This window comes from Schistocerca piceifrons, chromosome 3, assembly GCF_021461385.2.
Source record: "Schistocerca piceifrons isolate TAMUIC-IGC-003096 chromosome 3, iqSchPice1.1, whole genome shotgun sequence".
Taxonomy (NCBI): Eukaryota; Metazoa; Arthropoda; class Insecta; order Orthoptera; family Acrididae; genus Schistocerca; species Schistocerca piceifrons.
Window position 1 is genome coordinate 143,913,915 of NC_060140.1, and position 576,716 is coordinate 144,490,630.

Sequence of the window (576,716 nt, forward strand, 5' to 3'; positions counted from 1 at the left end):
ACTAAGCAGATTCAGAAGGATGTAGGTTGCAGTAGGTACTGGGAGATGAAGAAGCTTGCACAGGATAGAGTAGCATGGAGAGCTGCATCAAACCAGTCTCAGGACTGAAGACCACAACAACAACAACAACATGGAGGGATACAGAGAATTGTTTTGCCCCTGCCCTGATTGGAACAGGAAAGAAAGCATCTAACAGTAGTACAGGGTACCCCTGGCATGCACAGTACGGTGGATTGCAGCCAGCGTATGTATGTAGATGTAGATATACTGACTGTTTACATAGCCACTTAGGTGAAACTTTGCTTGATCAGAGTACAAAACAGATCAAACACCTAAACACTGTTGCAAATAAAATGCAAAAACCATTGACAGTACTATGGTCTCCTTTTTTTTTTTTTTTTTTTTTTTTTTTTTTTTCCCCCCCCCAGCAGTTTATCCCAGCTTGTGCACATCACGAATGCAATCAGTCAGAGATTCAGCTTCTTTGTGGCTCCCGCAAGACACTTCAGTTTGCTGGCAGAGTTTTCATATTGACTTCCTTGGTGAGCATAGCAAGAACACATGGATATTTTTCAACGAGGCATTTGTTAACACTGATGGTGAGCTGGAATATTCACAGTCATCCACACTACCATTTGTTCTGAAATGAGTGACGATGCATGAATCATTGATTCATTAGGTAACCTTTTTTCACATAAAGCTACCCAATGTCTTCTTGACATTTTAAGGAAGACTGTGATTTGAAGTAACTTTCAAGAATGAAGAAACTTTCAGCCAGGGAAAAGTGCATGATTTCTGAACACTGGCATCGAAAGAGTGGAAAGCTACTTGCATGTCATGTGCTATGTATCCTCCACAAGGTCATATGTTGCTAACACAAATATTCCCACCAGTAAGAAACTCAGTTTCCTGTCACACTATTATTTTGAATTTAGAGTTGCATAACTTCTGGCTCACCCTGTATATAATTTTATGTAGCATTTATTACTACTGAGTTACCTGTTATAAAAAAATAATATTTTGCCAAAATTATGTTAATGTTGCTACTACAAGGCAAATAATTATTGCTTAGCCTAACATTTATGTTAGTATGTCATAATTTACATTCTTCGTCAAGTGCCATTTCTATTCCTCCTCTCGTCAAAGTGATGTTACTGACATATCCTCAAACTGAAATTTTAATGCAGTGTAACATGAAGTAATAGTAACTACCCCCATAATTTTTTTGCAGTGTAGGACAGTTGTCATCATGTGTAGTTAGGGAAATATTTCTCTTAGTGCACTTGTAATCTGCCTGATTCCTAAAACATTGGAGAGTAAAATTGTTTAGTAAAATATCAATATTTGCATATAACAAATTATGTTCTTGGTCATTGCCTTGCCTATTTTTCCTCTCAGCAAAGTAATGTTAATATCCTTGAATGGACATTATACTGAAGAGTAGAATAAAATAATACTAATTATTCTCATAGTGCTGAATATAAAAAGAGAAAAAAACAGTTTTGTGTGTTATGTTGTAACTCCATCCACATGGTTAAGGTAACATTTCCCACAGCAAACTTGTAATCCTATCTAATTCCTCCCCCCACCCCCAGCCGCCCAAAAAAAAAAAAAAGGATAGATTGCTACTCACTATATACTAGAGATAATGAGATGCAGATAGCCACAACATAAGACTGCTAAACAAGTAAGCTTTTGGCCTAAAGAGCTTCTCCTGAAGTACACGACACACACACACACACACACACACACACACACACACACATACATACATATTCAGGCAAGCATAACTAATACCCACATGGTCACTGTCTGTGGCTGCTAAGGCCAGAGACAGGGACAATGGTCACTTGCTTAGCTGTCTTTGTTGTGCTTCTCTCCCACTCAGAATTGAGTAGCAATCTATACTTTTCATAATACTGAAAATAAAATGGTGACAGAAACTAGAAGAGTATTGCAATGAGAACTATTGAATGTGGGAAGAGTGGATGATAGAACTGGTATACAAATGGGGGAAGAAATAAAGGAAGAAAAAGGCAGAAATGTTGAGACTGAAGAAGACTGCAAGTTCAAGTACTATCACAGTCACCAGAACATAGTGTTTCATTAGATATCAGAGTTTAGATTTAACTTACTTCAGTTAGTGGAGAACTGGTATTATTCTCCTTTGTCGATCTTCTCAGTTGACCATGGCCTCGGATGCAGCAATCTAGACCTCTTCTCTTTATAATGCAATATATGCTGAAAGGCAATGACACAGGACAATTTCTACTTTTCTTCAATAATTCTACAGACAGTTTTTTGTATATATCTTCCATATTTTGTTCAAAACCATTTACAGTGTCCATCATATAACAAAAGACTTCAGTCTTCATATCGCAATCAGAAAAACTACTAACAGTTTCAGAAGTCAGAAATTCAGAATAACAATTACTAGTCCAGAACGACAAATGAAATTGTTTGCTTTACCCAGATTTCATACATTGTTATGTCTTCCAATGTTTATTCTTGGAATGACAACCTTCACCAAAGTGATTCATGGAGCTGTTACACTGCACCTATGTCTGCAGTTTGTGGTCAAGTGATTAGCATCTCTGCCTCTAGGTGGAGGGGCCTGGTTCAATGCCCAGATGGTTCAAAGAACTTTTTCACTCCGGGATTGGAAGTATGTGTTGTCCTAATCATTTCATTACATTCCGACCAATTCACAAGTCGCTGATGTGACATTGGTGACATTGAATTAGAAATACTTGCACCAGGTGGCCAAACAACTCAATGGAACCGCCCTGCCAAAAATGCCATATGCTCATTTAATTTGTTTCATTGAACCTGTGCAGATACTTACTCTCATGAAGTTACTGGAATCACCATCCCATCTTGAAGACACACATCATCCCTTGGCCTGGTTCTCCTCATGAACATAAGTCTATAAATCCACACAATAGTTGTGTTCTCTTAGATAGTATTTTGTTGTATTATTCTTTCATTCACAGATATCATTTGTCAGTAAGGCATATGTAGGGATACACATCACTCTTCTCGAGTGATACGTAACACCACAGCCATAATATTCTGGGACAAATCAGCTAGGGTCAAAAAGTATTTATTCTACATAAATGTGCAATAAGAATATTGAGTAAAGTGAAAACCAAAATCAAAATGAAGGAGATCATGATTAATCTGTGAAGTGAAGAAATAAAATCCTGTAAGTTTGCAAAATACCTACACGTAGGACTTGATCATAATGTAAAGAAAAATATGCAGTGACAAGACAGTTAAAAAAGTACAGACAACGAATGAACCTAACAAAATTAGTTAAGCCACACTTTGCTAAATCGTGCACAAAGACTTCTGTCTAGCAACAACAGTTTTGTTTGCACTGTCACCAAATGTGGTGCCATTCTGTGATCTGCCTCAAAGCACTCACTGAGAGGATAGCACAGTGTTTAGCACTCTGGACTCACATTCAGGAGGATGACGGTTTGTACCCATGTCTGGCCATCCTGATTTAGGTCTCCTGTAATTTCCCTAAATCGCTTAAGGGAAATGTTGGGATGGTTCCTTTGAAAGGGCTGGCTGATTTCCTTCTCCATCCTTCCATAATCAGAGCTTGTGCTCCATCTCTAATGACCTTGTTGTGATGGGATGTTGAACCCTAATCCCCTCCTACTGCTTCTCAAAGTACTACAGCAAAGCTTGAGAAGTTGGACTACCTTATAAAATACCATGGGATACTACACCCTTCACTGAAAGACACACTAAAGCAACAGGCAAATATGAACTTCAGTGTATAAGAATGGAATGACCCCTAAATAGTTCTTAAGGGGCATTCAAATGAAAACTAGACTATGGAAAAATAGTTGGTAGGTTGTTTATTATTTCCAAAGTAATTGCCATAACTATTAATACATTGATACCACCATGAGACAAAATGTTAATGCCTTCATGCGACAAATGTTTGCAGATATCTATGGAACCACAACTGAATCCAGGCAGGCACCTGTTCATCCGAAACAAATCGACAGCCATGAATAACTTTCCTCAGAGTTCCAAAAATATAGAAATCTTATAGGAAGAGATTGGGGCTGTATGGAGGGTGCATATTAGGACTTCTCACTGAAACTTCTACAACATAGTCAAAACAACCTTGGTAACATGTGGGGAGGCATTATCCTGCAACAGAATGGTGCCATCCATCAACATTTGGACTTATAGGTGCTTCAATTGTTGCAAAGTTTCCAAGTATCTCTGTGGGTTAATTGTGACGCCATGTTCCAGAAATTCAATGAGCAGTAGTTGAAGAAAAGTATCATCATGACTTTCCCGGAGCTGGCGTGCATGGCTTTGGATTTTTTTTTTTTCATTGGGGGTGGGGGATGAATCCATGTCCTCCCATTCTTGGCTCTGACAGTTGTTTTTTGATTCAAAATGGTGACACAATGATTCAGCTCCTGTGACAACGCAGGACAGGAAACAATATTCTTCATCAGGGTACCATCACAGGTGCTGCAGTAATGTTCACATTAACTTCTGCTCCTCTGTCAAGCTGTAGGGAACTCACTGCAGGCAGATTTTCTGGAACTTCAGTTGCTCTGTCATGATGGCTTGAGGAGTAACATGACTAATGCTGAACGTGAGCTAAATGTTTGCAACTATCCCTCACTGGTCATTTCTGATGGCAACATCCACCACAGCAATTGTAACGTAGCAAGTTATTATGAAATAATATTCAATACAGTAAGGCACACAGCCGTGTAGTATGGTGGCTTCAGGATAGCTATGTTTTTTCTTTGCTCTGACTCACAGCGCAGCTGACATTACCAGCCATGAGAACAGTCTCAAGTAACATTCAGTCAATACGCAAATTCATACCCCATACAAATCTAAAAAAAACATAGTAATTATCATCCAATTTTGTACAAACTTAGTACACAATCTGTTGTTATTAAGGAAGGGATCATGTCAAAATTTCAGATTTTTATCTATTATAGTTACAGAGATTGAGAAAATTACTTAAATATCTTAAAACTGACGCTTATGTTTCAAAACTCTGTTAGGAACAATAACCAAAGGTCTATTATTATCATCTGAAGTCATAACAAAGCAGCTCACAATATATAAAATCACTTAATTGGAAATTTCTTTTCAAAACTTTAATTACTCTACCTTATGTAGTATAAAAATCATTCAAAATTATTATTTGCTTATTATTTTTTGATGTGAATACATGTGAATGAATGAGAGAGTGTATGCAGGACATATGTTAAAACTTAATGTAATTTTATGTAAAACCTTGTAAAACTGAATTGTGGGAAAATTGTGTTGCAATCACGATGCTGATGACGTATGTCAATGTGTGCTTGCTTTTGTAAGAGAGCAGCCAGAATAAAAGTCTGAAGTGGAAAAAGTTTCTGTATATAATTTAAAGATTATTTTTTCTGTATATAATTTAAAGAATATTTTGCATTTTGTTATATTTTATTGAACAATATATTAGAAATTGAAATTGTAATGACATAAATGACTGTCTGATTAGTGGTTGGCTAAGGCAAGTTTTGCCATGAGAATGAACTGGAAAGATCATTCCGATTGGTCATTCAGATCAATAGACAATCAGAATTAAGCAGTTCCCGCGAGCACATAGTTAGATCGGTAGAGAGGAGAGGAGCATCGAGGGAGTCACTCGCTAACCTGCTTCCGAGTAACACCATGCTAGATGTTTCTGTGAAAATAGTATGTAAAATGAAGAGCTAGTGAGATCATTTCAAATAGAATGTGTCATGACTAAAGTGGTTTAAGTTATGAACATTTTGAGGAAAGTGTGATGTTTCAGAATTAATTAGTTGAAGTTTTATAAGTGTGTGATCTATTGGTCATAATGACAGTTCCGCGTGTCATATTCTGTGTTGTTTATTGAATACTTTGGCAAGCACTTCTGACATAGAAGAAAATGACCAAATTTTCAACTCGCTAATAGTGGTGGGTCAGTGACTGTTAGATCCCAAAATTAATCGGGTCGGACTTGCAGGACTTCTGGCTCCTTTTATGTGTGACTTATGTTGGATAAAAAGTGAACTTGGATTGATAGAGCATTTGCATTATTAAATGCAGACTTGATAGCCATTTCATGTGCTTCCTGATGTATAAAAAGACGTTAATAGAATTTTCAAATGCTTACTGCAATTAAATTGCATTCTTCTACCACCTGAAATTTGTGAAAATGAACTTACAGGAACTGATTTGCAACTTGAGTTATGCAGCCTCTGTGTGGTAGGTATTAGGTAGTGCTGCTTTACACTGTCTAGCATGTATCGGCTACTGCAGAGTGAAGGGACGTCGGAAGGAAGAAATATAGAGGTAGGTGAACTGTTTGATGAAAGTGACAGAGAGAGAGTACAGAGATGAAAGGATGAACGACAGAAGTGGTAAGACACAATGAGCCTGCTCTGGCTGACTGCTGTCTTTCAATGACACCTGACCACCTTGAAATCATTTATTCCATATTAAAACATGAGCATGTGACATACTGTGTTCACCATACACAGCAGACATTTGGGAATGAAATTCACTTTCTCACGCAGTCAAAAACTGCACTGCACTTTGCTGTTACTGTTTCCCAGTCTCTGGATGCACACATGACTTGCTGACCTCCTGTCGAGAGCATCTAACAGACAAATGACATAGTTGTGAATGTTCATTCTGTTTCTTCCTGATTATAGAGGGCACTTCTATACACATGCCTATGTGCGTTAGCAACACCCATGCCATGCACATTGCTTATTTCCATTTGACTGCCCCTTATGTGAAATGACCATGCCTTGCTTTAGATTCACTGATACAAGTACAGGTACCTATACTCAAAAGACTTCATAGCTACAGCATTCAAAAAACATTCCATAAACAAACACTCGAATTCATTGACAAATGACTGAGAAATAGGATATTCCCTGACAAAAAATGGAATAATAAATTAGCAAATAAAGCAGTAACAAGGCTCAAACAAACTGTGCCAATCAAAGAAAGGTCAAAGCAAAAGGAGGATATCTCCCCCTTGTTTTTTCTGGTAGTTTTCTCCAGTTACAAGGCAAATTTCAGAATGAGATATCCATCAGAACAAGGACTATGATACTCAAGAAAATTTTTAAACATTTCAGGCAAAATTCACTCACCTTATGAAATAAATAAAAAGTTCCATAACTTACTGCAAAAAATTCAGATTGAACATTTTGGCCAGTCTACAAATGCCTATAGCTCACAAATAGCTTGATAATCTATGTTCATTTTTTCAGACACAACCAAAGTCGTGAACTTGTATTGAAGGAGAAACTGAAATGCAACAACAGGGAATATTTGTTTAATTATGGTCCCCTGAACTTAGCTAACAATCTGGAAACCATGCATCAACACTGATCTTTAATTGCGTGACTCTCCTAATCAGTTCATTAATCTGGGTTCATGTTTACAAGTACAGTAGTGGAAATCAGTATAAAGGCATGGGTATTTGCAGGGATAGTTGTGCACAACATATATGCAATAGTATGAAATCCAGTATACTGACAAATACAGTCAAATGGTATTGCATTTGACATCAGTTGTACAGTATATAACAAAACATCAATGATTCAGTTGATAGAGGGTGGAACTTGGCATAAAGACAGTCTACTCTGTGTGATGTGAATGTGTGTATGTGCCTTTACTGCAGATAGAAAATAGATACCATTAGTTTTTGTTGAATTGTGTTTTATTCATCTCATGATGTACATTTACAATCCATTTGGTTTGCATACAGAAGACATGTCAAAAATTTATAATACAGTTACAATGAGTTTTAAACTAATAAATAATAGCACTACAATAAATAACACTATAAGAATATTTCTTGGAACATGTAACACATTTTCATCCAGCTCAAATTTCCAGTTTGTCCTGCATGAATTCATCCACTGAGCAACAACATATCAGTGTTAGCATCTCATATAGCTTTCTTTTAAGTGGACCTAAATTCATCTGCATCAACTTGTACCCCTTTTGATTTATTACAAATTTTCATTCTCATGTACTGAAGTCCACAGAGTCTGAGGTGATGGGTGTGGAGCATAAAATGTTCTCTGTTTCTGGTATAATGTGAATTGACAAAACCGTTTTCCTCAAGTAATTCACATCTGGAGTACAAAAATATAATAATCTCATATACACAATGTGATGAAAAATTTTTTTTACAATTTGCTTCACTTGTTATGTGAATTGCGCATTATAGGAGGTGCTTGTTAAATGAGGTTCCCCTGTAATCCCCTTTGTGAGTTTATTTTTATTTCTGAAATGAAAGGATGACCCTTTCCATGTAAGAGGGATACCATCAATGCTGTAACATTTTTACTTGCCAAATTAAATTTTAAGGTCCACAAAACTGAAGGCTTTAGTAAATATCAAGTGGATAATATTTTTGAAGGTGTTCCTTGCAGATTATTCTTTATGGAACCTAAATTGAGAGGTAATTGACAATTCTACTTAGAAAAGTAGTTAAGTATCCTATTGAAGGCTACTCTCTCAAACATTACTGAAAAGATGGTAAGGTGTAAAATATGTGTGTAATTATCTTTATTTTCTATAAATGGTGTTACTACTGCTTGTTTAAATTTGTCAGGAAATACGTTTTGTGTCACAGACAGATTACAAAGATTTGTCAAGGAGTATAACAGTAGAAAATTTACTGCTCTACTAGGAATTCAGTCACAGGCAGAATAATCACTGCTTTTTAGCAATGTCATTAGTTTTTAATGTCTTTGGTGGTAGTGTGTTCAGTATTAAGGACTGTGGGTGGTGTAGTCAGTGTCTGTTGGAGTAAATGTGGTGCACCTACATTTGTTTATTTATCATTCATTTCTGCTTCTTCTGACACTATTAAAAAGTAATTATTGAACAATGGTTTCAATATATTCTTATTTTTACCAGAGCTATAATTTTGTAAATGAATATTCTGTGATAATTTTCTATTTATTTCTTATTTGATAATCCTCCATATTACATTTACCATATTTTTTCAGGGTTTTGCGTATTTCTTTTTCGGTTTCTGTACACTTTTGGTCTCTAGGAAACCAGGATTCATAACATGATAGGAATATATCTAGGCAAGAGAGAAATTTTTAATTGGGTTGACTCTTGGAATTTTAACGGTAAACCACACTGTGATGCAGAATGCCTCTTTTGTATTCTCTTGTAGCGTCTGCCACTGGAATTCGCTGAACATCTCCACAAAATTTTCACACTTACTTAATTAAATTATAATAAAATGTGCTACTCTTCTTTAGATCCTCTTTATTGTCTCCACCAATCCTATCTGGTAGGGTCCCGAGACTGACAAACAATGTTAAACTATTGATCAAACAATGGTTTTATAAGCTACTTCCTCTGTGGATGGACTATGCTTCATGAGGATTCTTGTAATGAATGTCAGTATGGCATCTGCCTCACATGTGATTAGTTTTATGTGGCTGTTACTCTTTAAACTGCTGTGCATATATACTTCTGGATAGTTAAAGGATGTGACTGTTTCAGTGATTGTTCAGCAAAAGTGTAGTCATGCAATAATGGGCCTTTATATCTATTTATGTGCAATACTGCCAATCCCTGTACCAAGTATCAATTGTCTGCAGGTTTTCCTGCGTTTTTCACTACCATTTTCTAGTGTTGCGACTTTTCTCTGTATAATGGCATCATACACTCCTGGAAATTGAAATAAGAACACCGTGAATTCATTGTCCCAGGAAGGGGAAACTTTATTGACACATTCCTGGGGTCAGATACATCACATGATCACACTGACAGAACCACAGGCACATAGACACAGGCAACAGAGCATGCACAATGTCGGCACTAGTACAGTGTATATCCACCTTTCGCAGCAATGCAGGCTGCTGTTCTCCCATGGAGACGATCGTAAAGATGCTGGATGTAGTCCTGTGGAACGGCTTGCCATGCCATTTCCACTTGGCGCCTCAGTTGGACCAGCGTACGTGCTGGACGTGCAGACCGCGTGAGACGACGCTTCATCCAGTCCCAAACATGCTCAATGGGGGACAGATCCGGAGATCTTGCTGGCCATGGTAGTTGACTTACACCTTCTAGAGCACGTTGGGTGGCACGGGATACATGCGGACGTGCATTGTCCTGTTGGAACAGCAAGTTCCCTTGCCGGTCTAGGAATGGTAGAACGATGGGTTCGATGACGGTTTGGATGTACCGTGCACTATTCAGTGTCCCCTCGACGATCACCAGTGGTGTACGGCCAGTGTAGGAGATCGCTCCCCACACCATGATGCCGGGTGTTGGCCCTGTGTGCCTCGGTCGTATGCAGTCCTGATTGTGGCGCTCACCTGCACGGTGCCAAACACGCATACAACCATCATTGGCACCAAGGCAGAAGCGACTCTCATCGCTGAAGACGACACGTCTCCATTCGTCCCTCCATTCACGCCTGTCGCGACACCACTGGAGGCGGGCTGCACGATGTTGGGGCGTGAGCGGAAGACGGCCTAACGGTGTGCGGGACCGTAGCCCAGCTTCATGGAGACGGTTGCGAATGGTCCTCGCCGATACCCCAGGAGCAACAGTGTCCCTAATTTGCTGGGAAGTGGCGGTGCGGTCCCCTACGGCACTGCGTAGGATCCTACGGTCTTGGCGTGCATCCGTGCGTCGCTGCGGTCCGGTCCCAGGTCGACGGGCACGTGCACCTTCCGCCGACCACTGGCGACAACATCGATGTACTGTGGAGACCTCACGCCCCACGTGTTGAGCAATTCGGCGGTACGTCCACCCGGCCTCCCGCATGCCCACTATACGCCCTCGCTCAAAGTCCGTCAACTGCACATACGGTTCACGTCCACGCTGTCGCGGCATGCTACCAGTGTTAAAGACTGCGATGGAGCTCCGTATGCCACGGCAAACTGGCTGACACTGACGGCGGCGGTGCACAAATGCTGCGCAGCTAGCGCCATTCGACGGCCAACTACGCGGTTCCTGGTGTGTCCGCTGTGCCGTGCGTGTGATCATTGCTTGTACAGCCCTCTCGCAGTGTCCGGAGCAAGTATGGTGGGTCTGACACACCGGTGTCAATGTGTTCTTTTTTCCATTTCCAGGAGTGTATGTGAAATGTCTTATGGAACTTCCTATGTTATCCACTATGTCATTTATATATATTGTGAAAAGCAGTGGCCCTATAACACACCCCTGGCGTATACCCAAAGTCATTTCTACATCTGAAGATGTAGAAATTATCGCATCAAGAATGACATGCTGCATTCTGTTTGCTATGAAATCTTCAGTCCAATCATACAACTAGCCTGATATTCCGTACACTCATATTTTGTCCACTAGGCAGCAGTACAGAACTATGTTGAATGCTTTCTCAAGTCAAAGAAAACACCATCACCAGAGGCACCAGCATCTACTGTTTCCTTGGTCTCAGGGACGAATAGAGTGAGCTAGGTTCCATACAGTTGCTGTTTTTGGAACCAACATTGATTCCTTCAGAGGAGATTTCTGGTCTTGAAAAGTGCCTTAATATTCAAGCATGATATGTATTTCAAATTTCTATAACAGACGGGCATCAGAGATACGGACCTATAGTTTTGTTCATCTTCTCGATGGCCCTTCTTGAAAACGAGAATGATCTGCACTTCTTTACAATCATTGGGAACACTGCTGCTACAGGATGAGCAGGTTCTTTTGCATACTCTGTGGTGAATCATGTTGATATCCCATCGGATCCAGTTTTCCTTTCCTCCATGTGTGTGTTTGTGTGTGTGTGTGTGTGTGTGTGTGTGTGTGTGTGTGTGTGTATGTGTGTGTGTGTGTTTTGTGATTTATGAGTGCTCAATTACAAGGTTCTCAGGGCCCTTTCAAAAATTAGTAGGAATAAATGTGGTTAAAATGTCTAAAGTGTCATAAGACAAGTAACAGTAAGTCTTACAGATTCACACCACTCTCTTCCAACCTCACTCACTGTCTCTCACACAAGCACATTATTTCATGTCCTTTAAGATGGTGTAAATTTGGCCAGGTGTTCTAAAACTGTAAATAAATACAAAATTAATACAAGAGGCGAGCTTAAGGAAAGTCACACATGGATATGTGACTGGCTGATCACTTCCGAAAACTGCGGATGAGCCAGCCACTCTCATGACACATTAGAAAAAATCTCACTAAAATTCTAAGGAACAAGTAAGATATTTCACAAAACATTAAAAATTGTACCACATTTGTTAGACTGTCAATTAAAATAGAGGGCAAACTATTGGTAAATTCGTTGCAGCCCCTTCCTCCAAATGTAAAACATAGTCTACTAAAATGTGGTGCGTTGTGATCTCTACAACACAAGCACAATGCATTAGAGAGTCCTCTTGCTGGACCACAAAGCCTTCTGTCATAGTGCTGTGTCCTATGCGAAGGTGAGTGAGAAGGACTGATTCCATCTGTGTGGCTGAAAAGACACATGTCATGGATGAGCTGTTGACTCTAACTCTTATTACATGTCACTGCCAGTCATTCTTCTTTAGATTTACATATGACTGTACCTCAACAGTAAGGTAATAGCATCTTGGGGGATGACAAACTGAACTATCTGATTACTCTGTCTTGCCTTCTTGGCTGCTACATCTACCATTCCATTTCCATTAATATCCATGTACCATCATGTCCAGCAGAATTTCATCCCTTTCTCCACCTACATTTTTATGTGGAGAAGGGCATCCTGGATTTTCTGGATCACTGCCAGGTACAAGTGTTGTAAAGGATCAAGGGAGCTTATGGAGTCAGAATGGACAAGGAATTTAGCAGTCGCAACACATCTAATCTGTTCCAGTGCCCTCAAGATCACATACAATTCTGCCTCAAACACAGTAAATTCTTGAGTAAACAGATCTTGAAGACATGATCCGGGAAAAACAACAGAGCAGCTAATCAAGACCCCTGGTTAGACACATCCATAGCTAAGGATAAATGACAGAAAAAAAACACAACACCAAGAAAGATCTGTGCAAGACAAATAAATGTTGGTAGGAATATCTCTACATCTGTAAGATTATGTCAATTCAAATTTTGTGCCAGTTGCATAAGAGTACTGTTGCTAGCACCACTATGACAATGCAAACTGGATTTGCTTTTAAATACATGCTGTAATGGTCATGAGAGTTAGTTATCTTTGAGACTGGATATGGTGAGTTGATGTTGGTTAAGAATGCCTTTAAGGTGACAAAAACATCATTAACAACACCTCATTGAGTTTGAATCAGGTTATGTAATAGGGCTGCAAGAAGCTGGATGTTCCTTCTGCAATACTGTGGAAAGGCGTGGCAGGAATGTAGCCACTGCACATGATTGCTGGCAGCGGTTGTCACAGGAATCTATGGTCGCAAGAAGACTGGGCTCCAGACGGCCATGTGACACTACCGAGACTTTGGCTCTGGTTTATTGTACTGCATCTGCAGCATCAATTTGAGCAGCAGTTGGTACCACAGTGACACAAGAAACTGTTCCAAATCGATTACTTCAAGTACAGTTCTGAGCAAGATGCCCTGAAGCGTGCATTCCACTGATCCTGAACCATGCCATTTTTCTCTTCAGTGGTGTCAAGTGAGAGCTCACTAGAGGGCGGAATGGACATCTGTTGTATTTTCTGATGAATGCTGGTTCTGCTTCAGTGCCAGTGATGCTCGTGTGGTGGTTACAAGGAGGCCAGTTGAGGGCCTGCAGTCAACTTGTCTGTGTGTTAGACACACTGAACCTAGACCTAGAGTTATTGTCTGAGGTGCGATTTCTTATGACAGCAGGAGCACTATCGTGGTTATCCCACACTTTCTGGCTGTAAATTTGTACATCAGTTTAGTGATTCGACATGTTACACTGCCATTCATGAACAGCATTCCAGGGAGTGTTTTCCAACAGGATAACACTTGCCCACATACTGCTGTTGTAAACCAACACACTCTACAGAGTGTCATCATGTTACCTTGGCCTGATCAGTCACCAGATTTGTCTCCAATCGAGCACATATTCATTAGACACCCAACTCCAGCATCACCCACAAACAGCATTAACCATCCCTGTATTGACCGACCATGTGCAACAGGCATGGAACTCCATCCCACAAACTGACATCCGACACCTGCACAACACAATGCATGCATGTTTGCATTCAACATTATGGCAGTTACACCAGTTACTAATTTACCAGCATTTCACATTTGCACTCTTGTGTGGTGACTTAAACATTAACACAGCTAAGGCAGATGAAACCAGTAACACTTTTCTGAATATTCTGAATAGTTTTGGCATGTCCTCTTTAGTTAATTGTGCAACAAGAATAACCAAACACTCAACATCTACCATTGACCATGTAGCTACAGATATAGGTGGGGAAAACTGTGTCATAACTGTCAAAAATCTTGGACTGTCAGATCATTTATGCCAAATCATAAAAGTAAAAGCTTCTGTAGAAAAACCAGTAAACCTCCACATGTTTAAAAGAGTCTACTCAGACGCAGCAATACAAAAATTTTGCTTGCAATTAAGACATGAAAGATGGGAAGAAGTATATTCAGAAAATAATGTGAATCAGAAATTCTCCAAATTCATGTCGGAGTTTAAGATAATATTCGAAGAAGCCTTCCCCAAAGCACTAAGTTCTACTGGAACATCCACCAAAAATAAGTGGATTACCACAGGAATTAGAAAATCTGCCCAAACTTTTAAATACCTAAACTCTATAAAAAACAACAACAGTGATCCAGATTTTCTTCATTACTACAGAAACTACAAAAAAATCTATAGGAAGGTGCTCAATGTTGCAAAAAAAAAGGCCAATGATAGACTAATAAATCTAGCTAAAAATAAAAGTAAAGCTACATGGACTATAGTGAAACAAGAGACAGGAACAGCAACACAAAGGCAAATAAACACCCAAATCAGGAACAAAGAAAACCTAACAAGTACCCCAAAAGAACTAGCAAACTTTGTTAATTCTTACTTTAGTAGTATAGCTACAAAGTTACAGGAAAATTTTTCAAAATCTCATAATCCACGAACACGGGAATATACATCAAATTCAATGGTATTGCTACCCACTACTGAGGAAGAAGTATGTAATGTGGTAAGGAAATTAAAGAGCAAAAATTCAGCAGGTTTAGATGAAATTCCAATGTCTGTGCTGAAAAAATGCATAAATAGTATCAAAGCCCCCCTAACCAATATCATAAATGAATCTTTCAAAGCCGGTTGTTTCCCTGATTATCTGAAACATGCAAAAATTTTACCTCTACACAAAAAAGATGATGTAGAAAACATTGAGAACTACAGGCCAATTGCCCTACTGTCATCATTTTCCAAAATAATAGAGTCCATAATGAAGAACAGACTTATGAGCTATCTAAACAAATACAACCTTCTTTCAAATGACCAATTTGGTTTCAGACCAGGCAGAGATACAGAAATGGCAATAGCACATTTCACTAAAGTGGTTCTAGAAGCACTGGATGAAGGCAACTATGTATCTGGCATATTCCTTGACCTGTCAAAGGCCTTTGATACAGTTGACCACCAGAATCTATTACTTAAGTTAGAAGCACTAGGAGTAAGAGGGGTAATCAACAAATGGTTCCATTCATACCTTAAAAATAGAGTACAGTGGGTAGAGATCTCGCATGTCTCCAGTAGATCAAAGTTCATAGAAAAACACCTGTCAGATCCACAGCATATTAATATTGGGGTCCCTCAGGGAAGTGTGCTGGGTCCGGTGTTGTTCTTGATTTATATAAATGACTTTCCACAATATATCCGACATGGAGAGAAGATATTGTTTGCCGATGACAGCAATATTATAATCATCAGTGAGACATCAGCACAAATGTTGGAAAATTGTAATGAATCACTGAAAGATGTCTACAAATGGTCTACAGAGAATAAAGTGACCTTAAATATTAAGAAAACAAATAGCATACGCTTTAGAATAAACAGAAAAAACAGTCCCCTAAAGTTAAAGCTACATAACACCTCTGTAGACGAAGTGCCCACCACAAAATTCCTAGGGTTGCATATTGACAGCCAGCTTAGGTGGAGTGAACATGTTAAAAAACTCACAAAAAAGATATCTACAATGTGTTACGCACTTAGAGTTCTCTCCTCAGTATGCAGCGATGAATGTCTAAGAACTGTATATTTTAGCTATGTACATTCAGTCATAAGCTATGGGATAATTTTCTGGGGAAATAATGTACTCAACTTACAAACAGTTTTTAAAGTGCAGAAGAGAGCAGTGAGAATTATAACTAAAAGCAGTAAGTGGGCTCACTGCAGAGAACTATTCAAAATACTTGGTATTCTAACTGTTCCCTGTTTATTTATGTTCCACACTATAGTATATATAAAGAAAAATATAGTGAATTATAGTACAAACAGCATTTTACACAGCTATAGCACAAGAACAAGCCACTGCCTTCATCTAGATAGGAGAAACAAGCATAAGACCCAAAAAAGTTTCTTGTATCAGGGTGTAAAATTGTATAACAAGCTGCCACAGGAAATCAAAGAAATTAACAGCATGTACTGTTTCAGAAAAACTCTTAAACTGTATTTTCAGGAACACTGTTTTTACACAGTAAGTGAATATTTAAATGTTTGAATGTAATTTAAGTGACATAATGACATTGTATTGTATATTCTGTAAATGTATAACAAGCTGCACAGGACATCAAAGAAATTAACAACATGTACTGTTACAGAAAACCCTTAAACTATATTTTCAGGAACACTGTTTCTAAACAATAAGTGAATATTTAATTGTTTGAATGTAATTTAAGTGATAAATGTCATTGTATTTGTATACTCTGTAAATGCATATAAAAGTGTCAATGTATCTGCAAAAATCACTGTATCCAAGCTGACAACATCCATACATTGCAAAATGTCTACGGATGGCTAATCAAATAAATAAATAAATAAATAAATAAATAAATTATCTCATGTTTGCATTAACTTGTGGTCTTGCAATGTTAATCACTTACATATGTTACCAAGACAAATGTATTCTTGGAATTTCATTACTCTACATTAATTATTTTTTGGTGTTGCCTTTTTTTTAATCAGTGTTGTTGTGACACTCATTTAATATGTCATAAACTTTTGTATAACAAATGGATGCAGGGGTGCAACCTTGTCTGTACCACGTTAAATCCAAAATAACTCTGAGCCTCTGCAGTAACCAGGATGGCAGTCACATAAAAGTTAGGATTTGGGTTTGTACTTGCCCCACACCAATTGAATTTAGCACACAGAAGAGATCACACAGTCCTTAACATTTGTAAACTAAACTTAATTACAATAAGTGACATTTCAAACATTATGGGACAACTAATTTTGTCACATAAATCGTTCAGTAATCCTAAGGCACAATTAAATATTTGAGACAGTATATGGGTTCATAAAGTTGTATGGCAATTAAGTAAAAATTATCAATATACCGTAATATTACATGCAACTGAGGAAGAAAGGACTACAAAAGTCGAAGATGTCAAGTTCTTTGCTGTCTAAAAGGTTTACCCAACACATGCTGAACGTCATTCAACATTCAATGAGGTGTGGTTTCACATCAACTTTATGTAATACGAAGCAGTTAAAGGAAAACATGGTTAACAGCGGCAAGCACTCTATGGAAATCCCAACATTAACAGCGAATCTTAAGTAATATCAGTGTTCACATTACTCATCAACAGTTATTTGTACATAAAGTTGTACTTTAAATGACATGACCAACATCTTCGTTCTGGATCCGGATGCAAACCCAGAACATAAAGCCATTGTTAACCAAGCAAAGCTTTGTGCCTTATCGAGACTCGATCACTAGGCAGAAAGAGACATCAAATATTGACGTTTGCACCAGTATCAGTCATCAATCCTCAACTCAAATGTAAATGACGATAATGTTTGTATGAAACCAGGAACCCTAACATGACAATTACCTTCTTGGTAATTAACCTCGAAAGACATTGTATATTGTTGCATTGTCAAGGAACAAAGGATGCACATGTTTAAAATTGAAATGCCATCATGTAACGCTGGTGACAAGGATTTGAACCCAGCACTGAATCGGATTGTTGAATAAGTACGTAAAATCATAATGTAGATATCACAGTTTGTCACCAGTAGTGAGGTTGGAACCTTAAATGATGACTGAAATTGTATTGCCGGACCGGGATTCGAACCCGGCGCCTACCTCCATCGTTTTCTAACCAGAAAGAGACGAGAACTGTCCAATGTTGGTCCACCATTAGCAAGATGTGCGCACGTTTAACTAGAAATAAAGCGACAAAAGCGTCTATGCTGACTGAGAGTCAAACGCCGCACATGTGGTTATGAAGACATGTTGTTGTTGTTGTTGTTGTTGTGGTCTTCAGTCCTGAGACTGGTTTGATGCAGCTCTCCACGCTACTCTATCCTGTGCAAGCTTCTTCATCTCCCAGTATGTACTGCAGCCTACATCCTTCTGAATCTGCTTAGTGTATTCATCTCTTGGTCTCCCTCTATGATTTTTACCCTCCACGCTGCCCTCCAATACTAGAATTGTGATCTCTTGATGCCTCAGAACGTGTCCTATCAACCGATCCCGTCTTCTAGTCAAGTTGAGCCACAAACTCCTCTTCTCCCCAATAAACAAATTCTTATTCAGTAGTAGCTAGGAGTAGCACGTTTAGTTGCAAACCTTAAGGCCTTTCTCATCCCTTGTGATATGTTGCCTAATATCTGCAATATCATGGTGTTAATTTACAAGTGGATTGACTGCCATAAAGATAAATGTTCTCTAGTAGTCATGTATCATTGAGATGTAAATGAAGTGCCTCAGCGGAAAGTAATTTCCGTCGTGCAGCACGTATTGTTTCAGAGACACTGAGTACATGTTATAAGTGCACAAAATGTGTATTATATACTATGTATATACTATTATTTGGAGAAGCTGCTGCCAAACCTGTTTACTTTTACATTCCGCTTAGTTGTCGTGGTTGAATACACGTTTTCTTAAGGCTACATCTAATGCAGAGCACTTACAAGAAAGAATAGTTTCCTGCATCATGCTATTGCTAGCTGGGTGAAATATTTTGTGGTAGCTATGTTTAAAATGAATGTATTTTTGAATGTATTGTTCATCAAATATTTGAATGAATCGTCAACTGTAGGTGTGCCTGCACATGTTATAGCATAATAGCTGTAGCTGCATTAGTTTATATTACTGCCTTGGGTAGGTTAGGTGTAACTTTTGATCCTTCAAGGGGTGATCGTGGCCTTGCAGCCTGGGTCTGCACTAGCCATGGCTCGCGAGCTACGGGCCAGCCAGGCTGGCCGAGGCGAGACAGAAGTGAGGGAGCTGGCGTTGGCGTTGGTGGGCCAACAGCCCGGGAAAAGCCAGCATGGCTGCACCGCATGCCTCTGCCTCTACCTCTGCCTCTGCCGCTCCGTTTGACATAAATATGTTTACCTCCTCTCCTGGCATCAGTATAAGAGTGACAAACAGAAATACACATCAGGCTGTCTGCCGTAATGGCTCACTGGAAGAGGTGTATTCGAGATAGAGTTGTCGCTCTCATTGAAGAAGGAGGATGTTCCATCAGAGAAGCTAGCAGATGGTATGGCATACCACATACCACTGCAACAAGATGTTGGAGGATCTGCCTTGAAAGAGGTACCACCAACAGGGCTCCTGGCTCAGGCAGAAAGAGAGTGAGCTCATAGCAGGAAGACAGGGACCTAGTGTCTAGGAGCAGAGAAAATCCCTTTCTGAAAGCGAAGCAGTTGTGGTGAGAGACCAACTTCCCTGGCTTCAGGGACATGATTCGCCGAAGGCTGAAGGATGCTGGATTGCATGCACGATGATCTGCTGTGAAACAAGAGCTCAGCAAAGACAAAGTTTTATACCGGCTAGCATTTGCGGAGCTCCATCTGAGGGTGTCAAGGGACAATGTCAGTTTCACTGATGAGAAGGTGTTTTCCACCAGCAACGACAGTCCATGAATAGTTTACAGGCCGCAAGGGACTCACCATCGACGTGAATATGTAACCACGATGAGAAGAAGTGGCCGGCTATCTGTTACCTGCTGGGGTTGGATTTCTGCAAGAGGGGTGGGAATTCTTCACAGGATAGAAGGAACTCTGGACAGCATGCAGTATGCCCACATATTGGAAAATGTGATGCTTCCATCAGTGCGAATGCTGTAAGCAGAAGGGGACGTCACATTGCAAGAGGACCATTCTCCCATTCACAAGTCTGCATTTGTTCAGCAGCGGCTCGCCACGATTGGCATCAACGTCATGGACTGGCTGCCATGGGCGTCTGATATGAAGCCCATGGAAAACATGTGGGCTGAGGTCACCAGAACATTAACAGAGAACTGGCCACGAAACCAACCAACTACTGCGGGCACTCTTTGGGACTGTGTCCTGGAAGCCTGGGAGGAAGTTATTTCTTCAGGCTGTTACGTCCAACAGCTTATACATTCTATCCCAAGACGCATGATAGAAGTACAAAATAATAAAGGAATCTGGATAAAATATTAGAGTCCCTAAAATGTTTTGTTATGTCTTCTTTTTCATCATTTTTCCTCATTGGGAGCTAGTGGAAGATCGCATGACAACAGAAAAGATACAATATGGGTTAGTTTTCCTTTGAGTTGCCTTTTTAATTCAAGTGGGTTTGTTTTGAATATACAGTTTGTTAAATATTCTATTTTGATTTCATTTACACCCTGTCTAGATACTTACAAACTAATCAGCATAGATGGACTCTGTCACAGTAGTTTTTGTTATTTCAAATACATCTCTCTCTTCCCCTCCATCCATGAATACACCCTCCATCCTCCACACAATACATAAACAATTTTATATTATGTTTACTCATTGTTAATATCTCCTTTATTCTCTCTCACACTCTCCCTCTCTCTCTCTCTGACACTATCGCTGTAAGTGCCCTTCTATTCCATTCCCCCAAAACTTTATAAACAAATCTAGCGGTTTCCATTGACGCTAAATTTTCTCTTTTAATTTCTGCTGTCTTTACTCTCTATCATTCCTCTCAACACCTATGAAACCATATTCTTTGATCTCCCCTTCCCTATAACCCATTCTTTGTTCTGAAAACAGTCCTTCCTTATCTCTCGGTCCTAAGATAAAACAAACTGTGGCACACATCTAAGTAAGCAATACTTTGCAAGCATTTCACACTTATATTTTGCACTTCTATCCATTCCCAGATCCTGCCCTCCTTCCTGTTACCCATTCCTTGACATCTGCATCTACATCTAAATGAATACTCTGCAATTCATAATTATGTGTTTTTGGCAGGGGGTTCTGTGGTCTGGTGGATTAATCTTGTATTGATGTGTAAAACGTGTAGGTTCACATCTCACGTCAGGCGTAGATTTTTAACACATACAAGTAACTCTCCTTCACCCCGAGTAATGCCAAGTGCAGAATGCCAGTAAGCTCCGTAGTTCAATATCCGCAGTAAAGATAACATCCCTTCGCTGCTGACCGGAGCAGAGCAGCATTCGTTTGAGCTGTGACAGATGGAGAAACCCTGGAAGGCAGAGACTCTGTCACCAGCAAGCTGTCATAAACTAGAAAACGTATTTCATTCAATGAACCAATGGCCATGTAAGTTCACAAGGCTCTTACTTTATTTGAAACTGAGACGTTGAAAATTGTGGTGCTGGACTGGGATTCGATTTCGATTTCACTGTGTTCTCCAAGATTGCAAACTCTTCTAGGCCTCCTTGAAAGGCACCTATCTGGTTCCAAATTGTGATCAGCACAAAATATTCATTATTTAATTTGAGGCCCTAACATGTGCACTCCAAAGTACTAGTGAAAAATAGTTGCATTTTCAATGTCTCTTCATGCGTTGTCAGCTGTAATGTGTTCGTTTCAACTCACAGCCATATGATGAGCTTTTTATCACAACATTACAAGATCAAACGTTTCCTTACATCTTTTCAAGTTCAAACATTCTTCTCCATCCTACTGGCGAAAACGGATTTGGGTTTGACGTTGTGTTCATTGTGATAACCAACGACGGTATGTTGTGGATTCAACTTCTAGCCAGCAGAAGAGTATTTTCCATCACATCATTGAAAGTACAAACATGCCACTCCTAGCTATTATTGGAAAAGAATTTGATAGTTAAAGTGTCTTCATGACCACATGTGCGGGGTTTGAATTCCATTCAGCACAGAACTTTTTGTTGCCTGATGTCTAGCTAAACATGTGCACATCTCGCTACTAGTGAACCAACAATAGCTATTTATCGTCTGTTTCTGGCTAGAAAACGACGGCGCTAGATGATGGGTTTGAATACCAGTCAGGCAAAAACAATTCTATCGTCATTTAAGATTCCAACATCTTGCTATTGCTGAAAACATTTGATATTTAACTTCTGATTTTATGTACTTCGTTAACAATCCAATTAGGTGCTGGGTTTGCATTCCTGTCACAAGCTTTACATGATGGCATTCCAATTTTAAACTTGAGCATACCTTGTTCCTTGTGAATGACACCATATTAAATGTCGTTGAGGGTAGTTCCCAGGAAGGTAACTGCTATGACAGGATTCTCAGTTCAGTACAAACATTTTCGTCATTTATTTTCAGGATCTGAATTGATAACTGATACTGGTGCAAACGTCTATACTTCACGTCTCTTTATGCCTAGTGATTGGGTCTCAATAAGGCACAAACTAAGCTTAGCTCAGTTAGCAATGGCTATAGGTGCTGGGTTTGAATCCAGGTCCAGAACGATGACGTTTGTCAGGACATTTAAAGTTCAAATTTGTGTACACGTAGCTGTTGATGTGTTATGAGAACAATGATATTACTAGTGATTCGCTGTTAATGTTGAGATTTCCATAGAGTGCTTGTTGCCTTTAATCGGGTTTCTTTACTGGTTCGTCCAATATCCAGTTTCCAGAGCCACTCGCCATTGAGTGACGTTCAGCACGTGGATGGAAAACATTTTCGAGAGCGAAAAACTTTTTTTCCAATTGCCATACAGCTTTGTAACTCCATATAGTGTCTCAACTATTTAATTTTGACTAAGGGTTACTGTACAATATATGTAAATTAATCCATTTTCTCAGAACTTTTGGAATGTCACTTGTTGTAATTAAGGTTAGTTTATGAGTGTTATGGGGTGTCTCATTGATAAGAACATGCTTTCTAATAGGTTTTGTATGACGATATTAGTTGACGCTTAGTCTGACTGCCATAAAGACCTTAGGTCTCTAGTAGTCTCTTGCAGTATCCATTGTGTGTAGTCAAATGACTGTACCCCACGGGGTTTTGGTGTTTAGAGGACCTTCAACACAGCTACGTTACATTGGTTGTATTTGGCAATGACCCACTTTTTTTGCTGTCAAGTGTACATACAACAATAAACATATTTAATTTCCGAGAAACAGTACAGAAACGCCACGCTATTTATCAATTTCTGTACAGTTTAGTATTCTGTTCTACAATATACAGAAATGAACATCTACTATGCAGGAGTGAAGGTACATAAATACGTGCATAATTACAAATTTATACTTTCGTGCATGATATCTGCCAAATTTTATGTAGCCTAATGTGTTTAGTGTAATCTGGAAACTCGTCCAATTCGGAAAATTATTCGGTCCATGTACTTCCATTTTGAGCAAGTTTTACTATATTAAGTTCTTTCTGGGTCTTTGCCTTTAGGTGCTGTAACCAAAACAGATTTGAATGAAAAATTAGGCCCAGAAATCTCATAGAGTCTTTAAAATGTAGAATGGTGTCTCTCATATTCAACTTTCATACATTAAATATATGAAGAGAATGATTAAAATCAACAAATACTCAATTATTTGCCAAAAATGTAAAACCTGTCTTCACAGTCTTCTGCTCAAATCTCCTCACTCTAAGTTGTTACTGACAAGTCACAGCTGCAGTGTGGAGGAGAAACAAAGAACAGCAAAATCATCCATGAATAAGGAACATTGCACATGACTCCTTACCATACACATTATGCTGTTTATAGTTATGACAAAGGGTAACACACAAAACATTGCCCTGGGGAACACCATTCTCCTGCCAAAAACTGACTGATAGCATTTCACCAACTTGGTACCTAAAAAGGCATTTTGATAAGAAGAACCTTGTGAATATGGATAGGTGGCTACAAAACCCTAGTGGTGAAGCTGTCCTAGATTATTGTGCCTCCACGTACCATTGTACTCCTTATTAATGTCAAAAAAATATCCCTGTCCAATGCGGTCTATGTCAGAAAGCCTGCTGGAAGCCAACTTTAGCAGGTTGGGGTTTGTCGATGGTGGAGCAACATCTCTGAATCCACACTGAGGTTGTCTAAGAAGTTGCCTGGTCTCTAATATCCAGCCTGGATGACAGTTGCCAGTTTGTTCCAAGGTCTCTGCTACAAAGCTCATTAAGGTGATGCTCCTGTAACTACTGAAACATGTTTGATCATTTCCTGGTTCAAAGAGAAGTACCAAAGCAGCTCCTTTTGTGAGCTGTCTCCCATATCAAATTAAAACATTCTAGAAGGATTTTCTTTGACAATGTTTGCAAGTTTTGCAGCGTATTGTTTTAGATTTTGCTGTGACAGGGTGCACTGTCACAAGCCTCAGACAGTGCCAAATCAAACTCCCGCATGAAGAAGGGGCGGTTGGATAATTCAGAATTGTTGGATTTGGAGTCCATGGTTGCACAGGAGCAGTGGAATTCTGGATCCTGGCTGGCAGTGGTAGTAGTCATTGGAAAATGCTATGCCAATGTCTGGACGATGTCTCTGGGCATTGTTTGGAGACATCGCTGCTTCAGCAGTGCTGCTATATAGGCAACTGACTGTTTTTACCAGAAACACTCCTGATGGCTTCCCATACTTGCACAGAACAAATGAAGCAGCTGACAGAGTTCAGGAATGCTTACTAGGACCTATTATTGCTCACCTTGATTATGCATCAAGCTTTGGCTCCTTCTACTTGAAGGGCTGTGTTGGACAGCAAGTAAACTGTCAAAGATCTACATGTCTGACTTGGACTGGTGAATGACACTCATTGGTCTACCCAGGAACCAGCTGCCTTCTAAGACAGTCTGATGACTTTGGTATGGATCGGTCGGCAGCAGGGTGGATCACATGTGTGGTCACTGAAATGAAGGGCATCAGTGACTTCCCACTGAGGGGAATCTGTGAGGGCAGAGAGCAGAAAGAGAGGTATATGGCTGGTGTTGATCCAGTAGAAGTTCAAAAAAATGTTCAAATGTGTGTGAAATCTTATGGGACTTAACTGCTAAGGTCATCAGTCCCTAAGCTTACAAACTACTTAACCTAAATTATCCTAAGGACTAACACACACACCCATTCCCAAGGGAGGACTCGAACCTCCGCCAGGACCAGCCACACAATCCATGACTGCAGCGCCTTAGACCGCTCGGCTAATCCTGAGCAGCCCAGTAGCAGTGTTGAAATTAATGTTAAGGGTAAACAGCTCCTGAGATATTGTGAGACTGTATTTAAACTTGATCTCTGGGGTAAGTCATTTGAGACCCAGAGTATGTTACAGACATTGAAGTCTCCAAGTAGGAGGAATGGTTGGGGGAATTTTTCTATAAGATCTGTGAGAGCCTCAGAACCTATTGCAGTTTGTGGTGATAAACATGGAGAGTATATAGTGATCCTTTGACTCACATGAACTTCAACTGCAACTGCTAATCAGAGGAGTGGTGTGTCTGTTATTCACAAACACAGCTACCCCACCCTTAGCCCATTCCCCAGTCAGCTAATCATTGTGCTGAAGGGTATCCCCTTTTATCACAGGGGTGTCAGTAAGTTTAAAATTTGTTTCTTGTAGACACTAGCACGTGGGATGTTTCTGCGACAGCAGTTTCAATTTGTCCACATGCATACTGAACACACTGATTTTCTGCCATAGAATGGGAGCCATTTTATCAGTGAGCTTTAATCATGAGGGTAGATGCTTGCACCATGCAGCCTTTGCATCCCATTACCTCTGGAGCAGAATCTTTAGAACTGTCAGATAGAAAGAGATCCACTTGTTCTGATGGTTTATGATTTGTTTTCTTCTGATGTTGATGTTTCCCATTTTGTTTATTTGTCAGAGAAGACTTTGCAGGACCATTAACTGGTCTCTTTACTCGAGTCTGGCTATTGAGGTGCTGGAAGCTCTACAATGTCAGCAACTGTGGTCTTTTATGATGTTTTGCGAGGAGCTATATATAGGCTTTGTAATAACAGCAGCATTGCAACTGCACTTACAAAACCACGGTATTAATGCTAGCAGTATTAATGTCTGTTTACAAAGAGGTAATGGCTTTCTCAATTAGCTTTTTGAGAACTGAAGCAAATGAAGTGGTGAAAGTGGAAGGATGCGTTGCTTTATATGAAGGGCATTCAATAAGTAATGCAACACTTTTTCTTCTGAAAGCAGGTTGGTTTATTCACGATTTCAATACACCATATTATTCCCTACTCTTTTGGTTACAAAATCCCATCTTTGAAGATAACCACCACTTAATACAATGGCCTTATGCCACCAGATTTGGGAGGGGGGGGGGGGGGGGGGGAGGCTGTAAGCCTGCATGGTACCACTCTACTGGTTGATGTCAGAGCCAACATCTTGCTGCATCAATAACCTTCCTGTCATCCAAGTACTGCTTCCCATGGCATGCATCCTTCATTGGGCCAATCTCGTTGCTCTTTATGGTCTTCTGTTAGGTGGCGAGGAACTCAGTGGGGCCACACCTTTGAGTACCCAAACTGGTAGAGATGCTACCAACAGGAACGTCCAGTTGTGCTATGACCCATCTGATTGTGATCCGTCGATCACCTCGAATGAGCCTGCCTGCATGTTCCAATATTGCAGGAGTGGGTGGCCAGTTTGCCTGCCAGATATCAGACAGATTCATGCAACCTTGTTGTGATGATGACAGACAGCTCACCCAATGACTCATCATGCTTTTGTTCATGCCAGATCTCTGCAGATATTCTGCAAGCACCTATGAATATCTGCAGTGCTCTGGTTTTCTGCCAAAAGAAACTCAATGACAGCTCCCTACTTGGAACCCACATCCATTACAGATGTTGTTTTGAAGGCTACGTACAGCGCTGCTACGTATCGGAACTTCATGAAACTTTGGGGCTGAGGCAGGAATATTCCAAGATGTCCCACAACCATTTCCACATTTTTTCAATAGAAACTGGCTGAGAAGAAAAACTGTTGCATTACTTATTGAACACCCTTCATAGATTGTTTTCGCTTAACCATTTAAAATATGCTAATGCTGCAGAACCTTCCTTTGTTCAAGATGAACAAACGACTCCTTTGTGGATGGCCTTGCCAAATTTGCTGCAAGTGGTTTCTATCTTACATGCTAAAGTGGTGTGGCCAAAGTGCCGGCATTTAAAAGAGCACACTGGGTTGGGTATATAAGGCCTCACATTTAAGTAAATGAAATCTACCTTGATATGCTCTGGAAGCAACATGCTACTGATTGTAAGAATAAAGGCATCTGATTTGACCAGTTTGCCATCTACCATTTTCATCATACATTTCACACTAGTTGCACCTTCTTAAGCCTTTATTATAGTTCAAGGTATTGTCTATCTCTGTTTCTGTACCATATTACCCGAGGCATTTAGCTGCCTGAAGGTTTTTTGATTATTGAGAACTAGAGGTTTCAACAATTCGCTTTATAAATTTTAAGATGCCACCAATTCCCTCTTAACCCTTTTGAATGTCTTCTTCTTCTTATTCTTGGTGCCATACACTTGTAGTGCATTGGCTGCTCACATGCGGCGTTCCCTCACTTCTTGAACCAGCTCTTCAAAGTTGTTGATGCCAGTCGATGTCTTGATATTCTGTGATCATGACTGCTTCCTTCTACCTGGTGGGCACTTTCCTTCTGTTCTGCCTTCTAGGATTAATTGCAGAAGTTCATGTTTCTTTCCTGTCATAATGTGCCCTAGGTATGATGTCGTTCTTCTTTTAATTGTCCCCATTAGTTCTCTATTCACTCCAGTTCTACACGGCACTTCAGCATTGCTCACTTTCTCAGTCCATGGTATTTTTAGTAATCAGCATAAGGACCACATTTCTGTTGCTACTACTATCTTTACAGAAGCTGCTTTAATTGACCAAGTTTCTGCTCCATAGAGTAGAATGGGGATATCATAGCATGGTACCACCCTTATTCTCAGATGGAGCAGCATGTCTGTGTATATCAGCACATTTCATAGCTTTGGGAACGTTTCTTTGGCAATCCCACAGTGAATCTTAATTTCCTCATCACAAGCAAGTTTCAAGTTTATCACAGATCCTAGATATTTAAATTTGGTTACTCTCTCAGTTTTACTGCCATTAATGACTAGGGACTAGTTTTGACCAGGGGTTCTTTCAATTGACATCCATTTAGTTTTCTTGGCATTTATTCTGACATCAAAATGCTGACCAGATTTATCTATTTCTGTAAGTATTTTCTATAGCTTGGCTATGGATGGTGCAAACAAAGCTGTGTTGTTGGCATACCTTAAGTTCCAGATCTTAACTTCATTTACTTTTATACCAAATAATTATGAATCTTGACTGGATCAAAAAATCTTGTCCAGATACAAAACGAACAGTATTGGAGGTAGTATACAGCCCTGGTGGACATCTTTCAGTATTTTCACAGACACTGTTTTTAAATTTTTGTTAATTCTTACCTCTACTCTCTGATTCCAGTATAATTGTGAATGATTCTTATGTCCTTACCATCCAATCCTATTTCTCATAAGATTGTGATAAGGGGTCATGCTAATGGGGTCAAATGCTTTCTGATAGTCGATACAGCATATATGGCTATCCTGCTGACAGTCATAGCATCTTTGCATAAGTATCTTCATGCCAAATAAAGCTTCTTGGGTTCCCACACCCTTCATAAAACCAAACTGGGTTTCTCCACAATGCTCCTCACATTTATGATAAATTCAGTTATGTATACTTTTTAGAGAAGTTTTCAGAGCATGACTCATCAGCGAGATCAATCGAAATTCTGAGCATGTTTTTGCATTTGCTTTCTTCAGTAATGGGACAAAGGCTGAATTCAGCCATTCATCCAGGATCTGGCCTGAGCTGTAAATTTCATTAAACAGCGCTGTCAACATTTCTGGGTTTAAGCATTTTAAAATTTCAGTGGGTAAGTTGCCTCTACCAGGCGCTTTTCTGTTCTTTGTTACTTTCAGCGCATATTCTACCTCTGATTGTAAGATACATGAACCAGATTCTTCTTCATTTTGATTTACTGTCATGTCTCTTTTGTTGCAAAACAGAGGTGACACGTAATTCTCCCAGTGTTTTGCCATTTTTTTCCAATTCAAGAATAATCCAGTTATCCCCATCTCTTAAAGCAGTTAGATTCTGCTTTTTAAAGTTTCCAGTTATAATCTTCATCTTCTTATGGACACTTTACAAGCCATGTAACTTCAGCATTTCTTGTGCTTTGGTGCATTGTTCCTCAATCCACTTTGGTTTTGCTTCTTGAACCATCTTCTTTATTACTTTATGTGTCTGTTGGTATTCCACATTTTCATGGTGGACCTTCTGTATTCTACGTTCAGTAGAATATCTTCTGTCATCCAGGGCTTAGACTTCTTCTGAATGTTGAGATGTGAAACTTTCTCAAACTAGCCCTCTTTTCTTTCAGTTATTAAAAACACAATGTGTCTAGCAGAATATGTTCTGTTACAGTAAACCTGAAAAATTAGCAATAACTCCTGTTTCAGGAAGACTGGCTATACAAATCCTCTTGTTGAGTTTTGTGTTGATACTCACCATCAGTAGACCCATTCCGCTTAAAGGTGTGATTAAAGTTCAATGATTCCCTCTTGGTCCCATGATTCCCTCTTGGTCTCATAAGCGTCCACCCAGACAGACAGAGCCCTGTTTGCCTGGGTAAGTCTTATATGACAGGTGCAGCAGGTGCCCTAGAGGTTACCCACTAACAACTGTTCTGTCTCAACAGCCACATATGTAGTACACCTCAAGATTTAGCTTTTTCTTACAGAAGTTAGTGCTGTATTCTTGGCTGCTGCTTACATCACAGCTGCCAACTAAACAGCAAGACAGCCCCATCACCTCATCCGTATGGGAGAGGAATGTGATATCTGTTGCTGGCACCTTTCAATCCAGCCACCACACACACAGCAGTGTGCAATGGTTGTCACCCTTCCTAGGTGCTTGCAACATTGCCACAGCACATCAAGACTGCAGCAGTCGTTGCGGTATCTAGTGGAGAATTCTTCCGGGTTGTATGGCCATGGTCCAGGAACTCTTCTATCCCTGACATTTCGTCCAAAGCTATGTTGGACATCTTCAGAGGTGCTACTGGTTGTGCTTAGTCTTGGCAACTGATGAGTCAGACATCGAAGAACAGCCTAAATACCGTGGAAAGTGGGCGTGGTCTGGGTTTCACGTGATAGCAGAGAGAAACCTTGTCAAGGATAAAATATAACTATCGATCATAGAACGTCAAAGATAAAAACTTCTCACTAATTCTGTAGTACCACTGTCCATATATTGCTGAGTTTCATAGCTTCTTCTTTTCTGTTAAAATTATCCCCATGTTTATATATTTCGTCATAGTACATAAAACTTCAGTTTCCGAAAATTTCACTACGAGATCACCCGACTGAAGACCATGTTCCTCCACAGCTGACTTGTCTGTTTTCCCTAGTCGGCAAAGACTTTTATGTTCCTTCAACCATGTATTCACACTTCTCTTTGAAGTTCCAATGTAGACCCTACCACATGTACACAGAATCTTGTATACACAGCTTGCAGACAGAGGGGGATGTTTATCCTTAACAGAACAAAGTGCTTGGCCTATTTTCTTAGTTGGTCTGAAAATCGGTCAAATGTTGTGTTTCCTTACAATCTTGCTGATTTGATCCATTACTTTTTTGATGAAGGGTACAGAAACCATGTTCTTTCATCAGTGAGTCCCATAATTGTCCTTAGGCCTCCTGTTATTCAGTCACAAAGCTCTATTTATTTCCTTACTAGAGTACCCACTCTTCTCAAAAGCCTGCTTTAGATATTTTAACTCGGCATCCAGGTATTCTGGCCCACAAATTCTTTTAGGTCTCTCCACTAGACTCTTAAACATGGGGACAATTTTAACAGAAAAGAAGAAGCTATGAAACTCAGCAATATATGAACATTAGCACTACAGAATCGATGAGAAATTTTTATCTTTGACGTACTATGATTGATAGTTATATTTCATCCTTGACAAGGCTTATCTCTGCTATCACATGAAACCCAGACCATGCCCACTTTCCAAGGTATTTAGGCCATTCTTTGATGTCTGACTTGTGAGTCAGCAAGACTCAGCACAACCAGGAGCACCTCCAAAGATGTCCAACATAGTTTTCCATGGACCATGGCCATACATCCCAGAAGATTCTCAGCAGCTGAAGCATCCGGTCGTGAAAGCCTTCATTATATGGTATTTAGTGGCTCCACCTCTGCCGGATACAGTGCTGTTATTGCTGGCACTAGCTCGCCTCCAGGAGCCTTGTGACATTAGCACTATTCATGATATTCCTCCTCCAGACAGAGTTATAGGACAAAAAAAATGGTTCAAATGGCTCTGAGCACTATGGGACTCAACATCTGTGGTCATAAGTCCCCTAGAACTTAGAACTACTTAAACCTAACTAACCGAAGGACATCACACACATCCATGCCCGAGGCAGGATTCGAACCTGCGACCGTAGCAGTCGCGCGGTTCCTGACTGAGCGCCTAGAACCGCTAGACCACCATGGCCGGCAGTTATAGGACACCACCAGTTGCTCTCCAATCAACTGATATTGGAATTCACAGCTGCAGTTCTCTGGGCCACAAGCTGACCACACAAGTGGTCTCACAATCAAAGTCAATTTGTCTCAGTGCAATATATATCAGTTGAATGTCATGGCCTCACATACTGTGTCCAGCCTACTGAGGCACTGCTAGTACATCAGCTATGGACTGTGTGATCCTCAGCCTACATCAATATTATGCCACTACATCTCACTTTTGAGATGCAGAAACTGTTGGTACACTGGTCTTACACTCTTATCCTCAGATCAGGATATCTTTTACTTGTATTAATTTGGAAGCTGTCACATAAGATACCCGGGCATTCCTCTTCACTGTAATGTGCACCACCCACAATGGGATTTAACAGAGGCAATATGGTAAAGATGGCCAATGACCTCGTTGCAGTGATAACACTGGTTCCCATCAGATCACTGAAGTTAAGTGCTGTCGGGCTTGGCTAGCACTTGGATGGGTGACCATCTTGTCTGCTGAGCGCTGTTGCCAACGGGGTGCACTCAGCCCTTGTGAGGCAAACTGAGGAGTCTTGTTAAATGACATATGGTTGGGAGAGCGGTGTGATGACCACATGCCCCTCCATATCACACATCCTGTGATGCCTGTGGGCTGAGAATGGCACGGTGACCAGTCAGTACCGTTGGGCCTTCCTAGGTCTCCTCGAATGGAGTTTAGTTTAGTTTAATGTGGTAAAAATGTGTTTTCTGCTATGCTCTCATCTTAACAAAAGTGACGAGAGTAAACTTTTCATGGCTGTTCCCTGTGTCTTGGGCTCAACTGAGTAGCTGTCCGCTCTGTGTTTGTATGTATTTTTCGTGGTTCTGTTCAGCATCAATGTTAACCAGTTGTGTTGACTATTTACTTAGACATCCTTGCATTTGTGTGTCTCTTCCTTACATTTTCACTATCTGTTGCTTCTGAGTTGCAAGTGCTCATTGTATAAATCATTCTTTTCTGCAAGAAACATGTCTTATGTTAATTTGTTCTTAGGTCAGAGTGCTAAGCTATGCATTTGAGTATGCCCTATTTTTGCTCTATCACATTCTGTGACTATATGCAATATTATTGTTATGTATTTTGCCTTGTTTCTGTCTAGTGACAGTACACATCATTTCACCTGTCACAGTGTTTGCTAAGTGAGGTGCCTGGGATGCTCAATACACCTGTTCCACTTCTACTACTTTATTGTACATGTTGGAAATTACTTCATGAGAGTATCGGCTTCACACTGTGTTTATTTTTGCATTTTTCTTGGACTGCAAGGACTTGGATTACTGTGTGTTTATGTTCACTGTTACCTTTGTTTTGGAGGTACCTCGTTACATCAAAACAATGTTCAAGTGAGGTGGTTCATCCCAGGCAGTGGCTGATAGTTCAGCATCCACTGATTTTGACACTGTGTGTCTGTGTGCACAGACAGTGCGTGCATTTATTTTCAGTCAAGCCATTGTACTTCTTGGTTATTACGTGCCTCAGTGTTGTGCAGAAAGAACCCTGCCAGTCAAGTTAACAGGTATCATTTGCTGACTTGTTATAAACGATCTATCATCAGATCTGTCTCAGTCTCACCTTGTGCAGTTAATGGAGCAGTTTATAAGACAGCTGCTCCACACTGTTTCTCACTTGGTTCAGTATACAGCCCAATTTCAAATGTGGGATGTGTTTTCCCAGCTTCTGCCTCAAGTACAGCACTTACAATATACAGTCGAGCATCTCGTCTGGCAGTACATCCATCCTGATGCTGTCTCAGTCCCAGCATGGTCCATTTGGTCTCCAAGTCCTCAAAAGTTTGATGATATATTGGACTCATGGCCTAACTTCCTTGCATGGCTGACACACTTCCTACAGGTCTCTGTTCCTCGGTGATTGTCTCCTGTCCTCTGCTGACAGCTCAGCCTCTTGCACTGCCTCCAGCACATCCACAGGCCCCGGTGCTTCCACAGGTCCCAGTGCTTCAACAAGCCCTGGTGCCTCCAAAGGCACCAGTGTCTCCACCTGGGCACGGCACCTCCAACAGGCACGGCATCTATGCCAGCCTTGGCTCCTCCATACTCCAGTGCCTCTACAGGCATTGGCGCCTCCACTGGCCTTGGCACCTCTGCTAGTCCCAGTTCCTCAACAGGTCTTGGTGCCTCCACTGGCCCCAGCACTTCCTCAGGCTTCGCCAACTCCTGAAGCTCTGGCAACTCCTCGCGTTCCAATGCCTCATCCTCAGGCACCAGTCCCCCATCTCAGGCTCCACTGCTTCCTCATCACATCAGGCTCCAGCCCTCTGCTGGTTCCAGCACCTCTTCAGTTTCTGTTTGATGGTGACATCATTTGCTATGGACATCCAATTCCTGTAGTTTTTGAGATATACACCATATTAGTATTCCCTTAGAGGCATCTCAGTGCTGTAGCTACATTGGTATGTTTATATATGGCAGTGATGAACCATTGAATTGTTTCAGAGTTTAGAATATCTGAACGTCGGCGTATTCTAACAAGTTGCTAACACTGCCACTATACACCTTTACTACATTGTCTCTTTCACACTGCTGGCCAGAAGCTCACCCTGGCCACATGCATCAATTACCTACTGTAAGGGTACAGATATGTTAGTTAATATTTCAGGCATTTTAGATATACCTGTACCCTTAGCAGTTAGCATAACTGAGTAATTGTTCATAATTGGCATTCAGCTATGTTTAAGCAGCACTGTTATTATTAGTTAAGGTACTGAGACAATTCTGGGTTTGTTGAGATTGGATTTTTATGTTTGAGGTACTCCTGAGGCATCAAGTGGCGGTAAAAGACAACAGATATTTTTCAGACAAGATGTTCTTGTGAAATGACAAGATTGTAAACTGAGTTTGAGTTGTAATCTGATATATCCTGTTCTTCTTCACAGTAAAAATAACTTTAGTGGAAGAACAGCTGGAAGAAGTGGACATTTTGTCTGATATAAATTAAAAGCATACTTCAAGGTGGTGGAAACCCTCATCCTGCCTCTGGCTGTCCCTTCATCCATGAATGCGAAGTCGCCTTTCTGTTGCTGCTTGCACCAGTCGAGATCAGCCTGGCTAAATCTTTCCTTCAATGTCTTACACTTTAATGTGGCTGAATTCTCACCAGCATATTGGTAATATTGCAAGAGGTATGGGCTGAGCAGAATTGTAAGTGATGAGAATGATGTGCCATAATTCAACAGCTGAGTTCAAAGTTGCTGCAAAAATAAAGAGAACTACTGTGCAAATACAAATGCAGCCAGAGTCTCACAATCAGATAAAATCTGAACAAACCCCAAAAATTAGCATAAGTAGAGACATGCATGTAGGATTCAGTTAATTCAAAAGTAAAATATTATGTACCAATTGGAAAGAAAATCCTAGAAAGTTTTGGTCTTATGTTAAATCAATAAGAGGATCAAAGCCGTAAGTTCAGACGCATTGTGATCATGATGGAACTGAAATGAAGGATGACAGACAGAAGTCCAAAATAATAAATATCTATTTGATTCATACTGCAATTGCTCTTTTAAATTATTGCATGACCATCAAAATGACAGAGACTGAAATTAGTGAACATGGGATAGAGAAATTGTCCAACAGGAGAATGACAGAGGATAATGCATGCAGCATCCAATGGTAATTTTGATAAAGCCACAGGTGCCTCCCACGTTATTCTATGTGGCAAGAGCTTCAGAGAGCCCAGCCTGCATTTGCTGGGTACATGCTTGAGGAACACAGGCTTGGCGAGGAAAGTACTGGTAACCACCACAAGTACTCTATAACTGTAAGCTTTGGGCATGTTTCAGCAACCACCTTGTGGCATGGCGCTGAAATTCTGTGTTTCACAGGGAACACAGGTATCTTGGTTTAATCACCAGACTCATGAGGATGGTACAAACTGTTAAATAGCATTGTGGGTAGTGTGTGCTACCCAGGTAGCCAAGAGAACAATAAAATTTTATTACACAATACCTTAAGCAAGTACGACTGAAACAACATTTGAGTTAATACAACTAAAAATTATCTTGATCTGAGGACAAGAGTTTAACACTAATGTTATAACAGTTTCTACATCTCAAAGCTGAGTACACCGTTTGTCCTAACAGAGTAATACTGATGTAGGCCAAAGTGTGTGCAGTTAGTGGATGATGTACTAGCAATGCATTGGAGAATTGGACTGTATATGCAAGGTTGTAAGGTCCAACTTACACATTCCACACTCCAACAAATGGAACTCTGATTGTATGACTGCTTGTGTTGTTGGCTCCTTGCATGGTTGGCTCTTGGACCAGAGAACTGTAGCTTTGAACTCCCAATGTTGACTGACTGGTGAGTGGCTGCATGGCATCCTATAAAACTCCCTGGCAGAGGAATACCAGGAAATCGTGCCAGCGCCATGTGGTTCACAGAGGCAAACTACTGCAGGCAATAACATTGCTGTATCCAGTGGATGTGTGGATGTGACACTGCCAGATACAACAATGGCTCCTGCTGCAGGTCTGAAGTGCTTCAGTGGTGTTGCAAGTACCTAGGAAGGATGACAGCTGTGGAACACTGCTGTGTGATTGGTGGCTGGATCAGAAGGTGCCAGCCACAGATACCACATTTCTCTTCCCTACAAGGACATGGCAGGGCCATTTCACTGTATAGTTGGTGGCTGTGATGTAGGCAAAGTCGACAGTAAAACATCCCCCCCCCCCCCCTTTCCGCAAAGGGCAGACGGTAGCACCATTGTGAAGTGTAAACCTGAAAAAAACAAAACAAGAACCATTGTTGAGGTCTGGTGGGGCCAGGCATGCAACAAAACCTCCACAACTGGACAACAGGAGCACCAAGGAAGTCCAACCAAAATCCTGTGTAGTGTGCCCGAAAGAGAAGGCCATGGAAGTTGTGGGAGACAATCATGACTGCAGACATCCATGGGCTGTGACCAGGATGGTACAACATAGAGCAAGGTCCAGGAGAAGGCACTTATGAGCTGCAAAGGTGCGTGTTGGAGAAGAAACCACATTCATGAGGCAAGCGTGATGCACATTCCAAAAGTAAAAGGCCCAGGAGAGGAAACAGGGCTCTGAAGATGTAAGCTGTATGTCAGCAACAGGCAGAAAGGATGGCTGAATCAAGGGTATCATGTCCATTGGGAACAAGATGTAGTCAGTGGAGTTGAGATAGAACAGAGTGATGTCACCATCAAACAGAAACTGAAGAGGTGCTGGAACCAGCAGAGGGCTGGAGCCTGATGTGATAAGGAAGCAGTGGATAATGAACTGTCACTTACATGTGTGTCTCATTTGTATATTTATAAATAACCAAGCAGTGGTCCATTTATTAGATTTCAAGTAAAACTGTGCAGTAACGGTGGCGACTGCACATTTTGATTGGCAACTGGTTTGGTAGTTAAGTGCTTTGACTGGTTTAGGAGAGCTAGGAAGGATTCATGAAGCAGACTCTGTGGGGGATACTTGGCATGAAGTAGAAATGGAGACTCTGTGTGGTGAAATGTTGAGTTCTGGGTGGTAAGTGGCCACAAATACTATAACATTAGCTGATTTTCTGAGTGATGTGGGACTTGTGATGTGACTCTCTGTTTTACGGACCAGTGATGTTCAGTTAGCCTAAAGAGAGGATTTTGTTACCACTCAGTTTATGCATTTATACTAATTTTACTGAACTGGAGAACCATTAATTATATTCATATTCAAATGATACTCCATTTGACCTCCATTTATCAGTTTTAGTTGTTAGTTTGATTTATTCAATTAGTACATATAGCTCAAATCTTTGTTGTTGCTTATCATTATACTTTTGAATTAAGCCCTTTCTCATTTATTATTCTTATTTTAACATGTTTAAAACAGTGTTACTTAATAATTCACACACCATTGTTGGGTAATTCAACTGCAAGATCACAGATAAACTTCAATATTGCAGTGAAATCTATTGCTAGGCATGAAAGCCAATGTGTACGGCTCAGCCCTATGACTATATCACGCCACATTCAAGTAGCAATCTCTTAAGGCATGTCACACTGTTTATGGTACATTGTACAATACTTTCGAACTTTGTTGTTTATGCTTATCATTTTCAGTCCTGGAGGTGAATATTTCGCTTTGACTGCTTGAGGAACCTGAAATCTGTTTTTTAGTCACACTTGCTATACAGAAGTATCTTCCTGCTGGACCGATAGACAACCTAGCAGTTTAGTCCCTCCCCCCCCCCCCCCACCCTTTCCTTTAAACCAACCAATCAACTATCTTCCTGTCTTACCTCACATTCCTATTTATAACCACATTCAGTGATGCTGCAATGGCCTTATGTTCACTGATTGACTGTTCTGCTATTAGTCAAAAACTTCAGACTTGTTGGTAATCAAGAGATCTAAAATGTTAACTTCATGAGTTAATTCTCTGATTAGATGCTCACAATAATTCACAGTGAAAGCATATAGTACAGTTTCACGTGAGTCCCTACCCCCAGTAACTGCCCACTCTGTAGCTGGTAAGTTGAAATCTCCACTCAATACTATAATATGATGAGAAAATTTATGTGAAATATTCTCAAAGTTTCCCCTCATTTGTTCTGCCCCTACAGATCCTTAGGCAGGGGATCTATAACGACATCTTATGACCATGTTTGATTCGCCTTTAAATTTATTTTCAACCAAATTATTTTGCATTTCAAATCTGTATTAACCTCAGTAGATATTATTGTATTTTTTATGGTTAGAAACACATTTCCACCACTGGTATTGAGTCTATCTTTGTCATACACATTACAATTGGAATTTAGAATTTGATTACAGGTTTCAGCCAGCATTCTGCCCCTAATACCATGTGATCATTATTATTATTTTTAAGTGAGACTCATTCTGGAATCTTTCATGGATGTTCCTCCAGTTAGCTAATACTATATTAACATTTTGTTTCACCACTCTGCCATGACAGTAGTACTCTCTGTATTTAATGGGGCTGGTATTCTTCCCTGTCTGATATCAGAATGTTTCTTGTCAGGTTTGTGAAGGGATTTCTCTATCATAAAAAACCCACATGTGCACACAACATGTTCCCCTAAACACTGTTAGCCATGTCCTGCAAAACTGAGATCATCTCAGATCTATTTTTAAGGCTTAAAGGGTTACCTGTGTAGCCAGAACCCACTTTTGCCTTCTGCTCAGAGATTTGTTGTACTGCCACTGTCTGCCATTCATTGTCACTTGAGTATCAACTGGCCAGGATGAGTAAATCGGAAGGCAGTGACAAATCAGAGATCCCAGATGATGCTATAGACATCAGAGGTGTCAAAGCATTTGCCTCATGTGCCCCACCATCCTGCAGCTCAGGAAAGAAGCTCAAAGCCTATCACCTGACAAAGCGTCCAGCTGTTTCTAGACAGTGGCCTATCTCCCTACATCCATGAACAACAGGTGCAGTTTTTATCCATCTTTAATTGCTGACCATTTATAAAACAAGGAATATAACATTAACCCAAGCAGTAACTAGGTGCAATCTAAGTATTACTGCTACACTATTTATGGTTTTTACTGCACTCCAAAGTTAGCTCATAAAAGGCAAATGCACTAAAATTTATGCAAATTCTTAGTATAAGTAAATTGCTACTGCTTATGTTATTCAGTTCTACACAGAAGCGCATGAGAACAAAAACTAAACTAAATTCTGTGTGTAAACGGAAACTCCCATTGCTCCTGATGCATCTGCTAGGGTCTATGATTTTATTATTAGCTTTCCGTATACGTTACTGAAGTCATTTGGATCTGAAATTAAGTTGTCAATAGCTGTGTACTGTGTCCTTCAGACTTTGTTGAGAACTTAAAAGTGGAATATAGTTAAAAAAAATCTTAGTTTTCTCAGTTATCATGCACTCTGAAGCCTTTACAAACAATGATCACTAAGTGTTTCTTCAAGTTTTCCCAGCGAATACAATACTTCCCTTATTTTGTGGGCATGTATCCAGGATATTCTTAATTTTTTTTTAATATTTCGGCTGACAACCTTTCAGCCACTCTCAAGGTGAGTTGCTTGCAAGATTTTTAAGTCAGTTTGCACTGTGAAGTAAGCACGCGTGTGTCAGAAATAACCCTGTTGATAACTAGTGAGTCAGTCATAGGTAAAACTTCATTTGTTTAAGAGTAAAACATATGCCATCCATAATAATCAACATCATACTTTGTAAGCACTGTGGATTTGCTGACTCTGCACTATTAGATGCATAAAGTTTTATTTATTACTGTTGCTCTAGTTACCAATAGTATTATCTCTGATGCAAGTGCATTTGCTCCACAGTGAAAAATGATTTAAAAATCTTGAACGTGACTCACCTAAGAGAATGGCTGAAGCTCATCAGTCAAAACATTGGAAAAAATTAAGAATTTTCAGATGCACACTCAAAAAATGATGGAATGATGATCACTATATTCATTCTGTGTAGCCATATTAACATTCTTCCTCAAATTGCTTAATAAAGTAGAAAATAATTTCTGAAGGACTACCAGTTGCACATAAACTGCAAAGAAGACACAAACTAAATCTAAGATTTAATCTTATAATGTGGGCTTTCAGTTAAAACTTCCAGCTAAGAGGACATTATCAGTATATCACTGTTCCCTGACATTTTATTTTTGACTGTGGGAGACATATTTGGAGATAAAATGGCAACTGCCAATAAGTCAGAAATGTACTATTATGGAACTATGGCCATATGGAAGGAAGGATGGGAGATTAGAATTTAACATTCCATCAACCATGTGGTCATTAAAGATCGAGCGCAAGTTCATATTACAAAAGGATGGGGAAGGAAAATGAACACACCCTTTTCAACAGAACAATGCTAGTATATGCCTGGAATGATTTACGGAAATCACAGACAACCTAAATGTGGATGGTCGGACAGGGATTTGAACCACTGTCCTTTCAAATATGAGTCCAGTGCACTAACCACTGTGCCATCTCACTCAGTACAGCAATAAAGTGCCAGCCAATCAGCTACAAGCATGTGGAAAAATGAAATGGTTGTGTGACAATGTTGGCCAGGAGACCCCTTCGTGGGAAGTTCAGCCTCCGGGTACAAGTCTTATTTCAGGTGACACCACACTGGGTGACTTGCGTGTCAGTGATGATGATGTGGACAACACAATGCCCAGCCCATGGGCAGAGAAAATCTCCAACCAGGCAGGGAATCAAACTCGGGCCCTCTGCATGGTAGGCAACCGCATTACCACTCAGCTAAGCATGTGGAAGTTTGTCAAGTAAGTGAACATCTTTGGGTGTGTCTAGAAGTGCAGTTTTGTCTGAGTAAGATGCTGTTGTTGCAGTGTGCCATACCACCACCACACAGGTGTCATCACAAACAGGTACACACTCAACGAGCTAGAAAATATCCACGTTGCTTCTGAAGCTGCGGAATGCAGTTCTGCAGGTGCAAGAAATTGGTATGCTGGTAATTTATTAAACAGAAGGCTACCAGCAGTCATAATTTTTTAATCTGCAGAACATCACTTGGGGAAAACAGTCGTATTTGCCCTCAAAAAGGCCAATGAGAGACAGCGAAGAACAGGTCATAAACTCAGTGTAACTCGTTGGCTCTGTGGAATGTCACAATGGAAAAAGATATAATAGTTTGGCCAGAATGCTGGTGTTGGCAGTCACATGCGCGTGAGGCGTGCTTGCTTGTGCGTGAGAATGGTGTATATCTCTCTTTTATTGATGAAGGTTGTGACCAAAGGCTTTATGTAAGAGTCTTTTCATTGTGCCCAAAAGGAAAAGAAAGGAATTGCTGAGTCCAAACAAAGCAGTAACTTGGAGTACAAAAACCTGCATGCAGCTACAAAAGGTAATGTTGTGTAACTGGTGGAATAGTGATGTATCACAAATTGCTTCCCTGAGGTTAAACATAACTACTGATATTTATTGCAAACAACTGAGGTGCCTTGCTGACACAATCCAAGAACAACACCCAGGAAGTCTGCATGAAGTGCTGCAACTTCACAATAATGTCTGCTCTGAGCATGGCTTGACAAGTTCTTCACTTCAAACCCCTATGATTTTTACAGTTCTTGAATCAAAAAGTTACCCCAGCATAGGCAGACTGTCGTAAAGAGCGAAGGAGAATATATTACTAAGGAACTTAAAGTCTCTGTTATGTGTATCAGTTGTGTTAATTAAACTTATGGAAAAACACTATGAATTTATTCAGCAACCTAATACATCCTTTCCATGCATAAAAAACCAAGCTAACATTATCCAAAGTGAGCAAATTTTTGTGCCTGAACGTAAAGGTGTCATCAGTGTTCCAACTAGAGGAATTTCCTTCGCCCATAACTGTACCATCACCAGTGGTGATATGAAAACTCCCATTGTATCCAAGAATATGGCCACCAAAAATGGTTTTTGGCAAATGTCTGGGGGGAACTGTCTGGAAAAATTCTGCTGGATGTTTCATTCTATCTCCCCATTTAAGTGGACATAATTAGTTACAATTTTTGCACGTGGAATTGCTCATACTGTTGTAAAATGTTCTTCTCCACATGTGCTGAAGGATGTTGTTCCAAGAGGATATTGTTCCACTACATTACACTCTGGCAGTCAGGCAAAATTTGAATACAGTACTTGGTCACAGCTGGGTTGTGTGTGGTGGTCTTCAAGAGTGGCCTCCCAGGTCATCACTAGAGTTTTTTGTATGGCGTTTTGTGAAAAAATGCATCTACCAGACATCAACAAACAATGCAAAGAACTAGTTGTAATGATTTTGGAGGCCTTGACAATCATTTGCAATATGCCAAGAATTTCTGAGAGTGTGCACAAGTCTTTTCTACGCTGATGTCACCTTTGTACTGACATTGGAAGCGGAAGTTTTGAGCATTACCTGTAAAAAATGTGATTTAAGAAAAAAGTGTACTTAAATTTGTGTTTTCTTTTTAACCATGGTCTTTGCCCATACAAAACAACAGCACTTGTTAGAATGACAGTCCCTCCATAGTATCTGTATATCAACAAAAACTTACACACATGGCCCTTTATTGAGACTAACATTGCAGCTTACAGTAGCAGAAGTCAACTACATTAATGTTGTGCTGTTTCTTCAGTAAAACCAAGCAGGGTGGCACAGAGAATAGAACACTGAACTCACATTTGGGACAATTATGGCTGAAATCCGCATCCAGCCATCCAGAGTTAGAGTTTGCGTGGTTTCCAGTAATCGCTCCACGCAAATACTGGAATGGTTCCTTCAAAAGGGCATGACTAATTTCCTTCTCCATCCTTGAAATGATACCAGCCTGTGCTCCATCTCTAAAGACCTCAGTGCCGATGGGACATTAAACCCTGATCTCTGATCTTCCTTCCTTGCATCACTCTTCAGAATAGCTTATCATATTAATAAATTGATGGCATTACAAAACTTTTAGTATTGTTTTCTTCTTCACTCTGAAGACTCCCCATCATTTCTGTGCGGCTAATGCACCTTACACCAATCGAATCTGCTTACTCTCTTACAGCCTTTGTCTCTGTACACAATTTTTTATCCCCACACTTCCTTCACTGAAGAAAATAACAATTCTGTGATGCCTCAGGGTATGTATTATCAACTGATACCTATTATTACTCAAGTTGTGCCACACATTTCTTTTACCACTGTTTGATTCAGTAATTTCTCATTAGTTACCAGATCTACCCATCTACACTTCAGCATTTGTCAATAACAGCACCTTTCAAAATCTTTCATTCTTATCTTTTCTGAAATGTTTATCATCCATTTTTCAGTTCTGTACATGTTCCAGGCAAATAATTTCAGTAAAGATTTCCTAACAACTTAATTTATATTTAAATAACAGACTGCTCTTTTTCAGGAACTCTTTTGTTTTCTTATTCTTTATACTTTGCTGTCATCAGTTATTTTACCACCAAAATAGTGAAACTAATCTACTAAATTTAGAATATCATTTCCTAATCTAATACCCTCAGCATCATCTGATTTAATTTGGCCACATTCCATTATCCTCGTTTTTCTTTTGTTGAGCTTCAACTGCCAACATCTTTTGAAGAGACTATCCACTCTATTCAGCCACTCTCCCAAGTCCTTTTCCCATGTCTAACGGAATTACAGTCTCATTGGCAAACTTAAAAGTTTTTATTTCTTCTGTCTGAACTTAAATTGCCTTTGCAAATTTCTCCTTTAGTTTCCTTTGCTGGATGCTCAATATACATCTTGAATAATGTTAATATGTCACAAGATTCTCATTAGAGTACAGTGAAAATTAATGTCAGTATATTGCATTGGAATATCAGAGGATTAAGAAACAAAGTAGATGTTCTTATTTGTTTGGAAGATTTAGAAACTGAGGGTGGAATAGATATACTCTGCCTGTCTGAACATCATATAGTCACAGATATGGAAAAGGTAAATATAGGTGGATATAAGCTCAGCAGATGTAAACAGACACATCATGGAGAGAGGAGGAGCTGTCATATGTGTTAAAGTTTATCATAGTGTGAAAAATTTCGTAACTAAAAAATTTTGTACAAAGTAACATAAAGAAGCATGTGCTTGTGAGCTTAAACTAAATAATGGTACTTTTATAATTTCAGCTATGTCTAGGTCCCCACTGGGAAATTTTCAGCTGTTTCTGAAAAAACTTGGGTTCTTTATTGTGCTATCTGTCAGACAGAGTGTTACAACGTCAAGTTTAACACATATATTTCAGAACGACACAACACATATAAGTCACAGAGTAAGTTGACAAGCAAGACATGTGTACACGTTAGCATTCGAATGAGCACTGTGTCCCAGTCTAGCGGCCGCTGCTCAGCTGGCCGCTTAGGTGGCGCAGCTGCTGCATGGCTGGCAGACAGCGCCGCACGTAGAGGACGCGTGTAATTGCGCGGCGGCGCTTTGAATGATCGGCGAGTCACAACACTTTTCCCCCCCCTTTGAAATTGTTGCACTGTTCTTGATGGAGGTGTCCTGGAGATCGCTAACATCCATAGGTGTTGTTTGACTCGCCGTAAAGTCTCGAGGAGGAGGCTTCCCGTATGGACGGAAGTGTCCCCGATGATAACGGGTCGAGATGACAGGAGACGTAGGGGTCGAATCTGCTGGGGCCCCATGCACCAATCTGCCCGTTGCGGCAAGTCCAGTTGATATGACAGGAGACATGGGCGATGTGTCGGCGTCCGCTGGAGGAGGAGGCGAGTAGATTTGCTCTGACAGAGGATGGTCATCCGGTTCCTGCATGGGCACGTCTCCTGGTGGTGTCCGTTCTTGTGCTGGCATCGTGATGACAGTGAGAGGGCTGCATTGTGAGTATTGAGAGATGCCAAGATCCCGAGTGTCAGGTAGAGCCAAAGGTGGTGTAGCGGCATTCGGAACAGGTGTTGCTGGCACACGAGGCCGAAGCTGGTCCGAATGACGCACTGCAAAACCTGTGTCCATCTGGATTTCATACAGGTGTCTGCCACGGTGTCTTAAGATGCGGCCCGGGCTCCATTTTGGCCGCCTGCCATATCCCCATACCCAGACAAGGTTGTCAGCGGTGAACCGGCCAAGTGAAGGCACCTGCGGCCGTGAGGTGGAAGGCCGCAGAAGATGAAGTAGCGTGCGGGGCTGTCGGCCATGTAAGAGCTCAGCTGGGCTGGGGTCGCCCATGGGGGTGAAACGGTAAGACGCCAGAAACTGGAGAAGCGCATCAGCAGCAGCAGAAGAAGTCAGAAGTTTCCGCATCTGAGCCTTAAATGTGCGGACCAGTCGTTCAGCCTCACCGTTGGATTGTGGATGGAACGGCGGGGCCGTGACGTGCATAACGCCGTGACGAGCACAAAAATCCGCAAATTCGGAAGAGGCAAATTGCGGACCATTATCAGTAACAAGAGTAGAGGGGAGGCCTTCCAAAGAAAAAATGCTGGCGAGAGCACTGGTGGTTGCTGCGGTGGTAGGCGACATGCAACGGACAATGAAAGGAAAATTAGAGTAGGCGTCAATTACGAGGAGCCAATAAGTACCTAAAAAGGGTCCCGCAAAGTCAGCATGAATGCGCTCCCAGGGTTTCTCAGGTGAAGGACACGGTGACAAAGATGACTTCGGGGCAGCGGCCTGTGACGCACAAGGGCCGCAGGCAGCGACCATGTGTGCTATTTCAGAGTCGATGCCAGGCCAGTACACATGACGGCACGCCAGAGATTTTGTGCGAGACACACCCCAGTGCCCTTGGTGAAGGAGACGCAAGACCGAAGCACGCAAAGACGCAGGTACCACAATACGCAGCGAAGCATTGTCAGTGGAGAGGAGGATAACACCATCCCTAGCCGTGAGGCGGTAGCGCAAAGCGTAGTAGTTCCGCAACGGATCAGAAGTCTTAGCGGATGGGCGATCTGGCCAACCATTCTGAATACAGCATAAAACCTGGGAGAGGGTAGGGTCAGAACCCGTAGCAGCCGCCAGCCTGTCCCCCAGTGATGGGGAACCCGTCCACAACCCGCTGCTCGGCAACATGCCTGATCAGGACCCATGGGAAGGCGAGACAGAGCATCAGCATTTGCATGTTCATGTTGAGCCGTTGGCCGAAAATGAATCTCATAATTGAAACAAGACAAGTAAAGAGCCCAACACTGGAGGCGGTGTGCAGCCTTGTCGGGAAGTGACGTTGATGGATGAAACAAGGAAACAAGTGGTTTGTGATCCGTAACAAGATGAAATTTTGAGCCATAGAGAAAAACACCAAACTTATGAAGAGCATAAATAATGGCCAAAGCTTCTTTCTCAATTTGAGAATACTTTCGTTGGGCATCCGTGAGCGTTTCATAGGCATAAGCAATGGGTTGTTTCAAACCGTCAGAAAAATGGTGTGCAAGGACTACACCGACCCCGTATTGAGAGGCGTCTGTGGCAAGAACAAGATGTTGGCCAGGTCGATAAGCAGCCAGGCACGGGGCCTGTTTCAGCATAGTCTTCAATTTCTGGAAAGCCGCTTCGCATGACGCGGACCAGTGAAAAGGCACATTTTTATGCAACAGGCGATGCAATGGCTGAGCCACCGAAGCCACAGACGGTAAAAACTTGTGATAGTATGCTGTTTTCCCCAAGAAGGCCTGCAGTTCCTTAACAGATGTAGGGCGAGGAAGGGCATCGATCGCAGTGACAGTTTGCTGAAGCGGACGAATACCATCCCGAGAGAGTTGAAACCCCAAGTACGTGATAGATGCCTGAAAAAATTGTGATTTCTGAAGATTACACTTAAGGCCGGCAGTGTGTAAGACATGAAAAAGTGTGCAGAGATTTTGAAGATGTTCAGTGTCGTCCATGTAATTGATACACCCAGGGACAGGGAGCAATAATTGTTCCAAGAATCGCTGAAAGAGAGCAGGGTCACTAGCAACCCCGAATGGCAAGCGTTGGTATTGATAGAGGCCGAAAGGCGTGTTAAGGACTAGAAACTACCGGGAAGCAGTGTCGAGAGGAAGTTGATGATAAGCTTATGACAGGTCAATTTTAGAAAAATACTGGCCTCCAGCAAGTTTAGTGAACAGTTCTTCAGGACTGGGCATAGGGTAAGTGTAGATGAGGCATTGAGCATTTACAGTGGCTTTGAAATCGCCACAGAGATGAATATCACAATTTGGCTTAGCAACGACAACGACAGGAGAGGACCACTCACTGGAAGTGACAGGAAGCAAGACCCCTGAAGTAGTGAGACGATCCAACTCCCATTTTACCCGATCACGAAGGGCCACAGGAATGTGCCGAGCCCGAAAAAACTTAGGCCGAGCAGTGGGTTTGAGCGTGATATGAGCTTCAAAGTCGTTTGCACGGCCTAACCCAGGAGAAAAAAGGGACGAAAATGTCGTCGACAAGGAATCCAGTTGAGCATAAGGAATAGCATCAGAGACAATATTGACAGAGTCATCTATGGAGAAACCAAAAACGCAAAAGGCATCGAAACCAAAAAGATTTTCTGCATTGCTCTGATCGACCACAAATATGGGAACAGTGCGAACGATGGCTTTGTAAGATACCTCAGCATTAAACTGTCCCAAGAGAGAAATCTTCTGTTTATTGTACGTCCGTAATTGCCGAGTGACAGGTGACAGGAGTGGAGAACCCAACTGAAGATACATCTGAGAATTAATTATAGTGGCAGCAGAACCGATATCCACTTGCATGCGAACATCTCGACCAAGGATTTGGACAGTGAGGAATAACTTCCCTGAAAGGGAAGAAGTGCAATTGACAGACAACACAGAATCAGAATCAGTGTCACGTTCATGAACATCATGTATGCGGTCGGATTTGCAAACGGAAGACACATGACCTTTCTTTTTGCAATTGTGACACACAGCCCATCACTGGGGACAATCCTCGCGTGAATGTTTCGTAAAACACCGCGGACATGAAGGAAGATGCCGGGGGTTTTGCTGCAGTTTCTTAGCGGGCTGTTTACGGCTAGGCCGAGGCTGTGCGTGGGAGCGCACTGCGGCCACGTCGGCTGGCGGGGACGCGCCGCACGCGTTGTCAACAGCGTACAGAGATTGTATTTCCCCGACATCACCCCACGTCTCTATTTGCGCCCCAGCGCCACGAGAAAGTTCAAAAGACTGCGCAATGGAGAGAACTTCATCTAGAGTCGGATTCGCCAACTTCTTTGTCAGGCGCCGACCGGATAATAGCATCCCGTACCATGGAATCGGCATAGTATTCTTTGTGAACGTCAGTAACAAATTGACACTTTCGACTGAGGCCGTGAATTTCAGCGCCCAAGCGCGATAGGATTGATGTGGCTGTTTTTGACAACGATAAAAGGCAACACAAGAGGCTACCACATGCGTTTGCTTTTGAAACTAGACAGACAGAAGTGAGCACATTTCAGCAAAGGACAAAGATGCAGGATCCTTCAAAGGAGCCAATTGCGACAACAACCATTACATTTGAGGTGAAATCCAGGAAAGGAACAGAGACTTACATGGTTATTCGTCCGTGACATGAAATGCCAAGAAGTGCTGTCAAAGACGTTTTTCATAATCAGACCAGTCTTCCGCCGTCTTGTTGTAAGGCGGAAAAGTAGGTATTGCCAACGACGAGAAAGGCCCCGCACTTGACGCCGCGACGAAATCGCGAATCGCCGCTGTTAGAAGCGTTTGCTGTTCAAGGAGATTTTGCAATTGTTGTTCGACAGTAGCCATGGAACCCTGTGGCTCAACGGTGAAAAGGAAAAATCCACTATCTCGGCGCCAATTGTTATAACGTCAAGTTTAACACATATATTTCAGAACGACACAACACATATAAGTCAAAGAGTAAGTTGACAAGCAAGACATGTGTACACGTTAGCATTCGAATGAGCACTGAGTCCCAGTCTAGCAGCCGCTGCTTGGCTGGCCGCTTAGGTGGCGCAGCTGCTGCATGGTTGGCAGACAGCGCCGCACGTACAGGACACGCGTAAATGCGCGGCGGCGCTTTGAATAATCGGCGAGTCACAACACAGAGTGAAGTAAATCACTGTTTGTGGGGATTCCAATGTAGATTTTCTGAAAGTCTCTGACAGAAAGCATGACCTTGGAGTATTACTTGGTTCTTTTAATTTGACATCAATTATTGATTTTCATACTCAGGAAATAGAAAAGCAGCATACTGATAGATAATGTTTTATAGACCAAGATAAATTTAATCACATAAAAATTGTCCTGTTAAGAATCGTCTTTCTGATCATAATGCACAGCTAGTTACAGCATATGATATAGCTCCACACAGTAATCCCAAAAACAGTCCTCCAAAAGCAAAAGGTCAAAAGTAGAAAATATTTTTAATAATCATTTTCTAAACGTAGAGAAAACAGGATCCAGTGGTTCATTAGAAAACGCAAGGCTGTATATGGAAGAGGCAATGCCTATGCAATTTGACAGAATTGAAATTCAACCCATCTCTCCCACAGAAATTATGAAAATCATAAATTCACCCAGAAGTAAAAGCTCGCATGGAATATTGATGGCATTCCCAACAGAGTACTAAAAGCTTGTTCCAAAGAGATAAGTACGATTCTCAGCTCACTGAAAAAGAGCATTTTTCCAAATAGACTGAGATATGCTATTGTTAAGCCATGCATAAAAAAAGAGGATAGGTCTGATGCTAACAACTACCACCCATTCTTGCTTTTGACAGCTTTATCTAAAATTCCTGAGAAAGTAATGTATTCTGGAGCAGCTTCACGTATTTGTAAAAATGTCAGTTTGTTTTCCAGAACGGCTTTTCAACAGAAAATGTTTTCACTGATCAAATATAATAAATGCCCTGAATAGCCAAACATCACCCATTGGGATTTTTTGTGATCTCTCCAAGGCTTTTGACTGTGTGAATCATGAAATTCTTCTAGATAAGCTTAAGGATTGTCGTATGAGGGGGACAATTGTTTAATTCATATTTAACTGGAAGACAGCAAAAGGTTGAAATTAACAGTACAGATAGTCTGTAAAGATCGGCAGAGTCCTCTAACTGTGGAGCTATCAAGAATGGTGTCCCACAGGGTTCAGTTTTAGGTCCCTTATTGTTCTTAATATTATATCAATGAGTTGCCGCTATTTGTGAAGATGCAAAGCTAGTTCTTTTTGCTGGAGATATAAGTATAGTAATCACTCACAATGAAAAAGAATTAGCTAAGGAAATTGTAAATAATGTCTTTCAGAAAATTATAGGTCGTTCTCTGCAAATGGACTCTCAATAAATTTTGAGAAAACACAATATATGAGGGGTGTTTGAAAAGTTCTTGCAAAAATAAAAACTACTTATGTTTGGGGTAAACCTTTTTTATATTTCGACAGTCTCCTTTTAGACTTTCGTCCAACGCTGTTCTAAATTGCTGACCCCTTCTGAATAATAGGAATTGTCAAAGTCTGCAAAATAGTTATTAGTTGCTACAATCACCTCCTCATTTGATCTTTGTCCCGCCAGCCATTTCTTCAAATTGGGGAACAAATAGTAGTCCGAGGGAGCCATGTCTGGATAGCAGGGGGGATGTGAAATGAGATGGAATCCTATTTCTATTAATTTTGTGACCACAACTGCTAAGGTGCGTGCTGGTGCATTGCCGTGATGGAAAAGGACATTTTTGCGGTCCAATCGCCAGCGTTTTTCTTACAGCTCGGTTTTCAAATGGTCCAATAACGATGAATAATATGCACCTGTAATAGTTTTACCCTTTTCCAGATAGTCAATGAGGATCATCCCCTACAAATCCCAAAAGAAAGTCACCATAACCTTTCCGGCCAAAGGACTGGTCTTCGCCTTTTTTGGTGCAGATTCTCCCTTGGTAACCCATTTTTTAGATTGTTGTTTGGTCTCAGGTGAATAGTAATGTATCCATGTTTCATCCACAGTGATGAAACGACACTTAAAGTCCTGTAGATTCTTCCTGAACAGCTGCAAACCGTCTTTGCAACACTTCAGATGATTCCGTTTTTGGTCAAGCGGAACCCATCTTGTGGATAGTTCTCTCATGTCCAAATGTTTATGCAAAATATTATGTACCCATTCACTCGAGAAGCCCACAGCACTAGTAATCTTACGCACCTTGACTCTTCTGTCATCCATCACCATATCATGGATTTTATCAATGATTTCTGGAGAAGTAACCTCCACAGGGCGTCCAGTAAGTTCAGCATCACTTGTGCCCCTATAGCCACTCCAAAAATTTTGAAACCACTTACAAACTGTCCTAATCGAAGGTGCAGAGACACCTTAATGTTTACCAAGCTTCTCTTTAGTCACCTGAAGCGTTTTGCCTGTCATAAAGTAATGTTTAACCACCACACGAAATTCTTCTTCGTCCATTTTTTGACAATCACTCGACTTCCTTCATTCACACAAATGCCAAACACAAAGAAATAGACCAATATGGCTGAAACTTGGTGTGCGTTCTTTCCAAAGATGCTACTAATTAAATATGACCTCAATAAGCGCCAGTGATGCCATCTCTCGGACTGTAAATGGCATAACACCATTGATAAATATAGAATTTGATCATAAGTCTGTTGCTAAGGCAGAATATTTGAAATTTCTGGGTGAGTTCATGGATGAGAAATTGAATTGGAAGAAACACATTGACGATATACTAAAACGTTTACGTTCAGCTACTTATGCTGTTAGGATTATTGCAAATTTTGGTGTTAACATACCATTAAATGAGCCTACTGTGCCTGTTTTCATTCACTGCTTTCATATGGTATCATATTTTGGGGTAATTCATCTTTAAGAGAAAAAGTATTCATTGGACAAAAGTGGTGTAATCAGAATAATAGCTGGAGTCCAAGATCACCTTGAAGACATTTATTTAAAGAAGTTGGGATATTCACAGTACCTTCACAATACATATATTCCCTTAGGAACTTTGTTATTAATATTGCATGTCGTTTCAAAAGTAATAGCAAAGTGCATAGCTACAACACTTGAAGAAAGGACAGCCTTCACTATTCTGGGTTAAATCTGAGTTTCGCACAGAAAGGGATGAATTATGCTGCCAAAGAAATCTCTGGTCATTTACCCTAGAGCATTAAAAGCCTGACAGACAGACATCCAGCATTTAAAAACAAATTAAATGAATTTCTGAATGACAACTACTCCTACTCAATAGATGAATTTTTAGATATGAAATAGTAATTGTAAAAAAAGATTACATTGTGTAAAGAAAACTTATGTTAAACTGATATGTTGCATATCATTGCAGACTGTTGTATCCATGATCTATAGAACAGGTATTAATGTAATGTAAATAACATGATGGACAGATCACAACCATGTCTCACTCCCTTCTCAGCTACTTCTTCCCATTCGGGAGAGCTGGATGTCCTGGAAATATGATGACTGTAGCTTCCTTTAGCTTTCTGCTGCTCACATTACCAAAATAGAAAGACCATGTTGGCTAATGTTATAAGGCCAGATCAATAAGTCAGTCAGACTGTTGTTCCTGTAACTACTGAAAAGGTTGCAGGAGCCATATGTTAGACTGGCCTCTCAACAGAGAGGCCTCCAATTTGGTTGCACCTACAGTTCAGCTGTCTGTATTGTTGAAGTACGCAAGCCATTTCATTTTGGCAAGGTCCACTGTTTACAGGGAGACTTCTTATGTAGTTGAATTAACAGTCAAGCTTTACCCTGTAAACATGCACTATGTGATCAAAAGTATCTGGACACCTGGCTGAAAATGACTTACAAATTCGTGGTGCCATCCATCGGTAATGCTGGAATTCAATATGGTGTTGGCCCACCCTTAGCCTTGATGACAGCTTCCACTCACGCAGACATAAGTTCAGTTAGGTGCTGGAAGGTTTTTTGGAGAGTGGCAGCCCATTCTTCACAGAGTGCTGCACTGAGGAGAGGTATCGATGTCGGTCCGTGAGGCCTGGCACGAAGTCGGCATTCCAAAACATCCCAAAGGTGTTCTAAGGGATTCAGGTCAGGACTCTGTGCAGGCCAGTCTATTACAGGGATGTTATCGTTGTCATGTAACCACTCTGCCACAGGCCATGCATTATGAACTGGTGCTCGATCATGTTGAAAGATGCAGTCACCATCCCCGAATTGCTCATAAACAGTGGGAAGCAAGAAGGTGTTTAAAACATCAATGTAGGCCTGTGCTGTGATAGTGCCATGCAAAACAACACAGGGCACAAGCCCCCTCCATGAAAAACACCATAACACCACCGCCTTTAACTTTTACTGTTGGAACTACTCATGCCGGCAGAGGACATTCACCGGGCATTCGCAATACCCACACCCTGAAATCGGACCACCACATTGTGTACCATGATTTGTCACTCCACACAACATTTTTCCACTGTTCAATTGTCTAATGTTTATGCTCCTTTCACCAAGCAAGGTGTTGTTTGGCATTTACTGGTGTGATGTGTGGCTTATGAGCAGCAGCTCGACCATGAAATGCAAGTTTTCTCATCTCCCACCTAACTGTCATAGTACTTGGAGTGGATTCTGATGCAGTTTGGAATTCCTGTGTGATGGTCTGGATAGATGTCTGCCTATTACACATTATGACCCTCTACAACTGTCGGCGGTCTCTGTCAGTCAACAGACGAGGTCGGCCTGTACGCTTTTGTGCTGTACGTGTCCCTTCACTTTTCCGCTTCACTGTAACATCGGAAACAGTGGATCTAGGGATGCTTAGGAGTGTGGAAATCTCGCGAATGTACATATGATACAAGTGACACCCAATCACCTGACCACGTTCGAAGTTCATGAGTTCTGCAGAGCATCCCATTCTGCTCTCTCATGATGTCTAATGATTGCTGGGGTCGATGATATGGAGTGCCTGGCAGTAGGTGGCAGCACAATGCACCTAATATGAAAAACTGTTTTTGGGAGTGTCTGGATACTTTTGATCACATAGTGTAACTTAAATTTGCATTTAACTTAATGAACCATGAATAAGAATCTAATATTTGTCTACCTTTGACTGCTCAACTGAAACCAATATATTAAGCTAGTTTAATTATTCCTTGAGCTCTTTTGCATAAAAGTTATTAGTTGGGGCAAGGTAGTTTAAATACACTCACTTCCCTGTGTTGGTTGCTGGTTGGCAGTCATTTTATGGTCTTAGCTGCACAACAGTGCATTTATGATATATGGTTACTAGGAATACTTTGCTCAGTTCAGTGCCCCTTCTATGATATGAAGTTATTATCAGGTTGTTTTTTGTCTGCCAGTTATAAACAATCGTTTTCTCACTCAAGGTCCAAGCTATTATTAGCTTGTATCCATGGAGGTATACTGTTTATTTCTGTAATTACCATTTGACTTTCTGAGACTCATAGCAAACATTACAGTATTTCTTTCACTTTAGTGTGTTGAATCAGGAGGTAATTTCTTTTATTTAACATGCTCCTATGTGTTAATGGAATGTGTATTCTTTCATACCTATTTTTCTGCTCAAGCTGTTTTGCTTTAATGGTAAGTGTTCCAATTGCAACTTTATTTACTCTGCACCTCTGTTTTTCGAATCATCTTTCTAAGAACAGCCCAGTTAAAATATTATATGTCATAGAATATTGTTTTTATCATACTAAACAGTTCTGACAGTTAACCACAAATTAGTACCTCCAATTCTGATAGCTAAGGTTGATCTTTACTGAGACTCTTTCCTATAGAGTCTAAATCACAGGTTCTGCAATTGTTACACAGTAGTCAGCATCCAACAAATTAGGCACCAGCATTTACATTTTAGTCCTCCTGATTACTTCCTAACAACAAGACCTTCTTAGTCTTCTAAGCCCTTTCATTCCTAGCATTAACCTGCATCTTATTTACTGTCAGACATATGCTGATACAGTCAGAGTATCTGTCTGGTTTTCTCCACAGTTGCAAAACCAGTGAAGCCGCGAATGCCTAGATTAATGCCAACAGTCCTGCAGTGTAATCCACATCTTTTAATAAGTTTGATGTTTTTGAAAGTAATCTTGTAATCTTAGCTAGTCCTAAAATTATTCTTACAAATAGCTTGTGAAGGTTTAATTCTTCCAGTGTAACTTCTAAATGAGATCAAAAATTTCAAGACTATCTGCTTCCTTTCTACAATTATGTAACAATAATAGCCATTTCACCATAGTTAAAAATTCCAGTATCATATTTTAGGTATATTGTTGCACAACATCTTGTATGAAATGATGCTATGACTCTTTACAATTTTCATACCGATTCCTTTTCCTGACAGATCTTTAGCAGTCTGCACATTTACTACATTCTGACAGTACAACGGGTTTTTCTTTTTGGCATTTATTAAATACAAACGAGCCATTAGATGGTTTCCAATTTTAAAATGCTTTTGCTTGTTGGCGCCCAAAGAATGAGTAAATAAGGAAACAAGAAAAGTAAGGAAATATTTAAAATAAATGTTGCATAGCTCTGCCGTAGTATGTTTGCACAGTTACAGAATTAAACCATGCTTTTAGAATTTTGTATAGACAAATTTAAAATCATCCATTATTTGTTTCTTGTATGTGCTTATGCTCATCGTACAGTTTTCACACAGATTTGCTATGCAATTGTGTATCTCTCTGATATCCATGTAAATTGTATTCCTCCAGCTCACACAGTGCTATCTAGTAGACATAGAGCCCTGTAAATCACCAATATAACACCCCCTCAGCAGACTGCATTGATTTATTCTCATCTGATTTATGTCAGAAATAGGAATACATAAATGCCAAATCACAAGCTCCGTAAACAATACTAAGACATACCAGCAAACTGTGGCATGAAAGTCACTACTGAAGATACTTGTGCTCAGCAATCAGCAACACAATACTGTCATTTCCGGTATTCATATTTTATTGCTTAAGATCACCTACAACATATAACCAAAACATCTGAAAATCTCTGCCTTGTTGTTCCAAGCTGCAATGTAAGCAAAGTGCAGAACATCTTTTGCTCCCACCTGTAACATCTGTCCACTATTTGTGGCTCATTACAACGTTTTTTTCTATATTGAGGCCAATGTTCAACTATTGCTGTACTTTGTGCCTAGACTTATTATGACCCTGTACAACAAGATTTTCTAGAGTAAAATTTTAATTATGCAAAAAGACACTATGTTGGTTCTGTATCCTGTTATTAGTGCAGGTGAATGTGAGTGCATTGTCACTGTGTGTGTGTGTGTGTGTGTGTGTGTTTGTGTGTGTGTTAGTTTGTATCAGCTGCTAATTTTATCACCGTGGGCCAGCTGCTGGCAGCCATCTGTGGGAGGTGTTCGCATGGCGTGACCTCTGTGATGCCATCTGCCGGCGACTCATGGATATATATATATAAATATGTCTGCTTGTGTCTGTATGTGTGGATGGATATGTGTGTGTGTGCGAGTGTATACCTGTCCTTTTTTCCCCCTAAGGTAAGTCTTTCCGCTCCCGGGATTGGAATGACTCCTTACCCTCTCCCTTAAAACCCACTTCCTTTCGTCTTCCCCTCTCCTTCCCTCTTTCCTGATGAGGCAACAGTTTGTTGCGAAAGCTTGAATCTTGTGTGTATGTTTGTGTTTGTTTGTGTGTCTATCGACCTGCCAGCGCTTTTGTTCGGTAAGTCACCTCATCTTTGTTTTTATATATAATTTTTCCCACGTGGAATGTTTCCTTCCATTATATATATATATATATAAATGTCTGCTTGTGTCTGTGTATGTGTGGATGGATATGTGTGTGTGTGCGAGTGTATACCTGTCCTTTTTTCCCCCTAAGGTAAGTCTTTCCGCTCCCGGGATTGGAATGACTCCTTACCCTCTCCCTTAAAACCCATATCCTTTTGTCTTTCCTTCTCCTTCCCTCTTTCCTGACGAGGCAACCATTGGTTGCGAAAGCTAGAATTTTGTGTGTATGTTTGTGTTTGTTTGTGTGTCTATCGACCTGCCAGCGCTTTTGTTTGGTAAGTTTCATCATCTTTCTTTTTAGATATATTTTTCCCACGTGGAATGTTTCCCTCTATTATATATATATATATATATATATATATATATATATATATATATATATATATATATATGTGTGTGTGTGTGTGTGCAGAGTAGCAATGACTGACGCTTTTTCTGTTCTTCCAATTGTACCGGTCACAGCAATTGTTCTGTGTCTTGTTACATGTGGATTCCCGAGAGGCCTATTTCCATTACTGTTCAGAGGTTTATGAATAAAGCAACAATTGTGTTACTTGGATTGATTCTGTGATACCCAGTGTTAAAAAACTGTATTTCATTTCAAATCCAAATAAATGATGAAAAAAGAATCATATTTATATTTTTATTAACATGGCCAAAAATTAGTAAAGAGTTATACCAAGAATTTTAATCTGATGTTACTGCTGCAGTTCTTTATTGACATTTCTGTAAAGTGATATAATTATGAATTTCAAGAGACTTAAAGCAACTGCGATCATGGCATTAATATAGTAGTTGCATCATTTACTGTATGATATTGAAAGATATTGAGTAAAGTATTTTTAAATAGGAAAATGAATACATTTCACTTTTCTCTTACACCAATAATAAAGGTGGTAGCATAAAACTGAATTACTTGTAAGATAAATGACAAAATTTTGAGTAAGTTGCTACTTCAATAAAGATATAAGAATGTTGAGGCCTGAGGTGTACAAAACCATGCAGTTTTATATTTACATATCATTAGCATTGGTTTTAAAAGTGTCACAGGATGAGACATGATACTGATTAAAACAGGAATGTTCCATCCAATTAAAGAACATACAAAAACAATAGAAATATTTAGAGTGAAAGACATAACATCTGAGTTTCACATTTTAATGCAAATATCTTATTTGTAAACACTGCTAAAAATTAGGGATAAAAAATTATCACATCTACTAATAAGTATTCAAAAGTGTGGGCACATGCCTGTTCCAGCATGCAAGAATGTGAAGGAAGAGAAACAATCAAACTAGTGCAGGCATGGAAGAAGCAATGGGCTTCGGGGGTCGATTGCATTTCCCAATGAGGAGTACGAGGTCTCTTACAGAAGGCATGCAGGACGAGTCAGCCCCTGCAATAATAAAGACATGCAAACAGGCATTACTGTATCAAATTATATTTCCTATAGTACTATTGTTCATAACACTGCTCTAGGTGATAACAATTGTAATCTGACATTGTAGTACAAATTTTCTCAAAAACTTATGGTAAAAATGGCAGTAGAAAATTATAGAACTTCAGGAATTCTATAGACAGACCGTAAAAACACTATTACACTGTATTTATTACTTTCTCAACTTATATACAGGGTAATTCAAAATGAATATATCAACTAAAACTACTGTAACTGTGTAGTGCATAGAGATACACCAATAAGCATTTTAGAGATTATAAAAGAGTATCTAATATTTAAATTGGGGTATGGAGACCCATACACTTTTAAATCAACAATTTCGAAACCATTGGATTGGACGTACTGGATATGACAATGCTGTGTTCTGCTCTTGGCCACCCAGATCTCTGGAATGACACCCCACGGATATCTTTCCATGGGGTGAAATGGATTTTCGCATGTCATGACCAATGAGAGGCACACAGAACATTTTTGTTTCGCCATGCATTAAATAGTTATAGCTCTTTTTGTAATCACTATATCCATTTTGAATTGCTCTATACTACTTCAAAGTGAAATTAATATATGTGAATCAGCAACCTAATGCAAAGAAGATGGAAAAAACGTAACCTTACAAGAACCATAAATAATATTGGACACCTTAAAGAAATGAGAGCTCTGAGTCATTACCTTTCTACTGTTTTTATGTCTTTTGCATTATAATTAATGTTTTTTTTTTTTCAGAACATGAGGACCACTCAGCTAATGGTGTTTTTTTTTTTTTAATTATATATGGAAAGTGCACATGATGGTCAGTTCCGTGTCTGCTAAGCAGGATGAGGGCAGATGGAGGTTCACTCAGACATACTATTAAAGATCCCACAAATATGGACAACTTGATTGGTGATTACACTAGTGATAAAACACAGTCCAGAGTTCTTGAACCACATTTAGCTGTTTATTACATAGAAACGGGAATAGCATTATGAATTTCTGAACTGGTGCTAACTGGTTGTGGCCTAAACATAACACATGATAACTTAGAAAGAAAAAATTGAAAGAAAAAATAGTATTGGGTAGCAGCCAGCACAGTACAAGTATCATACTGCATTTGTAAGTGTTTCACAGAGCATCAGGAACACAAAATAAGCTTTGAAATAAGCTTTATGAGGCATATATTTAATATGTTATATAACAGCTTTTCATGTAACTCAAATGGTAATTGCAGTAAATCTGAATAAAAGACAAAGCAAAAAATGACAGCAAGAATTAGTATAATGCCAACCTGAATTTGATGAAGATTACTGACAATCAGTGGAAACACTACCAGCAATAAGAAGTCCGTCATGCATTACAGAGTCAAATGAAGAACAATAATGGCTGGACAACAGAAGTAGAATAATAAGTACAGTCAGCAAATGAGTTTACTGACATAGCCAATTTCTGATGACAGTAATTGGAAAATAACTGTCGATAAGTCTATGTACACACACACTCACACACACACACACACACACACACACACACACAATCTTCTCCCCTAAAACTGCCACCTGACTGGGGATTAGAGTCGTGTCTGTATCTATTGGTGCAGCAGAAAATCTTTGACAACTGTGCAATTTCTCCAATTTTTTATGTGTAGGTCTGCTGCTGCCCATCACCTCTTGTATTTAGTGGATAACAATCTATTCTTTTTTACATACTGTATTCTGTTCTGGATTTTCCACATAATTATCAGTCTCTGAAATGATTTACTAAGAACACTTACTTATTCTACAGTAAAGTTTCACAGCATATCATTTGGAGGAATGTTTGTTTTTAATGTAAACAAACAGATCCTTTAAAACATCTTGGCAGATTAAAATTGTGCGCTGGACCAAGACTAAACTCTGGACCTTTGCCCTCTGTGGTGCTCTACTGACTGAGCTGCCTAAGCAGGACTCACGACCCATTCACAACATTTTATTTCTGACGGTATCGCATCTCCTAACTTCAAAACTTCACAGAAGTTCTCCTATGAAACTCGCAGGTCTAGCACTCGTGGAGGAAAGGACAGTGCAGAGGCACGGCTTAGTCATAACCTTGGGGGTGCTTCCAGAATGAATTTTTCACTCAGCAGTGGAGTGTGCGGTGATATGAAACTTCCTGGGAGATTAAAACTGTCTGCTGGACCAAGATTTGAACTTGGCACCTTTGCTTTTCCTGGGAAAGTGCTCTACCAACTTGTTCCTGCAAGTTTCGCAGTATAACTTCTCTGAAATTTGGAAGGTAGGAGATGAGGCACTGGCTGAAGTAAACCGGTGGGGACATGTTGTCTGTCATTGTTAGGTAGGTCAGTCAGTATAGCACTACCTCATGAAAGACAAAGGTCTTGAGTTCGTGTCTTGGTCCAGCGCACTGTTTTAATCTTCCAGGAAGGTTCATATCAATGCATCCTCCTTCTACAGAGTGAAAAATTTATTTTGGAAACATCTACCAGGCTGTGGCTAGGCCATGTCTCCACAATATAAATTTTTCCATGAGTGCTAGTTTCGCAGAAGAACACCTGTGAAGTCTGGAAGGTAGGAGATGAGGTACAGGTGGAAGTAAAACTGTGAGAACGTGTCATACGTTGTTCTTAAGTAGCTCAGTTGGTAGAGCGCTTGCCAATGATAGGAATAAAGGAGATGACTTCCTAAATCATTCATAATTCTCAACCACAACTTTCCCTGCTTTATTAGTCAATGCAGGGCCATGAAGAACAATAAAATTATAGTAACCTACATGGACCAGAAGTCTTGTGAGTCAGTTGACTGTATGGCATTAGGAGGATCCTGGAGGGGGGCAGGAAACGAAACAAGAAAAAAAAATTAGACAGTATTATTGGAGAACATGTAATCGAATTGCTGTGAAACATAACATATGATAGTTCTTTTCCCTCACAGTGGTCCTTACATTGTCTCAGGCTTTACCTAGAAACTAAATAACTAGTAGTTCAAGAGTGCTATAGAGACTAATAACCAATGCAGTGGTGGCCTCTAATGATTTGTATAGAGGAATGAAGGACAACAGGCCTTTAGGCACTGTTTACACTGTCAACTTTCTTTGACAAATCGTTTGTAAAAGCGAAGACCACACTCTATTATAAAAAATACAGTGGAAGTACCCAAATGCAATTAATTATGTACACCTAGTTCATGACTAACCACATTAGTTCTATTTACCCAGTGCTCTGATCAGCAACAGAAGTGAAACCAATAAACAACAGATTCATGATGATGAGGCTCAAATGTGCTAAGAAGTCTTACACAATAATCAACACAAATGCACCTAAAATCAAGTTAACAAGAGAGACAAAGAAGGAATTGATAGATACTGGATGAACTAGAGAAAACCATGAGACAAATTCACAAAGGAGATGCTCAGGCTTTATTAGGTAATTTAAATTCACTACTAGTCAGACAAAAGAGATTCAAAGGAACAAGAGGACAATGCCCAGGATATAGATTTGCTAACAAGAATTTCCAGAGACAACACAATGTGAGAATTATGTCAATTCACTTCATGAAAGAGATCAAGAAAACTAATAGGTGGAGATCACTGGTCAAATCCATAGGAGAACACCAAATCAACCATGTAACAATTACACACATGAACCACAGAGAAATCTTGAATGTACATATTAGAAGAGAGGCAAACATAGACACTGGTCAGTATCTCACAAGAATCAAAATTAGGCTGACACCAAACAGAATGAACAAGAAGATCGCAATGATACTGCAGCTTGATATGGCAAAATTAAAATTATCAAGGATCAAAGACAAATAGGAGGAAGAGGCAGGCATGACACAGGAAGAATTCAAAGAGAAGATAATCAGTGAAAGAGAAAATTCTTACAGTAAAAAGAAGAGACATCCATGGAGGAATGACACATGTAATAAAGCAACTGAGGACAGGAAAATAGCATACAACAAATGGAACACTGCCAAATCACAAGTCAGTCTGGCAATGTATGCAGAGGCGAGAAAGCAAATGACAAGAGGCATCCGGAGAATATGAAAAGAATCAGTTAAAATGAAGTCTGAAACTATAACATGAAAGACATCTAAAACCAGGATCATAGCATATCAAGAACAGAATCAGTGTTTCAGAAAAGTATTGAACAACAAAGACAACTGTGACACAATGGTGAAATACTTCAATGTACTACTGAATTTCCCTGAACTGGCTGAGAGAGTCCCAAGTAACTAAGAGATCAAGAGAAATGGTAAGTCAAAAAGCGAGCAACAGATGAATTGGTGGTCAAGAGACAAATCATGAAACTGAAAAATGATAGAACAGCAGGAAAAGTTGGCATCGTAGCTGAAGTGCTACACAAAGCTGGGCTGAATACCATCAGAGAAGTAACAGATATCAAACAAAACATATGGGAGACTGAAGTAATACCATAAGATGGAAATGCACTGTTACACACTCTTGCGCATAACCACCGACCTTAACAATTACAAAGAGATATCTTTACTGCCTGTGACATACAAAATTCAATTACAGTGCTTGCTAGAAAGGACACAGTTCCACAGGAAAATAAGATAGGAAAATACCAAGCAGGCTTCAGACCATGAAGATCCTATGCTGAACAGATACTCAGTTTAAAAGCAGTCCTGAGATACCAAGCAATGAGAAGGAGAGAGACCTTGTACACCTTTGTAGATTTCAAAAAGGCATGTGACTCTATAGACAGACCATCGCTGACTCAAGTACTGGAAGAGTGGGGCCTCAGTGAGAAGACACCGAACATTACCGAACCCAAAACTGAATTCATGGGATAGTTAGTTATCAGAGTCCCTTGAGATTAGAACAGGACAGTGACAGAGAATTGGTATTTCACCAGTTATTAAATATACTATTAGTCAAAGTTGTCTTGGAATGGATAGAAAAATGAAGATACAGGGAATTTATGTATAAACCAATGAGGTTAGGAAGGAAAACTGTAGGACTAAATATTGGCTGTCTGGTATTCACTGATCATCTGGCAGTACAAACAAACTGCAATAAAGCAAATTGAGATTCTGAGAGAGAAGGCTGAAAAAATCTGACAACAGAGCTTCTTCAAGAAAACAGAATACATGTCACACCAAAAAGATGCACCAAAAAATATCATGACAATATCTGGTGAGATCAAGAGAGTTCACAAACTCAAGTATTGGGGAGATGGTACTGGCAAATGGGATAGAGAAAGAAGCTCACAAAAAGAGAAATTGATTGATGAGTAGATCAATGGGGAAAGACTGGAAACACCTACACTCATGCTAATATATTAAGGATAATTGCAGAATGTGGTGCCACACAACGTGGCACTACACAAAACTAGCACTAATAGCACAGGCACATAGGGAACACACATGACACAGATCTGTAAATCCATGGTATTGGTGATAAGTTGAGAAAACTATCCCAAAACATATGTGCAACAAAACGTCACTGTTTCCTGTGCCTGTACCCCGACATCAATACGGGATATGATCACCATGCACACGTACGCAGGCCGCACAATGGGTTGGCATACTCTGGATCAGATGGTCGAGCAGCTGCTGGTTTATAGCCTCCCATTCTTGCACCAGTGCCTGTCCGAGCTCCTGAAGTGTTGTTGGGGTTTGAAGACGTGCAGCGATACATCAACCGATAGCATCCCAGACATGCTTGATGGGGTTTAGGTCTGGAGAACAGGCAGGCCACTCCATTTGACTGATATCTTCTGTTTCAAGGTACTCCTCCAGATGGCAGCTCATGGGGCCGTGTGTTATCATCAGGAGGAAGATGGGATCCACTGTACCCCTGAAAAGATGGACATACTGGTGCAAAATGACATCCCGATACACCTGACCTGTGTCAAAGACATGCAGGGGTGTACATGCACCAATCATAATTCCACCCCACACCATCAAACCACGACCTCCATACAGGTCCCTTTTAAGGACATTAAAGGGTTGGTATCTGGTTCCTGGTTCACACCAGATGAAAACCCGGCGAGAATCACTGTTCAGACCATATCTGGAATCGTCCGTGAACATAACCTGGGACCACTGTTCCAATGACCATGTACTGTGTTCTAGACACCAGACTTTACGGGCTCTCCTATGACTAGGGGTCAGTGGAATGCACCTTGCAGGTTTCTGGGCAAATAAACCATGTCTGTTCAGTCGTCTGTGGACTGTGTGTCTGGAGACAACTGTTTCAGTGGCTGCGGTCAGGTCCCGAGCAAGGCTATCTGCAGTACTCTGTGGCCGTCTGCAGGCACTGATGGTGAGATATCAGTCTTCTTGTAGTGTTGTACACTGTGGATGTCCCGTACTGTAACACCTGGACAAGTTTCCTGTCTGTTGGAATCGTTGTCATAATCTTGAGGCCACACTTTATGGCACATGGAGGGCCCGTGCTATGACCTACTGTGTTTGACCAGCCTCCAGTCACCCTAGTATTCTGCCCCCCATAACGTCATCAATGTGTGTTCTTTGAGCCATTTTCAACATACAGTCACCATTAGCACGTCTGAAAACGTCTGCACACTTATTCGCTTCACCGTATTCTGTCATGCACCAACACACCGCTGCGTATGTGAACTGTTGCCAGCACCACCGTGCGATGACCGCAGGTCAAATGCAAAGCATGGTCATACCCTGAGGTGATTTAAACCGGCAAACTGCCCACCAGGGTGTTGTTTCACCATGTGTCAGCATTTTCCTTAATTTATGAGCATGAATGTATAAAAAAAGATTTTGCCTATGACATAATTAGACCCCCCCTCCCACCCTCCCCCTTGAACCATGGACATTGCCGTTGGTGGGGAGACTTGTGTGCCTCAGCGATACAGATAGCCGTACCATAGGTGCAACCACAACGGAGGGGTATCTGTTGAGAGGTGCCAGACAAATGTGTGGTTCCTGAAGAGGGGCAGCAGCCTTTTCAGTAGTTGCAGGGGCAACAGTCTGGGTGATTGACTGATCTGGCCTTGTAACACTAACCAAAATGGCCTTGCTGTGCTGGTGCTGTGAACGGCTGGAAGCAAGGGGAAACTACAGCCATAATTTTTCCCAAGGGCATGCAGCTTTACTGTATTGCACGGAGAGCTGCACCAAACCGGTCTCTGGACTGAAGACCACAATAACAACAACATAATTAGAAACAACAATATGGAAAGGATAGATTGTTACTCACTACATAGACGAGGCAATGAAAAAGATTGTTAAAATATTAAGCTTTTGCACAAACTCCTTCCGAAATAGACACACACATTCACAAAGGCACAACTCACACACACATCGCCAGTGTATGTGAGTTGTGCTTATGTGAATGTGTGTGTGTCTATTTGGGAAGAAGGACTTTGTCTGAAAGCTTAATATTTTAGAAGTCTCTTTCATTTTGTCTGTCTGTGACCTCTATGTGGCGAGTACCAACCTATCCTTTATATACAGTTGTTATTTCATCCATTACTTACCAACATAATGTAAAAGTGAGACATTACAACACTGTCATCAACCCAGAAAGCTTGTATGTGTCAGAAACATTGGTCACAGATCAGAAAGGACAGTAGAAAATAAAAAGAAATTAGAAAGAAGAATCATCAGAAAAATCTTGGGGCCCAGTAAGAAAGAAGAAGGCAACAGACTGAGGACTAGACAAGAAACCAAACAGATATCTAACACAGTACATGACATGAAGAAAAGCCAACTGAAATTTTAAGGACATATCAAGAGAACGCCGGACACCAAGACAACTACACAGATCTTGAAGCAAATGCAAAAAGTGTTAGAAACAAGAAGTGGATCATTGAAGCCAGAAAAGACCTGAAGGATGCTGATATAATTGACTCAGATATACAAGACAAGACAAATTTTCAAGTGCAAAGTACTCAAGTGGAAAGTCAGGCTAAAAGTCAAGAAATTCAATTCAGTAACAACTTGATTACATGTAAGGAAGAAAATGCATAAAGATGAGATGAAATAGCATGGTATTTGAGAAAATATCATCTCAAGTAGATGCTTTTTGTGGTCCTCTACCAGCCTACATGTCTGTAACAATAAAATATAAAACATAAAATGTTTATACTAGTTTGAAATAAATCTAATGCCTTTCTTATATGTAAACTACAAACTCTTCTTCCTGTAGAAGGCTACTAAATCATTGTTTGGTGTTGAAACCATTAAAGACAACAGATTTAGTTCAGTAATTCTCCTTACTGTCATCAGGACACTGAAGTCTTTTGTAAGGGAATGAACATTAATGAATAAATAAGTCTTATATGTTACAGATTACGGAAGACAATGTAAAGGATTCTTCTTGATGGACCTGTTTACGCAAAACATGGTAGCTTAATACAACTGTTTCCTTAAAACTTCAGTAAGTACACTAAATGAACTTCATTTACCAGAGAAAGCACAGGACTTGCATTTAAATTAAAATATCTTTAATGGGTCAATTACCTTCTTAAAGATTTTTCTCCTTCTCTAGGGATTTTGCTCTGAGTCTTCAAACAGTTGCTATATAATCTGTGTACAGCAGTATGTTCCTCACTGTGAGTGATACTTTTTCCTAATTGTTGCATTGTAGTACCTTATACTTGTATCCACTGTTAAGGTTGTCATCTCCTTGACCCCCTTTTTCAATCCCTGTACTGCTCCTAGTACATATAATTCTACTTATTTCAATATGTTCACTCTTTCGCATGATGCTTTCTTTTGTTTTCGAGCCACCAGAAATGTTCACCATCTTCACCTTTTTGTAGGCAATTCTCAGTTCTAGCATACTGACTAGTCTTGCACTATATGTCAAATTCTTCTACGCCTGTTCTTCCACCTCAACCACTGTGGTTTTCTTGCTCATGAAATCCACGACATTAATATCTCTCTCTCTCTCTCTCTCTCTCTCTCTCTCTCACACACACACACACACACACACACACAAATTCACTCACTCACATCTGTCTCCCTACATTGTGCTCAGTCGACTGAGCACAAAGTAGAGAGACAGGCGTGTGCGTGTGCGTGTGTGTGTCCGTGCATGTGTGCGTGTTTTTCCTACAAGCTTGAAAAAGGAAGTACATTCTGAAAGCTAGCCAAGCTTTTGTTTGTGTACCTATCAATGATGCAGTGTTTCTGCCTTTCAGTAAGTCATCTCCTTTATTCCTAAATCATTCATAATTCTCAACCACAACTTTCCCTGCTTTATTAGTCAAATATATTACATAAAAAATGTTTAAAAAATCTTTGACATTGCATTTGAGTACTTCCACTGTATTTTTTATAATAGAGTGTGGTCTTCGCTTTTACAAACGATTTGTCAAAGAAAGTTGACAGTGTAAACAGTGCCTAAGGCCTGTTGTCCTTCATTCCTCTATACAAATCATTAGAGGCCACCACTGCATTGGTTATTAGTCTCTATAGCACTCTTGAACTACTAGTTATTTAGTTTCTAGGTAAAGCCTGAGACAATGTAAGGACCACTGTGAGGGAAAAGAACTTCTATCATATGTTATGTTTCACAGCAATTCGATTACATGTTCTCCAATAATACTGTCTAATTTTTTTTTCTTGTTTCGTTTCCTGCCCCCCTCCAGGATCCTCCTAATGCCATACAGTCAACTGACTCACAAGACTTCTGGTCCATGTAGGTTACTATAATTTTATTGTTCTTCATGGCCCTGCATTTTGTAAGTTCATTCAAGCAAATATGTTCTTTGTATCCTTACTCTTTCCTGAAGCCCATTTGGTAATGTCCTCTTCTTGTAGCTGATGTAGAGATATACCTCTGTATCCTTCTTCTCATATTTCTTTTGTAATGGCTGTATTGTTGTATGCTACAGAGCTACCAGTACCTTCTTCATATTCCATATTTCATCCTTAACTTTCTTAACATCTTCTGTCATTCCATTTTATCACCTTAGCAGCCATTTCATTGTGAGAACATAGTTTTTTGTGGTGAAATTCTTGGATAATTGTTTAACAGGTTCTCTCCATGTCTAATTTGTATATAAACTCAAGCTTCTAACAGTTTCCTCTGTCATCACCACCAACAGTTATCTGTAGGTCATGTGGTACGTCATTCAGTTGGCCAAATTATATAATGGAGGCTTCATGATGTCACAAAAGTTCCATAAGCTACTAGAAGTTATGTTGATATCTATGATTATGGAAGATTAGTAGCGATAATGATTCTGTTAGATGCTGGATAACTTAGCTTACTTCTCTCTAGTCTTTAAGGATCAAGCACATGTTTTGATGCACCAATAAGGGTATACAACCATATTAAGAATGAGATTTTCACTCTGCAGCAGAGTGTGCGCTGATATGAAACTTCCTGGCAGATTAAAACTGTGTGCCCAACCGAGACTCGAACTCGGGACCTTTGCCTTTCGTGGGCAAGTGCTCTACCATCTGAGCTATCGAAGCACGACTCACGCCCGGTACTCACAGCTTTACTTCTGCCAGTATCTCGTCTCCTACCTTCCAAACTTTAAAGAAGCTCTTCTGCGAACCTTGCAGAACTAGCACTCCTGAAAGAAAGGATATAGCGGAGACATGGCTTAGCCACAGCCTGGGGGGTGTTTCCAGAATTCACTCTGCAGCGGAGTGTGCGCTGATATGAAACTTCCTGGCAGATTAAAACTGTGTGCCCGACCGAGACTTGAACTCGAAGTTTCAACCACATTAAACTTTGCAATTTTGACAAAATATGCTGTTGCTACACACAGCCTCAAAAAATATGATTATGTTTGAGAAAATGAAAGTTTTATCTCCAGCACCTACCTACTGGAATTCTGTCATCAAGTCATCAAAGAAGCACCGGCCGAAGTGGCCGTGCGGTTAAAGGCGCTGCAGTCTGGAACCGCAAGACCGCTACGGTCGCAGGTTCGAATCCTGCCTCGGGCATGGATGTTTGTGATGTCCTTAGGTTAGTTAGGTTTAACTAGTTCTAAGTTCTAGGGGACTAATGACCTCAGCAGTTGAGTCCCATAGTGCTCAGAGCCATTTGAACCATTTTTTCATCAAAGAAGCAGTTGGCATTAGAATGTGCAACAACTTCAAACGAAGTGGCAGCTGTACTCTTAGTGGTACATCAAAAAAGGAGCTTGATGCTGAAAGGCTACAGAGAAATAAGATGAGTTATCTACCATCTAATGGAATCAGCATCACTACTAATTTCTGCCATCACAGACATTGACATAATCTCCGGTAGCATAACGAAGATCAGTGACTTCTTGACAATTTGGCCAACTAAATGAAGTACCACATGACCTGTGGATAATTCCTAATGATAACAGGAAGTTGTTGAATGTAAGAGGTCACATACTAATTTGACAGAGTAATAAATCTGAGAAATGCGTATCCAACCATTCAGTTGTACTTCACTGGTTTATTATTTTTCAGTTTTCTTATGACTTGTGCCACTCTGTATGTACTTCTGTGGAATGTGGTATGAGTTACAGTCCATCTTAGGGAGGTTCGAAATTCAGAAATTCAACATTTTCTCTGTCAGACTTTTTAGTTTGGCAACAATTCACGGATATGCTTTCAACAGCTTCAGTAACGTTCGCATCTCTTAGCACCTGCTTTCTCTGGATTGGAATTAGTACAATCTTTAAGTCTGCAGGTATTTTGCCTGTCATGTAGTTTGCACACCAAGTGGAATAATTTTGATATGGCTCTCTCAAGGATCTCAATAATTTGGAGGGAATGTCATCTACCCCAAATGCCTTTTTTTCATGTTATATCTTTCAGTAGTCCATCAAATTCTTCTTCCGGTGTAGAATCTCCCATCTCATCTTCACCTACTCCCTTTTCTTTTTATATATCAATTTCTTCATTTTCTTGTATCAGATTTGAGATAGGATTCAAGAGGCAGGGTACTAGCTAACATGGACAAAAATTACTGCAACATGTATGAAGACTGATTCTAGCTACCACTTTCTTCTGTTCAAATTTTTAAAAATTATAGTTGCCCAAGATTCAGTATCACTAATTTCATCTAGTTAACTGTCTCAAATTTCCAACATTCATGATCTACTTCTTTATCTGTCTGTTACTGCATTGACTTAGGGAAGACAAAATACTTTCCAGTTGTTGCTTTTTCAGTGGCCACTATGCACTGCGGTGACAAAAGCCACGAAATAGTGAAATGCACATATACAGACGAAGTTAGTATTGTATACACAAGGTATAAAAGGGCAGTGCACTGCTGGAGCAGTCATTTGTACTCAGCTGATCCATGTGAAATCATTTCCGACGTGATTAAGGCCATGTGACAGAAATTAACAGACTTTGAATGCAGAGTGGTCGTTGGAGCTAGATGCATGGGACATTTTATTTTGGAAATCATTAGGAAAGTCAATATTTCAACATCTACAGTATCAAGAGTGTGCCAAGAATACCAAATTTCAAGCATCACCTCCAATCACAGAAAAAACAGTGGTGAACTGCTGACAATGACCAAGAGCAGTAGCCTTTCCATAGAGTTGTCAGACAAGCAACACAATGTGAAATAACTGCAGAAATTAATGTGAGATTTACAATGACCATACCATTACGACTGTGCAGCAAAGTTTGTCAGTAACGGGCTACAGCAGCAGATGACCGAGGTGAGAGCCTTTGTTAACAGCATGAAATCTCCTGCAGTGCCTCTCCTGGGCTCGTGGCCATATTGGTTGATTCCTAGATGACACAAAAACTGTGGCCTGGTCAGATGAGTCCCAGTTTCAGTTGGTAAAAGCTGATGGTAGGGTTCAAGTGTGCTGCAAACTCCATGAAGCTGTGGATCCATGTTGTCAACAAGGCACTGTACAAGTTGGTGGTGACTTCGAAATGGTGTGGGCTGTGTTTGCATGGAACAGATCATTGACTGGAAATGATTGATTGACCACTTGGGAGATCATTTGCAGCCATTCCTGGACTTCCATGTTCCCAAACAACAATGAAATTTTTATGGATGACTATGCACCATGTCACTGGGCACAATCATTCCTGACTGGTTTGAAGAACATTATGGATTATTCGAGCAAATGATTTGGCCACCCTGATCGCCCGACATGAATCCCACGAACTTTTATGGGGCATAATAGAAATGTCAGCAAAAGCAAAAAATCCTGCACTGTTAACACTTTCACAATTATGGGCAGCTATAGAGGTAGCATGGGTCAATATTTCAGCAGGGGACTTCTGACTTAGGGAGCCCATGCCCCACAGAGTTGCTGCACTATGCCGGGCAAAAGGAGGTCCGACACAATATTAAGAGGTGTCCAATTACTTTTGTCGTCTCTGTGTATTGTACTAAGATAACCAGAAATTAAATCTTCCATCTGCAAACAGAAATGGAACATAACTGCTTGGACCACTTATTACAATGGATACAGCAGTCGTTCAGCTATTTCTCAAGATGTTCATCGCCAGATACGAGATCCTTATGTGATTGGGCAGCGTCAAGAAAATGTGAAAGATGTAAAAATTGGAGGAAGTAAAATAAGTATTAGAAATCGCATGGTCAAACACCTTCCATCACATTTGCTGCAATAAATGCAAAATAGTGTGCTGTCTGTTGAGTAGATATATGTGAGTGAACAATGTTGTGGATTGTTGAAGTGTTCAAACTATGGATATTTGCAGAAATTAGCTGCCAATTTACATAGCCATAAAAGTGACAATTTTCAAAGAATTGCACTTTCTTCATGAGATCATCATTGATGAGGGATCAATACACTATCTGACTTTTCATGAGATCTGATGTATAAATCAGCTGATGATTGGCACTACACTGCACGTGTTGCAAAATTTTATTGCAGTCTACCATCACAACTAGCAGGAAAAAGAATCGAAGTCAGCATTTTAAATTTGCTATGATGGCAACAGAGCAAGGAATTGAGGACTACCAATTATTAAACAACAACAACATGAAGTATCTCTTTGAGATGGATTCAGATCTTCTGCAATGTGCAGTCTACCAACTGTTGCTGGTGTGAGAGACTTGTATTCCGAATAACCCCATCCTTATGTAAACGGTTTTAAATTGAGTGTGAAAGAGCAGGAACATTTACATGAGACTAAACATGTTTCAAATTACATTACTATAAGTGACATTAATTATACATGTGAAGTATAAACCAAGGTATTACTGTTTCTTGTGGAATGCGACAGATGATGGGATTTATTGGAAAGACAATATTTACCATATAACAAATGCCACAAAAGAATCATTTTGAGAGAGAGAGAAAGAGAGAGAGAGAGAGAGAGAGAGAGAGAGAGAGAGAGAGAGAGAGAGAGAGAGTTATGACTAGGATTGGCTGTAAGTTGAAAGCAAAAGCAAACTACAGCCATTATTTTATTATGGCTTACTGACGATGGTATCCTTTTGGGTAAAATATTCTGGAGGTACAAGGCGTGTTCAATAAATAATGCAATACTTTTTTTTTTCCTCAGACAGTTTCAGTCGAAAAAATGCGCAATTTGTCATGGAACATTGTGGAATATTACTCCTTCAGCCCCAAAATTTTCACGAAGTTCTGATACGTGGCAATGCTATATGCAGCCTTCAAAAATGGTGTCTGCAAAGGAGGTGTGTTCCAAGCAGAGAGATGTCACTGAGTTTCTGTTGGCCGAAAACCAAATCATCAAAGATATTCGTAGGTGCTTGTAGAATGTCTACAGAGACCTAGCAGTGAACAAAAGCATGGTGAGCCATTGGATGGGGCATCTGTCATCATCGTATCAAGGTAGTGTAAATCTGACCAATCTTCCACATGCTGGCCGGCTGCACACAGTAGTGACCTGCAATGAAGGAACATGCAGACACTCTCATTCAAGGTGAGCAATGGATCACATTGTTGTTCAACTGGGTGTCACTGTTGGTAGTGCTGACACACTCATCCACTAGCTGGGGTACTGAAATGTGTGTGCCCCCTGGGTTCATTGCCGCCTAACGAAAGACCATAAAGAGCAATGAAGCACCACCTATGCAGAACAGCTTGTGCGTTATGAGGCTGATTGTGACAGTTTTTTGCTAAACATCATCATAGGTGATGAAATATGGGTTCATCACTTCAAATTGGAACCAAAACGGCAATGCTGGTGGCGCAACTCCACCTGTCCTCAGAAGGAAAAGTTCAAAGCTGCACTCTGAGACAGTAAAGTCATGGCAAAGGTCTTCTGGGACTCTGAAGCAGTTATTCTGTTTGATGTACTCCCTCATTGTGCAACTGTCAACTCTACAGTGTACTGTGCTACTCTTAGAAAATTGAAGAGATGACTTCAGCATGTTCATCGCCATAAAAATGCAAATGATTTTCTCCATCTCCATGACAATGCACACCTGAGAGGAGCTCACAAAACTTCAGTGGTCTATTCTTCCTCATCCGCCCTACAGCCCAAATCTCCATCTGTTTGGCCCAATGAAGGATGCACTCTGCGGGAAGCAGTACATGGGTGACAGGGAAATTAATGATGCAGCAAGATGTTGGTTTTGATGTCAATCAGTAGAGTGGTACCATGCAGGCAAACAAGCTCTCCCAGTAAGATGGTGTAAGGCTGTCACATTGCATTGAGTTTATGCTCAAAAACAGGATTTTGTAGCCAAAAGAATGGCAAATAATATGCTGTATTGGAATCCTAAATAAAACCAACCTGCTTTCAGGAAAAAATTTGATGCATTACTTATTGAATGCCCCTCATAAAATCATCCCCGTTATGGATCTCCAAGCAGGGACTACTCAAGAGGATGCTGTCATCAGGGGTCAGGGAGCAGGGATATTAGATCCCTTAATCTGGTAGGTAAGTTAGAGAATTTAAAAAGGGAAAGGATTGCCTGAACTTAAGGTACAGTAGGAATTAGTGAAATGTGGTGGCAGGAAGAACACGACATCTGGTCACAAGAGTACATAGTTATAAATACAAAATCAAACTGGGATAATGCAGAATTATGTCTAATAATGAATAAAAAAACGAATGTGGTTAAGTTACTATGAACAGCATAGTGAATGCATTTTAGCAGCAAAGACAGAGGGAGCATTAGACAATAATTGGATGAAACAGAGAAAAGCAGACAAATGGGTAGCTTTGAGAGATGAAATAGCAAAGGCAGCAAGTACCAAATAGCAAAAAGACAAGGCTGAGCAAATATACTTGGACAAAATGAGATATTGAGTTCAACTCGTGAAAGGAGAAAATACAGAAGTAGGTCCACAGCAAATGAAGCAGGCAAAACGGAATACAGATAGATTAAACATGAGGATGATTGATAGTGCAACATGGCTATGGAAGCATGCATGACTAGGAGATAGATAGATGATGCCTATACAAAAATTAAAGAGCTCTTTGGAAAAAAAGAGAAGCAGCTGTATGAATATCAAGAGCCTAGAAGGCAATGCAGTATTAAGCAAAGAAGGGAAAACTGAAAGATGGAAGGGATAGATAGAAAGGCTATACAAAGGAAATGAACTTAAAGAAAATATTATATAAAAATAAAATGGAGTAGATGAAGATGAGATGGGTAATATGGTACTAGAAGAATAATTTGATGGAGCACTGAAAGACCTAACTTGAAGAAAGACCCCCGGGGTGGACAACATTCCATCCAAAGTATTGAGATCCTTGAGAGAGCCATGACAAAATATTCCACTTGGTGTGCAAGCTACTAGACATGCAAAATACCTACAGGCTTAATAATTCAAATTCCAAAGGAAGCAGGTGCTAACATGTTTGAATATTATCGAATTATCAGTTTAATAACTCATTGTTGCAAAATACTGATACAAACTATTTACAGGAAAATGAAAAAGTCGTAGATGGTGAAGTCACAGAAGATATGAAACTTCCTGGCAGATTAAAACTGTGTGCTAGACCGAGACTCGAACTCGGGACCTTTGCCTTTCGTGGGCAAGTGCTCTACCATTTGAGCTACCCGAGTACAACTCACGCTCAGTCCTCACAGCTTTACTTCTGCCAGTACCTCATCTCCTACCTTCCAAACTTTACAGAAGCTCTCCTGCAAACCTTGCAGAACTAGCACTCCTGAATGAAAGGATATTGTGGAGACATGGCTTAGCTGCAGCCAGGGGGATGTTTCCAGAATGACATTTTCACTCTGCAGGAGAGCTTCTGTAAAGTTTGGAAGGTAGGAGACGAGGTACTGGCAGAAGTAAAGCTGTGAGGATGGGGTGTAAGTCATCCTTGGGTATCTCAGATGGTAGATAACTTGCCCGCGAAAGGCAAAGGTCCCGAGTTCGAGTCTCGATCCGGCACACAGTTTTAATCTGCCAGGAAGTTTCATATCAGCGCACACTCCGCTGCAGAGTGGAAATCTCATTCTGGCACAGAAGACATGTTTGATTTCAAGGATATGAAAGGGAAACAATGATCATGAAGGGAATGAAACAGATTTGGAATGGGACTTCAGGTTAGGGCAGAAAAACTAAAAACTTTGATGTTTGCCAATGAAATTATGATTCCGTCAGAGATGGCACAGGACTTGGAAGAACAACTGAACAGGATGGATAGTGTTTTGAAAAGAGAATGTAAGATGAACAGCAAAAAAAGTAAAAAACAGAAAATGGAATGTAACTGAATTAAATCAGGCGTTGCTGAGGGAATTACTTTAGGATACAAAGCACTAAAGTTGGTAAATGAATTTTTCTAACTGTGTAAGAAATTAACTGGTGATGGATACAGTACAGAGGTTATAAATGCCAAATGCACGCTGGCCATAGAAAGAAAAGGATTTCTAAAAAAGAGAAATCTATTAACTTCTAATATAAATTTAGGTACTGGTAGTCTTTTCTTTTCGTATTTGTCTGGAGTGGAACTGAAATGTGGATGGTAAGAAGTTCAGACAAAGAAGAGAATAGAAGTTTTTGAAATGTATTGCTACAAAATAATGCAATGGATTAAATGGGTAGATTGAGAAGCTATTCTGGACATAATGAAATGAATTGGGGAGAAAATAGCATCGTGATTAGTGTTTCATGCACAGTTGCCAAAATACCAGAGATGTTATGTCTAAAATGGGTGATTAATATTAATGTAAGGACATGGCAACTGTTTGAGATAGAACATGTGCTTGAGTAGTTACCATAGTGTTGCCTCCACAGTTTTTATGGGAAAGACTTTGAAGTGTATGATCACATTATCAGTAATTTAGAATCCAGACAGCTTCTTAGCTGCTTTCAGTGTGGGTCCAGGAGGTATGACTCCATTCATTCATTCCTCCACTGATAACCTGCTCTGCTAGAGGTGGCTACAGAACAGGCTTTATTAAGCATGTTTTTCAACCTCAAGAAGGCACACAACACTACTTCAAGAAATAATGTTCTTGAATAACTTATGTATGGGGTTTTCACACACATCTTTGAGTTTTGTTATTGTCCTTCCTGTCCCCAGATTTTTTAAAATATACAGTCAGTATTGTATTATCAGATAGTTTTATATAAGAGAATGATGTCCCTTAAGGTAGTATATTCCCTTAAGGCAGTGTGATTCCACTTTTAATTGATTTTAAAATTATTTTGTCTGATGTAAGGAGCTCTGTACAATTATTCAACTTCTACTCTTCTTCCAGCCTCCCATCAACTACATGACAATTGCTGGAAGAATGGGCATACAATACAAATTTTACATTTTATTCTGGGAAATTCAGATAATTAGAGAATAGAAGCTTTTGAGATGTGATTCTACAGAAGATTGAAGATTAGATGGGTAGATAGAATAACTAATGAGGTGGTACTGAATTGAATTGAGGTAGAAAGAAATTTGTGGCACAACTTAACTAAAGGAACACATCAGTAGGTACGACATATCTGGAGACATAAAGGAATTGTCAATTTGAGAATGGAGGGAAGTATTCAGGGATAAAAACTGTAGAGGAAGACCAAGGTTTGAATGCAGTATTTAGTATCAAATGGCGGTTGGTTTTGGTGGTTATGCAGAGGTGAAGAGACTTGTACAGAATAGACTAGCATGGAGAGCTACATCAAACCAGTCCTTAGACAACAAGTATATCTAAGGATCTCCTTGGCAAGGACAGAGATACAGACTGGGGAAGGCTAAAAAGGAAGAGCAGGTCACTCAGACCTCAAGATGATAGCTTCCCGCATTTAGGGTGTCCTCTTATCCTAGGGTCTCAGTGACCTGCTCTTCCTTTTTAACCTTCCCCAATCTATCCATCTCTTCTCTCTGAGAAAAGGATTAATAGTTTTGATAGCTACTGTAGGGTTGTATACTTTTATATGTCCCTATTGGCAGTACTGGCATTTCTCCTGGAGCTAAATAATGGCCAGCAATTCTACCTTCAAATTCTAACCTAGATACTGACACATGGGTACTAATTGTGAGGGCAAAAACTTGTAAGAGCTTCACTGTTGCTGGCAAGAATGTTATTCAAGACTGAGTGAGTGCAAGAGGCTCATTCCTTGTGCAACAGTGAAATCTTGAGGTTCTATGTAGATTTTAAGGAAACCACTGATTTAGCAATAAAATGTGCAAGGGACACAATAGAAATGATTTGTCATCAAATTTATAAGTTACCGTTCAAACTCCAATGCACAATATTAATAGTACATGAGCTAGAAGAGACTAAATATGAAAGTTCCATCTGCTTCAGTGACTTTTGCTGTAGTGCAAGGAATCCTCAACACAAAACACATAACACCTGTTAGAATGCAGAATGAGTTTCAGAGTGGATACAATGTTAAAAATGTTACCCATGCCTACATTTTCATTAGTTTGAGCCAGAAAATTCATGAAAAGGGTCTTCAAATTAATAGTACTGAGGGACAGTCTTTGTCCTTTTCTCAGTGTAATGTCTGCATGTGTGAATAACAACAAAATGGCCAAGAGATTTAACTTTAACAGCTGCAGTGAAACATGGTGATTGTCTCTCTGTTGTTCTGTTTAACTTAGCACTGCATAGTCTGATATAAAAAAGACAAGAGAGGTACAATACGGATAAAATCCAGTCAACTATTTCATATGCAGATGATATTGTGCACTTGTGACCTTTAAGGAAAACAGATATGAAGTGCCGTGTAGTTAAATGAAACAATACAAAAAATGTCCAAACTCAAAATACTGGAGTTGAGAAATCTCATAATGACAAATTGCTTGTGCTCTCAGACAGTCATGATCATGGACTTGCAAACTAAAAGAGAAAAATAATGTAAATGTGTGTGGTGTAATGAAGCCGGGGGCCCCACTTGCTGAAATTAGGAAGATGATTACACCTTCACGTGGTTAAAAATCTACACAATAACTGCTCTGTCTACTCCTTGGAGGCTCAAATGATACCTACAAAAATGAAATGGCCAGTGCTACATGCAATCAAAAACAGTGTCTGAAAAAGCTCACGCGTACAAATGTCATAGTTATGAATATTTTGCAATGTCATGATCTTGTGAGACAGCCATGTGTCAGTACAGAAGTACGAAGTGCCAATGATCAGTTTCCCAAAAGACATTTTAAAAATGCAAAATGCACTGTCATAAGTAAGCAGATTTCACACATGACAAGAGGGCTGAGGTGGGATAGAAGGGGAGGGGGAAGATAACAACCCAGCAAAATAACTGAAAATGAAAACAATAGTCGCAGTTCCATCATTAGTTTCAACAGGAAAAAGACAGCACTATTAAAAGAGGTAGAAGCAGTAGCACCATCATCTGTGCTTGTGAGGAATCAATAGAAGCAACAGTGGATAGTGAAATATATGACAAGAAAACTATACCTCCTCATCCAAATAATTTTTTAGATCAATGCTAGAAAAATGAGAAGTCTCCAAGATAAACAGTGCTCAGTGTTTCTCAGTTTTCCACCAAAATATCCAGTCCATGAGAAGTAGAGTGCAACAGCTTGAAATGGAACTGCAGACTACTGATAGCTCACTTGTTTGTATAACAGAACATTGGTGTAGGGTATCTGAAATAACACATGTAGTTCTACACTCACTTAAGTGGTAGCACGCCATTATAGTACAATCACTATGAGAGTGGTAATCACATAAAGGAAGGGATCAGATATAAAATTAGAAATGACATTATTTTATTAAGTGAAGCAAAAATGTAGAGATATCAGCAATGGAGTTAAGAAAGCCAGATATGTTCCCAAGACTAATAATACTATTTACACTGCTGGGGGGAAAAAAAATTAGTACACCTGGAAAGATGGCGATGATTTTGATTCGATGACAGTATATGCCAACTGGGGGATAGTAGATGTACTGATAATGGTTTCAGCATCATCAGCCAACAGATAACATAGTGGCATAGCTACCAGAGTCTCATCTGTGTCTACCCTTTAAGAGGGAATGCTCACAGCCATAAGGCTCAGTGTGGTACAAATGCGTGAATCAAGCACACAACCATGCCACGGAAACACACTCATACTTTGTGCAGGCAGCTGAGTGAATTTGAATGGGATCAAATTGTTGCCTTCCGAATGGTGGGACAGTCCTTTCGAAGAACTGCCACATAAGTTGGAAGTGCTGTACCAGTTGTGCAATGATGCTGATATCATTGGTAACGTGAACATTTTCACACCTGTGGACAAGTTTCTGGATGTCCACACAGCACAGACGCCAACCAGGATCATTCCATTGCAAGGGCAGCAGTGGGAGACTATATAGTTACTTCAGCACAGATAAGAGGGCTTCTGAGCCCAGGCATGTTGACACAAACAATTGTGAATTGGTTTTAACAGTGGGACTACAGGCACGCTTACCTCTAGCCACTCAGGTTGACACACACGGCTCGACTGGTGCTGGTAGCAAATCACACGGAAGATGGAAGGCATGCTGTGGTCTTCAATGATGAAAGTGGATTCTGCCTGCATGCAAGTGACGGTCACTTGCGCTTACTATGTATGCCTGGTAAGTGCTGTCTTGGAGAGTGCATTCATCCAAGACACACTGGCTACATTTCAGGCTTTGTGGGATGGAGTGCGATAACCTACAACTCTCGTTCACCTTTGGTGTTTCTGGAGTGCATGCTAACCAGCGTTCAGTACATGAAGCAGGTTGCTAGACCCAGCCTTTTGCTGTTCTTGCAACAGGGACGTGATATGTTGTTCCAACTGGATAATGCTCACTCACACTCTGCCCATGCAACACAACAGGCTGTGCAAGACATGCAGCAGTTTCCTTGGTTAGCATGATCTTAGGGCTACAGTCAAGTACATGTGGAATATGATGGAATGAGAAATGACTCGTGCAACTCGCCAACCAACAACTCTTACACAATTACATGTCGAGCAGTCATGGCATAACATATAGGAGGACAGCATTTGCTATCTGCATGATTAACTGGATCCCAGAGTCAGTACCTGCGTTGCTGCGTGTGGAGGCTATACCACGTACTAACATCAGTGTTTCAGCATAGCTTGATACTTGGTACCACAGAACAGCTTGTGCTATGGATCTCTAAATGTAATCAATTCATGTAATCCATATGCATTACTACTACAATAAATCTTCAGTGAGTGGCACACTAAACCCAGATGGGTTCCACAACAAATTCTTGAACATTATTACTGAACAGCTGTAGAATGTCGCTATTAACACTGCTACAATGGTAACCAAGCATTCAGTGTCAATTATTGACCATATACTAACTGAAAGAAAGATGTGACGATGTTTCGGATAACAATGGCCTTTTAGATCATTACAGTCAGATCTTAAAATTAAGCATAGCTACAGAAAACAAAACTGAAATAATAATATGGAGAAGGGCTTTCTCTAAGCCAAAAAGAGTTAAATTTGCAATGAAGAGCAAACCATCTGAAAAAGTGTACACAGAGACTAGCATGAATGGGGAGTTTTCAAATTTCCTATTGATATTTACAGTCAAATTTTAAGAAGTGCTCCCAAAACTACCAAGGGCCATTAATGCACAAAACAGAAATAACTCGATGACCAACAGGATAAGGAAATCTGTCGTTCTCAAGCACCCCAGCAGCATAAAAATCAACAACAATGATCCTTTCAAAAGTCTTACCACACATACAAAAAGAAATAGAAAAGTGTTACTACCAGCAAAAAGGTTACAAATCGATAAATTTATAGAAAAGGCAGGAAACAAAATCAGAGCAGCTTGGAATGCCACCAAACACAAAGTAAAAAGAAACAATAAACATACAATTTCAGCTTGATGGTATTACAATACAATATCAAAAAAAATTAGCTAACTTTGCAAATCAATACTTCAGCAAAGTAGATACCACACTGCAAGAAGTTTTTTACAAAATACAACCTGTAAAAACACTGAACTATGTATCAAACATGATTCTGCTACAATTCACCACTGTGTAAGAACAGTGCAACATTGTGAGCCACCTAGGCAATAAAAACTCAGCAGATATAGATGAAACGCCTGTGTGTTTGCTGAAATTCTGTGAGGACACTATCAAAGACCGTTTTTAGCACTAAAAAAGGTCTTTGACACTGTCCGTATGTATTTCAACAAGCACACAGGCATTTCATCTACACCTACTGGGATTTTACTGTCTAGGATGCACAAAACATTGCTTAGTTCTTCCGCAGCAGTGAGTTGCAGCATCATTTTGTTTGGTGCATAGTTCACTGTTTGTACAGACTACATTTCGCCAAACTTCTTGTAGCCTGGTAGCTATATTGCTGAAGTACTGATTTGCAAAGTTTGCTAGTTTTTTGGGATATTGTATTGTGATACTATTGTGTTGAAATTGTATGTTTGCTTTCTTCTGGTTGCCTTCTGTTTGATGGTATTCCAAACTGCTTTGATTTTGTCTTCTGCTTTTTCTATAAATTTATCACTTTTGACTTTTTTGCTGCTAGTAACACTTTTCTACATATCTTTCTGTGTGTTTGGTAGTAGTTCTGTACTGCAGGATAATTTTTGTTGTTTTTTTATGCTGCCGAGGTGCTTCATAGTTACATATTTCCTTATCCTGTTGCTCATCAAGTTATATTTGTTTTGTGCATTAATGTCTCTTAGCACTTTTGGGAACAGTTCCTCAAATTTGAATTTAAATATCAATAGTAAATTTGACAACCCCCTATTTGTGCTAGTACCTATGTACACCACTTTCCATGTTTTACTGTTGTTTTTGTGTAGCAAATTCAACTGTTTTCAGCTTGGAGAAGGTCCTTCTGTATGTGAGTGTTTGAATCCTTCATCACAGGTTGCATCCAAGAAACAACGAAGCATGCAAAATTTCTGCCTCTACATAAGAAAGATGACCCAGAAAATATAAAAAATTTCTTGGCCTATCCCATTAGCTACAGGACGATTTACAACTGATGTTCTGGAAGCAGTGGACAAAGGGGACCAATCAACAGACTTTTTTCTTGACTTTCACAAAAACTTTGCTGCAGCAGAATACAGACTTCTGCTAAATAAACTGGATGCATTAAGAATAAGGGAGGCAGCAAACTAAGTGTTGCATTCGTACCTGAGAAACAGAGTACAGGGGTGAATTTCTCTCAAAGAAAGTCCAGTCATACTATACTATATTATACTAAACCTTTCTAACCCAGAATACATTTATAATGGAGTCCCCCAAGAAAGTGAACAAGACCTAATATCTTCCTGATATATGCCAATGATTCTCCTCAGAATGTCAAACACACTGAACCAGTATTGAAACTTCCTGGCAGATTAAAACTGTATGCTGGACCGAGACTCAAACTCGGGACCTTTGCCTTTTGCAGACAAGTGCTCTACTGACTGAGCTATTCAAGCACGGCTCATGACCTGTCCTCACAGCTTCAATTCTGCCAGTACCTCGTTTCCTACCTTCCAAACTTCACAGAAGCTCCCAGGCTGTGGCTAAGCCACATCTTCGCAGTATCCCTTCTTCCAGGAGTGCTAGTTTTGCAAGTTTGCAGAAGAGATTCTGTGAAGTTTGGAAGGTAGGAGATGAGGTAATGGCAGAATTGAAGCTGTGAGGATGGGCTGTGAGCCATGCTTGGGTAGCTCAGTCGGTAGAGCACTTGCCCATGAAAAGGAAAGGTCCCGAGTTCGAGTATTGGTCTGGCACACAGTTTTAATCTGCAGATAGTTTCATATAAACGCGCACTCCGCTACAGAGTGAAAATCTCTCTCTGTGAAACAGTACTACTTTCTGATGTCAGAGAATCACCAAGTGTACTTAATAAAAATGCTGAAGGAACACTCATGCATGTATGCAGGTGCACAGAAAACAACAAATTATCCTTACAATTAAAAAAACAAACAGTATTAGTTTCCACATACGTGGAATGCCAACAATAACTCTCTAAAAGTGAAAGATTATAGCTCACAGAAAGTGTATCAAGAACAATTTTTTTTTTTCAAAATGCTGACCCACAACTAAAGTGAACCGACCACGTTACTGTCCTCGGGAAGTGAGTAGCTTCAGCATGCTACACACTTACAGTAATGAAACCAGAGCATAGCAGCACATGCACTAGAACTTCATATTTTGCATAGGCATATTAATTATAGCATATTTTTGCCATCTGGGGAACAAACGAACAAGATAAACAAACAATCTTTACGCTACAAAAGCGGGCTGCATGAATTATAACAAAACATAGCAAGATATCTCACTGCACTGAATTATTTAAATATATACAATTCAAATTACCTGATGGGGAAATTTATAAATGATTAATAAATAAAAATATTGGAAGCAGAAGGAATTAAATTTGGATTCCCTGTAACTGAAAACAACACAGAATACATGATAATGTACAATTCTAATGCTAGAAGAACACAACATGACCTGAGAGCCCTTGATAAATGTTTTACATATGTGAAATAAAACCACTCACCAATGGAGGATTGATGCTTGGAGCACTAAAACACCTAACAGAAAACAGCATTCACACTATCTTTCAAGCACTAGCTCTTTTTCAAGCAAAATGCACACATTCACATACATAACCACACAGACACCCTCCAGAAAAAGAGCAAGGGCTTGAAAGCTAGTGTGAACGCTGTTTTTCTGTTACGCGTTTCTATGCTCCAGGTATCGATCTGCTACAGGTGGGTTGTCATCTTTCCTTTATTTCACATATTGCTCCATCCAGGAACTTCCATTGTTTTAAAGTGGTGAGCCGCTTACATTATCTAGGTGTCCTTGTAATCAGTTGTAATAATATGAGAATGTATTAGAGAAAGAATACAAGCAGGAAATAGAGCCTATCATGTGAAATCACAGGTATCTGAGAATTATCTTATTACAACAACAACAGCAACAACAACAAAGTTGAGAGTATACTACTCCCACGTTACATATGAATCGGAAATGAAAACATGGCAAACACAGACATAAATAATCTAAGGGAATTAGAAAGAAAACTCCTGTGAAAAATCTAAAGGCATGCGAGAGATGCAGAATGTTGGAGGACAAGATAAATCCATGAATGCAACAGCTTGCAGCACAAGGAAAAGATACAGTAAAATTTATTAAATCTAAGAGAATACCAAGAGGATGAAAGATGACTGAGTGCCCACAGGAATAATGAAAGGAAGACTGCATTCCATCAAAGTAAAGAACAACCAAGAGAAATGTGGCTGCATAATGTGTCAGGGATTTGTGGAGGCAGACTGTTGGAGAGGCTGAAGAGGAAGAAGAAGAAGAAGAAGAAGAAGAAGAAGAGTGTACTCACACTTGTCACTCATACAAAACCTACTTCCACATATATCAAGGTGTCCAAGCATGCAAAAGTCCTCATCTGTTGGATAGATCACAATTTCCAGTACAAAAAAAAAAAAAAAAAAAAAAAAAAAAAAAAAAAAAAAAAAAAAAAAAAAAAAAAAAAAAAAAAACCAGTATCAATAAAAGTTAAGAAAAAAAGATAAACTGACATGTGGTCTCTCAATACAAGGAGGAATGAGAATACTATCATAGCACAGCAGAGTTAGACATCAACAGGTCTGAATTCAAGGACATAACACGTACATGGGAACAGAGCAGTTTTCTCTTCTAATAATTTGGGCAGATATAACTCAAAAATAATGTTCTGGAATTAGTGTGTGTGCGCTAGAGTGGTGCCCAAACTCGGATATTTACCTTTCACAGAGTTATTAGTCCACTTCTATAGGAAGAAAGCCTATGTGGAGCTTGGAAGGTACAAATGACAAGTTGTAACTATGAGTTGGTCTGTAAACTAGGCATGGATATGGCTGAGAGCATAGTGTGAGTAAAAAAACAGGGATTCGTGTTCAACTTCCAGTTACATAAAATAATTTTACGTGGTTATAAATGTACAGTGCAGTGATATTCCACTAACGAATGAAAAACTGTTACCTTGTACTGGAATTTGTTGTTATTAAAGTTTTGTAATCATATAATGAATACAAATAAAATTTTAATATTTTATGAAATTATTCACAGTTTATATCTGACCTGCTTATTATTAGGCTAATCATTATTTTATACAGTCTGTCATAAGATTTACAAAAAAAGAGACAGTGATGTCTGAATTCAACAGACAGCTGGTAATGTAGACAGAAAACTAAGTAAGGGGAAAAAAAGTTATTTTTACACTCAAGAAGAAACATGACTGGATGGAAGGGTAATAGTGTTACTTGCAGACAGAAGGACCAGAATGGCTGTGGAATGACAATGGACGTGCAGCAAACAGTAGATGGATAAATGATGAACAGTCTATACATGGAACTGACAGCACATCAAATGGCACAGCAAGCACACCTTAGTACGTAAAAGAACCAGACAGATCTAGCGGAGTACATGCAGAAAACAGAACAACGCTATTGATGTTGAAGTATGAAGAAAAGATGAACATTTGTTTGGTAAAGAAATTAAAATAAGCGAAATGGGAAACATGGGCGATATGCACTTCCATGCTTGATACCTATGGATGACACACAATGGAAAGTTTAAGCCTATAAGAATAATGTGAAAAATATATATTTGGCTATGAAGAGGCTCTACGGATGAATGCACCTGTACATAATGCCAATTGTGGAAAAACAAAGCTGTGCAAAGAATAACCAAAAAGACACAAATGATATAATCGGGAAATATTTATTAACTATTTCTTTTTCACAGTGCAATGGCATTGCACCAGATAAAGTTTCATTGTGGAGGCAGATGACGCTGATGGAGGGATGGACTGTTCAATAATAATACAGTTTGATAACCTCACAGAGGAGTAAAAGGGAACAAAAGTAATAAAATTTAGAAATAGACTTGGTTCTAAATCTAAGATCCAGGAGAAGTGATGATCGACAAGAAGTATAAATGTCGAACTAAACAGACTGAAACGCAAAAAAACGAGTGGAAGATGATTTGGGGCTCTGTAAACTGGGTGTCTGCCATATTCCATGAAGATGCAGTAAGGTGTACATCAGGCAGGTTGTGAAGACAGTTGACGTAAGACCCAACCGGAGTGGCAGATGCAATGAGGTACCAGACTACATGCCCAGCATTCAGTGATCGCACCCTCCCTGCTCCACCCGATGCAGCATGCAGCCAGCTGGTGACGGAAGGTGTGAAGAACAAGAAGAGTAGAAAAGAGGCATTATGTAGCAAAGACACTCCTCATCCTACAGATATCACCTGAAGATGACAGCGAGGTATGCTGTTGAAATATAATGTTTCATAAACAACTTTATTCAGCTAGACACCCGAGAGCAAGAGTAATAAAAGCAGTTGAATTCCTTGGAAAGCTTAAGATCACACAACATGGACTGATATTTGGTTAAGAAATCATGTAGGATGTATCATTTGCTATCTTTATATAATTCAGTTAGGAACTAACTACTAGACTCATAGACAAACGATTTCTACTCAACGGATTCCTCCTACTGAATTTTTCAAATCGCTCCACAATTACATTTAAACTGTATACATTTGCTATTAAACAAGACTGCTGAATAGTTAAAACTAAGATACTGTTTTCAGCTGCTGACTATTCATTGGCATGAAAAGAAATTGAGGGAGAAAAGATGACTTGCTTTATGATACTTTGCTCAAATGAGAATAATATGCAAGATGTGTATTTATGCAAAATTTTCTAGATCAACACCACAAGCTGCATCTTTTATCCTGATTAATTATTTTCACATAATTTCCTCTGTTTCTGTTACATAATAGTGATCCTAAAGATTACTCACATTAAACAGACTTCACAATCAAACTAAGCATGCCAACTGACAGCTCTATAATACTTTTTAAATAATAATATTTCAAACAATTTTGGAAAAAAACACAAAATCACTCTACTGTTTACAAGACTAATAGCAATAATTTAATTATACAGCCAATCACTTATTCTGCCCAGAGCTTCAAATTTCACAGCTGCAACTGTTATTACTCCAAGCCCCTTACTCTGTGATACCAGAATGTTCATATAAAGTATATTTTTTTCTTGTCTCTTTACGTCACAGTAGTAAATATTGACAAAATAACATATCACCTACAAATAATTACACACATTTAAGTTAGGGAAAAATTCTAAAATTTTGTAACAGTCTTCAGTTATGCTTGATGACAGCTTCTTGTGCAAGGAACAGTCTTCAGCTATAGCAGCATACTGACATATCAGGAAGATAAAAACACAACAAAATATCTTCATTCAGTGAGCACTATAGTTTCACAGCCCCTTCAAAATTGTTATATTATATTATATTAAATTCGTTTTTGATCATTCCCATTAGCTATATCTCATCTAATGTATGCCTCAGAGGTATGGTTCATAAAGCTTATAACTATCATCAGTGACAAAAGCATGTTGAATGGACCTAATTCAAGACCATAAAGCTTATTTTTAAGTATAGAGAACAAAGTTCAAATACGACAATAATGGCAGGCGCATGAAAACATCTGCCAGTTTTGGTTATTACAAAGAAGGCAATGATACTCAGATTGAAGATGAGTAAGGTAAAAGTCTCTAACAAGAGGATTGTGTATCAAAGCAAAACACAGTTGAGAAAACTAATAAATTATGGGACAGAATTACTGGCCATACTTACCCTCAGTAGGCAAAATTTGTAGTACTGTCGATAAACAAAAATAAAAGTAAAAAGTGAGGCACTTCCTACCTTTTGGAACTAATAGTTCCTTCCTTGGGTCAGAGGGAGGTATCTACATCTATATTAAGCAAGACACCATGCAAGGGATGGAAGTGGGTACGTTGTACCACTGTTAGTCCTTCCCTTTACTGTCCTTGTTGCAAACGGAGCAAGGGAAAAATAATTATCTATATGCTTCTGTATAGTCCTTGATTTCTTCTATCATATTTCTGTGATCCTTACATGTGATGTATTCTGATGGCAGTAGGACTGTTCTGCAATCTGTTGAAAATGCTGGTTCTCTAAACTTTCTCCAAAGTGTTACGTGGAAAGAATATCTTCTTCTCTCCAGGAATTCACACTTGAGCTCACAGAGAATTTTTTTTAATACGAGTTGATTGAACCTACTGGTAACAAATGGGAAAGTTTAAAATGAAGAGCAGGTTGCTCAACACCTAGACAAGTGCATAACCCTCGCCTTCTACAGGAAGGAAATATTAATTTTGAAAGCTAGGAAGTGCCTCACTTTCACTTTCATGTGTGTTTATCAGTAGTGCTATATAGATTTTGTCTCCTTGCCAGCAGTTCTGACTCATAATTTATTAAGAGCACAACGTGTGCAGATTATAGCACATAATGCCCATGCTGAATTGTCCAAATGTGAACACACCGTTCAATAACTAATGCAGATGTGGGAAAACTAGCACAAATCTAAATTTCATAAGAAATTATTTCTGGCATAAAGCTAACTAATTTTAATCAGATCAGTGCATCATCATTGGAAAAAAAGGAAGAAGATTAGGATGTAATACTCCATCATGATTATTAATCGTGTTACACAAGTTTGGAGTAGATAAGGAAATCAGCTGTATACTTCCCAAAAGAACCATAGCAGCGTTTGACTCAACTGATTTAGAGATACCATGGCAAACCTAAATCTTGATGACTTAATGAGAATTTGAACACCGTTCCTCCCAAATGGACAGCATCCTAAAACCCTTCCCATCTTACTTTGTACCATGCTGACAGGAGCAAGTGTCCAAACTATAACTATTTTACTCATACCTCCTACTATCATTCAAGAAATTTCCTGCAGGATGGGCAAAGAATACCAAATAGGACATTACTATAGAAAACCAAGAAAATTTTTACAGTACACGAGAAATTACACACTTGTAGCAGTATGAATGTCTTGGACAGAATAATGGGCAAAAAATTACTCATCTGGTAATTCTTTCAGAAAAGTTCACATATGTGACCAGTATTCTGAAAAGGTTATCAGACTAAGTTTTCAAACACACCATCTTTTTCACGGACTTTATTCGTGAATATTTCAGAGCTGCTGACATTAAGATAGTCCTGCAAACAGAGACTGAACATATTGTAGACAGACTGATGCCACATATCCATAATGGCTCAAATACGAAGGTTAGCCATTAATGCATCTTACAGAACTGCACAGGGAAAATGGTACCCGTTTTGTACCAAGTATGACAAACTCAAGGCTGAATTAATTGCAGGGTTGCCACCTCACAAGAAGGGTGGGTGCAACAAGCCCAAATGCAAGAAGATATGTGACAGAAAACTGAGATAAGCACTTAAGCAGTAAAGCCAACACAGACACTGTACCTGATAACATACACTGTAACGTAGCCATCATCCAGCCTAACAGTGTCTCAGGCTGAAATGCCATTGGACACCACCACAGATCAGGCCGGTACGATACAAGATCCAATAATGCCAACATCAACCAACAGTGGCAATGCCGTGCAACAGTGCTTTGTCATCAGTGGTGATTCATTCAGAGTACGACTGTCTCACAGATGAGGTCGATGATCTGAGTAAACAGATTAGTGAACTGCTGCCTTGTCACAACTGCAGCAATGACGGGGATCATGTAGTCATTCTTCTATGAACTCCTTGGCCAAAAGGGGTGCAGAGCAGCTGCCTTCTGTTTGTTGGTAGCACATGAAGGTTGGAGATCTGGTATGCAAGTGTACCTCACCTTGTTATTGTCCAAACGCCAGCGGCAGTCAGATGGAGGCATATCCGATTGCTGATTGCAGTCTCAGCATCTCTTTACCAGTGATTGGAAGACGGGAAAAAATGTACTATGGACACTGCTTCAGACTTTTGTATTTAACCACATAATTTACTGTACAACTGCTGGTCAATGATCATGTTCTGCCTCTTTGCGGCAAACTATTCATCCGTTAGTGACATATGGCAGTCAACATATTGAGTTGGACTTGTGACTGTGCCGTGCCTTCCCCTTGAATTTCACCGTCCATGATGTCATAGAACCCATAATTGGAACGGACTTCCTGGCACATTATCGTCCACTACCAGATGTGGTGAATGCAAGACTCGCCAACAGAAACACGGGCCTTACCAACTCAGGGCAGATATATACAGCACCGACATCATCTAGGTGGCAAGTTGGAAATACACCAAGCTGCTTGAACAGTTTCCATCTGTAACACATGTGCTCCGAGAGGGGCATGTCACAATACTATTCATTACATCAAAACTACTGATGGTCCACCAGTTTCATGCAGACGTAGGCAATTAGCTTCTGGCTGTAGGCAATTAATTTCTGGCTATGTGGCTATTGCAAAGGCAGGTCTTCTAGCAATCCAGTGTCATCACATCTCCAACTAATACCAGAGAAGTGGGTGCGTAGTGCCCCTGTGGCGATTATGTGCACTTAATGCAAGGACAGAGCCAGACAGATATCCAGTACCCTTTTAAGAGATTATTACTATGCTCTGTGTGGCACAGCTGTGTTTAGTGTGCTAGACAGTGCAAAGGCCATCACACAAATTCCTGTGGCAGATGACGACATCCTGAAAACAGCCACAATCATGCCATTTGGTCGACAGAACATGCACAGTCTTGGCAAAGGTTTATTGACACCCTTCTGAAAGGATATTCATTCTGTTTTGCCAACGTAGATGACATCCTTGTCTTTTCAACCACTACAGAAGAGCACACGCAACACTTGGTGGAAGTCTTTAAGCACTTAGAACAACATGGTGTGGTACTGAACACTGCTAAGTTTGTATGAAGCCAACTACAGAGTATCTTTTTGGGTCATCTGATTTCATCAACAGGATCACTACTGCCTCCTGAAAAAGTAGAAGCCATAATGAAGATTTCATGGCCTGAAACCTACACTGTTTCTTAGAAATACTAAATTTTTTTCTTGCGTCATCCGCCCCACTCAGCCATGTTGAAAGAATAGCCAACTGCAACACTTTCTAGACCTAAAACTAAAGAAAATTCTCCACTCTAATTGACAAGACGTGATGAACCATGACTTTGAAGCAGCAAAGCAAAGCATAGCAAATACCACTCTTCATTCGATGCATTGTGGTAGATGCTTGCCAGACTGCTATTGGTGCAGCATTGTAACAGCTAGCTGATGGTGCTTGGCAACTACTCGCCTTCTTTTCACACATGTTCTTACCTTCACAGCAAAAATGGAATGCTTACAATTGTGAACCTCTTGTTGTTTATGAATTGATTAAATACATTGCCCCCCCCCCCCCCCCCCCCCCACACTGGACCTTTGTGAGTAGCTGCATTTTAATTATAACCACCTAGTAGTTATTAGGACAGTTAACATCAATTATTATGTTTAGTTTGCCTTAAAGAAGGAAGACATCTCACATGCAGAAAACAGTAATATTAACTAGAGGGCGATGAGTAGTACCAATACTTTAGCATCTGTTATGATGACAAAGGTCATGAACTTAGAATAAGTAACATATTTTAAATTATGTCGGTGCAAGTTACACCTTCTTATGTCAGGGTACTTAGAGCATATTAACTAATGTTTAGGGACTATGTGGAAATATTGTAGCTCTGGTATAACACTGTACAAAAGAAATAATAAAGAAATGTTACAAAATTATGATATCATGCACATGTTTGTATGGTAGCAAAAAGTCACAGTAAAAATGTAGGATCCTGAAAATCATAAAGAAATTTCTTACGCGACATTGCGGATGTAAGGGACTGCACCAAACATGGCACAGTGTTCACCACAGTGAAAGCACAGACGACAAAAATGGAATAAAGCCAAAATTAGTGTAAGCAGAGCCATATGTAAGGCAGTCATTCAATGAACTTAAAAGTAAAATTCTACCTACCGATCTAACAGAACACCCTAAGACGTTTTACACAAAATGTATTCACAATTGCAAATATGGTCTACCATCAGCTGTATAATAAATGACGACAATGAAAATTTGTGCCAGACTGGGATTCAATCCTGGATTACCCACTTATTGCAAATGGTCACCTTACCATTTGGTTATCGGAGCACAACTCTCAGCCAGACCCAAGCTTCCATATATTGACAACCATGTGTGTACAACCTGTACTCTTATATCCATTATGTATATTCCCATACTGGGGAGACATTTTACTTGACAGTTGCTTGTCAGCGGAAAGTACGATATTGCAGTGCCTGTGGTATTCCGAATTATAATGTAATGCTCCTTCGAACATGGATGCACAAGGAACATACTGAATAACACCGGCATTGCAATATTGTATTCTATGAAGCTCTGGTCTTATATTAAACCAGTAAACACATCGAAACCTTCTGCTGGTGGTGACCATAACGGTATAGAAACAAAGGATGACAGAGAGGAGGCTGAAATACTGAATTCCTTTTTGCAAAATTGTTTCACCAAGAAAGCTTGTACCAAGGTTCCTACTTCAACAAACACCGAAATTAGACATATCACAAAAAGTGATTTTTTTGGGGGGGAGATAGAAAATCAAATTCATTTAACAAAAGAACTGATGGGGTACCTAAACAATTCTAAATAGAACTTGCTTCTATTCTAGCAACAGTCAACTGTAGGTCACTGAAGAAATGAAGCATTCCATTTATTGACAAAAAAAGGTCCAACCATTTGCATTTTCAAGAAGGGTCATTGAAAGACACACACAACTATAGGCCAATATCATGGACATCAGTCTGTTGTACACCTTTGGGCACATTTTATGATCACATATTATGACCTTTCTGGAGAATGAAAATCTCCTCTGTCACAATCAACACAGACTCTACAAAAAATGATCACATAAAACCCTGATCACTATGCTTATCTACAAGACTCAAAGGGCAGTACATACAGGTTGATGCTGTGTTTCTCGAATTCTTAAAGACATTTGATACAGTTATACAGCGATCCCTAATGAACGAAATATGAACATAGATAATATCAGACCAGTTGTATGTCTAGACTGAAGAGTTTCTAGCAAATAGAACGCAGCGTGAATAGAATGCAGAGTGCCATTCTTACTGGTGGTAAATCCTCAGACATAAAAGTAACTTCAGCCATACCCCAAGAAGGTGTTATAGAACAATTACTGTTCACATTACACAAATGATACCGTGGATAACATTGGATGCTCTGCGAGGTTGTTCACAGATGATGATGTAGTATATAGAGAAATTGCAAAGCGAAAAAATTGTAGTGACACACATGAGGACCAATAGACATTTAATCACTGGTGCAGGGCTTGACAGCTGACCCTCAACATAAACAAATTTAATGTATCACACTTAAATAGATGGAAAGATGCATTTACCACATTATTACATAACTGTCAATCGATCGGTGGAAGCAGTCACTCTACTAAATATCAAGGAGTAGGTGTATGGAGCAGTATAAAGTGAAATGACCACATAAAACTAATCATAGGAAGGGCAAATGCCAGACTGAAATTTGCTGTATGAATCCTCAGAAAGTGTAGCTCACCCATGAAGCAGGTAGCTTGCCCTTGTTCAACCAGTCACTGAATATTGTGTCAGTCTGGGACCCTTACCACATAGGACTGACAGATGAGAGGAAGGAGATCCACAGAATAGCAGCATGTCTTATCACTGGTTTGTTTAATAAGGGTGAAAGTGTCACAGAGATGCTCACCTAACTCCAGCATAAGCTGCTGCAACAGAGACTCTGTTCATCACAATGTGGTTTACTGTCAAAATTCCAAGAATGTATGTTCGTAGAAGAGTCAACCAATATATTGCTTTTTTTCCACGCATGCTTTGCCAAAAAATCACACAGATAAGACTAGAGAGGTTCGAGCTCACACAGAGGCTTGCCAACAATTGTTGTTCTGGTGCACTGTTCACAACTGGATTACAAACTGGGGAAACAAACAGGAGCACACAAAGTACCCTCTGCCACATACTACTGGATAGCTTGCAGAATACAGATATAGAATTGAAGAACACTACAGGCAACAATGGCATCAACACACTTCCCATACAGAAGATCACAGGTTGCCATTAGTTAGTTTTTGCACACCAATTAAAAGGAAGAAGCAGCACCTTACCTGTGATGAGGATGATGCGAATAATGATATCACTACCTTAACAGAGTTAAAAATCATGCCTCACAGTATCAGTGCATAGTAGAATATGGTAAAAAATACAGGATGCATACAGAGGAAATTAAAACAGGAAAGTATGCAAGAAAAATAATCATTTAACTACAGTGTTAAGATGGATGAAATGAGAGAAAAAGAGTCAAAGGGAGGAACAAAAAGTCTGAAAATGAATATGAGCATATTGTTAGGTGACTACATAGACCAAACTTTTCATTTCTACTTTCACTGTATTATCTGTATGCTCCTACTCAAAACCACAACATTCTTTCTTAAAATACAGCCAACTGGTTTTTTAACTGGTGTTTTCTAGGGGTTTCCCCCGAATGACAAATTGTCAAGACAGCAAAAAAACCTACGTCTGAAAAGTACGAAACTCATCCTTCAGCACTGCCAACATTAGGATCAAAAAACCTTTGAATGTGGATCATCACTAATTTATCTGGACTTTATCTATTCACTTTTCTAAAACTGAAACAAAGAGCATCTGATTTACTGATGGGAAGGACATACTGCTTTCGTAAGCTGTATGAGTTGCTTTTGCGCTGACGTAGTGGTGTAGCTCACTCAGAATCTACTAAATGTCAACTTTGAGAACTATAAATTAGGTAAAAAAAAATTAAAAGTGTTCAATCAGAGCACGAGTTTCTCTTGGGGGGGGGGGGGGGGGGGGGGGGAAGAGAGAGAGAGAGAGAGAGAGAGAGAGAGAGAGAAAAGGTTGTCAAAGTTTCAATACAGAAAAGAGTAACACTTACTTAGCGCACTTGGACCAATGAAAAGAGGGGTAATGTGGAATAACTTCACAATGCTATTAAAGGATTTGAGCAAATGTGCTTACAAGAGCAGTGAAGTCTTTATTCGCTTATCAAATGTGCTTATTATTATCATTTGAAATGCAGAATCATAGTACAGATGTCTTTCTTGTAATTATGTGCAGCTTTTTATAAATCCTCTTCTCAATGAGTTATCATTTTTATGTCTTCAGCTTCTTATATGCTCACTATTATAGCCCATTTTATTAATATGACCTGCATGGACAAGTATACACATGTTTTATTGTATATAATTCATTAGTTACCTTTTCCAAACACATCAAGGGTAAGAATGACTCTCCCTTGTTCTGTTCTCTCAATAAATATATTACTGTAATGGTTTTATATAATCATATTGGTTATGGCTAACTTTTATTCTATGATCTGTGGAAAAACAAAGTAACACACCTGCTATCCTTAGATGTTGTGGTAAAAGAGACTATTAAGATTATATACAAAAGATACTTTTTCTGGTCATAAATGCTATTTATAAATATCATCATTTACAGAGTCTATGTTGGCGTCATGTCAATAGTTTTATTTCTTAAAATACACCATCTCGTCAGTGGATGTTTCCAACTTAAGTGTCTTGCTAAATTTTCTGCATATTGCATAATTCAAAAATGAAATGTCATGTGGCTAGGGCCTCCCATTGGGTAGACCGGTCGCCTGGTGCAAGTCTTTTGAGGTGATGCCACTTTGGCAACTTACGTATCGACGGAGATGAGATTATGATGATGATGAAGACAACACACCACAACATCCAGTCCCTGAGTGGAGAAAATCTCCGACACAGCCGGGAATCGAACACGGCCCCTTAGCATGGCATTCTGTCGTGCTGACCACTCAGCTATCGAGGTGGACTGCACAATTCAAAATCCCAATGCACTGCTGGCCACCTGCCTAATTACACACCCGTTCACTAACCCCAACTGGAATCCGGTATTTGGGAAGAGTAAAAAACCATTTCTGGAAGATCTAAAAAGGTCCAAATCATTTCTCGCTTTCTGTAACCTGACCACAATATTAAGGAGATGGGGAATTTTTTTAAAGTGATTATTAGCCTGATTCTGCAACCACTTTGCTACTAACATTCCAATCATTACCACAAGTCCTGCCATAATTTTAAATTTAGACACAATACATTAAGATGAAGTAACTGATACTGTCTCTTGGCTGTTATTCTCTCTTACAGTCAATTAATTAATTGCTGGAGTTTATACTCTTCTATTGCGCTGTTCCTTTTGCACATTTGATTTAAAAAATTACCATTTTCCTCCATTCGGTCAATTATTGTTGTTGCAAAAAACTTGGCATTTAACTATTCTGATTTACACTTATTAAAATATTCTGGACTATTATGTCATGGTCAGGTGAATTTCTTGTCAAAACCCAACATTTTGTCCTTGTCTGAAGAGGAAATCTTCAAGGGGGATTGTAGCTTTTTCGAAGATATGATGCACCTCTTGCTTGTTACAGACCTGTCGGTGCACTAGTCAGTAGCGAGCCAATGTGTGCATCACTACAGCTCCTCTTGAAAATGTCCTACAAAGACGAGGATGAAAGATTGGGTTTCAACAACAAATTCATCCAACGATGGCATAACAATCCAAAATATTTTAAGACGTGTCACATTTTCAGATGTCAAAGTTTATATTTTCACATTTAGCTTGTATTAGAACTTGGTTCCTCAGAATCCCCCCCCCCCCCCCCCCCCCATCAATAACTTTACACAGTATCCACCACTTTTTCCCAGTAAATGTTACATAGCTTCAGTCACCATCCTACAAGCCATACATGGCATCCTACCCTCCTCCCTCACTTCCCAATTAATCTAAGACAAAACAAGCGTCTCAAGCCCAATTATATCCACCCATCCCACTCATGTTCGAATAAGTGCACCATAATTTCCTCCTCCTTTCCAGTCACCTCTTACATCATTGTCAATACTGAAAAGAGCAAATAAGGAAAGAACACACAATTGTGTGTCTATCATTCATAGCTGAATAGGCTTTGAGGTCTTTGTTAATTTTTATAAAGGTACAGCTATTAATTACCTGGAATATCAAACAAACATTACTGTTGCGTATTTTGTTTAGTATGTACTACACAGAAATTTATTTTGGTATTTGTGACTTCTTAATACATATTTCACGGAAGAGTAAATACACCTGTTCCCATAGTTACAGATACTGATTTTTGCCATAGTAAATACCTACTGATGGATTACCCAGCACATTACAAAAAAAAATTGCAATATGATAATTACAATGATTCACTGAGACCCATCAAATTCTAAATGCATCTGTCATGGTGTAACTAAATGTAATAGCAATGAGAAAGCTATTTAGCTCCATTATTATTCTCAAGTGCATAGCTCTTACTAAGACATACACTCCTGGAAACGGAAAAAAGAACACATTGACACCGGTGTGTCAGACCCACCATACTTGCTCCGGACACTGCGAGAGGGCTGTACAAGCAATGATCACACGCACGGCACAGCGGACACGCCAGGAACCGCGGTGTTGGCCGTCGAATGGCGCTAACTGCGCAGCATTTGTGCACCGCCGCCGTCAGTGTCAGCCAGTTTGCCGTGGCATACGGAGCTCCATCGCAGTCTTTAACACTGGTAGCATGCCGCGACAGCGTGGACGTGAACCGTATGTGCAGTTGACGGACTTCGAGTGAGGGCGTATAGTGGGCATGCGGGAGGCCGGGTGGACGTACCGCCGAATTGCTCAACACGTGGGGCGTGAGGTCTCCACAGTACATCGATGTTGTCGCCAGTGGTCGGCGGAAGGTGCACGTGCCCGTCGACCTGGGACCGGACCGCAGCGACGCACGGATGCACGCCAAGACCGTAGGATCCTACGCAGTGCCGTAGGGGACCGCACCGCCACTTCCCAGCAAATTAGGGACACTGTTGCTTCTGGGGTATTGGCGAGGACCATTCGCAACCGTCTCCATGAAGCTGGGCTACGGTCCCGCACACCGTTAGGCCGTCTTCCGCTCACGCCCCAACATCGTGCAGCCCGCCTCCAGTGGTGTCGCGACAGGCGTGAATGGAGGGACGAATGGAGACGTGTCGTCTTCAGCGATGAGAGTCGCTTCTGCCTTGGTGCCAATGTTCGTCGTATGCGTGTTTGGCGCCGTGCAGGTGAGCGCCACAATCAGGACTGCATACGACCGAGGCACACAGGGCCAACACCCGGCATCATGGTGTGGGGAGCGATCTCCTACACTGGCCGTACACCACTGGTGATCGTCGAGGGGACACTGAATAGTGCACGGTACATCCAAACCGTCATCGAACCCATCGTTCTACCATTCCTAGACCGGCAAGGGAACTTGCTGTTCCAACAGGAAAATGCACGTCCGCATGTATCTCGTGCCACCCAACGTGCTCTAGAAGGTGTAAGTCAACTACCCTGGCCAGCAAGATCTCCGGATCTGTCCCCCATTGAGCATGTTTGGGACTGGATGAAGCGTCGTCTCACGCGGTCTGCACGTCCAGCACGAACGCTGGTCCAACTGAGGCGCCAGGTGGAAATGGCATGGCAAGCCGTTCCACAGGACTACATCCAGCATCTCTACGATCGTCTCCATGGGAGAATAGCAGCCTGCATTGCTGCGGAAGGTGGATATACACTGTACTAGTGCCGACATTGTGCATGCTCTGTTGCCTGTGTCTATGTGCCTGTGGTTCTGTCAGTGTGATCATGTGATGTATCTGACCCCAGGAATGTGTCAATAAAGTTTCCCCTTCCTGGGACAATGAATTCACGGTGTTCTTATTTCTATTTCCAGGAGTGTAGTTTCCCCACCAGTGCAAAGTCTGAGAAGTATGTGGGAAGTATAAGAGTTTAAGAAACTGATGACAAAATTTACTTTTATTCACATTTTTAAACGGTGATCCACAGAATCTATTTACAAAGCTACTCAAATTGTAATTTTATTGTAGCACTGAATTAATCCTGCAATGGAGTTAAAACCCACGAACAGGTGTTCATTCACTAAGAGATCAAACTACCATAGTAAATAGGAAAGTCCTCAATACTTCTATCTAAACAAGAATTAAAATAATTCTATTGAATACTGTAAATTTATGGATAATATTTACAACTGATGAGAATATGTAGTACATTCCATGACTGAAGATATAAATAATGTATTGACATACATTTAACAACTAATTTCACAGTGTCTTATCATTAAAATATATATCTTAATATCCCATTTATGTAGCCTACACATTCTGCTGCACAAAACTGAGATAAGTGAATATAAAATAGTATTTTGTGAACAATTTTAGAACTGAATTCTATTTATTTATATATAATAAATAAAATAAGGGCACTCCTGAATGATTAACATGTTTAATCACCTTATTACATCTTTTGTTTACGAGCTTTTTTCATTTGTTGTAAAAATGCCACTTACTGTGAGACCTCCACATCATATTGTAGTAAATCATTAAAGTTGTAATTCTTTTGTTCGTAAAAACAATCTCTCAAGAGCAACTAATACCTGTGCTGTGCAACAAATATGTGAGGCATACGACACACACAAAGCATTAACTTGAAAGTTGCAGAAAATTCATTTGACTGGAGTCTCAACAATAAACGGAATAATAGTACCAATAATAAAAAATAATGTGTGTGTGTGTGTGTGTGTGTGTGTGTGTGTTTATGCACTTGCGTACCTGTACACAAATGAGAATATAAACGAAATATGAATCTCTCTAACAGAAGAAAGCTAACATGACAGTGAAATAAATATTGATGTAGGGGACAGCAGAGAGGCATACTTTTTACTAAATATTATCATACTGATGTATACATTTTACAAAAAGTATTTCAATACGACAACACAGCCGTAACTACAATCAACAGGAACTTTCTACACATGTATTGCAAAACACCACAAGTATATCATATTACTAGTATTTAACAGCACATATTCTAAATCTGGAAGACAAGTCACCTGGTGAGAATACTTGTTCTACAATTTTGACAATACACTTAATGTGAAATGTAATGTCTGGCCTCTGAGACAGGGAATTTGGCAAAATTGAGGAATGTAGCATCAGATGTAATATGTACGAGTAACATGCAAACACACTGGCAAAAATCTATTGCATTATATCTTTCATTGAGCAATTCAGTATAATGTATATGATGCTAGCCAACAAAGGATAGTACATACACTGCATTCGTTGTCTGTTGCCATTGCCGTAGAATACAACTGGGACTTTTTAAGGGTAGATAATGGTTCACAACATAGCCACCACATTATAAATTAAATTTTCTATACATTTACAATTAATAGTAGTAGAATGATACAGATGCCACCAAAAATTATAATGAATCATAAAAATGTAATAACTTTAATGGCAGCATAGCTAAATATATGTATTAGGGGGGAGGGTAGGAATTATTACACCCTTTTGTAAGATTACTGCAATAGAACATGGTGGAACACATAACTGGTTTGCAAGAGAATCAGCACAATTATGAAGTAATGGTTACACAGTTTACCAGGCAGATGCAACACAAAGAAGCAATTGATGGAGAATTTACTGATATTGATGTTTAAAGAGCTGGAGAAATATTCCATGAGGGAAGGATGTAAGAAAATAAGAGAAATGGGATAGTATTGAGTGGCAGATGAAAAGAAAGGGGAAAAAAAAAAGATTATGGTTTAATGCTCTGTCGATGATGATATAAATTAGTAATAGAGAACAATTTCAGACCGGATATGGTTGGCAAAGGAAATTGGTAGTGTCAAATTTAAAGGAATTAACCGGACATTCCCCGTAAGTTATTTAGGGAAGTCACAGAAAACCTAACTCTGGGTATATGAACTCCACTTTTGTCAAATGAGAGACCACTGCCTCAATCACTGCAACATATCGCTTCATACAAATATATAAGTGAATATAAAGAAGGGGTGTGCAAGAGGTTAAGGAGGAGGAGCTGAAGAATAGTAGTAGTAGTAGTAGTAGTAGTTTTACTACCAGCAGGAGGAGGAGGAGGAAGAGGAGGAGATGTGGCAGGATTGGGAGGAAGTAGTATTGCCTTTGTGCTTGGCAAATCTGGTTTCTTCAATTTTCATTAAAAAAAAAATCCTGTTATAAATATGACACACTACTCCAGAGACTTCATAAACATGAATTTCTAAAAGTATAATCCACATCTCCAATATAACACAGCCATTTCGAAAGTGACACTAAAGGACATTATGGATAATTAATATATATCTTTAAGAGGAGGAGGAGAACTGATCTCTTCCTTGAAGTATGTGCCTTTGATAAATATTTGAGGTCAGAGGTGACTTACCTTTATTTTTAATTAGTACAAAATGTTTTGCAATGGCAACACAATTTAATGTGTAATGAAACTGCACTGAAATTTTTATCCAATATAGCTCATTATCGCTTTGATTACCACACATGAATGTCATAGTATAACTCATTCAATTGATAAATGAATAGAAATCCCTGCATATACACAACCACATTGAAGATAAAATTAATAGAAATGCAAGTACAAAAAGTCTACAACTTGGCTCTACACATATTTCTTTGTATCAAATGGAGAAAGACAGATGGCTCATACAAAAATCACAAGAAATTTGTATTGGAAATATACAATTGAAATGGAAGACTACATCACAACAACTTCTTAAAATCTTTCAAATGTATCTCTCATTATAAAGAATATCAAGTCATTGTTATCAGAAGTTACTTAGTACTCACAATTATGGCAACAAATTAGCACAACACTTATCAGGAACACACATATTGAACTGTGCACTTCAATATTCCCTTGTTTGTAAAACACTACAAGCTGATAATGTAACTTAACAGTAAAAATTTCATGTTATGAATATTTTTCAATTGTTTGCATAAATGTACAAAAAAATTCTGTAGTAAAATACTGAAAAGTATGTCTCAAAAGAGTATCTCAATCTTCATCTAGTGAAGATAATGTGAGAATAAATTACCATCTAATAACCTTTGGAACATTATTTACAACAGAACTAATAACTATACAGTATGGTGGTTTGACAGAATTTTTTTTTTGGAAGTAGAGAGATTTTAGTGGCTCTAGGCCAATATCACAACCAGGCACAATATTAAGAAACACAACTTTTATCTGAGCCAGTTTACACACACACATATTTGTTTAATTTGGCACAGAAGTATTTGGTTTGAGCATACATTCAAAAACAGACAGCTAAACAGGGGACCAGGAAAGAAATAATTCTGCAGAAGTTTTCACATAGAACAAGAAGAACCATTCTTAATGGCTGCCAATGCAAAACGTGTGTCAAGAAACGAAAAAACAAAGTAGTTATGCTCTAACATAACTGTCATAATATCTACAAGTCTGCAATGAAGTTAATAAACTTTACTTTCTTATTGGTGAATTTTTCAGTAGTTTCCTTCTGTTGGGCCATTAAGCACATACCTTCAGTTCTCAAATTGGCTTGATTATAGCTTTTCTAATATTGCAGTGAAATGAAGTGAGAAAAGTTGTTTCACACTGTAGTCTCCTTATCACTTATTACTTTAATTCCCTCTTTAGTTATCTGAATCTGAACACTTGCAACAGGCTCATCATCTCTTTCATTTGGAGGTGTCACTTTTGTTTCACTCACCTGTTTCGCAATTCTGTCACCAGTAGGTGTGGAAATTATTTGCACTGCTTGACCTGGATAGCCAATTGCAGAGCGTTTTGAGTTTTCATCATTACTTAGTCTCTCTGCATAATGCACCTCATTTTCAATATGTTCTCCAGAAATGTGTTCAACTCTAATATATGTGACTGGGACATTAACACAAGGATCATTTTGTTCTGAATTTTTCTTATTTTGGAATTCACAATCATATGTGAGGGCCGTGATCTGTGTATTTGGACTGGGCGAATCCATATTCACATCACTGGGGGAAGGAGTCAGAAATGGTTGTGTACCACAAAATTCTGGATACAAATACTTACTGCTCAAATGATGGAGCACATCAGGATAGCATGAAAAAGAAAGAAAATTTAACTGAACAAGTGATTTTGAAATGATTTTGTCATGTCACTTTTTGTTGCGTGGATTTTGCATCTTAAGAAAAATAAAACACACATCTTTTATAAATAGCGACATAAATATTTATTAAATGTGAATTTTACATTTTTACTTTCATTGCATAGATGGCATTAACAAATACTTTAGAACAGAAAGATCTTGTAATAATGTGTAGGTGAAAATTATATAAAAATATTATTTACTTTTTTTCTATTTTATTTTTAAATTGCTTAACTTGCAGATCAATGAACTTTGTCTGATAGCTCCACAAGTCTGATAAATAACTTTCACTTTCTAAAAAGTAATATTATTGTGTTTTGTTCAAGCCACTATAATTTGCACAAGGATTTTTGTACTATCATACTAAGTTGTCGCACATCATGCTTTTTAAAATTAGATAAATGGTATCACTCTTAATATCAACATCACCTAAAAAACTGAATAAGTACAATTATTTTTGCAAGAAAGTAAGGCAAAAAGAAATAAATTAAAGCAACATAGGAAGTGAAATGACTGCTCGGTGACAGTTTTACCATGACACAAAGTATGATCAGATCTGTGATCCCCAGATTTCTCAGACTGCAGCCAAGTTGATGTAACCCCCCCCCCCCCCCCCCTTCCCCCATGTTATTTTGGCAGATCTCCTGGCTGCATTTTTCTTTTTTGCATAGTCTGCTGCAGCTCGCTGTCTGGATTCCAACCAATCTGAACTGAACAGGTTGCCTTTTCTTTTCAAAAAAGAAACTGTTTGATGTTCTTGCCAGTGATGTTCTGCTGCTGCACATCTGGTCCCTAGCTGTTATCCATATTAGATAAATATAATTTTTACAGTATCTAAGATGAAAGGGATGTGGTTGGGAAGAAGCATTACAACACATCTTTACTTAAATTAAAGCCACCAATTCTGTTGTGAGAACTATCTACACACTATTCTCAATCATGTACTTTATTACATAGTGTTAGAAGCATGGAGCCTGTACTACAAACCTGGTACCATTGTATTTCATTTCATGCTCAAAGGTGATACAATGACTGCTAATTTAGTTGGCTGCTTGAGTCGTGTCTAATGCTAATGTTTTTAACATTTAAAGTTCTTATAGTTTGTATATGGTAAAGAATGCCACACTGACACTATATGTGGTGTAAACCAGATCTTGGAGTGGACACCGGAATGAGTCAGCTGCAAATTCTAATTTTTGGAGATTATAAATTTCACTGAGAAATCTGTAAGAGTCACAAGGTGACATCTCCTTTGTCAACATTTATTAATTAGAATATGTCTATGAGCTAATATCTATTAATACAGACAATCTGATTTCAGATAAACACTTTCCATTCTATGCGTGCTGTTGTACTGTGTTTCCTCGGCAATTCATGTGCAAATATAAATCAATGGAAGACATCAATGTGTGGAAAAAATATAGTAATTTGAATGCACTATTAATAACACAATCATCCATATTGTCACAAACCTATGCTTACTAATCATTAAAAGTCGCTCTAAATAACATTAAAATTCAAGAAACACTTCTTTTCAAATCTTCTATAACGACTTGTAGACTATTATCACCAGGCAGCTTGTCAAAAACTGTGGAGGTATAGTGAAAGTTAAGTTGTAGTGTTTAGAAGTATTGTAACAAATTTACTTTTCATTTTCTGTCAAAAGAAATCATAAATATTTGTTAGTTTTTAACTCTACAAGAGTTCTGTAGGGATAATGAATAAATTCTAACATATTTTAGGTAATAGCAGCATAACACCTTCATCAGCCACTACCACAACAGGAATAATGAGATGTTACTGTATCCTACAGATGTCTCAGTTTTAAGTAAGTACATATTAAACAAATAAGAATGCATCCTTTTTTGTTAATTCTGATACAGGAAAAAACAATTTTGTTACTTTTTAAAATTGTTCTCACAATGGCTGCTCTCCTTGTAACCTTGAAATATTAGCTTCACAAACCATGGGAATTAACAGTTCCAGTCTTCCGAACATTTAGCATTAAATTAGTGAGATTAGGTGCTGCCAGGATAGTATGAAAGATACGAGGCTTTCAATATATGAAAGATTCATGCAGAAGTGCTGTCCTACAATCAATGTTCTCCATTTAAACTTGTGACCACAAGTTCTATTTGGTCTGGAATACAGAATGTCCACCATAATTTATATTTAAAGAAAGGTCATTATATTCTTAAATGACTAAGTTACCTATTAATCTCTCTCTCTCTCTCTCTCTCTCTCTCTCTCTCTCTCTCTCTCTCTCTCTCACACACACACACACACACACACACACACACACACACACACACACACACTGGAGCCAGTGGCTCCCTCTTCTGGCAGAAGAGTTGAAGGGTGAGGAAGAGGGGTGAAGGAAAAGGACAGGAGAGGTGTAGGGAAAGTTCAGAAAAGTCATCCGGAACCCTAAGTGCCAGGAGGGAGTTACTGGGCACGATTTGCAGGAATGACTTTCCCATCCTGCCTGGTAAGTCTCCCCTGACCTGGGGTTATGGGTGACTTTTGCAAACTGTACTCCTTTCCTAAACCTCTCCAGTCCTTTTCCTTCACCCCTCTTTGTCCTCCTGCAACTCTTATGCCAGAAGGCGGAGTCACTGGTTCCAAAAGCTAGTAAAAGTTAAATCCTTTTACGTATGTGTTCCCCTGCCGCCACTTGGTGAACAGATTTTTTTTATCTATTCATTTATATTATCAATAATTGATTATTTTCATTGTGTACTCTGTCTTAGTTAGATCTGACGGAGGGTACTGTCCAAGAGCTCAGCAATTTTTTTCCAATTTCGTTTGTGTGTCTATAGAACACTCAACACCTCAATTAAAAACGAGTGGTTACCTTTACTCTTTCCACTACAAGCAGTCTATCATTTAGAAAGTGTGTTTTCAGTAGGTTTGTTGGGTGTTTGTTCTTTGCATTTCCTACAATTTTGTATTAGGCACTGCTAAATTTTACTACCATTAAACTGCAAAACCAGATTTTCTCTCTTCTGTGGTTTGCTTACTGTGTTAAAATGAAGAAATAACACTAACAAGTAGTGAGATTTCAACCAGTTCGAAGGCACATTAAACCAAATATGATTCACTTCCTATTAATGTATGAATGTCATCCAAAAGAAAAATCCAAAAAATTATGTCTTCTGAAGTATCAAGTCAAAAATACCCTTTCAGATTATTTTTTTTAAATTCCTGTCTTGTTCTGCTCTGTGCCTCTGACCTCAAATCCACTGTACATATGTGTGATGTTTAGTAAGGAGTAGATTTCTTTAATTTTATTTGAATATAATTCGATTTGTAAATTCTTCATAGACCTTTAAAAGAGGAATACTGGACAAAAGGAACAGTGAACTACATGACAGGCACAAACTGATATCACTGATCCTGATGAAATGATTGTCTTCATTACAATGTGAAAATGTATTTTCAAATCCCATTAAAAATTAATTTTCTCTCTGATTAAAAATAGAAGCACAGGCACAAAATCTATTGTGTTTACTACTGAATACTCATTTCCTAACAATACCTAATGTGCAATATAATTACACCACGACAATTTGAAAAAAGAAATTTAAAAATCTGTTACTTTTTTGTGTACTAGTCTGTATTTTTCATTATTGCAGATATATTAATACATACACATTTTCAGAGAACGAAGTTCTGAGGGAAGTTTTACAATATTTCTCCACTTATTTTACTTTTCAAAATAATGATCACTGTACATAATACATCTTTTCACCCTTCAAAACTTCCCCTTAAGTCTTCCCCCCTCTCCACCCCTGCCCCTCCTGCCACTGCTCCCTCCAATATGTCCTGTGTTAGCAATGCAAATTCATCACTTCACTCCTGTAGAAGATTGTCACCTTTCATAAAAAGTCTTGAGTTCTGCAAAAAAAAAAAAAGGCTCACATGGGGGAAAGGATTATGTAAATGGGCATGATGCTAAAAAACTTTGAAGTATACAGTAGTTAAATATTCACTATAAATAGATAGTAGTGCAGTGGGATCCTGTTACGAGCAGTGAAGCAGATGTAAGGTCCCACATATGAACAGTTATATTCAAGCTGACATCTGACTTGAGGCCAGCACTGTTTCCTGTACCACTTTCCAACAGCTGAACAGGAAATTATTCATAACTGTAGTTTCTTGTACCTTATTTATGGCACACCACAGTTCAACACCCATTAAACACTCTAACATAGTCCAATGTGCACCTCTGTACTGTTTACATTCATGATGAGCACCAGGCAAGCCACACACACTAGAATACATGGTAGGGGTCTGCATGGAGGTGCATGGCAGAGGGTATGTCCCATTGTACTGGTTATTAGGGTTTCTTACCATTCCATTCACATACAGAGTGCAGAAAGAATAAGTGTCTGAATGCCTGTGTGTGTGTGTGTGTGTGTGTGTGTGTGTGTTTTTTGTATATCAGTGAGTGCAGTAATTATTCTAATCTTATCACCAAAATCGCTATGTGAGCAATACGCACTATATACCTAGAGTCATCATTTAAAGCCAGTTCTTGAAACTTTGTTAATAGATTTTCTTGGGATATTTTACATCTATCTTCAAGAGTCTTCCAGTTCAGTTTGTTCAGTACCTCTGTGACACTCTCCCACAAATAAGACAAACCTGTGACCATTGCTGCTGCCCTTCACTGTATACATTTAATATTCCGTTAGTCCTGTTTGGCATGTCTCCCACTCACTTGAGCGATATTGTAGAACTGATTGCACGAGTTATTTATAAGCATCTCCTTTATAGAATGATTGCTTCTTCCCCAGTATTCCACCAACAAAACCCAAGTCTCCCACTTGCTTTACCCACAACTGAGCCTATGTGATTATTCCATTTCATATCCCTGAAAAGTGTTACACCCAGATATTTGTATGAGATGGCCAATTCCAAAAGTTACTCACTGATATTATAGTTGTAGGATACTACGCCTTTTCATTTTGTGAAGTGCACAATTTTACATTTAAAGTAAGTTTCCAATTTTTGCATCACTTTGAAATCTTATCAAGATCTGACTGAATAATTACGAAGCTCCTTTCAGACAGCACTTCATCACAGATAACTGCATCATCCGCAAAAAGACTGAGGTAACTCTTAATATTGTCAGCAAGGTCATTGATATACAACTGGCACAGCCAGGATCCCAACACTCTTCCCTGGGGCACACCTGAAGTTACTGCTACTACTGATGATGATTCTCCATCCGAGGTAACATGGTCTGTCCTACCTACCAAAAAGTTCTAAATCCAGTCACGAATTTCATTTGAGACTCTATATGATGATACTTTTGACAGTAAGCATAAGTGTGGTACTCAGTCAGATGTTTTTTGGAAATCGAGAAATAATGTATTTACCTGATCCAAAGCTTTCAGTACGTCCTGAGAAAAGTGCGAGTTGGGTTTCACATGATCAATGTTTTCGGAATCTATGCTGATTGGTACTGAGGAGGTCATTCTGTTCAAGACACCTCATTATGTTTGAGCTCAGAATATGTTCTAAGATTCTCCACACTGATGTCAAAGATAATGTATGGTAGTTTTGTGGATCACTTCTAATAACCTTCTCGTAGACGGGTGTGACCTGTGCTTTTTCCAAGAACTGAGCACGGGTTTTTGTTTGAGGGATCTATGATAGAGTATAATTAGATGATGGGGGCCAACACAGCCACATCCTTCACATAGAAGCTGAATTTCTTTTGGTTCTGTGTAACATCATTTGATAGTATTCTGCTAAGGTAGTCACTTAAGGCATCACTTGACAGCTAAACATGTTTCATCCAGCAGCTCTCTACCTATAACCCTACACCTATTACGTAGTAATCTCTGTTTCTCTATAGTGACTGTATACCGAGGGTTCCTCCCCTTACGAACTGTTCTACTGGGTACACATCAATTCAGTGCATGGTCAACTATTCTTTTAAACTTGAGCCAGAGTTCCTCTACATGATCCTGCCCTGTACTGGAAGTTTCACATTCCTCACTGAGATATAACAACACTCATTTTTTATCTAGTTTACTGAACATCGATATCTTTCTGCTTGTTTTAGTTGTCCTTTGCACTTTGGTAATCATTGTTGCCACAACCACGTACTGTCACTGATACCACTTTCGACGTTGACATCCTCAAAGAGTAAAGGTATATTTATTGCCATTACATCCAATATACTTTCCATCATGAATGGGGCTACAATTTATCTGTTCCAGGTAGTTTTCAGAAAAGGCATTTACATTGCCTTTTCTGTTTTGCAGGATGTCCTATCATGCCCACCACTAACAAAACTGTAATTTTTCCCAATTATTTGTTGGTTGATTAAAGTCTCCATCGATGACTACAGTACGACTGGAGAACTTACATATACATGAACTGATGTTTTCTCTAAAGTTTTCAGTTATTTGAGGAGACGAGTCTGGTGGGCGATACAAGAATCCAATCATCATTTTATGCCCATTCCTGATACTGAGTCTTGCACAAACAATCTCACATGCAGCTTCAATTTCTATCTCAATGGCTATTATGTGAACTTCACAGCATTTCTGGAGTGATTCAAACTCTGGAATTTTGTTGCAAAGGCTTCGGCAGTTAACCAATAGGATTTTAATACTCTCCGCTGGTGAAACGTGGGCAGACTGTGAGCTGTAATGACTGTGAGCTATAATGTCACTGTGAATACACTTGCCACAATGCACTGCACTGGAGCTTACTGTCATACACATTTAACTAATATGCAGGTATGAATGTGATCAAGATTTTCCGTGTTTTAGTGTATTTAATGTTACCATTATTAAAATTTACATCAGTTAAAATACTTTTTCTACGGTTGGTGAAATGCTAGTGTAAAGCCTCCAAAGCATGCCTACCTCTTTCACCATCTTTGAAGACACTGCTTTTTTTCTGGGAGAAGAGACTCTTCACAGGCTTAGACCTCTTAAACCTGTAGTACTGAGAAACTCCCTAAAATATCATTTTAAAGTCACTAAGTGTATTAAGAGGTTTTCCTTTTCTATTCCAGAAAGTTAAAGTTACAATTTCTTTTCAGTTTCTGTCTTTGTTCACTCTCAATTCGCTTACTACCTTTGCATTTTTCGCATAGCTGATAGCTTTCATTCTGACGAAAGCGTTTTCCCTTATGAAATGCATTATAGCAAAGTAGTGATGAAAGATAATGTTTTGTAAGATAGGCAATGTAAAGTTGCAGCTTCTGCAATGTCTTCAGATGACCAGTTAGTACACCGTCATTCCTTAATCACTTGCTGTTGACTTGTACATTTAGAGTTGAAAGAGCATCAGTCTTCAACTAGTGTTTCAAATGAATATTCAACAGTTCACTTTTCAAATCCCTTTCATAATTTAAATCAGTAAAATGTGTTGATAAAACACCAGCATTTTCAACTAAAATGAATCTGCATGTTTACAAGCATTTATCCATTTTCTTTTTCCTCCATTGCTTTTATGAAATGTATGAAACTTAATCCCTAACTTATTTATCTGTTGTGGTTGGTACAACTGGTGAACATGCAGCAAATAATTTTTTAGTCACAAAGTTCCTCTAAAAATTCCTCAGTGTACTGGTAACTATGGTGTCACACTGTACTCAACCACCAGTTACTAACAAAAATTCACATTGCCGTTTTCACCCGTAAACTTTATGACCACACAATATGTTACGGCAATTGTAAGCTACTGAGCACTGGTTGGGTACACCCTGATGACAGCAGTGCGGTTTGATACTGCACAGGCTACTCGTTATCCCTACCACGTATTCTAGTAGCTGTCAGATATGCTTTTGTTAACAGTTCTGCATATATTTACATTACGTATCTTACTAAAAGAATATAGAATGAAAACCTGATTATTGTAGATGTGGCATAATTTCAAATCTTCAGTGATCTGATTACAGACTTTACTTTCATTCTGAGAGGAAGTCTGATGCTACTGGATTCTCTTGTCAGCAGATCCATTTGAAGTATCATGAAAGAAGATGATTATTTTTTTCTTGTGCAGAAAAATATGAAATGCAATGCGGTCAGGGTCTTTCTAAATGCTCCCATAGCATTGATTAAGATCTTTCACTGCTGAGTGGTACTGATGGTGGTCCCATACAGAGTCACAAATCAGCAGATTCTCAACAAAAACCCTCATAACGCATTTACAGCATATGAATTTTTTCCCACTGTTTCAACCTAAATGTGTTCCAGTTCATCTACTATTCTGTGCCAATTTTGTCAGACAACCAGTTTAATTCTGAAAATTTTTCAGAATTTGTAGTGTTTGATGGGCAAACCACTCACTTTCATAACTGCAGTTTTCATGTTGCATGTGAGTTATTTTGTAACATTGTTCCTGAAAGTGGGTATACGACATTTTTGGTTCAATTTTGCACTTAATAGTATTTGCATTTCTGCATTTTAAATTCTTTCCTGTCATAAAACCTCATGCACTACTATTTTATTAATGACAGCCATCTGCATAATTTTGGCTGCTCCTCTACCATACACAAACATATGTTCTGTAGTTAGCACAGAATCCCAGCATAAAAACAGACAAACACACACACACACACACACACACACACACACACACACACACACCACCTCCACCACCACACCAACAGATTTTGATTCAGAACTTATTTGTAAATCATTTTCGAGTATCTGTACTGCTACATCACAATGTAATTTCACGGATGAAGTTTATGTGATAAACAACTTTTAAAACTAAGTACGTCACTATTAACTAAGCATGTACTACTAAGGGAACAGGAGGCTGAAAAGTAGATGCTCACAGCTCTATCTCCTGCTTATTGCAGGAAACTGACGTAATAATGATAAACAGCATCAGAATGTGACTCACCTGGAACTAATACAATGACATGCTCAAAGTGTATGAGTAGTAAATGTTGTCTTTAATTCATAACAGGTTACTATTTGGAAGCTATCTAAAGATTACTGTGCAAGCAAATGTTTGTGAACAATAAGAACTGTAGCAATTCTGTGATCCTGCAAAATATATAGAGGGAAACATTCCACGTGGGAAAAATATATCTAAAAACAAAGATGATTTAACTTACCAAACGAAAGCTTTGGTATGCTGATGGACACACAAACAAACACAAATACAAACACACACACAAAATTCGAGCTTTCGCAACCTAAGGTTGCTTCATCAGGAAAGAGGGAAGGAGAGGGAAAGACGAAAGGATGTGGGTTTTGCTGTCTGCTGATGATGTTTCTTGTGTCTGAGTGGTGGGCATAGGTTTCAGAGAGATATACCAAGCCATCTGTCAGTAATCTGCTAAGAGGCCATCAACAGAAAGATGTATTCTTGTGATAGCAATATCTCATCCTTTCCCACTAACTGCTGTTGTGGGCTGAATCGCACACAGTTCTTATACACCAATATCTGGAATCACGTCGCATGCAATTACACTCTACCACACAACAGATCAGATCACTTCACTTTTATCTTCACATAAAACGCCTTCGCTGTTATCTTTACCACTGCACACACACACACACACACACACACACACACATTTTTTTATATATATATATATATATATATATATATATATATATATATATAAAAACAAAGATGAGGTGACTTACCGAACAAAAGCGCTGGCAGGTCGATAGACACACAAACAAACACAAACACACACACAAAATTCAAGCTTTCGCAACAAACTGTTGCCTCATCAGGAAAGAGGGAAGGAGAGGGGAAGACGAAAGGAAGTGGGTTTTAAGGGAGAGGGTAAGGAGTCATTCCAATCCCGGGAGCGGAAAGACTTACCTTAGGGGGAAAAAAGGACAGGTATACACTCGCACACACACACATATCCACCCACACATACAGACACAAGCAGTCTGCTTGTGTCTGTATGTGTGGATGGATATGTGCGTGTGTGCGAGTGTATACCTGTCCTTTTTTCCCCCTAAGGTAAGTCTTTCCGCTCCCGGGATTGGAATGACTCCTTACCCTCTCCTTTAAAACCCACTTCCTTTCGTCTTCCCCTCTCCTTCCCTCTTTCCTGATGAGGCAACAATTTGTTGCGAAAGCTTGAATTTTGCGTGTATGTTTGTGTTTGTTTGTGTGTCTATCGACCTGCCAGCGTTTTTGTTCGGTAAGTCACCTCATCTTTGTTTTTATATATAATTTTTCAGCGAAGGTGTTTTATGTGAAGATAAAAGTGAAGTGATCTGATCTGATCTGATGTGTGGTAGAGTGTAGTTGCATGTGACGTGATTCCAGATATTAGTGTATAAGAACTGTGTGCGATTCAGCCCACAACAGCAGTTAGTGGGAAAGGATGAGATATTGCTATCACAAGAATACATCTTTCTGTTTATGGCCTCTTAGCAGATTATTGACAGATTGCTTGGTATATCTCTCTGAGACTTATGCCCACCACTCAGACACAAGAAACATCATCAGCAGACAGCAACTATTGCAGGGCAACAGAAATATACTTAATATGCCATTAGAGAATAGCAACTTAGAGAACCTGACTATCCTAGAAAGAACTTTAGCATGGCCAGAAGCATGTGGTAGCCCAATGTCGAAATTCCATTCTTTATTTTTATTTTTACGGACGAATACAATGGCACCAAATATACCAAGGGCCAGTCATGAGTTTGTAAAGTTAATCTCACTGGCGCACTGACTGGTGAAAATCTAAGGGATAGTCAAATGAAAACGAGACAGATGGAAAAAAAAAAAAAATGTTTATTATTTTGAACATAATCACTACAGATTTTGTATTATGTTCCATTGTAAGACAAGATAGTCAGTCCCTTCAATGAAAAATGTTTACAGTTGCCTGCAGAACCAGATTGTACCCAGGCATTCACCACTTCAAAGCAAATTGATGGCCCCAAATGTCTTTTTTCAGGGCTCCAAAAATATGGAAATCACATATCGTGGGACTGTACTGAGGGTGTGTAAGGGCTTGCAGCAAATCTTCTGCAGCATAGTCTAAACAACCTTCACAACATGTGACCACGCATTATTATGCAACAGAATGACACTGTGTCAACTTTCATGGGCTTTTGGATTTGAGGATGCACACCAATTTTTGCAAGGTGTCCACATGCCACTGGGAGAAAAATTGCGGTGCTCTCTTCCAGAAAGTCAATGTGCAGTAGGCCCTTGCAGTTAAAGAGAAAGGTGCTGTGCAAGGCTTTGGATTTTTTTTGGCGGGGGGCGAGGCCACTTGCCTCCATTGTTGGCTCCGACACTTGCTCTCTGGCTCAAAATGATGATATCATGTTTCATCTCCTGTGACAAAGCACAGGAAACTATATTCTGCATCATGATAACATTCCAGTTGCTGCAGTGATGTTCACATTCTCTTCAGCTTCTGCTCCTCTGCCAGCCTTTGAGGAATCCACTATGTCCGTATTGTATGGAACTTCAGACGCTCTGTTATTATGGCATGAGCAGTATCACAGCTAATGCTGGGGGGGGGGGGGGGGGGAGGAGGAACAGCTGTGTTTCCAAGTCCCACCATAGCAACCACCACAGAAATAGCAATGTATGTAGAAGAAACAGCCAAATATTTGTAACAATGAAGATATAAATTTAACAGCTGTGTATTAGGAAGATGATGATTAAAAATACTGCAGACTATAGGCTTAATGAACAAAAGAAGTAGGAAAGAAAATGGTCCAAAAATTAATGTAAACCATTTATTTTTGTTTATTTTATTTCTCCTACAGTCCAATCCACGAATGATGGCAGTTTGCACAGGTCGAGGCAAGGACAGGGACGGCATTGTTGCCATTCCAAGCACGAGTCGTGGAACTCACACACATGAGCTTTGTGACTGATAGAAGCATGTATCCCACAAATTATGTCTCTTGCTTGCTTGTGCAGGATTTGTCACTTACCACCACCATCAGCCATGACAACTGGCACAAATGGAATAAAAATTCACTAAATAACTTGCTAATGATCGCATATACTGCTTGCATTGCATATAACATTCACAGCCGAGTGCTCAGAATACTGATGAACACTCACTGGCTGCCGGAGAATGTGTGATGCACATGCAGAGAGCAAGCTTATACTCTGCTGCCTTCATTTGTGACTTTAACTACGGTAATATCAAAATGTAGACACTCAATAAATGGCATAAGTTTAGAATAGGTATATTGTTGCCTCTTTGGTAGACACTTTATGTCAATAAAACAGTTTGCAATTCTGATTAGCCAAAATACATTAAAAATAAATTTTCCTTATTTTTTTTTTTTAAATAAGAAAAGAAAGGGGGGGGGGTCTTGTTATACTCGGGTAAATATGGTATGTGTTTCTTCCCAAGATTTTGTACAGAAAATTAGGAAAATAGTGGCGTTAGAAACTGTAGCATACACAGAACAGATCTTATACAATTTTCCTCCTTTCTTATGCAATGTACCACTTCTTTGACTTCTGAAGGTTTTTAAGTTTACAATGAAATTCTGTCTGCAGATTCTTGATTTTCTTCTTCATTTCAAAAAAACTACAACCACATTTCCTGGCAAGATGCCCCGGCTTGTGCTTCTTAACCTATTGCACTTGTAGTCACTGCTCTCAAGTCCCAAGATTCATGTGAATATGATACTACACAACAAATTAAGTCATTATGTCAATTGCACACTCCACATCCCACAGGATAGGCTCCACTGATCCACCGCCTGATGGAAAGCTGGCACAAGTTGCAATGAGCTGTTTCTTGTTACCAGGTGGCACCTATGGCTGGAAATAATTTCCAATGTTTGGCTCACTATATAGAGTAATATGCATCAAGTTGATTTGGGTCAGCCTCGTCGAGTTACTCCACGATGAACGCAGTATAGCCACATACCACATGTTGCCAAGATGTTGCCTCTACGGAATTGTGACTTTATACTGATAACGCAATGGGAACATTATGTCACTGTTTGCAGCAAGTGCTTTCAGTCTGATTGCTATCTCTGGCTGGTTGAAATTTCTTACTTCATTGAGAAATGCTTTTGTGACCATGTTGTTCAAAAATAAGGGAATCCCTGTTCTGTTCTGTTGGAGCCTTTGAGGAGCCAAGGTGCTTGAATAGCTGCTACTATTCTGTGATGTCTGCCACTACCACCCTGTCCATACTCTGCTACTGACAGCCTTGTGTTCTTCTCATTCTTATGGTCTAAGACTGCCTGCACCCAGCTGAGGTTGTGACATACATGGTCTGCTGTGGCTGATTCAATCACCAGAGACCTTCATGCTTGTGCCATTGCCAGCATGCAGTCAACTGCTTCTGGAGGTGGTAGTCTTTGATATTTTTATCAAGCTTTACCTTGCTGAAAATCAGAACTTGTCATCCTGCATAATGTATTTCTCTAGCATTACCTAGGCAAAACAACCTACGTGAATTTTGCTCTCTGATGCAGCAGATTAAATTTTTTTTTCCTACTCAGTCATTCATGGTATAGAATTTGTCACGTTCACAATTACCATCAGTGAATCAATACACGGACTTGCCAATGTTACTGTTTATAGTCAGAAAACCCACATTTCCATATTGAATTCCTATCATCCCTCTTTGAAAACTGTATGAACTTGCAGCACATTACGATTAGCTTGAAGTAAGCAGCCTGGTGTTCCATTTCAATGCATTTAGCATAACTTGAAAATTAATTATCTTACAAAAACAAGATTTGATGCCCATTTGTTTAAAGCAGAATACATTTATCTGTATGGAAGACACATCAACAGGTGCATAATTATAGTATAAGAGCTAATCTTTAACAGAATGTACTGCAATAATGTTCTGCAGCCTTCACATGTTGGAAACAATATGATTTTTTTTTGGAACTATCCTTCAAAGCTGCGAATTATGAACTTCATTCACACACTATATTCCATAAATCCCATTAGGATGGATAGCCTAACGTAACAACAAATTATAACTAATGCTAACATACTCACAATGATAATCACGAGACTGTGTGTGTGTGTGTGTGTGTGTGTGTGTGTGTGTGTGTGTGTGTGTGTGGGGGGGGGGGGGGGGGGGGGGAGGGGGGGGGGATTGGTGTATTTAAAATGAAAAATGGTACAGATCTCACCAAATGAGAAAACAGCATAACAGACATCAATAATGTTCATGTCTGACATGTCAGATTCCCAACATAGAGATCAACATTGGACTCTTAAGTACGGAATATTCCCTCCTCGGGCACTAATGCACATCTTGCACCTGTTATTCATGCTGGCTACCAAACTGTTGAGGAGCCCTTGGGGGATATTTTCTCACTCCTCTCTCAAGGCTGCTTTCAGTTCTTGCACGGTCAGGGGAGGGATGTTCAATGAGAAACATGTTTGCCAAGAGCATCCCACCACGATCTATAGGGTTTAGATACGGGGCATACACAGGCCATTCCATAGGGTCAATATCTTCACTTTCCAGTATGTCCGACACATCAGCAGTTGTGTCTGGGCAGGCATTGTCATCCATAAACAGAAAGTCAGGATGTACAACAACCGTAAACAGATGCACATGATTCAAAATAATCTCCCAGCAATAATGCTGTGCTGTAATAGTACCTCACAAAAAGATACGCAGCAGTGTTCAGCCATTGTGCATAATGCCTTCCCACAATGTAACATCTAGGCCATACTGATGACGTTCATGAATATTCTGTGGTGCGTTTTGCTGACCAAACCAACATGCTTCCTACATCAACAAACTCTTTCTCAACAATGGCGTGGTTAAAGTGGGATGCATTTAACTGATTTCTGAGCACACAAACCAACCTAATTTAATCGCCACAAAATGGCTCTCGCAGAGAAATTTGTACCAGTGGCAGTTGCAAGGCCTGCAGTGAACTGCCTAGAGATCTGTTCCTTTTTAACACTAGGGCAACATATCAATATGTTTGTGGCTTGGTGGCCTGTCTGTGAAAACTGGCATGATTTTGCATAGCATTTCCATCTTCAGCATTGTTTTTTAACCATGATATGACACATTTGGACACACCCATTACTATGGCTACAGTAGCGACACTTTGACCAGCTTTGAGCCATCCACAACTGCTTGTCTATGATGTCCACAAATGCTTGTCTATGATGCTAAGCACTCAAGTGAAGTCTTGCAGACATTTTGCCATACCACACGGAATGTCACACCAATTGGTTTCACAACAAACTTCGCCAGACACCATTTTGCATGAACAGTTGAATGCATATGCGAGGGGGGACCCAAAAGTAACCGGATTCGTGATGCTGCACATCATGTACTTGTAGTCGCAGGTTGTGCCGCCAGAGGGTTGTAGTAGGAGCTCTGCTGAGTCATTCTGCCACGTGGTGTCACCCAACAGTGAGAAGTGTGTTTTCTTTGGCAGTTCTTTGAGTGTGCATACAGTGCAGACGTAACACGAGGAAATGGCTAGTTCTTACGAACAACGTGCAGCAGTGAAGTTTTGTTTCTTGCTCAGCAAGAATGCAGCAGAAAATGTTGTGATAATTCAGACAGCCTACAAAGACTATGCTCTAAGTAAAACACAAGTGTACAAATGGTTTTCTTGGTTTAAAAAGGGAGAAATGGTGGTTGAAGATCAGTCCCATTCCGGTCGACCTTAACTGCTCGAAGCGAAGACAACATTGACAAAATCTGTGATCTCATCGCTGAAGATCGATGCAGGACAATAGACCAACTCAAGAACTTGTCCGGGTTATCCTGGAGCTCAATTCAGCGCATCTTGACCATCGATTTGGGAATGCAAAGAGTGGCAGCAAAATTCGTGCCGAAGCTTCTTACCGGAGATCAAAAGGATCATCGCGTTCAAGCCTCGAAATGAAGGACACGTTCAAAGTTGATCCACATTTTATCAACAAAATCATTACAGGTGGTGAGTCATGGTGCTATGGGTACAATCCAGAGAGTAAACAACAGTCATCACAATGGAAGTCACCTGGCTCACCTCGACCAAAAAAAGCTCGACAAGTGAAATCGAATGTGAAAACGATTTTGATCTGTTTTTTTGACATCAAAGGGATCATACACTCTGAATTTGTCCCTGAAAACCAGACAGTAAACCAACAATTCTATTTGGAGGTTATGAAACGGCTTTGCAGAAGTTTGTTGCGAAAACGTCCGGCTTTGTGGGATTCTGGCGTGTGGTTCCTGCATCACAAGAATGCTCCCGCACACACGGCTCTCAGCATTCGCCAGTTTTTGGCCTCAACGAAGACTACCACCTTGATCCACGCGCCCTATTCCCCGGATTTAGCACCCTTGGACTTCTTCCTATTCCCGAGGATGAAAAGAGACTTGAGAGGGAAGTGTTTTGTGGATGTGGAAGATGTAAAACGCAATGTCATGAAAGTTCTAGCAGATATCAAAGAGGATGAATTTAAAAGGTGCTTCGAGCACTGGAATGAACGTTTAGACAAGTATATTAATGATAATGGAGAGTACTTCAAAGGAGATTAAGATTGTATTTGAAAACAATAAAGTATACACTTCTCTAGAAAGAAATTCCGGTTATTTTTGGGTCCCCCCCCTTGTAGTGTTAATGCACAGACTTCATTGCAATTAACATGTCCCAATCCCAATATTTCCTTTTACTATCATTGAGTGGGGGTTCTGTGGCAATTATCAATTGTTCTGTAGCAATTGGCAATTGCTCCTTAGCAAATTTCAGAAGTTCCTTTGCAATTGTCACAGCAGTGTATTTATGTAAAATGCTAATTAACAATGACATCTGGTTTAAATTATGAGATCATCCTTCATGAATTCTTCCATCAAGTAGCAACACTTCCATAACAGATTATCAAGTCCATTCTTTTTCAATGGACCCAGCTTCATATTCAGAATGTCTTTCTTTTTTAGCCTGTTGAAAATTTTCATTCCCATATATTCAAAAATCTGAATTATTAGTTGAAGAACAGGAAGCATAAAACTATCTTTATTCATTGTGTTTTACAAACAATCAAAATGATTTTCTTTGAATAACTCTGGTTCACGTACACAAAAATTATTACCTCGTAGATGTATAAGTAGACGATGGTTAAAAGTGCCACGGTTTTAGATACTGGATGACACAATTCACTCTGATGTGCAGTACACATATTTCTGATGACCTGTTTCTGAAGCTTCAATAAAAAGCGCCTAATCTGGAAAAGTAACTCCTCTTCATCTTACATAACTGCTGTATTTATCTAAATATTGAAACTAAGCACATGCATATCTTTATACTTTTGCTTAGTTTCCAGAACACACATCATCAGTAGCTGCTTACATAATGGGAAAGTTAAAGCCTCTTTAATGTTTATATTCAGAGTTGCCACACATTTCCCCATCCCTGATTTCCATAAAAGTTTTAGCATTTTTCCCTGACAAATTTTGAGATCTCAAGGGTAAGTAAAGACATAAGTTGACAAAATATGTAAGAACTTTTATATTTCTCCCCCGTGTGAGCAAAAATCTTAAGTACTAACATCAAGATCTATAATAAAGTGTTTGTAGATGGAGAAAGCAAACCTAGTGGTATGTGTGTTTCATTAAGACCACTGTTGTTACTTTATTTAAATAAAATGAAGGACATTTGGTGACAAAAACACACATTTCCTTGGAGTCACAAGATAGATTTAAAATACCTTTACTGATTTCAGAAATAACCTCAGAAAAATGTAGGCCTACTGAAAGAAGTGTATAATGCAGGGAAGAGTTATGTAAACCAACGCTATAGGTGACCACCAATAAAATGTTGGTTCTACTATGTTCGTTACTGTCTGTTATTACCCACTGTGTTATATCTATTATTTTACAGCTGTTCTGCCATTTTTTTGAGAAATATATGAGTACACAGCGTACAAACTGACAGTGACTGCCACAATTTTCTTCTTCTTACAATCTGTGCTTTCTAACATATAAATTACTTTTGAAGTGCCAAAATATACTGGAATAAATAAAATATCTATAAAACAACCCACTGTACAATGTACTTGTGGAGAGAGAGTCCCAATTCCTTAATCCCATCGTCCGTGGCCTCTGGCCTGCCGAGGAGCATGGCAGTCCTGGGTCCTTGGTTAAACCATGAAAATCCATCACATTATGTGACACACACACACACACACACACACACACACACACAAGCCTGTAGGCAGATCAGTGAGACTATATCCGCTAGTCAGGGCCTGTACATTATTGGGAAATGATGGGCTTAAAATCGGCAAGCCTGATCAATTAGAAATACCCGCAGAAATGGCCTGTGGTTTTGGCCCACTTGTGTGGCCATCTATTCATGTATCACAGACACCATGTTGATAAACTGAGACCACAGTGATCAATGTATGCAACAAATATCTTGCGCAAATACTCTGAGAATCAATACAAACGAGGACAGGTAGCAATTCACCGTAAAGATGATCACTGAGCTGCAGACAGGCATGTAGAAAGACAATCATACTCTCACAACTAAATTTTTGGCCATGGCCTTTGTGAGAAAATGAGAGCACACACACATTCACACAATCACTAAGACACATCTCATGCACACATCACTGCCATCTCTGGCCTCTGCATCAACAATCTCTGATAATCAGATCCAAACAAACCACTCCTCACACCTCCCTATCTCGTGTCAGTGGTTGCTAGACTAGCAGCAAGAAGTAGTGGCAGCACTGACTGCAAGCTGAGGGGAGTAGTAGGAAGGGGTGAAGCATAAGAATGAAGGAGTAGGGAAGCAGCGCACGTACTCCGCTGCGGCCAGCCAGTGACAATGCATAACACCTCAGCAAAGAAACCATTTCATCTACAAAAACAAGATTTTTAGAGCTTTTGTTTCTTTTTTTATTTCCCCAATTTCCTTGACAAGTTCAAAATTCCCTAATTTCTCCAATACCCGGAACTTGTAGCAACCCTGTTATAAGTGTTAAAAGGAATTATTATCAAATAGATCAATTTTTGTCATAAATTATATAGTGGCATCTAATAAGGTACTCCTTTAATTTCATTTTGACCATTTTAAGATTTCTTTGTGCCTGTGTCATGTTTGCCAAAAAGATGAAGCCATGAAGTCTTTTGCACCAGAATATTAAACTCCTTTATGAACAACAGACAGGGATACACAGTTCACATAGAAATTACGTTTTACTTCTAGTACTGTGGTTGAAAATTTCACAATTAATTCTAAATTTACTCTTGTTATTAACCATAAACACCATTACAAAGTAAATAGATTAGCATGTGAGTATAAGAATCTCAGAGTGCTTGAAGAAGCTTCCCAGAAAATTGAGAGAACACAGGAAGGAGGGAGATGTCTCCATAATTAGAGGACACTTGCTGTTCTTCACTTTTATAACTATGTGTTATTACAGCATATTTTTGTCTTCAGGAGGAACTCCTTGCCTCATTGACTGATGGTGAAGGTAACTCAATGTGGTGTGATTGAGTTGTGCAAGATTTCAATAACTTCGTTGGAACCCCATCACAGCTAGAAAAATTACTGTTTTCCATGATGATATGATTTTTGTGATCTAACTAACAACTGATTTGAGGAAATTGATGTCTGCTGTAGGAGTAGGCAAGGGATGTCTAAAACGTAATGGATCTGATTTTGATTTGCGTTTTTCTTTTTTTTTTTTTTCTTTTCTCTCCTTGTGTCTTCAGCTACTGTTTAGAAAATTTCACTGAATTTAATAACAAATGATTTGAATTTAACATTATCTGTCACACTACTATTGTCATCTGGGAAGTGAACACCACTTGCCTTGAGACTTTATTCATTTCATGCCTAATAAAACATCAAATTGTCTATGCTTTGTGCTTCGAATTTTTATTTTTTTTATTTCTAGGGGATGGCTTTCACTTTTTTGGCAGTGCAATGAATAAGTTTACAGTATTGTTTTTAAGATATCTTCAAGTTTTGACTGGAGCTAGTCCTCTAACTCAGCAGACATTTCCTCTCAGATGGTAGCCACACTTCCTCTCAGGTTCCACTGTTTTTGTAAAGAATTATATTTATAGCCTACTATGTGATATTGGTAAACTACTTCTCACTGTTCATCCAGCAAGTTCTCTCTGAATGCACTGGCCAAGCATTTATGACTCAACGAAACTGCTTCTTCCCACCTCGGTTGGTTGGTTGGTTGTTTGGGGAAGGAGACCAGACAGCGTGGTCATCGGTCTCATCGGATTAGGGAAGGATGGGGAAGGAAGTTGGCCGTGCCCTTTCAGAGGATCCATCCCAGCATTTGCCTGGAGTGATTTAGGGAAATCACGGAAAACCTAAATCAGGATGGCCGGACCCGGGATTGAACCGTCGTCCTCCCGAATGTGAGTCCAGTGTCTAACCACTATGCCACCCCCACCTCAGTAAAACCTTATTGACGGTGGGGTTTTATAACTGCCCCTTAGTGATTACAATCATACACACCTTTATTATGGGGTCCAATTCTATTTCACAAAAGACATTCTCAAATAAAGTATGAATTGCTGTTGCACTACATCTGTTCAGTCATGTCAGGAATGCTTCTATGGGGAACAAACCAAAACTGTGCATCAGTAGCTCTAGGTGCACTCAATTAGTACTATCTTTGGTGGAATCAATATCAAAATCATCACATTATGACTTTCCAGTTGTTTATTAGTTCTCTTTTTAACTTCCCAATGAAATCTAAAATGTTTCTTGTTGCAGACCTGCAAATTGGTAGAACTGTTTTTTTGTTTCTTTCCAAGCCTGTTAATGAAGCACAAGATTTGATCAGTGCAATACTCATTTTTGGTCTGTGGGCTGGAACTTTATTCCACTTTTGTGTATATAACCAGTACCATTTCCTCAACTTGTCCTGAATTTCTTGGGTTATCTGCACATTTTTGTCCACAGCCTACTGCCCAATTTGGCAGTCATTTACCCTATTGTCAATATTACTGCTACCATGTGCAGCTCTCAATTATTCTAATTCCATCTGTGCCACTGCCAGAACATCTTTGAAGTTTAGGAACAACTGCTGCTTCTTGATAGTAATGGAGCAACAAGTACAACTACTGCTGTTCCAATGGTCAACCACATCTCATCCCAAACATGTCGATTCACAGAATTCTACATGTAAAAAGTGATGGCTACCTTCACACAGTCAACTATTTCTTCTCACTACTCTGTTGTGATGATTTTCATTTTTGTCCACTTTGACAATACTTGTTGACCTCATCCATATTATTTAATGTTAGCTATTCAATGACAAATTATGATTCCATGATTTTTTTGTTTTATTTAATTAAAATAGCTAGGTTATACACTTGTTTTGCAAAAGAAACACAGCTATATAATTTATGAACATTACTTAATCAAATAAATATTATATTACTAAATAGTTTCAATAGTAAATGTTTCCCACTCATTGTTTATCTCTGACTACAGCAGAGATAGATTTGTAAAAGTTGTGTCCACGACAAGTGTCCAGAATAGTGCTACATGACATCCATATGTACGGACAGAGAAATAAGGATTACACATTAAACAACATAATTTGAAAAAACACAGGTGGTATGAAATACTGCGGAAAGGTAGAAAACTTTCAAGAAGAGAAGGGGGTTTGATGTCCAGTCTACTTATAGCACAAGGTAATAAGCACTGCCAGGGGAAAAAAGAACATTGAGAAATTTTTATCAAGGGAAAGAAAGATTTAACTAGACTCACTGCTATAGGAATGCAGACAAGAATGCATGCAGACATGAAAAAGATTGGTGCTGATGATCTATGAAAACTATAGATTATCCTCTGCGTGAATGCTTCTCCAGTATAAAGTATGTAACATACTGGAACACACAGAGAGAAAGCACAACAGAACAATAAAATAAAATAGCGCCTGTCACAGAATACACAGATATCCACCAAAATATTGATAAATAAAAAAGCAGTAATATGTCATGCAAATAGGATAAAGTACAAAAGGAGAGAGAAAATCTCAGTTGCTATTTATGACGAAGTATGGGCATCATGTAGCAAACAGTAAACCTTTATGACTTTGTTTAAATCAAACATACTCACTTGTCTTTAGCCTTATATAGACTATTCTTTTGTATATAGTCTATTACTGAATCTGGGATGAGATACTTCACAGTCTCCGAACGGCGTAAAGCACGACGAATTTTTGTAGAACTGACTTCATTAGCAATCCATTCAGTGACAATAATAATATTATTCTGTAAATAAAATACATAAATACACATTTATATAATGATTTCTTTTGTGATGCAATGAAGGATAGACATGATTAAACAGCCATGATGAGTTCTCATTATTTGACTGTAAATGATCATTAAGTTGTTTCTGCATCTCTGTCAAAACAGCCGATTAAATAACCTGAATGCAAATGTGTGTGTAAATGAGTCAGCAAAGACCTTTCCCCAATTTGAAAATTACATTGATTGGACCCACACTAATTCAAACCAGAGAATCACAGATAAAAAGCTTATAAATTTGTACATAATGCTCAAGGAACACCACTTATTGTATACCAAACCTGATGTTAAAAACAGTCTATTTCAACATTTATTTAATACATATACATACATATTCTGCAAACCACTATGAATTGTGTGGCACATGATACTTAGCAGACTGACTGCACTTTGCCAGTATCCTAGCAATGAACTGGAGTGTGCCACCTGCCTTATCTATGAGTGACCATTTAATTTCATATCCCTACAAATTGTTGCACCCAGGTATTTGTACGAGTTGTGAATCACTGATATTAGAGATACTTCATGAAGGGCATAATTTTACATTTCTGTACATTTAAAGTGAATTTAAAATCTTTGCAACGCTATGGAATCTTTTTGAAATCTGACTGAATATTTCTGCAGATTTTTTAAAACTGTACTTCATTAGAGATAACTGCACCATCTGCCAAAATTCTGGGGTTACTATTAATATTGTCTGCAAGGTCATTAACATACAACACAAATAAGGATACTGATACACTTCCCTGGGGTACACCTGAAATTACTTCTACTTTTGCTGATGACTCTCCCTCCAAGATAACAAGCTGCATCCAGCCTACCATGAAATCAACAGTTCAGTGACAAATTCTGTTTGATACCACACATAATCATACTTTTGTTAATAAATGTTAGTATGGTACAGAGTCAAATGCTTTTCAGAAGCCAAGAAATTTTGCTTCTACCCAATTTCCTCGATCCATGGCTTTTACGATGTTATGTGAGAAAGGTGCGAGGTTTTTTTATGGTGATTGCATACTGCAGAGGGTCCTCCTTAACATGAAGTGTTCCACTGGAATATATCTATCACATGCATGAGCAATTATTCTTTTAAACTTGAGCCACAGTTCTTCTATGTACTCCTGCCCAAAGGTAAATTTTTTGATCTCCTCTTTGAAATGTTATGCAGCATTTTGTTTATATGTAAATCTTTCTACTTGTTTTAGCTACCACTTGTACTCTGATAATATATGCTGCTACAACTGCCTCATGATTACTGACACCAGTTTTAATACGGGCATCCTCAAACAGATTAGGTCCGTTTTTTGCCTTTAAGTCTGAAGTATTTCCATTGTTGGGTTCCCAAAGTAACTGATCTATCCAGCTTTCAGAGAAGGTATTTAGAATAATTTTCCAGGAGGTCTTGTCACACCAAACTCTTACAAAACTGTAATTTCCCCCACTGATTGTTGGAGGATTAAAGTCTCTTCTAATGATGACAGTATGATTGATGAACATCCTTACCAGGAAATGGAGGTTTCTTTGAAAGTTTTTGGTTGACAGACGGATCCAATAGTTTATGACCATCCTTGGAACTAAGTCTTCTCAAACAATCTTGGATGCGGTTTCAATTTTGTATCGTGGTGGATATGAGTTTCTTGTCTACTGTGATTCATCCACACAAATTTCCATTTCCCTTTTGCCTTCCTTTCAATACACACTTAGATTCAGCCCAAAAATCTCACTGCTGTCCATTTCAGCTTTCTCTACGTGGTATCATATTATCTCAACTACTTTTTAGGACTGCCTCGTGAATACTTCGACAATTTATCACTACAATTTTAATAGTTTTGTCTGTGAGGGGTCACTTCTTTGAATCTTACCCCAATACTTTTAGGTCCCTTACACCTACCATAAAAATAGCTTTGTGTGCAGTCCATTCTAACCAGGGCGGTTATAAAGTCATTCTATTTATCAAGAGTAACAAATAATCAAGCCTCAAACCACAGTTCCCTTAAAAGGCTCTATTTGCTGTTCTTCCTTCAAGACTCAACTCCAACTATAGAAATGCACAACTGTAAAGCAAATTTGAAAAGTTAACAAAATTGTTTTAAGTAGTCCCTCCTATTCGACTGAACAACTTTTCAATTGAATACATTTGTATTCAGAAACGTGTAGCATATGTAGTGTAAAAGATTTACGTACTACTAGTCAGACTTTTCTTTATGATGGCACTCTAGTTTTGTACTAGTTTAAATCTGAAGATTTCATACCACTAGTATCAAGTATTTGCCCTATGCCCACCTTACAGATCTAACAATAACAATACTTTATGCAGCATTCTATGGCAGTTACATTTTCAGATTGAAAGGAAGTCTTCTAGGGGTTGTGACTGATATGTGGCATTACTATTGTTTTAAAATTTGTTACTGTTAAAACAATGGCAGCTCAGAAACTGGCCAAGTAGTTTGTTTACAGTAAGTATTTACAGAAACAATGTTATGGAAATAAACATATTTCATAAGTTGACATGATTTTAACTAAAACCTAACTCAGTTTATAAAATAATTTTGTTCAACATTTAGTAAACTGTCTGTGCTTATGTCAGTGATGAATTTTGTGAGCATCAATCAAAATCGGTTGTTGTTTCAAAAAAACATTGATGCTGTGGACAACATGAGTAAAGAGATTTGTGCTGCTGTAAAAAGAGTGATGCGCGAAGAATACAACCACTACCACCGTCATACCTTAGCAAAAGATCTCGCTGAAAACCCAAGGAAATTCTGGTCTTATGTAAAATCGGTAGACGGATCGAAGGCTTCCATCCAGGCACTAACTGATCAGTCTGGCATGGCAACGGAAGACAGCAAAACAAAAGCTGAAATTTTAAATTTAGCATTTGAGAAATCTTTCACGCAGGAGGATCGTACAAACATACTGCTGTTTGAGTCTCGTACAGATTCCCGTATGGAGGACATAGTGATAGACATCCCCGGGGTTGTGAAGCAGCCGAATGGGTTGAAAATAAATAAATCGCCAAGTACTGATGAGATTCCAATTCGGTTTTACAGAAAGTACTCTACTGCATTGGCTCCTTACTTAGCTTACATTTATCGCAAATCTCTTGCCCAACGTAAAATCCTGAGTGACTGGAAAGAAGCGCAGGTGCGCCTGAATATAAGAAGGGTAGAAGGATGGATCCTCAAAATTACAGACCAATATCCTTAACATCGGTTTGTTGCAGGATTCTCGAACATATTCTCAGTTCGAATATAATGAATTTCCTCGAGACAGAGAAGTTGCTGTCCATGTATCAGCACAGCTTTAGAAAGCATCACTCCTGCAAAACGCAACTCGCCCTTTTTTCACACGATATCTTGCGAACCATGGACGAAGGGTATCAGACGGATGCCATATTCCTTGACTTCCGGAAAGCGTTTGACTCTGTGCCCAACTGCAGACTCCTAACTAAGGTACGAGCATATGGGATTGGTTCCCAAATATGTGACTGGCTCGAAGATTTCTTAAGTAATAGAACCTAGTATGCTGTCCTCAATGGTGAGTGTTCATCGGAGGCGAGGGTATCATCTGGAGTGCCCCAGGGAAGTGTGGTAGGTCCGCTGTTGTTTTCTATCTACACAAATGATCTTTTGGATAGGGTGGATAGCAATGTGCGGCTGTTTGCTGATGATGCTGTGGTGTACGGGAAGGTGTTGTCGTTGAGTGACTGTAGGAGGATACAAGATGACTTGGACAGGATTTGTGATTGGTGCAAAGAATGGCAGCTAACTCTAAATATAGATAAATGTAAATTAATGCAGATGAATAGGAAAAAGAATCCCGTAATGTTTGAAAACTCCATTCGTAGTGTAGCGTTTGACACAGTCACGTCGATTAAATATTCGGGCGTAACATTGCAGAGCGATATGAAGTGGGACAAGCATGTAATGGCAGTTGTGAGGAATGCGGATAGTCGTCTTCGGTTCATTGGTAGAATTTTGGGACAATGTGGGTCATCTGTAAAGGAGACCGCTTATAAAACACTGTTGTTGTTGTTGTCTTCAGTCCTGAGACTGGCTTCATGCAGCTCTCCATGCTAATCTATCCTGTGCAAGCTTCTTCATCTCCCAGTACCTACTGCAGCCTACATCCTTCTGAATCTGCTTAGTGTATTCATCTCTTGGTCTCTCTCTATGATTTTTACCCTCCACGCTACCCTCCAATGCTAAATTTGTGATCCCTTGATGCCTCAGAACATGTCCTACCAACCAGTCCCTTCTTCTTGTCAAGTTGTGCCACAAACTCCTCTTCTCCCCAATTCTATTCAATACCTCCTCATTAAGTGTCTCATTTCCTAATCTAATTCTCTCAGCATCAACCGACTTTAATTCGACTACATTCCATTATCCTCGTTTTGCTTTTGTTTATGTTCATGTTATATCCTCCTTTCAAGACAATGTCCATTCTGTTCAACTGCTCTTCCAAGTCCTTTGCTGTCTCTGACTGAATTACAATGTCATCGGCGAACCTCAAAGTTTTTATTTCTTCTCCATGGACTTTAACACCTACTCCGAATTTTTCTTTTGTTTCCTTTACTGCTTGCTCAATATACAGATTGAATAACATAGGGGACAGGCTACAACCCTGTCTCACTCCCTTCCCAACCACTGCTTCCTTTTCATGCCCCTCGACTCTTATAACTGCCATCAGGTTTCTGTACAAACTGAAAGTAGCCTTTCACTCCCTGTATTTTACCCCTGCCACCTTTAGAATTTGAAAGAGTATTCCAGTCAACATTGTCAAAAGCTTTCTCTAAGTCTACAAATGCTAGAAATGTAGGTTTGCCTTTTCTTAATCTATTTTCTAAGATAAGTCATAGAGTCAGTATTGCCTCACGTGTTCCCATATTTCTACGGAATCCAAACTGATCTTTGCCGAGGTCGGCTTCTACCAGTTTTTCCATTTGTCTGTAAAGAACTTGCGTTAGTATTTTGCAGCTGTGACTTATTAAACTGATAGTTCGGTAATTTTCACATCTGTCAACACCTGCTTTCTTTGGGATTGGAATTATTATATTCTTTTTGAAGTCTGAGGGTATTTCGCCTGTATCATACATCTTGCTAACCAGATGGTAGAGTTTTGTCAGGACTGGCTCTCCCAAGGCCGTCAGTTGTTCCAATGGAAAGTTGTCTACTCCCGGAGCCTTGTTTTGACTCAGGTCTTTCAGTGCTCTGTCAAACTCTTCACGCAGTATCGCATCTCCCATTTCATCTTCATCTACATCCATTTCCATAATATTGTCCTCAAGTACATCGCCATTGTATAGACCCTCTATATACTCCTTCCACCTTTCTGCTTTCCCTTCTTTGCTTAGAACTGGATTTACATCTGAGCTCTAGATAGTCATACAAGTGGCTCTCTTTTCTCCAAAGATCTCTTTAATTTTCCTGTAGACGGTATCTATCTAACCCCTAGTGAGATAAGCCTCTAAATCCTTACATTTGTCCTCTAGCCATCCCTGCTTAGCCATTTTGCACTTCCTGTCGATCTCATTTTTGAGACGTTTGTATTCCCTTTTGCCTGCTTCATTTACTGCGTTTTTATATTTTCTCCTTTCATCAATTAAATTCAGTATTTCTTCTGTTACCCAAGGATTTCTACTAGCCCTCGTCTTTTTACCTACTTGATCCTCTGCTGCCTTCACTACGTCAGCCCTCAGAGCCACCCATTCTTCTTCTACTGTATTTCTTTCCCCCATTCCTGTCAATTGTTCCCTTATGCTCTCCCTGAAACTCTGTACAACTTCTGGTTTAGTCAGTTTGTCCAGGTCCCATCTCCTTAAATTCCCACCTTTTTGCAGTTTCTTCAGTTTTAATCTACAGTTCATAACCAATAGATTGTGGTCAGTCCACATCTGCCCCTGGAAATGTCCTACAATTTAAAACCTGGTTCCTAAATCTCTGTCTTACCATTATATAAACTATCTGATACTTTCTAGCATCTCCGGGATTCTTCCGTGTATACAACCTTCTTTTATGTTTCTTGAACCAAGTGTTAGCTATGATTAAGTTATGCTCTGTGCAAAATTCTACCAGACGTTTATAAAACGCTAATACGACCTATTGTTGAGTACTGCTTGAGCGTTTGGGATCCCTATCAGGTCAGATTGAGGGAGGACATAGAAGCAATTCAGAGGTGAGCTGCTAGATTTGTTACTGGTAGGTTTGATCATCATGCGAGTGTTACGGAAATGCTTCAGGAACTCGGGTCGGAGTCTCTGGAGGAAAGGAGGCCTTCTTTTCTTGAGTCGCTACTGAGGAAATTTAGAGAACCAGCATTTGAGGCTGACTGCAGTACAAGTTTACTGCTGCCAACTTATATTTTGTGGAAAGACCACAAAGATAAGATAGATTAGAGCTCCTACAGAGGCATATAAGCAGTCATTTTTCCCTCGTTCTGTTTGGGAGTGGAACAGGGAGAGAAGATGCTAGTTGTGGTACGAGGTACCCTCCGTCACGCACCGTATGGTGGATTGCGGAGTATTTATGTAGATATAGATGTAGATGAAAGAGGCTTGTCATATGTCTTAACACAAGACAGAGGAAGCCTTTGGTATGTCTTGTCAAAGATTGCAGTACATTTTATTTTATATGAATGAACATTTAGCTGTGAAACCAATGTAAGTGGTTTGCTCACGTAGCCCTTCCAAGAAAATGATTGCCTCTTTCTTTATTTACATTGCATGTATAGCAATTCTTGCTTTAGAGGCTCGAAGAACTGTTAATATTGAATTGTACACAACACTTTCTTTGTCACAAAGCCATCAAAGCCAGGAAAAGTAACATCAAAGTCAGGAAAAGTAACTACATCATGATAGCACACAGCATGCCAAACAATTTATTATTTAATGAGTTTATAATAACGAGACGCGAACTCTTCATTACTGGAAGAAGGTAGCTTTTAACATAATGTCAAGAATGGTGCTGAACTCTTACATATTATACAAAGAGCATAATAAAGGAAGGAAAGTTGTTTCCAGATATCTATATACTGTAATGATAATTGAAGCCTTGTCAGATGAATGGCTGCAAGAAAAAAATGCAATTGATGATCCTCGTGGTTCTCCAGGTTTGAGAAAACTTCCAGAGACGAAAGAGTCAAGATGCTGTGTGTGTACTAGTGAATGAAGGAAAAGAAGGTCAAGAACTGTTTGTAATAGATGTAATAAGGGTTGCATGGTGAACGTTTTCCTAAACACAAATGCTAAGTCATACTGTAGACATGGAAATTCTGTAATGTTCTCTTCAAATAAATAATAATTATCTTTCTAAATAATAACACAAATTTCATATCCCTCATGTCATTTCACTCAGAAATGTGTGTAGATTCTATGGACTGTAGTTAGCCTTCTTAAATTGAAGCACAGTGTTGGATATATGGAATCAAAGTCAAATTTATAACATTAAAAAAAATTCTATTTGGACTGTCAGAATCAAATTAATTTGAAATATTATGATAATCTGTGTAGGCCATAATATTCTACATACTTTTATGGATAAGTGGTAATTATTTCATATTTTTAAAGCGAATACTGTGTGATATATGGCAATTTAAAAAGAATGTAGCATAACGGCATAAATACACATGACATTTTTAGCACACACCACTCCAAATCAGCTGACTGCAAAAGGGATAGGAAATAATAAAATGATTAGTACCAAAGGAATGTTTTTCTCTCACAACTTTTGTAAAAACTTAAAAGGTGACCCTCTTAATATCCATTACATAGTGAAGATCTTGATGGGATGTCTGGCTCTTTGAAACTGAATAATAAAATGATTCTGGAACCATTAGGTTATTATCTACTATTTATCGGAAGGAATGCTACAATTCATAGTGAAGTACGCACACTTCTGTTTTCAGAGATACTTTGTACAAATCAAAGCATCAAGCACATGTGCAGCAAGAAGCTGCTTGTTGTTCCGCACTACTACTCACACAGAGACAGTCTGTGTACTGGGTGCGGCTTGTGTCATCTCCTACTCATGTATCCATCCTGCTAGTAATCAATACATATAATAAAAATAAGTGTGATGTGTGTGAGTGAGTTCAGAAAGTAACTTCGCAGCCTCATGGAAGTTATATGGTGTGGTAACCCTTCATTCCCCATACATGAAGGAGGTTTCATTTTGGAACTACAGGCGCTATTAGACACCTGTCTCAAGATGGCATTTGTTTGTAAGAACATTAGTTTACAGTGACATCTATTAATTCACCAGAAAACTGTTGGCACTCTTTATGTAATACAAATATCACTACTTGATAATAGATATCACCAGAGTTCTGAAGAAAGATGTCACTTGTATATTAAGGACAAGAAAAATCACAAAAATTCCAGATCTGATCCGTACAGTGCCAATTTCTAGAATTTTCAAAGTAAGTACTAGAATTTTTGGATTATTCTTAGACTGAAGTATTGATGTTAGGCCCCGGGTGCCACGCGAATTGCTTCCAATTTTGGTGATAGTTAAAAGTGCTATAGTAAATAATTACAGTGGAGAGTAGTGATATTTATATTTAACATGATGCCAAAACATAGAAGAGAAGGTGTGCTAGTCTGTGGCGAGTCCAACAGAAGGAAACAGAAAGAAGAGTGTAGAAATGAAACACATAAGGAGTGAGAAATACGTTTTAGCTTCACAACGAAAGAGAATTATGAGACTGACAGACAGCTTAACAGATGAACATCTGACGTCCATGACACGTACATGAGTACAACACAAGATGCTATGATCAATGTATGAAAATATGGTCACCTCGATTTGCTCATAACATTCACTTGCAATTCACCATGGCCGGTGATCAAAGAAAATGTGATTTATGTACAAATTCCCATGGACCATCATGGCATAATACCTGGGGTTTTTCTAACAGCAACAACTAAAATTCTTGGATGTGATTAAAAAGTATCATATTTTTGGAACCAACAGGTGTTGGATGTACACAAGCGAATGGAAAAAAACGAGAATTGCCTCATTCACACAATTTGATTTTGTTACATGAAAAATTTTGTTCAAATCAAATTGATGAAGTAATTCAAGCTGAATTTCCAAATCCAGAAGAGGATCCAGATTTATACAACATAATAGTGAGAAACATGATTCATGGTCCGTGTGAACAGTTAAATATGAATTCACCATGTATGAAAGGAGCCAAGAGCACAAAGAAATACTCAAGGCCATATTTATACGAGACACAAACAGGAGAAGTTAACCAGAATGAAACAATCCCTGTGTCTCCACAACATTCTTTCTTCTAGGAGTGCTAGTCCCAGATGGTATACAGGAGAATTTCTGTGAATTATGGAAGGTAAGAGATAAGGTAGTGGCAGAAACAAATCTGTCAGGTTGGGTTGTGAGTTGTGCTCAGATAGCACAGGCAGTACAGCATTTACCGACAATTGGCAAAGATCCCAGGTTTGAGTCCCAATCTGGCACAGTTTTAATCTGTCAGGGAGTTTCATTTGGATTACTTCACACAGTACTCCACTTTTTATTTACAACTCCCCTCCCTCACCCATTTCCTTTTCTGTATTTAACTGCACTGCTCATTTCACTTCTAATTTCTCTTCCTCTATATATCTGAGTTTCTCAATATATCTTTACATCATCTCTGGACAAACTGGTACAGTGCTTGCCCAATACATAATCTTTAACCTCTTACTCAATCTGATGCCTTCCTCTTCAAAACAAGTGGGCCCCTTTTAACCTGTGGTCCGAGTGACTTGTTCCTCCTTTTCTAACCTTCTTAACCCTATCCCTCTTTCGTCCCTAAGAAAGGGACCAAGAGTAATAAAAGCTCGATAGTGAAGTGTTCTCAGGCTTCCAGCCAGGTGGCGGTGTCTTCAAACTGCGACGTTTCGACTAGTGACATACTCGTCATCTTCTGGCGAAGTGTCAAGACTTTGCAGATGACAGTCCCTTTAAACTTGCGGTGTGCCCCCCACCACCTGGCAGTGGGAGGCTGGATCCAGGAGAGCCGATGGGCGGGGTGGAGGGGGAAGCGGGAGTGCCAGAAGATGATGAGTATGTCACTCATCGAAACGTCGCAGTTTGAAGACACCGCCACACAGCTGGAAGCCCAAGAACTCTTCACCACCTGTACACGCCAGGAAGGCATACATTCACAGATGCTTCATAGTTTTTGTTTTCTACTTATATATTGGTATAATGGCAGCACTGGCTAATGATTCTGTCTCCTTGTAATGTTGTAGCTTCATCACGTGAATTTTGGTTTTAAGACAAACATACCTGATACTTTGATAAGATGTCTGATTCATATATGAATTTATATGGGTTGCTGCCTTCACGAGTTATAACAACCAGCCCATGTTGTCCAAGAATGGTTTCAATCTGTAACAAATGCCAGTTAAAAAATCAAAACCAAATGAAATTTATAAAATAATTTGAATAATGTACACCAAGGAACTTTTTAATATGGTCACATAGGTCTAGGAAAACAGAAAGCAGACTCACATCTTCATCTGCCCAAAGTCCAGGTACTCCAAATGATTCCAGAAAATCTGCACCACATAAGAGTTTAACCTGAACTGGTTTTTCACAACCAAGTTTTAAATCATCAGGTATCCACTGTAGGTCATCTCTTCGCTGACGTTTATTAGGAGAATCATTACAATCATTTAAAACTGAATTTAATTGATTCTGGAAAAGACAAAAGTTACCTGAAGAAGCAGAAACATGTGAGAGAATAAAATAATTCTCAAACATATACACTGTTAATAAAAATACATATATTTTAAGGTGTAATCTCCAGGAAGAAAAATAGTTCAGCACTAAACAGCAAATGCATACAACACAAACACAATCTCTGTATGCTAATCACCAGTTTAACTGTGTTTCAGGGACAATAATAGGATATGACTGGGTAAAACAAATTTGTCTCCATTTATAACTGGATCATTCCTCTGGCTTCAGACACATGGACGGATGCCTATTTATTTACATCTTGTTGTTGCCCACTTACCTGCCTCTAGTATATTGTCCACCTATTAAGAATTAGCAGTCTTAAGATTATGGCCATTCCTCTATTAAGAGGACTAACAAAACTTAAGTCATGGAGTGAGCAGGTGTAAATAATTAGTCGATTCTGTAGGCAGACAATGGTGAAAATTGTTGATTTACAACAGGAATTGGGAATAAGTAACATATCTTACTGAGGCAAGAACAATGTTAACTATAATTGCAGTAAGCATGAGAAATCTCAATTAGACCAGGTGGCAAGTTAAATCACTCACACTATTACATGACATTTAATGCCAATCTCAGAATAAACCACATTTCATGTGAAAGTTTATTTTGAGCTGGCACACAAAGGATAAAACTGGAAGTGATCTTTTTTACATTATATTCCACCTCCTCCCCTCTATGAATGATATAAAGAAGATATCATGAATGTCAATTTCGGGAGAACATTACGCACTAACACCTCTTTGTTTCTTGAATTCAATGGAGCATTTTGACAGCAGTGTTTACTATTTACAGCTGTCCATGTCTTGTATTAGCTGTTGAATACTAAATAGTCAGCAGAATGACTGACTGCTTCATAGTGTCAGAATCATGCTACAATGGTTTAATAACCCTGCTTATGTATCAAAGCTGATGTTTCGATGTGCATGAACATGTGATCATACACTGCTGACCAGACTTCCCAAATATGGGGTCACAATGAATTTGAAGTTCTTTTGTTTGCCAGAAGAATATATTATCTGCAGTGTAAAATTTTAAATTGTGAGAATACAATATGAACATGGTGTATGTATAAACTGTCATAAGAATCTCTCACTTTGTATATGGCAAGAGTTTACAAAGGGCTGCCTACAGTCTGTGCACTTAGATCAAGTTGTGTCATAATTTCCAGTTGGAGGCAGCCAATGGGAGGATGGAATGGTGTAAGTAGCGACGTGCTTTTAACCAGATCAACCAGATGACGTTCATATGCCATAAAATGTGAACTGCTGGCATTATATTGTTGGCCCTTGGTACGGTTCTATATCTGCCTAGTAATGAAACGTTTACTATCAGTTATTCATGTGCAGTACTTTTGAATTTATTTTTTATTTTGAAACATTTATGAATGATTTTGTCTTAAATAAGAAATTCTGATTGGGATGACAGACTGAGCCTCAGTATAGCTTGTGGCATACATTAGGTTAGAAGGCAACAGCTTTATTTGCCACAAGTGAAGCAAACCCGATGAAAATATGTACTGAAAGAAATGTGCTAACCAACGATTCCAATGTGCCACCCAAATCTTACATTTACTGATTTCCTATGAGTGTATGTCTATTTGTCCCAGCAAATTACTAATTTTTCCCTAACAACATGAACTGCTTACACTCTGGTCTCTAGGAATTAAAGACTGTTGTCACATTATGAATGAATATTTTTGTGATTAATGGAATACTATTCATTAATATGTTGATGGCAACTTACAATCAGCTGCTAATACATCATAATAACTCCTGCTATTGCTCATTCACAACAGAAGTTACAGACATATGCTACAAGGTAAATGTGCAGGCAGCTTGCTGGGTTTATCGCAGAAATGGAATTTAAAGGGCCATGGTATCCATGCTGCATCAATATCTTTAAATGTACAAAAGGTGTAATTCATGAAATTTATTTCAAATTCACTATTTTTGGAAACAGAATACAAAGAAAAAATTCTTTTGCCAGAGCAGTAACACTACAGTTGGAGTGTAAATGATGAACCAAATGTATTGAGTGAAGTGTGTATACATTTCATCTTATGGACTGACAAATCTGACAAAAGTAAACGAAATGTCGGTGGCTGTACATTTCTCAGTAACATTCATATAAAATACATTATAATCTAATAAACATGCAAATGTCAGATGGAGGTACATTTTTTCTGGAGAAACCTTGCTAATGCCACGCCAAAATGAGAGCACTAAACTGGCAAGAGGTTTTGAAGCAATGGTGCTGTTGTCTCGTTTGATACAATGAGATAATGATGAGCTTTTTTATTTGTTTCAATCAGTTAACATGGAGAAAATATTAGTCATACACCAGCAGCAAATTACTACATTTAAATGAACTACATGTACGAGGCCTGTTCAAAAAATTCCGGAACATTCGTAATTTCATGCCAATGGTGTGTTGCAGCTAAATACGGTTGGCATCCATGCACATACCTGTGTTTATTGTGTAACTGCTGGATGTTTAAGTGGTGTATGTCTGTTAGTTATTGATCGGTGCTGTATTGAGTAGAACATTGTGTCACACAGTTTGTGAATTTCAAGATGGCACAATTAAGAGGAGCAATGTGTCTGCATTAAATCTTGCATGAAACTTAAGAAAACCCTCATGGATACACACCAAGCAGGAAGCCTATGGTGAAGAGTGCTTAAGACATAATCGGTGTTACGAAAGGTTCACATGGTTTAAAAATTGCTGCATGGAAGTTAAAGATGACCCTCACTGAGGATGCCCTTCAATGTCTACTGACAATGATCATGTAAAGAATGTTAACAAAATTCTGCATGCCAATTAAAGACTGACTGCCCGTGAGATTGCAGAAGACTGTATTTCACTTACATCATGTCATAAAATCCTGACACTGCATAGTGGAATGCGTTGTTATTGCCACCAAGTGATTTTACAGCTCATGAATCAAGAAGAGTAAGACCTTCACCTCACAATTTGTGAAGAGTTTTTGGATCGCACAAATGGGAATGCTTGTCAGGTCAGATCAAATGTCAAAGCCATGCTGATAGTTTCCTTTGGCTTAGAAGAATTAGTTCATGAATTCATGCCACAGGGACCTACTGTTAATGGTACTATTGGGATGTTTTGCAATGCATGTGAAAAGGAAATGGCCTGAAATGTGGCAAGACAATTCATGGCTCTTGCATCATGGTAACACACCTGCCATTTATCCCTATTAGTGCATGACTATTGCACAAAAAACAAAATCACTGTGCTGCCTCATCCTTCGTACTCTCCAGATTTGGTCCCCGCGGACTTTTTGAAGTTGAAAACCCTGTTAAAAGAATGAAGATTTGAAACAATACACAAGGTTAAAGAAAATTGGCAGATGGTGCTTTGCGTGATCCAGCAAGAGGCATATAAAGACTGCTTCTAGAAGTGGAAACAATGTTAGGAGCGTGTATCAACTATGAAGAAGAGTATTTCAAAGGAGGCCATGCACAATAAGCAAAAGGTAAGTGTAGAAAAATTTTATGGACAAATTTCCAGAATTTTTTGAACAGATCGCATATTATGAGTGTAAAAACAAGCCATTGGTGTAATATTCTACTATATTTATTATTTTATAAACTGGTTTTTGGCTGTTATGTGATCATCAGGTCCAAAGCTAGATACATGTACCTGATCACGGTGCGACAGCTGAAAAATGGTTTGTAAAATAATTAATATTGTAGAATACTAGACCAGTGTTGTGTGTTTTTTTCCATTCATAATTGACAAAATATTCCAGCAAGAACTAACAGAACAGTCAATTAATGGAACTACATATAGCATGAAGCTTTACTTTTTTTCTGTTTTTACAAGTGTTTTCAGCAGTACTTGGAATTTTGCCTCCTAATGCAAGTACTACCCACCATTTTGATTCCTTGTAATTTTTTTAGTTCCTCAAGTGAATTTTTTGTTAACTTTTTGCCAAATACAAACAATGAAAATAAAAGCTCAAAATAATAACGTCTGTGAACAACCTACTTTCTTCATACAACATGTTTTATGCAACAAAATGTGCAAAACAAAAACAGATTTTCAGAAACCTATTTTTGCTCTCTTGCTTACACATTAGGTTTGCATTGATTTTGCTCAACTGATATAATAGCTGTTTTATGAGAGGCAGTTGTTTTACAGGAATGGTGTCCGCAAATTAGTTGTTCTGATTTGGTTAGTATAATGAAGTGAAATTATTAGTGCCTTTGTAACAATGAAAGTTGGGACAATACGAGTTCCTTGTGGATATCACTGAGCTCTGGAAAGTCATTGTATTACAACATTTTGTAGACTTGGAATGGGTGGGAAACTTTCTTATGGCAGTGTATATTCTGTGAATATTTTGTCATCAGCCGCTGGCTGTGTACGAGAGCCTTTGCACAAAAAATGAGATTGAGTATAGAAATTTACAAGTCAGTCAGCTATGCAAAATGTAGGCTTGGTGCTAAGCAGTTCAAGTTTGGTAATTCAGTAAATGCAGCAACGTTTATGTAGCCTCTTTCTGTCTATCTAGTAAATATATTATGTAATTCACACCACTTAAATAAAGGATACAAATAACTTCTATTTCCTTCACTCCACACAAGGTAACTTTGTCCACATCAACTAACATTTTAATGAGCAAGTAGCATAATGATTACCAATCTTGATTCAAATGCACAGCATATTTATATGAAGCAAAGACTGATTACAGATGCTGAAATCTGACAGCAAGACATGTATTTCTACAATCAATACTTTTTACTGCTGATGAGACCAATCATAAGTAGAATTAGAAAATCAGTTTATGAAAAATCAGGTTTGCCTGGTCTGAATGGTGGCCTGTGGTTTGTAATCCACTTGTACTGCAACTTCTGCTTGAAAAAATGAATACTACAATTTACTGCTCCAGTGCTTCAAGCACCCAATAGTGTTGTTCTTGACCCATACTAATCTTTGCGCACTGCGATGTTTTATGAGCAAAGGTACACATGGGGGGGCAGTGGCTTCTTTGCCCGTGAGGAGGATATTTTGGATGGTATGTCTATTCACCAGTTTCCAGCATTGTATTAATGACAGGTTTACTGTAATTTAGCTGGGTAGCTACTTTTACAACCCCTGTCATTGAAATAGTTTCTATCATAGCATTGGCAATTTTCCCCAAGTATTGGTAGTCATGGTACTCCTTTGGCACAGGGACACAAAAGGTCCAGTGCTAGCACAGCCCCTGAAGTGCAGCAACACCGGGAACCCACGACCTGCTTGTGATCAAATATATCGATATCAAGTGACTTTCCCAGCCTGTGCTCCACTGGCATGACAACAATCAGTGAAAGGTGCCTATATTCCAGTCATAAGACATCACACTATTCCATTCACAGCAGAGTCACGAGCTTTCCTTACCACATTTCTACATAAGCGAGACAAATGCTTGATTTACTTTTCAAATATGTTGTCCATATGTTTATGTGGAAATATGCAGACAAGTGTTCAAAAGCAGTATCCATCTATATACAACTTCATAATAATCTTTGCACATCATAAGAAGAAAAAACTTCTAACATTTCAGTAAGCCAGCAGATGCTAAATACATGTAGCATCTCTGGTAATGTTTGTAGTGAACAGTCAACGTGTTCAGCTCAAACACATCTATCCCAAAATATTTCTGTTTACTAATCCATCACCAACAGCATTCCACAATCACAGTGATGAACTTAAAACATTCTAGATACTTTGACAACATTGCTTTCTCAGGAGCAAAGCACCTGAGCTAAACTATGGAACAGCTATTTGAAGATTGAGCAAAATCTCCTAAATATGTCGTGAATGAAAAAAAAACTTAAAATTTGGTCATGGAATTGATAAGACACCCTACGAATGCTTGTACTACAAAAGATCTGACACCACTAGGCGTGACAGTTAACTGGCCTCTTTGTATACATATGTTACTAAGTACTGTGTTAGCTGAGTAACAAGCAGTCACTATTCTTATGATGAGCAGCATCCAGAATTTTTAAATGTGTCTGCTTTGTTGAGATGTACAAACATATGCAAACTGGGATCAAAGAATGCCCCCTTAAACTACACTGTTTAAAACATGTCAGTTCTATTAGATCTTCAAGGTACAACAGGCTTTCAAATAGATAATTTAACCCTGTGGTATCTAGCAGTCAAGTAAACTGAGTTTTAAAATTTTAGTTCTGTGTCTTCAAGTAAAGTTAAGAAAAGTTCAAAACACTAACTGAACTACGTACAGCAACAAAAGTTTTGCATCGTCCGATATGTTGTGCAAGTGTATTGCTACTGCGACTGTTACTGCAGCATTCGGAAGGTCATCCTTGACATTGCTTGTAAATGTACACAGAGTTGCCATGAGCACTACTTACGGGTAGAACAAAGCATTGGAATGGAATTGCAGCATGTCAGTTAACATCACGCCACAAAGGACAAGTGCGATCAGTGTCAGGTCCACATCATCACCTTATGCACTGCAGTTGCTCTGCTGTGTTAAAAGGTATGCTACTGTGATGAGCAACTTTTGTAATAGAGGATGTGGGTGTCCTTGCAGGACAAACTGCACAAAAAAATTTGTCACACCAGGAAACATCACACTAATACCACGTAACATTACATCATTATTGATAATGGCCTCAATTTGGTGAGGAAGAGAATCTGCAAGTTACCTCACATATGCCACATCCAGCTGAAGCCACTCACTGATGATTAGATACCACAGAGCTACCAACTTGTGGGGATGCTGACTGCTACATTTGCACCTGTTGCTCCAAATAGTACCAGATATTTTCTGTGGGATTAAGATTGGCTCATTTAGTGGGCTGTCTAGGTATGACAGAGCACCTGAGAGTTTATCAACCAGAAATGTATGTGCACACGCTTTGTGAACATGGCCGTAGTAATCTTTGAAAACTCGAGCTCTCACAGTATACGCGTCATCACGAAGATTTAGAACAAAAAGAAAACAATTTGGTCACCGACAATGTTGAACCAAACATTGTGGATTGTGTCCACTGTAATACGAATGAGTAGGCCCAAACTGTGGCATGAAAAAATCCTGAAAACATCAGAGAATCACCTACAGGCTGAACTACACTTTGCTATCGATCCACTCGATACCTCGCGTCATTTGAAAAGAGGCAAAATCTCTACTGGTCAGACCACACTATATACCTCCAGTCATCTTTTAGAATTGCTTGGGTGCAAGAGATAGATGTCTTTCATGCCAATCCCATCAGCTACTGTCCAGTTTGTGTATGGTTTAGCCAGGTGAAATTATGCAGCTTTATGTGGCACTGTGAGTAATGGCCTTTTTTTTTTTGCAAAGTACTCAACTCTAAATGTCCACTGCATGCAGTTCCATTCATAATGACCCCTCAGAAACTAGTCGAGATGAACCTGCCGTAAGAAGCAGCAGCAATTCCTGTCAGGTCACTGTCAGTTAGGATATTTTTACGACCACTATTCTTACATTCTGTTATGTGGTTGCAGTTGGCACACCATGCCTTGTAGATCTGTTGGACAGCGTGCACTGATACACCAATAAAACATGCAACTTCCTTCACAATGTAATCATCAGCACAAGGTAGTTTCCTTTCTGCCTTTCTGTCATGTCTCCATGTTGACCCACTTTAATGTACTGATTCCATGTAACTTACTGCCATATAAAAAAAAAAAAATGCACAAATGGTGGAGAATTATGTTACAGTTCTACACCATCTACAGAGTTCCAAAGTTATCAGTGTGTTCTCTTAAGGGAGGGAGTACTAATATTTTGTCTGTTGAGGTTATTCTGGTTGGATACGCTACAGCCATGTTTAGATTGTGCACATGAGGGAAGAGAATAGTGTCCTGGGAACTGGAATCATCTCTCAGTGCAATAGGATGCAGGACCAGTCTTTTTTCCACAGCACGATAAAGGCCTGTATGAGGAAACCACAGAGAAAAGTTTGGGGGACTCTATTCCGCCGATGTTACATAGATGTTTGCATCCACTTTGACAACAGGACATTACTGAACCCAACACTGCATGTTAGCAGAAACAATCTTATTTCCTGTCAAGAGGGTGACAAAAACAAAACAAAGCTAATTTACGTGATGCAGTTACATTATTACCTGTCACAGCAGTGGCAACTCTGTGGTTGTAGAATAGCAATCACTTTTAGAAATATGGGAGAATTCTGCAACAAATTAAAAGCCTATCTTGAAATCTTTTACAAGCTAGAAGTGGGAGTAACATTAATATAGTTTCTAGATTGTATCCCATACTTTCTTGGCTTTAAGAGGGGTACTGGAATTGCTTTCATCTACAAATTGGGTAGTAGTCCTCAGGATATGCAGTCAGGAAGACGTTTACGAGACTTCTTTTAACAGCAGGACAAGGCATTAAAGCTTACTGTAGGAAATTCTACCTAGCCCAAGATGAGGTTTGTGAGGCACTGAAAATCTGATTTCCAGTCTCATATTGTGACTGGCCAGTTTAATTCCTCTGTGTAACCCAAGATAAAAGCGGCTGGCTCCTCTTCAGTCCCTATAGGTTACAATACAGCACAAAATGCAAAGTGTCAAACTCTCGCATCTAGTTAACATGCCTGGACAACAACAAACAGGGATATGGAGCACTGTCTTGGTTTAATCCTTTGCCAGTATCCAACTAGTTGGATGCTGGGCGCAAGTGACACTTTCCACAGACAATAAAAAAAAGTAGCTCCAACCCTCAAGTAGGCACACCATTTTTCTTGACACAAGCAGGCGTGTGGCGTACTTAGTACACATGTAAAGAATAGCTGTCTTTATGTTACCAAGGTAAACATGTATGAGAAAAATCACAGTTTAGCCTTAGATTAAAGAAACAACAATAAAATAAACTTACACGACATAAGCTAGCAGTGTTTAACTAAACAATAATAAAATAAACTTTCATTACGTCACTATGTTGCCCTCGGTAGGTGTTACGCGATGGTAATGATACACTTGAAGCATTAGGAGGCACAGTTCCAGTGGGTCACAGCCAACTGCTTAGTTGATTACTAGTTATCTCAGAGGCAACCGCCTCACTGTGGGATTGTGTTGCTAGCTTATAATGAGAGTTATTTTCTTGCACGGATCATAAATTTTTCCTCCCCTAGCTCGCCGTTTATTTTACATTACTGCTGGTCACTTAGACATACAACAACACAGTTTATCAACGAGTTAGCTGAAGCAATAATGAGGGAATAGGTACAGGCTTGCAATTGTAAAACAACAATGGAGCGGTGCACAACAATTTTATTTGTGGGTGGCAAACTTTCTACATAGACATATCCACTCAAGAGTTAAAAACATATTTTGTTCAAAATTGACCAGGCGTTTTATTTATGAGACAGCCGCATGACTCAGAAATATTTACTAATATTCACGATCCAGCTGGTATATGTACTACTCTGTTTGGTAAAATCACTGCTCCAATCTACTACTAAGATCACCCACTGCCATAGCAGACTAGTACAAAGTCTGTGACAACTTCACTATTGGCATGCTCATACAGCATAAAACCAACAACACACTGTTAACGCTGTGTGCTGGAGGTAGGACTAACAAATGAGCTCTCATAAGAATGACAAACAAAACACTACCAAGCCTCATTTTATCTTCCGATACTACTTCTGGTCGCTTAACACAGGTGAATCAGAGGTCTTGAAATCTATTTTGTAAGCACATACCGACAGGTCTGTTGGTGCTAGAATCTCTCACTACTCCATACAAGTCTACAAAACCATTCTAGATCCACTTACATATGCATGCCATTTTAACTGCCTTTGCCTTTTCACTTTCTCTGAACTGAGAAGTAGGAAGTATATAGTCCTATTAGTAAAAACTGTATGCAGGTTTAGGGAGTTTTTGACCTGATGGCTTTGGTTTTACTTTATTTATCTTCAGTTCATTTAGGTTAGTGACTTTAGTTGCAGAAATTGGTTTGGAATTCATTTTGCGATCAAATTAATGTGATTAGTGTTTACAAAAATGTGTACAGATGACTAATATTGTAGCAACCTCTACAGTAACTCTAATATTTGGTATTAATGATTTTTAATTTAATTTAATTTTATACAGATTTTTTGGAGGGAGGGAGCAGTATTCCAAATTAAAGAATAATTATTACTGTAGCTAATTCAATATTCTTTAATAATTTGTGTCAGTTGTGGAGTAATTATAAGGAACCTTTCAAACTCACACTGTACTATGCAACAAATTTTTTTTTTTATAATTTACATAATTTTTTTTCAAAAATGCCAATCCAGAAAAGTTAATTTTTTTCTGTTGGTTAGTACCATTTAGTACTATATTCTCTGTAATGGAGAGCTTCCACTTTTAAGTTGGGGAGGTTTTATTTTAAAAAATCTTATTTTTTAACTTTCAAGGGTAATGTGTGTCTTCACTGAAGTTGTTTCTTACTAATTTCTTTGTTACAAAGTTGATTTCTATTGTCTTTCTTGCAGTTATTTCTTATCACTTTCTTTGTTGCAGTTATTTCTTACATTTTGTTGTAGTTTCTTTTCAGTTTGTTTGCCTGGTTGTTCATTGCAGGTTTCTGTATTGTAGTTTTTCAGTGGTAATTTGTTTTGCTGGAGAGGTTTTTAAGAAATCTGGGACCATCCAGTGAGGAATTTGCCCGTTGACACAGTTGCAGTGTGTTTTGTGAAAAGGACTGTTTGAAATGCCTTCTCACTGGGGCCACAGGAGTGGAGTGTGCTGACTACTTGCATATCCAGAAAAGAGTGATATATAAGACAAACAAAAAATAGAATTTGTTCAGGTTGGGAATAAGTGTTCTCATTTGAAGATTCTGTTTCATAGTGAAGATGTTTCCAGTGACAACTTTTTGTATTCTAAACGTTCTGACAGAATAACAATAATGATAGTATCTGAACAAGGTGAAGCCTCTCATGGTGCAGATTTTGCTTCAACACAGAAAGAATTAAATACCAGGAGTCAGTCAACTACTCAGGTAGGTGTTAGGCCTGTTAAGAAACAGTCGTAAGTGAAGTTGAATCATGAGCTCTATGCATCAAGAAAGTGCAGAGAAATTACTACACCAAAACTGACCACACTTTTCAAAGTAGAAATTTCATCTTCAGAAGAAAATGGACCAAAGCACTGTTGCACCTCTTGCCAGGAATTTTTCACCAATATCAATTCAGCTGTTGAATATTGTGCATCCTACAGTGAAAAGGTGCACATTTTAACTATTATTCCGGAGACATTTTCAACGAAAACAATTTTGAACCACGTTCCATCAGTATCAAAGTACATAGTAGGCAAATCAAGAAATGTGAGGTCTGTAAAAGGAGTCTTTGGAAGGCCAGATCCCTAGTATGGTCATCCTGGAGAAGCAGCTCAAGTTCAAATAGTACAGTCATTTTATCTGTAAGTTAAATGGGACTGTTCTCGCCAGAGTAAAAAAAAAAAAAAAACACACACACACACAAACCACCACCACTAGAACTGTAACTGTTAAATGTCAAAAAGTTGTGTAAGTGAAGAGGTACGCAACTCGCAGTATTAAAGAAACTTTTGTAATTTATAAGAGCAACTATACAACCTCACATACTGGAAGATCAAAATTTTATGCACTACGACCTAAGTGGGTAGTTCCACACCCATCTAGAGATGTCTGTTTATATGTGTAATGCATGAATTTTCAACTTTGTGAGGTGACTTTGAAGGACTTACTGGAGCACATGATGTATGACACCTTGGTTGAGCATGTGAAGTCATTAGTAGTCTGTGACATAAAGCGAGAGACTTGTTTGTTTCAAGAATGTGGTGACTGCCCTATAAAGGGAGGACTATCTTTACAGACACTTGGCCTGGAAGATGTAGCAGATATGAGGGCGGATCAAATATAAACAGAATTTTCTTTTTACTTAAATTCATTTATTGAAGAACTCAAGACAACTATAATTTATTTTTCCACATAGGCTCCTGCTTTGAAAATAAATTTGTTCCAGTATATGGGCAGCTTTTTGATGCCCTCATCATACAAAGAACTGGGTTGCGTCACCAGCCAGTTGTGCACGAAGTCTTCCACACTCTCGTCATCTTCAAATCATCCCCCTCCTAGAGCTTCTTTAAGCAGTCTGAATAAATGGAAATCGCAGGGCAGTAAGTCTGGGCTATAAGGAGGATGACCAAGTGTAGTCCACTGCATTTCCTGTAGCTTGGAGACAGAGCTGCAGTATGGGGTTGCGTACTGTCATGGAGGAGGAGGAGGAGGATCTGTCAAATCAATTGGTATCGTCTTTTATGGCAATATGAAACTCTTGCCTTGTTCAACAGTTTGCTGTAGTAAGCAGCATTGATTGTACACCGCTCATGCAAAAAATCAATCAGCAAAATGACTCGCTGATCGAAAAAAAAAGTGACTGAAAGAAACTTGCCAGCTGACAGTTGAGTCTTGGCATTCAGTGGTGCTGCTCCCCTTTCCTCTGCCACTCCTTACTGGCTTGTTTGGAGTCTGGAGTGTAATGGTGAACCCATGTTTCATCTTAAGTGATGATCGGACTCAAAAAAATCTATTATCCTGCTATAAGCCTCTGGCAGGCCTCCAAACATCTGAACTTCAGATTTTTGGCCAAAAGTTTAGGGACCCATCTGGAAAACACTTTACGGAACTGTAGGTCATTTGTGATGATTGCTTGACAGCTCCGATAACTGATTCCGACTTTTTGTGCAATTTCTGACAATACCGCCCGTCAATTGTCATCAATGATGTCTTTAACCGCACAAATGATTTTGTCTGTAATGCTGGTCCAAGGATGGCAATTGTGTTGCTGATTTTCCACACATTCTTGTCCTTCGTTGAACTTTTTATGTCACGCAAACACATGCATCCTTGAAAATGTTTTATCACTGAGCTGTGCAGTCATTCTTTGGTAAATTTTCACCGCTCCTTCACGAGCAAGAAATTTGATAATTATGTGTGCGCAATGGAGGGATGCACCTATTGCTCAGATATCATGACCATTACTGATGATACGGCGGGAAATATCTAACAGCATGCTCTCCTCACTTCTAATGGTCCCACCTAAGCATAGCAGAAGTGCGGGGCCAGTCCTACCAACTGTTTATGTTCAGGAACAAAAATCCCATTTATATTTGATCCCCCCTCATAATTCTGCAGAAAATTAATATGCGACATGGGAGGAAAATAAACTAATTAAGAAAACTGTTACTTTTGACAGTTTCATTGATGAACATGGTAAATGGCCAGTGAAAGCAGTAATACACCGGCATCTGGAGAAATTGCAACAACACATTGTAGAAGTGAAAGGGTGTGTACAGGCTGAAGAACTATGTTTAGTGCTTCACTGTGGTCTTGCTGAGAACTGGCCTGTAATCCTCCTGCAAGAAGTACAAGGATATCATTGGAGTAATGACCAGGTTTAAATTTTTACAGAAGTGACATATTATCAAAACAAGACCCCAAGTATTGCTAGCAATGTGCAAAATTCTTCAACTGCAAACTGGGGCAGAGAAGATCATCATTATTTCTGATGGTGCTCCTAGTCATTTTAAAAATCATTACCAGCTGTTTGAATTGAGTAAGTCGCTTGTGCCAAGTGACTGGGTATGCAGTGCTACTGGTTACGGGAAGGGGCTTTGTGATGGTGTAGGGGGCCTGCTGAAGGAGCAAGCTACAAAACAGTCTTTCCAGACCAAATACAGCTGCAATTCATAATGCTGAGGATTTTACGAGTGTCTTGAAATCTCACATCCACAGGTCTCATTCTTTCATCCATAGAGGAAATCGAAGAATTCTGTGAGCTGATAAAAGAAGAAGGGTCCAAACAAATTATTCCTGTGAAAGGAATTCAGAAGAGACATGGACTCAAAGTGATGGGCAAACTCATATTGCAAGGACTTTAAAGAGCAAGAAAGCAGAAATATCGTTTGTTTGGCCAACATGTCAGAAACAGCAGGATAATATTCAGATTCACAACCTGGGAAAGGGGATGTTTGTGGCGTATGTGTATGACTGTGACTGGTGGATTGCAGAGATTATAGACACCAGTAATGAGTTAAACAAAATTGTAGTGAACTTTATGCTACCACATGGACCAGGTTCTGGATGTAGGTTTCCAGCTGAAGAACAGCGACAATGCCATCAGTGCCCACCTCCTGTTCACAATGTTTTGAAGATTGTAAGTGCTCCAGTTCCTATTGGTTCAACAGGAAGGCATCACTCTATATAAAAGGAAGATACTGGAGCAGTGGAACACATTTTTAGTTTATTGACTGGCTAGTTTCAGAACCAAGCAGAGTGCACAGAAGTTGTATAAATTGAAACCTTTAAGTCTTTGGACCTGTCACAGACATTTTGGAACGATTTAAAATGCTTGAAAAGTGAGTCTCTTACTCATCTTTCAAAACTAAAATTATGTTAAATAAGGCTAGGTTTTGATTTTTATGAGCCTGTTATGTGATAATAAAACAGGGTTTTTTGGATGGCAAAAATTTCAGTTGCTTATAAAACCTGTTCAACATAAAAGTGGAAGCTCTCCTCTTCAGGGAATGTAGAACTATATGGTACTAATCAACAGGGGAAAAAAACACAATCAAAATTTTATAGATTGGGAATTTTGAAAAGAAAAAAAAAGAAAAATCCATAAATTATAAGAAAAGTTCAGAATGCTACAGTAAAAGAACTTTGACGGATAAGTCCAAACGGAGGATTTCTTTGTAATCATAAAGCAATTATCTTTCAAATAAAAACAGTACCAACAAAATTTCTAGAACTTAAATTTTTTTCCAAAATCCGCATCTTTAAAATGGTATGCGCAGTGTCATCTTCAGAGGGTTGTATCTCGGAGCAGAAATTTTTTTGGACAAAAAAAAGTGGTCCTTACTTGGTCCTTCATTTTAAGATTTGCTAAATTCAATAACATCCAAGACTATGAATGTAGGATTTTTTCCCTTACCTGCCAGAATTCACTTTATACATGACAGTATAATAGGAGCTTGATAAACTACTACAAAGATGGGACAGGAGTAATTACACTTATTTCACACATTTAATGGACAGCCATAATAGTAATTGTAAAAAGTCCTAAATGGAACTGGATATTTAGGTTGTTATTCTAAAGCTGCAGTAAGAATACAGTAAATGCAGACTTGTACCCGTACTATGTTGTGAGGAGCTGTTGGCCAATGTGGCTTCTTTAAAAATCAATTTGGCTGATGCTTACAAGTGCTTATACACATGGAAGCTCAACTGGTCTTGGTTATTAATACACCATTTGGAATGTATAACAGCCTACCATTTGGAGTCACAAGCTCACCTGCTATTTTTCTTTGGCTCCTTAAAGCAGATGACCGAAGGCATTTCACAGTGTCAACATTAACTTAATAAACGGAGAGCCACATACCAACTACATTTAAAATCAATCTATTAAGGTTCCTGAATTGTTTCCAATCTCACAGCCCACACTATAAATCAGAAAATTAGAGGGGACAATTTACTGTCTCCCAAAAACGTCAAAGAACTAGAATAATTTCTCGGGAAAATTCACTATTGTCCAAGTTCACATCCACAGTGTCTCACACAAACACTCATGTGGAGGATATAGCAATACGCATCCCTGGTGCAGAGTTGAAAACAAATAAGTTTCCTAGTGCAGACGGAATCCCATTTTGATTTTACAGAGAGTACTCTGTTGCAATGGTTAATTAGCTTGCATTTATCATGAATATCTTGCCGAGTGCACAGCCCCAAGTGACTGGAAAAAAGTGCAGGCACCTCCTGTATACAGGAAGCGTAAAAAAAAAAGGACCCACAAGATTACACGCCAATATCCTTTACATTGGTTTGCTTCAGATTTCTTTAGCATATTCTAAATTTGAATATAATAAATTTCCTTGACACAGAAAAGCTTCTGCCCCCAAGTTAGTACAGATTTAGTGAGCATAACTAGTGCAAAACTAAGCTGGCCCTTTTTTCACAATATCTTGCAAATCATGGGTGAAGGGCAAAAGGTGGATACCACATTCCTAGATTTCAGGAAAGCATTTAACACAATGCCCCACTGCACACTATTAACGAAGGTAAGAGCATATGGAATAGATTCCCACAAATGCCAAGTGGCTCAAGAAGAGTTTTTAAATAAAAGAATAAAGTATGTTCTTGATGGTGAGTGTTCATCAGAGACAAGGGTATCATTGGAGTTTCCCAGAGAAGTGTGATAGGACCATTCTTGTTCTCTAGATACATAAATGATAAGGCACAAAGCATGAGCAGCAGCCTGTGTCTGGTTGCTGAAGACACTGCAGTGCACAGGAAAGAATTGTCACTGAGTGACTGCAGAAGGATACGGGAGGACTTACAAGGAGAGGTCCCCAGAGGAGCAATCTACTTTTTGAAACTATCTATATAGTGGTGTAGGTTAAGATCCTATGTATATCACACTACAGTCATTCGCCCTAGTGGGCCCTCGTCTGCGAGTAATTGATGAAAAAGAATAAGGAGTTTTGTGTGATAATAGTGTTAAAAAAGTTATGTTGTATAGCGTGGTTGCCTGGTGTAATGGATACGATAACAGCTTCACATGCAGGAGATTGTGGGTTCGAATTAAGTATTTTATTTTTAAATCTTTGTCGAAATGACTCTGATCATAATTTATATTCAATTTAATGATTTAAATGTTATTTTTTAATCCCATTCCTTTGCCACATAATTTTAATAGTAATATCAACTTCATTTGCTTTAGTTTCTCCTCCTATCATTCTTTCGCCACTTGAAATCTTTGTTCATGTGTTTTTAATTAATTTATGTATTAATTTCGATTTGATTTTTTTCGTTTCATTACCCTATTTTTTCGCCCACATTATTGCGTTCATTATATCTTTTTCTCATTTGCTGGAACTTCTCTTTACTCATAAACCCATCTTTCATTTAAATTTTCATCTGCATTATCTTGTCCATAGTATAAGCATTTAGGTTATGTTATAAATGTTTGTATAATGATTACCACGCAAAAATTGCACATCTGGTAACAAAAATACATTTTTCACACCATCGCACAAATATGAATAGTTTATTTCACCTTTTGGTTTTTAGCTGATAGACAGGAATTTTCAAATATTTGAATATTATAATAGATAAATATAATTAAATTAACATTTACAAAAATTCCAACTGCAAAAAGAACAAATAAGAAGTTCATACGGTAATTAAAATGATGTGATAAAGGAACAGAAATAAAATATTTCATTTAAATCAAGCAAAAGAACAAAAGTGATGGTTGAATTAATTTGATGAATAGATAAAAATCTTGTTGAGATTGGAACCCACAACCTCCTGCAAGCAAAGCCTTTATCCTATCTGTTACACAATGCAACCACACTAGGTAATGCAACTTTTAACGCTGTTGAGCATCACACAAAATTCCAAATTCTTTTTTTGCCAGTTATTCACAAACGAGGGCTCACCCGGGCAAATGGCTGCAGCATGTGATACCTGGCATCTTAATCTGCACCACTGTACAGATAGTTTCAAAATGTCAATCGCACTACTGACAACCGCTCCTTGTTAGACAAAATTTCTATTTTGTATGATGAGTGGCAGCTTCCTTTCAAATGCAGTATTCGTGGTGTGCTGCTTGATACAGTCACATCGATTAAATATCTAAGTGGAACACTGCAAAATGATATGAAATAAAATAAGAATGAAAGGACGATAGCAGGGAAGGCAAGTGGTCAACTTCAGTTTATTGGGAGAATTTTTGGAAAGTTTAGCTCATTTATAAAGCAGGCAATGTACAGAATACTACAGCGACCCATTCTTGAGTGTTGCTCGAGTGTCTGAGACCTCCATCAGATCAGATTTATAAAAGACATCAAAGTGCTCACTGGCGTTCTGCTATATTTGTTATCAGTATGTTCAATCAACATGTAGTTATTACAGAGACACTTCATGACTTCAAATGGGAGTCTGAAGGAAGATGACATTCTTTCCATGAAACAGTATTGACAAAATTTAGAGAACTGGCTGCATAATGAATCTACAGCCGCCAACATATATTTTGCATGAGGACCACAAAGACAAGATACATTTACATCTACATCCATACACTGCAAACCAGCCTGAAGTGCGTGGCAAAGAGTACATCCCTTTCTACCAGTTATTAGAGTTTTTTCCCACTCTATTCACTTATGACTGACTGCCTTTCTGCATGCTGTAATTATCCTAAACTTGTCCTGACAATCCCTATGAAGGCTATGTTTAGGGGGTTATGGTATATCCCTTGAGTCATCATTTAAAGCCAGTTCTTCAAACTTTGCTAGTAGATTTTCTAGGAATCGTTTACAACTATTTTCAACAGGCTGCCGGTTCAGTTTCTTCAGCATAACTAACACTCTCCCATGGGTTCCACAAATGTGTGACCATTCAAGCTGTCCTCTGTATACGTTCAATGTCCCCTGTTAGTCCTATTTAATGTGGGTTCTACATGTTTGAGCACAATCCTAGAACAGGAGGGGTCACACAAGTGACTTGTAAGCAATCTCCTTTGTAGACTGATTGCATTTCCCTAGTATTCTACCAATTAACTGAAGTCTAACACTTACTTTACCCATAACTGAGTCTATGTGATTATTCAATTTCATACCCCTACAAAGTGTTACACCCAGCTATTTGTATGATCTGACTGAATCCAACTGTGACTCATTGATATTATAGTCATAGAATACTACGTTTTTCATTTTGTGAAGTGCACAATTTCACATTTTTTAATATTTAGAGCAAGCTGACACACTCTGCACCACTTTGAAATTTTATAAAAATTCGACTAAGTATTTATGCAGCTTCTTTCAGAGAGTATTCCATTATAGATTACTGCATCATCTGCAAAAAGTTTGAGGTTACTATTAATATTGTCTGCTAGGTCATTAATATAAAATATGAACAGTAAGGATACCAACACGTTTCCCTTGGCCACACGCAAGGTTACTTCTACGTCTGACGATAAACCTCCATCTAAGATAACATCATGTGTTTTCCCTACCAAAATGTCCTCAACTGAGTCACAAATTTAACTTGATATCCAATATGACCAAACTTTTCACAATATGTGTAGTTATGGTACCGAGTTAAATGTTTCTTGGAAATCAAGAAATACTGGATCTAACCAACTGCCTTGACCCATGGTTTTCAAGATGTCATGTGAAAAAAAGCCTGAGCTGGGTTTTACATGACTGATGTTTTCAGAACTTTGCTGGTTGGCATTGAGGTTATTCTGTTCGAGATATGTCATTATATTTGAGTTCAGAGAATGTTCTAAGATTCTACAACAAACAGCTATCAAAGATATTGGACAGTGGTTTTGTGGATCAGTTCTCTTACCCTTGTAGACAGGTGTTACCTGTTCTTTTTTCTAACCATTGGGCACAGACTTTTTGTTCAATGGACCTACGATAAATTACAGTTAGAAGAGGGCCTAACTCAACCACAAATTCAACATAGAATAAGATACGGTCTCCATTGGGCCTGGGAGCTTTGTTGAATTTTAACGATTTCAGCTATTTCTCGACACTACTGACACTAATACAGATTTCATTCATCTCTTCAATAGTATGAGGATTCAATAGGGGCAGTTCTGGGCTTTCTTTCATAAGGAGCACTTGAAAATGGAGTTAAGCATTTCAGCTTTTGCTTTGCTATCCTCTATTTCAGTTCCTGTCTCAAATGCTAGTGACTGGACACTAATAGTCTTTACATATGACCACAACTTCTTTGGGTTTTGTGAAAGATCATCTGACAACCTTCTGCCATGGTAATCACTGAAACTACCATGCATTGCTCTCCTGAAAGCCAAATATGTTTTGTTCAGCACCTCTCTATATATAGTCGCATGCTTTGTTTTACTCCTACTATGCAGTAGTCTCTGCTCCTTTGGAAGTTTCTTTGCAGTGGCTGTATACCATGGAGTGTCCATCCCATTACGAACTGTTTTACATATCAAACAAGTCTGTGGCCAACTATTGTTTTAAGCTTGAGTCATAGTTTCTCTACATGCTCCTGTCCTGTGCTGGAAGTTTCACGTTCCTTATTGAGATCTGACATTAGTGACTTTTTATCTAGTTTGCTGAACATATATCTCTTTCTGCTTGTTTTAGTTGTACTTCGGTAATAATTGTTGCCACAACTGTGTCATGGTCACTGATACCAGTTTTGCGGACATCCTCAAAGAGGTCAAGCCTATTTGTTGCCTTCAGATCCAATTTCCATCAAAGGGTTCCAAACTATCTGTTCTATGTACTTTACAGAGAAGGCATTTAGTAACGTTTCACAGTAGGTCCTATCACACACCTCTAACAAAACTGTAATTTTCCCAATTGATTATTGGATGACTAAAGTCTCCACCGATGATTACAGTATGTTTGGATTACTTATGTAGAAGTGAACTGAGGTTTTCTATACAGTTTTCAGTTACCCAGCATATGAGCCTAATGGGTGATAGACTGACCCAATTACCATTTTATGCTCACCCCTGATACTGAAACTTTCCCAGACAATCTCACATGCAACTTCAATTTCTATCTCAGTGGGTTTGCATGTAGACTGCGACAAGTACATCACCTCCACTTCCCATTTGCCTATCCTTCTGATATACCAGGTCTGTTTGTCAAGTATCCGACCTTCGGCCGGGAGATGGGGTAGGGGGTGGGGAGAGGAGTGGTGGGAGCTGTTTTACCTGTAGCATTAGACATGTAATCACCCTCAAAAGTAGTTCCCTAGTGACTCCACAACCTTCTCCCAATGGTGCCGCAATTGTTGAAAGAATGTTGAAAAAGCCTCATTCGGAATGGAGTTTAGCTCGGCTGTCATTGCTGCCATACTGTCCTCTCATCTGAAATCGTGTGCCTTTAACTGGTGTTGAGTTTGGGGAACAGCCATAAATCACAGGAGACCATATGACGAGAGCAAAGAGCCTTTTGAAGCACAGGAGTCTGGTTTTCTGCCAAAAAATTCTGAATCAAGTAAAAGGATTGTGCTGGAGCATTGTCACGATGGAGGCACTACTTTCCTGTTGACCGCAAGTCCAGTCTCTTGTACTGCATAGCCTCAAACAGCTGACAGAAGAAATCCCTATAGTACTCTTTGGTGATTGTTTGACCCTGTGGTGCATACTTGTGGTGTACCACAGTGTGAGAGTCGAAGAAAGCAGTCAGAATCACACTAACACTGCTGCACACTTTGCGGGCATTATTTGGTATTGGTGACTAGGAATGCTTCCACTGGGATCTGGTCCTGTACACCCAGGACTCGTCAACAGTGATTATGGTGTTCACGAAGCCAGGGTCATTGTGGAGTCCAGCACGTCCTGTGAAACTTCAACACGAAGTAGAGTTTGCTCTGCCATCAGCAGCTTCGGCAAGAATTTTGCCGACACAATCTTCTTAGCCAAATCTTTGGTCACATGAAATATGCTGAAAAAGTGCTGATGCTCAACTCTTCCACAATTTCCTTGGTAGTCACACAATGATCTGGCAGCACCACAGAATTCACTTTGGCAATGATCTGGTCATTTTGACATATTGATGGGCAACTGGAGTGTGGCTTGCTTTCCTCTGACATGCAGCAGTCTTAAAATCAGTTGATCCGCTCTTTAATATATCTGATGCCTATAGCATTGTTACTGAAAGCTGTGAGACTCTTCCAAATGGTTTCCACCTGGCTGTCATGCAGTTTCTGGCAAAATTTGATGCAGTAGCACTGATTCAGTCTTTCTGTCATGCAGGAAAAAAAATTCATGTGTGCACTTGAAGGTTCAATGTCGGCCCATGCAAGCACGCTAGATTGAAATCCATCAGGTGTTCGGGAGGGGGGGGGGGGGGGGGGGCTGTAGGAGGTTGGAAACAGAAACAAACCTCATACACTTAAAATTTTCCCCAAAAATCTCACTGCTATCAATTACAGTTTTCAACAACCTTTCTGTACCTAGAATTACATGAGCTTCACTGATTTTCAGGAGCACTTTGAATGCTTGCATTTTGTTGCGTATGCTGCAGCAGTTAATTGCAAGGATTTTAATAACCTCACCTGTGGGAGACGCTTCACTAGATCTTACAATTATACTTCTGGGTATCCTACAGCTTCCACTATCTGGACAGTATCTGGACTGGATGGGTAGTCATGTAATCTACAAAACCCTTGTGCGCACCCCATCCACAATCAGCCACCTGGGTAGCATCCTCTAATGTGCAACACACATCCAATCTATTCAGGATAAAAAAAAATTAGGGTGTGTATGAAGGCATACAGAAAACAGTCTTTCCAGTGCCCCATCTGTGAGTGGGTCAGGATAGGGAATTACTAGCAGAGGAATAGGCTACCCTCCACCATGCATTGTATGGTGACTTGCGGAGTATAGATGTAGATGCAGATATTACAGACTCACCAAATAACACAGGAAAGAAAGATATTAACATTTCTTTGTCAGTGCCCTTCCACATGCTTTTATTACATCCAAAGTAATACTGAAATATGCTCCCTATGCTTCCTGCCAGGTTAATTTCAATCTAATAAAGCAGCACAGGGTCACTGATAACACCACCAGTATGGTATCAGCACTGTCATGTTACGTAATAATTCCTACAGTATGAAACAGCCAGCCTCCATAATCAGTGCAACACCCGTTGGCTTTGACCCGTCACGTAAGGCTGTTGTGGTGTGTGACATCACGATGGCGTGGAATTTAGTTTGTGAGAGTGGCATGTTTGTAGGTGTCGTTTTGATGTGATCGGTGATGCTCTCTGGTGGTATGTTAGGTGATGTTTTTGGTTTAATTTGCATGTGTGGAATGTTTATAGGTGGTGTATTGTTGAGGTTGGTGGTTCTCTCTGGTGGTGTGTTTATGGGTAGCTTGTTACGTGGCGTATGGAGTTCATTTGCGTGATAGCATTGCACGTGCGTGGTATTGGGACTGTGATTTCAGTGGAATATTTTTCAGTGAGTTAACGATTTTAGTTTTGTTATTTTGATGTTATTGTACTTATTTTCTGTTCATTGTGTGTAAATTGCTTTTTTTATGTCTTTGGCAGGTATGGATATGACTGACAAGGTCAACAGTTTTCGGCTATCGGTGATGATGGGGGGCAGTGCGTTGTCTCTAATAAAATTTCTTCAACTATTCGGATTTTTGGATGATGTCGTGAAGTGTTCAGTACGCCGTGAAGAAATGAGGCTTACTAAAGTTCCGGCGTCTCAGACCAGGGACGGCTGTATGTGGAGATGTCTTAAGAATAACAGGTCAAGGGAAGTGTTCAATTCCAATTTTGTTGGTTTGTTGTGTTTTTTGAGGTAGTGATGATTGTGGACATGGTTGTAGTTTTGGGTTTTATGATTTGGTATCGGTAGTTTCTGTTGACCTTACAGGTCAAGGGAAGTGTTTGATTCCAATTTGTGGGATCAGGAGCTGCTGTTGAGCTATGTAGGTCAAGGGAAGTGTTATTTGTGGGATCAGGTGCTGATGTTGAGCTATACAGGTCAAGGGATGTGTTCAATTCCAATTTGTGGGATCGAGAGCTGCTGTTGAGCTATATAGGTCAAGTGAAGTGTCCGATTCCAGAGGATATTGTGTTTAGTGGAATTTGGGGAGTTTTGTGTTTTTTTTTTTCGTCATTTTGTGTGGTTTGGTATGGTGGTGTGTGTCTAAATTTGTGTGTGTGTTGGTTTTTTAATGTATTTTCGTGTTTGTGGTCATGTTTACGTAATGACGTCATAGACGCCATATTGGAGTCGTAGTGTATGGCTGTTTACGCCACATTTGTGACGTCATGGGTCAAAGCAGACGGGTGGAATCTGACGTTTCTGTATTTCCAAACTACTCCTAGATTGAGAACGAAGTATTACCTATTTTTCAGAATCAAGAAGTTCCATGCATATCCTTATGGCAATATATTCCACATAATTACTAAACTCAAGCAGCTTATTTGCCTATTTGATCTAAGCAATGCGAGGGGAGAGGGAAGATGGGAAAGGGAGATTTATCCATGTAGCACAGACTATGGGCCCTCTGCTGTCAGGGCCACAGCCTCACTGCCAAGTTTTTCAGTGAAATATTATACCACTGATATTTAAAAGCTGTTTTCAAACATTTATAGAATGAATTCATTACAATGTGCTATATTTCGCTTATTACAAAATGGCGCAAGAAGTTTTCTTTAAATTTTTTTCCAATCTGGTCTGTAGTGCATCATTACGGGCTTGCATCCAAACATCACTGCACAGACTGTATCCTTTACATTGTTAACACATACAGCTAACCTCATAAATGACTGCTGATACATCCTTGTCTCAAACGACATGGAACAGTCCGCAAAATAGTCAATCTAAATATTCCCTTGACATGTATTTATTCAAATTAAGGTTAGTGATAAACCATATCACATAATGCTATAATATACTATGAAAAGGATAGTTGCTACTCACCATAAAGCAGAGATGCTGAGTCACAGATACGCACAACAAAAAGACTGTCGGAAAGTGAGCTTCCAGTCAACAAGGCCTTCATTGAAAATAAACAGACACACACACAGATACATATACAAATACGCACGCATACAAATGCAACTCTCACACAATATTGTTACATTCCATCCCTGATTTCACATAATGCTATTTTTTTACATGCTGTTTTATCTTTTTTAAACTTCTGAGTATGCCTTTACAGTGTGCTTCTCTACAAGGTGTAGTGCCCCCAGAATTTTACGAAAGTCTGGAGACATTTGTGTCCCAGCCGTTTTGAACACGCGTTATTTTAAAGCAGGGCGTAAGGTTGAGCATGGGATACTGCACCCATTTATTGTTTGTGCAAGCGAAACTGGGAGGGAGATAATTCGTTGGCACTGGCAAGTGTTCAGCGCGACCTGCCAAGAATAAGCAAATACGCCCCGGAAGCTCCGTGGCCGGCCGCAAAGAGTAATGTAGCATTGTAGTGTTAAAAAACAAATGGAGAGCCTCGAAATAGTGACTGTTTATTAGACATTGAACTGCTGTTGAGGGTACGTGAACTGGACATGGATAGTCAGCCACGATAAAAGCTTATGTATTAATTGTGTTCAAAAATGTGTAATTAACCAAGTCTGGGTGCCTGGTAATGTGTGGGCTTACGTCATAAAGTTTAGTTGTTTTTTTGTACAAAGTGGAAATAAATATGTTCTGTTGCATTGAATGATATTCCAAGAGTAGCGTATTTTTTAAATAAAAAGAGAGAGAGCAAGAGAGTGAAAATTTCCCCTTCCTAGAAGTGAAATCTTCGGAGAAGCGTCCAGTGCTAGCAGAAGACATCAGCGCTGCAAGAAAGCAGAACCAGCATTCTTCAACAAGTAAGTACACGAAAACACTTAAGCTGTATAGAGAGATCTTAACATTACACTGGGCCACCGCAAAGGTTTCAAAAAATTTCTGTATAGTTTTCATGTATGGTTTAGTGTTAAACAAATTCAGATACAAAAGCGTGCTCCTTCTCTGCCCCAGAATGTCTTAGTCTCAGGTTTTCGACTTCTGCCACTAAGTACAATGTAGATAAGACTTCCTTATCTGCTCCATCACAACTATTTACGGTGTGGGACAGAGCTAGCGGGTGTGTTGGTAATGTACATTCTACCTAGAGGTCTGAACTTTTTAAATTTACAATGCAACTCATTTTACTTTTTAAAGTGAATCGTAATAATTTATAATAAATTTCCTCACTTTTTGTATAAATGTTGTTCTGCATATGTTTACCTCCATAGATCCACTAATGATTAAATCTGCTGGCGGATATACGAGTGTTGAAATTAATCCGTGTGCTAGTATTCTAATGTAAACTTCTTTTCACAATTCTTTCTGTTTGTTCTAAGCTTAACTTCAGTGGGGAAACACTTATCCAGACCATTAATGCCTAGAGTAGTGTGAGTAACCACCTGAAAAAAGATTGAGACTAGCCAACAAAACAGACACCAAGCACTAAGGAGCTTTTTGAGGCAGCATCTGCCTCCATAATTTGACAGTCTTGACATGTCACTGTATAGTGACATATGTGGTTTAACAATTTTCCTATTAGGAAGGATAGGAAACATGGAGTGACATTCATATATTTCTTGATGTAAAGCAGTGGATTCTCCTTGCTATGTGAATATAACTAATGAAAGTTAAGTTGTGAGTAGTAGTTTGTTTTTCCTTGACTATTGCTTACTATGTTCATCTGATAAGATTAAAAAATCAAAGTGTACAGTGTCTGGTAGTTATTAATTAAGAGACATGAAATTTTACTGAACATCACATATGTTATATGTGAGAAACAAAATAACACATTTCAAAAACACATTTTGTATAGTGGTATAGGAGTCCTGCAGTTCATCAGCGGTACTGGGACTGTGATATCTTAAACTGGCCCTGCTTGATTATTGCCTATGAAGTAGCCTAAGCATTGCATTAAGAAAAGCTCCTTTGAAAGGCACTGTTTGTAATCCAGAATGGGTCACAAAAGTCTTTACCCAGGGAGACTGATCCAAGTTTATGAACATTTATCTTTGGCCACAGGCTTAACACAGGTGATAGTAACAGTTCTCAAAACAGAAGATTGAGAATGCCAGGTAGTAATTCCTCCTCTTTTCTACCCATGCATCTTCCGATTACTGCTCATATTGCCCCAAAGGATGTCACAGCATCACACATAGTGATGAAGTATTGATTCCAGCATTTAATAGATGATCTAGGTTTGCAGTGTATATACTAAACACTAAGGAGCCCCAGAGCAGCATTTCTCACTCTGTCTTAACTCTGAGCCCCTTTGGCAACATTGTATATTGATTTTACTGGACCATTTGTAGGAGCGATGTGGCTACTAGTGGTGACCACACACTAATTTTCATTATTAGCCCAGATGCAATCAACTATGCCTGCAACAATCTGGGAATTACCAACAATATTTGTGACATAGGGAGTGTACTTTATTAAAGTACCTGTCCATGGCCATCAATGGACCTTCAGACACTTTAGGAACTTCTGAAAAAACAACAGCATCCAACCTCTGGCCCACACTCTTTTCCAATAAATTTCAAAATCAGAACAGTAGTTGGTCAGAACTTTCAAGACAGAAGTGTTGCATGGTATACAACTGTCAAGACCTTGAAAAGTTTTCTCACTCCACCCAATGACTGTAGACTGACAATTCATTCCATGGGTGTAAGGCAACTCCCTCCTGGAACTACTGCACCTGATATAGTAGCTTCCATGCCCACAGACTCCTTTTTTTTTTTTTTTTTGCTCATCACTCTACTGACTGGTTTGATGCGGCCCGCCACGAATTCCTTTCCTGTGCTAACCTCTTCATCTCAGAGTAGCACTTGCAACCTACGTCCTCAATTATTTGCTTGACGTATTCCAATCTCTGTCTTCCTCTACAGTTTTTGCCCTCTACAGCTCCCTCTAGTACCATGGAAGTCATTCCCTCATGTCTTAGCAGATGTCCTATCATCCTGTCCCTTCTCCTTATCAGTGTTTTCCACATATTCCTTTCCACTCCGAATCTGCATAGAACCTCCTCATTCCTTACCTTATCAGTCCACCTAATTTTCAACATTCGTCTATAGCACCACATCTCAAATGCTTCGATTCTCTTCTGTTCCGGTTTTCCCACAGTCCATGTTTCACTACCATACAATGCTGTACTCCAGACGTACATCCTCAGAAACTTCTTCCTCAAATTAAGGCCGGTATTTGATATTAGTAGACTTCTATTGGCCAGAAATGCCTTTTTTGCCATAGCGAGTCTGCTTTTGATGTCCTCCTTGCTCCGTTCGTCATTGGTTATTTTACTGCCTAGGTAGCAGAATTCCTTAACTTAATTGACTTCGTGACCATCAATCCTGATGTTAAGTTTCTCGCTGTTCTCATTACCTTCGTCTTTCTCCGATTTACTCTCAAACCATACTGTGTACTCATTAGACTGTCCATTCCGTTCAGCAGATCATTTAATTCTTCTTCACTTCCACTCAGGATAGCAATGTCATCAGCGAATCGTGTCATTGATAGCCTTTCACCTTGTATTTTAATTCCACTCCTGAACCTTTCTTTTATTTCCATCATTGCTTCCTCGATGTACAGATTGAAGAGTAGGGGCGAAAGGCTACAGCCTTGTCTTACACCCTTCTTAATACGAGCACTTCGTTCTTGATCGTCCGCTCTTATTATTGCCTCTTGGTTGTTGTACATATTGTATATGACCCGTCTCTCCCTATAGCTTACCCCTACTTTTTTCAGAATCTCGAACAGCTTGCACCATTTTATATCGTCGAACGCTTTTTCCAGATCGACAAATCCTATGAAGGTGTCTTGAGTTTTCTTTAGCCTTGCTTCCATTATTAGCTGTAACGTCAGAATTGCCTCTCTCGTCCCTTTACTTTTCCTGAAGCCAAACTGATCGTCACCTAGCGCATTCTCAATTTTCTTTTCCATTCTTCTGTATATTATTCTTGTAAGCAGTTTCGATGCATGAGCTGTTAAGCTGATTGTGCGATAATTCTCGCACTTGTCAGCTCTTGCCGTCTTGTGTGGATGATGCTTTTCCGAAAGTCAGATGGTATGTCGCCAGACTCATATATTCTACACACCAACGTGAATAGTCGTTTTGTTGCCACTTCCCCCAATGATTTTAGAAATTCCGATGGAATGTTATCTTTCCCTTCTGCCTTATTTGACCGTAAGTCCTCCAAAGCTCTTTTAAATTCTGATTCTACTACTGGATCCCCTATCTCTTCTAAATCGACTCCTGTTTCTTCTTCTATCACATCAGACAAATCTTCACCCTCATAGAAGCTTTCAATGTATTCTTTCCGCCTATCTGCTCTCTCCTCTGCATTTAACAGCGGAATTCCCGTTGCCCTCTTAATGTTAGCACCGTTGCTTTTAATGTCACCAATGGTTGTTTTGACTTTCCTGTATGCTGAGTCTGTCCTTCCAACAATCATATCTTTTTCGATGTCTTCACATTTTTCCTGCAGCCATTTCGTCTTAGCTTCCCTGCACTTCCTATTTATTTCATTCCTCAGCGACTTGTATTTCTGTATTCCTGATTTTCCCGGAACATGTTTGTACTTCCTCCTTTCATCAATCAACTGAAGTATTTCTTCTGTTACCCATGGTTTCTTCGCAGCTACCTTCTTTGTACCTAAGTATTCCTTCCCAACTTCTGTGATAGCCCTTTTTAGAGATGTCCATTCCTCTTCAACTGTACCGCCTACTGTGCTATTCCTTATTGCTGTATCTATAGCGTTAGAGAACTTCAAACGCATCTCGTCATTCCTTAGTACCTCCGTATCCCACTTCTTTGTGTATTGATTCTTCCTGACTAATGTCTTGAACTTCAGCCTACTCTTCATCACTACTATATTGTGATCTGAGTCTATATCTGCTCCTGGGTATGCCTTACAGTCCAGTATCTGATTTCGGAATCTCTGTCTGACCATGATGTAATCTAATTGAAATCTTCCCGTATCTCCCGGCCTTTTCCAAGTATACCCCCTCCTGTTGTGATTCTTGAACAGGGTATTCACTATTACTAGCTGAAACTTGTTACAGAACTCAATTAGTCTTTCTCCTCTTTCATTCCTTGTCCCAAGCCCATATTCTCCTGTAACCTTTTCTTCTACTCCTTCCCCTACAACTGCATTCCAGTCGCCCATGACTATTAGATTTTCGTCCCCCTTTACATACTGCATTACCCTTTCAATATCCTCATACACTTTCTCTATCTGTTCATCTTCAGCTTGCGACGTCGGCATGTATACCTGAACTATCATTGTCGGTGTTGGTCTGCTGTCGATTCTGATTAGAACAACCCGGTCACTCAACTGTTCACAGTAACACACCCTCTACCCTACCTTCCTATTCATAATGAATCCTACACCTGTTATACCATTTTCTGCTGCTGTTGATATTACCCGATACTCATCTGACCAGAAATCCTTGTCTTCCTTCCACTTCACTTCACTGACCCCTACTATATCTAGATTGAGCCTTTGCATTTCCCTTTTCAGATTTTCTAGTTTCCCTACCACGTTCAAGCTTCTGACATTCCACACCCCAACTCATAGAACGTTATCCTTTCGTTGATTATTCAATCTTTTTCTCATGGTAACCTCCCCCTTGGCAGTCCCCTCCTGGAGATCCGAATGGGGGACTATTCCGGAATCTTTTGCCAATGGAGAGATCATCATGACACTTCTTCAAATACAGGCCACATGTCCTGTGGATACACGTTACGAGTCTTTGATGCAGTGGTTTCCATTGCCTTTTGCATCCTCATGTCGTTGATCATTGCTGATTCTTCCGCCTTTACGGGCAATTTCCCACCCCTAGGACAAGAGAGTGCCCTGAACCTCTATCCGCTCCTCCGCCCTCTTTGACAAGGCCGTTGGCAGAATGAGGCTGACTTTTTATGCCGGAAGTCTTCGGCCGCCAATGCTGATTATTTATCAAAATTTAGGCAGTGGCGGGGATCCAACCCGGGACCGAAGATGTTTTGATTATGAATCAAAGACGCTACCCCTAGACCACAGACTCAATCACACTATATTGTACACACCTATCTTACATCTGAAAATGTTCATTTGGCCATTCACCTGAGCAGAATGTAGGTGTGTGGTTACTGACCTCAGGTAGTGTCAGCTGTGATTTTGTGCCCAGGCAAGAGCACATGGTTCAGCATCATGATCAGCTTCAGCTGCAATCCCAAGTGTAACAAGTGCAATTAGACAACCATTCCCAGCTCCCATCAACCTGTTCAGACCTCAAGACCTGCCTCTAGTTTTACTGATGCACAGTACCACTATGGGCTCCAGCCTGGCTGACGCCTCCAAAGGAAGGAGCCGGAAGTTGGTGCTAGTCCCAGAAGTATCTCAAAGGAGGTGGAACACATTTCACTATATTTATTACCTGCCCAAGAACTGATGCAATTGAGGCCGATCAGAGTCCAGCTCCACTGCTGCAACTGCACCCAGAAGTAACACCATCAATATAGCCAGAACGGAATAAGACTTGTGTAATTTTCTTGATGCTGAGCCGCTGGTGGCAATCATGTAATCTCCACAACACTCAGTCTTGGTCGAGACTTTGCGCCAATCATTGCCGACAGTCAATTAGACGGTGGAAGCTTATGTCCACACAAACAGATGTAGACATAGTTTCAGTTACCTTGCAAGTGGATAGTGACATCACTATGACAAGCAAGGATTTAATTAGGCAGATCAAGTTGTCAGCAGTACACAACTGCAATGGCTTTACACTGTCTGCAGCCCAGTATGAAGTGACAATCCTTTGTTCATTAAGATTTAGTTGGTTACAAATGCATGGTTAGCAAGTGCCTTACGACGATTTTACGAATTGATTGCAATTGGTTAGCAAACATTTTTATTTTATTGTTGATTGCTCATTTACTACTGCATGAACCGAGCTTGACTCTGATTATAGTTTACCTGCACTCCATGATATGATAAGCATATGTTGCACGACTAGTGAATCCGTCTCAATGCCACAGCACTATCATTATCATCGAAAGGTTTGTCACGTTACAGTGCAAACGTATTTACCTGATGGTGCTGCAGAACAAATCGCGTTCGGGACCATGTATCTTGTTGACACTCCCATGTCGACAATTTAATCCAGTCCGAATTCTTCAAAGCAAGTTGTAACATTGCACAACGATGAGTTGAAGACAGTAAATCCTTTTTCTCGTATGCGTCATGGACGGGTGAAACTACTCCACCTATGACTTTATAGCCCAGACGTTGTAGGTGGTCCCGAGCAATTTCTGAAACAGTAGTTTCATTACTGCAAATCTTCTGCATATTAAACAAGAAGAAATAATTATTCGACAGATACAATCTTACCAAACATTCGGAGGTGCATATGTGTGGGAGGATTGTATGCCCCACAAGCGACAAGCAACACTTTCGTTTGCGTCATTTCCAGTTCGAAACATTCAACAACACCACAAGAACGCAAAAATTGTTATACCCCAAAGTACCGGGTGAAACATCAGCTGAGAGCTGATTATTACCCCAGAGATCATATACTCTGATGTCCTTCCGTGGGCAAGATAACAGATATTGACAGACAGATGAATGCAGAAACGCGTTAAGTTGTTCGCTCTTCGTTTAGGTCAAAACATAGTTCCTGTCACAGCAAAAAAATTATTAAGCATGCAGATTCTCTATGTAATCACTCAAGAACGTTGCATCATTTCTTTTGTATGAATGTTGATAGCCGCGCTATGTTTTCATTGGCTTGTATTAAGTGACTAGGTATTACGCACTTCAGTATTCAGTTGTCATCGGATTTCTTCGCCAATCCGTCGAACAAGGAGTGCCACCCCCGTGTGCTGTATGAAATGGAAAAATATCGAGGATGGGAAAGGAATGTGAAAGAAATCCAGTTTCATCAATTGCATCTAACTAAGAATGATTATTTTAAAAGCTATAACGTTTTATTTCACACCCCTGGAAAATCCAGTTCAACATTTCGAATGTTTGCATGCATGCTGCATTTGTTTCCCAGTATCTACGCATTGAACTGTGGAACACTTGACAATCGTTCCGAAACTAAATAATATCTGTGAAGGCGCAGTTGGTTGTATATGTATTATGCTCTGTGCTGGTGTTTGGTAAACGAATTTGTTGGGAGATGGTGGTGGGAAAGTGATGCGACGAATGATTAGTTTCTTGTGTATCACTTGTCTGTCGTGTAGATCTTTACGTCGAGGGTAACATTGTTCATTATGACGTCTGCAGTGGAGAGTAAATACATCTTAAGTTTTTGTGCATGTAAATATGAACTTTATATTATATCCCGGCACTTGCACTTGATAGAAAACATTTTTGTTTTTGTTTCAGGAGGAAATGTTAAGAAACTGTCCATGGACCGATGGTCAACAAGAGAACGATTATGTTTGGCATCAGCAGTATTTCGCAGTGGAGACCAAAACTGGTCAGTGAATCTTCCAAAAAAATTTTTTTTTTTTTTTTCCAACCAATGCACGGATGAAAGCACGAGCCCCAGACGGTGTATAGCTGTATCAACACGAATTTCTTGTGGCATGCACTGCAGTTGTAAAGCAGATGTATCATGATACTAGTTTTATGCAGTGTACCCGTTCAGTTTACTTTTTGAGCCTGCTTAGGTTGAGCCTTGATATTTCCTTGACAGAGTATAGTACGAACAAAAACGTGTCTAGAAAAATCCTCAGTTTCAGTTGAACAATTTGCATAAATTATCTGTCGCAGAAGTAATTTTTTTCATCATGCTGCTAAGGAATGTGGGACATTTTTTTTGTTTGGAACTACCTCCAAGTGCGTTAATGTAGTAGATGATACTACTCTTATCTGTATCGCTTTGTGTTTCAGCACAGATATGCCGTTCATAGACTTAACATTCAGCCATAAAACTATTTTATGTTTCAGACTGCTTATTTCTCTTGATGCTAATGAGAAATTTGCGTCATTGTAATTCATTAGTGATCTGTTTGGCATGTTTAATTTCGATTTCAGTTATAAGCCTGTATCTAACGTCACCATTTACAGATTGCATTCAGTCCACATTTGCTTCCTTATCGTGATTTTGATCGTATGTTATTTACTGCTTGTGATAACCAGTAATTTTTATTACATCTGCATGCTTATTTAATAGGCATAGGCCTATCAATTTTCACAAATTAGAAAAGATTATCTGTTCTTACTGATCTGTTGACAATAAGGATGGTGGCAATGGAGCACAAACTTATACCAAGTTAGGGTGAAAAATTGACTCTGTTTTCAAAGTAATCTTCTGTGTGTTACCTTAAGTGATGTAAGGAAACTGTAGAAAACCTATATCTAGATTGATGGACAACTCTATACTATAGCAGGACAACAAACAGGCAGCATATTTTAATATTTTTGTGTAGTTCTTGGGCAAAGTGGCTGACTCTGTTTGTCAAATTAAACAACTGTAACTTTTCAGAAACCAGCCACAGAGGTAAGATTGGAGAGATTTGAACTTGTACAGTGCCTTGCCAACAATCGTTTTTCGCGTGTGAAACGAGTGGGTGGGGGGGGGGGTTGACAGTGGTCAACTGAGGTGTACGATCCCACCAGTGTGCTTTGGCCCGTGGGGTGTGACGTCATGACGGTGTGGAGTTAAGTTTATGAGTTGGTTGTGTTTGTAGATGTCACCTTGTTGCAGTTGGTGGTGTCTGGTGGTGAGCGTATGTATGGTCCGAGTGTTATGTGGTGTATTGGGTTCATTTGATCATTGTTGGTTGCACTGTGAAGTAATTTGGATTGCCTCTGATTGAAGAACTGAATTTGGTTTCAGTGATTTATCAATTAATTTTTTTATGTGATTGCAGTGTTGATTGGTGTTATTGCTTTGCTGTTTGTTGTGCACTAATGCGTTTAATTTATTTTGTGGCTTCTTTTGTTAGGTATGGATATGACAGTGAAATTTAACAGTTCGAGGTTGCGTGCTGAGATGGGGAATACATGATGTCCCTCATAAAATTTTTGCTGATGTTTGGACTGCTGGCTGAAATGTAAAGGGCAGTGTCTGTAGAGAGAATATGTGGTTGGTGAGAGCTCCGGCGTCTTGGACCAGGGACTATTACATGTGGCGGTGCCGAAGGGATAACCTTTGACACTCCATTAGACGTTCGAGAAGTCTCGGTTGTTTTGATGACTTATTATTTTTTTTATATATATCTTCCATCAGTTTTTGCATGCGTAAGACTGGTGTGAGTGAGAGGATGGTTTTAGATTGGTTTTCTTTTTTGTAGGGAAGTGTGTTCACAATATATGAAGTGTAGGGGTAAGTTGAGTGGGCCAGGGATGGTGGTTGAGATAGATGAATCACAGTTTGGGAAGAGAAAATATGGGAGGGGTAGGTCGCCGGTTTGTTTATCGGTGTGGGGGGGGGGGGGGCTGTTATTTTGGGGGAGGGGGGCGGGTTATGCGGAATGTGTTTTCAGGGTTTTCAAGGGGTGTATGCCCCCCCTGCGGGTCCGGGGTAAGAATAGGCCTGAGGTATTCCTGCCTGTCGTAAGAGGCGACTGAAAGGAGTTTCAACTGTTTCGGCCTTCCATGTGATGGTCCCCCTTGGGGTTTGACCTCCATTTTTCAAAATTCTACAGAAGTATGAGCCTTTTGGGGAAGGACGCCTTACGTGGTGTACCACTGGTCCTCAGTGCACTAAGACCTTTGCACTCAGCATTGTAACGGCGTTGTCACCATACCCACTATTCCTCAAATTGGGCCTAAACGCCTGATCGGTTGTACAAGTTACGCCCATAGTGCGTCCCCATCTGCACCTACGATCATGATGGACTTTCCATGGCACCCGAAATCCAGCACGGTAGCCAGCCCGTTGTGGTGGGGTCGTCATGTACCCTCTAGGTTGTAGCCCCCTGACAACACAGGGATCGTACTGCCGATACCTGAGCTGCACCCTCCCCATGTCGGCCAAGGAGTAGATGCCCGTCTCCTTGGGGCATCAGGACTCCTGGCAACGATCATCCTGCCAGGTGGCCCTTACTGAGGATGGGTGGCGCCCGTGGGGAGAGCCCCTGGTCGGAGTGGGTGGTATCGGGGCGGACGTTTCGCAGATGAAACGTCAACACATATCAGGTCGCTCTGCGGCCGAGTCTTTCAAAAGGAAAGGTACTGTCTCTGGTTCTGGTTCTCCTGCCCTTTCCCCCTTGGCCACTCCCTGGGAGGAGGCACAGGCCCAACGGCTTGGGGCGAAGTACTTCCCCCGCTATTTTGTCTGTTCTCGAACCGATGGGGGGATGTTCGCCACCTCCAAGCCCATGTTCTTTGTTCAGCACATCGAGGACATCTTCGGGGAAATCGAGGCTCTCTGTAAGTTGCATTCGGGGTCCGTTCTTATAAAGACCACCTCCGCCACAGAGTCGGCGGTGCTCCAGGCGTGCGACCAAGGAGACATCCCAGTGTCCATTGTCCTGCATCTGGCACTGAATAGGACGCAGGGGGTTATTTTTCATTGGGACCTCCTGCTGCAATCTGATGAGGAGCTCAGGGCCAACCTGGAGCGCCGAGGCGTGCATTTCGTCTGGCGAGTCCAGCGTGGCCCCAAAGACCGTCGCATTGACACTGGGGCCTTTATCCTCGCCTTCGAGGGGGACGTTCTCCCGGAGAAGGTAAAGGTGATGTGCTACCGGTGGGACATGCGACCTTACGTCCCGCCTCCTATGTGCTGTTTTCGGTGTTTGCGCTTTGGGCACATGTCGTCACGGTGTGAGGCTGAGCCCCTTTGTGGCGATTGTGGACGTCCTCTTCGTGAGGAACATACATGCACCCCACCACCTCAGTGCGTTAATTGTCCTGGCATCCACTCGCCTAGATCCTTAGACTGCCCCGCGTATCAGAAGGAGAAGAAGATTCAAGAACTCAAAACTTTGGATCGTCTCTATTATTCTGAGGCCAGGAAGAAGTATGACCGCCTCCATCCTGTGACGTTGACCATTTCATTTGCCTCAGTCGTGTCCACTCCTTCCACGGTATCCTCACCCCTATTGTGTCCCCCCTCCACCTCCTCCCCCCATCCGGGGTCTATGCCTCTGCCTCCCAAATCCCTCCCTTCCAAATCCTCCTCCCCCGCAGCCCCCGCCCCCTCTGCCCCAGGGGCCACCCTTCCTCCTCCTCCCCTCCCCCCCCCCCCCCCCCCCCCCCTGCTGCCTGAGAGGCGATCCTCTTCTCGGGCGTCCATCGGGGAAACGTTCCGGACCCCAGCTTCCGAGGTCCGGCGTTCCAAAACAGTCCCCGCGCATGAGGACCTTCTTCGGGTCCAGCCCTCCATCCCCGTGCCTCCTCGGACTTCCAAGAAGGCCTCCAAGAAGAAATCTCTATCCCCCTCTCCACCCCGGCGCGTTTCGTCTGACGCTCCATCCGTGAGCCGCTGCTCCCGGCTGTCCTCAGTTTTGCCGGGACACTCTGCTGCCAGGCACTCAGCTGGCCTCTTGTCGGCAAATGATGGTGCCCCTCCTACACAACCCGGGACAGTGGCTGCAGCTGGCGACAACTCGATGGAACGGGATCCGCCTCCCGCCGGTTGTAGCATTGTTCCCTCGAAACCTGGCACTCCGCGGCCGTCGAGGTGACCATCTCTTCCCCCGTCTCGTTCCCCCTCTTTTTTGACTAGCGATGGCCTTGTTACATTGGAACATAAGGGTTATTCGATCTAATCGGGAGGAATTACAACTGCTCCTCCGCCTGCATGTCCGCTCGTCCTTGGTCTCCAGGAAACCAAGTTGCGCCCGACTGACCGTATTGCCTTTACCCACTATACCTCGGAGCGGTATGACCTCACCCCTGTGGACGGTATCCCAGCTCATGGTGGGGGTCATGTTGCTCGTTCGGGACGATGTCTATTACCATCCCATCCCATTGACCACACCACTACAAGCAATAGCTGTCGGTATTACTCTTTCTGCTTTTACTTTTTCAGTTTGTACCATCTACACTCCATCGTCATCCGCAGTTAGTCGGGCTGACATGATGCACCTGATTGTTCAGCTTCCTCCGCGGTTTTTATTGTTTGGCGACTTCAATGCCCATCATCCCCTTTGGGGCTCTCCTGCATCCTGTCAAAGAGGCTCACTCTTGGCGGATGTCTTCAACCATCTCAATCTTGTCTGTCTCAATACTGGCGCCCCGACTTTCCTCTCGGACTCTACTCATACCTACTCCCACTTGGACCTCTCGATCTGTTCTACCACTCTTGCCCGTCGGTTCGAGTGGTATGTCCTTTCTGACACCTATTCGAGCGACCACTTCCCCTGTGTCGTTCGTCTCCTGCACCACACCCCATCCCCACGTCCTTCGAGCTGGAACATACCGAAAGCTGACTGGGGACTTTACTCCTCCCTGGCGACCTTTCCGGACCACGATATTCTCAGTTGTGACAGTCAGGTCGAATACCTCACGGCTGTTATCATTAATGCTGCTGAACGTTCCATTCCTCGTACTACCTCCGTCTCCTGGTGGAATGAGGCTTGTAGAGATGCTATCCGTGCTCGACGACGTGCTTTACGCACCTTTCGCTGCCATCCTACATTGGCGAATTGTATTGGATACAAACGACTCCGAGCTCAATGCCGTAGAGTCATCAAAGACAGCAAAAAAGCTTGTTGGGCCTCTTTCACCAGCTCCTTTAACAGTTTTACTCCCTCTCCTGTCGTTTGGGGTGGCCTGCGCGGGTGTCGGGCATTAAGGCCCACTCCTCGGTACCTGGCCTGACCTCAGGTAATGAAGCCCTCGTTGATCCTGTGGCTGTCTCCAACGCCTTCGGCCGGTTTTTCGCGGCGGTTTCAAGCTCCGACCATTACCACCCTGCCTTACTTCCCAGGAAAGAGGCAGAAGAGGCTCGGCGACCTTCCTTCCACTCGCTGAATCTGGAACCTTATAATGCCCCCTTTACTATGCGGGAACTCGAACGTGCGCTTGCACTGTCCCGGTCCTCTGCTCCGGGGCCGGATGCCATTCACGTTCAGATGCTGGCACACCTTTCTCCGGCGGGCAAAAGCTTCCTTCTTCGTACCTACAATCGCGTCTGGACCGAAGGTCAGGTCCCCATGCGTTGGCGTGACGCAGTCGTTGTTCCTATACCCAAACCCGGGAAGGATAGACACCTTCCTTCTAGTTACCGCCCCATTTCTCTTACAAGCTGTGTCTGTAAGGTGATGGAGCGCATGGTTAACGCTCAGTTAGTCTGGATTCTTGAATCTCGACGGCTACTTACCAATGTCCAATGCGGCTTTCGTCGCCGCCGCTCCGCTGTTGACCACCTTGTGACCTTGTTGACATTCATCATGAACAACTTTTTGCGAAGGCGCCGAACGGTAGCCGTGTTCTTCGATTTGGAGAAGGCTTATGATACCTGTTGGAGAGGAGGCATCCTCCGCACTATGCACAGGTGGGGCCTACGCGGTCGCCTGCCCCTTTTTATTGATTCCTTTTTAACGGATCGAAAGTTTAGGGTACGTGTGGGTTCCATATTGTCAGACGTCTTCCTCCAGGAGAATGGAGTGCCTCAGGGCTCCGTCTTGAGTGTAGCCCTTTTTGCCATCCAATTATGGGTTGCATTCCACCTAATGTCTCAGGCTCTCTCTTTGTCGGTGACTTCGCGATCTACTGCAGTGCCCAGAGAACATGCCTCCTGGAGCGCTGCCTTCAGCGTTGTCTAGACAGCCTATACTCATGGAGCATGGAAAATGGCTTCCGGTTCTCTGAAGAGAAGACGGTTTGTATCAACTTTTGGCGATATAAAGCGTTTCTTCCGCCATCCTTAAATCTCGGTCCCGTTGTTCTCCCGTTCGTGGAAACAACTAAGTTTCTAGGGCTCACATTGGACAGGAAACTTTGTTGATCTCCGCATGTCTCTTATTTGGCGGCCCGTTGTACACGTTCCCTTAATGTCCTCAGAGTTCTTAGTGGTTCATCTTGGGGAGCGGATCGCACTGTCCTGCTTCGCTTGTATCGGTCCATAGTCCGATCGAAGCTGGATTATGGGAGCTTCGTCTACTCATCTGCTCGGCCATCCCTCTTACGCCGTCTCAACTCCATCCACCATCGGGGGTTATGTCTTGCGACCGGAGCCTTCTACACTAGTCCTGTCGAGAGTCTTTATGCTGAAGCTGCCGAATTACCATTGACCTACCGGCGCGACGTACTGCTGTGTCGGTATGCCTGCCGGCTGTTGTCTATGCCCGACCACCCCTCTTACCAGTCCTTTGCCGATTCTCTCGACCGTCAGTACGGGTTGTATGTGTCTGCCCTGCTGCCCCCTGGAGTCCGCTTCCGTCGCCTGCTTCGACAATTGGATTTTGCCCTCCCTACCACCTTCAAAGAGGGTGAGAGCCCGACACCACCTTGGCTCCAGGCTCCGGTTCATATTTATCTCGACCTCAGCTCACTCCCGAAGGAGGGTACTCCGGCTGCAGTGTATTGCTCACGGTTTGTCGAACTTCGTGCTCGACTTGCCGGTCACACCTTTATTTACACCGATGGCTCCAAAACTGACGATGGTGTCGGCTGTGCCTTTGTCGTCGGGGCCGCCATCTTTAAATACCGGCTCCTCGACCAATGTTCCAGCTTTACGGCCGAGCTTTTTTCTCTCCATCAGGCCGTTCAGTATGCCCGCCGCCACCGCCATTCATCGTATGTACTCTGCTCTGACTCACTCAGTGCTCTTCAGAGCCTTGGAGCTCCATATCCGGTCCATCCGTTGGTTCAACGGATCCAGCAGTTCCTCCATTCTTTCACTGATAATGGTTCTCCTGTCAGCTTTCTGTGGGTCCCCGGACATGTAGGAGTGCCTGGGAATGAGGCTGCAGATGCTGCAGCCAAGGCTGCAGTCCTCCTGCCTCGGCCAGCCTCCCATTGTGTCCTGTCATCTGACGTTCATGGGGTTGTTTGTAAGAGGCTTGTGTCGTCGTGGTGGGATGCTTGGTCATCCCTCCAAGGAAACAAGCTCCGGGCAGTAAAACCGCTCCCAACTGCTTCGACAACCTCCTCCCGACCATCTCGGCGAGAAGAGGTCCTTCTGACCAGGTTGCGGATTGGGCATTGCCGGTTTAGCCACCGCTACCTGCTCTCCGGTGACCCAGCCCCGCAGTGCCCTTGTGGTCAAGGATTAACAGTGCGCCGTGTTCTATTGTCGTGTCCCCGCTTCAGTCAATATCGTGTTGTCCTGTCCCTGCCATCTACTTTACCGGATATTTTAGCTGATGACGCTCGAGCAGCTGCTCGTGTTCTGCGTTTTATAACTTTGACTGGCTTGTCCGAAGACATCTAACTTTTGTACTTATTTTATCTGCATCTTTGTCAGGACTTTCTGGTGTCCCCCCCTCCCCTTGAGTTTTACTAGATTCCATGTGCTCTAACAACTGTGACTGGGCGCTAACGACCTCAGTAGTTGAGCGCCCTTAAACCCCACAAAAAAAAAAAAAAAAAAAAAAGGGGGGGGGGGGGTGTATGAAGAGGGACTAGGTGAGGTTAATTGAAGAATATATAGAGGAGGGGAGTACGGTAGTGTCAGAAGCTTTTTCTTCATATAGCGGATTGGGGAAGAGGGGTTACGATCATTTAGTTGTTAATCATAGTTTAGAGTTCAAAGATTACAAAACTGTGGGTTGAGTGGGTGGGGGGTGTTTCGTGATTATGTTGTGGAGAAACTGTTCTGTTGCAGTTCTTTTTGAGTTGTAGTGAGTGATTGAGTTCTTTTGTTTTGTGGTTTTTTATTTGATGGCGGGCTTTTGTTTTTGGGCGGAAGGGTGAAGTGTTTGGGGGTGGGGGTGGGGGGGATTTGGTAGGTTGAGGTTGGGTTGTGAGGGGTTTTTTTTTTTTTTTTTTTTTTTTTTTTTTTTTTTTTTTTTTTTTGGGGGGGGGGGGAGCTGTGTGTGATTGGGGTAGCTGACATAGTGTGTAGTGTCAGAATTTTTTCATGATAAGTGTTACTTATCGCAGGTGTTGGTGTTTGATGTTTTGGTGTCATCACCTGTGGTTGATTTATGTAGCTTAAGTGAAGTATTCGATCCAATTTTTGTAGTTGTAGATGAGGTTTAGTATTATGAGCTGTTATTGACCTATATAGGTCAAAGGAGGTGTCAGATTCCAATGTGTCGTCTTAGCTCTATATGTTTTGGTATCGTCAGTCGTAGTTGACCTATATCGGTCAAGGGAAGTGTCCGATTCTAATTTTTGTTCGTTCAGTGTTGGTTTTGTGGTATCAATAGTTGCGGTCTGATTATAGTTTTTGGAGTTGTTGGTTTTTATTTTGTGTTATCGACAATTACAGATGAGCTATGTAGGTGAAGGGAAGTGAACAATTTTTGAGGAAGATATGTTTGTTGTTTTTAAATATATTTTCGTGTTTGTTTTCATGTTTATGTAATGATGTGATAGGCGTCACATTGGAGATGTGGAGAATGGTCGTTTCCACCATATTGGCGAGGTCATGGGTCAAAGCAGGTGGGTGGAATTGGAAGCTTCTGTCTCCTCCTCTGTCACACAGCTTAGGGTGGATTGTTGATTCCAGACTTAGATTGGACACTGCACCTGACACCTGAATTCCATATCAAAGTATAGCAGTATTCGGTTCTTGTGGCAAAAAGAGACTTCATTGACAAGAGGAAAGCCACTGATTTAGCAGAGGAGTTGGTGTCAGTCCATTGTGACAACGTTCAGTGTTAAATCCATTATAAACATTTTTCTCACCTTCCAGATCCTGTCTTAATTGCTGGGTATGTAAATCTAGTTCTAACTAAGCACCTACAAATGATTTCTATTTTGTACCTCCTTTATATCTTCCTGGCCACCTTCTGGTGCACTACTCATTTTTAACAATGTTGTTTATACATTCACTATTAATGGTTTTATTGACTAATTTAAGTTTTACATGCAAGTTATTTGCACATATTTTTCTTTACGTGAGAGTGGATGCCAATTGGTCCATGATTGTATGCTGAGAATTTAAGTAATTGCAAAATTATCTTCCTATTAAATTAAGAACCTAATTTTTTAAAATATTTTCAAATAATTACCATATCTGTAGGGATGGAAACTGGTAACTGAGCATAAGTCACTGCATAAATGAACTGGTAATAAGTGTTTAATATTCAGAATTACTGGAAACTTGGATACCACCCATCTGCTATGACCAGTGACGTCACCACCGTGCTATAAACCCCTATTTTGTGTGTATCTGACATGGCGACCAAAACATCAATCGTAACACCAGAAGAAATTAATACTACACAAACCAGTACACTGGATAAACCCAATGACATTAGCAGGACAACTGCAGGAAAAAAGGCTTTTGGGCAGGGAGAAACTAAAGATTCAGTAATGAAAACACCACCATGGTTCAATATCCAAGACTGAAAAATAAAAAGCAGCACTTGAAATTGCCCAAAAATAAAACCTGACAAAACCATACAGAATACACTGCAAGATCATGATATCCCAATCTCCAATTAACCTGTATAGCTCAACCCTATACCAGTATCCCCTCTCCCTCCCCTCACCCCGCAACTACAAAAGCTGTTATCCCAGTCTCCAGTTTACCTGTGTAGTTCAACCCTAAACCAGATACCAATAACACCAGCCCCCCACCCCCCTCCTACCACAACTACTACAAAAGCTGATATCCCAATCTCCAGTTCACCTATATAGCTCAACCTTAAAATAAAAGTGTAATTGAGCTGTCATTGGCTTTTTGTGTTGCATGTTACAGTTGGTAACTGTTTGAGTGGTTAATGATGGGAAGTGAACATCATGACTGATGGATAGGACAGGAAAGCAGTACCAGTGAGAAAATAGTTTTCAATAAATGGTGAAAGTTGATCAGTTTTTTTTAATGAAATTATAGGAGACGGTAGGTGGATCAATGTTTTTAATTATACCATAGAAGAGGGAAGGTGAATCAATGTTTTATTAATAATAGTTGCACATTTGATATGTTAATAAACATTGATCCACCTACCTTCTCCAATGATTTAATTAAAAATATTGATCCCCTTACTCAGTGGTTATGCAGGCACCTAAGAGTACAGTTTAAATTTTATAGTATATTCTATTTCATATGACAACATTTTAGACAACATATTCAGTTGTGCCATGGCACAATTTCATACACTCCACATCATGATGACTGTAGCACTCCAAATGACACAGTACCACTTCTCACAAATCCATCGCCATCACATAATTAAACTGCTCGAGCATGCCACCATTTCATACACTGCGTCTCTACAATTGCATTTCATTTCCAGTCTCTCTCTCTCTCTCTCTCTCTCTCTCTCTCTCTCTCTCTCTCTCTCTCTGCAGCTTGATGAAGTCACAAAACACATTGCAGCACAGTGCAACTACATCATGGCTCAAAGCTGATGGTTAGTGTCCTACAACCACAGATACCCTAACATTCTTAAGATTGTGAAGAGACCAATGGGGTGGGCGGAGTTTATAAGTGGTGCGTGACACTGATGATTAGTCATATAGATCTACTGTTGATCATACTAGGGCAGGAAGTGTGTATTTAAATGCTATTGAATATTGATATCATTGAAGATTAGTCCTACAGTGAATAATAGGGGCCTCTGTAAGTAGATGTAAATCAGCTGTAGAGACAAAGCAACTTGCAGAAAATGGGGATCATCTACATGAGTCCAGGGAACCATGGTCCTTCCCACTGATTGACATCACTTTCTTTGGCTATCACTCTTTCTGAAAGCCGAAGATAATGCCAGGTGAATAAACAAATGTCCAGTAGCTGCCATGAAATGAAAGCAGTACATCTCCATCAAAATCCACACCTTCCTTTCATAGAAAAGGAAGGCTGTGTGCTAAGAAAGTGCGTACATCGAGAAAACCAACTTGAAAACATTGGAGGGGAAACTGTTAGATGCCGAAGGTTCCAAAATTAAGCCTCCACATCTACGCCTACACTCTGCAAACCACTGGAAGTGAATGTGGAGGTACTTCCCATTGTACCAGATGTTACAAATTTCTTTCCATTCTACACTTGTGTAATCAATCTAATTTTCTTCCCAGGGTCCACATGGGCACTATAGGTAGGTGGGTGTATTATATTCATAGATTCGTCTCTTAATACTGCTTCTTGAAACCTTGTTTGTGGGCTTTCATAGGATAGTTGGTATCTATCTTCATGTCTGCCAAATTAGGTATTCAGCTTTTTCGTGAGATACTCCTATGTCTCAAACAAATCGGCGACAGTATTACTGGGGAACATATACTAGCAAGGTGAGGTTTTCTCTCAACTTCTCAGTTACTTCGGAAGGTTGGTCTTTCAGTCTACAGAAAAATCCAATAAGAAGTTTCTGGCCACTCATGATACTGAGCCTCGCCCATATGGTCTCGCATGCAGCTTCTGTTTCTGTGTGTGGTTTTGAGCTTCTTGTTGACTTCGACAAATACGCCATCTTCATTTCCAATTAGCCTATTTTTGTGTATGCACTTACATTAACTCAAAAATCTTGCTGCTATCAATTTGGGTTTTAGTCAGCTTATTGAACCTAATGTTATGTGATCTCCACTGCTTTTTAGGAGTTGTTCAAATTCAAGGATTTTGTTGTGAAGGTTTTGGCAATTATTCATCAGCATTTTAAGTGTCTCATCTATGGAAGTCCTTTCTTTGTGTGATTGTTGACTAATACTTTGGGGTCTTCTAAAGCTGTCATTATCTTGACTTAATGTAGAGTTGCCCAGTCTAAAATAAAAATAAAAGAAATTTTAAAAAGCACTTCTTTTATGCACCCTACACAGTCTGATGCTGGGGTAGCAGCCTCTGATGTGCAGTGCAATCCTGCCCATTTTGGGGGCTATACAGTTTGCAATCATGTGACACAAGCTTAGGAAGTCACAGCCTATGTGTGGCAGAACCTTAGAAATCTTCCACTTGACTCATAAAAGGGGCAATGATCAGCACTGGGGACAGCGAAGCGATTGAGACCTTTGATGGTATTTCAAGAATAATAGTGGGCTTGTTGACCTTGGGTGCAAGTCGTTTGAATGGTCCAAGTATTATCTTGGAGCCTTGCAGTCAGACATAATTTGTTAAAACTTGACACCCTCTGCAGTTTGTTGCATCCTATTTCCTAAGTGACTGTTGGAACAGCCTCTTCAACATGTTAAATGAGATCTCCAAGTATACACCCTGATTTCACAAAGTGATCCTGCCTAGCCCTTGCTGACATTTCTGTAAGGGAGACCATTATCTGCCATGTGTTTGAACTGCAGACAATTAACAGATCCTTGTCCTTTGGCACTTGCTTCCCTCTGGCAGGACATGTAGCAGATGTCTCAATAAGTGAAGTGTATCACACTGGCTCAGTTTCTGTGAGAGACAGCACTTAAAAGTGCACTTCCTGGCCCCTGCCACACCTTTATAGGATTGTTAGACCTGCCACTAATGCACCACTCACAGTCATACCGACAAATAGTGCTAGATCATGTACTTAATGGAAATGAGTCAATATCTGCAGGAGATGATAGTACTTGTGAAACCTCAGAGATCTCTGGCATGGGTGTGTCAGTAGCTCTCTGAATACACTCATTCACAGTATCTCCCAAACATGACAGTAGGTGGATTGATTTCCAACTACTTGTGAGCAGCAGCTTACCCACATTGAGTTGTAGACTGGCATTCACAGTGGGGCTATATTATGGCTGGTGCAATGTTTTTCGGAACAGTAAACAAATAACTTTACAACAAGTTTGCTGCTTTCCTTTTTAATATGGAGATCTGTTACACTTTAAGGACGGAACGTCCCCTGTAAGAACTTAAATGATTAACACCCAACAAAGTGATTTTTGTTATAACAAAAGAAAAACCAGTTATAAGATTTACAGATTGCCTCAAACTACTTAGAACTGTGTGAATGCATGGTGTCTGTTCTTTCAGACATGTTCAAAAGAGCAGACACCATGCAGAATCTGCAGCTGTGATACATTTTATGTAAATTGACAGAAAAGGGAGACAATATATGCTGCTAGCAACAGATAAAAGTAATTGTAACACCGTATGACAGTTATTATATGTACAGAGTATACTATATATACACAACAGCAGCAACTTTGTAATGTCATGATCTAAATTTCCGAACGTTTCCTTAGAACAGATTACTCATGGAGTGGGAAAAAAAATGGAAATATTGCACTGATTGCATAAGTAACCACATTTTGGCTTGGGGAATGATTTTCCCAAACAAATATTGCTGCTGAAATTTGTAGAATGTGCAGCTGTAGCTCATACCCTGCAAAATATGTTATGCACGACAATCATAAACTTTCAAAATTTTCTGAAACACAACTGTATTAGTGTAGATATACTCTGAAAATAGAGAGAATGAGGGTACTGTAGCCAAAAATGATATGAAACATGAATGTGGATTGCAACTAATGATATAGCAAGTACTATTTTTTTTCAGAGTTTGAAAATACATGATACATCATGGTACACACAAGTTTTTATACAATCAGAGAAAGACAATGGATATGAAACATGAATAGCTCTTAAAATTGTATTTAAAATGTTAGGCTCTAGATCTTTCAAACTAACTGTACCTGACACATATAATCTCACTTTTACAAAAAAGTAGAAGCCAGAAGTCAGCTTGTAAGTACATCAGTAAAACTGTGAAATTCATGGATTGTGGATTTCTTGTTGCCTTCTACCCTATCATGGCAAAGATGAACACTGTCATGCCAGTTTATCTCACTAAAAGTAGTGAAAATCATGGAGCACATGAAAGTACGTCTTCCATGTGAGATGACTAACAACCCATCTTGACATATATGCCAAGGGACTAATAAGTGATCCACCATTTTGGACCCATCAGGCAATTAAAAGGGTTAAAAGTGAACCCAGTATGAAAATTCCTTGAAATGGATGAACTGTAGCTTCTATTGCGCAACATACTCGACATTGTGATGAGGTTCTTTCGAGCGACCGGTTTCCAGCACAGGTAGTTTAAAGGAGAGCACCTCATTTCATATTATCATGAAATAAGGTAGGAAATTGGGCTGGCAGTCATTAAATTAGAGGCATCTTTTGTTGAGGCAAGATATTTCGGTCACAAAGTTTCTGCTCCGAATGCCAAAATATTTTGTTGACTTTCAGCTTCATTTGGAGAAATGATCCTTGCTATAAAATGAAAGAAGTCAGAATGACATAAGAAGATTTAGCTAAGAAACCTCTACTGAACACTTATATATGACTTGTAGAGCTTACCATCATATCATGAGTGGCAGAGGGTACCCTGTCCCTCTATTAGTCATTCCCTTTCCAGGTCTACTCACAAATGGACTGAGGGGAGAAATGACTGTCTGTATGCCTCTGTCCAACCCTAATTTTTCTCATCTTGTTTTCAAGTACTTACGCAAAACATATATTTGGTGGCAGTACAATTGTTCTGCAGTGATATGCAAATGCTGGTCCTCTATAAATGTTCAAACTGATGCGTCACGAAAAGAACACCATTTTTCCCTCTAGTGATACCCACTTGAGTTCACAAAGCATCTAATACTCACATTCTGATCAAATATAATGTTAATTAATCTGGCAGCTCCATTCTGAATTGATTCAATGTATTCCTTTGATCCGACATGGTGGGGATCCCATTACTGAAGCAATACTCAAGAATGAGTCACACTGGTGTTGTATATGTGGTCTCCTTCATCAATGAGCTACACTTCTCAATAAACTGAAGTTGACCACTTGTCTTCCTTATTAGCTGAGTTGGTGTAAATTGATCCCAAACAGCTGGCAGCACTATTGCCAGCTTTAAACTACGAACAGCAAATAGCTGCAAGCAAGAAAACAACACCTGTCTACAGAGCCCCGGCAGCTCAACATACGTAGCTGCTGCGGGCAAGCAAAGCTGTTGTGTCCAGTGCGCTGTAACTGTCAGGAACCTTCTTACAGTAGTCAACTGTGGAGATTTAATCGATATGACAGTGTCAGGCAGCATATTGATAATATGCATTTGAAAATTGCAGGATTATTGTATTAAAACATCACAGGATTTTTTTTAAACTATAATTTACATTTTTCTGTACTTACAGCACACCAAACACAAATTCTGTCAGTCATCTTGTGTCCTTCACCTGTCACTCAGTGACGGTAACTTCTGCGTTGTTTGTTGTTGTGGTCTTCAGTCCTGAGACTGGTTTGATGCAGCTCTCCATGCTACTCTATCCTGTGCAAGCTTCTTCATCTCCCAGTACCTACTGCAACCTACATCCTTCTGAATCTGCTTAGTGTATTCATCTCTTGGTCTCCCCCTACGATTTTTACCCTCCATGCTGCCCTCCAATACTAAATTGGTGATCCCTTGATGCCTCAGAACATGTCCTACCAACCGATCCCTTTTTCTGGTCAAGTTGTGCCACAAACATCTCTTCTCCCCAATCCTATTCAATACTTCCTCATTAGTTATGTGATCTACCCATCTAATCTTCAGCATTCTTCTGTAGCACCACATTTCGAAAGCTTCTATTCTCTTCTTGTCCAAACTATTTACTGTCCATGTTTCACTTCCATACATGGCTACACTCCATACAAATACTTTCAGAAATGACTTCCTGACACTTAAATCTATACTCGATGTTAACAAATTTCTCTTCTTCAGAAACGCTTTCCTTGCCATTGCCAGTCTACATTTTATATCCTCTCTACTTCGACCATCATCAGTTATTTTGCTCCCCAAATAGCAAAACTCCTTTACTACTTTAAGTGTCTCATTTCCTAATCTAATACCCTCAACATCACCCGACTTAATTCGACTACATTCCATTATCCTCGTTTTGCTTTTGTTGATGTTCATCTTATATCCTCCTTTCAAGACACCATCCATTCCGTTCAACTGCTCTTTTAAGACCTTTGCTGTCTCTGACAGAATTACAATGTCATCGGCGAACCTCAAAGTTTTTATTTGTTCCCCATGGATTTTAATACCTACTCCGAATTTTTCTTTTGTTTCCTTTACTGCTTGCTCAATATACAGATTGAATAACATCGGGGAGAGGCTACAACCCTGTCTTACTCCCTTCCCAACCACTGCTTCCCTTTCATGTCCCTCGACTCTTCTAACTGCCATCTGGTTTCTGTACAAATTGTAAATAGCCTTTCGCTCCCTGTATTTTACCCCTGCCATCTTTAGAATTTGAAAGAGAGTATTCCAGTCAACATTGTCAAAAGCTTTCTCTAAGTCTACAAATGCTAGAAACATAGGTTTGCCTTTCTTTAATCTTTCTTCTAAGATAAATCGTAAGGTCAGTATTGCCTCAGTGTTCCAGTATTTCTACGGAATCCAAACTGATCTTCCCCGAGGTCGGCTTCTACTAGTTTTTCCATTCGTCTGTAAAGAACTCGTGTTAGTATTTTGCAGCTGTGGCTTATTAAACTGATTTTCGGTAATTTTCACCTCTGTCAACACCTGCTTTCTTTGGGATCGGAATTATTATATTCTTCTTGAAGTCTGAGGGTATTTCGCTGTTTCATACATCTTGCTCACCAGATGGTAGAGTTTTGTCATGACTGGCTCTCCCAAGGCCGTCAGTAGTTCCAATGGAATGTTGTCTACTCCAGGGGCCTTGTTTCGACTCAGGTCTTTCAGTGCTCTGTCAAACTCTTCACGCAGTATCGTATCTCCCATTTCATCTTCACCTACATCCTCTTTGATTTCCATAATATTGTCCTCAAGTACATCGCCCTTGTATAGACCCTCTATATACTCCTTCCACCTTTCTGCTTTCCCTTCTTTGCTTAGAACTGGGTTTCCATCTGACCTCTTGATGTTCATACAAGTGGTTCTCTTATCTCCAAAGGTCTCTTTAATTTTCCTGTAGGCAGTATCTATCTTACCCCTAGTGAGATAAGCCTCTACATCCTTACATTTGTCCTCTAGCCATCCCTGCTTTGCCATTTTGCACTTCCTGTCGATCTCATTTTTGAGACGTTTGTATTCCTTTTTGCCTGCTTCATTTACTGCATTTTTATATTTTCTCCTTTCATCAATTAAATTCAATATTTCTTCTGTTACCCAAGGATTTCTACTAGCCCTCGTCTTTTTACCTACTTGGTCCTCTGCTGCCTTCACTACTTCATCCCTCAAAGCTACCCATTCTTCTTCTACTGTATTTCTTTCCCCCATTCCTGTCAATTGTTCCATTATGCTCTCCCTGAAACTCTGTACAACCTCTGGTTCTTTCAATTTATCCAGGTCCCATCTCCTTAAATTCACACCTTTTTGCAGTTTCTTCAGTTTTAATCTACAGTTCATAACCAATAGATTGTGGTCAGAGTCCACATCTGCCCCTGGAAATGTCTTACAATTTAAAACCTGGTTCCTAAATCTCTGTCTTACCATTATATAATCTATCTGATACCTTTTAGTATCTCCAGGGTTCTTCCATGTATACAACCTTCTATCATGATTCTTAAATCACGTGTTAGCTATGATTAAGTTGTGCTCTGTGCAAAATTCTACCAGGCGGCTTCCTCTTTCATTTCTTAGCCCCAGTCCACATTCACCTGCTACGTTTCCTCCTCTCCCTTTTCCTACACTCGAATTCCAGTCACCCATGACTATTAAATTTTCGTCTCCCATCACTATCTGAATAATTTCTTTCATTTCATCATACATTTCTTCAATTTCTTCGTCATCTGCAGAGCTAGTTGGCATATAAACTTGTACTACTGTAGCAGGTGTGGGCTTCGTATCTATCTTGGCCACAATAATGCGTTCACTATGCTGTTTGTAGTAGCTTACCCGCATTCCTATTTTTTTATTCATTATTAAACCTACTCCTTCATTACCCCTATTTGACTTTGTGTTTATAACCCTGTGGTCACCTGACCAGAAGTCTTGTTCCTCCTGCCACTGAACTTCACTAATTCCCACTATATCTAACTTCAACCTATCCATTTCCCTTTTTAAATTTTCTAACCTACCTGCCCAATTAAGGGATCTGACATTCCACGTTCCGACCTGTAGAACGCCAGTTTTCTTTCTCCTGATAACAACATCCTCTTGAGTACTCCCCGCCCGGAGATCCGAATGGGGGACTATTTTACCTTCGGTATATTTTACCCAAGAGGACGCCATCATCATATAATCATACAGTAAAGCTGCATGCCCTTGGGAAAAACTATGGCCGTAGTTTCCCCTTGCTTTCAGCTGTTCGCAGTACCAGCACAGCGGGGCCGTTTTGGTTATTGTTACAGGACCAGATCAGTCAATCATCCAGACTGTTGCCCTTGCAACTACTGAAAAGGCTGCTGCCCCTCTTCAGGAACCACACGTTTGTCTGGCCTCTCAACAGATACCCCTCCGTTGTGGTTGTACCTACGGTACGACTATCTGTATCGCTGAGGCACGCAAGCCTCCCCACCAACGGCAAGGTCCATGGTTCATTGGAGGGGGGGGGGGGGGGGGGGGACTTCTGCGTATACTATAGCAAACATTTAAAGATTGCTGGTCACCCTATTTGTCAGATCACTTTTTTTATATAGACAACAAGAGTGGTCATATCACATTTCCCTGGGGCAATTCTGATGGTATCTTAGACAGTGATGAACACAAACTGTCGAGGACGGCATTCTGTATTCTACTACTTAGGGAGCATTTTAGCCATTCACTTTCTGGGAATGTGTTCCCTATGCTCAGTCCTTTGCTAACAGCCTGCAGTGGTGCACCATGTCAGATGTTTTTCAGAAATCTAGAAATATGAAATATGCCAGTTTCCCTTCATCATGTAGATGTAGATTTGAGAGCAGTGCCAAAAGAATATTGCCTAGATGGCTGCTTGGCCCTGGACAGAGATACTGGGGTATTTTAAGCATCACCTCTACTTCTTTTCTCCGTTATTCACTTAATGTATTTTCACTGCCACAAAATTGTGGTTTTTCAGTTTCATTTCATTACTACAAAGATAATCATCCGCAGAGATTCAGTACGAAAGGATATATCACCATATATTTCCAGAATCCTGCAGATAATTTTTTTGACAGTGTCATTTATAAACAAAGAAATCAGTTCTTTTTGTAGTTTTAGATTAATGTGACTTAACTTCTGAACCAACAAGTCCATATTCAGAAGGTATTTTTAAATACAAATTCTGAATTATTTTTCTTTAGATTGGAATTTCTTGCCTTGATGACGCAAGTGAAAAAAGGATTGCTTTCCTTTAAAGTACAGGAGCACTGTGATTATACAGATTTTTGACAAGTCATATGTGCCCTTTAGCCACCAGTATAATCCTGTGTGCTTGATAGTCCTCAAAGTTTTAGATTATGTAACTTTCCACTGGATTGCTGGTATTCAAATTTGTAACTGTGTGTGCAACATTTATTAATGATAAAATCTTTTCGGTTGAGCAGCCAAGTGGTGGCGCTGTCTTGTGGCAACATTTCAATTTGCCTGAAGATGACTGGTACGAAACCCATTGAAATGTGGCAGCAAGATGATGCCACTACTCAGATGAACACCTGTGTACATTTTATCATTGGAATATGCCGAGATCATATATCAACATAAATAAGCAAATAACACATTACTCTCTGAATTGCTACAGAGAAGATGTTGTTTCCAGCTAGTTAAGACATATTTCATAAGTAAAATTCTATACTAGCAAGGTGTAGTTGAAACAGCAAGTTCAGGATCCGTTGCACCATACACACGATATACAATTGGAGCTGTGGACTCCACTTGTAGCAACAATTGGTAACACCAAAACTGAGGTAAAGGTGATCAATGGATGACCTTTTATTCACTGTGAGGGCTCACATGACTGGCTTGCAATAGTGGTTGTCTTTCTGCCATTGTCACACTTGCCAGATGTGATGTTACAGATATCAATACATTTGTATCATACATCTGCCCATCCAACAGGGTTACTAAATTTACCTTTATTATTTTATCTTTGAAACAAAAATATTTAATTTTGACCACGACTGCATCATATAGATTTTGAGATGTTTGTCGCCTAGATTGTAGTTTGAAGATACTTTGTCACAGATTAGTTTCACTAGTTTTCCTATTTTTTTTTATTTCATTTACACACACACACACACACACACACACACACACACACACACACACACACATATCCATCGGCACATATGCAGACACAAGCAGACATGTGTAAATGCAAAGAGGTTGGGCAGAGATGTCAGTCGAGGCGGAAGTACAGAGGCAAAGATGTTGTTGAATGACAGGTGAGGTACATGCGGTGCCAACTTGAATTTAGCGGAGGTTGAGGCCTGGTGGGTAATGGGAAGAGAGAATATACACTACATACAAAGTTTGCCAAGGTAATCCCATTCCTGATGTCCAGGCGGAGCTTCAAGGAATCCTCAGAACCTTGGGCCCCCTACAAAACCTTTCACCTGACTCCATCAACCTCCTGACCCCACTGACACCTCGCACCATTACCTTCTACTTACTTCCTAAAATTCACAGACCCAAACATCCCGGCCAGCCCATTGTAGCTGGTTACCAAGCCCACACAGAACATATCCCTGCCTACGTAGATCAACACCTCCAACCCATTACATCCAGTCTCCCATCCTTCATCAAAGACACCAACCACTTTCTTGAACACCTGGAATCCTTACCCAATCTGTTACCCCCGGAAACCATCCTTGTAACCATCGATGCCCCTTCCTTATACGCAAATATCCCGCACGTCCAGGGCCTTGCTGCGATGGAGCACTTCCTTTCACGCCTATCACCTGCCACCCTACCTAAAACCTCTTTCCTCATTACCTTAGCCAGCTTCATCCTGACCCACAACTTCTTCACTTTTGAAGGCCAGACATACCAACAATTACAGGGAACAGCCATGGGTACCAGGATGGCCCCTTCGTACGCCAACCTATTCATGGGTCGCTTAGAGGAAGCCTTCTTGGTTACCCAGGCCTGCCAACCCAAAGTTTGGTACAGATTTATTGATGACATCTTCATGATCTGGACTCACAGTGAAGAAGAACTCCAGAATTTCCTCTCCAACCTCAACTCCTTTGGTTCCATCAGATTCACCTGGTCCTACTCCAAATTCCATGCCACTTTCCTCAGCGTTGACCTCCATCTGTTCAATGGCCAGCTTCACACATCCATCCACATCAAACCCACTAACAAGCAACAGTACCTCCATTATGACAGCTGCCACCCATTCCATATCAAACGGTCCCTTCCCTACAGCTTAGGTCTTCGTGGCAAACGAATCTGCTCCACTCCTGAATCCCTAAACCATTACACCAACAAACTGAAAACAGCTTTCGCATCCCACAACTACCCTCCCGACCTGGTACAGAAGCAAATAGCTAGAGCCACTTCCTCATCCCCTCAAACCCAGAACCTCCCACAGAACAACCCCAAAAGTGCCCCACTTGTGACAGGATACTTTCCAGGACTGGATCACACTCTGAATGTAGCTCTCCAGCAGGGATACGACTTCCTCAAATCCTGCCCTGAAATGAGATCCATCCTTCATGAAATCCTCCCCACTCTACCAAGAGTGTCTTTCCGCCGTCCACCTAACCTTCGTTAACCTCTTGGTTCATCCCTATGAAATCCCCAAACCACCTTCCCTACCCTCTGGCTCCTACCCTTGTAACCACCCCCGGTGTAAGACCTGTCCCATGCACGCTCCCACCACCACCTACTCCAGTCCGGTAACCCGGAAGGTGTACACGATCAAAGGCAGAACCACGTTTGAAAGCACCGACATGATTTACCAACTGACATGCCTACACTGTGAAGCCTTCTATGTGGGAATGACCAGCAACAAACTGTCCATTCGCATGAACGGACACAGGCAGACAGTGTTTGTTGGTAATGAGGATCACCCTGTGGCTAAACATGCCTTGGTGCACTGCCAGCACATTTTGGCACAGTGTTACACCGTCCGGGTTATCTGGACACTTCCCACTGACACCATCCTATCAGAACTCCGGAGATGGGAACTTGCCCTTCCAAAAGAGAGAGAGAGAGAGAGAGAGAGAGAGAGAGAGAGAGAGAGAAAGTGTGCATCTGATCATATGAGTTTAGGAGATCTTCCAACATCCTTTTTCTTGCGCAGTTGCATACAAAATTAATATTGAAGTCACTACATATAACTAACTTTCGGTACTTCCTGTAAAGTGAACCAAGAACCCTCTCTCTGAAGTCAAAGTTAGGGGATCTGTAAACAACAACAACAACAATTAGAAGTTTAGTTTCACTAAATTCAACTGCCCCTGCACAACATTCAAATACCTGTTCAGTGCAATGCAGTGCCTATAAATTACTTGCTGTTTGAAGACAAGTTGAAAAAGTTATGTTGTGACTTGGCAAGACAGAAAAGTCACTATGAGAGGAAGCTGAAAGGCACGCGTTTAAGCTCACGCAGGCTGGCGTGAGGTCTGGAACAGTTAAAGGAGTTATAATAGCAAGAAAAGTATGTAGCTGATGGAATACTTAACTTTAATCCATAATTGGTGAACATTGGTCTGACGGTACATGCTTCACAAGATAAATAGCAATTGATAATGGCGCCTTGCTAGGTCGTAGCAAATGACGTAGCTGAAGACTATGCTAACTATAGTCTCGGCAAATGAGAGCGTAATTTGTCAGTGAACCATCCCTAGCAAAGTCGGCTGTACACCTGGGGCGAGTGCTAGGACGTCTCTGTAGACCTGCCGTGTGGCGGCGCTCGGTCTGCAATCACTGATAGTGGCGACACGCGGGTCCGACGTATACTACCGGACCGCGGCAGATTTAAAGGCTACCACCTAGCAAGTGTGGTGTCTGGCGGTGACACCACAAGGTAATAGACCACAGAAAAACTGTTTTGGTGATCAGTTATTTCATCACTTCCCTTACTTTAGAGCTTAAGTAGTGTGCAGAAGCATGTCGGTGTTATACTAATGTATAAGAATCTGGTAAACTTTGAAATCACATGTCTTTGAGTGTTGAAACTTTTGTTAGCCTGAACAGTTGATTTGGAAATAAGAAATATTAAATGTTGCAGACATAAATTTTTTTCACTGAATGAATGTTTGATGACACCACATTTCTCTGTAATGATGCTATTGTGTTTTTGCAACGTCAGGATGTCTGTTAGCCGTTCACTGCGTATGTTTGGTGAGCCGAACAGACCTCCTGATTGGTTCTCTCAGAAGAACTGTGCTGTTCAGTATTCAATGTTGCTGGAGAATGTCGAAACACCCAAAAGGAAAAAGCGCAGTGAAAAAGGAGAAGTCCACGTAGAAACACCTGGGGAGAGTATTGTGAGGAAACTGACTAATGGTAAGAAAAATAGAAAATTAATATTTTTGTAGCACTGTAGTACATTTTAGCCAAGTAGAAGATTTGTGAATCAATTTCATGTAATGTGTCTGTTTTTACACTCTTTCATTCACCAAAAAAATCAACTGCTGTGCCCACTCATGTGTTATTCTTTGGAACTGGAACGTTTGTTGGTGACATTTGAGCATGCTTATGTGTGCAAGGAAAACAATGCAAAAAATCGGTATAAATGCATGGATATTTGTAGGAAAATTGAGTGTTGCCAGGAATAGTTGTGCACAGTGTATACACAATAGTATGAGGTCCAGTATACTGACAAATGCAGTGAAATGGCATCACATTTCATGTCTTTAATACAGTGTATGACAAGATATGAAAGATTAAAGTGGTAGAAGGTGGAACTCAATATATATAAAGGCAGTTGGCTTTGTGTGGTTTAATGTGTGCATATGTGCCTCTACTGCTGATAGGAAACAGGTACCATTAGTGACAGTGTGTGTAATGCACATAAACCATGGTTGTAAAAGTGCCATGTGGAAAACAGCTTGAGATGAAAAAGCAAAAATCAGCATATACAAGGAAATGGGATTCCCTAATCTCCATATTGCTAAGAAGTTGAACTGTTCAAGTAGAATAATTGATAATTTGGTTAGACAAGACGTGTGGTATAGACCGAATGTAAGATACAGATTAAGTAGAAAATTAGTTGAGGCATCAGAACGGTCCCTTTTGCCTAAAGCAAGAGCCCCACAAACTGTTATTCTTCTCAATTTGTTACTGATTTATGGTTGTCAGAAACTGTCAGGTGTATATGACAAATTTTGTCGAATGACAAACATCTTACATTCATGAAACTACTGCAGTAGCTTGCTGTAACACCGTAGCAAAAATATGCTAGATCAGAGTGTGCTGGAAAACATACATCATGGACTTCAGAATGGGATAAGGTGATGTAAAGTGATGAGAAGCAGCTTAATTTAGATTGGCTGCATGGATTGCAGTATTATTGGCATGATATGAGAACAGTGCAGCAGGTAAGAATGAGGAGAAATGTTGGTGGTAGGAGTGTTAAGTTTTGGGCAGCCTTCTTCATTAAAGGTAAATAATGCATTGCTTGGCTGAACACTAGAATGAGTTCTAACATGTACACTGTGATGCTAGAGACAGAATTTATTACAATGTATGAGGACCGAGGGAACGAAATTATAATTTTTCAAAAAGATAATGCATTTGTGCATGTTTCTGCTACAACCAAAAGTGGTTTGAAGATAAAGATACAAATTTCTTCCCATGGCCTGCATGTAGTTTGGATATGAACCCTGTGAAAAACCATTGGGAATACTTGCAAGTCATGTTTATCACAGTGGAAGGCAGTATGAGGCTGCACGTGAGCTGAAAAGTGTGATAGTAGAAGACTGGGTGACAATTTCACTGAAAGAACTAAAAACCCTAACAAAATCAGTGCTGAAGAGAATTTTTCTGGTAATTAGGAATAACGGGGGCTGGATAGAGCATTAACAATTCAATAACGTACTATGACAGTGAACGCATTTACACCAGTCTCCATCCAGGAAATGCAAATGCCTAATTTTGTTAGTCGTGTTGCAAAAGAAATTAACTAATTCCATCATGATTGTTTGTAACTTATGTGTCTACTACTTTCATAGTAAATTTGATACAATATGGTTCAGATGTACTATTCCCACCCTGTGGGTCCAGGGGTTAGAATAGGCCTGAGGTATTCCTGCCTGTTGTAAGAGGTGACTAAAAGGAGTTTCACACATTTTGGTTTTTATGTGATGGTTCCCTGTAGGGTCTGACCTCCATTCTTCAAAATTTTCCTGAAGAGCGAGCCAATTGGGGAAGGGCGCCTTACAAGGTGCATCGTGTCCATCGTGCATTGAGATCTGTAGCCCACATGCTCATCGTCACATTGCAGTCCTGCCAATTCTCCATCTCTTGGGCGAGGACACCTTCCTGGGTGCATTTTCCACCATGCACTATGCAGTGGCGATTTCTACATCAACGATGAATATGGACTTCTTTGCACCTGATATCCAGCACGGTAGCCAGTCCGTTGTGGTAGGGCCGCCATGTACCCTGTTGGTTGTAGTCCCCTGACCACACAGCCTCTGCTGATGCCTGCGCCGTTAACTCCCCACGTATGCCAAGGGGTAGATGCCCATCCCCCTGGGGCATTGTGATTCTTGGCAATGGCCATCCTGCCAGGTGGCCTTTGCTGCAGCTGGGTGGTGCCTGTGGGGAGCGCCCCTAGTAGAAGTGGGTTGCATCAGGGTAGATGACATGCAATGAAGTGTAGTCCATCATCTCTTGCTGGTGGTGAAACACCAACAGTCTCTAAGTGTTCATGAGCTCAATTAAACACACAGATGTACGACCCCAAATCGTTCCCCTCCCTGGCCACACCATGGGAGGAACGTCAGCCTAAGGATGGCAGCGGATATTATTCGCCCCAGTACCTTGTATGTTCGAGAGCCGATGGGGAATCTTTCATGACGATGAAGCCTCAGTTGAGCATTTAGCTGACAAGTTTGGGGAGGTGGAGGGCTTCTCCAAAGTGAGATTTGGGCCAATCTTGATCAAAACAGCATCCTCTGCCCAGTCACGGGAGTTTCTCACTTGTGGATGCTTCTGTAACCATCACATCCCATAAGAGCTTAAATAGGTCCAGGGTGTCATATTTCGCAGAGATCTCTTGCAGTCCGATGATGAGTTGCACGCCAGTTTAGAGCGGCGAGGTGTACATTTCGTCTGGCATGTCCACCGGGGTCCGAAGGATAATCAGGTTGCCATCAATGCCCTCATATTGGACTTTGAGGGTGTTACATTGCCTGAGAAGGTCAAGGTGATGGTCTACCGGTGTGATGTAAAGCCCTATATTCCTCCCCTGATGTGGTACTTTAAGTGGTGGAAATTGGGCCATATGTCTTCCCGCTGTACTTCCAGCGTCACATGCCAAGATTGCGGATGCCCATCTCATCCCAGTACTCCATGTGACCCGCCTTCCGTTTATGTCAACTGTGGAGAGCACGGTTCGCCTTGCTCACCTGACTGCAGGATTCTCCAGAAAGAAAGGAAAATCATGGAGTACAAGACCCTTGACAGACCGACCTACACTGAGGCTAAGAGAAAATTTGAACGCCTGCACAGTGTGTATATGACATCATCTTACGCCACCGCTACAACAGTTCTGGCACCATTAGCTCCCCCAACCCCGGTCACCTCTTTGAGCCAGAAGACTACACCTACACCTGCCCCCTTGATGGTGGGTGGGGGCGGCATTTCCCTCCCTGTTGCTTCTGCGCCACCTACTTCGGGAAACACCCCCCCCCCCCCCCCCCCCTCCCAACCATCGGAGACGTCCATCCCCACTTCTAAGGCAGAGAAGCGTAAGTCTTCCTCGGCTTCTCTCACTAGGAAGGGGTCCCTTGGGTCACTCCCTTCCCAGGTTTCTTCTAGTGGGAAAGACGATGCTTGCCAGTGGCTGAAGAGCCCAAAAGCAGCTGGTCATAGGGCTTCACGTTCATTCTCAGTCCCGGAGACTGAGCCAGTGTAGTCCTCCCAGACAGGTAAACCCAAGGAGCAGTGAGAGAAATCCAAAAAGAAAACTCCTAAGATCAAGGAAATCGCAGTGGCACCCACACCACCGCTACCTACAAGCTCTGCGACTGAGGATGGTGTGGAGATTTTGGCGTCCGCTGAGGACCTAAATCTCGCCAGACCCGCAGACACAATGGATATAGACTCCTCAGGCAATAAATTGGTGGCAGCAGGCGTAAACTGTCTCATTGAATGTTCCATGCCTTCCCAGTCTCACGATGTCATCCTCCAGTGGAATTGCAGCAGTTTTTTTCCACCACCTGGCTGAGCTATGGCAACTGCTAATCTTTGCACCTGCTGTCTGCATTGCCCTCCAGGAAACCTGGTTCCAAACAATGCGGAACCCTGCCCTCCGTGGCTATAAGGGATATTAGAGAAACCGTAGCGACTATAATCGAGTGTCAGGTGGAGTTTGCGTTTATGTCGTAAACTCGGTCTGTAGTGAACCTTCAAACCACTCTTGAAGCTGTGGCTGTCAGAATAAGGACGATGCAGGAAATAGCTGCCTGCAATGTATATCTTCCTCCAGATGGTGCAGTACCCCTGAATGTATTATCTGCACTGATTGATCAACTCCCTAAACCTTTCCTACTTCCAGGAGATTTTAATGCCCAAAACCCCTTGTGGGGTGGTACCATGCTTATTGGCTTCTCCCATCTATCCACTGGAGAGTACATGACGACCTGTGTGGTAGTGACCACTTCCTCATCTTCCTGTCACTGCCCCAGCGTCAGGTACATGGACGCCTTCCCAAATGGGCTTTGAACTAGATGGACTGGGGAACTTCACCTCTGCTGTCATCGCTGAATCTCCCCAACACGCTAACATCAATGTGATGGTTGAGCAGGTGACTAGCGCAATGGTTTCTGCGGCAGATAACGCGATCCTTCGCTCTTTAGGGTGCCTGAGGCGTAAGGCAGTCCCTTGGTCGCTGGTAGTCGCTGAAGCAATTAAGGAACATCGGCGAACTCTACAGTGGCATAAGCGGCACTCTTCCCTGGAGCACCTCATAGCCTTTAAACGGCTCCGTAACCACGTTCGATACCTTATCAAACAATGGAAGAAGGAGCTTTGGGAGAGATACATCTCCACCATTTGGTGCCACACGTCACCTTTCCAAGTCTGGGCAAAGATCAAACGTCTTTTCTTGTACCAGCCCCCAACAGCTGTCCCCGGTGTTACCAGAAATGGCGAGTTATGTACCGATGCAAACGCGACTGCCGAGCACTTTGCTTGAGCCTTTGCATTGGAGAATTACCCCCCAGCCTTTCGCACATTCAAATGGCGGCTGGAAGGGAATGTCCTCTCATTCACTACACTCTGCAGTGAATCCTATAATGCCCCATTTACAGAGTGGGAGCTCCTCAGTGCCCTTGCACATTGCCCCAACATAGCTCCTGGGCCTGATTGCATCCACAGCCAGATGATTAAACATCTTTCATCTGACTACAAGCAACATCTTCTCGTCATCTTCAACTGGCTCTGTTGTGAAGGCGTCTTTCCATCGCAATGGCGGGAGAGCACCATCATTCTGGTGCTCAATCCCGGTAAAAACCCGCTTGATGTGGATAACTATCGGCCCATCAACGTCACCAACGTTCTTTGTAAGCTGCTGGAATGTATGGTATGTCGGTGGTTGGGTCCTGGAGTCACATGGCTTGCTGGCTCCATGTCAGGGCGGCTTCTGCCAGGGTCACTCTACCACTGATAAGCTTGTTTCCCTCAAGTCTGCCATCTGAACAGCCTTTTCCAGACAGTAACACCTGATTGCCATCTTTTTCGACTTACGTAAAACATACGACATGACTTGGTGACATCATATCCTTGCCACATTATATGAGTGGGGTCTCCAGGGATCACTCCAGATTTTTATCCAAAACTTCCTGTTGCTCCATACTTTCCGTGTCCAAGTTGGTGACTCCCATAGTTTCATCCATATCCAGGAGAACGGAGTCCTGCAGTGCTCTGTATTGAGTGTCTCTCTATTTTTAGTGGCCATTAACGGTCTAGCAGCAGCTGTCGGGCCCTCTGTCTCACCTTTTCTGTATGCAGACAGCTTCTGCATTTCATACTGAGGCTCCAGTACTGTTGTTGCTGAGCAGCGCCTCCAGGGAGCCATCCACAAGGCGCAGTCATGGGCTCTAGTCCACGGCTTCCAGTTTTCAGCCGCCAAGTCGTATGTCATGCACTTCTCTTGGCGCCGTACCGTTCGTCCGGAACACGCACTTTACCTTAATAACAGTCCACTCACTGTATTGGAGACATATCAGTTCCTAGGACTGGTTTTTGACACTCGATTGACTTATCTCCCTCACCTTTGTCGGAGTAAGCAGAAGTGCTGGCAGCACCTCAATGTCCTCCGTTGCTTGAACACCACCAATTGGGGTGTAGATCGCTGTACACTGCTGCAGCTCTACAGAGCCCTTGTCCAATCCCAATTTGACTATGGGAGTGTGATTTATGGTTCAGCAGCACATTCAGCATTGCATTTACGCGACCCCATGCACCACTGTGGAGTTTGATTAGCGACGGGAGCTTTTAGGACGAGTTAGGTCACCAGCGTACTGGTTAAGGCTGGTGTCCCTCCTCTGCAGATCAGATGTGTGCAACTGCTCACCAGTTACGAAGCACACATTCATAGTTCCCCTGAGCATCCGAATTACCGTCTCCTTTTCCCGCCTGTGGCAGTCCATCTCCGACATCGGCAGCCTAGATCTGGGCTAACAATTGTGGTTTGCATGTGGTCCCTTCTCTCTGAACTGGAGTCCTTCCCTTTACCTCTATTTGCAGTTTGTCCATGTACACCTCCATGGTGTACGCCTCGGCCGCAGCTTCGTCTGGACCTTTTGCGTGGCCCTAAGGACTCCGCTAACCCCGGCGCTCTCCGCTGTCACTTTCTTAATGTGTTCCGGGGCTCTGAAGCAGTTTACACCAACGGCTCAATGGCTTATGGTCACGTAGACTTTGCATATGTTCGTGGAGGACGTATTGAGCAGCACTCCTTGCCAGTTGGCTGCAGTGTTTTCACTGCAGAGCTGGTGGCCGTATCTCGTGCTCTTGAGTACGTCCCCTCATGCCCTGGTGAGTCGTTTCTCTAGTATACCGATTCATTGAGCAACCTACAAGCTATGGACCAGTGCTACCCTCACCACCCTCTGGTAGCGTCGATTCAGGAGTCCATCTATGCCCTGGAACAGTTTTGCCGTTCCGTGCTGTTTGTGCCGACCCCAGACACATCGAAATCCCCGGCAACGAACTTGCCGACAGGCTGGCCAAACAGGCGACACGGAAACTGCTTCTGGAGATAGGCATCTCCAAAGCTGACTGCATTCTGTCTTACACTGCAGGGTTTTCCAGCTTTGGGAGAGGGAATGGCATAACAGCCCGCACAGCAAACTGCGTGTCATTAAGGAGACTGTGAATGTGTGGAAGTCTTCCATGCAGGCCTCTCACAGGGAATCAGTTGTCCTCTGCCAGCTCTGCATTGGCCATACGTGGCTAACGCATGGTTACCTACTCCGTCGCTGTGGCTCCCAAATAACAGTCGTCCGCCTCATGCTGGACTGCCCACTTTTAGCAGCTCTGCGGCATACGTTTAACTTTCCCAGCACCCTGCCTTTGGCATTGGGTGACAATGCCTTCACAGCAGCTTTAGTTTTATGTTTCATCTGTGAGAGTGGGTGTTATACTTCTATGTAGGTTTTAGCACAGGACCTTTGTCCCTCTGTGTCCTCCATCCTAGTGCTTTTAGGTTGGAGGTTTTAATGTGTTGCAGAGTGGCTGGCTTTCCCTTTTTATTCTTGTGGTTGGCCAACCATTGTAATCTGCTTTCATGTTTCCTCTCTTCTGTTTTTAGCGTCTCTGTTGTTTTCTTGTCCTCTTTTGTTCCTTATAGTGTTTGTTGCCTTCCCTTTATTCTTGTGGCTTTTCCTTTCTTTCTGTTTTGTGTTATATGTTTTGTCCATTTTATTCTCACACTTGTGGCATTGTTTTATTGGGTACAAGGGACCGATGACCTCGTAGTTTGGTCCCTTCTCCCGCCTTTAAACCAACCAACCAACCAACATTGTACTATTACTTTTGTAGAAACCCTGCCTTTGTATTGATTTTCATTAACCCGTATTACTTGTCATTTATCACTTGACTTTCTCTTTTACACAAGCATTCCTAGCATAAAGCTGATGTTCTTGCATAAGAATGATTTCATATAGGCGGACCAAACGTAGGTATTTGTGTCTACAAATGTCGTATATATATGTACAGGTGAATGCAGACAATGGAAAATCCAGGATGAAATAATGAGATATATCGTAATTAGTGATGGAAACTTATGTAGCTGAAAGTTCGCAATACTAAAAGCAAAAAAAGTCCAGTAAACTAGGATTATAAAAGGCATACCTTAACAATAATAAGTACTTCTTCATCTTTGATACTGTGAAACAATCATCATCTATCAAACAAGTGCTCATAGCTCTTAAGGTATGCATTTTAGAACCCACATTTACTAGATTTTTTGTTTTGTTTTGTGTTTTGTTTTGTTTTGGTCCATACTACCTCCTCCCAAAATAATGAAAGCAAAGAGCTTATAGTAGAAGAGGTTTGTTTTATAGTGTCAAAGATGAAGAATTGCTCATAGTTCCTAAGGTATATATTTAGATACCATGTTTGCTAGACTTTTTTTTGCTTCTGGTATTGTGTACTTCCAACTACATGCATTTATGCCATTGATTGCGACACACCCTGTACATATTAGTGTGTGTTCAGTTGAATTGCCTTATCTATTGGTCAAATGTCTCCTCTATACAGTGAATGGTTATCCTTATATGCTTTGTATTCTATATCAAGTTCTTTATTTCTTGAAAGACTCCATTTGCATGCTATGTGACATTCTACATTGAAAACTGGAGATAGGCTTATGGACTTGTCAGAAGTGTAAGGCTGTTGTTGTCTTGTGCATTATGTTTGTTTAGCACCATCCTATGAACAACTCTGTTTCTCTTGATGAGACCAGTAATGTGTTAGAGGAAAGTGACTAGCTGACAGGTGAGCTTCCTCTTTGCAACCAGAAATGTTTTTTGGACGCTCTCTGTGTGTTACAACTTTCTCCTTTGTGGAACTCTTCGTGGTTTCCAGTTGAGTGTTACTGATGGGTATTGTACTATTTAAGTTACCATTTTTTAGAAAATCTGCTTGTAGTTTCAGTTAACAATAGGATACAAGATTCACCTTCTACGTTAAGGACCAACAATTTTTTTTTTCACCTAATTTGTCAATTTTTTCTGGGTAATCAGCCTGGCCCTTTGTCTTAGCCACTTGGCTATCAAGCCGCTATTATAAGCATCCAAGTGCAAAAACAGTTTCCCATCAGTGACCAGTGAAGTTAGCAATAGATAGGGCCCAGCTTTGTTCAGCCCTTATCCCCATCTGAAGATGGAAGGCTCGCGGCATTGACAGCGAAGTGTGATAACCTGAAATGAATGTCACTTGATTCTGCTGGTGTGTGGTTGGACATGTGGGTGTTTATTGAGCTAACATTCCTTTTTTGCACTGTATTTTGCTTCATTTAATAAAGTGGATGAGGTTTATGTAGCCCTCTTAGGCCATTGTTGATTTTACATTCCTTTCTAGTCTATCTTCTGTCACTGAAAAACATGTAAAAAAATCTGTACCAGACTGCAGTTAACAACAGTCAACAGACATGAAATGGAGGGGCTAGTTTGAGAAGGATGTGCGGAAGGGCTGCAACCTATCCTCAGTATTATTCAGTCTGTACATAGAGCAAGCATTAAAGAAAACCAGGGGGAATTATAGTTTAGGGAGAAGAAATAAACACAGAGGTTTGCCAATGACACTCTTGTTCTGTCAGAGACAGACACACAGATTAGTTGAACGGGATGGACAGTGTCTTGAAAAGAGGTTATAAGTTGAACATCAGCAAAAATAAAACCAAAATACTGAAATCAAGTGATGCTAAGGAAATTAAATTAGGAAATGAGACATTAGAACTAGTTTGTGCGTTTTGTTGTTTGGGCAGCAAAGTAACTGATGATGGCTGAAGTAAAGAGTATATAAAATGCAGACTGCCAGTAGCAGGAAAAGAATTCCTGAAAAAGAACAGTTTGTTAATAAATTATAAATTTAAATATTAGGTAATCCTTATTGAAAGTATTTGTCTGGATTGTAGCCTTATGTGGGAGTAAAACATGGATAATAAACACTATAGACAGGTGGAGAATAAGTGTTTGAAATATGCTAGTAGAAAAAACTACTGAAAATAAATGTTTAAATAGATTAACTAATGAAGTACTTAACCAGACTGGAGAGAAATTAGCTTTTCGGCATAATTTGACTAAAAGAAGGTCTAAGTTGTTAGCGCACGTCATGAGAAATCAATGAATAATTAATTTGGTAATTGAGGGAAATGGGGGGGGGGGGGGGGGGGGTTAAAATTGTAGAGGAAAGCAGACCTGACTACAGCCAGCAAGTTAAGGTGGATGCAGGTTGTTGTAGTTGTCTAGAGATGAAGAGACTTTCTTAGAATACACTGTTGTGGAGAGCTGCATCAACCAGTCTTCATGGAAAACAACAACATGCAAAATCTATACCTAATGGTGGCAAACTTTTACAGCCCAAGCCCTACTTTATTTTCCAAGAAAACTGTGTAGTAATTAAAATAAATAGGTAACACTATTCTGGACATAAGGCAGTTTTGTTTCTGTGGGGTATCTTGACAGAGAAAGTATGTCATGTCTTTCCTTGTGTCCCTCAACAAGAGGGCTTGTGAAAGTGTTCAGTACGCTAAACTTGCCTTCAGGTCACCTTATTGGCCTTAAGTTCACTTTGCCTGCTCTGTCATGTTGGACAGTGAAAGTTGGTTGGTTAATGCGAGCATAGACGGTCTCCACTTCACCAACTAAAGTGATTTTCCACATGAGGTTGTCATTTCAGATTTCTCATATGCTTTGTATTTAAATAATATAATTAAATAATATACATATTCACAGTTTGATTAAAAATATGGATGTTAGTCATGGGACAACAACATGTAAGTTTGGCCCACCTAACAAAAAAGTGTTGTGGTTATTTGAATTCCACCAGTTTCTCGGGTGTGCATCAGGAACGTCATTATATGATTACATTACATCATTTGTTTTCTGTAAAGCAAGCATTGTGCAAGTATGTTGACTTAGGTGTACAAGCTGTATGTGCTCCGACATGAGGAAAGTAATGATGTCCTGGATGCACACTTACAAGAAGATGGAATGCTCTGTATTACAGGAAGACTTCAAGAATCACATTTAGGTTGCCTTCTCTTGTGTATTCCAGAATGCAGTTATTTCAGACTCATTTGTAATTGTTACAAACCTAAAAAGAGCACTGGTTGTACATATTATAATGTGTTTCACATATTTATCACTATTCATAATAGTTTGAAATTGTATAAAACAGACACTTGTCACATTGTATGGATGTATGTTTTAACAGAGCGCATTGAAGAGCTTAAACTAATGATGCAGGAGAAGAGAGCTGCTTATTTGCGACTTAAGGAAGAAGTCATGCAAGTGAGAGCTGGACATGCTGATGACCGGTTACCAGATATGCTGCGAGAAATTGAAGAGTAAGGAATTTTTAATGTCCATTTATATTAATGATAGGTGCAGTGAGTACCAGCTAAGTGTAAACTGAAGTACTGTTCTTTCAGTTTGATGGTAAAAAATGTAATGATGGTAGAGACAAAACTACTTTAGTCACACAGATGCAGCACTACTGAAATACAACCCTGAATCAGATTTTTGAGAGCATATGGCTTGAAAGAAAAAATCGGAGCAGGGGAAAATGCATTCATTAATGTATTGACCTTTGATTTCCAACAAGTTACCCATTCTCTTTTCGGTGCATGCTTCGTTCAAGTATCTTAATCTTTCTCTCTCTTTCACATGAATTCCTGAAGGGAAAACTGTGTTTGATGAAAGTTGGTCTAGTGTTATCTTTATGCATAGAGGAGAATAGACTGGAGTAACTAAAATTTTAAAATAATCACCTTTTTGACCAACAAAAGAAATTTGCCTGTTGCTGTAAGTGTGTGTGTTTTTTATGAAAGGAAAGAAGAAAAACAAAATGAAGCACTCTTCGTATGGGCCAACTTCCTTACTAAAACTGTTGGTGGATCATCTGATTTGAGGTTTGGCTTCTGAATATAATTTGACGTGCTTCTGACTCTTCTTTTTCTAGTATTTAATTTAGCTATTTTTCCTGTCTTGTTAAACCACATTTTGTAGGTTTATAGAATTTTATTCTGGATGATAATCATGGCTGCACTGGTTTTTGTTCACTACATTCTTTTATAATTGTGGTGCAATACCCTGAATGTCAGATCTGATTAATAGTGGGTTCATTAATGAAGCAATTTAGCAAGTTCCAGATTTCATGTTATTGTTATTAAAAGGATAACAGACCATATTAATAAATAGTCCAAAGAAACTGTTTGTCTGCCGGCCGCGGTGGTCTAGCGGTTCTAGGCGCTCAGTCCGGAGCCGCGCGACTGCTACGGTCGCAGGTTCGAATCCTGCCTGGGGCATGGATGTGTGTGATGTCCTTAGGTTAGTTAGATTTAAGTAGTTCTAAGTTCTAGGGGACTGATGACCACAGATGTTAAGTCCCATAGTGCTCAGAGCCATTTGAGCCAAACTGTCTGTATTCTATCGTCATACAGTGGCAAAAGATTTCTCTTTCGCCTCTGGCAAATCTGCAGTTTCTGGATTCTCTGTCACACCATTTGTCTCATTGATGGGTAAACCTTTAAATCACCTGTCTGAAGCTTACAATTGTCAGTTCTGAGAACCATCTGACTTGAATGATGAACATTTAGGGAGAGGATTGATTTATTCGGCATTTCTTGTCATTCTGGGACCCTCGTAGGTATCACTTTCTCGGCAGGGATTGTGGGGTAGTACAAAGTTGTTACCAAGACCTACCAAAATCACATTTGTCTTGTGCAATTGAGAGTACCCTTTGCTTTGTAACTCTCTTGCTATAATAAAGTTGACTTTTACAATTCTTTGTTACCTTGTTGGATGTTTTTAAGTTTAAATTTCAATGCTCTTTGTTAATATTTATTGTCACTTCAGATTCTGCCTCTTTTCCTTACAGTATTCAGTTGAATTATTACAGAAGTTGTTAAAGTTGAAGCACCTGTTACCACTTCCCATGCCATGTAGTAGAAATTTTGTTCGTGTATCGTCCTTGAGTCCATTTATCATGTTCTAGAATAGCACATTGTCATCAGAATCACCATAACTGGCATCTCTCTCAGTAAGAGGAATTAGTCTCAAAGGGACTCTCCCTGCTCCTCCTTCTGACTAGGCAGCTGTTTCAGATTCTCTGCAATACTGGTCATCACGGTGATTTCTTGCTAATTTTCTTTCAGTGCAGACTGTGGTTCAAGTTCTTTTTTTGCCCTAAATATAAAGCTTAGCCAAAGCAACAAGCAATTTGTCTTCAGAACAGTGCAGCTGTTTCCAAATCATTAAATTTTATGACTTACCAAAGTTTAAGATCTACTTTCTGACTTAGTATGAAATGTTGGTACTAAATGGCTTAATAGTGCCCTTAATGTCGTAAAACAGCAGTGAAATTTTACAATGATCATATGGATGTGGTGAAGATTGTACTTTGCCTCTCTTGTCTGTTTCTAATTTGGAATTTTTTTTAGTCTACCTTCATCTGTATACCACAAGCCACCTTATGCCATGTGATGGAGAATGTTTTGGTACCACTATAATTTTCCTCCCTCCCCGTACCATTTATGTATGGTGTGTAAGAAGGACAAATGCCGATAAACCTGTGTATGAGTTCTAATTTCTGATTTTCTTCTCCTGGTCTGTTTGTGAGCCATATGTTGGAGGAAGTAATATGATTCCTGCCTCTTCTTGGAACATAATTTTCTGGACATTTGACAGTGACCCCTCTTCATAGTAAATAACATTTGTCTTGCATTGTCTGCCACCAGACCAGTCGGTGTCATTATGCATCACCTTAAGACTCTCATACTCATTAAGTGGTTCTGTTAGTAAGACTCTAACACTCACTAAATGATTCTGTTGGTAAACATGATGCTCATAATTATATCTCTTATATATCTTTTATTAATCCAAACTGCTAAGGGATCTGACCAAGCAGTGCTCAATTATAGGTATTACAAATGTTTTATAAGTTATTTCTTTTGTGGAGTTATTACTTTACCTTACAAATTTTCAAATGAATCTCAGCCTTGTATCTACTTTTCCTATAATTAGTTTCATGTGTTTATTCCACTTGAGGTCCTTCTTAAGTTGCTGCTAATAATGTAACTAAACAATAATGGACTTGCGTATCTATTTATACTCAGAACATTATTTATTTATGTTCAGGTTTAACTGCCAGTCTCTGCACCAATCATTGATCATCTGCATGTCTTCCGACATTTTGCTACTGTCTTCTGAGTTACAACATTCCTATTGACAACACTATTGTCCACACAACTTGGGAATGTAAAATTCTTTGTCGCAAGGGACTATCAAGAGTCTTAAGGGATCGGATACCTGTGAGAGTTTTTTTGGTATGATCAGATAGTATTTGCAGAATTGTTTACACACAAGACAAATTTTCAGTGATTGTTATTGTCTCACTCTTACTTAAGAATACTTTATGTAAGTGGCTGAGAGTCGTGCAAGAGCAGATATAGGAAGCATTTACACAGAGCAGTGAAAGAGAGTCGGTGATAGCTGAGAGATCACTTTCCATCAGTGAGAGGGATTGCATTTAAATAAGTGATATTTCAGTAACAATTATGAAAAGTGTAAGTTGCTACTCACCATAAACATGACACATTGAGGTGCACACAGACACAAAGAAAAGACTGTCTCTCTTTTCAGAGCCTGATGATAGATAATCAAAGCTCAGGCAAAGGATGTTGTTCAGTTTTGTTCCCTTGGGTGGATTGGGTAACAAAAGAGGTGCTCCTTTGTAGCTGGTTTGTGGGAGTGAGGGAACGATTGGGGGTGTATGGAGATGTGGCATGGGAAATCTGTTTGTGGAATAGGTCTGGGGGTAGTGCCTGTCTGTGAAGGACTTTGTGAGACCTTCAGCATACTGAACAAGGGTGTTCTTGTCACTGCAGATAGATCTTCTCTAGATGGCCCACAAACAAGTTGGTGCAGGAGGGTGCCATGCGGGTCCCCATGACTGTGCTGTGGATTTGTTTGTACACCTTCCCTTCAAATACAAACTAATTGGTTGTTAGGTTAAAGTTATTAAGGTGTTGAAGGAATGAGGTAGTGGGTCTGGAGTTTGAAGGACATTGTGAGAGATAGTGTTCAATAGCAGCAAGACCATGGGCATGAGGGATGTGTGTGTAGAGGGAAATGGTCACAACAATGACAATTGGGGATCCAGGAGGTAAAGAAAGGTGTGGTGATGGTGAATACTCTGTGGTACATTTGAAATAAGAGGCAATTGGTTGGAGATGTTAGTCAGTGAAGGCCGAAATTCTTTCAGTGGGGGTACTATAACTGAATATGATGAGATGTCCAGGATTGTTAGGTTTGTGAATTTTGGGGAGCATGTAGAATATGGGTGTGCTGCATGCCATAGGGATGAGGAGGAAAATAGATTCAGGGGAGAGTTTGCGGGAAGGGCGTGAGGCTGTCAGCAGGGATTGGAAGTTGTGTTGGACTTCTGGGATGGAATCACTTTGGCAGAGTTTATTGGTGGAGGGGTCAGACAATTGGCAGAGGCCATCTGACAGGTAGTCACATTGTAGCAACAGTGGTGGAGCTGTTGTCTGCAGGTAGGATCTGTTTTGAGGCTGTGTATAGCTATCATTTCTTCTGCTGAAAGATTGGTCTTCTTGGGAAGGGAACTGTGGAAGAATTGAGAGGCCAAGATGGAGGTAAGAAATTCCTGGGATGTGACCAGGGGGTGGTTAGGTGGGGGAGGATCTTGTTTGGCTGGTGGTATGAACTGGGAGAAGCAGGGTTCAATATTGGGATTAGGTTGGCTGTGGTTGGAGGGACTGATGGTAAAGAAGTATTTCCATCACAGCAATTGGTAGGAGGAGAGTAGATCTCGAACAAATCAACCATGGTTAAATTTGGGTGTAGGACTGAAGGTGATGCCTTTAGATAGGACTGAAACTTTGGTGGAGCTGAGGATTTATGTGGAAAGGATAAAAACAATGTTCCAGCACTTGATTTAGTGGGTATAGGTAGGTAGTTTTGGGGGTATTGTAAATTGAAAAGGTCACCTAGGCAGTGCCAAGGTGCTATGAGGGGTTGAAGAGGAGGAACTCACTGGGTGAGACATAGGTTTTATAGTGATGACTGAAGGTGCCACTAGGAAGTCAGCAGGTTGGATAACTTATAGAGATGGTGTCTGGAATGCTCTTGCGGGTGCTGGAGAGCATGGTTCATCCATTCCTGCTAACATCATCAAATAGTGTCATCACTCCTACTCAAATGAATAGTGGCATTAGTCCTGTTCAAATGTCGAGTGATTCACCCATTACAACAACTGGCTTCTTTGGACAAAGTACACCCTGTTTCTCAAATCCTGACATAAGTGTATATCCTGACATAAGTGTATATTGTTCACACACCTGTATGTGATGCTTAGTTACTGTCCAACTGAGTGCACAGAATAAAATTTGTAAAGAATTTATGCCCTGATATTGCCAAGTCCCCTATTTTGTCCTTGTGAACTGCACAGTGAAATTGTGTTGCAACATCACTCATTCACTCATTGCCCACCAAAGTTTGCAGTTTTGCATCTTCTGTTGATATCTGTATGAATATCAGTTTGTGGTGCTTTTTTGTATTTTCCACACCTTCCTGTACCACACACACTTGTGAACCTTAACTTAACCAACCCCCTTCCTCCCACCACGCCCCTCTCCATGCGTGTGTCTCAACACATGCCTATTCCCATACTTCATTCATTCCATTTTTTTTCCCGCATTTTTGTACATTTTTATGTAATTGAATGTGCATATTTTTACATATTCATGCTTGCTTTTAAGAATTTTATGTATTTGTGTGTATTGCTGTGTGTCAGTATCTATTTTTACGCTTCTTTTTCTGTTATCTAGTTCCCCTCACAACCAATTAACACATTAATTTGCCTGTTACGAATATCACTTCCTGTTTCTCCAATGACATCCATGCTGCAATGGACCCCTGCTCTATCTTTCTGCATCAGTTCAGAAATGTATCCCTTTCCCTGGCTAAAACCCAGTCCCACATCTCGTATAAACCCTGGAATTCCTCCCCCCTCCCACACCACTGGACTAACCATAAAAATTTCTTTCACTGGATTCCATCACTCCTTTCACAGTAACCTTTTCATTTTCACATTCTGCCAGTTCCTGTGCCTCACAAACCTGGTACTGAAGCAACTATTTTTTATGTAACAGGCATACCAAAACCACCTGTGCTCCATCCGTAAGATACTGCTACTGTGAAATCCCTACTGCATAAATCACATCTCTTAAAACTGAATCCCTCGCTCTTCAGCATCCGGAAGAGCATTCCAGACACCACCTCCATAAGTTATCCAACCTTCTGGCTTCCTACTGCCACATTGGACACCACCTTCCAACACCTATCCTACCCACAGTATTCCTCCTTGTCAACCCCTCATTGCACCCATTGCTGCCTAGGTGACTTTTTCAGCAAACAGTATGTCCAAAACTACCTACCAATACTCCACTAAATCAAGTGCCAAAACAATCCCGGAACACTGTTTACCTTTCCACCTAAATCTTCAGCCCCACCAAAGTTTTAGTCCCATCCAAAGGCCTCACCTTCAGCCCTACACCCAAATTTAACCGTAATGAATTTGTCAGAGACCAACTACCCTCATCCCGATCCCTGCAGTGGACAGACTTCTTTACCACCAGTCCTTCCAACCATAGCTAACCTAATCCCAAAATTGAACTCTGCTTCTCCCATTTCATATCTCCAGCCAAACGTGAACCCCCGCCACCTAACCACCCACTGGTCACATTCCAGGAATTCCTTATTTCCAACTTGGTCTCACCATTCTTCCCCAGTTCCCTTCCCAAGGACACCAGCAGAAGAAATGACAGCCATACACAGCCTCAAAACAGATCGTACCTGCGGACAAAGGTTCCACCACTGTTGCTACGAAGTGACTACCTGGCGGATGGCCTCTTCCAATTGTCTGACCTCTCCACCAATGAACTCTGCCAGAGTGATCCCATTCCAGAAGTCCAACACAAATTCCAATCCCTGCTGAAAGCCTCACACCCTTCCCAAAAACTCTCTCCTGAACCTATTTTCCTCCTCACCCCTATGACACCCACCTTCTGCATGCTCCCCAAAATCCACAAACCTAGCAATTCTGGACTCCCCATTTTAGCTAGTAATTGTGCCTCCACTGAAAGAATTTCGGCCATCACTGACCAACAACTCCAAGCATTTGGCAAAAATCTAGCCTTCCACATTAAAGGTACCAAGAAGATCCTTCACAGATTCTGCATCACCACCCTCTTTACCTCCTGGAATCCTACTAGTCACTCTTGACTCCACTTCCCTACACACCTACATTCCTCAAACCTATGGTGTTGTCACTATCGAACACCACTTCTCCCAGCATCCTTCAGATTTCAAACCCACTACCACATTCCACATACATATTACTGACTTCATCCTAATATGCAGATACTTCTCCTTTGAAGGGAAGGTGTGCAAACAAATCTGTGGCACAATGACAGGCACCCACATGCTAACCTCCTATGTCAACCTGTTTATGGGCCATGTAGAGGTAACCTTACTAGCCTCCAAGAACCCCAAACCCTGATGTGGTTCTGGTTGATTGATATCATTTTCAAGATCTAGACTTATGGCCAATACACTGCAGCCTCATTCCTACATATTTGCAACACCTTCCCACCCATCTGTTTCTCCTGGTCCTTCTCAACTCAGCATGCCACATTCCTGGGTGTCTACCACCTCCTCTGCTGGCTATATCCATTTCTCTGTCCACATTAAACCCACCAACCACCAACATTGCCTGCATTTAGACAACAGCCATCCCTTCCACAGAAAACAATATATATCATACAGCCTGCCACATGGGGGCTGTGTACCCTCAGTGACAAGAATGTCTTTGTCCAGTATGGTGAAGGTCTCTTAAGACCTCCACAGGCAGGCAGGTGTCATCCCCTAGACCTACTCCACAAGCAGATCAAGCAGATTTCCTGTGCCACAACCCCCCCCCCCCCCCACCACACACACACCCTCAATCTTCCCACCACCCCCAACATTCAGTTATGAAGGAGTGCTTCCTTTGTTACACACTGCTACCTCAGACTGGAACAACTGAACCACATCCTTCGTCAGGGCTCTGATTATCTATCATCATGCCTTGAAACGAGGGATATCCTACCCAAGATCATTGTCATCCCTCATAAAGTGGTGTTCTGTCACCAGCTCAACCACCACAATATCATAGTCCATCCATATTCCATTCGCAATCCCAGCCCCTTGCCACAGGAATAATATGCATGTGGAAGACCTAAGTACAAGACCTGCCCAATCCAGTGACCCAGGACTTTCTATTGTGGTCTTGCACAGGCTTATCCTATCCTGTCAGAGTCTGGGTCACTTGTGAAAGCACCTATGTCATATACTAGGTCTGTTGCAATCACTGAACAGCCTTTCATATTGGTATGACTATGAATCAGCTGTCCACCAGGATGAATGTCTACTGCTGAACTGCAGCAGAGAGCAGAGTGGACTACCTAGGCACATCAGGCAGCTGGACATAACGTGCATGATTCAGTGGCTGCTCATAATTCAGAATGTCTGGATCCTCCCTCCCGCCACCAGCTTTTCTGAACTGTGCAGGTGGGAGTTCTCCCTACAATACATTATCTGCTCCTGAAATTATCCCTGCATAAACCTACGATAACCTAGCATCCCTACACCTAACAGAACTCACTCCCCCCCTCCCCCCCCCTCTCTCTTGATCCCCTTTCCTGTGACCTCCTCCCAATTTGTATCCCACTCACCCTCGTTGTGTGCTGTTATTTGTCACTGTTTCCACCAGTCTTTTTTTCTCTTTGATCCTCTCCTTTATGCTTTCCTTTTCCTGTCCCTCCCTTGCCACAAAGACTCGTGACGCTGTGTAAGGTCCTGCTTGCTCCAGCAGACAGTGTTCTCTCCCTCCACCCCATACCGCATCCACTTCTGTGCCCCACTCCTGACTGTCAGTGCAACAGTTGCAGTCTGGCTAGGGTGGTCAGAGATTGCAGTTGTGTGTGTGTGTGTGTGTGTGTGTGTGTGTGTGTGTGTGTGTGTGTGTTTTTCCTTTCTTTTCTAAAGATGATTTTTCTATTTTAGTAAGTTTAATGTGGACTCTAACTTCACTTGCTTTTCTCAGTCTGATTTGTTCTGATTGATAGAGATTAGGTTTGATGCTGAATTAACTAACCTATTTAAAAAAAAAAAAGTGTTGGCTCTCACTTACTTTTTATTCAATGACCAGTTCCGTGAACAGGCATGTGGAATTGCAGTGGGTAGTCCTTTGTCACTTAATGTTACTAACCTTTTTACGGGAGATTTAGAGGAACAGGCCCTGGAGTCACTGGCATTGACACCCGCATACCTTTTTAAATATGCAAATAATACTTTTGTTAGTTGGCCTTATGGAAGTGAGAATTTAAACAGCTTTTTAGGACATTTTAATTCAGTCCACCCAAATAATTGTTTCATGATGGAGTTGTAAAAGGATGGCTGTCTTCCTGTCCTAAATGTATTGGTCAAGAACAAAGTTTGATGGTACTCTGGGCCATGCCATTTTATAGGAATCAAAGTCACACTTCAGGCTGATAGTTGTCACCATCTGGCCCAGCATGAAGGGGGAAACATTTGTACCTTGGTTCATAGGGCCCTTGTCATCACACATCATGAAAGTTTCCTTGGTACCAGTCATTGTATGGATTATATCGACACAGTGATTCTTACATGCACTTCCAGGTATTGGGATAGTGATATTAAGGAAGCAGATGGCATTAAATTTGCAAGTGATGTTATAATTGAAGACTGTTTTAACAAAACTCAACAAATGCAATTTACAGTATTTTGCAGGAGAGGTATTTTTAGTTGTACTCAGAATAATTGCTTCAAAAATTTAATACTGGTTACCTATGTAGATAGGGATTGATGAGGGAATAACTGAAGTTCATCACTAACAGCCTTTATTGAGGAAAAAAGTTAAAAATTGCACATTTTTACAAAGCTCAACATATCCTCTTCTTCAGGCATGTTTCTTCTTTATTTTATGAAGCTAGATGGTATATTTATACATTCTAAGCATTTCATTTCAATGGGCTCTCAAGTTTAATACATTTTGTAGACAATATATGAATAAGAAATTAACACTATATCGATGAATTAATTTTTTGCTTGTATGTTGATACATGAACAGGAGTTTCAGTAATAAAATGTGTGTCTCACATCTTAAACCTATTATGACACTCATAGTGATATGTTTAAATGACAACTAAAGCAGTAGTTTGTATTTTAATATAGTGTTTGGATTTAATGTTGTGTAATACGAAGCAATACTGAAACACAGTCCTGATTGATGTGAAGGTTCTTCATAATACAGAATTTTGACTTCAGTATCATTAGCATCCCCTTGTAAACTTTTGAATAGAACACTTTATTTTCCTTTGAATCATTTTCAGAATAACACCTCAGCTTCTTCAAGTTATTAGCTCTAGTTTTGCTTTACATGATCCACTGATGGAAGTTGAGGTGCTTCTAACATTATTGAAGCACTTCTCTTACCAGGTTTCAGCACCTCAACAACTATCGGTGAAGCAAAGTATTTTGGAAGAAGCATTGTGACGCGGTCTTAGGTCTTCTTACATAATGCAGTACTTTTGCCACGGATATCTTAAAAGGTGGTTTCAAACAATGGAAACTCCAGTTCGGAAAATAAACAATAGAAGGGAAAAGATAAGATTGCTACTCACCGTAAAGGTGACATCTTGAGTTGATTTGTAGACAGGCACAACGAAGAGATTTATACACATTTAGCTTTTGGCCAAAGCCTTGTTCAGAAAAGGAAATCCTGCACCCATACCCTGCTATCCCTTCTCCTTCCCCTTCCCCTTCAGACTGGTGCCTTCATTCAATGTGACAGTTGCATTTCTGTCTAAGCTTCCAAAGATGGCAGTCATGTGTGCATGAGGCATGCTTGCTTGTGTGAATGAGTGACTGCAAACTCTGTCTGAGCTGCCAGAGTTGGCAGTCTTATGTGTGCATGAGGTGTGCTTGCTGGTGTGTATGAATGGTGTGTGTTTCTCTCTTTCTCTTTTGCGGATGTAGGCTGTGGCTGAAAGCTTTGTGTAAGTGTCCTTTAATTGTGCCTGTCTACTACTTAATGTGTAAGTAGCAATCTTATCTTCTCCTATGTTGGTGATATTCCTATTTGGAATTTCCACAGTTTGATAATTTGAATTAAATATGATGCCCAGTGGTCCGCTCGCTACTAATAGTGCACCTGGTTGGTTTCGACATGAGAAACAAATCATTACAGGTTTGTAGTGAAACTGTTATTAATTTTTCTGATTCGCTTATTTCTAACAGTACAAAAAATAAGATTAATCCTTTGAAGACTAAGTTTATAGACACTCAGAATGAAAATATGTCAGGGCTTGTATATCGGTTATCACAAAAAAGGTTGTGATCTTTGTTGAGGTAAGGCTTCAATAGAATGGTTCAACCCAACCGGACTGGAAACACAGAGGCCACAAGTACCTGTTTTTATTTCTGCTTCTCTTTCTGTGTGCACTATAATATGAAAAATAAATGTAGTTTCATCACACAATGTAAACAGTTTTATTCCAAATCTGTGCCTTTCACTTGGTATATATTGTTTGGAAACAAGTCTAACTTCCCCACCATGAGAGACTCATTAATGCAGAAATCTCTGGATGGATTTAGAATTGACTTGAATTTTGCTGCCAAAAGATTCACAATATAATTCCTTGTGTAAAGCCTGTATGCCCTCTCAACATCTCCCAAAATGCCTGCACCACTAAAATGTAACATTCGAAGAAATGGCATGTAGACAATGAGTCCTTCAGTCTATTCTTCTTTACTTGTGCCAGCAGAATGCAGGCTGCTAAAAGCTGATACTTCTTATCTACACCTAGAACTGTTCATTGAATTCCCCAGGATGATCCTTGACATTGTTCATTCACTTACCTGCAAAAGCTGTTAGTTTCATTGGCAATGTATCCCATAAATTGCCTATCAAATATAAACTGAAAACATTTCTTTTCACCAGGTTCCTCACTTAGTCCACCATGAAGATCCACTCCCGAATTGTCGTTAAAGAAAGTGTAGTCCTGATTTGTAAACAAGCTGGCTGTCAGCTATCTGTATTTACCATTTCTTACCTTTTGCTTCTTTCTCATCTGTGAAGGGCCCAGTTCATGAATAATTTCATCAATTGAATCTTCACTTACTCTTGATAATACCTCACAGTCTTTGTGGTCTTCAAAATCACTAGCAGATTCCACAGCTGAGTATTCATTTAGAATATTTTTCTAATTTCATCATCACTCAGACCTTTCCAAAGTGTCGTTGTCACCAAACATAAAAACACAAGTCCAAGTATCAAATTTTGTTCTCATAGATCAAATGTATACAAGGCCACTTGAAAACGCAAGTAGATCCACATTTTCACAACAGATAGCAACACCATCGTCACAGAAGGGAGCAATTGTACCTATACAGCATCAGATACCCACGACAGAAAGTGAAAACATACACATATGGTCGTAGGCTGGTGTGACAATTTGGTCACCGCCATACTGGTGTGGTTGTGTTCACAAAGGATTAACCATGTTTATCACAGTAGGAAAATGTATCTTAAATAGGCCAGCCTCTGTTGTTTAGAAAGAGCAAAAGCAATACTAATAATGTGGCCTCTGTTTTACACAGTTAGTGCAAACAGTAATATTTATTTTTTGTGATACTGACTGAGTTCCTGAGATGAACTTTCTTTACAATTAGTTGCTATTATGACCTTAATGTTAAATTTCAAAGCTTACAACAATGCAGTTTTGTTATATAGATACTTACAGATATTAATTGCACATGCCACACATGAAGCTGAATCTGCCTGTGCTCCATTTCTGCAGGGATAATGCAGAAACTCCACTGATATTACTCTTGTCACTATGATGGATTCATGAAGTGTCACTATCACTGCCACTGCCACGACTGCATTATCATTTAATGTAGTTATCACCTCCTCCACCAAATTTTGGTAAACAGCTTCATTCTGCCATGCTCTTTCCATGGTGTTCTGTATGTGTTTGGCAGCTTTCTTCCAGTCTTCAGAGATGGCTATCCTGACAGCTTCTCTTGTGAGTGCTTCAATTACAAAGAGGGATATTGACTGTATTGGGTTGAAATTTTAGTAGTAAGGTGGTTGTCCAACAACTGTGTGCCCATGTTTTCTTTCCAGTTCATCAGTTTCATATTGGGGGAATTTCCGCCTTCCAATTTGGCATGGTAGGTGACTTGTCAACAACAACTGAATCGTAAAGAGTATTACATAAAACAACTGTTGCTGGTGTGTCAAGATTTGGTGTTAGTGAATCTTGGAACCATTGTGCAAAAGTAAGGTGGTTCATGTCTTTGTGATAGTCTACGGTTTTCTTTGAATTATAAGCAGGAGACTGTTTGGGAGAAAACCTCGCAAGGTGCCCATATGAAGAGGAATAAGTCTGTCCCCTTAGCCAGAAGGCATTGCCATTGGTCTTTTAGCTGCTTAACAGTGTGACCAGGATTGACCCACTAGGATTGACCCAGGATTGGCACACCACTTCGGCAATATTTATGCTACAGATGTCCCTGATAAACTGGCATCACCATGCAGCTATATCCTCCATCTCCATCAACAACTTACAGCCACAGAATTGCCCATAGTAAAAGCCTAGTTTGTGTAAAACTGTGTACAAGGTTGTGCGACAGCCATGAACAAGTCCTTATTCTTTAAAAGTGGCCAGTAACTTCCTGAGTTTAGGATTTTTCTTCCTGTGATAATCATAAACGTGATGATGAACTGCATCCTGTGCAAAAGAATTGACGTTGGTAATCTGCTTATCCATTAAACTTTTTTCCCAGGGGTTTTAGGTTTTGATGATTCTTTGGGTTTCTTTTCTTTGTCGAATATTTGCTTTCCAAACTTCACAACAATGTTTTTGTTTATATTCAAAGCTGTGTCAGTTCCATTGATTATTTTGTTGATGGAGAGCAGTGGGTCACCATTAAGTTTGTCATTCTCAAAATAGACAACTATCAAGTAAAACACTTCACTCGACTGCTCTCGTACGGCAATCCCCTGGCCAAGAGAACAATGTTGAACCTTACCACTTATGACTTTCAATGAACTTCCCACTGACATTGTTGAGTACCCCAGATCAAGTACTGTTAACAATGAATAACGGTAACAAGGAATAATGGTAACAGCAAATAAAAGAATAACTCCTACAGCTGTAAAAATGAACACACAGAAGGTCAAGGGATGAAGTGATCACAAGGGACAGCAAGCTGACTGTAACAGAAGCTCACTGCAAGCAGGAAGTGTTGCTTCGTGGGTGAAGGTTTGGCAACAATGAGAATTTGCTGCGGCTGTAGGTAAGTGTACTATTGGCAGAAAGTGGCCCAGGCATGCTGCGTGGGCTTTCCCCCCCTTTCACTTCCATCCTTGCTCTCAACCCTAAAGTAATTACTGCTCTGATCGACTACTACTGCCGTCTTCTACATTACTTTATTTGCCAAGCAAAGTAGTTTGCATGATCTTTTGTGACTTACTCTTTCTGTCTGCCCAGTTTTTAAAATGTCGACTCCTTTCATGACTTTGACTGTCTGGTTTTTTAATTTCCAATCTTTTTTTGATCATGTAGACCACTTTTGTGGTGAGAAGTACTCACCCACTCATTACCTCATGTTAACCATTGTCTGTTCTCACAATTTTCTTGTGAATTTTTCTGACCTTTTTTCGAATTTTTTTGCCTGCTTTTCTTCAGTTTTTCTATCTTTTTCCACTCTCTGCCTCTGGTTTTTGCCACCCTACCATTTCTAACACTCCAAACTGAACTCTCTTGCCATGATGAATCCCATCACACATTACATCCATTCTTTTCGAAAACATGCTATCAAAATTAAGGTCCCAAATTCTATTTCTCTATTTCTCTAAACCTGCTTGTCTCTTGGAGTTACTCCCAAAGGCCCAACATTGAAAGTCCCTGTTTTTGGACGTGATCCTACTCTACATCAGCCTATTTTACGGTTTCAAATACAGCAATCTTTTGCACTTACCCAACTAAACTGTGACCTATATGCCTCATCTGCCAACTTCCATTCCACCAGAGTTCCCTCCTCCTACAAGATCCTGCAGTTATCTGCCTCTCATGTTTCCTTTATGATATCATGTGCCAAGACAACTTCAGACTGCAACAACATGCCAGACTCACCTCAAAAAGCTATCCCACCTCCTTTGAAACTACCTCAACAGTGGTGTTTCTCTTCCTGTCCCTCTGCAGCTCCCCAAACAGCCACATCAGCCAGCACCCCTCTCCTACAAACCGAACTTGGCCAGCCTCCTTAACATCCCACAACCTTCACCACAGCCTCCCAGACCTGTAATAACTCATAATCACAAGAACCACTCACAATAGTACTGTGTTCTCAACCTCCTGTCGCATCCCTCTCCCCCATTGAATTGTCTGTATTATCCGAGAGTCTCACTTTCATCCCTAAATCTGGATTTAACCATGCTGCTTTGGTAGAGGACCTACTTTCCTTTATGCAGAATGTCAACTGGAAATATCACTTTGCAACCCAATCCCAAAACTGTTCCAGCAGCAAACCTGACATTAAAATCCTGCCTTGAACAGTTCAGATCACGATCCCAACTTGATCCACTACCACTATCTCAGATTATCCCTCACAAGCCTTCCAAGAATTCCTCACATCCAGCATTGCTTCACAACCTGTCCTCAGGTCCGTAAAACATGACCCTAACATGTCCTCTGCAGAATTCCAGGCTCTTCGTTCTCTAAAAGCTGATGACTCCATCATCATCATCATCATCATCATGCTCCCAGCAGACAGAGGATCTACCACTGTGGTACTTGACCGACAGGAGTGTTTTAGTGGAGGTCTAAGCCAGCTGTCTGACACCTCTACATGCAGCATCTGCAACAAAGATCCCATCCCTGTGATTCAAACTGACCTGCAGACCCTCCTAAAATCCTCAGGCCCCTCACAAGGACTTTCACCTCTATCCATAGAACTTCCTACCCCACTCAAACCATACAGCCCCACCTTTTACCGTCTTCCTAAAATCCACATACCCAGTCATCCTGGTCACCCTATAGGTGCTGGCTTCAAAGCACCCATTGAACATGTATCTGCCTTAGGGATCAGCACTTGCAACCCATGGTACAAAGACCTCTCTGCTGTATTAAAGATAACAACCATTGCCTAGATTGTCTGAAATCTGTGCCCATGCCACTCCCACCACACACCTTGCTTGTCATCATTGATGCCATCTGCGTCTATACCAACATCCCCCACATAAATGGTCTGTCTGCTGCTGAACATTTCCTCAGTCAACACCCACCTGATTCCAAGCCTGTGACGTCCTTCTTGCTCACATTAATCAACTTTATACTTACCAACAATTACTTCAGAGGGCAGACAAACAAACAGATCCAAACAGAGCCATGGGAACCAGGATGACTCCTTCCTACGGCAACCTTTTTGTGGATCACTTGGAGGGAGCTTTCCTGGGATCCATGAGTCTTCAGCCCCTGGTTTGGTGTAGGTACATTGGTGACATCTTTGCTCTGTGGACTCACAGTGAGGCTGACTTGTTAGAATTCCTGGAATCTCTAAATACCTTCTCCCTGTTAAGCTTCACATGATCCTACTACGAATCCTGTTTCACTTTCCTTGAAGTTGATCTCATCTTCACTGAAGGCCAGCTACACACTTCTGTCCAGATCAATCCACTAACAAACAACATTATTTACATTTTGGCAGTTGCCATCCTTTCTGTGTCAAACATTCCCTCCCATACAGCCTTGGCATTTGAGGTAAACATATTTGTTTGGAATCGGACACTTCACAGCAATACCCCACCTCTCCCACTTCAGCCTTCACAGGATGTAATTATCCCAACAGCCTAATTCAATACCAGATTTCCTGGGCCATCACATCCAGTCCTGGTACTTCTAATCCCTCCAAAAGCAACTTTGGAGCACAACATTTGTCACCCAGTATTATCCTGGTCTTAAATGTATCAATCAGTTACTTTGATAAGACCGTGACTTCCTAAAATCGTGCTCTGAAATGAGCAAAGGGATAGCCACCTGTGAAACAACATGTCATATACCAGCTGTTAAGTAAACACAGTTCAGCCTTTTACATCGGCTTGACTACCACCCAGTTATCAGTCAGAATGAATCGGCATAGGCAGAGAGTGTACAAAGGTAACACACAATCCTGTTGTGGAGTATGCTATACAACATAACAGTTACGACCTTGGTGCCTGTTTCATCAAATGTGCCATCTGGATTCTTCAGCAAGGCACCAGTTTCTCAGAACTCTGTAGGTGGGAACTAGTACGACAACATGTCCTTGGTTCTCACCACCCACCTGGCCTTAATTTAGGTTAATTCCTTCCATCTCAGTATTTATTTACAATAAGTATTCTCTTCATTCCATTTTAGTTTTCTACATCTTTCATTTTCTGACCTGTCTATTTTTTGTTGCCCCACCCATCCACCTCTTGTTACATACAATGCACTTAGCTTTTCACTATTACTAAATTGTGGACGATGTTTTAGTAGTAATCTCTGTCTTGCATATTACCCTGTCTTCCACCTTTAATCTCTCAGGTTTTTCAGATCTCAACCAGTGCAGTCCCCAACGATCAGTCTTTCCCCCTCATTCCGCCTGGTAAGTCTCCCCTGGCCAGGGGTTCTGGATGACTTTCCTTAGCTGTTCCCCTTTCCCTTAAACTCTACAGTCCTCTTCCTTCACCCCTCTTCCTTCCCCTTCATCTCTTCCACCAGAAGGAGTAGCCACTGGCTGTGAAAGCTTGTAAAAGCTAAGTCCTTTCGTGTGTGTGTTCCCTTGCAGCTGCTTGGTGAGTAGATTTTTTTTTTTAATCCGTCCATTTACACTAAAGTAATTTTGGGTGGACTATAATAGTGTTGCAGAGGATGCAAAGATCACAGAATAATAAAAATAGTGTTTTAATGGTACCAAATTCATGTTCCTTTTAAATTAAGTGGATTATGAAACAATGTGTCTACCACATGTAAGTGCAGTAGGGAAGTTTTAAGGGATCAATTGTGCTCTGGGTGGTGTAACAGGGTGGAGAGTAGAAGTGTGAGGCAAGTAGATTGCTGTCTTGTGGTCATGCACTTCTCTCATTCATGTGTGTGCAAACCGAAGAATGAGAAAGCAATTCCACACACTCTCCACCTCACTACATCACAAGAAGCAACTATAGGGTGTTTCACAAAGTTGTGTGACCCTTCCACAGTTCGTCATATGAATCACTGGTGATGCTGTCTGCACATACACCAGGAGGGGGTGGAAAGGGTGGGATGGGGTTGGTGGTGGGGGTGTGTTTATTTTCTACAAAAAACATTAACACTGTGTGAAATGCACAGATGAGTTACTAATACTACTAACCCAAGCAACACACATGGACACATTCTATGTAAATCTCTGCACACTATTCTACTTGCCATAGTGGACATTACTACTTAATTATCCAGTATGGCAATCAAAGCATTCTTCTGGGAAAGGGAACTTCTTCCACCACGAATGCTGTTCGCTTTTCAGTTTGCAGGCAGACTATACCTCCTTTCCAGTTCTCTTAAGTGAGTAGGCAAAATAACTTCACTGAGCTTGTGTCTTCTTCTTCTTCTTCTTCATCTTCTTCACACTACAGCCCTTCCTAGGTTTTGGCCTCCTCAACAAACTTCCTCCAGACACACTTGTTCTCTGCTTTTCTCTTCTATCTTCAAACCTCCATCTTGGCAAGGTTGGCCAACATATTGTCCAGCCATCTAGCTCTTCTTTGGTTCTTCCTTCTGATGGAATACAATCTTTCATTATTCCTTTGGACATCCTTTCATTTGTCATCCTCTCTGAATGTCGTAACCTGTGTATCCTTTGAGATTTAACAAAGTACGTTATATCTTTCGCTTGTATAAATTGTTGTGTGTCATGGTGTACCCACTGCCTCTTATATGCACCCATAATTTTTTTGCAGGATTAATCTTTCAGATGCTCTTAGGTTCAGTCATCATCATTATCTACATTTCTGACACATACAAGTAGGTGACCACTGGATGTACAAGGGAATAGTACACTCTTAACATAATTGATCTTGTAATTAGAAAATTCTTGAATACTTGTAAGTTTGCATAATAGGCTTTGTTTCCTGCTTGTATACTTTCTTTAATACGTGCCTCATACTGTTATCGCTGGCTAAGAGGACACCTAAATAATGGAAGCAGCTGACAACTTTGAAAGATTTATTACAGGTCTGAAGGTCTTGTGGTGTTCTTCTCGCCTTAGAATTCGACAGGAACATCTTGTTTTCAGTTACCGTAAGTCCAATTTTTGCTCTTCCTGCTTCCATTATTTCAGACAATTCTTTAATAGTGTTTATGTGTCTTGCCACAGTTGCAGTTCCTCTGCATATGCATATATCTGTATTTCGTCATTATTGTTCCTCTCTTGTCTATTTCTTGTTTCAGGCTATGCAGTGCTAAGCTATACAGGACTGCAGAGAGACCATCATCCTGTTTTGCTCTATCTGTAAAGTCGAAGCTCTTCGTCATTTGTTGTTTGCTTTTACTTTTGCCTTTATATCCTTCATTGTTGATTAAACTAACCTACTTAACTTGCTACATATGCCCATTATACAATGCTGGCCTGCTAACACACTGAAAAGCTGTTTAAAACCAACAAACAGGAAGTGGAGATCTAAGTCATATTCATAAAATTTCTCCATTATTTTTCTAATAACAAACAGCTAGTCAGAATTGTCTCTACTTGGCCAGAAACCATGTTGGTATTCTTCGAAGGTATTTTTAGTGCTATTCTTTAGCCTTTATTCAGCACCACTGAAAATCTCTTGTAGGCTGTATTGAATAAAGTTATGCCTCTATAATTTTCACAAGCTAACTTTTATCCTTTCTTATGTACAGGGTGTATTATTCCGGTTTTCCGACCCTCTGGCATGCTTTCATTTTCCCAATTATTATTTATTAATCTGTGAATTTCACATAGTAGAGGATGACTAAATTTTGTAAGTTCTGATACTACCCTATCTTCGACAGGTGCATTGTAATTTTTTAGTTTATGTCTCACTGACTCCACCTCTTCCAATGTTGGTCTTTCAGCTTCTTGCCTTTCATTACCTTGTCTGAGTTGGTTTTGAGCATAACTTCAAAGTATTCTGCCCATCTCTGCAATATTTTCTGCTCATTTCAGATTGGCTTACCATTTCTATTTTTACATGCATTTTGCATTGATTGAAATTTTTTTTTCTCGTCTTTCCTGTCACATGATAGAATATTCTTCTTTCATTCTGCTCCTTTACTTCTTCCACCTCTTGAAATTTTGCATTCAGCCATTCCTTTTTCTTTTTATTATGTCTCCTATTAGCATCGGACCTTTATTCCTGATACACCTCCACATTTCTTCATGTCTCTCTCTGTAGTATCCTCCATCTTGCTGCATTCGTTTCTTTCCTTTCTTCTTATCCCAGTTCTCTCTTCTGCTACCTCTTTCACCGCTTCGTGGATCCTATTCCATCTGTCTTGATTTCCCAGTGTTTCCTTACTCTCTATCAGGAATCTTTGTTGGTTTTTTTTAATTTTATTTTATTTATTTATTTATTTTTGTCCCCCCTTATAATTTCAGGATCATTCAGTTTTGCTGTATTTCATTTTGATTTTTGTTCCCATTCTGGTTTTATGTATTACTGCTAACTTCTTTCTCAGTATGGCTTTACAGCATAAGAGTCTGAATCACAGTTTGGACCCTGCTGCTCCATATATCTGTGACTGATGTCGCATATCGTGCTTTTACTAACACATGGTCTTTTTCGTTAATTACGCCACACTTTCTTCATGTAAGGTCTTCATAAAACTGTTCTTTTGTTCTTTCTTCCGCTTCCCGTGTTGGTGCATATGTTGTTGATATTGTTATATTCCTGAATTTCCACTTTTATTCTCAGTCTTTCATTTGTAGGTTCCAATTCCAAAAACCTTTCCCTAATATCGTTTGTTGTTATAAATGCTGTTCCAGATTTCCCTGTTCATCTGTCTGGTCCACTGTGCAGCAGAGAATACAGAGGCATCTATATCTGTCCTTGCCCTTGATATCTCACTTCTTGTAAAGCCACAGTATTGTGCTGAAACTTCACGATCTCTTCAACTATTTCTTTTGTGCTTTGAGCTTTCAGCATTGCTCATACGTTCAAAGTTGTTATTGCTAAATCTTTTGTCATTTTTCTGTGGCGAATTCGCGTTCTGTATGTCCCATCCATTATCCGAGGATCTTATTGTGGTTCCGTAATATGACATTTTTTACAGTGTCGGGCTACTGGTCCCGCGCCCAATCTCCATCCAGTAGGACATTTTTTTTTTTTTTTTTTAAGGTATATTCCCCCATACCTTTAGAGACCTCCCTGCACAATGTTATGGGATGCACTGTGTCTGGCTCTTCTGTGAAGACTACTCTGGCCTTAGTGACCATGCCGTTAGCTGTGCTAGTGCCCTTACTTCGTCAGAGCACACAAATCCTCCCATGCGGCACTGAAGATACCTTCGATAAGGTGATGTCCCGTGGGAGGGGTGAGTACTTACTTGCTGTTGTTGATTGGTGGGTCTTTACATAAAATATGTTCCTCTAAAAAATGATTGTGAAATGTTTAATTTGTTAGTGTGATGTCGGTGACCTATGTGGTGCTGGTGGGACAGTGGTTGGATTGGTAAATGTGGTGCCTTGCTGCTGTCTGTTGTTGACAGTTGTGTAACCGTATTGAAGTCACTTGGTGGTGAATTACTGAATTACCAGAAAATTACTGCTCTGCTCTCACCATTAATTGTGGTACTTACCACCATAGTGCTTAGAGCCATTTTGAACAACTTAGATTTGGTACACACATTTAATATTGTTAACCCACTTATTTTAACAAGAAACATTAATTTTGTATCATTAACACTATTTTTATTAATCAGTATTTTTTCTGTTTCCCTACAGTGCTGACTGTTAGTCTTAGAAAAGAATGAATAACACCCCTTTTTGTAGGAAATTGGGTGTAGTTTAATTTTGTACTAGGGAATATTTTTGCTAGAAGCTGCAGTTTCTGAGCTGTTCAAGAAAAACATAAAAAAGTGCTCTTTAAACATCCCTTCCAGCCCCATGCCCACGCTACACTTTTTAGAATTTTTTCCTCAAACTTTCCTTTGTTGCCAGGACTTAAGACTGGTGTGAGGCATATTGTTCAATTGTTTTTAATTTTAATCAGTAAACTCCAATTTATCTCAAGCAAAGGTGCAGGGATGGACAAAACACCAAAAACATAATGTATTACCCTGCCTAATATGGTGTAGGGAAACCATTGGCTTTCTATACAGTCATCTGGGAGTGGATAAATATAGCTCCTGCTTGATTTTTCAAGGATATTTTTTGCCATTCACCCTGAAAAATATTGGCAAATTCAGGTAGCATTGATGGAGTTGGACAATGATCATGCACCCTCCTCTACAAAGTAGACCACAAAGGCTAAATAATAGAGATTTGATGATTGGGATGGCCAGGGGAGATGTAACAATTCATCCTCTTGCTCACAAAACTAGTCCTGAGTGATTAAAGTTGTGTAAATGGGGGTTCTGTCTTCTTAAAACACAGTCTCGCTTTGGGGGAGCAAACATTGTCCGGTATGATGGACCTGATCAGCCAAAATGGTTGCATATTCCTTGGCTGTAGTGCGACCTTGAAGAGTGCCCAAGGGCCCCATATGTACTGTGATACGTCTACCCAGATCATAACTGAACCCCTACCATATTTCACTCGTGGGATGCAAGCTCGACCAGAAGTTGAAACAGTGTGCAACAAGACTCGTACAACCAAATGACTTCCCTCCATGGCTCCTTAATCCAAGTTTTATGGCTTTGTCACCACATTTTCCAGTTACTATCATTTGCATCAGTGGTAAGTGATGTGTTGGCAGAAGAGCCAACACCGTGTTGCTAGAGGAGGCCGAAATGCACGTGTTTAAGCTCACGCAAACAGGCGTGAGGTCTGGAACAGGACAATGTAATTAATATAGCCAATAAGGTACATTGCTGCTGGAATACTTAACTTTAATCCATAATTGGTGTACATCGCTCTTGATGATACATAATTACAATCTCAATATAAACTGGTAATGGCGCCTTGCTAGGTTGTAGCAAATGACGTAGCTGAAGGCTATGCTAACTATCGTCTCGGCAAATGAGAGCGTATTAGTCAGTGTAGCATTGCTAGCAAAGTCTGCTGTACAACTGGGGCGAGTGCTAGGACATCTATCTAGCCCTGCTGTGTGGCGGCACTCGGTCTGCAATCACTGACAGTGGCGACACGCAGGTCCGACGTCTACTACCGGACCGCGGCCGATTTAAAGGCTACCACCTAGCAAGTGTGGCGTCTGGCGGTGACACCATAAAGTGAGTTTGGAATTGCATCTCACCCTCTAATTCACCATGACTAATTTGCAGATGATGTGCCACTTTGTCAGTAGTTAATCATCTGTCTAAGAGAATCATTTCCCATGAATGCTCAATGGTTTCTTCATTTGTGGCGGTAAATGGTCGTCCGGTTCCTTCATTGTGCATAACACTTGTGCGACCTCCCTCCTCCTCCTCTCCCCCAACCCTCCTCCTCTCCCCCAACCCTCCTCCTCTCCCCCAACCCTCCTCCTCTCCCCCAACCCTCCTCCTCTCCCCCAACCCTCCTCCTCTCCCCCAACCCTCCTCCTCTCCCCCAACCCTCCTCCTCTCCCCCAACCCTCCTCCTCTCCCCCAACCCTCCTCCTCTCCCCCAACCCTCCTCCTCTCCCCCAACCCTCCTCCTCTCCCCCAACCCTCCTCCTCTCCCCCAACCCTCCTCCTCTCCCCCAACCCTCCTCCTCTCCCCCAACCCTCCTCCTCTCCCCCAACCCTCCTCCTCTCCCCCAACCCTCCTCCTCTCCCCCAACCCTCCTCCTCTCCCCCAACCCTCCTCCTCTCCCCCAACCCTCCTCCTCTCCCCCAACCCTCCTCCTCTCCCCCAACCCTCCTCCTCTCCCCCAACCCTCCTCCTCTCCCCCAACCCTCCTCCTCTCCCCCAACCCTCCTCCTCTCCCCCAACCCTCCTCCTCTCCCCCAACCCTCCTCCTCTCCCCCAACCCTCCTCCTCTCCCCCAACCCTCCTCCTCTCCCCCAACCCTCCTCCTCTCCCCCAACCCTCCTCCTCTCCCCCAACCCTCCTCCTCTCCCCCAACCCTCCTCCTCTCCCCCAACCCTCCTCCTCTCCCCCAACCCTCCTCCTCTCCCCCAACCCTCCTCCTCTCCCCCAACCCTCCTCCTCTCCCCCAACCCTCCTCCTCTCCCCCAACCCTCCTCCTCTCCCCCAACCCTCCTCCTCTCCCCCAACCCCCCTCCTCTCCCCCAACCCCCCTCCTCTCCCCCAACCCCCCTCCTCTCCCCCAACCCCCCTCCTCTCCCCCAACCCCCCTCCTCTCCCCCAACCCCCCTCCTCTCCCCCAACCCCCCTCCTCTCCCCCAACCCCCCTCCTCTCCCCCAACCCCCCTCCTCTCCCCCAACCCCCCTCCTCTCCCCCAACCCCCCTCCTCACCCCCACCCCCCTCCTCTCCCCGACCCCCCTCCTCTCCCCGACCCCCCCCTCCTCTCCCCGACCCCCCCCCTCCTCACCCCGACCCCCCCCTCCTCCCCCCGACCCCCCCCCTCCTCACCCCGACCCCCCCCTCCTCCCCCCGACCCCCCCCTCCTCCCCCCGACCCCGCCCCTACCCCCGACCCCGCCCCCCCCTCCTCCCTCCGACCCCGCCCCCCCTCCTCACCCCGACCCCGCCCCCCCTCCTCCCCCCGACCGCCCCCCCTCCTCCCCCCGACCCCTCCCCCACTCCTCCCCCCGACCCCTCCCCCACTCCTCCCCCCGACCGCCCCCCTCCTCCCCCCGACCGCCCCCCTCCTCACCCCGACCGCCCCCCTCCTCACCCCGACCGCCCCCCTCCTCACCCCGACCGCCCCCCTCCTCACCCCGACCGCCCCCCTCCTCACCCCGACCGCCCCCCTCCTCACCCCGACCGCCACCCTCCTCACCCCGACCGCCCCCCTCCTCACCCCGACCGCCCCCCTCCTCACCCCGACCGCCCCCCCTCCTCACCCCGACCGCCCCCCCCTCCTCACCCCGACCGCCCCCCCCCTCCTCACCCCGACCGCCCCCCCCCTCCTCACCCCGACCGCCCCCCCCCCTCCTCACCCCGACCGCCCCCCCCCCTCCTCACCCCGACCGCCCCCCCCCCCTCCTCACCCCGACCGCCCCCCCCCTCCTCACCCCGACCGCCCCCCCCCCTCCTCACCCCGACCGCCCCCCCCCCCCCTCCTCACCCCGACCGCCCCCCCCCCTCCTCACCCCGACCGCCCCCCCCCTCCTCACCCCGACCGCCCCCCCCTCCTCACCCCGACCGCCCCCCCCCTCCTCACCCCGACCGCCCCCCCCCTCCTCACCCCGACCGCCCCCCCCTCCTCACCCCGACCGCCCCCCCCCCTCGTCACCCCGTCCGCCCCCCCCCCCCTCCTCACCCCGTCCGCCCCCCCCCCCTCCTCACCCCGACCGCCCCCCCCTCCTCACCCCGACCGCCCCCCCCTCCTCACCCCGACCGCCCCCCCCTCCTCACCCCGACCGCCCCCCCCTCCTCACCCCGACAGCGCCCCCCCCCCTCACCCCGACAGCGCCCCCCCCCCTCACCCCGACAGCGCCCCCCCCCTCACCCCGACAGCGCCCCCCCCCTCACCCCGACAGCGCCCCCCCCCCCTCACCCCGACAGCGCCCCCCCCCCTCACCCCGACAGCGCCCCCCCCCCCTCACCCCGACAGCGCCCCCCCCCCCTCACCCCGACAGCGCCCCCCCCCCCCTCACCCCGACAGCGCCCCCCCCCCCCTCACCCCGACAGCGCCCCCCCTCCTCACCCCGACAGCGCCCCCCCTCCTCACCCCGACAGCGCCCCCCCTCCTCACCCCGACAGCGCCCCCCCTCCTCACCCCGACAGCGCCCCCCCTCCTCACCCCGACAGCGCCCCCCCTCCTCACCCCGACAGCGCCCCCCCTCCTCACCCCGACAGCGCCCCCCCTCCTCACCCCGACAGCGCCCCCCCTCCTCACCCCGACAGCGCCCCCCCTCCTCACCCCGACCGCCCCCCCTCCTCACCCCGACCGCCCCCCCTCCTCACCCCGACCGCCCCCCCTCCTCACCCCGACCGCCCCCCCTCCTCACCCCGACCGCCCCCCCTCTTCCCCCCGACCGCCCCCCCTCTTCCCCCCGACCGCCCCCCCTCTTCCCCCCGACCGCCCCCCCTCCTCTCGCCCGACCGCCCCCCCTCCTCTCGCCCGACCGCCCCCCCTCCTCTCGCCCGACCGCCCCCCCTCCTCTCGCCCGACCGCCCCCCCTCCTCCCCCCGACCGCCCCCCCTCCTCCCCCGACCGCCCCCCCTCCTCTCCCCGACCGCCCCCCCTCCTCTCCCCGACCGCCCCCCCTCCTCTCCCCGACCGCCCCCCCTCCTCCCCCCGACCGCCCCCCCTCCTCTCGCCCGACCGCCCCCCCTCCTCCCTCCTCCTCCCACTACCCCGTCACCTCCTCCCTTCCCCTCACCCCCCAAATCTCACGGGAGATAAGGAAAGGAGAGAACAAACTTTATTGTCTATAGTAAATCATACAATCACCGCCATCACCCCTCTGCCCATTACTAATTCTTGTCCTTGTTCTTCCTTGTCGTCTCTCCCAACATATTTCGTCATTTCTGCCGTGCTTTTCTAAGTTAGGTATACTATATTTCAGTACATATTTCATTTTTCACCTTTCTGTCTATATGTGAAATGTTGCAAATTACTGCCAACAGTGCTTCTGAAAATGACTTTCTTTCTTTTTTTTTTTTTTCTTTTAAGGTAAAACCAGAAAATGTTCTCATGTTTCTGATTTTTGCCACCTGGATCTGTTTCAAAAATGCCATATGTGAAGATTTTGTACCTATAACATTTGCAGAGCTGTATTTTAATTTAACTTTTTGGTTTAATCTAACATTGATATTTCTAGATATTTCATAAATTTAGCCATTTTTGTGTTGTTGACATTGTAGGGTCTTGTACCAGGGGAAGCAATGGTGGCCGGTATCGTCTTCTAGATCTGCATCTTCATGTACATGATTACTCTGCACATTTAAGTGCTTGGCAGAGGGTTCATCAAACCACACTCATACAATCTCTCTACCATTCCACTCCCATACAGCGCGCGGGAAAAACGAACACCTAAACCTTTCTGTTCGAGCTCTGATTTCTCTTATTTTATTTTGATGATCATTCCTACCTATGTAGGTTGGGCTCAACAAAATATTTCCGCATTCGGAAGAGAAAGTTGGTGACTGAAATTTCGTAAATAGCTCTCGCTGCGACAAAAAAGTCTTTGCTTTAATGACTTCCATCCCAACTCGTGTATCATATCTGCCACACTCTCTCCCCTATTACGTGATAATACAAAACGAGCTGCCCTTTTTTGCACCCTTTCGATGTCCTCTGTCAATCCCACCTGGTAAGGATCCCACACCACGCAGCAATATTCTAACAGAGGACGAATGAGTGAAGTGTAAGCTGTCTCTTTAGTGGACTTGTTGCATCTTCTAAGCGTCCTGCCAATGAAACGCAACCTTTGGCTCGCCTTCCTCACAATATTATCTATGTGGTCTTTCCAACTGAAGTTGTTCGTAATTTTTACACCCAGGTACTTAGTTGAAATGACAGCCTTGAGAATTGTACTATTTATCGAGTAATCGAATTCAAACGGATTTCTTTTGGAACTCATGTGGATCACCTCACACTTTTCATTATTTAGCGTCAACTGCCACCTGCCACACCATACAGCAATCTTTTCTAAATCGCTTCGCAACTGATACTGGTCTTTGGATGACCTTACTAGACGGTAAATTACAGCATCATCTGCGAACAACCTGAGAGAACTGCTCAGATTGTCACCCAGGTCATTTATATAGATCAGGAACAGCAGAGGTCCCAGGACGCTTCCCTGGGGAACACCTGATATCACTTCAGTTTTGCTCAATGATTTGCCATCTATTACTACAAATTGAGACGATACCCCATAGGCCCGCAGCTTGATTAGAAGTCGCTTGTGAGGAACGGTGTCAAAAGCTTTCTGGAAATCTAGAAATATGGAATCAACTTGAGATCCCCTGTCGATAGCGGCCATTTCTTCGTGCGAATAAAGAGCTAGCTGCGTTGCACAGGAATGATGTTTTCTGAAACCATGCTGATTACGTATCAATAGATCGTTCCCTTCGAGGTGATTCATAATGTTGGAATACAGTATATGCTACAAAACCCTACTGCAAACTGTCGTCAGTGATATAGGTCTGTAGTTTGATGGATTACTCCTGCTACCCTTCTCAAACACTAGTGAGACGTGTGCTATTTTCCAATCTGTAGGTACAGACCTATCGGTGAGCGAGCGGTTGTATATGATTGCTAAGTAGGGAGCTATTGTATCAGCGTAATCTGAAAGGAACCTAATCGGTATACAATCTGGACCTGAAGACTTGCCCGTATCAAGTGATTTGAGTTGCTTCGCAACCCCTAAGGTATCTACTTCCAAGAAACTCATGCTAGCAGCTGTTCGTGTTTCAAATTCTGGAATATTCCATTTGTCTTCCCTGGTGAAGGAATTTCGGAAAACTGTGTTCATTAACTCCGCTTTAGCGGCACAGTCGTCGGTAACAGTCCCATCGGCACTGTGCAGCGAAGGTATTGACTGCGTCTTGCCTCTTGTGTACTTTAAATACGACCAGAATTTTTTTGGATTTTCTACCAAATTTCGAGACAATGTTTCGTTGTGGAACCTATTAAAGGCATCTCGCATTGAAGTCCGTGCCAATTTTCACGTGTCTGTAAATTTTAGCCAATCTTCGGGATTTTGCGTTCTTCTGAACTTCGCGTGCTTTTTCTGTTGCTTCTACAACAGCGTTCGGACCTGTTTTGTGTACCATGGGGGATCAGTTCCATCTCTTACCAATTTATGAGGTATGAATCTCTCAATTGCTGTTGCTACTATAGCTATGTATTTGAGCCACATCTCGTCTACATTTGCATAGTCAGTTCGGAAGGAATGGAGATTGTCTCTTAAGAAGGCTTCTAGTGACACTTTATCCCCTTTTTTAAATAAAATTATTTTGCGTTTGTTTCTGGTGGATTTGGAAGAAACGGTATTGAGCCTAGCTACAACGACCTTGTGATCACTAATCCCTGTATCAGTCATGATGCTCTCTATTAGCTCTGGATTGTTTGTGGCTAAGAGGTCAAGTGTGTTTTCGCAACCATTTACAATTCGCTTGGGTTTGTGGACTAACTGCTCGAAATAATTTTCGGAGAAAGCATTTAGGACAATCTCGGAAGATGTTTCCTGCCTACCAACAGGTTTTGAACAAGAAGTTTTGCCAACATATCGAGGGAAGGTTGAAGTCCCCACCAACTATAACCGTATGAGTGGGGTATTTATTTGTTATGAGACTCAAATTTTCTCTGAGCTGTTCAGCAACTATATCATCGGTGTCTGGGGGTCGGTAGAAGGAGGCAATTATTAACTTGGTCCAGCTGTTAAGTATAACCTCCACCCATACCAATTCGCACGGAGTATCTACTTCGACTTCACTACAAGATAAACCACTACTGACAGACACAAACACTCCACCACCAATTCTGCCTAATCTATCTTTCCTGAACACCGTCTGAGACTTCGTAAAAATTTCTGCAGAACTTATTTCAGGCTTTAGCCAGCTTTCTGTACCTATAACGATTTCAGCTTCTGTGCTTTCTATTAGCACTTGAAGCTCAGGGACTTTCCCAGCACAACTACAACAATTTACAACTACAATTCTGACTGTTCCTTGATCCAAGCATGTCCTGTATTTGCCATGCACCCTTTGAGATTGCAGCCCACCCCGTACTTTCCCCGAGGCCTTCTAACTTAAAAAAAAACCGCCCAGTCCACTCCACACAGCCTCCACTACCCTTGTAGTCACCAGCTGAGTGTAGAGAACTCCTGACCTATTCAGCGGAACCCGAAACCCCACCAACCTATGGTGCAAGTCAAGGAATCTGCAGCCAACACGGTCGCAAAACTGTCTGAGCCTCTGATTCAGACCCTCCACCCGGCTCTGCACCAAAGGTCCGCAGTCGGTTCTGTCAACGATGCTGCAGATGGTGAGCTCTGCCTTCATCTTGTAAGCAAGACCGGCAGCCTTCGCCAAATCAGATAGCCGCTGGAATCCAGAGAGAATTTCCTCAGATCCAAAGCGACACACGTCATTAGTGCCGACGTGCCACCACCTGCAGCTGGCTGCACCCTGTGCTCTTCATGGCATCCGGAAGGACCCTTTCCACGTCAGGCATGACTCCACCCGGAATGCACATGGAGTGCACACTGGATTTCTTCACCTCTTTAGCCGCCATATCCCTAAGGGGCCACATTACGCGCCTAACATTGGAGCTCCCAACTACCAATAAGCCCACCTTCTGCGATTGCCCGGAACTTGAAGGCTGGGAATCATCCTCTGAAACATGGCAGGCAGCTGCATCTGGCTCAGCTAGAGACAGTACCTGAAACCTGTTTGTCAGACGCACCGTGGAGGCTTTCTGACCAGCCTCCGGGGACGTCTTTCACTGCCTGCCATGCCTTGGAACGACGTCCCAATCAACCACAGGCAAGGGCTCAGCCCCACTGTGGGCAGCAACCGGGGCAACCACAGCGGCAGACCGATCTAGGGACAGATGGGACGAGGTCGACATCCCCGTGGTACCAAAGTCTGGCTCCCCACAGTGGTGCCCATTGGCAACAGCCTCAAGCTGCGCGACCGAAGTCAGCGCCGCCTGCAGCTGTGTGCGAAGGGATGCCAACTCGGCCCTCATCCGAACACAGCAATCACAGTCCCTGTCCATTCTAATCGATGTTGAACAACAGTTACTGAAACACGAGTCCGTGCCTAGATAACGCAAGGAAAACATGCAAAGAATGTATGAACTAACCTGTACAAATGCACAACGACTGCGCTACAATCTGCCTGAATTTATGATTACAGTAACTAAAACTCGAAATTACACCTCCTATACGAAACTCACACGCAATTTAAGTAAGAATCTACGAAGTAAACACAGAAAAGAAGCTATATACGTATCTTTCTGCGCTGTCGATTTACACCAACTGGGAGCTCAGGCCACACTGGTCTCTGAGAGCCTACTAGACAGACAAGTGCCACTGATGTACCAAAACAAAACAAGTGCATAATGACTGCCCCACAATCTGCCTGAATTTACGATTAAAGTAACTAAAACTCGAAATTACACCTCCTATACGAAACTCGCACGCAATTTAAGTAAGAATCTACAAAGTAAACACAGAAAAGAAACTATATACGTATCTTTCTGCGCTGTCAATGTGCACCAACTGGGAGCTCGGGCCACTACATAACTGCATACATTTATTAACAGGAACAAGAAGCTGCTTAGCTTTAAGCAAGTTGTTGTGGTACAAGCTCTTCCGTAATAGTCCATGTTAGCCTCGCTACTGGTGAAGTAAAAGCCCTGCTATGTACACTACTCTGGTCACTATGTACTGACTGACTCTAAGCTAGAGACTGTGACTGACTGGGCCCTCCGGTCTGTGCAGCGATCTAAATACTGGCAGTCGCGAACGTGTTAGCAGTGCGTTGCTTGCGAGTATGTCTTTGGCCTCTCACCTGATAAGCATGCTTGATTCAGTGCCTATTATCGATCTTCTTGCAGCCTCTTTGTTGACCAGCACGCTGGCAATTGCTTACACCAGCACAGCCATTTTTCAAAGTTCACTTTCATCAACATTCTAGACTAATGCAATTGAACGTACCACAACACAGCAAAATTGAGAGTACTGCTATTGTGGATTCCACATTGACACTGTACATTCAAACTTTTTTCTTCTAATAGTTTCAGTTTCACTGATTATTTCATCTTTTGCCACAATTATGATAATTTCGCCTCCTGTGCCATTGTACAACTGGTGATTGTTATGAACGTGTGAAGTAAATGTTGTCTTCAAATGAATCTTTGTTGTAATATCAAAATTCACAATATCACATGTAACTACATTGTTAACTAATTGTCACTAATGAGGCAAACTGACAGGTGAGAAAGTTCTACACATTTGTAGATAATAGCAGGGGGCAAACTGCATCGTAACTCATCCAGTTAATAGCATCTTGAGTCCCAAATAACAGCAAAGAAATGGTGCTGGATTTCACAAGCTGATAATCATCAGAAATATTGAAAATGAAATATTAACAAACAAAACAAAAGAATGTTCCAAAGAAACTTCCATTTGAACTGTACAGCTGCATGACAATTAAAACCTGATGTACCTAACTTACAGGGCCATTCAAACTTTGTGTCAGAATTATACAGCTGGTACAGGATCCCAAACCTGTTGGTCAGAAAACACACACAGACACTCACCCACCCATCTACACCAAAACCGACACACTCTTCTTTGTAAATTTATCATGTTACACAATTTAAACAAACATCTCCCTCGTATGCATTGCTCATTGAAGACTTTAAAACGCCTGAAATATAAATTTCTGTTGAAAATTTTTACTTTTAAAATTTGCTACCGTATGTGTAATTTTGATACTGTGTGTGGGAGCTTGAAACACTATTACTAATGTAATGGGTTGTTAAATAGAGCTTAACAGTGGTTTCTACTGTAAGCAGTTGTTACAATGACATTTTGGATTTAAAGATAAAGTTGTATTTATTTTATTATTATGGGTATTGGAGCTTGATGTAAACATTGTGTTTACAGTGAAAAGAAACAAAAGGAGAAGATTGCCGAAGCCCATGAACAGTGGCTTCGAGAACGGGAGGAAAAGAAGTTGGATATGGAAAGGAACTGGAAACCAGGTATGTTATTGCTCAAATATTTGTTGCAACATCAAGTGATGTAATCAGTTGTATTGCAGGTAGTGCTGCTTCCCCTTTTTGTCTACTTTATGTGAACTGCTTTGTAGATGTAGATTAAAACATGTGAACCATAGGTTGTAAACATTAATTTTGCAAATTATGAAATTGCAAGAGTGTACGTAGGGGATTAACTAGCAGATACTGTGCTGTTCTTTTCCTTCATGTTTGTAACAGATTCCTCAAATGGTTGAAATGGCTCTTAAGAACTATGGGACTTAACACCTGACGTCATCAGTCCCCTAGACCTAGAACTACTTAAACCTAACTAACCTAAGAACATCACACACATCCATGCCCAAAGCAGGATTCAAACCTCCGACTGTAGCAGCAGTGCGGTTCCAGATAGAAGTGCTTAGAACTGCTGAGGCACAGCGCCTGACAACGGATTCCTGTACCTTTCTTGTGCCAGCTTAAAGTTGTATGTGCTTCTAAATGCTCATGTTTTGTATGATTTAAAGTTTCCAATCAGTATGAATTTTATTTTCTGTGTTTTCTTGAGGACAATGAATACAAAAATTCATCCACTTAAATTTTGATGTCAGTTTCTTACATTTAAATCACAGAATTGTTATTGTGAATCGACTGTTTGATGTGGCAGACACAAAATATTGCTGTGCAGCACATTTACAATTTTTTTAACAGTTCCTTGTTGGTGCTTTTGCTGTTTTGGTCGGTGCTTTTGCTGTTTTGGTCTGTTCTGTGTGTCTTCATCACTTCAGGTTTTCATGTATGCCTCTCCTGAGATTTTTTTCTTTTGGTGTAATCTTCTTCTTCTTCTTCTTCTTCTTCTTCTCCCCCCCCCCCCCCCCACCTCCCCCCGGTCTCTAATAGCTGTTGCTCACATATGAAAATTTGTTATGGATATTTTTATGGTATTTCTGACCATGTGCTTCATTTCTGTAATGTCGGCAACTGTTCACAAAACTAAAAGTGCTTTCCAAACTTCAGTAAATATTGTGATTTTGCACTATGTGTGTCAGGGTACTCTTCCCTCATATAGGAATACTGTTGCAAGAAGAAAACAACTTCCGAATTTCATAAAAACTTTAAAACAATAGTAACTAAATCCTTATATTTCATTTTAAAGAATACACTCTATAATTAATTAAGAAGTGTCCTCTGTGACTTTGGTCCTACTCTTGTGACAGCATTGTCCATGACCTTGGAAGGCCCTACGGTACTCGCTGGCCGCCGTGTCATCCTCAGCACACAGGCGTCACTGGATGCGGGTATGCGGGTATGGAGGAGCATGTGGTCCGCACACTGCTCACCCACAAGGGGCTTGCAACTCTGGTGAATTTGTGCTTGGCTACCATGGGGCCCCAGCATTTGCGGCATATTTTCCCTTCTGTGCTGCACGTCTATCCTCTTGCTATTCTTTTTCCCCTCCCTTGGGGAACATGTCTAGGGTATTATTGGGAATGTTCTACATTCTGTCACTGATGTGCGAACAGTCTCACCTTTGTTTTTCGCTTCCTTGTCCTTTCTTTGTTTCCCTTCTCCTCTCGTTCCCCTGCTTTGGCGTTTGAGGATCCTCTTTTTTTTTTCATCTTCCTCCCTGTGCACTCCTCGCTGGCCCACATGTCTGACGCGTAACAGGTGACTGGGTAATGCGTAATTCCCAGCTCTGGATCGACAGGTAAGGTTTGCATGTACCCCCTGGTACAGGCCAGACCAAGGGAGGGGTGATTGCCTGAGATGTAACCTTCCCAAATTGCCGATTGGTCCCTCTGTCAGATGTTGGGGAGGTGTGACTCGAGGTGTGATCAATCGCCTAGGGCGAGTGTCTCCTTGTGAAGGGGGCCTGACAATCATGTGGATTTCCTCACAGTGAGTCAATCATCATCCCACTCAATGTCTACAAAACATAAACATATATGCAATGAGGCTAGTGATTCAAAGACCATTCCTGCTGCACCACAGTTCCTCGTGGTCTCATGTACTGAAGATATCAGTCCTTCGCCACAGTAAAACCGTTTATTATTCAGAAAGGTGTAGATGCAATTGCTGTCCCTGTGAAATTTATGGAATTGCACTTTGCTTTTGGACACCAGTTCTGATTCTCAAGCACTACAGCTGCTTGCTGCCTTGCTTCTCCACGGTTACCCTGTTCGTGTCGAGGCCCATAGAATTTTGAATTCTTCCCATGGTGTAATTTCCACCAGGCTGCTCGACGGTCTAACAGAGGCCGAAATACAATTTTACCTCTCTGATTAGGGTGTCATTGCTGCCCATCATGTAATGAAAAAGCTAGATTCCACCTTATTGGTGCCCACCCGCACTCTTTATCATTTTTGATAGAGTGGTGCTTCCATCCAAGCTCAAAACAGGCTATGAAATTATTACCGTCCGGCCATACATATCGAACCAGTTGCGCTGCTATTAGTATTATCGTTTCAACTACACTAGAACGTCTTGTCGACACCCAGCCAAATGCGTCACCTGTGGTAGGGATGCGTACGAGGGCAATTGTTCACCTCTTTCTCCCCACTGTATCAACTGCAATGGTGGCCATGCTGGTGCCTCTTGGGATTGTCCAGTGTATGTTGATGAGCAGGCTGTTAAAGAGATCTGGGTAAAGGAAAAGGTGCCTTATCCAGTCGCTCGCAAGTTACTGGCTAGTCGCATACCCTGCCTTCTCCCGTCTGGTACCTATAGTTTTGTTCTTGTTACCCCTTGCTCCATGAAGGACATGGCAACTTATTAGACATGCAAGGACATGGCAACTTAGACATACAACCTCCAGTTCTGCTCTGAGGTTGTGAAATTGCCCAGTGTCGAAGTAGCATCACCATCCCTCCATCCAACTGTGCAACAAGCTGTAAAACTCTCACCTCAAGGGGCAAAGCCACCAGCTACACAACCGGAAGGCCAGAAAGGACAGAAGGAGTACTTCCATGAAGACTTCCTTCGTCCCTCCAGCCAAACAACACCCGAGTCTTCATCTAAACGGAAAGGCTCAAAGAAGTCCACCAAAGGCAAACGGTCTTCTCCTTTGCCACCTCAAAGATCCTCTTCGATGGTGTCAACAAGTGGTACTTCAGCCCGGCCAGCCTCCGTGTTGCCCACGCTCACCAACAACCGTTTTTCGGCGTTGGACTCCACAGACTGACCACACAAGCAAGCTGATGCTTCCGAGGACACCATGGAGCAGGATCCTCCTGCTTCTGTGCCCTGTAGTGGCACCTCTTCTCCAGCTGTCACTCGGCAGCTGCCGAGGTGACACCCCTATGTCTCTTCCTCATCATGACTCTCCTCCAGTGGAACATTGGCGGTCTTCGATCCCACAAAGAGGATTTACGGCTGCTTTTAGTGTTGCAGCATCCCCTAGTACTCTGCCTTCAGTAAACGAAATTGCACTCTCACGACCACTTTGAGCTTGTACATTTCTTACTGATTCTTTTTGACCTTCCCCCTGCCTCCAATGGAACGTTCGTGGCCTTCAATCCCACAAAGAGGATTTATGGCTGCTTTTAGCGTTGCAGCGTCCCCTAGTACTCCGCCTTCAGTAAACATAATTGCACCCTCAGGACCTCTTTGAGCTTTCACATATCTTACTAATTCTTTTTGACCTTCCCTCTGAGGTTGTCATTCCCTCTCATGGGGGTGTCAGTCTGCTCATACGTGATGACTTTCATAGTCACCCCATCTCTCTGACTACCCATCTTCAAGCTGTTGCAGTTTGCCTTTTCCTTCCCCATCTGAGTTTTTCCCCCCTGTATCATATATGTCCCTCCGTCGTCCGCTGTCACCAGGACGGACTTCCTTCAACTTATTAGGCAGCTACTTCCCCCATTTTTGTTACTCGACGACCTTAATGCACATCATCCCCTTTGGGGTACTCCCAGGACCTGTCAGAGAGGTGCCCTCTTCTCTGACCACCTTAACCAACTTAACCTCTTCTGCCTTAACACTGGAGCACCCACTTTCCTTTCCAACTCCTCGCACACCTATTCCCATTTGGACCTCTCCTTGTGCACTGTCCAGCTTGCCTCTCGTCTTGAGTGGTCCATTCTTTCTGACACCTTCTCGAGCGACCATTTCCCGTGTGCTATCCGTTTGCTGACTCCTACCCCATCCACGTGCACGCCTAAATGGCAGCTTCGTAAGACTGACTGGCAGCTGTATTCCTCTTTGGCGACGTTCGGAGAACTAGATTTCCCCAGTTGTGATGACCAGGTAGAATATCTCTCAAACATTATCCTTACTGCTCCAGAACAGGTAGAATATCTCTCAAACGTTATCCTTACTTCCTTACTGCTGCAGAACGTTCCACCCTCTGCACTTTCTCTCTACCATGTCGTGTCCCAGTCCCTTGGTGGACTGAGGCATGCAGCGATGCAATTCACACGCGAAGATGTGTTCTCCACGTTTTTAACCACCACCCTGTGCTGGCAAACTGCATTCATTATAAACAGATGCATGGAAAGTGTCGTTGCGTTCTTCGGGATAGCAAAAGAGCTAACTGGATTTAACTCCCAAGTCCTTTTAACAGTTCCACACCTTCCTCTCATGTGTGCCAACCTCAGGCAGCTCTTTGGAACCAAGATCCAGTCCCCAATTTCTAGCCTGACAGTTGCTGAGAATGTCATCTTGGACCCTATTGCTATCTCCAACACCTTGGGCCTCCATTTTGCAGAAGTTTCGAGCTCTTCCCACTATCACCATGCCTTCCACCATTTTAAATGAGCAGAAGAGGCTCAGGTGGTACCCTTCTCTTCTCCGAATTGTAAGTGCTACAATGCCGCCTTTACTATGAGGGAGCTAGATCATGCTCTCAGTTCATCCGGATCCTCTGCCCCAGCCGCCAGACGCCATCCACATTCAAATGTTGCAGCACCTTTCTCATGTGGGCAACCACTTCCTGCTTAACATGTACAGCTGCATCTGGGCAGAGGGCACATTTCCTGGATGCTAGTGTGAAACCAGCATCATACCCATACCTAAGCCTGGTAAGAGCAAAAACCTTCCTTCTAGCTACCATCCCATCTCTTACCAGCAGCTTTTACAAGGTGATGGATCGTATGATTCATACCCGGCTGGTATGGTGGCTCGAGTCTTGCCATTTAATAACAAATGCACAGTGTGGATTTAGAGCACTGTGTTCTGCAGTTGTGATCATCTCGTTACTTTGTCCACCCATGCCATGAATGGTTTTCTGCAGAAGTCCCAGACTGTGGTCATGTTTTTTTATTTGGAGAAGGCATATGACACCTGCTGGAGAACAGGTATCCTCTGTATTCTGTACACATGGGGCTTCCATGGGCACGTGCTCTTTTTTCTTCGGGCATTTTTACAAGACTTGAGTTTTCAAGGTACATGTGGGTTGTGCCTTGTCGGACACTGTAGTGGTATCCGACGCCAAATGCAACGTATTGACACCAAATGTAGCGGGTGGATGCCGGAAGGTGCCGTATTGAAACTCGGCGAGAACTTTCCAAATGACTTATTTGTCTCCACTACAAAGCTTCGTACACCTCGGTCTGCGTCACAAGGCCCCGCATTGCTGAGGTAGCTCCCCAGCGGCCTGTGCACGCAACGCTGTGTCAAGCCGGCCTTGTACACCAACTGCAGAGTTCCGATTATGTCAGGATGGCTGCGCCAGCAGCCGACTCAGTGGCCACTGCCCTTGTTGTCTCTGCACTGCTCCACCAGGAGCCATAGGCCGGCCCCGCTGCTGCTTCTTCCTCGCTAGCATAGGTAGGGATGCGGCGGCAACAACCACCCGCGATACGGCATCCGAATCTGCGGCCCTTGCTATGGAAGTCTCCGGCATGTGTCGGAAGCCAAGACGACTACGCATGGTAGCGAGCCGAAGAGTGGCCCGCCCTGGCTGGCTGCGGACCCTATGTCGGCCTCAGAGGGTCGAACCAACGACCCGCTGTGGACTGGGATGGTGTCGCCCCATCTGTTGCTGCGAGTAGCCCAGTGGAGTGACACACCCTGCCGTCCAGGAGAGCTGCCACACTTGAATGAATCTTGTTAGAAAACAACACCTATTTTTGCTCGGCTGCGCGTCTCTGTTTCGCTAACGCACCGTTTTGCGTCATGTATGCCTCAAACCCTGGTTGTGCCAGTGGGCCCCTTCTGCCTATAGCTTGCGCCATGCGAACTGCTGCATTTACTCTTTTCAGCGGTTCAACGGCCCCATGGCCTTCACTCCACTTTGCAACCGCTGGTCAGCGTAACTTACTGCAATCCGGACCACACCTGGCTGTACCTTGTGCTCAGAATATAGCTCAAAACTAACTTTCCCTATCCTAAACGGTGGTGCCACTGCATTATTCCCCTCTTCGGAAAGACCCGGTCCCCGGCTCGTCCTTTAACTAACTCTTAAACTTGTTTGGATTGACACTTGTGATATACTTACTTACTATTAGAAAACTTAAATGTGGTCTAGTGCCCTCTTGAAACCATGACATAAAACAAAACGTAAAAATTCCTTACTGGATGACCACTGCTCCGTCAACCCCTTACCTGCTTGTCTCACACCCTCAGTAGCCAATCCACTGGGACTTGGACTAACCTTGGTTCCCTCTGGGAATTGACTCTCCGCCTGATCAGAAAGAAAACAACACATAACAAAGTTAAGGCTGCGAGACACTTGGTACAGAGGTGCTCAAAATGATCGTTATTTTCCGTTGCCTTTCCCTATACTGCGCGGCATGTTGAAAAAGCTGTACGGCTGATATGCGCCCCTCTTGCTCTATAATGAACTGGTTTGCGGATCTCAACAGACCCGGCTCCAGAGTTTGATTTAACAAGGTCAGATTCTGCCTTGCAAAAACTGTAAAGTGGTTTCTGGCCAGTACAGCTGTGGCTGTGTAACATTAAATTATGTGACTCCTGAAATTGACGCTGGCAGAGGGAAGGTTTGTCCTATAATGTTACACTTAGTTCCATTGATGAAAATTCCGCTTCCTTCGAGCTCTACATGTTTTGCTTCCATAAACACTTCTTGCTCAAAACAATTTGCTACTACCAAATTCTCATAGCTGGAGAAGATCCAATGCATCCTGACTCGTTGCAAGTTCCATTTTGATTCCACGATGTCCCTTCGACAGTCTATTCCTTTCCCCCTAACTAAAAATAACTTCACTGTGCACGTGTCCTATGTTTGTAGGTTCACAGATTTTCCTCCAACATTCACTATTTTTGGTCCAAACTCAACACCGATTCTGTGACTACTTTCATCCTTAAATTTACATTATATGAACTGGTGCAATAAACACGACTTTCCTGACCCAACACTGTCGATAACTAAAAATTTAAACAAGAAATCGTACGACTCTGACACCGTTCAACACACATTTATTACGGCTTTGCCAAAAAATTTACTCCGACGCATTTCTCTCTCCAGAACTGTGTTTGATCTCTCCTCCAACAACACTCCACATACGTCAGACGCTACACTTCCCTTTTCAGTGACCTGAGGACAGGGATCACCATCACCCTTCCTCTCACTTCAAAAAGACTGCTGCTGCAGCAGGCTCACAAGGCCTGTTTTCAACACACACAAAATACAATGCCCAATTACTGTACGCCAACCCAATGATGCATAACAAGAAAACAAAAAAAACTACGAATACTCCACTAACTTCTGGATCACAAAGCATAGGGTACTTCACGCTGTACTCTAATTACCTGGTTTTCTCTGCGCGTAGCACCTCTCTTCACTCTCTTTTTCTTCCTCTTTCCTTCCTGTGACACGCCTGGAATCACATCCGGGCAACTCTTAAATGACCGTAACCGCTCATGTGTACTATCATGGTTCTAGTTGGCAGCTGAAGCTCAGCATTAACGGGGGATGTGGTTTCAACAACTTGGTATGGCCCTTGATACCTCGTGAGGAACTTCTTCGTTTTCCCTTTTTGCATATAGGGGCTGGACAGCATTACCCATTGCCCCACTTTATACTGCAGTAAACTGACCAATTGACGTACAGATTCACCAGTCCTTCCTTTCTGTAGCTTCACTAAATCAAATGGTGATGGCATTTTTCGCCCGTACACTGCCTCATATGGAGACAAACCGGTATTTGTATGGAGTTTTGCATTATATGCCCATACAATATGCTTCAAATACTCGTCCCATCTTCCTAATTGTCCTATGTACCTGTTCTGTCCTGTTGGCCTGTGGATGCAACGCGCTCATTCTCCAGATTCTTTACATTCACTAATTTACACAGTTCCTTCATTAAATCAGACATGAAGTTGGTCCCTCGGTCAGTAATTATTGTCTCTGGTACACCAAACTTCAAAATCCATCGTAGAAAAGTACTAGCACCGTCCTAAGTGATCCAAAGTCTCAGTATGTTTGGAATGGGGTAGGCGTCCGTTACTGTCTTATTATTGAGGTATTGGTAGTCAGAACAGAACCTGTATTTCTTAGTTCCATCCGCAGATTTTTTAGGCACAGCGACAATGTCTTGTTCCCCAGCAACTATTCCGCAAGCTGCTGATCAATGAAATTCTCCACAATCGGCTGCAAATACCTCAGTATTCTGTATGGTTTACGATAAACAGGTGCTTCATTCTCTGTCAGTATCCTATGTAGAACTAATGGAGTTGCTGGCAACGGCCATTGTGGAAGAAACAAATCCTTAAATTCCCACAATAATTCTTCCATATGCTCTCTTTGTCCTCCTTTCAAATGCTTAATTTTGTCACGCAATGCAGTTCTATCGGCAGTTAGTGGTTGATCACTTTGCCTACCTCTTGAACACCAGTCTTCATCATCTGGCACATCAAAATTTGCTACTAAAACTCCTTTCCTCAAGTTCGCGTCTACAGCGCTAAAATTATCCATGTTCACGGGGACTTTCCACCCGTTGTTTCCCTCCTGTACGCATACAACACTAAGTTTCACAAATTAACCAAGTGAGCCCAAATCTTCATTATCATCTAATGGTTGAGTAACACATACTGTACCCACAGGTAGATTCGACTCCACACTTACCCAAAGTGACTTCCCGGTGCCACTAGGCACACACTCATGCGAATTAAGCCTTAATGCTAATGTACGTGTTTCAATTGGTTTGTTCCTTATGTTGAACGCCCTTCACGACAGCTCTGCATTGACAACAGTTTCCCCTAGCAGAAATAACATTCCACCAAGTTCCACAGTTTGTTGACCAAGGTCAATTTTGGCATGATGGTGTTGCAAGAAATCTACTCCTAGGGTCATGTCGTAGCCCTCACTTACCCATGGTACTACCTCCATGCACGCATTAAATCGGACTTTCTCTATGCGAAAGTCAACTGTTACTGATCCCAAAGGTGTGACCTCCTTATCCCCCACTCCATGCAACCTATAACGTGGTGGGTCTAACTTCCTTTGTCCCATTATACTCTTAGTAGCCACTGGCACTTGCACTCCTGTGTCCAACAAAATCTTAAACTTTTTTAGTTCCTGCAGATACTACCACTGAACATTCCACCTCTGCATACGTATTCATAGCATTGAAATTAAACAGGAGCTCCCTTAGATGCCTCTTGAGCTCCCTCTGCCGTTTAACGCTTGTACGCCTCCCCTATCTCCACTTCTCCATCGTCCACGCTTCTTATTTCCACCCCTTCCTCTATTCCTTGGTGACTGGGTATGATTTTATACTTGCTGCGAATACTGTTTGCCTCTCGTGTGCCCCTGTTGCCATGTCTATTTCCTCACATTGAATTGCCAGCTGAATGGCCGAATACAAATCTTTAAGATTCCTTTTCTCGCACTTTCAGTGACTTATGCGCCGGTAACCCTCTCAAAAATACATAAAGTGCCTTTGCTCGGACTCCTGCAACAGAACACGATTCACTTCAGCGCTCTGACCCAACTCGTAAGTATACTGATTAATTTCCCTTATCCTGTCCGCAAATTTTTCTATCATCTCCCCCTGTCTCTTTGTCATTGTACTTAACCTCTCCCTAAAGTACCGAGTGCTGTTCTGTTTCTTATACCTTTGTAAAATCCCTTCCTTCAACTGCTTAAACTGTCCTGCCATCCTTAAGGCCTCAGAACAAACACCTGTTAATCTAATTTTGACCATATGTAACAACTGCTGATCAGAGCACCCATTCATCACCGCTGAAATTTCAAAGTTCTCCACAAACAAACACACATCCTCAGATGCCTTGCTAGAAAACGGAATAATTAAACTCGCGGCAGCTGGATCAATCTTCTGCACCCTAGGCAACAACGACTGATCAGATGCGGTTTCGCGTCCACTTCTAGACGTTAATTCATTTCTCAACTGCGTATTGTCCGCTATCAATTGTGCTACTGTTTCCATCAAAATCCGCACCGCTTCTGGTTCCGACACACCTTGCGTTCTTGACTCTACCATTATGTTGCTTTTGTTCCCAGTTAATAGTTTTGTTTCGTAATTAAGTACAAGAATAATCTGACTTCCTACAGCTCTGTATTGTCATACTCAGTATCATCATAAACCAATACAAAAGTAATTAAATTCCACGAAAAAATAATAAATCTGTCTGCCTCAAATCCCCTAACACTTAGTCTGACAGCAAAATATACTATGCCCACGCAAACATCTAAAAATGTGGCTTGCCAGGAGCCATACTCAATAAAACAAAAAGAAAGAAAACGTCCAACACTCAAAAAGAACAATTTTGTCAGCACTCACCACATCTTGTGACTGCACTGCACTTGGTGGGCTTGAACGTCATACTGGACAGATGACGTCCGCTATTCTGACACTAAATGTTATGGGAATATGACGTGAAATGTGGCATATTGTCACCAAATGTAGCAGGTGGGTGCCAGGAGGTGCCGTATTAAAACCTGGCGACAACTTTACAAATGATTTATTTGTCTTATTTGTCTCCACTACAAAGCTCCGTTCACCTCGGTCCGAGTCTCAAGGTCGCCCACATTGCTGAGGTAGCACCCCAGCGACCTGTGCACACACCGCTGTGTCGAGCTGGGCTTGTACGCCAGCTACAGGGTTCCGATTATGTCAGGATGGTTGCGCCAGCAGGCGACTCAGCAGCCATTGGCCTCATTGTCTCCGCGCTGCTCCGCTGGGGGCCATAAGCCGTAAGCCGGCCCCGTTGCTGCTTCTTCCACGCTAGCATAGCTGGGAATGTGGCGGCAAAGACCGCCCGCGATCTGGCATGTGAATCTGCAGCCCTTGCCATGAAAGTCTCTGGCGGGTATCGGGAGCCGAGACGACTCCCCTTGGTAGCGAGCTTAAGAGTGGCCCGCCCTGGCTGGCTGCAGACCCCACATTGGCCTCAGGTGGGGGAACAACCCCAGAAGCGGTCTCCCAGCCAATAAAGCCAGTATGATTACTTCACCACATAGTTTGACCTACAGCACTCATTCTGACCAAATGAAACTATAAAATCACTGTTCACATGTGACACTAACATTCTGATCTTATAACTCTGCATAGTCTCAAGTGTATAGCAAAGTACAGCTCTATGGTAAATGGCTGCAGTGGATTGTCTAAAATTACTTGAGGACCTCTGTTCTCTAAATGAGACAATTCTTCTTATTTATGAAATTTTTAAAAGCGCACTTTATTATTAAGTCTATGTTGCCCACCATGTTACTTAAGTATCCAATTGATAAATTCTTGGCATTTCCAACAGTTGTTAAATACTTACGGGATCAAGATGCATAACCTACTGCATCACAGCAGAAAACATTACGAGAAAGATAAATATGGCTGATATGCATGTGACATCAGTTTCAACGTACATAAACTACTGGTAGTCAGTAAAATTCTGTTCCTGAAATGGCAAACAGGCGGAATCGAACAACGTTGCTATATTCCGTCCTGCATTTTCTGTGTTTGTTGAAACAGGTGGAATCGCGTGTTCATAATCTTAGGATGTCTCATTTTCAAACTTCTTAAGTACTGAATGATGTTTGAAATATTATAATAGGCATAAATACTTGTCTGACAATTATGATAAACCCAATAAACAGCAGAAGAGAAACTAGTTGTTCAAAATTGATATTTCATTTTATGTATAACGGGTTGTGGAATGGGTGGAATTCTGAAGTTGGAAAAAAGTAGAACAGTTTCTCCACCATCAACACTACTGTAAGCTACCGTATTTACTTGAATCTAAGCCGCACTCGAATCTAAGCCACACCTGAAAAATGAGACTCGAAATCAAGGGGGGGGGGGGGGGGGGGGGGAATTCCTGAATCTAAGCCGCACGTGAAATTTGAGACTCGAAATTCAAGGGGAGAGAAAAGTTTTAGGCCGCACCTCCAAATCGAAACAAAGTTGGTCCATTGTAATATGAGACAATTTAGGTCGAATGAATGACAATACATCTACAGTAGGTTCGAGTCGTAAGCTTAGCAGTTAAGCTTTACTAGGTAGCCATTGCTATGCATCACGCGCTTCGTCCATATTTATACGGGTACCTTTCATTTTTCATGTGCTTCATCTGGTTTGAATTGATTGCTTATTTTGCTTTGATCTGGTAAGTGCTGTTCTCTTTGTTATTGATGTTTACGTCACTCTAAGCTGAAAATGCATTACTGTACTGTGTCGTGAATTGATTGTTGCATGCTGATAATGAGTGTTTACGGCCTGTCCCCGCTCGCGGCATGGCTTGTTTTTGTGCGCGCTACCGCCGCTTACAATAAAAAAAGAGAGGAATCGTTTCATTAGCAAAACAATGGCAAGAGCTGCTATTTGTTGTTACTTACACTGCTGCTTTCTTTGATAATGATCAACAAGAACCAAGTAATAGACTGCTTTTGATAGAAGACGTTCTGAACGAGAGTTTAGCAAAAAATTTTCTCCATTTGAAAATCTTTGCAGACGCCTCTTTAGTACATTACATTCTGCACAGAAATTAGTCATCTTAGATTTAAAAATCTAGTCAATTGCTGTGCTTCATTTCTGACTGTATCACTATTAGGCATAAGAATAATACGAATATAAACATGGCATGCTATGTATATTCTTCCGTGTTTGCTGTTGTCTCACCCTAGTTTCGTAGTTTATTAGGCAGACAGGATTTAAATGAGATAGCAGCAAACATGAAAGAATACACGGCAAAATGTTTATTTTCGTATTATTCTTATGGCGAAGAGAATACTGTATGTGATTCACAATTCATAAAAGTTCCTATTAGCAACCATCTCTTCTTACAGGCAGTAAAAAATTCAGAACGTAGGGTTGGCCATATTGACAAACATCCCAAACAGTCTTGCCAGTCGGATTTTCGTAGTACATTGAAATGCTGCTACATTTGAAGATGAACAATACGGAATTTGTATTTACTTCGTTGGATAATGTATAAAATGCAGTGGTCGAAACTTGGGCCGGAGAAGAAGGCTCGTCTTGCACCCTTTTTTTGTTTTGGACGTGGTGGTTTTGGCGCTAGTATTTATCTTTGTGCCTGCAAAGCATACCTATGCAGCGCCACATATATTCGATGGCAGAAGTTAGTTGTGGCGGCACCTACCAACATTTTTCAGCTGCAAAACTGTGGTCATTCTGTTTGAAACATTGCAGCCAATTATTTTCTCTACAAATTAACTCACAATGCTAATTAAAGTAAAACTAGCTTCAGTTGCCTTAAAGAAATGATTGAAACAGATTCTGTACATATTGGTATAGAAATAAACTGTGTAGCTCTTGTGGTTTCACATTGATTATTAAACCCGATATGACATGTCTCATTGTTTTGAAACGTATTATCAGATGTGTGTGTTTCTGTGGTGTCTACCTGAACAATATTACTTTGTTGTTTTGTTTGGGCAGAAACATAGAAAGTCAGCAATGAACTTGAATTTTAGAATAAATACATGTTGCTCATAAGTTGTATAAGATACTGACATCTTATACAGTCATTGTTGAACTAGTGTGTATAGTTTGTTTTCAGATACATTTATTTCATATTGTCAGTTTGGAGAGAGTCAGTCTCGTTTTTGACAAAACACATCAGTGTGAGTGCAGCTGCGAAGTTCTCCCTGACATTTTTCAGTCTTTCTGTATATTATGCATGTAGCCAAGTAAAATGATGTCTGATAAGTGCTCTCCTAATTTTTACTATATGTGAATGCTTGCTACAGGATGACAAAGCATGTACAGTTTCTGTTTCAGCGCCTTCACAGTCTCCTGTCCATCGTAGGAAGGGTGGGCTACCTCGACCAGTTGGTGGCCGTCGCAGCAGCAGTCAGTCGGAACATAGCAGTGAAGCAGACAGTCCAATAAGTGAGCCATTGAATGTAGAGGCGAGTAAATTACTCCTATATTTTTCCCAATATCACTCTGTGAAACTAGTTCGTGAATTTATCTTTGTTGTTATTGTTGCCGCCGCCGCCACCACCACCACCAACAACAACAACCACCATTCAACATCCATTATAATATTCAGCTATACACATATGTCATGCACTTTCATTAGGCTTTGGTCTTTTGTTTCTTATTTATTGGAATTCATCAAAAAACTACCTTGCTTGATTTACTTAGCATCCAGCTGCCGGGCAACATGTCCTGCTTACCTCAATTTCATGTTCATACAATCCTAAACGTGTCTCCACTCGAACTTGTTCTGCAGTCCATTTGCTTTTCTTATCTCATAACAACTTCCAACATGCATTCCTCAATTTTTGATGGTTTTCTTGTCAGAAGTCCATGAAGCAGAGCCATAATTCCAAACTGGTGATACACACTAACTGCAGAGTTTGTGTGTGACAAAACGCAATGAAAGCTTTATTTAATTTATCAAAAGACCTTCAGGCCATATTTACTTTGTTCTTATTTCTGATGTTGTGCATCCAATAGTTGTCTTCAGCTGCACTAAATACAAAAATTCATTAAGACTGACTCCAGAATATAAAATAATAAATATATGATAATATGGAACTAATAAAATGGAAATATAGTAATAAAATGTCAATTATTGTTAGCACAAGTGATGTTATCGTATGTGACTACCAGTCTCCATAGTCCTGTGCCTCTCGTTTCAGTTGCACATAAATGATAAAATAATTTTCTATCTTATGACTCAATTTGACTTAGATTTTTAATGCAAATTCTATAAACTATATTTTGTAGTAAACAATCATGTTTAGCATCAGTATTAGCCACTGCTGTTGATCATACTGATTTTTATATTATTTATGTTGTTGGAGGTGATTGTGCTTGAAATAATAAGTAGGGGATGTATCTGGATTGAAAATGAGGGAAGCTGAAATTTCCCTACAAGTATGAAATATGTTATGCAGATATTGTGACAGTAGCCATTCTCAAATAATTCACTGTCCTTGGTTGGTTGGTTTGTTGGTTGATTCATTGGTTTGGAGGTGGTCATCGGTCCCATCGGATGAGGGAAGGCTGGGGAAGGGAATTGGCTGCACTCTTTCAAAGGAACCATCTCGGTTCTTGCCTGAAATGGTTTAGGGAAACCGCAGAAAACCTAAGAAAGAGTGGCCGGACCCAGGTTTGAACTGTCATCCTCCCGAAAGTGAGTCCAGTGTGCTAACCACCATGCCACCTTGCACTGTTTACTGTCCATGTCGCTTGACTTCCATGCATATAAGATAATTGAGTACCATGTTTTATGGTCTGTAAGATGCATTTTTTCTTCAAAACATTGCCTCCAAAATACAGATACATCGTGTTCTTGAAATTAGTATAAAAAGTCCAGTGTTTGATTTAAAATTCCCGTCTGTTTTAAAAAATGCCTTATATTTGATGCTGCAGGAAACCTCTATATCTGGCAACGTTGGATTCAACTGGAAGTAGTAGAGTTGCAGGGATTTACGAGCTTGCTAACACTGTCTCCCTCCCGCCCCGCTATCACAAATCCAGAACACAGTCCAGCTCATGATGTGCCATTGCAGCCTACAGAGCCAGTAAACTCGAATTGAAAGTTACTTGTGTTATCAGCAACAGAAAAATATTTTTGTTAGTGTCTAGTTTCATAATGGAAAAAAATAAGATATTCATATGATGATGCAGGCTATAATTTAAAATTAATAGCATATTCAGAACAACATGGAAACAGAGCAGCTGAGCAGCATTTCAGCCCTCAACCAACAGAAAAAACCATTTGTGTTTAGCAGGCTAGAAAAGAAGAACTAAAAAACATGAGGAAGACGAAATGTACAAATAGAGGATTGACTCCAAAATGAACAAAGCTAAAAGATGAGTGTTGAAATGGATTCAAGGGCAGTGTTAGAATGACATTGGAATGAATACAAAAGTGTTTCATATAAGCTAGCACTACAGTGGAACTTAACAGACTTTAAGGGTGTAGTTGGTTGGTGCTACAGGTTTATGAAGCGTCATGGACATAGCGTGTGAACCAAAATCAAAATATCTCAGAAAATGCCACAATGTTATGAAAGGAAAGTATTATATTTCCATCACTTTATTATTCAACATCAAAAGAAAACCAGTGTGGAGGAAGCCAAATAATGAATATGTGTAAAAGTCCTCTGACATTTGATATTCAGAGTAACAGAACGATTGATGTGATAGATGCTAAAGCTGTACCTATAAAAACAAGTGTACATAGAAAAAAGCACTACACTGTTGTCCTTTCATGTTATGTTGGCGGTACTAAACTTAATCCAGTGATACTTTTAAAGCGTAGAACAATGCCAAAACCTTTGGAAATGCCACCATGTGGTGGTGTTCATGTACGTGACAAGAATTGGATGGAGGCTGACATGAAATTATGGATTAACAGAGTGTGGGAGAAAAGGAATGGTTCTTCATTGCAGAAGAGTTCTCTTCTTCTGGTAGGTCAGTTTAGTAGTCATTTGAAAAATTCTGTGAAAGAGAAATTGTGATAGGGAAACAGAGCTTGCTGTTATTCCGAGAGGACTGACTTCACAGTTGCAACCTCTTGATGTCTCGATAGCTAAACAATTTAAAATGTACTTGAGAGAGGAATGCAACATGGGGATGATGGGTGAAACCAAACATGAATTCACACTGAAGGGAACTTTAAAATGACTTACAATCAAACAAGTGTTTCAGTGGATAAAACAGTCATGGTCTAGAGTGAGAGAAGATATTATTGTTAAATCTTTCAAGATGTGCTCTTGATGCCATTGAAAACCATCTTTTATATGAAGAGGACAGTGATGATGAGGATGAGGAAGAAGAAGAAGAAGAAGAAGAAGAAGAAGAAGAAGAAGAAGGAAGTCCAGTTGGAGATTTCCGGGGTTTTTAAAGACCAGTTCGGTTTTATAAACTATGAATTTTTTTAGTCTGTTAGTAAAAATGTTATTTTTTAAAAAAATTGCTTAAAAATTGAAGTACGTCTTATAGTCTGTAGCATCGTATAGTCCTAAAATAAAGTATATGCACACTTGATGCGAAGTCAACCTTGTAATGTGCTACACTTACATATGCTGTGCCTCACTGTGGCATGCACTGTATAAGAATCTGAATGTAGCAGGTATTACAGTCCAACCACATGTTCCACAAAGCCTTGCACACACAACCAGATCATAACCATACCCCACCACAAAATCTATACCCCAGGTGGCTCACCAGTCTTTGGTGAGTTTGTGCTTGGCTACCACTGGGCCCCAGCTTTTGCAACATCTTTCCCTTTCTGGCTGCATGTCTGCCATCCTGTTACTCTTTTTCCCCTTCCTTGGGGAACATGTCTGGGATGTTTCTGAGAATGTGTTCTGAGGCTTTAAGAGTCTGACTTCAGAAAATACCCCCCCCCCCCCCCCTCCCTCCCCCAGGGGGTCCACAACTCTTTTGTGGATATGTGCTTGGAGAGCACAGGACGCCGAGCTAGTGCGGCTCTCTTTCCTTTCCGGGCTGCATACCTTCCTTTTTCCACATCCCCCCCCCCCCGTCTCTGCCTCTTCCCTTCCCCTTATCCCCTTCTGGGAGTATGTTCCGTGCCTACGTCCGGAGACGGACACTCGTAACTTTAAGACAGTATCTCTTCTTCACTTTCTATGCTCTGTCCGTCCTTTGTCCGCCTCTTTTCCTTGCCTCTTCTCCTTGCCTCTTCTCTTTACCCTCTTCTCCGCTGCAGCGTTTCAGACCTTTCTTCTTTCCTTTCCTTTTCTTTGTGCCTCCCTTTTTCTTTTTTTCCTCCCTATGTGTGTCTGAAGGCTGCCCCCCCCATTCCCACATGTAGCCGGTGACGGGGTAACGTGTAATGTGTGTAAATCCCTGCCCTGGGTAGACAGGTAGGACACGTACGTACCCCCTGGTAATGGCCAGGCCCAGGGAGGGGTGATTATCTGAGCTGATACCATCGAAAAGTGCCGATTGGTCCCTCCGTGCATTTCTCGGGATGTGTGGCCTGAGGTGTGAACAATCACCTAAGGCAGGAGTGCCCTCAGAGAGGGCCCCCACAAGAAAGGAGTGCGCCATCGGAGCCGCTGGTAATCATGGGGGATACTTCTGCAATGGTTTCCTCATCATCTATTATGTCTGCTCACAAGCAAAAGTTAAATGAGTCTCAGCCATGGACAATTCTTCCATCCAGTGCCACAGTTCCTTGTTGTTTCTTGGTTGGATGAAGGTCGAGACTTCTCCACAGTCAACGCTTTCATTATTCAGAAAGGTGTCGATGGAATTGCAGGTCCTGTAAAGTCTTGTTCCAGATTACAAAATGTCACCTTGTTGTTAGAAACAGTCAGTGCCCTCCAGGTACAAAAATTGCTGCGTACTTCACTGCTACACACCTTCCCAGTCTGGGTGGAAGCGCACCGCACTTTAAATTCATCACGTGGGGACGTTTATACACGCTCCCTCGACGGATTGTCCGATGAGGAAATTCAAAACTACCTGTCTGACCAGGGCATAACGGCTGTTCATCAAGTCATGAAAAGGGTTGACAAGGACGTGGTTCCAACCTGTACTGTCTTCTTGACATTTGACAGAGTTCAACTTCCATCGAACATAAAAGCGGGCTATGAGATAATTTCCGTTCGCCCTTACATCCCAAACCCTACGCATTGCTATCAGTGTCAGCGGTTCAGTCATACCAGCCAGTCATGTTCCAATCCGGCCAAATGTGTTGTGTGTGGCAAGGATACCCATGAGCGTGCTTGTACACCTCCATCCCCTCGTTGCATCAACTGTATGGGTGACCATGCTGCTTCCTGTAGAGATTGTCCCATTTTCAAAGATGAGCGACTTATTCAGGAAATAAGAGTGAAGGAAAAGGTGTCTTCATTTGCCGCTCATAAGTTATTCACCAGTCGAAAGCCCACTGTGCCTCCGGCAGGTAAATATAGCACTGCCCTTGCATCTCCTCAGCCTACTAAGGAGGCAGCCATGCAGACATGTGATCCCACCTTTAGTGCCACAGTCGTCAGATCGGCCAGCGCAAAGATCACCCATTCAACCTCTCCACTATCACCTGCTCACTCTACGGCTCACCCTTAATCGGATTCTGCTACACCACGAGCCCCAAAATCAGACACCCGGACTTCCAAAAAAAGAGCCTACTCGCGAAGATTTTTTACATACCCCGACAACACAACCATCGATTCCTCCCTTATCTCAACGTCCTGTTTCCAAGAAGGTTCATAAAAAACAAAGTTCCTCTCCTTCTCCACCACGGTGTCTCTCATTTACAGTGCCACCTGGTGGTAACCGCCCTCAGCCGTCTTCCGTTTCGCCAAGGCGTACTGCTGGCGGCCGATTTACCGGCCGATTGGTGGTGGCAGGAGCTGCCCCCGAACAACCTATGGATCAGGATCTTCTGCCTTTGGCTGAATGCCATTCCACCCAGTCGGCCGCCGGCTCTCAGCAGTTGTTGAGTTGAGAGTAACTGTGGTGATATTCTTCCCTTTGCTGTCCACCCTATGTCAATTATCCATTGGAATGTCCGCAGCATTAGAAGCAATCCTGATGAATTATCAATCTTTTTACGATCCTACTCGCCGGTCATCTTCTGTCTTCAGGAAACAAAGCTGCGTCCCCACGATTGCTTTGTTTTCCCTCATTTTCAGTCAGTCCGGTTTGATCTCCCCTCTGTTGATGGCACTCCAGCTCATGGAGGACTTATGATTCTTCTTCACGATACTGTCCATTATCACCCAATCCCGTTAAACAGTTCCTTCCAAGCTGTTTCTGTCTGTCTTTCCCTTTCTGGATACACCTTCTCTCTTTGTACCGTATACATTCCATCGTCCACACCGATGGCAAGAGCTGATCTCCTTCATCTCTTGGTCAGCTCCCGTCCCCCCTGTTTACTGGTTGGGGACTTCAATGCCCACCACCCGCTTTGGGGATCTCTGCGTCGTTGTCCGCGAGGCTCCTTATTGGTTGACGTCTTCCACTAAGTGGATCTTTTTTTCCTCAACAAAGGGGACCCAACATTTTTGTCTGCCTCCACGGCGAATTTCTCTCATTTGGACCTTTCAGTCGGTACTGTTCAGCTAGCTCGGCGCTTTGTATGGTTTGCTCTTGCTGATACACACTTGAGTGACCATTTTCCATGTGTCCTTCGATAGCAACCACAACTGCCATCTACGCGCCCGAGACGCTGGAAGTTTGCCCAAGCTGATTGGACACTTTTTTTGTCTCTAGCGACATTTGATGACCGTCACTTTCCTTGTGTCGATGATCAGGTCACTCATGTTACAGTATTTTTTCATACAGCCGCGAAACGTTCAACGTGACTGGATAATGCATAGTTCCTGGCCCCAGGTCAGTGGGTAGAGTTTGCATGTACCCCCTGGAACAGACCAGGCCCAGGGACGGGTGATTGCCTGAGCTGTTACATTTCCTAATAAGCAGTTGGTCCCTCTGTCAGGAGTCTGGGAGGTGTGACCACATAAGGTGGGTGAGGCCCCCTCTGAGGGGGGACCTCCGGTTGGATGGAGCGCATCATCAGAAACACTGGCAATCGAGAGGGTTTCTCTCAAGATGAGCTGCTAAACATATGAGTCTATGTCTACGAAATGTGAACAGAATGAGGCTAAAGATTCCCACGCTCTCCCAGTGCCACCTCAGTTCTTCATGGTATCACACATTGAAGGAGGTCAGTCCTTTGCTAAAGTTAATCCGTTTGTTATTCAGAAAGATATTGATGCAGTTGCAGGCCCTGTGAAATCCTGTTATTTACGCAATGGCACTTTACGTTTGGAGACTAATAGTGATTCTCAAGCAGAACAACTGCTTGCAGGTTCTCTTTTTCCACAGCTATTGTCTGCAGCTCATGGTCTAGTGGCTAGCATTGCCGCCTCTGGATCATGGGGTCCTGGGTCGAATTCCCGGCCGGGTTGGGGATTTTCTCTGCCTGGGGACTGGGTGTTTGTGTTGTCCTATCATTTCATCATCATCATCATTCATGATAGTGGCTAGATTGGACTGCATAAAAAATTGGAGTGTGAAAATACTTGGGCCTTTGTATGGACACTGATGACCGCACAGTTGAGTGCCCCACAAACCAAACATAATCATCATCATCATCCACAGCTATCCTGTTCATGTTGAGGCCATTGGACACTGAATTCTTCGCATGTTGTTATTCACACTAGGCTGCTCGCTGGTCTGACTAAGGGAGAAATCCAAATGTACTTCTCTGATCAGGGTGTCACTCAAATTCATTGGGTCATGAAAAAGGTTAGTGGCTACACTCACTCCACTCATTTTTTTTCCTCACGTCTGATCAAGTAGTGCTTCCATCGAAGATCAAAACAAGCTATGAATTCATGAGAACATGACTGTACATTCCAAACCTGATGTGCTGCTACCAGTGGCAATGATAAAACCACACTCAAATGTCCTGTTGAAACACACCCAAATGTGTTACTTGTGTTAGGGATGCTCATGAGGGTGATTGCTCGCCTCTCTCCCCCCACAGTATCAGTTACAATGACAACCATACAGATTGCCCCATGTATCTCAATGAGTGGGCCATCCAGGAGATCCGTCTGAAGGAAAACGTACCTTATCTTGTTGCCTACAGGTTGTTGGCTAGTCAAAAGACCTGTGTTTTACCCTCTAGCACTTATAGTACCATTCTTGGTACATGTTGCCCACAAAAGATACTGCCAAGCAGACTTGCAACCTCAAATTTAGCACAGTGGTTGTAAAATTCCCCAGTGTCATAGTAGCATCCCCATCTCCTTCTTGTCCAGCTGTGAAACCCCCCCTCAAATTTTCTCCTGCAGCGGCAAAATCACATGCTGCACAACACGTTGCCTGGAAAGGACAGAAGGAATATACCTGCGAAGACTTTTTGCACCCCTTCAGCCAACAAACATCAGAGTCTTCATCTGAAACCACAAAATCTCTAAGAAATTGAACAGTCAAACAGCCTTCTCCTTTGCCGACTCGGAGATCCTTTTCAACCGTTTCACCAGATGATACCCTCACATGGTCAAACTCCATTTTGCAGGTGCACACAGACAACATTTTTTTCCCCCTGGAATCCTCAGACTGACCCCATGAGAATGTAAACACCTGTATAGATCTTGTTGTGGAGCAGAATCCTCCAGCCAATGCACCCTGTAGCAGTGAATCTTCGAAGTCTGGCACTCGGCAACCACCAAGGTACAACCCTTCAGTTGTATCCGCCACCCATTTACCTGTCATGACTATCTTCCAGTTAAATGTTCATGGTGTTAGTTCCAAAAAGGAGGAATTGCGGCTGTTCTTGGAATGGCAGCATCCACTTTTTTTGTGCTACGAGGAAACAAAATTGTGTTCTCGCAACTGCTTTGACCTCTCGCATTTCTTTCCAGTCTGCTTCAGACTCCCCCCCCCTCCTGCTCTCCAAGGGAGGCATTCCATCTCATGAGGGAATCATGCTGCTCATCTGGGATGATGTTCATAGTTAAACCATCTGACTAACCACCCAGCTGCAAACTGTTGCTGTCTGTATTTTCCTTCCTCGCTTCACCTTTTCTCTTTGTACTGTCTACATCCCTTCATCATTCAGTGTCATTAGATTGGACTTCCTCCAGATTACTGGGCAACTCTCTCACCCCTTTTTGCTGCTCGGGGACTTGAGTGTACGCTATCCTCTTTCGAGCTTCCAGAATCTGTTAAAGAGATACCCTCTTGGCTGACCACCTCAATCAATTCAACCTCATCTATCTTAACACTGGAACACTCGGGTTCCTTTCGGACTCCACGCACACCTATTCCCATATGGACCTCTCGTTATGCACTGCCCAGGTTGCCCATCATCTCGAATGGTCCATTCTTTCTGACATGTATTCAGGCTTCCATTTCGTGTGTGCTCTCTGTTTGCTGACTCCTGCCCACCTACGTGTAAACCCAATTGGCAGCTCGCTAAGGCCAACTGGAGGCTTTACCCCTCCCTGGTGACGTTCAGTGAACAACATTTCCCCAGTTGTGATGACCAGGTAGAATATAAAAAAATGTTGGCCTTACTTCTGCAGAACATTCAGTTCCTCACACTTCACCTTTACCATGCTGCATCTTCCGCAGAACATCTGATTCCTTAGACTTCACCTTTACTGTGGCTTGTCCCAGTCCCTTGGTAGACTGAGGCATGCCACAATGCAGTTCGTGCATGGAGGCATACTCTCCACTTTTTTAACCGTTATCCTGTGATGGCAAACTGCTTTCGTTATAAACAGTTGCGTCTGCAGTGCTGTCGCATTCTTTGGTACAGCAAAAATGCTAGCTGGATTTTATTTACTATTTCTTTTAACAGTTCCGCTCCCTCTTCTGCCGTGTGAGCCAACCGTCGATGGCTTCCCCAATTTCCAGCAATGAGGCAGATGATGTCATTGTGGTCTCATTGCTATCTCCAACACCCTTGAACTGCTATTTTGTGGAGATTTCGAGCTCCTCCCCCTATCATCTTGGCTTCCTCCATCAGAAATGAATGGAGGAGGCTCAGGTGATACACTTCTCCTCTCAGAATTGTGAATTCTGCAGTGTTGCCTTTATTACGTGGGAGCTAGATCATGCTGTCACATCATCCTGATCTTCTGTTCCAGGGCCGAATGATGTTGACATTCAGATGTTGCAGCACCTTTCTCTTGTCAGCAAGCACTTTCTTAGTCATATGTACAGTTGCATCTGGTCGTACGGCATGTTTCCGAGATGGTGGCCTGCAGCCCATGTCATACCCATACCTAACACCTTCCTTCTACCTACCACCTCACTTCTCTCAACAGCTGTGTTTTAAAGGTGATGGAAGGTGTGTGATTCATGCCCGGCATAAAAGCTGGTCTCTAGTCGCACAATTTATTAACCACTGCACAATGTGGATTTCGAGTGTGCCGTTCTGCAGTTGACCATCTCATCACTTTGTCAACCCATGTCATGAATGGTTTTCTGTGCAAATACCACATTATGGCCATATTTTTTGATTTGGAGAAAGCCTATGTTTTTAAGAGGTAGATCTTTTTCAGGTGTGTGTGTGTGTGTGTGTGTGTGTGTGTGTGTGTGTGGCGTTGGCAGACACCTGTATCCACGAAGACTAGATGCCTCAGGGCTCTGTCCTAAGTGTCCTCTTCTTTGCTATCGCCATTAAGCATAATATGGCCTGTCTCCCGCTAGCCATCTCTGGCTCCCTTATTGTTGATGATTTTGCAATCAATTGCAGTTGTCCACAGATTTGTCTCCTTGAGCGGCTTCTTCAGTCATGTCTTGATCATCTTTTAAACATGATGCATAGCTTTTGCTTTTCCACAGAAAAAAACTGTTTGTATACATTTCTGGCGGTGCAGTGGGTTTCTTCCATCATCTCTACATCCTGGCCCTATTGCTCTTCTACTCACTGAAACTATGAAATTCCTTTTTTGTTGGACTTTCACTGTCTTACCTGGCCGTCCGCTGTACCCAATCCCTCAGTGTCCTTCGTGTCCTTTGCGGCACTTCCAGGATAGCAAATTGGACTCCGTTTGTACCAATCCCTTGTACTTTCAAAACTTGACTGTCGGTGTTTCATTTATGTATATGCACCTCTGCCCATCTTACGCCATCTAAATACAATCCATCATCGTGGAATCCGTTTGGCCACTGGTGCCTTTTACATGAATCCCGTTGAGAGTATCTATGTAGAAGCTCCCAAACTACCACTGTCATACCAAAGTGATGTTCTCCTCAGTGGATAAGCTTGCCTTTTGTCTTTCATGCCTGGTTACCCATCCTATGTGTCCTCCTTCAATGAGTCCTTTGACTGCTATTATGGGGCATGTTCCTCTTCTGTGTTACTTCCTGGAGTTTGCTTTCGGCTATTGCTCAGGCAGCTTACTCCACTTTCACACTAACTCCACTTTCCTGATGAGTGTGAACCCTTCACCACATTGGCTTTGTGCCGTGGCCCCTGTTTGTCTTGGACTTCATTTGCTTGCTTAGGGCACTACTCCAGAGTCGATCCACTGCTTCAAGTTTCTTGCTCTTCACACAGAACTTAGCAACAGTACCTTTGTGTACACTGATGGCTCTCAGACTGACCATGGTGTCAGGTGTGCCTTCATCATTGGATCTTCTGGAACACTGCTCAGTATTTACAGCAGAGCTCTTCGCCCTGTATCAGGCCACCCAGTACCTCTGGTGACACAGGCTTTTCAATTGTTGTGTGTTCTGATTCTCTCAATGCCTTCAGAGCCTGCGTGTGCTCTACACAGTCGATCCCTTAGAGCAGTGTGTCCAAGAACGCTTCCATATGCCCAATTTTGAGGGGGCCACTGTGATGTTTGTGGGTCCCTCGTCACGCTGGTCTAATGGGAAACGTGGCTGCTGACGCTACTACCAAGGCTGTAGTCCTTCAACCTGACCCCGCTAGTTCTTCCATTCCTTCTGGTGATCTCTTGTGTCGCCACCTGTCAGCAGGTGAGGTCACTTTAGTGTCACTACTGAGCTTCTCTTCATGGGAACAAGCTCCAGGCCCTCTCATCACAAGGAGATTCATTTTAGCTAGGTTGTGTATTGGGCACTGTTGTTTTAGCTATCACCATTGTGAGATTGTGCTGCTAGAATCTAGGACCTGGGTTATTTCTTGCACAGATCGTACATTGTTTCTCACCTAGCTTGTGGTGTATTTTATTTTGCTGTTACTCACTTGGACATTTGACAGCGCAACTTAGCAATGTGTTGGCTGAAGCTATAATGAAGGAATAGGTACTGGCTTGCAGTTTTCAAGCAACAATTGAATGGTGCAAGATAATGCTGTTTGTGGTTGGTGCACTTTCTACAAGGTGTGCCTGCTTGAGGGTTAAGACTCATTTTGCATTAAGAAATCATTTACAGACCATAAAATATGTCGATTTTCTCAGTACACAATCCTTTTGGGGGACTTCCAGAGGTATACAATGAATACCTCATCATTTATGTACAAGCAGACACACAGCCAACTAACACATTTTTAGGCCACAGTGCACTTTTACAGTCTCTCCACTGTAACTGGTGAGAAACTTCATTGGCTGGAGGTAGGAAGGGCTTGCTGTATGTAACTTTGCTCCAAATATCCATGTATTTCAATCTTTTGTCAAAGTCCAGTCAGGATATGGACCTGAAGCACCAGTTTTGATACTGGATTGACTTTTCATCCTCTACACTCAAATGACTGAATAGGGAACTAATTTTGACTTTGGTGACATGAAGGAACATAAAAATAAGGTCAAGAATGAAAATTGCCCAATTTCCATGTGGCACCTACAAAATTTTGATTGTAAAAGTGATAGACATAAAGGTTTAATTATCACACCTAACAAGTAAAGTTACATAATTAGTGTTTTTAAGTAAGCCTCCAGGTGCACATCTGCAGTCCTGGGAACATTGAAGTCTCCATATCACATTACCACAGCACATCAAAAACAGAACAGCGCAGCCCTTGTATAGAGAGGACCAGGGTGTGGTAATTTGTTTTTGACAACAATGGTAATGTTGCTGCTGTATAAGGCCAATCCAGATGGCTAAAGAAGTAATTTGCATTGACCTGGCACAGCTGCAACATTTTGGCTGCTCATGATAATACACTTTATTGATGGACAGCACAATTTTTGTTTTGGCTTGTCTTTTGGTGTGGTATGGTACTGTGGTGTGTACCAGGCCTGCAGTCATATACCAGCAAGTAAGCAAACAAACAAACAAAAACTTAATTATGTAACTTTTTTCTTCACAGCAATAATTAAAATTTGACTACTATCTCACAATAAAAATTTTGTTATCAATAAGTGAAGCTGACAATTTTCATTCTTGACTTCGTTTTTGTGATTATAACACTGTACGATGGTATGAGAATGAAAACACAGGAAATAATAAGTTGCATGGAAACAAAGTAAATGTATAAGGAGATTTGGTTGTTGCTGAAACTGTTTCAATTTGCATTAAAACTTTCCATTTTTTTTAATGGAGGATATGAGCACTTACAAGTGTGCAGATTAGCATTAATTATATTATTAACATTCAGGACAGTTAAGCATAAAGACAGAACTGATGCTTTAAAGAAATGACCCTTTGTAATAATAATTGTTTTGCATGACCTAATAGTAGATGAAATTTCATATTTTAATTATTTAGATTGTTATATTACTACTCTCAAAGGACAGTTACAGAAAGGGGGTAACATACTAACATATTATTAGGGCACTTAACAGAAATTTAAAAAAATAAAGCACCTGTAAAACCATTAAGAAAGATGAACACACTCAATCTGAAACTGTTCAATATGAAAACAAATTTCCAAGAATGTCAGTATTGTCAAACTGTAGCTTTATTTAAACCTAGACAGTAGCGGAAAGAAAAAATACCCCTGAACATACATCTGAAATAAAATTCTTAATAGGAGTGTACTTCTTTCTTCTTTTCCTATATCTTCAAAGGGTTGTGTGTTTATGTGGATTTCCTGTTGCCAACCCTTTCTTCGTGGGACAGAATTTGTGTACCCCATATACGTGCATCTAGTGTCATACCATGTGAAAGTGTGAAAATGTTTTTGAAATTTTTATGAATTGTGTAACTGGAACAATGTGGGTACCAGCCCAGTATGTGGGAAACCATCTAAAAATCACTTCTGGACTGGTCGACACACTGGCCTTGTCGTTAATCTGTCAGGTGGATTTAATCCGGTGCCGGCACGCCTCCCAAGTGATGGTGATGATGTATGGCTCAATTGCAAGTTTTCTGATTGGGTGCCACTTTGGCGACTTGCATGTCTGTGAGCCAGTTGCACCCGGTATTCCCTGGTGGTCACCCATCCGAGTATGAACTGGATCCTATATAGCTTAACTTCAGTGATCGGGTGAGAACCAGTGTTTCCAATGCTTCAAAACCATTGTCAGTATAGAAATACAGATGTTGTTGACACCTCAGAACATGTTGCTTCTTCTAGTCAACTTGTGCCACAAATTCCTCTTCCCCCCCAATTCTATTCTGTGCCTCCTCATTAGATGCGTGATCTACCCATCTAATCTTGAGCATTTTTCTGTAGTACGACATTTCAAAGGCTTCTATTCTCTTCTTGTCTAAACTGTTTATCTTCCATGTTTTACTTCCATACATGGTTACACTCCATACAAATACTTTCAGAAAAGACTTCCTGACACTTAAATCTACACTCGTTGTTAACAAACTTCTCTTCTTCAGAAACACGTTCCGTACCATATAACTGTCATCTGGTTGCTGTACAAATTATAAATAGCCTTTCGCTCCCTGTATTTGCACTTGCCACCTTCAGAATTTGAAAGAGAGTATTCCAGTCAACATTGTCAAAAGCTTCTTCTAAGTCTACAAATGTTTGAAACGTAGGTTTGCCTTCCCTTACTCAATCTTCTAAGATAAGTCATAGGATCAGTATAGCCTCACGTGTTCCAACATTTCTATGGAACCCAAACTGATCTTCCCCGAGTTTGGCTTCTACCAGTTTTTCCATTCATCTGTAAAGAATTGGTGTTAGTATTTTGCAGCGGTGACTTATTAACCGATAGTTTGGTAATTCTGACACTTGTCAACACCTGCTTACTTTGGGATTGGAATTATTATATTCTTCTTGAAGTCTTAGGGTATTTTGCCTGTCTCATACATCTTGCTCACCGGATGGTAGAGTTTTGTCATGGCCGGGTCTAGCAAAGCTATCAGTAGTTCTAATGGAATGTTGTCTGCTCCTGGTGCCTTTTTTTGACTTACGTCTTTCAGTGCTCTGTCAAACTCTTCACGCAGTATCATATCTCCCATTTCATCTTCATCCTCATCCTCATCCCTTTCCATAATATTGCCCTCAAGTACATCACCCTTGTATAGACCCTCTATATATTCCTTGCACGTATCTGCCTTGCCTTCCTTGCTTAAAACCGGTTTTCTGTCTGAGCTCCCTTTTCTCCAAAGGTCTCTTTGATTTCCCTGTAGGAAGTACGTATATCTTCCCTTAGTGATATATGCCTCTGCATCCTTTCATTTGTCCTCTAGCCATCCTTGCTCAGCCATTTTGCACTTCCTGTCGATCTCATTTTTGAGACGTTTGTATTCCTTTTTGCCTGCTTCATTTACTGCGTTTTTACATTTTCTCCTTTCATCAATTAATTTCAATCTCTCTTCTGTTACCCAAGGATTTCTACTAGCCCTTGCTTTTTACCTATTTGATCCTCTGCTGCATTCACTATTTCATTTCTCTAAGCTACCATTCTTCGTCTACTGTATTTCTTTCCCCCATTCTTGTCAATTGTTCTCTAATGCTCTGTCTGAAACTCTCTACAACCTTTGGTTCTTTCAATTTATCCAGGTCCCATCTCTTTAAATTCCTACCTTTTTGCAGTTTCTTCAGTTTTAGTCTACAGTTCATAACCAATAAATTGTGGGAAAGCCCACATCTGCCTCTGGAAATGTCTTACAATTTAAAACTTGGGTACTAAATCTCTGTCTGACCATTACATAATCTGTCTGAAGTCTTCCAGTGTCTCCAGGTCTCTTCCACGTATACAACCTTCTTTCAAGATTCTTAAAGCAAGTGTTAGCCATGATTAAGTTATGCTACCAGGCAGCTTCTTCTTTCATTCCTTACCCGCATTCCATATTCACCTACTACTTTCCCTTCTCTTCCTTTTCCTACTATTGAATTCCAGTCCCCTATGACTATTAAATTTTCGTCTCCCTTCACTATCTGAATCATTTCTTTTATCTCACCGTACATTTCTTCAATCTCTTTGTCATCTGCGGAGCTAGTTGGCGTATATACTTGTATTACTGTGGTAGGCATGGGCTTCGTGTCTGTGTTGGCTACAATAATGCGTTCACTATGCTGTTCGTAGTAGCTTACCCGCGCTCCTATTTTTTTTATTCATTATTAAACCTACTCTTGCATTAATTTGATTTTGTATTTATAACCCTGTATTCACCTGACCAGAAGTCTTGTTCCTCCTACCACCAAACTTCACTAATTCCCACTATATCTAACTTTAATCAAACCGTTTCTCTTTCTATATTTTCTAACCTACCTGCCTGATTGAGGGATCTGATATTCCACACTCCAATCTGCAGAACGCCAATTTTGTTTCTCCTGATTATGGCATCCTCTTGAGTAGTCCCCGCCCGGAGATCCGAATGGAGGACTATTTTGCCTCCAGAATATATACAGATATTGAAAGATAATGTAAGACAGTTAGCTACTAATGAACTTATAAGTTCCAAATAAGGATGGTTAGTAGCTAGCGTGTAACATATATCAGTTGTTAGGTTACTATTGAATTTGATCCTGATGGAAACTTTGAAGTGGATGATTAAAATTTCTTACAAACTACAGTACTGATTATTACTAATTACTATAGTAAATATATCATCTTCTTGTCAAACCTTCCACATTTTAATTGACTGCAGTGGAGTTATAGGGGAGAATATTAGTTCTTGTTGGTTGGTTATGAAACACAACCTTGAAAAATTTACATTCATTTTTGTCCTACAGTTGATAAGACAGCATCTTCACTTGTACGGCATGAGCTTGCTGGCAATGTTGTTCAAATGTTGGATTCCCATTTGAAAGGCTCAAATTTAAATTCTTTGTCTGGACCCTTTTATTTTTAAGATTTCGGACTTTATTCTGTTTTCCCTAAATTATTTAAGGCAAATACCATGACTATTTCTTTGAAAAGGATGTAGACAGTACTCTTCACTATTCTTACATGATCAGTATTGTACTCAATCACAAATAACCGTGTTGTTGATGGGTCCTTAAAGTCTAATTTTCCTACTTCCATCACATGAAGTAAAATGTGTGCCCTACAACAATGAGAGAATGCAAATGTCCATTTGGTAAGTATAAACAAAATTGATCATTCCAGAAAACAAAAATCATAAACAAGCCTTTGGAATTGATCCATACGGTGTAAAGACAATTAAAGCATGATTACTTAATGTTTTGGTTATGACAGGCTGGAAGCCCAGGTTAAAAGAAGAGATGGAGAAAATTCAATAAGAATTTATCTTAAGTTTCTTTAAATGCCTACAAGAAACACAAATTAACTGAAAAGTGCACGCACAGCAGTGTGTAGTGTAGCAAACAAGAAAATTTTACTTACATACTTATAAATTTAAAACTTTACAAAGGAAGGACAGCTTTAGGTCACAAATGGGCTTCACCAGTAGGAATTTACTATGATGAGATTGTTTCGTACAGGTAATAATACTGACGGTCAAGGAACAGTGAACATGAGAAGGATGGGGTTGACTTCACAAGCACACATTTACATTTTTGTCACTCCTTACACAATTATTCTTTTGCTCTTTATACCGTTAGATCATAAGTATTGTTTTACTGAACTGGGTAACAAACTGATGTAACTCAAAAGTATAATTAACTTTGACAGTCTCTGGTGAGGCCAAACTCTGCATTAGCTTCTTCTGCAATTTTGAGCACAGCAGTCGTTTGCTGTCACCCAACTTATCCTCTGTGTCCCACAAATTTCATCCTGGCCAGAGGAGTAAATAATTGTTTCCTGAAACCCTTATCCCTATCGGATTAAGGATTTCAGGTTCCAAAAACTAAAAACAAAGTAAAATTTTCTTCACTTTTTTTTGTCATTTGGTTAGTAGTAGTGTTTTCTTGCTTGATTTGGAGATCTATTTCCTCGTAAATGGAAGAGAAAAGAAAACATGATTTCCCATACTAAATAAACCTCTCTCTCACCCCCGTCCCATTCCCCACCCCCAACCCTTTATTTTTATTTTTTCTCCATTGACGTAGATGCCAATTGTGATTGACGGATAACTCCTGCTAAAACTTAAACTATGTTTTGGTTTATTAGTGTACATACAAAAATATACATTGAACTGAAAATTTGTGAATAGTTAGCTTTATGAAAATTTGGGAAACCTTATTGTACTTAAGTGATCTTCCTGTTGGATGGAAATTACCTCCAGTATGTGGTCATTTGTTAGCTTATTGTGTCAGTTGGACATGTAATGGCTTTCCATGAGTGAAGAATCTCTTACAAGATAACTAAAATAAAAATATTGTTTTCTATCAATTTGCAATTTAGTTGCGTCCCATCCGTCATCTGATATCCAACATACAGCATTTTAAGGAACATACTTTAATTTCAGTAGTTAATACCTGATGTCATTAATCTTGCATATTTATCTTTGCATGCTGCAGAGATTGTCAACATTTTTTTCCAGTTATATCTGCTGCTTATTTCTTCTCTGTCTTGTTTTTTCTTTCTTTGGAACCAGTCTTGTTTCTGATACTGTTTGTATTCTCTTCAGGCATGTGTTTTGTGTATTTTAATTTTTATAATTACAGTTTTTTGCATTGATGCATGTGATTCTGTTTAGCTTCATCTGTCAAGTCCACAGCATGCATTATTTTCCAACTTGTAATTTGCACAAAAAAGAAAATAAAAGAATCACATAGATGCAGTAATATTGTTAAGTGATAAGATAGTCATGGTTCTTAAACAGCTGATAAAAGAATTCACTCAGTATTGATAAATGTATTTTGTCATCACACTAATAGTGGCCTGTATCTAAATTTAGATTGTAGGTGAGGAACCACCAGTAGATGTGAAGCCTCCCATTGCACCAATGCCTACGTCACCACTGCTTACGAGCTTACTCAAGAGCCCATCCCCTGCACCTAATGCACAGGTGATAGCAAATCTTCCTTTCTTTATACACTAAATACTGTCAGCTTTACTGTTTGTATACTTTGATTCTTGTTGAAATATTAATCTCAAATTTTTTTCCTATATGCTGCTGCTAAACTGTTCTTTTATTATTATAAAATGGTTTTAGTTGACTTGTCTTGTGTCTATAAAGCCCCTAGAATTCTATGTGAAAAGGTAATGTATCTTTGCTGCATATATTAAACTATAATTGTTGCATTTATTTCAAGTTTTTTCACATACATCCTTTAACATGTTATTTTGTCAAAAACTGATGTTTTAAAGACTGTGGCTGTGTACAAAATACAGGTTGATTTTTGCAACAAGAATCAATTTGTATTTTAACATGTTATTTAATCATTGTATGTATTTTATGTGCTTACCTGCTGGTACAAAAAAGCTACAATAGAGACTGCGACAGTGACCTGAGCAACTGCCAGGATTTAAAAAAACTGTGGTTTAAATTGTCTCAACCATGAGTGAGAATTAACTTGTTTAACACTTTTTTTATAGATAGTAGTATCCAAACAATTAATTTTTCCCAAAAGAACAAGCCACTTGAGAAAACTGTAAGATTATGAGACAGAAGTACTGGCAAGTATTTACCTTCAGGCGGTGAAATTTTCAATGTAGCCAATAGACACAATTTTTAAAAAAATTCCTGGCTTTGTAACTATTCATCCCTCCTCCAGAATAACTGGGAGGGGGGGGGGGGGCACCTGTTTTATGGATGAAGGGAGACAAAGATGTTTGTGTGCATGAGAGAGAGAGAGAGAGAGAGAGAGAGAGAGAGAGAGAGAGAGAGAGAGAGAGAGAGAGGTGGAGGGAGGGAGGGGGGGGGGGAGGGGGGGGGGGGGTAGGAAGCCAAAGATAGTATATTGGCAAGCACTGCAACACCTTGAGTCCATAGATGCTGACAGAGAGAGAAGTAAAAATACATTAAGAGGAAGAGAGATGAAATTAATAGTGCAGCTAGGAACTATGAGATAAAGAAAATGGAGAAACAAACATTCACACTAGCTTTATTGCACCAGACCATTATTCTATCATAAGTACACAAATTCATACGTGCAACCATACACCTGAACGCACGCTTGTGCGATCACAGCAATACTCGTCCATGGTAATGTCCTCCTAGTTTTGGGTCTAGTAGGGGCTCTGCATGCCTGAGCAGTGCTTTAGAAAATTTTTGAATGTGCGTCTGTAATTATTTGGGTCATTTGTAGGTCTTAGTGAGGTGACAAAAGTGGGCATTTGGGTATCTGTGTGGTTATGTATGTAAATGTGTGTACTGTGGCTTGAAAAAGAGCTAGTGCTCAAAAGCTAGTGTGAATGCTATTTTCTGTCATGTGTTTCTGTGCCCTATGCATCAATCTGAAAATGTTGTTATTTGAATAGCTCTTCTACAGAGCACAATAAATCAGTGTTTCAATTCTTGCTGCGTGCATTCTTCTTCCTCATCTTCTCCTACATTCATTTTGTAGGTCCTGATTTCCGCTTCCCAAGCTGCTCATTGTTCTCATTTGCTTTCTGTTTGTCCGTGAAGAACTCTTTATTCATTTCGTTTCTTAAGTAAATTCCTGTTATGTGTGTCCATTATGTTGTTGCTTCTGTGAGGTCATTTATTGTTTGTGGAAACCATGCTAGTTGTGCTTTCAGTTTGCTAATTTTACTGAAGACTTGTTCATCAGTCTGTCATCTTTGATTCTAACCTAATGTCTGAAGAACAACCTTTTTCTTTTGCGTGTTGTATGTATTATATTCTGTACAAGTTCATAGATTTCTTTGTTCAGTCGTGGCCTGTTGTATTCTATTTCTGTTGTTCTTAGACCCCAAGTATGCTTTTAACTGTTCTTCTTTCTGTTTTCTCAGTTTTGTTTATGCCATCTTTCAGCACTAGTTTTAGTATGTCACCACCATATAGAGCCTCATATCTCACTATTTAATTTTGGTTTACCTCTATAAAGATTTTTTCGTGTATATGTTTCTGGCACTGTGTAATGCACTGTTCATCTTATTTGCTCTTATCTCTAGACTGGTCTTCTCTTATTGTTAATGCTTAGCCACCTACCTGAATATTTGAATGAGCTGACTCCTTGTATTTTCTTTTCATTTATGAGTAATTTCCCTGAACAATCTACTTTTTTTTATATTATGTCTTTGGGAAAGACATTCTTAAACAGATTTTTCCTGCTTGCACAGTTAGGTTTTCTATCTGGAATTTGAGATTTTCTGCTATGTCAGTTATCAAGAGAATGCCATTTGTGAATGCCAGGCAGTACACATAGATACTACCTCTTTGTTTTTCCAATTTGATGCCTTTCATGTTGGATTTCTCTACATGCTAATCACCTTCTCCAGGGTGCACTTCAAGACAAAAGGTGTCGGTCCAGCCCCCTGCCTGACTCCTGTTTGTATCTCAATATTTTTCGAGAACTCTCCACAGAATTAGACTTTAGTTGAAGTGTGTATTAATGTGTCTTGTATAACTTTTGTAGTTTTTGGATTTAAACTGAATTCTTTCGTAATATTGATGAAAGATTGCCTGTCAATGGAACTGCACACCTTCTTGAAAGCTACAAATGTAATTGTTGTATCTTTGTTTCTCAGATGTCTCATTTGGAAATAGTTTTTAGATTCCAGATCTTTTTGCTTCATGACCTGTATTTCCGAAATCCATTTAGGTCCTGTTTTATGCAGAGGATGTATGATGGCTGTTTTACAGTCCTCTTGGTGTTTGTTCTCTCTCTGAGATTTTATGTCTCATATTTTTAAGTTTAAGATTGATGTCATCATCTAAGGCTGGTTGAAACCTGAAATCAATAGGAGTGAGATTTTTGGGGAGAATTTGTGTGTTTATTGAAAGCCTAGGTAAATGAGAAATGGAGGTTGTGTATTTGTTGCAGTAGACAAAAAACTCAAATCCACTGAGATAGAAATTGAAGCTGCATGTGAGATTTTTAGGGCAAGACTCAGTATCAGGGGCAGACATAAAATGGTAATTGGATCCTTGAATCGCCCATCACTCATCACCTGCTGTAACCAAAAACATTAGAGAAAACTTCAGCTCACTTGTTCATAAGCTTCCCAGTCGTCTGCAATTGTTGGTGGAGATTTAAATCATCCCAACAATTAATTGGAAAAATTCCAGTTTTGTTAGCGGTGGGCTGATAACACATCCTGTGAAACTTTACTAAATGCCATCTCTGAAAACTACCTAGAACAGATAATTAGGAACCCCCTCATGGTGGAAATATATTGGATCTAATGCAGCAAATAGAACTGAGGATGCCCACAGAGAGACTGATATCAGTGACCATGATGCAGTTGTGGCAGCAATGATTAACAAAGCACAAAGGACAATTAAAACAAGATGTATATATTCAGTACACTAGATAAAAAAATCTGTAGTCTCATATCTCAGTGAGGAACATGCAACTTCCAGTACCGGGCAGGGGCATTAGAGGAAATCTTGCTCAAGTTTGAAAGGACAGTTGACCATGCACTGGATTGATGTGTACCCAGTAGAACAGTTCATAATGCGAGGGAATCTCCATGGTATACAGTCACTGTAAAGAAACTTTTAAAGAAACAATGATTACTGTATAATAGGTGTAAAACAAAGCATAGGACTATAGATAGGGAGATACAGAATGAAATGTCTTTGGATGTCAAGAGAGCAATGCATGATATTTTCAATGACTATCATAGGAGAATACTGTCAGTGATCTTTCACAGAACCCAGAGGAATTCTGGTTGTATGTAAGGCTGTTAGGGGCACCAAAGTAAGTGTCCAGTCTCTAGCGAATGAGGCAGGGACTGAAATTGAGGATAGCAGTGCAAAATGTTCAACTCCATTTCCAAACGTTCCTTTACAATGGAAAACCAAGGAGAATTGCCCCAGTTTAATCCTTATACAACAATGAAACACGTGTTAGTGTCAGTGGTGTTGAGAAACATCTGAAATCATTAAAATTGAACAAAGTTCCGGACCCTGATGGAATTTCGGTTAGATTCTATACTGAATTTGCCGCTGGTTTAGTCCCTTTTCTAACTATAATCTATTGTAGATTTCTGAACAAAAAATCATGCCCAGTTCTTGGAAAAATGCACAGGTCACAGACGTCTACAAGAAGGGTAGTAGAAGTTTACCGCAAAACTACCTTCCAATATCCTTGACATCTATTTGTTGTCGAATCTTATAACATATTTGTTGTCGAATCTTATAACATATTCAGAGCTTAAACATAATGAGGTATCTTGAACAGAAAGACCTCCTCAATACCAACCAACATATTTCTAAAACATCGATCATGTGAAACCCAACTCGCACTTTTCTCGCATGATATACTGAAAACCTTGTACAAAGGTAAATCCGATAGATGTAATATTTCTTGATTTCCAAAAAACATGTGACTTGGTACCGTACCTATGCTTATTGTCAAAAGTACAATCATATGAGGTATCAAGTGAAATTTGTGACTGGATTGAGGACTTTTTGGTAGGAAAAACACAACATGTTATCTTGGATGGCTAGTCATTGTCAGATGCAGAAGTAACTTCAAGTGTGCCTCAGGGAAGCGTGTTTGGGCCCTTTGCTGTCCATATTGTATGTTAATGACCTTGCAGACAATATTAATAGTAAAATCAGGCTTTTTGCAAATGATGCAGTTATCTGTCATGAAGTACTATCTGAAAGAAGCTGCATAAATCTTCAGTTGATAAGATTTCGACATTGTGCAGAGATTGGCAACTTGCTCTAAATGTTCAGAAATGTAAAATTTTGCACTTCACAAAACCAAAAAACGTAATATCCTCTATGACAATAATATCTGTGAGTCACTTTTGGAATCGGCCAACTCATGCAAATACCTGGATGTAACACTTTGTAGGGATGTGAAATGGAATGATTACATAGGTTGTCTTGGATAAAGCAGGTGGTAGACTTTGGTTTATTAATAGAATACTGGGGAAGTGCAATCAGCCTATGAAGGAGATTGGTTAAAAATCAGTCATGCAACCAGTTCTAGAATATTGCTCAATGTGTGGGACTGCTACCAGATAGGACTAAGGTAATGAATGTATACAGAGAAGGGCAGGACGAATGATCACAGATTTTTTAATCTGTGGGAGAATGTCACAGAGAGATTGGAGGAGACTCTAGAAGATAGATGTAAACTATCCTGTGAAAGTCTGTTAAAGTTTCAAGAACTGGCTTTAAATGATTGCTCTAGGAATATACTAAAACACCCTACATATTGCTCACATAAGGAGAGTGAAGATAAGATTAAAATAATTACTACACACATGGAGGTATTCAAACAATAATTCTTCCCATGCTACATACATGAATGGAATAGGAAGATCCCCTAATTACTGGTACAGTGGGATGTACCCCTCTGTCGAGCCCCTTACAGTGGTTTGCAGAGTGTAGACGTAGATGCTTTCCATAACTCTACCTTAGTTCCATCCTTAAGAGTTGCCTTATTGTTTTTCAGTGAACATATAATTTCCTTAATTTCTTCTGAATCTGGGGCTGCTGAGTCATTGTTTTGATTACAGTTTTGATTCCCGATAAATTGTGATTGACATTCATGACAGTTATGTTAATCTTAAAAAAAATGTGCTATTATGTCACAGTTTCCAGTTTAGACTAGTTTTCGAGTTTACAACTTGTAAAGTTGGTGGTATACATTTGGTCAGTTGTTTCTTAACAGTTGGTATAGTTGCTCATCTTATGCTTTTTAAAATCTTTTGAAAGTTCTTCTGGCATCTCTTCTTCTTTCTATGATGTTGTTACTGTTTTTTCTGGCTTTTATTTGTATTTTAATTTTCCCATAGCTTCTGTATGTCCTGTGTAGAGCCTTGACACGTTGATCATTCCACCATATCTGTCTGTTCCATTTAGTCAGTGGTGCTGTTCTGATTGCCAAATCATCAAGATGCCATTTCTAAGTGTGTCCTATGTTGGAATGTCCTGATTTTGGAAGTTTTGCTTTTAATTTTCCTAACTCCAGCTTATCAGTGTTATATTTAAGGATCTTGGTTTGTCTCTCAAGTTTTTTACATACTTCAGGCTTAATCTTAAATTTAGCTACAGGCATGTAGTGGTCTAATTAGATATTTGCAGGCTTCATAACTCCAACATTCATTATTTATTTTGATGACTTTCTGCTTATTGCTCTCCACATATTGGGTTTGGTGATATTCATGTTGTTAACTTCTTGGATTTTGCCGTCAAAGGGTGTGGATTTTATAAGTATGTTGAGATTAGCACATAATTCTGTCATTATTTCCCGATTTCTGTTGGTACGCAGGTGTGCAGAATGTAAACCAACTATCTTCCTGTAGTTTTTTTTCTTTTCCAATTTGTGCTTTGAAATCACCTGACATAATAAAGGTATGCTTCAATGATATTTTATTCGTGTAATTATCCGTTTTCTTCAAGTATTGGTCTATATTATGTCTGGTTTCTTTCTGTTTTTTATCATTTGTTGGAGCATGAACATTTAAAATTCTATACACTTTGTGTGGATTTGAATGATAAAGAGGGCATCCTTTTGTCAGTTGTGTTGAAGATCACTACTGAGTCAGTTATTTTATTAGAAAGGATGAACCACTGCTAAAAAGGGTGCACTCTTTAATATCCTGCTGTTGGATTTGCTCTTAACAAGTCTGTATCCATGTACTTAGAGTATTCCAGTCAATACTGTCAAAAGCTTTCTCTCTCTCTCTCAAATTCTGAAGGTGGCAGGGGTAAAATACAGGGAGTGAAAGGCTATTTACAATTTGTACAGAAACCAGATGGCAGTTATAAGAGTCAAGGGGTATGAAAGGGAAGCAGTGGTTGAGAAGAGAGTGAGACAGGGTTGTAGCCTATCCCCAATGTTATTCACCCTGTATATTGAGCAAGCAGTAAAGGAAACGAAAGAAAAATTAGGAGTTGGAGGTAAAATACATGGAGAAGAAATAAAAACTTTGAGGTTCGCCAATGACATTGTAATTCTGTCAGAGACAGCAAATGACCTGGAAGGGCAGCTGAACGGAATGGACAGTGTCTTGAAAGGAGGATAGTGGAATGTAGTCAAATTAAATCAGGTGATGCTGCGGGAATTAGATTAGGAAGTGAGAGGCTTAAAGTAGTAAGAGTTTTGCTGCTTGGGGAGCAAAATAACTGAAGATGGTCGAAGTAGAGAGGATATAAAATGTAGACTGGCAGTGGCAAGGAAAGCGTTTCTGAAGAAGAGAAATTTGTTAACATTGAGTATAGATTTAAGTGTCAGGAAGTCGTTTCTGAAAGTATTTTTATAGAGTGTAGCCATGTATGGAAGTGAATCGTGGACGATAAACAGTTTGGACAAGAAGAGAATAGAAGCTTTTGAAATGTGGTGCTACAGAAGAATACTGAAGATTAGATGGGTAGATCACATAACTAATGACGAGCTACTGAATAGAATTGGAGAGAAGAGAAATTTGTGGCACAACTTGACTAGAAGAAGGGATCGGTTGGTAGGGCATATTCTGAGGCAACAAGGGATCACAAATTTAGTGTTGGAGGGCAGCGTGGAGGCTAAAAATTGTAGAGGGAGACCAAGAGGTGAATATACTAAACAGATTCAGAAGGATGTAGGTTGCAGTAGGTACTGGGGATATGTAGAAGCTTGCACAGGATAGAGTAGTGTGGAGAGCTGCATCAAACCAGTCTCAGGACTGAAAGTATTTCAACAATAACAACAACATCAACATCCATGTGATTCAAAAGCTTCCTGCACAGCTGTAATCATGATGCTCTTTTATCTAAGAAATTTGTTATTGTTTCTAACTTCCCAAGTTTAATGAGAAACTGTACCTTTTAAGTTTATATGTAGTTCATTTTTGTGGATTTAATTTTGCACATGTGATCTTCAGAGTGCTCTGAATCACCCAAAACTTTATGCTGTGGTCCCCCAAGAATCAGAATGACCACTTGGCACCTTACTCCTTGGTATGTTGGATAATTGTTCCCATAGGATATTTTGATTACAGAAAGCCTCCTTATCCTTAGGGCTATTGTTTTGATAATTAGCGTATGCTAAATGGGACTGTTTATACTTTTGAAAGTAAGATGTACAGGAAAAGGTGGCACCCCATATGTTGAACAGATATCTACCAGGGAGCTGCTCAGTATGAGACAGATGCTCCTGTATTTCTCTTCTGCCAGTTTTGCTGTACCAGAGTCTATCTGTTTCACATCACTGCATTGATGTCTTCATTGTGACTCTGACAGGGGGCCAAGTTGTGAGGTACTGTTACCCAGAGCAGGTGAACCAAGGTTTTTCAAAGATATGTCACTCCCCCTCCCTCCCTCACTGGTGTGGGACCCACTATGGTGGAGTCTCGACCTCCTCTGTTGTTTCGGAGACACTGCCACTCCTGCTGTCTTACATTATCTTTCCAACTCTCCAGTATATTTATGGTTTGGTAAACTTTAAAACCTAATTTTAATAATGTATGAATAAAGGACCCCCCCCCCCCCCCGACACACACACACACACACACACACACACACACACACACACACACACACACACACACACATTGAAGCATGAAATGTCATATCTGAGATTTTCATTTACTTCAACATTTCAAAAAGTAAACGTATAATTGAAGGAAAGAGTTGTTATCATATTTACCCACAACCTCAACTGGAAGTGGTATTTCATTGCCCATCCCAACACAACCTACAGAGTGAGCATCAAACCTTGGCTAGAAAGGTTCCAGCCTGCATCTGAAAGGGAACCTCTTCCTCTTTCTCAAAATCCATCCTCTCAAAGTATTCAAGCAGTTCCTCACCTCCAGCATTTCCTCATGAAAGCTCCAAACCTTACTCAAGCTGAGTCCTGAGCTACTACTCTTCCATTATCTTCCCTACTGTGTTACTTGAATGTGATGAATGTGTGACAGAGGACATGATCAACTCTTGGACACTTAAGCATACGAGGTCTTCCTAATGATCTCATCCTTTCCACTCAGAATAAGTGGCAAAAAATTCTTAAAACCCTAGGACTCTCAAAGCTATTTCCATAGAACTCCTTACTGTTCCCAGGCACCCACCTTTCCACCTGGTTCTCAAAATACACAAAAAACACTCTGTTTGCTGGTCATCCCATATTAGCTGCCTTTAAAGAACCCATGGAATGCATCTCACCCTTGATTGATGAGTGCCTGCAATCTATCAACTCCCATTGTATGCAAAAGACACCAACTACTTCCTCAAAAGTCTCAAATCCATTGCTGTCCCTCTCCCATCTGCATCCCTTATTGTCATTGTTGAAGTGACCCCCCTCTCTCTCTCTGCACCACTCAGGTCATGAATGTTTCAGCACGTTACTCACCAAGGCTAGGACTTTCTCAAGCCAAGCTATGGAGAGAAATCCTTGATTCCAGATATCCTCCATAAATCACTACTGTCTCCTAACCTCTTCGTCATACCGTATGACTGTCCCAAAAGACCTACCTTAAGGTTCCTATCTTACAATAGTGTCCTTTGTAAAACGTGCCCACTGCCTTCACCCACTGCCTCTTCCCTCAACTCCACCAGTTACAAATACAGAGCAGATTTGGAAACAAACATTTTTTACCAACTAAAATGTACCCACTGCACAGCATTTTATATACACTGGTGTGCAAAATTTGAGGATGAAAGTAACTTTCTCATGACGTGCCACTACCGACCTCGATGAAACTTGGACCATACATAGAAAGAACTGCTACAGTGTATTACATAAGGTAACTGAAATAAATATGCAACGAGATAAACAGAGATGACTCGTATTTGAAGACAATAATTACGATGAGTTCACTGTGATTCATGGTGATCCCCTGGACATTATAAAAGGTGGGACATGTTTTGTAAAAGGGTGTATGATCACCAAGGTAGACAATGTTTGCTCTGTAACGTGCTCTCTTGCTGGCCACAAGGTTGGTAAGGAATTTTGGTGGTAGGGCATTACACAGTTTCAGGATGGTTGTTGTTGCCCTGTGGATATGCCATAATATGTCTGTCCAATGAATCCCTCACATGATCTATGAAATTTAAGTCTGGGGAATGTGCAAACCAGTCCATTTGTCGAATATCCTCTCATTCCAACTCATTGTCCTCCATAAAAATGAAGTAAAGGCTGAATGAACCCATGAAAAGACTAAAGTGTCACAATAATGTTGAAAGGAGTGTCTACTGTGTTCAAATATTTGGAGGTTATTATGCCCATAGAATGTTATGCCACTCCACACCATAACACCTGGGCTGCCAAAACAATTTTGTAAAACAGTGTTCCCCAATGCATTAGGTGTTCCCATCTTTCACCGTATAAGGGTACGTCCAGTGTTGTTGAACACGATCGTTTTGGTGCTCCACATATTATAATTTGTGGAGGCATAATGTTGCAATATTGAACACAGTAGACTCTCCTGTCAGCTTTATCGTGACACTTTAGTCTTTCCCCGTGTGCATCTTTTTGTGGGTGCATTCAGTCTTTACTTTATTTTTATGGATGACAATGCATGACTGGATTGAATAGTGCAGGTGAAATAGTTTTGGAACAAGAGGACATTTGGCAAATGGACTGGCTTGTCCATTCCTCAGACTTAAATTCCATCAAGCACATGTGGGATGCATTGGACAGACATATAAGAGCACATACTCGAAGTACCAGTGGCCATGCAGCAATTGTCAACTACACTGATGGAGGAATGGAATGCCCTACCACAAAAACTTGTTGCCAACCTTGTGGTCAGCACGGGAGCATGTTATAGAGCATGCATTATCATCCGTGATGATTACACACTGTATAAAGAACCATGTCCCACCTTTTGTAATGTCCAAGGGACCATGAACAATCACGGTGACTCCAGTGTAATTATTGTCTTTGAATAAAGTGCAATTTTGGTTTGTTTCATTGTGTGTTTCTTTCAGTTACCTCCTGTACTGTACTGTACTGTACTGTAGCAGTTCTTTCTAGGTACAATCTAAGTTTCATTGAGCTATGTTACTTGGCAATGGCACTTCATACAAAAGTTACTTTTGTTGTTAAGTATTATACACCTCTGTAGGAATGACCTCCACTGAATTGATTGATCACAAGAATCAGCATAGTTGAACGATCTGCATTGGGGATGCCCAGAACCCAGTTACCAAACATGCTCTACAGCATAATTCAATGGTCTTTGTTGCCTTGTACAGGACAGTGGCTATGTGGACCTTCCCACCCAAAACTTCAGAGACAAGAAATTGCCCTCTATCATACCCTTGCATCCTGACACTCTCTTGGTCTACCATCTGTTAACACACAACAGTCCTCACTTCTCTTTCATACAACTGTCTTCACTTCTCTTTTTCATTGTCATAATCTTTTTTCACTATTTTTTGATTGTTTCGTTAAACACGATTATTAGACTTGACATTTCACCTGTGAAGAATAATACTGTACATATACAGCAGGTGGTCATAAAATTTTAATTATCATCTTGAAAAATTATTCTGAAACCACTACACTTGGTGATGCTGAGCTCTTCTCTACATATTCAAATTTCATTGCAACACATTTTTCCCATTGACAGATAACTTGGCAGAAACCTGTGTTGCAGAAGTCTGCAATTTGGCTGTTTGTTCGTGATATGTGCCATCTAAAAATAACCTCACCATCATTCTGGAAATTCCTGCCACGCAATGGTTTCTTAATTTGGAGAAGGTAGAAGAAGTCACTGTGTGTTTTGTCATGAGACTGTGGGGGATAAGGAAATATTCGATAGCCCAAAGCAGGAGCATGAGTAGTTGTATCCTTTACAGAATGAGCTGGGCCTGTGTGACAAAGCAACACCACCTCTTCCGGAGATTTCAGTAGCACACTATTGTGACAGCTTGCTCCCTTATAAGCATAACCTATTAACACCATACTGTGGCCATCCCAAAAATAACCAGGACCATGTTGCCTGATAATGGTTGTGTCTTTGCTTAATTCAGCGGTGGTGAATCCACATTTCCCTGCTTAATTCGCTTCTTTGTCTTGGGGTCATGGTGACACCCAGCATTTGTCCATTCTTGCCAGAGAGATGGTCTGCCAATTTGATCTTTGTCACATAAACCTTGTGGCCACACTGGAAGTGTCTACACCACCTAAAAATTGCGTCATGTAATGATGCATTGTTCCTGTACATTTCCACCAGCTCAGCATGGATTGTTGCATGCTGTTCCATTTCAAATGCAGAAAACAAATTGCTGCGTGATACTCCACTTTATCGATGGGCTGCACCATTGTATTTTGACTCCTCTAGCAGTGTTCTGCAGGGATTTTTGTGTGTATCAGGACTGCTCACATGTACCTGCAAACAAACAAAAAAATGTAACTACACAACTTTGTTTTTGATGTAATAATGAAAACTTTGACTACTCCTCATATTAACATTAGGTTCAAAGTTTTCCAAACCGTAAATTTTCTAGAGAGATGAAAAGATAACATGAGGCAGCAGAATGTGTGGCATTGTTTCCATACTAGTACAAGAAGGAAATTTAAAAAAATCTAATTACCATGCCATACATATTAAAAAAAGAACTCAGTACTCTGTGTGAAATATAAACCAAAATCAAAACAACTGTGTGCTAAAGAACAACACACACAGTATTTTCTATGCTAAGTGACAACTCCTCTACATAGGATTTGAGAGGACTAATTACCAATGCATGTGATGATCACTTGTTTCATTATTGCATAAAATTTCTCATTTCAGACATCATTGCTGCAACAGGCAATCACCAATCGTGGATCATCTCCAACTATTACGAGTCTTCTGAGCTCCTCTCCAGCTGTACCAACTACAGTGTCCTCTAGTCTTAAGAACTTGGTTAGTAATGCGCTCAGTGGAGTTGCTGCTTCTGTTGACCACTCATTACCATCCTCTACATCACCATCAGCTGGTAAATATTATCTTAAGCTTTAGTGTCAACATAGTTATTAAAATATACATCTAAGCAACTTAAATTGAATTGAAATTTGTTATTGGAATTTAAACAAATCTGTGTGTGAGAGTGTATAACAGGAATAGGCATAGTTTAGAAATCATATCAACTGAGCATTCTCTTGGCATAATTTCTCAGTTTTCATCTTGTCATATTTTATTTGAACGAAACATACTTACCACATGGAAAAATACTGTTGTGTATCTTGTGATATAGTTTCCCTTAAATCCTTGAACAGAATGGATTGTAACAGGATCTTGGTCAGTATAGCTTAGATTTTGAACTTACATTCTCCTTGCACTGTGATCTGAATAGGGTGAGAAGTTGTTTAAAATTGTGCACATGGAGTTTTGCAAAGTTATTAAACTGCAAAACTGGAATTAAGTGGGTTTCAGCATGACAAATCTGTCCTTTCTCTTGTGAGGAATGTTTCCTGGTAGGAAGACAACAGTGAAGATAACTCATTCTCGGGTAGCAAGATACCAGAGGGATCAGATTTAAATGGATGGTACATTAGTAATTTACAGTTGAAAGAGATACATGCAGAAGGTAAATGTGAAATCGGAAATTCAATGGCTCGTTATTCAGATTCCTCATAATTATAAGATTTTTATGAGAAACCTTCACTTTGGGCAATGTATTGCATATGGAAATGCATAGTTTTGCCAAGATTCAGATTCCATATTAAACAGTGGTGTCTTAATAACTGGCTGCGTTTGTTGATTTTTTGTAAGGAGAAAGATGAAGGCCTACCACTTGCTTAGTTATCCACTGTGGGACTTTACTAACTTTTGGATTGAGATCTGCCTTTCAGAGTGATACACTGACAATCATATGGGGGGGGGGGGGGGGGGGGGGAGAGAAGACATATGCAATAAAGCTTTGTTCTACCGTTTTGTCAATTGATCTTCTTGCATTTGAATTAGTTATTGTCTGTGTGTAGCACGTCTCAGTGACTTAGTAATTACTTCTGATATGAATAGTCAAGAATTGAAAGATTGTTTATACATTACTGTGATTCATGACAGACATTAATGGTGAGATGATAACCAAAACATGGTGTGTAAAATTTCTTATGGTCTAGTTGGATGATAACTTAAAAGAGGCAACACATAAATAAGCTACTCAAGAATCTCAGTTGAGCATGTTTTGCTCTTAGAAGCATCTTTCATTGTGTTAACCTAAACACAGTAATTTTGGCTTATTTTGGATGTTTTCACTGTTAGTTTTCTTATGAAATTATCTTCAGTCATGTTGTAGAGGCCTTTTTGACGATCTTGGAATTCTTACTCACTCTCATTACATTTGCTCAGTGATGTTTTATATTGCTGATTATACACTGAAGTGCCATAGAAACTGGTATAGGCATGCATATTCAAATACAGAGATACGTAAACAGGCAGAATACAGAGCCGCAATCGGGAATGCCTATATAAGACAACAAGTGTCTGGTGCAATTGTTAGATTGATTACTGCTGCTATAATCAGGTTATTAAGATTTAAGTGAGTTTGAACATAGTGTTATAGTGGTGCACGAGTGATGGGCACAGCATCTCTGAGGTAGCAATGAAATGGTAATTTTCCCGTACAACCATTTCACGAGTGGACTGTGAATATCATGAATCCACTAAAACATCAGATCTCCGGTCATTGCTCTGGCCGGAAAAGAGATCTTGCAAGAACGAGACCAAAGACAACTGAAGAGAATCCTTCAACATGACAGAATTGCAACCCATCTGCAAATTGCTACAGATTTTAATGCTGGGCTGTCAGTAAGTGTTACTGTGCAAATCATTCAGTGGAACATCATCAATATGGGCTTTTGGAGCTGAAGGCCCGCTCATGTATGCACGACACAAAGCTTTACACTTCGTGTGGGCCCGTCAACAGTGACATTGGACTGTTGATGACCGGAAACATGTTGCCTGATCAGATGAGTCTTGTTTCAAATTGTATTGAGCAGATAGACATGTACAGGTATGGAGAGACAACCTCATGAATCCATGGACCCTCCATGTCAGCGCAGTTGGAGTGATATGGAATCTCTGGTATGTATAAATAAAACTGACAGGTGACATGTACGTAAGCATCTTCTCTGTTCACCTGCATCCATTCATGTCCATTGTGCATTCCAACAGACTTGGGCAATTCCAGCAGGACAGTGCAACATCTCTCATGTCCAAAATAGCTACAGTCTGGCTCCAGAAAAACTCTTTGAAGTTGAAACACTTCCGCTGGCCACTAAACTCCCCAGACATGATCATTATTGAGCATATCTGGAATGCCTTGCAGTTTTCTGTTTAGAAGAGGTCTCCACACTCTTGTACTCTTATGGATTTATGGGCAGCCTGCAGGATTCATGGTGTCAATTCAAACATTAGTGGAGTCCATGCCATGTCGTGTTGCTGCCATGTCATGTTGCGGCACTTTGCATGTTTGCCGTACACGATATTAGGCAGATGCACCAGTTTCTTTAGCTCTTCAGTGTAAAAGTCAAATTCAGCCAAACTGAGATTTACACAATCAATACAGGAGACAAAAATAGTCTGTGAGACAAGAGTGAAGCTCTTGGAAAGCGAAGATGAAGTGAAGTGAAAGTTCACGGGCTGAGAGGCTATGTAATATTATTGCAACATTACAAAATCATGTCAAATTTACAAAGAGCTTAGGAAGTATGGACCACCTATCAGTATGAGGCATCATCCTCTCTGGTCTGGATGCATGCTCTGATTTGGTTGAGCTGGATCTCATAAAGCCGTTGTATATTATCCTAAAGCAAGCTGGCCACTAACTGTTGCAACTGGTGTATGATATCTTGGATACTGGCCCTGGGAAGGATTTGATGTCTGACATGGTTTCATGCATGTTCTATTGGTGACAGATAAGGGGATCTCGCTGGTGAAGAGAATACCTCGAGATTACCCAGATAGTTTAGAGAGACATGTATCGTGCATGGACAAACATTGTCCTACTGAAAATTGGAACCACAATACTGTAGCATGTAGTTCATAGACACAGTTGTAATGCGTGGACGAACATTGTCCTATTGAAAATTGGAGCCACGATACTGTCGCACAAGAGGTAACACATGACGACGTGGGGTCTGTTTGCATTGAAACTGGCCCTAAAGAGCTTTAAATATCAATTTTGACCATTAATGTGCCTAAATATTTTATTTGAAAATGTAATGAGGGTGAGGTTCAGTGATTCTAAACTTGGAAGAACTCGTTTTGCTACCCAAGTTATTATAAAGATTACGTTTGCTTTTAGTAAACAGAAGCCCAAAAGAATATAAATTACAAAAATCTTGCGGATATTTTGAAAACAAAAATGACCAAACTAACTGTAACATCACTCAGTGGTATCTCCAAAAGCAAGTAAGCTCACATAACTTTGAGGACGCTGCAATATATGTCCCATAACGTAAACATAAGCTCCTGTCATCGGGCAGCTGTCATATTCAGAATTCCCTCTGTATTTGTACTTTGCAACTATGAGAAATGGTCTGCATTATTCTGGGTGGTTGGAGGCTGGAAACTGATGGTGGACACCAAAGGTATCACATTCATATACACAAGTACAAGCACACGCATCGACATACATCCCTAAAAGATATGTAAAGATACTTATGGTAGCTACCAAAAATAAAAGAGAGTGACAAGTTAGCAAACAGTAATGGTAGAAAAAATAATAATAAGGCAAACAATGACTGTGTGAAATTTTGTATCTCCTCACTATAAAACTGTTTGTATTAAAAAAAAAAAAAGGGATTGATAATTGAAATTATGTTTAAAGTGATTGAAACTGTTTTACAAATCTTTCTTAGTTGAGGTAGAGAGAGAGAGAGAGAGAGAGAGAGAGAGAGAGAGAGAGAGAGGGGCTATATGATAGTGGCAGTGAAATCATAGAAGATCAGCCAGTGGTAATCACAACAGTTAATCCTCTTATCTGGTGCATGACCCCTTGGTGGTAATATTATTCCTCCGTTGTCTTCCTGGTTGGAAGCAACTGGTTCTATAAAGGATGAGTCACCTAAAACTTGCACCTGAATTGAAAGTGCTATTGATGTGCAGTTTTCACAGAATGAATTGCTAGTCATGGATTCGTATTATTGCCAATAAACAGTTAATAGTTAGAAAGTGAATTTTTTGGGAAAATGTACACTTTTTAAAATGGAACAATGCCAATTGACATTAACAGGCTAAAACTGGGTTAAATTAGAATGTCAGTGATGCTTGTTGCAGGATTCTAGTGCGAGTCATTTAAGAGATATCGTATTTTGAAAACTTTTCCACAGCAACACTTGTTTGTGCCATTCAACCTGCGTAGTTGCTAGTTATGATGTTTGTATGTTTGCTTACAGTATGCTTGTGTGTTCCTTGAGTGCATAGCGACATTTCAAGCAGTAGGTTGTGAGTGGGTGATGAGGATTTACCAGTGGAGAAAAAGCTGATATGTTCATCATGTCTAGAGAGTATAGGAAGAATGCAGTTGGTTCATGTACAGTGTATGCAGTGAGATGTCCTAATAGACATCAACTGTGATGGCAGTTATTTATCAACCTCTTTGACCAGTTATGTGAAATTTATAGTGTAACACCTAGACAACGCAGCAGAAGGAAGCAAGTGTTGATGGAAGGGGGGGGGGGGGGGATTAATTTTCTTGCTACTGTTGCAGTTAATTTGCATGTCAGCTCCCATGCAATTGCACGAGGAAGTGACACGAGTCAAGCAAATGATGTTCTTTGCATTCTTCATCGACCTAGGATCCAACCCTATCATATCTCTCTCCATGAAGAGCTGCATGAAAAAGATTAGTGACAAAGCCACATTTACCAGTCTTAGCCAGGGGAACTGCCAAAACATGCACTATGCGTTTGTTGAAATCCCGATTGGCTTACAATCGGGTGGAACGTATCCCCATCGGCCTCATCAGGTGAAACGTTAGTGTCCCTACAGTATAAATGTGTGATGTGAGATAGTAAGCCATCAGCTCATAGGCTTATGTTTCATAGACGGAACACTGAACATGTACCAGTATCACAGCCTCCTAACAAATTATCTTCCATGGATTCTAGATGATGATTCTCTGCAGACTAGTAGGAACCTGTGGTACCAACATGATGGCTGTCCAGGAAATATTACACAAAGAGCTCCAGCATGTCTTCACGAATTCATTTCCAAATCATTGGATTGGATGCAAAGGACCTGTACCTTGGTTGGCCAGTTTCGTGGGTTTGGTGCCTGTATATTTTTTTCTGTGAAGACACTGTTAACAAGAACATACCAACTACACCTGATAATATACAACAATGTATTACTGCAGCCTGCTCGGATACCTCCACTGAAATACTAGCACATGTGCAGCAGTCATTCCATACCAGACTGGAAGCGTACAGTGCTGCTGCCTGTGGTCATTTTGAACACAGCTTGTGATGGTCAGTTGTCTCATTACTGATCAGAATCCACATAACTAGAGTATGCACTTCTGTTGTTCTTCAGTGTTTAGGTATTGTACGTAATTTACACTTTGGTGTCCAAGACAGCCTACACGTGTGGCAGTAATTTCCTAGTCCAGCTGCTTCTAGTTTCCAACTGATGGTTTCCAACTGATGGTATGGGATGGCACAGAATGTTGCAGGGAGTCCATTACCTGCTCTCAGACGGCAGCTGCAGGTGTGAAGGGGTTAAAATGTGCTCCATACACAATACAGTAATTCATCCTTGTGGTAAAACGCATTTGGTGGGAATCTTGCAGACTAACATGCTTGCCCTCACATTCCCATGCAGTCCAGTGTCAGGCTTCTGTTACATCCAGATGCCCCTCAAATCTGGATATTGCACAATTCGACCAACCTGTTAAATGCAGATCCACAGTGAGGTTCCTTTGAGACTCTGTCAGGTGCTAATAATGCTGTCTCACATGAGTGAGTGAGTATTTGGCATATGCTTGCCTTTCACAGTGTTTACTCAAAATCTGATGCTGTTCACTCCCCTTACGTGGTCTAACAGGCCTGGTAACAACAGTAAACATGAACAAAACTAATGTGCTCTGGAGGCAGTTATAGGCGGCAAAAATAATTGTAACTCTAATCCTTTACGTACCCACAATGTACAAAGTTACAATGACATCCGACCAAGTCTTTTGGATTGTTCACTTTTTTGGGCAGGTAATGCAGTTTTGATCTAGGTCTTACATGCTCAGCCACAAGCTCTCATCTAGGACAAAGTGAGAAAATGGGAATTCTTTTTAATTCAAACAAAAATTAAAAATATATTTCATTAGGGCACTCTTTCTAAAAACTATCTGTAGGCATGCTTTGTAAAGCTCTGTTACCTACATGGCAAGTAGTTGTGATTGTAGTTTAGCTGCATGACAAGTAATTATGTACTGTAAACACGGGCTCAGTATTTGCAGATGTAGATTACTATTTTCGTTAAAAAATTCCGCTAGAATAAAGTTAATATTAAGCTACTAATAGGAATTAAACAGCAGCTATTCTATGTAACAGTAGAAGCAACATCTTATTTCAAAGTAGCAACATCCTTCCTTATGTATTTAATTAAATTTTGCTGTTATAATACTGAGTACATAATAGTGATAGATTGCTGTTAATGCACTATACTTCTAAAGTTTCTACAATTTCCTGGTCTTTTGTTATGTATACATTGACTCATTTCACATCCCTATGATTCTCCTGGATGGGAGCTATAGAACGTGAATAAGTGCATGAATGAACGACTCAAACATTCTTCTGACTACTTGTTCACTCTCTGAACACCAACTTTACTTAGGAAAATTCAACAAAGAGAAGCTACATTCTGAATGTGCTGTTTCTAATATATACATTAGTTGTTCGATTTTTGTGAGCACAACCTTTTGTAAAGCACAATTTACTCATATTTGTAATGATTATAAGAGTGACACTAGTCCAAAAAAACTGACACTGCTCATTGTATTATCCTGGTCAAGGTCAAAGGATTATACTGATTATAATGAAAACTATTGATTCTATGAAACAAGACTAAAATAAGCTTGTGACCACCCTGTGGTTTCCAGATATGACTGGACATTAAAAAAATATTCATTAATATACCAGAATGGCTCTATATACTAACACAAGTGTTAGCACGTGGGAATAAAATGGAAAATAAGAATGAATCAACCATCACATAGCAAATTTTGTGGGGGATGATGAACAAAGGATGGTTTTAATGGAAGAAGACTTAGAAAGTGCAACAAATTTACTAAATAGGGTGCCTACATTACACGTGTCCATCCCCTTCTGGAGTATATACGATAAACAAGTAGAGGTAGCAGTCATTAAAACAAGTTTTTTACATTATGGCATGTATTTCTTTTTTTTTATTCCTGCGAATGCCAAACTGTTTTGTTGAATCCCACTTACATATATAGAAGTGACCATCATGATAAAATAAATCAGAACATGCACGGAAATAGTTCTTTATTTTTCCCCATGTACTATTATAGAGTGAAACAGTAGAGAAATGGTCTGAAAGTGGTTCAGTGAACCCTCTGCCAGACAGTTAAGTGCAAATAGCAGTAAGCATTACAGTGATACTTTTTTGATAATACCCTATGCAGATTAACTTTTATGCTTTTCTTGTCTTTCGACTTGTTCCACATCCATGATGTCTCTCCTTTATGGGACCTACAGAACATAATGAATGAATGAGAGAGTGAATGAATGATTGAGCATATCAGAGCCTGCGATTTTCAATAAATATGTGTTATTTACTCTAGCACTGTTATTTTAGGTGTGTGTGTGTGTGTGTGTGTGTGTGTGTGTTTATAAAAATAAATTCGCTTCCTATGTTGTACTATTCAGTATGTTTAGTCCCAACTTATGCATTTAACAGTGTGTTTCCTTACTCATACCACATGGAAAATATGTTTCTTTATTTATTTTTCTGTACTATAAAATAATCGGTCTTACATAATTAAAAGAGACTGTACAGTAAAATTGTATCCAAGTTTGTAAAACTGTTTGTATACTCCTGTACCTGATTAAAGAAAAGGAGTACACATGCATATAATAGTCCAGAAACTCACTAAATTTTTACAGATAGAATCTTATTATTTGAGGAACAAATTTTTGAGAATGGTAGTGAAATATGGACTGTAGGAAAACTGAAATGGAAGAGAATTGAATGTGAGATGTGATGCTGTAGTAGAATATTGAACATTAGATGGATTGTTAAGGTAAAGAATGAGGAGGTTCTCTTCAGAATCGTTGAGGAAAAGAATATATGGAAAACATCTACAAGAAGAAGGTTCAGGATGACAAGACAATTGTTTAAATGCCAGGGAATAACTTCCATAATTCTACATGGAGCTGTAGAGGATAAAAACTACAGGGAAGACAGAGATTGGAATACATCGTGTAAATAATTGGAGGTGGGGAGGGAATGGGACTTCATTTTCATTCCAGTAACAAGTACTTCATTCCGTTGGATACTATAGTTGTAAGGAAAGACAAATTTGGCTTTGTAATTTTCTTGTGCTCTGTTGGTAGCATTGAGTCTTTTTGTTCAGTTGCATATGTCACATTAGTCTACTGAAACTACATACATGAATTCTAGCAATGACTATCATTGTGCTAATAATTCTTGCAAGGAAATAGTGAATCACTGTTTCTCCTTTTCTGCCTCTTCCCATCACTGTTGCATAGTTTCTGCAAATGTTGCTGCTGCTGCTGCTGCTGATGATGATGATGATGATGATGATGATGATGATGATGTCACCATCAGTGAAGTAGGTTTTCTTCTTCTTCTTCTTCTTCTTCTTCCTCTGCTCATCTCCTCAGTCACTGTTCTTACAGATGTGTCCTTTAGTATGCAGTCTCTTCTCATACAGTGATGTAGCCAATTTCTTTTCCTCTTTCATATTTGTTTCCATTTTTCCTTTCTCTCTCTCTCTCTCTCTCTCTCTCTCTCTCTCTCTCTCTCTCTCTCTCTCTCTCTGCTTCCATGTCCATTTTCGGCACCCCTACAGAGCAATTCTCCATGCAAAACATTTCACTAATTATTTTTTAATTGTTTCTATAATCCGCCACAGAAAGTACTACTCCTGTAAGAAAGTGTTTTGTAAAAAACAATCTTTGTTGATCTTTGTTGATTTTCGTTGATTACACCTCATTAACTATTATTTTACATCTACATCTATACTCCACAAGCCACCTTATGGTGTATTGTGAAAGGTACTCTGTGTACCAGTGTCACTTCCCCATTTTTTTGCAAGTTGTGAATGGCACTGACTTTTCACAAGATACATGTGTGAGGAAGCATTATATTTGCTGACTCTATTAGGAATGTACACCATCAGAACTTTTAACAGGAAAACACACTGTGACACGGAACACTTCTGTTGCAGCATCCCACTAGTTTCCATGGCACTTTTGCGCAACCTAAATGAACTTGTAATGAAACATGCTGCTCTTCTTTGGATCTTTTCTATTTCCTCTATCAGTCCTATCTGGTATGGGTACCATACAGACAACCAATATTCAAGTATTAGTCAAACCATTGTATTTGTAAGCTGCTTCTTTTGTTGATGGGCTGCATTTCCTTAGGGTTCTTCCAATGAATCTGTGGGGCATCTGCTTACCCGCTATTAATTTTATATGGTTGTTCCCCTTCAGATCACTGTGTAAGCATATTCCTAGATACTGTATAGAAGTAACTACTTCCATTGGTTGATATGCAATCATGTAGTGGTAAAATAAAGGATGTACCTGTATGTGTCTGCACAGGGTGTTACATTTGCTCGTTTTGAGGATCAGTTACCTTCCCTGCACCAAGTGCCGATCCTCTGCATTTCACTACAGTTTTCTAGCATTGTGACTTCTCTGAATAGAACAGCATCATCTGTGAAAAGCCTTGTGGAACTTCCAACATTATCTGATTAGTCATTTAAATAAAAGTGAAAAGTAGTGGTCCTATAACACTTCCTTATGGTATGCCCGAAGCTATTTTTATATCTGAAGACTTCCCTCCTCTGAGAGTGATGTGCTGTGTTTTGTTTCCTAGAAACCCCTCAGTCTAATCATACAGCTGGTCTGATATTTCATACATTTAAATTTTGTTCAGTAGGTAGTAATGCAGGATTGTATCAAATGCCTCGTATAAGTCAAGGAACATTGTATCTACCTGGGCACCTGTATCTAGGCTTTCAGGGTCTTGTGGATGGACAGAATGAGCTAGGTTTCACATGATCATTGTTTTTAGAACCCATTGATTCCTACAGAGGTGATTTTTGGTCTCCTGAAATGTCATAATACACAAACATAAAACATGTTCCAAAATTTTATGGCAGACCGACATCAGAGGTATATAGTTTTGTTCGTCTGCTCAACAATCCTTTTTGAGAATAAATGACCTCTGCTTTTTTCCAATCACTAGGAATGCTTCAGGTCCTCCAGAGATCTGTGATACACTGCTGCTAAAAGAGGGGAAAGATCTTTCACATAATGTGCATAGAATTGAACTGGAATTGCATGAAGTCCACAAGCCTCTCCTTTGTTGAGAAATTTCAGTTGTTTTTCTATCCCTCTGTAACGTATTTAGATTGCTGTTAGTTTGTCATTTGTGCAACAGTTTAATGGAGAAACTACAGTACAATCTTCCTTGTGAAAAGTTTTGTAAAGAGACATTTAGTATTTCAGCCTTTTTTGTGTAGGAGATAGAATTCTACTTTTGAATTTGTTGAATGCTTAACTCATAGTCTGCCTTAGACTAATTTTGGCTTAGTTTCATTTCTGTTTGTGTGTGAGGCTTTGGTTTCATTTAAATTTGCAGTGAAGCTCTATTTGCTTTCATAGAAGCTTTGTAACATACTTGTTGAACCACATTGGGTCTCTTCCATCCCTCACAACAGTGCTCAGCACACACCAGCCTAAAGCATATTGTACAATGCTCTTGACCTTTGCCAACTGATCCACAACATTCTCAGTACTGGGATGCAATTTTCAAGTTGACTGTTCCCTGTTGCTCTTGCTAAACAGAAAGATTTTCCTACCTTTCTTTGTATTTCAGTTTACAGCTGTGTTGAGTGAGACTTAATGCTTCCCTGTTCTGTACTAACCTAGTCAAAAATTTCTGGTCTGTTTTTCACCAACAGGTCTAAAATATTATCTTCAAAGTCAGTTCTCTGATTATCTCCTCAAGGTAATTTTCAGATAAAGTACTTAGAACAATTGTTCTGTCTCTACTACCTGCCCGAATCACTTGAGTCTCCCACTCTATAGCTGGTAAGCTAAATCTCCATTTGAAACAGTAACACGATCAGGAAATTTTTGCAAAATCAAACAGTGGAAAATCCAGACTATATTACGACAAGGATAAATGCTTCTCACCATGTAGTGGAGATACTGAGTCGCAGACAACTACAAAAAACTAAAAAAAAGATTGTTAAACAAATAAGCTTTCGGCCAGAAAGGCCTTCATTGGAATTAGACAAGAAACACACACACTCAAGCAAACACAGCTCGTCCACACATGACCACAGTCTCTCTGGCTGCCAGATATTTTTGTATTTCTTATTTGCCATGAATGCACTTCCATCACCAACATTTAGCATTCAGCTTTCAACCTCTCTTTGTGATAGACATTCGAGTTGGAATTTAGAATTTCATTGCTGGTAACATTTGGTTTCAGCCAGTTTTCTGTTCCTAGTACAATGCGGGGATTGTTATCATTTGTAAGCATCATAGGTGCCTTAAGTTTACTTGTTTCCGCCAACTCATCACAGATATTTATTTTTATCTTCCTTGATTGACTTGCAAAAATCATTGCTTTAGTTTCCTGTGCCTTTATCTTCATTCTATGTTCCTCATTGCTGGTGTTCAGTTGAACATATTGCTAATTGCATTTTCAGTTTCACTTGCTAATATTGTCATCAGAAAATCTTATACAGTTCTGGAAATAACATTATATTATTATGTTCGTATTAATACTGAACATTTTTGTAAAGTTTCATGTGATATGCTCCTCTTACTCTGCTTCCACAGGTGCTCCAACTTTGTCCATGTTACTGGAGATGCCACCTAATGCACCTGGACAACCCTTACCTGAACTACCCACCACAGCCAGTAAGCCATTACCTCCTCCTGTTGGAAAAGGTATTGTACATAGCTTGCAAAAATTACCTTTATTACTTTGTTTGTGTGTTCTACTTACAATTTTTCATCTTTTGTCTTCGCCTAACATCATCCTGGAGTATTTTGTGATCAGAAATGCATGATAGTAAGACTAAAGTTAAGGATGAGTGTGGGTGTGGGTGCTTGTATGTGTGCATGGGCAACTGTGGGTGTGTTGTGTGTCACATGTACATATGAGACCCTGTTGACATTCCTTTTTTGCTCTTCATTGTGCCCCCACTCTTTACTATATAAGCACATGCTGCTGATCCCAGTTTCTGATTGAAAACACTTTCATTTTTACATATTCCTACTTATACTGATTTGGTTACTTTATATGCCTCAACAACATTTTCTTGGACAGCTTCCACACTTGCCTTATTATATTGTAATGAATATTGGCTGCTACTCTCAAAAATGATGGTAGTTTAAATGGATTGTTTCAAAATTTGTGCTTCTTGCATTGCAATTTACACAATAAATGCACAGTATAGCAGCTGAGACATAACACCCATAAAGCACTCTCTATATCCTTAAAACCACTTAATTACATCTGAAAGTAAATCTTTTGTTTAACTCATTCTGTATGATGATTTAATTTCTTTCTCTCTCTCTCTCTCTCTCTCGGACAAAAAGTTATTGAGAACTGTATGTCAAGTAGAATACATCAAACATAAAAAAAACCTCACCAGAGGCCATTCCTGGCTAATACCTGCTAACTAGAACATGTGCACAATTTATCCGCCACTGATGCCTTGCATGGACGTTTCATTGGCGGTCTCTTTCCACTTAGAAATATGATTGTCTTTAGGATACGTGTTAGACTCGATGACAATGGTGTCCACCAAATTGTCATCAGGAAGTGATCTAGACACTGCATGACATCATCCACTTCATGTATGAATTGCAGGTTTTCCTGTAAATGCAAATTTATAGGAGCTTGTGGTACTAAAACAATTACACTAGTAATTGTGATTATCATTACTGGAGATCACTGGAGTATATGATTGTTCAGTATATTCCACAACACATTTACAGTCTGCCTACCCTCCTATGCAAAAGACTCCTACCATTTCCTCTACTGATTCTCCACAGTTTCTGTTCCCCATTCCACACCAACAAGTCCGTTCCAAATAGCCTAGTTGTTTGTGGTTGTCCCATCTGTAGTGATGAGCACCCTTCTCCAAATAGGTCATCTCTTTGTGGCCTTCAGAGACTGAAATTACTCCTCCAACCTTGTTCAGAACAGTCTCCGTGGCCTTGTCTCCACAGTCTCTTCCCATCCACCACATGCCCACTCTTAGGCTGCAAACAAATACTCCTCTCATGACTCAGTACCATCCAGGGCTGGAGCAGTTGAATCACATTCTCTGCAAGGGTTTTTCTCTACCTCTTATTGTGCCCTAAAATGAGAAAAGTGCTCCTCACTATCCTCTCCAATGCTCCCACAGTGGTATGCAGCTGCCCACTCAACCTAAGCAATATCCTTGTTCATCCCTACTCCACCCCTGCTCCCAACACGTTGCCTCATTGCTCATATCCCTGCAGTAGACTCAGATGGTAGACCTGCCCATACTTACTGCTATCACATACCCCACTCCTGTCACAGGCCTCTTCTATCCCATCAGAGGCAGGACACCTATAAAAGCTTTCATGTGATCTACAAACATAGCTGCAACTAATGTGCCGCATTTTATGTGGCCATGACTACTAACAAGCTGTCTGTCCATATGAATTGCTTCTGCCAAACTGTGGCCAAGAAAAGGCTGTACTGCCAAATTGCTGAAAACGCCGCCCAACGTGACGTGCTTCACTTTGACTACTTCACAACCTGTGCCACCTGGATTCTTCCCATTAACACCAGCTTTTCTGAATTGCGCAGAAGGGAAATTCTCCCTGCTGAATATCCTAGCCTCAGCTTTTGTTAATCCCTGACCTTCACCTGCCTTAATCCCTTCCCTGCTTCCACTCAGTTACTACACAGGCACTGGTCTTCTATCCCACCAACACATGTACATAATCTTTTGCCCTTCCCCTTCCACTTCCCCCTCCACCCCTCTCCTGTCACCCATCCCACACAGCATGGCATCCTGATGCTGCACCTAGCAGTCCTATGCTGTCCCTACCCTGTCCCTCCTGCTTGCTCCCACAGGCAGCACTAACATCATGCCCTCCCCCACCTCCGCGGCCTTTCCTGCTTTCCCTCACCCTCTGTGACCCATGCCTCTTCCTTTTGCCCACTGTCTACCTCAGCTAGATTTCTGCACAGCGCAGATGACATTGCCTTGGTGCCTCGAAATGACAGTGGCTTTTTGCGTGTGACTTGTTAAAATACAAGATAACTCCTGATTCTGTGCTAATGTATTTTCTGCGTTATTACTGAGGTGCCTGAGGAAACTTGATGGTTTTAAGTTTCTATTAAATTTTGAAGTAAGAGATGATCTTTCAGTATGTTAAGTGATTGAAATATTGTAATCTTTTCTGTTCTGTTGTTTTTCTCAAACAAGTAGCAACAACGCTAAAGGCTGTTATCCTTTCCACTGATATTTTTATATAGCTAACTTCACAAGAAACTTTACTGTAATAGTTAAAGTGATAATTAAAAGTGCATTAAAAATGATAATATAAAAAGGGTAAACACTAAAAAAGAAGCAGAACTTTCTGACACTGTACATCATATGCCAGCAAGGACAACAGTCCAGTTTTCACTCTTTGCCAGTGAGATGTTTACTCACCTTCCTACTGTTATTGTTTGCATTGTTACTTACTGCACCCTAGGAGACTGAAAACCAGGTCTCTAAAGGCCTTCAAAATTGTAAAAGGCCTTTCGTTGTCAGTGCACTACCAATTGATCTATATGCACATGTCTGACGGATTGACTAAAAGTTGCAGCTGACCAATATGTCTTCTCAATACCTTTAAAATTCCTAAGTTATCTTTCTCTCAGATGTTCATAAATAGTCTGTGAGAGGCAGGATCCAGGTTTGTGTCCCAGTCCAGCAAGAAGTTTTAACTTACTACAAATGGTGGTCACATTTTATACTTCACTAAGGTGTTAAAATGTCACGTCACCATAAAATCCATGATAGCTGGCTGTGGTGAAGAGACAAGGCTGTTCTGTTCTAATTCTGTTAAGTTTTTCTGACTGAATTCTGAATGCTGGCTGTATAAATCGGCAAGAGTTCTACTAATGGAGATCATTCATGCCGGTCACGAAATCTTCAGTCATCAAACCTTGTCGTATTCCCCTTTAGGCTTCTTCAATAGTAGATGTTTTGACAGTTCTGTTGGCATCTACTTCAGAACTCCTCTGATGTCTGTGGATGACTGAAAACTGTCAAGACAGTATTACGTTAACTTATAAAAGGCTATTTTCTCTCTCTTTTAAAAAACAAGGGGAGTTACTAGGCTGCCATTGGTAGCCTGTAATCATTGGGTAATTTCTTAAAGTAGATGCTAGAGAAATTTTGTGATCAATGTGATGGGGTTTCTGTGAGTTCCTATTGTCTTATGTAGCAGCTGACATTTTGTTTGGAGAATTTCGAACAAAAGACATAAAGTAATGTGGAGCTAAAACCATCTCACTAGCTCTGCTTTGTGGATGACAGGTTTGTTGTACGGCCTTACAACGGAGAAAGGAAGGAAAGAGAGAGAGAGAGAGAGAGAGAGAGAGAGAGAGAGAGAGAGAGAGAGAGAGAGTGAGTGAGTGCTGCCATTCTGGCTACCAACGAGACAGTTGTGACCAACCGACCCCTGTGTTGTCCCCAGCCAATGGGGTCACTGAGATGCAGTGTGGAGGGGCATGGGGTCACTAACCACTCTCTTGGCCATTGCCAGATTAGCAGACTTAGTGCTGTTACTGCTTGGTCAAGTAGCTTCTTAGGTAATAATAATAATAATAATAATAATAATAATAGAGTAACCGACACACAGCAGAATCCTTCAGAAGAATGATGTAATGGCTACATTTCGCAGTCAACACAAGATTAGACTACTACTGACCTACAACGGAAGGGCTGCACCATCCTCCACACTGTGGGCATATATGTAGTGATGTGTCATGGTGACAACTGAAAGAACATGAGCATGAATACCACACACATTTAATACAAAAGGTAAAATCAGTGGTGCAGGGCAACAATAGATGCGACCAGCTTATGGATTATAAGAAACTGAGAGGAAGAAATGTTTATGGAAGGAAAGTTTGTGAAGTAGTTGATGAAATTGAATAATGAGTACAATTTCAATAGAGATGAAGGGTATATTCTTCTGTATCCATGTCTCCCCACTATCACTGAAGAAACTCCCAGTCAGAGGAAGCAAGGTGGTTAAACTACTACCAGGAAATGACCGATGAGTCACAACAACATTTTGGATTCCCGCGATCTTTCAGTATTTCTCCAATGACAATGGCCTACCAATAGCAGCTTTAAGGTTTTTCTCTAGTAAGTAACTCCATCTCTCAAAAAAAAAAAAAAAAAAAAAATGCGTGGGGAAAATGAGCCTGTTATAAGGGAACGTGGCACTGTCTTTTGACAGTGTGCAGCCATGCAGGGTCACCTTTGGAATCCTCAAGAAGGTCCCAGCAAAGGGAACAATCATTGAATAGTTTGGAGAGGAATGTGATGCAGCCTAATGACTGGGAAGATTTTTTCATCAATGACAAGGACTGCGAAAGCCTGCAAAGTTATCAATCTTGCTATACTTTGTTTTGCATTAGTTTTCTCCAGGAGAGAACATTGTCTGAAAGGTCAACAATGTTTTCAATTTTGTTTATGTACCTGTTGACCAATCAGTGCAACTATAAATCAGTGCAACTATATGGCAAGTGAAATACCTTTACTCCATCAGTTATTTTTATTACTATAAGCAACAACTGTTGATACTGGCTTTGATGGCAATGAGAGTGGAAAGTGTACAATTTGATGGTTATTGATGTCACAATCTCCAGTATTCATGTTTTGTTGATATTTCAGATGATAAACTACGCCATTTTCAGCGTGACCCATCTGCACTACCACCAGCAGCGAAAAATAATGAGAGTTTGAAGATTGTTTTGGTTGAACCAAAGAGTGAACCTGTTGAACATATTCCTATACAGCCAAAAGAAGAACCTGTGGAGGAGGAATTGATTGAAGAGGTTTGCTCAGTTATATCCGTTATTGTTTATTCCCTTAAGTGCGTAATGCTGATAAAGACACCATTTTACAATTTGAATTTAAGAAATTAGTGTTACAGAAGAAAAATAATTGATGGACAGCTACAAACTGAAGTTGGACTTTTGTGTAGTAATAGTTTTATACCAACCCATGTTCATTAACGAATGTTGATAGTTTATTAAAAATTGTTACATTCCTCATTTAAATTGTGTATCCTGGTCGTTTTTTCTACTTACCCACTAGTAAAATCTCAGTAAATACAGTATTTACTAAACATTCATCAGACTTAATGGGAACTACTGGGCACATTCCCAAAGATTTGCATTCACTTTCTGTCCACAATACACAATATTGTTGTTGACATAAACTAGGTTTTGTATTGCATCTTCTCACAATCTCCAGAATTTTTGGTGACTCTAGTCCAGCTGGTAACACTTGTTAGTGTTTATAATAAGATGGAAACACTTCAGAAACATTCATTATTGTTTATAAAATAAAATATAATTAATTGTCTTTATACCACTTGACTGTTGCAGTTCTTTTTACATTTTTCCAAATAATTTATTTTTCTTTATTGTAGACTGAATGTATGTAAAGAACTGCTACTGACAATCTAGTGAGATCTCACAGACTCATAGATGAGTAAAAAATTGGATATCTTCCGTTGTTGGGAGCAGGGTGCGTGGCCTCTGACATTAATTAATGTTCATGCTATTAGTTTAAATTAAGATTATCTTGAAGGCAGGCTGCTAATCAAAATATTAAGTGAATCTGATCATAAATTTAGACAACATTGTCTATGGAGTGCAGCGACCTGGTGCAATATTTAGGTTACAATCAAAGTTGAGATTGCAATAATATTCATTTATTTACCAGTTTCTACTTATGTTAAAAGCCATCTTCAGGATTTTTGGTCCCTTATGGCTGGTGCTGGTGGCTCATTGGTTTTCTTGCGGTGCCACAATTGTACACTGTCCCCCAAGAACCTGGCTCTCACAGACGCCCTGGCGACGGATACAAGTAATCAATCGGTGATTCTATGGCATAACCTGCCTCCTTTGTCATTACATCTCTTTCCCAATTCCAGAAAGCGTCATCCTCCAGTGGAACTGCGGCTGTTTTTTCCTCCCACCTGGCTGAATTATGTCAACTTTTAAGCATTACACCTGCATTTTACATTGTCCTTTGCGGCGAGGACAATGCAGGAAATTACCCTATGTAACATTTACCTCTCTCCAGATGGTGATGCATTGTCCCCATGTATTGGCTGCACTCATTTCGCAATTCCTCCCACCTGTTCTACTTCTAGGTGATTTTAACACACATAACCCTTTGTGGGGTGGAACCAAGGTTACTGGCTGTGGCAAAGATGTTGAGGACCTATTGACTCAACTCAACCTTTGCTTCCTAAAAACAGGTGCCCCACACATTGACACACATCCAGCCAGTGATGTCTTGGTTTGCAGTCCTGGCCTTCTCCCATCTATCCACTGGAGAGCACGTGACAACAGGTGTGCTAGTGATCACTTTCCAATTCTCCTGCCCTACCCCAGCATCCCTCATCTCGCTGCTTGCCCAGGTAGGCTTTTCCCAAGGCTGACTGACACACTTTCACATCCGTTACCACCGTTGAATCTCTGTTGCGTGCCACCATCAGTGAGGTGATTCACACCATCACTAATACCATTATTGCCACAGCTGAGTTGGCAATCCCTTTTTCCTCCAGTTGCCCCCGGCAGAAGTCGGTGCCTTGGTGGTCGCCTGAAATCACTGTGGCCATTAGAGACCATAGGAGAGCTCTCCTCTGTCATAAGTGTCACCTGTACCTGGAGAACCTCATTTCTCTTTCTTCTCAGGGAGTTCCAGGGCTCAGAAATAGTCTACACCAATGGATCAATGGTCGACGGTCTTGTTGGCTTCGCTAACACTCACATTAGACATACTGAACAGTGCTTCTTGCCGGACGGCTGCAGTGTTGTCATTACAGAGTTGGTAGCCATTTATCACGCCCGTGAGCATATCCACTCCTGTGCTGGTGAGTTCTTCGTCATCTGTAGTGACTCCTTAAGCAGCCTGCAAGCTCTCGACCAGTGCTTCCCTCGACATCCTTTGGTAATGACCATCCACGAGTCTCTTCATGCACTGGAGAACAGTGGACATTCAGTTACTGTCATTTGGACCCCAGGACATGTCAAAATACCGGACAGTGAACTTGCTGACCGCCTGACCAAACAGGCTACCAATAAAACAGATCTGGAGATTTGCTGGCCGGAGACCGATTTGTGATTGTTCTTCTGCCGGAAATTTTTCACGATCTGGGATACTGAATGGTGCACCTGCAGTACACAAAAATAAACTCCGTGTTATCAAGAAGACAACAAATGTGTGGTGGTCATCCATGCGAGCCACTTGCAAGGAATCTATTGTCCTTTGCTGGCTCCACATCAGCCATACGTGGCTAACACATGCTCACCTTCTCCATCGTGAGGACCCATCTCAGTGTCACTGTGGCTCCCCTGTGGCTGTCGCCCACATCTTGTTGGACTGCCCAATTTTAGCCACTCTGTGCCGGACTTTTAACCGTCTCAGCAGCCTGCGCATGGTGTTGGGCGACAATGCCTCAACAGCAGTTGTAATTTTATGTTTTATTCGTGAGAGGGGGTTTTTATCGTATCATCTAAGGGTGGGCGTCTGGTCTTCTCTCCGAGGTCTCCACCCTCCCTCCAATCTCACTCTGTGTCATTCTTTCTGTGCTTTTTGTTTGCCTTGTTGTTCGTCTTTTCCCAATGTATGTTCATCTTGCTGTGTCTTTTTGGACTGGACATTTTCATGTGTTGCAGAGTGGCTGGCTCATCCTCTCTTGTTCTTGTGGTCAGCCAGCCCAGACCATCTGCTCTAAGGTTTTAATACCTTCCTCTACCTTTCCTTGTGGTGTATGTCCCCCCCTTCCCCCCTCCCCTTTGTTCCTTTCTTTCGGTGTGGTTCCCATTCCTTTTACCCGTTTTTACCTCACTAAATTAAATTTGGATCTTGTTTTGCCTTGAGCCTTGTTTGCGTGAGGAAGAAGGGACTGATGACCCTGTAGTTTGGTCCCTTTATATCCCAAACTAACCAACCAACCAACCATGGCACAGGATATCCTGGACGCTCTCCTGTCTCGTAAAGGCAGGAAAAGGAATTAATTTCCCACTGGGTGCAGCTACCAATGGGATTTGTTCACTTCACTGCTGCTCGTTGTTCTGTCCCTCTGAAGGCTGTTACTATATACATGACCAGGAAAGTGTGTAGGTGGCAGGATCAGTGGCTGACAGTGCATAGCAAGCTGCAGTCAGTGGAACCTTTATTGTGACTATGGCTTTGCTCCTTCTGGAGAACTTGGCCCATTGTCTGATGGCTTTATGGTCTTGTGGATGAAGCAACATAATAGTATTGGTTCTTTTTTTTTTAACCAAAAAGTCTTGAACAAGCATTGAGGTGTGAGCGGGAGCATTATCATAATGCAATTTCCATCAGTGGTTTTGCCACAAGTCTGGTCTTTTCTTCAGGTAGCTTCATGCAAATGATGCATAACATCCAGTTTTCCTTATTGACCATACAACCATCACTCATGATGCACTGTCCCATTGTAATAGAAGAAAACAGAGAGAAGAACCTTCACATGTGATCCAGCTTGTCGAATTTCTTTTGGTCTTGGTTCTTCAGGCAGTTTCCATTGGGATGGCTGGTCATTGGTTTCAATGTCTTACCCAAGTATCCATATTTCGTTATGTGTTATGGAGCTTCTTTAGAAATACTGGATCATTGTCAACTTCATTCAGCAATTCCTGAACAATGTGTGCACATCATTATTTTTGGTTAATTTGGAACAACCTTTGCACCTACATGGTTCATGCTGGAAAAAAAAGGAAAAAAAAATGGTTGTCATGAGCCAGGGGATATGCTGACGTCATCAGCAATCACTCTGATTATGATTCGGCAAGTTTTCAGGACTGTTTTCTTTACTACTTCCAATTTGTCATCAGTAATTGATTTGCTAGGGTGTCCTGGGTAGTCATCATTTTCAACGCCTCTCGACTCTCTTTGAAATATTTATACCACTTGGATACTCTGTCTTACTCATAGTAGATAAGCCGTCAACATTTCGAATGCAGTGCTGCACGTGACTCCCTCCCTCCCCCCTCCCCCAAAGCAAAATTTAATGCAAATTCTTTGATCCATCTTTTTCGAACATAAAAATTTGTCGAGCACTCGAAACTATGTATAACCTTTTCAACTGTCAGCAATAAACTAAATATTCAAAACGGGTGAAAATGCAAACATACATCAGGAACATGTGTACCAACAAGATTAAAAAAATCCTGAAAGTAGTGTGTATAAGCCCCACAAAATTGAAAAATTCCATTACTCATATAGTAATATCTGTGACAGTTACACACTCTCCATATTTTTACCTGCTGTAATTCTGCATTTATCTTTGTTTCTGCTGTCAGTTGAAATATACACTGCATGGTAGATCTTGTTTTTACAGATGATTGTTAGTGATGAGCCTGTTCTTGATACAGAAGTCATTCCAGAAGTGTCTGAAACTATAGCAAATGGTGTACCTGAAACAATTGTCACAGTAAGTACAGTGTGGTTGTAGGGCTAGAAATACAATTGTAGCTTCTTCTTTCAAATACTGAAATAACTAAGTAAATTAAATTAAATTAGAAAACCATCAAAATTGCATAGAAGTTTGTTTTTATTTTAATGTGATAGGTTTTGGACTTTAGTCCCTTATCAAACCATCCACATAATTCGTACCATAACACTATAATGTGTGTACACTGGCCACATTGCTGGTATGAGTTTCTAAGTGCAGGTGACTATTTGCATACAAGAGTCCAGTACTGGATGCAGCACTGGACTGTTGCATTCAAATAGCAACTTGCACTTAGCCACTCAAACAAGCAATGTGGCCAATGTACACACCTTGTGGTGTTATGGTAGGACTTATCTGGATGCTGTGATAATGGACTAAAGCCAAAAACTAGTTGCCATTTAAACAAAAACAAATTCCCGTGCAATGTTGATTTCGTGATTCCATTAAATCGTAACTTGCTGCCTATTGCTATCCAGCATGCTGACAGTGAGTAAATAAATTAGTCTAATAGTATGGAAATTACATACTCATCTCCAGACCTTGAAATATGCTCAACTCACATTTTCTGTATTACATCTGATGTTTGAGCTATACCCTGCACAATATTTCATTTACTTACACAAATTTTGTTTGTTCTGCTCATAATAACTTCATCAAGAGGAACTGAAAGTGGAGGGAAGAAAGATGTTGGCTTGCTGAACACATCAGGTTTTCCATAATTTTCCTGAATAACTTTTACACAAATACTAGATAAACAGTAGGAGAAGTAAAGGATACCACTAATCATAAAGTTGTGTTTAACAATTAAAAGGCACATGAAACAAGTGTGCAATAATTACTAATCTCTTGAGCAGTACCCTCGGTTGGATCTATCATACTAACTGAAACCATTCTTACACACACACACACACACACACACACACACACACACACACACACACATACATACATACATAATTTATTTAGCTACAAAATCATGTTCATGATATGGGATACATCTCATAACTATTGTTCGATAAGCATGTACCTTTTTACGTTGCAGTAGTTTCCTTTTTTAATGTGAATGCAGCCAAAAGGCCAGTATGTCTGTGGCACAGCTGTAGGCACCCACATGGCACCGTCCTGTGCCATCCTGTTCAGTGGTTGTTAGCAGAAACCTTACTAGCTTCCCAAAACCCCTAGCCTGCTTCAGATTCATTGATAATATCTTCATAATCTGGACTTGCAACCAAGACACCTCATCCCCATTCCTTCAAAACCTCAATACCTGCTGTCCACTTCACCTGGTCCTCCGCAGCCCAGTGTAAAACCTTCCTGGACATTGACATCCTCCTCTCTGATGGCTCCATCCATACCTCATACCTCTGTCCATATGCAACCCACCAACAGTACCTGCATTTTAACAGCTGTCATTCCTTCCACACAAAAAAATCCCACCCATGCAGCCTGGCCACCCAATGACGGCAGTAACAAAAACTCCCTTGCCCAGTGTGCTGAGGGTCTCATTGAGGCCTTCACAGAGAGGCACCACCCCAAGACCTAGTTCCTAAACAGATTTCTGTGCCATTTTCCCACACACACCCCAATGCTCTCACCTCCCCCAAGAACCAGCTACAAAAGAGTGCCCACTTCGTCACACAATACAATGCCAGACTGGAATAACTGAACCAAATCCTTCATCAGGACTTCATCTGTCATCATGCCCCGAAATGAGGGACATCCTATCCAAGGTATTTCCCGCCCCCCCTACATCATGTTCCATCATCCACCCAACCTCCATCCACCCAAGAGGGTCCAGTTACGACTCCCTTTTTCCAAGCAATCTATAAGGATTGTTATGTAGAATCCCAGAAAACAGAGGTCATCACCTTAACAGTGGACAAAATGGTCTTTGCCTTCTTTGGTGCACATACACCAACCTGTGTCCATTGTTTTAATTGCCGTTTTGACGCTGGTGTGTAATGATGGAGCCAGGTTTCATAAACAGTCACAGATCAGCAGAAAAAGTCTTGCAGAGTGTGATTAAACGATGCCACATATCTTGAAATGTTGTGCCGGATGTACTTATACTTGACTGTGAGCAATCGTGGCACCCACCAAGCACACAGCTTCTTCATAGACAGTTCTGCATGGAGGATATTGTGCTCTCACTCATTTGAGATACCTACAGTCTATGCAATCGCACAAATTTTTATTTAGCGGTCTTGCATTACCATATGGTGGATTTTGCCAATGGTTTCCTTTGTGGTGACCTCAATTGGATGGTCAGAGTGCACTTTGTATTAGATGATTGTGCGACCACATTTCAGTGCAGTAATCCAGAAGTAAGAAGTCTTCAACGATTGTGCAGAATCAGAGTGAACTTCATCTAATTCTGTTTATATTTGTACAGGGTGTATACGACCCGGGAGATCCGGCAAAAACCCAGGAATTTTTTCATCCGGGAGAAAACCGGGATAAAGCCGGAAATTTTTCGGAATTCCAGGAATTTTTCAGAATTCCAGGAATTTTTCATTGTTTTAGTTTTCAGTTAAATTTTTCTGATTTTGACGGATAAGAACCAATACTCTAACAAAGGATATTACTGTATCCTGCTTCTGCAGAATAATATTGCAGCAACAAAACATGAACAAGAGAGAGAAAAAAAAAAAGAAAATAAAACTTAAGTTGCAGAAGAAATATGCCGTATACAACAATAAAACACAGTGCTCATACAAGCATTTGCCAACTGCAAAGTGTGTCAAAGGCTTTGGGAAGATTATGCAATGCTTCCTAACAACAAATTGTCTCCGATGAGTGTAACGTCACAATTGTTTACTTTAGATTTGTTTGAGCAGTTCGGGCGGGCTCTTGTGCATGTGCAGTTGAGTCCCGTATGAGAAGTACCTTCTCCCGCTTCTGGCTACAGACGTGTGGTTGGGGGCCACAATCTAATATTGCTCCGGTTCGGAAATATTGGAGATCCGGGGCTGATCCACAGAACAGTCCGAGTTGTAGTGGGGTCTCCAGGTGACCCGTATTTACGTTTAGTGATTTTGCTGTTTCCTCTTCATTTATTGCTCTCACATTAAATGAAAACAAAACAGATATCTATGGCCGTGAGCTATCAAATGAACTAAAATACGTTCACATAATTACAGAAGGCTAAAATATGTTATTAGTTTCAGGTTTTATCTCCACCTTTTGGACGGTCAAGCATTGATCGCCTTGCAGAACAATGAAGTTATTTTTGTTAGTTTGCTAAAGAAATTTGGCTTTTATTAATCTTTTCCGCTGGGGCAGTCAATTTATTTGCAACAAAGTGTTTAATTCCGTACTATGGGCTAGTTTAAACTGATCGCTGCATTTAAAAAAGTGCATGTTTTCATCTTCTAGCTCGTATGGCATTATGCCATAATAAAAAACCAAACATGAGGTAATACAGTACCGGTACTCAAGAAAATTTACATCCGAATCTGGACATACGAATGTGCACTTTAAGCCGAATTATGCATTGTAGTATGGTTCACGAAATTCCGATGTTCTTGGAGTATCCTCTGATGTCTTGTTTCTTTTATGACATAGTGTAAGATCTTTTAATGTTTTACACCTACGAAGGTACAGGCTTCCTGCATCATTGTAGCTGCGCAGTGCGGTGACGCCTGTTTCTGGCGCTCTCTGGCAACTACTGAAACGAATGTATTTCTAACAGGTCACAGGAAAATATTGCGAATGTTTGTTTGAAAAGTGTTACTTTCAAAGTAAATTTTCTTTTATGCAAGATGAATTATGTGCGAGAATGTACGATGAATTTCTTAAATCACAGAGCATTTGACTCTCCTTTAAAAATGAAGTCTTTGAGGACTTACATTTAGAAAAATTTTGAGCTCAGAAGATCAGACATTTATTATTTTACTGACACATTTGTGTGGTGTACCTTAAAGTGTAACACGCGCAAAAAAAAATCAACATTACATGTGAAAGCTTAGCTTCTCTTGCAGCTTATTAATCTTAGAGACCAATATTGCATGTGAAAGTTTTGCTTTTCTTGTAGTAACACTGTGTGTGTTAATTTAAACCATTAACTTTTCCTATTTGTATGTACGCGCTACTTAACAGTGATATTGCTATTGGCTGACTACATCACATGACCTTCGCTAGAAGATTTGCTGTCATCGGTTGGTGAGATCATGTGACGAGCTATGACTGGCTACAAAAGCGCATTGCAATCCTGATTTCAGTGCTTCTGAAAGTAACATGCAGCGTTTGGTGGAATTTAAATTTACACTTTCGTAATACGAAAATATGCAGCGTGTTGTTTTTTTTACTGGGTTTGATTTTTTAAAGATCCGGGAAGTTCTACGTCGGTCTATAAAACCATAACCATTCAAAGGATTCATAAGTCTTACAGTTCCGAGGAAAAGTGTATTTTCACACGGGAGAAAGTGTAATTTTAACCGGGAAAGCTGGGAAAAATCCGGGAATTTTTTTTCTTGTCCGCGTATACACACTGTTGTACGACAGTCCAGCCCTTCGAACTTTTTGTTTGATAACAATGTGAAACTCAGTTTTCTCCATTTTCAATCACAGTTGACTCATTGACCAATATCGACAGCTATTGATAGTGTATTACACACTGTACATTGTTGAAATTCTTTATACGATCCTTGGAATAATCCAGAGGTGCAACAAAAACGTTCCATTTTGTTTCATGGAAATTTACTGGACTTTATGAAACCACCATCATAAAGGTAAAGTGACAACACTGTCCTATCTTTCAGAACTATTTTGTGCAAAATTCATAGCATTTTCTCATAAGTTTAGTAAACACAACAGATATACATAAGACATTTTATTCATCAATAATATATTCTTCTTCACTATTTACTTCAGTTTGCCAATGCTGGGGTAACTCTTTGATTCCACAACTGTAGAAACTGCATGGCTTTGAGACAACAAACTCGTGGAGTCATGTTTGGAGTGCATTTTCAACAAGAAAGGAAGTCTCTTGAAGGTTATTTGAGAGAGAGCAAAAAAGATGAAAGTCTGAGGGTGCAAGATCTGGTGAATAAGATGGGTGCGGAATGACTTCCCAACCCAGCTCCTCTATAATGGTTTCTGTCTGTCAAGCAGAATGCAGGCGAGCATTATCTTGGAGTAGCTTCTCTTCACGAAATCTTCCTGGTTGTTCTTGGATTTTGTCTCAAGACATTCAGTTGTTGTTGGTAAATGTCAGCAGTGATGGCTACACGTTGGGGAAGGAATTCTTAATACACCACTCTGTCGCTGTTCCACCAAATGCATAACATTATCTTTTCTGAATGCATGCAGGTCTTTGTATGAGGAGTTGCTGCTTTGTTTGAAATTAAACCATTCCTTTCTTTTCCTTATGTTAGCATAAAAACGCCATTCCTCATCATTAGTGACAATACGTGATAGGAATGGTAGGGGTTGTTCACAAGCCAATTGATGACCAGAAAGCAGAGATGCTTGTGAATTTGCCTTAGAGCATGCGGTACCTGAGTTTAGAGCCTTCCGTAGTGCATGCAAATGTTGCATGATGTGGAATAATTACAGTTCATCAGATTTGACAGTTCTTGAGTACACTGATGGGGAGCATAGTGGATTAACGCATTTAGACTATCTTCATGAAACCCCTAAATGTAGAGTCTTTAATGTCGAAACAATCCTCCTTGAAAGCATTTTCTTGCTGTGCTCTGTCCAGTAACATTATCCCCATACGCAGTGCTAATTTTTGTGGCTGCCTCCTATGTTGTCACCCCTCTTTTGAACTTAAACAGAAGAATATGTCGCAAATGTGCAGATTTCTCCACTTGGCGCTCCGTTTTCCAGTGTCTACAGCTCCACTCGGTATCTCCAAATGGCAAAATGACAGTATGTAAACACAAATAGCAAAATAAAAAATGACAATTGATAAATAAACCTATAACAACTGGAATACCAACATTATAAACAAAAACTCTATGAACTTATGCACCAATGTAATATTAGTTCCATTCTCGGGGAGGCGAGAGAGGCATGTTGTAAGGACAGGGCACAGAGACCCCAGAGTGAGAGGGACCCGCATTGGTGACAGAGTATTCAGAAAATAGACCATAAAATTGAAACAAGAGGTAGTTGCTGAATGTATTGTTAGTAATGCTGAAAAGAAGATGAAGACTGCAAAGAAGTGGGACAAGCTCTCAAAATGCAGAAAAATATAGCTGTTTAAGGAATTAATGGGCTATGTGCAAGTAAATATTATAGCATAATGTAGAGAAAAATATAAGTTTTCATTGGAAGTGGGTAACCAAATGATGAAAGTGGACTGGACTATCCACGTCCTTCCTATGTGTGTTAGGACAGTGAGGGAAACATTTTGAATACCCATTATGGTGAATATCTGTCTATGTAGTTGAGTGGACGGCATGTCTGACTTTTATACAGGGGACCTGTGTTCAATACCCAGCAGTATTTTACAAGAGATTTTTTCTTGTTGGAAGGACTGGATGAAAGGGCACTGTCATATGATGCCATTTGAGTATTTAAGTGAGTGAGAAGTAGCAGCTCCAAGGCTGGGAAACTGGAAGTGGCTGGGAGAGTGATGTACCAACGCTGTGCACCTCCGTACCACATTGGAATAAAGACGTTGGCAGAGAATCACTCACTAGACAGTTAGTACTTAACACTTCGGAACCGGACACTTAGAAGAACATTGGGCTTAGGAAACTGGCCATCTATGTCGTTATTTAAAGCATTACTGGCACACGTGTAGTTAATGTGTCTCTAAGAATAATATGTGCTAAAAAAGACAAGCTCCGTGATATATTTTTCATATTTGCTTTATTTCTTTGATAGATTACAAATTTTAAATAATGAAAGAAAGTATTATCATCCTTCCAAGAAGAAAGTGTGAGGTGAGTTGTTGAGCAATTTCTTCCTCTTTAGATTCCAAAATTTCTTGCTCGCTCAATGAACATGACGTATTTGTAGCAGAACTACAGTGAACTGCGAAACCTAACAAGTACACACATGAAATTACGTCAGTGTGATCGTATCTGACCAGCCATTTGTGACAGCAGCTGTTATGTTAGCCAGTGTTTCTTTTGAAATAGGTTAAGAAATAGACAACAGCAGGCAGAACCAGTCAGGGGACAGGTAGTGAGATGTATGTACATTATTCTTATGTGAAGTGAGTCAAATTTCCAGAGAAAATCATGGCCTGACCTGTTCTTGAGTGCAGTCTTTTTAGCACAAAGTTATGGCCCAAGTTATGCTTGGGCTTGGTCTCTGGAGCGGTAATGGCCCATCAGAATCAGTATGTGGAGCTGGCATATTGCAGTAAATTAAAACATAACAAATTATTAGGAAATATTATGTTTCTGAATGTTAAAATTGCAAATAAAGCTTATTTGAAGTTAGAAATGTAATAAAGAGTTTTTGTGTCCGACATTAAAAATCACATCTACATCTGCATGGTTACTCTGCAATTCACACTTAAGTGCCTGGCAGAGGGTTCATCGAACCATTTTCATACTACTTCTCTACCATTCCACTCTCGAATGGCGCGTGGGGAAAAGGAACACCTAAATCTATCTATTCGAGCTCTGATATCTCTTATTTTATTGTGATGATCATTTCTCGCTACGTAGGTGGGTTTCAACAAAATATTTACGCATTCAGAAGAGAAAGTTGGCGATTGAAATTTCGTAAATAGATCTCGCCGCAAAGATAACCGCCTTTGTTTCAGTGACTGCCGCCCCAACTCGCATATCATATCAGTGACACACTCACCCCTATTATGCGATAACACAAAACAAGCTGCCCTTCTTTGCACTTTTTCGATGTCCTCCATCAATCATACCTGGTAAGGGTCCCATACTGTGCAGCAATATTCCATCAGAGGACAGGCAGTTGTAATGTAGGCAGTCTCTTTAGTGGGTTTGTCGCATCTTCTAAGTGTTCTACCAACAAAGCACAGTCTTTGTTTCGCTTTCCCCACAATATTATCTATGTGGTCTTTCCTAATTAAGTTGCTCGTAATTGTAATTCCTAGGTATTTAATCGAATTGACAGCCCTTAGATTTGTGCAATTTATCGTATGCCCAAAATTTATCGGATTTCTTTTAGTACCTATGTGGATGACCTCGCACTTTTCTTTGTTTAGTGCCAATTGCCACTTTTCGCACCATACAGAAATTCTCTCTAGATGATTTTGTAATTGAATTGATTGTCTGATGATTTTACCAAATGATAAATCACAGTGTCATCTGCAAACAATCTAAAGGGGCTGCTCAGATTGTCACCTAGATCATTTATGTAAATCAGGAACGGCAGAGGCCCTATGACACTACCTTGCGGAACACCATATATCACTTCTGTTCTACTCGATGATTTGCCATCTGTCACTACGAACTGTGACCTCTCTGAGAGGAAATCGTGAATCCATTGACACAGTTGAGACGATACTCCATATGCACGCAATTTGATTAATAGTCGCTTGTGAGAAACGGTATCAAAAGCCTTCTGGAAATCTAGGAATATGGAATCGATCTGAGATCCCTTGTTGACAGCACTCATTACTTCATGGGAATAAAGCAGGATTTTTATAACACATTTTGAAAATTACTGTCCTTGTAAGTTGAATTTTCGCAATAAATGATTGTGTAACTCATTTGTAAGAAGAATGTAATAATTTCAGTTACAAAGAAGGCAAGTGGAATAGTACCACACTATCAGTTTAATAAGTCATGCCTGAAAAAACTGACATGAATTATTTTCAGAAGAAATTTAAAACTGGTAGAAGCCTGGGGAAAGATTAGTGGTGTCTCTGGCGAAATATAGGAACATGTAAGGCAATACTGCCACTATGTTTTATCGTAAAAGATACGTTAAAGAAAGGCAAACCTACATTTGTATATTTGGAGAAAGATTTTGACGGTGTTGACTGAAATACCCTCTTTAAAATTATGAAGGTAGCAGGGAGAAACTACGGAAAGCGAAAAGCTATTTACAGATTATGCAGTAACTTGGCTGCAGTTATAAGAGTCGAGGGGCACGAAAGGGATACAGTGATTTAGAGGGGAGGGAGACACGGTTGTAGCCTGTTGCCATTAGTTTTCAATCTCTACCATGAGTTAGTAATAAAGAAAACTGAGGAGAACTTTTGGCAGTGAATTAAAGTTCAGAGAGAAGAAATAAAAACTTTGAGGTTTGCCGATGACAGTGTAATTCTGTCAGGGACACCAAAGGACTTGGAAGAGCAGTTGAATGGAATAGATAGTGCCTTGAAAGGAAGATGTAAGATGATCATCAACAAAAGTGAAACAAACATAATGGACTGTCACTGATCAAAAGGAATTGGAGTAGGGAATGAGAGACTGTTTGGACAGCAAAACAACTGATGGTTGAAGTAGAGAGGATTATAAAATGCAGAATGGCAATAACACAAGAAGCATTTCTGAAGAAGGGAAATTTATTAACATCAGAGTTAAAGTTCGAGTCTCGGCCCGGCACAGTTTTAATCTGCCAGGAAGTTTCACTAATTTAATTGTTGGTAAGTCTTTTCCAAAGATGTTTGTCTGGAGTATAGACTTGTACAGAAGTGAAACATAGGTGATAAACAGTTCAGAGAAGAATAGAGCAGGAGCTTTTGAAATGTGTTGCCACAGAAGAATATCGAAGCTTGGGCAGGTAGATAGAATAACTTATCATGTGTTTCTGAACCAAATGGGAAAATGTAATAAATTAATGGTTCAACTTAACTAAAAGAAGGGGTAGGGCACATCCTGAGGCATGAAGAAATCACCAGTTTTGGGGGGAGGGGGGGGGGGGGTCAGGAATTGCAGTGGGAGATCGTGGAATGAGTACAGTAAGCTCACTCAAATGGGTGTAGGTTGAGGTTGCAGTAGTTATTCAGAGATGATAAGCCTTTCCCGGGATAGGGCAGAATAGAGAACTGCACTAAACCAGTCTTCGACTGAAGACCACAACAGCAGCATAACTCATTAGTCAGTGGAAATATGGAGAATAAACTGCATCAAACCAGTCTCAGGACTGAAGACAACAACAACAACAACAACAACAACAACAACATATCAGTAATCATTTGTACAGCAAATGTTGCTAAACTATGACACTTCATTAATTCTAGAAGCTGGGCTTCATAATTACGATTGTCATCTATCTGTAATTCCAAATTCTTAACACTTTCTATTTCTTTCTTGGTTGTGTGTAACTATTTTTATAGTTGTGCAGTTACCTGAGAATTTCTGAATTTTTTTAAGGGCACAAAGGCAAATTGTCATAACCACTTATGTCATAACCTTAGAACACTAATACGAGAAAAAATTTAAAAGCCACTACACGTTAAGCCCAATCCATGGAAGGAAAGAGAGCTAAGAACAAGGACTTCCTCTTGGAAAAAGGTCCACAAAAGATGCTATAGAGATAGCAGATCTCCCAAACTAAACATCAAATGTCCTTCGCCATATTGCTATGACTGATAAAAAGTAAAAAACGGTCAGTAACCTGTGCGTCATTCGTTAAAACGGCCGATAACTCAGACAGCAAACATACACTACAAGGGAAGTGTTTAAAGAAAGTGCATTTGGTCAGGAAACAGTGAACCATCACAGATTGACGACAGTGAGCACACCACATAACCAATGCCAATAGCTAAATCAACAGAGCCCAATATGCAACATAGTTAAAATGATTCCCTCATGGCGCAAGGGCTGAGAGGAGGTCGGCCAAGCTCCAGGGAGAGTTTTAATTTCCCAAAGCTTCTTCTCAGGGAGAGAAGACCAGTGGTGATGCCAAAATGACACCACCTGCTGGCAGACGGGAATTGGAGATCATCGGAAGGAATGGAAGAGCTAGCAGGCCAAGGTAGGGGGACTGCAGCCTTGGCAGCAGAGTCAGCAACCTCATTTTCTGTCAGATCGGTGTGACCAGGAGCCCACATCCACAGCGGGTCCCTCAAGAGCAAGCAAGTGGAAGCTTTCTTGGACCTTTTGCACTAAGGCATGGACTGTGTACAGCACACACAGGCTCTGAAGGTCAGGGAGAGTTTCAGAGGAGGTGACACAATTGAAAAGCCTGTGTCACTGCGTGTACTATCATTGCCCGATACAGGGCAAAGAGCTCTGCTGTAAATATTGAGCAGTGTTCTTTAGGCCGATACCAAAAATGGTCAGTGACAATGATGAAGGCACATTTGACACCACTGTCACTGTTAAGAGCCATCAGTGTACATGAAGGTGCTATTGCTAAGTTGCCTGTTAAGGTCAAAAAACCTACAACGATAGATCGAAGCTGGAGTAGTGTGTTCAGGAAACCAATGAAGTCAAAGGTGAATGTGGGCCACCACATGAAGTCAAGGTGGTGAAGGATTCACACCCTTTGGGAACATGGCAGGTAGCAAGAAGTTGAGGTACCGGAGCAATAGCCGAGAGCAAACTCTGGGAGGTAACAGAGGAGGAGGACGTGCCCCATACTGGCAGTGAAGGGAGTTGTTGAAAAAGGAGGCGTAGGATGGGTAGTCGGGCATGACAGACAAACAGCATGTGTATCCAGTGAGGAGAACTTCGTCAGTGTGACAGTGGTAGAGACTCACAAGTGGGTTAGTGTAAAAGGTGCCAATGGCCAAACAGATTCCACAATGATAGATTGTGTCTAGATGGCATAAGATGGAAAGATGTGCAGATGAATAAACAGAACACTCGTATCTAGTTTAGAATGGACAAGGGTTTGGTACAGACAGTGGAAGGTGCTCCGATCCACTCCCCAGGAATTACCACTTATGACACATAGGACATTGAGGAACCGAGTACAGTGGGCGGCCAGGTAAGACATGTAGGAGGACCATGAAAGTTTTCTAAAACGCATCAGCCCCAGGAATTTCTTAGTTTCAGCGACTAGAGAGAACAGGCCCAAGATGTAAAGACAGTGGAAGAAACCTATTGCACCACCAGAAATTCACTCAAATAGTTTTGTCAGTGGAAAAGCAAAAGCCATTTTTGATGCTACATGAGTAAAGACAATCGAGGTATTGCTGAAGATGGCGCTCAAGGAGACAAGCCCGTGGAGAACTGCCATAGATTGCAAAGTCATTGACAAAAAAGGAACCGGAGATGCCTGCTGGGAGAAGGCCATAGTAGGATTAATGGATGTAGCAAAGAGGATAATGTTCAGGATGGAACCTTGAAGCATTCTGTTCTCCTGTATGATGATGTTTTACAAGGCTGAACCCCCACATACTTTGAAAATGTGGTGTTTTAAAAATTCCTAAAAGAAATGGGGTAAGTGGCCTGGGAAGACCCATAGGTATAGAGTACATAGGATACCAGTCGTACAGAACATGTTAAATGCTTTCTCTAAATCAAAAAACATAGCCAAAGTCCGGTATTTCTGCTGAAAACCATTCATGACATGGGTTGACAAAGGGACGAGATGGTCAACTGCAGAATGACATGCTCGAAATCCACATCATGCAATGGTAATTAAATTATAAGATTTGAGCCACCATACCAACTATCCATGAAAGATAGTTCCATCTCCTTGCAGCCATAGCTGGTGAGAGGAATGGGGCAGTAGCTAGAAGGGAGGTGTTTGTCCTTACCGGGCTAAGTATGGGTATGACAGTGGCTTCATGCCAGTGTCCGGGAAACATGCCATCTGTCCAAATGCACTTGTACGTGTGAAGAAGTAAGTGCAAGAAAGTGTGTACCTGCAAGAGAAAGGTGCAGCAGCATCTGGCCTTGATCATCATCTGGCCTTGATCATCATCTGGCCTTGATCATCATCTGGCCTTGATCATCATCTGGCCTTGATCATCATCTGGCCTTGATCATCATCTGGCCTTGATCATCATCTGGCCTTGATCATCATCTGGCCTTGATCATCATCTGGCCTTGATCATCATCTGGCCTTGATCATCATCTGGCCTTGATCATCATCTGGCCTTGATCATCATCTGGCCTTGATCATCATCTGGCCTTGATCATCATCTGGCCTTGATCATCATCTGGCCTTGATCATCATCTGGCCTTGATCATCATCTGGCCTTGATCATCATCTGGCCTTGATCATCATCTGGCCTTGATCATCATCTGGCCTTGATCATCATCTGGCCTTGATCATCATCTGGCCTTGATCATCATCTGGCCTTGATCATCATCTGGCCTTGATCATCATCTGGCCTTGATCATCATCTGGCCTTGATCATCATCTGGCCTTGATCATCATCTGGCCTTGATCATCATCTGGCCTTGATCATCATCTGGCCTTGATCATCATCTGGCCTTGATCATCATCTGGCCTTGATCATCATCTGGCCTTGATCATCATCTGGCCTTGATCATCATCTGGCCTTGATCATCATCTGGCCTTGATCATCATCTGGCCTTGATCATCATCTGGCCTTGATCATCATCTGGCCTTGATCATCATCTGGCCTTGATCATCATCTGGCCTTGATCATCATCTGGCCTTGATCATCATCTGGCCTTGATCATCATCTGGCCTTGATCATCATCTGGCCTTGATCATCATCTGGCCTTGATCATCATCTGGCCTTGATCATCATCTGGCCTTGATCATCATCTGGCCTTGATCATCATCTGGCCTTGATCATCATCTGGCCTTGATCATCATCTGGCCTTGATCATCATCTGGCCTTGGGGTGGAAGATCGGGATGAAGTGAGAGCATGATCTAGCTCCCTCTTAGAAAAGGTGGCATTGTAACATTCGTGGTTCTGAGAGGAGAAGTATATTACCAGAGACTCCTCCACTCATTTCAGAGGGAGGAAGATGGTGTGATAGTGGGCGGAGCTTGAAATTGCCTCAAAATACTGGCCTGTGTGCCCACAATTACGTCATCTGCAATGGTCAGGCCAGAAACTGGGGAATGAACCTTTGTCCCAGAGAGCCAGTGGAGGTTGCCCAATACAATGGAAGAGGGAGTGAAACTGTTAAAAGAACTAAGAAATGAAATTCAACTAGCTGTTTTGCTATTCTGAGGAAAAGTGTTAATGTTTACTGAGTGTTTTAATAAATTATAATTCATGACACCTTAACAATTGATGTTCTCACTTGAAACAGTTATCCTAGTACCCCTGAAGGAATTATTTAATGAGATTGGCTGTACCGAAAGTTTGTTGGAAAAGGAAGGAGAGACTGAAACCTAATATAGTGGACTGGAGGAATACCAACAAGGGTGTTATTAACTGTATTCTGCATTTTAGGACCAATTTGTGTTCTCACCCAGGTTAATTCCTTAAGATAATAGTTTTTGAAATGAGTTATTACTATGCTACAAAATACCATGGCACCCATAGTTCCCGTATATACAGGATGACGAAAAATTCGCACACTCGGACTTTGTAGCATGAATCTTCACATACTAGCATTACAAAAACGTCTGTCACAAAATTTTGTACTGCACATATTTCCAGCAGTAAATGGATGTTAAAGATTGCAAATCTGGCAACACTGTAATCACACATATGGTAACTATCTCTGTCAGTGTGGAGAAGTAGTGTTGTGCAGTTGGTGCAGTGGATAGCGTTTTGAGTTAGCATGCTGGACATCAAGGATTTGATTCTGGGTCAAGACGTATTTGTTTTTGTTTGCTAAATGTAGTCTGCGTGGTACGGTATCTGGCATCTTAATGATCGTACAGCTATTACAGTGGGTTGTCTACAAAACATTTGCACTTCTGTGCTACGGACACAGAAATGGAAGTACAGTTGTTTTGATTGGTCAGCTTTTAAAGAAACCTATCGCATGTCATGGATGCGAACTGTTTCGCACCACTGCACCTGTGTACGTTCTCTCTATGGTCCCATCGATTAGTATCAATTATTATTCTTGCCACCATTCCGTAGAAATGTTGGAACACGTGAGGCAATACTAACCTTACGACTTATCTTAGAAGAAAGATTAAGAAAAGGCAAACCTACGTTTCTAGCATTTGTAGACTTAGAGAAAGCTTTTGACAGCATTAACTGGAATACTCTCTTTCAAATTCTGAAGGTGGCAGGGGTAAAATACAGGGAGCGAAAGGCTATTTACAATTTGTACAGAAACCAGATGGCAGTGATAAGAGTCGAGGGGCATGAAAGGGAAGCAGTGGTTGGGAAAGGAGTGAGACAGGGTTGTAGCCTGTCCCCGATGTTATTCAATCTGTATATTGAGCAAGCAGTAAAGGAAACAAAAGAAAAATTCGGAGTAGGTATTAAAATTCATGGAGAAGAAGTAAAAACTTTGAGGTTCGCCGATGACATTGTAATTCTGTCAGAGACAGCACAGGACTTGGAAGGGCAGTTGAATGGAATGGACAGTGTCTTGAAATGAGTATATAACATGAACATCAACAAAAGCAAAACAAGGATAATGGAATGTAGTCAAATTAAATCGGGTGATGCTGAGGGAATTAGATTAGGAAATGAGACACTTAAAGTAGTAAAGGAATTTTGCTATTTAGGGAGTAAAATAACTGATGATGGTCGAAGTAGAGAGGATATAAAATGTAGACTGGCAATGGCAAGGAAATCGTTTCTGAAGAAGAGAAATTTGTTAACATCGAGTATCGATTTAAGTGTCAGGAAGTCGTGTGGTGCTACAGAAGAATGTTGAAGATAAGGTGGGTAGATCATGTAACTAATGAGGAGGTATTGAATAGGATTGGGGAGAAGAGAAGTTTGTGGCACAACTTGACTAGAAGAAGGGATCGGCTGGTAGGACATGTTTTGAGGCATCAAGGGATCACAAATTTAGCATTGGAGGGCAGCATGGAGGGTAAAAATCGTAGAGGGAGACCAAGAGATGAATACACTAAGCAGATTCAGAAGGATGTAGGTTGCAGTAGGTACTGGTAGATGAAGAAGCTTGCGCAGGATAGAGTAGCATAGAGAGCTGCATCAAACCAGTCTCAGGACTGAAGACCACAACAACAACAACAACCACCACCATCAGATCCATTTAATTTCATTAGGGCCTCACATCACCAGTAGCATTAGCAATGCGCTTTGCAAATAATTTCCAAACTTGGTTACCATTTCTACGTATTAGCACCATGGGACAACTAATTATGCGTCTCAACATTGAGTCCGATAAAAGCATGCTGTCCATTAAGTCTCCATGCATTACTGTTGTTGTTGTTGTTGTTATAATTGTTGTTGTTGTTATTATTATTATTTTATTATTATTATTATTATTATTGAAGGAAATTTGGAATCACCATGTCCATTATCATTATGGAAATAGTAATTTTCAAACAAACCTTTCGCAATTGGAAACAAACAAAAGCTGTGAAAGAGATGATACGCGTTAGATGGAACAGCCCGCTGCGACTGAAGGCGCATTTATACTGAATGCGCTATTCACTGTACAGGTACTAAAAACTAGCAGAGTAACGTACCTGTCGTAAACACCATGTATATTCTTATACACATCATATTTTCTTCTTTGGTTATTCTAAAACAATGTGGCAGATGTATGGCATACACAACCTATATATATGTGAATATACTTCCAGTCTTTGGTGCATCTGATGACCAGATAATTTGTTTTGTTGTCTGGAGCTTCACTCTGAGGAGGCAGATTCTTTCCTTTAACTATCGCATGACAGAGATCGTCCACGAACTCACCTTACTCCAGTTACTGAGGAAGCTGTTCTGGAGATCATACACCAAGAATGTTAGCGAAGTACATGTAGCATAACAAGGTAGCTGCATGTCTCACAATGTATGGTCATTGACATGCTGCTCATGCATGGGTTGCACACCTATCATTATTCTTTAACATAACACCTGCATTGTGAGGACCACTGTTTGTGGATGCAATTCTGTGAATAGTTTCAACAACAGATAGTCAATGACGACTTCATACTCACTGTAATATGATCGGATGAAGCAGCGTTCACTCATGAGGCTGTCTTCAATAGGCACAAAGCCCATCATTGGTGTGACATAAACTCACAAGTCACTCGTGATCCTGGAAATCAAGTTCATTTTGGCATCAGTGTCTGGGCCAGAATATTGGAAAGCTGGAGTTAGGGTCTCTACTTCTTGTCTGACCAATTGACTGCATGAAGGTATCACACATTTCTCTCAAACCATTTGCCAGATGCACTGGAAGATATTCCACCACATGTTCATCAGAGGTTCTTATGAAATGGTGCACCTCTACACTTTGGAATTAATGTGGGCCGTTATTTAGGCAGAACATTTCCAGGGAAATGACTTAGATGGGAAGGTCCAGTTGTATGGCCTCTACATTCACCTGACCTAAATCCCGTTGATTTCTTGCTGTAGGGACACTTGAAGGAGCACATGTATTCTACTCCACTGACACATGTGGAAGAATAGGTAGCACATTTTAATGCTGCTCTTCTATCTGTGGATGCAGCCATGTTGCGAAGAGTCCAGAGGTGTGTGATCTAGCAGGTCATGCAGTGTTGGATGTGCAGGGGGTGTTGCTTTGAGCATGTGCTCTGAGAGCAACATATTCTTTTGTAAACGTCATGTGGTCAGTAATATGGAAATCGTTATTGTCACTGGTTGGTAACGTGTTACATCTGAGCGAATGTACTGCACATAGTATAAATGAATTGTAGGTGTTAAGTAATTTAACTGTGCAATCATCTTTAGCATCTCGAAATTGATAGTTATTCTTTCCCATGACAGTCATATGCATCAACTATTTCTGACCTGTGCGACTATGTTTCTGTTATGTTCACCATTACAAAACAATGTACTATGTGTGGCTTAAGAAATGGTGCATATTACACTATTGTGTGGCAGAATGAAATTGGCAAAGGAAAAAAAAAAGAAAAAAAATACGCCTTGACCCAGAATCAAACCTGTGGCCTTCTGCATGCTAATCCAAAATGCCATTCACTGCACTATCTGCACAGCACTACTTCTATATGTTAACAGAGGTAGTTACCACATGTGTGACTGCCAAATTGTCTATCTGTAACATCCGTTTGCTGCCAGAAATATCTGGAGGATGAAATTTTATGAGAGACATTTTTGGTTTGCTAGTATGTGAGGAATCATGCTGTGAAGTCGGTGTGTGCAAATTTTTCTTCATCTGGTATGGATAATTAATACTGGTACTAAATTAGTGTGTTTGTCACCATAAGCCCCTTTTTTTCTGCACAACACATTTTCTTCCATGATGCACATGTTAAAATATAGTATTGCTTTCACACGTGTTGACTTGTATCGAGACTGTTCACAAATCTTAGTTGAAATAAATAAATAAATAAAAATTGTATTAGAAATCTTACCACATCCACTGTACAGGTCAGACCTACTGATAGCTTTGAACAAGATGCAAGTGTTATGGAGATGCTCAGGGAACTGAAGAGGGAATTTCTGGAGGACAGGGCTGTACTTTTCGAGGAACACTATTGAAAAAATTTAGAGAACTGGCAATTGAAGCTGACTACAGAATGATTTGATGCCTGCAATATACATTGTGCATAAGGACCATGAAGATGAGAGAAATTAGGGCTCATAAACAGGCATATAGACAGTTGTTTTTCCCCTTGGGCTATTTGTGAGGGGAACAGGAAAGGAAATGACCAATAATAGTGGTATAGGTATCCTCCGCTATGTGCTGTAAGGTTGTTGCAGAGTATTCATGTAGATGTAATACCAACAATCAAACTTATATTTAAAAATTTAAAGAAACCTCATCACATTTGCTAGTTTGGAAGTACAAAGATTTCACAAAATTCTATGTAGCAATGCCAGGGGAAAAGGAAATAATTTACATCACAAGGAAATACATGTCCTTTTTCAGAAATGGGCAAAATTATTAAAGCAGAGTTTATATTGAAAAGCGGGCAATCAAAAAGATTGTCACTGAATGCTGTTTACATTTCATATAAATAAACTAAATTATCTTCTTATATAATGATTACAGAGGGTTGTTATAAGGCTAATTATTTTCTTGAGTGAACTTATCAGATGACGTGTCATCTCTTTTTCCTACATAGGTTTTCTGTTCTTGTCTTATTGGGACATATCGTATAAAAGGTCCTCACCTTCCTTCCCTTGCCCACCCACTCTCCAACAATTACAGAAAGCTAGAGATTATCCTGTCTGTTTAAATATGTACTGTTTGTAGTTGGTGGTTAATAAGTTGATACTTACCTCCCATCACATGTTTTACTGGTGTGCAAAACTTAAAGATGATATCCTCTTATTCCAAGAGCTGCTCCACCTGCACTGCTTGATGTGGTCACGCATTGTTAGCTGTAATAATGAAGTAGGGTACAAGTGTACTCATGAAAAGATGTACTTGGGGAAGGTATACAGTGTCAGAATAATATTGAAACATGAGTGTACCATATTCAAAGATTTTGAGGTCAGTATTCCCACACAACATTATGCGTCCCCTACATCGTAATACCTTGATGACCAGAGTGGTCATTTTTGACAGTGTTGGATGTACTCGCATATGGCAAGTGGTGTGACTCCTTAATGTACCCTAATGTACCCAGGAGCATTGTCAAACAGCATCACTTTAGTGGTCCAGGTGTAAAGGTGTGTGGAGGCATGATGTTGCATGGGTGCGTGGACCTCCAAATCTTTGAACAGAGTACACTCATCAGTCAGCGTTATTGTGACTCTGTACTCCTTCCCCATGTGTGTGTCTTTTGAGGGGTAGATTCAGCCCTGACTTCATTTTCATGGATGACAATGTGCATCCGCACAAGCAGCGCAGGTGGAGGAGCTCTTGGAACGAGGGAATATTCAGTAAGTGGACTGGCCTGCCCATTCCCCCAATTTAAATCCCATTGAGCACAGTGGGATGCAGAGGGGAGATGTATTGCAGCACGTCTATACCCATGCAGCAGTTGTCAGCCATGCTGGTGGAGAAATGGAATGCCCTTCCATAAGAACTCCTTACCAACCTTGTGGCAAACATGGGAGCTTGTTGCAGAGCATGCATTGCTATCAGTCGTGATCACACATCCTATTAATCACGGTGACTTCAGTGTAGTTTTTATCTTTAAATAAATTATAATTTCTGTTTGTTTTATTATGTATTTCTTTCAGTTACCATCTATACTATATCATAGCAGTTCAGTCTGTGTATGGTCCAACTTTCATCTAGCTATTTTACGTGGCAGTGACACACCATGCAAGAGTTACTTTTGTCATTAAATTTTGTGCACAAGTGTACTGCCAACCAACAAACCAGTTGTTATAATAATATCAGAGGAAAATAAAACTAAACGAACTAATAAATTATGAGAGAATTGCTGCCGTCCTCTTCCCTACTGGGACAAAATGTGTAGTTCTGCCAACAGACATACATAAATGTGACACATGTGGGAAGTAGGAAGAGGCATTGGGGATGATAGCTAGTGGCTCGGAGGGAGGTATCACGAGTGTTGGCTAGGAATGCGGGAGGGAGGGGTGGCAGTTGCATGGGTTACGCACATGATATGTGGATACCGCAGCCAATGACTTGTGGTGCACCATGAAAAAGATGCGGAGGTGTGGGTTGGGACGGTTATAGGAGCAAAGAATATATTGCAAGGATAACTTTCATCTACTTAGTACAGAAAAGCTGGTGCTGTAGGAAAGGATTCAGGTACTACAGGTTGAGTAGGAAGTGCTGGGTGGGTAAATCAAGCAGGCCTTGTACTGTTGTCTTCCTTAGTGATATGACACCTGTGGCAAGAGGTTGGGAGTGAGAGTGGCATTGAGATGGCCCAGAATGTTTTGTAGGTTGCATGGGCACTGGAATACCACTTTAGGAATGGTGGGAAGGATCTTGGGAGGTTGTCACTTATTTCTGGGCATAAATTAAATCACAAACTGTTGAAGGCTATTGTTCAGTTGCTTGAGTGCATGGTGATATTGGATGATGAGGGAGGTACTCCTTTGTAGCTGATTCTTGGGGGTGGTGGTAAGATTAGGCATGTTTGAAGATATGATCTGCATAGTCTGTTTTTGAACCGGATTTGGTGGATAGTGCCTGCTGTGAAGGCCCTCCTGAGTCCTACAGCATACTGGGAAGGCAATTCTCGTCACTGCACATACACCGTCCATGGGTGGCCAGGCTGTGTGGGAGTGATTTTTTTTGGTGTGAAGTAGAAACCTGTGCAGTTCAACAACAGTAAAATTACTCCAAACAGCACCTCGATAAATTAGCCGGTGTGTTCACATCCTACTCCAGCCTTCAGTCACCCTTACACGTCAACACCTACCCATCCCCCAGCGTCAATTGCTCGTAACACACAGACCCTGCCTGGCTGATGTTTCCCATTTCCCACATCCTCAAAAACTCCCTCCCAATACTCAGTGAAATCCAGAACTCAAGCAAGCCCAAAACAGTGTTCTTAACCTTTTCAACAATAAGCTTCAATCTTATGGAAGTGTCTGTCCTATCCAAAGGCTTCACCTTCAGCCCCACACCCAGGTTTCACTACGTTGGGCTCATCAAACACCTATTCCTCCTCCTAATCCATAGAGTGTAAATACTTATATTTTACTGATTCATGTAACCAAAGTCAACCTAAATGCAACATTGAAGCTAGCCTCTCCCTCTTCATACCACCATTCAATTGTGACCCTTCCCTTTCCCACCTAACCACCCCCTGGTCCCCTTCCAGGAATTCCTTACTTCCAAATTGGCCTTATCATTCTTCCCCAGGTTCCTTCCCAAGAACACTAAACTCTCAACAGAAGAAAGGACAGCCTCAGAATAGACCCTGATCTGCTAACTATCAGACTCCTCCACCTACAAGTTCTTCCATAGAAATTCCATCCCAGAAGTCCAACATAATCTTCAATCCCTGCTGAAATTCGTAGGCCCATCTCAGAATCTCTCCTGTGGGTCCATCTTCCTCCTCACCCCAACAACACTCCACATACCTACCTTCTGAAGTGCTCCCCAAAACCCACAAACACAACAATCTGGATGCCACATTGTAGCTTTTTATTGTGCTTCCACTGAAAGAATTTCTGCTCTTGTTGACAAACACTGCCAAACAATTGCATGAAGCCCAGCCTCTTACATCAAAGATACTAACCACTTCTTTCACTGGCCCTCCACCATCCCTTTACCTTCTGGATCCCACTTTACACCTTACATCCATCATGCCAATCATCAATCATCTTGCCGCTATTGAAAACTGCCTGATTGATTAGTCTTCTGAATCCAAACCCTCTAACTCTTTCCTTATACAGCTGCCTAATTATATCCTGATACACACCTACATTTCCTTTGAGTGGAAAGTATACAAACAGATCCCCAGCACAGCCATGGCATCCACATTGCACGCTCTTATGGTAACATGTCTGTGGGCTATCTAGAGAAAATCTTCTTAGCCTTCCTAAACACCTTGTCTGGTTCAAGTTTATTGATGATATATTCACATACGGGGCCAAGAAACCCTATCCTCACTTCTCCACAATATCGACACCTCTTGCATCCACTTCGCCCAGTCCCCCTCAATCCAACGTATCACCTTCTTTGAAGTTGACTTACACTTTTCCGATGGCTCCACCTGCACCTCATTCCATATTAAACCTGCTAACCACCAACAGTACTTGCATTTTGACAGCTGTCTTTTTTTGACAGCTGTCTTCCCTTTCACACCAAAAAAATTGCTTGCTTAGAGCCTGGCCACTTGTGGATAGTATATCTGCAGTGTGATGAATGTACTGAAGGTCTCAAGAAGGCATTCACAGACAGGCACTGCCCCCCCCCCCCCCCCCCAAATCTAGTCCACTAACAGATTTCCTTTGTCACATCCTAACATACCCACAATCTCCCCCCCACCCCCCAAGAGTTATTCCATCACCCACACTCTTATGCCACCCCCAATCCGAACTGTTTGCCGCAGGGATATGACCCCCTGTGAAAGGCCAAGGTGCCAGGCCTGCCCAATACACCCACCCAGCACTGGCTGTTCCAGTCTTGCCACAGGCTTATCCTGTGAGACCAGCCATGTCATTTACCAACTTTGCTACAATCATGGCACAGCTTTTTGGATTGGTATGACTACGAACTAACTGTCCACCAAAGATGACTGGCCATCACCAAACTATGGTCAAGAACAAAATGGACCAACCTGTGGCATAACATTCAGCTGAACATAAAATGCTTGATTTCAATCGTGCTGCACGATCCATACCATCTGGATCTTTCCTCCTTTCTGAACTACATAGATGGAAGTTATCCCTTCAACATACACCCGTATCAGTCACCACTAACCCACTGATTTAGGCTTTCTGGTATTTCCCTAAATTGCTTAAGGCAAATGCCAGGATGGTTCCTTTGAAAGGGCATGGCCGACTTCCTTCCCCATCCTTCCATAATCTGATAGAACTGATGACCTCACTGTTTGGTCCCCTCCATCAAATCATCCAACCATCTAACCTACTTTCCTTGCATCCTCTACCAAACAGTTTCCCCTTTCTATGTCCTGTCACCCCTCCCAATTCATACCTCCATGTATTGTTCTTTGTGCGCCGCACCTCTCTAGCTGTAGTAAGCATGTGTCGGATGCCTAGCCCATACTTCTGCCACCCGTCTCTTCCACATTCCTAGCTAGCACAAGTGCTCCCCCAACTACTCTTCCTATCTCCCACCTTTTTCTCCATCCATCCACCCACCTGACCTGATACAACCCCACTCCAACCCAGTCTACCTGTCAAACTGCAGTTTCGGCATTGAGTGTCTAACCAGCACAATGTAGGTAGCGACCTTCCACTGGTTCTTTACCAAGCTGTCAGTTGGCAAAGTAGTCTGATTGGGAGCTAAGACTACCTATTATTCAAGCTTGCTCACTTTTCTATTTCAGCACTCTCACCAACATCTCCTCACCGAACTTCTTTTCTTGAAATGCTGCAGTTAGTGCTGGAAGTTCAGACTGTAAGTCCAACATCCAACTCTCAAAATAAATGCAAGGCTCCTCATTAACATCATGACTTGTACTCTGTGTTGACAATAACTATGCATTATAAAGTTTTCAAAGTTGTGTCATTATTCAGAATGTCACAAAAACATTGATAAGGACAAAATCCAGAAACAATCTGTCTTAATTAACAGATTCCAATTGGAGTATCCATGTAACAAGTTTTCTCTTGCCTTTGATGTCATAGGCACAGTTATGACCAGTCCTCCTCTTTGGCACACACTATTTCTCCAAAGTAGGGACCGACGACATGGAATAAACTTCATCAGCGGGTACCGCCCGCGAACGTGCTTTGTTCTTTCTCATCGTTCTGACTTGCAGATACTGTGTCAATCATTCTCATAATACATGTGCATAAATAAAGCATACATTCAAACAGTAGGTTATCTAATTAGTTACGAAAATAAACTTTTTATAATGACATCATCATTCATTTGTTTGAAAAATGCTTGTGCAACACATCACTTCACCATAGTGTTATGTTACACTACAGTTTCCTCTCAGGTGAATGATGCTGTCACTACTGTGAAACATTAATGAAACACTAAATATTCAAAATTCAAAACTAGTTTTAACCTTCTCACTTCAAGCATTACGATCATTTGTGTCTTTAATCACGGTTGTAATTGTGTTTCATTCATGTTTATCTATTGTGGAATGTTCCCCAGTAGATCATAAACCATCAGTCACAGGTATATATTTAACTGTGAATAAGTTTCTTAACATTTCTTCCAGGTAATTATTCTCTTACTGTGGGTACGGAACCTAGAATAACAACATATTGAACATTAAGCAGCTTTGCAATATTTATTTGTTTCCTCTTGTGAACTACTCATTCTCATGGACTACTCATTACTAGGACCTTCAGCACAGTAGCCATTCTGTCAAATCATCCATATTTCATCTAATCAAGTACAGTTATTCCAGGACAGTGCCATTTTTAGCCAAGCACATAAAACTTTTTCAAATCACTGGATGTGTGCTACACATCGGCCAAGAAAATTAAAAAAGAATAGAGATCATTCTAGGGGGAATATATGAGAGACTACAAAATGTGTTAGAGCTATGGTGGGGTATTGCCCTGTGTAATTGTCACAGGGAACACCACATTCAGTGTTCTGAGGCCAGTTTCATCATCAGACAGCTTCAACCTTTATAGAGCCACTGAAACAGAGGAGTTATGCATTTTGAATAATTAGTGAGTATTTGTTGGCAGTTACTGCCCATATTTCAAAACCTGGAGATTATCATACAAAACCCAGACACTTGTCTCTTTATTATGTCATCTTTAAATTAACACATGGAACAGATTAACAAATTCAACTAAATTCATCTACTTTGCAGAAACCTCGAAATTAATGCTGCCAACATACATAGTAACAATATGTACACACCTCTTTCCACAGGAAGATTATCTCTATTTCCTCTAGGCCTCCTTGTTCTTTCCATCACACCATAGATACATACAGGCTAGTGTACTGTACCCTGTTAGTAGCTATTACAACTCTACCTACTCCTTTTGTACATATTGAGGTAACGTACTCATACTGTAGTCTGTATCCGTGGCTTTTAATCTGTCTTATGTGCTGTATTTATTTTACTCATTCACTGTTGTAACTCTGAATGTCCTCCTATTGTACATGTCCATGAATGCCCTCCTATTTTATATTTACATTTAATAGCTAACAGTATACTGTCCTTGATTGCTCTGTCAAAACTGACAAGAGCTGACAGTCAGCTCCACTTAGAAAAAGAAAGAACTTTTCGAGGTTCTGTTAATTGCTGTCTGAAGTTTTTTAAATTTCTGTTGTCGCCACTTTCTAATGTAGAGCTATGATAATTGTAAAGTGGTGTTTCGTATTACACATATCTTTTAAAGCCGTAAATGGAAATTTTCCAAGGCTGAGTTTATTATGCCACAAAACAGTATAAGCAGGTGATACTAAATTACAGCCAGCCCCAGTGGCTGGACAGTTCTAGGTGCTTCAGTCCGGAACCGCACTGCTGCTATGGTCGCAGGTTCGAATCCTGCCTCGGGCATGGATGTGTGTGATGTCCTTAGGTTAGTTAGGTGTAAGTAGCTCTATGTCTAGGGGAGTGATGACTTCAGATGTTAAGTCCCATAGTGCTTAGAGCCATTTGAACCATTTTGAACTAAATTACAGGCACCGTAAAGAATACAGAATGCTATGTGCATAACGACCGACAAAAATGTTCTTTGTTTTTTCCAACACAGTCCAACAACTGGTTAATGTGCTCAGTATGGGGTTGCCTCAAGTACCTTCACGATGGTAGCCCGCTGACCTTTTTGGCCACAAAGCCATTATTTTTTGTGAAACACCACGAAGGCAAATATGGGGAAGTTGCAGTCATCTCTAAGATGAAGAGCGGTTCCCTCCTGATGGAAACGTCATCTCATGCCCAGTCACAGATCTGCTCTGTTTTGCAAAGTTGGGTGACATTGCCATGGCCATGACTGCATTCTCCACAAGAGTCTCAATATGGTCCAGGGCGTCATCTTTCATGACGATCTTCTTTTGCAGTCAGACGATGAGCTGCAGGTCAACTTGAGCAATGGGGTGTGCACTTCATCCGGTGTGTCCATAGGGCGTCAAGGGGCAGCACAGTTGCTGCTGGGTCCTACATCTTGGCTTCTGAGGGTGATACATTGCCTTCTTGGCTTCTGAGGGTGATACATTGCCTTCTTGGCTTCTGAGGGTGATACATTGCCTGAGAAGGTCAGGGTGATGCTCTGCTGATGTGATGTGAAACTCTATGTTCTTCCTCCTATGAGATGCTTCAGGTGTATGAAGTTTGGACATATGTTTTCCCGTTGCACTGCTATCCCTGTCTGTGGAGATTGTGGACATCCGCTGCACGCGAACAACTTGGATCCCTCCCCCCACCTGTGTAAACTGTGGTGAGCTCCACTCTCCCTGTGCACCAGATTGCTCTATTTTTAAGCGTGGGGAGAAAATACAGGAGTATAAGACCCTGGACAAGCTCATATAGCTAGAGTCCAGAAAAAACTAGGAGCGCCTTAATTCCATGCAAATGACACAATCTTACGCTACATTTGCAAAGTTGTCACCTTCTCTGTTGATAGTGCCTTCCTCCGTTGTACCTTTTACTGTGGGTCCTCAGTGCCACCCGTTAACACCTGCTCTCCAGATGGGTAGGGAGCCCTTCTGGTGCTTCCACCATACCCACTTTGGGAGCACTGGCACCCCACCTGTAGAGGACACTGGTTCCCATGCCCCAGCAGGAGGTGCCTCATCCTCATCTGGTTTATCTAGCTAGGAATAGGTCCCTGGAGACTCTTCTTTCCACAGTTTCTGCTGATCCATAGGTAGAAGCCAGCAGGTGGCTGAAGGGACCACAGGCTGTTGGCCGTTAGATTTCTCGTTTCTCCTCTGTCCCTGAAAGCAATTAAGGGAAATCTTCTCTATCCTCATCTTGTAAGGAGAAGAGCAAGAAGGACAAAAAGATCTCTAAGACACAGGGAACTCCGGTGGCCCCCACGCCCTCAGACTCTGCATGTACTCCTTCCGTGCCCAGGATGGTGATCCCAGTGGCCCCTGAGGCACCAGATCTTCCCAGGCAATGTGCCAAAGATGCTGTGTCTCAACCAGTGACAGCACATGATCGTTAGTCTCAACCCTGCCCCCCCCCCTCTTCCCCTCACCCCTCACCCCCCCCCCCCCCCCCCCCCCCCCCCAGTCGCTTCAAGACACCATGGCACCACGGTATTCAAACAGTCTTGCATCTTACATTCTGTATTGCCATCCAGGAAATGTGATTTCCAGCAACTTTGGAACCCTGTCCTTTTTAGCTACCAAGGTTATTTTAAAAATCATTCAGATTATGAAAGGGTTTCGGGTGGAGTTTCAACGTATGTGCAGGACTCTATATACATAGTGACCTTCTGCCTCTTGATATGGATTTTGAGGCGGTGGCTGTTCGGGTAAGGGCACATCAGGATTTTACTATCTGTAATGTTTATCTCCCTCTCGATGATGCCATGTCCCAGGATGTGGTGTCCGCATTACTGTCTCAGCTCCCCCCACCTTTCCTACTCCTGGGCGGCTTCAACACCCATACCCCTTTGTGGGGTGGAATATTGATCGCTGGCGATAGTGAACACGTCGAAACTTCACTGGCACAGCTCAATCTTTGCCTCTGGAACTCTGGTGCTCCCACATACTTCATTGTGGCACATGGCATCCTGGCCAATGATCTCTCCTTTTGTAGCCCTGGTTTTCTACCATCAATCCACTGGGTGTTCCACAATGACCTGTTGGATAGTGATCACTTCCCAATCATCCTGCCCCTCCCTCAGTGTCTCTTCCCTGGACACCCCCGCAGATGGATTCTCCGTAATGCTGACTGATGGGTTCACCTCTTCTGTCATCCTTGCAAGCCAGTATCGATGTGCCTATTCGGCATACAATGGCAGCTGTTCTTTTGGCAGCCAACCAAGCCAACCCCCCTTCTTCAGGATCCCACTTGTCAGAAGATGGTACCCTGGTGGACCTCGTAGATCGCTGCAGCCATTAGAGATCATAGGTGGTCTCTCCAATACCATAAATAGCACCCTTCGCTGGAGCATCTCATTGCCTTTAAATGGCTCCATGCCTTTAAATGGCTCCATGACTGCATCCACTACCTCATAAAACAATGAAAGCAAGAATCCTGGGAACGATACATTTCCACCATTCGATGATGGACCTCTCCATCACAGGTATAGCCAAAGATCAGTCGCCTCTAAAGCTTCAATGTGTACAAAGTATTCCCTTAGGTGGTGCCATTTATACTGATACAGATGCTGTTGCCAAATGTATGGTGAGCCTCATACTAGCACATCTATGTCTGAGAACTACACCGTCTTACGACTCATAAAACAGTGGGTAAAGTGAATGCACGTATCTTTCACTACCTTCCACCTGATGCTATATAATGCTCCATTCAGTGAATGGGAATTCTCTAATGTGCTAGCCCATTATCCTGATGTGGCTGTAGACTGCATCCACAACCAAATGCTGAAACATCGGTTAGTGACACATCCTCACCCTCTTTAATCGGATCTGGAATGCGGGTGAGTTCCCATCACAGTGGTGGGAAAACTCAGTAGTTCCGGTACTAAAACTGGGTAAGAAATTCCAGAGATGGACAGTTATCACCCACTCAGTCTTATTGGCATTCGCTGTAAGTTGCTCAAATGCATGATCAGCAAGAGGCTGTGTTGGCTTCTTGAATCTTGCAGCCTTTTGGCTGCATCTCATGGTGGTTTTATATTCCGATTCACCTGGAGTCCACCATCCGTATGACCTTTTGGAAGTCAACATCTCATCACTGTGTTTTCGACACAGATATGGCTTATGATGTAGCATGGTGTCACCACAGCCTTACTACATTGCATGAGTGGTATCTCTGAGGTTCACTCTCAATTTTTGTCAATAACTTCCTGTCGTACTGTACATTCCCGGTTCATGTGAGTGCTTCACTCCGTACCCTCCTTATCCAAGAGAATGGAGTCCACAGGGCTCTGTACCGAGTGTCCCCCTTATTCTGGTGGCAGTCTATGGTCTAGTGGCCGCTGCGGGGTCTTTGGTATAACCCTCCTTATATGTTGACAATTTTTGCTTTTATTATTACTCCTCTAGTATGGTTGTTGCATATCACCATGTACAGGGCACCATACGAAAGGCGCACAGCTGCCAAGACTTGTGCCGTGCACTTCTGTTCATGTCATACTGCCATCCACACCCAGAACTTTACCTAGACGGTCAACTACTTCTTGTAGTTGAGACACACCACTTTTTGGGACTGGTCTTCAATTCCCGGCTGACATGGCTTCCCCACCTGCGCAAACTTAGGCAAAAGTGCTGGCGACATCTTAATACACTTCACTGCCTCAGTAACACTAGCAGTCATGCAGATCGCTGTAACCTTTTGCAGCACTACAATGCCCTCATTCTGTCAACTGCAATGTCCTCCATTGTCACCTCTGATCAGAGAGACATAGCATCTGCCCCCATGGCTTGTGCCCCAACCTAGGATTTGTCTCAGTCTCCTTTGATCCAAAAGAGTCTGTTGACCTAAACTTTTTCACCAATTCCTCTTGGCTGTCCTTGAAATGTATCCAGGTTCAGAAGTGGTATTCAGCGATGGCTCAGCAGCTGATGGATGAATGGGCTTTGCAAACACATATGCACAGTGCAGTGAACATCACTCTCTGCTAAATGGCTGCAGTGCCTTCACTGCTGAATTGATGGCTATTATAGGCATGTTTGATCTTGCACTGACAGGACTACCCTAATCTGTAGTGACTCCCTTAGCAGCCTTCAGGCTTTAGACTAGTGCTATTCTCCTCACCTGCTGGTTACAGCCATGCAGCACCTTCTCTCTGACCTCAATCATGTCGAACAGCCAGTAGTTTTCATTTGGACATCCAGTCATGTTGTGATTTTGAGAAATGAACAAGCTAACTACTTGGCCAAGCAAGCCACCAGGTTGCTGATTCTGGAAATGGGTGTCCCAGAACCGGACCTTTTGTTGTTTATACACCATCAGTTGCTGGAAGTCTGGAACTCAGAATGGTCATCACTGATATCCCCAAACAAATTGAGTAGAATTAAGGAGACCATGACCACATGGCAGTCTTCCCTGCATGCTTCTCACAACTCTGTCGACTCCTCATTAGCCACACTTGACTGACCCATGGCCACATTTTCCAATGTGAGAATCCCTCTCAGTGCCGATGTGGAGCCTGCCAGATGGTGACCGACGTACTAGACTGCTGTAATTTGGCTGCTTTGAGGCAACATCTAGACACACTATCCCTGGTGGTAGCAGACAATGCAAAAGTAGTGGGGTTGGTGGGGCACCCCTCTCCTGCCCCCCCCCCCCCCCAAATCCTGTCTAGGTTCCCTTGGCGGCCCTTGCTTGGTGGCCTGGCCTCTGCTTTTTCCACATTTTTATTTTCTTTATTCTGTTTCATGTATTAGTTTTAATACCTTGTCTTGACTGATCTTTTAAACAACTTAAGCTTCACAGTTTTGTCTCTTTCACTCCAAACCAACCAACCAATTTTGGGGATTTTGTATTTGTTTAAATTTGGCATGCGTTTTTTGTTGTTCCTGCAACATTGCTCTGACCTGTTTTGTGTACCATGGGGGATCAGCTCAATCAGACAAGTACAATGGTGTCCTCAGCCTAAAATAACCAAACCATCTATTGGACTTGGACAATAGATACATCTTAAGTATAGGCTTGTGATTCTTTCACAGAATGGTACATTTAGTGCTGTTTTACCAACCATATACATAAAGTAATCATGTTTAAAATTTTGCAGCTGGTACAACTATAGTCAGTGACAGCATTGGTCGCCCCTGGCCACACAGCTCACAACAAATGCTGCACTGTCAATTCAGCTGAAAGTGCACCAGTATCACCACAGGACACTGCAGTGCATTCCTGCACTTTGGTAACCTGGCGTACTGGCTCCCCTGAATCTGCCTCACGTTTGAAGAATGGGTACACTTTAGAAATAAGGTCCCATGCCTTTTTGTGAAACACTGGACACTTTTTGGGTATTTTAACCATTATAAAAGAAAACCACAGAACATACAGAAATCGGTCATAGTTTTGCGCATGTAAAACACGATACAACACTAAAATATGATGGACGTTTACACAGTACAGAATGCGGAAATTGACTGAGTGCTGATTGGCTAGCTGCTCATCTGTCTACTTTGCATCCCTGACCCAGAGGCCATAAATTGTGTCACAGACTATAATAAACCTTACTGCTTTTACAGATAATAAATTGGACAATAGTTTACGTAAAACACTTCCATAGAATAGTGCATGCATGCCCATGCCCTAGCTTGTTGAAAGATTAAAGCCAGCAAAAGTTTATTTCTCTTTTGTGTGTGCCTGGCGACAACTCAGTGCTTCTGCTATTCAGTGAGTGATCTTTAACCTTAAATTATTTGTATTTTTGAGTAGAAAGTATTGGTTTCCATTTCTTGGGTATACAGAAAAAAAAAGTTACAGAATGTCGTTTTCCTTGGAGCTTTTTATCAGCTGGTCTGAATATATGTTATCACGTAAAATTAGCTGTAGGAACTCTGAATGCAGATTAACCAAGTAAATTTTGTGATAGTATTTTTCAATAAAAGTAAATTATCTGATGATTGACATTTTTTTCTTCCTGTTTGCTCACAGGAGGAACTTCAGGCTATAATAAAGAAGGAAAGGAAAGAAGAATATACCCTTGATCCACAAACCACAGAACCAGTAATCCAGGTTAAAATGGAACCAGTTGAGGAGTTATCGCTGGAAGATGATGTCTCAGAATTGGTATCAACTTCATTACCATCTTGTGTAACAAAAGATGAAAAAATTGAGGAAGATGCTGAATCTACTAACAAAAATGAACAGATTGCTAGTTCATCAGAAGAGATTGTGCTAGATAAGGACTTTGAAATGATCATTGAGGGTACAATGCAGGAATTGGCAGAGGAGAGTGAAACAAAAGATGTCTCTGGTATAGCAGAAGTAGTTGAATTTGAAGAAGGGACTGAAGTGAAAGAAGTAATTCCTCCAGATCTTGCTGACATGGAAGTTATAATTTTAGGTAAAGTTAATGATGAAGTTGTTAATGTCAGTGATGAAACAAAGCTGTTAGAAGTAGTTGTGGAAAAAGAAGAGAGTAATGCAGAGAAAGTGCAAACTGACACCTCTGGTGAAGTTACTTCTCTACCACTCTCCAATGAAGCTGAAACTGCGAGAGAAAAACTGTGCACATCAGGAACCACAATGGAACTTCAGGATGCTAATGTCAGTCAGAGTATGCAGGATGATGAGGATTATACTGTGGATGTCTGCACAAGTTCTGTTGATGTTACTGAGGCAGAGGAAACATCTGTTAAACAGGATAGAAAAGCTGAGAGCAAGCACAGGACTGAAGAAGAGAAGTCACAACAGATTGATGTATCTACAAGGTCTAAAGCTTTACGTTCCAGCAGTCCTGATAGTAGGACAGAGGAAGAAGGACCACTGCAGAATAGTGAATCATTGGTTTCAAAGCTTTCTATTAGAGAGAGTGAAGTTCCTCTTGGTAATGAGATAGAAACAGAGTTGTCTGAAGTTGTCAGGTCAGCAGGAGCAACTACTGACCACAAAATAATACCTGGAAGTGATGAATCTCCTGGGAAAGGCAGTCATGATGGGAAATTAGCTTCATCTTCAGCTGATGAACCATCAAAAGCGTCAGAAATAGTGCGAGGTGATAAAGTGGTAGCTGACAAGGTCAGTGAGTTAAGAGATGATAGTAAGAAAACAACAAATATGCATCTGAGAGATGATGACCAAAAAATGGCCTCTGCCCATGCTGTAATTTCGGGCAGTGTGTATGAGCAACTGAAAGAAAGTAGAGACACTCTCATAAAACCAGGGAAAAAGAGTGGTACACACAGGGAAGATACAGTGCACGTAACAATAAAAGATACTAATATTTCACCATCACCACAAGATGCCAGTAATGACAGAAAGGAAGTTGAGCTATCACTTATTCAAGAAGAACATCAAAAGAAAAAAGTTGATAACCATAAAACAATTGAAAAACATGCAAAGGAAGAAAGTACGTTTGTGGGGAAAACCTCTCATGCAATTCACCGTGAAAAAACAATGTGTGATGACGCAAAAAATAATTCTGTCCCTGAAAGGAAGGATGTTAATCCAAATGTAAGGGATAGAAAGGATAACAAAAAAGAAGTGACTCAGCAAGAAGTTAAAGAAAATGTTAGAGGTGGAAGAGAGGGTGATAAGGAGGGGAAGAGAGAAAATGTCAAGAAACAGTTAGATGATAATAGGAAGAAGACTGAAACAGACAAGAAAGATGTTAAAGAAGTTAACAGAATTACAACCAAGAAGGGTGAAAAAGAAAACACTCGTAGAAGAGATGGCTCAGCTAAACGAAAGGAAGATAATGCTGAGGAACGAGAGGACGTTAAGAAGCGGGCTGTTGAGAGAGATGACAGAAAAGACGTAGTATCAAAAGAAGGTCTAAAAAGAGAGTTGGATACTGAAGGATCTGCGAAGAAACTAGATACAAGGAAATCTGAGAAGAATAGTAAAATGGAAAATAGGAAAGAACGTAAAAAAAGTGATTCCAGAAAAGAAAATGAAGCACAGATGTTGAAAAAGGCAGTAGAACTTCCTCCTGAGCCGGTGGACGTAAAGACAGTGAGCTTGCAGCAAGACGACACTACAGAGAGTGAGTGGTGAGTATTTATTTATTTATGCTTCAGACCCCAAATGATGAGCAGAAAAGACTTAACAGTAATCTTAAACTGCTTGAAGGGTAATGTTTGAATATTAGTGTTGTAAAGAGTAATTATTATGTTTCGCACCACATGTACATGGTTAATGCTGTTGTTGGATCTGCAGCAAGAAAATACTATAGAGAGAACTTATAGAATTATGTTACTGAGTAAATGTTGGGTTGTTATGCAACTGCTTTCGCTTTCAGCTCTTACATCGTAGTGAGTCAATTTCTAGTGTTGTGTTATAGTGGACTGTGCTTTTTAACACCATTACCTTTTCTAAAAGTACTCTCGTTGCAGTTGATTCATTGCTGTAGAAAAGTGGTCTAGATGGATTTTGCAATTTCTGTTCTTAAATGAAGTCATGTTGACATTCTTTTAGTGTGCAACCTACACTGTCATTTGAAATCCTCATACAGTCTAGGAAAAAACTGCACTTTTCTATGTACACTCTACGACAAAGGGAAAAAACCACACCATATCCAATTTTTCTGAAATTGTAATCATTTTTATGTCTGTACATGTATGTCACTTCTACTGGTTTTTTTCCCATTTCGATAATTCCTTCGTGGTGCATCCATTTTTTAAAGAGTATGTTTTGTAAAGATCGTACCTGATGATATAACTTGCTTCCATAATTATTGTATGTGGGAATGTTGTCTCTACCATACTTTTAAAAAATTAGGATGTATTTTTTGAGTAGCAACGACGAGACTTCGTAGGTATACAAAAATTCACTTTTAGGAGATAAAGATAGAAACAGGTCTCAGAACTTACGCGGTTAATGCAATATATGGAACGCAAACAACAACCAGAAGGTAGCAACAAATAAAAAACTCAATCAACTGAATTATTAATCTTATGTTAAAGAAGCAGACTCAGTTACATTGAGAGACAATTGGTGTCACAAGCAAAGGTCAGCTGCTCCTATATTAACATAAAAATTAATTCTGTGTAAGAATGAAAGGACAGGTTTACATGCTACATTCTGCACCACATTATGTCAGGAGTACAAAAAATTGGGGAGAAAAAACGAAGATTGTGAAAAGGTGGGGAGTGTAAACAATAATGAGAAGGAACAGAAGGCCCACGCATTTCCACCCATTGCAGCAACATCCATTTTACAGCAAATAGTGCTTGTACACAACATCCAGTTTTTGAGATCTCATTGTCGAAGCTATTGTTGCTTTATACCCATACAGTGATTAAGGCAGCAGGTCTTTTTATAATAAACATAATTCATGAGTGATGCCTAGAATGTTATTTTAAACTTGTTAATTGTAGAGGACATTTAGTTTTTTGGGGTTTCGTGCCTCAGTTTGTAAAAAACAGAACCCTTATAGGTTCACTTTGTTGTCCGTCTGACCAGCTGTCTGTCTGTTAAGAACCCTTCCCCCCTCCTCCTCAAGAACAGGTTGACACAACAGGTTTCAATTTATGTCACATATTAACATCCATGGTCGATTCACAGTGTAAAAATTTGAAACTTCTAAGTCAATGCAGTCAAAAGATACAGCCATTTATGTCACATATTTTGACACTTGAAAACTCTCTCATCAAAACCTGTAGGATACTTCCCATTGACCTAAAATCGTGAAATTTGGCAAGAGGCAAGGTTTCACACTGCAAGTAAAGTAAAAAAACAAAAACTGAAAATTGTTAAATTGTAATTATATCACATAAAAATATCTTTTTCCCATTAGAAAATATATTGAATTCAACATCTGTCAAAAACTTTAGTAAATAAATAAAAAATATTTTACTAAATCTTTTAGATCTATGTATATAAACTGAAATCTGCTTCTTTTTGTGTGTCTCAGCTAGACTGAGGAACTTGGCCAATTTCTTCTATATATGAACAGATAGTTATCCAGAATGAATTTCCAGTCTACGACAGTGTGTGCTCTGATATGAAACTTTCAGGCAGATTGAAACTGTGTGCAGGACCGAGACTCAAACTTGGGACCTGTGTCTTTTGTGGGCAAGTGATCTACCAGTGTTGCCACAGGTTCTGGAATTAAGGGAATATCAGCAAATTTCAAACACTTCAGGGAAATCATGGAAATTTGAAGGAAAAAAAAACACTGAAAAAATCTCATTTTGGTCTCACTAGATGAAATGGTTTGTTTACTGAAGTGTCGTGCATCATCGCTGGCTGGGTGCAACAGAGTATGTGCCCCGTTTCTCTACTCCTTCATCCCTACTGCTTCTCCTTTTCCTACCACTCCCCTCAGCTTGCAGTCAGTGCTGCCACCACGTCTTGCCACTAGCCTAGCAGCTACCAACAAGAGGCAGAGGGAGGCACGAAGAGTTGTTTGTTTGGATTTTATTCTCAGAGACTGTAGACATAGCGGTCAGAGACGGCGGTCATCTGTTCATGAGTTGTGTCTGGGTGATTGTGTGAGTGTATGTGTCCTCTCGTTTTCTGACAACAGCTATGGCTGAAAATTTAGTTGTGAGAGTGTAATTGTCTTTTCTACATGGCTGTCTGTGGCTCAGCAATCATTTTTGTGATGAGTTGCTACCTATCCTCATTATTATTGATTCTCAGAGAAATTGAAAAGTTATCTGTTGCATGGATTGATCACCATGGTCTCATTTCGTCAACATGCTACCTGTGGCTCATGAATAGCTGGCCAAATAGTGGATTTCTGTGACAGGCTAAAACTGGAGACCATATCTGTGGGTATCTGTAATGGATCGGGCCTGCCAATCTGAAGCCATTCAGTTCCCACTAATGTAGAGAACCTGCTCATCAGATCTAGTCTCATAGACCTGTCCGCAGGCCAGGTATGTTTGTGAGTGGTGTAAATTAATGCACCGCATTTTCCTGGTGTATCCATAGACCCGGGACTGCGTTGCTCCTCAACAGGCGATGGGTGAAGGATTTCAGGAATTGTGAATATCTCACTGCAAATATGTTTTACAGTGTGGCGCTTTATAGACTTTTATTTGTTCTAGTACATTCAGACACTTCAAAAATAGTTTGTATGTTAGAAAGTATAGACGATAAGATAGCTGCAAAGACAGGTTGTCAACTTAAGTTTTGAGATCTCAAAATTTGTCAAGGAAAAATGCTAAAACATGTCTGGAAATCAGGGAATTTCACTGGGGAAACTTAGAGCAACCCTGTCTACCAACCGAGTGACCCAAGGATGATGCAAAATCTGTCCTCACAACTGTAAGTCCACCTGTACCTTCTCTTCTACCATCCCAACTTCACAAAAGTTGGTTTGCAAAAGTTGCAGAACTAGCTCTCCTGGAAGAAAGGATAAGAAGTGATATTTTGGAGACATGGCTTAGCCATACCCTGGGGGATGTTTCCAGAATAAATTTTCACCCTGCAGTGGAGTGTGCGCTAATATGAAACTTTGTAGCAGATGAAAACTGTGTAAATTTGCCAGGAATTTTCATATAAACACACACTCTGCTGCAGAGTGAAAGTTCATTCTTTAAACATCCCCAAGGCTGTGGCTCAGCCATATCTCCACAATATCCTACCTTCCAGGAGTGCTAGCACATAAGTTTTGCAAGAGATTTTCTGTAAAGTTTGGAAGGTTAAAAATGAGGTACTGGCGGAAGTAAAGCTGTGAGGATTGGTCCTGAATCATGCTTATGTAGCTCAGTTGGCGGGGCACTTGCCCAAAACAGGCAAACGTCCTTAGTTCGAGTCTCAGTCCACCACCCAGTCTTAAACTGCCAGAAAGTCTCAGATTATAATCATTCCAAAACTTCGTACATTTAAGTTGTCAACTGTATCCGATATTTAACTGTGAAATTACTCTCAATTGGCAGCTTTCCCTATGACTGGAAAGAAAACCCTAAGCATTTGGTGAGTTTACAGTTGAAATAAGTGGATCTAGTGGTTCCTTTGTTTTAAATGGGTTGCTGTGATTCATAAGATTGCCTGTTGAGAATTTTGACTTGTTCTTTAGTGTCTTCTCAGAAATTTGAGAGCCAGATGATCACTTTTGACTTAACACAATCTTATTTAGTCCAAGAGAGATGGAATCTTCAGCAGTGTTATAGTGTGAAAATTTCTGTTACTTGGAACAGAAGTCACCAGTTTGCATTGTTTGTCCTAGGTAGTAATTGTTTATTTCTGCTCTGTGCCTGAAAGGTGTTTATCAGTGTTGATTCAAACAGTTTATTTATATAGTAATGTGACTGGCTGCCAGTAAACCTATGTGGACCAGTGATGTTTACAGCAGCTGAAACTTTAATGGCGAATCTGACCAACAAGCCAACAATGCTGCAAAACACGAATTTCAGTGGACTGATTACTGTTTGGCCACATACGACCCTTAACGCATTGGCTGTCGGGAACGTCAGGAGGCATGCCTTGCACCCGACTTATCACTGCCAAGAGGAGCGGGATGGTGAGGGGAAGGCAGCAGCAAGTACTTCCCACAGTGCTGGCACCATTACCCATGTTGAGTTCCTATACAAAAGCAGAGGTGACGCACCCAGAAATACTGACAACGTTTGAAGACAAATGAATACCTTCCAGCTATTGCCAAGAATCCCTATACAAAAGCAAGAGGTGATGCACACAGAAATATTGACAACATTTGAAGACAAAAGAATACCTTCCAGCTATTGCCAATTTTCTCTGCTACTAGCAGCACCAGTAAAAAGGGTCTTCTTATCATAAACAAACAGTGGCTACGTTTTTGTGCACAATGATTGAGATTTCAAAGCAGCCACAAATACTGAGATCAGTACGTACATGCTCTCTGAGGAAACATAACATGTAACAATTTGGTGTAATATGACAAAAAGTAAAAGAATAACAGTTTACTGATAATTGCGGAATTTTCACCAAAACTACTTTTGTCGCATTTGCAAGAAATCTTGCACAAGTCACCCAAGACTCGAAAAGTACATTAGTTTCTTTATGTGACTGAATGATCTAAGAACATGCCTGAAGCATGCTAAAACATTTATATCGCATTTTTATTTGGTGAGCTGCTACAGCTAAATTTGGGCATATCCAATATGAGAATGTGTTAGTATGTAGTATATGTATTCCTTACCCTTGTTCATTTATTTAAAGTTAGTGGACATTAAACTTAAGTTTTAAGCTATTAAACTGATTGATGGATACTGCTGTGTTCTGGTTGTGATAAATTCATTGGCGTACTCTTTGCTTTTGAACCATGTGTTGTTAAAATTTTTTAATATTTTAATTTAACTTGATGATTATAATTTACAGAGGAAAGGTAACAACTCGCAAATAGTATAGGTGTTGATTCATCAGAAGGCACATAAACAAGACAAAGAACTTTGCTAGCTTTTGAACGAATCCTCCTTCAGAGCTATTGAGTACACTTGCATACACACAAAGTGCAACAACTAAATCATATCCTTCCCCAAGGTTTCTGCTATTTACCGTCATACTAGTAAGTGAGAAACATCGTATGATCAATTATTACTGCCCCCTCCAAAGTGGGAATCGGTCACCCACCCAATATGTTCAGTAGCCTAGTCCTTCCTCATGCCACATCACTGCTAATCCCCTGCCACATGAGTCATACACTTGCAGAAGATGCAGGTGTGAGAGCTGTCTCATGCACCCATCTGACTGGCAATTTTACTCCAGTCTCATCGCAGACTAACCCTATACTGTCAAGAGGCAGGACCACCAGTTACATACCAGCTCTGATGTAATTTCTGGGCGTGGTCACCAACCAGCTGTCCACCTGAATGGATGGCCACCGCCAAACTGTGGCCAAGAGCAGAGGTGACCACCTGGTGGTAGAGCAATGACTGTTTAATTACCTATGACATGTGGATTCCACCCCCCCCCCCCCCCCCCCCAACCTTCTCTTAATTATGTGGATGGAAGTTGTCCTTGCATCTCATCCGTCAGGTTTGTAATTCTCATAGTCTCAATCTCAGATAGCACCTGCCCTACACTCACCTCCAACTCTGATCCATGATCTCCATTCACTCATTTTGCACATGCAGCTTTCTCTTTGCAATTTCCATCTTCCTCTATTCTACCTCCACTTCACAATCCAATTTCCACATCATTATGCACTGCAAACAGCTCCATCTGCCTGTGGGCAGAAAGAGCTCCCAAGTGCCACATTTGTATCCTCTTCAGCTACGGGCTCTCTGTCCTCGCTGTTGGCCACCCTTCCCCAAATCCATCCGACACAGCCTCTCACCCTAATCTACTAGTTGAAGTGCTGGCACAATATAGATGGCAAGGGCAATTTATGTGTACTCTCTAGCTTTGACGAAAGATTGTCTGAAAGTTAGCAACATTCCCAGTCTTGTTTATGTGCCTGTCAACAACACAGTTCCTGTACAGTTAATTGAGTTATTACCATTACTCATTAAATTATTTACATTCAACCAGGACTTCACATTGCCGTATTTAATTTTATGTATATCTTGAAAAACTATTGCTGATGGGCTTATAGTTCTCTGATTTCTTTCTTCTCATTATTTAGTTTACCCTATGTGAAGTGTTTACATTATCTATGCCATACAAAATTCGTTCTTAGAATGTACATTGGAATCTCCGTTACTGTGAAGCACTCATGACCTCCAACACTCGTCACAAATATTTTTAAGTGCTATATTGTCATGTTTATTTTCTTGTATAACATTCTGCGATGTCAGAAATCACCGATTGTAATCCTTTCCATATTAAATGCCAACAGTGAAAGTGAAAAAACATCTTTCAAGGACATGTATGTGCAAAGTTCTACACGCAAAGATGCAAGGAAAACATATGGTGACACGCATACGGAAGCTCAGGTAAGTTAATTATGGTTTACTAATTTTATTATATTATATAAATATCACATATAGGCCGTATTCTTTTTGCACGTTAAAAGTGAGTAGTTAGTATTGAGTGTAGAGTTTGTTAATTTAATTTATTTTTGATCAATCTTCCATGAAGTGCCTTAATGGGATACTCACACAATTAGAAGTATATACAGGGTGTTTCGAAAAATACTTAACAGCTTTAAACATTCATATAAATTTACAAGGTGTACATAAAGTCTGGGAACCCCTTTCAATTACTTATTGCACAAGAACCAAACATTGTACAGATATCATACATATGTCATTTTTAAGAGAAACCCTGAAAGTTTCTTTCATGTATACGTCCACAGTGTAGTTTGGTAATTTGCTGATAGTCGGCACTAATCGCAAACATGGCCATGCTACAGAATGGGACAGCTGTTTCATGAAATGGCCTCCCGATCACCATATCTCACTTTGTGTGACTTTTTTCTGTGGGGACACATTAAAGATCTGGTGTATGTACCGCCTCTACCATGTGATGTTGCACAGCTCCAGGAGAGAATATGGGAAGCGACTGCCACAGTCGACAATGCCATGCTGGGACGGGTATGGCAAGAATTCAATTACCATATTATGTCTGCCGGGTCACTCATGGTTCGCGTATCGAATGTTTATAAAAAAAACTTAGAGTGTCTCTTCAAAATGCAATATGTATGACATCGGTACAATGTTTAGTTCTTGTGCAATAAATAATTGAAAGTGTTCCTCGACTTAATGTACACATTGTATTGAAAGACGATAGAGAGCTGGGTTTAGTGTTATTTTGTAGGGAAACACTGTGACAACAATCACCTGCTTTGTTTTCTTCATTTTTTTTCCCTCAGTGTCAATGTAGTGGCTGAAAAAATAGGGGGTGGAGGTGCAACTACAGTCTACTGTAAATGATGTAGCTGACAGCTGCACAGTTGCATTTCAGTCTTTTACTTTCACTTTTTTACTTTCACTCTTCACAACCCCCCACAATAATACACAGTAGGCAAATCTCCACATACTGCTGCAATAGTTTATTATTGTACATCTAAGAGCAGTAAAAACCTAACCACAAAGTTCACTGTTCTTGAAGACTAGGAAGGTACATATGGAGCAGACACTGTCATGGTTTTAGCATGGCCTAATTGTGTAACATGTATTTCACAGTTAAAAATCAAACAGGAAAATCCAGGATGGAATTTCACAGTTAATTTGAAGCATTGTTGTTGTTCTAACCAACACAGGTTTCTTGTCTGAAACTCGTCCATGGGCTGACTGTCTCAGGACCAAAAATTGGGCCCTTATATATCCTCGCAATAATAGGCACTGAAACTACACATTGTTTGAAGTTTAATTTACAGAAATTACAATTAATACTTAACTCATTAAATTAACTGAATACATCAAAAAATTCACTCCTTTTAACAGTTTCTTCTTCTACAAGGGTCAAGCCAAGTTATGTGTGTAAATCATGAAATCGCAGAATAATGTAGATGGAGGGGTAAAAATTGACACACATGCTTGGAATGACATGGGGTTTTATTAGAACCACTCCATATTGCTAGACGTGTGAAAGATCTCTTGCGCGCGTCGTATGGTGATGATTGTGTGCTCAGCCACGACTTTCGTCATGCTTGGCCTCCCAGGTCCCCAGACCTCAGTCCGTGCGATTATTGGCTTTGGGGTACCTGAAGTCGCAAGTGTATCATGATCGACGGACATCTCTAGGGGTGCTGAAAAACAACATCCGACGCCAATGCCTCACCATAACTCTGGACATGCTTCACAGTGCTGTTCACAACATTATTCCTCGACTACAGCTATTGTTGTTGAATGATGGTGGACATATTGAGCATTTCCTGTAAAGAACATCATCTTTGCGCTGTCTTACTTTCTTATGCTAATTATTGCTATTCTGATCAGATGAAGCGCCATCTGTCAGACATTTTTTGAACTTTTGTATTTTTTTGGTTCTAATAAAACCCCATGTCATTCCAAGTATGTGTGTCAATCTGTACCTCTCTATCTACATTATTCTGTGGATTATTCACTTTTCAAGTTTATACTGACATTTTGATCACCCTGTATGCAAACAATACTTTTGCCTAAACTGTCAATTAATTTGGAATTAAGGGCTGGCTTTGCTAACATGTTTTCGAATAGAGCCAAATAGATCCTTAAAGAATGCTAGAGTTTAGTCTTCCAAACATTTATAATTATTACAGAATTTATATTTGTTTATATGTCAACAATAAAATTTGTTATGAAACAATTACTGATATTACCCTATAACAAAAGATACTTACTAGGAATAGTCAAAATAAATTAGAAAATCAATAAAATACCTAAAACTAAGCACTAAATTAGATCTGGAGGTTAAATTCTTTAAAACTGAGGGTCAATCTTCCTCTTTTATGAAAACACAGATTGTATTCACGTATGTTAATGGTAATTAGTTAAAAGTGAAAAAATGAATTTTTAGGAGGCAGATGGCAAAACGAGAGGGGAAGTAAAATTATCCCATCTTGCTTCATCACAACACATCATTTTTTTTTACTTTGAACTAAGGATGTTTTATGTGGCTTCCATTGGTTATCCTGCACACATCCCATCAGAAGTCAGTTTCTTCCCAAACTCACTGTAGCATTGCAGGTGTAATTTGCTCAGTGGTTGCATAAATTCTTGCTCTAAATCCAGGTAGAGAAGACACACAGGAGGTACAAACACGATATTCTTGATGAATCCCCCATTTAAAAAATAAATAAAAAATAAAAATCGAATGGTGTCAGGTCTGGAGAACGTAGGGACCATGCAATTGGCGCATCACGTCCAATCCATTGACCTGGAAAGCGGTCACTGAGAAAATCCTGGACATCAGCCAGGTAGTGGGGTGGTGCAACATCTTGCATGAAGTAAACATTTCATTCTTGCCCATCCCCATCGATCTGTGGAATCAAAAATCATTGTAACATATTCAGGTACACTAGCCCATTCATAGTTCTCTCATAGAAAAAAGGGCTGTACACTTTGTTTTTGCTCAATGTACAAAAAACGTTCAGTTTAGGGCTATCATGAACATGTTGCTATGTTGGATGTGGATTTTCACTGTCTCAAATCCTACAGTTATGTATGTTAATCTCAGCACTTAAGTGAAAAGTGGACTCATCAGAAAAGATGATTTTGTCCAAGCAATGTTTATCCTCATGTAATCGATTTAACATCTGCACAGAAGTTCTTGTGAGCAATTTTATCAGTGTGTTTTATTGCTTGTACAATTGTCAACCTGTACAGTTTCAAATGCAAGTGACTTCTCAACACATGCCCAACAGTCGTATGGGGATTTGCAGTTGTGAGATGCATGCAGTATCGGTTTTATAGGGCTGTTGACAAAACGTTGTCTCACTCACTCAACGACGTCATCAGATGTGTGTGGATGACCTTATTATTTCCCTTGTCTTACCGAGCACCCTGTTTCTACAAAACATTTATGTCACTCATAAACTGTAGGCCCACTAGGAGGATCATTAGCGTATTTGGTATGGAAATCATGCTGAACTATTGTCGCCAACTTCGATTCTTCAAACCAAAACACACAGTTAGCATACTTGGGTCCAGTGAAGCAGCCATCTGTAAAGCAACTGTTGCTGGTGCTCCTTGCGGTGCAATCCAGCACTAGCGAAGTACACAAGACAAAACTTGATATATTTCCCTACAAATTCACACTACAATCACCTCTGTAGGTACTATGAATTAATTTATATGAATTTTCAAAGTTGTAAAGTCCTTTTTGGAACATTGTGTATAGCTTTTCTCCCTCTCCCCCTTTTCTTCTCCTCCTCCTCCTCCTCCTCCTTCCCTTTTCTTCTTCTCCTCCTCCTCCTCCTCCTCCTCCTCCTCCTTCCCTTTTCTTCTTCTTCTCCTCCTCCTCCCCCCCCCCCCCCCCCCGCTTTTCTTCTTCTCCTTCCCTTTTCTTCTTCTTCTCTTTTTTTACTATATTCCATGAACTTGATGCCTTATGTTGATCAGATAATTTATGACATTTAGTAACTGGATGTTGGGCATTGACACCTTCGTTTACATGCCACTGTGAAGAATCTGTCTTAAAGAACTTGTCACTCAAATCGAACTGTTGAAATATGCTCTTATTGTATTGGAAACAAGCAGTTCAATTCCATTAGTCATAATTTTTGTGATTTGATTGATTCATGATTGAATCCTTATCTATTGATTCTGCTTCGTGATTCAGTATAGTGACAGTTTTAATTTCGGACTCTCAAAATTGAGGTGACAGAATGAGGGAAAGGAACCTTATTTCAGTTTTTGTAAAACCACTGTAGAATATCACTATCAACAACCTGATAAGTTTTGAAATAATTCCGAAATCCAAATATGGAGCTTTGGCTTCTGAAGTGGCACAGGAAGCTTCAACATGCATAGCCGATAAGGAAAATACAAACAGAAAAAATCGCAGTCTGTTCTCGAGGTCGCAATTCAGCTTCATCAAGGAACGTAAAGTTTTGTAATACGTAAATGGTTTTCGCCATCCACTTTGCATAATGGATCCCTTTGAAGCATGGAAAGCATCAAGGAACATACCATTTTTCAATAAATGATTTTTGCCATCCACTTTGCGCGATGTATCCCTTTGAAGCATGGTAAGATACTCCATGAGAAGGCTCTTCAAGAAGAGAATTCACAGTTAATTCAAAACTATAAATATGTCTCTTACTCCTGCAAGGTAAATACAAGAGATATTTTTCCACCTCTAAAAGCAGTTATATTTCACTCCGTTGTGACACACACTAATGATTTAACAGAAAAGCTTTCATGTGTTAATGGCTGCCTGTGGTCACTCAGTAGTTCTCTTTCTCAAATAAATGATTACTGATTCCATGCATGTACCTTGGGGCACTTTTCAATTGCTGACTGATCAAAAACTGGAGTTGCCGCCATTGCTGATCCAAATAAATCTTCACTTCCCACACAGTATGACACTTTGACCTGTAGTCAATTTACACACCACACACTGCAAATCATAAAAGAAAACTATTAATGTTGCTTTGACAGATAATAGTTGACCACCAGTTATTTCATGCTAGTAATGCTGTCCCAACAAGCTGAACAAGTAAAAACGAATGGTTCCCAAAAATGAATGATAACCAGTGGACAAATTCCCAAAGTTGAGCGTTCGCCCATCTCTATTTGCAGCTAAGTTGCCAGATCTGTCCACCTAGAGGGCCTGCCACAGCGACCCCATTTCAGAAATCCAGCATGATTTTCAGTTCCTCCTAAAATCACTAGGTCCAACCCAGAACTCTCTTCCAAGTGTTATCTCACTCCCACCATTTTCCACACCCCTGTCTTATACATGCTTCCTAAAATACATAAGTCCAACCACACACAGTATCCCTTTTGTGGCTAGATATTGTGCTCCCACACATGTAAAATGTAAAAGGTGATTTATTAGTCTCATTACATACATTGTACAGATCATATGATATGTTGTACAGAAGACATGTCAAGTTTAGCAAAAGTATAGTGCATAATGATTTACAGAAATTCTTTTTATGTTGTTTTAAGATTAATGCCAATAAATACAACACTACAATATTTACTGTAAATTAACAGCTTACCAATTTCCTTTGTTGTACACAGGCAACACAGCAATATTAGCTATAGACTTTTATTGTTCATACTATCAGACTGTCTTCCATGAATTCTTCAATGGTGTGGTAACATTTCTCTGTTAAAATATTTTGGAATAAACTTTTCAGCAAACCGAGGTCCATTGTTAATATGTTTCTTTCTTTTAATTTTTTATATATATTTTTTAGCCCCATGTACAGTGGTGTCTGAGCATAAAGCTTTAAGTGATGCGAAGGAAATTTGAAGTTTTCCTTGTGGCGAGTACCACAGCTATGCTTAAAATGGAACTTTTCAGGGTTATGTTGATTATTATACACAAAAGTCAAAATTTCAAAAATGTACATTGGAGTAAGTGTTGGTATTTTTAATTTCTTGAACAATGGGTGACATGACTCATTTTTGTGGGCAGCACACATGTTTCTAATGATTTTCTTCTGAAGAATTAGTAGCCTTGTACTGCTTCTAGAGTTTCTCCAGAAAATTATCCCATACCGAATAACAGATTCAAAATAACTGTGGTTGGCTGGTCTTTCTTGTGTCCATATGAGTGGCACCAGATAAAATAAACATTGCAAAAGCTAGAGAATTTAATTTATTTGCCAGAAGTCTATATGCGTCTTCCAGTTTAAACTTTTGTCAAGGTTTAGGCCCAAGAATTTCACATGGCTCACTTCTGTCGTCAGTTGATTATTATGGGCTATTTGTATAGGACATACTGCTGACAATTTAGAGAATCCCTACCCTTGTGGACCAACACCTTTGGCCTGTTACCCATAACCTACCCTCATTTATAAAAGACACTAACCATTTTCTCTATCAGCTCTCCACAGTTCCTGTTCTTTTACTGTGGTGCACCGTGCTCGTCATTGTTGATGCTGCCCACCTCACACTAACATCCTGAATCCCCGTGGCCTTGCAAACGTTGTAGACTACCTTGCTCAAAGCCTGACAGACTGCAAACATACAACCGTCTTCCTGGTCACCATGTCAGATATGTACTCTGTTACAATTACTTTTCATTTGGTGTCATCACCTAAAGACAGATCCACAATGCAGCATGGGCATTCACATGCCACCATCCCATGCTAAGCTATTCATGGCCCGTCTAGATTCCTTCCTCCCCATACAAAATACCAAATCCTGTGGTTCAGTTTCTTTGATGACATCATGATCTGAAAGGAGGATGGACGCCCTACCCACATTCCCCCAGAACCTCAACAATCATTTCCCCCATTCACTTCACCTGCTCATACTCAGCCCAACAACCCACCTACCTCTATGTTGACCTCCGCCTCAAGGATGGCTACATCTGTACCTCTGTCCATACCAAGCCTACAAGCCACCAGCAGTATCTCTGCTTTGACAGCTCCCACCCATATTATACCAAGAAGTCCTCTCCACACAGCCCAGCCATGTGTGGTCATCACATCTGCATTGACTAGCAGTACCTCTCCAAATATGCCGAGGATCTCACTGAGCCGAAATTACCCTCCACGTCTTATACAGAAACAGACTGCACATGCCTTGTCTCCCCAGTCACCTACAATCTCCCACAGAACCATTGGCAAGTCACAAAGAAGCACCCCACATGTGAGTCAGTACCCCCGAGAACTGGAGCAATTGAATCATGTTCTCTGACAGGGATTCAGATACCTTTCTCATATCCTGAGATGAGAAATATCCTCCACACCATCTTTTCTGCCCTGTCACAGTGGTATTTCGCTGCCACTGAAAGTAGGCAGTATCCTTTCCCATCCCTATTCCATCCATGCTCCCATCCCCTCACCTCATGCCTCTTGCCATGGGAGTGAATGATGTGTGTGAGAAAAGTAATGAGGCTGATTTTTTTTTACCTGCCAAGTTTTTTTTCCCCAAACAATATTGTCCCCATCAAAGTACGAGGGTAATCCCAATAGTAAGGTGTCCTATTTTTTCATAAGTACGTAGACCTGTTTATTTCTACAATGGTTTACAGCAGTTTACAGCTTGAACATTTAGCTATTTTTCGACATAATCAACATTTCTCTCTATGCATTTTGTAGACACTGTGACAGTTTTTGTATGCGCATGTCATACCAGCTCGCTACCATGCTGTTCAGAAAGTTATGATCCTCTTCTTTTTGGCCAAATGTTCTTTTAACCTAGGGAACAGGTGATAGTCACTGGTCGCCAAGTCAGGACTAAAGGGTGGGTGGGTGATTGTGTTCCTCTGAAACTGTTGGCAGAAGAGCAACGGTTTGCCGAGCAATGTGTGGGCATGCGTTGTCATGTAGAATGTGTACGCCCTTGCTCAACATTCCTCTTCTCCAGTTCTGAATTGCCCGTTTGAGTTTTTTCAGAGTTTCACAGTACCTGTTAGTGTCAGTTGTGGTTCCCACAATTCAGCTCTGATGACGAGGTGAAAGAAGAGGTTCATAACTTTCTGGACAGCATGGCGGTGAGCTGGTATGACATTCGCATACAAAAACTGCCACAGCGTCTACAAAAATGCATCAAAAGAAAGGGTGTTTGTTGAAAAATAGCTAAATGTTCAAGCCATAAACTGATGTAAACCATTGTAGAAATAAACAGGTCTATGTACTTATAAAAAAAAAAAAAAAAAAACAGGAGACATTACTTTTGGGATTACCCTCGTAATTCCCTTCAGCAGCTATGCAGCAGCTTACTTGTTGTTCCCAGTCCTGGTAGCAGTGCTTGGAAGGCTTCAACTGGTAAGGTCTTTAACATATTGGTCACATTCTATTAAATGTTCTCCAGAGTCCCAAAATGGTGTCCTTTTAGACATTTTCAAATTTGGGAAATGAAGAAAGTTGCAAGGACTCAGAACAGGTGAATAGGGCAGCTGCAGAGCAACAGGAATGCCTTTTGTGTAAAAAATTCTGTGTTGGAAATGGCCATGGGGGCTTGTCATAATGTAGCATGATCAAAATTTGATGTATGGTGGAAGTGTTTACATTTAACAGGTTACCCTCATTCGTAGTGTTAAATGTACGTCTGATCTCACAAGAGCATTCACACCTTTGACATTTTTGCCGATTTGTGAAGTTGGAGGCTTACTTGAATGATGGGTCAAGTAGAACAGCGTAGCATTGCCTGATCCCTTACAGTGTTGTCAGTCGTATTACTTTTCTCACACACCTCATAAGACCTGTCCAATACATCCTTCCACTACCACCTACTCTAGTCATATCACCGGGGTTTCCTACTGATAAAATGTAGGGCCGCCTGCAAAAGCACCCATGTAGTCTACCGACTTAAAAGCAACCAGTATTCAGCATTCCACGAGTACATGGGCAGCTGGATCACCCAGTTGCCAAGCATGCCATGCAACACAGTGTGCTTGACTTCAGCTGTTTCACAACCTAGATTCTTCTCTCCAACGCCAGCTCCTGAAAATATTTTGCAGCTTAAAATAGGGTCTCAAAACCTCTCTCTTGTCGTCGTATAATCTGTGAAGAACTTTCCAGTCTCAGCAGGACTCTTCCACGTGTACAACCTTCTTTCAAGCTTCTTAAACAGTGTTTGCAATGATCCAGTTGCGCATTGTGCAGAATTCTACCAAGTGATTTCCCTCAGTTGATGGTCTTATTTCATTTTTCCCTCTCTTCCTTTTCCTGCTATTGAATTCCAGTCCACAATCATGTTTAAATATTCAGCTCCCTCAAAATACTGAATAATTTGATACCTGATTATACTTTTATTTTATTTGAAGTTATCCCACATCCCTGTTTTCATTATTAGACATACTCCTGTGTTACATTTGGTTCTGACTTGTTAAAACTTTTGTTACCTGACAAGACATTCTGTTTTTCTTGTCATCACACTAAACTAATTCCTACTGTATCTGTCTTCAATCTATCAATTTCTCTTTTAAAGTTCATTAACGCAGTTAAGGGATCCAACATTTCACACTCCAACCCATAGAATGATACATTTCGAGTAGAACTGAAAGGGATATTGTTTTACCGTAGAAGATGCCATCATGATTAAATGTAACAGCAGAGCTGCATGACCTCAGGTAGTTTCCTATTGCTTTCAACTGTCGCAATACAAACATAGCAAAGCTGTGTTGGCAAATTTTGCAAGGCAGGTCACTCTAGTCTCCAGGCTGTTGCCCCTATTGTTCAGACTGTTGCCTCTTTTAACTACTGAAAATGCTGCTATGCCTGTTTCCAGCAACCATCTTTTCATTTGAGCTCAGCAGATACTCCCTCGATATGGTTGCACCTAGTTGCAACTGTCTATATTATTGAGGCACGTAAACCAGCAAATCTTAGATAAGTCCTGTGGTTTGTGGGGGGGGGGGGGTATAGCAGACTTAATAGTATACAGTTAGTTAGTGCAGTGTTTGTGCTCTATGTTTGTTCTACCATGGTGTGCACTCATGGTCTTACATACAAGCCATACATTACTGGCAAGCTGTTTTATAGACTCCTGTCTTATGCAATAATAAATCATCTTTCACTGATCTAAGAGATTGTGCAATATTGAATATTTGTCAGAAACAACTTTAACTCTCCCTCTCCCTGGGGGCTTATGTTAGTATTTGCTTGGCCGCCATGGGGCCCCAGCCCTTGCAGAACTACTTCCCTTTCCATGCTGCAAGTCTGTCCTTCATCTATTGTTTTTCCACTCTGCATTTCCATTGGATGATCTTTATGGTGCTGATTTCATTTTCTTTCCTTGCGACATCTTACAACTTTTCAGTCTTAACTATATACTCCCCTTGTTGTGTTTTGACTTGCTACTTCTTTTCAAAATTTTACAGAAGTGCGGATGTGCAGGGAAGGTCACGAGGCGTGGCAGTATTCCACCTCTTGTGCCATGTTTCTCTGAGCCCATACTTTCTAGCAAGGTAAACACCCAAATCCTGGCACAGCAGTCGTTCCATTTTGTGTGTGTGTGTGTGTGTGTGTGTGTGTGTGTGTGTGGAAGGGGGGGGGGGGATCATAAAGTACCTGCATTGTGCTAGCAGAGCTGAAACCTTGCCACAGAAACCAAGGAGTATGTGCCCATCATGGCCGGGGCATGGAGGCCATGGGCAACAGTTTACTGGGCAGGTAATGTAGCTGTGGCTGGATGTTACCCATTGTGAGAGCCCCAGTCTGGAGTGGGTCTTACCATGGCAAAAAATTTGCACATGAGAGTCTGTACTCAGACTGATGGGATACTTTCACTGAAACAAAACCATTATTTTTTTTGTTGAAAACATTGAAGACAAATTTGGGGAAGTTGAGTTTTTGGTGAAAATACGAAATGGTTCATTATTGATTAAAATCTCTGCTGCCCAATCTACAGCTCTTCAGGCATGTGATTGTCTAGGTGTCATACCTGTGACCATTGCTCCCACACAAAACTTTGAACATGGTCCAAGAAATCATATTCCATAGAGATCTTACACTCCAAATAGATGAGAAGCTCCAGACTGATCTCCAGCATCGACATGTACAAGTGTTTGAAGGGAATGTCCTCCTAGAGAAGCTTAAGGTCAAGTTGTATAGATGTGATGTGAAACTGGCTGTCCCACCACCTATAAGGTGCTTCAGTTGCTTACGCTTTGGTCATACATTATTCCACTGCACGACAGACCCAAAATGCGGCATCTGTGGACGGTCACTTATGGACATCCGCCTTTGTGTGTCAGCTGTGTTGAACATCACCCACCACATTGCCAGTCTGTTTTTTCCAAAAAAGAACAGATGATCAAGACATATAAATCATATTGATCATTGCAAAAACTATGTTTCATGAAAGAAGATTGTACACATGGAAGAGACCTACTGAGACTGTAAAGTTTCTCATGACGAGGCAGAGGTTTCAAAACCCTATTATAAACTGCAAAATATTTTCAGGAGGTAGTGTTGGAGGAAAGAACCCAGATGGCGCATGTTGTGAAGCAGTTGAAGTCAAGTGCACCATGTTGCATGGCATGCTCAGCTACTGGGTGATCCAGCTGCCCATGTACTTGCAGAATGCTGAGTAGTGGTTGCTACTAAGTTGGTAGACCACGAGGCTGCTTTCACAGGTAGCCCTACATATTCGGTAGGAAACCCCAGTGAAATGACTGGAGTAGGTGGTAGTGAAAGGATATATTGGACAGGTCTTACGAGGTGTGTGTGAAAAGTAATACGACTGACAACACTGAGGAATCGGGCCGCACTGTGTTGTTGTACTTTTGTGTGTTCATCTCTTCCAGATGCTAAGTCAGTTTTGGCTCCATACAGTTATCATGTGATTTTTGAGACCACCATCAGTGAAGTTTGTGTGTGTTGGAGTGTGTGTGTGTGTGTGTGTGTGTGTGTGTGTGTGTGTGTGTGTGTGTGTGTGTTATGAGAAAATGGAACAGTGGGATTTAGAACAATGTTATGCCATAAAGTTGTGTGTTAAACTTGGGGAATCAGTGAGTTTGGTCTTTGAAAAGTTGAAACAATCCTATGGGGAAAATTCCTTATGAAGAGCACAAGTTTTTCACTGGTACAAATCATTTTTCCAGGGCTGAGAGCACATTGAAGATGAACATAGTTCAAGGAGGCCTGCAGCTTCACAAACCAATGAAAATGTTGAAGGTGTGGGTGATCTTGTGAGATCAGACCAATGTTTAACAGAGGCCTGATGCCAAACAGTGGCTGAAGGAGCCATGACCTTTGGGTCGCAGGGCTGTCCACTGTTCATCTGTCCCCACATTTACTGCAGAGAACGTCTTGAATAAACCTCGCCCGCCAAAGGTTGAGAAGGGAAAGAAGAACAAAAAGAATAAGACTGGCGACAAGGCTCCTCTGGTTCCTCTATGCAGTCAGTTTCTGAGCTGATGTTTGTGGATGTAGTTCCTTCCCCGGTGGTGACAGGCAGTGATCCTACAGTGCAACTGATCCTCCTGGCCCCCTTCATGACTAACCTTATCACCAGCCACGTGATCATTCTGTGGAAGTGTATTGGCTACTACTGTCACCTGGTGGAAATACAGTACCTTACGACTTCTTCTGATGTTTACATTCCTCTCCAAGAAACACATTTCAGTAGTGACCGTTCTCCAATGCTCCATGGTTATTGTGAATTCTGTCGGAACCGCGGTGGTCTGAGAGAATGTCTGGAAGATTCTGTACTTTGGTTCATACAGATGTCATCAGTGAATGAATTCCCTTTCTCCGTTGGAGGCAATGGTGGTGGGGGGTGCAGACGACCTCAGAGTACTATTTACAATGTTTACCTACCTCCAGGCAAGCCTTTTACTTACATTGAATTGATAACATTAATCCAACCACCTCCCCCCTGCCCCCCCCCCCCTTTTTCTCCTGCTTGGGTACATCAACACACACCACTTTGTTTGGTAGCGGCCTTCTAATTGACCAGCTTCTCACAGACCAGCTTCTCACAGACCATGATCTGTATCTTCTCAGTGATGGTTCTTGTACCTACTTCAGTGCCGCCCGTGGCACCTTTTCTGCTATTGATCTAAGGATCTCTTGCACCTGATCATGTGACTTTGCTACATTGGTCACCACACGATATGAGCTTTGTAACAGTGACCACTTTCCAGTGATCCTGTCATTTCCTGCCAACATCAAACAGATCTACTACCACATACTCTATTGATGAGATTGTGCTTGGCATCTCAGGTAGGCAAATCTTTGTGGTTTATGGACCACCAACATTCAATAGCCATTTTGGGTCTTGTCCTATTTGGTGGTCTTTGTACCAATTCATCAGTTCTTGCAGAGCGTCTTTTGACTTGCTTTGTGACAGGATCAGTCTCACTACCTTTCTACTGCCGAAGTGATAAGTTAAAGACATCTCATTATGTTTCACTCCTCACCAATTGGAAGTCTATAATGACCCTTCATTGACTTGGACCACTTCAGGTACTTGTGCCTCGGCCCACAACACAGCCCCAGCCGTGATACAATTCACAGTCAGATGATCCAAAACTTGAACATTTCTCAAGGGCAACATCTCCTCAAGGTCTTCTGCTGTCTTTGGCTCCAAGGTGCCTTCCCCTCACATTGGAGAGATAGCATAGTTGTACCAATCCTTAAGCCAAGCAAGAACCTTATGTCTGTCGATAGTTGTCGCCCGATAAAGTTGACCAACGTACTCTGAAGGCTGCTTGAAAGGACGGTTGCACAGATAATGCTGGGTTCTTGAATCTTGCCGTCTTTTGTCCCCCTATCAGTGTGATTTCCAGGAGGGATGATCCACGAATGACCATATGCTTAGGTTGCAAACAGCAACCAGACAGGCTATTTCAAAATAGCAAAACCATGTCAGTTTTTTTTTTTTTTTTTTTTTTTTTTCCTCCTGCAAAAGGTGTATGACACCACTTGGCATCATCAAATTTTACTCACCCTCCATGACTGGGGCTTTCAAAGCCCCTGGCTAATTTTTATTCATAAATTTGTATCCCACCAGTTGTTCCGGGTTAGAGCTGACACTTCACTCAGTTCCTCATGGATTCAAGAGAATGGTGTCTCATAGGGCTCTGTATTGAGTGTCGCTCTTTTCCTTATTGCCATTAATGTATTAGTAACCTCTGATGATTTTTGGATTTGGTGCAACAACTACTCAGTAGCCTCTGCTGAGTGCCAGCTCCTAGGTTCCATCTGGCATACCTTTGCGTGAGCTCTTACACCTGGTTTCCAATTCTGTCCTACAAAAAAACATATGTCGTATGTTTCTCCCATTGTACCACAGTCCATACTGACCCGGAACTCTACTTATGTATGCATGAACATCGTAGCACAGTCCTGTTTCTTGGGCCTCCTTTTTGATGAAAAGCTAATGTGGCTGCCCCATATTCATTATGTGAATACTTGGTGCATGCAGAAGCTTAATGAACCCTGTTTCCTTGCCCACACATCTTGGCGTACAGATTGTGCTTCTCTTAACATGTATGTACGAGACCTTGGTTTTATCCTGACTGGACTACGGTTGCCAGGTTTATGACTCAACGGCTCCTTCAACTTTAAAACCATTAGACCCAGTCCACAATCTTGTGCATCTGGCCACCGGCGCCTTTCAGACTAATCCTGTAGACAGTCTCCGTGCCGAAGCAAGCATGTTACCCCTTCAGATGGTACCACCTCTTGGTCTCCTATGCAATCACCATTTGACAATTCCCTGATCATCCCACATATCCCCCTATGCAATCACCATTTGACAATTCCCTGATCATCCCACATATCCCATTCTCTTTACATACGAGAGATCTCATCCTCCTCATACCTGCTCTTCAGTAGGTCCACTAGTTTGAATGCATCTTGCTTCCCTCTGCCAAGATCTCCATCTCCGCTCCTTGGATTGTGCTCCCCATGTTTCCTCCTGCACTCCCGCTTGAATGGTGCCCAAGCCACAGATTAGGACCGATCTCTTCCAAGGTCCTAAAGCCTCAGTTGCTCCCACGACCTTTTGGCTCCTGTTACATCCAGTTCTTAAAGAGGTCCAGAGTGCTATCATCTTTCACATCAATGGTTCTAAAACTGTGGATCATATGTGATATACTTTTACATCTGCCAATATGGAATGCCATTCACTGCCGGGAACATGTAGTGTGTTTATGGCAGAGCTGACAGCTGTTAGGGGAGCAGTCCATTTCACTGAATGGGCCTCCTTTGATCGTGTTTTAATATGTACCGACTCACTGAGCACTCTCCTGGCTGTTGACCAATGCTATTCTTACCATTATTTGGTCTCGACTATTTGTGACCTTCTCGCTGGCTTTCAGGTACTCAATTGTCTTTTTCTCCATCCCAATTTGTGTGGGTATCCTGGGAAATGAACTGGCTGACTGTGTGGCTAAAGCAGCTCGTTCTTGCTCCCCCTTCACTTTGCCGACCCCAGTGTGGATTTGCAGGTGCACACGAGATATCTACTCACTCGGAAATGGAACATCATCTGATGGGCTCTGCCCCATCTAATAAACTCTGCACAATCGAAGAGACACATCTCTTGTCCACTTTCCCAGAAGGCATCCACTGTATTATGTTGTCTCCACATCAGTTATACCAGGTTAGCCCATTGTTTTCTTTTGTGTAACTAACTACCTGCATTGTGGTTGTGGAGCCTTGCAGTCGGTAGCTAGTCTCTTGGTGGAATGCCTTCTCCTTTTGGCCCTCCGTGCTAAGTATGGACTTGTGGACTCGCTGCCTCTAATATTGCCAGATGATTCATAGATGGTTTAATTTATTCTCAGTTATAATGTTTTAATCTACCTCCGGACCAGGGTAGGGATGTCTTCCACTGTTTGCAGGTTGTGGAGGATCCCAATCGTACCTCGTTCACCAGGCTGCTCTTTCATACCTCTTTTGCTCTGTTTTAATCACTGTACATTTGGTTTGTGTCCTTTTTTCTGCACCCTGTTTTCTGTACTCGGTGTTGCATTTTGTTGAATAGTGGTCACTCCTGACTGTGTGTATCGGGTGAGAGAGTGTGGGGACACTCTTCCTGTCGCATGCAGAGCCCCAGGAGTGCCCATCTGCTGACTTCCCTAACTCCTTCATTTTGCTTTTATTACTTAAGGTACAAAATACATCCATTTTTTTTAGCCTTCTCGCTTTTACTGTTATTAATCTTCTGACTAGATCAGTAAGTGATCTCGGTGGCAGTCTCAACTTCCGGATGCACCACTCTTGCATCAAAGGACTGATGATGACACCTTCAACCAACCAACAACTTTAACTTGATATTTGTAGCTGCAGATTTTGCCAGTTTAGTATACTTTTCGCAGAAATTAATCTAGAAATTGTAAATTAGGATCCTGCAGAAACTGTTTCATTTTTAACTTGCATATGATAGTAGCAGTTTTTAAAAAGTAATGCCTCACAATAGTAACTACATTTTGTCCATCATAAAGCTTGGAGAATTTTGTGTAATTATATTTATTACTTTTACAGTACCTCTCAGAATACTTTCTATAAATTAAATTGTGCATAATAAAATGTTTGTTCTTTTGTTAGCAGGAGAATGCTAAGGGTGGAAAATTAGGCACTCATGCAATCCGGGCAGACACGCCTTCAACAGAAGAAGAAAAAACAAGTGATGCAGAATCATCTAAACCATCCATTAAAAAGCGGTCAGCGGCAGCAACAGCTGATTCAGTCCCAAGTAGTCCTGGTTATCACACGTGAGTATGAGAATGCAATAAAATTTTGCTATGTTGTGTAATTGACTATTGTATTGTATAATCGCTGATTTGTAATTTTTATTTAAAATCACACTTTATTAAGTAATATGTAGGAAATATGATTAGCTTAGTAGATACCTGGAGTGTTGAGTGAGTGTCATCAAAATACGGAGAAGTGTGGGGTTGTCATACGAAACAGTTTTATTACCTGTTGTTCTAATAAAATGTGCATTGTGTGGCAACATTAAATTGGTATTTATTAATAAAGGGAAGCCATAGAGAAGTTTCATAATAGAATTTACCCTCTAAATTTGTAACAGACATTTGTGCCAGTTTCCATAATCCTCATTGCAGGTGCCTACATTTCATCCTTAAATAATGGCTGCAGTAATCTTTCTTTATAAACTGCTCCAGTGTCACACTTATTGTGCTAAATTTTCCTGTCTTGCTGACCATTTCATTTAGATTTTATCCAGCGTTCTACTGTGACTGTGATACATGAAGTGTTTCAGAAATGACACAACCAGTTGCCTTTTGTAATGAGAAGATTTTTATTTTCCCATTACCAGTTTCAAGTCACCCAGTGGTGCATGAGTTTACACTTTCTCTGTGTTTTCATTGTCTTTATTGTATTTTTCACTTTCCATTATTGGCGGCTCTACAGTGGTTGAGGCACTATATTCACATTCTGGAGGACCAGGGTTCAAATCCCTGACCAGCCATACATATCTAGGTTTCCCACAGTTTCCCTAAATGCAAATAAAGGATGGTTCATATGAAAAGGACACAACTAAATTCTTTCCCCACTTTCCTCTGTTCCAAACTTGTACTATGTGTTCCAAACTTGTACTGTGTGTCTAATCATAAACTCATTCATAGAAGGTTAAAACACCAATCTTCCTTACTTTTTCTTTCTCCGACACCGCAAGTCTTTTCTAGTTTAGTCACACCCCCCCCCCCCCTCCCACCCCTCCTTTTTAAAATGCACTTTCATAATATTGGCACTTTAGTATATTTATTTATTCGAATAACCCTTTTGGAGCATATGATAAGTCAGCTTTGGTTTTGCTTCTTTATATTTAATTTTTGTTGCTCCCAGACAGCCTTCATCCTTCAAGACTGACATTCATTTTCATCCTAGATTCACTTCCTCCCATTTGCAAACATATTTCTTTTGTGATATCTTGCTTTTCGTGTTGCTTAATTTTGATTCCAATGTTTTTGATATCTTTTGCAATGTCATTGAGCCCTGTGGGTTTATATGTTTAGTAAGTTGATGATCTCCTTGGTTTGTCTGTTACTATCCATTCAGTATATGTACCCATAAAACTGTATTATTCTTTCCCTTATTACATCAGTTAGCTTTTCCATTTTCATGTACAGCTCTCTGTTTGATCTTAGTTGTACTCAGCATTTCTATTACTTTTAGGTCCCAGTATTTTCCTTAGAAATCTTCTTTCAACTTTTTCCAGTTTTTCAAGATCCCAAAATCTTGTAAATTTAAGTGTTCCTTCTGCATATAATGTTTAGGCGTTACCATTGTTTGATAGTGTCTTAGTTTTGTGGTTTCAGGACTAAGATTTTTTATTATATATGTTTCTCGTCATATGTTATGCCCTTTATAGTTAGTGTACTACTTGTTTGTGTTGCACATTATCCATTCTCCTATGTATTTAAAACAATTTGTTTTAGATATTGTGTTGTTGTGAATTGCAAGATTTTGAGGGGCAATTTTTTTTTTTCCTTCCCCCCATGAACTGTATTTTTTTCAAATGATACCCTGTCATATTTTTCTGTAGTTCTGTGGTTTTTCTTCGTCACTGTCCAGAAATTCAATAATTAAAGCCATATTAGCTGCAAAAAACTGCACAGTCTATGGTGATTTCATTTGAATTTCTTCCCAGCTGGTGCACCCTCAGTATTGGTGGATTTCCTGCATCCCCTCACTACCTCCTCTAATGTGCAGTTGAAAAGTAAAGGTGACAAACCATCTATTTGTCTTACTCCTGACTTTATTTCAAAAGGAGTTGACAGTTCCATCACAAGTATTATTTTCAGTGTTGTGTTTGTTAAAGTCCATTTATTTTTGTTATTCTATTATTGACTTCAGATTCTTTTATAATGTTGATTATTGCTTTTCTATCAATTGAGTCATAGGATTTCTTAAAATCTAGAGAAGTTATCACATATGTCAAGTTTATGATTTTCCTCATTTCTAATCATCATCATCATCTTGGACAGTTTCCAGCCACTGGCTGGGTCTGTCGGGAACACAAGCCTCTCCATCGTGTTCTGTCTTTCCACCATTCCCCCTCTTCCACCTTCGTCCAGTTCTCTCCTCTTCTCGTCACACATTCCTTCACTCCCTTCACCCATCTATCTCTTGGTCTTCCTCTGGGCCTCTTCCCCTCCAGTTGCAGATCAAACATCCTCTTTGGAATTCTTCCCTCATCCATTCTCTTCATGTGTCCATACCACTGCAGTCTTGATTTTTCTATCCTGTCCTGTACTGGTTCCTCCTTTAGTCTTTCCCTCACATACACATTTCGCAATCTGTCTCGTCTTGTTACACTCAACCTGCTCCTCTGGAACTTCATTTCACTAGCCTGTATTCTACTTTTGTCGCTTTTGTGCATTACCCATGTCTCACTTCCGTATGCCAATATGGGGACAAAGTAGGTTCGGTATATAATTCCCTTGGATTTCTGTGGCACCTCCTTGCTCCAAATAAGCCCCCTAATGCATTTGTAGAACTGCCCTGCTTTTCTGCACCTTTCATTTATTTCCATTGCGTTTCCCCCCTTACTTTCAATCATGCTTCCCAGGTACTTGAAGTTCTTTACCACTTGTAGTTTTTCCCCTCCACAAGTTATATCCACATTTGGCCTATTCTTCTTCCTTGTTGTGACAATTATTTCACTTTTCTTTGCAGAGAAATGCATTCCATATTGTGCTGCCGTTGCCTCCCATACATCTAACTGCTCTTGCACCACCTCCTCGCAATTTCCCCACAACATCAGGTTATCGGCAAAAAGCACTGCTTTCATTTTATGATCTCCAATTGCATCTGATACTTGCTGTAGGATTTCATCCATAACAATAATAAACAATAAAGGCGAAAGTGCACTTCCCTGTCGCAGCCCATTTTCCAGCTTGAACCATGCAGTACGTTCCCTCCCCACTTTCACACAACTCTCATTTCCCTCATACATTTTTCTGACTTTTCGTGTTATCTCTTCATCTATCCCTTTTGCGTTCAGCACATCCCAGAGCTTGTCTCTACAGATACTGTCATATGCCTTCTCAGTATCTAAAAAGGCCATGATTAAGTCCTTCCCGTACTCGTAGTGCCTTTCCTGCAGGTGCCTTACTGCAAATATGAGGTCCGTTGTTGATCTTCCCGGTCTGAAACCATACTGCTCCTCTTGCAGTCTACTTTCAATACTGCTTCTTATTCTCCTCTTCTCCAGGATCTTTTCATAGATTTTTCCACAGTGGCATAGCAGGGTGATTCCTCTGTAGTTCTCACATCTCCTCATTTCTATTACATTACAAAATTTAATATTTTCCCTTCCTAAATCCCGTTTGATTCTCACCTAGTTGTGGGTCAAATATTCCATCAGCTTTCCTCGAAAGTGCCACAGACAAGATCTTATATTTTACTGGCAGAAGGCAGATCCTCTATAACTATTACAGGGTATGTACTGCCTGGGACAACTGGGAGATACGGTAAAAACCCGGGAATTTTTTCATCCAGGAGAAAACTGGGAAAAACCTGGGAATTTTTTAGAGTTCCAGTAATTTTTCATTATTTTTGTTTTCAGTTAAATTTGTGTAATTTTGACTGGTAAGAACCGATACTCTAACAAAGGATATTACTGTATCCTGCTACTGCAGAATAATAATGCAGCAATAAAACATGAACGAGAGGAAAAACGAAAATAAAACTTAAATTGCAAAGGAAATGGGCCATATACAACAAAAAAACATTGCTCATACAAGCGTCTGCCAACAGCAAAATGTGTCAGGGCTTTAGGAAGACTATGCAATGCTTTGTAACAACAAATTGCTTCCAATGTGTGTGACGTCACAACTGTTTACATTAGATTCGTTTCAACAGTTAAGATCGGGATCATGCGCATGCGTAGTTGAGTAGTACCTCCTCCCACTTCTAGCTTCAGAATTGTGGCTGTTGGCTGTGAAAGCAGTCGCAGCTAGATGCTACCGGGAAAAATGTTTTGCAAAGCGCCTAGCATCCACCGCACATTGGTCTATTGATTATTCGTATGATTTTGAACGCTTCCCTGTCGATTTTTGAACACGTTCTAAGTTGATTTCTTAATGATTGCATAGTGTATGTGCTGTCTCTGTCAGGGGAATCTAGAAACAAACATTCCTGCAGACAAAAGGGCCTATACGAGCTGAGCAGAGTATTGCCCCTGTTCGGAAATATCATAGATCCGGGGCTGATGAGCAGAGCAGTCTGACTTATAGTGGGGAAGTGGGTAGTCTCCACGTGACCCTTGTTTACATTTAGTGGTTTAGCTGTTTGCTCTCGTTTACGGCTCTCACATCAAATGAAAACAAAACTGTTTTCTGTGGCCAAGAGCTATCAAGTGAATTAAAATACATTCACATAATTATGGAAGGCTAAAATATGTTATTAGTTTCAGATTATATTTTATTTCCATCTTTCTGACTGTCAGGCATTAATTCCTTTGCAGTCAGTGAAGTTATTTTTGTCGATTTGAAAGAAATTTTCTTTTATTAATCTTTTCCGCTGAGGTAGTCAATATATTTGAAACGAAGTGTTTAATTCCACACTATTGGCTAGTTTCAACTGTTCGCTGCATTTCAAGTGCACGTTTTCACCTTCTAGCACGTATATACAGGGTGGTCCATTGCGAGTGACTGGGCCAAATATCTCACGAAATAAGTATCAAACGGAAAAACTACAAAGAACGAAACTCATCTAGCTTGAAGGGGGGAAAACAGATGGCACTATGATTGGCCCGCTAGATGGCGCTGCCATAGGTCAAACGGATATCAACTGCATTTTTTTTTAAAATGGGAACCCCCATTTTTAATTACATATTTGTGTAGTACGTAAAGAAATGTGAATGTTTTAGTTGGACCACTTTTTTCGCTTTGTGATAGATGGCGCTGTAATAGTCACAAACATGTAAGTACATGGTATCATGTAACACTCCGCCAGTGCGGACGGTATTTGCTTCGTGATACATTACCTGTGTTAAAATGGACCCTTTACCAATTGCGGAAAAGGTCGATATTGTGTTGATGTATGGCTATTGTGATCAAAATGCCCAACTGGCATGTGCTATGTATGCTGCTCGGTACCCTGACTGACATCATCCAAGTGTCCAGACCATTCGCCAGGTAGTTAAGTTATTTAAGGAAACAGGAAGTGTTCAGCCACATGTGAAACGTCAACCACGAGTTGCAACAAATGATACCCAAGTAGGTGTTTTTGCTGCTGTTGCAGCTAATCTGCACAACAGTAGCAGACAAATTGCACGACAATCGGGAATCTCAAAAATGTCTGTGTTGAGAATGCTACATCAACATCGATTGCACCTGTGCCATATTTCTATGCACCAGGAATTGCATCATGACGACTTTGAACGTCGTGTACAGTTCTGCCACTGGGCACAAGAGAAATTACGGGACGATGACAGATTTTTTGCACGCGTTCTATTTAGCGATGAAGCGTCATTCACCAGCAGTGGTAATGTAAACCGGCATAATATGCACTGTTGGGCAACGGAAAATCCACGATGGCTGCAACAAGTGGAACATCAGCAACCGTGGCGGGTTAATGTGTGGTGCGACATTATGGGAGGAAGGATATCGATGCCGGTCTAAATAGTGCAATGTACACTGATTTCCTACATAATGCTCTACTGATGCTACTACAAAATTTTACACTGCATGACAGAATGGCAATGTACTTCCAACATGATGGATGTCCAGCACATAGCTCACGTGCATTTGAAGCGGTATTGAATAGCATATTTCATGACAGGTGGATTGGTCGTTGAAGCACCATACCATGGCCCGCATGTTCACTGGATCTGATGTCCCCATATTTCTTTCTGTGGGGAAAGTTGAAGGATATTTGCTATCGTGATCCACCGACAACGCCTGACAACATGTGTCAGCGCATTGTCAGTGCATGTGCGAACAATATGGAAGGCGAACTACTTGCTGTTGAGAGGAATGTCATTACACGTATAGCCAAATGCATTGAGGTTGACGGACATAATTTTGAGCATTTATTGCATTAATGTGGTATTTACAGGTAATCGCGCTGTAACAGCATGCGTTTTCAGAAATGATAAGTTCACAAAGGTGCATATATCACATTGGAACAACCGAAATAAAATGTTCAAACGTACCTGTGGTCTGTATTTTAATTTAAAAAACCTACCTGTTACCAACTGTTCGTGTAAAATTGTGAACCATATGTTTTTGACTATTACAGTGCCATCTATCACAAAGCGAAAAAAGTGGTCCAACTAAAACATTAATGTTTCTTTACATACTACACGGATATGTAATAAAAAATGAGGGTTTCTATTTAAAAAACGCAGTTGATATCCGTTTGACCTAGCGGGCCAACCATAGTGCCATCTGGTTTCCCCCTTCAAGCTAGACAAGTTTCGTTCTTTGTAGTTTTTGTGTTTGACACTTATTTCGTGAGATATTTGGCCCAGTCATGATCAATGGACCACCCTGTATATGCCATAATAAAGAACCAAACATAATACAGTACTGGCACTCCAAGAAAATTTACAGCCCGAAAACGTCACTGGAAAGCTTAATATCAGTTCGAGGCCTACTGCACTGGGAATCTTCACATACGAATGTGCACTTTAAATATGCACTTTAAATGTGCACATATCAGTATGGGTCATGAAATTCCGATGCTCTTGGAGTATACTCTGATGTCTTGTTTCTTTTATGACATAATGTAAGGTATTTTAATGTTTAACACGTACGAACATACGGGCCTCCTACGTCATCGTAGCTGCGCAAGCTCGGTGGTGGCTGTTACGTGGCGCTCTCTGGCAACTTCTGAAACGAACCTATTTCTAACAGGTCACGTGAAAATATTGTGAATGATGGTTTGAAAAGCGTTACTTTCAAAGTAAATTTCCTTTTACGCAAGTTGAACTATGAGTGAGAATGTACGATGAAGTTAGTAAATTAGAGAGCGTTTGACACTGATATAAAAATCAACTCTTTGAAGACTAGCCATTTACATGAATTTCGAGCCCAGAAGATCAGAAATTTATGTCGTTATTGAAATTTTACTGGCGCATTTATGTGATACGTCTTAAAGTGTAATACGCGCATAAAAAACCAACATTATATGTGAAAGGTTAGCTTTCTGTTGCAGCATATTAACCTTAGAAACCAATATTATATGTGAAAGCTTTGGTTTTCTTGTAGCAACTCTATGTATGTTAATTTAAACCATTAACATTTCCTGTTTGTGTGTTCGCACTACTTATCAGTGATGTTGCTATTGGCTGACTACCTCACGTGTCCTAAGCTCTGAATATCCGCTGTCATCGGCTGGCGAGATCACGTGACGAGAGCTATGACTGGCTTACAAAAGTGCTTCGCAATCTCTTTTTCAATGCTTCGGAAATTCGTATTACTGAGGAAAAAGCCCTTGTTTCCAAAAGCGCCATCAACCAGTGCACATTGGTCTGTCGTTACTCACATGATTTTGAACACATCCCTGTTGGTTTTTGAACAGATTCTGAGTTTATTTCTGAAAGAGTTGTAAGTTGATTTTTGAATGTGTGTATAGTGTACTTGATGCCTGTGCCAGGGGAATCCCCGTCGCATCTAGAAATAAACTTTCCTGCAGTCGAAAGGGGACGGGTCTACACCCAGCTGAGCGGAATAAAGCCGAATGGGTGAATGCCAATCGCTGTTTGTGGTTGACTGGGTTTGCAAATGATTGGCGTTGTTATAACTACTAGCGGATTCCATAGATTCAGACAACCAGATTGTAAATAAATAACTAACGGGAATAACAGGCAATAAAGATTGTGTATTGTCTCCTCCATGTATTCAAGAAAATGAAATTTTGCCAGGAAATTTTTGGACAGACCACTACACTTCTAAGGGCCAGTAATACAGTCCCCAGCTAGCAGCCGCTAAAGCTCTATTCTGGGAGTAGCGCGGAAAAAGCATTGTACGAACATGTAATCACACCTAACCGGAGAATAAATGTGGGGTAACTAAACCGGTGATTGTGGCAGGGTTTGTGAAGTTAACCGAAGAATAAGTTTTGCCACTGGCAGGAATAGTTACAGAATTAGTGATGACAAGATTGTTTGTTAGAACGTTGAAGGAGAAGAAACGGGGACTCACACAAATCACGGAAGAATATGACAACTCCAAATTTATAAAAAAATGTCGTGCTACTACTTCTCATGCTTCAGAAGCTAGAGTGTATGAATGAAATGTGAAACTATTTCCTGACGTAAAACTTCTTGCTTGTAGTAGGCCTAATAGGCATTTGATACTGGTACTTTGTGAATTATATTCCGTGGTGTTATAAAAATGACCAATTGTGACAAAACAGTCCCATTTATTTGGTGTGTGTAACATTTGCTGCAATATTAGGCAGGCGTATTTCATTTTATTTAGCAGACAGTGATAAAATACACGTAATCAGATCAAGAAACCACACCAGTCTTGGGTACTATTTGTATCAACAGTTTTTCTAGTATTAGACAACGACATTTCATTTTTTCATGTAGCAAAACGTTGACTAACTTTGATGAAGTAATAGATTCTTTCTCACAAAGGAAAGTACGCCATATAAAGCTGTGGCAAGATTAGAGAGAAAAAAAGCTAGGACTTAAGGATTGAAGAAATGTGTACTACTGTCTTGCTTGTCTCTTTGTCTTTACTTGTTTTATGTATCCTATATTTAATTTTGTCACACAAAACAGCAAGTTATTAGCTAATAGGCAGTAAAGACTACAGATTTTTCTGAAGAGTTCTTGTTCTGCCGGTTACAAATAATCCCATCCAGTATTAATTGTGAGATTTTTTAAAAGAGGGGCAGGATGTCAAACTGGTCGATTGGGAGCAGGAGAGGTACCACAGGACATTTTAATTTCCAGTGGCATGAATATAGTTTGATGGCGCCCATTACAAAATATTGCATGTTTGAATTCCACAGAGCGAAATACAGAGACGTGCAATGGAAGAATGCTGTGTGAAGGGGCATGGCACTGCACTTTGGCACACTTGAAGACTGAATAACAAGTCTTACACGTGACCCATGTTTACGTTAAGTGATTTTGCTGTTTCCTCTTCGTTTATTGCTCTCATGTCAAATGAAAACAAATTGGATTTCTGAGGCCAGGAGCTATCAAGTGAATGAAAATACATTCACATAATTACGGAAGGCTAAAATATGTAATTAGTTTCAGATTTAATTTTGTTTCCACCTGTCTGACAGTCAAGCCTTCATCGCCTTGCAGAACAATGAAGTTTTTTTGTCGGTTTTTTAAAGAAATCTTTTCTGCTGAGGCACTCATTGTATTTGAACAAAGTGTTTAATTCCACACTATTGGTTTGTTTCAACTATTCATTGCATTTCAGGTTCACATTTTCATCTCCTAGCACGTATGGGATTATGCCTTAATAAAGAACCAAACATGAGATAATACAGTACTGGTATTCCCAGAAAATTTACGTCTGAATCTGGACATACAAATGTGCACTTTAAGCCGAATGATGCATTTTATTATGGTTCACAGAATTCCCATGCTCTTGGAGTATCCTCTAATGTCTTGTTTCTTTTATGACATAATGTAAGGTCTTTTAATGTTTTACACGTACGAACTTACGGGCTTCCTGCGTCACCGTAGCTGCGCAAGCATGGCGATGCTTGTTGTTTGGTGCTCTCTGGCAACTGCTGAAACGAATCTATTTCTAACAGGTTGTGAGAAAATATTCCGAATGGTTGTTTGGAAAGCGTTAATTTCAAAGTAAATTTCTTTTTACGCAAGATGAACTCTTTGCGCAAATCTCCGATGAATTTCTTAAATCACAGAGTGTTTGACTCTCATTCAAAAATCAAATCTTTGACAACGACCATTTAGAATATTGTCGAGCCTAGAAGATCAGACATTTATATGTCCTTGTTAAAAATTTAACTCACACATTTGTGTGATGTATCATAAAGTGTAACATGCGCAAAAAACATCACCATTATGTGTGAAAGCTTAGCTTCTCTTGCAGCTTATTAATCTTAGAGATCAATATTATTCCTAAAAGTTTTTCTTTTCTTGTAGCAACACTATGTATGTTAATTTAAACCGTTACCTTTTCCTATTTGTGTGTTCGCGCTGCTTAACAGTGATGTTGCTATTGGCTGACTAGATCACGTGTCCTATGCTCTGAATATCCGCTGTCAGCGGCTGGCGAGATCGCTTGGCATGAGCTACGACTAGCTTACAAATCTAAATTTCAATTCTTCAGAAAGTAACATGCAGTGTTTGGTGGAATTCGAATTTTTACTTTCGTAATACAAAAATATGCAGTGTACATGTTGCTGCACATCAGACATCTTTCCAAAACGTGTTTTTTTCCCCCTGACTTTCGTTTTCTAAAGTGCCGGGAAATTCTACGCCGGTGTGTAAAACCATAAACATTGAAAGGATTGATAAGTTTTACAGTTCCGAGGAAAATTATGCTGTTACTGAACACGGAAAACGTGTATTTTCATCCAGGAGATAGTGTATTTTTAACCGGGAAATCCGGGAAAAATTCGGGACTTTTGTTTCCTCGCCCACGTATACACGCTGAACTTCCCTTCTCACAATATTGTTACATTCTGTCCTGGACTTTCCATTGTTTTGATTTTTGCCTGACAGCTTGTCTTCGATCCTAACCCAGTGCTGTTTTGCGTTGTTACTATTTTCTTTTGCATCTTTATACTCAATGTCCGTCCTTCTTCTCTCTTCTTTCCTGTGTTTTTCTTGTCGCATTACAAACCGTACTGCACAGTCTATTTATGAGACACACTGTGTCAACCATCTCGGCCACGCACAACAGTTGGCTACAAGAACCATGCTGATTGTTGGTGCAGCATCTTATGTCCCACATTACTCTCGCGGATATAATTAGTCCTATACTTTCAAATTGATTAATCTCCCTGCATCATTTCCCGATTTTTGTGTGTTAACTCCCGCATGTTTCTAGCGCCACACGGTATTGTAACTCATCCTAAGAACCCCTCCCTAACAACCCCCTCCCCCCCCCCCCCCCCCCTTACTTTGATCCTTGTGACTTCTCGCCAGTTTGAGTGAGTTTTTGCCTTTCACTATTGTCAACTCCCTCAGATTTCGTCTTGCTTCTGCCTTTTGCACCCATTTTATCCTTTTCGTGAATTTTCACATGTATTTGGATGTATTGGTGCTAAATTTTTTGGACATAATTCTATATTATTTACGTAATTTTTCGCATTTTTCCATCACCATGGATCCTCGCTCCTTCCATTTGCATTAATACAGAAACGTTTCCTTATCTCTAGCCCGATCCCAGTCCCATGTATTGTTCCTGCGTTGTTGCTTGGCTCGTGGAATCCCCCTTAATGGCCTTACCATCAAATTACCCATCTCTGGCTGCCACCCCTCCTTCCACAACGACCTCCACCTGTTCAGATTCCACCAATCCTTACCCCTAACAAACGTAGTCCTGCAAAACCATATCAACCAAACACAAACCTCCTTGCAGTGCCTTCTCTCCATCCACAAAATTCTCCTTCTACGCAAACCCAAATTCCTGGAACCCATAACACACAATGAAATTCTTGCCCTGCGGAAACTGGAGCAACACGCACAATGCCACCTCAAGAAGCTCTCCATCGTGCCCACTTCCTACTCCCGCCATGGAGTACCACTGTCCACCAGCTCTACAACAACTTCGAAACCTCCTCCACATCCCCTCGTAGCTGACGAACCCTGTCTCGCAGGCCTACTACACTTACCCCACCTTCCAAAACTCCCTGGCACCACCACACAGAATCCACAACCTAAACAGACCTGCAACAAAGACATGAACCTTTCGTACAGAAGTCTTAGCCCCACAGAAATATCAGTCCTTTCCAAAGGCCTCACCTTTTGCCCCACTCCCAAATCAATCGTGCAGGACTTGTTAAAGACTTTCTCTCCTTTTCCCGGTCCCTACAGTGAAAACACTTTGTCGCCACCAACCCTACCAATCAGATTCAACTAAAGACCAATATTGAATCCTGCCTAACTCAGTTCACTCCTCCATTCGAAAGTGATCTACCCCCACTGCCCTCAAACCACCACCTGTTAACTTTCCAGAATTTCTTAACCTCGAACTTTGCTTCACTAATCATTCCCCAAATTCCTCCACGTGCCAACTAACCTTTCAGCCGCAGAAAAAACTGCAGTTGACCATCTAAAAACTGATCCTGACCTTATAATCCTACCTGCGGACAGTTGTTTTGACCCCCCTGGGGGCCCACAGTCCCTTTTGTGGGTACATGTGTGGCACACACAGGACCCCGAGCTATTGCAGTCTCCTTTCATTTTTCCAAACTGCAGTACCATCCCTGTTCTTCTCCTTCACTGTCCTTGCTCCTTTCTCCCTGCCCCCTTCTTTCCCTCTTAATGGACTTCTTCATATCGATCTGGCTATCCTGCCGGCTTAGTTTTGGTATGTGCTATTGTTTAGTTTGCTGTTTCCATCTCCTTTTTGGCATTTCCAACATTTTCCGTTCAGTGTGAGCCATTTGGGGATGAACTCCCAACCTTGTTTCCAGGCTCCTCTCCCCCTCCCCTCCCATTTCCCCTTGCATCCTGGCCCCCTTCCTGCTAGGTCACCAGCATGGTAGCCAGTCCGTGTGCTGGGGCTGTCAATACCCACTTGGCTGAGCCTCCTGACAACACAGGGATCACACTGCTTGTATCTGAGCTGTTAACACCTTGTGTATGACAAGAGTCGATGCCCATCACTTTGGGGCAATGGCCACTGTGCCAGACGACCCTTGCTGTGGCTGGGTGGCGCCCACAGGGCGAGCCCCTGGTTGGAGTGGGTGGTATTAGGGCGGATGCCTTGCACATGAAGCGACAAAAGCTTCAACATCCTGGCCATTCTGTGGCCTTCTTTAAGAGTGATAGAAGACATGACACTCCTTCTTCTGATCCTTTGGCATTCCCCTCCCTGGCCACCCTCTGAGAAGAGTGTCAAGCTCGCCGGCTTGGGTTGAAACTTTTCCCTCAGTACCTGGTTTGTACCAGGACATACGGCGAAAGTTTTGCCATGACCAAGCCTTTGTTTTTCATAGATACGATTGAAGATAAGCATGGCGAACTGGAATCCATGAGTAAAATGCGGTCCGGTTCTTTCTTATAAAGACATCTTCTGCTGCCCAATCTGAAGCCCTATGTGCTGGTGACCATCTCTGTGACATCCCAGTCTCCGTCACACCCCATCAAGCTTTGAACTCAGTACAGGGCATCATTTTCCACCGGGATCTTCTTCTCCAAACTGATGGGGAGCTCCGTGCAAACCTAGAGTGCAGAGGAGTCAGATTTATCCGCCGTGTACAGTGAAGCCCTAAAAACAATCACACCAATACAGGTGCCTTAATCTTGGCCTTCGAGGGGGATACCCTCCCGGAGAAGGTAAAGGTGATGGTGAATTGGTGTGATGTAAAACGTTATATTCCACCACAGATGAGATGGTTTAATTGCTTACGGTTTGGACATGTCTTCCCGCTGCGCCAATGATCACCTCTGTGGTGACTGTGGGCGCCCCCTCCAAGAGGGGAGTGCCTGTCCTCTTCCGCCAATGTGCGTAAATTATAATGCGTAGTATCCTCCACACTCGCCAGCATGCCAGGTGTATGTGAAAGAATGACGGATTCCAGAGTACCAGACCTTACATCGACTTACCTACACCGAGGCTTGTCGAAAGTATGACTGGCTCCATCCCGTGCCTCTAACTTCTACTTTTGCTTCAGTTATGTCCATTCCCCCTCCTACCCCCTCCTCTTCCCAGCCCCGCCCCATTCACTCCACACCTTCTGCCTCACCCTCACTCTCCCACTCCCCCTCCCCATCAGTACCCATACCAACCCCTTCGGATGCTGCTCCCCCTCCCTCATCAGCAATGCGCTCCCCTTCTTCGGCAGCTGCTGGTACTGGAGCTCCCTCTCGGGACTCCTCTTCCTGGCACCCCCCCTGAAAGGATGATCTGCAGCTCCACACAGGCCGCGCGATCTGCGGCTGGTGGGCGCCAAGATTACCAGGTGTAATTCCATGCCTGACCTCGCTGCAGTCTGCCCTTCTCTTCCTTCACAAGAGAAGGAGCAGAAACACAACAACGAGGGCAAGGCCCTTCCAGTGACCCTGAGGTGCCACCTTCCCCTCCTCCAGCCAATGAACCAGCAGAGTTTGACCGCACCTATATGGGCATTACCCTTCCTTATCGGTGATGGATGGCGACTCGGTGCCGTGACTGGCTCCAGTCCATTCGCTTCCCATTTCTGGCTCCAGTCCATTCGCTTCCCATTTGGACTCCAGCTTGAGAATCATCCAATGGAATTGTGATGGCTATTTACATCACCTCCCGGAGTTGCAACCCCTTCTTTCCTTCTTTGCTGCTTGCATTGCTCTCCAGGAGACCCATTTTGTCAATTCTTATCACCCACCCTTTGGGGGTTCCACGCTTTGACGAAACCTAATTGGCCCCTTGTGGGCTTCTGGTGGTCTTTGCACCTTGGTCCACAAGGACATTGTTAATAAATGGGTTCCCCTCCATACCACTCCAATCACAATCTGTCATCTCTACCTCCCACCCAACAGGCCACCCACATCCATTGCCCTAACCACCCTTCTTCAACAACTACCTTCTCCCTTTTGCTTCTAGGGGACTTTAATGCCCACAATCCTCTTTGAGGTAGTCACACGACGGCACTTTCTTTACTATCGACCTCTCTATCTGCAGTCCCGGCCTTCTTCCCTCCATTCAATGGGGTGTCCATGATGACTTATGTGGCAGCGACCATTACAGCAGTGTTGATGAGTCTACACAGACTTTGACTGCCGCCATTCTTTCCGCAGCTGTTTCAGCTGTCCCTTCTTCCTCGGGTTTCTCCCGTTGGAAAATGGTCCCTTGGTGAACTCTGGAACTTGCTGTGGCCATAAAAGACCGCCGCTGTGCTCTTCAACACTTCAAGCAGCACCCTCTACTGCTATCCTTCTGGTCTTTAAACGATTCCGCGGCCGGGTCCTTTACCTAATCAGATTTCAGAAACGGATTTGCTGGGAATGATATGTGACTGCCATAAGACTGCACACCCCCTCTTCACAAGTCTGGGCAAAACTCAGGTGAATTTTTGGCCATTGTCCTCCCACCGATGTTGCAGGAATTTCTGTGCATGGTGTTGTCCTTATCCATCTGGACTTTGTCGCAGAGCATTTTGCTCAACACTTTGCCCAAGCCTCTGCATCAACTCAGTATCCACCCACGTTCCTCCTCCTCAAAGAGCCTGCCTTTGTCTTTTGTTTCTCACTGCTTGGAGCCTTATAATGCCCCATTTAGCGAGTGGGAATTCACCAATGCCCTCGACCGTTGTCCCGACATGGCTCCTGGACCGGATTGGATACATAACCAAATGCTGCAACACTTATTGGTGGCTGGCCACCGTCATATACTGACCCTTTTCAACCGTCTGTGGAGTGAGGGGGTATTTCCTACCCAGTAGCAAGAAAGCATTCTTATTCCGGTGTTGAAGCCTGGGAAGCCATCTCTTCAGTTGGATAGCTACTGTCCAATTAGCCTTATCAACACCCTTTGCGAGCTCCTGGAATGCCTGGTGAGTCAGCAGCTGTTTTGGGTCCTTGAATCCCGCGACCTTTTCTCATCAGCTCAAGGTGGTTTACACTGTGGCCATTCTACAGTGGATAACTTGGTCCACCTGGAGTCTGCTATCCAGTTGGCTTTTGCCCATCGGCAACACCTCATTGCAGTCTTCTTTTACCTGCATACAGCCTACGACACCACATGGCGCCACCACATCCTCACCACCCTTCACGAATGGGGCCTTCGTGGTGCTCTGCCCATTTTTATCCATAATTTTCTTTCTTGTCGCTCTTTCGGGTCCGAGTTGGTTTCTCCTACAGCACTTCCCATCGGCAAGAAAATGGGGTTCCACCGGGTTCCGTGCTGAGCGTCCCTCTCTTTCTTGTCGCCATTAATGGTCTGATAGCAGCTGCTGGGGTGACATTGTCCCCCTCTTTGTATGCTGACGATTTTTGCATCTACATCAATTCCTCTGTCATGGGCACTGCAGAATGCTGTCTACAGGGGGCAGTGTACCGGGCGCAATCTTGGGCACTCTTCCATGGCTTTCAGTTTTCGGTGTCCAAGTCATGTGTCATGAATTTCTGCCATTGCCGTACAGTCCATCCCCATCCAGACCTGTTCGTCGATGGCCGATGTCTCGGGATGGTGGACACCCATCACTTCTTGGGTCTAGTCTTTGATGCATGGTTGACATGGCTCCCTCATCTTCACCAGCTGAAGAGGGCGTTCTGGTTACATCTCAGTGTTCTTAGATGTCTGTACAATACCACCTGGGGTGCAGACTGCTCTATTCTCGTGTAATTGTACAACGCGCTGGTCCGGTCTCATTTAGACTACGGGAGTCCTGTCTATGGTTCTCGTCACCTTCAACATTGCAGATACTAGACCCCCATTCACCTTTGTGGGATGCGACTTGTGGCTGGTGCCTTCCAGACTAGCTCCATGATTAGCCTTCGCGCAGAGGCAGGGATTCCACCACTGCGAGTTTTGCGCCAACAACAGCCGATATCTTATGCGCTCCGCATTCGCTGCACCCCAAAGCACCCTAATTATGATCTCCTTTACCCAGACTCAGAGATCAACCTCCTGCGGCGGTGGGCACAATGTGGGCTTACCATGGTTGCCTGCATTCAGTCACTCTTTTCTGAGCTCCAACACTTCCCTTTACTACCTCTTTTTTCCGCTCACGCGCGTATCCCTTCGTAGTGCATCTCTTGGCCACAGCTCTGTCTTGATCTCTCCATCAATTCAAAGGATTCTGTCCCTCAGGAGGCCCTTTGCCACCAATTCTACTGTCTCCTCAGTTCATTCCAGGCTTCACAAGTGATTTATACTGATGGCTCCATGGTTGCTGGTCACATTGGTTATGCTTAAACCTGTACGAGACACACGGAACTTCGTTCCTTGCCAGATGGCTGCAGTGTTTTTATTGCAGGATTGGTCGCCATCTTGTGCGCACTTGATCATGTCCGCTTCTGCTCATTACTGTCCTTCACTATCTGTAGTGACTCCTTGAGTAGTTTGCAAGCTGTCGGCCAGTGCTTCCCTCACTACCTGTTGGTCACAGCTATCCAGGATGCTCTTTCCTTGATCAATGTGAATGCTCAGTGGTTTTAATTTGGACCCCAAGCCATGTTGGGATCCCTGTCAATGAACTTGCCGATCGACTGGATAAATTGCATACTAACAGGCCATCTCTTGTTATTGGCATTTTGGAAATAGACCTTCGCTCGGCATTATGTCATCAGGATTTGGGACTTTGGAATGCACAATGGCACACTCTTTCTTCACCGAACAAGCTCAGGGCGATAAAGGATTCTACAACAATGTGGCCTCTCGTAAAGCCTCTGTCGTCCTTTGCCAGCTCTGCATCAACCATACTTGGCTGGCTCATGGTTATCTCCTCTGTCGTGAGGGCCCCCCCCCCCCTTCCCCCTCTCTGTCGTTGTGGATTGATGTTAACGGTGGGTCACCTCTTACTGGACTGTCCCGACTTAGCTGCCCAGCAACGGGCTTTGCTGTCCTGATTTGCTACCCCTGGCATTAGCTGACGATGCCTCAGCGGCTGATCTAGTTTTAAGATTTCTTTGTAATGCGGATTTTTATCGCTTTATTTAAGGATGGGACCTTCAACCTTATCAGTGGGTGGAGGGGATGGCAGGCCGTCTTGCTCCCCCCTTCACCCCGATTGGACTGGCTTCAACTGGGCTTGGTGGTTCACCCAAGCTATCTGCCTTCCCACTCCTTTCTTTATGGGGTCTGTTTTATCTTGAGTGTCTATCTTGTCTACCTGTTCTTCCTTCATGCCCCTGTCATTAGTCACTTTCTTTCCCTCTTCTTTTCTTCCACCTTCTTCCTTCCTTCTCTGTCAATAATTTTTAATTTTATGGCCATTGTAGTTCCCACCTATAGTGTGAGGTTTCACCAGTTTCAGTTTTTCCAAGGTTGGAGGGACTGATGACTGCGTAGTTTGGTCCCTTCTCCAATCCAACCAACGAACTGTTGTTTTTGAACTGCAAGGATTACCTGGCGGAAGGACTCCGCCAGCTGTCAGATACCTACAAACCTTGCCACAGTGACCCCATTGCAGTAATCCAGCAGGATCTTCAGTCGCTACTCAAATCCTTAGGCCCATCCCAGAACCTCTCCCCAGAGTCCATCTCTCTACTCACCCCTACCAGTCCTCGCACCGATACCTTCTACTTGCTTTCTAAAGTCAATAAACCTAACCACCCAGGATGCCCCATTATGCCTGGTTACTGTGCCCCCACTGAGAGAATCTCTGCTCTCATGGACCAACACCTTCAACCTATTACCCGGAACCTACTCTCCTATATAAAAGATACGAACTATTTTGAAAGAAATGTGTTGAAGAGCAGTGTGGCTGTAATGTTTATTGCAGTGTAAAATCCACTAGATGGGCTTTTCGTAACAAGCTCCATCTTTATATACAGCAAGAAGATAAGCCTATGTTACTTAGATAAAATGAGATTCATGATGGCTCTTCTTTATATGGCGTAGATGCAGTGTCAGCTAGTAGTGTTGTAAATGAAACATAGTGCTAACTCCTAGCACTTCAAAAGAATCTTATGAAAATTATTTCACATGTGTATATGTACTCATATTCATGAGCATTTATGGAAACAAGTGAACAAAAGAAGCTTGATACAATGACAGAGCCTGGCCTGAGAAGCCCAACCTGGTGGTGGTTACAGCACATTATCTGATTCTGGCTGCCTTACCTTTCAATTTCAGCACTTTTCTCACAATGCTTTTGAGAAAAGTTCATACAGGAGCATTAAAAAGCATTACTGCATTGTATTTAAACAATGGTAAATCACTGTACTCTTCTTTTCAAGAGCTTTTAATTAATGTTAAAGTACATTGTTCATTTAAAAAATTAATAACATGATAACATGCTTGCTTCAGTTTTTCAGTTGATACAAGATTAAGAGGTAAGTATGTTACAGAATTGTGCCCCCTGTGTATACTATCGTTTATCAAAAATTTCATTTTGATACTTTAAAATTTCACAAAATAAATGGTGTAACTCTTCTTCTCTCTTGTACAAGCGTAAAACACCATCCTCCACCAACATCTATGTACACATTAATTTAGAAATAATGATCAAGGCATACAGCCCATGGTACACACAGTCAATGTGGAGACTCTCAGTATTTGGGTCCTTACATTATTTGATTCCGTACATCATTGTTTAGATTGGTTAAAACCAGTTTGTATACAGAAGACCAATAGTTAATGCTTTTGCTACCTCAGATATTTTGACACTTGGCACCTATCATGGAATGTTAATGTCAGTGAATGCGCGCGTACACACACACACACACACACACACACACACACACACACACACACACACACACAGAGAGAGAGAGAGAGAGAGAGAGAGAGAGAGAGAGAGAGAGAGAGAGAGAGAGAGGGGGGGGGGGGGGGGGGGTAGTTAGTCGTGTAATTGTGATGCTGAGAAATACATCTGATCTCATTTAGTGCACTAAATCTCCACTTCCATGTATTAGGTGGCATTCTTCACTTTACTTTGGCAACTGTATCTTATTTCACAGAAACCTCATTGTCCACAGAACCACTGTGAAAATAACAAGTATCACATGCAATATTGGAGGTACTTAAAACATGAATGTCAGTTAAAGAATAGTTTCTCTGGAACATTTTTTGAGGCTTGTGTGTGAAATGTGTTTACTAAGTTAACATTTAAATTGTTCTTTTCTGAAGAACATTGATAGTTCAATCCATTCCTGTGGTGACATTTTGCTGTACATATTTTTGTTTCACTATTATCACTATAAATCTCTGATTTCTGTTTTTAAATATAATTCTGTACTGATACTACATAGGGAGGATGAACGAGAATATAAAGCCTGGAAGAAGGCAATAATGTTGGTATATGGTCGATTGGCAACGCATAAGTATGCTTCACTATTCCTCCGACCCATAACTGACGACCAGGCACCAGGTTACAGCGGCATTGTTCACAGGTATAATTCATTTGAAGTTATTTATAAAATATATTAGTTAGATAGTATATCAGTAGTAAGATATTTATTTTGCTAATGTATTCTTTCAAGCACTCAGAATTTTCTTTATAATATCTGCTATATTTTCACATATTTCAGCATTAGTAGTTAACTAAAAGTAATTTGCCTAATCAGTTTGTGGTTGATGACAGGAAATAACTCTGTAACTTGGAATTTGATCTAAAGCATATTTAGCAATCATGTCTTGGTTATTGTTTATTTGCAAGTATTCTTTCCAAATGAAAGTGTGGTGGTGTTGACTCCTCTAAATGTCCTTGCCTTCAAGGGGGGAGTAAGGGGGATAAACACTAATCTGCAACAGAATTTGACTTTCTACTTTGCTTCCCCCCCCCCCCCCCCCCCCTCCCCCTGAGGGTCCAGGGGTAAGAATAGGCCCTAGGTATTCCTGCCTGTTGTAAGAGGTGACTAAAAGGAGTTTCACACATTTCGGTCTTTATGTGATGGTCCCCTGTAGGGTTTGACCTCCATTCTTCAAAATTTTCCCAAAGAGCGAGCCAGTTGGGGAAGGACGCCTTACATGGTGCATTGTGTCCATCGTGCATTGAGATCTTTAGCCCACTTTCTCGTTGTTGCATTTCAGTCCCGCTCATTCTCTGTCTCTTGGGTGAGGACACCTTCCTGGGTGCATTTTCCACCATGCACTATGCAGTGTTGCTTTCTGCGTCGACGATGACCATGGACTTCTTTGCACGTAATATCCGGCACGGTAGCCAGTCCGTTGTGGGGCCACCATGTACCCCGTTGCTTGTAGCCCCCTGACCACACAGTGATTGCTCTGCTGATGCCTGTGCCATTAACTACCCATGTATGCCAAGGGGTAAATACCCATCCTCCTTAGGCATCGGGACGCCTGGCAATGACCATCCTGCCAGTTGGTCTTTGCTGCGGCTGGGTGGCACCTGTGGGGAGGGTCCCTGGACAGATTGGGTGGCATCAAGGTAGATGACACGCGATGAAGCGTAGTCCATCATCTCTTGCTGGTGGTGAAACACCAACAGGCTCTAAGCATTCATGAGCTCAATTCAACACACAGAAGTACGACCCCAAATCGTTCCCCTCCCTGGCCACACCATGGGAGGAACGTCAGGCTAAGGATGGCAGTAGATCTTATTTGCCCCGGTACCTTGTATGTTCGAGAGCTCGTGGGGTATCTTTCATGACGATGAAAGAGAGGCAGAGATGTCGATAATTTACTGTCACAACTCAACCTCTGCCTGTTAAATATTGGGGCCGCCACACATTTCAGTGTGGCTTATGGTAGTTACTCAGCCATTGATTTATCAATTTGCAGCCCAGGACTTCTCCCATCTATCCACTGGAGAGCACATGACGACCTGTGTGCTAGTGACCACTTCCCCATCTTCCTGTCATTGCCCCAGCATCATGTCCCAGGACACATATGCAGATGGGCTTTAAATAAGGCAGACTGGGAAATGTTCACCTCTGCTGTCACTGTTGAATCTCCCCCACATAGTAACATTGATATAATGGTTGAGCAGCTGACTACAACAATTGTTTCTGCAGCAGAAAACTTGATCCCTCACTCTTTAGGGTGCCCGAGGTGTAAGACAGTCCCTTGGTGGTCGGCGGAAGTCGCCGAACCAATTGAGGAGCATTGGCGAGCTCTACAGCGGCATAAGCAGCACCCTTTCCTGGGGCACCTCATAGCCTTTAAACGGCTCCGTGCCCCCGTTCGCCAGCTTATCTTATGTCAGAACCAGGAGTGTTGGGAGAGAGAAGTCTCGACCATTGTGTGCCACATGTCACCTTCCCAAGTCTGGGCAAAGTCAAATGTCTTTTTGATACGAGATCCCAACAGGTGTTCCTGGTGTTACCGTAAATGACATGTTATCTACTGACACAAACATGATTGCCGAGCACTTGGCACAAGCATCTACATCGGAGAATTGCCCCCAGCCTTTGGCACTCTTAAACGGCGGCTGGAAGGGAAAGTCCTGTCTTACACTACATGCCACAGTGAATCCTATAGTGCCCCATTCACAGAGTGGAAGCTCCTCAGTGCCCTTGCATGTTACCCTGACACAGCTCCTGGGCCTGATTGAATCCACAGCCAGATGATTAAACATCTCTCATCTGACTACAAGCGTCTTCAACTGAGTCTGGTGCGATGGCATCTTTCCATCGCAATGGCAGGAGAGCACCATCATTCTGGTGCTCAAACCTGGTAAAAACCCACTTGATGTGGATAGCTATTGGTCCATCAGCCTCACTAACCATCTTTGTAATGTAAGCTGCTGGAACACATGGTGTGTCGGCGGTTGGGTTGGGACCTGGAGTCAAGTGGCCTATTGGCTCCATGTCAGGGTGGCTTCTGCCAGGGTCGCTGTATGACTGATGATCTTGTGTCCTTAGAGTCTGCCAGCTGAGCAGCCTTTTCCAGATGCCAACACATGGTTGCCATCTTTTTTTACTTACATAAAGTATACGACACGACCTGGCGACATCATATCCTTGCCACATTGTATGAGTGGGGTCTCCAGGACCCGCTCCCATTTTTTATCCAAAACTTCCTGTTGCTCCATACTTTCCATGTCCAAGTTGGTGCCTCCCATAGTTCCATCCATATCCAGGAGAATGGAGTCCCGCAGGGCTCTGTATTGAGTGTTTCTCTATTTTTAGTGGCCATTAAGGATCAAGCAGCAGGTGTCGGGCCCTCCGTCTCACCTTCTCTGTATGCAGACAGCCTCTGCATTTCGTTCTGCTACTCCAGTACTGGAGTTGCCGAGCGTTGCCTACAGGGAGCCATTCACAAGGCGCAGTCATGGGCTCTAGCCCATGGCTTCCAGTTTTCCACCATGTAGATGTGTGTCATGCATTTCTGTCGGTGTCGTACCGTTCATCCCGGAACCAGCACTTTACCTTAATGATGATCCACTCACTGTAGCGGAAACACATTGATTCTTAGGTCTGGTTTTCTATGCTCATTTGACTTGACTTCCTCATCTTCACCAGCTTAAACAGAAGTGTTGGCAGCACCTCAATGCCCTCTGCTGCCTGAATAACACCAACCGGGGCGAAGATTGCTCTACGCTGCTGCAGCTCTACAAAGTCCTCGTTCAATCCCGTCTTGACTATGGGAGTGAGATTTATCATTCAGCGGCTCCCTCAGCATTGCTTTTACTCGACCCATTGCACCATTGCGGAGTTAGACTAGTGACAAAAGCATATAGGAAGAGTCCGGTGACAAGCATACTGGTGGAGGCTGGAGTCCCTCCATTGAAGATCAGACGTGCACAACTGCTCGCCAGTTACATTGCACACATTCATAGCTCTCCTGAACATCCTAACTACAATCTTCTTTTTCCAACCATGGCGGTTCACCTCTTGTATAGGTGGCCCAGGTCAGGGCTAATGATTGTGGTTCACATGTGATCGCTTCTGTCTGAACTGGAGTCCTTCCCTTCACCACCTCTACTCGAGGCCCATTCACGTACACCTCCATGGTGTAGCTGTAGGCCGAAGCTTCTTCTGGACCTTTTGCATCGCCCTAAGGACTTCGTTAACCCTGCAGCTCTTTGTTGTCACTTTCTCTCAATTCTTGAAGTGCTCCGGGGCTCTGGAGTGGTTTACACTGATGGCTCGATGTCTGGTGATAATGTTGGCTTCGCCTTTGTCCACTGAGGCCATATTGAACAGCATTCCTTGCCTGATGGCTGTAGTGTATTCACTGCAGAGCTGGTGGCCATATCTCGTGCACTTCTTCAGTATATCCTTTGAAGCCCCTAGGAGTCGTTTCTTCTGTGTACTGACTCCTTGAGCAGCCTGCAAGCTATCGGCCAGCGCTACCTTCACCATCCTTTGTTGGCGTCCATCGATGCCCTGGACTGGTCCCATCGTTCTGTGGTGTTTGTGTGGACTCCAGGACATGTCGACATCACAGCCAACGAACTTGCCGACAGGCTGGCCAAACAGGCTACACGGAAACTGCTTCTGGAGATGGGCATCTCTGAACCTGACCTGCGTTGTGACTTACTCCAAGGGTTTTTCAGTGTTGGGAGGTAAAATGGCGTAACAGTATGCACAACAAACTGCGTGTCATTAAGGAGACTTTGAATTTGTGGAAGTCTTCCATGCAGGCCTCTCACAGGGAATCAGTTGTCTTCTGCTAGCTCCGCATTGACCACACTTGGGCGACCCACGGTTACCTCTTGCGCCATGAAGACCCGCCTCAGTGTCGATGTGGCACCCAGTTGACAGTGGCCCATATTCTGGTGCACTGTCCCACTTTGACTGCCCAGCGACAAAATCTTGGGTTACCGGACTCGTTGCCGCTCATTTTATCTGACAACGCCTCATTGGCTGATTCAGTTTTACGTTTTATTCATGAGGGTGGGTTTTATCATTTGATATAAATTTTAGCACATGTTCTTTGTCCCTCTGTGTCCTCCACCCTGGTGCTTTTAAGGTGGAGGTTTTAATGTGTTGCAGAGTGGCTGGATTTTCCTTTTTATTCTCGTGGTCGGCCAGCAACTGTAATCTGCTTTCATGTTTTACTATCTTCTGTTTCTTGCGTCTCCGTTGTTTACTTATCCTCTTTTGTTCCTTTTAGTGTTCATTGCCTTTCCTTCATTGTTGTGGTTTGTCCTTTCTTTCCCTTTTGCGTTATATGTCTCGGCTGTTTTATTCTCACACTTGTGGCATTGTTTTATTAGTTACAAGGGACCGATAACCTCCTAGTTTGGTACCTTCCGCCCCCCCCCCCCCCCCACCTCTTTTATTAAACTGACCAATCAACCAATCTAGTTTGCTTCATTGCCACAGTGACCATGTGTTAAAAAATACTCGTAATACAATTTTGCAACCCATAAAGGTGTAAAATTTTTTTAATCATGTTCATCTGCTAGATGAAAGCATAATCATGAAGAGCATACCAGGCATGGAGTTCACTTAAAAATACATGTAAGGCTCAAGTTAGTTGATCAGGTCACAGGATTCTTGTGATGACCTGCATAAGGCAAAGAACCCAATCATCCTAGTGACTATAGTCAGCAAGTTTTTTTTACACACAAAAAGTGACAGAAAAATATTAAACTAAACACCTTCTCAGTGTATGAACCCCGCACCCAGCGAAGAGAAATGTCAGTAACTTTCATTTCAGTAAAGTGTGAAAGATCTGTATTAAAGTCAACTGATTCAGAATCATTATCATCATGTCTGCCCCAATAGCTGAGTGGTCAGTGCAACAGAATGCCATGCAAAGGTTCAGTTTCAGGCTGGGTCGGAGATTTTCTCCACTTACGGATTGGGTGTTGTGTCGTCGTCGTCGTCATCAACATCCTCATCCTCATCCTCATCATCATCATCTCATCCCCCATCACCGTGCAAGTCACTGAAATGGCACCAACTCAAAGACTTGCACCAGGTGACTGGTCTACCCAACGGGAGGCCCTAGCCACACAACATTTCATTATCATCATATGGAAGAATTTCCAGGCCTAACTTGGTGAACATAAGTCTTACCATCTAGTCCTGTTTTTCCCACCTTCCCCCCCCCCCCCCCCCCCCCCCCCCCACTTCCACTTCCACACCTTTCAGCCATTAATCCCTTGGTCTGCCTCTTGGTAGTTTCCTTCGCATACCCATTTTGTGTATTTTCTTAGGAATCCTCTTGTTTCCTATTCTCTTTAAGTGTCCACACCATCTTAGCCTAGATGTTTCTATCCTTCCGTACAAGTCACTAGTCACACTAGGTGGCAGCATCAATCTTGTCACATTCGCTAAGGCCATGTGTTAATAACCTTGTTATTTATCTAATACAGGGAAACATTCCACGTGGGAAAAATGTATCTAGAAACAAAGATGATGTAACTTACCAAACGAAAGTGTTGGTATGTTGATAGACACACAAATAAAAACACACACACACACACACACACACACACACACACACACACACACACACACAAAATTCAAGCTTTTGCAACCCACGGTTGCTTCATCAGGAAAGAGGGAAGGAGAGGGAAAGACGAAAGGATGTGGGTTTTAAGGGAGAGGGTAAGGAGTCATTCCAATCCCGGGAGCGGAAACACTTACCTTAGGGGGAAAAAAGGACAGGTATACACTCGCACACATATCCATCCGCACATATACAGACACAAGCAGACATTTGTAAAGGCAAAGAGTTTGGGCAGAGATGTCAGTCGAGGCGGAAGTACAGAGGCAAAGATGTTGTTGAATGACAGGTGAGGTAAGAGCGGCAGCAACTTGAAATTAGCAGAGGTTGAAGCCTGGTGGGTAATGGGAAGAGAGGATATACTGAAGGGCAAGTTCCCATCTCTGGAGTTCTGGCAGGCTGGTGTTAGTGGGAAGTATCCAGATAACCCAAGATGTGCTGGCCGTGCACCAAGGCATGTTTAGCCACAGGGTGATCCTCATTAACAACAAACACTGTCTGCCTGTGTCCGTTCATGCGAATGGCCAGTTTGTTGCTGGTCATTCCCACATATAAAGCTTCACAGTGTAGGCAGGTCAGTTGGTAAATCATGTGGGTGCTTTCACATGTGGCTCTGCCTTTGATCGTGTACACCCTCCGGGTTACAGGACTGGAGTAGGTGGTGGTGGGAGGGTGCATGGGACAGGTTTTACACTGGGGGCGGTTACAAGGATAGGAGCCAGAGGGTAGGGAAGGTGGTTTGGGGATTTCATAGGGATGAACCAAGAGGCTACGAAAATTAGGTGGATGGCAGAGCGTCTCTTAAAGAAACTGAGGACAAACAATAGCAATAAATCATCAGTGAAACTTCTAGTCATGTACCTCATGAATTGGAAGCAGGGTTCCAAACATATACATCACATTAATAACAAAGTCGGCCACCAATGAAACAGTGATTCAAGAGTTTTGTCATGGTCCTTTTCTTTTCCTAGCAAATAGGAGGGTCGTCCACAAAGTAAATTACGTTTCTATTTCTATCCATGGCAGCATTACATTCGCAGTTCTGAGCATGTGCGGCAGTCACTCTGACTCGAAGAGAAGACATGTACGCCATTTTCAGATCACTGCTGTCGACGTGTGCTTTGTAGTGCCTATTTATAATGTGAGCTGTAATTGAAAATGCCGCTGCATGTGAAATCAGATCTGTGATTCGTTTTCTAAGTGCAAAGAAAGTTAAACCAAAGCAAATTCATCGGCAAATCTGCAAGGTTTAAGGACAAAATGCTATGCGTGATTCAATGGTTAGAAGATGGGTCAGACTGCTCAATGAAGGGCGTGATCAAGTGCACAATGAAGAACAAAGTGGACGCTCGTCTGTGGTTACTGGTGAACTGGTTCACACAATTGAAGATAATCTTAAGCACAACTGTAAGTTTACACTTAGTGTCCTTGCTATGGAACTTCCGCAAATCTCACGATAGTCAACTGTCTGACCCAGTCCTTGAAAACTGATAGCCAGAGACTTTGAAAAATAGCTAAAAAAATGCCTGTACTCATTCAACGAATTTTAAACAAGCAAATATTAGCAACCCACTGATGTGTTGTAAACATATTGTGCTATGTATTCAAGCCAGACATAAGATGGTGTAAATTTAAAAACAGGTACGATGGTTTAAATTAGGGTTTATGGTAATTGGTAAACTAATGATCTATGTAATACTAACACATGTAAGGGCTGTACTGGAGTTTGATCAGTGTTATTGATTGTTGCAATTACTACTTGTAATACTAGATCCACATTTGACATTTCACTGCAAAGAAGAAAGTTGTTTTCTGAGTTCTAATCCTTTGTATATGACACAATTAGCCACAGCTTTTTAGACACATTCTTGTTTGAGCATTAGCACAGTTTTGTAATTTGTAGGTTAGGTCTGTGGTTACAGTTTCACGTTCTGAGATTAAGTTGTATCCTAGTGTTGTACAGGACACTACAAGGATGCTAAACTACTTATGTAAAATGATGATTAGAATTTACAATCAATTGATAAAATAATCAGTTGACAAAATTTGTGTACCTTCAAAAGTCAATTTTCCGCTCAATTCTGTAAGTTTTAAAAGTGCTGACATTGGTGCACATGCAATAGATTTTATGGTAACATAGGGCCTGTGGTGAACATTTTCTAGGGGTTGAGAATAGTATTGGACTAATTTTAGAGCATGTGGTGTGTAGTATTTTACATGTTGAAATGAAGCATGATTTTTGCAACATGAAGACAAACAACGTTTGTTGCCTCTTTCTGAATTTACGATGTTGTTACTCAAACAGGTCAAGTTTACAGCTAAAAACGGCAGAGTAGCACTGATTCGGGAGAATCTACACAATACAATTTGAAGTTTTACAGTATTTTAGTTTAGTGTTTTATTTATTTATTTATTTATTTTTCACAAATATTGATGAATTATTGAGGGACAGTCACTTTCAGTTTTTGCTTTTTTTTTTTTTCTCCATCCTTAGAAAATATGCATTGTAATGATGTTTGAATGTCTATATTGATTAAATATACTCAGATACACACAGATACAATAAACACTGATACCTACAGACAATATTTCATATCTCATATTACATATTTGTACGACTTATAGCTCTATTCTAGGCTAAATGTTATTAATGTTGCTTAACCTTCAAGCTAAATTTCATACTTTCAACTCATTTTCATGACAGGCCGATGGATCTCTTGATGATAAAGAAGAACATTGAGACTGGAATGATTCGTACCACAACAGAATTCCAAAGAGATGTGCTGTTGATGTTCCAGAATTCCATAATGTACAACAAGAGTAGCCACTTTGTCCACAAAATGGCACGTCAGATGCAACAGGAGGGTATGCAGCATATACAGGTATGTTAACAGATTTCTTCCATCGCTTCTTGGTAGAATAACTTCATAATCATAAATGAAAAGCACAATATTGTGTATGTTCCACAGTATTAATTTATTTTGTTAACCAGTTTTCAGTTTATGAGGCCATCATCAGACTTTTTAACTGACTATTGTCATCAGTATTCGTGAACAAAATCGAAAAATGTTACACATCAAGAGTGAGGCACAAACACAGAGTGAAAATCACGTCTGACTGTGCAGAATAATACAATTAAAAATATTAACAGTTAAATGATAAATATACATAAAGGTATCAAACCAAAAAAGGATTAATATTAAACTAAAAAAATGAGTACTCATTTACCAATTGAAATTAAATTAACAATACCAATAAACTATAATTATTACATGACGAGTACTGAAGAGTAACAGAAGAGGTAATACATGTGTAAGAAATTACAAAAACAGAGTGAAAGATAGGCTTTGCAGTTGTAACAACAGAGTACATGGAGTACACAGTAAAATAAATTCAGAAAAAACGGAGGGACATAATGCCACTAAGTTTGGGAAGTACTGGAAAACTTGCAGTTTAAGTGAATTTTAAAAAGAGGGGAAGTATTAGTCATTTAATATTAAATCAGGACTGTAGGCTAGATGTTTTTTGATTTCTTAGGCTTCTAATAGAGTAAATTTTCAGCCTTCATTTGACAAGTGGACGACTTGGGACTATCTGGTAGCTGTGGCCCTCACTCAGTGCATGTCCAGCAAATGTGGAGTCATGATTATGCAATTTAAAGCCACATTGACTGTTAATTGGCCATGATTATTTCAAAAATATGAAAATGTTTTTCAGAGACTGCCACCAGTCACAAATTTTTATTTATTTACTTAAGTTATTTAATAAAGCAACATGTTTTGGGGCACAACCTCATGTTCACGCTGCGGTGGCAATACGAAAACATTTCACAAAAGTACGCATAGATATTAAAAGTTGTTCCTTACAGACTTGTGCATGACCATCTTTGTTCATTCTGTTCTTTTGGTGTTATTAGTTACGTACAGTGCTATGGACCCTTGGATCTTGTTAACCACTGTTTATAAACTGCCAAAGGACACCAAAAACAGGTCATCACAATTACTCTACTGTGCAGTGGATACAAGATGCAATCAGACAATGCATATTTTGATTTAACTGTCATTGTGTTGAACCTTTTAATGTCTTTTGCACATTTTGCTGACACATTTCTGTTGTTGCTCAACAAAATATAAGACAATAAGAGAGAATTTGACAATTTGATGTTAATGACAGTATAAAAATTATGTAATGAATTACAAATATGTTATTACTATTGAAACACAGAATCATCATAGTTATTACATACTTTCTATTGAAGTTGGTGAAGAAAGTGAGTTTTTGAAATCTGTTATTTCATTTGAGACCTGGTTTGTCCACATCTGGTTTTGGATGAGTATTTATATTTCCTCCGAGATGTCCCCATTTTCCAGCTCATTTCTAAAGTGTTTAGTGCTTTAAGGTAGTTATCTACTGCAACACTGTGTCCTGTTTCATCTGTAAGCATAGGTATAGCTAATTTGTTTGCTTCATGGTGTCTGAAACTGTGAATATGTTCTTCAGTTGAAACTTCCAGGCTGAAAGGCCATGGTTGATGTATAAAATTTCCACCTAAAGTTTCGTCTCCATGTGCAGGAGACATCTTCTGAGGTTGTCTGGCTACTGCCACTGAGGCTCCAGTGCATTTATAGAGCGCATAGAGGACACCACCATTCGTCACATGATGCCGACATTATGCCTATCTTTGGAATGCATCATCATTCCTGATTAAGAGTAATCAATAGTCATTCTGCTGGTGCAACGTTGACATCCATATTTTGTCCAACCTTAAAACTTCCTCTTTTCTATTAAAATTATTATGGTGTTTGTGAATCCCTATTGCTTCTCTATACATGCGCGCATGATGATGTGATGTTCATGCTAGAACGCTTGTCTCATTAAATTTAATTTCATGGTTCCCATCTCGTAAAACATGCTCAGCTACGGCCGATTTTTCGATGTGTCCTAAGCAGGGGGTATACGGCCCGGGAGATCCGGGAAAAACCCGGGAATTTTTTCATCCGGGAAAAACCCGGGAATTTTTTCATCCGGGAAAAACCCGGGAATTTTTTCATCCGGGAAAAACCCGGGAATTTTTTAGAATTCCGGGATTTTTCATTCTTTTAGATTTCAGTTAAATTTTTGTAGGTTTGACGTGTAAGATCTGATACGCTGACAAAGAACTTTAGCCCACTACTGCTGAATAATGCTGCTGCAATGAAACATAAATCATGGAATAACACCAAAATAAAAGTTTAGTTGCGTAGAAAATGGAGTAATTTACACAATGCACAGACCAGTTTGCCGACACCGAAAAGTGTCAAGATTATGCAGTACGTCCGTAACAACTAACGTGCATTCGTTGTGCTTGCATCGCAATTGTTTACATTTCTAACAGATCACTGGAAAATATTATGAATTGTGACTTGAGAAGCGTTACTTTCAAAGTAAATTTCCACACAAGATGATGTATGTTACGTGTGAGAATGTGCAGTGAATTTCTTAAATCACAGGGCGTTATAACTCTCATTCAAAACATACCGGTAACACTTGAGGATCAGTCATTGGAAAATTTTCGGGCCCAGAAGATAAGTCATTTATGCCACTATTTAAAATTTTACCGCACATTTGTATTTGATATGACTTAACGTGTAACACACGTTAAAAAAAGACCGAGCTTCAAGTTAGTTTTCATATTTAATGTTGTTCTTTCATAGATAAAAAATATGCAGTCGATGGCAAAAAGTATAATTGATCTTCAAAAAAAGTGAATAATATGTTACTGAGCAATGTCACAAGTCTCTTCATGCCAGAGCACTTCGACTTTTCTGTAGTATAGAAAAGACGAAGTGTTCTGGCATGCAGAGCAATATCAGTTCGCTTCTTTTCTACTTTTTTGCCAGTGAATTGGAACGTCTCCGAACAGCTCTAACGTTCGCTACTACTTCTTTCTAACTAATCCTATAAATGGACAAAAGAAGGCAGCACCAGTCACGCGACAGGTAGTGGGACATCCGTACCTTGCTCTCGTATGAAATTAGTCCAGTTTTAGAGCGAAAACCTGTGTCGAGCGCAGCTACTATATTCCCTGCTCTAAAATTTGCTTTCAGTAAGGACAAGTATGTCTTTTACCTCTTCCATTCCTCATTTTTTTCTGATTTTATTATTTTTTATTTAAATACAAAAGCTTGCGGTTTAATTGTTATTAAAGACCTTTAATTACTGTCTTTCGTTTTAGAACAATAAGAGATTTTTTCCGTAAAATATTTTGTGCATTTTTACAGTCCTTTCTTTTCGGATTTTCGTGTTGCTAAATTTTAGCTCTGGTCTTTATTTTAATACTTAATTTCTTAAATTAGGTTTATTTTTCAAACATTTTTTGATCACGAAAGTTATTGTTTGAAATGTATATTTAAACATCTGTGGGAGTTAGCAATTTAAAATAAATAACGCTATCATATTCATTTGTTTTAAAAACATTTTATTAAAGAGACATTTTAATTATTATTAGACAGTAAACAAATAAAACAAATAATACAAATAATTTAGAAGGAAGTACCATGTTTAACAACAAATACTGTAATTTAGGAATTGACCTTGGAGAATAACTCACTTGGAGCTGTGTGCGAGACCATTGATTCGTTCTGTAATAGATTCTTGCTCTATCTGAGCGTTTTGAATGGTCCCCTCAAGTTTTGCCTTCTTCTCTTTAAGCTGTCTTATTTCTGCGTCAACAATCTTCCTTTTAGTCAGATGATACTTTTTCCTGGATGACTCATCGTTTCGATTTTTGAGGTCTTCAGCATATCGATCTCATGAGTTTCTTACAGAGTGTATAAGGGACTTTGTTATAGGCACTCCTTGGACTCCGCCGTGTGTCTTGACGGCGTCGTACACCAATCTTCTGCTCATTACAGATTGTTCCCTCATATTCTCGAAGAGGCACTCTTTGTTCACTGAGAATCCTCGCTCCGCAGCTGCTTGACCGTGCGACAAAGTGAGCGCGATTTCCATTGCCTTCTGCAGCTCGTGCCACGTTGCATTCTGGTTCTTGAGACATTTCATCCAGAACTTATCCAGCCCTTGCTCCTTTTAGTTGAATGTTTGGAATTTTGTTTTGCAGTTCTTCTTTACAACAGAAGCGTATTGAGCTTCTACTTTATCAGCACATACACCATTCATCCAATTGCTCTCCACCAAAATCTGTAGAAAGGAATGAAATCGTTTGGGGCCAGCCTCCCTGCACGCTATTGTGGGATCAAAGCAGCTTACAGCTTTTGTCAACCTAAAGTGTAAGGGGGATTTCTTCATCAACTTTGACACGAGCTTGATCATTCCTCTTCTTCATTCGCTCCGGAACTTAGCAATTTCAAGGGCTGTGAGAGACCTGCACTTTCTGAATTCATTCTTGATGTTGAACCCAATCTTGATGTGGTTCACACCCAAAAGATTGGATTCTTTGTCCAAATTAACTGACGGCGAGATCTTCGTCGGCTGGACAAATCGTGCCATCGTTGTCTCCATTATCTCTGTCAAAGCAGAGTGGAGGAACGGTGCTAGCAGCCAATCGGATTGGAAATCCTTTAGGAAAGGTGTCAAGTCTCCAGCAAGAGTCTTGAAAAAGGCAATTTTTGGACCAAGTAGCTTGTCCTTGAGGTGATCCTCCACTACTCTGTAGCTAGCACATTTTGGTTTGTTTTTTTCTTCCCGTTTTCCAACAAATATTCGCAGAAACGGAAGCATTACTAGAGCTCGGTCAGCAACTTCCACATTCTCCAGCCATCGGATCGCGCAAAACTTTGAGGGAAACAGTTCTGATTCCGTTGTCGAAATATAAAGAGCACTTCTGGCAGGGACATCCTTAAAAGGATTGTACAAGGCACGTAAAAACTGAATTATCATCCACTGTGTTTCTTGAATTGTGGACCTGAAGGTGCCGTGAACAACGTGAAGCCCACACGTTCCAATTTCCAGTAAAACGGTGTCTACTCCTTCAATTTCTTTCAAAAAAATTTTAAGTTCCCTTAAGAACGCGAAGTTGACGTTAGGGCCGACCATCGATACTTGTAAAAGTTTTTTCATTGCTTCGCCAGGAATTTTTTTCTTGAAGGACTCGAGTAGCTTAGCTGCCGTCAAACTGCCTAGAAAAGCGGATGAGTAGTAACGGGTGCACACTAGATATTTTTTAATGTCCCAATAACGCACTGAAATGTCCATCTGGATTCTTTTGCACACCTTGTTCAAGGATTCGTCAAAACAAACAACAATCCTTGATGTGTCTAGGAGGTCAGATTTAATTTCAGACTCAAAGAAGGGAGCTTGTCCATATTGCACGATATAACCGATTTTGTCCTTTTGTAAACGCATGCTCTTGGCCACTTCACTGTCGGGCAGCATTGCGGGGAAAAGCAGCACGTCGTTCGCAGAACTACGCAGTGACTTGTGTGAAACGATGCACTCCAAACACCACAGTATTTCCGCCTTTGTTACTTCGTCCTTTATTGCCATCCGATCAATTCCTCTCAGTTTATCCATGGGTTTTGACATTGCAGTGACATCCTTCTGCGGAGGCGCAACAATTCCAGCGGCCAACGCCACTGTTGTTGACGCAGCGGAATCCGCAGATGTGGTAGTGGAAGTAGAATCTGTCTGCTGGGTTGAAGTGGTCACCGCCGGTCAGCTGTAGACATATAAACTTGCTGTGCTTCTCATGGCAGCTGCTTTCACGACGTGCTTCTTGGATTTTGTCATGTGACTTGTAAGAGCCGATCTTCCTATAGTACGGATGTTAATGAGGGTCCCTGGACATAATCCACATTTAGCACTATAAAGGTCTGTAGGTACTTTCACCAACCAGTCCTTGAATGCTGGATCTGAAAGCCAGCTATCTTGAAAACCAATCGACATGATGTAGTCGCAGTGGTTGTTGGTGGGCAACCTTTATTGGAGAAAGAAGAACGATGGATGTAAATAAGGCTGTGCCTCGTTGTTATGCATAATGAAATATGACACAATGAGTGTTACCTACCTTGCAGTTTATAAAATTTTACCCCGCACGTGCGCAGAACTGAATTCAATAGGTGAGCTGAGCACACTGACTACTGACAGACTGTGTGATTTGAAAATCGAACAAGGCACGTTTGACAACACTGTCTCTGCCAAGCAACAATCGGCATTAATTATGATATTATTAGTAGCGCTGCGTTTGTTGACCCTTTAAGAAACTATGAATGACAAGACGTATCAACCAGTCTTACTCCAGTAACCTGTTGCAAGTTTCTAGCTAATTTTACATGTACAGTACAGCACCTCAATTATAAAGACGAACGATATTAAGGCCGCCGCGCTCATCAACCAAAGTTCTGAAGGCTTCGCCACCTTTTCGTTCTAGCTTATTCCTTACCATGTGGCTCCTCTCTCTCTCTCTCTCTCTCTCTCTCTCTCTCTCTCTCTTTCTCCCTCTTTTATCAGCTGCTATTGGTTGCTTGCTCTCGTCTCCCATCCACGATTTTAAGTTATGAAGTCTGCCGGTTACGAACGACTTGGCCTCCCAGTTACTTTACAGCTGAGGCTCTCTACTGTGTGTAAAATTTCCGAAGTGCTTTAGGACTTGGTAGAACTTCTGTTGTACATATACCGATTTTAATTTAAAGTCTAGATTCTGTAGCAACGTACATGTTGATTTACTTGTAGAGGAATGGTTTACCCGCTTAATTTTAAAATATGGTTTTACTTGACATCCAGTACATTGATAATGTCGCTTTTTATGTATCCCTCTGTACCTAGAAACGTAATAAACCCTGTTCAGCTGTTATTGTTGTCTTCACGTTATGTTTTCTTGCTGTTCTTTGACGTACTTGCAAGCCCCCTCTCCATATTTTTCTGCTAATCAAGTCCGCAGTAAAGGAAACACTCTGGATGATAATTCAGTTTGTACATGCCCTGTAAAACCTATTTAAGGATTTCCATTCCAGACTAGCTCTGTATATTTGGATCATTGAATCGGAACATTTGCCCTTGAAGATTTGTGTGATCCGATGGCTGGAGAACTTTGATGTTGCGGAGTGCGAGACTTTTCTTCTTTAATTATTGACCAACTTACGTAATGTTCTCTTTACCACTTATTTGCCAGCTAGTATTTTCCTGTAATACTGTCTTGATGTTTTTTTTTTCTCTTTACATGTACCAAGTTATTGTTTTTGGCATTGAATGTATAAACAGCAATTGTTTTATTTGTATTTAATCATGGAAACAGCGGCTGTATTATTACCGCGTTTCATGGTATTGGGATTTTGAAAAGGCATGTAACGATGTTAGCTGCTGAAAGCAATGGCTTGTCTTTCGTGTGATAGATGGCTGGCTTGGTCATCTCACCTCACCTCCTCAGCTCACAGTGATGTCTCTTCCCACTTCATCCAGTCACTGGATCGCTTTGCATTGACCAGCTGACGCCATGGTGACTCCTATTCTGTCCCATCCTTCATTGCCACTCCAGTCCCAGTCAAGCAGAACGCAGAATGGTCTCAAAGATCCCTAGGCCATGTTGTGAGTGCTCGCAGCCTTACGTCAGTGGATGTTTAAATGTTGTACAGTATATTCAGAGTTTCGAATAAAAACAATGTAAAAGTTGATGCATCACTCGTCGAGAAAACATGATACCGACTACAGCTAAGTATAAACTTCACTTTGTAATGGTTCTCCTAAATCGCTGCAGCTATGATCACGAAATAAAAACTAAATAGTGTTATTAGAAAATGGCTTATGGAAAGTTTAGGGGTTTTATACTTCTGAGCACTTTAGGAAACAAAATCCCGCAAAAAACAACGCATTTTGTAAAGATTTTTGATTCGCATCGGCATTTGGACTGCTTGTTTGCGTAATACGAAAGTATATGTATGAAATACATCAAATACAGCAGTTTAGTTTCCGAAGCATTCTTAGGTTCCTGCCTAACCACGCCCTTCGAGAAAAAGCAGCAAAACATTGTTAATGCCCAATATTATATGTGAAAGTTCAGCTTTTCGTGAAGATACAGTGTACTTACATTACTTTAAACCATTAACCTTTCGTCTTTGTATGGTTGTGCTACTTAACAATGATGCTGCTAGTGGTTGAGTACATAACATGTATTATGCACTGATCGAGGCCCACGAGAAAGACAGGCCGCGGCGCGTACGTCACGAAGAACGGCCTGAGCTCGCTCGTTCCCGTAACTCAGCGGGCAAAATGCGTATTTAAATCTGTTAACTCGCAACCGGGTGCTTGCATACTAACGAGAATTTCATCTTGTACTGGAATCTGTTATTATGCAGTCTTACTGATTACTGTTCGTACAACAAAATTTAAAATAAATTCTCGATAGAAATGGTATAACCATTCGTTTACAGCATTTATTCTCTTCTTCGTAACAGTTCTCCTTTCATAGAAGATGTGGTGCCTTACGCAACTGATAATCATTTTGGTATGATTTTAATTGCCAAATTAGAGCCTGTTAGTAGGCCTACGGACTTCCTATCATTGTAGGACTAATAATAGTGGATTCCAATAGTCGATGCAATTCTCGTTCGTACATACACATTTAGTTACGTTAACCGGTGTAGAAACGCACTTTGCTGAGATGAGCGAGCTCGGCCCACGTTCGTAACGTACGCGCCGTGTCCTGTCTTTCTCGTAGGCCTCGTGTCCTGAATAACTGCCGTCATTCGCTAGCAAGATCACGTGACATGAGCTATGACTGGCTTACAAAAGTGCATCGCTCAACGCAATCTCTATTTTAAGGCTTCGGAAGCTACCATGCTGTAACTTGTGGAATTTGTGTATATATTTTCGCAATTCGAAAATAAAAGCTGTCTATATTGTCTCACATCAAACATCTTTCCAAACGCATTGTTTTTCCTGTTTCCTTAAGTGGCGGGACATCCTCAGCCGGTATAATACCTTCACTATTCAAAGAACTGATAGGTTTTACAGCTCGAGGGAAAGTATACTGTTGCTTAACACGGATGTATTTTCACCCGCTTTATACATAATTTCATCCGGGAGAAATTGTATTTTCAACCAGGAAATCCGGGAATTTTTTTTTCTTGTCCACGTAGACACCCTGGTCCTAAGAGAAAGTTTCTTTTATTGGCTAAGCGGGTGTTTACACTTCTTTTCGTTGTTCTGATGTATACTTGTCCACAACTGCATGGAATTTTGTATACCCCAGGTGTTGCTAGGGGGTATCAGACATCTTTAACAGTTCTTAAATATTCCTTAATCTTCTTGGTGGGTCTGAAGATTGTTTCGATCCCATACCTGGCCAGAACTTTCCCGGTACGGTCTGTGACTTTATTAATGAATGGTAGGAAAACTTTTCCAGTAGGTGACCATTGTTGCTCTTGACTTCCAGGTTGTTTTCTTCTTTGATGGAGGGCTTGATCAATTTCCTTGCTGGTATATCCATTTTTCATGAAGGCTGGCCGTAAACGATTTAATTCATCTTGCAAGTAAGCCGGATTTCAGATTTTGTTGGCTCTGTCCTCCAAGGTTTTCATGACATCCCTTTTTTGCCTAGGATGATGGTTTGATTCCTTGTGGAGGTACTGACCCGTGTGAGTGTTCTTTCTATATACCTTGTGGCCCAGCGCCCCATCAACCCATTTAATTACTGACACATCCAGGAAATTGAGTTGACCATTACTCTCTTTATCCATTGTAAACTGTATGTTCGGGTTAATACTGTTCAGATGCACCAAGAAGACATCCAACTCTTCTTCACCATGAGTCTACATTACAAATGTGTCAGCAACATAGCGGTACCATTTAGCTGGCTTTTTTTTTTTTTTTTGGCAGTCTGCAGCGCTCACTGTTCGAAGATCTCTATAAGTAAATTGGCAACAGCTGGGCTGAGAGGGTTTCCCATCACTACCCCGTCGATCTGTTCATAAAACTCATTGTTGTACTGGAAATAAGTTGTCACCAGGCAGTGTTTAAATAAAGCCACTATGTCAGTCAGAAAAATATCTACTGTATATGAAATAGCTTTGTTTATAGCCACCATGGTAAACAATGACAGTACATCGAAGCTCACAAGAATGTAACTTGGGCTGACATTAATCTCCCTCCATTTTTCAATAAAATGCACCGAGTTTTTAATGTAACTGTCCGTCCTGCCAATGTATGGTTGCAGCAAGCAGGCGAGATATCTGGCCACCTCTTGTGTTGGAGATCCTATAGCACTCACAGTTGGTCACTTCGGGACCTGTGGTTTATGTATGTTTGAAGTCCATATAGTCTGGGTGGATAAGCTTCTGTTTTGCAGAGTTGTTTTTTATCATCCGAAGAAAGAGAAGATTGTTTTACCAGTTGATTGCTATTTCTCAAAATTTTGGTTGTAGGATCCTTCTGAAACTTTTTATATGTTGTCGGATCTTCTCTTTCTTTGGATGATAAAAAACAACTCTGCAAATCGGAAGCTTATCCACCCAGACTATATGGACTCCCATAGGTACATAAACCACAGGTCCCGATGAGACTGACTGTGAGTGCTATAGGATCTCCAACACAAGAGGTGGCCAGATATCTCCCCTGCTTGCTGCAACCATACATTGGCAGAATGAGCAGTTACATTAAAAACTCGGTGCACTTTATTGAAAAACAGAGGGAGATTAACGTCAGCCCAAGTGATATTCTTGTGAGCTTTGATGTAGTGTCATTGTTTACCATGGTGGCTGTAAACAAAGCTATTTCATATATAGCAGATATTTTTCCAACTGACATAGTGGCTTTATTTAAACACTGCCTGGTAACAACTTACTTCCTTTACAACAACAAGTTTTATGAACAGATCGACAGGGTGGCGATGGGAAGCCCTCTCAGCCCAGCTGTTGCCAATTTATTTATGGAGATCTCAGAACACTGAGCACTGCAGACTGCCAGAAAAAAGCCAGCTAAATGGTACCGCTATGTTGATGACATATTTGTAGTGTGGACTTATGGTGAGGAAGTGCTGGATGTCTTCTTGGTGCAGCTGAACAGTATTAACCCAAAGATACAGTTTACGATGGAGAAAGAGAGTAACGGTCAACTCAATTTCCTGGATGTGTCAGTAATTAAACGGGTGGATGGGACGCTGGGACACAAGGTATGTAGAAAGAACACTCACATGGATCGGTACCTCCACAAGGAATCAATCCATTATCCTAGGTAAAAAAAGAGGTGTCATGAAACCTTGGAGAACAGAGCCAACAAAATCTGAAACCTGGCTTACTTGCAAGATGAATTAAATCACTTACGACCAGCCTTCATGAAAAATGGATATACCAGCAAGGAAATTGATCAAGCCCTCCATCAAAGAAGAAAAGAAGCAGAAGTCAAGAGGAACAAAGGTCACCTACTGGAAAAGTTTTCCTACCATTCATTAATAAAGTCACGGACTGTATTGGGAAAGATCTGGCCAGGTATGGGATCGAAACATTCTTCAGACCCACCAAGAAGATTAAGGAATATTTAAGAACTGCAAAAAATGCCCGACACCCCCTAGCAACACCTGGGGTATACAAAATTCCATACAGTTGTGGAAAAGTATAAATTGGAACAATGAAAAGAAGTGTAAACACCCACTTAGCCAAAATAAAAGAAACTGTTGCTTAGGACACATCAAAAAATCGGCCGTAGCTGAGCATGTTTTTCGAGGTGGGAAACATGAAATTAAATTTAATGAGACAAGCATTCTAGCACGAACATCGCATTATCATGCGTGCATGGATAGAGAAGCAATAGAGATTCACATACACCACAATAATTTTCATGGAAAAGAGGAAGTTTTAAGTTGGACAAAACATGGATCTCAACGTTGCGCCAGCTGAATGACAGTCGATTACTCTTAATCGAGAATGACGACGCATTCCAAAGATAGGCTTACCGTCGGTATCATGTGACAAATAGTGGTGCCCTCTATGCGCTCTATACAATTGGGTGTCTTCAGCAGTTGTGTTTCTAACTCTCAACTCATGTTGGAGATGTTCCCTCCTGAGGTAGGGTAATCCAAATCACCCTCATGAATCCGTCACCATATGGATCTGAAACAATTTTCAAACACCAAGAGAAAAAATGATGACTTCAACAAAAAAAATTTTTAAGAAATCGCAAATTTATTTCACAGTATACAAGCAATCAGAATGATGATCGAATTAACAATCTTCTCTTACACCTGATATATAGTAATGAACAGCAAGTTTCTCTTACAGAAGCAGTCTTTAAGACAAGAGAAATATCTATTTAAACAATAGACTTCACTTACACAAGCAAATCTGAAACAGAAAAACAATAATTGAAATAACTACTGTTTATCACAATAAATAAACTGAAGTCACCTTAACCCCCCCCCCCCCCCCCCCCCCAGTTCGAAACAAATATACCATTTCAGTCAGTGGCCTGTCTAAGTAAACATTCATGTAACCCGAGACTAGCTCGGAGGTTCTAACAGATCAACTGCCCGTACAACAGCTGTTATACACACATAAATACAAATCACTAAACAAATCAGCAAAGTTACACTCGCGAGTCCAAATAGGTTACAGTAGTTGCAAAGAAACCTCATCTTTCAAACTCCACAGGTGAGATTCACTCAGGGAATAAATACAATACGCACCATAACTTCTCTAGAATTCCATATGCCACAGTTCAAAGCACTATTCCAGCTGCCAGAATCCAAACTGCACACGGTGAGAATGTCCCAGAAGGCAAATTGCTGGTGCGCTATCTCTTCAAAACCAAGAAATCAGCCACAGTGGTCAAAACCAAGAAATCAGCTGCAGTGGATGCCATCATGCATATGGCTCCAAATAAAGTAAGAAACTCCAATGGCAACCATGCTTACAGACTCACCCCTCGGTCCATACCTGCTACTGCCTTGTATAAGCACCAGCTCGCCAACCATGGCATGGGTCCTGGCTTTTCCTCATTTGCAAACAGTGATAAACTGGGTGAATCAGTGTGGCACTCACATCTCCAACCAGGCCACCAGGCAATCAGTGTGTCCAAGGACAGCACAACACTGCCATGGCTCACAAACAAAGTAAATATTCCTTCATATTAGGTTAGAATTCTCTTTCTCTGCAGAATAGCCACAGCACATGCCAAAACTGTGAAGAGCAACTTTAATAAATATGTGTACTTAACTTAAACATTTTTGTACTGCCACTGTTGCCTGGAGATGAGGTTTGTGCCTCAAAACCTGTTGTTTCAGTAAATAATTTAAGTAAATTGACAAAAATTTGTGAATAGTAGCGGTCTCTAGAAAACTTTTTCATAATTCTGCAACCACCAGTTGCATTCATGTTCAGCCAACCTAGCTGCTTTGTCTGTCTGAATGACCAGTACACTTGTGACAATTAGGACAAGTAATTTTGTGTGCCCAACTGTTAGCTGGAAATGGATCTTATCTTTACCATTGAAACTATATTGGGCTGAGATGTTCCTCACATAGTAGCAAATCCTATTGTTGCAGGATTTGAGTTTACAGTTCCATACTTAGAACAGGTATCACAAAGTGTAGGTGAAACAATGTGATTGTGCAGCCCAGTGCATTTTGAATAATGAAGAAGAGACCCAATTACTATCCAACCATGAGTTATACAAAAAAAATTACATTTCCTAATTTTGACAATGTTATATTGATCACTCAGGTAAAGACAGAACTAATAGATTGGCTGAACATGAATGCAGCTGGAGGTTGCAAAATTGTGACTGCAGATTTGCTGAGCATGTGCTGAATCTGGTACCGCGCGCCGCAGAATTTGAATCCCCGCCAGACGTCATGGACATTGAAGACCCATCGAGGTCTCTGTACCATCGCACCATAAGCTGTGGCGGCGCGCGCCTCCTGGCCCGCACTTAGAGTGAGGGCACCCCAGCGGAACATGTGGTTGCAGCGGCCAATAGCGGCATCCCCAATCGAATACTTAAGTGCCTGCCTGTCGCTCAGCCTGCCAGTCTAACCTCACGTGCGTCTCAGGACATTTCACCTCGCATTAGACAGTGTATTGACTTTCATGTTGCTTTATGTGTGGACTTGGTTGTCTTGTTTGGTTCGTGACTCTGTTGTCTGTTCTTGTTGTGTCATAAGGTCCTTTGTTGGTTGTGTCCGTCCTCTCCCATTGTGTTGTTTGCGGGCCGCTCCGCGAGTCCCGCCACGTTTCCATCACTACAACCCTGCAACCATTCCGGTTGCCATTACAACACTGAGTGTAAGCCACAGCTAGCAGCCATAGGCCCATGCCCTCTGCTTACCAAATGAAGCCCTGAAAATCAACAAAGATCTGGCGCACAGTCCTGCTGTGATATTAAATGACCAAACACAGTTCAGTATTTCCCCCTCTTTTAAACTTCACTTAATCCTGACAGTGTTCCAGTGAGTCTCATAGTGAATGCCATCCTGTTTCTCCATTTTTCCTGCATTTGTTTATCTTATTGTTATTACCTATGTACTCCATTTAAATTGTTAAGTAAGCTTTGGTTTTTGAGGTTTAATGTTAATGCTTTTTTTGGCTTGGTCCCTTAATATTTATTTACTGTTTAAGTGTAAGATCGTTAATTGCATTACCACTGCACTTTTGGATGCGGCTTCTATGCTGTGTTTGTGCATCACTCTAGACTAACATCTTTTTCAATGTTGTATATGAATATTGTACACTCTTTGATGATGATGATGATGATGACGACAACAATCAGTTAAAGTGTGATGATAGACTTGTAAGCCAAATGCTGGCCAACAAAATAAATAAATACTAAAGAACATTCACAATATTGTGCTTTACATGTATAAATATACAGATATGGTGAAGAAGTGTGTTTATTTTTTCCTTTCAGTGTTTGTGTTTGACTATTATAACATGTAATCAACCAGAGAAAAACATGAATTATTTATTTTACAATAACAGTAATTCAAGTTGAGTTTGCATTGTTTACTCCTCACAGGAATTGAAGCTGAGACACAGTAAACCAAAGATTCAAGAATGATAACTACAAAATATGGCCTCACAAATGACTTCTATTCAAATTGCCTATCAGTGAAGTATTGTCTCAGCTCTGCAACTGTATTCGTGATTTTGTGTCACAAAGGTCAGAGTTCATAGTAATTGACAGGAAATCATCTAATGACACAGAATTCACACCGGGGTTCCCCAGGAAAGTGTTATAGTCCCACTGCTGTCTTAAACCATAAGAACAATTTAGGAGACAATCTGAGCAGCTCTCTTTGATCGTTTGTGGCGTATGCTGTTGTCTACTGTCTAGTACAGTCATTAGAAGATTGTAAAAAAATTGCAAAAAGAATTAGACAAGCTATCTCCTTATTTTGAAGAATAACAATCAACCGTAAAGAATAAGAAGTGTGAAGTCCTCCACAAGCACTACTGAAAAAATTCCATTAAATTTCCGTTACAAGATAAGTCGTACAAATTTGAAGTTGTTGATTCATTTAAGTTAAATTGTGGTCATTACATAAACAATGTTGCTGTGAAAGTCTACCAGTGACAGTGTTTTTTTGCCAGAAAACTTAGAAGGTGCAACTAATCTACTAAAGAGACTGCCTGCACTATGCTTGTCCATCCTCTTCTGAAGTATTGTTTCACAATATGGGATCCTTATCAGGTAGGATTGGTGGTGAAAAAATCAGATAAGGGTAGTCCATTTTGTTTCATTGTGAAATTAGAGAATGTAATGGGTATGATAAACAAGTTGTGGTGGCAATTTTCTTCTTCTGCTGCTGCTGACTAGGTTTTACACTCTTTGTCAGTCTCATTCTGTGGATGTACTAGAGCACCTGTCTTTCTGTCTTTTGAATGGTTGTCCAGGCAGTCATTTCCCTTGTAATCATCCACATTTAGAAATTTTAATGAGTCTTGTGGCATCCATATTCTCCATATGGGCCTTTCACTATATTAGATAATTACTGGAAAATTACCATGCTTGGTACCACAAAAAAGACTCTTAACATCACTAATTAGAAACAGAATATAGAATAATATACAAATAGCAGGACAACAGCAAGAATTCAGGCAAAACAGGAACACAATAGATGTTATTTTCGCTCTAAGACAGATAGTGGAGAAATCCATAGAGTTTGATAATCCAGCCTAGCTGTGTTTCATTGACTTTTCAAAAGCTTTCGATGGGATTAGAAAAAGGACATAGTGCAACCCTTAAGTGACAAGTGTGTCAATGGGTTTAGTGAACATCACAGATATTCATTCCAACAGGTAAGAAAACAAGAATTAAAACAAATGAAGGATTGACAGGTGAAATTATAACAGCAAAAGGAATTGGACAAGGAGACTCATTAAGCCCACAACTGTTCAATATTATAATAGACCACATCATTGATGCTATAAGAAAGAAATCGGGATATAAAATACAAATAAATTGTTGACTATTGTGTATTACGCTGATGATGCTGTACTGGTAGCAAATAGTGATGACTATCTACTGAACGTACTTCGCCAATTCAGTAAAACTAATAAGCAACATAACATGAAAATCTCACCTAAAAATCAAAGAATATGGTAACATCAAAAACACCTGTAAGATGTAAATTAGAAGTTGTTGATGCATCAATTGAACAAGGGATGAGCTTTAATTTTATAGGGAGTGTTATCACCAGCTCTAAAGACTTAACCATGGAAGTGGGAAAGGCAGTAAGGGTAGTAGGATCCCTGCAAAATACTGTATGGAGAAACAAATTTGTGACAGCAGAGAGGAAGCGAAAAATATAATTAATGGCAGTGCAAATGAAAGTATTGCACTAAGGCAGACCCAAGGAGTAACCGTATGGGACAAGAGAACAAATGTGTCAGTAAGGCAACAGTGTGGGATGACAATCAATAAACCAAAAGTAGTTTTGCTATGGCAGTAAGTTTTCATGAAAGTGCAACTACCAGCTTTCTTCTCCGAATCGTGAAAAATTTTGTTGACTCCCACAGATCTACGAAGAAACAACTGTCATGATAAAATAAGAGAAATCAGAACTTGCATGAAAAGAGTTAGGTTTTCATTTTCCCCATATGCTATTTGAGAGTGAAACCATAGAGAATTAATCTGAAAGTGGTTCTGCGTACTCCTTGTCAAGCACTTAAATGTGAGTTAAAGAGTAATGGTGCAGATGCAGTGGAGGAACTTGTAATTTATTACTGATTTTGAGTGACATACTGTGTGACTTCTCTTTGCCAATACTTCCAATTTAAGGATCTGAAAACATTATTTAGGTCTGTTGGGAATAAAACAATGGAAACTCCAGGTTGGAATATCAACAATATAGGAAAAAAATCGATTGCTCCTTACCGTAAAGATGACATATTAAGTTGCAGACAGGCAAAATTGAGACACTTTCATATAAGCTCTCGGCTACAGCCTTTGTCAGAAAAATAAAGAGGTACACACACTATTCATTTACACAAGCAAGCACAATTCATGTACACAGGACCACCAACTCCAGGAGCGCAGCCCAGAATGACATTTTGGTCTGAGCTGCTGAAGTTAGCAGTCGTCTATGCATGAGGTGCACTTGTTTGTGTGAATGAATAGTGCGTATTTCTCTTTATTTTTCCGGTGAAGGCTGTGGCTGAAAGCTTATGTGTAAGTGTGTCTTAATTGTTCCCGTCTGCAGCTTAACACTTTCATGGGCCGTGGAGAATATACTTCCCATTAAGTGTGTTTCTTTATAGCATTTATGGGAATATGTTTCACCACTTCTCTATGCTCCTGGCACCTAGTGGCAGTCTGCTGCACCAGCTGTAGTTTCTGTTTGTTGTAAAATATAGCTTTCAGGACTGTGGGGAGTATATATTCCACCAAGCAGCGGTATTCTAATGGTGCTTGGGAAGTATGGTTACCAACAAAGTAGTTTCTGGAAGGGGCTTGGGAAGTATACATACCACAAAATTAATCTGTCATTTGTGGTCCTCGGGAAGCATATTTACCACCAACTTAGGGGTATCCTAAAGCTGTGGGGAATATGTCTTACCACCTCTGTGCCTGACATCTTGTGGTAGTACACTGCACCAGGTGTATGAAAACTTGTACAACAATCAGTTTCTGTTTGTTGTGGGATCAGCTGTTGTTGAAACTCATTGCTTCGCTTCTGCAATATACATTATTGTGATCTGTATCAGCTCCTACTTTATTGTTTTCACATTGTGGTAAGTAAACTTTAATATCAGTAACAAAACAGTAAACACTATTCGTTGTCTTTTTGTGTGTAATGGCAACACAAAACAGTCCACAAAATGGAAGCAGAAAATAGTTTACAACCCTAGTTTTAATACCTCACAATGTTGCTGTGGTGATATATGTACCACCATAGTTTTTGCTCCTAAATCACAAAAATAAAATTATCAAAAAATATAGTCAGTTGATCACAAATCTAATAGGAGAGCAAAAAAATTATCTTCACTGAGTTGCTACAAAAAATGTACCCATGAAAGGGTTAACCTATCATCTTTATGCCAAGTAGCAATCTATCTATTCATAAATTGTTGATATTCTGCTGGGAATCATTTTCGCAATATGTAATCTCCTGTCTCCTTGTCTGACTTGTCTTTAAATTTTGTATTTCTCACTATCCTGATGAATTCTAGTGTAAGCCATTACACTGACATGTATGTTCCCCCTTCTCCTAACATAGGTTGAAAACTGCTTGTTTGTAAATGTCTATTGGTAAAGGCATTGAAGCTCAAGTCAAAAACTCACAGAAAACATTTGAATATGAGACAATGCAAACATTCTGATTCATTGCTCTGTTCTGCATTTTTGTTCACAACTTGCAAGTGCTATACTTACTTCTAAAGCCAACTTGTTCGTCTGATTGATTAAAGTCCAGTTCTTTTTCCTGCGCATTTGGGAATAATCCTAGTGAATATGATATACAAGAACTTCATGGAGAGGTGATGGAAATTTATATAGTTCCTTTCCTTTCTTGTCATGTTTCTCTTTGTTCTTGCAGAGTAGTTTTACAGTTCAAATAACTTACGGGTTTGTTGCCGGGTGACATCATCGACCACCGCCGATATTTTGACAGGAGCACATCCTGCCATTCTCAAGGCACAAATGCAAGGAGGAAGCAATGTTCAAGGAAATTTAATACCTCGGTTCACAGAGGAGAAACAAGGAAGATACCACACACAGAACAAGTAACCGTAGAGTCAACACACAACCAAAGATAACCAACATCAGAAATATTGATAGTGACTATTAATCTACAGGTGAGGTAGCACTAATTCTGTCCCTCTGTTTTTTGATGAGAGACAGAGCCAGATTCCAAGCAGCATTTAAACAAAATCCACCACCTCTGTTTATAAGGTTGCTTGATAGTGTGATTTCAACAGCTTCCTTAATAACACTATCCCAATAGCTGGACGTGTAGGCCAGAATCTCCATGTTGTTGTATTCCATAGGATGATCGGCGTCAAGGCAATGTTCTGCAATAGCGGATTTGCTCGGCTGTTGTAAGTGTGTGACGCTTATGTTCAATACACCGGTCTTCCACAATCCTGATTGTCTGACCAATATATGACATGCCACAACTGCAAGGAATATGATAGACACCAGCCTTACACAAGCCAAGATCATCTTTTACAGACGCCAACAGGACCTTAATCTTAGAAGGTGGTCGAAAAACACATTTCACATCATATTTCCACAAAATACGGCCAATCCTGTTGGAAATGCTTCCTGTGTAAGGCAAAAAGGCCATAGACTTAGGTGCCACTTCGTTGCTATCATCACTCATCCGTTGCACAGAAGGCCGATAGCTCAACTCATGTTTGATCTGCGTCTCACTATAACCATTCTGACGAAAGGTGACTTCGAGATGTGATAGCACAGCTGCCAAACTTTCTGGGTCTGAGATAATGTGGGCCCCGTGAACCAAGGTACAAAGTACTCCTTCATGCTGAGCTGGATGGTGACAACTACCAGCTCGCAGATAAAAGTCAGTGTGAGTAGGCTTTCTATAAACAGAATGTCCCAACATACCATCAGTCTTCCTTCTGACCAACACATCAAGGAAGGGAAGGCATCCATTCTTTTCCACTTCCATAGTGAACTGAATATTCGGGTGGATTGAATTCAGGTGTTCCAAAAATCGGTTTAAATTCTCACTACCATGGGGCCAAACAACAAAAGTATTGTCTACATATCTGAAAAAACAAGTAGGTTTCAAGGTCGCTGACTCCAATGCACATTCCTCAAAGTCCTCCATAATAAAATGGGCCACAATAGGTGACAACGGGCTTATCCCCCCCCCCCCCTCCCTGCGGGTCCGGGGTAAGAATAGGCCCGAAGTATTCCTGCCTGTCGTAAGAGGCGACTAAAAGGAGTTTCAACCGTTTCGGCCTTCCATGTAATGGTCCCCCTTGGGGTTTGACCTCCATTTTTCAAAATTCTACAGAAGTACGAGCCTTTTGGGGAAGGACACCTTACGTGGTGTACCACTGGTCCTCCGTGCACTAAGACCTTGGCACTCAGCATTGTAACGGCGTTGTAACCATACCCACTATTCATCAAATTGGGCCTAAACGCCTGATGGGTTGTAAAAGTTACGCCCATAGTGCGTCCCCATCTGCATCTACGACCATGATGGACTTTCCATGGCACCCGAAATCCAGCACGGTAGCCAGCCTGTTGTGGTGGGGTCGTCATGTACCCTCTAGGTTGTAGCCCCCTGACAACACAGGGATCATACTGCCGATACCTGAGCTGCACCCTCCCCACGTCGGCCAAGGAGTAGATGCCCGTCTCCTTGGGGCAACGGTCATCCTGCCAGGTGGCCCTTGCTGAGGCTGGGTGGCGCCCGTGGGGAGAGCCCCTGGTCGGAGTGGGTGGTATCGGGGCGGACGTTTCGCAGATCAAACGTCAACATGTTTCAGGTCGCTCTGCGGCCAAGTCTTTCGAAAAGAAAAGTATTGTCTCTGGTTCTGGTTCTCCCGCCCTTTCCCCCTTGGCCACTCCCTGGGAGGAAGGACAGGCCCGTCGGCTTGGGGCGAAGTACTTCCCCCGCTATTTGGTCTGTTCTCGGACCGATGGGGGGACGTTCGCCACCTCCAAGCCCATGTTCTTTGTTCAGCACATTGATGACATCTTCGGGGAAATCAAGGCTCTCAGCAAAATGCGTTCGGGGTCCGTTCTTATAAAGACCACCTCCGCCACACAGTCGGCGGCGCCCCAGGCGTGCGACCGACTAGGGGACATCCCAGTATCCATTGTCCCGCATCTGGCACTGAATAGGATGCAGGGGGTTATTTTTCATCGGGACCTCCTGCTGCAATCTGATGAGGAGCTCAGGGCCAACCTGGAGCGCCGAGGCGTGCATTTCGTCCGACGAGTCCAGCGCGGCCCCAAAACCCGTCGCATCGACACCGGGGCCTTTATCCTCGCCTTCGAGGGGGACGTTCTCCCGGAGAAGGTAAAGGTGATGTGCTACCGGTGCGACGTGCGACCTTACGTCCCACCTCCTATGCGCTGTTTTTGGTGTTTGCGCTTTGGGCACATGTCGTCACGGTGTGAGGCTGAGCCCCTTTGTGGCGATTGTGGACGTCCTCTTCGTGAGGAACATACATGCACCCCACCACCTCGGTGCGTTAATTGTCCTGGCATCCACTCGCCTAGATCCTCAGACTGCCCCGCATATCAGAAGGAGAAGAAGATTCAAGAACTCAAAACTTTGGATCGTCTCTCTTATTCTGAGGCCAGGAAGAAGTATGACTGCCTCCATCCCGTGCCGTTGGCCACTTCGTTTGCCTCAGTTGTGTCCACTCCTTCTGCGGTATCCTCACCCCTATCCTGTCCCCCCTCCGCCTCCTCCCCCCATCCGGGGTCTCTGCCTCTGCCTCCCAAATCCCTCCCTTCCAAATCCTCCTCCCCCGTGGCCCCCGCCCCCTCTGCCCCAGGGGCCACCCTTCCTTCCTCCTCCCCCCCCCTGCCGCCTGAGAAGCACTCCCACCATCCCTGTGCCTCCTCAGACTTCCAAGAAGGCCTCTAAGAAGAAGTCTCTATCCCCTTCTCCACCCCGGCGCGTTTCGTCTGACGCTCCATCCGTGAGTCGCTGCTCCCGGCCGTCCTCAGTTTCGCCGGGACGCTCTGCTGCCAGGCGCTCAGCTGGCATCTCGTCGGCAAATGATGCTGCCCCTCCTACACAACCAGGGACAGCAGCCGCAGCTGGCGATGACTCGATGGAACAGGATCCGCCTCCCACCAGTTGTAGCGTTGTTCCCTCGAAACCTGGCCCTCCGCGGCCGTCGAGGTGACCAGATCTTCCCCCGTCTCGTTCCCCCTCTTTTTTGACTAGCGATGGCTTTGTTATGTTGGAACACAAGAGGTATTCGATCTAATCGGGAGGAATTACAACTGCTCCTCCGCCTGCACTGTCCGCTCGTCCTTGGTCTCCAGGAAACCAAGTTGCGCCCGACTGACCGTATTGCCTTTACCCACTATACCTCGGAGCGGTATGACCTCACCCCTGTGGACGGTATCGCAGCTCATGGTGGGGTCATGTTGCTCATTCGGGACGATGTCTATTACCATCCCATCCCATTGACCACCCCACTCCAAGCAATAGCTGTCCGTATTACTCTTTCTGCTTTTACTTTTTCAGTTTGTACCATCTACACTCCATCGTCATCCGCTGATAACGGGCTGACATGATGCACCTGATTGTTCAGCTTCCCCCGCCGTTTTTAGTGTTTGGTGACTTCAATGCCCATCATCCCCTTTGGGGCTCTCCTGCATCCTGTCAAAGAGGCTCACTCTTGGCGGATGTCTTCAACCATCTGAATCTTGTCTGCCTCAATACTGGCGCCCCGACTTTCCTCTCGGATTCTATTCATACCTACTCCCACTTGGACCTCTTGATCTGTTCTACCACTCTTGCCCGTCGGTTCGAGTGGTATGTCCTTTCTGACACCTATTCGAGCGACCACTTCCCCTGTGTCGTTTGTCTCCTGCACCACACCCCATCCCCACGTCCTTCGAGCTGGAACATACCGAAAGCTGACTGGGGACTTTACTCCTCCCTGGCGACCTTTCCAGACCACGATTTTCTCAGTTGTGACAGTCAGGTCGAATACCTCACGGCTGTTATCATCAATGCTGCCGAACGTTCCATTCCTCGTACTACCTCTTCCTCACGTCACGTTTCCGTCCCCTGGTGGAACGAGGCTTGTAGAGGCGCTGTCCGTGCTCGACGACGTGCTTTACGCACCTTTCGCCGCCATCCTACGTTGGCGAATTGTATTGGATACAAACGACTCCGAGCGCAATGCCGTAGAGTCATCAAAGATAGCAATTAAGGCCCACTCCTCGGTACCTGGCCTGACTTCAGGTAATGAGGTCCTCGTTGATCCTGTGGCTGTCTCCAACGCCTTCGGCCGGTTTTTCGCGGCGGTTTCAAGCTCCGACCATTACCACCCTGCCTTCCTTCCCAGGAAAGAGGCAGAAGAGGCTCGGCGACCTTCCTTCCACTCGCTGAATCTGGAAACTTATAATGCCCCCTTTACTATGCGGGAACTCGAACGTGCGCTTGCACTGTCCCGGTCCTCTGCTCCGGGGCCAGATGCCATTCACGTTCAGATGCTGGCACACCTTTCTCCGGCGGGCAAAAGCTTCCTTCTTCGTACCTACAATCGCGTCTGGACCGAAGGTCAAGTCCCCATGGGTTGGCGTGACGCCGTCTTTGTTCCTATACCCAAACCCGGGAAGGATAGACACCTTCCTTCTAGTTACCGCCCCATTTCTCTTACAAGCTGTGTCTGTAGGGTGATGGAGCGCATGGTTAATGCTCAGTTAGTCTGGATTCTTGAATCTCGACGGCTACTTACCAATGTCCAATGCGACTTTCGTCGCCGCCGCTCCGCTGTTGACCACCTTGTGACCTTGTTGACATTCATCATGAACAACTTTTTGCGAAGGCGCCAAACGGTAGCCGTGTTCTTCGATTTGGAGAAGGCTTATGATACCTGTTGGAGAGGAGGTATCCTCCGCACTATGCACAGGTGGGGCCTACGCGGTCGCCTGTCCCTTTTTATTGATTCCTTTTTAACGGATCGAAAGTTTAGGGTACATGTGGGTTCCGTATTGTCCGACGTCTTCCTCCAGGAGAATGGAGTGCCTCAGGGCTCCGTCTTGAGTGTAGCCCTTTTTGCCATCCAATTATGGATTGCATTCCACCTAATGTCTCAGGCTCTCTCTTTGTCGGTGACTTCGCGATCTACTGCAGTGCCCAGAGAACATGCCTCCTGGAGCGCTGCCTTCAGCGTTGTCTAGACAGCCTATACTCATGGAGTGTGGCAAATGGCTTCCGGTTCTCTGAAGAGAAGACGGTTTGTATCAACTTTTGGCGATATAAAGCGTTCCTTCCGCCATCCTTACATCTCGGTCCCGTTGTTCTCTCATTCGTGGAAACAACTAAGTTTCTAGGGCTCACGTTGGACAGGAAACTGTGTTGGTCTCCGCATGTCTCTTATTTGGTGGCCTGTTGTACACGTTCCCTTAATGTCCTCAGAGTTCTTAGTGGTTCATCTTGGGGAGCGGATCGCACTGTCCTGCTTCGCTTGTATCGGTCCATAGTCCGATCGAAGCTGGATTATGGGAGCTTCGTCTACTCGTCTGCTCGGCCATCCCTCTTATGCCGTCTCAACTCCATCCACCATCAGGGGTTACGTCTTGCGACCGGAGCCTTCTACACTAGTCCTGTCAAGAGTCTTTATGCTGAAGCTGCCGAATTACCATTGACCTACCGGCGCGACGTACTGCTGTGTCAGTATGCCTGCCGGCTGTTGTCTATGCCCGACCACCCCTCTTACCAGTCCTTCTTCGCCGATTCTCTCGACCGTCAGTACGGGTTGTATGTGTCTGCCCTGCTGCCCCCGGAGTCCGCTTCCGTCGCCTGCTTCGACAATTGGATTTTGCCCTCCCTACCACCTTCAGAGAGGGTGAGAGCCTGACACCACCTTGGCTCCAGGCTCCGGTTCATATTTATCTCGACCTCAGCTCACTCCCGAAGGAGGGTACTCCGGCTGCAGTGTATTGCTCACGGTTTGTCGAACTTCATGCTCGACTTGCCAGTCACACCTTTATTTACACCGATGGCTCCAAAACTGACGATGGTGTCGGCTGTGCCTTTGTCGTCGGTGCCGCCACCTTTAAATACCGGCTCCTCGCCCAATGTTCCAGCTTTACGGCCAAGCTTTTTGCTCTCCATCAGGCCGTTCAGTACGCCCGCCGCCACCGCCATTCATCGTATGTACTCTGCTCTGACTCACTCAGTGCTCTTCAGAGCCTTGGAGCTCCCTATCCGGTCCATCCCTTAGTTCAACGGCTACAGCAGTCCCTCCATTCTTTCGCCGATAATGGTTCTCCTGTCAGCTTTCTGTGGGTTCCCAGACATGTAGGAGTGCCTGGGAATGAGGCTGCAGATGCTGCAGCCGAGGCTGCAGTCCTCCTGCCTCGGCCAGCCTCCCATTGTGTCCCGTTATCTGACGTTCTTGGGGATGTTTGTAAGAGGCTTGTGTAGTTGTGGTGGGATGCTTGGTCATCCCTCCAAGGAAACAAGCTCCGGGCAGTAAAACCGCTCCCAACTGCTTGGACAACCTCCTCTCGACCATCTCGGCGAGAGGAGGTCCTTCTGACCAGGTTGTGGATTGGGCATTGCCGGTTTAGCCACTGCTACCTGCTCTCCGGTGACACAGCCCCGCAGTGCCCTTGTGGTCAGGCATTAACAGTGCGCCATGTTTTATTGTCGTGTCCCCGCTTTAGTCAATCTCGTGTTGTCCTGTCCCTGCCATCTACTTTACCGGATATTTTAGCTGATGACGCTCGAGCAGCTGCTCGTGTTCTGCGTTTTATAACTTTGACTGGCTTGTCCGAAGACATCTAACTTTTTTACTTATTTTATCTGCATCTTTGTCAAGCCTTTCTGGTGTCCCCCCCTCCCATTGAGTTTTACTAGATTCCATGTGCTCTAATAACTGTGACTGGGCGCTAATGACCTCAGTAGTTGAGCGCCCTTAAACCCCACAAAAAAAAAAGAAAAGAAACGGGCTTACCATTGCAACTCCATTAGTCTGTTCGTAGTACTGACCATTCAATAAAAAGTAAGTCAGCACATGTCGAAACAAATTTGTTAACTTGACACCAAACTTAACCTCAATTAGCCGCAATGAATCAGAGAGAGGAACACGAGTGAAACGAGAAACCACATCAAAACTGACTAAAATATCAGAGTCATTCAAATGCAGTCCCTGCAATCGACGTAAGAAATCTGCAGAGTTCTTAATGTGGTGTTTACACCTACCTACTAGTGGGCTCAACAAACTAGCAAGATGTTTAGCTGCACAATATGTCTGAGCACCAATATGGAGCTTAGGGAGGCCATATAAGCTAGGTGGTACAGCACAGTAAGAATTAAGACTGTTGATAGTCTCCTGTGACAAAGAACTTTTCTTCAGGAGGTTATTAGTCTTCCTCTCAATACTCTTAGTAGGGTCAACACCAATTTTACGATATGCCGAATCGGAAAGTAGACACTGCATCCTTTGAATGTAATCGTGCTTGTTCAATAAAACCGTGGCATTTCCCTTGTCCGCAGGTAAAATAACAATATCAGAATCCATTCTGAGTGAACGTAAAGCAGCCGCCTCAGCTGCTGTAATGTTACACTTGGGTGAACGGGCCTCAGTCAACACACGACAAGCTTCCCTCCTACCCTCTTCTGCAGCCTCGGAAGGTAGTTTGTTCAACAAAACCGTGGCATTTCCCTTGTCCGCAGGTAAAATAACAATATCAGAATCCATTCCGAGTGAACGTAAAGCAGCCGCCTCAGCTGCTTTAATGTTACAGTTGGGTGAATGGGCCCCAGTCAACACACAACAAGCTTCCCTCCTAACCTCTTCTGCAGCCTCGGAAGGTAGTTTATAAACAGCCTGTTCAATAGAACTAATAAAATCAACGACTGGCAAACTCTTAGGTGTCGGTGCGAAATTCAAACCTTTCCCCAGCAAAGACAAAGCTCCGTCGTAAAACGTTTTCTCTGTGAGATTGAACACAGAATGTTGAGAATTAAAATTAGAATTAGACACTGAGCCATGGAAACGTTCAAACTTCGCCGAATGACGAGCAGTTACAGATTGAAATTCCCAGTCAGACTGCCAAGAAAATTCAGAAACATTTGACGCCATCATTAAATGAAGCTGAAATAATTCCTTAGAAACAAAATCTAATTGACAGCGAGTATAGTGGATCCTTTCATGAACAAGAGCTAAACCGGCACGTTGCTTGATGCAATGGGTGACAGGAGAATTAATATGATGCACAACCTTAGCAAACATTGGAACCACACTATGATTTCGACACTTCAATAAAACTGAGGTATTAAATTCCCTTGCACATTGCTTCCTCCTTGCATTTGTGCCTTGAGAAAGGCAGGGTGTGCTCCTGTCGAAATATCGGCAGTGGTCGACGAAGTCACCAGGCAGCAATGCCGAGGGCAGGGTGCTAATCAGTCATCTTCCAGGGACACAGCTCCTTGACACCTGTATTGTGGGACGGAGACCAAATGACAATGACATCATTATGCTCTGGGGAACATTCAGGTGAGCATCTGTGGGTCCAGTGGAGCTCGTACGAACCATCATAACAGCCTAGGTTGCATACCATGTGCCCCCTTTCATGACGGTCATGTTTCCCGATGGCAGTGGCATTTTTCAACAAGATAATGTGCCATGTCACAAGACCAGGACTGTGATGGAACGGTTCAGGGAACACAGTTCTGAGATTTGATTGAACGTGGCGTCAGAGCTCATTGTCCGTCTCCCTGGAATTTATGGGAATTAGGTTGTGGTGGTGTGTGTGTGTGTGTGTGTGTGTGTGTGTGTGTGTGTGTGTGTGTGTCACACACGCGTGAGGATGTGGTGCCAACTCCCTCCAGCAACCTACCAAGACCACATCGTCAGTGTTATCTGTGCCAAAGGTGTACATACTAGCTACTAGGTGGATAGTCATAAAGTTCTAGCTGATCAGTGTACTTGCCTAGTGAGAAACTAGGATATTAATCAGTTACAGTTGAATAGCAAGTTTGTCTATTTCGTAAAGGATATTGTATTCAGGAAACTCCATACTTCCCCCCCCCCCCCCCCCCCCCCCAAATGTGCCATGTAAAAAAGAGTACAAAAGAGTACAAATAAAGGCTTAAGAGTGAGTAGAATGGCAATTGGTACAGTGAGAGCAACAGACAACTGTATTAACCAACTTGGTCATGATGTTGGAGGCATTATTTACCAGAAATTAAATGGGGCTGTTGGTATATTACAGACAAATCAGCTAGAACTAGTGTAGCTTTGGGGTTAAACACTTTACCTTCTGTTGTCACAGGGTGTAGCAGTGGTTTCCAAACTTTTCGAGTTTTCGGGTCCTTTCACATATGACGAACAAGTTGAAGTGAGGGGTAAATACACTGATCAGCAGAACATTATGACCCCCTACCTAATTGTCGGTATGTACACCTTTGGCACAGATAACGGTGGTGATGCATTGTGACATATAAGCAATGAGGTCTTGGAGGGTCACTGGAGGCTGTTGGCACCACATCTGCACACACAATTTAACCTAATTCCCGCAAATTCCAGAGAGGTAGGGGGGGGGGGGGGGTCGCGATGAGCTGTGATGTCACATTCAGTCGCATCGCAGATGTGTTCAATCAAGTTTAGATCTGGCACGTTTGGGGACCAGCACATCAATTTGAGCTTGCCACTGAGTTCCCTGAATCTCTCCGTCACCGTCTTGGCCTTGTGACGTGGTGCATTATCTTCTTGAAAAATGCCACTGCCATCGGGAAGAATGACCGTCATGAAGGGGTGTACATTGTCTGCAACCTGTGTATGATACTCCTTGGCTGTTATGATGCTTTGCACAAGCTCCACTGCACTGGTGGATGCTCACCTGAATGTTCTCCAAAGCATAATGGTGCCACCATCAGCTGGTCTCCATCCCGCAGTACAGGCGTCAGGGAGCTGTGCCCCCGGAAGATGACAGATTTGCACCCTGCCATACCGAGCGAGGTGGCGCAGTGGTTAGACACTGGACTCGCATTCAGGAGGACGACGGTTCAATCCCTCGTCTGGCCATCTTGATTTAGGTTTTCCGTGATTTCCCTAAATTGCTCCAGGCAAATGCCGGGATGGTTCCTTTCAAAGGGCACGGCCGGCTTCCTTCCCCGTCCTTCCCTAATCCGATGAGACCGATGACCTCGCTGTCTGGTCTTCTTCCCCGAAACAACCAACCAACCACCCTGCCATCGGTGTGATGAAGAAGTATCAGGATTCCTCAGCCCATGAAACACACTGCCACTGTGCAAACATCCAGTGCCAATGGTCACGTGCCCATTTCGGTAATAGTTGCCGACGTCATGGTGTTAACAGTGGCAAATGACTGCAGAGGCCCATCATTAAAAGTGTTTGGTGCACTGTGTATTCACACGCACTTGTACTCTGAACGCATTTAATGTTATTACATCTTAGTCTGATAACAAAATCAATAGAAGGACAGGCTTGCTTCTGCAGATCTTAAAATCGAGGCACAAGGTTGAAAATTGCAACTCTCATCTCTTTCTCCACATTTATTCGCCATCTGTATTTTGTGTTGATGACTTCCAGTGCTGAAAACTCTACCTCACATAACTATGATGTTGCAAAAAGTATCAGAAGTTGTAGGGTCTTGTTACATACTTGAGGATGTTCCTGCTTCACCAAGATCCGAAAATCTTTCTTGATGTGGAAACGAACTTTGTTCTCGGTGTGGAGCAATAAATTGCTCTTTTTTTTTTTTTTTTTTTTTTTTTTTTTTTTTTTTTTTTTTTTTCCCCAGTGGTAAGTGTAGATGGAAGTTTTTCACTGAAAGAGTCTTTGATCCAGTTGTACTGATCTTCTTGTGAAAAGCACTTCACAATGTAATCATAGATTTCATTTCAGTGACTCACTAATGCAGAAATCAGTTGTGCCAGTGTTGTGAAAGAGACTCTGTTGTCATTGCTTTAAATATTATATCATCAGTTACCAAAACCTATTTCACATTAATTTCATAAGTTACAACCTCCATGAAATATTACAGATATGCCTTGGAGTAGCTACACAAGAAATAAAATGGATAAGCAGAAAATTTCTGTGTTGGATTTCTGAACTTCTGAGGCACCAGTTCATGATTGGTGTGAACTCTGTACATTAACAGTCAAGATTTGTGTTCATTTAAGTTCATATTTTGTGGCTTCCTCCTCCAAGATTGATGCAAACGTTGCACACCCCCTCTCTGACATTCTGTACACAATTTTCTCTTTTGTGTCTGTGCTTTCATTTACATATTTTGTGTGTTTACTTTATGTTAAATATGGCTTTACAATGACCGCAACTTTTTCATTTTTCAGGATTTTTTGACAACACAGATGCTTGTTCAAGTAGTTGGAGAAGTTCCACTCCGCCGGGAGACACGTACCACTGAAGCTAATAAAAATCGGGATGTACTGAGTGGGCAGGAAGAAACAGATGTAGGAGGTAAAAGAAAACGTTTATCTGGAGCAGAAACAGAAAGACATAAAAAGAGAAAGGTGAGATTGCTATGTACTTTTATTAGTACTACATATCTCAGACAAAAGGAACACTTCATTAATGATGGTGAGATTTTTGCGGTGGACTAACCAGGGTGTCCTAATTGAAGCACGTTATACAGTGTCCTTAGATAAGAACTTCATAGCTTTGAGGGACTGAAAGGTTTTTAAAAAAGGTTGTGACTTTTTTTTTTACTCTTACACATTTTGGATCAGTAACCTACATACCCGAGTGGCAGCTCTTTGCCGAACACGTTTCATGTCTGTCCTTACCCATCGCAGATGGAACAAGCTAGAGTAAACTGGAGGGGAAGAGGGCTAGACGGAAGACACGGTGCCATGGCTGGAGGTTGATATCTTCCTCCTCCCTGATATGCTTTCCTATTCTATTTCCGCCTTCATAACCCACCCCACCACTTCTGTGTGTGCCACATGCAATTTCCTCTGCCTGTATCTGGGTTAGGTTTGCCAGTGCCACATTCTGTTCCCTTTCCCCCCTCTCTCCACAACTCGTGGTCTAACGGTGTTCCGAAAGGATAAGCTAAACACGGTTGGCGGAGGCGTGTTTGTTGCTGTCAGAAGTAGTTTAACTTGTCGTGAAATTGAAGTAGATACTTCCTGTGAGTTAGTATGGACAGAGGTCATTGTTGGCAACCAGAATAAAATAGTAATTGGATCCTTTTACTGACCTCCCAATTCAGATGATACAGTTGCCGAAAGGTTCAAAGAAAACTTGAGTTTGATTTCAAATACATACCCGAATCATACCATAATAGTTAATGGTGACTTTAATTTACCCTTCATATGTTGGCGAAAATACATGTTTAATTTTGGAGGTACGCATAAAATATCATCCGAAATTGTGCTAAATGCATTCTCTGAAAATTATCTCGAGCAGTTAGTTCATGAGCCCACGCGAATAGTAAATGGTTGTGAAAGCACGCTTGACCTCTTAGCAACAAATAATCTTGAGTTAATAACCAGCATCAAAACCGATTCAGGGATTAGTGAACACAAGGTTGTCGTAGCAAGATTGAATATTGTAATCCCCAAAGTTTCGAAAAATAAGTGAAAAATATGCCTATTCAAAAAAGCAGATAAAAATTCGCTTTACGCCTTCCTGAGAGACAGTCTCCACTCATTCCAAATTAATAATATAAGTGTAGACCAGATGTGGCTTAAATTTAAGGAAATAGTATCGGCAGCAATTGAAAGATTTATACCAAATAAATTAACAAACGACAGAGCTGATCCTCCTTGGTACACAAAACTGGTTCGAACACTGCTGCAGAAACAACGAAACAAACATGCCAAATTTAAACAGACGCAAAATCCCCAGGATTGGTGTTCTTTTACAGAAGCTCGAAATTTTGCACGGACTTCAATGCGAAATGCTTATAACTGTTTCCAGAACGAAACTTTGTCTCAAAACCCGGCAGAAAATCCAAAGAGATTCTACTCGTATGTGAAGTATGTTAGCAGCAAGAAACAATCAGTGCCTTCTCTGTGTGATAGCAATGGAGATACCATCGAAGACAGTGCTGCCAAAGCAGATTCACTAAACACAGCCTTCCGAAATGCCTCCTCAAAAGAAGATGAAGTAAATACTCCAGAATTCGAATCGAGAACAGCTGCCAACATCCTCGGAGTAGTGAAGCAACTTAAATCAGTTAAAGTCTTCTGGTCCAGACTGTATACCAATTAGGTTCCTTTCGAAGTATGCTGATGTATTAGCTCTATTCTTAACAATTGTATACAACCGTTCGCTCGACGGAAGGTCCGTACCCAAAGACTGGAAAGTTGCACAAGTCACACCAATATTCAAGAGGAGTAATCCACTAAATTACAAGCCCATATCGTTAACGTTGATATGCAGAAGGATTTTAGAACATTTATTGTGTTCGAACATAATGAATTACCTCGAAGAAAATGGTCTATTGACACACAGTCAACATGGGTTTAGAAAACATTGTTCCTGTGAAACACGACTAGCTTTTTATTCACATGAAGTGTTGAGTGCTATTGACAAGGGATTTCAGATCGATTCCATATTTCTGGAAGGCTTTTGACGCTGTACCACACAAGCGGCTCGTAGTAAAATTGCGTGCTTATGGATTATCGTCTCAGTTATGTGACTGGATCTGTGATTTCCTGTCAGAGAGGTTACAGTTGGTTGTAACTGGCGGAAAGTCATAGAGTAGAACAGAGGTGATTTCTGGCGTTCCCCAAGGTAGTGTTATAGGCCCTTTGCTGTTCCTTATCTATATGAACAGATATGGGAGACAATCTGAGCAGCCGTATTTGGTTGTTTGCAGATGACGCTGTCATTTATCGACTAATAAAGTCATCAGAAGATCAAAACAAACTGCAAAACGATTTAGGAGAAATATCGGAATGGTGCGAAAAGTGGCAGTTGACCTTAAATAATGAAAAGTGTGATGTCATCCACATGAGTGCTGAAAGGAACGTGTTAAACTTCGGTTACACGATAAATCAGTCTAATCGAAAAGCCATAAATTTGACTAAATACCTAGGTATTACAATTATGAACAATTTAAATTGGAAGAAACACATAGAAAATGTTGTGGGGAAGGCTAACCAAAGACTGTGTTTTATTGGCAGGACACTTGGGAAATGTAACAGACCTATTAAGGAGACTGCCTACACTACGCTTGTCTGTCCTCTTTTAGAATACTGTTGCGCGGTGTGGGATCCTTGCCAGATAGGACTGACTGTGTACATCGAAAAAGTTCAAAGAAAGGCAGCACGTTTTGTACTATCGCGAAATATGGGAGAGAGTGTCACAGAAATGATACAGGATTTGGAATGGACATCATTAAAAGAAAGGCGGTTTTTGTTGCGACGGAATCTTCTTACGAAATTCCAATCACCAACTTTCTCCTCCAAATGCGAAAATATTTTGTTGACACCGACTTACATAGGGAGGAACGATCACCAAGATAAAATAAGGGAAATCAGAGCTTGTACGGAAAGGTACAGGTGTTCATTCTTCCTGCACGCTATATGAGATTGGAATAATAGAAAATTGTGAAGGTGGTTCGATGAACCCTCTGCAAGACACTTAAATGTGATTTGCAGAGTATCCATGTAGATGTAGCATTGCTTCCTCTGGATCACAGGGTTCTGGCTTCTATTCCTGGTCAGGCTGGGGATTTTCTCTGCCTGGGGTCTGGGTGTTTGTGTTGTCCTCACCATTTCACCATCATTTGGGAAAATGGCGGGACTGGACAGTGAAAAAGATTGGGAATTTGTTCGAGTGTTGATAACCATGCCGTTGAGCGCCCCCACAAATCAAAATCATCATCATCATCATCATCTATCCCCCTCTCTCTCTACAGTCATTGTCATCATCATAAGTTAGACTGAAACAATGTGTCCACTGCCTATAAAGAAAGGAGACACCAATATATAGCCCAAAGTCCTTATCCCCTTCTGTTGTGTTGGACAAATTTAATCACAACTGTTCCATCAAGCAGTAGAAGTCCAATTAGTAGAGTCACATTTTTCAACAGTTATGAACCTAATAGCAATTTTGACCTGCTGGTGATCATTACTTGCACAGTTGTCAGGCACTCAAAAAGTTTCCGTTTGAGGGTGTTTCTGCAGCATATATGCAAGATAGTGCAACTCCAATGCAGGGATGTTAATGCTGACATGTAGGCAAGGGACTAGTGCGGTATCTGTGTGTTTCCGGCAGGTGTACGGTAAATGCGGAAACATGAATTATGGCAACGCTATTACCAAATGCACCCAAGTAGGACCAACATCTTGTTGTTCTTTTCGTAGCTGCCAAAGGACAAACACTGGTAGGCAACCATTGGAAAATAAAGAATATTTATGGGCCAGCCTGTCCGTCTAAAACCATCATTGTGGAGTGCTGCACCAAGTACTGTGCTGGTTGCGATTCGACACAAGATGCTGGCCGATCTGGGAGGTTGGCCTCGGTCATTATGCTAATTTAAGTGGCTGACACTTGAGCACCCGCCATATAATCCTGATCTCTCCCTATGCAGTCATCATGCTTAAAAAAGGCTTTGAAGGGTCAATGATTCCTGCTAGGCAACAGAAGCAGGAGGACATGGTGTTTCACCAAACAGGTGTCTTCAACCTGGCACTTCGGTGGGATGATTGTCTGAATGTTCATAGTGTTTTTGCCTGATTGACATACCAATTCTGGACTGTACGGCCCTCGATCAGAAACCTTTTGATCGGCCCTTATACTAATGTCTGCCTAAGTGCACTAATATCTCAGCACTGTTGCAATATTCCTCCGTCAAATGGGCCAAATTTGAATGGTTCCGTGTATGACAGTCTGGCAGGACACAACCTGAATAGCTACTTAACAAGCATTGACAGACAAAACTCCAAATTCTGATCTTTCTTTTTGTGTGTTTGATTTGTGCTGTTCACCAGTTTTAAATGTCACTGACGTGAAGACATTTTTTTAAGATTTCAGATGTAGCTGTTTAAGTACTGATAGATGCAGCAACTGTTTTTTCACAACTATTCTCTGACACGTCATGTATTTTCTTCTCTAGTGCTTGTCTTTTATCTTGAAGAGAAAATATTAACAACATTAGCATTATTCAGGTGCAGAGTTATTATTTTCAAGAGAATTTCTTTAATTGGTGAATTATTTTAAGAATTGAAATTCACAGCCTCCCAAGACAAAGTATCAAATGTATTTTCCCTTGATAATGATCACAAGAAGCTCTTGCATGTAAATGTTCTTGCTTGAACTCCACGATATTCCAGTGACTAAATTCTGTTACGCACGTTTGAAAACTATGCATTGTTTCTGATAACACATTGTTAGAATATGCATCAATATATTAAATTATGTACTGTTGTTGCATGTAACTTCGTATATCAGAAGAGTATATGCTGAAGAGTTGTTAATGAATTCTGTTGGAACAATGTAGATGTAGTACATGTTTCTAAGAAGAATTATGAAAATCTTAATTTCTTGCTCAGAAATAAATGGCAAAATACTTACATATCTAGACTACTCAGAACAGCTATTACGAAGACACCATTTCCATTCTTACTACTACTATATATGTGTTATGTGGGGATTACCACTCTATCCCTGTAGCTGTTACCTGATGGGTGGAACATCCTTTCTCCACTCTCTTATAACCTCACTTTGAAATTTTCATACGCATACAGTATTTCAACAGCACAGACTTCTTAATTTAAAGCAAAGCAATTGTATTAAGTTTTGTGATTATACTTATTCCTATCAAAAAATTCATTGTGAATGCTACTTTAACATGAATAAAATGATTGCGGGCTTCCAGTGGCATCAGGTGGCCCATGAACTTTTTACCTAGCTCTCCTCGGCCATTTTCAAGTTGTAGATGACTGCTGTGTCACCATACCTTATCGCTATATAGCACAGTGTTGGGAGAGATTAGCCAGCTTCTTGAGAGACCCAACATCTCATCATTGTTCATGCCCCCAGCAAAAATGGACAGCTCTTAAGATCTGTGAAGGACAATCTAGGGCTTAGGATGTCTGTACTGTACAAAATACCATGTCAGTGCGGCTGCTACTATGTCACACTGTGGAGAAATGCCAGACAGAACACAAGAGGTGCTTACACCGATGCTATCCTGAAAAATCAGCTGTGAAAGAACTCGCTGTAGGAAATTGACACCGAATTCTATTCGATGAAACATGTGTTATTGTGAGGACAAAAGGATTTGGGGACAGTGTCATAAAAGAATGTGTAGAAATAAAAATATCTGAAAAAACATTGTCAACAAGAATTGCGGTTTGCAGCTCAGCACAGCCTGGGACATAGCCATGGCGAGGTTGAAACAAGTGTGACAGGCACTAGACGAAAACATTGGCACAGTTGTCGAGGAAGAGAGCACAAGTGATGTCATAGCCAGCACCACAGCTATATAACAGCAAGGCCAAGGCAACACGACAGTCATTCACAACATGAAAATGGCCAAGAAGAGCTTGGTCGAAAGCTAGAGGGTTTTCTATCAACTGTCTCTGCTGGAAGCTTGAGAAGGTTTTATTCATTCATATCACTGTAAAACCATGCATTCATACATTACTTTTAACAGCTTGAAATAACTTTTTTTCATTATCGGACTGAAAAACTCAGTGGCCTTATTGACTGGTACTTTAGGTGTGTTATGAATATGTTTTGTACCATATAATAGATAGAAACTAGGACAATACAGTGAATTAGCCTGTTGATAACTTCTTCTTCTTCTTCTTTTTTTTAGGTCTGAATTAAGATGAACCAGAAATCATCACTGTTTTTACTAGATATGTGAAACCAATGTTACAATGGCTGTGTAGATACGAAAACTTCTTCATATTATGTAAAACTGAAGTAATGTTACAGACATGGAGTCCATTGTTTCTAAGAATTGTTTATACCAAATGTAACCCATGATTTAAGCATTTTCTTTTGCTTTTTCTACTGTCTTTTTCTGTTCTGACAGCTAGGTATTCTGTCATTCTACAGACTGAGTGCCTATGAAAACATACAACTATAGTTATAGTTTCTGTAACTTTGGTTGCACACGCTTTGAGACTGTCATTGCTGGTTACATTTATTGCTGGTTACATTTATTGCTTAAGTTGCCCTTCTGTTTTAAGTTTTACAATAGTTATGGGTTGTATAACCTCTTAAAACATATAAATTAATATGGAAAATAAGATGAATGTTATTACTTCAGTTTAGGTACTGAATGGTGATGCATGCTGTTGTAGATAAAAACTATAGATTTAGTTCACAATTAGTCCCAATTTTTTTTGTTTGACTTTTAAGGGACAAGTTATTTATGTGGTTTATCACTAAAGAACAACACCTGGCTTTGTGAAACAGTTACCAAAGAACTTTTGTCCAAAGTATACTATTGTTGTTTTTTTATGACAGTGCCCCAGAGTTTTACACATTATAATTTTAACGTGTTTGCCACTGATAAAATTTGTAAATAAGCTGTGACTACTGACTACATATTCACTGTGATCATTTATAAAAGTTACGTTAAATCATATTTTTTACTACTGAGGCATGTGATAAAATTGATGATGTTATTTATTTTTTTTGTCGTATGTTCCTGCTACACCATATGAAATAAATGCTGTCTGTTGAGGAATCCCTCATAGAGAATGTTAAATGGCCAGTGTTATCTATCACAGTAATTTCCAGCAATGACAGGAAAGTGCTTTCACTTGCCAAAAGATGAAACTCTCTTCTACTCCAACAATAACCCACTACGCAGGAAGTCTTACCCACACCTGTTTCCCTTTATTTTGTCATTCCTTTATGTGTACTACTGAGCCCAAAGCAAATTATTTCTAATATGAAAGCATGATATGTTAACTTTGTTCCTATTTCATAATTGTTCAGGTTGCTCTTTCATCTGGTACTGACTGTAACACAGCATTTCTGCATTTTGATGCTCATTATCACCACATCACTTTTTACTCATTTGTTTCTGAAAATTTTTCTTAAGAAATTGTTTTATCTGTATTTTTTCTTTATGCCATCAAGAATTTAATCAATCAGACTATTATGATGAAATAACATTGCAAAACATGCAATCTGCAGGATACCACTTAGCAATATAAAGAGTTGTATTTGGTGTATTATAAGATTTTTTATTTTTTTTCATATTTATTTGGACTACAGTTTTATAATAGTCAAGTGCAGCACAAAATCTACAAAAATTTGCTGAATTTGAAAAGTTACTGAAACTGACAGGAAAAAGTGGAACCAAGTCTTGATCGTTCTGAAGTCTTTATCATCCCAATACAAAAAAGTTTTGCACAAATGAATTGTAAAAAGAAGAGCAAGATTTATGAATATGGTGTGTGCAGCAGGTTGCTCAAAAATTGTAAAACATCATACTACAGGTACAGGATAGAAATCGAATGAGGCAGCTGGAATCCAAATTCCAGAAAAGTTAATAATTCAGAAAGAGGACAAAGTCCATGCTACATAAAATCTAACCATAACAACAACAAATTGTAATGTTACATTCTTGTTCAATATCTCTCTCTCTCTCTCTCTCTCTCTCTCTCTCTCTCTCTCTCTCTCTCTCTCTTTTTTTCCTCCCCACCCTCTTTCTCACCCACCCCCTCAAACCCCCGAGGAGTGTTCTGCTGTTTGTAACTATTTCCTTCTACGTCTTCATCTGTCTTTACTTCTGGTCCAGTTTCTTGTGACACCTCCAAATTTATGTATTATTAGATGTTGATTGACTCAACTGTGCAAGACTAAATGAGTACTTGGTTGAGGGAACAAGTAGCTTTGTGTACATAAGTCAAGAAATATGATTACGGGTGCTAGACGATAAACAACACAAGATGTTTGTTTACTATTAGTTATTTATCTTTAACGCTGCATTCTGTGCTGAGCTGTATTATTAACTTCTTTGAAATTTGTATGTCACATATTACATTCCATTGTTGCCATTCGGTTTCTTTCCTGCACCATGAATAGTGTGTTTCTGGTATGTATGTATTCTCATGTACGTCACCTCTCCGCATCACTGCAGAGGGATGTTTGACCCCAAAAGTTCAAGTTTTGGTATTCACTCTTTCCTATAGTTGTTAATTTGAACGCGGTGTATACTTTCAGTGAGTATGATCTTTTTATTCAATCTGGAAGTTTATTTATTTTTTTCTTTTAAATATTCTTGTAAGCACTGAAATGTAATTGTGCAGCAATTATTTTATCATCACAGTATTTTAAAGATATATTTTTTATTTTTGCAGTATATTGTAGATAGTGACCTAAATGTATTATACTTTATATGGACATTATTAAATGTAGACTGAAAAAGATGAACTGCATTTTTTTCTGGGAAAAATATCATCATTAATTAGTTTTCATATTCCTTCATCATCCATAATATCATATATATTAAATATGTAGCCTGACAAAGATTTGTGTGTGCATGGAAGGTGCATCTGGAATTACTTGAGGTGCAGTAGTGGATAAGATGAAATGTCCAAAAGCATGTCTTGGCATGTTTCTGGCCTCTTTGTTAGACACACACTTCACTTTATCAGGCTGTAGTGTTAAGAAAATAACTAAGAACAAAAATAATCTGTTCTCACTCTGCTGGAGCACTTTTATATGCAGAAATTATCAAGAGAGAATTCAGTTTATAATTCACATTAAATGTGCAGTGCTGTAATTAAGAAAGAAATTTCAACATAATTAAATAGTTAATGGGAAAGAGTGCAATATGCTATAAATATTTAATTTGTAGTTGTTGTGCTTTGTTGTGTTTTATGTTAGTGCAGAAGGCAGACAGTAAAGACAATACACTTACTGAATACTTAAAAATGAGGAAAGAAAGGAATCGTTATTAACTTGATATTGCAGTTACACAAATTTTACTGTTAATAAAGAAGACACTATTCGTTCCAAGATTGTTCCCAGTTCTAAGTGGAGAGAAAAAAACTGGATGAACAGTGTTGTTAAATGCAATCAATTTTTAGGAGTTGAAGAAGGCATAAGAGAAAGATGGCCTGAAATGAAACAGTCAGTTGAATTAATTTTTATAAGGGTACAAACAAAGCAAGGGAAACTAGAATAGGCAAAGTGCAAATAGATCGAAGAAAACATTTGGATGACAGTAATGTACACACAGACAGACAGACAGAGAGAGAGGCCTTTTTATGGAGCTAAATGTTAAAACATGAAATAAGCTTTACTGTTCATTGTGAATAACCAATATACAAGGATGTCATCACATCGAACCACTAAATTTTGTTAAATGGAGAGCTTGTTTTTAATTCATCCAGAATACAGGCTCTGGCTTTGCGTGTGAACTTGAAAAACAGCTCTGTTAGTGTAAAACTATTTTACTACTATGAAATGAATGAGTTTCGTAAAATATTTGGACCAACCAGTAGGTTATATGAATACTTCTTCTCTCTTAATAAGCAGTCAATTCACACCAAAATGTTTTAAAATGAACTTTCTTTTCCCCTGTGTTTGTCTATTCACGTATGTTACTGTTAACTGGTTCCTGTTGTTATGTAAACACTTCTATTTCTTGAGGATCAGCTCTAGAAAACCATGAAAATAAAATAATCTTGAAAGAAATCTCCTTGTTTTTGTTAATTTTAGGTCTACCGAAAAAGCACTTTTCATTCTGAAATTGTGAAATGAGACAGAACCAGCCTGTTAGGCATTTTCTTTAGAGTAATATTATCACATTCCAGTTTTTAATTTGCTATGAACTTCCTACTTCCTATTAATGGCACTGAACACGGTAAGTGAATACCAGTATTTTTTAATAATATGAGGGTGGGTCCAAAAGTAATGCCACCTGTGTCATAAAAAGATTTAATAATGAGCATATAACAGTGAAATTACTGCAGATTGTAGCCTTAATTGTCCTCTATGTACTAGTACCATTTAACAAAGTCACCCCGCAATTGTATATGTTTGCTCTGTTGTTGAACCGAGGCATCAAAGCAGTTTGGAAAAAGTTAGGGTTTTGCTTCTTGACCCATGGTTTTAAAGCTATTTAAACCTCATTCATAAAAAAAGGTGTATCAGTATGGACACCAGAAATGTGCGGCATTGGGTGAAGAAATTGAGTAATGGAGAAATGGTCATTGAAGATAATCCTTGCAGCAGTCGGCCGGCAAAACATGTGTCACAGATGACAATTGAAGACATGCTGATGACGTGATTTGAGGAGGCAAACACATTAAGAGTTTACAATCAACAGCGAAATCTATGTAACCACTCTTGAGAAACTTAAGGTGGCAGTAATGGGTGCTTCCACAATCCAAGCAATTGCAAAAATGGTCTGACTTGACCCCATCTGTTCATAGTATAAAGATGACCTACATGGTTACAGATTCAATCACTTGAATAAGGTTAAAACAACTTTATCTCTGAAAATGGAGATACGCCATAGATGCACTTGTTTAAAATCTTTCATCCCACAAAATTTCACTGCACCATATATTTATGTTTGTACCTGATGATGGCATGATAGCCAAAAACTGGTTTGTGAAATAAATAATAAATATTGCAGAATATTAAACAAGTGTTGTGTTTTCATTCATAATGTATAAAATAATCTACCAAGAACCGATGGAACAGTCAATCACTGCAAAATCGAATTTTCTTTCCATTCATCAAACAAACACACAAATCAGTAACCATCCTTAAAATTCATAAAAATCGTGTCAGTTAAAGTTATTCTTGCACACTCCATATTGAAAACAAATGTAATCAATTCATATTGTGCGTTGAAAGAAATCACTTGGTTCAGCTGTTCTCATTGGTTACTGTATACCACCACCTGATTGGCAATGACCAGTGTCAACAAACTGCCAACATCAATGCACAGTGCAAGAGCTGCACACACAGTAAATGCAGTCTAGCCTTATCAACATGGTTGCAAAGTACTGACACAATTTTTTTTTTTTTTTTTTTTTTTTTTTTTTTTTTTTTTTTTTTTTTTTTTTATGGAAGAATGGAAAAAACCGGTAGAAGCCAAACTTGAGGAAGATCAATTTGGGTTCCGGAGAAATTAAGGAATATGGTAGGCAATACTGACTATGACTTTTCATAATAAATGTGTTTAAAAAAGATAAACTTGTGTTTATAGCATTTGTAGATTTAGAGAAAGCTTTTGACACTATCAATTGGAATAAACTCTTTGAAATTCTGAAGGTATCAGGCATAAAATACAGGAAGCATAATGTTAATCACTACTTGTGCAGGAACCAGACTGCAGTTGTAAGAGTCGAAGGACATGAAAGGTAAGTATAGTCGAGAAGGGAGTGAGATAGGGTTGCGTCATGTCCCTGACATTATTCAGTCTGTACACTGAGCAAGCAATAAAAGAAACCAAGGAGAAATCTGTAAAGGGAGTTAAAGTTCAGGGAGAAGAAATAAAAACTCTGAAATTTGCTGATGACATTATAATTCTAACAGAGACAGCAAAGGACTTTGATGAATTCGTATGTTTGGGCAGCAAAATAACTGATAGTCAAAACAGAGAGGGTGTAAAATGTTGACAAGCACAGAAAGTATTTCTGAAAAAGAACTTTATTAACACTGAATATGAATTGAAATGTTGGGAAGTCTCTTATGAAAGTATTTGTCTGGATAGTAGCCTTATACTAAAGTGAAACAAGGGTAATGAACAGTTCAGACAACAAAGAATAAAAGCTTTTAAAATGAGGTGCAACAGAAAATTAGATGGGTAGATTGAATAAATAATGAGGTGCTAAATTGTCTAGGGGAAAAAAAAATTTATGACACAGGCTGACAAAATGAAGAGATCGGTTGATGTGACATCATCATAAGGCATGAAAGAACTGTCAGACTGGTAAAGGGGTGTGTGTGTGTGGGGGGGGGGGGGGGGTAATAATTGTAAAGACAAACCAAGGCTTGAATACAATAAACAAATTTAAATAGATGTAGGATGCAGTAATTATGTGGAGCCACAGAGATTTGCACAGGCTAGACTAACACGGAGAGTTGCATCAAAGCAGTCTTTGGACTTAAGACAAAAAATGATAATAAGCAGCAGTGAAATCAAGCTAGAAAATTTGGTTTCAGTCTGCCAGTAATTCATCAAGAGACATACTTACACAGTATTGGCATTTATTATTGTTGTTGTTATGGTCTTCTGCCTGAAGACTGTTTTGTTGCAGCCTATCCTTTGCAAGCCTCTTCATCTCGGCATAACTGCTGCAACACCTCCATTTGAAACTGCTTGCTGTGTTCAAGCTTTTGGGTTCCTCTATAATTTTTACTCTTGACACTTACCTCTGCAATTTTTACCCCTGCTGTCCCCCCTCCCTTGTACACACCCACACACTCTTCTTTTCTGAAGAAGTCTTTGGCTGAAAGTTAAATATGCAACAGCCTTTCAATTGTGCTTGTCTGCAAATCACTCCATCTCTTTACAGTAAGTAGTAATCTGTCCTTCTTCCCAATATTGTTGATACCTCGTAATTTGTTATTCGAGCTACCCATCTAATCTTCAGCATTATTCTGTAGCATCTAATTTCAAGTTCTTCTATGCTCTTGTCTGTTTTGCTTGTGCTAATGCCAGTGAAATTTAACTTTGTAAATTAGAAGGAAATACACTAGTTTCGAAAAAGCATTGATATGTTTCAAAAACAGTAGATTCCTATGCCTGTAACAACAGAGCTCTGTTTACAACACACTGTTATTTGTCATGTAGCTTTGCAGTGAACAGTGTGTGCCACTTCCCATGTTTTTAATGGAACTTTTCAGTTCTTAAATTTAGATAATTAGATAATTTTTAGGATGTTTAATTGTCATTTGAATTTATAGAGTTCCACAATTTCTTTTTTATTTTAAAAGACTATTGATGAATTTTTAACAAAGTCATCAATTCAGCCAATGCAGACCCACAATAAGAGAGAGAAGGCTATAAAAATTGATTTTCAGAAACAATATTCCTGAAATGGTGCCTGTCCATGCGAATGGCAAAATGTAACCGTCTGTGGACATAAGCTCAAATGGAGTATCACAGTTAAATTGTTACTGCGTATAAAAACAAAGAACAACTTTTCTTTCTGCCAAAACTAGACAGGTCAACAAGAAAAGAACAGTCTTCAGATATTTGAAAACAGCATCCAGATTGGGGCCAAAATGACAAGGTACAAGTGATGTGCTGTGGCATAATGGTTTCTAATATAGAAGGGAAAAAAATTTAAGTTGTTTCTTTAATATTTGCTTATCACTATCATGTTTATGAACTAATTTTGAAAAGTATATCATGACATCACTAATTACCTGAATCTTCCACATTTCAAAAAATTTAAAGAAAACTGGAATAATGCTAGTACAGATGATACCTAAACATGGGCTAATTTTGTTAAAAACAATTAAATGATTCAAAAATTAATAAACCCATTATGTTTTATTGCCAAAACTTGAAAAAAGCTATGAGTACAGTAAACGTATTGAACTAATATCTGTGGGGAGAGATGAATTCATAATCAGGTCTTGTGGTGCTCTGAATTAATTGAGAAGGGCGGCAATGGCTGTGAACAACCTCATTTTAAAATCAAAAAAGACTAAAAAGAATTGCAAAATTTTTCATCATTCATTGTGACTTCTTACATGAACTTGACATGAAAGGAGTTTATCAGTGAAAGCATCAATCGTATTTTCTACTTTTGGAAGCGCCGTAGAAATATGAGGCAATTTGTAAATCAATTTCAAAAGAAGCTGCAAGTTAATTGTGCCAACATTTGTGATATTTGTCACGTGAAATTTCTGTCTTAATGTTTTAGACAGTGGTGACAGGGAAAAACAATAATTTGAAATTTATTCACTGACTATGAATTCTTTGACATCACCTGTATTGTGTGTAGATGTACTACCCATTAATGACATAAAAATTTGTGTCAGACCAGGACTCAACCCTGGATTTCCTGCTTATCACAAGTGGTTGCTTTAACCATTTCAGCTTTTTGGCTATTTGTGCCCACTACCTGGACTGACCCAAACCTCCATATGTTGTCTACATCCTTATGCCGGTCCAGTACAAATGTTCGTATATCCACAATAGGTTGTACATCTAGACCTAATACAGCTGATGTCAAAGAATTCACAGACAGGAATAAATTTCGAATTATTTCAAACAGCTGTGGATCATCAATAATATGTTGTTTCAGACATGTCAAATAAAGAAAAATGATAATATTTGAGTATGAGTGTGGCGTATTTTAATTTGGAAATCTTTCTGAGAAAAGTGGGGGAAGCAAGCTGTTGAAATCAAGATGTCAATTGGAAATTAAAAGATGTTTCTTGGTGGCATAACCAAAGGAATCCAAATCAAGAACATGGCATACGAATGATATGAGCAGATAGGGTAAGGAGAGGAGGAAGAGGCACACTGCCTTGGAGGGGCACAAATAGAAAATTTCATGGTAGATATGACAAGGAAACACTAGCCAGCAACAGTGAGGGGACGTAAATGACGCGGGTTGTCAGCACAGGTCCACTGGTAAAGGTACAGGCAATCAACTGGTGACACCAAATATTCTTGACTTCTACACAAATGAATAATAGATTTATGGGGTACAGTGCGAATAAAAGATAAAGGCTCCCAACTTTGGCATAATAATAACAAGAGTTGATGGAGTACAGAACAAAGACGTTGTACAAAACTGTTGAAACTTTCATGGCCACTTGTTGACATATTGCCTGTCGTTGTCAAAGCTTCACCACAATGGAAGATGAAGCTTTGACAATACCAGCTTCTCATGCTACCAAAACACCAGAAAAATCATTAAACAAACTTTGGCCAAAGAATCCATGACAGAAGCTAATGCGTAACACGTCAAAGAAGTTGTAGTTTGAAGAAGAGTCTTTAAAGTTGTCAAAGATTGTCAATTTAATGAGAGGGATGACATGCAGGAGAATTCTGTGGACATAAGCTCAGTGGGAGTATCACAGCTAATTTTTAGCTAGAATAGAACAGATAGGTCTATGCTAATAGAAGAAGTGAGGATACATGTTTGATAACTTACAATCAAAATGAAAAGAAATTACTGTGCTATAAATGTTTCTAGTATCAGTGCAAATATTTCTTTTATGTGACAATGTATATTGAATATGTACAAGAGATGAGTAGATTAAGGGATGGTGTTAAGGAATGTTGAGAAGAAAGGGTGAAGCAGCAAGAGGGTAGTTTGAAAGATGTATATCACATAATATTGAAGAAAGTGAAGAGAACAGAGTGTAGTAGTGAGGATAGTGAATCAAGTGACAATGGGGAAGATCTGGAAGATGACATTGGAGAGGAAGATGGGGAGGACAGTCAAGTAGGAAGTTGAGTTGGCACTGGTGCAGAGAGTAAAGGACAGAACACAGTCAATAAAAATCTTGTTAGCTATTAATGATGAGCAGGAAATTGAGAGCAATCTATTTCGAATATGGAGAGAGCAGATCAGTTTGGAGTAAAAGATTATCAGCACATGCATTCTGTGGAGGAGGAAGGAGGGGTACACCAAAACAAGGCAAAGATAAAGGTAAGTTCCAGAGAAGTGTGAATACCACTGTGAAAATTAATTGTGTAAGGAAATCTGGTGGGGCACCAGGGTTAATTGAATACAACTTTTAAGATAGGACAGTGAATGAGAATTTGTAAGAAGAAACCTACAATAAAGTAATCAAATTGTAGAGATGGATGTATTTGGGGAAATAGTTGGCAGCGCTATAGGAAAATTGAATAGAACAATAAAAAGACTAGTTAACCTTACATTTGAGATCAAATGATTTGAATTAAAGCATGAATTTTTAGTTGTAACTGATTTATGGGCATTCAAATGTAATTTCAAGGTTAGTCTTAATGAATAAATTTAAAGTAAAAATTTATTATGAAAAATGTACGATTAAATTTTTGTACAATGAGGTTGAATTATCAGCAGTGTTCAGTAAATGATTTATGAATAAAGGGTAATCAATTAGGATGTATGAGGACTTTAATGTCCTTGGGTACCTGTAGTGTTACTTATTTCTCAGGAAGGTATGAAAACTGTACAAAGTCAGATGTTGAAAAGAAGGAACTGTTCAAGGAGAAAGTAAATGGAATTCAAAGTATAAGTGAAAGCCAAAGAACTGAGTTATATAATATGCTGGTTAACAATGAAACTGGAAGAGTGACAAATTTTGAATCTAAATTGAAAATAACACCACATACTCCAAAAATAAGACCTTACCCAATACCATTGTCTAAAAAGGAGTATGTGGCAGACAAGATGACTCATATGGAAGAGTGGGGTATTACTGAAAGGAGCTATAGTGAATGTAACAATCACTTAGTAGTTGTAGGGAAGAACAATGGAGAAGTACGGGTGGTACTAAACACTAGGAAGTTGAACACTAGAGTGCAGAGAGAATTTGGTAAACCAGAAAGCATAGAAGAATGGCAACTGAATTGTGTTTAGCCAGGTATACACTATACTCAAAAGTTTTCAAATGCCCTGAAAGTAAGATAAAAATAGCTAGTTATCACATTCAAATATGAATTAGCTATACTGTTTCCCCAGTGTCATGCTCAATATGGCATTTAAGAGTAGCGTTCCACATTTTTAAAAATGAAATCATTCAAAACATAAGTTTCCATTGTTATGCTGTTCAAGTTACAAACATTGCATGCTGCTAATTTTGTGTTGTGGTAATCTATCCTCACTATATGGCGTTCATAGGACATCAACAAATCTGTAAACACAGTTACAGGTAAGGAAGGGGTATGTAGTTCTACACAATATATCAAAGAGTGAATTTCAGTGAGTGCTCAGTGCAAACATCAATAATGGGACAAAGAAAGCAGCCTTCAACAGAAAAATGTTTTGAAATTGTGTCTTTACATGCAGCCAGTCGTACTATGTTACAAATAGCACACGAAGAACTTATTTTCTTGGGATATGTCCATTATACCTTGCAGAGGCATGCAGATACTGGCCAGAATATGGAACAACCTTGAAAGGGTAGGCCAAAAGTCACAAATATATAGTAGTCACAAGTAAACGTGATCGCTTTAAAACAGCATCAGTTTTAGCAGTGGAACTCAACAATATTAGGGAAAAGCTGGTGATTGTAAGTAATGTGAAAAGACATCTTCAGGCAGTGAACCTTAACTGGTGTGTGGAGGCTGAGAAAAGGTACTTTTCAATGACAAATCCTAATTTGAGGTCTTTGGCACAAAGGACACAAATTTGTTCGCTGGTTGCCAGACGAATGAATGTTACACCATTGTGTATCTCCAACATTAAACTATGGAAGGGGTTCCCTCATGGTCTGGGGATGTTTTGGAGGCAGTAAGACTGGTAATCTTGCACAAATAAACAGAACAATCAAGAAAGAGGATTACTATCCCATTCTAAAGTATCATGCAAAGCCATGTGGAAGACATCTGATTGGCAAGGGATGCGTCCTACAGCAAGACAATGAACCTAAACATAATTCAAAATTGTGTAAAGTATATTTGGAAAATTTAGAAAAAAGAAGAAACTGAAAAATATGATCTGGCCAACCCAATCCTCCAACTATAATTCTATTGAACTGCTTTGGGATCACTTGGATAGAGCAGTTAAATCAAGGCCTATTACCAAATTCATCACCTCTTGACAAGACTACAAGAGGAATGGCGGCATATCACTGAGGAAACCCTGATGAAGCTGACAGCAAGAATGCCTCATGTACGCAGAGCAGTGATTTAGCCAAGGGAGGCTACTTTGAGAAGAGTAAAATTTGACTGCAAGCATTTATTTTCAATAAAAGATTATTCCAAATCTGACATGAGTGTTTCTAACATTTCTGTTTCCAGTTTGGATTTTTTCCTCAAACTCACTAATGTTCAAAAACTTTTGAGCGATAGTGTACTTGTGAGAGCTTTTCACTCTCAGAGAGCTTTTGCAAGTAATACCTATGTAAACAGCACCAAGAGTCAGCTCACTGGCAGTGTTGTCGAGTAGGGCAATATCTCAGATAGCTTCACTCTGTGAGTTTAGACCTCTTGTGTAAATGGCAGACTCCATCTCTCAAGGGTTGTTTGCCATAGCTCTCAGACAAGAAAAATTATACTGACATTGTCGGGAGAGCTGATAGTACTCGGAAAGCAGTGAGTGGCCTTATTGCATCTCAGATTTGTGCCATATTTCACAGTTTGTACACTACCACATCTTGGTAATTACATTTTGCCACACTCTTACAGGGATGAAATAAAAGTACCCATGAGACTGTGTGGTGTGAGCCATAATATGTGAGTGTGGCATCTTTCTGAGCGAATAAATCACTTACTTTACCTCCTAAACAAACAGCATGAGCGATAAGCATGTATCTGAAGCTCAAGACTTAAACAATGATATGCTGCAAATTACATATAAAAACATCATAGACATATTATATAGAAATAACACATGAAAATAAAAAAAATTGTCACAGACATAATCCCACATTAACATAAAAACCTGAATGAAAGACTTCAACAAGTAATTCTATAAATGTGTGCTGGAGTTGTCGGGAGAGTTGAGACTACTATCATGGAGGGTATGCGCTATGAGTCAAAGTTAACAATATGTAAACAAAAAAAGTAATGAAGAAAACTGCTGGGAAATGGACACAGGAGTTGTGCATTTAATTAGTTTGTATGAAGAAGGTCCGGCATTATGGAATGTACAGTTACAGGATTACAGGAACTGAGATAAGAAGCAAAGTTTATTGGCTGAAATGCCTTCACAGAAAACATTTACCACAATACCCACAATTCAAGAAATCAGGCAAAGTAATTTTATAACATACATTAATATAGAGAAACAAGTGAAATTATGTTTGAAAGTACTCATTTTGGAACTCAGAAAATTACCATTAACTTAAAGTAATACAGCTGTAGCAACACTGATGGAAAAAAGATAAAGGAAATGCAGCACCAAGAAGGTGTTGTACAAGGCAAACGAATGTTGGTAGGCATGTTTCCACATCTGAAAGATGTCTATTCAAATTTCAAGCCAGTTACATAAGGGTGAGAGTGGTAGCATCAGTATAAGGATGCAGATTATGTTTGCTTTAAATATGTGCTGTAACAGTCGTGAGAGTTAAGTTACCTTTGAGACTTAACATAGTGAGGTGATGTTGATCAAGAACACCTTTAAGATGATGAAGATGCCATTATCAACAACTCACTGAGTTTCAACAAGGTCTTGTAATGGGGCCAGGAGAAGCTGGATGTTCCTTCCGTGATATTGCAGAAAGACTTGACAGGAATGTAGCTACTGTACATAATTACTGACAGCAGAGGACATGGGAAGGTATGGTTGCAAGAAGACCAGACTGTTACAAATCAGTTACATCATGGACAGCTTTGACCCAGACACCCAGTAGCGTACAATCCTCTGTCCCCAAACCACCGCTGTTTGCGACTTCAGTGGTGTCAAGTGGAAGCTCATTCAAGGGCAGAGTAGAGGTCTGTTGTTTTTCCTGATGAAGGCCAGTTCTACTTCAATGCCTGGATCACTGGACCTACACCTGGAGTTATGGTCCAGAGTGTGATTTCATATGATAGCAGGAGCACTCTTGTGGTTATTCCATGTACCTTGACTATAAATTTGCACATTAGTCTGGTGATTCAACCTGTTGTGCTGCCATTCATGAACAGCATTCCAGGGATATTTTCCAACAGAATAACACTTGGTCACATACCACTGTTGTAACCCGACATGCTTTAGATTGTGTTGACATGTTGCCTTGGCCTGCTCAATCACCAGATCTGTCTCCAATGAGCAGACAACAACTCCAGTGTCATCCACAACGAGCATTAACAGCCCTGGTATGGACTGATGAAGTGCAGGTATGAAGTGAAGGTATGGAACTCTATGCCACAATTGACATCCGGCACATTTATGATATAATGCATGCACATTTGCATGCTTACTGCCATGTTCCTGATGTTCCCCTAAATGGATTGGCAACCCCTAAGACACTGAAGCATCACGGGATTTCATATGCACGAGGTGTTTGCTGCCCAGATTGATTCGATCACAAAGATGTTGACAGGTGGCTGGTCAAATTCCACCAGACGTCCTTCGTGCCAGGGACCTATTTTCTCTACCGTGTCACATGTGTGGAACTGGATCATCATGAATTCCTCTGCACCCTCGCTATATAGGGCAGTGCAAGCCAACACATTGGCAGTTTGCTCTGCTGAAGCTCTGGGCCAATTTATGTGCCAGGTCTCAGCAGTCCATCGGCCAGAGCCTGGTCAGAAGCCACCAAAGTGAGACCTATGACTTCCCAGCAATATCCCAAGATGTACCGGTTGAACAACTGTGCTGAACACTCAACCTTCATCATCAGGGATTATCAGTGGCATAGTCTTCACATCCCACTACATTTATTCACTGTGTGTTCTAGGCATATGTCTGAGAAATTGTATTTTTTTATTGAGAAGTAGTGTCTGAGAAATTGTGTGAGAAGAGTTTTTTTTAATTTTTTTATTAAATCTCTCTACTGTGGCCATAATAAACCCTTGTTTTTGTTTACCTGTGTCTTCCTACTGCTTACCAAGCATCTCTCCATTGGAGATATTCTGGTGGTTACACAGATCATTAAAGCATCAGCATGTCACATTTGCAATGGCTTTTCTCACAATTAAATTAATCTATGAACTTGCAATGTTAATCACTTAAATATATTACGTACACACATGTATTCTCAAAATTTCATATTCTACATTAATTACTTCTTGGTGTTGTAATTCTTTCCATCAGCGTATAATTTTAAATGACATGGTATTTATTGATTATATTATTATGTTAAATGTTGAAGGACAGATATTCAGGAATTTATGAGTGGTTCCTTAGGCCAATACAAATAAATGTACATCCAGAAAAGCTTCATTTGTTAGATATTCATGCTATTTAGCTTTTGAATGTCTATGGGTATCAAGATGAGATAGATGTAATGTTATTTTATCGTAACTGTTACTTTATCAAATACTGAAGATCTGATGTTAGAAATATTAGTGTCACAAGCAGTCTGTTTCTAAAATGAATGGATTTACACATAATAGTACTCAGATTGTCAATTTTGGATCCAATTCTAAAGCGTACTTCTTCCATGTTCATCGCTGTCATTCTCATAAAATTTCAATACTGTTTCGGATTTTCCATCATAACCTCTATAATAAAATACTTGGATACTCCAGAATCATCCCACCGGCTAATCTGCTCTCTTATCCAACATACATATAGTCTTTTACGTTTTTTCTTTGCCACTAAAATTATTGGAAGTGCTGCTGCAGCCTCTCTCTTCCACAGCAACTGCTTCCTGCATGTACCAAACTAAGACAGAAAAATCTCACAGAGAATGATCTCTCAGCTCTCACAGGCACTCTCATTTCGCTGTGTGAAAACACTTCTGACATCTGCTCTTGCAAGTCTCTCAGACACTTACAGAAACTACCCACAAGGAACTGTCAGACAGTAACCAAAAGCAAAAATTCGTCCCCAGTGTAAACAATTCTGTGATCTGATAGTACCAAACTGTCTGAGAGCAAAAAAATCTCATGTGTGTTCCAGCCCTTAAATTTATGAAAAGTCTTGACTTATCAACAGGTTACTAGTAAATGCCATCGACTAGGGAATCACATAAATTTACTGTGTTTTTTCTTGTAGGAAAAGTTACCAAGACTGTGTAGCCCCATATGAATTAGACGTTTCAGTATCAGTTTTCATTAGAGTATTAGATTTGATTCTGGAGAGGAAGATAAACTCAAAATTTACTGGCTTTGCGGATGATGTTTTAATGGCAACCAAAAATTGGGAGAGTCACTGTAAAAGTTGGGTACAAGTATTTCAGTATGACTTTGAAACTGGGGGAAAAATCAGATTTGTTAGGACAGTGCAAAAGTGTCTAGAATATATATTATGACAACTGAAAGAATTGAAAAGTAGCCAGAAAAGATAAAGGCCATTAACGAAGTCCCTGTTCCCAAAAGTAAAAAAAACAACTGTAAGCTTTTCTTGGTGGGTGTAAGCTGTGTAGAGAGTTTGTTTCAAACCAATCATTTAGGAATCCTGCATTGAATTAAGTGATAAGTAAGAACAGTACTTATATTTAGACATCAGAATGCCAAGAGTGTTTTGAGAAATTGAAAGATGCTTTGAGCGAGGGTAGGATTCTAAATCACTCTGATTCGAGCCAAACTTTTTGTACGAGCATTGACATCCATGTACATGGGATCAGGTGTCAACCCTACTAATTGCTAGAGAATTGGAAGAGAGAAGAGCACAAAACAATAGCACTGGCAAGTAACATGTTAAATATGGCTCCATAAACTTTCCTGGCATAATAATTTGTTGTATTCATATTGGGTCTCAAGCCGAAACAGCTTGTCATCTGGACACACTATTTTGGCGGTCCAACTGGCCACCATCTTCAGGTGAGTAGGCTGTTGCACTATCTCACTGGAACTGAAATCAAACACACTGCGACGGCTCCTCTATGCCCGACCATCGGTCCATCGCGCGTGCGAGATAATAACTGCCGTCTAGCGACAGGCACAACAGCGCACCGGTGGTGAAAACTTGCAGCAACGATAAATCAATATCAAACACTACTGACAGTTTTTGAAGACTGTGACAAGAACCATTGTTTCTTGATGTCAAACAGAACAGGGTCTCAGCTCCTAATTAAAGGATACCCCTTATCTCTGTTTATAATGTTGTCAGATAGCCGGATTTCAATGGCTTCTTTCACTACACAGTCCCAATACCGCGATGCAGGGGCAACCATTTGTGTCTCATCGTACAACATTTTATGTCCCTCCATAAGACAACGTTCCGCCATCGCAGATTTTTCCGGCTGAAGTAAACGCGTGTGACGATGATGTTCCATGCAACAATCCTGGACCTTACAAACTGTTTGTCCAATATAGACTTTCCCAAAATGGCAGGGAATCTTGTAGACTCTGGGCTTTCTCGAACCTAAATCATCCTTCACTGAGCCCAACAGGGCTCTGGTCTTAGCTGGCAGACAGAATACACTTTTAATATTAAATTTCTTTAAAATTCTACCTATTTTTGAAGAAATGCTCCCCACAAAAGGTAGGAATGCCACTGTTTTGCTTATACCTTCCATTGGTTCACGACGGATCTGATTTTCAGTATAACCATTCTGCTTGAACAAAGCTTTTAGATGGTCCAGTTCTTGTATCAAACTATCTGCATCTGAGATGGCATAAGCTCTTCTTACCAATGTACGTAGGATCCCGTTGCATTGGTACAATGGATTACAACTTGATGCATGAAGATATCGGTCCGTTTGTGTTGGCTTATGATAAACAGTATGTCATAATGTCCCATCATCCCTCCTGTAGACCAAGACATCTAAAAACGGAAAGACTTTTCAACCTCCATTGTGCACTTAATATTGGGATGCAGGCAATTAAAATGACCTAGGAAACGATCTACAGCACCCCTCCCATGTGGCCATACCATAAATGTATCGCCGACGTATCTCCAGTAGCAAGTTGGTTTCAAGAACACCGTCTTCAGTGCCCTGTCCTCAAAATCTTCCATAAACAAATTGGCGACTAGTAAAAGATTTGATAGAGAAGACATAAAAGTGATTGAAACAGAGGATGGGGTATTATCAGGAACATGGAAGGTATCAGAGAAGAGATGAAGAATTATTTTGAAATCTTACTGACTGGGGAAGGTGCACAAGAAAGTGACACTAAAGACATTGAATTAGAGGAGTAGCAGGATCCAATCTCTTGGTTAGAAACTGAGAATTCCCTGAAACAGATGAAAGGTTGGAAGGCGGCTGGAGTAGATGAGCTGACAGCGGATATGATTAAAGCATCAGGAACCCATGGAATGCAATGGTTACACTGGGTGCTGGGGTGATATGGAAAGAAAACAAAGTGCAAGATGAATGGAAAACAGGAATTATAATACCATTGTTCAAGAAACGTAGTAGAAAGAAATGCACCAACTACCAAGGAATCACACTGTTATCACACTGCCTTAAGATAATGGGCAAGGTCATAGGAAAAAGATTGTGGAAAATTCTAGAACACCAATTAGAGGAACAACAGCATGGTTTCAGAAGTAATAGGGTAACAATAGATCTCATTTTCTCCCTCCGTCAGCTAATGGATAAGTATTGAGAAAAAGGAAAGTACTTGATAGTAATATTCATGGATTTGGAAAAAGCATATGACAAGTGTACCAAGGGATAAAATATGGGAATGCTTGAGAAAACATAATGTTCCTGACTCATTAATTAAAAAAGTCAAGATGCTGTATGATGGTTGTCAGAGCAGTGTACAAGTAAGAGGTGGAAGATCAAAATGGTTTAAGACAAAGAGAAGTTTTCAGCATGGCAGTTTGCTCTCCCTTTTACTCTTCATTACACTTATGGACACAATCATGAAAGAAATCAAGGAAGAAGAAAATGAAGATCTCAACGCTTTTGTTTTTGCTGATGACATCGCCATTTGGGGAGAGACAGAAATGGAGGTTCAAAGGAGATTACTGGAACACAAAATTTAAAAAATTCAAGTTAACTGTGAGTAGGAACAAGACAGTGGCAATGAAGATGAGCAGGGCAACCACATCTTGTAACATCATACTGGAGGGGGAGAAGGTTGAATGTGTGAAAAGCTTCAATTATCTGGGAAGCATCAGATCACGCAATGGAAGTTCCAAACTATATGTCTTAAACAGAATAACAAAAGGATCTAGCTTCTTCCACCAAGTATGAAATCTAGCCTGGGGCAAGAACTTATCTCCTGCCAATCATGCTGTATAGTCTAGCAGCCTGTGTCATAAATAAGAGAGAAGAGAGTCAAATACAAGCATGTGAAATTAAGTTCCTTAAGTCAGCTCTACAAAAAAACTAGGAGAGACAGAGTCAGGAATGATTATGTATGGAGAGACCTGCAGGTGACATTGACTACAGAGGAGAGGATGAGTGAGTACTTTGAGACTGAAGTGGTTCGGTCATGTGAAGCGAATGCACCCTACTCGAACTCCATGCCAGTATTTGGAGATGGAGGTACCAGGAAGAAGACCAACTGGTCAGTCTAGAAAGAGATGGACAGACCAGGTTAAGGAAGATCTCAAGAGGAGAGTAGTAACATGGGATGTAGTGGAGAGGGAAAAGCTGTACAAGGACAGAAACCAGTGGAGGCATATTGTTCACCAAGTTCCTACCCGGCTCGCCGGAAGGAAATCTTGATGATGATATCGATTTATCATTCCTGCAAGCTTTCACCACCAATGTGCTGTTGTACTTGTCACTAGAGGGCAGTTATTTTTGCGCACATGTGGTTGACCGATGGTCGGGTATAAAGGAGCTGCCGTGGCGTGTTTGATTTCAGTTCCGGCGAGATAGTGCAATGGCCTACTCACCTGAAGATGGCGACCAGACGGACTGTCAAAATATTGTGTCCAGATGACGAGATGTTCTGGCTGGAGACCCAATATGAATACAACATGTCAAATAAACGTGAAAAGCTTACATTGTTTCAGGAAAGAGACATTTGCTATAGTCTTGTGGTTCAAAAACATCCATAATTTGCTTTGGAGGCAATGCTCTTGCAGATTGTAAGACTCTGAGTTTTATTTCTAAATGCAGACTAATGCACTGTAGATTGATCTGTTGGGTACTTTATTTACAGCAGTTTAATTTTGAAATTAGATATAAATCAGGAAAACAATAATTAGTGCTAGATGCATTGTCTAGGCTACCTGTGGGAATGAAGGAGAATAACAAGGACGCAGTTATGGAAGAAAAATTGAAAATATGTATGTAAATGAAAATAAACAATGTATGTATAAAATTGGTGTTGACAAATGCTTAAAATTGCTGAAGATATAATTAGGAAAAAAAGGATATAATAAATTACCTAAGTACTACTGTGTATTTGAGGAATGACTGTTAAGGCAAAGACAGGAAGATTCAAATGAACAGAAGGTGTGCTGGCCATAAAAAAACATACAAGTGCTCATCAACTGTATACATTCCATTTAGGATACTATGGAGCTAAAAAAGGTTCAAGAAAACTAATAAGCTTGTTACTTTTAAAAATATGGCTAGGAAAGTGCAGGACATGTAATAACATGTGATAAACTTCAATAGTCAAAGGTTCACAGTTTGAAAAATAAGGGGCAATTGCATTCCACTTTACCTAATTAAGTGTTAGAATAAGTTGCTATTAACTTTGGCCGATTACTGAAAACTTTATCAGGATTTTTTATATGCTGGTTGCCATAGATATTTTTAAAATATAATAATTTGTATCATTTAAGGAAAGTCACTGGTAAGGCAATAAGAAATAAAATTGTTAAAGATTATTTGCACATACATAGACTCATTATCTCCATTATCAGGAGAAAGAAAACTGGTGTTCTACGGACTTGAGCGGGGAATGTCAGATCCCTTAATCGGGCCAGTAGCTTAGAAAATTTAAAAAGGGAAATGGATAGGTTATAGTTAGATATAGTGAAAATTAGTGAAATTTGGTGGAGAGAGGAACAAGACTTCTGGTCAAGTGAGTAAAGGGTTACAAAATCAAATAGGGGTAATGCAGGAGTAGGTTTAACAGTGAATTAAAAAAATAGATGCACAGGTAAGCTACTATGAACAGCATAGTGAACGCATTTTTGTAGCCAAGACAGACATAAAGCCCACACCTGCCACAGTAGTACAAGTTTATATGCAACCAGCTCTGCAAATGATGAAAAGAGTGAGAAATGTTGTTGTTGTTGTTGTTGTGGTCTTCAGTCCTGAGACTGGTTTGATGCAGCTCTCCATGCTACTCTATCCTGTGCAAGCTTCTTCATCTCCCAGTACCTACTGCAACCTACATCCTTCTGAATCTGCTTAGTGTATTCATCTCTTGGTCTCCCTCTACGATTTTTACCCTCCATGCTGCCCTCCAATGCTAAATTTGTGATCCCTTGATGCCTCAAAACATGCCCTACCAACCGGTCCCTTCTTCTAGTCAAGTTCTGCCACAAACTTCTCTTCTCCCCAATCCTATTCAATACCTCCTCATTAGTTACGTGATCTACCCACCTTATCTTCAGCATTCTTCTGTAGCACCACATTTCGAAAGCTTCTATTCTCTTCTTGTCCAAACTAGTTATCGTCCATGTTTCACTTCCATACATGGCTACACTCCATACAAATACTTTCAGAAACGACTTCCTGACACTTAAATCTATACTCGATGTTAACAAATTTCTCTTCTTCAGAAACGATTTCCTTGCCATTGCCAGTCTACATTTTATATCCTCTCTACTTCGACCATCATCAGTTATTTTACTCCCTAAATAGCAAAACTGCTTTACTACTTTAAGTGTCTTATTTCCTAATCTAATTCCCTCAGCATCACCCGATTTAATTTGACTACATTCCATTATCCTCGTTTTGCTTTTGTTGATATTCATCTTATATCCTCCTTTCAAGACACTGTACATTCCGTTCAACTGCTCTTCCAAGTCCTTTGCTGTCTCTGACAGAATTACAATGTCATCGGCGAACCTCAAAGTTTCTACTTCTTCTCCATGAATTTTAATACCTACTCTGAATTTTTCTTTTGTTTCCTTTACTGTTTGCTCAATATACAGATTGAATAACATCGGGGAGAGGCTACAACCCTGTCTCAATCCTTTCCCAACCACTGCTTCCCTTTCATGCCCCTCGACTCTTATAACTGCCATCTGATTTCTGTACAAATGGTAAATAGCCTTTCGCTCCCTGTATTTTATACCTGCCACCTTCAGAATTTGAAAGAGAGTATTCCAGTTAACATTGTCAAAAGCTTTCTCTAAGTCTACAAATGCTAGAAACGTAGGTTTGCCTTTTCTTAATCTTTCTTCTAAGATAAGTCGTAAGGTTAGTATTGCCTCATGTGTTCCAACATTTCTACGGAATCCAAACTGATCTTCCCTGAGGTCCGCTTCTACCAGTTTTTCCATTCGTCTGTAAAGAATTCGCGTTAGTATTTTGCAGCTGTGACTTATTAAACTGATAGTTCGGTAATTTTCACATCTGTCAACACCTGCTTTCTTTGGGATTTGAATTATTATATTCTTCTTGAAGTCTGAGGGTATTTCGCCTGTCTCATACATCTTGCTCACCAGATGGTAGAGTTTTGTCATGACTGGCTCTCCCAAGGCCATCAATAGTTCTAATGGAATGTTGTCTACTCCCGGGGCCTTGTTTCGACTCAGGTCTTTCAGTGCTCTGTCAAACTCTTCACGCAGTATCTTATCTCCCATTTCGTCTTCATCTACATCTTCTTCAATTCCATAATATTGTCCTCAAGTACATCGCCCTTGTATAAACCCTCTATATACTCCTTCCACCTTTCTGCCTTCCCTTCTTTGCTTAGAACTGGGTTGCCGTCTGAGCTCTTGATATTTATACAAGTGGTTCTCTTCTCTCCAAAGGTCTCTTTAATTTTCCTGTAGGCAGTATCTATCTTACCCCTAGTGAGACAAGCCTCTACATCCTTACATTTGTCCTCCAGCCATCCCTGCTTAGCCATTTTGCACTTCCTGTCGATCTCATTTTTGAGACGTTTGTATTCCTTTTTGCCTGCTTCATTTACTGCATTTTTATATTTTCTCCTTTCATCAATTAAATTCAATATTTCTTCTGTTACCCAAGGATTTCTACTAGCCCTCGTCATTTTACCTATTTGATCCTCTGCTGCCTTTACTACTTCATCCCTCAAAGCTACCCATTCTTCTTCTACTGTATTTCTTTCCCCCATTCCTGTCAATTGTTCCCTTATACTCTCCCTGAAACTCTGTACAACCTCTGGTTCTTTCAGTTTATCCAGGTCCCATCTCCTTAGATTCCCACCTTTTTGCAGTTTCTTCAGTTTCAATCTGCAGTTCATAACCAATAGATTGTGGTCAGAATCCACATCTGCCCCTGGAAATGTCTTACAGTTTAAAACCTGGTACCTGGTTCCTGTATGATTTGATAAAAGAAGTTATTCAGAGAGTGGAGGGAGACAAAAGTTTAGTAGTCATGGGGGATGGGAATTCGATGGTAGGGAAGGGAAGAGAAGGAAAAATAGTAGGTGAGTATAGAATGGGAGTAAGAAATGAAAGAGGAATCGGCCTGGTAGAATTTTGCACAGAACATAACTTAATCATAGCTAACACTTGGTTTAAGAATCATGAAGGAAGGTTGTTCACATGAAACAGGCTCGAGACATGGAAGGTTTCAGATAAATTATATAAAGGTAAGACAGAGATTTAGAAACCAGATTTTAAATTGTAAGACATTTCCAGAGGTAGATGTGGACTCTGACCACTATTTATTGGTTATAAACTGTAGATTAAAACTGAAGAAACTGCAAAAAGGTGTGAATTTAAGGAGACGGGACATGGATAAATGAAAATACCAGAGGTTGTAGAGAGTTTCAGAGAGAGCATTAAGGACCAATTGTCAAGAATGGGGGAAAGAAATACAGTAGAAAAAGAATGAGTAGCTTAGAGAGATAAAATAGTGAAGGCAGCAAAGGATAAAGTAAGTAAAAAGACGGGGGCTAGTAGAAATGCTTGAGTGACAGAAGAGATAATGAATTCAATTGCTGAAAGGAGAAAATTAAAAATGCAGCAAATGAAGCAGGCAAAAATCACTCAAAATGAGATTGACAGGAAGTGCAAAATGGCTAAGCAGGGATGGCAGAGGGCAAAGGTAAGGATATTGAGGCATATATCACTAAGCGTAAGATAGTTACTGCCTACACGAAAATTAAAGAGACCTTTGGAGAAAAAAGAACTGCCTGTATGAATATCAAGAGCTCAGATGGAAAACCAGTTCTAAGCAAAGAAGGGAAAGCAGAAAGGTGGAAGGAATATATAGAATGTCTATATAAGGGCAATGTACTTGACGGCAATATTATGGAAATGGATGAGGACGTAGATGAAGATGAAATTGGAGATATGACACTGTGTGAGAATTTGACAGAGCACTGAAAGACGTAAATCAAAAAAAGGCACCAGGTGCAGACAACATTCCATTAGAACTACTTATAGCCTCGGGATAGCCATCCATGACAAAACTGTACCATCTGGTGAGCAAGATGTATGAGACAGGTGAAATACCCTCAGACTTCAAGAAGAATATAATAATTCCAATCCCAAAGAAAGCATGTGTTGACAAGTGTGAAAATTACTGAACTATCAGTTTAATAAGTCACAGCTGCAAAATACTAACAAGAATTCTTTACAGATGAATGGAAAAACTGGTAGAAGCTGACCTCAGGGGAGATCAGTTTGGATTCCGTAGAAATGTTGGAACACGTGAGGCTATACTGACCCTACGACTTATCTTAGAAGATCAATTAAGGAAAGGCAAACCTACGTTTCTAGCATTTGTAGACTTAGAGGAAGCTCTTGACAATGTTTACTGGAATACTCCCTTTCAGATTCTGAAGGTGGCAGGGGTCAAATACAGGGAGTGAAAGGCTATTTACAATTTGTACAGAAACCAAAGGGCAGTTATAAGAATCAAGGGGCACAAAAGGGAAGCAGTCGTTGAGAATGAAGTGACACAGGGTTGTAGCCTATCCTCGATGTTATTCAATCAGTATATTGAGCAAGCAGTAAAGGAAACAAAAGAAAAAATTTGGAGTAGGAATTAAAATCCATGGAGAAGAAATAAAAACTATGAAGTTTGCCGATGAGATTGTAATTCTGTCAGAGACAGCAAAGGACTTGGAAGAGCAGTTGAACGGAATGGACAGTGTCTTGAAAGGAGGATATAAGATGAACATCAACAGAAGCAAGACGAAGATAATGGAATGCAGTTGAATTAAATCAGGTGATGCTGAGGGAATTAGATTAGGAAATAAGACACTTAAAGTTGTAGACGAGTTTTGTTATTTGGGGAGCAAAATAACAGCTGTGGTCGAAGTAGAGAGGATATAAAATGTAGACTGGCTACGGCAAGAAAAGCATTTCTGCAGAAGAGAAATTTGTTAACGTTGAGTATAGATTTAAGTGTCAGGAAGTCTTTTCTGAAAGTATTTGTATGAAGTGTAGCCATGTATGGAAGTAAAACATGGATGATAACTAGTTTCGACAAGAAGGGAATGGAAGCTTTCGAAATGTGGTGCTACAGAAGAATGCTGAAGAGTAGTTCGGTAGATCATGTAACTAATGAGGAGGTACTAAACAGAACTGGGGAGAAGAGGAATTTGTGGCACAACTTGACTAGAAGAAAGGATCGATTGGTAGGACATGTTCTGAGGCATCAAGGCATTTCCAATTTAGTATTGCAGGGAAGTGTGGAGGGTAAAAATCATAGAGGGAGAGCAATAGATGAATACGCGGTCATCAGTGCCCATAAAAAGTCCCAGTGTTTACACAGTCCAATTTTTACACAATACAATCTAGCCACTGTCAAGAATGATGAAGATGATGATGATGAAATGATGAGGACAACACAAACACTCAGTCCCCGGGCAGAGAAAATCCCCAACCCGGCCGGGAAATGAATACCATAAGCAGATTCAGAAGGATATAGGTTGCAGTAGTTATTCGGAAATGAAGAGGCTTGCACAGGATAGAGCAGCATGGAGAGCTGCATCAAATCAGTCTCTGGACTGAAGACCACAACATCATCATCAACAACAACAACAACATAGACCTAAAGATATCTTGGGAGATAACAGGTCACAGTTTGTGTCTAAGGTATGGAAAAGTGGGATGACAGAATTTGGGATTGAACTGAAGCATATAGCAGCTTACCAGTCAGTATTTGGGCAGAAAGTTACATGAAGGTGTTGGGGAGATTCATTAGGATGTATTGTAACCAAAATCATAGTTCCTGGGCGGTCTATGTAGAGGATTTTGAAAGTATAATGAACTGTTTCAACCTTGAGAGTACTTGGTTCATTCCTGATGAAATTATAACTGGTCTAAGAACAAAGAACATCACTGAAGGACATCAAGGAGAAGAGGAAATTGGCAGAGCAGTGTGTGGAAAAAACAAACACTGGCCAGGAAAAAAAGATATGATATTAAAGTTCGAGATGCTAAGATCAAAACTGGTATAGACCCATGAGAAACCTAAGCAGACAAAATCAGAAATTTCCAAGTTCATTCATGTATGCCATGGATCATAAGTAGTAACTGACTTACCCCAGACTAATGTTCACTGTTTAATTTTTCCTTAATCTAAAGAAAAACTGTGTTTAAGAAACATTATGGATATAAAATTAAGTAAACAGAGGGTTGACTGAGGTAACTGACCTCAGAAGGCTTCATAGTCTTTGTGAATCAAGTGCTTGGCTCTGACAGGAGACCTCATGGCAATTGGATTTTTGTAACTTTTTATATTTATGGACACGAAGTCCAGAACTCAAATATTAAAATTGCAAAGCAGTTCGATGCAACCCTGAAAAATTCTTGAGAAAATCAATTTTGAAGTTTTGCAAGTACTGTTAATACCATAAAGTCAGATAGTTTTTTTGATTGGCCATTTGGCTCTTTCATAGAATCCTCATCTGCCAGTTGGGTAGCCTGGATTTGATGGTACGTTTTTAAACAAAGGTGTATGCATGTCTGAAGCATATTGCATAGCACTATACAGATGCTGTAAAATACAGGCATTGCAAAATTTTAACAATCTGATTGACATGTGGTCTCCGTGTAAGTCATATAGTATTGCTATCCATTTTTTAGTGCTACATTATTTTTCAGCTGAACTATTTATATGTAAAAATATATTTTGCTGTCATTGCTATCCTTTGTGTAAATAATTCTTATTGTTGAAGTAATGTGTGATTATATTGACAAATGGATTTTTCCAGCGTGTTCCTACCAGTATATAATGGAGGTTGTTTATGTCTTTGATTTAAAGCAAGATGCAGATTTGACCATAAACTGCAGTATATGTTATGATTTTAATTTTATTCATAGGTTTATTTTACAATGTCAGTTTATTTTTGCGTATACACTTCAGAATACCCATTGCACTTACACATAAAACATTTACTTAGTTTGTCAGTTAATGATTTACAAGTGGAGTCAGTTATTTGGGAATGAGGTCATTGATTTAGAAACATGGCTAATGAGATAGCATTATTTTTTCCAGTATTTGTTAAATGCCAGATATATTCAGTCAGTCAGGTGATATAAATTATTCATTGTACATAAATTAGTTGTGTCCTTTATTAATTACTAAATTTACTATCATTACTTAGAAATGACTAAGTGAAGGAGGCGACAATGGGATGAACAGATCAATTTTGGGGTGGAACAGTCTTACTTGTTGTGGAGTACATTGTGGAGTAAATACACTTTATATTGTCAGTATGGAATTATGGTAAGACTGTCTCAGGGTCAATGTGCTTTACTGTATGAAACTAACTGTGCGAAGGGGCATTAAATTTTATAACAGTTTCACGACCTTTTAAAATGATTAATTTCTTTGTATGCCTAATAATAAGTAAGGGGTCAATGTTGGGATGATGATTGTAATGGCTAAAAAATATTTGTCATGTATTATTGTTTTTTTCTGACATGTTCTACATCCTGGATGACCTCCTCACTATGGATAAATTGGAATGAAAGTAAATTTAATCTAAAGTAGAATATTTAGGGTGCTAAAAATATAACAGACAAAATTTATATGATACTGTGGTTGTAGGTTTTGTGTTAGCAAGGACTGATAGTAATTTGTTACAGATAAAATAATGTGTTTTTTTGCTATCTTTGACATATAAATAACAATGTTCAGTGAAGGTCAAAGCAGCAAAGCATTCTACATTTGGCTTATGTTACGTGTTTTTGGTCATGTCTGCAAAGCATGCCACCAACTTGGTCATCTTTCATAACTTCAACTTTCAACTCAAAAGTGAACCAACAATATAAACACTTCGAACATTACTTTTTCATAACCTGCACACTCTTACTGTAGTTAAGTGCATTAGCACCCCTTTTAAAAAACTATGCAATCTCACTTCATCCAAACCATTTAGTGGACAAACTAGGGGGGAAACAAAGTCATGCACTTCACTTCTTACCTTCACCTATCATTCTAATAGATGATGATTTGCACTAAAGTGCAGTGACAGCATTCAGCACTAGGCCAGGACCAATACTGACTCACCTTGTGGGAAGTCCTCCTGAAAAAAACAGTACTTATCACTATAAACGGTCACCATATCATTAAGGGATGAATGTGGTTAATGTTTATTATTCCAGAATTTAAGTTACTTCATATTCAAGTCTGAAGTTAACACTAGTCTTTTGGCATGGGTTACAGTAACATTTGAACTTTGAGATAAGGAATTTAAACAAATGAAACTCAAGCAACAATGAAATCCATCAAAGCTGTTATACTCCTTTTCTTACATTAATACACACCACCACCTTTGCTTTCAGTGGTGCACTTTTCAATGAAAAATTATTAACTTTAAGGTGTGATTTAAGCAAAGAGAAATATGTGCTGGAAATGAAATGGTTACATTCATTATAGTAGTTCACTGTCATGATAGTAGCTCAAAATAACATTTGACACAGTTTGAATTAATATGAGCATGAGTTTCCTACACAATACTAAAGAACAAAATGTCTGTAGCTTGCTTTGTCAAGTACAGTGCAGGTGAGGACATGGTACTAAGATACTCCTGCATATTCTACATGTCTTTAAACTGTACAGACTGAAGAACCCTAATGTCTACCCTTGAGCAGCATATTTGAAGTAACACAATATAGTACTTGCAATACCTAATAATGCCTTGGAAAATACTGCATCCACAGCAATGATATAATACAGATGACTTTCATTGCAGAAGTGGCAATTATCACTTGTTGCAATTAGCTGTACCAAAACTAGCAAATACTAAATGTCTTGCAGAGCACAGCACAACATGGCCTCCCACTTTCACTGTCATTAGACTACTCACTACTGACCCATCTGTCTGTGGTGTATTTCTTACTAGAGAAAAAGGCATCCCCAAAATGAAAACAACAAGGTACATCAGCCACCATATCTCAACACTTTTCACTGGGTCAACCTACCGAACATTTTCCCTTGTAATAAAGGTGTTCACAGAATGGAAACACACAGGGGAAGGCCTGGCTGTCCTCAGGCACAATGGATGCCATGGTTCTTTTGCAAAATACTATCCATTGTGTAATAATAATTTGTAATACCCTTAACATGAGCTCTGACTTTATGTGTTTTGTGTTTATTCGTATAGATAGTTAAATACAGTGTGTTAAATAATAGTTCCATAACTACATCTCTCTCTATATGAGCATCATTGGGTATTTCTAAATCAACAAATCATATTTTTTATAATAAATGCAGAACAATGTGAAGAAACACTGTTCTGTTACAAGGACATAAGCAAGAGACACACTCCAACATGAGTCCAAGGGCACTGTTGTTTTGTGTTGCACATCAGCAAGTAACAAACGATCCAAAAAATTGTGATATGAAAACATAAAGGGTACCTTAATTAACATTACAGCAGAGTGACTGAGTTGGCTACTCTGAGATGCGACAAAAAGATCATAGCGAGAGTCCGATGGTGAACACAAGCAAATGGAATAATTTAGAATTTATTTTCTGTTTCAGGAACTTATAAACATAATTTGGTAGGAAAAACCACACATAAAATTTAAAAAATATATGAGTACTAGGAGCCAGTGGCTGCTTCTGCTGGTGGAAGGGCTTAAGAAGAGTTACAGAAAAGTTTCCCAGAGCTCCTGGTCAGGGGAGACTTACTTGATTGACTGTTGGGGACTGCAGAGACAAGATTTGAAAACCTGAGAACTTAAAGGTTGACGATAGGGTAATAAGCAAGGTAGAAATTACTTACAAAACATCTTGAAGAGTTAATAAGAGCAGAAAGCAACTGGTTTATATGTTGTGGAGGTGGGGGACGGTGAAAAATAAACAAGTCAGAAAATAAAAGGTATAGGAAACTAAAAGGGAGTGAAGAAAGAAATAGTTATTGAGAAGGAATGCTGACACAAAACAAATTATGAAACTTCCTGGCGGATTAAAACTGTGTGCCGGACCGATACTCGAACTCGGGACCTGTGCTTGGGTAGCTCAGATGGTAGGGCACTTGCCCGCAAAAGGCAGAGGTCCCGAGTTCGAGTCTCGGTCCAGAACACAGTTTTAATCTGCCAGGAAGTTTCATATCAGTGCACACTCCGCTGCAGAGTGAAAATCTCATTCTGGAAACAAATTATGCTCTGGGGTTCTGGGCAACTTTTCTGAACTCTCTCCATTTTATAAACCTTGGAAGTCCTTTTTATTCATGCCCCTTCTTTCCCCTTCAACCTTTCTGCCAGAAGAAGGAACCATGGATCCAAAAGCTTGCACATTTCTTTAATCTTTGTATGTTTTCTCTCCTGCTGCTGCTTGGTGAGTAGATTTTTTAATCTATCCAATTATATCATATTTTCAAAAATGTATCATTTTGTTGCTATATTAAAAACAGTTTTGAGTATTAATAGGATTATTCTCAAAAAAGGAGCTTCAATAAATATTATTTTTAGCAGCCCTTAATGGGGAGGCTGACACACAACAATGCTTTTTATTAATATTTTTCAAAATGTACTTAATTCAGTTCGAATCTGAGCTGAGGTTAATATTTAAGTGGATTTCCATTGGTGCTTGGCAGAAGATGATAACAATATTAAATAGGAAACACTTCCATGTGTTTTGCCAAATTTTACCATTTTGCCATTTGGTAATACAATGACTCATTTTGTTAGTAATACGTGAATCGCATAGATACATTAGTTTTCATCTGTAATAATACCAATAGATTTCAGTAGTACTGTGAAATGACAGTCAAATAGTAACATACTTTGATATGATGATAATAAATTATTACTATTGTTATTATTATTATTATTGTTTCAAATATGAAGACTAACAGATGTTTATATTCTCTCTCTCTCTCTCTCTCTCTCTCTCTCTCTCTCACACACTCACTCCTCCCTCTCACTTTTTTTTTAAATAAAAAAAAGTAACAAGTATGGGATTTTTTCCTAACTTTTGATGTTATAACATATATGTAATGTTGTGTTGCAGTCTTCAGTCCAAAGACTGGGTTGATTCAGCTCTCCATGCTACTCTGTCCCGTGCAAGCCTCTTCATCTCCAAATATTAACTGCAACCTACATCTTTCTGAATGTGCTTCCTGTATTCATCTCTTGATCACCCTCCACACATCTCTGTAATACAAAATTGGTGATTCCTTGATGTCTCAGAATGTGTCCTATCGACTGGCCCTTCTTTTGGGCAACTGTGCCACAAATTCAGTAGCTCTTCATTAATTACATGATCGACACATGTAATCTTCACCATTCTTCTGTAGCATCACATTTTGAAAGCTTCTATTCTCTTTTTGTCTAAACTGTTTATCATCTGGGTTTCGCTTCCGTACATGACTAAACTCAGACAAATGCCTTCAGGAAAGACTTCCTAACACTGAAATCTATACTCAATGTTAACAAATCTCTCTTCTTTTCTTGCCATTGCCTATCTACATTTTATATCCCAAATAGTAAAACTCATCTGCTACTTGAAGCGTCTCGTTTTGTAATCTTATTCCCTTAACATCACCTGATTTATGTTGCAACATTCCATTATCCTCATATTGCTTTTGTTGATGTTGATCCTGTATCGTCCTTTCAAGACTCTGTCCATTCCGTTCAACTGCTCTTCCTTGCCCTTCGCTGTCTCTGACTGAATTATTTTCTTCTCCCCGAACTTTAATGTCTACTCCAAATTTTTCTTTGGTTTCCTTTGCAGTTTATTCAATGTAGAGATTGAATAACATTGGGAATAGGCTACAATTCTGTCTCACTCCCTTCTCAACTATTGCTTCCCTTTCATTACCCTCGATTCTTATAACTGATGTCTGGTTTCTGTACAAGTTGTAAATAGCCTTTGCTCCCCGTATTTTACCCCTGCTACCTTCAGAATTCCAAAGACAGCATTCGGTCAACACTGTCAGCTTTTTCTGAGTCAACAAATGCTGTAAACATAGGTTTGTCTTTCCTTAATCTACTGGGTGCGGCAGCGTTCATAGTAGGATATTAAAAACACACCATCAGGCAGTAACTGTAATTTATTTATTACCTCTAATGTCAATTAATAGTTAAAGGCATGTCATTTACTAATGTGTAAGTCATTGTCCATTGTGTGGATTACTTTTTGAATATGACTCCTGTCAAATGATGCCACCTCTGCACAAAACATTCATTTTGGCGGCATTGGAAGCTTTCCGTAACACAGCATAACATATTCCCTGGGACATAGCCGATGGCAGTTCTGATGTGATCCTTCAACTCAGGAATGGTGGCACAATGTGTTCGGAACAGTTCTTGCTTCAGGTAGCCCCAACGGAAAATGTCTGCACATGAAAGGTCTGGGAGCGAGGCGGCCAGGAAATGTCACCAAAATGGGAAATTAATCAGTGGTGGTTGGTAACCACAAAGTTGCTGTTATTGGGCAAATGGTTCATTTGAGAACATATGTTTACTGAGAATTTTTTGCTTCTAGTCTTGTGTACTTTCAACTGTGTGGATTTACACTGTTAATTATGATACACCCTGTATGTCTAGACGCAGCAGTCTGCAGAAGGGAAGTGTGGATCATGAGGAAAGTGGAAAAGAAAAAACAACCAACAGTGGCACAAGGAAAATATTTTTAAAAAATAAGTGTCCTGCTAAAGAACAACATAAACAACTACTTGAGCAAACTGGTAATGAAAGAAGTCAATGCAAACCCTTAACAGAAAAAGGGATGATTAGTGGGACATGTGTTAAGGCATCTGGGAATATTTAACTTCGTATTGGAATGAGCAGTAAAATGACAAAGACAAACTTTTGGAAACAGATTACTGAATTCCCTCAATGCTGTAAACAGATTAGCACAAGACAGGAAGAGATGGAGAATGGCATCAGCCAGCTGAGTGACTGATGAATGTGAAGCATGAAGAAAAAGTATGGAAAGGCATTTGAGCATTTGCCTCAGTTTAAGGTTTCAGCGCCCTTACTTTTTGTGTTTTATGATGATCAGTGATTTTTGATGGCATAGTCAGAATTTTATAGGCTCATTGCCATGATACTGTTAAGTTTTCATCCTGTTTCTCAGATTCCAAAATCTCAAAAGGCAGTGGTTATGTGTGTGTGAGAGTTGTGCTTGTGTATGTGTCTGTTTTCTACACTAGAAGAAGATCTTGTAGCTGAAAGCTCAGCTGTATAGCAGTCTTTTTGTTGTGTCTGTCTACAACTCAATGTTTCCTTTGTATGGTGAGTAGCACACTACTCTTTCCATAATATTAATATAAATTAGGTGTACCTTATCAAGTGATAAACAGTGTGTGTGTGAATTCCTAAGGGACCAAACTGCTGAGGTCATTGGTCCCTAACCTTACACACTACTTAAACTAACTGAAGCTAGAACAACACACACACCCATGCCCGAGGGAGGACTCGAACCCCCGGTGCGGCCACTCTGTGCGGCTGATAAATAGTGTGAGCATTTGGAAAGTATCACAAAACTTCAGTTCAAACTTTAATTTTGTTAGCAACTGTTTCTTTTGTTCATAAGGCACGAGTTCTGCAACAATGCTTCATATTTTGATTGCAATATTGTTTTATACAAAAGAGAGTCATCAATAAAAAGAGATGTATTTAGCAGAATAAGAGTAAATGTCTGAGAAGTGGGGCATAAACAATAAAAATGTTGCAGATCCTTTTCTGAAAAGAATATTTTGACAACCAACAAAGCAAATATCACTTACATGTCAAATATATGTATGTGCATGTGTCTCTGTAGCAGAACTTACAAAGCTCTAAACAAAGGTACAGTTACTTGTTACGTCTTGTATCTGTATTCTCTGTTTCCCTTTGTAACCAAAATATGATTTTTCCTTTAACTATACCAATATTTCACTGTAAGTGTTTCTTCTCTAGGGATGTTGGGGCAAAACTGCAAGTTAAACAATTCAGCTGTTCTGACTGACCACTTTTATTTATTCTTAAGTACTTCGTATATGACATCAATAAATGATTTTACGTTTACAGTTGTCCCTAAGTCTCAAACTTTCATTTACTCTTTGCAGCAAAGTTCTTATTCTCCTACAAAGATGTGTCACTTATAAGAGAAAACAGTTATTTGAAAGCTAGATAAAACTGTACGCATGGTATTATAAAATCATTTATAAAACCCTAAGAAGGCATAAATTTACTTGTTCTTTTGTATATTTTTTCACCAGTACTTCTCCTCTGGCTTTAAGCCAACTAGTATTTCACTTTTTATCCATATTTTTCTAGCTAGCTCTTCATCTTGTGCTGAAGAAGACGTCTGTGCCTCCTGTAATGAAGATAAACACATAAGAAATTTAATTGATATTTCCTTTTAAATTTTTTGCACAAAATTTGAGATGCAGTCCTAATATTAATTTGTTAGCTTTGTCAACTGCATCTTGAAGGAGAGCATTAATGAATACGAGCATGTCAAGATACATTACCTTAGAGATGCAGTTATCTGCTCTTGATATCACACTGACAACTAACTATAATTTAACACAAGTTGTATGTGTTTTGTATAGAGAACATCACCGTACTCTATGTTCTCTTTAAAAGGCTGTTAATTAGTGTTGTTTAAAATTTACAGAATTGCAGTCCATAGAGGAAAAAACTGCTACATTCTAACTAGACTGCCAAGTGTGTAGTGACGGTTATGACAAAATTTTGGGTTTATTTTTCTTGTACTATACTGCAATTATTATATGAGTGTACAATTGAATACTGAAGGGCAATGGTTATTATGTACTATATTAATAGAGCCTTATTTCCCATAAAATGAAGAGTTTTTTAATCAGAATTTGATTTACTGTATGAAACTATCTTCCCAGGCATCCATTATGAAGATGGAAATGCATATGCTGTTGCTTCAAATTAAGCTTTTTTTCTTAATTTTGTCGCATTAGTCCTTTCAACATTTGGTATTTTGTGTATCTGCATCTGTATCCTACTGCAAAGCAAATTAAATTCTATGACAACAGTCTCTATACTTAACAAAATCTGATAGCTTACAACAAAAATCACAAAATGATTTCAAAAATAAATTTTTACTACCTTAAAGTTTTATTTATCAATACAATACCTTGCAATCTGCAAAATATTTTCCAGTTACACCCTCGACATCTTCAGACACAGCAAGGTAAATACTTGTTTGTGCCCCTTCATATGCTGTCTGTTAACATCAATATAACTGTTAAACACTCACACTGGACTTAAGTATGTGAATAACAAACACAGTATGTTCAGGAGAATTACCTTTCCAAAATGTCCAAATAGGTAATTTATAGTCAACATAATGAATCTAGGCAATCTTCGAAGAATATCTGTCTTAACTATTCCTGGATGCAAACTGTTCACAGTGACTCCTGAAAACATTTTCTGTGTATGTAATTACAGGAATATGCATTGAGAGATAATGGATAAAGTAAAAACAGCTTCCACAATTCTGTCTCATATCTTACCCGTCCCCTTTAGTCTGCGTGACAGTTCATTGGCAAACAAGATATTGCAAAGCTTACTATTTGCATAAACCCTCACACCATTATTATCTTTTTCATTTATAGTATCTACACTGAGTTTAGCATATTTGTGTGCTACTGATGATACCATTACAATTCGGCTTGGTGCAGACTTCTTCAGAAGATCTGTGAGAAAAAGAAAATGTACATCAGAAAGCTAACCAATGGATAAAAATGAAGCCATACTTCAATCTTAGCAAAACATTTGCATTTTGTAAATTACGGAGAGAGCTAAATTATTCAACAAATTTTATGAACAAGGCACAGTCTAGGTGACATATTCATTATTGTAATGATCAATTTTGGCTAAAGTAGTCCATCTTCAGATCTAGAATATGGTGAGTGTGATAGCTGCACCTGGAGTGTGTCATTTTGATGACACGTACCAGGTGATGCTGGTGTTGGTTATCATACTGTGTACATTTTAGATCTGAAGATGATCTAATCTAGTGGAAAATGGTCATTGCAATAATAAATGTGTGTTCTGTACCAGAGGTGGTTTAACCGTGTGGCACATGCTACAGATAGGACACTGGAAAAAGTTTTTAGTATTGAGTACTCTCACCTCAATACCAACACATTTTTAATAGAAACTTTTTTACTGGATACTTTTTTACTCATATCAGTACTTTATGGCAGATATTGTACCCATGAGTCTATTAATTATTTATTAAATTTTTATTACTAGCCAAAACTATGGCTGCATGATTCAGTTCCAAGACTTACAACAACTGAACTTGTGAACACCAAAAGGCCGCCAACTGAAACTATGCATGTGTGAAAAACAGAGCAAGTAAATGAAAACATTTGCAACACTTTGCCTACCTTGACAATATTTCTTTGTTTAAAAGTGCAGATAAATAATTTAAGTAAGCCTGATTACAGCACTGACAGCAGTGAAGCAAAGGCAGTAAAAGATGAGCTAAAAAAGCAAATAGCATGCAGATTTGGACAAACTGAATATAACTGTTAGGCAGTAATATCCTGCTTGCTTGATCCAAGATTCAAAAAAATACATTTTCAGAAGCCAGAGGTTGGGCGAGGGTGATATCTATATTACTAAATGGCTAACCTGATTAGTGGGCATGGATCCAGTAACAGGCTGCCTATCTATTGGGTTTCTGGGGCAACAAAACCTACACATTAAGAGGTATAATTTTATGTTAAATGTTTAACACACTAAGACAAGTTCTAAGATTAGAAAGTGTGTAAATGTCTTGTGACACCGTAACTCAAAGAGTGCAAATTATCAAACTATACTCTTACAGTATTTCAGAATGACAGAACTTAGTGGCTTACAACAACTTTACTGGACCTGTTCACAACACTTTTGCAGTCCGTATCAACATATACCACTGAATGTACCTCCAACATAATGTCCTTGTGTGACACACAGTTCAGAAGATAAGATTTCATAAAAATTGAGATGCATGAAAAACTTGCTTTTGCTGAAAATAGAGTGCAAGTTATCCAGACTACAATAATGCAGTGTTTGATAATGAGAGCACTTAGTGACTTCCAAAAAACTTTAAATGCAATTACAAACCTTTTCTAAACTTTTCTCACTCACATGCTCAATGTCAAAAATTGAACACAGTAACTCACTTGTAAAGTAATCAGAAGTTCAAAGTTGTTTTATGAATGGGAGTTCTACTCTTTACAGAACTGGGGTTTGCTGGGCTACATTAAGGCATTTATCGGCAACTAATATTGCTGCTACCACTGGCACCAGCAGCAGTGAACCAGATTGTGAGTCTTCTCTTGAAATGGAATGCGACATTTGGTATCATCATAAGTGTTGAGTGCACAGCAAACAAGTGAAAAAAGATGGAGTAGTTGCCTATCTTATCAAAAAGATGGAAGGAGCCTATGTTGCACTGTGAGCTAATCCTTTTAGACCGAAGTGTCAACATGGAAGTTTTATTCCCCCAGTTATACAAGGTAGCCAATGAGTATCTGACAATTCCAATGGAATCAGTGCCCTACAAGTGTTTATTTTCAAAGACAGGCAGCATATTGTCAGTCTCACGTAATACATTATTAACAAGACTATCAGATAAAACACTGGTTTTGAGTGACAGCACAAAGGAATAATGGGAAGTTTAATTATGATTTAATGTATTTACTTTTGGGTACTATTCAGCTGTTTTTCTGATGATCTGTTCTGTAATTACATATTTCAAGTTTCAGTTTTCTTTTTTTTAAAAAAATTGTAATCCGCAATGAAAATAAAAACACTGCTTTATTTAATACCTGTGTCCATCTCCATGGCAAAGTGGACAGCATTACAGACTGCTATGCAGGGGACACTGGTTTGATTCACGGTAAAGCCAGGAATTTGTCCTTGGTGAGCGGACTGGTATGGCATGCAACTCGGCCCTCTGAGCCAACTGTGGAGCTACTCTGCCAGTCAGTTGTGGTTTCAGGCCAGGAAACCTGACAACAACCAAGAGAGGTGTGTGCTGATGACATGTCCCACCATACTGAATCTGATGACTCCATTGGATGACAAAGTGGTCGGTCGCACCCTATTGGCCGGTCTAGGGTTGGAACATGTAACTTTACTTACTTACGAATTACTTTAACATCTTTATTATTTTATTTGAAACTTATTAAAACCAATTTCCTTTCTCTATTTTAGATTTCAAAAATAGAGATGGTGAGTTGGAGCCCATATAGAGTATCTACTCTATTCCTTTTATCAAGGATAAGTGTCAATACGTCAAAGTATTGGCACTTCTCTTTTGATACTTTTATGAGTATGAAAGTTTCAACACTCCAGCACTACTTATGAATAAACTACAAATACTTTTCGCTTGACTCCATGACCCTACCTAAAGATTCTGTACTGCACACTTGCCTTTTTCTTTTATTTATTTTTTTTTTTTCCTGGGGGAGGGGTGAATAACTGTTAACAGTTCTGAGTTGAAAACACTAATAACACTGTTCAAGATTATGGATTTCTGATAATCTAGCTCACTTAGTGTTGCTTTTGCAATCCTGTTTATTTTTGAGTTCAGCCTTAGTGTTTTGTTTACAATACTTCAACACACTTCCACAAATTTTTCATGCTTGCCTTAATGTTCAGCTCATTCAGATACACCATTGTGTTCATTCCCTCCTGCTGAATGTTGCAGTGTTAGGATTCCAGATTCCACCACTGAGTCAAGAATTTCCCAACTGATATTCCACGAAATTTTAACGGGTGACACAGAACTGTGTAGTGTATCTCAACATTTTGTTTCCATCCAGCGCTTCAAACATTGTAACTGTGTAATACAATGCATATCCATGTGTAATGTGAGCCATAACAATTCATGACACAATCACCGTAAACTACTTTCATTCTCTGATGAATCTCCTTTGGGGTGGCACCTTCTCCTGTCAAGAATTCAATGACTGCACGTTGCTTAAATTGCATTGACTGACCATCTGCACAGGATTCCATACTTTACATAGTAACAACACAACTATTCAATGTTAAGGCTTCTTGCCAACTGGAGCTGTAGAGAAGAGACTACGGAGCAAGCCAGTACCTGCCGCATACCAATGCTGCAACTGTTTAAGAATTACATAAGGTGGAGGCATTACTTTTCAATCAATCCTCGTACTTAAAAATCTGTGCACCATGAATGCACAATGAAATTTTTGACATATTCACAGAAAATACATTTTACTGATAATTCCTTAACCAGTAAGCTGTACTTCATGTGATGAGGCACTGCTTTTGTATTACAGGTATGTATTGTGAACATTCAAACAAGGCTACTCTTGCTCACATTTGAGATGAAAATGCTTGCACAACAGTAACCAAAAAGTTTTAGTTATCACCTCAAGAAAATCAAGCTGTGACCGTGAGACTTGGTGATGGTGTCAGACCTTCTCTATGTATTCACCCTTCAATGCGACACATTTTCCAAATGATGGATGACTTGACAGATACTTTGGTTGTAGAAATCTACTTTTTGGCTGTTCAGGAGGTGCTATACCTTGAGAACCACTCGTCTTCATTCTGGAAATGGCTGCCACATAAATAAGAAGTAAGTGGATGCTATGTTAGAAGAACATGGATGTGAGGTAAAATTTGATAGCTCAAAGGAGCAGCATGTTTGGCAGAATCCTCTGCAGAATTGAGGTGGAGCATTGTTGTGGAGCAAAACCCCCTTGGAGAGCTTCCCGACATGTTTCATCTTGACCGACTCTCATAGCCCCATTAGGTAGTGTGCTCCTGGCACAATTTACCCCTTAAAAGCGTAAGTGTTAGCACCAGCTGGCTGTTGTGGCCAAGCAGTTCTAGGCACTTCAGTTCAGAACCGTGCGACTGCTATGGTCGTAGGTTCGAATCCTGCCTCGGGCATGGATGTGTGTGATGTCCTTAGGTTAGTTAGGTTTAAGTAGTTCTAAGTTCTAGGGGACTGATGACCTCAGATGTTAAGTCCCATAGTGCTCAGAGCCATTTGAACCATTTGTTAGCATGGCAGTCCCAAAAGCAGTCAGCATCACTTTGGTTAATAGCCAGTGGGGTCTTTGCCTTTTTGGAGGTGGTGAAACCACATATTTCCACTGCTTGCTTTGCACCTTTGTCTTGTTATCACAATGATATACACAGTTTAATACCATACCATACCATAACAAATATTCTTGGTACCCAAAAAGAGTGTAGCATATCTTTTCATAAAGAATGCTAGTCAAGAGAATCTTGTTATTGTACTGTTGAAAAAGCAGCAGCTAAAAGTATATCATCATGTTCAATTCCATGAGAATAATTGTGCCCCACAATCATGATGTAATCTAGGATTGAAATAAGGTCAGCATCAGTTATAATATAATCTGTCATTTTTTAAAATGCAGATCTAGATTTCAGCTGATAGTGCAGCTGTCATCAGTGTGTTATAGGTAGCCGTATAAACTCAACATAATTGTAATAACACATATTCCAATATAACTTAGTCATGTAGAAACATTAGTCTAATATTTGTACAAGCATATGTTATAATTGAATATGTGTCGTTATAATTATGTGTCTGGGTGCAAAAACTTGAATATGTTAACTGCACTTCAAGATAAAAGATATGTGTCTGTTTGTCACATTTTATGCCTTATGCGAGCCTGTAATCAGGGAAAGACTTCTGGGGCACCCATATTTATTTGCAAACCTTTTTATTTTCTTCATTTGGGGGCAAAAATATGCACTGCATACTCTTGCCACAGGCCCACATACTCTTACTCAACAGCATGGGGTAAGAGGACACAAAATTATTTTATAGGAAAATTTTTATTAATTGTCTAATAATAATTGGATGACAATGAAACTTCTAAACAATATTACCAAGATGTCAAACTAGGTGCAGCATACATAACTGATATAATAGTGCTGCAAGTCTTTTTTTAAATATTTAGTAAAACTACAAATGTGTACCTTTACTCCCTCCTACCCTTCAACCCAGAGCCAAATCTAGTTAGACCAGACAGGCAGAGAATGTGGCATAATTTCTCCAGGAAAGAAAAAAACAATACATACAATTTTAGAACATAAGCAAAAAACGTTTACCTAGAATCATTTGGAAATATATTGGTGAGGTATTGGCTGTGGCTCCTTAGTAAGGACTCTGTCTGCAAACACAGTGCATGTGCCTATCAGCTTTCAGGAAAACAGAGGAATTAAAATATCCATGTTATTGTGTACAACTCACAATGTGAGTTCAGCATCACCTCTCGCATCCAGTGACACGTGGTTAGTATCTTGTCATCTATCATCTTTGTTTTGAATATCTGTGGTCTGAATATCTTTGTAACCATAAAACTGCTATATTAGACTTCTTGTCAAATGTTGTTTACTGCAACCGAATGAGTGTGCGTAAACTGTGTCAGAGTATAACACCAGAAAAATGTTTCATTTTACAGGTGGTTGCTAAAAATGGGTCATGGTGTCATTACCATTGAATACCCAGCATAGGAATGCTGTCCACTTTCCAATGTATCAAATTTCATCATGGTTTTTCATAGTTGTTAATACACTGCATGAAGTGGTAAGCTCTCAAAGCATAATTTTTATTTGAAGAAGGAATTAAACAACAAACAAAGGAACATTAACACATTATTAACTATTTTCAGTGTATCCAGAATGAGATTTTCACTCTGCAGCGGAGTGTGCACTGATATGAAACTTCCTGGCAGATTAAAAAGTGTGACGGACCGAGACTCGAACTCGGGACCTTTGCCTTTCGCGGGCAAGTGCTCTACCAACTGAGCTACCCGAGCACGGATCACGCCCCGTCCTTACAGCTTTACTTCTGCAAGTTCGAGTCTTGGTCCGACACACAGTTTTAATCTGCCAGGAAGTTTCATGTTCAGTGTAGTTCTACAGCTAGTATGTTTTGATGCTTCATAAACAGATATATGGCAAATATTACATTCACAAGATTTATACCCATTTCCCTTACAGTATACACAGCATGTTCACATTGGAGTCAGGTAATGCAACTTCAGTTTTGTTTGTCATTAACTACCTATCATTATGTGCTTCTGCTATTTACTGATAAAGCCATATTTATCCAGGAATAAATTAACTCTACTCATATTAACCACTGACAGTTGTGGGACAACCCATACCCTGGTTGGTATGCCACTCCTAGCTGTTCCATTATAAGGATACATATCTATTTGAACATAACAAGTAAAACCATTAGTCTTTTGTTCATGGGACTGGATAAAGACTGATGCTTACAAAACCAAAGTGCATATGTGAAACTGACTAATGGGTTCTCTCATGCTCACTGCTAGCCTCATAAAGGAACATAAACAAGAAGACTTAGTTTACCTGAGAGAACAAAAGTGCAACAGATTTGATTATGGACAATCTGAGAGTTTATTTAAGCTGTTTAAAATTTTATGATTAATTGTTGTAAATGTATTGTGGGCATCTGAAAATGTATTATTATCTGTTTCAACCTGACAAATATGAAGACTGTTTAAAAAATATCTAACCTTGATTTTTATTGTTGAAACCAAGAATGGTATCAGAGCACGCACACTCTGTACGTTTGTAGGCACATGTAATGGGCGTGCCTGATTTATTTCACAAATGTGGAAACAACCAGTCACTGAAAAGTGAACAGGTGTACCTGGTAGTCTTCAGATTTTGTGTTGTGGGCAAAATGACAGAAAAAGTGGAACAACATTATTGCATCAAATTTTGTTTTAAGCTTAGCAATTCTCAAGTCAGAACAATCTCCAAGATTGAACAAGTATTTGAACTGGATCCGGTCATTCAATTTTAATGCAACAATGGATCTCATGAGGATCTCAGCAAAATTTATGCCAAAGCTGCTAACAATTGAGCAGAAGCAAATTTGTTCAGACATTCCATAGGACATGCTGGATATTGTGAACAGTGATCATTGATGATGAGTCATTGCTTTATGGGTATGACCCAGAAACGAAATCCAGTCATTGCAATGGAAGCATTCATCATCACCAAGACACAAAACAGTGTGGCAGGTAAAAGTCATGCTGAACATCTTTTTTGACTCCATTGGTGTCATCCATCACAAGGATGCCCCAAAAGGTACTAATGTCAACAAGGAGTTCTACCAGGAGGTTCTGTGTCACCTCTGTGACGCAGTGAGATGCAAACTGCCGGGCTTGTTGGCTTCTTCAGCACAATAACACACTTGTTCATCCTCTCTAGCGTGACTCATTTGGAAATAACACTTATATAGACAAAATGTTGTAAAAACAGTTTCAAAATCACACTAGCACACAGTGAAGTAGGATGAACATGGTGATTCTTGAATATAAACATGACACATATTTTATGAAACATATCTTTCTCAAGACAAGCACTACACATCCTACTTTACCAATTTAAACTACATTACAACTCACCTAGTAATAGAAGTGTTAGAAGGAAAGGTCCAAAATGATTAACATGCATCCCAATTAGTAGATTGTCCTTTGTGAACTTTGGTGGGAGGCCTCCAACACCAGCATTATTTACTAATATGTCCAGACAGTTCTCTGACTTTTTTATGTTCTCTGCAAATTTTCTCACAGATGCTAGAGAACTCAAGTCAACCAGATGTAGAATCACATTTTTATTTCCTGTGCTTCTTATAATTTCATCTGAAAATATAAACTAATTCACTTTTCTGCACTTGAGTTTGTTCTTCATTTCAACAACTGCCATTAAATACAATGACATGGTAAATACAGGAGACAACTGCTGTACCTCTAGCTTCCAGGCCCTTCTGCTGATCACGACAGGCTAAAATTACTCGAGCACCTCTTTTTGCTAAGTCTCTTGCAGTCTCCTTTCCAATACCTTGAAATATAACAGAAAAGGTGAAATAAATGCTTCATCTTCACAAATGTCTTTTTTCCATTGATACTATTTGGTACTGATGTATATCAGATAAGTTATAGAAATTAATGCGTGGATAGAGAATATGTGTGTAAAGATTTTTTATTTTTGTTGTTTATGGAAGCATGTCCAGTGAGTAACATATTTCCTGAAAATCATTTACTAATGTAGGGAGACAATAGTCTTGGCAATGAGCCAGTTATACAAAAGAAGCTTATGTGCTACGTGGATGTTAAAAGGTTTCTTAGAGCTCCTACAGTCACCATTAAAGAACTTGGACTTTTTAAGTTCCTGTTTACTCATTCCTTACTCTTATTTGCTTTTGAGGTGGATTTAAACCTTTTCAAAATTAAAACATTTTCACCTAGTCCTCAACTAAAATGCATGACAAAAAAGTGAGACAGCCAGAAGAGGGGAGGGGGGGAATGAATTTAAGCTTCACAGGTTGATTGGGTGTGTGATGTTATTTCCATGATTACAAATTTCAGTGAAATATACGATGAACTTGGCAGCATGAGCCCACTCATCGATACGGCTTTGCAACCCCCTCTGGCCTGGATGCATGTACTAATGTTGCTGGTAAGTGTCATAAAGCCACTGTATCCTCTCTTGAAGCAAGACAGTCAACCGTGAATTTTAAAATTTTCCCGGCGAATTGACTGTTCAAACAAATTTTGGGCTTGCAGCCGGTCGTCGTTCAATACTTCGCACGATATTTCAACTGGGCACCTGCCAGTCAGACTGCGACGGCTCACCTGAAGACGACTGGCAGGTGCCCAGTTGAAATATCGTGCGAAGTATTGAACGACGACCGGCTGCAAGCACGAAATTTGTTTGAAAAGACAGTCAACTGTTGTAACTAGTTCTTGATATGCTGGACATGCACTGGGACAGAGTTGACATTTAGCTGGTCCCACATATCTTTGTGGAGGCAGGCCTTGGGGATCTTGCTGGCCACAAGAATGCCTCAACATCACACAGACAGTTCAGAGAGACATGTGAGTGAGCACGGTCCTGTGAAAAATGGCTCATTGATACAATTGCATGAGAGGCAACACATGACGACACAGGATGTCTGTGATGTACCATTATGCTGCATTATTCTGTCTGAGTTCCTTCAGTCACTCCCAGCTGCGACCTGAAGTCATACAAAATGGCTCTCCACTGCATGATGCCACTGTGAATCTCCAAAACATTGGAAGAATGGGACCTGTCCCCACATCGTCTCCATATTCTCTTAAAATTTCCTTTCTAATACTTTGAAATATAAAGGAAAAGTTAAAATAAATGCTTCAGTTTCACTAGCATCTTTTCCTTCCATTGGAGGTGCAGGCATATGTCTATTTGGTACTAACCCCAATGGTCATCCAGGGTAATGCAGAACTATGATTCATTACTAAACACAATCTGAGGCCACTAATCAGCAGCCTGTGCTTCTCAGTAGTGCCACCATTCCAAACGCAGCCTTGTATGTTGCAGTGTTAATGGCTGTCTACGTATGGGCAGTAATCTCTGGTGTGGCTAGTGCTAGCTCCTACCAGTAGAGCAGGATGTCACAGAATGTTGCACAACAGTGTTTGTTCTCAGATGGCAGGCAAATGTGAAGGGGTTATGATGTCCTTCGCGCACAATACGGTGATCCTCCTTTGTAGGTGTCAGACAATGTAGGTGACTGGAACCTAGATGTCGAGTGTGCCTGCCCTCACATTTCCGTGCAATTCAGCATTGGACCATCATCAAATCTGAATGCCCCACAAATCTAAATGTTGCACAATTCATCCAACCAGTTCAAATGGAGACCTACAACAAGGCTCCATTCAAATTATGTCAGGTGCTGATAAAACTGTCTCGTGCAAGTGTGAGGCATTTCTGTGTTCTTCACAGTGACAACTGTGATGTTCACATCCCTTATATACTCTCCAAGTCTGGGTAATAACAATAAAGACAAAGGACACTAACACACTCTGGTGGCTGTTCTACCTGTCAAAGAGGATTTACATACCTGTTGATAGTGTGTACATGTACAAAGTTACACTGGTATCTGACCTTGTTTTCTGCGTGCTTCACATTTTTTGTCAGGCAGTGTATTTCAGAATTTTACACACAACAGAGCAAATTTTCCCACAGTTATTTCGCTATAGGAGACAGGGACTGATCTTATATAGATGAAACAAATCATCCTGTCCACCACATTTCAGTGGTGTGAGGTAATACTTTGTGATAACACACCTTATCAAATAATATGTTTATCTGTTGTTGAGGCAATCTTTTGACGGTGTATTAATTGTACATTAGCCAAAGTCAGAGGGAAGTTGCAAAGAGTGAAATAAACAAGATGGCTCCACACAGAACACCATGGGATGAGGAGCCATGTGGTGAGCCCAAGACCCACCTGCCTCCTGCAGTGTAGACTATTTAATTAGGGGCAATGGCAAGTGGGGCAGGGGGTCTATGGGGACTACAGCCCCCTCCCCTCCCCCATGGCGTATCATATTACACTGGATTAAATTACTTCAGAAATCAGCAAATATATTACTCCAACAGATTCAATCATTTTTTTATGTATCAATATAGGTTACAATGTATTTCAAACACATTTTAACACAAGAGTAAGAGCGGAAAATAGCTTAGTATCTAAACCAATAAATATCATTTGATTTAAAATAAGCATCTTATTATTTATTAAAACACATTTTTTACCCTGAACTCCAAAACAGTTACCAAAAACTACTTTAACAAACACTAAATTTTACCAATTTGTCGGTAGAGGACCCAAACTCTTCTTTTGTTAAGCGATATTCCATATATTCCATTCCTCCAAACCCCCCCCCCCATTAGCCCCGCTCCTTGACCGACTTCTAGAATCGTCCCTAAACATAACCTGTGGGTCATGCTTCCGTGAAAGCAAAAGTCATGCACATGGGTGCCATTGTTCATAATAAAAACTGTAAACAGCTTATATGCCGATATGTCCTTCATAAAGATCCTAGCTGAAACAATTATGTACACTTATCTCCAGGAAAGGAAACCACATGGAACAGAGTGAAATACAACACAGTAATACAGCAGTCAACGATGGCTATATCACTCAGTACTGGGCTATATCACTCAGTACTGCCAGCCAGGTAACATTGGCTGCAACAAATGACTACCACTTGTAGCCTTCCTAGCTTCTGACTTTATGATTTCAGGGCTAATGATTGATTGGCCATCTTAGAGGCAACATACTGTACTCTACTTCTTTAATCTCTCAAATTGTTGTATCTTGTTTTGATTTTAATCTCTTCAAAGTGTAAGTTTCAGCAAACCTGAAATATGACATCAATATATAATTTATATGTGTTACATAACAATACCAGCTTATACAATTGATTTCATGAGTAATTATAATTTTATTTATATTTTACAGTCATGAATTCTTCTGCACTATAATAACATTTAATTCCCAGTAGTGTTTTATGTTTGCTTTAGTATATCCTTTATGTTTCCTCCCATTCTCAACATAAATTTTCATTAACGTATAATAAGAAGTACCTAGTTTCAAGCAGAATAAGCTATCACGTTCCAGGCTCAAACTGTTGGAACAGTGCCTATCAAACAGCAGTGAAGATTTACAATAAAACTGGCAACAATTTTAAAGAATTTTCTCAATAAAGTATAAAAATCATTTAAAAAGCCAAAATGTTACCAATGTCTAGAAGAATTCATCAGATCATATAAATAAAATAATATACATACAATAAGGGAAGTTCTGCCAGAACATAAATAATTTAGGAGTAAAGGAGACCAAACACTGAACAGTAGCAGCATTGAGTCATTGACAAGCAACATTTTAGTTCATTTTAGTGTGCCTGTAGACTTGTCGATGACTCAGTGGTCCTATGAGGGGCATTCAGTAAGTAATGCAGCACATTTTTTTCTCAAAGCAGGTTGGTTTTATTCAATATTATTCCCCACTCTTTTGCCTACAAAACACTACTTCTCAACATAATCGCCATTCAATGCGACAGCCTTATGCCATCTTATCAGAGGGCTTGTATGTCTGCATAGTACCGCACTGCTGTTTGACATTGGAGCTAACATCTTGCTGCATCAATAACCTCCCATCATTAATGTACTGCTTCCTGTGGAGTGCGTCCTCCATTGGGCTAGACAAGTAGAAGTCAGAAGGTGTGAGATCCAGGCTGTAGGGCGGATGAGAAAGAACAGTCCAATGATGTTTTGTGAGTTCTTCTCAGGTGTGCACACTAGTGTGGGGCCTTGCATTGCCATGGGAAAGAAGTTTGTTTGCATTTTTGTGGTTACAAACACTCTGTAGTCATTTCTTCAGTTTACTGAGGGCAGTACAGCACATTTCAGAATTGATTGTTGTACGATGAGGGATGACATAAAACACAACAACTCATTCAGAGTCCCAGAAGACTGTCACCATACCTTTACTGGGTGATGGTGCAGCTTTAAACTTTTTCTTCAGATGAGAGACAGTGTGGCACCACTCCATGGATTGCCATTTTGATTCCAGTTCGAAATGATGAACTCATGTTTCATCACCTGTGATGATGCTCGATAAGAAATTGTCATGATCAGCCTCATAATGTGCAAGCAACTCTGTCCTTTGTTGCTCTTTATGGTCTTCCATTAGGCGGCGAGGAACCTAGCAGGTACACACACCTTTGAGTACCTCAGCTGGTGGACGAGTGAGTCCGCAGTACCAACAGAGATACCCAGTTGTGCAGCGAATTGTGACTGGGGTCTGTTGATCACCTCGAAGGAGAGTATTCACATGTCACAGCTGTGTGTGATTGTCCAGCACATGGGATATCAGACAGGTTTGCATGACCTTGTTGTGATGATGCAGGCATCTCAACCAATGACTCACCAAGCTTTTGTTCACTGCCATGTCTCCATAGACATTCTGCAGGTGCCTAGAATATCTGCGATGGTCTGGTTTTTCATGAAAAGAAACTCAATGACAGCTTTCTGCTTGGAATGCACCTCCATTACAGATGCCATTTTGAAGGTTGCTAATGCCACCACCCATCAGAACTTCATGATACTATAGGGCCTGAAGCTGGAATATTCGATGATGTTCCGCTACAAATTCTGCATTTTTCAACTAAAACTGACTGAGAAAAAAAAAGTGTCACATTTCTTATTGAACAACCCTCATACTATTCAGTGACTAGTCTCCTTTGCACATAGATTACATAGAATAATATTTATTTTTATTAATTTAATATATGGCATACATGGCATCACAAGATATTAAAAAATGCATATAAAATACAAATTTTGTATGCTAAAATTAGTTGCAGCTATCCACTCAAGTACACCCGGGTGTTGGAACGAAAACCCCATTGGATCACTAGCGTATGCTCTCAGTTAACTTTCTTCAGCAAATAAATCTACCAGAACCAATGATTTTTTCCCATTATTTTTGGAATCCTGTCTCTACATGTATAGTAAGACATAACGCTCAGTCTGTGCAATTTCTATTTGCCTAAATCCAACTTGCTTTTGCGGAATAATGTTTAGAATTTTTGTACCAATTCTGTTGAGGAGTAGCAGCTTAAAAGAGCTGTTGGTCTGTAGCTTTCTGGTGTATTGTTTCACATGTTTCGTTTTAGTATGGTAACTAACTTTGTATTGTATGAAATTCATGACATGCAGAAGTCTACGTATCCTTCATTATCACTACCAGTTTTGACTTACCACTATCACCCAGTATAAAAGTCATACATCATTTATGTCATGTCATGTCATATCATGTCAATGTGGCAAAAATATTAATACAGCCCCTTCAGAACTGCTCAGCATCAGAAGAGGAAACAGTTTCCATACTTAAAAGGTCAACTACAACTGCTAGTGGTAATAAAGGGCATATAGACACAGAGCTGCGTATCATACATTTCATAAAGTACTTAACAGGTGTTGGCAACCACCTTCAAAAATGTTTAATTACCTTTGTAGCCTTAAGAACTTTTGGTAAGATTCCTATTGACACAACATTTGAATAAAACTTGATAAGCTACTTTTGCATTGTTTTATCCCACCAAACAAGAAACTCAGGGTGTACTCAGTCAAAACCTGGTGCTTTGCCTGTCTTGATGTCAGTCGTGGTTCTTTGTGGGTTGAGGCAACAGAAAAATCTGTGTTGAGTGGTGTTTCCTAATGCATTCTACTAAATTTCTTTTTAATTTGACATGTATAAGGAAAATTCAAAAAGCAAGTTACACACTTTATCTCATGCTAAGACTGTTGCACAAGAAGTGTGGCGCATTGTCAGAAGTGCGTACACATTAAGGGTTTGACACAGACATGTTCTACTGTGGTATGGATAACGGATGGATTACAGTGTGTGAGTGAAATGGCACAGCTAGTGGAAAAGTATGCCAGTGAACAGGCCATTAGAACTCTTGTGGATAAAACATCCAAATTGTACAAAGGTTCACCATGACATTCTGTTAGTATATGGACCAAATGCAATGTCGTGTCCAGCTGTAGTAAAATGGTGCCAGTTTGCCCAAGGTCACACACACTTAACTGATGTTGATAGAGAAGGAACTGATTCACAGCAATCACTGTGTAACTGTCATGGACACTGCTCATTGCTCAGCAGATCTGCATCTCAATAGGCAGTGATCATCACATCATCTGAGACCACATGCAGTATCGGAAATTGTGCTCAAACTGTGTTCCATGATCACTGTCATCTACACACAGGCACAATGTTTATGGCATCTCTGGACTTTCTCAAGCATTACTGTGTGGAAGGCAATAATTTCCCAAGATGCATCATTAAGCTGATGAGACATGGGACCATAATTTCACACCTGCAACAAGGGCAACATATATGGCTTGGAGACACACCTCCTCGCCTCTGTGGAAGAAATGCAAAGTTTTGCCATCAGCAGAGTAGGTTATGGCCATTGTTTTCTTTGACTGTGAAGGAGTTGGGTTCACAGAATTTATGGCAAAGGGTACAACCATTTATGTCAATTCGTACTGTGCAACACTGACATCATTGCACATTATAAAGAACAAGAGGCGCAGAAAATTAAGCGAAGGCGTTGTTCCCCTGCATGATAATGCAACACCCCACACAGCTTGCACAACACAGGCTTTGTTTCAAAGTTTTCAATCCTCCATGCAGATAAAATCTTCCGCCAAGTGATTTCCACCTTTTTGGTATGCTGAAACAACATCTGGGGTTGGTGGACAACAAGAATTTCCTATGATGAGGATGTTCACATAGTATTTCTCAAATGGATCTGTGACCAAGGAGCAGATTTCTCTCATTGAGGAACTGAATGACTGGTAGAACATCCTGACCATTGTTTATGAAGAATTGGTGATTAAGTTAAAAATAGTGTCATGTATCTGTGTCACTTTGAAATAGAGTGTAAGATTCAATTAAAATTACTTGGTCTGCCATAATAATATCTAACTTTTTGAAGTCACCTTATATACCACTGATTCATCAATGCTCTAGAAAGATAAGTAACTTGGAGGGTTATCTGGTCTCTGTAACTAATGGATCTTCACACATGGGGAGACTGTTTCTACCAAACTTTTCCATCAGACTTCACATTTGTCTCCTTAACTTTTTGGAAATTCAAGTTCGCTGTTACCTCCATCCATCTTTCTTTGTCCATATCATTCAGTTTCTCCAGAAGCTCCTCAGCAATATCAGGATCACTTTTTCCACATTGGCATTATAGAGCTCTGCACTTCATTACTCCATCCTGTGAGGTGTTCCTTTTGGGGGCCTCTTGGAATCCACTTTTAGCTACTGTAATTATGGCACCAACAAATCTGTAGTAATTGTCCACTGTAGTTGGAATTCGTCTAATAACCTTATCAGTGTCTTGTCAGAAGAAATTCCAATTTGCTTTCCAGAAATGCCACTGCAGTCTTTGAATGGACCTAATTATGGGTATTTGTATTCCTATTTTGTACAGAACACCATTATTTTAACAATGTGGGAAACCTCAGAGCACTTTATTAGTCATGTGTAGAGATTAATTTACAGTACTTATGTAAAAAACTTGATTTTGGGTTGTACTTTCTGTTCCACACTGCTCATCTGAATGTGCTGCTGTCTTTAGCATCAAATATGCTGTTTAGATTTCTCTCTTCAGTCTATATTACAAATTTATCTCTGTTATGATCATTTTGTCATACTTCTATGTATGGAGACTGTTAAAATTGACCATATAGATTCCAAGATGGTTAAGTGTTTGTAGGCCTTCTCCAGACTAGTGTGCTTGAGGATTTTAATACATTTGTTATTGACATCTCTAGAATTTTTATGGTGATACTACTGATGTCATTTACAGCGCTAGTACTCATTAAGTTGTCCTCTTCTATGTTGCTGTGAATATATGTAATAAGTCCATAACTATGATGACTACAGGTCACAGAACTTCAATCAGTTCTCACTATCTGCATGTGTCTCTTGAATGGCAACATTGTTGTCTAGGAATTGTGTCAAGTGTGGTGGTTAGAGGCAGGAAACAGGAGATTTTGTCTGAAAGTTAAACAAAGTCTTAATTATTTTCTTTTTTTGTGCCTGTTGATGACTCAATGCTTCTACTATCTGGTGTTTTGTCTCCTTTACTTCTAATTATTTATATTCAGCTAGAAATTTCCTAACCATGTTGCTGTCTAGAAGAATGCCTGAGTTGTGTTTGTAATTTTATCTACTAAGTCCTTCTACACTCCTGGAAATGGAAAAAAGAACACATTGACACGGGTGTGTCAGACCCACCATACTTGCTCCGGACACTGCGAGAGGGCTGTACAAGCAATGATCACACGCACGGCACAGCGGACACACCAGGAACCGCGGTGTTGGCCATCGAATGGCGCTAGCTGCGCAGCATTTGTGCACCGCCGCCGTCAGTGTCAGCCAGTTTGCCGTGGCATACGGAGCTCCATCGCAGTCTTTAACACTGGTAGCATGCCGCGACAGCGTGGACGTGAACCGTATGTGCAGTTGACGGACTTTGAGCGAGGGCGTATAGTGGGCATGCAGGAGGCCGGGTGGACGTACCGCCGAATTGCTCAACACGTGGGACGTGAGGTCTCCACAGTACATCGATGTTGTCGCCAGTGGTCGGCGGAAGTTGCACGTGGCCGTCGACCTGGAACCGGACCGCAGCGACGCACGGATGCACGCCAAGACCGTAGGATCCTACGCAGTGCCGTAGGGGACCGCACCGCCACTTCCCAGCAAATTAGGGACACTGTTGCTCCTGGGGTATTGGCGAGGACCATTCGCAACCGTCTCCATGAAGCTGGGCTACGGTCCCGCACACCGTTAGGCCGTCTTCCGCTCACGCCCCAACATCGTGCAGCCCGGCTCCAGTGGTGTCGCGACAGGCGTGAATGGAGGGACGAATGGAGACGTGTCGTCTTCAGCGATGAGAGTCGCTTCTGCCTTGGTGCCAATGATGGTCGTATGCGTGTTTGGCGCCGTGCAGGTGAGCGCCACAATCAGGACTGCATACGACCGAGGCACACAGGGCCAACACCCGGCATCATGGTGTGGGGAGCGATCTCCTACACTGGCCGTACAGCACTGGTGATCGTCGAGGGGACACTGAATAGTGCACGGTACATCCAAACCGTCATCGAACCCATCGTTCTACCATTCCTAGACCGGCAAGGGAACTTGCTGTTCCAACAGGACAATGCACGTCCGCATGTATCCCGTGCCACCCAACGTGCTCTAGAAGGTGCAAGTCAACTACCCTGGCCAGCAAGATCTCCGGATCTGTCCCCCATTGAGCATGTTTGGGACTGGATGAAGTGTCGTCTCATGCGGTCTGCACGTCCAGCACGAACGCTGGTCCAACTGAGGCGGCAGGTGGAAATGGCATGGCAAACCGTTCCACAGGACTACAACCAGCATCTCTACGATCGTCTCCATGGGAGAATAGCAGCCTGCATTGCTGCGATAGGTGGATATACACTGTACTAGTGCCGACATTGTGCATGCTCTGTTGCCTGTGTCTATGTGCCTGTGGTTCTGTCAGTGTGATCATGTGATGTATCTGACCCCAGGAATGTGTCAATAAAGTTTCCCCTTCCTGGGACAATGAATTCACGGTGTTCTTATTTCAATTTCCAGGAGTGTATATATAGTTGACAAATACAGAAAATAGGTTTAATATATCATATCTGACTGTATAAATATAGTTTGGAAAGGTCTGGTGGAATGCAAATAATTGCATGAAGCACATCAACGTCAATGTCTAAACTCTCTAGGTTTTTTTATTTAGCACCCGTATTATCACATTCATTATACTGGATTTGTCAAGGTACAGAATAGTATAAAATATTGCATATTTACATCATGTACAAAATCTTATCATTGGTATCAACACATCTTTATAGCAAAAACATTATTCTACTTAATTTGATTATAAAATTATATATGAACATACAGACAGAATAAAAGCTAGCGAAAACCCTTGGTTGATTTTACTAAAACTATTAAATACCAGTTAGTTAACTAGGCATAGTAACATATGGCACAAAAGCTAGGTGCATAATTAGATACATACAGGGATGAAAGAAGTTTGGTTTCATCTAGGACTGGCTGATGATTACAAATTCTTGTTTAAAAAGTTATGAAGCAGACCTACAGATTTGAGCAAAATTCCAGGTATTCATTAATGCTGTAGAAGCTGTTGTTTATTAGTAGATTTTTTAGTTCTTTTTTGAATGTATTAATGTTTGGTATTTTTTTTATGCTACCTGGCAATGCACTGTACAGAATTTTTGGTTTGTAAACAGCACTGTCCTGATTTATTGATTTTCTGTGCACATCCCTATGATAGTCATGCCTGTTCCTTGTTTAATAATTGTGGATCTCACTATTCAAAGCTGAAACTTAATGGTTTTTAAATGAAGAAGATGCTTTCAGATATAAATATAGCTGGTAAGGTCATGATTTTTAATTGCTTAAAGATACCTCTACATGGTGCTCTGTAAGCAACATCACTTATTAATCTTACAGCTTTCTTTTGGAGCTTAAAAAGACTGCTTTCCAAAAGAGGTATTTCACCAAACACTGTACCTCACTTCAGTAGACTATGCATGTATGCGTAATAAGCACTTAACACTGTTTTGGTATTGCAGCAATCTTTAAGCACTCTTAATATGTAACAGTACTTGCTTAATTTTTTGTTACACATTTCTACATGTTTTTCCCATCTTAGATGCTCACTCACCCATAATCATAAAAATTTTATGTGATTCTTTTGCCGAATTTGGCTATTCAGTAATGTGAATTTTACATTGGTTGAAGTTCATCCATACAGCTTTCTTGTCATTGACAACTAGACAGTTATCGTTAACCATTTTTCTGACACTTCTGCTGTTTCGTCAATTTTTTGCTGCAGCTAATAATCATTCTTCCCTTTTATAATATGGTCATAGCTGTTGGAAACTTTTGTGGTTGGTCCTTAATAAAAATCAAGAATAACAATGGTCCCAATACCAAGCCCTGGAGCACCCCCTAATTAACTCTTTTATATTCAGAATGGTACACATTTCCATCCTGAGAAATTTGTACTCTTTGTTTCCTATCAGTTAAATATGACTTGAACCACTCATAGGAAATACCACGGACATCATAATCATACAGTTTTAACAGCAGTAGATTATGATTTATAAGATCAGACACTTTAGAAAGGTCCAAAAACAACCCACAGATCAGTTCCTTGTCCTCTACAGCTTCATAAACAATTTTTAGGAAACTGAAGAGAGCCGTTTGTGTAGAGTTGCCTTTTCTGAAACTATTCTGTGCATTTACAAGAATTTTATTTTTGTTTAGGAAGTCTAGTAATCTGTCATAAATTATTCTTTCAATTATTTTCAATAATACAGATAATAATGACAGTGGTCTGAAATTTTTAATGTCAAACTTGTCACCATTTTTATAAACTGGTATTACTGATGAGTGCTTTAAGTTTACTTGGAAACACACCAGTTTCAAAGGAGTCATTGATTATGTCGACAAGCTGAGAGAGAACATATTGGTACTATATTTAATAATTTTGTCAGGGATACCATCAAATCCGTAGGTCATTTTAGTCTTTAGTTTGCTGATAGCCGTTTTTACTTCTTTGAGTGTTAGGATATAGGTACATTGTCCTTTCATTTACCGAAGTTATTACCTTTGTCTTTGGATTATATTTAGTGGTGATCAGGTTTTGGGCTATATTAATACAATGATCATTAAATATATTAGCTATTAGAAGTGGATCATCAACAATTTCATTTCTGTGTTTTATGGTGATTTTATTACTTGCATTTTCGTGTTTGCCTGTATGATTATTAATAACTTTCCACATAGATTTCTATTTGTTGTTACCCTTTCCGATATATGAATCATTGTGCTTCTTTTTTGCAGCAACTACAGCTTTCCTGTGCTTTTTCATATAACACTTTACATATGGTTTCAAGATAGTATTTTGCTTTGCACACTTATATAGCATTCCAAGACTTTCTGATGACTCATTGATTTCACTTATGATCCATGAATTATATTATATATATTTATAGTTTGGGCAAACTCTTTGCCTTTACATATGTCTGTTTGTGCCTGTATATGTGTGTGTTTGTGTGTGTGCAAGTGTATACCTGTCCCTTTTCCCCCCTAAGGTAAGTCTTTCCGCTCCCGGGATTGGAATGACTCCTTACCCTCTCCCTTAAAACCCACATCATTTCGTCTTTCCCTCTCCTTCCCTCTTTCCTGATGATGCAAATGTGGGTTACGAAAGCTTGAAATTTGTGTGTGTGTGTTTGTGTTTGTTATTGTCTCTATCAACGTACCAATGCTTTCGTTCGGTAAGTTACAGAATCTTTGTTTTTAGATATATTTAGATAGTTCAGAAGATTTTCCAAATTTTCAGAGAGCAATTCAAAATTGCCAGATGGGGACCTATATATACCTGCAATTATAATTTTACTATCTGTTAGTTCACATAAACAATATTCAGAATCTTTTTCAATACAGCAGACATTTTTAAACCCAATTTCCTTTGATTTAATGTCTGTTCTTACATATATACATGTTCCATCCCTCTGTATGTTTCCATGCAAAAGCTGCTGACCAACTGAAAGTCTGAAATCCCAGCTGCACATTTTTGTATTTCTTGCAGCCAGTGTTCAGTTACACACTAGGCAGAAATCTTCTTTAATCAACCATTCAAAAGGACCTCTAGCTCATATAGGTTACCAGTTATGCCCTGTACATTATGATGTAGTGGGAGTTAAATGAATTATTCTGTTCTATGAGAGAAGTGTATTGCCTGGTTAGTTCTTTGGAGAATAGGCTCTAGTATTCTTTTCGTTTCAATCATGATTTTCACTTCCTGGGAGTCATGGACTTCTTCTTGGTTGTTTTCTTCTGCAGTAGATCTGGCCATAAAAAATTCATATGTTGTTTGGATGCTATCTTCTGCCTGGTCCTTCGTCGTGATCTGTTGTTTTTAACTTCTGTCTACTCTGGTACGGCTTCCTCCTCAGTCCTTTTACATGGTGATATTGCCTTCTGTGCTGGTTCCCTGCCATTTGTTCGTTTCACTGAAGGCATATTTACTGTTAACTTTCTGGTTTCTTCTTCTGTTATTTTCGTATACTGTGGTGATACTGTCTTCTGTGTTGCTTCCTTGTCACTTGTTTGTCCCAAGTATGCATATTTACTGTTAATTTTTTGGTTTCGTCTTCTGTTATTTTCCCATATTGTAAGCATACAGTTTCGGTGAGTGACTGATCTGCCTGTTGCAAGCAGTTAACAGGGATCAGTGACGGTGTGTTGATCTGAATCATGGCTGAATAATGAAGGTTCCTGCACAGTTTTTGTTTCCCTTTCGGCACCAAATGTAGCTCATGCTTCGTATAATCAGTCCTCCTTAAAAACCGATTAACATCCAGTACCTTAGCCTGGCTGTACTGGGCAACATATTCCATCAATAACGTGTTAATTTTGTATATTTTGTCGTTCCAGTCCTCCCTGTCAAATCTATAGGGTACTGTACACAGAATCACTTTAGTGTTCGTAGTTTTTTTGAGTAACATATTTACAGTGCGTTAGTAATACTTGATATCTGATTCTACATCGTTTGTTCCAGCCAGAACAATAACACAGTCAAATTTACTGAAGTCCTTTACCTTTTTTTCAATGTTATTAACAACATAAATATGGCAATTTTGCGTTTGGTTTACAACGGACATCACAAAATATCTTGGTGCGGGGTTGACAAAGAACGTCTCAAAATATCTTGGTGGAAGTGTCAGATTTAATAATCTAGCTCAGTGTTATCCATGACTATCAGATATAAATAAAAATCTTGTGTCTTGTATCTGAACCTTTCCAGTACTTAAAACTTTCTTGTAGCTGTTGTTATTTATTTTACAGGAGTTACTAAACACACTACTTCTTGACGATGCAAGAGCACTTCGTTTACTTTTGGAGTTTTCATAATTTATCGTAGATAACACACCACAGCCGCTGTTGTGCACTAAATTTACACTGCTTTCACACTTTTTTGGTTTCTGTCACTCTGTGAACTGTTTATCCACGTATCTTTTGGCAACTTATCCGAATAAGTCGAGCTCTCTTTCGTCGCTTCCTGCTTCAACATCAGCTCACGTTTTCTAATGTAAGTTTACTAACATTCACTTTCAGTTCACTGATCATGAGTTGTAATTTAGAAACATGGTCATTTAGTTTCGATGTTTCACGTTTATATTGTACACACACTTCCTTTTTAGCAGAAAAATTGGCGCTTTTTTGACGAGATACACAACATACTTTTACACTGGTCGCCATCTTGACCAACTTGAAAAACTATTTCTGGGCACTTTGCGGACTACAAACTGTTATAACCTTTAATCACCAATAATTGCGTGGATATTCAAACACACTCACTTAGAAACAATAGCTTGTTACATGATAACAACTCAGTATCTCTTATTCGACTGCCGTGCCGTGACACGCGGCCGATGCCGTTCGTAGCTAGGTGGTGTTCCCGTGCTCAGCCGAGTTGCGGAGCGCCTCTATCACCGTTTGCGCATACTGTCGTGGCGGCACTGTTAAATGTCGTGGCACTGTAACAACACTTTTCCCCCCTTGAAAAAAAACACTTACTTCCTTGGAGACACGGACAGCGCGGAGACATCCATGGCCTCTTGTGAGGCCCCGAGAAGATCCCGCGGAGAGACACGAGAGTATGGTCGAAAATGTCCAGGACGGAAGCTCGTGCGTGGAACGTGCCTCCTGGATGAGATGATGGGTGAAAACTCCGGAGCAGCATCCATAGGTGTCGTGGATCTGGGGGTGTGCTCCAGCGAGATGGGTCCCGGAGAAGGTGGCGTCATGACAGGGGCCGGTTCCAGCGTACTCGGAAGCGGTAGCGACGTCGGCTGCATCAACATGTACGGTAGATCGGCAGCAGCGACAGGACTGGCTTCTCGGGCTGGTGGAGGCGAAGGAAGGGGCGGTGGCACCGGCGTGGCCACCACCCGTGGGCGCATCTGGTTGTAATGGCAAACAACCATGCCGTCGTCCGTACGTATTTCACAAAGCCGGCGGCCGCGAAGAGCCTTGACCACCCCTGGAATCAATTTAGGGTGAGATCCATACCCTCGTGCCCACACGTCGGTGCCCACCGAGTATTTTCCCACACCAGGGGACACAGCACAAGGCCTGACATGGTGAAGCAGGTGCAGTAGAGTGCGCGGTTGGCGGCCATGCAAGAGTTCAGCAGGGCTGCGATCACCCAGAGGCGTGAAGCGATAAGAACTCAGAAATTGCAGCAGAGCATCATCTGTGGAAAAATCACTAAGGAATTTTTTCATCTGGCTTTTGAAAGTGCAGACAAGGCGCTCGACCTCCCCATTTGATTGTGGATGGAAGGGCGGTGCTGTAACATGATGAATCCCTTGTCCAGTACAAAAATCATGGAAGGCCTGCGAAGAAAACTGAGGACCATTGTCCGTGACGATCGTGGATGGAAGACCTTCTAGCGCAAAGATTTTGGACAAGGCCAACGTCGTCGCCGCAGTGGTGGGCGACGGACATCGAACAACAAACAGAAACTTTGAGAAGGCATCAACCAACAGTAGCCAATAAGTACCGAGGAAGGGGCCGGCAAAGTCAGCGTGCACCCATTCCCATGGCTGCACCGGATCAGGCCACGGAGAGGGCATTGTACGAGGTGCAGCCAGTTGTTGAGCACACTGACCACACGCAGCAACCATGTGGGCGATGTCCGAATCAATACCGGGCCAATAAACGTGCCTGCGGGCCAGGGACTTAGTCCGAGAAATACCCCAATGACCTTCATGCAACAGTTTGAGAACATCTTTGCGAAGAGAGGCTGGCACCATGACCCGTGGAGATGCGCCATCCTTGGCCAGAAGAACACCACCATCACGAACAGACAGACGAAGACGCAAGGCATGGTAGTTGCGAAGGCGATCCGATGCCCAGCCCTTGGTCCTGTCCGGCCAACCCCGTTGAACAAAACTGATCACCTGACGCACGATCGGGTCCCGCGCAGTAGCCGACGTGACCTGCGAACCTGTAAGTGGAAAACCCTCGACCGCACGACGTTCTTCCTCATCAATGTGGAAACAGAGTAGTTCATCACGATCGAAAACCGGGTGGAGGCCCATTGGCAATCGCGACAATGCATCAGCATTGGCGTGCTGGGCCGTGGGGCGATAGTGAATCTCATAGTGAAAACGAGACAAGTATAAGGCCCAACGTTGCAGGCGGTGAGCTGCCTTATCCGGAAGCGACGCCAATGGGCTGAACAGAGAGACCGGCGGCTTGTGGTCAAAGATGAGATGAAACTTAGAACCATACAAAAAAACGCTGAACTTTTTTAGAGCATAAATGATAGCGAGCGCCTCCTTTTCGATTTGAGAGTAACGCCACTGCACATCGTTGAGGGTCTTGGAAGCATAGGTGATGGGTCGTTCTGACCCATCCTCATACCGATGGGCGAGAACAGCCCCTAGGCCATACTGTGACGTGTCAGTCGCCAGAACCAAGTGCTGACCCGGACGGAATGTGGCAAGACAAGGCGCCGACTGCAAATGAGCCTTCAGGCAGACAAAAGCCTGCTCACACTCGTCGGACCAACAGAAAGGGACGTTTTTGTGTAACAGCTGATGCAGAGAATGAGCTACTACCGCCGCGGATGGAATGAATTTGTGACAATAAGCAATCTTGCCTAGAAACGCCTGAAGTTCTTTGACTGTAGACGGCCGCGATAGAGCGTTAATGGCCGCAACGTGCTGACGTAGAGGACGTATACCCTCACGGGACAAATGGAAACCAAGATACACAATGGAGGGTTGGAAGAACTGTGACTTGTCCAGATTGCAACTCAACCCAGCCGAATGCAAAACCCGAAACAGTGAACGCAAATTGCGAAGGTGCTCCTCAGTGGAGGCCCCCGTGACAACAATGTCATCCAGATAGTTTATGCAGCCGGGAACGGAAGCCGTGCGCTGTTCCAAAAACCGCTGAAAAATGGCCAGCGCGCTAGTGACGCCAAAGGGTAACTGCTGGTACTGATACAACCCACAAGGAGTGTTGATGATGAGAAATTCCTTGGAAGAAGCATCCAACGGCAACTGATGGTACGTCTCCGATAAGTCAAGTTTGGAAAAGAACTGGCCCCCAGCGAGCTTGGTAAATAACTTCTCAGGACGGGGAAGAGGATAAGTGTCAATGAGGCTCTGAGCGTTGACAGTAGCTTTAAAATCACCACACAATCGCAGACTCCCGTTTCGTTTAGAAACCACCACAATTGGCATTTCCCATTCGCTGGAGGTAACAGGAAGGAGAATCCCTGAAGCTGTTAACCTATCTCAGCCTTGACAGGTGCACGCAACGCCACCGGAATAGGGCGTGCCCGGAAAAAACTTAGGGCGAGCTGTAGGTTTAAGAGTAATGTGGGCTTCAAAATCCTTGGCACGACCCAGACCAGCAGAGAACACGGACGAAAATTCAGAACACAATCCATCCAGCTGTTGATACGGAATATCCTCAGATATGAGGTGTGCATCATCATCAATGGAGAACCCGAACAACTGGAAAGCAGTGCCCGCATGATCCACCACATAAAACATGAGGGGCCTAACAACAGACTTGTAGGCAGTGGAAGCATCAAACTGGCCAATGATAGGAATTTTCTGTTTATTATAAGTTCTCAGATTTCGCATAACTGGAGACAAGGGGGGGGAACTCTAAATACGTGCAAGAATTAATGAGGGTTACTGCAGAGCCAGTGTCCACTTGCATGCGAATGTCTTTATCCAGAACACGAACAGTAACAAACAACTTATTTGTTTGAGAAAGCACACAGTTAACATCCATGTCCGATGCCTCGTCCTTGTCAACAGGAACTTTAGGGGACTGACACACAGAAGCAATGTGGCCTTTTTTCCTACATGAATTACACGTGGCCCAACGTTTTGGACACGCGGCCCTGTCATGCCGTACGAAACAACGTGGACAAGAAGGAAGTGCGGAACGAACCTGCTTCTGTGGTTGCTGTTGTCACTGCGAGCGTTGTGGCCCAACGCGACGTTGTTTACGCGAGTGAACCGCCGCCACATCTTCGTTCTCCTGTGAAACAAGCAAATTGTCCATGTCGAAAGTCGACTGTACAGTGCCTACATCACACCACGCGTCTATTTGCGTGTCAGCAGCATGAGACACTTCAAAGGATTGAGCGATGCTTAGAACTTCCGACAACGACGGGTTTGGCAGTTGTAGGGCACGTTGCCGAACTTCTTTATCAGGAGCAAGCCGTAGAATAGCATCCCTAACCATTGAATCAGCATAAGACTCATGATGAGTGTCTGTGACAAACTGACATTTCCTACTCAGACCGTATAGTTCCGCCGCCCAAGCCCGGTAAGATTGATGGGGCTGTTTACGACACCGGTAGAACGCGACGCGGGCGGCAACGACGTGGGTGTTTTTTCGGTAATAGTTAGACAATAAGTCACACATTTCTTGGAAGGACAGAGAGGCAGGTTCCCGCAGAGGGGCTAACTGAGATAGCAGTTGATAGATCCATGGGGAAATCCGAGATTGAAATAACAACTTACACATAGGAGCGTCAACAACGCCAAAAGCCAAGAAGAGTTGCCGCAAACACTTCTCATAATCCTCCCAATCTTCAGCAGCCTCGTCATAAGGAGGGAATGGAGGCGGAGAAGAGGAAGACAGACGATGAGTAAGTGACGTCGGCAATGCCTGGATAGCAGCCGTCAGCTGTGTTTGTTGTGCCTGAATAGCAGCCGTCAGCTGTGTTTGTTGTTCAATGAGCGCTTGCATAAGCTGCTCCATGTCTGCCCGTCACAAACACACAAATCCACAACGCAGTGAAAATATCCCATCCTCGTCGCCAAAAAGTGTTATAACCTTTAATCACCAATAATAGCGTGGATATTCAAACACACTAACTTAGAAACAATAGCTCGTTACATGATAACAACTCAGTATCTCTTATTCGACTGCCGTGCCGTGGCATGTGGCCGACGCCGTTCATAGCTAGGTGGCGCTCCCGCGCTCAGCCGAGTTGCGCAGCGCCTCTATCGCCACTTGCGCGTACTGTCGTGGCGGCACTGTTAAATGTCATGGCACTGTCACAACACAAATTAACTAAATATGGTGTACCCCAAGGATCAGTTATGGGACACCTTCTGTTCACTCTATACATTAATGACCTACGTTTCAATGTGGACACACAAAATGATCATATTAGCAGGTGACAGTACAATTCTGTTAAAAGGGGAAGTAAGAATGAATTACATCAATCAGTAAACACTGTCACAAAACAGCTTAGCAACTGGGCACACAGTAATCAAGTTGTAATAAATAGTGAAAAGTCTTATTACACCTCCATCACAATGTCCCAAACAAGGATATGTACATGCCACTTCCCTTTTTCAGTGATGAACCTGTTGGTAACAGTACAGAGGTCAATTAGGACTGACTGCAAAGCAGTGTAAGATGGAGTAAACATATAGACTATCTTAATGCAAAATTGAGCAATACCAGCTACCTTCTTTGCTCTAAAATCCTGCTGCAGTGAGTAAACAGAAAAGAACACATATCAGTCTTACTTTCATTCTAACCTTTGGGCTCACTTTTTGGGGAAACTCTAAGGAAATTATCAATTCCAAAAAATGACCATTAGAACCACATTTGCATGTAAACCTTGTGACTCACATAAACCTCTGTTTAAGATCTCTGGTATTCCTTGTTTATCATGTATCTAAATTATGGAAACAGTTACATTCTTTAAAATAAATGTATTAGGTAAACACATAACACTGCAAAAGGGAAATGTGATATTCATGATCACTTTACCAGATAAAACAAAAACTACCAACTGACTCAAATCAACACATCCCTGTGCCAAAACTGTACTTTCCACATGGGAGCTAGACTTTATAACTAACTTCCTAAAAACATAAAAGCAATTACTGAAGTCAAACCCTTTAGTAATTCCTTAAAGTCATGTGTATTACAGCATCACTGCTTCTACTTTATTGAAGGACTTCTAAATTTATGAAGTTTACTATATAAATACTTAAAGTATGAACTGTATTATTTGTAATTTTGAATAAATATGCATAGATATCACTTTCATCCCTATGCATAGACTGCTTTTGAAGGCAACAGGACCTATAAAATACACACAGGTATAAAAAAAAACGGAACACCTTGAACAACAAGAGATAGGATGTTCATAATTACGGGACATCTACATTAGTATGTTCTGCAGAAATGATTAGCATTGAACCATGTTGGCCTGTGCATTCAAGGTCAGCAATGATATCATGGCGCAGCAGCACCTACTGGTAAAATGTGCCTGCAGCTCACGTTGCCACTATAAATCGAAGGTTATGGATCAGTGTGACTTGAGCAGACATGCACGATGCCACACAGATGTATGCATGAGCTGTACCATCAAAACAGTGAGTTTGAAAGAGGGCACATTATTGGCACAAGGGAATGTGATGCATCCATCCGGGAAATATCTGCTCATGTGGGATGAAGTGTTTTAGCAGTGCAACAGGTGTGTGCAGAATTATTCACTGAAGGCCATAGAACACAATGAGGTGGATAGGTCACACCACCCAGATCACTCCCTGAGAAGATCAACACCTAATCCAAACAGCATTTCAGGACAGATCGGCATCCAGCTCTGCTCTGGTGCAACAGTGGAACAATGTAACACATCGTTCACTATCAGGGTTAACAATCCAACACCGTCACGGCAGAAGTTACGTACTCATCGTCCACTTCTCTACCTACCTCTCACTTAAGCGCAGAAACATGCTAGATGGCAATGGTTTATGGAATGACGTCACTGGGGACAGAAATGGCATCAGATAGCGTTTTCGGACAAATATAGGTCCTGTTTATTTGAAAAATGACGACTGCATTTTGGTTCAGTGCAGATGGGGAGCTGCGCACATGAATGGTCACCGACAAACTGTGTGGCCAAGAAAGAAGTGGACCACCCTGAGCACACTGCCCAGCACAACATCCTACATTTCAATGACTGCTTCGCAGCCTGTGCCATATGGATCCTTCCCACCAACACCAGCTTTTCTGCTACTGCTGCTTGCAGTGTGACTTCACTGCCAGAGGCTCCAGTCATGTATGTGTGAGTTGCATTTGTGCATATATATTTCAATAGTGGTACAAGTCCATTGCTTCCACTTTTCTGTCTATAATGCTTCTGACATTAATGGTTCAAACAAACAGAAAGAAAGGTTCATCTCTAGCAAGAAACCATATGCTTGAATATTTCCGGTATCTCAACTGCAGATTTTCAGCGCTCATTTAACTTTAGGACTCTGTACCTCAGAATGAACAAAAGTGGACTTGTACCACTATTGAAATTGTGTGTGTGTGTGTGTGTGTGTGTGTGTGTGTGTGTCATCTATTTTTGACAAAGGCATTGTTGGCCAAAAGCTTATATTGTGACAGTCTTTTTGTTGTACCTATCTGCGATTCAGCATCTCCGCTATATGGTAAGTAGCAACTTTCCTTTCCATAACATTGTTGCATTCCATCCTGGATGTTCCATTGTTTGAAAGTAAAAGAGTTAACCATTTTGACTGCAGCTACAAGTTATATATACTTCCACTGACATATATCAATCAGTTATAAATGAGTAATAATATCTCCAGTTGAAATGTAAGAGAACAAAATGACATTCACTACTTTTTAAAGATGATTCTCACTTAGAGAGACTTGAATTATCCTATGACAAAAGTTTCAGATCACTTGCTTATTTCTGTAAATTTTGTGACAAAGAGCTAAGTTAACTTTAAAAACAAACTGAAATGGTTTCATCTTTGATAACTACTATACCACTAATCTGTACTTAAATTTTTACTAAGCAAATTTTGTATATGTTTTGGTAGGATAACATACCTACTGTTATTTTTGATTAAAGTATCTTGTACAACAGTGTATATTCATCTGAAAATACCCAGCATGCAGCAATAAATAAAATTAAATTGTGGGAAAAAAGTACTCTGAAAAGAAGAAAAAAAGATCATACTTTCATGCTGTAGCCCTTTTTCTTTTATTTTTACTCTCTCTCTCTCTCTCTCTCTCTCTCTCTCTCTCTCTCTCTCTCTCTCTCTCACACACACACACACACACACACACACAGACACATTACAATTAGCCAAGAAATGTCACTGTTTACCAATTGGACCAGCACTGTCTTATCTCACCTGTGAACGGACCTGGAAATCCTGCTGACTGTAGTCCAGATGGTGTAAGAAGATCCCACACAGCTTGCAGTACTGTTGCCGACTTTCAATTGTGCGCAGCTGCAGGTGACAATAGTCATCGTCTACAGTGCTGTTACAACACTGAGGCAGTGCCACAGAGACATTTACAAAATTGTGTTACATTACCATTTGATATAGGCCAGTGAAGCTGTCACGCCAAGCCCACTGTAACTCTCTGGGATCAACTTACGCCCATTCAACTACTGGCGAGTTATCAGATATTTTGAAGAGCATATTGGCTAACTTGAGAAATGTGTGGAGGGCCATGGTCCTGCTGAAAATGCACCTTTCCCTGACAGTGTAGGAACAGCAACAGAATAAGCTGGATCAAATTCTGAACGGATTATCCTCTTATACCTAAAAGAAAAAACATCAGTGTCACCTGGTTACAAACAACAAGCTATGACCTTCACATGAAGAGGCCTGGAGGTGATCCTGTGTGTTGTTGCCTTATACACTCTGGCAGTGGTCTCTCTCCTGGTCAAATCCACACTAGTAAATGATCATCAGTGATGCCAAGAAAGGAACTGCTATCATCATTTAACACTACTTAGTATCATTCTGCACTTCAGTTTTAAATTTTTTTTCATTTGAAAGGGGGGGGAGGGGGGCTATGTGGAGATGAAGTGTGAGAGAAAGGCTGACAGGCAACATCTTTTACACTGGAAAAACAGGTTCGATGTAAAGTCTTTAGTTGATAAGTGTGGTTTATTACAGCACTAGCCACTACAGAGCTCTTCTCTCTTTACTTGTCGCAGGTTTCAGCATTGTCGCACCCATTCAATGCGAGCTCATGTGAAGTAAACATGGTTGCGGCGTTCTTCTTTTGCACCAATGAACGAAATCATTCTGTAATCTGTTTTTGTTATCTGAAGGCAAAAAAGGGGTGAAATACACAGAAAACTTACAACATAATAGAGGGGCAATGTTTTACTATGGGAAAGTGTTTACTAGAGTATCAAACAATTTAAACAAGCCAAACAAGTGTGAAGGATGAGGAAAGAGGAGAACATCTAATCACATCTACAACTGGTACCAATGTTGAGCAAGTCCATGGTCTTATTTTGAATAATCAATGAATAAAGACATATGAAGGGGCAAACCAAAAACAAAAGTCATGGTTCTACATATGATGTCAACCATAACAGGAATCTACAGTAGCGTGAAGGTTCAAATCCACGTCCAGCCATCCAGATTTAGGTTTTCCATGATTTCCCTAAATTGCCCTAAGCAATTGCTGCAATGGTTTCTCAGAAAGGGCATAGTCGATTTTTTTCCCATCCTTGAAACATTCTGAGCTTGTGCTCCATCTCTAATGACTTGATGCTGATAGGACATTAAACCCTAATCTTCCTTCCATCTATCAGGAGACTCTGGAGCATCACTCTAATGAAGGTGAAATGTTTTTGAAATAAATTATCATTGGTGATGAACTGCAGCCTAGTGATTGTTGTAACATTCTAACACAGGTTCACAGTGTGACATTAATGAAACTCAGTTGACTACAAAAACTGTGCTCACTGACACTGTCCCAAATGTCTACTAACCCAGAACGATGTTAGAAACAACAAACCATCCTTTAAGCAAATCAAATGCAATTGTTATGGGCTCAGTGTTTTCATGTTAAGTACCTACACATTTGTAGTCCATGCATTATATGCCTCTTATTCTTCAGTATCAGTGACTTATGGAAATCTTCTGTTTACCAGTTCTGTTCCTCATTTTTCTCTGGTGCATTTAGTTAAACAAAATCAGTTAAATATTAACAATGCCCTTGAATTTGTCACTATCAACTTATTTTTGTTCAGGAATTGGCATGTATAATGGTGATAAGTGTGACATGTACGTTTTACACACACACACACACACACACACACACACACACTCAGAGACAGACATTTATATTCAGAGGAACTTTTTCTTCCAAATATTCTACTAAACAGCACCTAACTTAGAGATATATTAACAGCAATGATGGTTACAAACTAGTATCAGACAGGAAATTCACTCAGAGAAATCTGAAATTATGAGACAGTTCTTACCTTTGGGATGTGAAATATTTAATAGTACAAATAGTGGATAGTACATTGAGTTTTGTACATGTCTATCAGTAATGCTAAATATTTCATTCACTTTCTTGTGGTAAGAACTGAAGAGCAATTCCGTCTCATAATTTTTATGATTGCAGTCTTACAAATTAGTGAAGGCAGATCAGTTACATCTAAAAGTAAACAATTCTTGAGATACACTGTGCTTTACCACTCAATAAATGTAGGTTTTCGTGTCTGCATTATCTATTACATATTTCACATTGTCTTGTTTTCCAAAAATGATTTGAAAACATTAGCTGTTTTATCATAAAACATCTTGTAATAGTCTTCTGTGACACATACAAACCAGTGAATCAGAAAGATCATGAAATAAATAAAAAACTTTCCATTATTTTTTGGTGCCTCTGCTGTGAAAAAGATTAAGAGTGCTATTACATTTCTTGTGTGATCTGTGTTATTACCATGTTTAGCAAAAGCTGCTCTTTCTAGGCATCAGATTTTTCTCCATATAGAATGCTGTTACTCACTGTACAATTTTGTAATACATAAAACTAATATTTAGTTAATTCCTAATATCTCTTTTAGCATAACCTCAATTTTCATTGCACATTTTGAAAATATTCCTTCTCCCACAATAACCACCAGTGGTTTCATTAATAAGTGGAAAGTAATGTAATCATTTTGTTAGATACACCATTTAGATTCTTATGACAGTATGCATTATTTTTCTAAAAAAGTTTTATCTGTTGGGAAGAGGAACAGATTCTTTCACATTTGGGACTTTGTATATACGTATCACCTTCGAACTGTCATGTCAATATGAGCAGATCCATATTGTAAATATAATCCAGGTAAAAATATTACAACTTTACTTGGATATTGTTATCCCTACCCTTATTTCTCAGACAGTAATAAATTAACATTTAACTGCATGGTTTTCATTTAGACAGAAGTATGTGACTGTTGCAGATATTATTTTACATAAACTATTTCACTTTGATAAAAACTAGGTCCACTTACTACTATCCAACTATTTCTATCACTAAATAATATTTGTTGTGATGCATTTCCCATTACATGCCCTATTTTTACTTCTGTGAGCAAATTAAGCGGGTTTTATTTCTACATCTACATAAATACTGCGCAAACCACTGTGAGGTGCATGGCAGAGGGTACTTCAGACGATAACACATGATGTAATGGTTTCTTCCCATTGCAATTGTGTATGAAGTGCAAAAAAAATAACAGCTTAAATGCCTCTGTGCATGATATAATCACCCTAATCTAGTATTCATGAACTTTACACAAGTGATACATTAGTTGTTGTTGCTTTAGAGCACAAAACAGCAGAGGTCATAAATATCTGGCAATACATAGGAAGCTGAAGAATATCTGTAGATCCTTCGCTTAATACTATTTCTTGGAATTCTGTAAGGCGGCTTCCATAGGATAACATTTCCATGTCACTCTCCTGCTAGTCAAACGGAACTTGTGAGCATATGTGACATCTTCTTTTGTATACATCCATTATCCCCCCCCCCCCCCCCCCCAATCTCCCTAAATCCTGCTGTTAATCCTATTTGGTATAGATATAGATCCTAGCTCCCAAACATGAGCAACATTCTAAGATGAGAAGCACAAGCGATTTGTAAGCAGTCTCCTTCACTTTCCCAGTAGCCTGCCAATGAACTTAAGTTTGCCATCCACCCTAGCTATGACTGAGCCTATGTGATGATTAATATATTAAGAGAAAGAGCTGCTGGCCACTATTTACTTTCAGAGCTCATAATGTGTGAGTGGCAGACACAAACAAAAGTAAAAGGGTTTTCAGAATGTCATGTGAGATAGTGCAAATATGTAGCCTTTCAACTGCAGCCTAGTGATTGTTGTAACAATATGAAGTATGATAGATTGCTACTCACAATATAGATGAGGTGTTAAGCTGCAGTCACAGTGAAAGAAGACTTATAGAGATTATAAGCTGTCAGAGAATGTGCTACATCAGATGTAAAAAGACACATTCATAAATGTACAACTCATACACACTTGGCCATTGTTGTCTCCTGGTGTCTGGCTCTGACATCTGAAGAAGCACTTTTACCAGCAGCTCATAATATATAAAGACTAACAATCATCTTTCATTGTGTCTATTTGCCACGTAATGTCTCCTGTATTTGTTTAGTAGTAACCTAAACTATATCACATTATAGAAATTTTGAATTTGTAATCTTGTCTGAATTTTCAATCATTTGACCAGGGTAGGTCAACGAGGGTCAGCTTATATCCATTTTATTTGTTTAATGAAGGCTATTAGATATTGCTGATGCTTTAACAGATCTCTTTCGCCTCTTTACTTGAACTTTTTCTGCCACCTTGTAATATTAAATAACGAAATTCTCAAACTATGTTATTTGCTTTTACCCATTTTACTCTCAGCCCATAACAGAATGAACATCTGGGGAGTACTAGTGCCATTTTGGGCCTGGAAGGTGAGAGCCTTGGAGCCATTGTTGGTGTGTGGGAGACCTGGGGCATAGATAGAGAGGGCTCCACATCAAATGAGAAATTTAATTCTTCCATAAAAAATATTTAGAGTACTAATCCAAATGTCCTTTAGAATGCATCAAGGGCTATTACAATGGAAGTTGTGAGATAGAGTGGTTAAGATCTTGACTAAAGCATCCTGTGTCACAAAGAGAGAGCTTTATTTAAAGCAGGGGACAAACTCTATCAAAACTTAAATATGCACAATTAGAAGTACTGAAAATTTTTTTTACATGTCATCAAGAAACCAAAAACTACATGATTCTAAAAATACACTGATGAGCCAAAACGTTATAACTACTGCTCATCACAAAACTGAATTCCCCCTGATGGTACTGTGAGCACATGGTGCCGTAAGAAACACATATAACCAGAACAGGGACAAATGGGGAATTGTTCTAGTGACAGTAAGGGCCACATACAGGGAAATACACTGACATAAGAGACTTTTGACAAAGGGCAGATTGTTACAGGTTGGCACTTGGGAATGAGCAGTTCGGAAATGGCAAAGCTGGTTGGCTGATTGTGTGTACTGTTCTATCTATATCTATGGAAAGTGGTTGAAGGATGGTGAAAAAGGAGGCAGGTCTGATGACAGAGTACAATGCTGATGCATCACAGGTGTTGCAGAGGACACTGGTCGATGGACACTGTTGAACATAGGATTGCACAGCAGGTGAATCCTATGTGTTCCCATGGTGATCAAATGACATTATCAATTATGACAGCAGCGAGCACAGGATCATGTAGACTGGACTGTGGGTTGGTGGAAACGTGTTGTTTTGTCAGATGAATCACATTTCTTGTTATGTCTGGTTGGACGAATCATGTTTCTCGTTACAGGAGGTTGACAAGCACATCCACATGCACTGTCATCCAAATGAACAGTTGTTCAAAACATGCACAGTGCTATGGGTGCAGATCTGTGGGTAGACAGTGTTAAACTATGGGGGGACTTTCACTTGGGCTTTCATGGGACCTGTGGCAGTAATTGAAGGCAGCACGACACCTGTGGATTAAGTTAACAGTGTGGTACACTAACTGTCTCCTTTTATGCTTTTTTCTTGGCGGTGACAGCAACTTTCAGCAGGATAACTGTGTGTCACAAGGCAAGAACATGCTACAGTAGTTTGAGAAGCACGGTAGTGAACTACCAGTGATGGTTTGTTCACTAAATCCACCTGATATGAATCCGACTGAACACATCTGGAGTGCTTATCGGGTGCCAGATCCACATCTGCAAGCCACTGGCACACAATTTACAGGAATTGCATGATCTATGCATAGGCAACTGGTGCCAAATGCCTTTCTGAAACTATCAATGACATTTTAAATTCATAACAGGAAAAACAGTGATGTATTGTGCTCCTAAGGTGCACCAACATGCTATTAAGCAGGTGGTTAGAATGTTTTGGCTAGTCAGCATACTGAAGACTCCAGAAACAAAGAAAAGGCAATTTGGAGCACTAATGAATGTGAAATGAATAAACCCAGTAAAGTAAATGGAACTAACTGTAAGGTTCATGCTGAAACTAGCAGTGAGACACATCACATTAAATTTAAATCATGGGACACCAGAGTTAATGAACTCTTGCTAACAGAAGCTGAATCCGAGGACAAAAAAAAATAAAACATGATAAGCAAATCCATTACATTTACTTGCACACGCACTGCAAAGTCCACCAGCAGATAACAGTTCTGCCAAACTAACTGTTGATGGTTCTGTTGGTAATTCAAAGAACTAAACTGTTATGCTGACTTGTTAGTGTCCTGCATTACCATATAGTAGCAACACTTATTTAAAAATATAGAGATAAGCAAGTGGAGACATATTTCCCTCCTTTCCTTGTTCTCAATTTTGTTTTGAAAAGGTACCTTATAACAGGATACTGAACCACTTAACTGGTAGTAACCTTTCAAAAACTGCACAGCTGATATTCCATAACAGATTCTCAAAAGAGAAAGCAACATATGTAACTGCAAATGCAGTTCTGGTACAACTAAACAAGAAAAACTACTCACTTGACATATTCCACATTTAAACATGAACTCTGCAAACCACTCTCAAGTGCACTGTAATTGCCAATTGCAGTGTCCATTGTAATGTGAACAAGGGATTCTTTCCATTCCATTCACACATGGACTGTGAAGAAAATTACTACTTGACTGTCACCATGCAGGTTAACCTAATCACCCTAGGGAACAAAATATAAGAGGATGTGGACTTTCATTGATTCCTGACTTAACACTGTCTCTTGAATTTATGGAAGTAGGCTTTCAAGTGACGGTTGGCGTTCATCTTCAAGTGTTTGCCAGATAAGGTTTTGAAACATTTCTGTGATGCTCTCCCATGCATCACGCAGACCTGTGCTCCTTCATGCTGATCGCCTTTGTATACATTCAGTATCACCTTTAGACCTCCAATGCCAGATGATGTCTGACATGTTTCCACTATTGTGCTTTCCATCTGGTTTTTCAGACATGCAACAATGCTTCACCATTCTTTGTGGTGTTTGACCAAAATCTGAACTTGAATTTCCAACTCTTCTTCACTGACAATCTTATTAGTGAAATTTTGAATGCTACAAATATGTAGGCTAAAGAAAAGGTACACATTGTGGCACTTGTGGCAGAACTCAATTCAATTGCTGCAAAAAGCCTATGAAGTGGGATTTATGAGACTTTTGTTTGTTGATTCAGAAAATGTTTATGTTTTTTCCCATAATCCATATTATGGAAAGACAGCTACAGAAAGTCTAATTCATCCTGATTTACCTTTTGCAGCCCAGTTTTCATTTGGTGCAGCAATTATTAGTTTGTGGAGGTGGTTCAGGTTACCATATCTTTACTGATGGATTCTAGACAAGCCCTCAACTTGCTTGGGAATTGCGCAAAATGAAATTTCATTTAACACATATGGTTATGCCTTCTAGGAAGGATTTTCCATGTGATTTTAAGAAGATGAAGCTTGCTGAATGCGTGTTATGTGCCTATCAAAGTGAGACAAAACTTATGTGTCTTTCATTCCATCACATGAGGTTAGTGATAATACTGAGTACAATCTTTGGTCCTCAGACCCAACTGACCACTGGTTACAGGAAGAAAGAGCCTGTTCAGTTCTTGAAACCCACTATTATTTTGGAATACACTAGGTTTATGGGAGGAGTGGAAGGGGTTTATCAGTACTTTGGTTGCTGTGATTTTAAAAGACAATCATAAAAATGATGGAAAAAATTATTCTTCTGACTGATTAAAGTTGCTGTACTGAACAGTTATATTCTTTACTCAGTAGATAAAAATGAATGTGGAGAACAACTGCAGACTCATCTTTCCTATAGAAGAAACCTAATAAGACAGCTAGTCAGCCAGGTTAGAAATACAAATTCGAAGAAGAGACCCCAAGGAGAGAGTGAATGGGAAGATGCATTTTATAATGCAAAATTGACAAAAAAATCAACAGGGGATTACATGGTTTGCAGCTAATGCAAGGAGGAAGGAGGAAGAAGAAAAACAATTTCCTGCTGTGAAACATGCAAGAGGAAGCCTAACCCAGGAGAATATTTTAAGAAGGATCATAGTGCAAAAATGACAAACAAAAATAAAGAAAAATGCCACATACAGTTTCAAAAACCATGTAAAAGAAAATAGTTTGTGGAGGTGGTTCAGGTTACCACATCTTTACTGATGGATTCTAGACAAGCCCTCAACTTGCTTGGGAATTGCGCAAAATGAAATTTCATTTAACACATATGGTTATGCCTTCTAGGAAGGACCTCGTTTTTTATTTATTTATTTATTTATTTTTTGAAACAACCCATAATCCCTTACATCCTTAAACATGTAAAACTAATTTTTGAGTTGGGCAAACTGCAGTGAGTAGAAAAATAGGATTGGTAAAAGTTAACATCATCTGCATAAAAACCAAAGCTTCTACTGATGCTGAGTGCCACATTATTAAGGTGCTACATTAATAGTGTGGGTTCCAACTCAATTCCCACAGCACACCTCAAGTTATTTCTACCTCTGTTGATGAGTCTTCATCTAAAATATCATTCTGTGTCTGTCCTAGCAAGAAATTCTCAGTGTAGTTACAAAATTTGTTTGGTATGCCATAGAATAGCACTTTCATTAATAAACAGCAGTGTAGTACGCTGGTCTTCCAAAGAACTTTGAATGTGTCGCTTGTACAATTTTCGCTTGTACAATTTTACCTAAAAAAGATAGAGCTGACATAAACTCAAAAGTTGGTTTGAAAACCATAGTGATTTACTAGCCATGGTCCTACTGGCATTCAATACCATACTAACTATATCCTTTGAACTGACTAACGAACAGTACTGATTTTCTATGCCATAGCATTAGTATATCCTTTGAACTGACTAACAAGCAGTTGTAGGTGGAACAACAGTTGAATGTGGACTTGAATTGCAGTGTAATATAGTACTCTGCACATTAAAAATCATTCCCAGAAAAAAGCAATATGTGACACGAAAAATTGTAGTTCATCACATACACATAGAAGCATGCTAAATTTTACTGTAGAAAGTGAATGGTATAGCATTAATGGTATTCCCTGTGAATGGATGGGGTCATATCTTAACTATGGGAAACACAGGATCACATTAACAAGAGATACGAAAGGAATAAAAGCAAATTCGGCGTGATGAAATAATAAATATAATGTCCCACAAGGTTTGGTACTTGGTCTTTTCCTGTTCTTGGCCTACATAAATAATTTATGAGAGACTTTGGAGGACTATACAAAAACAGTGATGTATGCTGCTGTGAGAAGAACACTAATAAAAGGCCCAAAACAACCATACTGCATAAGGCCAGGAGAGTAATAGGAAAGGCATTAATCTGACAACAACTGATATTATAAAAAATTAAACAATTAAAAATGAGTTATGGTATCACAAATAGAGATGTATGGAAAACGAAGGAAGATTAGGGTTTAATGTCCCATAGAGAACGAGATCATTAGATATGGAACACAACTTTGGATTTGTTATGGATGAGTAAGGAAATTAGCTCCAGCCTTTCAAAGAAAACATCCTGGCATTTGCCTGGAGCAATTTTGGGAAATTACGGACATTCTAAATCTGGATGGCTGGGTAGGGATTTAAACTGCGTCATCCTCTCCCATGCAAGTCCAGTATGCTAACCACTGTGCCAGCTCACTCGGTTTGATCAATGGACACACAACAGAAGATCTCCATGTGTACCATTCACAGGCAAGCAGATGGATAATAAACTAAAGTGGCACCAGCACATACATAAGTTAACCAAAAGGTTTAGGTCTGCTTGGTCTGCACCAAGAAATTTCACTCATTGAGTTGATCTGCAGACATGATAGTTAATACACTTTCACACTAATCTGTCCTCAAGATAATCTTTTCGGGCAATGCAGCTAGGGTCAAAAAAGTGTTTATTCTACAGAGGTGTGCAGTAAAAATTATTGCACGAAATTAAAAACTGAACATCTACCAGGAGTCTCTTCACGAACCTTGGGAATCTTACATGCCAAAAACATCTAGTGGTGTTCCTCAATGGTATTTGTGGTTTATAATAAGAGTAGCAATTATAAAACCAGAAGTAAAAATAATTGTCATAAAGAGCAAACATTCCTGATGTACTCAGAATGGAATTTCATATTCTGATGTAAAATACCACAATAGGTTACAATTAGGCATCAGGCAAGAAACTGAAAATCCCAAGATATTCAAAACACAAAGTACAAGAGTACTTTATTAGACATTTGTATAATTTACCAGACTATTTTGGCTCATGGATGAAAGTTATTGCTAACACTAATCTTCACATACAATAGGTTTGCACCTTCTTACGACTCTACTGTGCACTACACATTGAAGTTTGAACAGCTTGGCTCAAACCCCCACGTGCTATGGCACAAAAAAAAAAAAAAAAAAAAAAAAAAAAAAAAAAAAAAAAAAACACACACACACACACACACACACACACACACACACACACACAGGGTGGTCCATTGATAGTGACCGGGCCAAATATCTCATGAAATAAGCATTAAACGAAAAAACTACAAAGAACGAAACTCATCTAGCTTGAAGGGGGAAACCAGATCGTGCTATCGTTGGCCCGCTAGATGGCGGTGCCATAGGTCAAATGGATATCAACTGCATTTTTTAAAAATAGGAACCCCCATTTTTATTACATATTCATGTAGTATGTAAAGATATATGAATGTTTTATAGTTGGACCACTTTTTTCGTTTTGTGATAGATGGCTCTGTAACAGTAGTGACAAACGTATAAGTACGTGGTGTCACATAACATTCCACCAGTGCGGACGGTGTTTGCTTCATGATACATTACCCTTGTTAAAATGGACCGTTTACCAATTGCGGAAAAGGTTGATATCGTGTTGATGTATGGCTATTGTGATCAAAATGCCCAACGGGCGTGTGCTATGTATGGTGCTCGGTATCCTGGATGACATCATCTAAGTGTCCGGACCGTTCGCCGAATAGTTACATTATTCAAGGAAACAGGAAGTGTTCAGCCACATGTGAAACGTCAACCACGACCTGCAACAAATGATGATGCCCAAGCAGGTGTTTTAGCTGCTGTCACGGCTGATACGCACATCAGTAGCAGACAAATTGCATGAGAATCAGGAATCTCAAACATGTCGGTGTTGAGAATGCTACATCAACATCAATTGAATCCATACCATATTTTTATGCACTAGGAATTGCATGGTGATGACTTTGAACATCATGTACAGTTCTGCCACTGGGCAAAAGAGAAATTACAGGACAATGACAGATTTTTTGCGCGTGTTCTATTTAGCGATGAAGCGTCATTCACCAACAGTGGTAACGTAAACCGGCATAATATTCACTATTGGGCACTGGAAAATCCACGATGACTGCGACAAGTGGAACATCAGTGACCTTGGTGGGTTAATGTATAGTGCAGCATTATGGGAGGAAAGATAATTGGCCCCCATTTTATCAATGGCAATCTAAATGGTGCAATGTATGCTGATTTCCTACATAATGTTCAACCGATGTTACTAAAAGATGTTTCACTGCATGACAGAATGGTGATGTACTTCCAACATGATGGATGTCCGGCACATGGCTCGTGTGCGGTTGAAGCGGTATTGAATAGCATAATTCGTGACAGGTGGTTTGGTCGTCGAAGCACCATACCATGGCCCGCACATGCACCGGATTTCTTTCTGTGGGGAAAATTGAGGGATATTTGCTATCGTGATCCACTGACAATGCCTGACAACATGCTTCAGCATATTGTCAATGCATGTGCGAACATTATGGAAGGCGAACTACTCACTGTTGGGAGGAATGTCATCACACGTATTGCCAAATACATTGAGGTTGACGGACATCATTCTGAGCATTTATTGCATTAATGTGGTATTTACAGGTAATCACGCTGTAACAGCATGCATTCTCAGAAATGATAAGTTCACAAAGGTACATGTATCACATTGGAACAACCGAAATAAAATGTTCAAACCTATCTACGTTCTGTATTTTAATTTAAAAAACCTACCTGTTACCAACTGTTTGTCTAAAATTGTGAGCCATATGTTTGTGATTATTACATCACCATCTATCACAAAGCGAATAAAGTGGTCCAGCTAAAACATTCATATTTCTTTACATATTACACTAATATGTAATAAAAAATGGGGGTTCCTATTTAAAAAAATGCAGTTGATATCCGTTTGACCTATGGCAGTGCCATCTAGCGTGCCATCTGGTTTCCACCTTCAAGCTAGACAAGTTTCGTTCTTTGTAGTTTTTTCATTTGATGCTTATTTTGTGAGATATTTGGCCGGGTCACGATCAATGGACCACCCTGCACACGCACACACACACACACACACACACACACACACACACACACATATATATATATATATATATATATATATATATATATATATATTCAATACAGCAGACATTTTTAAACCCAATTTCCTTTGATTTAATGTCTGTTCTTACATGTATACATGTTCCACCCCTCTGTATGTTTCCCTGCAAAAGCTGCTGACCAACTGCATATATATATGCAGTATATATATATATATATATATATATATATATATATATGCAGTTGGACAGCAGCTTTTGCAGGGAAACATACAGAGGGGTGGAACATGTATACATGTAAGAACAGACATTAAATCAAAGGAAATTGGGTTTAAAAATGTCTGCTGTATTGAAAAAGATTTTGAATATTGGTTATGTGAACTAACAGATAGTAATATTATAATTACATGTATATATAGGTCCCCATCTGGCAATTTTGAATTGCTCTCTGAAAATCTTCTGAAGTATCTAAATATATCTAAAAACAAAGATTCTGTAACTTACCAAACGAAAGCGCTGGCATGTTGATAGACACACAAACAAACACAAACATACACACAAAATTCAAGCTTTCGCAACCCACGGTTGCATCATCAGGAAAGAGGGAAAGACGAAAGGATGTGGGTTTTAAGGGAGAGGGTAAGGAGTCATTCCAATCCTGGGAGTGGAAAGACCTACCTTAGGCGGAGAAAAAGACAGGTATACACTCGCACGCACACACACACATATCCATCCGCACATACACAGACACAAGCAGACATGTCTGGCAGCAGGTAGCACTTCCTCTCCCGCTTTGGTAGTTGATGTCGGACTCAGTGTACTGCCCGGCAATCGGCAATGCATTTTTCCCAATCTTCTTCACTTTCAAACGCAATCCTGCACTGGCTACTGAGCCTGTTCAGTTAAGACAATCCCGGACAAATGCCCATATTATGACAGTACTGGGCACTACACATTGAAGTTCGAATAGTTTCGCACAAGTCCCTACCTGCTATGGCACGAAAATATATTTATTTGTTACACTCAGTTTAATTGAGTGGGCCAGACATGTGGCTTGTCTCAATGTTTGGCTATGGTTTTCATCATAGAGTGCCAGCTCACACCTGTTGTAAACTCAGTTTTTAAGCTGAAATAAAATATAACAAAACAGTGCAGGCAGGTATTGCAGCGAAATTTAAAATATTGAGTCACGTACATTGATTGAACAAGTAGTTTCTTTTTCTTCTTCTATATACACACTTAAGACTTAAAATGTAGTCTGAGGGGCTCTTAAGTAGGGGCGGCCGTTAGTAACTGATGCTGCAACACTTCACTATAAAATTCATATGCTGTGATCACAGTACTTGACAGTATGTTTACAATTCACAAAATACACATTTGTCCGCTGTCCTAAACCACTAGATTGCACTTCACTTTATTGCTTCCGAATGTCGCTACATATATACTTGTCCCCGAATGTGGCTATCAACCCACTACTACCCCCAGATGCGCGGCATGTCCGGTTCTTAGCATCGCCCAAAACCAACTACCAAGTCATCAAAGATAGCCACCCTATCCGCCCTCAAAATTGCTGGAAAAAATAGAACACTATGGTATCTGAGGAATTGCAAAACAATTGGATTGCTACATTCCTAACCAATCGGATGCAGAGAGTCAGCATGAAATACACAAATAGACAAAGCAACTCAATAACCGAAATACTATCAAGTAATAAAACTGTAAAGCAAGGTGTTCCACAGGGCTCAGTATTGGGAATCCTACTTTTCCTCCTATATATTAATGACTTGAGCCTGAATGTTGATGCACACAAAACAATAATATTTGCTGATGGCACAACTGTACTCCTCAAAGGGGAGAATACAGAGGCTGTGCAAAAAGCTGTGAACTTGGCCACTGAACAACTCAGCAACTGGGCTAAAATCAACAGATTAACTATCAACACCAAAAAGACAGCTTCCATGAACTTTCACACAACACAAAATGCAAATTCCTCTCAGCCATTTGTCACTGTAAATAACCAGCTAATAGATACCGACACTGTTTTCAAATTCCTGGGTCTGTGGGTTCAAGATAACCTGAAATGGAATACACATACAGGAAAGATAAATGCCAGAATTAGTACTGGCTGTTATGCATTGAGTGTACTGAAATCATGTGCTAGCCTGAAAACATTAACCAGCATGTACTACGCTTACATACAAGCCCACCTAAAATATGGTGTGATATTCTGGGGAAATTCTCCAACTGCTCTAAGCACATTCAGAATCCAGAAGAGAGCAATGAGGATTATTACTGGAAGCAAACCCAGAGACTCCTGCAAACCCATCTTCAGAAAGTTGGAAATCCTTACACTGTCTTGCCTATACATTCTCGAGACCACATAGTGCCAACTGACACCAGAGTTGTAAAAAATAATGAAATACATGAACCAACACCAGGAAAATCTCAAATCTGCATGTTTTACATACAAACACTCAACCGTGTAAAAAGGGAGCTTTCCACATGGGCCTCCAACTGATCAACAATCTTCCCACTAGTATTAAGTCCATCAAAGACAACATAAAATTTAGCAAAGCTGTGAAGTCATATTTGTTGTGTCACTGTATTTACTCTGTAAATGAATACTTAGAACAGTAATCTTGCTATTTGTGTTAAATTGAAAACATTGAGAAATATAATACATTAAGATACTGTATGTTAATATATGTTAACTGATATTTTCCGACATCTGCAACACACACTGTGTACCATCAGATCACATGGAATAAATAAATAAATAAAAAACGATTGCCTAACTCAAAACAATGTTTGACAAAAATTATGAATATTCTAAAACTAAACAAAAACATATATGATATATCGAAAAATAAGGAAATTTTCCAGGTAACAATTTAAAGTCCAATTTTTTGTATCTGCCATCGTTTTTTCACAAATAATGTTCTTGTGGCGTGATTTTGCTTTTCCCAGATTTTTGATACTAAACATAAATAAACAAATAAAAATAAGTACTTAATTACTCATCTACCTCTTTAAACTTTAGAATGCTGCTGCTAGTTTCATCTCTTTAAATTTATTACCAAAAGCACAGTTTCTCTCAGTCAGATTCAATATTCCGACCTCTCATCCAAAAATGGTACACACTATGCAGAATCAGCTATGGCTGCTCAATGCAGCTCTACTAGCCGCATCCGCAAACACTTTTTTCATATTAGTTGGCCAAAGCATTGCCGAGATATTAGCTTTTGATCTTTCATAAATTTACAAATTTTAAGATGACAATAACTTTTAAACAATTATATATTTTTGTGGGACGGGTAGATAATTTAGCTTTACATATTTTTCTGTCCATGAGTGCCAACTTGCATCTCTGTGTCACTCTTAGTTTTGCTTTTATCAACTTTTCTCTGCATATAAATTTCTCCAAGAGTTCAGACACGGCCATACATGCCCCTGCCAAACGTTCAAGTTTTTCCGAGGCTGCGTAGACGCTAGCTGCTCACCACACCTCTGTAGCAACTGCCAGCCATGTGCTCTCCAGTGGGAACTGCCGCTCTAATCTCCCGCAACAGCTTGTAGGCTCACATTCTTCATTATATAGAAAGCTGACAATGAGCCGTCTTTGAAGTCAGTAGAGTTACACACACTCTAAGTATGAGTTTGTAGATAAAAACTGCACCTGGGTGTTTTGTAAGAGGAAATGACTTTTTTCAAAGTCCACTGCTGATCATTAAAATTACAACACCAGGAAGACAGCCATTAACAAAAGCTACTATTATTTATATGCAGAATTGTAGAAGGAATACATGATTGCATTTTTAGGTGACTGGGAGTAAACAGGATGTGGAATTTAGTAAACAGGGCTATCCTCTCTGACAGCAACAATGGCTCTAACCTAGCCAGAAACTGAGTTGAACTGAATTCAGGTGACGGGTACTGGTATGCCATTCATGTCGTTTCATCTTTACGACACAAGGCTAGCGAGTGGCAGTGTGCCAGCCTCTTGGCATCCCATTATCAGATTTCTTACAGGGTGAGAGATCTGGAAAATGTGCTGGCCGTGGCAGCAGCAAAATACTCAATATATCCAGGTAGGTCAGGACAAAACTGGTTACATAAGGTCTCGTATTATCTCATAGAAAGATAACATCACAGAGACCTCAAATTAAGGGAACAGATATTGGCCTTATTATGTCAGGAATGCAACAGTTGCTATCAAAATTACTCACTTTGTGGACTGGAGGTGATTGTGTTATGTGCCCAATAGCATCCGGTATTATCATCTCAGGTTTTGGGCCCATATTATCATCTCAGGTTTTGGGCCCATATGATCATAACTAATACAAATGCAGTTGGTCAGTGTATGTTTTTCTCAGATCCTTCAGGTACAGATGCACCTATCATGATGTTGTACACAGAAGAATGAATCATCTGAAAAGAGGATGGGGTGAAACTGCTGTGTCCACTGCGGTCTTTGAATGCACCACTGTCAGAGTGCCTCTCTCTGTGCTGCTTCAAAGGAAATCACAAAATAATCACCATGTTCACAGTCTATAATGATCTGAATGCCAATACTCCGTCTATGTTGATAATTCTCTTGCTACAAACAAGATCATTTCCTGTATCAACATACACACTGTTGCTGTATGATCCTGCTAGGCCTAGTGAACAATATATCAGTCCTCTCGGGTGCTAGTCACGTCGCTACTCACATCCTGGATTGCATTGAATATGGCCCTCCTAAATCCACCAATTCCATATTTGTATGACAGAACCATGGACCTTATCACGGTGGGGTGTCATATGTGCTGAGTGATACAGACTGCCCTACCACAGGTGTAGCCACAATGAACGGGTATCTGTTGAAAGGCCAAGAAAATGTGTGGTTCCTGAAGAGGGATGGCAGCCTTTCCAGTAGGTGCATGAGCAGTTGTCTGGATGATTGACTTGTTTGTCCTTATAGCATTAACCAACATAGCCCTGCTGTGCTGGTACTGCAAACCGCTGAGAGAAAGGGGGAAACCACAACTATTATTTTTCCCAAGGGTATGCAGCTCTACCGTATGGTTAAATGATTAGGGCATCCACTCAGGTGAAATACTCTGGAGGTAAAACAGTCTCCTCCATTTGGATCTCTGGGTGTGGACTACTCAGGAGGATATCATCAGGAAAGATGAGACTGTCAATCTATGGTGTTTGATCCCTTAATCAGGCAGGTAGGTCAGAAAATTTACAAACAGAAATGGTTAGGTTGAAGGTAGATACAGAAGGGATTGGTGAAGTTTGATAATACAATGAACAGGACCTCTTATCCAGTGAGAGCAGTGTTATAAATACAAAATCAAATAGCAGTAATGCAGGAGTAGGCCTAATACTAAATAAGAAAATAGGAATGCAACAGCATAGTGAATACATTATTGCAACCAAGATAGACACAAAGCCAGCACCCACAACAGTAGTACAAGTTTATATGCTAACTAGCTCCGCGGATGATGAAGAGATTGAGAAAATGTATGACAACATAAAAGAAATTATTCCGGTAGTAAAGAGAGATGAAAATTTAATTCTGATGGGGAACTGGAATTCAATAGTAAGAAAAAGGAAGAGAAGGAAAAATGGTAGGTGAACAGGGACTGGGGAAAATGAATGAAAGAGGAAGCTGCTTGGTAGAATTTTGCACAGAGAATAATTTAATCATCACTAACACTTGGTTTAAGAATCATGAAAGAATGTTGTGGATATAGAAAAGACCTGAATACACCAGAAGGTTATATAATGATTCAGATTGGTTATATAATGGTGAGTCTGAGATTTCAGAATGAGATTTTTTAATTATTTACTATAGATTAAAATTGAAGAAATTGCAAAAAGGTGGGAGATTAAGGAGATGGGACCTGGATAAGCTGAAAAAATCAGAGCTTGCTGAGAGTTGCAGAAGGAGTATCAAGCAACAATTGACTGATACAGGGGAAAGGAGAATTGTAGAAGATAAATGAATAGCTTTTAGAAATGAAATAGTGCAAGCAGCAGAGAATCAAATAGGTAGAAAGACAAGACCTGGTAGAAATTGTTGGGTATCAAAGGAGATATTGAATTTAACTGATGAAAGGAGAAAACATAAAAATGCAGTAAATTAAGTATGTGAAAGTGAATACAAATGTATAAAAAATTAGACTGACAGGAAGTGCAAAATGGCTAAGCACAAATGGCTACAGGACAAATGTAAGAATATCAAACATATATAATAGGGCAAATAATGAGATGTTTGGAGAAAAGAAAAGTAGCTGTATGAATACAAAGAGCTCAGATGGAAATCCAGTAGTAAACAACGAAGGGAAAGCTGAAAGTTGGAAGGAGTATATAGAAGGGCTGTACAAGATAAATGTACTTGTGTCACAGAAAGATAACAGGACATAGATGAAGATGAGGTAGGAGATATGATACTGAAAGAAGAATTTGACAGACCACTGAAAGACATAAGTCAAAACAAAGCTCTCGAGTAGATGACTTTCCCTCAGAACTACTGAAATTCTTGGGACAGCCAGTCATAACAAAACTATTCCACCTGGTATGCAAGACGTTTGATACAGGCAAAATACTGCAAGGAAAACAGGTGCTGAAAGATGTGGATATTACACAATCAGTTTAATAAAGCATGGCTGCAAAATACTAACAAAAATTATTTACTGAGAAATGTAAATACTGGTAGAAGCCAACCTCAGGGAAGATCAGTTTGAATTTCGAAGAATTGTAGGAAGAAGCCCAAGTAATACTTGTCCCATGACTTATCTTAGAAGATAAGTTAGGTAAACATAAACTTACATTTATAATTTTTGCAGATTTTGAGAAAGCTTGTGACCAGGTAGTCTAGGATACACTCTTTGAAATTGTGAAGGTAGCAGGGGTAGAATACAAGGACTGAAAGAGAAACCAGACAGCTGTTATAAGAGTCAAGGGGCACGAAATAGAAGCAGTGGCTGAAAAGGGAGTGCGACAGGGTTGTAGCTCATCCCTGGTGTTATTCAACTGTACAATGAACAAACAGTAAAGGAAATCAAAGGAAAATTTGGATAAGGAATAAAAGTTCACATACAAGAAATAAATCTTTGAGGTTTTGCAGATGAAATTATAATTCTGTCAGAGACCAGAGACTGTAAAGGACTATGAAGATCTGTTAAATGCAATGAACAGTGTCTTGAAAGGAGAATATAAGATGAACATTAACAGAAGTAAGACAAGGATAATGGAATGCAGTCGAATTAAATCAGGTGATGCTGAGGGAATTAGATTAGGAAACAAGACACTAAAATTAGCAGGTGACTTTCGTTATTTGGTCAGTAAAATAACTGACAATGACCAAAGAAGAGAGTATATACAATGTAGGCTGGCAATGGCAAGAAAAGCAATTCTGGAGAAGAGAAATTTGTTAACACTGAATATAGATTTAAATATTAGGAAGTCTTTTTTGAAATAAGGGGCAGTCAAATGAAAATCAAATGCCTGTCACAATGGGACCATGGAATGATTCCATTCAGAAGTAATCACTAGATGCGTTACAACAATCATCACACTGGGACACAAGGTTACCAATTCCTGTTCCACAGAATGCAGCCGGCCACTGATGGATGCACAACAGCACCCACTCTTGCACTTCCTCGTCTGACTGAAATCAATGTCCAGGTATGTTTTTCTTCAGGTCACCAAAGGTGTGAAAAAGTATAGTGAAAGATCTGGGCTGTATGGAGGATACTGTAGTATTTCCCAATCAAATCATCAACGCATAGTCTTCGTCTGATTAGCAGTGTGGGGGCAAGTGTTATCATGCAACAGGATGCTTCCTCTGCTTGCAGAGTTCTTTGAGGATGTAACCACAACAAATCTACAGAGCTATGAAGACACTTTGCAGAATCTGCAATGTGCCATAATTAAAAGGAATGCCACTGGACAGGAATTCTGTTGGACAGAATCATCCTGCTGGGTGATAATGGCTGCCCTAACACCAAAAATCGGCTGAAAGTTGCACTTCAGTGATTTGGCGGCAAAAAACTACAACATCCTCTGCACAGCTCAGACCTTTCACCATGTGATTTTCACATGTTTGGTGACCTGAACAAAGATATGCATGGATGTTGGTTTCAGACAGATGAGGAAGTGCAAGAGCAAGTACCAACTGCATTCTATGAAACAAAAATTGATCATCTCATCTCCCAGTGGGATAAGTGTCTTAATGCATATCACAATTACTTTTTAATGAAGCCATTCCTTGGTCCTGTTGTGGCGGGTGTTCAATTTTCATTGGATTGCCCTTGGAATTCATCTGGATTGTAGCCTTATAGGGAAGTGACATGCGAATGAGAAACAGTTCAGACAAGAAGATTCCCAAATGTGGTGCTACAGGAGAATGTTGAAAATGAGATGGGCAAATCATATTACCAATGAAGAATGGAATTGGGGAGAAAAGGAATTCATAGCATAACTTGACCAAGAGAAGGACTCAGTTGATAGCACACATTCTGACACACCAAGGGATCATCAGTTTAGAACTGGAAGGAAGTGTGGGGGACAAAAATTGTAGAGGGAGACCAAGAGATGAATACAGTAAGCAGCTTCAAAAGGAGGTAGATTACAGTGCTCATTTGGAGATAAAGAGGTTTGCACAGGATGTAGTAGTAAGGAGAGATGTATCAAACCAATCTTTGGACTGAAGATCACAAGAACATAGAAGAAATGACAGTAGAGGGTCCTGACCAATTTTAGAACTAACACAATGTCTTAGATTGAATAAGTACAGTTTACATTAAATGTAAGAAAGCTGCAGTTGCCTCATTTAAATTAAAGGACTGCCTCCACAAATTACCATTGGAACAGGCAGCAGATTGTAAAACCTGAAGGAGATTGTCCTTTGGGGGGGGGGGGGGGGTGATAACTGTTTTTAATAGTCTCTTCCTGGTGATATTGTCTTGCTCTCAGCAGGGGGTAATCAGTATGACTGTTTACAATTACATGCAGGCATGTAACTTCCACAGCTTGTATTCATAATAAAGAAAATATTGCTTCTAGTTAACAATTTAAGTGTGAGGTAGATGATAGACATGAATTGACTAAGACATATTTTCTGCCTTCATGTGCTTTCTGCATTGCTGTAGCCTTCAAAAATATTAATATAGAATTTACTTTTACCAGTAGTATACTTACTATGTTCAATCCTTAGTTTACTAGCGTTAGCATTCCTACACTTCCATGTTTCACTCTACATACCAGTACTTGTATATTCAACTCGTTCAATAATGCAAAATTCTTTTTGTTGGAATTACTGTCATTCATGTTTGTAACTTCTTTATTAGTTTCTTACTTGCTGTAGATACAAACATCCTGTTGTTCCAGAAGTGTATGATCGTGGTTTCCTATGCCCCTTCTTTATTTTGCAGTGTCACTGAATTTCCTTGTTTTCTTTTCTTGTTTTCCAGCTGACAAAGTTACTGTTACAGGATTTGTGATCACCTCATGGACGTAGACTGCTAGGGTTTTTATCACTTACATTATTACTTCACACAGCAATTTCTTGCCTACGCAGAATAGCATGAAACTTTCTGGGGATCAGTCTCTATATGTTCTGACTACATCTCAATGGGATTTTACACAACTTCTCATAAAAATGTTACAATGACTTGACTGAAACTGCAGGATAGTAATAGACAAAGACAAGAAGTAAAGACAAGTTTACATTCAGTCTCGTATTTGCAAATCCCCTGATAATGACTATGAACAATATCTGATCAAAAGCAAGAGAAAGTAACAAATTAAATGGAAAAATTATACCCATGGCAATTTTATCTTAGTCACCTTATCAAGAGATCTGATTAAATAGTTAATAAAGCTAAATGGAGAAACTACAATGTTACAGTCTATGACCATAGTTCTTCTGACTCCATAACAGAAAACAAAAAGCCAAACTCTACAACAGGTATAAAAATAAACACAGAATGAAGACACAGCAAGATTCAAATACAAATCCTTAAACTCTTGCACTTGCCTCTTATGTTTTACTAATCAATATGCAGTGTGTAAGGCTGTCCTCAATGTGAAAATTGAGATGAAGATGCTGTGCTCCTCCCTTCCTCCAATCTTTGAACTGACTGAACCAGCAATAATAGGAGGACTTACTATTTAATGCGGACTCTATCCAATGATGTAATATGGCATTTAACATTAACAAATTATTATCAACAGATGAAAAAATACTAGAAATGGAAACCTAGGATTGACTAGGGATCAAATGCCAGATCTCTGGATTTGGTAGTCTGGTACTAACCATTTACCCACTAAAAACATGCAACAAAGCACCTAAAATAATTATTATTTACACATTAGATGAAACTAAATACATTCAAGTCTAACTTCTGGGCATCACAAGGATGAGAAACTAAAATGAAATTACCAGTAACACAAGGAGCTGCGATGGCAAAACCACAGCATATTTCCATTCACCCTCTGCCATGCATCTCACACTGGTTTGCAAAGTATAGATGTAGATGTAATGCTGTCTTGTAAATAGCCTCTTGTGATGCGTAAAACTGACTGACTCTATTAATTACCTTGATGAGACCAGTTATATAAAAAACACTGAAACAACAATAAATGTTCTTATTTTGTTCTCCAAAGTGTTTATTGAACACACTGAAGTAGGAACATCATGCTCTCATGACACTAAAACAGTTATCGTGAACAACATTTTCTCTAAGGGTGATCTCTTGTTTTGATGACTGCAGTATCTCAATGTCAGCATAATTTGGATGATTTTATCTGATCATGTGTTACATCACAATAATCTGGTGCAACATAATAAAATAGAAATTTGTACAGTACAGAAGAAAAATAGTCAGTAGAATACTTCCTCAGACCTCATGCTGTAATCTTTCCAAATAAATTAGTATAATAAGTAGTAAATCTTAGTGCATATACTCCCTGATATATTTGTCATATATAACCCCGCTCATTATGAAGCACTGTTGTTGTTGTTGTGGTCTTCAGTCCTGAGACTGGTTTGATGCAGCTCTCCATGCTACTCTATCCTGTGCAAGCTTCTTCATCCCCCAGTACCTACTGCAACCTACATCCTTCTGAATCTGTTTAGTGTGTTCATCTCTGAAGCATATTGCCAAGATTAAAACCATATCATTAGAAGAAAACAAACATGCTACGAATTTTTGATTTGATGTTCTTGTTTGGTCTCGTAGATTACATATTGTACACGGAGTGTACTTTTAATAGAAAACAAGCTTATTTATTCTTCACCCATGAACTCTAGCAGATAATTTTCAGTTGACAGTATTGGGTGTGTCACAATTTTATACGCAGATGGGCCAAGATACATGTAATGTCAGTATTCTGAATGCATTTATCATTTTACATTGAATCAAGCCTTAATTACAATGCATATGAAATAAATGTACAATAAAAGGAAACAATCACATTTTACAGGAATGTAACACGTTATTACATATTTTCTGTTTCATTTTAAGTTGGCCCACTCACTTCTACTGCATGTACATTTGTCCACAAGGTACACTTTTAAGTCCTCTTTCACTGCCTAAACTTAGTGTAGTTATTTTCCTTTCCTCTCTTTATACAACATGTATGTCTTTATTAAGGACATGTTTATCATTTTCTCTCACTACTGTAATATTTTTTATGTATACACTCATTAAATTGTCAAAACATTATGCTGTATGAATACCGGTACTTGTCTACAGGGCTGTCTGCATGGTACTTTTGCTACACACCTCACTGGTGTTTTCTGAATTAAAACATTCTTTTTAAGTGCTGGTACTGGTAGCCAGCTTGTGCACTCTCCCATGTGTGAACTGATTAGCACTGATGTGGGAACACAAGTCCATTGCAGACTGTTCTCAGAATTTTCTCATGAATAACATTTGCTACTTTGCATATAAGAAAAATGAGTGTGTTTATCACATACACAGTGCACCTACGTGCATCCCCACGTCAAATGCTTATCTATACTAGTTTCTCAAATGTTGTGCTTCTTACTTCTCTATTTATTTTAAAATATACATTAAATACATTTTCCTCTGTATCATTTGAAACACTGCATTAGACTGATTTATACAAAGCCTCTGTTGTAATAGATACTTATTTGCATTTTCAGTTTTCAGGACTGCTTCTTTTGTGCATTCAAATGCTTTTGCCAGATCCATAAATATCTTCTGTTGCCCGTCAAGTGATATATCCCGCCAACTCTTTTGTCATCATTATTGGCTTCCCTTCTCTGAATCCACATTATGATAATGGTAGTATTTTAAGTTTTGTGTATTCTGTATTATTGTTTCATAGATTTATGCAAATGTGGAAATCAATTATATTTGCCTGTAATTTCATAATTCACCTCTCTTCCCTTTCTTAAATACTACGAACCGTTATTTTAATTGCTTAGAATACCATCTTGAGGTGCAGCATTTCTAATACGAGTTAAGGATTTTGGATGACTTTCCCTGCATTCCCTTATGAGATGTGATGTAATGCTATCCAAGCCAAATGGATCTTTGCTTTTTAACTGCTTTACTAGGTCAAAAACCTCTTAATGAAAACAACATTTGTTATGAATCTGCAGCACTCTTTCCCTTTTATTTTGTACACAGTATTATACGCCTCAGTTTTTTTTCCCGAGAGGTTGTAACACACTTTCAGTTTATTTCTTGCATGGATTACGTCACCAAATCACTCAGCTTTTCATTTTTCGTCGTTTGTTTACTAATTTTTTGTCGACAGGGCATGTGAAATTACAATTCTAACTGAATAAAGAAAAGACTAGGACGTGTAAAATTATTATAATAATTAAATAAAGACTGGTCCCATTTGGTATTTGCATCAGTGTCAGTCCACATTAGCCTATCCTGTCAAGTCATGTGTCAAACAGTACCGGTACAATATTTGATGGAAGTTTTTTTTCTATATGTAATATGGTATTCTTTGACTCGAATTGTCCTAAAGTACTAGTACACTCCTTGTACAACATGTAATATACAATTCACAATGGGAAAAGCAGAAGAAATAATACGGTATATCTTTGTTTAAAAATAATTTAGGGAAGCGCTGCAGTACCTGCTTTTATTCCACAGAAGGATTTTGCAGAAATCAATAAAACTTTTTACTTGCAATTTTCATGGACACACAGAATTAATGTGAAAATCCTATTAAGTCACTACCTGTTATCATAATACCCTCAATGGAAATTTTTGTTAATGTCTTTGCTATTGTGAGTTAAGACCTTCTGTGACACTGTATTTTGATCAGTGGTGGTAAAGAAAAACAATAGCGAATGCACCATTCCTTTTTTTATTATTAAAAATGTTATCACTATTGTGCTCATTCTTTTCATATTATGTAAAATGACTCGTTTCACATCCATTTTCTCACACTTACTGATCTATGGAATAATGTACGTTTACCCTAGTAAATAAACTGGCAGTAACGATATTGTGTTATGCTGAGCGTTAAGCATCTTGTACACTTTCTTGGATGGAAAATGACGACTTCACCAAATAGAGAAAAAAAGTCTTGTCATCGATTTCGCGTCTATTGCCAAAATGGTATGCTATCTGCTTTTGAAATACCGGTATATGGATACATTGCATCTATGCAAAATATTATCTGGACAACTGTTGTTCTCCTACCTGTGTTTGAACCGGTAACAATTGCAGTTTTTCCATGCAATAATCTTTGACTTTGACAAACTCCTATAGTGCATTTGTTATACAGCTTTAGCAGCAGAAGGAATACTGCTGTGGAAATCAGTACGTATCCAATCATCACGAACGCACATTCACTGCACTGAACAGCTATTGTGTGACTCTTTATCGTAGTTCATTCGGGAAGGCAACAGTAGATTAGCGATATCAGTATCTCATGCGAAGGAATGTGAAAGTCTGATCGTACCACACAAGACTTTAGCGACAGCGAAACACGGGAACGACTTCAACTGGACGTAGCAACGTCTGTGAACTACGCCACTTTCCGTGTTTCGCTGCCGCTAAAGTCTTGTGACTTTCTGGTAAAACGCACTTCTCATGGTGTGCGTCACCTACCAAACAGGTCGCAAGTGAGGCAGTTACGGCAATTATCAACCGGTTCTGCATTGCGTACAGTGCCTGAGCAGGCGCAACTACGCGCATGCGCAGAAATTCGGGACGGCGGCATTATTTGTTAACGTCTGAAGTCAACAATATTGCGATAGTGGATTTTTTGCCTTTTTAACTTTAATATTATTGTTTCCTTTGTTTTCGCGAAACAATGCGAAGCTCACGTGAAGATATGATCTTCCCCAGCGACTGTTCTCCCACAAGACAGGCCAAATATAGAAAATAATATATAAAATTGGGTTTACTATACATGGTGAAAGAAGTAGCCTAAACTTTGCCCAGAAAAGACCAGATAAAAGTCGTAAACGAAAATTGTTTCTGCACTGAAGAAACTGAAGGAGAAAAACGGTTTCGGGTATTATTTGGCAGTTATAAATTAAACAAGACACAAATGGGAAAGCAGAAAGGCGCTGTTTTCTGGTTTCTAAATATTATTTGATATGACTGTCCATATTTATTTTCGGCGTAATGTTTACATTAGGTTCTGCGACTAGAAATTTTGTTAGTGCATCTTGAAAAGTAAGGATGTACTTATTGCCCTTGTCTGTGGGGGTCATTGGACCAACAATATCGATGTCACACTTTTCAAATAAATGCTCAGGGACAGTCGTAATTTCCATGGGCATTTTAGTTTTGTTTTGTGTAATTTTTTTTCCTTTGGCAGCTTTCGCATTTGCGAATTTACTGCTCTATATCGGCTTTCATGCCTTCCCATGCACAATATTTTTTTATTCTTTCGTAAGTTCTTCCTTTCCCCTGATGGCCACCAATTGGTGAATCATGAAACTGTTTGAGGATTGTATTCTTCTCCTCTAAACTCAAATTAGCGGCCGATTCCTGGACGGCTGCCTTATTTGTGATAGCCTGTGTATCTTTGCTTTCCACATGGCCCGAGTGGTTAGCTCCACCATCTCCCCTTCTACAGCTGGCTCCTTTACGTCACCAATGCGACCTCAGAGACCTTGTATTCTTCCGCATTTGCTTGAATCTCATTGGATTTCGTTTCACGTAGAGCGGAATCCAAGCTGTGAGCAATACAGCAAGTACTATCATAAGGATACGTTTTATGCTGTTTTACAAGCACATAGACTGAGCGATTACGCGAGACAACTACTTCAGTCGCATTAAACGTGCACAGTAATGGCCAGTCAGCGTTCAAACTAAACTGCAATGATGTGAGCACTTGCAGTTCAGATGTAAAAAGAGACGAACAAAGAAACGCTATAACTTCGAATGTCATTTAATTTTTAAAGAGAAAGAAATAATATCTGGCGAAACTCCAGCACTACCGCGTTCTTCTTAGGCGACCAGACGGAAAGCATAAAATGCACTCTTTCTCACCTGAAGTAGTATTCTAATTAAAAACAAGAATGTTGAAAATTTCTAACTGAAGGATAGAGTAATTTTTCTGAGCGAGCTGTGTGTAATGTAAAAGCATATTGCAGGGATTTCACCGCACTGTTGAATACTGAAGCTTTTGTATCCCGCCTGGAAGACAGCGCGCGGTTCGCTCCTGTGAACTGAAGGGTAGGCCGAATGTAGGAAGCGAGTACAGCACGTGAGGTAAAAATCTCTCGGTACAGCTTTTAAGGTAAAGGTGGTTTTACTATCTCACGACAATAACTTGAATACACAATAACGTGAATACCTAACTTTGCACTGGGGAGCACACAGGCGCGGAGCCGGGTGTATCAAAGCTCACAAAAGTTACACAGGCAAAATCTGTAGTGTCTCGCCCACTATGAAATAGAAACAATGTTGCTTGGTCGTCTACTCGGAATCAAATGGAGCAGAATGTGGAATGGCGCTCGTACAACTGCACAGCGCCGGCTTGAGGGCGCTGTCGTCGGTGTCGGTGTCGGTGTCGTAGTGCCAACCTAAGAACTTTTACCTACACCGTGGCATCGTAGCTATCGATACCACAGAAGCCACTGAAAATATTAGTTACAGTCAATCGTCTGGTAATATCTTAGCTCCTTCCTTCTCCGAATCCGAAAAATATGTTTCAGTTCTATAGTGTGTCGCGCCTGAGCGGATCAGGATGGAAGCTAGACGCTAATTCCAGAAATGAGATGGCTCGTCCAACTCGAAGTCCTGGTGCTGGAAAACAAGCTGGAAATTCTTTGCAGATAAGGGAACTTTGTGGGATAAGGGACATATACTTCTGATGAAATGACTGACAGTGAGACGAAATACGAGGTAGGATAAGACCACTGTCGAACCCTAAGAGGCACCAACACATTGAATGTAAGTTGTGCAGTCCTGCATGTACCCTGTGCAGCTAAGTACCACGAGAAACGAAGTCCCGTGCCGAGTGCACAGTAACTCAGGTCCAGCGTCTGAGGCAACTGTCGAAGGAAATCTCTAGCAACACCAGCGACCCTGATTATATAGGCTCGTCTGATGCAATCCCCTGCGATCACGCGCGTCTCCCGTGTCCTGTCGTCCTTCCAGAACATTCTGTCGTAGCTGGTCACGTAGCTCCAGCGTCCCTTGCCACAAAAACACAACCTCTCCTGCTTCCCAGCGCCCTGGCTGACGTTAGGTTGCTTTCCTACATGTTCATTTTATGCATTTCTACTCACATCCGCGACCAATTCGTGACAAGTGTCACCTGCTGTGTTGATAACGAGCCTATCACGAAGCCAACCAGGTACCGCATTTTCTCTTATTTTATGACGAGCCCGTTCTTAACCCTCCTAGCGTTCAGCAGTGACATGTGAGAAAGCTGCATGCATTAGTTCCATTACGTCTGGCAGCTTAAACAGTGTTGTTACTTCTTGGGCCAAATCCCGCCAAGTTGTCTCCAGATCAGTTCTGTTGGGTTCATTCTGTAATGGTTCAGTAGCAAATGTAAAAATGCAGTGTTTGTATGATGTGCTCGATGCTGTGAAAATTTTTGTTTCTCATGTTTCTACGATACTTATCTACCCCTGCGGTATAAAACGATGGACACAGTCCAAATAAAGAGTATTTGGTTTTTCATTTTTGCCTTAAAAATTAAATTGTTATGTTTTCTAAATATAAGCAACTTCTATGAACAGTCTTTCATAAGACATCGATAATTAAGAATTTGTATATGAAATGAAAACAGGAATTTCGAGTCCAATATGTAATTAGAAACAAGAAGACGTGCATTATTCATAAAAAATGATGATGAGTTTTATAATTACGAGATGTAGGTATTTCATATTGAATGACAAGTGCGCAAGTTGAACCAGCGCACCATTAACTGTATCTAATTATCAATCATTACGCTATTGATTGCGCTACGCCTACAAAATCTACATGTGTATCAATTGTAGTACAAACATTGGCGGGGAGAACTTCAAAGCCGATTAGCTCCGTAAATGTATGAAAAACATTAAGAACAGCCTATTCCGCGGCACTTTTTAACCGTATTCCACAAGCGTGTTTCACTAGGGAACAGAAATCAGCTTCGGCCATTTTCATATTGCGCTTTAACAGCGCACAACGCTGCAGAGGCTGTGACTGTAAATGATTTTTGAAATAAAAACTACGTAGCTAATGCGTGATTAAGAAAAGCGTTGATGGATGTTAATACATTTGAATATCTTAAAGTTTCATCCAACGTAACTTAGTAATAATATATCTCGGTGGCGGCCGCTGAGGCATTCCATTGGTGGTACCAAAAAAGCTTAGTTTGGTAGCATGGGACGTACTACGGAATCTTGTCGATAATTCACATATTTCATAATATACTGTATCAAACAAAACGTGTAGAGAAACAGAAATAAACACTTATTACAACAATGGCCTTCTCCTGCACAGTAAGAGTTTGATATATATACTGTAGAACATGATAGCAAGTGTTTGTATAAGAGAGAGAGATAGAGAGAGAGAGAGAGAGAGAGAGAGAGAGAGAGAGAGAGAAGTTACTTCAGCTATCTTTCTCGCATGTCTGCATTAGACATAAAACGTAACACTAACTTCGAAAATCTCTCTCGCACACACAAATACACACACGCGCACACGTAACAACAGCACGATTCTTCACTCCTCACGGAGTATGTTCGGTCACTTTTATGTGGCAGTCGTAAGAAGGGGGTGCTTTAATGTATAATTGCTTAAGTTACCGGTGGAGATCGGGCCTGAAGTATCACGTAACGACACCAACAATTTCAGCTAACAACTGCGTTCCAGCCGTTACCAAATGATTTATGCGCTCCGCTTTGCTTCATGAGTTACATCGGTTCTGCCTTCCCAGGAGTACAATACACGTGCGTAGGGTGCCAGCCTTGTGAGAGGGGTGCGTGGCTTGCGCCCCCCCCCCCCCCCCGCCCCGCTCCGCTATTCTCTTTCTTGACACGCAGAATTCTTCCTTTTGTTTCACGTTCGCGGCCGACTGACGGAAACGAGTCCGCTCCAACATGAGTGCCAGTACGAGAAAGAATGGAGCATGTATAAATTATTCGAACTCGTAATTTGGATTTTGCGAAGCAAATTTAATCAAATTACCAACATTTAAAATTAAAAGCACTGTACTCACTAAAAGCAGCTACTCCATGACTTTGGGAAGACAGCTTCAAAATAATCATTAGTAAAGATATTGTAAATCGATTTGTTGCTCTCTCTTGTAAACAAATAAGTCTGTCATCTCAAATTGAAATGTTCGGTTTTACAATCGAATGACTTTTCACAGAATAGCACCCCTAAGGCACTCAGTCATTCTTCTTTCATGGTGTTTCGTAAGAACGTTTTAATTCTGTTGAGCATTGAAAAGCACCGCTCAGCTTCTGATGTCGAGATAGGCGTTACGATTAGCAGTTTCAAAACTTAAAACAGTCTCGTCGAATGTGTCACGAAGTTCATCCTCTAGAATCAGCGAAAGGAACGGAACTGCGTCAGCAACTGCTCTCAATTCAGGCCTAGCATAAAAGACTTGAAACTCATTCTTCAACTTTCTTTTTTCCAGAAATGTATTTGTCTGGAAAATCTGTGATATATTTGTCAAACTGATTTACATCAAATAAGTTGGCTGCAATGAGGTGTCCAGTGAACTGAAAACGTAATTTTATTTCAGAAGGGACGGCGTTGCACACTTCCAAAGCATCTCTTTTTCCATGACCACCAAGAACCCGTGGCTTCTTGGCAGGCATCGTTTTGTCATTTTCGAAACTAATCTCGCTAAGGATGGAATCAATGCCATCTCTGATGTTTTGCTCTACCGCTTCAAAGTTCTGGTTGTCTTGTGTTGCTGTGGTCGGTTCGGTTTTCTTCTTCTGAAGCTGATTTAAAGTACGTCTGCATGAGGCATTGTCTTATAGAAAAATGATAGCCAGAAAATGAATTCGTTACCTTGCAGTCTTTGTTTGTATGAACCAGCTTTTACAATAGTAGAAGATAGTGTTACGCTATCACTTGTTTCAGTGACTGCCATAACAGTAATATATTTCCCTGTTTTCAAAAATATCTTTTTCTACTCACGAATTGTAATTCAATCTCGTCACATACATTGGACAAGCTTTTTCGAATAATGATATGCAACACTTTTGATCTCTGTGACGAGTTAGAAAAGAAAGAAGAATTACCTGAAAGACGTGCAAAAAAGATGCGGGCTTTGCGATTAACAGAGGCTGCTGTAGGCATAAGGTTGAACTGATGCACATAACATGGGGTAGTTTGCAGCCGACCGCTGTGACCGTGCGGTTCTATACGCTCGTCTGGAATCGCGCGACCGCTACAGTCGCAGGTTCGAATCCTGCCTCGGGCATGGATGTGTGTGATGTCCTTAGGTTAGTTAGGTTTAAGTAGTTCTAAGTTCTAGGGGGCCGATGACCTCAGATGTTAAGTCCCATAGTGCTCAGAGTCATTTGAACCATTTTGTAGTTTGCATTTGGATATTTGTCTTTAATTAATTTCCGAACCACGTTCGACTTGCCACTCATAACGTTTGCAGCATCGTAACTCTGAGCTATTAGTTTTGCTCGACCATCGCTAATTAATGGTTCAGTTTCTTTCAGAATACTCTCAGCTATAGTATGAGCATTCTGACTTTCTGGATTAACAAAGTTCCAAAATCTTTCAACAGGTTTACCCTCAACAACATAACACAAAACAATAACCAATTGAAATTCGCAAGATACTGCTGTGTTTTCATCTGCGATTATTGCAACATCAGCAGCAGGTTTTATTTCTTTGCGAACTTCATCACAGTAATCTTCCAACGTGCATTGCAGTAGTTTGTCCTGAACAGTCTTAAAAATGCTTGAATGAAATGAACTTGAAGATCTTTATCCAGTTCCGCGCTGAACTGAATTAGCTCGCGAAAAACACCCGTATTTTGAGAGGCATCAGATTCATCGTGGCCTCTGAGAGGCAGTTCCAAAGCACCACTGTACCGAGTACAGTTTACAGTTAAATTCAATATACATCTATTCTTTGCTAGACGTTTGTTGTGGCTGTCAATTGTTTGTCTGTATTGCGAATCTAATTTCTGCTGAATGTTGGTTTCACCTAGAAATGAAAGACTAAGCACATTATTCATGTGTTGCTTTGACATTTCTCGTACTTTCATTTTTGACCGTAAGTGCCCAATATCAGTTATATCATACGTCAATGAACATCTTCCCCAAATAACACACAAGGAAAACAAAAAACAGTGTTGCTTTCTTCACAACCACAAATCCATTTCTTCTTTTGGTGAATTTCTGGACTGAACTTACAGCATCGATTTTTTGTTTGCTGCTGCAAATTCAGATTCGGGAATGGCCTACCTAGTGTTTTTTATCTTAGAGTCCTGTCGTTAAATGGCGTTTTCAATGACTCATTTACTTTGTTCATGTTTTCTATTTTCACAGTCAACTGAATTGTCCCTTGATAACACGTTGCAGGCAGCTATATACGGTCAGTTACCTGACCTCGCAATAACTACAACGTGTTTGCATGTATTACACGATCAAGTATAAACAGAAGTACTACACCTTTGTTTGGAAAACAGATGCTCAACAGGTGGTGAACACGTTAGTTTTATTTTCCCTGTAGCAATAGCCCTGCTGCTGAGAAATATACCATTGTTGAAATAATGCCTCTTAGTTTCAAAATCTAAGAGCATAATTATATTCAAATTACATATAACTATTTATAACGATATTTAAATATATTATTTCTGCATTCGATTTAATTAAGCATTAATTAGCGTTTCGTAATACATTAGCATTAAGTTACAGAAGATTAGAAAACTGTATTACAAGAAATCTGTGTCCCGATGTGTTCTAACATGATCGCTAGATGGCAGATCGTGCTTCTATAGGTCCGCACTTTACTGCTCTCTGGCGGAAGGGACATAAAGCTCTGAGTCAGACTAGCTGTGGGGTCCACCTCCGCCATAAGAAGCGTGTAGATACCAACGACCAAGCCTTTCACACAGCGCTTATGTGGGAAGGCAGAGCCAATCTGCAGTTGGATCCAAGATTCAGAAAACTACCACGAGAGTGCACGCGGGGAAACTCGCCTCTTCAAATCAGAGAATACATACCCTGAAACAATGTTTTATGCGCAGTTCACGTAGATTTCTCTTTCATTCTTTTTTTATACAAGTGGTGCCATGGCACAACGGCACTACCTCAGAAGCCACCCCTGATAATAATAAGTAGGACGTACTTTCAAGAGTGTAACAACACCAGCGTACATGTACCATGGCTTCTGACCAGTCATTGCATTTGTGTTTGTTGACATCAGGTTTATTCTTATGATGAATGAATTATAACAATTTAAAATTTTAAACAAAAAAGAAACCGACATTTGGCAGGAAATTACCAAGACACTTTTAACACCGCCTGAGGAAGCAAAGAAGCCCTTGTGGGAAAACTGAAATGATAGGGATAATTAAATTAATTTACTGTTTTGACCTTCAGATCTATCAGTCGCACTTGCACAGCAGAAATTGGAAACACAATGTTTCATACACTAGTATGTTATCATTATCGACTAGCTTACTACACTACTGAGTAAGTGTATGTATGTATGAACGTATGTATGCATGTCTGTACGTAAATGAAAGTTTTTATCTTCACCGCATTACATTATCCCTAAAAACTATGAATTAGATTTTATTTTATCGACTATGGCTGGTCATTTGTATATTTTCACTTTACATTAATTGTATTTATTGAAACTATTTTCGTTACCTTAATATCACCTTTGGGTGCTTCGCATACTATAGCACTGCAGACGTTAGCGGTTGTAGAAATGCGAAATAAGTAATTAAACCTTAAGTTGCTAAGAACCGAAGCGTAAGTGCAAGTCTTTCTACAGCCAAGATTGCTCTTTTGTAGTTAGGATCCTGTTAGCAATTTTTCCCTCAGTTTCAGTAAGCAGGCACCGAAAATCGTCCACAAACATACACGAAAAACTTTGAAATAGGCTTAATGAAGTCGGGAGCTGTAATTCAGTTACTAGTGCACTATCACCACAATTCGATTCCTCTGCATAAATTACACACCCATATTTTTCTTTTCCCTCGTTGTTTTACATTTGCTTTTTGTGTCACCAACAGCGCAACTACCATACACAATAATCCTGTCTGGATATCACTGTTTCATAGCAACTATTTCACTACGTTAGCGTTCTGTCTGATGAAATCTGTGTGTGAGTTATCTCCAAATAAACCAAAACGCAGCGTTCGCTTGTGTTAGCACTGCTCACACACTCAATTCTAATTCCGTAGTGTTCTCTTTCGCTTGTTCATTGTAAACGCTTGTTCGTAAGTACAAGAGAATGGCTGTGAACTCTAGCAAATTGTTCTCTGTAATGCTCGTTCACTTTGGTGAACAGGTGCGTGGGTGTTTGTGGGATGCGTGGCACAAATGCCGAAGAAAAAGAAATAAGATTGCTAGAAAATAGCCAAAGCGCTCAGGGGTGCAACAGAGGATGTGTGAAAGACGATAAATTTATTATATACTTCCATCAGGCGGGAATGGTGTGTATAAGCACAAGTTTTGTATTACTATTTATCAAAAACGAACAACATGATAAATTTTGTTGAAAGTGCTGTAAATCTGTCATGCTGAGTAGAATTAAAAATAGATTTATGAAAGCCTTGATCATCCAAGTAGCTTAAGTTCATGCTACCATAGCTGCAGTTATGTACCTCATAATCATTGTTATTTTCTGGTTTCTGATGTCATAACTGAAGAAATAAAAATCTTTCCCTGCGATCATGTTATCTGCCATCTAACTAACAACGTAGCAGTTTTTATCAAGTAGCTTAAGTGTATTTACTTGGGAGGTGTAATAACGGATGATATGTGTTGTTTAACAGACATTAGGAAAAGAATTGCAATGGCGAAAGAAGGATTCAAGAGGAAACAGAAATTACTTTGCGGACCACTAAACAAATATCTGAGGAAAAGACGTGCCAAATGTAACATCTGGAGCGTTGCACTGTATGATATGGAGACCTGGACATTGAGGAAGGAAGATGAAAGAAGACTGGAGGCACTAGGGATATGGAGATGAAGAAGAATGGAAAAAGTGAAATGGGAAGACCGACTAAGGAATGAAAAAGTATTAAGAAGAGTTGGAGATAAAGAAACATGCTGAAAGTCATCAGAAAGAGAAAACGGAACTGGATAGGATACTGTTTGAGGAGGGACTATTCATTGAAGGAAGGAATAGAAGGAATGGTGGAGGAAAAAGGGGAAGAGGAAAAAGAAGATATCAAATGATGGACAATATCAAAGAAGACAAAAATATTCAGAAATGAAAAGACTGGCTATGGACAGACAAAAGTGGAAGAGGCTTGACCCACGACAAGACCTGCCGTAAAGCAGAATACCATATTACTATTACTGACAGGTTGAATGGAGGCCTATATTTCAATTTCATGAGTGATCATTAATTTCCATTACATTCCTTATACGCACTTTAATAACAACTTTAGGTGCTTCATATATGTCAGTATATACATCAGGAACTATTTGAGATACAACAGCTATTGAAGTGCAAAATAATTATTAAAAGGCCTCTAGTTGCTAATAACCACAGTGTAAATGCCAGATTTTCTGTCGATTATGATAATCGTCGATGACTAGTGTTCTGCTTTTAAATTTTCCACTCAATTCTAACCAATAATGGTAAGAAAGATCGAGCTGCAGTTCAGAGCAAGACGCACACCTATACGCGTTTCATGCTTATGTACAAATTCAAACACCTACACTCTTCTTTTCCTGCATTTTGCTTGCTTCGTCCAAACATTGCGCTCATCATGCTTAATAATTACGTCTGAATGTTTAAGTTCGCGGCCGTAACTAGTGTTGTTATCGAGTGAAACCTCTGTGGTGATTATAAGCACCGAAAAAACAATAACGCAACGTTTGCAGTGTTGACATGCAATGTTTATTTTCACGTGTTCTCTGAAGACCGCTTTACACCAAGGCGTACACAAGCGAACACGAGCGAACGCGCACTCGCGAGCACAATCCGCAAGAATTCATTGCAGTCTGTTTTAAATTACTTAATATCTGACACTTCACAGGCTGGAGTTAGTTTCCTCCAATGAGAATGCTTAACGTCACGCCCGAACCGTTCGCTATTGCCAAACTGCACACAATAAATGCTCAGCTGATCTCCATTGTTTGGCTAGCGCTGTGTATCAAAACGTGCGTATTCTGTTACCACCGTTGTGCGTGTGCTTTTCGTTTGCTGTATCATGTCTGATAAAAACGAAAATAGGGGCAGACCCAAGATCCGGGATGCAAACACATCAGAGAAGAAAGCCGGGTGAGGAATTGCATTTAAAGCAGAATCGCGACAACTCGTGTGCAATGTACAGGAATAATTTTGAGACGAAGGTCGGAAATGGGGGCCCTCTCTTACCGGTTTTCAAAGAAATCGCGCGATCAGCAACCGCGGTTAAGGTTACAGAACCGACCGTACTTCATATTCTTCTTTCCTTCTTTAGTGTTCAACCCTGAGGTTGGTTTGCAGCAGAGCGCCATTCCTCTCTTCTGTCTGCCTTCATTTGCACGTATGTGTTACATCCGACGTCATTCATGATCTGTTGCATGTATGATATCCTTGGTCGCCCCCGCCTCTTCCTTCCCCCAATAGCTCCTTGTGCTATTGTTCCAATGATGTTGTGTCGTAGGATGTGCCCTACAAGTTTGTCTGTTCTTGTTTGGAAGTGCCTCCACAGATATCTGGTTTCCTGTCCTCTTGTAAGCACCTCTTCATTTGTTACTTGGCCTCTCCAGCTGATCTTCATCGTCCTTCTATAGCACCACATCTCCAGGGCCTCTAGTCGTCTTCTCTCTTCTCTTGCAATTTTCCAAGTTTCACATTCGTATAGGGCCACACTCCAAACGAAATGATACGTTTCCTTAGTTTCAGACTGATGTTTTTGCTGGTGAGTAAGTTCCTTCTCCGATTATATAGTAAAGTAGTAGTATATTAGTAAAGAGAATTAAGAGAATGAAAGAAGCGAAGCAGGGCCCTTTTGTCTTCATACGCTAAGAAAAAAAAAAGTATGCAGAAACACGTAACAAATCTGAATGCCTCCGCACAAGACGCGATCTTGCGTCACATACGTAATTATTATTATAAAAGAGATTGGTCTGTGTTAGATGAGCTTCATACAACACTGCGTGAGGCCGAACTTTTTGAAGGCAGTGGTATGTTCTTGTGACCGGTTGTGCAAGGTCTCGGCTTCAAATACAATATAGCAGGCCATAAAACGCAGATGGAACGAGAAGACATAGCCGCATGGCGGTGTGTAGATTTTTTCATGGAATGAAAGATATTAATTCCCTGGGAATTGTTTGGATTGATGAAACATGGGTGAATGCAGGTCATACTGTTATAAAAGGTTGGAGTGACGACAAAGGAGAATGTATGGCACTCTCCACTGGAAAAGGTGGTAGCGTTATTCGTTTGCATTCTGGTACGTATCACAGCTTTATTCCAGCTGTCAACTGATCTTCAGATCCAAGAAAACATCAGAGTACCACGAGGAAATGAATCACGAAACGTTTTTAAATTTATTCGAAAATACTTTTTTACCAAGTTTAGAAAATACATCAATAATTGTGATCGATAATGCCCCATACCATTCAGTTTTCAAGGATAAGACTCTAAACTGTCCTCTCGAAAGGATGACATTATTCAGTGGTTACGAGAATACAAAGTTACTGCGGATGACTAATTGAAAAAAGCAGAAGTATTAGAACTCGTTGCATTTCACAAGCTTCAGTTTCCAATCTAACCTATCGACGAGGTAGCTTATAAATATCGACATAGTCCTAAAACTACCACCTTACCACTGCCACTTTAACGCTATTGAACGTATTTGGCCGCAAGTGAAAGGATATGGTACTCACGAACGTAAAAAAATTATTGTGAATGAAGTTGAGAAACTGTCATGGAAAATGTCACCAAAATGGACTGGAGGGCGGTTGTGATGCGCACAAAGCGAGTAATTGACGAAGCTTGAAATAATGAAGGTATTCTCGAAGATAATGTTACGGAATTTTCTTCTTCCAGCTGCTCATCCACTTCGCAAAGTTCCAGTGACTCTTATATGAATGGTATCCTCCTTCTTTTGGACAGTCTAGCTGCCTGCAGCAGGCAATAGAATGCAGAAGGTTGAAATTAAGAGTACATATAGTCTACAAAAAACCAGTAGAGTCCTCTAACTGGGGAGGTATCAAGAATGGTGTCCCACAGGGTTCATTCTTGGGTTCCTTATTGTTCTTAATATATATTAACGACTTGCCACTCTATATTCATGAAGATGCAAAGTTAATTCTTTTTGCTGGTAATACAAGTATAGTAATCACACCCAAGAAGGAAGAATCAGCTGAGGAAATTGCAAATAATGTCTTTCAGAAAATTATTAAGTGGTTCTCTGCAAATGGACTCTCACTAAATTTTGAGAAAACACAGTTTATACAATTCTGTACAGTAAATGGCATAACACTAGTGATAAATATAGACTATGAATGGAAGTCTGTTGCTAAGTTAGAATACTCAAAATTTCTAGGTGTGGGCATTGATGAAAAATTGAATTGAAAGAAACACATCAATGATATGCTGAAATGGTTAGGTTCAGCTACTTATGCTGTTAGGGTTATTGCAAATTTTGATGATAAACATATCCATAAATTAGCTTACTATGCCTGTTTTCATTCAATGCTTTCATATGGGATCATGTTTTGGGGCAATTCGTCATTAAGAGAGAAAATATTCATTACACAAAAGCGTGTAATCAGAATTATAGCTGGAGCCCACCCAAGATCACCTTGCAGACACTTATTTAAGGAACTCGGGATAATTCACAGTACCTTCGCAATACATATATTCACTTATGAAATTTGTCATTAATAACCCATCCCAATTCAAAAATAACAGCGAAGTGCATAGCTACAACACTAGAAGAAAGGACGATATTCACTATTCTGGATTAAATGTTACTTTGGCACAGAAAGGGGTGAGTTATGCTGCCACAAGAATCTTTGGTCATTTGCCAAATAATATTAAAAGTCTGACAGATAGCCAACCAACATTTAAAAGCAAATTAAAAGAATTTCTGAATGACAACTCCTTCTACTCAATAGATGAATTAAAAAAAGTTAATTAATTAATTATTGTGTGTAAGGAGAACTTTGTTAAAGTGACACGTTCCACATCATTACGGAATGTCGTATTCATGATCTATGGAACAAGAATTGATGTATGTACGTATGAGGTACATTTAAACATTACTTCTATGTTCTGTGCTTGTGTGGACCACAGCCAGGTCCTGAAGCCGATATAGAGATAGCTCCACGTAACCAATGAATGCGAGAAACTGCAGTTCGCTTTTGGCACTGATTTCTCTCGTGTGTTTGCTCAAAGAGGTTAGCTTTATTCGCTGTGAACGAAGTGAGCGTGACGAACAGTTCCGCCACAAATTTTTGACCGCCGTATCCTCGGATGCATGCATACCACGAGGTTGTGGTTATGTTAGTAGTTCAATGCCTTAAAATCAGCTGTCGACACAGCATCTCTGTTTCCCATCCGTTCTACCTCAAAACGGCCACTGCCAACATTGCTTTTCATTACACGTAAGAAAAGGGGGCCTCGCACACTCAGTAATATTATCAATCCGTCATTATATTGGCCGAGTGAGGGCGCGTATTCACGTATGTCAATAACAGAAACACTGACGACAAGTACTGACGGCCCCAAGAATATTCTCAATACGTACTGAGTGTGGGGTCGAGCATTGAAAGTTTGACATTGTTTACCATTCAGGGGTTGGCAGAGCTTCCTGAACCAGCAACGCGGCCATAATGTGCACTCTACATGTTATCAGTTCGTCTTTGAATATAACATCTCTCATAATCAGTTTTTGTGGTAGTCTTTTAATATAAAAGTTTTAAAAGAACTTTACAGCGATCAATCGAGCATTATCTACGCCGTTGTTTTCCTTCTTTAATTTGGAAACATAGTGGGCCTCGTCATGTACTGTATATTCAATGGCTACGAAATACGTATCAGGCTCGTCACATTAGTTACATTAATTACCTGAATATGTTATTGCAGTACAGATGTAATTACTTCGTGGGCTTCCACAACATTTTTATGAATTGTTTTTGATGATTACAGCACTAAATTTCAAGCATTGGAATGACCTTTCTGTTACCAGAAATCTCAGTTATACGTAATCTCGTCAACTGCGATTCCTCCTCCCATTTTGCTTTTCTATTTTACGTTGTACCAACATTAATAAATTGTCGTAAGGTGAAGGACTCATACGGAAATGGTTTGACACTTTATTTCTGTGGTTAAGATTTTTTGACAAGTAGCTTTTCTTTTTTTTTCAGCCATTCTCGAACGGATTGCTTCACTTTCGTTGTTTTCTGTTGTTTAACAGGTGTAGCTAAAATAACTGCAGCACACGCTTTCTTTTGGATTTTCGATTTCTTAATTTTGTAAAACGATCAAAATAGAAGTAAGAAACTTCAAAATGCCACCATCGCTTTAGCAGAGCATCTACTCAGACCATGGCGACATAGTTCGCGGAAACCAATAATCTGAATAAATGCTCTACTAAAGAGATAGTGACAGTTTGAAGTTCGTTACTTCTATTTCCATGTCAGTGTAGATCGCTCCCAGAATGGAATAATGTCAAGCATATACAACCTTGTAAAATCACGTTGCCCACTGACAATGTAATTGATGGTGTGAGGGTCGCTTTAATATTTTAAACGCATGAAAAACTAGTACTGTCGGTAAATATTAAAACGTGTGCGGGCCCATTAGAAGCACTAGTGAAGTGGCGCACGGTGTATCGTCTGTAACAGAGCTGCTGCCAGCAGCCCATGTGGCAACGCTGTCGCTGCAAGTGAGGTGACAGACGTGAACTATCAACTAATTTTAAACAGTCTATAGTATACACCATCCATACTCGTATCTGTGAGTAGGCATTTACAGTGGAGAGAAATGGAAGATAACATGAGATATCTTAACCAAGCAGCCATGCCGCATTGGTCTGTTTCTTATTTATATTTGTGTATTACGAAAATATACGGTTTTATCGATATGGGGAGTCATGTAAGATAGTGCGGTCGGGTAAGAGTGCTGTTACTTATCTATATAAACGATTTGGGAGAGAATCTGAGTGGCCGTCTTAGGTTTTTTGCAGACGACGCTGTCGTTTATCGACTAGTAAAGTCATTAGAAGATCGAAACAAATTGCAAAACGATTTAGAAAAGATATCTGTATGGTGCGAAAATTGGCAATTGAGCCTAAACAACGAAAAGTGTGAGGTCATCGACATGAGTGCTGAAAGGAATTCGTTAAACTTTGGTTACACGATAAATCAGTCAGATCTGAAGGCCATAAATTCAACTAAATACCTAGGAATTACAGTTATAAACAACTTAACCTGGAAGGAGCAAATGGAAAATGTTGTGGGGAAGGCTAACCAAAGGCTGCGTTTTATTGGCAAGCCACTTAGAAAATGTAACAATGTAACAAATCTGCTCCTCATAATGCCTACACTATGCTTGTCCGTCTTCATTTAGAATATTGCTGTGTGATGTGGAATCCTTACCAGATAGGATTGATGGAGTACATCGAAAAAGTTCAAAGAAGGGCAGCACGTTTTGTATTATCGCGTAATAGGGGAGAGAGTGTCTCTGAAATGATACAGGATTTGGGTGGACATCATTAAAACAAAGGCAGTTTTCGTTGTGGAGGAATCTTAACACAAAATTCCAATCACCAGCTTTCTCCTCCGAATGCGAAAATATTTTGTTGACGCCGACCTACATAGGGAGAGGCGATCACCATGATGAAATAAGGGAAATCAGAGCTTGCACGGAAAGATGTAGATGATCGTTCTTTCCGCGCGCTATATGAGATTGGAATAATAGAGAATGAACCCTCAGCCAGGCACTTAAACGTGATTTGCAGAGTATCGATGTGGATGTAAATGTAGATGTAGAATCTCTACTGGGTGAAAAGTATTTGGTGATTAGCCTTAAGAATAGAAATGTTGACCACTTGCTAAATACATTTAGAACCCTTAATTTCAGTTGCATAAATGACAGACCCACAGGACAGGAAGCATGTCTAGATAACATAATATGTAATTTTCATCTAAACGAAACGGAATTCGAACCAATCAAGGTAGGCGTTTCAGATCATGAGGGACCATGGGTCAGACAAACTCTTAACAGTAAAGGAACTGAAACTTCCACAGGCTGTAGAAAAATTACAAGACCAACTAATGAATCAAAGCTAAACAAGTTGGTAAGTAAACTGAATTTATTAAAATGTGACAAAATATTAACCCTACAGGTGAAAATGAATCTATGAACAAATTTTGAAACATGTTGTCAAGAATGAGATTTTCACTCTGCAGCGGAGTGTGCGCTGATATGAAACTTCTTGGCAGATTAAAACTGTATGCCGGACCGAGACTCGAACTCGGGACCTTTGCCTTTCGCAGGCAAGTGCTCTACCAACTGAGCTACCCAAGCACGACTCACGCCCCGTCCTCACAATTTCACTTCTGCCAGTACCTCGTCTCCTACCTTCCAAACTTTACAGAAGCTCATCTGCGAACCCTGCAGAATTAGCACTCCTGAAAGAAAGGCAAAGGTCCCGAGTTCGAGTCTCGGTCTGGCACACAGTTTTAATCTGCCAGGAAGTTTCATATCAGCGCACACTCCGCTGCAGAGTGAAAATCTCATTCTGGAAACATCCCCAAGGCTGTGGCTAAGCCATGTCTCCACAATATCCTTTCTTTCAGGAGTGGCTGTTCTGCAGGTTTCGCAGAAGAGCTTCTGTAAAGTTTGGAAGATAGGAGACAAGGTACTGGCAGAAGTAAAGTTGTGAGGACGGGGCGTGAGTCGTGCTTGGGTAGCTCAGTTGGTAGAGCACTTGCCCGTGAAAGGCAAATGTCTCGAGTTCGAGTGTCGGTCCGGCACACAATTTTAATCTGCCAGGAAGTTTCATATCAGCGCACACTCCACTGCAGAGTGAAAATCTCATTCAGGAAACATCCCCAAGGCTGTGGCTAAGCCATGTATCCGCAATATCCTTTCTTTCAGGAGTGCTAGTTCTGCAGGGTTCACAGAAGAGCTTCTGTAAAGTTTGGAAGGTAGGAGACGAGGTACTAGCAGAAGTAAAGTTGTGAGGACGGGGCGTGAGTTGTGGTTGGGTAGCTCAGTTGGTAGAGCACTTGCCCGCGAAAGGCAAAGGTCCCGAGTTCGAGTCTCGGTCCGGCACACAGTTTTAATCTGCCAGGATGTTTCATGTTGTCCAGTCTCGATGATCCCGTGCCCACTGACGATGTCGTTGGGCAACATGGGAACATGTAGGAGTCTGCTGCCGTTGAGCCCCATGTTCAACAATATGCACTGAAAGCTACGCTCAGAAACACGTGTGCCTGCTCCAGCACTGTACTCTCTCGTCAGGTCTGCAACAGGTCGCTGTCTATCCTGGTTTACAGAGCCGGCAAGCCTCCGATCTACATGTTCAGTGATGAGACATCAATGTTCAAACTTGTCGTCTACTCGTGGTTTCACAGTCCTTCAACCACTTTCCGTAGCTGCTCTCGAATCTAACAGGTTCTCAGCCAATCAGCCGGCCGGTGTGGCCGAGCGGTTCTAGGCGCTTTAGTCTGGAACCGCGTGACCGCTACGGTTGCAGGTTCGAATCCTGCCTCGGGCATGGATGTGTGTGATGTCTTTTGGTTAGTTAAGGTTTAAGTAGTTCTACGTTCTAGGGGACTGATGACCTCAGAAGTTAAGTCCCATAGTGCCCAGAGCCATTCGAACCATTTTTGAACCTCAGATATTAAGTCCCATAGTGCTCAGAGCCATTTGAATCATCTCAGCCTAACAGCTTTACCGTCTCCAAAATATTCACTTCCAGTCGCCGGGCCATAAGCACTTTGTCAAACTTGTTTATGTCGGAAGACTTACCCATTTGCGACCCATATCGTCGCTTGAATAACTCCCCTTTCGTTTCTGCTTTCCACATACAGGTATTGGACAAAAATATGGAAAAACCACGAAAAATGGGTGCTTGAACATAAATGCATGTTGCGCTGCTGTACTTGACGGCGAACAGCACCTGTGTAGTGTCCTCAATACGTTGCACGTGTCAGTTGTGGTCAGAACATGTGGTGTTTGAAGAACCACCGTATATAAGATTTACACTATGTGATCAAAAGTGTCCGGACACATGTCTGAAAATGACTCAGGTTCCTAGCTCCCTCCGTCGGTAATGCTGGAATTCAATATGGTGTTTGCTCACCCTTAACCTTGATGACAGCTTTCACTCTCGCAGGCATACGTTCAATCAGGTGCTGGACGGTTTCTTGGAGAATGGCAGCCCATTCTTCACTGAGTGCTGTACTGAGGAGAGGCATCGATGTCGGTCGGTGAGGCCTGGCACAAAGTCGGCGTTCGAAAACATCCCAAAGGTATTCTATAGGACTCAGGTCAACACTCTGTACAGGCCAGTCCATTCCAGGGATGTTATTGCGGTGTATCAACTTCGCCACAGGCCGTGCGTTATGAAAAGGTGCTCGACTGTGCTGAAAGATGCAATCTCCATCCTCGAATTGCTCTTCAACAGTGGGAAGCAAGAACGTGCTTAAAACAATTTAGGCCTGTGCCACAAAAAACAACAAGGGGTGCAAGCCCACTCCATGGAAAACTTGACCATGTCATAACACCATCGCCTCCGAATTTTACTGTCGGAATTACACACGCTGGCAGATGACGTTCACCGTCGCCATATCCGCACCTACCATTGGATCGGCACATTGTGTACCATGATTCGTCATTCCACACAACGTTTTTCCACAGTTGAATCGTCCAATGTTTACACTCCTTACACCAAGCGAGGCGTCATTTGGCGTTTACCGGGGTGATGTGTGACTTATGAGCAGCCGCTCGACCATGAAATCCAAGTTTTCTCACCTCCCGCCTAACTGTCATAGTACTTGCAGTGAATCCTGATGCGGTGTGGAATTTGATCGTCTGGATAGATGTCTGCCTATTAAACATTGCGACACTCCCCAACTGTCGGCGGTCTTTGTCAGTCAACAGATGAGGTCGGCCTGTACTCTTTTGTGCTGTACGTGTCCCTTCACGTTTCCACTTCACTATCAGTGGACCTAGGGATACTTAGGAGTGTGGAAATCTCGCGTACAGACGTATGACACAAGTGACACCCAACCACCTCACGACCCTTCGAAGTCCGTGAGTTGCGCGGAGTGCCCCATTCTGCTCTTTCACGATGTTTAATGACGACTGAGGTCGCTGAAATGGAGTACCTGGCAGTAGATGGCAGCACAATGCACCTAATATGAGAAACGTATGTTTTTGGGGGTGTGCGGATACTTTGGATCACATAGTGTATACCGCATACGGAGAAAGCGGGAAAACATTATCCGTTAAGTCACAACGTAGATGAAAGTGTATGCTGAGCGATCTTGACGGATGGTCATTGAAGTGGGTTGTGGCGAAAGATAAGGGGACGATAGCTACGAAAATCACTGCAGAACTGAAGGTCGCCTTTACGAACGCTGTCAGCAGTAAAACGAAACGAAGGCAGCTCCATGTCCAAGGAACTTCAGGTCGAGCTGGAATTCCAAAATCACTCATCAGTGATGTGAACGTCCTTACAAAAAAAACGTGGCGCCGAAGCCATAACACTTGGGTTCAAATGATTCAAATGGCTCTGAGCACTAAGGGACTTAACTGCTGAGGTCATCAGTCCCCTAGAACTTAGAACTACTTAAACCTAACTAACCTAAGGACATCACACACATCCATGCCCGAGGTAACACTTGGGTTATGGAGCAATGGAAGAAAGTAATTTGGTCGGTTGAGTCCTGTTTCACACCTTTTCCAACTGCTGGCCGAGTTTAGGTCCCAAGCGTGAAAAATGACGGGGGTTCGATGATGATTAGCACACGCTTATCATGGTATTCCATGGGCCCCATGTTTACTCTGAAAGGTCGCATTACTGCCAAAGATTATGTGAACATTTTAGCTGATAAGATACATCCCGTGGTAGAGTGTTTGTTCGCCAGTGGTGATGCTATTTTCCAGAACGATTCGCATCGTCCAGGACTGACCACAACGATGAATTGTCGCGTCTCCCCTGGCCACTGCAGTCACCAGATTTCAGTATTATTGAACTTCTATGGTCTGCTTTGGAGAGTAGGCTGTGTGATCTTGAAAACCACACAGGACCTGGATTAAGGCATTCCGAGACGACTGGAAGCTATTTTGAGTGCCAAAGGGTTTTCTGCACCGGAGTGGGCGTGATAATGTGTTATGTCTATGATGTTTCCGTATTTTTGTCCGTTCCCTGTGTACTTTCCTTATCGTGTCGCGCGCCAGCAACGCTACCAGGCTGCCGACAAATTTACAGTTTACAAAACCTTCGTTGAGATGGGTTGTTCACTGCGACAAGCCCTTTCTTCTTCATGGAGAAAACCGCCACTGGTATCGTGTATATGGCTACGCTTGAAAACTTTTTAATTCCACGGATCGTTGAAGATTACTGAGAGAGGATGGTTTACTACCAGCAAGACGGTGCATCATCTCATTTTCTTACGGATGTTCGAGGTTTCCTCGATAATGGCTTTCCAGGTCCGTGGATCGGCCGTTAAGAGCCAATCGCATGGCCACCTCGCTCCCCAGACTTGAAACCATTGCATTTTTTTTTCCTCCGAAGTTTCATAAAAAAACCACGTATATGTTCCTCCCCTATCAGACAATTTAGCTGACCTGAAAAATCGAATCTACGTTGCCGTTGCACAAGTTACGTCCAATTTTCTGCAGCGAGTGTAGGAGGAAATAGATTAAGGTGGGATGTTTGCTGCACCACAAATGCTAACGACATCAAACCAGAATGACACTTGACACTTTTATGTGGAACTTGATGTTGTTCTCGACAAAATGACACTTCTATCAATTCTGTAAGTTATCTCAATAAATTCCAAAGTCGTAAAGTCTTTTTTGAATCGCTCTGTATATTACAGTTAACTGATTTCGACTCGAATGATTTATCATCAGAAGTTAACATGCGGGATCATGTTACAGAAATAATACATCTAAACCCGCTAACTGTAAGATATCTACCATGCGCGATCGAGACATTTGTGAATAAAAGAAGGGTTTTCAGAGGATGGCTGTAGATGTAGAGTAGAGCTGTGGCGGCGTTGCCCGTCACAAAGAGGAGGCCCTGCCGGTGTGCAGAAACCGCGGAGTTGGCGTCGGCCGTGCTGGTCCGATACCCTCTCCCTGCTCGAAATAAACGCCGCCAGGCGAGGTCAAGGCGGCCCAACATCACGGGCGGCGGGCGCTCTGCTTTTTCATCGGCAACGATTAAAAGCAGACAACCTCGCACACTAGTGGCACGGCTTCTTAGCTACAACGTTATCACAAAGAAACGGGATCATTGTCGATCTCACACCGCCATAAGAGAAGTCTTCAGTAGATACCTTTGTTATGTTGTCCTCGTGGCGGACATGGATGCGGAGCCGGCCGAACTTTGGCGACGCCAGAACGTGAAATTTACATTCTAGAGCATCCCTAAGCGTGAAAGGTAGACTCAGATTTTTGCTTCGTGTAGAGGAATATGGCCAAAGAGATGCACGATCGCTTTTACGTCACAAGCAGTGCTTAGGGGGCGCCGTATTGGGTTACGTCGCTTGCAGGTGAACCATGTATTTGGCGGTTTTTGTTTAACATCTGAAGTGCCGTAAATACATGCCGGTTCAAAGTACAGTCAAACTGTATACTTGCCAAAAACGCTCGTTTATCGTACTATTCGTTATGATTAAATGTCGGTTAATGGCATATCGACAGTTAAAGCCTTGAGGACATCGTTAAGTTCAAAACACAGGTACAAGCTGACACTTTGTAAGTTTAATGAAGCAGATAGAGCTGCAAATTGTAACGGGAAAGGTTGTGAGTTGCTACACTGCTTTCTGAATGTATTTTTTCATTCATCTAAAAGTTTTATAAAACATTCTGGGACTTCGTTACTAATTTAATAGTAGTCTAGTACGTTTTGTAAGAGCACTCTCTATTCCAGAATAAGCTAATTTAACTATGATATTGATGTAAATAAACAATTTCTTAGCGTTATACACTACTGGCCATTGAAATTGCTACACCCCGAAGATGTCGTGTTACAGACGTGAAATTTAACCGACAGGAAGAAGATGCTGTGATACGCAAATGATTAGCTTTCCAGAGCATTCACACAAGGTTGCCGCCGGTGCCGACACCTACAACGTGCTGACATGAGGAAAGTTTCCAACCGATTTCTCATACATAAACAGCAGTTGACCGGCGTTGCCTGCTGAAGTTGTTGTGTATGGAGCAGAAATGCGTACAATGACGTTTATCGTATCGCGACATTGCTCCTCGTGTTGGTCGAGACCCAATGACTGTTAGCAGAATATGGAATCGGTGGGTTCAGGAAGGTAATACGGAACGCCGTGTTAGATCCCAACGGCCTCGTAACACTAGCAGTCGAGATAACAGGCATCTTATCCGCATGGCTTTAACGAATCGTGCAGCCACGCCTCGATCCCTGAATCAACAGATGGGGACGTTTGCAAGACAACAACCATCTGCACGAACAGTTCGACGACGTTTGCAGCAGCACGGACTATCAGCTCGGAGACCATGGCTGCGGTTACCCTTGACGCTGCATCACAGACAGGAGCGCCTGCGATGGTGTAGTCAACAACGAACCTGGGTGCACGAATGGCAAAACGTCATTTTTTCGGATGAATCCAGGTTCTGTTTACAGCATCATGGTCGCATTCGTGTTTGGCGACATCGCGGTGAACACACATTGGACACGTGTATTCGTCATCGCCATACTGCCGTATCACACGGTCACACGTCTCGGTCACCTCTTGTTCGCATTGACGGCACTTTGAACAGTGGACGTTACATTTCAGATGTGTTACGACCCGTGGCTCTACCCTTCATTCGATCCCTGCGAAACAATACATTTCAGCTGGATAATGCACGACCGCATGTTGCAGGTCTTATACGGGCCTTTCTGGATACAGAAAATGTTCGACTGCTGCCCTGGCCAGCACATTCTCCAGATCTCTCACCAATCGAAAACGTCTGGTCAATGGTGGCCGAGCAACTGGCTCGTCACAATACGCCAGTCACTACTCTTGATGAACTGTGGTATCGTGTTGAAGCTGCATGGGCAGCTGTGCCTGTACACGCCATCCAAGCTCTGTTTGACTCAATGCTCAGGCGTGTCAAGGCCGTTATTACTGCCAGAGGCGGTTGTTCTGGGTACTGATTTCTCAGGATCTATGCACCCAAATTGCGTGAAAATGTAATTACATGTCAGTTCTAGTAAAATATATTTGTCCAATGAATACCCGTTTATCATCTGCATTTCTTCTTGGTGTGGCAATTTTAATAGCTAGTATATATATGAAGTACAAAAAAATTAAACTATGATATTGCTGTAAATAAACTATTTTTTAGCTTTATATATAACAAAGCCTGCACCACTTGCACTAAGGGATTTCACAGTTTCTTGTTTCAATTCTCTTGTATTTCGCAACTTCTAAAAATTCTAGCACTGAATAAGAAGCGGTAATCTAATAAGAATGCTCTTATGGGTTTTACTAAAAAGTGAAAAATGATTAAATAAATTTTCTATTATGTTGAACTCTGTCGTACATATGTATTGTAATGGAAGTTTAAAAGCTGATGTTCATATTGACTGGATATGAAATATTTCCTTTTGCCTTGTATCACGTTCATGGATATTGAAGTGTTTACTTATTCATAGCACAGAGGCAAACCTACGTTTCTAGCATTTATAGACTTAGAGAAAGCTTTTGACAATGTTGACTGGAATCCTCTCTTTCAAATTCTAAAGGTGGCAGGGGTAAAATACAGGGAGCGAAAGGCTATTTAGAATTTGTACAGAAACCAGATGGCAGTTATAAGAGTCGGGAGACATGAAAGGGAAGCAGTGGTTGGGAAGGGAGTAAGACAGGGTTGTAGCCTCTCCCCGATGTTGTTCAGTCTGTATATTGAGCAAGCAGTAAAGGAAACAAAAGAAAAATTTGGAGTAGGTATTAAAATTCATGGAGAAGAAATAAAAACTTTGAGGTTCGCCGATGACATTGTAATTCTGTCAGAGACAGCAAAGGACTTGGAAGAGCAGTTGAATGGAATGGACAGTGTCTTGAAAGGAGGATATAAGATGAACATCAAGAAAAGCAAAACAAGGACAATGGAATGTAATCTAATTAAGTCGGGTGATGCTGAGGGAATTAGATTAGGAAATGAGACACTTAAAGTAGTAAAGGAGTTTTTCTATTTGGGGAGCAAAATAACTGATGATGGTCGAAGTAGAGAGGATATAAAATGTAGACTGGCAATGGCAAGGAAAGCCTTTCTGAAGAAGAGAAATTTGTTAACATCGAGTATAGATTTAAGTGTCAGGAAGTCATTTCTGAAAGCATTTGTATGGAGTGTAGCCATGTATGGAAGTGAAACATGGACGATAAATAGTTTGGACAAGAAGAGAATAGAAGCTTTCGAAATGTGGTGCTACAGAAGAATGCTGAAGATTAGATGGGTAGATCACATAACTAATGAGGAAGTATTGAATAGGATTGGGGAGAAGAGAAGTTTGTGGCACAACTTGACCAGAAGAAGGGATTGGTTGGTAGGACATGCTCTGAGGCATAAAGGAATCACCAATTTAGTATTGGAGGGCAGCGTGTAGGGTAAAAATCATAGAGGGAGACCAAGAGATGAATACACTAAACAGATTCAGAAGGATGTAGGTTGCAGTAGATACTGGGAGATGAAAAAGCTTGCACAGGATAGAGTAGCATGGAGAGCTGCATCAAACCAGTCTCAGGACTGATGACCACAACAACAACAACAAAGCACAGAGACAAGAACATGGCTAGCAAATGGACAAGAGAATAATGTTCGTTTTAATACAGCTAACGTAACTTACTTACGCGCGTCAATTTTCGTAAATACAATGTGTAGTGTTGGCGAAAGACATTGTTGCCAACTGTCTCAGGAGTGCGCTGAGGATCACGTTCCATGTGCTGTACCAGCTTGATTCTGAGCTTGCACCAACTGCACTGAAAATGGCTTTTGATTTGCTTCACGCCAAGAAACACGTTCCCTTTGAGGACGGGTTTAGGAAGGAGGACACCAGTTTTTTACATGAAACAAATGAATTTACTAAAGTTCTTGCCATTTATTTAATCTCTCGAAAAATAGAGTGTGTAAAATATGTCTCTCTCTCGACTGTGACCTCATCATCTGAACAGGATTGCTTAGTCTTTATCACAAGTTTGTGAAGAAGAAGAAAGCACAGGAAGCCAACTCGGACAAATAGAAGCGAGCGGAAGCCGTTAAAACGGCAAATCAAGAAATTTTTCGACGACAACTTCAAATGTGCTGGAGCGTTTTCGTAGTAAAACATCACTTCCTTCTTCGTCAAATGGGGCTGCGTTTCTTACAATTTCTTATTGAAGCGATTAAGTATCTCGCTGTAGTATTGAACAGTGATAGTTGTTTCCTTTTTTCTACGAAATCTACTACGAGGGTTGACTAAAAAGTAATGCCTCAACCTTCGTGACTCTTAAACAATTGGCAGCATTGGTTTGCGGAAAGTACTGGCTTGTTCCGTAGCCTCTTCTCTACGGCTCCAGTTGGTGGGAAGCCTTAGAACTGAACAGTTGTGTTGTTACTATGTGAAGTATGGAACTCTGTGCAGACGGTCGGTCAATGCAATTTAAGCAACGTGCAATCATTGAATTCTTGACAGCAGAAGGTGTCACCCCAAAGGCGATTTATCAGAGAATGAAAACAGTTTATGGTGATTGTGTTGATGTGAGTACTGTGCGTCGTTGGGCGAGTAAGTTTAAAGATGTTGAGGCGGGAACATCTGACCTGTGTGACAAACAAAGAGTTGGAAGTCCTGTGACAGCAACCGCCGAGTTTGACAAGCAAAATGTTGACAGATTGATTCAGAACGATCGTCGTATCACTCAGAAATTGCGAGCATTTCACGAGAACATGTGGGTCACATTATTGCTTTGCTTGACTATCGGAAGATCTGTGTACGATGGGTATCCAGAATGCTGACTGCTGAAATGAAAGCGCACTGACTTGAATATTTGCCAGGAACTCCTCTCGCGTTACGAGAATGAAGCTGACGCCTTTGTACATTCAGTTGTGACAGGAGACGAAACGTGGATACACCATTACAACCAGGAGACGAAAAGTCAGTCTATGAAACATCGACACAAAGACTCGCCCCAGAAAAAGAAATTAAAGACGCAGCCCTCAGCTGGAGAAACCATGGCCACAGTGTTCTAAGACGCAGATGGTTGTATCCATGTTGATTTCCTTGATCGTGGAACATAAATAAATTCAGAGCATTACATCACAACGCTGCGAACTCTGAAACAACGGCTAACAAGGGTCCGAAAGGAAAAGGGAAATGTTTTCCTGCAGTATGACAATGCCAAACCACACACTTCACATGCCCCCGCAGCAGAACTTCAGAGACTGAATTTCACCACCGTACAGCATCCTCCATACAGTCCAGATTTAGCACCGTCTGACTTCCATCTGTTCCCGATAATGAAAGACGATCTGTGGGGAGATCATTATGCTTCTGATGAAGACGTTGAGAGAACTGTGAGACTGTGGTTGTGGAAACAGTGTCGACTTCTTCCGTTACGGCTTCAGAAAACTTGTTCATCGTTGGCAGACTATCTGAGCAAGCACCCACGCCAGCAAAAGGTTGGCACGTGTAAAAGTGATTATGTGGAAAACTGAATATTAGTAATTCTAAGGATTATTTCTGCGTTTGATTTATTAAAATATTCCCATCCAAACCCAATTAACGAAGGTGAAGGCATTACTTTTCATTCAACTCTCGTAGTATGACGCCCTTCGCTTTCCATGAACTCGTTGTCATAACTTTTCTGGTTGAAGCGTACTATCTTCACAGTCTGTGGAACATAATCACTGTCTGCCTCACATTGTGATTGTTGCTTAGTTTATGTGCGATAATAATGAAGCCAGGTTCATTGATGGGGACAACTCATTCCAAAAGTCCTTTGAATCTTAAGTTGTTCCCTCGCCCGGTTGTTGTCCACTGTCAGCAATCGCAACAAATATTGGACCGAAAATTTGTTCGTCGCCAACTGATCAGGTCAAATATTAATATTAATTAATATGAACATAAGTGGCTGCTTTCGTCGATGATCAACGAATATCGTGTTTTCTTTGGTAACCACATCTGCCGGGCCACCTGGGCGTTCCTCAAAAAAAGGATGTTCGACCACATTTAGGCTAAATTTGTTGAACCAATATCCAGTTGATATGACAGACGGCGAAAGGTCTCCACAAGCAGCATCCACTTTCATTTTTATCTTGCTACTGAAAAGTAAAAAACTAAATCACTGAATGTTGCAGCACATATTCAGGTCAGCAATGCTGAAGACGCCCAAAGCAACCTAACAATAATTACACTACTGGCCATTAAAACTGCTACACCACGAAGATGACGTGCTACAGACGCGAAATTTAACCGATAGGAAGAAGATGCTGTGATGTGCAAATGATTAGCTTTTCAGAGCATTCACACAAGGTTGGCGCCGGTGGCGACACCTACAACGTGCGGACATGAGGAAAGTTTACAACCGATTTGTCATACACAAACGGCAGTTGACCGCCGTTGCCTGGTGAAACGTTGTTGTGATGCCTCGTGTAAGGAGGAGAAATGCGTACCATCACGTTTCCGACTTTGATAAAGGTCGGATTGTAGCCTATCGCGATTGCGGTTTATCGTATCGCGACATTGCTGCTCGCGTTGGTCGAGATCCAATGACTGTTGGCAGAATCTGGAATAGGTGGGTTCAGGAGGGTAATACGAAATGGCGTGCTGGATCTCAACGGCCTCGTATCACTAGCAGTCGTGATGAAAGGCATCTTATCCGCATGGCTTTAACGGATCGTGCAGCCACGTCTCTATCCCTCAGTCAAGAGATGGGGACGTTTGCAAGACTACAACCATCTGCACGAACAGTTCGACGACGTTTGCAGCAGCATGGACTATAAGCTCGGAGACCATGGCTGCGGTTACCCTTGACGCTGCATCGCAGACAGGAGCGCCTACGATGGTGTAGTCAACGACGAACCTGGGTGCACGAATGGGAAAACGTCATTTTTTCGGATGAATCCAGTTTCTGTATACAGCATCATGATAGTTGCATCCGTGTTTGGCGACATCGCGGTGAACGCACATTGGAAGCGTGTATTCGTCATCGTCATACTGGCGTATCACCTGGCGTGATGGTATGGGGTGCAATTGGTTACACGTCTCGGTTACCTCTTGTTCGCGTTGACGGCACTTTGAACAGTGGACGTTACATTTCAGATGTGTTATGACCCGTGGCTCTACCCTTCATTCGATCCCTGCGAAACTCTACATTTCAGCAGGATAATGCACGACCGCATGTTGCAGGTCCTGTACGGGCCTTTCTGGATACAGAAAATGTTCAACTGCTGCTCTGGCCAGCACATTCTCCAGATCTCTCAGCAACTGAAAACGTCTGGCCAATGGTGGCCGAGCAACTGGCTCGTCACAATACGCCAGTCACTACTCTTGATGAACTGTGGTATCGTGTTGAAGCTGCATGGGCAACTGTACCTGTACACGCCATCCATACTCTGTTTGACTCAATGCCCAGGCGTATCAAGGCCGTTATTACGGCCAGAGGCGGTTGTTCTGGGTACTGATTTCTCAGGATCTATGCACCCAAATTGCGTGAAAATGTAATCACATGTCGGTTCTAGTATAATATATTTGTCCAATGAATACCCGTTTATCATCTGAATTTCTTCTTGGTGTAGCAATTTTAATGGTCAGTAGTGTATAATTTTTGTTTTAGCGTCGCCCAACGGATGGCGACAAGGTATAGTCGCGTTTTTAACGACACCTGTCTTCAAACGCAAATACGTACTGAGGTGCCCTCCTAATAAAAGAGAAAGCGATGACTATGAAAGCAACAATCGTTAGTTGTACACTGAATAAAAGAGTTACAGGGTCACGTTTTTGAATCCCAGTCATTTCCCCCTTTTGCGACGCAGAAGTTTGAAATTTGGCTCAAAGACGTATACAGCCTTCCTCTGTAATGGTGCAGGAGTGTGGCAGTCTGCGACATATCCCTCAAACTCGATGACGCTTCAAGCAGCGAGGTGTCGACTCGTGCGAAAAAAAAGACCAGAGCTCAGAAGTTTTTGTCAGCTGTGAAGTGGCGCCGCATTGGCACCAAATTTCACCACAATCCGGGAGACACTACCGTGGACGTGTCACACAATAGGAAGGTAGTCACTCCTCCATTACCCACATCTCACTCCGTTTCTTGACGCCTCTGCGATGCAAGTAAGAATCACGACACTCAGCGTTGAGACCACGCGGCTTCCTTACGAGTGGCCGAGAAAAACATTCAGATATTCCGCCGATCGGAAACAACACGAAAAAGCCTTGAGGTCGCATAAGAGTGTCAATGAAACCACCCCTCCCCCTGGAGCGTTCAATTACACACATTTCGTGGTCGAAAACAGCAGTGTGTAGTACGATATGCTACAGAACGATGTTCTTGACAACCCCTGACACTGGGAGCCCCACCTCCCCCCGCACCCCCCCAGACAATTCATCCCTTCTCTACGGACATCGTGGGTCTGGAGCGCGACCGCAAATTTTGCTTTGGTACACGGGACGGAAGTACTGTTCAAAACCGTACGAAGGTATCTGAACCTGATCCAAAGCAGTAAATGGTGTTTATGCTTTTTCAGCAACCCTTTTTCACGCGTGTTACGGCGCGATTGTGCAGGGAGGGGGGAGTGCGACATTGATATGTGCAGGACCGAAATGGCAACAGGTCCCTGTAAGACTGGCTCATCACTTCCATTAAGCAACACCCTCAGTGCCACCCTTGAACCTTTGATAAGCAGTTTAATAATGTACCTGTACAGTGACAACCCTTGACCGATTCCTAGGCACCTGCGGGCAGGCAGGCCAGTCGACATCCTTCGGATTCCACAATCCACTAGAGCAGCATTCTAGCACCGCTCAGCTGAAGGGTTTGCCCGTCCACAGGCGCCTAGGTCCGGTCTGTAAGGGTACATATTTGAAGTGTTCAACAAAGATGTGTGGATGACACCAAGTGTGTTGTCGAAAAGGGGAGTCTTAGAGAGATCCCTTGCCATTACACTCACGCGGGTGTCAGTGTCGCAACCCTATGATCAAGCCACAGCAGGGTGCAAACCAGGAGGGCCGAAAAAGCATAAACACGCTAAGCTGCTTCAGATTAAATTCAAATTTCATCGAATGGCTTTGAACGGTCCCTAGACGTTCCACTCTCTATACCAGAGCAAAAGTTGCTGGCGTGCTACACTCCATAGTGGTCATATCACCGTCAGTGGGGTTGCAGGTTATTAGACAAAGGTGAAACCATCCAAGGGTTTCAGCAGTGTCAAAGAGTGTCAAGGATGTCGCTATGTTGCACATCAAACTGCAGTTCAGTTTTCAACCGCGAAATGTGGGCAAATGAACGCCCCAATGGGAGGGGTGGTTGCATTGACGCTCTTTATGCGACCTCCTCAGACTTTTCCTTGTCGATTCTGAGCGGTGGTGTATCTGAAATGTTTTCCTCGGCCAACGATAAGAAAAACCGCATTATTTCAATGCTGAGCGTCACGATACTGACCTCCATCGCAGTGAAGACAAGAGAACGGGTGAGATGTAGGTAACGGGGAGGGGGGGGGGGAGGTTGACAACCTACCCATAGTGTGACACGTCCACAGTGGCATTGGGCAGAATTCTGGTGAAAGTTGCTACCAATGTGACAACATAAACCCATGTTATACCTCACATGAACTTCTGAGCTATGGATTTTTTCACATGTGTCAACACCACGCTTTCGGATGCGTTAGCCGAGCTCGAGGGTGACGTCGGAGAACCTCACGCTTTCGCATCTTACAGATATAAGCTGGATGCACTTTTGAACCGAATTTCAAACATCTACGTTGCAACGGAGTAAAATGACGGGGTTTCAAATAAATGATCTTTTAATTCTTTTGCGCAGTGTAGTTTTAAGTCAGACGTGTTTCAAGCCAAACCGGCAGCTATAGCCGAGCGGTTCTAGGCTCTTCAGCCCGGAACCGCGCTGCTGCTACGGTCGCTGTTTCGAATCCTGCCTCGGGCATGGATGTGTGTGATGTCCTTAGATTAGTTAGGTTTAAGTTGTTCTGAGTCTAGGGGACTGATGACCTCAGATGTTAAGTCCCATAGTGCTTAGAGCCATTTGAACCTTTTGCAGGCTGCAAACATAAGGCGTGGTTTATTTCTGGGATTTAATTCATTGGTGTGAATTAATTTACACATACAAGCAAGGCGTAAACATGAAGACGATATTACAGAAAGGGAAGAAGAAGTATATGAAAATGAAGTGGGAGATATTATACTAGCAGAAAAATTTGTCAGAACACTGAAAGGTCTAAGACAAAAAAAGGCGCCTGAAATAGACCACATTCCTTCAGATGTATGAAGACCCGTGGGAGACTATCCCAAGACAAAACCATTTCATCTGGTATGCGAGATACGTGAGACAGCCACGCGGGGTAGTCGCACGGTCTCTGGCGCCTTGTCACGGCCCGCGCGGCTCCCCCCCCCCCCTCCCCCCCCCCCCCCCCGCCCCTCCCACCCGTCGGAGGATCGAATCCTCTCCCGGACATGGGTGTGTGTGTTGTTCTTAGCATAAGTCAGTGTAACTAGTGTGTAAGTCTACGGACCGATGACTCAGCAGTTTGGTCCCTAAGGAATTCACACACTTGAACAGCTGGAAATGGTTCCAAAATACTCACAGAAACGGTTTACAGGAGAATGGAAAAACTGTTAGAATCCGACATCAGCGAATATCAGTTTAGGTTCCGGAGTAATGTAGCAGCACGTGAGGCAATGTGATCCTACGACCTGCTGTATAAATTCAAACCAACATCTATGTATAGCATTTATAGATTTAGAAGAAGTTTTTCTCAATGTTGACTGGAGTGCAAAAATGTTCAAATGTGTGTGAAATCTTATGCGACTTAACTGCTAAGGTCATCAGTCCCTAAGCTTACACACTACTTAGCCTAAATTATTCTAAGGACAAACACGCACACCCATGCCCGAGGGAGGACTCGAACCTCCGCCGAGATCAGCCGCACAGTCCATGACTGCAGCGCCTGAGACCACTCGTCTAATCCCGCGCGGCGACTGGAGTACACTCTGTGAAATACTGAAGGGAGCAGGGAGTGAAAGTTCAATTACAATTGTACAATTAGGTGCATGAAGCAGGCGCCTGCTGCGGAGGCCCATACGCAGCAACGTTCGCTGAACGGTCGTTGATGAGACACTGTTGGCAGCCCTCGGTTCCTCTGGGCGATCAGTTGCTGAACAGTTGCACGTCTGAAACTTCCTGGCAGATTAAAACTGTGTGCCGGACCTAGAATCGAACTCGGGACCCTTGCCTTTCGTGGGCAAGGGCTCTACCAACTGAGCTACCCAAGCACGACTCACTGCCCGTCCTCACAGCTTCAATTCTGCCAGTACCTTGTCTCTTACCTTCCAAAGTTGCCCGCGAAAGGCAAAGGTTCCGAGTTCGAGTCTCGGTCCGGCACACAGCTTTAATCTGCCAGGAAGTTTCATATCAGCGCACACTCCCCTGCAGAGTGAAAATCTCATTCTAGTTGCACGTCTATTCGCCCGTACACGTTTTGGTAGCCATTGTTCACACCGTCAACTATGGCCCGCGGTGCACCACAGTTGCTTCGGCACCTGTTTTGGATAGTGCCATTTTGCCATGGACGGTGTATTTTAACCATTGCAGCACGCAGACAGTTAACAAACTTGGCCCTTTTCAGAACTGCTTCCAGCCTTGGTCGGAAAGCCAATGAACATCCATTTTTGGACGTCAGATAAATTACTGCGTTTCTGAATTATCCCAGGGACCACACTGTTGCCTGCGACTCCCCGACACGCTTTATATATCGTCCACTGCTAGTGCTGCACCATGCCGTCTGCGAGTGATTATTGAACGTTGATGACGAAGATAGGCGGTGGTCGCATTAATGTGGCTGGACCGTGTAATTTACTAGCACATTAACATATCGTAAATCAGCGAAAAGTTTGTAATAATCGATGTAACATGACCTACTATAGTATTAGGCAATAGGTCAAAAGTCAATCCCAATAAATAAATAAATAAATAAACAATACAATATGCCATAGCATTGCAGTAGGCACTGTGAATGCAATATTGATTCCAGCAGCTGTCGGCCCTGTGAGGAGACGAGGTTTTTCCCCCTAGGACCTCTCCTCCCACCCAGAGCAGGCCATAAAGTAAGCGACGATCAAATGCCCGTGCCCGCAGCACAAATTATATTATGCATATAGTACAGAAACCAAACTTCTGTATTAAGAGTCTAAGGATATGACAAGGAAACAGTAGCTGAGAACGGAGTGAAACAACGTTGTAACCTCTCCCCAGTGTAAGTCAGTCTGTACACTGAGAAAGTAGTAAAGGAAAGTAAGGAGAAATCTGAAAAAGAAATTAAAGTTCAGAGAGGAAATAAAAACTTCATGGTTTGCTAATGACATTGTAGTACTACCAGAGATAGCAAAACATTTGGAAGAGCAATTGAATAGAATGGATAGTGTCTTGGAGGGATGAATGTCAACAAAAGTAAAACGAATGTATTTCGGTTGAATGAAATTAAATCAGACTATGTTGAAGGAGTTAGATTAGAAAATGAGACAGTAAAGTAGTAGATTAGTTTTGCTATTTATACAGCAAAACAACTGGCGGCGGACGAAATAGATAAGATATAGAATGCAGACTGGCAATACCAAGAAAGGCAGTTATGAAAAGGAGAATTTTGTCAACATCTGACGTATATTTTAAGTTCAGGAAGAACATGATGAGCTCGAAAAATAGGGAGTATGTGCTTAATGATGTGTTGACGCATCTTGGGAATGCAGCAGAGTAGCAGTTCTGCGTGGCATGGAATCGAAAAGACCCTTGCAAGGTTTCCGGAGATATGTGGCACCAGACGTCTATGCACAGGTCACAAAACTGCTGGACCAGTGATTTGTGTCTCGGGGAGCTGGTGCTCGATAGTGGCCCAGATGTGTACCATCGAGTCAGCTCAGCCAAATTTCGTGATGCAGACATCAATGTTGAGCTCCTATCATGTGCCTCAAACCACTGTACCACGATTGTGCCCTTGTGACACTGACAATTATTTTGCTAGAGGATGTCATTGCCACCAGAGAAGACAACAACCATGAAGAGCTGTAGGTGGTTCACAATGATGTTCACGTTGTCCACAGCTGTCTTTGCGCCTTCCATTACTACCACAGGCCCCTTAGGAGGCCAAGCGAATGTCCTTTATTACTTACTTTGCCCAATACCACTAGCCGGCCGGGGTGGCCGAGCGGTTCTAGGCGCTACAATCTGGAACCGCGCGACCGCTACGGTCGCAGGTACGAACCCTGCCTCGGGCATGGATGTGTGTGACGTCCTTAGGTTAGTTAGGTTTAAGTAGTTCTAAGTTCTAGGGGACTGATGACCTCAGAAGTTAAGTCCCATAGTGCTCAGAGCCATTTTTGAACCAACACCACTATGCCTCCGTAGCATGGAGCACGTTTTGAGCAGCCATACGGCTGTATGCCGGCATATCCAGACATGAACATTGTACTGATGTAACAAGAAATACGATTCATTCGACCAGGAGACGCGATTCGATTTATCCACAATCCAATCGAGATTATCTTGTGCCCACTGCAGTCGTAGTTGATGTCGTTGAATCAACATGGGAAGACGCACAAGTCGTCTGCTGTAGAGCGCCATTTTCAGCAATGTGCGCTGAACTGCGTGATCCAAAATACTTGTGCAGTGAACTCTGTCGACAGATATGCCACGATCGCCCCCAATCTGATTTACAGAACGGGCAACCCACAGACCCCGTGTTGTTTCACCTGTTAATAAGCGTTTCGCCTGACTTTAGGTGATGTTTCAATAAAATCGATTCATTGCTCACACACTTATACGGAAACATTCCCTTCTAATTAAGTAAATTAAACCCTCAATCGTTGGAAAAAATATGTCCTCATTATCTTACGTTGATCTGATTTCAGATATGACGCACACGTTTCGAATGAGAATGCCAAGAAATTTAGCAAATCGATAAAGCGGAAATTTATATTGCAATGCAATACTTTTCGTAAAAGATTTATGTTTTTCAATTTTTGAAGGCAGAAGAGAAACACAAACTGGATTTAATTTGTTTGTTACCATCTGCTGTCTTCATCAGTAAACACTTCCTGGCCAAGTTGCCGGGGTCGATCTGTAGAACTTCTTCCCCCTGACGTTTCGTTCTCAACTACGGAGAACATCTTCCGAGGTGAGTCGACGACTGGCTGCTAGGAGCTGGGGCCGCCGCTTATATGGAGATCGTAGAGGGCGCCACCGCACGTCACGTGGCGTCGATGTGTAGCTATCTCTGGCTATCGTCTGTATGGAAAACACTGACAAGAAGAAGGTAATAACTTCCATGATACTAGAGGGATCTGTAGAGGGTGAAAACTGTAGAGGGGGACAGATATTGGAATATATGCAGCAAATAATAGAGGATATAGAATGTAAGTGGTACTCTGTAATGAAGAGCTCGGTGCAGGAGAGGAACTGGTGATGAGCTGCATCGAACAGGTCAGCAGACTGATGACTCAAAGAAAAAAATCTTGATTACGAAACTGACGAACGAAGACAGCAGATCATCCCATGGTGGCTTTCACGGCCGGCGTCTTTATCAGTAAACACTTCCGGGCTAAGTTGCCGTGGTCGATCTGTAGAACTTCTTCTCCCTGACGTTTCGTTCTCAACTATGGAGAACATCTTGCGAGGTGAGTCGACGACTGGCTGCTAGGAGCTGGGGCCGCCGCTTATATGGAGATCGTAGAGGGCGCCACCGCACGTCACGTGGCGTCGATGTGTAGCTATCTCTGGCTATCGTCTGTTCTCTCGATTGCAGGCAATCGATTGTCACGTGATTGATGCAACGTCGACCGCCATATCTTGTCCAATTTTAATCCTTCTTCTTTACGATTAAAATTGTATTGATGTTTGTGGATTTCAATTGCCTCTCTATACATACGTGTATAATAGTACGACGTCCTCGCTAGCACGCTTGTCTCACCAAATTTTATTTCGTGATCTCCATCCTTAAAAACATGTTCCGCTACTGCCGATTTGTCGATATGTCCCAAGCGACAGTTTCTTTTGTGCTCCGTCAACCGTGTATTGATGCCTCTTTTTGTAGTTCCTATGTAAACCCCGCCACAACTACACGGAATTTTATATACCCCTGGGGTGGCTAGGGGGTGACGGGCATCTTTTGTTGATCTTAGACATTCACTAATTTTCTTAGTAGGTCTGAAAATAGTCTCCACCTGAAACTTGGCTAGTACTTTCCCAATGCGATCCGTGATGTTATGGATGAACGGAAGAAATACTTTTCCAGCTGATGGTTGTTGCTGTCTCCTAATTCACCGAAGGTTGTTTTGACTTTTTTATACGGTAAGTCACTTCTCCCGACCATCATTTCTTTTTCGATTTCTTCACATTTTTCCGGCAGCCATTTCGCATTGGTCATTCCTAAATATTTATGTTGGTTTATTTCTGTCGTTTCGTAAATATTTTTGTACTTCCTCGTTTCGTCGATCAGTTGAAGTATTTCTTCTTTTACCCAAGGTTTCGTTGGAGTTACCTTCTTTCTACATATATCTGACTGTGCAACATCTGTGATTGCCGTTTTTAGAGATGACAACTCCTCTTCAACTGAACTGTTTATTGTGATACTCCTTATCGTCGTATCCAGATACTTAGCGAACTTCAGCTGTGTCTCATCAGTCCGCGTAGTTCAGTATCCCATTTCCTTCCACACTGATTCTTCCATACGATTCTCTTAAACTTCATTCTACTCTTCATCATTACTAAATTATGATCTGAGCGTATATCTGCTTCTGGGTACCCCTTACAATCCAATATCTGATTTAGGAATCTCTGTCTGACCACGATGAAATCTAGCTGTAATCTTCCAGTGTCTCCGGGTCTTTTTCACCTATACCTCTTCCACGTGTGATACTTGAACAGTGTATTCACTATTACCGTCTGAAATTTGTTGCGAAACTCTCTTTCTGCTCTCTCATTCCTGCTGCCTAGATAATTTACTTCCGTAACTCTTTCCTCTACTCCTCCTACACGCGGCCCAATGCCCCATAATTGTTAGATTTTCATCTCCTTTTACTGAATTACTCGGTCAGTGCCCTGATACACTTTATCTCTTCATCTTCTGCTTGCGACATCGGCATGTATACCTGAACTATCGTTGTCGACGTTGGTTTACTATTGATTCTTATGAGAACAACGCCCCTCACTGAATTATTCACGGTAGTTCACTCTCTACCGTGCTGTCGTATTCGTAACGAACCCCACGTGCGCTATACCATTTTATGCTACTGTTGTCTAACCAGACAACTTTATCTTCTTCCCTTTCACTTCACTGACATCCACTATATCTACACTGAGCCTCTGCATTTCCATTTTCAGGTTTTCTAGCTACCCTACCATTCTCACGCTTCTGACGTACCATGCTTCGTAACGCAGAACATTAACCTTTCGTTGGTTGTTTAATCTTTTTCTCGTAGTCACTTTCCCCTTGGCAGTCCCTTCTCTGAGGTCCAAATGGGAGACTATTGTGGAATCTTTTGTCGATGAAGAGATCATCACAGCACTTTTTCAGTTACAGGCCACATGTTCTGTGAATACACATTATGTATCTTTAATTTAGTGATCTCCATTGTCTTCTGTGTCCTCATTCCGTCTATCTTTGCTGATTTTTGGGACAGTTTCCCATCCCAAGGCACAGAGAGCCTTAAACCTCTGCCGGCTCCTCTTTGACAAGGCCGTTGGCAGAACGAGGGTGACTTCTCACGTCGTAGTCTTCGGCAGCCATTGTCGATGATTTTTATTCACATATTAAGCAGTGGCTTTGTTAGATCCGGTGGCCCATTACGTTTTGATAACAAGTCAAAGACGTTACCACTTTTTTTCTTCATTTTGTTCGTTATTATCCTCGACATATAGTCTGGGCGGATGTCACATCACACCCTGTCAAGTTCGTCGCTGAATACTTCACACGACTGTTTAGCCTTTTAATTTTTAATTTTTTTGTGTTTTAACAGAGGGCAGGCAGCTCTCTGACCAAACCGCTGAGCTACCATGCCAACAAGATGCGGAACGCTTCCCGATTTTGCGTGTCATACTTGTCATGCGGCCATGCTAATCTTTCCTGTATCGTTCCAATTTTAATGTATGTACCACCGAAGCGAATAAGCCCCACAACCACTGGTAACCAAGATACACCTGTCATAATTGTTCGGCTTGTGGAATACGATGAGGACTGCACAGTGAGGCCTCTAGTTCACATTGTAACTGAGATGTGCTGTACCTCGGTACAAACTGGTGAAATGGCAGTGGTCTCTGTGTTTAATACCGCTTCCTCAAACAGTTCCCTGCAATTATGGCAAACCTCTGCAGAGTGAAATGATTCTTTTTCGGGACATATTTCCCTTTTTTAATTTTGCAATGAAAAGTCATTGACACTCTCTGCCACTGCATACAGCTGGTCAGTGAATCATTCCATACATTCGCTACGTTTGTACAATTTAAATCCTAAGTATCCCCCGCTATTGCCCCATTGCATGTAGTAGGCAGTGTTGAACGGTTTGTGCAAATGTACTGATTGGAATATGAACCAGAGTCATTGCTATGACTGCAACTAGCAACTATTTGTAACATGCACTCCGTTTCAGCATAAATTAAAAACGTCGGCTGCAATTTGTTACCGGATTTGGTATGTTTTACAAACTCATTTTCACTACTTGGCAATATCCTGTTGACTGGTTTAAACTGTGCACAATCAACTGAATGTTTCTTTGGAATAAAAATACAACGCACAGCATTCACATACTACGATGTACTTGTGGATAATGCCACCCTGTGTTGGCGTTGACAAGCTTTTTATGTAACAGAAATGTCAAATATTTTGTTACCAATGCAACATTAATAGATTTACATGTTGCTCGTATAAATCTAAATACCGTTTCATCTCTCTTGGCCGGTCGCGGTGGCCGAGCGGTTCTAGGCGCCCAGCCCGGAACCGCGCGACTGCTACGGTCGCAGGTTCGAATCCTGCCTCGGGTATGGATGTGTGTGATGTCCTTAGGTTAGTTAGGTTTAACTAGTTCTAAGTTCTAGGGGACTGATGACCACAGCTGTTAAGTCCCAAAGTGCTCAGAGTCATTTGAACCATCTCTCTTGTCATCTCGAATATCCATTCAGAATTACAATATTGGACGCTGCAGACGTTTAAGAATACAGGGTACTTATAGATGGTGGAAAAATCGCAATTTTTTATGACTTTGTTAAATTCTATAGTCTTTCCTGATTACATTGATATAAACACTATAGGGTTTCAAATGAAAAATGACCTATATATACCAAATTACAGAAACCAGAATTATTTCGAAAAGAGCTGTGAACTTTCTGTTTCCAGCGATTATACGTATAATACATTGAATATGTTGGTAACAGTGCAGGTTTCTAGTGTCTGTAAATGATTATATTTGCTACTATTTACTTTTGTCTCCCTGAAGCAGTCTGTTCACGTATTGCTGAATGCTTGTTGCCCAAGTGCTACATATATTTGTGGAAGTACATATCCTTTAGTGTGCAATAAATTAGCACTACGCCACGCATCAAAAAATTAAATAAAAGGAAATTCCGTGGTGACCAGTTCACAAACAAAGGAAGCCACACTGTTGAAAGTAATCTATATATCAGTTCGTCAGGGAAGAAACTCCCACATGGCACACCTCCTGTTGATTCACATTTTTGCGTTAACAGTGACGCTGTTTGCAATGGGTTTGTTGTTGTTGATGTGGGCATCTTACCTTCTTTCATAAATAAAGTGGCGAAATGTAAACAATGTGATGATGTAGGCTGTCTGGAAATAACTGAACAACAAAGTACCAGGAAGGGTTTAGCGTCAAAATTAGTTGTTCTGTGTAAATCCTGCAACAAATCTACCTCGAAAATGACTTCGAACATTGTGCATAATCCATATGATATGAATTTGAAGTTAGTGTATGCAATGCGTTCAAGAGGAAAAGGAAAAAAGGCTGCTCAAATTTTCGTGGTTTGATGGATCTTTCTCGTCCTCCCAGTAGGTTCAACAAGTACATAAAAATACTTTTAGGTGCCATGACGGTTGTGTCTAAAGCATCTATGAAATGTGCAGTAGAATAAACTGCAAATATTAGTGGAACCAGGGACATTGCTGTTGCACTTGATGGGACATGGCAACGTCGAGGACATCTTTCCTTGAATAGCGTTGCAAGTGCCACTTCTCTGGAGAATGGAACAATTGTTGATGTAGAGTGCTTATCTACGTACTGCCACACATACCACGGTAACACTGAAGGACATATTGAATATCAGTGTTTTAAGAATTATGATGGTTAAAGTGGAGGTACGGAGTGTGATGGAGCTCTAAAAATATTTCAGAGGTCGGTACCCATTTATAACGTTAGATATACGAAGTACCTAGGCCGTGGGGACACTAAAGCTTTCAATAAAATTAATGAGTTCAATGTTTATGGTGATACCTTGGTAACAAAACTGTAATGTTGTGGACATGTGCAAAAGAGGATGGGTACTAGATTGAGGAAGCTATGAAGAGAAATGGAAGGAAAGTTGCTATCTGATGGAAAATCTCTATCTGGCCAAGGCAGATTGACAGAAACTGAAATAGATCTTCTTCAGAGTTATTATGGACTGGCCATTAGACGAACTGCACCTCTGAATGATATTACAGCAATGAGAAAAGCTGTATGGGCCACCTATTTTCATAAGTTGTCTACAGATAACCACCCTGTTCACGAACTTTGCCCTAAAGGAGCAGATTCTTGTCGTGATTACCAAAAAGCAAAATAAAGTGGCCAAATATACCATCATAAGCATTCTCTTCCTGAGTCTGTTATGAATGAAATAAAACCAATTTTTAGAGACTTGAGTGACCCTGTTTCGCTTAGTAAATGTCTTCATGGGGGCGCTCAGCATACAAATGAAAGTTTCAAACATTGCATTTGGGAAAGATTATCCAAGAATATTTTTGTAGGACTAAATACATTAAAAGTTGGTGTTCTAGATGCAGTGATATGTTTCAATGATGGAGTGATAGGAATGTTGGAAGTTCTGAGAAATTTAGGCATAAAATATGGCTCTAATATGGAAGATCAATTGCTTGAGTGTGACAGACAACAGGTGCATGAAGCTGAAAGATACGCTCTCCAAGTTAACAAAGAAGCAAGAAGTGCTAAAGGAATGCCAAGAGGAAGCTTGCAGATGAAGAAATGGTGCAGGATGAAGACTATTTTTCAGGAATGTTCTGAGGCGCAGTTTAATCGAACTCATATCTTCATTTGCAATTTCCCACAAGTTGTATTTTTCAGAATTCAGGTACAAATATTTCCTAAAATTAATAAAGCATTGCCCCAATTTTTTTCCGTAACTTGCAATAGTCCATAAGTATGTAGTAGACCAAAGCTTTATTGCAGAATCAACTAAATTATAGAAAAAATAACGCTTGTATTAGGAAAAAAATTATAAAAATTGAAACGTAAGGTGTGATGTCTTTTTTATCCTTGTAATATACGTAATAAGTGGAATTAAATAGGTCTAGTACCTCAGACATCATGTCATGCATATGCGTTATAAATTTGGTCTCCTTCTAATGGATAACATTGGATTAAATAGTACCTCAATTTGAGGAAGCATTTTGAAAAAAAATTGCATCAGTTTCTTTGTAATTTTTTAATAACCCTAAGCAGATTCAAAAATATTCAAAATACTTCTAATCTCTTGAGAAAATGTGCTGCATTACCTGATATCAACAAAAATATCTGTGAAACATATTCATTATAAACAGTGCCTGAAAGAAATAGGTGTTGATTTTTACATAATATTGAGCCAGAAAAGTACCCTGCTTTCTTAAAGAGACATTTCAATTCTGTTTTTCGAAAATGTGAACATATTTCAGCTCTGCAGACAACAGTATGTATGCAAAGTTTAATCTGTTTGCAAATAGAATATATTAGAATATATTGAGACACATATTGTGCATCGCTGTTTATGGGAAAAATCAGTATAGAACTGACCACTTGAAGCATGCATTTTCCCTTGAGTCAATATTTATTACTGAAATTTCATTTGCTATCTTTTGGGCAGTTTCATGCATATACCTACGAAAATCTGTTATATTTATTGACATTAACATGCAGTTGAGCTACTTCCTTCAATAACCAACCGGAATCTGTGTCAAAATGTCCCAGGTTTCTTCAACATATTGCCAGTGGTATTAGTTGAGAATCAACCATTAGTAATTTCAGAGGTCATTCTTACTATAGTGATTCATGTGTTTTTCCTCATCTCAATTGAGAAAGAGAAACTTGTAGATTTAAAAAAAAAACTAATTTTAAAAGGCTGGATAATTAGATATACTTTATTCTTAAAAAATTGAAAACAAACACCATAGAAATGTCTGGTCTCCTTAAACCAAACGCTGTTTTCTATCACACCTGTATATATCCGACTTCTAAATGCAGATTCAAGAGCAACCCAATCAGGATCATCAACTTTGTGTTTTGCTGCTAGTTCGTCCACTATTGCTAATACAATAATATTATGGGGGTGGTTTGAAAAGTTCTCGGAGTGACCACAAGAGGTCAGCGCTAGCGCAACGAGTTGTTCACGTGATATTCATTGGACGGTTGCCTGTAAACACGTGCCACATCAGTGCTCTTGGAAGAGAGATATGGCGGTGATGTGGCTCTGTTGGTGTTCCCGCGTAGTGATTTGTGAAGATGGAAAAAATCGAGATTCGAGCAGTGCTAAAGTACTTCGCAAAGAAAGGTATGAAAGTAAAGGACATTCATGCCGATTTCCAGAATACACTGGGGGACTCTGCTCCTTCATATTCAACTGTTGCCAAGTGGAAAAATGAATTTAAATTTGGTAGGGAGAGCTTAGATTAGGATCCGTGCAGTGGTCGGCCAAGATGTGTCACAAAATGGTCATGGAAGATCGCCGATTGAAAGTGCGTGAATTGATCACGATAGCCAGATGTCATCTGAAAGGGTATATCACATTTTAACTTAAGAATTAGAAATGAAAAAAAATATCTGCCAAGATGGGTGCCGTGACACTTGATGCTGGATCAAAAACGCATGAGAAGGGACATATCGGAACAATGTTTGGCCCGTTTTAGGAGAAACGAACAAGATTTTTGCGTCGGTTTGTGACTACAGATGAAACTTGGGTGCACGACTGTACCTCAGAGACAAAAAACAGTCAAAGCAGTGTAAACATGTTAATTCTCCGCCACCAAAGGAAGCGGGAAAGGTCATGGCATTAGTGTTCTGGGATCTGAAGGGGATTTTGTTTATAGATTATCTCCCCATTGGGCCAACAGTTACTGGAGAATACTGTTCTAACGTCCTGGACAAATTGCAACAAAAGATACGCTTAAAATGGAAGGAAGAAAGTCACCTCCCATCAAGACAATGCATACCTGTATACATGTGCGGTCGCCATGGCAAAATTACACGAACTATTGTATGAATTGTTGCCACACCCGCCTTATTCACCTGATATGACTCCGTCAGACTTCCATCTCTTCCGAAAACCGAAAATTTTTCTTGGTGGACGAAGATTCACCTCAAACGAAGAACTGATAGCCGGAGTTGACAACTATTTTGCAGGCTTGGAGGAAACTCATTTTCAAGATGGGATCAAGGCACTGGAACATCGTTGGACCAAGTGCATTAATCTACAAGGAGACTACACTAAAAAATAAAAAAGTTTCAGTGATGTAACTACTTTCTTCTTTAGCTGCTGCACATTCACTACGTCTGCTTGCAGTTTCTCCACTGCTTTATTGGGGTGAGAGGGGGAGGGGGGGGGGAGTTATTAGGTCTACAACTTTGCTTCCGCCGTTTTGCAATAGACGGCAGTAGTGGCAAGTGGGGTTCAGATGTTTGGTCATAGGTGTAATACAATAAGCTTAGGCATCTGTAAACATAATGTCATAAAAATATTAGTCGGTTTGTGATTGCACGTAAGGTTATTCTCGATTAAGTACGTCAAATTACGTACCCATTTCTCGTCATTTGCGGGAAGTTTTAATTTTCTGCTTGAACATGAAGAAATCTGCGGCTGTGGCTCTTAAAGTGCTGGTTAAGACCAATGGTGAGGGAACTTATAGTATAAGAACGTGCAGAGAATGTTTACAACGCCTTAAGGGCGGTGATTGCGATGTTGAAGACCGGAATGGCGGTGGAAGACGGAACGTTTTCGTAGCTATTGAAACAGACGAAGGCAGTGACAGGACATCATTATCGAAAGCAATTGATGCGTTCTCATATCTGACAAAATCTTTTATATAAAAATTGCGCCTCTGGTTTCTTGCTCTCCCTCGTTACTTCTCGCCCCCCCCCCCCCCCCCCCCCCCGGACAAATTTCTACGACACAGATGCATGAGGTGACCTGTAATTTATTCACTGTTGGAAAAGTGCGAAGGAGAGACGTACTGTACTTGTATTGTGGACGCAGTCCAGTGGCGAAGCACGGAACACTTTACAGATTCCGGAAGCTGTGAGCTATACATTCACATGAATCTCAAGTACTGGCCTGCAGTTGCGAAATCAAATACTAACGGCTGAAGCAGTTGGGACAGCAGGCGTGACGTAGACTCTGCGTAGTATGCGGTGGCCGATGCATAGTGATCAATTTTCGTCCAAAGCGCTGGGCGAGTTCATTTATTTGTTCGGAAGGGGAGGCCGGCCGTGTTGCCACCTTTTGGCCAGTCGGTGATGATAGAATCCAGGCGCACATCCAGAAATCTTTGTCAAACGATTTTGCAGAAACTATTCGGAACAAAAATTCATTTTGCGTCACTTATGGCTTTATATGTCAGCTTCATGATGATGTGCCCATAATTTCGTCAACGCTCATAGCTATTGTGAGATTTGCATGGAAATAAGACACTACACGTAACTCTAAAAAGTTTGCAATGAAAAATAAAGGTCGCTATGATTTTATATTTGGTACGTATTACATAATACGTTGCTGCGTAAGAAATTTAGCTCACATATTGAACTTTTCTTTATACTTGGGTATAGGTCTCTATTTCTCATCAATCTCTAGAAGATTGATCTGGCGTAGCACACTCATTTGCGATCGCGCGCTCTGGCGATAAGCTTGGGTTGATCTGGCGGAAGAGACCAAACAGCGAGGTCATCGGTCTCATCGGATTAGGAAAGGAAGTCGGCCGTGCACTTTCCGAGGAACCATTCCGGAATTCGCCGGAAGCGATTTAGGGAAATCACGGAAAACCTAAATCAGGATGGCCGGGCGCGGGATTGAACCGTCGTCTTCCCGAATGCGAGTGCAGTATGCAAACCACTTCGCCACCTCGCTCGGTCTTTAGCGATAAGGCCAGAATGAAGTATCCACATCATTCTTCATATTTCATAAACGGTTTGAGTTACTGAATGAGATTTTTGCTAATGATAGCTGCCAAAGAGAAGAGATTTCACTATATGGGTATTACGTAAAGCTTCATTATCTACTGTATTATTCCAATAATTACACACTTTTCTGATGAAAGCACGTAATTTTTAAGGGCCATCGATAGGTGGTGAAACGTGAAATGCTGTGGATTTTGGAACAACATAAGTGAAGACAGTACACGTTTATATTTCTACAGAGGATGTGCTTATTCATAAGCTGCTGAGCCTACGTTTTCTCACTTTCTCGCTTAATGAACCACTGTCTCAGAAATCTCTCGCGTTTGCGTCTGCTCAACATGTCAATGAGGTGACACTGTGTGAACTCCGCTGTGTTTTGGCAAAAGAAGCACATTTTAACATGGCAACAAGAGATGTGTGCAGGCTTACTCCAAATTCGCAACGCATGACGCTTCTCTGGAAAGCCAGGTAAAAATAAATCGCTCCTTTTGTTGCATTTTCAGTGGAATTCTATTTAGATAATAACCTGGGCTGCCGGCCGGTGTGGCCGAGCGGTTCTAGGCGCTTCAGTCTGGAACCGCGCGACCGCTACGGACGCAGGTTAGAATCCTGCCTTGGGCATGGATGTGTGTGATGTCCTTAGGTTCGCTAGGTTTAAGTAGCTCTAAGTTCTAGGGGTCTGGTGACCTCAGATGTTAAGTCCCATAGTGCTCAGAGCCGTTTGAGGCATTTTTTGAGCAACCTGGGCAGCGGCGACAGGTCTTTTTGAATGGTCACCATTCAAGTGAGCGCTTGGAAGCGCCCCATTTATAACTTATATAAAAAAGATGCGTGCTTAGGCTTTCGTTTAGAATGGCACTTCCCTTCCATTGCTCAGCATTTTCCCTATAGCATCTGCGTGTAAGCGTGAAACTACTGCTCTCCCCACGCGTACCGTCCGTTTGCGCACCTGCTGGCCGTGTCATTCTGAGCGGACTCTGAGTGCACAGAAAGGTAGCAGGCTATCTGCACACGGGGATCCAGGGAAAGACGACTTGACCCATCATTGAAAATATCGTCTTGTTATCTAACGAGGCGGCAGCTGGGTAGCAGCGCCGACTTACTCGGCCCTTTGCCTGCCTGTGAGCCAAAATGAACGACCCCGTCCGGCGCGCTCAGAATCGATGCGAATGCCTTGCAGTCTTTCTCAAACGATTCTACAGAAACTTAGAGTGATATTCGCATTTTAATAAAACGCTGCGCGAAATTCGAAAAATAAAATTGTAATGAAAAGTATTGATCGTTATGATTTTGGGTTTGGTGCCTATTACTCCACATGTCGCTGCTAATGAAATTCAGCTAATATACTGAATTTTTCATTACACTTGTAAGGAAGTCTTGTGAAAATATAATTTATGTAGCACATTCACTTCCGACTGCACGCGTGCGAAAATTAAATATTCAGAACATACCTCATACCCCTTATAACATTCGAGATATCGATATCAAATTTTGGCACACGACAGCACACAACAAGGAGAGTATGTATTTCGCCATAGAGTTAACATAAGGAATTTTCTTATCTACGTCAGTATAGCCAAAGCAACATTTTTAATTTTTTTTCAGTCCATTACTGTAATTTTTCAAAAGTCATTGACAGCTAGTCAAAACTGAATTTGTTAGTATAATAACAAATGTGAGCTTTCTTACCTTATCTTACGGCAAACCGACACACTGAGGTTTTCCGTAAGGTATTGATCACGCTGGTCGCCTATTGGTTGTTAAATAAGACATTCTGTTTCAAGATTCTGTTACAATAACTATTGAAAGGTGAGTTTGTGCAATTTATACTTGTTTTGGCAAAAAAGCAAAATTAAAGCCTATCAAAAAAAGAAATTCCTCATGAATTATGATGCTTCTCCAAATGAGAAATGGTTAATAACGGAGACAAAAATAAATAACCGATAATATTGCGATTTTGGCGGAATCCTGTAACCCACCTTATTTTTAATAGTAAACGACTGGAATGGAAACTTACCAAAGGATTTTCTTCCCGTTTCTATCTGAGAAATATGAAAAAATTCGCAGCTAATAGTGTGCCATATTTGTGTCCCTATACCCATTCAGTGATCCCCATTCAAATTGAAATGGTGAACTTCTCCACAATAATTATCTTTTAATGTGTTATTGATAGATTATACATATTTATGATCCATTTTAACCTGAACTTGCATTCGGTTCATCCCGCGTCCGGCCGTCCTGGTTTAGGTTTTCTGTGATTTTCCTAAATCACTTCAGGCAAATGCCGGGGTGGTTCACTTGAAAGGGCACGTCCTGCTTCCTTCCCCAGCCTTCCCTAATCCGAGCTTGTGCTCTGTCTCTAATGACCTCGTTGTCGACGGAACGTTGAACACTAATCTCCTCCACCTCCTCCTCGTCTCAAGCAGTTCATAAAGTAATGAATATCACGTTTTTATAACATTGTTATCCACCGATACACAAGTACCAAATTTGTCGTTTCTAATAGATAAATAATGAATTTTTGCTACAAAGTCGAATAGACACAATAAAACTCTTTCGTAACTCTGAAGCTGTGAGCACTCTGTCTTGCCAACTGTTCGTCAAAGTCGGTACCACTGATGAATTAAAAGATATATGTAGTAAGAAGATTCACTACCTCACTCAGTGCAGGAGCAGACGCGGAAAGTTGGTAAGCAGTTTGCTGTACTTTTTCATATGTGAAATATAACTGAGATGTAGAAAAAAAATCCACTGGTAAGTTTCTGTCCTGGCTGCTTATTATTAAAGATGCACTGCACTACAGGATTCCCCTGAAATGGCAACAGAATTAGCGATTTATTTTCATCTGAATTGTTAAATTATTTAGCCAAAAATGGTTATTGATGACGCTTTTCTGAAAGAGAGAAGGTTAACAAGTCAGGTCAAAATAAATCGTTTGTTTTGTTGCTATTTCGGAGTAATCTTGTAACCCAGTGTCTTTTTAATAAGGAAACTGAAACTTAGTAAATGATTTCCTTTCTGCACCTTAAATTCCCTGAAACAGTGGTTTTAAGTTAGGAACTGAGGACAGAACAGGTCAACAGCTTATCAAGAAGTACATCCTTGATATGAAAATAATAGTGTAGTTTCTGCACTTACGCTGTCGTAAAAATCGACAGCAAATCACGTTTCCTCACCTAACGATGGCCCTCAAAAATTACCTTTCCTCATTACTTTATGAACCGTTTGAAACTACTCATTAAGATTAAAATTGATTATAAATATGTATAACCTATCCTTAACACATTAAAAGAACGATGGTGGAGTACCCAGAATGAGATTTTCACTCTGCAGCGGAGTGATGATGGAGTAGTTCACCATTTCACTCTGAATGGGGACAGAAACACAGATATGGCACACTATTTTCTGCGAATTGTTTTCATATTTCTCAGATGAAAAACAGGGAGAAAATCCTTTGCTACGTTTTCTTCTAGTTGTTAGCTATTAAAAATACGGTGGCTTGATGGATTCCGCCAAAATTGCAAAAGAATTGGCGATTTATTTTTGAATTGTTAACCATTTCCCATCTGAAGAAGCATCATCAGTTAAGAGGAACAGCTGCATTTCTTTTGTTAACATGTTAATTTTGATTTTTTACCAAAACAAATATAAATTGCACAAACTCATCTTGCAATAGCTACTGCGACAGAATCTTGAAACAGAGTGTCTTATTTAACAAGCAATATGCGACCAGGGTGGTCAATACCTTACAAAAAAACCTAACTGTGTTGGTTTGCTGTAATTTAAGTGGTTTTCATATAAGTAAATTCTCTGTTAACAAGCTACCAATGACGTTTTTAAAATTACAATATTGAATTGAAAAATAAATAAATTAATTAAAACTGTATCCTCGGCTATGTCGACGTAAATAAAGTTCCGTATTTGAACAGTTCTCGGGTATCCGACCGGGTAGCGTCATAATTTCTCCACAATATTTCAGCAAACGTACACGCTGCCTTCTTCAGATGGTTCCTGACGAACCACCTGAACCACCTCAACCACCTGAAGATGGCAGCGTGTACGTCTGCCGAAATATTGTGGAGAAATTACGACGCTACCCGGTCGAATACCCGAGAACTGTTCAAATTGGAAATACACCGGGAAAACTTCAGATCTGTATGTTAACCATAAGGCAAAATACTCTCCTCGTGTGCTATCATTTGACAAACTCTCGTATCGATATCTCGAACGGCTATAGAGATGTGAAGTATGATTTGAATATTTCATTATCGTGCGCGTGCGGTCGGAAGTCAATGTGCTACATAAATTCCATTTTCTCGACAATGGAGACATATAGAGACCTCCTACCAAGTCTAAAGAAAAATTCAATATCTTAGCTAACTTTCATTCGGAATAACATATGGTGTAATATGCACCAAACGCAAGATCATAGCGAACCAAATATTTAATCTGAAACTTCTTCGAATTTCAGGCAGTGACAAACTTATGCGAGAATACCTCAATAAGCATGACCATTGGCGAGAAGATGATCACTTCATCATGAAGCTAATATACAGGGTGTTACAAAAAGGTACGGCCAAACTTTCAGGAAACATTCCTCACACACAAATAAAGAAAAGATGTTATGTGGACATGTGTCAGGAAACGCTTATTTCCATGTTAGAGCTCATTTTAGCTTCATTCCAACGTGATCAAATTGTAAATTTTCACAATCAACATGTGTGGGCTGAGGAGAATCCGCACGCAATTGTGCAATCACGTCATCAACACAGATTTTCTGTGAACGTTTGGGCAGGCATTGTTGGTGATGTCTTGATTGGGCCCCATGTTCTTCCACCTACGCTCAATGGAGTACGTTATCATGATTTCATACGGGATACTCTACCTGTGCTGCTAGAACATGTGCCTTTACAAGTACGACACAACATGTGGTTCATGCACGATGGAGCTCCTGCACATTTCAGTTGAAGTGTTCGTACGCTTCTCAACAACAGATTCGGTGACCGATGGATTGGTAGAGGCGGACCAATTCCATGGCCTCCACGCTCTCCTGATCTCAACCCTCTTGACTTTCATTTATGGGGGCATTTGAAAGCTCTTGTCTACGCAACCCTGGTACCAAATGTATACACTCTTCGTGCTCGTATTGTGGACGGCTGTGATACAATACGCCATTCTCCAGGGTTGCATCAGCGCATCAGGGATTCCATGCGACGGAGGGTGGATGCATGTATCCTCGCTAACGGAGGACATTTTGAACATTTCCTGTAACAAAGTGTTTGAAGTCACGCTGGTACGTTCTGTTGCTGTGTGTTTCCATTCCATGATTACTGTGATTTGAAGAGAAGTAATAAAATGAGCTCTAACATGGAAAGTAAGCGTTTCCGGACACATGTCCACGTAACATATTTTCTTTTTTTGTGTGTGAGGAATGTTTCATGAAAGTTTGGCCGTACCTTTTTGTAACACCCTGTATAAAGCTATACATAAAGTAAAAATCATGTTGTTTCGATGAATAGTTCTGTAAACAGAGCTAATGGTGTGCGCCTGTCTTTCTACTGTTCGACGATTTCATTAGTGCTGCCAGAAGCGGAGAAAATCGGCACTTCTTGAAAAATGTTCATTTGTCTCTGAGCGCTGCCTGCCAGCGTCAAGCTGTCGCTAGATGCGAATTATTACAAAATGCTTGCATCCACTAGCAAGTAACTTCTGTAAGCACTTCTTGAGGTGTTTACATTAGAACAAGAACTTACTGAAGTTTACGTCTTCAAGTCACATGGGTACGTTTATTTCATGAAATCGCCACAAGTACTTGTTACAGAAGCGCAGTTATTCTTAAAAACCAGAGCAGTCGCCACTGTTACTGCATTACTATTAATGAATAAAAATCGCGTCGAAACACAAAAACATTAGAGAGCACATATTTGTTACCAGGAAACACTATCTAATTAGCTAAAATAAGAGGACTTCACTTAGATTAAAAACTTTGCGGATGTTGTATGCGAATTCCGAACATCTCTCGTCTATTGTATAATCAAGCATTTGATAAAAGGAAACAAAAATGTGGCGCACTGTATCACCAGGAGACTGACTTTTAATTACTCTTCGATTTTTGCAAGTAATGTTTACTACTTTTGTCATAAATGTAATGCATTTATGTTTACGGTAACACTAAAAGACGAGCTAGAATTTAAAGACCTCTGTACTGCCATTCTACTTTTCCTTCTGGTGAAACAAATTGATTGGTAAACTAATTTCGCAGTTCCTTGTCTGGTGGTGCCAATTATGTGTGTTTTGGGGTTCCACGGTACACTTGGTTTGGTCCATCTGTCTTCGTGTCATTCTCCTTTTCGACAATGATATATTCGCACCAAAATGGAACATACATAACTTCTGTAAGTTTGAGAAGAACTTTCACTGAAAGACAAATTCGGCAAGTACTTGCTGCAAAATGCAAGAAACTAGAACAAATTTTTACCCTGTAGTGAAGTGTGCGCTGATTTCAAACTTCCTGACAAATTAAAACTGTGTGCTGGGAACCCTATATGGCACACAGAGTTAATTTGTAACTGTTTCCAACAAGCTTCCAAACTTCTTGAAATTGATGTCGGCGAAACTAGTGGCTGTCGACCAGAGGGGGGTTGCAGATCGGTGATTCGTAATATTTCACCAACTCTGTGATTGTATGGATAATGCGCCGTACCACAGCAGGAAGTTCAAGAGAATGGCCAATAGATACGATTTCAGGATTACGATGCTAGAGTGGTTGCAAGATAGGAATAGAAACTGCTGAGACTCAGTGAGGAAGAATGAACTGTCATCTACACTAAAGGAGAAGAAACCAGCCGTGAAAGTGGATAAAATCGCTGAGAGAAGGGGCCACGACGTTTACCCCTTACAGCTGTGATCTAATCTCGATAGAACTTT

General features: G+C 40.8%; 3 protein-coding genes and 3 non-coding genes across 12 annotated transcripts; 2 read left to right on the plus strand and 4 right to left on the minus strand.

Annotated features, from left to right (window-relative positions):
• Window positions 1–57,766: 57,766 nt before the first annotated feature.
• On the minus strand, window positions 57,767–169,128 carry LOC124787837 (nicotinamide/nicotinic acid mononucleotide adenylyltransferase 1). Of its 3 annotated transcripts, XM_047254778.1 has the most exons (7): window positions 168,709–169,128; window positions 168,409–168,629; window positions 136,549–136,734; window positions 136,324–136,425; window positions 125,841–125,995; window positions 103,396–103,735; window positions 57,767–58,464 (listed from the first exon to the last, which is right to left on the minus strand). In XM_047254778.1, the coding sequence occupies exons 1-7, from the start codon at window positions 168,782–168,784 to the stop codon at window positions 58,435–58,437; spliced, it is 1,110 nt and encodes a 369-aa protein (XP_047110734.1). In that variant the 5' UTR covers window positions 168,785–169,128; the 3' UTR covers window positions 57,767–58,434. The 3 variants fall into 3 exon arrangements, with proteins under 3 accessions (XP_047110734.1, XP_047110736.1, XP_047110735.1); XM_047254780.1 differs by lacking the exon at window positions 103,396–103,735 and having other exon boundaries at window positions 168,709–169,121; XM_047254779.1 differs by lacking the exons at window positions 57,767–58,464; window positions 103,396–103,735 and adding an exon at window positions 107,561–107,709 and having other exon boundaries at window positions 168,709–169,121.
• A 318-nt stretch (window positions 169,129–169,446) lies between these two features.
• On the plus strand, window positions 169,447–433,507 carry LOC124788064 (bromodomain-containing protein 8). 5 transcript variants are annotated; one of them, XM_047255155.1, is made up of 18 exons: window positions 169,447–169,614; window positions 169,711–169,804; window positions 193,480–193,676; window positions 204,783–204,915; window positions 237,581–237,678; window positions 251,816–251,958; window positions 270,620–270,730; window positions 283,513–283,699; window positions 295,770–295,880; window positions 300,875–301,038; window positions 305,586–305,678; window positions 337,862–339,921; window positions 346,638–346,734; window positions 363,357–363,520; window positions 383,794–383,934; window positions 392,613–392,790; window positions 423,330–423,509; window positions 429,776–433,507. In XM_047255155.1, exons 1-18 carry the CDS (start codon window positions 169,596–169,598, stop codon window positions 429,779–429,781), a joined length of 4,176 nt encoding a protein of 1,391 aa, XP_047111111.1. In that variant the 5' UTR covers window positions 169,447–169,595; the 3' UTR covers window positions 429,782–433,507. The 5 variants fall into 5 exon arrangements, with proteins under 5 accessions (XP_047111111.1, XP_047111110.1, XP_047111112.1 ...); XM_047255154.1 differs by having other exon boundaries at window positions 363,354–363,520; window positions 429,776–433,506; XM_047255156.1 differs by having other exon boundaries at window positions 251,828–251,958; window positions 363,354–363,520; window positions 429,776–433,506.
• A 30,557-nt stretch (window positions 433,508–464,064) lies between these two features.
• Window positions 464,065–523,448, minus strand: LOC124789968 (retinol dehydrogenase 14-like). Its single transcript, XM_047257503.1, has 7 exons — window positions 523,052–523,448; window positions 473,889–473,981; window positions 473,546–473,782; window positions 465,602–465,784; window positions 465,396–465,505; window positions 465,223–465,312; window positions 464,065–464,427 (listed from the first exon to the last, which is right to left on the minus strand). Exons 1-7 carry the CDS (start codon window positions 523,185–523,187, stop codon window positions 464,323–464,325), a joined length of 954 nt encoding a protein of 317 aa, XP_047113459.1. The 5' UTR covers window positions 523,188–523,448; the 3' UTR covers window positions 464,065–464,322.
• A 16,983-nt stretch (window positions 523,449–540,431) lies between these two features.
• Window positions 540,432–540,506, minus strand: Trnas-cga. The gene has a single exon. It is a non-coding gene; the product is annotated as a tRNA-Ser (tRNA).
• A 676-nt stretch (window positions 540,507–541,182) lies between these two features.
• Window positions 541,183–541,257, plus strand: Trnas-cga. The gene has a single exon. It is a non-coding gene; the product is annotated as a tRNA-Ser (tRNA).
• Window positions 541,258–562,429: 21,172 nt separating this feature from the next.
• Window positions 562,430–562,534, minus strand: LOC124791126. Its single transcript, XR_007016549.1, has one exon. It is a non-coding gene; the product is annotated as a U6 spliceosomal RNA (small nuclear RNA).
• Window positions 562,535–576,716: the final 14,182 nt, after the last annotated feature.

Coding starts and splice junctions, on each gene's coding strand:
- LOC124788064 (XM_047255154.1), top strand. Junction 251,959..270,619: donor GTGAGCCATTGAATGTAGAG/GCGAGTAAATTA, acceptor ATCTAAATTTAG/ATTGTAGGTGAGGAACCACC. Junction 295,881..300,874: donor ACCTCCTCCTGTTGGAAAAG/GTATTGTACATA, acceptor TTGATATTTCAG/ATGATAAACTACGCCATTTT.
- LOC124787837 (XM_047254778.1), bottom strand. CDS start 168,784: ATGACGCAAACGAAAGTGTTGCTTGTCGCTTGTGGGGCATACAATCCT. Junction 168,630..168,708: donor TATGCACCTCCGAATGTTTG/GTAAGATTGTAT, acceptor CTACTGTTTCAG/AAATTGCTCGGGACCACCTA. Junction 125,996..136,323: donor ACATCTTATCAAAGTATCAG/GTATGTTTGTCT, acceptor TTTTATTTACAG/AATAATATTATTATTGTCAC.
- LOC124789968 (XM_047257503.1), bottom strand. CDS start 523,187: ATGATTGGATACGTACTGATTTCCACAGCAGTATTCCTTCTGCTGCTA. Junction 465,785..473,545: donor TCTAACACTTCTATTACTAG/GTGAGTTGTAAT, acceptor TTTTTCTCACAG/ATCTTCTGAAGAAGTCTGCA. Junction 465,506..465,601: donor ACGCAGACTAAAGGGGACGG/GTAAGATATGAG, acceptor AAATGTTTTCAG/GAGTCACTGTGAACAGTTTG.